At 44.3% G+C, this 576,716-nt stretch overlaps 7 protein-coding genes and 2 long non-coding RNA genes across 16 annotated transcripts; 6 read left to right on the plus strand and 3 right to left on the minus strand.

Moving 5' to 3' along the window:
• The first annotated feature begins 12,496 nt into the window (after positions 1-12,496).
• On the plus strand, positions 12,497-41,196 carry BPIFC (BPI fold containing family C). Of its 3 annotated transcripts, XM_089781571.1 has the most exons (18): positions 12,498-12,611; positions 12,746-12,885; positions 13,864-13,937; positions 16,948-17,075; positions 17,395-17,506; positions 20,770-20,898; positions 24,187-24,342; positions 26,956-27,019; positions 27,820-27,880; positions 29,866-29,957; positions 31,824-31,997; positions 32,865-32,918; positions 33,948-34,118; positions 34,754-34,821; positions 36,407-36,449; positions 37,186-37,249; positions 38,695-38,771; positions 40,020-41,196. In XM_089781571.1, the coding sequence occupies exons 4-18, from the start codon at positions 16,970-16,972 to the stop codon at positions 40,059-40,061; spliced, it is 1,413 nt and encodes a 470-aa protein (XP_089637697.1). In that variant the 5' UTR covers positions 12,498-12,611; positions 12,746-12,885; positions 13,864-13,937; positions 16,948-16,969; the 3' UTR covers positions 40,062-41,196. The 3 variants fall into 3 exon arrangements, with proteins under 3 accessions (XP_089637699.1, XP_089637697.1, XP_006138037.2); XM_089781573.1 differs by lacking the exon at positions 13,864-13,937 and having other exon boundaries at positions 12,497-12,611; XM_006137975.4 differs by lacking the exons at positions 12,498-12,611; positions 12,746-12,885 and having other exon boundaries at positions 13,593-13,937.
• A 1,248-nt stretch (positions 41,197-42,444) lies between these two features.
• Positions 42,445-63,738, plus strand: RTCB (RNA 2',3'-cyclic phosphate and 5'-OH ligase). The gene is made up of 12 exons (XM_075938283.2): positions 42,445-42,725; positions 44,629-44,707; positions 45,470-45,537; positions 48,564-48,663; positions 51,564-51,720; positions 52,151-52,307; positions 52,850-53,009; positions 54,481-54,656; positions 55,450-55,638; positions 56,877-56,987; positions 59,473-59,592; positions 61,970-63,738. Exons 1-12 carry the CDS (start codon positions 42,633-42,635, stop codon positions 62,075-62,077), a joined length of 1,518 nt encoding a protein of 505 aa, XP_075794398.1. The 5' UTR covers positions 42,445-42,632; the 3' UTR covers positions 62,078-63,738.
• A 23,881-nt stretch (positions 63,739-87,619) lies between these two features.
• Positions 87,620-92,818, minus strand: ASCL4 (achaete-scute family bHLH transcription factor 4). The gene has a single exon (XM_075938295.2). The coding sequence runs from the start codon at positions 92,170-92,172 to the stop codon at positions 91,609-91,611; it is 564 nt and encodes a 187-aa protein (XP_075794410.2). The 5' UTR covers positions 92,173-92,818; the 3' UTR covers positions 87,620-91,608.
• A 14,917-nt stretch (positions 92,819-107,735) lies between these two features.
• Positions 107,736-143,420, plus strand: PRDM4 (PR/SET domain 4). Of its 2 annotated transcripts, none has more exons than XM_075938356.2 (11): positions 107,736-107,865; positions 110,919-111,052; positions 113,206-113,391; positions 115,330-116,124; positions 118,570-118,719; positions 121,971-122,089; positions 132,252-132,337; positions 135,677-135,804; positions 137,383-137,697; positions 140,068-140,236; positions 142,256-143,420. In XM_075938356.2, exons 2-11 carry the CDS (start codon positions 110,920-110,922, stop codon positions 142,566-142,568), a joined length of 2,394 nt encoding a protein of 797 aa, XP_075794471.2. In that variant the 5' UTR covers positions 107,736-107,865; position 110,919; the 3' UTR covers positions 142,569-143,420. The 2 variants fall into 2 exon arrangements, with proteins under 2 accessions (XP_075794471.2, XP_075794462.2); XM_075938347.2 differs by lacking the exon at positions 107,736-107,865 and adding an exon at positions 107,892-108,258.
• A 3,276-nt stretch (positions 143,421-146,696) lies between these two features.
• PWP1 (PWP1 homolog, endonuclein) lies at positions 146,697-189,813 on the minus strand. 2 transcript variants are annotated; one of them, XM_075938363.2, is made up of 15 exons: positions 189,568-189,813; positions 189,397-189,455; positions 182,600-182,787; positions 181,474-181,559; positions 179,503-179,599; positions 177,446-177,556; positions 174,242-174,372; positions 173,189-173,262; positions 168,869-168,965; positions 166,157-166,218; positions 154,333-154,444; positions 150,998-151,088; positions 150,235-150,356; positions 149,776-149,881; positions 146,697-147,950 (listed from the first exon to the last, which is right to left on the minus strand). In XM_075938363.2, exons 1-15 carry the CDS (start codon positions 189,631-189,633, stop codon positions 147,835-147,837), a joined length of 1,518 nt encoding a protein of 505 aa, XP_075794478.1. In that variant the 5' UTR covers positions 189,634-189,813; the 3' UTR covers positions 146,697-147,834. The 2 variants fall into 2 exon arrangements, with proteins under 2 accessions (XP_075794478.1, XP_089637723.1); XM_089781597.1 differs by lacking the exon at positions 189,397-189,455 and having other exon boundaries at positions 189,568-189,704.
• Positions 159,359-166,055, plus strand: LOC149525607 (uncharacterized). The gene has a single exon (XM_089781604.1). It carries the CDS (start codon positions 164,153-164,155, stop codon positions 165,581-165,583), a length of 1,431 nt encoding a protein of 476 aa, XP_089637730.1. The 5' UTR covers positions 159,359-164,152; the 3' UTR covers positions 165,584-166,055.
• Positions 189,814-190,025: 212 nt separating the features above from the next.
• On the plus strand, positions 190,026-197,633 carry LOC142830833 (uncharacterized). Its single transcript, XR_016350539.1, has 2 exons — positions 190,026-190,208; positions 197,214-197,633. It is a non-coding gene; the product is annotated as an uncharacterized LOC142830833 (long non-coding RNA).
• Positions 196,880-485,766, minus strand: ABTB3 (ankyrin repeat and BTB domain containing 3). Of its 3 annotated transcripts, none has more exons than XM_075938314.2 (17): positions 484,520-485,766; positions 316,928-317,077; positions 288,465-288,669; positions 270,146-270,298; positions 251,437-251,602; positions 247,521-247,610; positions 244,049-244,150; positions 242,874-242,967; positions 242,633-242,768; positions 240,473-240,693; positions 236,869-237,047; positions 222,900-223,005; positions 222,029-222,131; positions 218,275-218,356; positions 216,055-216,123; positions 210,893-211,006; positions 196,880-198,108 (listed from the first exon to the last, which is right to left on the minus strand). In XM_075938314.2, exons 1-17 carry the CDS (start codon positions 485,484-485,486, stop codon positions 198,013-198,015), a joined length of 3,033 nt encoding a protein of 1,010 aa, XP_075794429.1. In that variant the 5' UTR covers positions 485,487-485,766; the 3' UTR covers positions 196,880-198,012. The 3 variants fall into 3 exon arrangements, with proteins under 3 accessions (XP_075794429.1, XP_075794421.1, XP_089637720.1); XM_075938306.2 differs by lacking the exon at positions 196,880-198,108 and adding an exon at positions 203,791-207,996; XM_089781594.1 differs by lacking the exons at positions 196,880-198,108; positions 484,520-485,766 and adding exons at positions 203,791-207,996; positions 372,774-373,433.
• On the plus strand, positions 231,117-239,224 carry LOC102445945 (uncharacterized). Of its 2 annotated transcripts, none has more exons than XR_016350545.1 (4): positions 231,117-233,515; positions 236,020-236,199; positions 236,949-237,072; positions 238,233-239,224. It is a non-coding gene; the product is annotated as an uncharacterized LOC102445945 (long non-coding RNA). The 2 variants fall into 2 exon arrangements; XR_016350548.1 differs by having other exon boundaries at positions 236,045-236,199.
• Positions 485,767-576,716: the final 90,950 nt, after the last annotated feature.

Below are 576,716 nucleotides of genomic sequence, written 5' to 3' on the forward strand. Positions count from 1 at the left end.
CAGAGACCAAGGGCCAGGTGGTCTAGCCACCCACAAGGCCCTCACCGGTGGCTTCTCAGGTCTTCTTGCAGGCTGCGGCCCCTGTGGAGATAGAGCCAAAGGGATTCTTGTCTTCCTCCCCCAACAAGGCCCTGGGCAATACTCTACCCTCTATGGACTCTAGGGCACACCAGGACCTCCTTCGCCGCCTGGCCCAGAACCTGGGGATCCAGGGTGGGAGGGTGTTGGAGGGCTCCGACCCGACTGTCGACATCTTGAAGTCTGATACTTCTACCAGAGTCGCCCTCCCCATTAACAAAATGGTGGCCAAACTTTCTGAGTCCCTCTGGCAAACCGTGGCCTCTATCTCACCGACAGACAAGAGGGCCACGCGTCAGTACTTCATGTCCCAGGAGGGGAACAAATATCACTTCTCCCATCCTCCTCCAGGGTCCCTGGTCATCCAGGTGGTGAACTTAAGGGAGAGGCAGGGCCAACTGGGCGTTACCCCCAAAAATAGGGACACCAAGAAAATGGACTTGTTAGGCAGGAAGGCCTATGTGTTGGGAGGCCTCCAATTTCACATAGTGAACCAGCAGGTTTTGCTGTCTCTCTATGTCTATAACACCTGGGCCTCCCTGGATAAGTTCACCGAGCTACTCCTCGGGGACACTCGGCCCGAGTTTAGAGCCCTCTCAGAGGAAGGCAGGTAGATCTCTAGGGTCACACTCTAGGTTGCCCTCGATGTGGCTGACGCGGCTGCACGTGCCATGGCTATAGGGCTTGTTATGCGCCGCAGCTCCTGGTTGCAGGAGTCCGAGGTGCCTCTTGAACTACAGAACATCATAAGAACCTCCCCTCTGAGGGCCCGTCCCTATTCTCCGAGCAGATGGACCAATGTCTGCACAGCCTCAAAGATACCCGAGCCACCTTAATGTCCTTGGGTATTCACACCCTGGCTACCTAGCGGCATTCCTTCTCAGGCAGGAACACCTCTGGGTCTTCCCAGCAGGGTACATGCCCCAACTTCCGTCACTGCAACAGGAACAGCAACAGGAGGAACAGCAGACGCCACACCCGACCAACCCACGACCAGAGTCAGGGCCCGCCTATAAGTCCTTGAGACACCAGAGACAGCCTACAAGCCCTTGCCCCTCACCTTCTGGACCATCTATTCCCTTTCCACCAGGCCTAGGAATCTATTATCTTGGACCATTGGCTCCTAGAAATGGTGGGAAGGGGGTATGTTATCCCTGTCTGTTCTCCCCTGCCCTCCCATCGCCCTACCCCATCCCTCATCAGGGACCCCTCTCATGAGCTTCTCCTGCAGGAGGAGGTGCTTCAGCTCCTCTCCTGGGGGTGTCAGGCAGGGGCTTCTATTCCCAGTATTTCCTGGTCCCCAAAGCCAAGGGTGGGTTTCGTCCCATCCTGGACCTCCAAGATCTCAACACCTTCATCGTCAAGACAGAATTCAAGATAGTGACTCCATCATTCCTTCCCTAGCCCCCAGAGACTGGTACGCTGCCCTTGATCTAAAAGATGCATATTTTCATATATCTATTGTGCCCCACCATTGTCGGTTCCTTCATTTTATGGTGGGCAGGAACCACTATCAGTTTACAGCCCTCCCCTTTGGGCTTTCCACTGTCCCCAGGTCTTCACGAAGTGCATGGCCATCGTTGCCACTGCTCTCAGAAAATGAGGCATCCAGGGTTTTCCCAGGCCTGGACAACTGACTCCTATGAGGACACTCTGCCAGCCAGGTATGGGCCCACATCACCCTGGTTCAAGAACTCTTCTGGGAGCTGGGGGTATGTCTAAACTACACCCCTCTGTCGGCAGAGAGATGTAAGTTAGACGTATTGAAAGTGCAAATGAAGCCAGGATTTAAATATCCCACGCTTCATTTGCATAATGGTAGCCACCGCTTTTTTCAAAATGAGGCTTTTCAGAAAAAAACGGCAGTTTAAACGGGGTATTTTCAACAGAAATGCCCCGTTTTGAAAGATCCTGTACTCTATTTTTTGAGGCGTAATTCCCCCAATGCTGGAGTAGCACAGGGTTGCTACACCCAGCTCTTCATCATCTCCTAGTCTCCCACAATTAGGGGAATAATGAGTCTGCTCTACAACTTTAGCTGAAAGGCAGCTGGCTTTTTACCTCATCCTGTAGAGCAGGGGTCTCCAAACTACGGCCCGGGGGCCGGATGCGGCCCGCAAGGCCCTCTCATCCGGCCCGTGGAGACCTTTTTGGATTCAAAGGCAGAAGAAGTGAGATTGTTTCAAAACCCATTTGAAGCAGATGTGGCCAGTTGCCCAGACGAACTGCAGCTGGAAGTCATTGAGTTGCAAGCAAATGACCTCCTTAGGGACAAGTTCAAAATAGGACTGGTGGGTTTTTACCAGTTTTTGCCCAAGGAAGACTTTCCTAATGTCAAAACTTTTGCATCAAGGTACCTTTCAATCTTTGGAACAACATACCTGTGTGAACAAACATTTTCAAGAATGAAATACGTGAAGAACAATTTGAGAACAAACTTGTCTGATGATAATCTCAGGTCACTGTTGATGTTAGGGACAACAAATCTAAAGCCAGAAATGTCTGCTATTTTGGCATCCAGGAAACAATTTCACCATTCACACTAATACAGATGTTCATGTGTAGTGTATGAATGTGTTAATAAATAATAACTGAATAAAATAATATTAAATAAATAATTAAAAACAACATCCATGTTTTGATTGTTTTTTATTTGGACCTCAAGTGTGTAGTCGGCCCCTGCACTGCTGTTTGATAGTTAATGCGGCCCTCGGGCTGAAAAGTTTGGAGACCCCTGCTGTAGAGTCTTATGGCTTTAGCTTCCAAGATCACAGGTTCAGTCCCTCCAGCTGACAACCTAGGTCCGTCAGTATTACGGGAGTGGGAGGGGGCTCAACTGGGATGTCTCTGAAGCTCAGGATGCACGTCCTCAGCTAGGAGAAGTATGTAACCCACCTAGAGGCACTTAGACCATACAGAGAGAATAATGAGTCTGCTGTACAGTCTTGGCTGAGAGCCAGCTGTTTTTAAGCTCATGTGGTAGAACATACATAAGAATGGCCATACTGGATCAGACCAAAGGTCCATCCAGCCCAGTATCCTTTCCTCTGGCATTGGCCACTGTCAGGTGCTCCAGAGGGAACAAACAGAACAGGCAGTCACCAAGTGACCTCTCCCCTGCCACTCATTCTAAGCTTCTGACAAACAGAAGCTATGGGCACCATTCCTACCATCCTGGCTAATAGCCATTGATGGACCTAACCTCCATGAATCTATCTAGATCTTTTTTGAACCCTGTTAAACTCCTGGTCTTCAAAACCTCCTCTGGCAAGGAGTTCCACAGGCCAACTGTGCGCTGCATGAAGAAATACTTCCTTTTGTTTGTTTTAAACCTTCTATCTATTAATTTCCTTTGGTGACCCCTTAGTTCTTGTGTCATGGAAGCAAATAAATAATTATTCCTTATTTATTTTCTCTGCCCCAGTCGTGTCCTCCTTTGTCTCTTTTCTACACAGAAAAGTACCAGTTTTATTAATCTTTCCTCATATGGCACTCGTTCCAAACCCTTAATCATTTTTGTTGCCCTTTTCTGATTTTTCAAATGCCAAGATATCTTTTTTGAGATGAAGTGATCACATCTGCACACCTCATTCAAGATGTAGAAGTACCGTGGATTTATATAGAGACAATAAGATATTCTCTATCTTATTCTCACTCCCTTTTTAATTATTCCTAATATTGTTTGCTTCCTTGACTGGCACTGCATGTTGAGTGAATGTTTTCAGAGAACAATCCACAATGACTCATGCACTAAGCTCATGTAGTAGGCTCCAGAGGTCTCAGGTTTGATTCTGCCCACAGACAACCATGATCTGCCAGTGTTACACGTGGTCAAAGTAGAGCCAAACATGAGTGAAACTTGTTTAGCCATATATGTTAATCTCACCAAAAGCCAATTGAGGGGATAAACACAATATGAGGCACACGCATACCTGCCATACAGCATTAGGTATAATTTAACAAACCTCCAAACAAAGAAGCAGTTAATCACAATGGAAAAGTTAAATTGCTTTTTATAGTTCCAAAGCTTTGGCCACTCTAAAATGACTCAGAGTCATCAGTCCCTCAGGCACACCCTTCCTTACCAACCTCTGCTCCTGACCTCTGAAAGAGGGAGAAGAATTGCCTCTCCGTGAGCCTATGTAAACAGGAACAAAATTTATTCTCAGGCTATCCTCCCTCATAAAGATTGATTGATTGAGTATTTCGCTACCATGATTACACTTGTTACCATACAGAAAAAGGAGGAATTATCCAAAAATGCAAAGGGAGCAGGCTAGAATTACTCCTGCTTTATCTTTTCCCTCCGCATCTGTGTGAAGGGGCTGGTTACCATTTGCCTTTGTTAGGCCCTAGAAAATTAGGCCTAGTGCAGTTATGCTAAAGCAAATGTAACAAAGATTTCTGGGTAGTCCCTGGGCAGAACTGGAGATAGGTTCAAGCAGGGATGCACCCTACACGCTTGCTCAAGTTGCAAAATGAGATAAGTAAGAAGCTGCATTTTTGTACCTGCTGTGATGAAGAACAGTTTGTTTTGAGAACTGATAAGGAGACTCCCTGTTTCTGCTCTTCCCGTTTGTTCCAAACTCCCTGTTTATGTTCTCCTTTGGCCATAACGAACTGTCTCCTTGTTGCCCAGTACCTGTCTTTTGGGCTGATAAGAAATTGCTGATGCATTATGAATTGCTTAAAGCCATGATGTATAGTTGGCCAGGTATGCATGGGTATTAGAGGTTTCTAACTGATAAAGGGGGGTTGGCTGCTTGGGCGAATAGTCTATGACGCGACGGAACTGTCTATATAAGCCTACCTGTAAATGAAATCGGGGCTGGTTCACTTTGGAGACGGGCCGCTCTCTATTGTCAGTGCGCACTATTCAATAAAGAGCTTGTGATTGGATCTTGCTGGTGTTGCCTGTCTCTTTGCGGTCAGACAATGAACAGAGGCCGTCCGGGTTCGAGTCCCCGACAAATTTGGCGACACAGATGGGACCCGTCTGACTCTCCGGTGCAGAGGATCGGACTCCGAAGCAACGCAGCGCGCATCCTCCTGTTTTGAGGAGCCTTGCCAGGTGGCCTGATCCCTGCTCCGGCGATAAGGCGTGTCCTGTGAACCAGCTGAGGCCCGCAGAAATCCAGCAACGTCACCTACCCGTTGTGTAGGATTCAGGTCCTCGGGGTTAAAGTCCCTGGAGTCTTCGGGGTTCAAGTCCCTGGAGAGGTAAGCGAGCGCTCGGTATTGAGAAATTGAGTTAAGGTTCCTTTGGCTGGTAAAGACGGGACAGGGCGGCAGTAAGTGCCCGGGGGATGCCCGTTGACCCTGATCCTAAGGGATTGGAAGGACATTTCTGGAACGGCCAGTCTAGCAAAATCTAAAATGGAGGATTTGTGTGAAATTCAATGGCCTTCTTTTACTGCCCATTTGTCCCCGACTAATGATTGTCCAGACTACGGAACTTTCTCTGTAGAGAAGATGGATACCTTAAGGGACATATTGGTCAGTCTTAGACCCGGACAAATGGAATATTTATTTGTATGGTACAATTATAAGCCAAAAGAGAGGGAGATGGCCCTGCAGGCCATTTGTATGAAGGAGTCTGTTAAACTTCCCCCACCCTATGCCCCGGAGGTGGTGGAAAGAACGTTTCGTACTATCTTTTCCACCCACTTGCCAACTTGGACTGATGTAAATCAATTGTTAGATACCCTCCTCACGGAAGATGAGCATCAAAAGGTTAAAGAAAAGGCTGTAGCATATCACCAGAATCAAGTTTGGGGAAGTATGCTCACCGCTGAGCCTAACTGAGATCCCAATTCAGACGGAATGCAAGGGAAAGGGTTACCTGAAGTGGTTAGCATTGCGACACGGGTGTACAATGAGAAAGAGAAGAGAGAGAGAGAGAAAGAAGGAATTAAGCAATTGTTGTTATATATGAAAGGAAACCTGCTTTAAAAATGACTCCTTGTTTCTTGCAGCCTCTTTTAATTATCTAGGCAAAGAAACAATAAAGTTTAAACATTTGGCTACAGACACTTTGTTAAATTTATTAAAGAGAAATAAGGAATTCTACTGAAACTTAATTGGTGAACTGCATAAAAGAATAAAATCTATACATTGTAAATTGTAAAACTTGAACCCTAAGGGTTAAATGTGTCTTCCAAGAAAACTAATTATTGTTTTAAAAAAAAATCCAAGCCCAGAAACTTCACTGTGTTTCTGTTCAAAGCTAAGTTGATAGCATTTTTGGCTTGCTTTCAGATCCAAGGTTGTGTGTGTCTGCAAACTGCCTGTCTGTTCTGGAAAGGGGGCACTGTTCCCCATAAGTAAGCCTGTAACATTGTATACGATTCTTTTTCGGAAAAGAAAACCTTTTTGCTTGCTGAAATAGTAACTAGCAAAGGCCTTGTTCTAAGAAAAAGTTTCTGTGGCAGTAAATTATTTGAAGCTTCACACATTAAAGAAAAAAAAGAGCCTAGTCTGCAGTACAAGAGGGAAACTGAGGCATGTCATCTTTAACTTAATAATTGAACAATGAAGTAATTTATTCAAACCCTCTGAAGCTGGTGTGAAAAACAAAGCATACCATTAAGTAACAGCAGGCTAATCAAAAATTAGCAAAGAACATTGGTAAAGAAAAAGTATTCTAAAATATAATGCACAACCCCAATGTGGGTAGAAATATTTTCTTTGTCTTTCAGATTATCAAAAAGCACTAATATTAGCTGAAAAGTAACTGAAAAAAAAAACCATGGTTCTGTGTCATGACATAATAAGTTTGTGTTCTGTGTTCTATCCAAATTTGTCTTGTGTGTCCTAATTGTGATATATGTATTTCAAACATTGTTGTATGTACAATATTGTTGTTTTAATGAAAGAATCATTTAAATCCCTTAAATAATTTTAACTTTGTGCTTTACATAGATGGTTTTCACTTTTATAATTCTAGTGAAGTTTTAGTATCAGACTATGCAGTTTGTACTGTCTGGAATGTAGCAGAATCTGCTCCTGTACCTGCTGGTTTTTTTCCCCTTCTCTCCTACGATCGCCAGCTCCTTTGCCATCTCTTTCGGAACTGGCCCTCCTGCAAGACCAAGCCCCAGAATCGAGAAAACAGGAGTGGAGACTGGCAGGGTGCACCTTGCACCCAGACCACTACTGGTGCAGCTCTGATGGCCACATTGTTGCCCCAGTGGTCTTGCTACCTCACCTTGCCTCCGTGCTCCATAGATTGTCGCACATTGGCAAAGGTAAAACAAAATTGGTTTGCTCCCAAATTCTCCCAGGCAGCCAAAGATTACGGTCTGGCTTGCCCTGTCTGCCAAGCCCACAATGTGGGTAAACCTGTAAAGACAGTTCCGGCAACCAGACCTCCACCTTTGGGACCATGGCTGAATTTACAAATGGACTTTATTCAATTGCCTAAATGTCAATCTTTTGAATATGTGTTGGTTATTGTTTGCTTGTTTTTAAGATGGGTAAAAGCTTATTCCCTGCAGGAAAGCTGATGCCATCACAGTGGCAAAGAAACTTCTAAATCATTACATCCCATTATAGGGAATATACATTTTGTGATTTCCAGTGATAAAGGTACCCACTTTACTGGACAAATTGTTTAACAAAAACTGGCAAAGTACTACTCTATCAGACAAGCACCGCACTGCGCACGACACCTGGAGAGCTCAGGAGCAGGAAAGAAATGAAACGGGATTTTAAAGAACAACCTTGCAAAAATATGTAAAGACTCTGGCTTAACATGGGTAGAAGCACTCCCGATTGCCCTAATGAGCATGAGAGTGACTCCTAATTGGAAAACTGGACTCAGTCCACATGAAATTGCATGTGGCCGACCTATGAAATTGTTAAGCAGCCAAAAAAAATTGACCTGGCTGATGCAATACTTATTAAAGAAAGCATAGTCAAGTATTGTCAGGAACTTATGAGGTGTGTACAGTCTTATCATTCTTAGATTAAGGACGCCTTCCAGGAGGCCCCGACTGAGCCGTGCCATAAACTACAACCAGGAGATTAGGTTTGCATGAAGGTTCACCAGTGGAAGACTGCCCTGGAACCCAGGTGAAAAGGTCCCTACCAAGTCCTTCTGACCACCCATACTGCTGTAAAGTGTGAGGAATTGCCCACCTGGATTCACGCCTCCCACTGCAAACCGGTTCCAGTGCCTACACAAGTTGGCCCCAACAAAGAGCACTGCAGACCTGGTATCAGAAACCCAGGTCCAGAAGTAGACGGGGATCAGCGCAGGCCTGGTACCGGCAATCCGGGCCCAGAAGCAGACAACGTCGAACTTCAAAGGAGCCACGCACGTTCACCCCACCGCGAACCGGGTGAACCAGAAGCAGACGACATCTGTGCCCAGGGCAAATGGACTGCTACCCCTTTGGGCGACCTGAAGCTTCAACTTCGACTGAGGAAACCTTAGACTGGTGGTATCCTTTTCCGGAAGGAAGGCCTCGTTTTCTGGCCTGGGTTCTTATGTTTTTACTTTTATTATTTGTTATCTTTCTCTTTTGGTGGTATGGGATGTAAAGGCTGTAGAAACTAACAGCTCTAACACCTTTGTTCATCTTGCATATGAGCTGAAAGCTTGAATGCCAGAATTACATAATACGTCATGTTGGGTGTGTTCCCTAGTCCCAGTAGATAGTCAAAGAAGTCTGCTTAGGGTTCCCATTTCCCTTTGTGCAATGAACATGACATGGACCCCATCTTAGAAGGATTCCTCAGGAAATCTAAACATTACTTGGGAAAAGACTGAGATTAAAAATAGAGGATTCCTGAATGTATGGAAAAACCCAGACATTGGTGCCTATTAAAAAGGTCATCTACTGATTCTGGTATGCTTGTTGGAATCAGTCAGTGCACTTGACATTTCTCATGTCGGGTCTGCTTATACTCTAACTGAGGATAAATACCAAATTATCAATGGTACAGCTGACTTTCTGATCCCTAGGTGGATAAAAGTAAATATATCATCCTGCATACCTTCCTTCACATACACCCATTATAACTGTTCCTCTCTAAATTGTACTCAGTGATCTCCTGGACCTAGCAACAAGTCTCTCTGTTTATGCTCTTATCTGAATAGTCCAACCCTACCCATCGGACCGGTAGGATGGAGTCTGTGGAACCGACCCTTATTTGGAGTGTACTGGGTGTGCGGTAACAAAGCATATTTAACCCTTCCTCCTTCATGGAGTGGATTCTGCTACTTGGCCTAATTGAAGCCACCTGTTGTTTACGGCCCTCATCTCCCCACTGGAAAGATTAGGAATATGAGGGACGCTGAGACAGATGCTAAAGAATCTCACCCTCTTACTTGGCGGGCTGTGAATGATTGGACAGGTGTTTGTGCAGCATTTCCCAATGCTTGTGGAAGGGCCTTTTATCGAATAGGAGAAGGAGTAATAAGGCTTCAAGGAATTTTGGAAATAATGGCTAATACCACTGCTAATGCTTTAACTGATCTGGCTACCGAGCAGAAAAAAATCCAGCAGATGGTTCTCCAGAATCGCGTAGCACTAGACATTCTACTGGCCTCTCAAGGAGGAACATGCGCCTTGATAGGACAAAAATGTTGTGTGTATATTCCTGATGTTTATAATGCCACTTAGGACAGAGCAAACCATCTTATGCAGGTAGCAAAGGACCGTGAAAGAAAAAAAAAAGATTCCTGGTGGAGTGACCTGTTTAGCTGGTTTCCAAATAGAAGTGGTTGGCTCCATAACTTACTTCGTAGTGCTGTCATTATTATTTGTGGCTCGGTAGTTCTCTATGTCCTAATTCGTTGTGGATGTTGGATCGGCACTAAGGCGTGCTCCACCAAGCAGTAAATTGTTACAATGTGTCCCAAGAGTCCCTTTGTGGTACTCTAGGGACAAAGGGGGGACTGTTAGGCCCTAGAAAATTAGGCCTAGTGCAGTTATGCTAAAGCAAATGTAACAAAGATTTCTGGGTAGTCCCTGGGCAGAACTGGAGATAGGTTCAAGCAGGGATGCACCCTACACGCTTGCTCAAGTTGCAAAATGAGATAAGTAAGAAGCTGCATTTTTGTACCTGCTGTGATGAAGAACAGTTTGTTTTGAGAACTGATAAGGAGACTCCCTGTTTCTGCTCTTCCCGTTTGTTCCAAACTCCCTGTTTATGTTCTCCTTTGGCCATAACGAACTGTCTCCTTGTTGCCCAGTACCTGTCTTTTGGGCTAATAAGAAATTGCTGATGCATTATGAATTGCTTAAGGCCATGATGTATAGTTGGCCAGGTGTGCATGGGTATTAGAGGTTTCTAACTGATAAAGGGGGGTTGGCTGCTTGGGCGAATAGTCTATGACGCGACGGAACTGTCTGTATAAGCCTACCTGTAAATGAAATCGGGGCTGGTTCACTTTGGAGACGGGCCGCTCTCTATTGTAAGTGTGCACTATTCAATAAAGAGCTTGTGATTGGATCTTGCTGGTGTTGCCTGTCTCTTTGCAGTCAGACAACGAACAGAGGCCGTCCAGGTTCGAGTCCCCGACAAATTCCTATTCCTATTTTGCTCACTCTCTTGCTAGCCAAGTATAAAGTTGATTCAGAGTGGAAAGGACGTTAGTAAGTCAAACCAAGAATGAACCAGTTTAAGAAGACTCCAAAGCCTTCACTCTCCCCAGCCAGAAGAAATGGATGTAAACAGAGGATTTCAAGCCCTTTTAACATGGTGCTGAGCCTCAGTGTCACAAGTGGTCATCCTTTGAGACTGGTATATCTTTTGGGAATAATTAATGTTTGGTTTATTGGCAAATCCTGTGTTATTGGCCTCTCTCCTGAGCAGGTTTGAAGTGACAAAAGATGGGGTAGGTCAAGTGGCAAAAAAGACACGTCTCATTTACTCATTTTTCCTGTGATAAAAATAAAATTCTCCTGTTTTCACCAGGGCCAATGCAAAAATGCAAAGGGTAAAATCCTGCCACCATTGAAGTCAATGGCAAACTCCATTAATTTCAATGAGATGGGGATTTAACTCAAGAATAGGGATGTAATAGTCTTGTTGATTAGCTGATTAGCTGATAAGCAAAAGCGTATAGGTTAATGCTATAGACTCCATGCATTTCTCTTCCCTTCCACCCCCCTCACTCCCTCCCCACCCCCACTCCCACTCCCACCGCCAGTAAATTTTTTAGCAGGCTGGCTAGCAGCCCTGCTCAGTCCTGGCCTGTGATGGGTCTAGGACCTACCCCTGCTGTGGCTCTGCATTTAAAGTGTATTGGGCGCTGGGTGGGCAGGCAGCCCAGCTCAGTCCTGGCTCACACCAGGTCCGGGACCTACCCCCGCTGTGGCTCTGCATTTAAAGTCTAGTAGGAGCCAGATGGGCAGGCAGCTCAGCTCAGTTCTGGCTCGCACTGGGTCCAGGAGCTCAGATCCTCTCCCAGACGGGCTGCTGCCACCGAGTACTGCTGTCTCTGTATCAGAGGCAGCAGCACAGGGCGACAGGCAGCTGGTCTGTGAGGGGAGCTGTTTTTTAAACTGGCTCCCCTTGCAAACCAGCTCCCACCTGTCACCCCACGCTTCACAGAGTGGCAGGGGGCTCCTTGGGAGTGAGGGCAGAGTGGCTGGGCTGCTGGCCTCACCCCCAGGGACTACAGAATAGTTGACTAACTGACAAGAATTCATGAGGTTACTCAAATATTCAATTAACCGATATTTAACATCCCTACTCAGGAAGTTTGAAATTTGGCATGGACATAGTCATCCTTGCAGAATTTTTGATCTCCTATCTTTTTCTACGGTGACTGTAGAGTCATTGGTGTGTAAACACTAATGACAGTAATTGCCTCTGATGGAGAGAGAGGGCTCCGTCCTCTGTAGAATAAGGGGAAAAAGGGCCCCTTTCAGTGAGAGGTGTGTTTGAATGGTTCTGGGAGATGTCTTCTCCCATCCTGGATCTATGTTGCCTAGGGCTAGGGCAGTATGTCAGAGTTGTCAGCCGGGACCACACTTTGGGCATATGGATACTTGTTTAAGTTTTAGTCCACTGACTGTAACTTGGAATGGGAGGAAGTGACTCCACATCTCCCAGGACTCAAGGTGATGCTGTATATACACCTTTTGCTCAAAGTCATCCTGCTGTGCTCATGTATGCACACAGGCGCTTTAAGGAAAAGCACCATACAGTGTGAGAGTTAGCAATATTAAGTAACTGAAGGATGCCCCATGACAGCTGCAGTCCACAGTGTTGCCAGGCTGTGGAGGGAGGTACTGTGGGCTCTGCAAATGACCCTTGCCTTTAGTGAAGCTTCTGAGATTTTGGCACTTCACAAGTTTCTGTTCTCATAAAATGGGTTGAGCAAATATTGGTTCTCACACTCAGACAGGATCTTGTCTCTTTGTGGTATTATTTCTACCAGACTCAGGGCAGGAATTATGACAGACTTTTTTATGGTGTATTATCATATTGCAAACTCGTATCTGTTCTTCGGTTGACTATCATCCATAGAGCTCTTGCGCTATTCCTGCTGGTGTCCCCTTGCGCTGAAAATCTAGGTTTGTAGTTATTTTTCCCTAAAGGTATTAAGGAGCATTTCTCCAGGTTGAATTTCAGTGTATAAGAAGGGTTAACTGTCCTAGCTGTTGCATTTATATTAATCTGTTTTTTCATTTTCCTGTTGACTGAGCAGCAAAGAACAAACACGCTTCCCAATATGCTAAAGACCAATTGAAGAAAGAGGAGAACTAGAAACAACCTTGCCAGGCTGTGTATTAAATGCAGACGTTTCAGTGGCGTAAAGCTACGGGGCTGTGCTGGGGTACAAATCAGGTAAATGTTTTATGTCTTGTTTTTATGTGCTATGATTCCTTGTATGAATTTGGGGTATAGACAGGAGCAGCTACCTCTCTTTAGTGGTTCATAATAGCAGAAGAAAGTTTTGGTTCTGATCACACCAGAGGCTACAATGAAGAGTCTGGGTGATAAACTCTAAGGGATTTTCTATAATGGTAGCTATAAAAGCTATGAATATTGTAATATATTAACAAGTATTTGGCTACTTTTGTGAGTCTTTATGTTACTGTAATATTTGTAGAAAACAGTAGCAAAGCTGTGGTGGAGGTTTGGTCTGTATTTGTTAGTGCACAAGCTTGTTTGAATGGAAACCTTTACTGGAAAGATCTATCTAAACTTTTTAGGGAATTAGTCAGCAAAGCAGCCATAAAACATCAAACAGAAGAGCCTCAGGCTGAGATATAGTTCTGGTCAATAAAATAACTTGTAAAATTTGGAGATCTACATAGATGGAAACAAAGGAGCTTTTTCTCTTCCTTTTAAGGAATTGAAGATGTTTGAAAACCCGTACCTTAGAGAAAAAAAAGAATGACAAGAGTGGTTTATGTAAATGAGGGAGCTATTTTGGAGATACAAGTATCAGAGTAATTATGTGTGAGACTCACTGGAGTCAACATGTAACTTGCATATTATATAGCTACTCTAAGTTGAAGTATATGTTGGTCAGGTAAAATTACCCAGGTCTTATGGCTCTCTTTAGACAGCTTATGCAGGTGGTGTAATGAAACAATTTAACCCATATCCATAGAGACTGGGGTTCAGAGGAAAGGCTGAGTTTCGGTGCTGATAGGACAGGTAATGTTGGTTAGTTGGGGGAAGCAACCAGAAGCAGTTATGCAAGTCCCCTTGATAACATGAGAGAATATATAGGCCAGATGTCAAGGCATTCCCCTAGGATATGAGAGACCCAGCTTAGATCCCTGCTCTAAGTGATATTTGTACAAACTGGAACAGGTCCAAGAGGAGTTATTGAGAGAGCTCCCACTCAAGCAGCATACGCACTTGAACCCAAGTCTCCTACATCTCACGTGAGTACCCAAATCACTGGGCTATTGGCTATTTTGGGGTGGTTTCCTTTCAATATCATTTTTTATGTAAAAGATTGAAAGGACTAGGTTTTTTTCCCCCAGTGCAGATTAGAAATGTTTTTGAAATCTTGAATTTTTTTGTGGAATGGGAAAATTGTTTCACACCCAGCTCTATTTCAGAGTGAAGTTCAGTTAGTTTTAACCTATAAACTCCTAAATGGTTTGGCTCCTGGTTACATGAGAGACCATTCCCTCTGTGAGATCACTGCTGCTGCAATCAGTGGAGGTCTTTGAACTAAGTACCAAACTGCCTGCTTTAAAAGAGAGGGACCTGGCTCTGAATGGGAATTTTTCTGAATGGAGACCGCAGCTCTGGATTTCACTATCCCATTTGCTCTGTCACATCCTGATCTTGCCTACTGCAATGCTCCTCTTTGGCTTTTGAGGAACAAGTGACCTGAGGAATGGTTTGTTCAGTTGATTGTGATGGGTCTTAATTTGCAGTGTTATTTTGTTGGCAAAGCTTAGCTATGCAAAGGTGTATCTTTAAAATCTGGATTTTAAATTACTCTAAACGTGCCTAGAACTATAGGGGTAGGTGCATTTTAAAATGGAAAGCAAGGAAAAGTGTTTTATTCTCTATATTCTTAATTTTTCTTTTGTTCTTTATGTGGAATGATAGTTCATTGCTTTACTCACCCATGTGAGTTCAGCTGAAGACAATGTGACAAAGCTGTTCTGTGGAGCAGGTTAAAGACTGAACATCCCTTTTCCATACAATTTAGATGAAAGTTACCTAATAACTATACAATTTGAACTATTTAAACCTGGCTTATGAGTGCATTGAGTCCAGGAATCACAGGATTCATAGGAGTTAGAGATAGGAAAGACCCATTATATCAGGGGCTCACAAACTTTTTCACATGTGGACTGCCATCATCACACACAGATTGAATGCCACTGCATACCATCCTGGTGGTGGTGACTACAGGAATTCCTTACATGGAAGAATAAAAGTGGCAAACATTTAATGTGCATTAGCTGCTAATAATGCAGCATAGCCATTGAGATCAAGAAGAACCCTCGTGATGTGATCAGTCAGCCCTCCAAGCAGTGAACCACAGACCACAATTAGAAAATGTCTGTATTAGCTCATCCAGTCCACTTCCTTGTGGGATTGTTCTCTTCCGTACGCTTTCTAGTGCTTTGGCCAATCTAATTGTAAAAGCCCTCAGTGACAAGGGCTACATCTAGACTACAAGCCTCTTTCGAAAGAGGTTTTTTCGAGAGCGTCTAGACTGCAACCACTGCTTTTGAAAAAGCAAGCACCTAGGCACTCTGGATGCTCTCTTTCGAAAAAGCCCTGTTTTCATTCAAGAATACCTTTTTTCAAAAGAGCACTTTCAAAACAAGGCGTTCTTCCTTGAAAAATGAGGTTTACCATGGTCGAAAACAAGCCACTTTTTTCGATTTAATTTCGAAAGAATGCAGCGGCAATCTAGACGCAGGGTTAGTTTTTTAGAAAAAAGGCCACTTTTTTTCGGAAAAAATCCTGTAGTCTAGACACACCCAAGGTGTCCACCATTCCTCCTGACAGACTGTTCCACAGTAAATCTTGCTGTCAGCATAGACATTCAGCCTAGCCTACATGCACTGAGGGTCATATAATAGTTATAGAATCATAAAACACTAGAGTTGGAAGGGACCTCAAGAGGTCATCGAGTCCAGTCCCCTGCCCTCACGGAAAGACCCAGTACTGTCTAGACCATCCATAGTAGATGTCTATCTTACCTTCTCTTAAATATCTCCAGAGATGGAGTTTCTACAACCTCCCTAGGCAACTTATTCCAGTGTTTAACCACCCTAACAGTTAGGAACTTTTTCCTAATGTCCAACCTATTCCCCCCCTTCTCCCCTTGCCCAGTTTAAGCCCGTTGCTTCTTGTCCTATCCTCAGAGGCCAAGGAGAACACTTTTTCTCCATCTTCCTTGTGACACCCTTTTTGATACTTGAAAACTGCTATTATCCTCTCTCAGTTGTCTCCTTTCCAAACTCAACAAGCCCAATCCTTTCAGTCTTCCTTCATAGGTCATGTTCTCTAGACCTTTAATCATTCTTGTTACCCTTCTCTGGACCTTCTCCAATTTCTCCACATCTTTCCTGAAATATTCCACTTCCAATATTCTAGTCACAGAAGCTCAAATAACATGGTTGGCTGCACTCATTCACCACAACAATGATGAGCTGTGCAGAGTTGCTACTAACTTCTACATATGGGTAGAAACCATGGGTAGAAACCATGCTTTATATCTGTGGGTATCCACATCCACAGATGAGAATGTCCATATCTGCGGCTCATTTTTGCAGCTGCAGATACAAATTTTGTATTCACACAGGGTTGTATTTATGAGAGTGCACAGAGTCTACATTGTCTAGACCACACCACTGGAAGTGGAACCAATAACACTTTTTTTAGGAATAAGCATTTGCACATCTAAAATGTCTTCTCTCCCCCGTCTCTCCCCCAATCCAGTGAGCTGCATGTTGGCTGTCCACCATCTGCCACTTCATTTCAGTGTTGGCCTATGTACAAGCCGAGGCTTCACATCCTCTACCATCGATGTTCCCAGGTGCACAAGGGGAGCACAGATCTCCATCTCCTTGGTAGCTGCTGCTCTGCCACATCATCGCTCCTCAGGGTGGGGCTGGTAGCAGTGTAGACCAGAGAAGAGGAAAGTGCAGTAGCGCCCCTATTTTTCACAGAAGGCTAGTGTCTGCAGGAAGACAGAGCCCAGGGATTTTGGATGGTGTGGGCGCCCCTGTAAGCTCAACAAAACAGTGTCAGTTAAGTGCGTCTGCATGCTGAAAAGTCACTGGTTGAGTCTCCGGATCCTCACTGCCCACTTCTGTCCCATCCTTAGTGGGGAGACAGTTGCTCCCCAGGCTATTAATAAGGCAGGAGGCTTTTGTGCATGCATCTGCATGGTTTAATTATAAATATTGTCCACAGGTCACTGTGAAAACAGGAAAAGATGCTGAAGTGTTGGTGTTTTTTCCTCTTGTTACATTGGCTCATCCAACAGCTTGATGCTAACCCTGGGCTCAAAGTGAGGATCACACAGAAAGGACTGGACTATGGTAAGTCTGATACTTCCATAGTACATTGCCGCAGACTTTATTATTATATTGAGCCCTTAATACCAAGTATAAGAATACCCTGAGAGAGAATGAGTTGCTCACAGCTATAGAGAAAAGGAAGATTTAAAGATAAATGTAAGAAGGGCATGGCTTGGTGGGAGGGAGAAGAGGGTTTCATAGATATGGCAGGGTATGTGAAAGAGCATCCCCTAAATACAGTGAAAAGGGGGTAACATTAGAAATCCCCTAAACTTGAAGTACATTGTGTAAACTTTTCAGCTATATTAGTGCAGCTGAAGAGGTCTCTGTACCCTTGCAGGCAAGGAGATTGGGCTGAAGGTCCTGAAACAAAGAATAAAAGATGAAAAGTTCCCAGATTGGAGTGGTCGGGAGAAATCTGGAGTTGGGGATGTGGACTACATACTTTCAGGGTGAGCAAACTAGGAAAGTGTCTTTTAAAACAATAACATGAAATAGCTCTTTGCAATATAGTGTCAGCACACTGGATGCTATCTTTGGTACTGTTGTTACAGGTTGTTCTGAAGATAACACCGTGTCATGCATTGCTTATTATTTAAAGGGGAAAGGACACATTTATGATTTGAGGCCTAAAACAAATCCTACTGAAGTCAAAGGAAAGACCACAATGCACTTTGGATCAGGGTCTGGGTTACTTGCCTCTGATTGGTAATATAGCTGTGAGAGAAAATTAAAAGTATCATGCTATCAGCATGATTTGGTCAGTTGTCCTGATGCTTGATTGACACCTAAGATGTAGTTACTGGAAATCTGCTTGACACAGTTATAGGAAAGAAAGAAAAAGGTAAACATTGTATTCTACTGATTGATAGGAATCCTTGCAGGACATGCTCATATTTTCAGATGAATAAGTCACACTGTACCTGAAATACAAGTGTATGACCCCGCAGGTAAACCACTAACCATGATTAAAGATCTCAAAAAAAGAGGACAAACTAAGTCTCTCACACTTAACGCAAGAGATGCAGAAATTGTAGATTATTTGGAGTAATGAAAAGTACAAAATTAAAAATATACGAGACCAAACTTTCAAAAACAGGACTGACAAAGAGTTTTAAGCAAATATAGGTATGTAACTGTTTTGTTTGCCTTTGATTGCTCAGTTTACCTTAATTGCATGTACAAATCACAGACATGAATGCACAAAGGTCAGACAGATGTCTAGCTGATTGCTCATATAAGCATTTACCTAATTTGCATGCATACTTGAGCTAACAGTATATATGAAAACACACTGGCATTTGCAAATGGGACATCAGTCTTTGAAAATTTGGCAGATACAATATCTTAAAAAAAAACTACAGGAAGGTACCAGGTGTCTCTAGAGATTAGTAATAGATTTGGGTGAATATTGCAAAAGTTATTAGTGAACATTCATTCAAACATTTTAAATGAATATGCTTCAGCGATGATCATGCCTCTTTTGTCTTTGCTTCCCAGAATTAGTCAAGTGAATAAGATGACTGGCAGGGATATTCTCCAATAAAGCAGTTTGTAAATAGATAGGACCCTACAAAATTCACAGCCATGCAAAATGTGTCAGACTATGAAATCTGGTGTCCTCCTGTGCAATCTGGCCTTTTGTGTGCTTTTACCCTATACTATACAGGTGACCGGTGTTTCTCAAATTGAGGTTTCTGACCTGAAAGGGAGTTGCAGTGGGTCACAAAGTTATATAAGTTAAGGGGGGTTGCAGCATTTCCACCAGTGACGGGGTGAGGTCACAGATGACCCCTTGGGGTGATTCCTGGGGTGCTGACAGGGCTACTTCCACCGTCTTGCTCTCTGGGGCTTCTCAATGCCCTGTCCTGCTGGGCCAGCTCCCTGGTCTCCCCGTGCCAAGGCACAAAACTGAGAATCACGGCCCCCACCAAGAAGCAGTACAGACATTCTGGTCCAAGGAGAATGCATTTTAAGATCCAGCTTCCTGGATTACCACTCCCCACATGGGATCAAACCCCAAATAATTAGTTAGGTAAGCTCCCTTTAACAAGGAAAGGGGGAATGTGCACACTGATTGCTCCCCCAGGTAATAATTGTTTACACTGGGCTTGATAGTAAGTAAAAAGTGATTTTATTGAGTAGTAGGATTTAAGTGGTAATAAGAGAGAACAGGCAGAGCAAAGTAGATTACAAATCAAAAGTAACAAAAATGCTTAGCTAATTCTAACACTAAAATCCTCAGCACAAACTTATTATAAACTCACCCTAAAACTGTTTCTGTTCCAGCTGCCTTCCAATCCAGGGTACTCTCCCTTCCCCTGGGGTCTCTGGTTCACCTTTCTCCGGTGTGTCCAGCCAACCAAAGACAAAAGACTCCTCCTTTCCTATTGTTTTTAAAGATTCCCTTATTGAATGGGGAGTCACCTGGCCCATCCCTACCATCCACTGATAAGACCTAAGGACAAAAGGCTATTTGTATATGATTGCCCAGACACTGAGGCCTCCCTTGATAACTTTCATTCACACATTTAAAACCCATAAAGTATTCCCTACTCCATGTGTCTAATTTTACGCACAAGAATGATTCATACACCAAAAAAAAAAAAAAAAAGATAAACAGATCCATCGGATTAAGACATGAAGACTGACAGGTTACATGAAGTAATTTGTTCAAAGTACCTTTGAGTTATGTACATTTATGTCCATAAGTCCAGTTCATAAAGCATTGGGGCGGGGTGAATTGTCACACCACCCTTACTTCAGTGCTGCCTTCAGAGCTGGACAACTGGAGAGCAGTGGTTGTAATGCTGGCCAGGTGCCCCACTCTGAAGGCAGTACCTGGCCAGGAGCAGTGCAGAAGTAAGGGTGGTGTGACGGTTCACTCTGCCCCAATGCTTTATGAACTGGACTTTATGAACTGGACTTTCAGAGCTAGGCAGCCAGAGAGTGGCAGCTGCTGACTAAGGGCCCAGCTTTGCTGGAAGCAACCTTCCTTCTACACTGCTGTGGTGAGCTCTGCCTTTAGAGCTTGATTCCTGGCAAGCAGCTGTGCAGAAGTAAGTGTAGCAATGCCACAAGCACATACAATAATCTTGTGACACTCCCCACCCCTCACTCTTTTTTGGGTCAGGACTCCTGCAATTATACCACCATGAAATTTCAGCTTTAAGTATGTGAAATAATGAAATTTAACATTTTAAAAATCTTATTACCATGAAATTGACCAAAATGGACTGTGAATTCAGTAGGGTCCTATAAATAGATGTTGCGAGAACAGTCACATAACATGAATTCAGAACTAATAATTTCAAAAAGTTGCACTAGAATCTTGATTCTAAGAGATGAGACACATTCATAGACTCATAGAACTATAGGACTGGAAGGAACCTCAAGAGGTCATCTAATCCAGCTCTTCATGGTGAGGGAGGACCAAGTAAACCTAGACAATCCCTAACAGATGTTTGTTTGACCTGTTCTTAAAAACCTCCCATGACTGGGACATTCATAATATTCATTTTAATTAGGAATTGAAAGAGGGCACAGTTCAGTCTAGTGCCGGAGAGGGACGTTTCTGCCCTGTTGGAGGGCTTTGCTTTGCTTCTGAGAATTTCTGACTCTCTGAAGTTTGACCCTGAATCAAGTTTAAACTTTGATTCAGATTCTCATTTGCTTTTGGAATGTAAATTAATATCTTTTTTTTCTCCTTGTATAGGGTAAGAATTAACACCATTGAATTCCCAGATGCTTCTGTATCCCTCATACCAGGGAGTGGGATTAAACTATCAACTCAACATGCTTATGCAACCTTCAATGCAAACTGGAGTATAAGGACCTGGTTATTGTAAGTATAGACTTGTGTATCCCAAGTATTTTCTGGTGTAAGAATTGAAGTGGAAAATACAAAGTTTAGTAACCAATGTCTCTTTTTCCAAGTACTTGATATCAGTTACCAACATCAGATTGATAGCAAACACCATCATGTCTCACAGAGCTCTCCAGTGCGAGACATTCTCTTCCAGTTAAAATTGCGATCATACCACAGATACGGCTGCAACTACCTGGCTGTCTTAGCATATATTTATCCAAGCTTGAAGTTACACCTCCAGGTCCAGTGCAGGCATACCCCAAGAAGCACACTGTGAAATCAACAGCCTAGAGAAAGTGGAGGCGAGTGACTTTAAGCCATCTTTATACCCCGTTGCTCCTGGACTTTTCTGGGACTAGAGAACCCCCCAGGACTATCTAAATGACTGTTTACTAAGTAACACTGTGTGCGAACACTTGTGACAAAGTGATCATTCTATATCAGACCCATCAGTTCTTTTCCTCAGAGGAACCTGCACAACACTTTTATAAGGCCAGCCAGGGAGCTTTGTCTTAAATTCACATCTTCGCTTTCTGAAAATCATGCTCTGAATAGACACACTGGATTTATGGCTTATTACAACCATCTGTGACCCACTGATCAACCGCCCTTCCCCCAGCTTCATTTCCTTCCGGTAACTAGAGGTTATCAGGCAACTTCACCTTGAAATGCGTGTTATGTATTTACACGAAATAATCTGTTCCACGTCGTATTGAGCTGTGACGCTCTGAGTATGTTTCCCAAATCTGAAGAGCTCTATGTAAGTTCGAAAACTTGTCTCTCGCAACAGAAATTGCTCCCATAAAAGATACTACCTCCCACTCTGTCTCTCTACCTTACACTATGTAAGTTACTAAATTGTGGCCACCTCCATTTCTAAGCCCACCGAGGGGGAGGAATTGCCCCAGGCCCAGGTGATACAAAAGGACCCAGACTTCTCAGTTGCCAGCACAGCTGGGCTACGTCTACACTGGCCACAATTTCCGGAAAAGCCATGCAAATCAGGTAAGTCAGGATAGGGAAATCCGCGGGGGATTTAAATATCCCCCGTGGATTTAAATAAACATGTCCGCCGCTTTTTTTCCGGCTTGGGGAAAAGCCGGGAAAAAAGCGTCTAGACTGGCGCAATCCTCCGGAATAAAGCCCTTTTCCGGAGGATCTCTTATTCCTACTTTGAAGTAGGAACACCATCATGTCTCACAGTGTGGCAGTGGCAGCAGCTGGAGCTCCAGGCTCTTTAAATTGCTGCTGGAGCATGGTACTGCATGTTCCAGGCAGCACTAAAGGCTGCCTGGGACAGGCACAATGTTCTCCAGGTGGCATTGAGGGCTGCCTAGTCCCAGCTCCACCCCTTCTGGGGGCACAGAACATAGCCCGCACCTTGCCCAGGGACCTGGCAAGGCTGTCGGCCTCTGGGACCATAACTTCTGTTTTCAGATTAATATGTCACAGTAGTGCATCCAGCAGCCCTGTACACAGCAAACCACTCCTGCCAGAACATGCCCCATACACCATGGCTTGCAAGATGGGGTTAAAAGGACAGCTTCATGGCTGTCTTTCTCAGTGTCTACACTTGCTAACTATGGAACTTCTAGTGCTCCTTTACAGTACTCTGGCCTTTTTACCCAGTGACAAAGAGGTGGAACTGAAGTGAGCATCTCACTCACTGTACTTGCTAACCTTCCAGTTACAGTGCTATTTGAGTTATTTACACAGTATTATACCTTTGATTTGCTTCTTAAAATACACACATACATACACTTACTAGAATGCAGGTATATTAATTACATGGAATTGGAGTGTAACCTTACAATCCAGCCCCATTAAAAAGCACCACATTACTGTTAAGGATGTTAAATGGCATTTAATCAGCTAATCGACTAGTTGATGGAATTCCCATCGACTAGTCAATTAGTTGATAACGGGGGGGGGACAGATGGACTGCAGAGCCACAGTGGGGTTAGCTCTAGCCCTGGGAGCTAACCCCGCTGCAGCTCTGCCTTTTAAATGTATTAAGAGCCATCAGACTCTTAATACATTTTAAAGGATGAAGCGCAGTGGGGGGACCAGGCGCAAGCCAGGAATCAGCTGTCCCGGCTTGCGCCGGTCCCCTGCTACGCCTATGTCCCCCGCAGAGATGGTGCTGGAGGGGAACCGGCTTTTAAGCTGGCTCCCCCCAACACTGGCTTCTGCTCCCCCCCTTCCTGCCTCTATCTGATAGCAGCAGGAGTGACTAGTTGAGTCACTAGTCGACTATCTGATAAGTATTTGCTTATCGGATAGTCGACAAGTCGCTTATATCCTTAATGACTGTGTTGCCTCTGGAACAGACTATAAACCAGTGTGTGACACCTCACAGTTAAGAGATTTTTCCTAATATTCAGTCTAAATTTTCCTTTTCTACTCCCCACATTCCCCTCACACACCAGAGCCTCAAGGCTTAGGCTAGTAAATTTTGTGTGCTCCTGCCCCGCAGTAGGGCTTTGCGGGGAGGGGGAAACTGGAGCACCAGCGCAGGTTCCCCAGTGCTGGGCAGAGCCTTGAGGGCCAGATCCAGGCAAGGTGGATGCCACATCTGGCCCTCAGGCCTAAGGTTTCCCACCCCTGCTTTATTTGTATTCATACCACAGGGGGTCACCAAGTACAATTCATCTTCCTCCTTGCTGTTTACATTCTTAGAATATTTAGATTGTAAGGGCAAGGATTGGTCATTTCATTTTTACTTGTCTATAAAGTGCCATGCATATGTATTGCATTGTATAAATAATAAACAGATACTTAATATAGACATTTATCATATTCTTCTTGGCCATCATTTTTCCTGATCTATACATTTTCAAATTCTGTACTCATTCCTCCTAAGCCAGTCCTTATGATCTATATTTATTACCCAGCTTTCAGTTCCCTTCAGTAAATGGCTTTAGTGTGTAGAATCACACCAGGTTGGACTCCAGGCTAAGAAAAATTTACTGCATTCTACAGAAGAATCATAATTTGGCATGGATTAGACATCTCTGTAAAATTGTGACATTTGGCAAACTTGACAAATCCAACATCATTCCAGCACTTGGACCTTGCAGATTATTGTGTGGAACCTGATTCTTCATAGGAACTACCTCTATAGTCATCTACTTTAATCATTAGAGATAGGCAAAACCATCTCCTTTCCTTTTCAGTGAAAGAAACAGTCTCTTTGATCCATTAAATTTTTCATTGTTCCCTGTAAGTAGACTTTACAGCTGAGTTTGTTTTTTGTCTGTGCAGCAAAGACAGTGGAAGAGGTACAGTGTCCATTTCAGGAGTGTTTATTACAGCAGTCTTCACCATGTCGCAAGACAACACAGGTCACCCATCAATGTCACTTGATAGCTGCCAAATGAGTATTCGGGGTATGGACATCAAACTGAATGGAACAATCAGGTAAGTGCAAGAGATTTTATACACTTTAGTGGAAAGTAACCGAGTTAATGGTACAAGGCCCACTTTTCAAAATTAGTCACCCAGATACATTTTTAGAAGCCTGTGTGCTATTGCAGCACCAATATCTAGAAGGTGGGTTCTAATCCAGGTCCCCCTGTTTGAAAATTAATCTTCTCAGCCAAATTTTCAGAACGTGATATTATTTTGCAAGTGTGCAACATTTGCCATGTGTGTACACAAAAAAAGATAGAATTTAAATACACACACTATGATTTTCACAAACAAATGCAGGTTAAAATGGAGTGCGTGTAAAGTTTATCATTAGTGTCTGTTGGTGGGTGATAACACAGCACAAACTGTAATGCATAGGTTTCTTGTGCATGCAAAATTAGCCATGTACAACTGGAGGCCAACTTGAAGGCCCTTTGAAAATGTAGCCCAAACGTTGCAAGAAGCTTTCACTGAGGATTTAAAGAAATGCCATTCAGAAGGGAACAGACACTGGTGGTACTGCTTCAGTCATTTGGTTTGTGCTGGAGCCCTTTTTAGATAGTGAGATAGAAGGCATGGATGAATGAGACGTTTCACATGCTATTTCAAGATTAACATTCATTTTATGGGTTATATTCTAATCCTCAACCATAGGTGAGAATGAGAAGGCCTGACTTATACCAGAGCCTAGGGGTGGTGCTGAGGGTGGTGTATAGGGGTATAGCCACCCCAAAAATTGCCTTAGCCTTCCCCATAGCCATCCCTTCCAGTGCAAAAGTCAAACATTATGCAGATACTTCTCTGCTGCTGCTGACAGTTCCACTACCTTCAGAGCTGGGCTCTCGGCCAGCAGCGGCCATTCTCAAGCTGCCCAGCTCTGAAGACAGCATCTTTTGGCAGTTTTCAGATTACAGACAGGTCCAGTGTATACTGGGGTTTTATCCTGGTACAGGTTATGTTGTGATACTAGGGCCTATACATAAATTAATACAACACCTATTAGACTGGTCTGCTAGGATATTCAAGTTCACGCAGGTCCAGTTTATACATAGAGGTATACTAGAAAATTTACCCGGCATTGCTCGGGTCCTTAGATCAATTAATTTTTGTTTTTCTTCATTTAAATCATTGCTCTGCAGTGGGGTAGGAGATGAGGGGTTCTGTATGCAGGCAGCCCCGAGGAGAAAGGACAGCCCCAGCCCTCACTCACCATAGTAGCTTGGGGCCAGGTGAGAAGTGTCTCTCCAAGGCTGCTGCAGCTCCAATGGGTACAGCTACGGGAGGGGTGCATGTCCACCCTCTGGGGCAGGTCCAGGTTCATTTGCTCCCTGCATTCCCCAGCCAGAGTGAGGAATGCAGCAAACTGTACTTGCCCCTCACTCCCTGACAAAGGGGAACAGCCAGCAGTATTCATGTATGAATCAGGGGAGGGAGGAACTTAACCACCCCCACACACCATCATTAAAGGGTTGTTGGGGAGGATGGGAGGTTTGGGTCTGAAGCAGTCCTGGATTGGAGGGGAGGCATGCCCCCAGCAAGCCCCTTTCACCTGCCTGGTGATTCTGTCTATTTTCTGTATGGTTTTATGCATACCAGTCCCCTTCCAGGCACATCCCATTTTATGGCACAACCAAACCCTGACCTTGCTTTTAAGTTATGACAAGATAGGGGTGGGCAAGATATCTCTTGCGGGCTGGATCTGGTCTGCCAAGCAACCGGATCCAGCCCACAGACACCCTGCCACGACTTTCGGGCATGCAGCAGCCACTGATTTAAGTGCAGGGCTCCTCCGTGTGGCTCTGTGCTCTGAAGGGAGGGGGAGGCTTCATGTGAAACAACTGGCCAATAGGAGCTGAGAGACTGGCCTGAGGTATATGGGCAATGCAAGGCTCTCCCACCTCCTGGTGCTGAGAGCCACCTGGAGGGAGCAGCCTGCAGTTTTAAGCAATCTGGGGCTACAGCAGGCAGGGAGCTCAGCCTGCCTTGTGGGTGTTGCAGGGTTGCTAGCCGGAAGAACTTTAGGTAAGCACTTCCCAGCCAGAGCCTGCGTCTGGCACCCCTGCCCCTCCCACATCCCAACTCCCTCCCCCAGGTCACCATCCAAACCCTCTGCTCCCCTGTTCATAATTCCCTCCCAGACTCTGTATCCCCACCTACACCCCTCCCCCAGGCCAGAATCCTCTCCTGTACCCAGACCCCCTCCCGGACCCTGCACCTCAATTCCCTGCCCCAGGTCACAGCCCCCTCCTTCACCCAGACTCCCTTTCAGACCTCTCACTGTCTCCTGCACCCCATTCCCTTACCTTATATGCCCTTCTGTACCATCCTAGACCCCGCACCTCCTCAACAAAAAAGTGCGGCCCTTGACCACTTTCCAAAATCTTGGAGTGCCCCCCCCAGCAAAATTATTGCCCACCCTGTCATAAGAGGAAGTTGTGTACCAAATTTGGTAGTCCTAGCTCTTACATTTAGAAGAAGTTGTTGAACAAACAGACTCACAGACACATCCACAGACAGACAAACTCTCTAAAATATATAGTAGATTAGAATGTAAAACACTCAATTACTATAGTGTTCAGCTAACTGAAGCAATGGCCTTTCTCTTCTTTTTCTTTTCTCCAGCTGGCTCTATAAATTCTTCATTAAATACCTGGAGAAGCCCATTCACAGGAGCTTACATACACACGTAAGTTTTTATAAATTGTTTAAAGGGAGAAACTTAAGGAATACATGAAACTGCATCATCTCAGAGGCAACAGTCTTGAACTTGATTAAGGAATAACCTGATAACTAGGAAAAACTACAACCTAATTCTGTACTGACCAGCACCTTCAGTAGCATCAGTTTGCAGGCACCAACTTCCAAATAAACTCTAGCAATTCTTGGACATGGCAATAGTCACCATTGGGTCAGGTTCTCCCTCTGGCTGACTTGCACAACGGGGCTAAGTTTCTATGGCGATTTATTATTTTTTACACTTACACTAGAGGTGAAATTAAGGGACCCGGGTTGCAATAGGACAGTGACTGTAAGAAATGTTAGTTACTAAACACATCTTTGTCTGTGTACATTGTGGTTGACAGCATTGGCGTGCGCAGCACATTTCATTAGGGTGTGCACCCAGGGAATTTTTTTTAAAGGCGAAAAGGACATGCTGCGAGCAAATGCGGGCTTTCTATACATTTCTACATCCGGCGCTTATTGCATAATACAATAATCCATACTTTAAAACTAAAAGAGCATATCATGCAATTAAATTAAAATGCAAAGCTACTTTTTTTGAGAGACATTAGGGTGTGCCTGAGCACACCCGGCACATCCCCTGTGCACACCTATGGTTGTCAGTTAAACTAGATACAGCATAAGGGCCTGCTATGAGAGAGTGAGATAATCACAGTTATTTGAGAAGATCTGACTTTCATCCACTGGAAGGGGAAGAACACAATATATACAAGCCAGTACGTAATTTGTTGTATTTTTACACAGTCGTGTCCAAACATCAGACAAGGGATCCAGCAGATTGATGCACAGCTCAGAGCACTTCAGGGTGAGTCTGTGATGCAACCTTTATTCCTCATCTCATACTGTTCAGATGTTGCTGTTTTCTTGTCAGTTGCTGTCACAAATTTCAGTTGAGTTTCCCCTGCTAGCACTGTCTGATGGGCACCCAGCAGCTGAGTCCCTGGTTGGGTTAAACATCTCTGGATCTCAGCAATCTGCAGTACTGTTTCTCCTAGGCCTCTCTAGTACATTTCTTGGGCCCTGACTCAGCCTGCTACTGGCATCAGAGCCTCATAGACACTCAGAACCAGAACTGATGCCCCAAGATACCCCTCAATATTTAAACACACTCTCTCTCAGAACTCCATCAAGAGGTGTGAGCTTGCTGGCTAATAGTTTATCCTCTCAGGAGGCACATGACAGTTGTGAAGCACATAACACACACAGAGACACCATTCACATTGCTCATCCATGTAACAGATAGAGTACAGCTCATTTATAAAACAACAAATGCATTCCACTCGCCAGCAATTCCTCCCTTTGGAAATCTTTGGAGGTCCATCTGTGTTTAGGAAGGCAGGTTCTACTTGTCTCATCAGCCTACTACATGTAGCTCTTCTCAGCTTAAGCTTGTGAAAAATGGTAAGTGAAGACTCAGAAAAGAGTATTAGCTACTCTATTTTATAACCTTCCAGCCCCTTTGTACGGGATCTCCTGGATCAGCCTCCCTAGTCGATCAGAAACCCCTGGCAGGTCGCCCTATAAACCTGTTCTCTTTGGGCACCAGTTTGTTGTTTAAAGCTATTCCATTTCAATGGCAGAGCATTCCAGATGTAGATCTTCTGTTATCAGCCTTGTACCACTACTGTGATGGAATTTCAGCTGAATAGGGAGTGAAATATATCATATTGAAGGCCAAAGAAGCTGTACACCCAAATCAGTGGGAGGTAGGCACCTTGCCTGCTGTTTAGGTGCTCCAGAAAATCCCATTATACCCCATCTGCTTCTTTAGATGTCTACAAACCTTTGCATATCTTGCCTTTGTCTATAGTGGCCTAAGCCTGCCAGTTGCTGTTGCTTCCTGGGAGATGCTGTATGTCTTCAATTATCCCTGAAGACTAGGGCTACGTCTACACTGGCCCCTTTTCCGGAAGGGGCATGTAAATTTCACTAGTCGTCGTAGGGAAATCCGCGGGGGATTTAAATATCCCCCGCGGCATTTAAATAAAAATGTCCGCCGCTTTTTTCCGGCTTTTAAAAAAGCCGGAAAAGAGCGTCTAGACTGGCCCCGATCCTCCGGAAAAAGTGCCCTTTTCCGGAGGCTCTTATTCCTACTTTGAAGTAGGAATAAGAGCCTCCGGAAAAGGGCACTTTTTCCGGAGGATCGGGGCCAGTGTAGACGCTCTTTTCCGGCTTTTTTAAAAGCCGGAAAAAAGCGGCGGACATTTTTATTTAAATGCCGCGGGGGATATTTAAATCCCCCGCGGATTTCCCTACGATGACTGCTGAAATTTACATGCCCCTTCCGGAAAAGGGGCCAGTGTAGACGTAGCCTAGGAGTTCAGGGTGTTCTGTATCTTGAAGGAGGCACTCAACACTTTGCAGGGTTGAGCCCAAATGGTGTAGTTCTTACCTTGCCATGATATTTTAAGAGTCCATTTTTCCCTGTCTGTAAGCATAAGACTTCTGTTGAAACCAAACAGACTCATAGGATATGATCAGAAGTAGTTGAAAATGTCAGGAAATGGCAGTGCCCCCCTTCAGTTTTCAGGTGTTTCTCACAAAAGCAGAACTTGGGGAAAGTAGTCAACTAACAGTTGGGTCAGACAGGAGGAATGTTAGGTCTGAATCACTGCTGGTCAGTTTCCAAAGGGAACACCTAGCGTTCCTAACCACAAATATTTGTTTTGATTTTTTTCCTCCCTCCTTGTTTTGAGCATGTTCTTGTTCAAGAACTGTATTTACTCTGAATTAAAGGTTGCTGGCAGTGTTACACTTAATAATTGTTTGTTTTGTCTACCACATTTACAGTCCCAACCCAGATCGATGCCTTTGCACAAATAGACTATTCCCTAGTTAACTCTCCAGGAATCTTCCAATCGTACATTGATCTGGACTTAAAGGTAATTGCCTTTAATGCTAGTTGTCTGGAACTGTGCTTTTTAAATACCTTTTGTCCTTTCCAAAGCAATGTCTCATTTGGGTTGGGTTTTTTCCCCAACAATTCTGTTGTAAAGACAGGACATGGTGTTTAATAAATTAGCATCACAAGTGGTTTTGACTCTGTTGGTCAGTTATCCGTAGCATGTAGAGAGCAGTAAAAGAAGACTGAGCAGGTTAAAAGAAAAAAAGATACAGTGTGTATCCAACCCTAGGAGAAAAGAGGGAAATAGGTCACTGGGGCCTGATTTCAATGGGAGTTGTATGAATTACAAGGTCTGGACCTTGGAACTAGAGAGGGAGAGTGTTTATATTTTAGGAGTGATGATTAAGTAACAAATCCAGGAAGTAGACAAAGAGAGAGAAAGCGCTCTGGAAAGAGAGCAAGCCAAGTCTGAAGAGCACTGCTGAGACTCAAGCCCCTGAGAATGTCCTTCAATTGAAGGAAACAGGAGGGAAGGATAATTCATCCTGCTTAATGTAGTGCTGAGCAGTAAGGGTTTGTTGTCATGCTATGTAAAGTGTAAAAACAGTTTAGTTTTACTATGTGAATACACAGTTTGTATTTTTAACATCCTGAGTATATTCCCTTTTTAAAAAATCATTTAAAATTTTGTCTTCTAAAAATATAGGTTTTTTTCTTTAAAATATTCTAGTGTAAAGCCAAGAAATACGGGTCATCGGCAGGTGAGAATGAACCTGTGACCTGAGGGGCTAAAGCCGTGTGCCTCTGTCTACTGCATGAACTACAAGTCAAACGGCTCTCAGCTAAGGCTGTAGAATAGACTTCACTCTCCTTTGTCAGTAGCCTCAGTGCCTCTGGGTTACACAAGTTTCAGAAATATTCAGCACTTCAGAGTTGAAACCGTCACTATTTCTCCTCTGGCTAATGTTATAGTTAGTGCAGTAATTACCCCAAGTATATTTGGCTGTTTCTTCTTTCTACATCACCTGTGCTCCTTGCCTTACACGAGCTATCAGTTTGTTTCTGGATGCATTTCAAGGTGTTGATTTTTATCTGCAAAGCCCCATATGCATGGGGAGCTGATAGCCTGTGCAAGCCCCTGGACAAGGTGTGTGTGTGGGGCGGGGAGGGGCTGGCTTTGTGCTCCCAGAAGAAGTGAGGCCTTGGGTGGAAGGGGCAGGACCAGGAGCAGCCAGCCCCCTGCGCCACCTGAAGTGAGGCATGACACAGCACCCCACCCCACCCCAAACTTAGAGCCACCTGGAGTGTACAGTGTGGCATTCTGGCAGCAGTTTAAAGGGCCTGGAGGACACTGCCCCTTTTGTCCTCTCCTCCACCATTGGCAGACCTGCCCATATGGTTTAGGTTCTGGCAGCTTTGTCTAGCAACTCAATGAGCAGAGCACTAGAGAACATTCAGTGCATGACAGTAGGGTCCAAACAGCTGATTAGTGCTTCCACGATAGGTTCGCTTGGCTACTCAGTAAGTCTCTTTGTTGACAAGCCCTTAGAAATCACATCTCTCATTGTGCACCATCCTGGCAGATGACATCACTGGATATCTCTCGATGACAGTTCTCAGATTTGAATTCCTGGGGATGGAGGCAAGGGTCAAGACTTTTTTAAAAATTGGAGCCTAAAGTCAGATGACTCCTTAATCAGTATTTAGACACAGAAATAAGTAGACACAATTTCTAGAGTGCTAACCTCTAAGTAGCCTCTTGATGACTTCAATGGATGTTCGGCATTTTTGAAAAACAGGCCAACAGCATTCTCTGTGGAGGGCCCTCTAAGATCCGCCATTGTAAATACATTCTGAGCTTTTGACAGGCCCAGATTTTATAAATGACAATAATGTTTTGCAGGGTGCAGTCTATCCATTTCGAAATTGGAGTGATCTTGCCTTTGTACCAGCTCCCTTCACACTCCCAGACAAAAGCAATTCTATGCTTTACCTCGGCATCTCTGAATATTTCTTTAAGTCTGCCTCACTGGCTTATTACAAAGCAGGGGCCTTCAACATCACCACCATTGAAGAGGTGAGTGGAATTTGCAGATGAGGGATTAAAAATGTTCCAGGTATGGTCCTTCTGAGAAAGGGATTTTACAAAGTCATTTGCAGTGCAGTTGCAGGCTCAGTGTTGTCCACGCCATGCAATTATCAGAAAATGAGCATGGTCTCTAATGCTAATTCTTTATTTTGCCATTTTATTGTACCTAGATTTCTCAGACCAAATGCAGAAGTGCCACTGAGCAAGGTACAAAATAGGCACCATTTACCTCCAAAAGTGACTTGTCACAGATCTAAACCACATGTTCCTCTGAAAAGGACAAGGGAATTCATGCTGGAGATGCTGCTGCCTCACTGGCAACTTCATGAGGGGCCTTTGCTGACTCAGATGTCACAAAACACAGCAGTTTTGCCTGTAGTTGGAAGGTCAAGCAGAGCTTTTGAGTCCTGTCTCCCATGGATTCCATATACCCCAGAAACAGGAGGCTATGAGCTAGGGATGTATTTAGTTAACCAGTTAAACACAGTATTTAACCAATTAAAGGGGGGAGCAGGCAGGTGGGCAGTGGGCACCGGGCAGGAAGCTGCTCCAGTCCCCCACCTGTTAACCGGAAGTGGTAAGCATCAGACATAAACCTTTCATATCCGTACTAGGAGCCCAAAGTTGAGCAAAATATTGCACCCATATTTAAACAGAAAGTTTTAATCTTTGTTTCTCCTGTATGTGTTTTTTGTGCAAATTAGTAAGAATTTGACTCAGTGCTCTAGGACTTCCTCTAGGATTTTTTCCAAGGTTCAAAGCCATGAAGTTATTAAAACGACAATAGAATAGTTAAAGAAAATCAAGATATAAAGCTCATGCAGGATGGAATAATTTCTGACATTTGTTTTGCAGCTTTCCAGTTATTTTAATGTCACTACAAAGACATTTGGCAACATCATTCCCGAGGTGGGTATCTTAAGAAATCACCAGAGCTAGTCCTGGGATCAATGTCATCAGAGGTTAATCTCCAAAGGTTTGGTGGAGCCACTGTGCATCACTGTGTTGGAGAAGGGGAAAATGTATAGTGCCTGGGAGATAGATCCAGGTCAAGATTCTTGCCTCAAGTGATTCCTGACTGGTCCCACATCATCTATGCGAACACCTTTCTCCTGCCCAAACTTGCATGACTTGAGTCACTTGGTTGCTGGCTTTCCACAGACCAGCAGGTAGGAGGGAGCGTGCATCAGCAGCTGAGTATAATGATCACAGTGAAGAGCTATATATGAATTGCAAGGGGCCACATGTTAGGAAACAGAGCTGGCAGGTGGACGGGAAGCATGGGGCTTTCAGCCTGTGTAGGGGAAGTGCTAACTTCTAACGTTTGCATGGGGTATATAGAGAAGAAAGGAGAGAGTGTGGTCTCATTTAGTTTTTGTGAGGAAGACGATAGAGTGGAGAGGGCAGCAAGGAGGCAACTTGGCTAAGAGATATGCAGCGCACAATATAAATCTACAGTCTCAGCACTCTCAGAGTTAAATGTTCCTGTCTGTTTCCAGTGTACCAAAAATCTTTCCATTATACATCCATTAGTGAAGCTTATAAGCCATGCACTGTAATGGTGATACACTGGCTTCAGCCTCTTTTTTGGCTTGTTTGAGTGCCATGTTCATGTTTCCTTTTCCTGAAACATGCTCACAAACTAGAATTTGTTCCTCTGGAAATTGCTTGTCTAGAAGGGAATGGGAGGGAGGGGGTCTAGTAATAGAAGGGACTTTCCTCCACATTCCTGATACTGCTAGTATCATCAGGTCATCATCGCTGAAGACCATCCTATTCCCTACTGCTGTAAGGACTCTACCATCTTTTTAACACCTTGTGTAAAGTTTGATCTTCGTGAATCCTCTCAAAACAATGATTTTAATGAATGATAACTATTCAGAGTTGTTCTATATAAAAGCTACTTTCAGACTCTTTTTTTGCCTTGAAACCCTACAGATTGCCCAGTATTATGTAGAGGAACAGCCCGCAATGCTGAACCTGATGGCTACTGCTGCACCTGTGGTCAGTTTACAGCCCAATGCCTTTTCTCTAGAGATCCATGCCTCCATGGAGGTGCTTGTTGTCCAGCCAAACTCAACCACCCAATCCATATTTACAGTGAACATAGTAAGTACCATGGACCAGAGGATTGCATGTAATCTAGGAGTTAAAATAAATTTGCTCTTCCACATTGCTAGAGGCCAAGGCAATTGAAGGTCCTAGAGGTTAGATTCTAGGTCAGATACAGACTATATTTGTATCTGAATCTAACCTGCAACACATAATGCAACTTCTGACCTTAAATAAGTAGATTCCATTAACTGCAGCCAGGGTTTGAACACGAATGTTTGGGATGCAATTTGGACTGCAGAATATTGCCAGTGGGAGGTGCGTTTTCTTAAAGAGGAATAAAAACCCAGATACATTACTGCCTCAGTTATCTTCAGCTTAGTTCTCTAGAATTCCCTGTTATACAGCAATGGATCATTTCCCCGGACATCTGTTCATTAAATTGAAAATGTCTTTGATTAATTAAAATCTCAGTTCTCCATACTTCAAGTATATTGAAATAAATCAAGGCTGAACTATGCACAAACCCCACATCAGGCAGTCGCACTGCATGAGACAGCTTCAGTATTTATATCAAAGAAGGTGGAACTGTTGCATTTTAAATGATATAAGCAGACTATATTTGTATCTGAATCTAACAGAGGACCCCATTCTGTATGGATATAGTAACTCAAGACTCTTCTCTTCCACAGATTGCAAATACCAATGCCAGTCTGACTATATTTGAACAGAAGTTGGTTGGCTCATTATGTCTGAACAGGTAAACAAAGGACAGCTTGACCTGAGAGAATTCAGGAAGTAACATTAGTGATCCCAGCATTAGGACACAACAACGTTTTATTGTGACAGCCTACCTGTGCAGTTAGTTCAGCATGAGAAAAAGGCAGTCAGTGGAATGTACCTTCTTTCTCACAAGGATAGGAAATGGAGATGCTTTTGGCTACATTGCCCAAATCCTGTGGATGAAAAAAACCCATATTTTGGACCCACTGAATCTTCTGCTGTTGCTTCATTCTAAGCCTTTCTGTAGGGGCCTTAGCAAAGGTAAATGTGCTGGATTTGATCTCTAAAGTCTTTGGCCCAGATTCTCTCCTGTGCTTAGATTAGCTCATCACAAGAGAACGACAGGGGCCAAAGGGGAACTTATTAGGATTCCCCGATTGGCTGAGTCATTTGTACCAGCCCCAGAATAGGTTAGATCAGCCATGGCATTGCTTTAATTTACGCTAGCTGTCAACAGCCTCCAAGGGACTCTCTGCCAGCTGAAAACAGTTGATACATGCTGTGCCCCAGTCACACATTTTCCCCACTCCTGACATACCCTATCTGTCAGGGCTGGATAGGAGGGTGGCACCAGGGGCCAATTATGATGATTCTGCATCATTGAAAGCTCCCCTACATGGTGGGGAATTCTCAACTGGTGCTTTCCAGCCCTTTAGTGCAACCAGAGCAGAGCAAAGAGTCCAGAACATAGGAAAGAATTTGAGCCAGTATAGATAGATGCTACAGTAATGATTCCAGGCATTGGCATTGTGACTCCCAGCTGGTCAGAAAAGTGTAATCTGAGCTCATGACATGTTCTATGGAATTTAAGTTTTCATTAAAAAATAGAACCCAGGTGTTCAAATATGGATTTTTAAAGCATGGGTGATGATCAGGCCCTCCCGCCTGATAGAATCAGACTTTTGAATGCCAACCACCCATTGGATTATTTGGTAGGGTTATAGGTACTCAAGCTCACAAAAACCATGTCTAGGAAGACGGTTACAAGTAAGAAGAATTAGGTATGTCCAGATTGCAGAGGCTCTCGGGAGGAAGCTCCCAAGGAGAGTAGTGAGGTGTCAGGAACCTAAACAAGGTATGGCTAGGAAGTCCTCAGAATTCTTTACAGAGAAAAAAGGCTACAGGGGGCAAACCTCAGAAAGCTTGCACACTGAATGGAACTTCTGAATGTTTTGCAGATAAGCCAGCACCATCAGTAACACTCTTCAAGTGAAATTTTACCTTCTAGCTCCTGTAGCAAATTTCAGTCGATCTGAGAGCAAGGGATCTTTGGTCCTTGACCTGGTGAAGTTAATGTATGAATCAGTGAGATGTACATAATGAAACACAGAAGTTGTCTGCTCATAATCCTGGATAAACTTATCCCAGGCCACCTGTTTGTGTATATTCCAATACAGTGCCCTACAGAAGCATTCCTGTTTTCTGTGGAAGGCAGCATGTAGGATGCCCTGCCATAGAGGAATGTCTCATCATGGGCATATCATAAGACCTGACATCACTATGACTAAAACAAAGTGCCTTCATCCTTTATAATGACTCTTCTTTTACTATTTTCCCTTCAGATTCCAGCTCTTCCTGGCTGACTCCAGTGTTGGGTTCTTTGAGGTAGGTTGATAGTTTTGGTATCTAGGAAACAAGAATCTCAGGGAAAATGTCAGTCTGAAGGGTAAGGAGCAGAATTTCCTTACATGCGAAAACTAAATCATTAGACTTTGTCCTTCCTTGGATGGTGAGAGAGAGACTGACTGACTCTTCAGTGCTCCTAAAAATGAAATGCGTTCTAGTCTCTCATTCGTGTATAATGTTTCATGAGAGAGGCACTAAAATCATGACCGTGAAGTGTACAACAGTGAACTGAAATGCAGCAGAAGGAGGAAAGACATGTTGTAGGTTAGAACATGCACTCTAGAATGGCAGAAAGGCACTTGGTGGTGCGTTGGGACACAGCATAAGTCCCCAGTGGAAGCCAACAATACTAATCGCAAATGCCTGAAACACACTGTAGGGAAAAATCCTGCCTCCCATAGAGAACAGTTTCATCCTAAAGACAATTGATCAGCTCTAGGAAGCTGATCAGAGGAGAATTAAAATAATCTTGCAAGTAAATGAAACTGATTAAATGAAAATATTGCACACATGGTAATGAGATACAGATTCTCATGTTTGGAGACATCCGTAAGCCTCAAGAACCAAAGATCATTGTCACTTGGGGCTTTTGTCTATACAAATGAAGGTCTGCTTCTGTGAGCAGGACTCTTAAAATTCCATCCAAGATTTAGTGTGGAGCAGCTTCATAGATACTAGGAAGTGGTTTCTAACTCCATTTTCTCTCCCATGGCAGGTCTCACTTTTAGAGAATTTCCTCTCTTATGTTTTGCGGAATGGAGTAATCCCAGCGGCCAATGGTAAGGATAGCCAGTTCTTTTTAATGGCCCTTATCTCTGTTAACATAACTGTAACCAGCATGTAAAGTGATAAATGGGGGAGGCCAGTCACCAGCCCCATATCTTCCACCCATGGCCCCACCCTGTATATGCCCCCTGCTGGAGCAGAGAGCCCCCCCTTCCACGGCTAATCCCCCTGCCATGGAGCACCAAGAAGTTCAGGCACCAGTAGTCTCTCAGATCCAGAGCTCTGAGATGGTGTGTGGCACGCAGCCTGGGTGTCCCAATCCCAGCCCAGCTGAGGCCAGCACTGGGGGACTGGAGGAGCTGCACTCAGAGTAAGAGGGGGAGTGTGAGCTGAACCATCCTCAACTGTTTAGGGAGGCACAACCTCCTCCAACCCACAGAATCACTTCCCATGGTTACCATGGCTTCAGGAACAGGTAATGCGATATGGGGCTTTTCACCACTATGAACCATTTCACATCAACTCTGATGAGAAATGAAAAGATGTCATTACAATCAGGTGGTACCCCCAACTCATTTCACATAGGCTATCAGCCAGTTTCTAGGGGATAAGTAAATACGTTCTCAAACCACCACTATAATTAGAACAAATTTGGAGTTGTATCAGAGAAGCCAAGGACTGATTGGATATAGAAAGTGAGTTATAGGGCACTGGACTGGCATGTAGGAAACCTGAATTCTATCCTAGCTCTGCCACTGCCCTGCTTGGTGATGTTCGGTAAATCACTCCCACCCACACCCCCGTGCCTCAGTTTTCCCACTTGTGAAATGAGGGTATATATTGACTTCATTGGTAAAGTGCCTTGAGTGCTATGGATGAAAAATGCTATATAAGAGTAAATTGTTATTATGCTGAGAGGTACAGATGACTGGATAACAATCTCTCTTAGACTGAGTGTGAATGCATCCTTCAAGTAATGTATCTGCAGGATGAGTTCATCACAAACTCATCCCCTAAAACAAAAGGGATTGTGAATCAGGATTAGGAGAGCTAATGTACTGACCACATCCAGAAAAATGCTGAGGCAATGGGAGAGCATTCAGAAGAGAACTAATGGAGGATAGGCCCATCAATGGCTATTAGCCAAGATGGGCAGGAATAGTACTCCTAGCCTCTCTTTGCCAGAAACTGGGAATGGGTGAGAACAGATAGATCACTTGTTTTATTCATTCCCTCTGGAATACCTGGTATTGGCCACTGTCAGAAAACAGGCTACTGCCCATGATGGGTCTTTGGATTGACCCAGTAAGGTCATTCTTATGTTCTTGACCTCTCTTCCACCATTTGTAAATGGGGGTTATACTCACTACCCAAGAGTGCTGTGAGGGATTAATTCATTCATGGTTGTAAACACCTTGAGATCCTGGGGAAGGTGCTATAGCAATGCAAGTTATACTTAATTATAAAAATTATACACATTTTGTCTGTCTTTTTATAGTAATACTGAAGAAGGGATTCCCTCTTCCTAACCTGGACCATATTACCCTCCTCAGACCTGTTATTAAAATTAATGAGGTGAGAAACTGTGTTTCTTCTTTAAAAAAAGTTACTCTTTTGCTGGATCTTCAAATGCTTAGTATAATATGAGAAATTTCATACCAGTAAAAGTATTTCTTTAAGAACAAATTCCTCTGTCTTTGAGGAAAAAATAAAACTGAACTATATGTGCTGATATTCAGTGGCCAAATGCACTCAGTGGGTCACATTTAACTGTGGTGCAACTCAAAGTCAAAATTGCCTTTTATGCGTGGCCTAAATTTGTCCCCCCAAGTTAAATTCAAGTCTCCATTTTCTCAGTGCAATCCCATTGAGTTCAATAGGGTTGCTCAAACATAAATGAAAACAGAATTTGGCCTTCCTTGTGTAGTATGAATAACTGGAGCTTTACATATACAATAATAATAAAGATGCAAGGCATTTCCTGAGGATTAATATGTTCTTGAGGGTATGTGTTCCCGCTGGTCATAGATCTCTCAAATATAACCTATGCCTCAATTATTATTGCTGATATAATTAATGCAAAAACAGAGGGCGATATTCTGCTACCAACACTTGCCGAAGTCGTATGTTGAAGCAGCACAAGAATTTAGCCCTTAATTTGGGTGGACAGGACATTGCTAGAAAACGAATAAACAGAAATCAATAATAAATTAATTTGTAGACAATTAAGTAGTCCATTGGTTTGCTTCAGTCATTCCCAACTTTTCAGTCACTTTATATTGTCCAAACATTGTGTACAGTTCTTTGATTGGGGCTGAAGCACCACTCTGAAAAGGGAATGTGAAAAGATTTAAACCACTGTTTACTCCACAAACCTGGGACAACTTTGCGTCAGGCCAGTCCCCTGATGAAAGTTGCACCAACCTGAAGGCTACTGTACCTTGCACGGATTACCAACAGGAGGGCCAACACAGCAGCCACAATATAGTTGTACTAGGAGTGAGGAAGTGGCACTGGAGCGTCACTACACAATATGTACATCAATGGAGGTTCTCTGTGAGTAATACTCCCAAGACTTGCTACATGAGTTTTAGGTGCAGCATTCTGTTGACACTGTGGTGCAAAGCAGCAGAATCCCAAGGAATTTATGGGTCAGTGTGTAGAAATCTGTCCCTGTGTGAACTTCTTCAGGTTGCTATTATTAAGTTGCAGTTCTCTTCAGTGAAGATTCCCACTCTTGATCTCCAGGACAGAATTAAAACAAAAAATTCAGACTTAACTATCAATTTTAAGGCACTTTTATGAATATTCTTCTCTCCTCAGGGTTACCTGCTCATTTCCACTGATATTGACTACAACCTCTAAGGAAGAGAGCATATTTGAATGATCAGGAAGTTCCCAACCAACAACACGATCCTGAAGACTGAACCACTCTGTCCCTTTGCTTTTCAACTTTAAAAAAAAGAGCAAAGTTTTTAAATTTATGCTATGATTTTGGTAAAGAGGGACTATTTATAACATGTATCCAACAGAGAATCATGTAAAAACATATTACATATTTGGTAGGGGAAGTATTTGTCATTCAGGAGTTTGCAGGTATTGCCAAAGCTACTAGTTTTAAAGGTTAAAGTATATCTCTGTTTAAGTAAAGCCTTTTTATACACTTCATAGAGGGCACAATACTCTTTCGAGAAAAGGAAGGATGTATGCCAGCAAACTGCAAACACAGCTGAGGGCAGCTGCTCTTGTAATGGTTTTGCTGTAGCATAAACTTATTTTTCTGTTTCCAACTGACTGCATCTGTTGTGTTTGAATATGAAGTGGGAAGTATCAAGTGCTTCGATCTGAAAACTCTCTTGGTGCCTATGAGGACTAAAAGTTCTTTGTGAAAGGATTTCATCAGAGTTTGATGGAAGGAACAAAGTGCCCTGGCACTCCTTAACGGTATTTCAAGATGGGGACTATCCTGATGCCTTTGTTAGTCTAAGAGGGTACTCTAGAACAGTGTTTCTCAACTAGTAGTATGAGTACCCTTAGGGGTACTTGAGAGAAGTCTGGGAGATATGTCAACACAACTGAAATTTGGAGAAAACTGAATTTTTGTTTTAAGTTTTACAGCGCTTTATTATTTTTGTACTTTTTACACCCAAAAATTTCATCATCCGCCCAGCTATGATTAAGTTGTTTTAACAAATGTCTTGTAACTGTAGAAAAAATTGTGTATGTCTGAAAACTGTAGGTACTGGGGATACTTATAATTTTTTTTTTCAGAAAGAGGGTTCTTTAGGAAAAAAGTTAAGAAACACTGCTCTAGAACTTAGAGCTGAAAAGGACTCATTAATCTACTTCATGCCCCTAATGGTACAGATTTATTCTTTAATACAGAATTATTCTTTAGTAATTATTATTTTGTTAGTACTGTAACCCTAAGTTTTACATGTGCCAAGCTGTGCAGCTACAATAAACTTTTCTTGAGAAACTACTCCACAGTATCTCAAGAGTGAGGTAATTTTTTAATGACTCATTCAATTACTCCTAATGATACCCACCTTCTCATTCCTTCTTAAATAGTTCCTAGTGTCCCCCTTTCACTGTTCAGCTTGCAGTGACAAAAAGGGTCTATTGAAAGGGGAGAGAGAATAAAAACTTGACAATAAAAAAAAGTATTTGAGAAATGAAACATATGTTTTCATTTCCTTTCAAAAGTTCCTAATTCCAAAAAAGGCAAACTTTCAGGCTACGTCTACACTAGCATGATTTTCCGAAAATGCTTTTAACGGAAAACTTTTCCGTTAAAAGCATTTTCAGAAAAATCGCGTCTAGATTGGCAAGATGCTTTTCCGCAAAAGCACTTTTTGCGGAAAAGCGTCCATGGCCAATCTAGACGCGGTTTTCTGCAAAAAAGCCCCAATCGCCATTTCCCGAACGAGAGCAGCATAATATTTCCGGAAAAGCACTGATGATTTTACATGAGATCGTCAGTGCTTTTCCGGAAATTCAAGCGGCCAGTGTAGACAGCTGGCAAGTTTTTCCGCAAAATCATCTGATTTTGCGGAAAAACTTGCCAGTCTAGACACAGCCTCCCTCACTGTACCCCCCTCTTGTCGAGCAGAAAACAAAAACACCCCGTGGGCTCATCTGAAGAAGTGCATTTTGCCCACAAAAGCTCATGCTACTATACATGTATTTTTGTTGGTTGCTAAGGAGCTACAGGACTACTCCTTGTTTTTTCCACCAACCTGCATTTGACAAAACCCCATTTTTCAGCAGGAAATGTTTTGCCAGTGAAAACTATCCGCCAGCTGTGACTGAGACGCCCCAGCCAACAGCCCTGGGCTTGGTGGCATCGTTAATGTCCGCTGGGTGGCGCGGCAGCCTCACTGCAGGACTCGGGGGAAAAGAGAAGCGGGACTCAGGGAGGAGGCAGCAGCTTCCGAGCATCGTGCACTTCACCCCGCTGCGGCGCTCGTGTGAGGGGCCGGGCGAGCTCTAGGGGGCACCAGGGCTCGGTCCCAACAGGCCTGCGAGGCCTGCCCCTGCTCCCACCCCAGAGCCCCCGGCCTGCCCAGTCTCTGCAGGAACCCGGCGGCAGCCCCAGCACTGCGCCCTGCACGGCCGCGCGCGCCGTGGGGTTGTGCCAGGGAGCCTCCTGCCGCGCGCCGGCGCCGCTACCGCTCTCCCGACGGCTCAGAGCCCCACCAGGGGGCGCTGCAGCGCACCGCGGGGCGGGCGCCGCGCAAGGCTCCGGCCTGAACGCACGAAATGTGAGCCTCGGCGGCTCCTGTCCAACGGCCTTAACGCCTCCCCACCTATTCGCTGGCGTTTCGCCTTCTGATCGAGAGTGAGCCTCGGCGGCCTCCGTGGCATCCTTCCTGGCCGGCGCCGTGAAGGAACCCCCAGCGGTGTGTGTGACACGGAGTCAGCAGGGCCGCCGCCATGAGCCGCAGCTACAATGACGAGCTGCAGTACCTGGACAAGCTCACCAAGAACTCCTGGAGGATCAAGAAGGGCTTCGTGCCCAACATGAACGTGAGCGCGAGGGACGGGTGGGGGGGGGTGTCTCGCGCTCGGCAGTGACCGTTCAGCGCGCGAGCTGGGGGGGCGGGGCTGCCCCGAGACACCCCCCTCCCCGCAGCTGTGGGACCGGCCGTTGGCGCCCCTGCGGCGCGAGGAGGCGCGGGAAGGGGGGGTGCGCGGCCTGTCGCTGTCCGCGTGACCCGCCTCGGGGAGCTGCGGCCTGGGACCAGACCCCCCCCCCCCCCCCGTCCGCTCGGGCAAAGCGGCGTCGGGGCGATGCCTCCGCTCAGCGGCTCGCGGGGAAGCTCCTGCCCCACCCGAGGGGGAGCCGGGCAGGGAACAGCAAGGCGCTGGCGGGGGAGGGGGCCTTGGAATTGGACACCCCCCCCCCCAGGGGGCTCTCGCTGGAGGAGAGCGCGCGGCTGGGATATTTTTCATCCTTAACGGTTCTCTAAGCCCGTGAATCCGGCCCTATTAAAATAAACTTCAGAGAAAGACATCCTGGGGCGGGGCTAATGCCCCGAAGAGAAGCTGCACTTCCATAGCTGGACACGTGTTTCGGATTAGGAACCCCAGGGCGGGCCCCAGCCTCACCTTGGCTACATGTGCCCCGTCTCTGTTCTTCCTAACGTCACTCTGGCTTTGGATCCCGATAGTGAAAGTGTTAATGCATGTCAGCGGTTCTGGGCCTAGTCTCTATGGGTACACCTAGACTACAGGCTTTTGTCGACAAAGCTTCTGTTGACAAAGAGCGTCTAGACTGCATCCAGATCTGTCGACAAAGCAAGTCACTTTGTCGACATGACAGTGTAGACGCAAAGGACAGTGTAGATGCAATAACGCCTTCTGTTGACAGAACTCTGTTGACAAAAGGCATTATTCCTCATAGAATGAGGTTTACCGCTGTCGACAAAACTGCCCAACTCGGCGGTAGTGTAGACACAGGTATACTTTTGTCGACAAAACCCTGTAGTCTAGTTGCACACTATGCTACAGCTTATGTCGGTATAATTTATGTCACTTGAGCATATGTGACTTGTGGTAGCCCTCAGGAGGTAGCACTGCCACCCCACCCCTGTCAAAACTCAAAGGGCTAAATGGATGCGCCTCTAGTCCCTCCCCCCCCCTTTTGGGTGGCCCTCCTGCACCCCTTCCCCTCCAGGCACCAGTCGCCTATGCACTTGATTATGAAAAAACACCCTCTGAGCCACATAAGTTATATTAACACAAGTGCCTGTGTGCATAGTGTTAGGTCAGCAGGAGAGCTTCATCTCCTGATGTAGCTTCTGCCAATGGTAGAGGTGATTTCTCTCCTGTCAGCGTAGTGCAATGGTGCTCAACCTTTTTTAATTTGCAACCCCCAGGGCTGGAAAAATTTTGGTTGAGCAAAAAAAAAAGGCGCTGGGAACATTTTGTTGCAGCCCCTTTAATTTAAAGTGCTGGTCCGCTCCCCTGCCACTCCTCCTGCCCCCGCTGCACGTATGTTGAGCGCCAAGCCAGGAAAACAAAATGGCAGCCGGCCCGGCGCTGTGACCCCCTTGCTCCAGGAAGACAGCCTTGGGCGTCATGACCCACGGGTTGCGCACCACTGGCATAGTGCATTTTCATGAGACATGCTGTGCTGGTGCAGCTGGAGCACTGTGTATATAGACATGGTCTGTTTGTTTGCAGGATTGAGCATTGGGATTGTAAACTTCTTGGCACAAAGTGTATGTCTTTTGAAAGTGACTAGTGGGTCTTAAGCCCTACCAGAAAGATAAGCAAATATGCTTCTAAATAAACAGTGGCAAGAAAATAACAAAAAAAAATACACTTTGTAACCTATTCTGTTATATAATCCTGCTTCTGGCAGGTTTTTGTAAGAGTAGTAATGATGCACTATTTTGTGTTTTCTCGTTCTTATGTTTGCTTCTAGGTGGAAGGAGTATTTTATGTAAATGAGCCACTAGAGAAATTAATGTTTGAGGAGTTACGAAATGCCTGCAGAGGTGGCGGTAAGCATAGGAAGATCCCCTCTTCTTGTTTGTTTTTCATTAAATTTCAAATGCTTGCTTCCTGTATATCACTTCTTTCATTCTCATCTCCTAAAAAAAAAAAAGCCTTTTACGTTGAATTAGTGTGGCTTGTATGCGTCTAAGAAAACATTGAAAATGTGTAGTAAAGATTACTCACATATCCAGCCATGAGAGTATGCACTCCCTGTGTACCTGACAACACTGTTTCTAAATCCTGAAAATATTGCTGCTGAAACAGACAGACTTGCCAGTCCTGGTGACTGCAAGGGACAAGTTGAAAATATAATACATTTCTTTCCTGTGTTAAGAACTTTACAAAAATGAAAAATAAAGGGATCTTAAAATATACTGCACTTTTTCATAATTATATCTTTATAGTTATTTACTGCATTTCATTCCTGAGTACTGGTTAAGTTACCTGGTAAGCATCACCCAGTGACACTTATTGATTACCTGTTCACATCCCTACTTTATACAGTCCTAGATTGTATGGTGGTAAAATGTAGACAGATGACCTGTACCAGCACTTTGACAGCAGGGGAATTTCAGAAACACTTCATTACAATGGACCTGTAGCTTCCCAAAGTGCCAGGCATTTTCCACCAGATTAAAACAAGCTTTGGTCACTACTAATCTGCCTGAATTTGAGCTAGCTAACTTGAAAGGTGCTTCCATATCAGTCATTATAAATGCTGTTTGTCAGGAAGTCCCGTGTGTAAACATTTAGTTTTTGCCTTTCAGGTGCTGGTGGATTCTTACCTGCTATGAAACAGATTGGGAATGTGGCTGCACTGCCTGGCATTATTCATGTGAGTGTCTGCCATAAAGAAAGAATTGTTCTTTTTTTTTTTTTTTTTTTTTTTTTTTTTTTTTTTTTTTTTTTTTTTTTTAAACTTCCCCCTTTCTTCCCTCCCCCTGGTCGGTTGATGCTTTCCAAATGGTGTCCATGGTGTGAGCGAGGGTACAGAACTTTCAAAAAATATATACATTTGGAAACTGCACCTGCAATCAATGCTTTCCTCTTATATATGCATGAATTAAAAATCTGTATTTGTTTTCATTGTAACTGTATGCTGTTGGTACTCTCCCAATGGAGATCATTGAAAAGTAAATATGGTTGTGGGGTATTTGTCCTACCTTAGCATTGTCTGTACCTAAACTGCTTACCCCATTGAGTGATTTATGCAGGCTATGGCAAATTATTACTTTTTGCTGGTGTCCCCAATGTGTGTCCTTTTATCTTGTTCCTCTAGATTAAAATAACATTTTATGAAATTCATGTTGTGTTGAGGCTTGTGCACATTTTCCTCTCATGCCTTTGGAACATGGAGCATCATGTTCTAAAGCAGTGTTGCTGATGGAACAAAATTACAGAAATGTAAGGAGGAACATTAAGAGGTCATCTAAATCAACCACTCCACACTGAGTTAGAACCAGGTAAACCTAGACTGTATCTGACAAGTGTCTAATTGCTCTTAAAAGCCTCCAGTTAGGACAATTAGATGGCCTCCTTTGGAAGCCTATTATAGTGCTTAACTATTTTTATTGTTAGGGGGTTTTTTCCCCCAAAAAATCTCCCAAGCTTCACGTTAAGCCAGTTATTTCTAGTCTTGCCTTCAGGGGATGTGAAGGACAGTTTACTACTGTTCTCTTTAACAGCCACTCACGTATATTTGAAAACTGTTATTAGGTCCCTCTCAGTCTTTTTCCTTCAATACTAAATACATGTAGGTTTTTTTTTAATTAATATCTTTCCTCAGAAGTTAGGTTTTTTAAAATATTTGATCATTTTTGCTGATCTCTTCTGGAGAATCTATGTATCTTACCTTAAGTGTGACACCCCAAAACTGAATATATTACTTCAGTGAGACCCCTCCAGGACAATTCAGTTACATACAACATTCCTGTGAATACACCACAGGATGCTATTAGCTTTTTTTTTGTAGCTGTATTATATATTTGCAAGTCTTATCAATTTGTGATCCACAATAATCCCAGAATCCTTTTCTGCAATACTACTAGTCATTTATTCCCCATTTTATATTTGCACATATATCTTTTTTTCTTCCTAAGGGGTATGTCTACACTAGCCCCCTAGTTCGAACTAGGGAGGCTAATGTAGGCATTTGAAGTTACAAATGAAGCTTGGGATTTAAATATCACAGGCTTTATTTGCATCTTCCCGTCCGGTCGCCATTTTTAAATGCCCCTAGTCCGGACTAACTGCCTGAGGCTACACTCAGTAGGGACCCGGTAGTTCGAATTAAAGCTCCTAATTCAAACTACCGTTATTCCTCCTGCAAGTGGCCTAATGGATAAGGCATCAGCCTCCAAAACCTGGGGCGCTCGGTTTGAGTCCCATCCATGCCCCAAGAGCAGCCTAGTAGCTGATATAGAGGCAGTAAGTGGGAGGAGGATTGCAAGTAGTCAACTTGTCTACTCTTTTACATCTTTAATCAACGTACATCTACTGCTCCCTCTTATCCATTCTGCTAGTAATCCTGTCATGAAGGAAAATAAGTTCTTTTGGCATTATTTGTTTGACGTGTCCATGCTGGCCAGTATTTATTACTCTTATTCTCCTTTAGATGCTTACAAATTGATTGTTCTAATAGTTTTTTTTTTTTTTTTCCCCCAGTATCTTTTCTGGTTTTAAACTTAGGCTGACGGTATAATTTCCTGGATCACCATTGTTTCCTATCTAAATATATGTATTATATTTGCCCTTCTCCAGTCCTCTGGGATTTCACCTGTCTTCCATGAGTTCTTGAAAATAATCACCAATAGTTCCAAGATTGCGTCTGCTACTTGCTTAAGTACTACAGGCAGTCCCCGGGTTACGTACAAGATAGGGACTGTAGGTTTGTTCTTAAGTTGAATCTGTATGTAAGTCGGAACTGGCATCAGCCGCTGCTGAAACTGATCAGTTTCAACCACGGCTGAATCTGGATGCCAGTTCTGACTTACATACAGATTCAACTTAAGAAACCCAGGCGTCCCCAAGTCAGCTGCTGCTGAAACTGATCAGCGGCTGATTCCAGGAAGCCTGGGGCAGAGCAACTCTGCCTCGGGCTTCCTGTAGTCAGCCGCTGGTCAGTTTCAGCAGCGGCTGACTTGGGGACGCCTGGGGCAGAGCAGCTGGGGTGCTGCTGGGTTGGTCCAGTAGCGCAGTTCGTCGGCGGTACTGGAGCAACCCAGCAGCACCCCAGCTGCTCTGCCCCAGGAGTCCTGATGCAGCCGCTGCTGAAACTGACCAGCAGCGGCTGAATCAGGATGCCTGGGGCAGAGCAGCTGGGGTGCTGCCGGGTTGGCCCGGAGCGGCGCTGCGGGACCAACCCGGCAGCCCCCAGCTGCTCTACCCCAGGGGTAGGCAAGAAAAGCCTGGTCTGCTGGGGGGGGCACTAGCTGCTCCCCCTCCCCCCCAGCAGACCCAGGGGGACAGGAGCAAAGCCTTGGAGCACGCCTGCAGCGGGACAGCCCAAGCACCCTGGGCTGTCCCGCTGCAGGCGTGCTCCAAGGCTTTGCTCCCCGTCTCCCTGCAGTCCAGGGAGACGGAGAGCAAAGCCGCGGAGCACGCCCGCAGCGGGACAGCCCAAGCGCGCCCCATTTATCATTTAAGATGTCACATTCAATTCAAAAGTCGTTTCTGGATCAGTGTGGAATGTGGGAATTCTGAATCCAGGTGGATGACTGGTGTGTTGATCTGTAAACTGCTTCTGATGACTAGTCTTGGTGTAAGGTTACATTGTACCTGTACATATGTGGAACAGGATTGGATATAATTTAAATGCTCTTTTTCCACTTGTTTTTTTAAATCTGATTATCTTTCTTTCAGAGGTCTATTGGGCTTCCCGATGTACATTCTGGTTATGGGTTTGCCATTGGTAACATGGCAGCATTTGACATGAGTGACCCAGAAGCAGTGGTGTCACCAGGTAAGAGTAATTTGAGTATGATCTAATGTACTTTGAGAAATGTCCTTGGTTTTCTGAAATTTTTCTTAAAATAGTTTTTTTTTTTAAGATTTCCCCCCCCCCCCCACACACACACACATTTTTACAATACAAAAGTAAAATGAAATATTTTTAGTAATGACTTGAAGAGTTTTTATCTGTTAAGATACCAGTTCATGCATCCTGAGCAGTGTTCCCTGTAAGTTGAGTGCTTAGGGCAGTCACCCAGGAAAGATTCAGATGCTGCTCAGCCAATTAACAGAACTCCCACAGCTGGCAGAAGTTGGCAGCATGTGTTTTTACTGGTTGTGCTGATCCACACAAGCTTTGGTGCCTATAACAGAACTTATTCCGCATATGTGTAGGAAAAAGTTAGAAGGAACTGTTGTACTTAAAATAATTTCACAGGATCTTTTTCAGGGGGGATAAGACAAAATGCCACATTTATTGGTAATATATATATCAATATTGTATTATGCATATAATATTTCACACTCATGAACTCATATTCATACACACACACACACACACACACACACACTCCATCATCTTGTTGCTTAGTTACCATCTTGTTGCTCTCCTTAACTCACTGGCCAGGTGAGTTAGATGGGGGAGGGGAAGGAGCTGAGCTTCTGTTGTTTTGGACCAGTGCTCCAATGTTGACAAGACGAGACCCAGGGTCCCATTCAATACACTCCACGTTTATAGGAGCTTCCCTGTCATGCAAATCTATGCATTTAAGCTGTATCAGTTCTTAATCAGTTCTGTTACCCCTTCTTCTGGGTGTTAGCCCCAAAGCTGCCACGTTCAGCTTCAAAGAGGGTGTTTCTATAATATGAAAGGACTTAAGAGACATTATAAAATGACTAATACCCAGATTTATCTACAGAATGTTGTTCCTGAGTACTTTGGTTGTAATCAACTCTTGCAGAAAAAATAAAGTGCTAAACAGTGCAGGGAGTCTTGCTCTCCTCACATTGCTTTGGGTATCTGTCCCCAACTCCTGAAGAGGGAGCCCTGAACTTGGTTTTGGGCACATAAAAGAGGAACTTATTTTTAACTTTAATTTTAAAGTGTTTGTCCACTTCTATTACGGATTTAGGATCTTAAATAGTTTTGCCTAATTTCTTAAGAACTTTTCAGTTCACCTTTATTAACCAGTTGGAAATACCTCTGCTGGCACCTGACAGCTATTATTGTAAACACAGGAACTGCCATAGTGGACCAGACCCCAAGTCCATCTAGTCCAGTATCATGCTCTAGCACAGGTCTGCACTGGATGTTTAAGAATCCTGTAGCAGACAGAGTTAGGATAATCTGCCCTCCAATTAGGTCTCATCTTGATCTCTAACTGGCTCTAAAGCAAGGTTTAATATGCTTCCAAAATTTTTATCATTAATTATATCACTCAATGTTCTTGACATCTATATAACCAACCATTCAATTTTTTAATCTTAAGTTCTTGGCCTTAATGATTTATGTGGTAAAATTTCAAAGTTATTTTCTGACAATGTGTGAATATATCCTTTCATCAGTTTTGATTTTCCCTCTTTTTAATTCCATAGAGTATCCCCTTGTGTTATGAGACAAGGAGAGAAGTTCCCAGTCTGCCTTCTTTAGGGCAGTCATTACTTCATAGACTTGTATTATGTCCTCTTATTTGTCTCCTTTCTAAGTAAACAATCCTATCACTCTTGTGAGGTTTCTAGGTCATTGATAATTCTCATCACATTACTCTACTCCCATTTTAATATTGAGATAAAGTATCACTTATAGGGATGTAAGCTACCAGTCAACTAGCTGGCTACCTGATAAGCATAAGCTTATCAGATAGTCAAGCAGTCACTTGACTAGTCACTCCACCCCCCGCCTCCGGCTGCCTTTATCAGAGAGAGACAGCAAGGACTGGGGGAGCAGGAGCTGGTGCTGTGGGGAGTCAGCTTAAAAGCTGGCTCCCCCTAGCACTGTCTCCACAGGGGGCAGGGGAAGCTGAGGTGTCCCTACTACTGCACTTCTCTCTTGGAAATGTACAAGAGCCACATGTGGCTCTTGTACATTTCAAAGGAAGAGGCGCAGGAGAGGGGACCTAAGCAGTCCTGTTTAGCCTCTTCCTTTGAAGTATACAAGAGCCATGGTCAGCTCTTGCACATTTCAAAGGGAGAGACGCAGCAGAATGCGAGCCCCTCCCCCCCCCCCAGCAATACTTGAGTAGTTGATTAATCTAAATTTAACATCCTTAATCACTTAACATTCCTGAGTCACAGTATACTGCCAAACTTGACCATGTGGAGAGCTTACTCTTTGCCTTCCAGAACAATTTGCAATAATTTTAAAAGCCTTAAATACAAATATTTTGTTTTCAAATAAATTTGAAATGGAAAAGACTGTATTTGGAGAGTAAAAAAAAATCAGTGTATTTTAATTGTAATGTGCTTGTTAGTTTTGAATAGGTATTTCTATATTAATCACAGGAGCAAACTTTCAAGTTAAGGGTTGTGTGGGAGTCTGCTTTTGTGTCCATGATCTAGTGCAGTATCCAGAGCAGTGAATTATCCCTGTAGCACTGAATGAAGGTGCTGTGGGTATGGAAAACTTTACATTTTTAACACTGATGTCAGGTTTTATCCTATTTGGGGGATTGCATTCTTAGCTTAGAGCCTACAATCTTCATGGAAATTCACTAAAATGGAGCTGTTGTCTCATTTAATATGGTGGTAGACTGATGAAGACTTCAGGCACTAATATACAAAACATTCTGTCAGAAAGCACATCAGTGTTTAAGATTAATGTGACCAAATGCTGCAGTGTAACGTTCTGTGACTCACAATTGAGCAACCCCATTTATTAACTGTGTGTTTGTTTTGTTTCGTTAATACTTGCAGGTGGTGTCGGGTTTGACATCAACTGTGGTGTCCGATTGCTGCGTACGAACATGGATGAAAGTGATGTCCAGCCTGTGAAGGAACAGCTTGCGCAGGCCATGTTTGACCATATTCCAGTTGGTGTGGGCTCCAAAGGTGTCATCCCCATGAACGCCAAGTGAGAAAATGTTTGCATGCACATCTGAGGGGTGGGCAGTGTCTGGCCTTTGTTTTGAGAAGGGATTTGCAGGTGGGAAGCTGGAAGGTGGTGGAAAAAAACTTCTTGGCCCATTCCTTCTCTCTACTATTAGAAATAATACAAAGCTATCTAGAATTCCAGAGGATTAGTTAAGGGTGCTTTAAAGGTTGTTAGCTCTCTTTAATTGCATAGATGGTGATGCGAAAATGTTAGAACTTATTCTGATAGCAGGGAAGGGGAAGTGGCTTTATTCTCAAGTTTTATCTTTGTGCAACTGGTGTTCTGGTTTGCAAAAAAGGGTTGAATGAACTCCTGGGCTTTTCACTGCTTCAGACATGGGTGTGAACCCTTGGGTCACATATGAGGTTAATTTTGTGCTAGTTCAAGGAAAGTGTATTGATGATTACAGGGACTTGGAGGAGGCACTGGAAATGGGTGTTGACTGGTCTCTCAGGGAAGGTTATGCCTGGGCAGAGGACAAGGAGCACTGTGAAGAATATGGAAGGATGCTGCAGGCTGATCCCAATAAGGTCTCCTCAAGAGCTAAGAAAAGAGGTTTGCCTCAGGTAATGTTACCTGTAAGCTAGTTGTAAACACTTTTGTTGCCAACATGGTTACTGCCACTCACGGTGGGTTAATTATATTGATGTCATAGAGCAGTTATGAGAGAGCTTACAATAGTGCAGCTAAATTGGTACATCTGTGTCACTGTAAACTCTCTAGTGTAGACATAACCATGATAATAGCACTGTGGCAATGTAAAGGCTGCTTCTCTTTACTAACTGTGTTTTAGAATCTATTCCTTTTAAGTATGCTGAAAGTGACAGGCTTTCTGTTTAATCATATTCTCCTGATACTACTATTTATTTAGACCAGTTAAAAAACTATATCCCCTTACAAGTTTCCAGGGAGAAAAACAAGATTATATCTGCACAGTCTTTTTAACATCCACGGTTCAGGAATAGATTTCCATGTTCTAACCAGTTTCTCTAACAGTTCACCATATTGCACATAACCCATGACTCTTTGTTCATAATCCCCTCCAAAGGCTCACTTTTTTGTCTGGTGTCTGAACAATAGATGGCTAAAATAATCTTGTAATTGGCAGCTTGGGACCCTGGGAGCCGGAAACCATTATGCTGAGATCCAGGTGGTAGATGACATTTATAACGAGTATGCTGCCAGGAAGATGGGCATTGATCACAAGGGCCAGGTGTGTGTAATGATTCACAGTGGCAGCAGAGGCCTGGGTCATCAAGTAGCTACAGGTATATTTTGTGATAAGACTATTTTTTGTAAAAGCTGAAGTAAGATAAAATCTCTTCAGAATGTCTGCTGCTTGCATAAATCCTGTTCAAGTGTATTGGAATATATTCTGTACTTGTGCCTTAAAAACAATGAGTTAATTCTTAGACAGCCCTTATGAGGTAAGTAGTTATCTCCATTTGAGGTTGTGGTCGAATGGGACAGATACCTAGATTGTTAGCTGTCTGGGGAAAAAGCTGTCTTTATTAATATGTATGTGCTTAGTATAATGAGACTGTAATACTTGGTTGGGATCCCCAAGCGCTATGGAAATAGAAATAAGAAGAAAAGGAGAGAGTTGGCAACTTACCAAAGGTTACAGAAAAAGTTTGTTGGAGCTTTGATTAGAATATCTGTATTCCTTCTCTGAGTGCTATGCTCAGACTTCTAAATCATACTCCTAGAATTTTTAGGTAGTTAGAACTTAAAACGCATGCTCTAAGACAGTGGTTCCCAACTGCTGGTCCGCGGACCAATGCCAGGCCACACCGATGCTGGCTGCTCCGGGGCTGGGGTATGTGTGGCCGGTGGCTGAAGTCAGCTGTTCACAGCAGTTTTGAGGGTCAGGATTGAGGTACACTTGGGCTGTCAAACACCTGTGTTCTCTATGAGAAGGGAAGGGGAGTGTAGGCTAGTTGTTAGAGCAGGAAGGGACACCTGGGTTCTACCCCAGTCCGTCCGGACCCCACGCTGCTTGCCAGCCCTCAGGATGTAGAGTAGCCCCAGGAAGGCTGAGACCAGGTCCGAGTTGGGGTGGGGGGGTGATATCACCATTGCCTGCAGAGTGTGTTTGAGAGAGAGATCACTCTGGCCTGAAGAGTGTCTGTGTCTGTGTCTTTGTGCATGAAGCTGAATTTGACCAGTTATGATGTAAACTTCAAAGAAATGTGCAAAAAGATACAGCAGCAGAAGTCCCATTAAATAGTGTGTGAGTACAATGTTTAGTTTATCCTATTATTAATAATCATGTCAGTTATCAGTAATATTATGTTGTATTTTTTCAGTGATGCAAATGGTGTTAGTGGCTTAAGATAAAGAAAAGGATTCTTTTAACAGAATTTTTTTAGTGTTGTCAATATCTGCTTAATGAATATGTAAATAAAATGTTATGGTCCACCAAAAGTTTGTGAATGGGTTTGCCGGTCCCCAGTATAAAAAGGTTGGGAACCACTGCTCCAAAGAGCATGTCTTTTCTCCAGGCACCTAATTCTGTCACTTTCCCTTTGAAGGTGGTGCTGGGCCGATCCTTGTAACAACTGAAGTAGTCATTCCACACATTCATTTGTAACATATAAAGAGGAAGTTGAAGGTTCACACATCTTCTGGTGCCTCTGTGGAGGGAGCTGGGTTTTGTGCCTGTTAATCCAGGTCTAAAGACTTTCATGATAGAGGTAACACAGACAGGTTTTCTTGTTTGTTTGTTTGTTTCCCCAGATGCTTTAGTTGCTATGGAGAAAGCCATGAAACGAGACAAGATCATAGTTAATGATCGCCAGTTGGCATGTGCCAGAATTGCATCCCCTGAGGGACAAGACTATCTAAAGGGAATGGCAGCGGCTGGGAACTATGCATGGGTCAACCGTTCCTCCATGACTTTCCTAACCAGACAGGTAGGAGCATAGATGCTGTTCTGCTGCAAGTATTCTGGTGCTTTTAAAGATCCTGGGAGCAAAGTAAAACATTTTGAGCTACAATTAGGAGCAGCTGGGTGAAGCATGTGCTTTTCTGCTGCTATATCTACTTATTAAGAGAAGATGTCCGTCTCCAGGGTCATCAGACCAATACCTTTCGCCAGCAGAAAAGTTTCACTGGATTACATCTGGGCTACATCTAAAGGATGTAGAATAACATATCTTACCATTTCTTCTGCCAGTTAAAGAGGGTGGAATTTTCAGAAGTGCCAGTGCTCAATTTTCAAAAGCTAAGTGCTAAGGTAAATTTTAGTGGTAAGGAAAATTTTATCCTGAAACTGACAAGAGTAGGAAATATGAAGGTATACTGTATGTTGTTTCATAGCATTTTGGTTGTTCTCTGGTATGCTTAGTCTTCCTCATTGTATCTTTCTGAAAGTATCAGAAGTCAGACTGCCAGCTAACACATAATTGGTCTAGTTCGGTTGTAGAGAAATTTGCACGATTCAAATGACTGAAACTTCATTCAAGTCAATAATGCCAGGGCTGCATTTGGCCCAGTGTTTCTAGAACCAGGAGGCTGAACTGAAAGGTTTACCTTACCTCATTTCATTTAGTTACAGTGTTCTGTTTACTGACTCACTGTTTCCCATGAGAGGCCATTTTCCAATGAGTCTGCTGCTTTTAATCCCTATAAATCAGAGAGCATTACAAGGCTTCTGTAGCTGTGAGCAATTGTCCCTGAGTTTTATATCCAAACTTTCTCTTTTAGGCCTTTGCTAAAGTCTTCAACACAACCCCTGATGACTTAGATCTTCATGTGATCTATGATGTGTCTCATAACATTGCTAAAGTAGAGCAGCATGTGGTGGATGGAAAAGAAAGAACCCTCCTGGTGCACAGAAAGGGGTCGACCAGGGCTTTCCCTCCTCATCATCCTCTCATTGCCGTCGATTACCAAGTACGTTTAACTTTAGGGAAGAAGTGGGCAATAATTTTTTATGGGGGAGGATACTCCAAGAATTTCGTAAGTATTCATGAGCCTCACTCTTCTAGGATATTAATGGAGGAGGTTAGTGGTCTGGAATGAAGGTTGAGTGCAGAAGAGGCATGGTAGGATATTGGAGTGCAGGAGGGGTTTGGTTGAAGGGAGGGGGATGTGACCTGAGGTGTAGGGTCTGGAAGAGGGTATGGGAGTGGGAGCAGGAGTTGTGATCTGGGGCAAGGGTAAATGGGGGGCAGAGGGTTGGGGAGAAGGGGTAGCATACCAAGTGCAGGCTTTGGCCAGGAGGTGCGTACCTTAGATGGCTCCCGGCTAGCAGCCCACCAAGACCCTCAGATACATCCTCCACATGCCGCTCAGAGTGGCCGGCTGCAGGAACTACGTGCTCTCTGTGCACGATGCACCCCTTGGGGATAGCGCCCTCTGTGCATTGCCTGTGCCATAAGCATGGTCCAGACTGCTCCCATTGGCTGCGAGCTTGTACTTGGGGCAAGGATAGTATATGACTGCCCTCCCCTCCGCCCCTGGGAGGGCAAAGAGCATGTGGGGGGTGGGGGGGAGGCGCGCGCACACACAGCTGACCACTTTGAGTGGCAGGCAGGGGCATAGCAGGCAGGGAGTCTGGTCTTGCTCCCATGGGACAGTGGCAGGAAGGATCTGGCCAGCAGACAGTATTTTGCCCACTCTTGCTTTAGGGGAAGTGGAGGCAGGAGAGAGGATTTCAGGTGAATAGGAAGGTTTCTGTGTTACTAACAGGAAAATTTGTAAATGTTGCAGCTCAAACAGGGTAGCAAATTAATTATATTGGAACATTTGCCAGTGTCCGCCATTGTCCTCAGGCTTACATGGAAACTTCTGGACACTTCCTGATTCACCTTTCTTTCCCACCATACAGTTGCTTGCCTGATCTTATACCTATCTGCCTTCTGTCCGCTCCTAAAGACAAACTGTGTCTATTTGCCAGCCTCCTCACAATAGTGAGCATTTTTATACACGGCCGGCATTTTTCTAGTCTGTCTGGTGATTTGGGAATGCTGGGTACACAGCCAGAGGCTTGCTAGCAGTCTTTTATGGATATGTGAAACTGAATTCATTTTGATGGTGCCCTGGTTCATCTTATACACTTTATTGAACAAAAATGTCTTGTCTTGAGTGATTTTGATCTTAAACTGTAATGTTTTTGTTTGTACCCTTAGCTGACTGGACAGCCGGTACTGATTGGTGGGACAATGGGAACCTGTAGCTATGTTCTTACTGGCACTGAACAAGGCATGACTGAGACCTTTGGAACCACGTGCCATGGAGCTGTAAGTACAATAAGAGTTAAAGGAGCAATTGAGGGGATATCCAAAAAGCAGCTGCTCAAGGTGCAGTTGGGGCAGTTATACTAATTAGTAGGGTAGATAAAATTCCCAGAGCTCCAGTCTAAAGAGTGCTGCAGGTAGTGTGCCTCATGCTAAGCATGTTAAAATGCGATTATCTGGCTAATCATATAGTCATGATTGGTCAATAAACGCTGCTGTGCAGAGCCAAGAATATGTCCTGGTTGGTGCCGGCTCTGGAGCCACCCGCACTATGACTCTGCATTTTTATGTGCAGTAAGAGCTGTTGGGCTCTTACTACGTTTTAAAGTGCAGAGACCCAGCGATCAGCACTAGCTGGGACTGCTTGGTCCTAGCTCGTGTAGAGTACAACAGCCGCGGCCAGCCCTGGATGCTGCGGTCAGTGGCTGCTTTGCAGCAGCGTCCCCTATCCACGCTCCTTCCTCTTCCTCTCTTCCCGCCCCACCCACTTCCTCTGATAGAGGCAGCAGGGGCAGGCAGCACCCCAAAGACGGTGCTGGGGGAACCAGCTTCTAAGCTGGTTCCCCCCAGCACCAGCTCCCGTCCCATCCCCCTCAGATGCCTCTCATAGAGGCAGTTGGGGGGGGCACCGCAGAGAGCACAGGATGAGCAAGGACTGCTTGTGCTGCAGGGGCAAACAGGAACTCTTCTGCTTTTGAAATCTACCAGAGCCCCCATAGGGTTCTTGTACATTTCAAAGGCAGAAGCTCCTGCAGTGGGAATGGCACAAGCAGGGACTGAAGTAGTCCCCACTCATGCCTTTTCCCCGTGCTGGGAACTGACTTAAAGCTGGTTCCCCTCAACACTAGCTCCCACTCCTTCCCCCCCACCCCTCCACCCTTGCTGCCTCTCTCTGATAGAGACAGCAAGAGGGAGGGGGAAACGACACGTCAAGTTGCTACTTGACTATCCAACAAACATTTGGTTATTGGATAGTTGATAGTTGCTAACATTCCTACCTCATGCACTCTTGAGGCCTCTCTGGCTAATGCTTAAGCTTTGATTGGCTCTGGAGGGAGCTACGAACTGTTTTCCTTGCCTATAGAAAGGATTGGTGTGGCTGATAGTGCCTGGCCACCAAACACTGACAGCCCAGACCTAAGAGCTGGAATGACAGCCTTGAGAATATCTATGCAAAGCATTTTTAGTGGTGAAAGAAGATGGTGCTAAGGCTTCTTTAACTGTGGGACAAAATAGTTGCAGTTTCCTCCCCCCAATAAAAGCCCAGATTGTGAATACAAACTACATACCAGTTTGGATGAAAGGAGAAACCTACCTGAATCCTAGATACCTGCATGTAGTGGATTGTTGTACCCATGGTGAACCCTTATTAACGCTCCAGGATGTGCAATTATTAGGGCCTAGCAAATTCACCGTCATGTAAAACATGTTACTGTCACTGAAATCTGGCATTTTGTGTGCCTTTACCTTATGTTATACAGAATTCATGGGAGAGAATAGCATTTCTTAAATTGGGAGTCCTGACCCAAAAGGGAGTTGCAGGGGGTACACTTGCCTTTCTTATTTCTGCAATGCCTTCAGCACTGAGCAGCCAGAGAGCGGCAGTTGTTGACCGGGCACCCAGCTCTAAGGCAGTGCCCCACCAGCAATAGCACAGACATAAGGGTGGAAATGCCATAACATGCTGCTCTTCTGCACTGCTGCCTCAGAGCTCCGTGGTTGGAGAGTGGCAGCTGTTGACTGAGGGTTCAGCTCTGCAGGCAGTAGTGCAGCAATAACAATACCAATAACATACCTCATCATCTTTATTTGTGCAGTGCTGCTGGTGGTGCCTCTGCTTTCAGAGCTGGGTTCTTGGTCAGCAGCCACCACTCTGCTGGGCAGCCAGTAGGCACCACCCCCAGTAGGAGTGCAGAGGTAAAGGTAATGGTACCACAACCCTCCCCACAGCTCCTTTTTGAGTTACAGCACCGTGAGATGTCAGATTTAAAAATAATAAATTTCATTATTTCAGCTTTTTAAAATCCTAGCACCATTAAAGTGACCAAAATGGGCCATGAATTTGATAGGGCCCTAGCAGTTGTGCAGGAACCCAGCACTCCAGTGCGTTTTACTTCTGCCTCCTTTTACACAGACCACATGCCTCAGGTGAGGAGGGAATCAAACTACGTTTTTCTACTCTGAGTTTGTGTAAACATGGACATGCTACTAAATATTAATGCGTGTGAGTTTGTTAAAAATAGCTTGTGTTTGTATAGCACCAGAAATGCCCCAAAGTAAACCTCAGGTAAGATATTTAGGGTGCTCTTCATCAAGTCTCTGGATAGTTTATATTTATACCTTGTGGATGATTGCTTCAGCAGATGCTGTCTTCCCTGGAATGCGACAGCTAGGTGTATGATTTTTATTTCCTTTGTCTGTCTTAGTAATACAAGTTTTTTGTGGTGACCACAAAATAAAATGAAATAATCTAAAACTTATCGTTTAGGGTCGTGCATTGTCCCGAGCCAAATCTCGACGAAACTTGGACTTCCAGGATGTGCTAGACAAGCTGGCCGACATGGGGATTGCCATCCGTGTTGCTTCCCCCAAGCTGGTCATGGAAGAAGTAAGTTTTAAATTTCTGACCTGAGTATGTACTATAATGGACAGTAAATTGTAGGGCATTGGAGCATCTCTTGAAAAATTTGACCACTTCCTTCAGGAATTCAAGTGTCCCACTGAATATTTCTCCATGCTGTTAGGAAGGGAATCTCCTCTTGGAAATCTATCTTTTGGGGGAATAAGAATAATTTTTTTCCATTGTGCAAAGAGACTTGATATTGCTGCCATATAAGCCTTTTGGCCATGTTCCTTGGTTTTCCTCCCTTCTGTGACGTGCTTATCGGCTCTAAATAAATCTTGCACGGCAGCTTCTAGAATTGGCAATGTGCAGATACTGTTTTGCTATTAGGGTGCATAGAACTCTTGCATTTGTCCACCTAGGAGGAAGGACATTATTCAGTTTCTTGTCCATGAACAATCTGCTTCTTAAACATGATTCACAATTGTGGGTGGTTTTGGTACTTCAAAGTTTTATTGAGAGTGAAGCATTTAATGTATGGTGTTTTTAATGGAACTAGGAATTGTAAATACACTCTCTGATATGAAGAGCCTGCATTCAAAATGACCCTAATCCAGTCCTCTGCCCAAATAAAGGTTTGCTCTGGCGGTGACAGGCACTAGTAGGGCTGTGAAAGCAAACCTCCCTAGGCTTCCTCTCCCTGGAAGGAAGCTGGGGTAGCTTGTTCCACCACATTGGCAGCTGGTTGTTCTCTCTCCTGCTTCTGAGTCTAATATGGTGGTTAGCTCAGTTCCTGAATATAAGAACGGCCATACTGGGTCAGACCAAAGGTCCATCCAGCCCAGTATCCTGTCTGCCGACAGTGGCAATGCCAGGTGTCCCAGAGGAAGTGAATCGAACAGGTAATGATCAAGCAATCTCTCTCCTGTCATCCATCTCCACCCTCTGACAAACAGAGGCTAGGGACATCATTCCTTATCCATACTGGCTAATGAACTTAACCTCCATGAATTTATCTAGTTCTCTTTTAAACCCTGTTATAGTCCTAGCCTTCACAACTTCCTCAGGCAAGGAGTTCCACAGATTGACTAAGCGCTGTGTGAAGAACTTCCTTTTATTTGTTTTAAACCTGCTGCCTGTTAGTTTCATTTGGTGGCCCCTAGTTCTTATATTATATTATGGGAACAAGTAAATAACTTTTCCATATTCACCTTCTCCATGCTACTCATGATTTATATACCTCTATCAAACCCCCCCCCCCCCCCCCCCGTCTCTTCTTTTTCAAGCTGAAAAGTCCCAGTCTCTTTAATCTCTCCTCATATGGGACCTGTTCCAAACCCCTAATCATTTTAGTTGCCCTTCTCTGAAACTTTTCTAATGCCAGTATATCTTTTTTGAGATGAGGAGACCACATCTGGATGCAGTATTCAAGATGTGGGCGTACCATGGATTTATATAAGGGCAATAAGATAGTCTCCGTCTTATTCTCTATCCCTTTTTTAATGATTCCTAACATCCTGTTTGCTTTTTTGTTTGCCGCTGCACACTGCATGGATGTCTTAGAGAACTATCCATGATGACTCCAAGATCTCTTTCCTGATTAGTTGTAGCTAAATTAGCCCCCATCATATAATATGTATAGTTAGGGTTATTTTTTCCAATATCTTCAAAATAGCTTGATTCCCCTCTCTCCTTCCTCCCCCCCCCCCCCCCCCCTTTCAAGTGGTTCACTAACCTTTTAGCTATGTACAAATAATTACAGGTTGAATCTGTGGTCTGAACTCTCTGGTCCTACAACAACTGTGGTCCAGAAGGACTACAGATGTTGTTGGACTAGCAAGCCCCATCACAGAGGTTGCCAGCAGCTGGAAGCAGAGTCAGCCGGTAGGGGCAGCAGAGCCCACCAGGCACCAGAGGTCACAGCCCGCGAGGCTGGGAAGCTGGCAGGACTGCTGGACTCTGCAGCAGGAGTGGATCACTGAGCCCGCAGCCAGCCAGGCTGGGAACTCGGTTGGGGGGCGGAGAGAGGGCAGCAGAGCTCGCAGCTTGTGGGGCTGGGAGGCTGGCAAGGCCACCAGAGTCTGCAGAGCAAGGGGTCTGCAAAGCTCACAGCCACAGTGTGGCCAGGAATTGGAGGAGGGGGCTGCAGAGCTCACAGCTGGTGGGATCATGAGAGCCTGCTGGGCCACTGCTGGAGTTCGCAGGGCTGCTACAGCCACGGGCCAGGACAGCAGTGACAAGACCTTCCCTGATCTGGAAAATTCCCTTGTCCAGGACCTGTCAGGTCCTAAGGGATCCAGACCGGGGGGGGGGGTCTAGCCTGTAGTTCATCAGTAAGCAAGTTTTCCTATTTTTAACACAATAGAAGGATAAAGCAAGAGGCATAATCTAACTTTGTGTGTCTTTTTTTTTTTTTTTTCAGGCACCAGAATCCTATAAGAATGTGACAGATGTGGTTAACACCTGCCATGCTGCTGGCATCAGTAAGAAAGCTATTAAATTGAGACCTATTGCTGTTATTAAAGGCTAGGAAGTGACTGAGGCGATCAGAAACCACTGGCACATTAGTGCCTTTCACAAAACAGACTAAAGTCACCATCATCATCTTCCACACCTCTGAGCACTCTGCAGCCAAGATAGTACTCTCCCTATTTTGAATACGTGACTGGCGAGGATGCTTTTGTTATTACCCAGAGCCTCAAAAGTAACTTTTTTGTGTTATGGCACTCTTCAGTATGTGGAAGGAGTAAACAAACTGATGCTGTTGTCTTTTATGTACAATGATCCTACAAATCACATGAAATTCCAGCAGAACTACAGACTTGACTCACCTAAGCTGTCACTAATAATCCTGCAGATTCTAGTACACCCTTCATCAGCCAATTTAATATATAACCCTTGCCCAGCTCACTAGCCACCCTAGTGACTAGATGCCAACCATAGTCCTTGGCAGGTCTCACACACAACTCCTGGCAGTGGGAAGGTGCTCTGTTTGCAAACACTAGCCTATATTGTGTAGACTTACAGTAGTGATAGTTATGTACCAAATGATTGAATAGATAGTGGTCTTAAATTAAGTTCTCTGTAAGCTATGCAGCTGCCTTACACCGCACAGGCATTCAGAGAACCCTGGTCAGGAGAAAGCATCCCTCCCCCAGCCTACATGTATGACATCCCTAATCTGCCACAGCCAGGTCACCCCTTTTCTGGCCCCAGCTCTGTTGTGACTGGGATTCCTGGACCTCCAGGGGAGGGGCGCCCCATCCTATTTGGCCCCAACCTGCCATGGCTGGGGCATTTCTACTCCAGCCCCAACCCAGCCATGGCTGGGGCACTGCTATCCCAGGCCAGGCCTGCTTTGGTTGAGGGAAGGGTGCCTGTCATGCAGCCTGAGCCCTCAAGCTGCCACAGCAGGGAGAGGAGTCCCTGCCAGCCCAGATGCTGCTGTGGGAAGAGAGCTGGAAGGAGTCTTCTCTCTTTGCTGTAGCCCTAGAGCACCCTCTTGCACCCCAAATTCCTCAAGCCTGGCTCCACTCCAGAATCCTCATCCCTTGTACCACAACCTTCTGCCCCATCTTAGAGCCCTTTCCAAAACTACATATCCCTCAGTCTCACCCCTGCCACACGAATTTTATGTGCACCAATATGAAGGTGATGTGTGATACATCGCCTCCGCTTTTGTTCACATAACAAAATTAATTCCCCACATGGGTGGGGAAAAAAGGTAATACTAGTCTTAACCCCAACAAAATGCACGGGAGAAACTAGCCAAGGTTCAGACACATCCCCCATAATTAAACCATGACCCTGAGGTACTGGCGCCTTTGATATTGACAGGTGTTCCACAAAGTCTAATGGGAATTTTAGTGCCATTGGATATATTGGAAAGATAGAAGGTTACCTTGAATGTGGAGTGATTTAACCACTGACAGATGTGCTTAGGATATGACTTGAAAGGTCTGCAACTGTAATTGGATCTGCTGCTGCAGCCCTCTCCAGTGGGTTTCTGCATGGATGACTAGTGGATTGAACTGCAGGATCACGACTGAAGATAAGTTTGATTTGAGACTGACTGATTAGCCTTTTATTTTGTTTTACATTTAGTAATGAGATTTGGGAGGCAAATCACCAAAGGTGGTGAATTTCTAGGAACTCGAAATTTTCCAAATAAAATGGGAAAATACAAAATCATTGCAGTGTGTGTACTGTGTCCTCATTTGTTTTGCTGAAACAGCTGATTATTAAAAGCACTTTTTTTCTTTTATATTGTGGTGTAGAAGTTGCTAAGATTTCTGATTTATAGCCCAACTGATATAGCTGAATGTGAGCTATGAATTGTACAAATGTTAGCATTTATTTGAACAAACAGTGCTACTAAAAGCAAATATAGCAAATAAGTGCTTAACTTTAATGGAATTGTTTAACATTGCACTTCTCTCAGAATTTCTCTTCTCCTTGTTTTGTCTTCTGTGAAACTTGCTTCTAAATGCAGACAGTACATGGATGGAAGAAGCTCTTTGATCAGCATAATAATGTCTGCAGTGCTGTAGGTATATACAAGCTCTCTTCATCTTCAGCTGTGGAAGTTAACATTTTTGATAAATAGATGTTTAAAGTCCCCACCCCAAGGAGTAGAACATACATTAGAAAATAAGGTGGATTTAGGGATGTGAATGGGTAATCAGTTACCCAGTAAGCATTTCCCTTTGTTGGGAGTGGACTCCTGCTTATCAGTTAAATGGTTACACCTAAGGTTTAACTAGGATTTTACATCCCTAGTTGGGCTAAATCATATGACATGGGTAGGTGAAGGCAGGTACAGGCAGTCCCCGGGTTACGCGGATCCAACTTATGTCGGATCCGCACTTACGAACGGGGCTTTTCTCGCCCCAGAGGACGCGGGCGGCAGGACCGCCCAGACGCGCCGCGGTCCCGCCGCCCGCGTCCTCCGGGGCGAGAAAAGCTGCTCCACGTCTCCCTGGTCTGCTGGGGGGGAGGGGCCGAGCAACTCTGCCTCAGTCTTCCTGTAGTCAGCCGCTGGTCAGTTTCAGCAGCGGCTGAATCTGGATGCCAGTTCCGACTTACATACAGATTCAATTTAAGAACAAACCTACAGTCCCTATCTTGTACGTAACCCGGGGACTGCCTGTAGTTCATACAATGTGTCTCAGTAGGAGCTGCTGGAATACAGAAGTTAGAGTTCTGTGAGGAGTATGAATGATGCTGCCCACATCTCACCCAGAAAAGATGGACAGAGCCTTAGTACACCTAAACTCAAGGAGTGAATAGCTGGCAGTATTTTCTTTAGTGTCTTCTGTTTTCTAGAAACTACAGGTAAATTGAGGATTACACTACATATTGAAAGTGTTGGACTCTCAATCTGTCCACTGGCAGGCACTACTACATTCCCTGCCCTACTGCATTCACTTTTATCTTCTAATGATGGCTTGTGAAGTCTCCTGCAGAGCTGGCCTATGGAGAACTTGTGTAGAATGAGACTGCATTCTGTCTAGTTGGAACCAGTGCACTGAAACTGGTGCTTAAATACAGACTTCCACCTTTAGGGAAAGTGAAACCTACAGGAGTGAAGGCATACAAGAATGATTTAAGGTATAAATATTTAAATTCTCTACGGGGTAGAATGGAGGGATACTCCTGTTTTTAGTGGCATTTGAAGTATCTTTGTTGTTCATTCTGCATGATACAAAACTGCACCATTACTATCTGTATTAACAGGTATTGCTAGAGTGCCCTGTGCTCCTAAATCTATAGAAGGAGTGAAATAACATTGCTTTTACAGGAAGAATCTGATCGTATTGCAGTCAGCAGGCAGATGCTGTTTCTAACAACTATAAAATTAAATCAAAGGGAACAATAAACCCTGTGCAGTTTACTTCCTTAGCTAACTTCTGAAAAGCAATCACCTTTTGTACGCACAATGGATGCAGAGCAGGTGCAGAAATCATGCAAATGCAGAGCTAAACAGATGTGAAGAGATCAACTGGTCCAACCACCCATGTGAAGACAAGACTAAGTAAACCTTAGACCATCTGTGACTGGTGTTTGTCCAACCTGCTCTTAAAAACCTCCAAGGATGGAGATTCCACAATACTGCTTTGGTAACCTATCCTCTACTTAACAATTCTTATTCTTAGGGAAAGCTGTTCTTAATATCTAACCTAAACTTCCTTTGCTGTAGGTTAAGCTGATTGCTTTCTGTCAATGGACATGGAGAATAATCACCATGCTTTTTATGTCAGCCCTTAACATATTTAATGACAGTTACCAGGTTGCTGCCTCTTGTCTTTTCTCAAGACTAAACATGGTCAGTTTTCCTCAAAGGTCAGAGGTTTCTTTTGTTGCTACTGCCGTTGCTCTCTGTTCACCTCGGGTCTTACCAGGAAGTAGAGCAGGATAATTAAATCTCCCAAATCTTGTGTAAATTCCTTTTACACTCCTAAATAGTAGCCTTTTTTGCAACTGTCTCACATTCTTGACTCATTCAATTTTTGATCCATTATATAATCCAAGTCCTTGAATACAAATTGCCACTTAGTCTGTTCTCTGTTTTGTGTGTTTGATTCCCCCCCGCCCCTATCTTCAAATGTTGTACTTTCCACTTGTCTTTACTGAATTAATTTCATCTGGTTGCTTTTAAGACCAGTCATCCAATTTGTCAAGGTTATTTTGAACTTTCATTCTGCCTTCCAAAGTTCTTACAACTACTCCCGGCTTGGCATCCTCAACAAATTTTATAAGCATACTCCACTCCATTAATGAAAACATTGACCAGCACGAGATCCAGACCAGACCCCTGTGGTACTCTATTAGATATGTCCTCCCAGTTTGACCTGTGTACCATTGATTGGTACTCTTTTGAGTATAGTTTTTCATTTAAGCCACATTTCCCTAATTTGTTAGGGAATTTAATTTGCCTCCAAATGTTAAGTATGACTGCAACCTGTACATTTAGATATCAAGGCCTGGGTAGCTGGGAGAGAAAGGGTGTTCATCCTCAGTGTGACAGAACCCAAGGAGAAAGTTTTATCCACTTCAATCATGTGCCAAAAACAAAGTGAGCTTGTGCAGTGTATCTGCCATAAATTGCTGATCATTAAAACTTTTGCAGTGCACTAATAGGTGCTCTATTCTTTTGCCTGGTCAGCAGTACAAATTTTATGTAGGTATAACTCTCTCAGGGATGGAAAATCCACACCCTGAGCAGTGCAATTATGGTAGGCCTTGGCAAAATACGGCCCACCAAGCCACCGGATCCAGCCCATGGGCGCCGTGGGGAGCCCTAGGCAGGCTCCCCTGCTTATCCCGCAGCCCCACACACCACTCAAAAAAAGTGGCTGTGGGGCCATTTCTCTTTAAAAAATGGAGGGGGAGCACTAGTTTCCTCCCTTCCTACTCAGTTATTCACACAAGCACATAGCCTGTGGAGACATGAGGCAGGCACGCTGGCTGAGAAACTTTTTAAGCTCTTCAAGCCTTAGCAATGCGGACAAGGAGGCTGGTTGGGCTTCTGGCTGGTAAGTCTCCTGCCCAGGGCCTGCCTTTGGCACCCCAGCCCCTCCCTTTCCCAACCCTCTGCCTCCTTCCCCCCCACACACACACTCAACATACACAAACTCTCTGCCCCTCTCCTGCACCCATACTCCCTACCAGATCTGGCACCCAAATCGCCTGCCCAGATCACAATCCCCTTTTACCCAAGGTTACAAACCAAACTTCTATACCCGACCTCCATCCCAGACCCCGCACCTCCATTAATACCCTGGAAGAGTGTGGCCCTCGACCATTTTCCAAAACCTTGGAGTGCCCCTCCCCCATCATTCTCCCCTCAGCATACTACTGCTTCTCAAGACGTTGAGTGCCTTTGCTGCTGGGAGAAGCTCTCCTTCCAGCACTGGTAGTGTCTTCATTAAGTACTACAGTGGCGCAGCTATGCCTCTGGAGCACTGTAAGGCTACATCTACACTACGAGTTTTCTCGGCCAAAAAAAATGCTAATGAGGGACTAATTTGCATGAGTCGTGATCTCATTAGCATATTTTCTGCTGCTCTGTTTTTGCCCTGGGGCTTTTGTGCAAAAACATGCAATGTGGACATTTTCTTTTTGCACAAAAACCCCTTTTTCTGCAGGATCTTTATGCCCCCAAAAAGGTTTACTGATTGTGTGGAAAAAGGGGGTTTTGAACAAAAAGGAAATGTCCACACTGCTTGTTTTTGCGTAAAAACCCCAGCACAAAAACGGAGTGGCAGAAAATATGCAAATGAGTTCCTCATTAGCATATTTTTTGCCGAGAAAACTCTTAGTGTTAGACATAGCCTAGGTGTAGACAAGCCCTTAGTCTCCTGTTCCTTTTTCCCCTTGAGTTTATTTAAGCTGGATGTTTATACTTTGCTTATCAGCAGATCAAAGTACCCTTTCATTCTCTAGTGTCCTCCGCCCCCTCTCTTTTCAGGGTGCTCCTTTCCAAACATATGCCGCTTCCTCCTCTGCAGGTGGTCTCACTGTTGAATCTCTGGCCCAGGAGATTGTGTGATCTCTGACACATCTCTGGCACAGACAGCCAGGCCTCTCCTCCGTGTTCCTTTGTTCCTTTCAAAGATAAACATGCTTAACCAGATTCTCCCCTCACTCCCTATCTTCAAAGCAATCTGACAAAGCAATATCCCCTCTGGAGCAAGTGCCAACACGCACTCTTGCTTTCAGAAGGAAGAGTTCAGTTACACAGAGGGCCCTGCCTGCAACTGGCATTTGCAATTGCCTCTCCAAGTCATGTCTCAGCTTGTGCTTTGCTCCCCACTGGTCTAGTTCCCATACAACTCTGCCAGGACAGACATCAGTGGGAGTTCTAAGGTACCGTATATTCCGGCGTACAAGACGACCTCTGATGTTAAAAAACATCCCTCAAAAATCGGGGGTCGTCTTGTACGCCGGGTATACATCCCAGGCGCACCTGGGATGCCCCGCCGCCGGAGCTCCTCCGCGGCTTTGAAAGCCTCGGGGGAAGCCAGCGGCGGGGCATCCCAGGTGCGCCTGGGCTGCCCCCCCGCCGGCTTCCCCCGAGGCTTTCAAAGCTGCTGCGGCTTTGCTCCCGGTGCCTCTGGTCTGCTGGGGATCATCTCCAGCAGACCAGGGACACCGGGAGCAAAGGAGGCGGAGGGGCGCTGGGGTATAAGATGAAACCCTATCTTTTAATTAAAAAGATAGGGGGTCGTCTTATACGCCCAGTCGCCCTATACGCCGGAAAATACGGTAGATAGGACACAGGTGCCTCACCCCTAAGCAGACTGCAGTAATACTGCTAATACTGCCTGCATAGTGTTTACATTCAGGCTATATCTACACTACATGCTTCTTGCGCAAGAAGCCTTTTGCACAAGAGTTTTTGCACAAAAAATTCTTGTGCAAGAGCACATCCACACCTCAAAGCACTTCGCAAAAGCAATGTGCTTTCGCACAAGAGAGCATCCACACTGCATGGACGCTCTTGCTCAAGAAAGCTCTGATGGCCATTCACAGAGCACCTGTGCTTGTTTCCATAGGGGTTTCTTGCACAAGAAACCCTTCTGGAGCATCCACACTTGCCTTTTTGTGCAATAGCTGTAGCGCAAAAGGGAGTTATGCCTCATAAAAGGAGGTTAACCTACGGCGGAAAAAACCCTCTATTCTGCCATTTTACTCTTGATTTTCTTGCGCAAAAGCGCATTTGAGGTGTGGATGCTCCACGGGCTTTTGCGCAAAAACTTTGCAATGTAGACATAGCCTAAATGTTTCCATCATCCTCTCTGCACCAGTAATGGGACAACAGTATTGCTAGTCCCATGCTTTGGAAAATCATGAATCAGGCCCCAAATAATCATGAGACTTATTTTAAAAGATAAATATTGAGTATTTTCATTGTTTAGAGTGCTTCTGGATCACAATTCCCCAACTTTTCTCCATAGAAATTATTTTTTTTAATGAAAGCTGAACTTGTCTTCTGATCACTTGACTCCTGAAGCTGAGCCTTTCAGAAAAGCATCCTACATAACAGGACTTGAGATAAAAACATGAAAGTTAGCAACACTAGAAAAGTGCTGAGAGTTCCTGGTCCTTTTCCTCAGACCACAGAGCAAGTAGCAGGACTTCAAAGAAGAATAGGTAGAAGTGAGCCCTAGGTGAACCCATTCTCTTGTGCTATATCTCTGGACTCCGTCTGAAGGAGGAATGAATGGGAGGACATAGTACTGCTCATGCTGGAAATGATGCTCATCTGACTGAAAGGGAAATGGCTGAGTATTAAATACTTGGAACATTAGATTTTGTACAATAAACTGCTGTCCCCCAAAATATATTAAGATAGGTAGCATACTATCCAAAAAAGTTGGTGTGAAACTGATTGTTCTCTAGTATCGGTCCAGTAAATATTGTAGTTGGAGATCTAGAAACCTTACCAGGAGCCTGTACTTGGATCCTCCTTATGTCAGTGCTATAACCAGGCTACAGGGCTGGCCCAGAGTTATTCTATTTCTATTATAGAGCCAAGGTGGGTGAGGTAATATCTTTTGTTGGGCCAACTTCTGCTGGAGAAAAAGACAAGCATTTGAGCTTACATAGCTGTTCTTCAGATCCTGGGACCAATATAGATACAGGTCTGCAAACGGCAGTGGAAGATTATCTACTTCTGTTCTCATTTTAATGTGATCTTTCGCTGAATTTAGAAGTAGTGAAAGTTGCCTGGTTAGCAGCCCTATATGAGCCAAAATCCTCTCTTTATCTGCAGGAAAGGCAGAAGCGGTGCAGACATTGTCTGCACTCACACCCCAGCCAATGGACCTCAATTCTGTCCTACAGCCCACTTCAAGGACAAAAAGAGTAGGTTTTCCCCAGGCCCATTTAATCCTTAGCCTCTTTCCTGAGGCTGCAAACAAAGTTCCAGTTAATAATGGTTCTGATGCTGTATTTTGTCACATGGTCACCTCAAAGTGTATGCCCATCTGGATCCAATCAATAACTGAGACCAGCAAATTCATTTCATGCAGGAATCCACACTTGGATTTGAATTCAATCCCAAGGTAAAAGATTTCATATTATATTGCTAGTTACTATTACTTTTTATAACTCATTACATTTAAAAAATACAGGTAAGTACCAATTAGAATGAAAGGATTTGTTGATAAGTAGTCTTAGTTTTTAAATTATTCTAACTTGTTTTCCTTAAACACAAATTACTTTTTAAAAATGCTTTGTTTCCTTCTTGCAAGTGCCTGGATTCTTTCAACTAATGGTCATTTTGGCTTCTAAAGCAGGTCATGTTGTAATTTAGTAGCATTACTAGGGGTGCTGGAACCATTTTTATAGTGGGGGTGCTGGGAGCCAATCAACCAAACTGTAAGCCTTATATATGATGGAAACCACTTCAAGGCAGCACCCTGAGTTCCAGCACTTATGGGCATTACAGAGAACTTTGCTCGTACAATTGTAAAATCTGATACAGAATGGGTTTACCAACTGTTCAACAATGTTTGGCACAACTAGACTTAGCCACTTTCTGGATCGGAAGAAATAATGACATTTTTGCTAGAAGGAAAGTACATTATATTTGTATTCTGGGTTTTTTATTCATTTATTGTAAAGGGAGTATTATAAGCAATCTGCCCCCAAAAAAGTGATGTTACAAGCATTGTCTTGTCACTTTGAGCAGTACAAGTGGGCCTAGTTCAGAGAGTTTTTCATGTGTATGTTTCACTTCTAGCTATACAGACTTGCACGCTGTAGCCCTTTATTGGAGGGGTAGAAAATGATCCTTTGGAATATTAGCTTTCTAGCAAGTAAATATATATATTTTGATTACAGTCCTCAAATTATTATAAGGGGATATTATTCCATAACATTTTGTGTGTTAATTAACACTTGGATTCAATAGACTCAGTCCCTCTTTTTGAAATAGGCGTCTTTGAAAATAGCAAATATTTTAAACACTTCCCCTCTCCCTCCAGGGCTGAATTTAGGAAAATTGCACCCTGAATGAACTTGTATTATGGTGCTCTTTGAGTTTGAGAACAGCAGAATGAGTCACAGGGCTCAAGGACCAGCTCCGGGCCCCAAAGCCCAGCTGCACTGCACAGAAAGGAATTTCTGAGTCCAGGGACTCCTCTGGCCGCATGCCCCCGGACCAGCTAGCAGGTGTGCAGGGGGACCCAGGGGCTAGCCTGCTGGCTCCACAGTGGTGAGCCCTACTGCCTGTGCATCCCCAACAGGCAGCAGCTCGCGCTGGCATCATCTCTGCATCCCCTTCCCACCTCCAGCACCAGGCTCATCCACACTTATCCCCACTTTGGCAGCCCAGGCCATGCACACTAACTTGCAGTGTTTTGAATGGCACCCTGCCCCAATTACGGCTGCCCCAACTATGGCTCCCTGGGCAGTCACATATGGCACCCACCTGTAAGGTTGGATCTTCCCTCCCCCCCCATTTTAGCTTTTCTCACGTGTTTTAACTATTGCTCTTTAGTGGGTGCTGATAGTTATCAGCCAATGGCTTAGGAATTCCAGGTAATATGGCTTTCCTCCTAGGCAGGAAGGGACTTCCGGTTGCTTAGGAGGGGAGTGTAGCCAATGGCATGAAAGGGAGAGGCCAAGGGCCACATTAGAGAAGATTGCAAGAGGGAATGGGGACTAGAAGGGATTAGACTTTGTAATGGGATTTACAAACCCCAAACAGAGCACAGAAGAGAGAGGAAAGGTTTTGTGGCTTACAGGCAAGCAGGCGGACCCCAGCCTAGCACAACAGTCAGCCAATCATGGAGATGTGCACCCACAGCTGGGATCACAAGGAAAACAAACCCAACTGTAAGGGGTTAATGTGAGTTTGAGGAGAGCCAGTTCAGCGAAAGTTGGGCTATGAAAAAGGGACTGCCTTCAGAACCTTTGACAGGCTTATTGGGGTCATGACATCATGGTAAAGTGAAGGGTTCTTCCATCTTCTTCATTTATCAATTTGCTATCTGTCCATCATCGTGCTGGGCTAGGAGGATTGTCCTTTCTCCTCCATCCCCCCCGTCCCTCCAAACTTCAAACAAATTGAGCCTGCCCCAAAGCATTTTTGTTTGGAAAACATATGTGCTTCTGTGGGATTTGCATGCCAGATCACACAGCTTTTCCATTAATGGCCACCAGACAAGAAAAAGATAAGATCTGGATCAAGAAACATGCAGCCTTGTTTGTTCAGAAACACATGTGCCTCATTGTTTCCCCGGCAGGAATTCAAGCTATCCGATGGCTATCAAGAGCAGCCAAGAACACCGTCAACATCTCTCTTCCCCAAAGTGTTTTCTGACAGTACTGGTGTCCTCTGTCAAAGGAAGATTTCTTAAGAGGAAATCTGGTCTGGAGGCTAAGGCATTGAACTATAACTCTAAGCTCTGCCTTGGACTTCTTATCTGACCAGCAGCAAGTCACTTCATTGCTCTGGGTAAGTCTACACAGCAAAGAAAAAACCTGATGGCCTACACTGATGGCGCTTAGGCTGCTGGACTGTTGCATTGCTGTGTAGACACTTAGGCTATGTCTAGACTGCAGGCTTCTTTCCGAAGGATCTTTTTTCAGAAGAGATCTTCTGGAAAAATTTCTTCCGAAAGAGAATGTCCACACTGCAAAAGCGCATTGAAAAAGCCATCTGCTTTTTTGAAAGATTCAGTGTGAACACTATCTCGCAATTAAGCTGTGATTACTATGGACGGAGTGGCCACCAGGGCACCTGTGCTTTTTCCTCTTCTTTCAAAAGAATTCCCTCTTCCCCATCCACACACACCTTTTTGCGGAAGAGCTCTTTCAGAAAAAGGCTTCTTCCTCTTAGAATGAGGATTATCAATGTCATAAGAACATGTCATAAGAACATCAGAATGGCCACACTGGGTCAGACCAAAGGTCTATCCCGCCCAATATCCTGTCTGCCGACAGTGGCTAATGTCAGGTGCCAGAAAAACCCCTCTGCTCTTTTGATTGTCTTTTGAAAGAATGCAATTGATGTGTGGACATAACTCAAGTTTTTCTGGAAAATCAGCTTTTTTTCCAGAAAAAAACTCTGTAGTGTAGACATACCCTTAGCCTCCAGCTTGAGCTCTGAGACCTTCCTGCCTTGCAGAGTCCTAAAGCCCTGCCTGTAGCCTAAACCTGAAGTCTACACAGCAATGAAGCAGCCCTGCAGCCCGAGCTTGCTGGCATGGGCTAGATGCAGGTTTTTCTTGGCTGTGTAGACAGACCCTCTGTGCCTCAGTAACCCAGCTGTGAAATGGGGATAATACTTCCCTTCTGTCCTCCTTTACCGCTTCGTGTCTGTCCTTTCTATTTACATTATAAGATCTGGTTCAGGCACTGTCTCTTAGGGCATGTCTACACTACCCTCCTAATTCGAACTAGGAGGGTAATGTAGGCAGACCGCACTTGCAAATGAAGCCCGGGATTTGAATTTCCCGGGCTTCATTTGCATGAAGCCGGCCAGCGCCATTTTTAAATGCCGGCAGTTTGAATCCCGTGCCGCGCGGCTACACGCGGCATGGAGTAGCTAGTTCGGATTAGGCTTCCTAATCCGAACTAGCTGTACTCCTCGTGGAATGAGGAGTACAGCTAGTTCGGATTAGGAAGCCTAATCCGAACTAGCTACTCCATGCCGCGTGTAGCCGCGCGGCACGGGGTTCGAACTGCCGGCATTTAAAAATGGTGCCGGCCGACTTCATGCAAATGAAGCCCGGGAAATTCAAATCCCGGGCTTCATTTGCAAGTGCGGTATGCCTACATTACCCTCCTAGTTCGAATTAGGAGGGTAGTATAGACATACCCTTAGTGTGTTATGCACAGCATACAGCACAATGGGGACTCTGTCTTAGTGGGCAGCTCTAGGGCTATATAATACAAATAATAATTGTACTACCAAAGCACCATGGTTGAGTACAAGGCAGTACTGTCTCTAATGGGGACCAGATTGCTTTTTCTCTCACTGCCACCTTTCCAGGAGTGTCAGAGTCCAATGGGACCTGGCTTTCGTACAAATTTTTAAAACTGATGCAGGGCATTTTATTCAAATGTGTAACATGGCTTAGATTAAGAGCAGAACATCTGATTAGCTAGTCTGGGCTCCTAGCTCTGTACTCTCCACCCACATTAGAGCTCACTGTAGTCAAAGGATTGCAAAGCAGATCCCTAGTCTAGTGTGTGGCCTAGTCCTCAGACTAGCAAAGGTGGTCAGTCCTCCATGGGATTCTAAACATAGGCTAAGAAGGAGACTGCCTAGTGTTGTGCATTTAATGCAGGGGTGGAGCATCTTTTTTGGGTTGAGGACTACTAAGCCACAGGAAAATCACTTAGGGGCCACACAAGTGAAAAGCAAAAAGAAAAGTCACTGACATGGCCTCCGACTGAGAAGCAGAAAGACACTCCCCCATTTTCCTCGCACGCCAGACCCCAAAGGGGACTTGGAAAGGGTGAGGCATCTCCCTTGAGGTGAATGTTTTGCTAGATAACACTTGTGCTTTTATTCAATCATAGTATCATTGTAAAGTTTAACAGCTCCAGAGGCGGCAGTGATGTGATGAGAAAAGATAATGACACCAACTGAACAGCCAGCATGGGTCCTTTGCTATTGCAGCATCCAATTAGACTGGGGGTAGGGAACACCTCCAGCTTGCCTGGATCTGGCTCCCGAGATTCCTGCACTCTCACTTCCGCCAAGACCCCAATCCCTTTTCCCAGCAGCCCCCTTCCACACACTGAACCCCTCGTTTTTGTCCCTACCCCAAAGCCTAGGAGGTTCCACAAAATCTACTAGCCCAGGCCCCCTGCTTCAGTAGCACAAAGGGGATTTGAAGCTGCCTTAAGGTGGTATTTGAGGTTTACCTCAGTGTACAGGATTCCTCAGCTAGCATATAATTGGCATAGCCAATCCTAAAACTGGGGCTCCTGGCCCTGCTATCAGCACCAGCAGTGTTCCAGGACAGGAGCACCGAGGGGTTGGAGGAGGCAGGGCTCCACCACTTGCCAAACAGCTTGAGAGTTCTCCATCAGCACAAGTGGGAGCAGCCTTGATGCTTCTCTAACTTGTGTCAGGGGTTGGCTGAGCCTCCTGGATTGGTGTGAGGAAAGCCATCAGTGTGGTGCCATCTTCCCTCCACAAGTGTACTGAGTGTTCCTCCAGGGCCGGCCTTAGGCCAGTTTGCCCTATTCCCCTGAATCAGGCCCCGTGCCTAAAGGGGCCCCATGCCCTGAAGCCGGAAGTGTGTCGGGCGCGCTGCGGGAGGGGGCGTTGGCTCCGGAGGAGGAGTGTGGTGGCTGTCTGTGCCGCAGGAGATGTGAGCTGAGGGAGGTTTCCCTGCGCCGCGGGGGAGGGGGGGTGAAATTGTTCGAATTGGGCTCCGCACTTCCTAAAGCCGGCCCTGTGTTCTTCAAGCACATTTGGGAACTATTGGGCTCCTTGGTTATGTGTCTTCTTTCCCTTGGACCCTACCCCCTCAGGCTATGCATTTACTCTTCTCCTATCAGTAGGGAAATTCCAGGCTATAGGGAGTTGTGGATGAAAGGCTAAAATCTGCTTGTTTTGTGCTCAGTCTTTGTTTCACACTACTCTTCTCAACACTCCCCTCTCCCCTTTGGTGACTCTTTCAAAGTAGTTTAATCTCCTTGCTCTGTCTGTGTCTGTAAAATATAATATCAAAAATGAAATGGGGTTTATTTATCCTGAAGCCATGAAAATGCTGTCAGAAGAAACGGATACACTCTCCTGAGGAGGAGAATGCTGCTCTGGGGGAAATGTTACTTGAACTTGTCTTTGAATTCTCTTCAAATGGAAATTTCCCTTTTTTGAAGTGAGTCCATGTTCATCTTTGTTTCTTTTTGTTGTTTAAGCGTCTACAGTGTGTGGTATTCATTTGATGGTGAACTATCTCTTGCTGCTCATGTCTATGTTGGTCTGATAGACCTGGCTAAAGCAAAGATTAATGAGCCTGGCCCTCAGTTTCCCCCTCCTCCCCCACAGGTGCCAGTGTCCCAGTGCTCATTGCTAACCCACTTACGGAACCCCTACACTGCTCTGCCAATGCTCTTCAAACCTAATGTCCACCCCTTTGCTTTTCCAGTTGTAGGCCTCACCCACAGCTCTGCCAAGGTACCACCATCCAGCCTGGTGCACTCTGCTGCTATTCCAGGCCTGTTGCCACCACACAGGCAGAATACAACACGAGCATCTACACAGCAATTCCATTATTTTGAAATAAATTTGAAATAACTGATGGATTATTCCAACTTCTGTAAACCTCATTCCACAAGGAATAACATCTATTCTAAAATAGCTATTGGGAATAGCAGTAGTATGGACGTTCCACTGCTGCTATTTTGAACTAGCTCCTCTCCAGGGCCAGTCAGAGTAATTGCTCCCCAGTGCCTCCTGGAGCTCTAAATCAAGGTAGCACATCCACATTAAGGGAGCCTGCCTCAGAGTAATTTTGAGGCTCCCCTGTAGTGTAGACAAGTTATTTCGAACTAAGTTATTTTGGAGTATTTCTTCTGGAATAGCTTATTCTGAAATAAGTGTGTGCAGTGTAGACATACAGTAGTTAAGCACTGGAACAAATTACACAGGGAGGTGGTGGAATCTTAATCGTATGTTTTTAAGAACAGGTTAGATAAACACCTGTCTGGGATGGTCTAGAATAAATAATATTTAGTCCTGCCTGGATCTAGGGGACTGAACTAGATGATCTATTGAGATCCCTTCCAGTCCTAAAAACCTATAGAAACTATAGGTTTTCTATAATTTTGTGGTTGGCAAGTCAAGGCCAGAGTTGAACTAGAACCAGGATGAAGGTGCACCTGTAGAACAGTGTGGGAGCCTGAGACTGGAACAACATGGGATAATTCAGGGCAGAACTGAGTATCCTTGGCAGAGCATTGGGGTGGGAGATAAGGGAGGCAGGAATGGAGTAGAACCGTGTCAGGGTTGCAATGCACTTCCAGCAGCAGTTGGCCAGTCACACTGTGAGAAGCAGTGATGGAAAATGACCACATACAGGGACAGAACAGAGATGGAAGAAAAGCAGAAATAGAAAATTCATCACAATCTTTAGAGTATGCACTTTCCTGTGAGTAAATTATCTGTTCTGCTGCCTCTTCCTGGTAGGATCCCGTCATCTTCTCCCATCGACAGTGTTGATGCTGTTCCACCTAATAACAGGCACAGTTTGGAGGCTCATAACCCCCCCCCACCACCACCATTTCCACTTCATGTTCCTTACCCAACATGTCCCCATTTCAGCAGCCAGTTAATACATCAGGTATGGGAGTAGATTTGCCACGACTGAAGGCAACTTTTGGAGGGCATTGCTGAAAGATTGTACAAGAGAAGGGCTTTGAGGAGTGGAGTGACAGGGATTGTGCACTATTTTGCAGGGGATCATTAGAAGCTAACCTGCCTGCATGGCTCTTGCCCAGCTCATAAAACCTCCTCCAACTCCCATTAAACCCAATGTAAAGATCCCACCTCGCTGACTTAGATCGGAGTTGGATTATTCTCCACTCAGCACTCAGTCTCCATATTGTGGTAGCAGCTCTAAAAAGGTTTTCCTAATTGGCCTTGTATAGTGTAGCAGCAAGGGGTGTGCACTAGCACCACGCAAGCCATGTCAGCTATTGAACTAAGGAAGCCTGTGTGAAGTTGCTCCAGCACTTTGCCCAGCTCAGGGTGTCTGCTGAGAAGAGGATTTGCCTGTAAAAGCACTAGACATGTCTCATGTCCTCTAGATCAAATCACACACTTGCCCCTTTTCCTTCAAAAACATCTAAAGCCTAATGCCTGAAAGAGACAGATCAAACGTGTAAATCTGAGCTACGATTAATTATACATTTGCAACTGTGCAGAAGGGAGGATATTAAGGTTCAGCTGCACTCCCTGTGCCTGTGGGGTGTTCCTTTGTATTTGGCGGGGCTGGCACTCAAGGAGCTATTAGGTCTTCAGGAAATCCTGAGACAGCGCTGCAGCAGAGTGCAGACAGAAGGAAAGTGCTGGGGAAGTCTCCACAGAGTACGGAGAAGCCTTTGTTGAATTGCCGGAGGCTTGTTCTCCAGCTCGTGGGATTTCAAATGGATATAATTATCATTTGGATAAGGTTCAGGACTTGGAGGGAACTGCCAGGTCTTTCATGAGTGAATGACTCTCTCCCACTGTCTGTTTTTTTTTTTTAATAAAGGTTTGATTTAACCATGAGGGTGTTGCCTCACATATATAGTATGCCAGGAAAAATGCACTACCAGTGTTTTCCTATAGACAATATTTTTCCCTTTTGAAGTGTCTGGATACTAATTCTTCTGGAATTTATGACCTGGCTGAAACAAGACAGATTGGAAATTTCTCCACAAAGCCCATTTTCCAAGGAGCTCCATCCCAAAGAGGTTTCACAAAGGTTTTGTGCTTTTGGGAATGTCTGAATTTCCAAAGCTTTGGAGGTTCACTTATCCATAGTGATCTTTTTTTTTTTTACATCTGCCTCATTGATATGCTGTCCAATTTTTTTTTAATTCACATCTGTTTCAGGTCTTATCTATGCTGCATTTTCAAGCCAAGGTAAGCTGCAAGTCACTTTTTTACATGAGTGTGCCCCATCTACACTAAGGTTTTGGTAGTGAAACTACATCGGTCTATTTACAACAATGCAACAAGGTTCCACAGTAGGCAAAGCTCAGCAAGGATATCTAATATCAGTTTTACCGTGGACTGAAAAATGAATACATATATATTTTTAATTTCCTTTATATTTATGAGGAAAGATAAATGTTCCCTATCCCTAGAACTCTGTGTAGATATCACTCACCTCACATCCTTCCCCTGTGGTTCCCTGGAATTCTTTTCTCTTGCAGTAGGGGCCTTCCATTTGGAATAGTTCCAATCTGAACATTGTATATGTGTGTGTGACAGAGTGATGGTGCTCTGCATGCCCAGGACAGAGTTACCTCTTTACCCCTTTACCACCAGAGAGAGAGGTGTTTGTGCTTAACTGGTCGTTTCCTTTATAACTAGATTCACCAAGCCAATAATAAAAGTACAGGTGACCCCCGACTTACAACCACCCAACCTACGATTCCCCTGCACTTACAACCGCCTTGCTCTGGCCGCTGCCTGCCCCGGCACAGCCCCCAGCTGGCCCTAGGAACAGCTTGCGCCATGCTTCTTTCCCCTGGCACAGCCTCCAGCCAGCCCTAGGAACAGCTTGCCTAATGCTGCTTTCCCCTGGCACAGTCCCCAGCTGGCCCTGAGAGCAGCTCGCACTGTGCCGCTTTCCCCCGGCACAGTCCCCAGCCGGTCCTGGGAGCAGCTTGTACCATGAGGCAAAGCAGGCCAGGAACGTAACCCCCATTTTTATCATTGCACCTATGGGAAAAATGGAGTTGACTTGCGACCACTCAACTTATGACAGTTCTCCAGGAACCAATTAGGTTGTAAGTGCAGTGGTCGCCTGTATTTCTACAACACCCCCACTTGTTAACCAGAAGCCAAACACACACAGTCTCCTCTCAGCACTCCAGCCTTTGGTTTCCATCCAGACAGCCAAGTCTAACGTAGTAAGGGGTTATTGACAACCCATTTCCCCATACGTGAGGCTCTTTCTAATCCCAAAGGACCAGACACAAAATCCTAGCTCTATATGAATGTCAGATCTTACCCAAATATCACACTGTCAGTCAATCCTTAATAAACAACCTAAAGACGTAATAATAAAAGAAGTAGAGAATTATAAATGGTTAAGGCAGTGATGGACAACCTGTAGCCCGAGAGCTACTTGTGGCCCATTGGGATTCAGTGTGGTACCCACAAGACATTTTATTTACTGTTGCCCACACACAGTTGTTGCCAAATTCTGCTAGTTTTCATCCCTGTGGGTTTTTTTTCCTTCCAGTATTACAAAAATGACATGCACTTAAAAGCAAGGGCATGTGAAGTGATGTGTCTGCTGACTGCACACAACACTGACGGAGAGAGCCGTGCACTCCCTCTGCATCCATTCAAAGTGCTACTGTGGTTCAGTTGGCACATCCCACAAATTCTAAGTACACAGGCACAGTTAGCAAAATGAACCTATCCCAGGAGACCATCTTAGTTACAACAATCGTGCGGCCCTCTGTGCCCTTCCCTAGGTTAAGGAATCATATACATATAAGTGATTGCAAAGTCCTTATGTCACATTTCGGCTGCGTCTAGACTGGCATGATTTTGCGGAAATATTTTTAACGGAAAAGTTTTTCCATTAAAAGTATTTCCGCAAAAGCGCATCTAGATGGGCAAGGATGCTTTTGTGCAAAAGGTGCTTTTGCGCAAAAGCATCCGTGGCCAGTCTAGATGCGATGTTGCGCAAGAAAGCCCCGATCGCCATTTTAGCCATCGGAGCTTTTTTGCGCAAAACAATTCTTCCCTGTCTACACTGGCCCGCTTGAGCAAGTATTATTGCGCAAGAGGGCTTTTCCCCAAGCGGGAGCATGAAATTATTTGTGCAAGAAGCACTGATTTTGTGCATTACAAAGTCAGTGTTCTAGTGCAAATTCAAGTGGCAAGTGTAGACAGCTGGCAAATTTTTGCGCAAAAGCGCCTGTTTTTGCGCAAAATCTTACCAGTCTAGACGCACCCTTGTAGTAGTGATGGGAATAAATGTCTGGTGTGCAAAAGTCTCTCTGATAAGTTGCAAAAGATCAGGAAAATTCACCCCAGTGCAGGGTGATCGCACAGGCTTCCTTGGGGTTTAAGTAAGACTTATGTGGTATATAGGTCTTGTGTTGGCTGTTTGCATGGGACTTTCATTTTCAGAGGATGCAGAGTCAAGTATTCATGCTGTTGGTGCCCTGAACTTCCCTGAGAGCAGAGCAGCGTGAGAGCAGCTGGTTTCAGCAGTGTTATTGAGCATGTTCAATACATGTCAAAGAGCAAACCTGGAGGGGCATGTGACCACCTCTTTTCTCTCCTCCCCTTGCCTCTGCCTGGGAGGTCTGCCATCTAAGCACTGACCTTTCTAGGTAGTGATGAAAGTTGTCAAGGTCACAGCCTAAGACAGCACCTGTATCAAAGTCCCCCAGCGTGAATGAGAGACTTTGCTGGCTACTGGAGAAAAAGCAGAGCTGTTTTTCAGCACGTATTTTAGAAAATAATGCAAGGGCCCTGGCTACGCCCAAAGTGATAGTCGTAAAGGTTGTGTCCTGTTTGGGTGGAGCCATTAGACAGTTGGACACAACACTCTGGGTATTTCTCCCCGCTTGCCCTGCCCTATATCCGCCCTTGGTAAGAAATTACATCCAATTGATGTGATTTTTAACTCTGCACCTCTTGAAATACAGGCATAAGAATGGCCATACTGGGTTGGACCAAAGATCCACCTAACCCAGTATCCTGTTTTCCAACAATGGTCAGTGCCAGATACCCCAGAGGGAATGAACAGAACAGGTCATCAGCAAGTGATCCATCACCAGGCGCCCATTCCCAGTATCTGGAAAATTTTGCTACTCCCAACACCTCAGGCTGATTCTCAGTGGAATAAAAAACCCAGATCCAGATGCTCCCAAAAACATGAAGGAGCTCAAAGCCCCCCAGTGTTATCCAGACTTTGTGGCTCAGTTACATCTCTATAAAGAGCTCAACCAAACCTTTTGAATGTTGTGGAAGCTTGTATCCATAACCAAATCTTCCCCTGTCCATTATTTCATGCAGCTACTGGGATGCACTGCTGACATTTTAGCAAGAGCAGGCTCAAAAATGTAACATTTCAGTTGATGACATGGGTGAAATTCCTTGTGTAGAATTCCCCCTCCACACCTTCCAAAAATCCATCCGTTTCATATTCTGCCTCCTAAAAAAGAATTCTACCAATTCTATACCCTTTTGCAAATTTGCGGGACGCAGATCTGTCTGTAGAACAGGTTCCTTCCATGTATGGCTCTGGGATAGAGAGAAGGGATCTTCAAGCCCCTATAGCTTTTTGCTATGGAAACTGTAGGTCAGCAGCATTTTTTTCTTTCAGTAGCTTGGCTAGACTAGATTTTCCACCAGGGTAACTTCATTGGTAAAGCTATAGCAAAGCACCTCCTCTCTAATGTAAACATACTAGACTGGTTTCAGACCAATATACACTAACACAGCACATCTGATGTGGTACACTGAGGCAGCTACTTCACTGTCACACACCATTGCAACAAATCCCAACACCAGCAGGTCTCTTCCATTTGATTTCACAGGCTTATGTTTCACAGACTGTCTTTAACAGGCCTAGAGACATGGATTTTAAAAAATGAAGGTCTTTGCAGGCCCCAAAGACTAACTTTCTTAACACGGGATGAATAAATGCCCATCAGTTTCAAGAGCATACAGCTAGCATTTCTGTCAGTCAAATCTGTATCTGTCATAAGCAATAGCAATAGAGAAGCCCAACAAGTTGATCTTTTTAGCTTTAAAAGAAACAGCTTGTGTGCTGAATTGGTCTCTGCTTTTCCTTTGAAGTCAATCCAGTAAACCCTTCCCGTGTATGTACTCCCAGAGCCTGTGAGATTTTCTTTCCCTTTTAAGGCCTCCCGCCCCCACCCTCATAAAGTTTTGGATGGAAGTTTCTATTCCTAGGCTTTACCTCACTGACAAAATAGTATCCAAAACCTTCAGCCCGAGGACAGGCTTTGGTGCAAGCAACTGCCCTTCTAGCATGTATGTTCTGGGGACCAATTTGATTTTCCAGTTCTCAGTGGTGATGTTGCCTAGTCAGGGCAGAGCAGAATAAGTCCTGATGATCCAGAGTATGGCAACTATGCCTCATCAGTCTTAGTACCATTAAAAATGCCACAGCATGGCTTTAGACTAGGGCTCTGTCTTGCCGTCCTCATACAAGCAAAACTCGGTTGATTTCAATAAGAGGTTTGCCTGCATCAGGACTGCAGGATGAAGCCCATGGAACTTCATCCTATGTAGGGATTAGCACCTCGGAATTCCTTTCTCCTCTCCCAGCTCTTAAGTTGGCTTTTTAAAAGAAAATGCTCAGGTGCTGTAACTGGGGAAGGTTGGCAAACTATAGATAACAAAATCATGCTGCCACAGGCACAGCCTACCCTAGCCGTGTTTTTTCTTTACAAAGTTCAAACACCACTGGTGTGAATCATAGGAATATGAGCTTGGGTGAGGAGGGGCAGTCCTCCCCAATGTTAAAAATTGTGATCCTGTCATTCCTTAAAAGAGCAAAGAGCCTGAACTAAAGCCCACAAAGTCAACGGAAAGACTCCCATTGACTTTACTGACCTTTGGGTCAAGCTGACCACCAATATTTACGCAGAATGTTTTCTGCTGCATTTCTGTTTTCCGGCTTACACTTAACTGGGAGCTAGAGTGCCGGCTTCCTCCAATGGCTCCAAATTACAGGCATTATTGGCAAACTGGACTGATTTTACAAGAGCCAAGGGTCCAGTCTTGTAACACTTGACATCCCATGAACTTATGGGAGCCTGATACACAGAGAAGATTCAGGTCTTGTGGCAGTTTAATATAGCAGATCTCCCTGTCTTTATTTCCAGGGAGATGGGGCTTGCTGATCTAACACCTATTTTTCCAACTCTAACTACTCTGATTCAAAAGGGCCATCACTGGACACATCTGCTGTGGTCCAAGAGAATGAATGAAATATATGAGAAATATATGGCTGATATATTTATAATATAATACATTTTTTCTTCTTGGCAAGGCTTCAGTTAGGTACAGACTATGACTTACGCTGCTTTGTAAAGCACTTTATTATGTATGGATGTCTCACACTGTAAGTGCTAAATAGTAATAGAGAGGTTTCTGGTCCCTTAGGTACAACCGCATCTGCTCTAATCCCACTGACAGAGACCAGAAACTTCAAGATCTCTACCAAGCATTTGTAAATCTCAATTACCCAGTGGGGGAAATAAAAAAACAAATTGAAAGAGCCAGACGAATTCCCGGAAACCATCTGCTTCAAGATAGGCCCAAGAAAATCAACAATAGAACACCACTTGTCATCACCTATAGCCCCCAATTTAAACCCCTCCAACACATTATCAATAACCTACAACCTATACTGGAACAGGATACTACACTCTGAAAGGCTCTGCGGGACAGACCCATAGTCTCCTATAGACAACCACCTAACCTCAGGAAGATTCTTACCAACAACCAGAGGACATACCATGCTAATACCAACCTTGGGACTTTCCCTTGCCACAAACCCCGTTGCCAAATTTGTCTACATATTTACTCTGATGACACCATCACTGACCTAACCATGTCAATTATAGGATCAAGAACACATATTCCTGTTCATCCAGAAATATAATTTATGTCATCACGTGCCGACAGTGTCCTTCTGTTATGTATATTGGACAGACTTCTCAGACACTTCGCCAAAGAAATAATGCCCACAAATCAGACATCAGACATCTTCACAAGGAAAAGCCAGTTGCTTTTCATTTCAGCCTACCTGGACATAGTCTTAACGACCTTACTACATGCATCTTACTTCAAAGAGACTTTAACACCAGATTACAGAGGGAAACTTCAGAACTTTCTTTCATACTTAAATTTGACACTTTATGAATGATCCTTAACAAAGATGCTAATTACCTTCACCATTACAAAGATAGCTTCCCACTTATCACCCCTGATTAGCCATTCATTGACTCAGTTAGCTATTCCCTCACTCCCTCTCCCTCACCCCACCTTCTGTACTAAATCTGATTTGTCAGTTTAATAATGTGTTCACTTTTTTCATTGTATTCCTTTGGTATACATGGTCATGCCAATTCTCTTCCAGAATATGATCTGAGGAAGTGGGTTTGGCCCACGAAAGCTCATCACCTATTAAACCATCTTGTTAGACTGTAAGTGCTAGGCATTCTAAGAATCTAATAATAATTGTGTAACTACATTTTTCTGCAATGCAGTCATGCCTCATTTCTGTGCTTGTCCGTTGCAGATAGGCTGGAGGTTATTCTGGGGACCTGTAGAAAATAAGTGTACTTATTTTATAATTTTTAGGAACTTCAGGACTTACTGGGCCAGATCTTTAGCAAGTATAAATTGGCATCATTCTGTTAACTTCAACTCCAGCTGTGGATGTGTGCCCTTATAATGGTTCAGGTCATCTTCTTCCTTTATTTCTCACCAGTGACAGATGGAAAGAGGAGTTCTTTTTGAAGCATATGCTCCCTGCTCACTTATTCCAATTAGATAACTGGCTTTGACTGCTTTACTGCCTGAAGTATATTTTCCTATCGTACCTTGTGTTTTTCTTTGGCCATTTATTGATACAGAGAAATATAACATGAAAGCAGTATGGCTAGGCTTTGACTGAAGAAATCAGATACGTAGCTATTTGGGGATTAAAAGCAATCCCATGGCCAGGATTATACATCTTCAAATTGTGATAATATCAATAAGCAAATGGGTTTGTAATTTAAATGGGAGAAAGTGGGGGGAGCTTTAGACATTCTTTTTCCATGTTTGATAGAAAGATTACAGTGGATGCATTTGGTGTAGAGAAGTTTGATAAAGTTATTGAGCATTTTCTTAAGGATAGGAGAACTTGTCTTTCTTGTAAACAGTAATTGCGCCAAATGGAGAGAATTCTTTTGTTCAACTTTTTTTTATTAAAACACTAGTTCCCAGGGTGACAAGCTGGATCATCCTGTTTTCAAAGTCTGATAATGATACACTTTATACACTTTGAAGAAGACAATTGTCTAGACAGATACAGCTTTTGAACTGTAGCATTCACTTAAAATTTTTTTTGCCATTGTTACATATAGGAATTGCTGATCTATAGTTGGGGATTTTTCAGCAGTCTTATATTTCCTTGTGCTAAAATACTTGTATGAGAACAGGGATTGTCAGAAAATAAAATATAGATCTTTCTCTTCCAGAAGAATCTTTTTTTCCTTGTACAGTGTTTCAGTGGAAGGAATTTCATTCCCAGCTAGCAGGTCATTTCCAGTCTTCATAAATAATCTGGTGGCTATTACATTTTAACTCTTTCATCTTTTGTATCTGGTTGGCATTCTTAGAAGTCTTCACAATTGTAAAAAGGCATAAAATATACACTTTGAAAACAATAATAAGCCCTATGACCACAAACATATTGAAATATTACTCTGCAACAAGTTCACTTGATTTGAATCCTAGGTCTTTTTTCTTAGTATTATTTCATATAACCCTCTGCCCAGAAGGTAACATGGACATTGTGTCCAATTTATGTTTATTGGTTTGGATTGATTTTACTATTAAAGATAGTTTGTTTGTTTCCAAGGGCTCAACATCAAACATTTACAAGTAACAAAATGGAGCCACATAAAAATATGAAGGGACAGTCAGTGTCTAGCTCCTGTGGGGAGCGGATAAGGGGGGATGATTCAAGGAGCTCTCCATGCTCACATGCAGCCTCTGTGGTCTCCTGAGTGTAACTGATGTGCTCTGTTAGCATGCCCTAAGTCACTAGCCACCTGAAAGGCAGCTGGGAGGGGAAGAGCCATGGCACCATCCCCCTCTTTGTTCAGAAGGGCATTTTTATATGTCAGGGGAAACCAAGGAAGAGGTACGGTTTTGGGGTTGGCTGTGCAATGTCTCTGGTAAAGACTAGTGCCTTTGAGGTACAATGTGATTTGAAAACTCTTTGGAATTCTGTCCAATACCCTCTGCCCAGGAGGTAACATGGACATTATGTCCAATTTATGTTTATTTGTTTGGATTGATTTTACTATCAAAGATACTTATATACAATGGTTTTCATCTTCAAAGCACTTTACAACAATTAAGATTCATAGCATCCACATGAGGTACTATAGATGAATAAACATTACTCTTAAATAACAATGTACATGAAAAACACAACTCTCTGTGGGAAACTGAGGACGGGGGCGGAGGGAGAAAAATCTCTGAGGCCACAAAGGTAATCAGGACAAGTCCACTCCTAAAAACTGGATCAACTTTGTTGCATCCCTTGATTGTGCCATACAGTTAGGTAGACCTAATCCCCCATATATGTGGTTAGGTTGATGGAAGAATTCTTCTGTCAGCCTAACTCTTGCCTCTTGGATAAGTGGGACTACCTGCATTAAGTGGAAACCCCGTCCATGCCCACAATTCAAGAAGGATGTTGATAAATTGAGGAGAGTTCAGAGAAGAGCCACAAAAATATCAAAAGATTAGAGAATATGACTTATTGACTCAAGGAGATCAAGTGATTTATTTTAACAAGAAGAAGGTTAAGGAGTGACTTGATTGATTATAGTCTGAAAGTACCTACATGGGGAACAAATATTTAATAATGGACTCTTCAGTCTACCAGAAAAAGGAATAATATGGCTATGGCTGGAACTTGAAGCTAGACACATTTTTACTGGTAATCAAATGCAAATTTTTAATGGTGAGAGTAATTAAGAATATAAGAATGGCTATACTGGGTCAAACCAAAGGTCCATCTAGCCCAGTATTCTGACAGAGTACATCTATACAGCAGCATTATTTTGGAAAACTGACGCTATTTAAAAATAACAAAATGTGGGTCTACACAGCAAGCCATTATTTCAAAATAATGTCGAGACGGAGGACTTCTTACTCCAGCTGCTGTAACTCTCTTTCCATGAGGAGTAAGGGAAGTCAAAGGAAGAGTGTTCTTCCTTCAATTTCCTGCTGTGTAGCTAGCACCAAAACCTGAATTAAGCTATTTCGACTTCAGCTACACAATTGACGTAGCTGAAGTTGAGTTTCTTAATTTGTCTTTTGCCCTACTGTGTAGTCTTATCCTCCAATGACCAATGTCAGGTGCCCCAGAGCAAATGAACAAAATGTAATAATCAAGTGATCCATCACCTAGTTCCCATTCCCAGCTTTTGGCAAACAAGAGGCTAGGGACACCATCCATTCCCATCCTTCCAAATAGCCATTGGTGGACCTATCCCCATGAATTGATCTAGCTCTTTTTTGAACCTCGTTATAGTCTTGGACTTCACAACATCCTTTGGCAAGGAGTTCTACAAGTTGGCTGTGTGTTGTGTAAAGAAACACTTCCTTTTGTTTGTTTTAAACCTCACTGGCAATTTTTAATTCAGAATTAGATATTTTTGTAAAAGTTATATTCTAGGAATTATTTGGGGGAAATGCCATGCCCTGTGTTATGAATGAGACCAGACTAATTCTTTCTTCTGATCTTAGAGTCTGAATCTATGATGTGGAAATCAGCTACACTACAGTGTTACAAATGCAGTATCATTTGCTGTCATAATATAGACATAATCTTAGTACCAGAGCCAAGAGTAGAAGACAGGAAAGTCTCAAATCCTGTTCCTGTTCTCAGACTACCTTACCACCACCCCTTCCAGAGAAACATGAAAACATATATGCCTGAAAAGATATGTTTCAGTGCTGGAAATATCATCCGTACCACTAGAGACAACTGTCCATGCAGAAGTAGGTGTTTTAAAAGCAGCCCGGCTTTTAAAAAAAAGGAATATGGTATATAAAATCCAGGGGACTAAGGATCTGTGATTCACTATCATTTTTACCAGGAGTTCTTCAATACTTTTAGAGCGGAGTGAATAATTCATAGCGAACAACTCTGACAATAAATTTAGCTTCTTATTGTTTGTGCTTTGTCCGTCAGCAGATGATTATTTCTAAAAAAAAATGTCTTGTTTACAATTATTTACTGAATAATTTTGGTCTGCAAATAGATAGTGAGCAGCTCATTACTAAAAATCAACATGGAAAGTACTACCTTTGAAATGTCAGTTAGTTCTGATTGGACACATATATCACATAATAGTCTTTTTGTTCCCTAATTAGATAAAAAGAACTCTCAACAGGTTTACATTGCAAATGTTCACACTTCTGAGTTTAATATTTGCTTTCTATTAATTTGTCATAGACTTATGACTAGAAGGACCATTGTGATTATCTCATCTGATGTCCTATATAACACAGGTCATAGAACTTCCCTGAGTTAATGCCTCCTTGAATTAGTACCTGTCTTTTAGAACAATTTCCAATCTTAATGTAAAAATTTCCACTGATGCAGAATCTCCCAGCATATTTGGTAAGTTGTTCCAATGATTAATTACCTTCACTATTAAAATTGTGCCCCTTATTCCTAGTTTCAGTTTGTCTTGCTTCAGCTTCCAGCCTTCAGATCTTGTTATACTTTTGAGCCCTCTATTATTACATTTCTGTTCCCTTGTAGGTACCCACAGACAGTGAACTGGTGACCCCTTAACCTTCTCTTGATTATGCTAAATAGATTGAGCTCCGTGAGGCTAGCTTCCCTTATTCCTGAAAATTCAATTTCTGGGAACATTTCTCACTCTCTAATATTCATGTAAAGTGAAAATAAATACAGTCTGAGTTAATTCAATATTTTTAATTTAAGTGAATATTCATAGACATATTTTGAGGTCTTTGACCAGTACTAATGTTCATTCACATTTGCACATGAACATTTTCAGAATTTCAGTCACGGTATCTGAAAAGGAAGCTAAGGGGAGAAAACCATCATATCAAAGTGAGGCCCAAAAGTAGAAGTCTGGAAATGTCATGGGGAAGGGGAGTTTAAATGTTTGCTTTGGTATGATTTTAAAGTTGGGGGGGGGGGGGATAAATTATTTGGAGAAGGGAAGAGGAAATACATTATGAGCCCTGTATCAACACAACACTTGAGCACATGCGTAATTTTAAGCATATATTTAAGTGCTTTTTGAATCAGGGCTTCAGAGAGTAGTCAATGAAGAAAATAAGAACTGAGAAATGTGGAGAAAAACTCCAACTGCCTTTTGAACAATAATTGTTCAAATTAAATATAGATTGTAGAGCTCAAGCTATGTATTTTAGAAAATCTGTTTTAAAAAAGTAATATAATATTTTAAATGTAAGGAAAATGCCCACATTTCATATGAACATACTTGAAGTATTTTATCATTTGTGGACACTAGTATGTGATTGCTACAGGAGTGTGCATCCATGTATATTACTTCTGACCACCAAACAGATGTCACGATCAATAGCATTTTGCCTGCAAATACAATTTGTATAAATGGAGGTGCACAGGGAAAAGGCTGATATCTTCATCACAGTTTCATGACTGATTGGGGTTTTACAGAACTGTATTTAGCACATTAATTGGTATTGGTTAGGATGGAAATTTCAGACATCATTTGCTGACAGCAATTCTTTAAAATAAATCCCAAGGTTTCTTCACATTCTCACACCTCCAAAGCATACTAATTACAGACTATCAGTTTGCATTAAAAAGGACATTGCCAAATAGTTTCAACCCCAAATGTAGATTTTATTTATTTAAAATTGTTTTTCAAAACCTAATATTAATAGAAATACTGTCATGAGTTTTAAAAATGTTGGTGAAACATATGCTATATAATTTTTACATTTTCTCTCTCCTTTCCCCATTCTGCAACCACAATATTTGCAAACCAAACATTGCAACATTGTATCAATGCATGGAAATTTGAAAATAAGCCAAACTAGGAAACAACTCCAAACCGGATTAATCTAATATATTTTCATTGTCCCACTGAGTGAAATGCAAAAAGTAGCCAGACAGTTTTTAAAATCTAAATTACTCTTCACCTTTTATGCTGTTTCAGGTTTAATAATCTAAACCACAATTTGTATACACAGCTGAGGAAATTTGAGAGGAATTTGTTTATCCTTACAAACGATCTTTAAAAAGTCTCAGAGGAGTAGCTGTGTTAGTCTGTAATTTTAAAAAACAAGTAGTCCTGTGGTGCCTAAGAGACTAACAAAAATATACAGGATCATGAGCATTAATGGGCCTTACCCATGAAAGCTCACGAACCATCTTTAGGCTACATGCATGCAAAAAGAGTGAAAAGAATCCTCTCAGACACTGAAGATACCTTTATTTTCCCTGACTCTTTCTCAGGATACATTTTGACCTGCAGAAAAATTATGTGGATTTAGATACAGTAACAGAGTTTTTGGTTGGTTTTGATTACATCTATTTTGGAAGATGCTGTTTCTTAGATGCAAATCTCCTCAAACTCACTGTATGGAGATGAAGATAAAGAGGATTTAGACTCTCCATCACTGTTGCATTCCCTTCTTAGATCAGGACTGGAAGCATCTGTAGCCTCCATAGTGGATATTGCTTCCTTAGTGTTAGACCCTAATGAGTGACAGTCCAGCAAACTCTGAAGGTGTTTAATGTAATTTATTGCAGCTCTTAGGGTCTCCACTTTGCTGAGGCGTTTGTCTGCAAGCTCCCTGGGAAGATGTTCTCGGAGGCGTGCATACCCCTCATTCACACAACGCACTCTTTGTCTCTCTCTCTCATTTCTCTTTCGAATGAAGGCAGGCTCAAAAGAATAGTCGTAGACTCCTACATAGCCAGAGAAAGGTATGTAGGAAAATCTACCCGAATAACTACAGTAGGGTTGGTCCCAATAAGTTGGACTGAAATGGAAGGGAACTCCAAAGGGCTCTCTCAGTGATAATCCATGTGGATTCACATGGTTATTACCCATGGACATAGCTCCCGAGAATAACATCCCATTCAATAGTCCATCATTCCTATTGCTGTCCATTGTTTACCAGTGCAATTTTCGTCTCAAATTTGGCTTTCTGATCTTGCTTTAATCCATGCATGGAGGAAACATTTGTACGGGGTCCTCTGCCCCACAGTCTGCTCCGTTCTTGTGGGTGAAATCTATGTCCAGATTTAAAGGCAAAAGTAACAATTCATGAAGTCCACCGTATGACTGAAAATCAGCTCTGCTCCTCAACCTTATATAGAGGTAGGATGCCATCTAATTTATAGAGCAGCTTTTAGGACCATCACTCCACACTTTAAATCCACCCAGCATTTCCTCTGATCTTTTTCAAAAGATAATAAGAGGGTTCCTATATTCCTTTTCTTCTAGCTTGAAAGTGTCCATAGAGTTAACACCAAACATAAACAATCTTCCAGTCTTAAACACTTTTCTTGTATTGCACGCCACAGTATCATTTGATATAGTTGTCTCCAAAAGATGGGTATTTTCCAAAGTTTACAGAGATCTTCAAAGTTTTGGCAGAATCCCTCCCATCTAGGAACCAAAAATCTCTTGTCAGCTGGAAAACTAGCCAAAGGCTTTTCACACCGAAATCCAAAATGCATCTGCAGCCTTTGTTGTTCCTGCTGTTCCAATCTTACTGAAACAGTTCTCCTAGCAGTATGCAAAACTTATATGGTATCTCTCTAGCTTTCTAGGGAGACTGAGATATCATCAAAGAAAGAGTGCTCTCTTGTGGTAGCAGATCGTCTCACATCAAGATTAAATACAACTCCAAGAAAGGAAATCTGTGTTTTCTTGGTGTTTTCTTCAGCAGAAAGGAAATTTTTTCCAGCAAGTTCTGCGAAGAACGGGGTTCCAAAATTATATATATAATGAATTATTCATGATTCTTTTGTTCATTTTTCATTGAAATTCTTGTCTGGTGGAAAATGAGGAAGTGGGTCTGGCCCACGAAAGCTCATCATCTAATAAACCATCTTGTTAGTCTTTAAAGTGCTACATTGTCCTGCATTTTGATCATCTCTGGTGAGGACTACCTGCTTTAAGCAAAAAACAAAAAACACCTTAAATAATCCCCTCTCCTCTTGCAGGCATGCTGTGGTTGTAAGATGTTGGGCTAGATTCTGGCCCATGAAATCAGTGATAGTTAGGTTCCTACGCTCCTTTGAGGATCTGGACCTAAATGAGTGAACAAAATTTGCATGCCAAGAAATGTGCATGTGCCTGGTACAGAATCAGAAGCTGGCAATACCAGCCATCCTCACTAAGCCCAAGATACATTCCAAAAAAATTGGACGTATAGTGAAACAACTTAAACCAGGGACATTTTTTTTCCCACAGCTGACTTCAATTTGCACAAATTCGGGAGAGAGGAGGTTGTACAGTTTAGGAGAAGGGAATGGGAGGACTTATAACGCATCAGTTCCTACAAGCATAAACGACTTTAGTGTGGAAAGGATGTATACCGGGACGACTTGTAGTGGGGACGCCCTGTAGTGACATCAGCATTCCCTTTTTTAAAACAAAAGGAAAAACTATATAGCACTTTAAAGACTAACAAGATGGTTTAATAGGTGATGAGCTTTCGTGGAAGTGGATCTGGCCCATGAACGTTCATCACCTATTAAACCATCTTGTTAGTCTTTAAAGTGCTACATAGTTTTTCCTTTTGTTTTAGCAAGATCAGACTAACACGGCTACCTCCCTTTTTTAAAAGTATGCTTTGCTTTCTGTGTGGGGTTATTTTGCAATCCTAAAAAACAATGCCACAAAAGTGTCGTTAAAAAAATTAGAGTATTCTTGACTTGGGGATCACTGCAAACAGTCCTGAGGCTGCGGCAGAATCAGTCCCAAGAAGCCTCAGAAATTTGGGAAAAACAAAGATGGCATATAGCTACTCCTCCACCTCTGGGACCTATACTGAGCACAGCTCAACCAGCACAGAAGATTGGGGCCATAGTATTTTGTACCATTACTATACAAAATAAGAATGGCCATACTAGGTCAGACCAAAGGTTCCAATCTAACTCAATATCCCGATACTGCCCACTGCCAGGTGCTTCAGAGGGAATGAACAGAACAGCTAATCATCATCCATTAGCAGTTTCTTGTGTGGTTGGGCAGCCACCTAGAAGAGATTCAGGTGCCGCCCATCTGATTAGCAGGGCACTGACAGCCAGCAGCATATGTTTCTACTGGTAGTGTACATCCACACATGCCTTGGTGTGCATAACAACATTTATTCCACACATGGATGAAAAAAATTGAGGGAACACTGATCATTAGAATTTGATACCTTTCATATGGGGTGAAACCATTTTCTATCAAGACTGGATGTCTTTCTAAAAGATAAGCTAAAGTTCAGACAAAAGTTATGGGCTTGATGAATTAATTGGGGAACATTCTATTGTTAATGTTTATGAAAGAGCTCAGGCTATGTCTACACTACAGAGTTTTGTTGGAAAAAATGACCATTTTTCTGACAAAACCTGAGTTACGTCCACACTGCAATTACATTTTTCTGAAAGTAAATTGAAAGAACAGAGGGGTTTTTTTCTGGTGTTGGTAATCCTCCTTCTACAAGGAAGAAGCCTTTTTCAGAAAGAGCTCTTTTGGAAAAAGGCGTGTGTGGATGAGGAAGAGGGAGTTCTTTCAAAAGAAGAGGAAAGAGGAAAAAGTACAGGTGCCCTGGTGGCCACTCCGTCCATAGTAATCACAGCTTAAATGCGAGAGAGCGTCCATTCAGTGTGGACACTATCTTCAAAAAAGCAGATTGATTTTTTGATGCGCTTTTGTGTGTGGATGCTCTCTTTTGGAAGAAGTTTTTTCAGAAGATCTCTACCAAAAAGAGGTTCTTCCGAAAGAAGCCTTCAGTCTAGACATAGCCTCAGACTAGATCAGTATTTCTTAAACTTTTTAACCATAAGTTGATCAAAAAAAACCAAAACAAACCAAAACAAAAAAACGGCCATTTTGAACTCTGTTGTTCTCCGCGGCACACCTCTGACTGCCTCGTGGCACACCAGTGTTCCCTGGAACACAGTTTAAGAAACACTGGACTAGATGATCATATTGGTCCTTTCTGTCCTTAACATCTGTGAAAACACAGAACTCTCCCATAACTTTAAGTACAGCTTTTGCTCTCAGTAAACCCTACCATAGCCATGATTTTATTATTTGGTTTTATTTAACAAATGAAAATTATAGGGTTTTTCTTTAAAGAAAAACACCCTAACCCTGCTGTTTATGCAATTCTAACACTCCAGCATTGTGCTAGATTAGGAACTAAGATTCTCTGGCAACAAATGGGATGCTGACCAGGTCTGTTTTTGTTGTCCAACTTAAAAAGCAAACAGCTAGCTTAAATGGAAATAAATTAGATTCGTATAATTCTTCCTTTTAAAAATTGTCTAATGTGTCATTAGCAACACAGTACTGGCACTTATTTTTTAAACTATGTGATTTTTAAACAGTGTACCTGTGCCCAGAAAAATTCACTGCGGCTATTTAAAATCCTGGATGATCTTTGTGTTCTCTAAAACCATTTCTAATGTCTAGCCACGTTCACAAGGAAGAATTATATTTCAGTTGTGAAACCCAAACGCTGTTCTTTACCATGAGGCTTTTATTTCAATGTTTACTGTAAACACCATTTACTTGCAGTTCTGAGAGCACTTACAGCCCTTCTGTGTTAAAGGGATACACGATTTACCTAAAGTAAATCCATTTTCTTATTTCTTTAAAAATACAAAATATTCATAGAACATAAATACTAATTCGAATGATCAGAAAACCTAGGTGCATATCAAAGTCTACACTGGTACTGAACAATTTGCTTCAACAACATGAGAAAAATGAAAATATGTTGCTAATTTTTGTTGAGTTATTATATTCACCAGTTAATGGGATTCTTTCAGGCTGAAATTTGCCTCTTGCAGAGAACTAAAAGGAAGTCTGTGCACCTATTAAGTCCCAGTGAAGATCTCTGGTGAGAGCATTAGTAGGATTGAAGTGATGGATATTTTGTGTACCGGCTGTCTTGCAAGCTAGATTCTGTTCACCTTACCTACACAAACAGTCCATCACACTAGATCCTTTGATCTCTTTCCACAATCCACTCCAACCCAGATAGAATGTTAGTATCTGGTTCTGTTCGTGTTATTCTAAATCAGGAGTAGCCAGCTAATGGAGTTACACTGATGCAAAAATTACTATTAAAGGAGAATCGGGGTCTTAGTTTTTCACTAATTTACTGTTAAGTCAAGACCCTTCAGACCTCTGAAGCAGGAGCTCAAGAATTTATGGATTCCTTCTTAATTAGTCTCTTCTTAAATTCCATCTTAAAAATAGTAATTGGGATAGTTCATAAATTCTCCATGATGTTAAAATTTGTTTTCTTCATTCGCATCTTACACGTCAATGTGTTTATTCTTAATTATCTACTTGAAATGACTAGAAAATGTTTCCCACATAAATGAAAATAAAATTTAAATAATTATTCCCTCTGGATGCTGTTTAGTCATAGTTTTGATTGCACATCTCACACTATGAATTGTACATTCAAAACAATATAATTTTGACAGTGTAACAACAACAACAAAATCTCAATAGCAAATATTTTTACTCAGCTTTTCATCTTGCAATTGGTGACACTCACACTAACTGGAATCATGTACATTACTTGTATTGTGTGAAGCTTTGAAGCCAGTGGCATATTTTCAGCAACAGTTTTCCAGTGACAAGTATTCCCTGTGGATCTTGTCTGAAATTAAGCTCAGATTGATTAAAATGCTCTGGCAGAAGTACAAGAACCAGCTGGATGCATGCACATGCACACCTGTTTCATAAGTGGTAATGTCAAAATGATTTTGTGAGTAAAACTAACATCCAGAAAGTAGAAAAAGTGGTAAAGGAAACTATATCTGTTGTATGGTTTATGCCTTTGTTATGCCTTTTGGGTTGAATTTCTCATTGTAATTTATGTTAAAACAAAGTTTATATATTGCCAGCTTCTTGTGTTATCAGCATACTGCAATAATAATAATAATAATAATAATAATTAATAATAATATTTTGCATTTATAGAGCAACTATGGACTCCAAAACATGCTACAGCTCAGAACATTTATGATTTTGTACAATTATAAGATTGTTGTCTCCTCTTCAGAATGTGGCATCTGTCCCAGTTTGACAGCCAAAAATAAGAACTGGATTTAATCTAAATTCTTTTATCATATCCATTAGCATGGTATCTGTGTGCTGAGTAACGAATGATACATCAAAAAGGGGGAAAAATCAATTTTTTGTGTTAGAAAACTGGGCTTAAACCTGGGGGGTAAGATCAGAGCTCTCACCCTGTTTCTTGGCATTTCTGAAAAAAGGGCAGATTTACAACAGCTGTAGATCTTAAATAGGCATGAGAAGTATATATGGACCCTGCACAAATTTCCATTAATGAGTATTAAAATGCCATGCTCAATGCACCTCTTTCTGCCTGAGACTGGAAGAGTCATCCCTTCATGATGTCTCCAGTAGCTACTGGTAATCTGAAGATGAGAGCTATGCAACTTCTCCTAACTGGATGGTATGGTTGGCCATTACCTCCATACAGGTAAGTTGCCATAGTAATACATTTACAGATAATAAATACTCTCCGCATAGAAGTAATGTCTTGCCTTTTAGAATAAATGTTTTTTAAAGGCCGTATCCATTGTTCATGGGTTTTTAGAACATTTTTTTCCCTAGAACAGCACATCAGACATTCAGCACACATCTCTCTGCAGACATAAGTGAATTTCTCAGGCAACTGCGATTAATATATTATCACTGACCTACCCTAGACATTGCTATATGATTTAAACTGGTCTTTAGATATCAGTTTTCTAAAGGGGTAAAGTTATATGACAACAATACAAGGCAGAGAAGAGAATGGCTCAAGGACTAGGTTGTCAGTTAAAGATCCTCTCGTTTCTGTTACTGGTTCCAGTATAGCTCAGGCTGATAGCAATCAAATGATAGCAATTTATGGTCCTGGTTTAATGGCCAATGTGAAACAAGGTAATGGTTTTAGTGACACAGACACCTCTCCAGTAGGAACTGGACTTATGCTACTACCATAACTGGCATTAATTCTGCAAAACTTGGTCTAGCTGTATGACAGAGTCCAGGACTAGTATAACAGATGATGCTGCAGCGTGCAATTGAGACTGTGGCACTCTATATCTCAGGGGTGTGCCTTATAACCCCCATAGTTATAATTTGTATATAATGGTGATATTTCATATAAAGCATGCCATGTAAGGTCTCACAGGAAAAGTTATGAGGTGCTAAAAGCCATTGCTCTCAACATGTATATCATTAGTGAATATAGTTATGAGACTGTGTTGTATGGTTGTCACTAAAATATGCTGCAAGTTGAGGATATGCCCAGATATTAGCTCTCCAAAGACAAGGGAGGTAAACAATGCCCACATGGGTGTAAGACGGTGTTCCCTGTAAGCTGGGTGCTTGTGAAACCACTCAGGACAGATTCAAATGCTGCCCAGTTGGTTAGCAGAGTGCCAACAGTTAGGTTTTTTGTTTCTACTGATGGTGCACATTCGCACATGCCTTGGTGCACATAAACATTTATTTCTCACGTTAATGGAAAAAATCCAAACATGGATAGAAAAGATTAGAAGGAACAACCATGAACAGCCATCATCAGACAACCATGAACAGCCATCATCCAGAAAGGGTGTTACAATTCAATGGCCTGCTTGCACACAAGGCCACAACAGGAGAATTGCTCGACCATGCCTGGTGGCCCCAGAAAGCCCAATGAACATGCCTGAACTTGTGTTATCCATGCACATGGGCTGAGGATATAAAATGGGGACAGAGGCCACGTGGTTCATCCTGTCTCTTTTCCTACCTGTGCTGAGGGCAATGAGAGCTGGAGCTAAGGAAATTAGACTCCAAGCTAACAGGGAGAGCCTGCATGCGAAAGATTGTACCCAACCTGCAGTATCCAGTGAGGAGAGGAAAATTGCTTTCACCAGCTATTGCCTAGTTTAATAAGGTTGAGAATTTAGACTCTATGGCTGTATCTAGACTGGCCAGTTTTTCAGAAAATCAGCCGCTTTTCTAGAAAAACTTGCCAGCTGTCTACACTGGCCGTTTGAATTTCCGCAAAAGCACTGACTTCCTACTGTAAGAAATCAGTGCTTCTTGTGGAAATACCATTCTGCTCCCGCTCAGGTAAAAGTCCCTTTTGCGCAAAGTTTCTGTGCAAAAGGGCCAGTGTAGAAAGCTCAGATTTGTTTTCTGCAAAAAAGCCCTGATCGCGAAAAGTGCTTTTGCGGAAAAGCGTCCGTACCAATATAGACGCTTTGTTCCGAAAATGCTTTTAACGGTAAACTTTTCCATTAAAAGCATTTCTGGAAAATCATGCCAATCTAGAGGCAGACTATGCTTATCTTTTATTTTCCTTTGGTAACTACTCTGACTTTATGTCTATCACTTATAACCATTTAAAACCTAGCTCTTGTAATCAATAAACTTGTTCAAATATTTATGCTTACCAGTGAGTTTGACTGCAGTGCTTGGTAAATGTCCTTAGATTACAAAGGCTGGTGTATGTCCACTTTCTATTGATGAAGTGGTTGTAGTAGGGTTACCAAAGTAATAGGTCAGGATTTATTGTTGTGGTGTCCTGACAGGTTTCCCGCTCCATCAATGTTGATAATCAGAAGGCTGCATGGGTGTGTACTCAGTCACATGTGCCATGTTGACTTGTGCAATTAGTCACCCCAGCAGCCTCCTAGAGAGCCCCTAAAGACCATAAATCAGATAAGGATTGAAGGTGCCTAGCCATGTTTATTGTTAAGTACAGTAATAGTTGTCAGTAGATTCTACTGAACCACTATGCATGTGTACCCCATATCAACGCACTCAGCTTAATCAGTGGGCGACCCCACTGCCCCCCGGCTGGACAAAGACTGTCCCTTCAAGACACTATTTTATATACAGGTACAAACAAATTACACATCACTCCTGATGTGTCAGGTTGCCACCCTCTAATGCTACTTAGATACCACCCATCACCCTGCACCTCATGGCTTAATTAGAACATCTCTATCCATCATGCTGTCCATTTAGACCTTTTCCTGAACCTGGGCCAGTATCTGTTTTGAGTGTGGGTACCAAGGTCTTTTTTAACAAGCTGGTATTACCATCCTTTTGGAATGTGCTTTCAACTTATGACCAGTACCATTTATTGTTTCACACCTGGGCCTATTACAAATTAGTGTTTTACACTCTCAGCCCTGTTTGTGCCAAGTTCTGTGAGCAGGGGCCTGCATCTTGCTCACAGCTTAGCTTTGCTTTCTATTAGCCAAGTTTTGTCCTCAAACCAGGCCTGTGCTACATGGGCTTTTTGTTTCTTACTACAGTGGTGAACCAATTCATAAACTTGCATTGCTTCAGAGGGTCTTGAGCAGTGCAAGGTGGCATATTTCTGAGCTAAAAGGCTGGGTACTGGAGGGTTTAGGCTGGTGCTTTTCTTTGTGTGATTTGTGAGTGGCTCTGGGAGTATTCATGCAATCTATCTGGGTGTGGGACTCCACATCTGCTTTTACCGAGTGGTAATAATGCCTGGAGGTGCTTGTCACCAGTAAGGCATTGCAAGAGGCAACCTCAGATCAGTGAGTTAATAGGGCACAGTGGTCTCACAGTCCAAGATTGTATCCTGGGAATCCCATTAGAGAGACATATTCCAAAGCTGTGGGGAGGTTCAAGATGATAGAAATCTGTGAATCTGCCTAGCATTTTCTATGTACAGGAAAGAGCAGTGTAGAAAGAAGCTCTTTGGGGCTCCATTTGAAACTTGCTTTATCAGAACACTTGCAGCTGAATTTCTGCTGAAAAAGGTACATTACACAGTATATATTAGCTAATTAATTAATTAATCAAGCACAGAATCCCAAAGCACCAGGTTTTTCTGTCCCTGCAAAGTTATTATACTAGGCTGCTGTTTGCATAGCACTACAAATATACTCAACTCAACTGTAAGGCTGTGTCTACACTGGCGCGATCTGGCGCAAAAGCAGCCGCTCTTGCACAAAATCTTGCTGCCAGTCTACACTGGCCGCGTGTTCTTGCTCAAGTAAACTGATGTTCTAATGTATGAAATCAGGGCTTCTTGCGCCAGAACTCTGACGTTCCCGCTCAGGAATAAGTCCTTTTGCACAACTGTTCTTGCGCAAGAGGCCACTGTAGAGAGGCAACATGAATTTCTTGCGCAAGAAAGCCCTATGGTTAAAATGGCCATCAGAGTGTTCTTGCCTAAGAGAGCGTCTACACTGGCATGGATGCTCTTGTGCAAAAGCACATCACTTGCAGAAAAGCACATGCCAGTGTAGACGCTCTCTTCTGAAAGAGTTCTTGCACAAGAAGCTTCCAGTGTAGACATAGCCTTACAAGAGTTTGCTATTCAATAAAGAATGGCAGTCCCTGGAAAATGTAGAAAAATTGGATGATGTCATTCTCTCATGCATGAATGGTGCTGAGGGATTATATCCTCTATTAAAAAGAACTAATGGGTTTGCAATGAATGACTCCTCCAAATCATGATGGTATTTTAGACTTACCCAAGTATGATTTTTTAAGATCAAAGGGTAGGAATGCAGACAGCAAAACGCCATCAAGCCTCTTCCTTCAGAGACATCCAAACATTTCATTTGAACATTTAATGATGCCTCATTTAAGAGTCATGCTTGATCAGATTACAGATGTGCATAGCTGCTAACAGTTAACCACAGTACCTGAGAAGCTTGTGAATTGGTTTGAACAAGCTGAGAGATTTATATACATGAGTCATAGGTGATTGTGAGCTATAAGGCTATTCACATAGGCTACATCTAGACTGGCATGATTTTCTGCAAATGCTTTTAACGGAAAAGTTTTTCCGTTAAAAGCATTTGCGGAAAAGAGCGTCTAGATTGGTACGGATGCTTTTCTGCAAAAGCACTTTTTGCGGAAAAGCGTCCATGCCAATCTAGATGCAGTTTTGTGCAAGAAAGCCCCGATCGTCATTTTCGCGATTGGGGCTTTTTTGCGCAAAACAATACCTCATTGTCTACACTGGCCCTCTTGCGCAAAAGTATTTGCGCAAGAGGGCTTTTGCCCGAACGGGAGCAGCATAGCATTTCCGCAAGAACACTGACAATCTTACATGAGATCGTCAGTGTTCTTGCGGAAATTCAAGCGGCCAGTGTAGACAACTGGCAAGTTTTTCTGCAAAAGCAGCTGCTTTTGTGGAAAAACTTGCCAGTCTAGACGCAGCCATACATTAAGAGACTCTGACTCAGGGATCAGCAATTAGAGCAAGTGGTCAACAAAGCTGTATAAAGTGCTCATTTGCATGACTGAAAATATACAACTTTATATTATTGATAATTAACATGATGATTAATAATTGCTTAAATGAAATGTACTCACAGATTTTAGTTAATGGGACTTCTGCTACTGCATCTTTTTACACATTTCTTTGAAGTTTACATCATAACGTCAAATTCGGGTTCATGCACACATTCAAGCTACATGAGTAATTACACATTTTTAAAATTCTGAATTAATTTTTCATTTTAATTTAAAAAGTTGCATGCATTTTGGGAATGACAAGAGTCATATTTGGCTCGAGAGCCACAGGTTGCAGATGCCTGCTTTGATGCATGGATAGTCTTAGCTATATGTATTAAAGAATACTTTGTTTTAAAAGTATAACTAGGAAAACATTGACCTATGATAGCAGAACTATGACGTATAACCCCCTGGTGAGTACAGTCAAACTTTAGGAGGCTATTTGGATAGCTGGCCATTGTATTTGTGCTAGTTTTTTAAAAATTATTTAGGGAAACTGAAGATTTACCTGGCATTGCTCAGTTAATTTTTGTTTTTCTTCATTTAAATCATCGTTCTGGGGATGAGTGGTTCAGTATGCAGGCTGCCCTAAGGACAGAGGATTACCCCAGTCCTCTCTCACTGTAGCAGCTTGGGACCAGGTGAAAAGTGCCTACCCATGGCCGCTGCAGCTCCAGGGGACACAGTTGAGGGACAGGTGCATGTCCCCTGGCTGGGACAGATCTAAATTCATCTGCCCCCATGCTCCTTAGCCAGAGTGAGGAATACAGCAAACAAAGGACTTTCTCCTCACTCCCTAACAAAGGAGAATGGCCAGCAATGTTCCTGTATGAATCTGGGGAGGGGGAGATTCAGCCCTGCTGCCCTGGCTAAAGGGTGCGTAGGAGATGGAAGGCTCAGGGCTGGGGCAGTCAGCCAGGCAGCTCATTTCACCTGCCCAGTGATTCTGTCTCTTTTCTGTATGGTTTTATGAGATGCAATCCAATTCTTGGCATATACCATTTTCCTGGCACAACCAAACCCTTACCTTGCTTTAAAGTTATGATAAGAGGAAGATTTATTCTGAATGTGGTTTTCTTTGCTCTTACCAATCAGGTGTTCTTGAACAGACAGACAACCTCTCTCAAATATCTATATTAGACTAGAAGACTTACCTGGTATTGCCCAGGACCTTCAGGACAAGGGGCATGCTCTGTGTGTGTGCGTGCGCACGTGCGTGCACACAGGAATTAGGGTAGAGGTTGGAAGGGGAGGCTCAAGGCAGATAGTGGAGGGTGCTGGGGTTGAGGTGTGGGGGGTTCAGAGTAGGGGATAGGGTGTAAGAGTCATGGCAGGAGGTGGGGAAATGTGTAGGGGGCACGTGGCTGGGTTGGGGTGGCTCAGTGCAGGGGGCTGGGAGGTCTGGGGGGTTCACTGGGGCTGCCCGCAGCAGTGAGGACAGTACTGCAGCAGCCACCTCTCAGCTCCTCTTGAGGGAGGGCCATGGCTGTGTAGCCCAACTATAATCCTGGCAGGCACTCAGAGGGTGGGGGGCAGGACTGCATGACCCGGGCCAGCCCCAACAGACCGTCAGGGAATGGGAGGGGATGGGAGCTGCATGGCCTCAGAGACTTGGGATGGATGGGCCTGCACAGGCTGACAAGTCCTGGGGTGGGGAGTGGGGCAGCACGGGTCAGCCCCAGTGGTGCTTCTAGGGGTGGGCAGATATGTCCGGTCCTGGGGCAGGGGAGTTTAGGGTTAGTGGGGCCACTTACCTGTGACCGGTGGCCAACAATATAGAGAGTTCTGGCTCCAGCTGGCCACTTTCTTCCTGGTGTAGCCGGCCTCCTACAGTCACTTTGCTATATAATTGTCCCCTGCGCTCCCTGCCCTCAGTGGTCATTGTGGAGCATAGTTGTCCCTGCTTTCAGCCTCCTCCCTTTGGGTATGTCTACACTACAGCACTAATTCAAACTAACTTAACTAAGCTAATTCGAACTAGTGCATCTAGACCTAAAATCTAGTTCAAATTAGCGTTTTGCTAATTCGAACTAGCATGTCCACATTAAGTGGACCCTGAACCGAGGTTAAGGCTGGCCGGAAGCAGTGCCGGCAGGGCATCAGATTAGGACTTAGAGCGTGGAGCTGCTGTCTCAGGCTAGCCGAGGGCTGTGCTTGAAGGGACCCGACCCCCACCCTGGACAGACAGTTCTCAGGGGTTCCCCGCTCACTTGTCTAACTCGATGAGGGACAGCAAAGCAGTCCTGGCTTGGAGTGCCCTGAATGCCCACACTCGGCACATCACAGCACTTGGCCATTAGCCAGGCTGCACTTGCTGCAGGCTGCCATCCGGGGGGGGGGGGGTCAATCGAGGGGCTGCAGGAGAGCTTCCACCCTGAGGAGCCCGCAGAGCCACCCCAGTTCTCCCCATCGGGGGCTCGTACCCCATTCCTCCCTCACCTTCTTGCACTTACCCCTCCCTAGCCCCCCATCCTGATGTACAAAATAAAGGACACGTGTGTTCAAAAATAGAAACTCTTTTTATTGAACAAAACTCGGGGAGACTGGGAAAAGGAGGTGGGAGAGGGGAGGAGGAGGAGCTGGAAGGGGGAAGCCAGGGGAAGAATGAGGAGGGGAAGTATCAAACTATGGTATGCCATATCTTCAGTACTGTGTACAGATGTGGTCTCCTCACCCCAGAAAAGATATTTTGGCCTTGGAAAAGGTTCAGAAAAGGGCAACTAAAATGATCAGGGGTTTGGAACTGGTCCCATATGAAGAGAGGCTAAAAAGACTGGGACTTTTCAGCTTAGAAAAGAGGAGACTGAGGGGGGATAGGATAGAGGTCTATAAAAACATGAGTGGTGTGGAGAGGGTGCATAAAGAAAAGTTCTTCATTAGTTCCCATAATAGAAGGACTAGAGGACACCAAATGAAATTAATGGGTTGCAGGCTTCAAACTAATAACAGAAAGTTGTTCTTCACAAAGCAAATAGTCAACCTGTGGAACTCCTTGCTGCAGGAGGCAGTGAAGGCTAGAACTATAACAGAGTTTAAAGAGAAGTTAGATAAATTCATGGAGGTTGGGCCATGGAGTGCTATTAGCCAGGGGGTAGAAATGGTGTCCCTGGCCTCTGTTTGTGGAAGGCTGGAGATGGATGGCACAAGACAAATGGCTTGGTCATTGTCTTCGATCCATCCCCTCCAGGGTACCTAGTGTGGGCCGCTGTCAGCAGACAGGCTACTGGGCTAGATGTACCTTTGGTCTGACCCAGTATGGCCGTTCTTATGTTCTAAGCTCAGGGTCGGGGGTCTCACTGGACCACCTTGATTTTCATGCAAACCTGCTCCTGGGTGGCCAGGCTGGCAGCTATCCTGCCCTAGACGGCCACTTTCCTGTGCCTAGTGCGGAGGTCATGGATGTGGTTCACGATGTCCGCACTAGACCAGGCGGGCGCCCGCCTCTTGCGGCCCCGGGCAGGCTCGTGCCGTGCCAGATGCAGGGTCTGCTGGCTGGGTGGTGGCAGGCTTGCACCTGGCACGGACACCGTAGCCAGCCCGTGCCCCTTTAAGGGGTCCGGGGCCAGGAGGGGGGCAGACAAGTTTCCCTGGTGGTGCCCAGAGTGGCCACCAAGGCAAGCTGGGGAGGGCTAGCCTCCCACTATTTCGAATTAAGGGGCTACACAGCCCTTAATTCAAACTACTTAATTTGAACTAGGCGTTAGTCCTCGTAGAATGAGGTTTACCTAGTTCGAATTAAGCGCTCCGCTAGTTCGAATTAAGTTCATATGTGTAGCACCTATTTAAAGTTAATTCGAACTAACATCTGTTAGTTCAAATTAACTTTGTAGTGTAGACATACCCTTTCTGTGTTATGGAAAACAATTGGATTTCAGGTATATCCCAATTTTTCTGGCACTACCAAACCCTGACCGTGCTATAAGTTAGGGTAAGAGGAAGTTGCATGCCAAATTTGGTGGTCTGAGCTCTTACCATTTAGGAGGAGGTCATGAACAAATTCACAGATAGACTGATGGATTCATGGACAGTCCCACAAACACTCTAAGACTGTGGTGTCCAACCTGTTCTGAAGCAGTAGCGAACTAGCCACACTGAAATGTTAATATTCAGGACTCCAATATGAAATTTTGACGTGGCAGGGTGGTGGGAGGGATGGGAGCACAGAGCATGGCAGGGTGGTAGGTGGCGTGGGGAGGGATAGTAGCACATGGTGTGGCAGAGCAGTGGGCTGTGCAGCAGGGCAGTGGCAGGGATGGAAGTGCAGGATGCAGAAAGGGGATCATCCAGGACGTGGGGGAGGAGGGAGGGGAGCATAGGGTTAGCATGGTGGCTGGCACTGCAGTGGGTGTGGAAAGGCAGTGTGGGGGGAGAGGTCAGGTCATGCTGGGTGCGGCAGGGATGGTACCCGGGACGGGACAAGGCAGGGCAAAGAGAGGCGGTAGCCCCGACGGTCAGTCCTGGGGGTGAGCTGAAAGTGTGGGTTGTGGAGCGGGCTGGGTGGATGCTGTCTGGGTGGATGCTGTCTGGGTGGATGCTGTCGCTGTTTTGACCCCAGCCCTTCACATCGTGGTTCAAGACCACATGGGGCAGGATTAGGAGTGTGAGTAGTTGATTACCCATAAGCATACCTTTCCCCTCCCCACCTTGCTGCCTCTCAGGAGCTGTTGCCCCCAAGTACTGTCTCTGCAGTGCCTGCCTCTCTCTTCCCTCCCCCCCAGGAGAGGCAGCAGGGAGGGGTGAGGGAGGCATCCCCTGTCCGCTGGGGTTGAAACAGGGAGCTGCCTGTCCCCCCAGACATGGGCTGCTGCCAGAGCAACCCCTGCTGCAGGAGGGCAGCCCGGGCTGCGGCAAACAGGGGCTGCTGGGCAGTGCGAGCCAGGGAGCAGTCTTGGCTTGCGCAGGTCCAGGACCACTGCGCCTCTGCATGTTAAATGTTGCAAGAGACTCTGGGTCTTAGGATGCAGAGGCGCAGCCGTCCCGGAGCGAGCCCCCCACTTGTGGACTCAGCCTGTAGCCGATGCAAATTGCATGGACCCCCCTCGGCATTGCACGAGCCAGCCACTCCTCCCGTCACATTCTTGGGCGGGACCCGCAGGCGGGCTGGGGCGGGGGCGCGGTGACAGCGGCGGGAGGGAGCGCAGCATTGGAACGGGGCTAGTAACGGCGCGCGGGGGAGGGAGGCGTCCAAGCTGCGGGAAGAGCGGCGGTTGGGACGCGGCCCAGCGGAGGGGGGGTGGCGATAGGGCGGGAAGAGCGACGGTTGGGCCGCCGGAGGGAGGTGGCAGCGCCGCGCGAAGAGCGGCGGTTGCGACGCGGCGGGAGGTGGGTACCCGGCGGGAAGAGCCACGCGCGGCAGCGGAGCGCTTCCTGGATGCTGCCGCCGCCGCCGCCGGACAAAGCTGAAGCGGCGCCGCGGGCCGAGGCCGGCGGGTTCTCGGGCGGTGCCGGCGCCAGGCCCCTTCCCCCCGGCGGGGCTCGCGCCGCTCGGCGGCCCGCGGTCTCCCCGCCCGGCCCATGAGGCCGCTGTGGCGCTGGCCGGCGCTGGGCTGCCGCTCGCTGCCGGGGGCGGCGGCTGCGCCAGGCCGCGGCCCGGGAGGCGGCAGGCGGATGCCCGAGCGGGGAGCGGCTCCCGGCGGGCGGGCGGGGGCTGAGGGACCCGATGCTGCCGCTGCCCGCGGGAGACGCCCGGCGCGGCCCGAGGCCGGTGCAGCCCAGGTGAGGGGGCCGCGTGAGGGGGCCCCGGGCCCGCTGTGCCGGCAGGCTCCGCCCGTGGAGGGAGCCCAGCGCCGCGCGGGGCATGAGGCCCCGATGCCGGCCGGGCTCCCTGGGCTGCGTCGGGTCCTGCGGGGTCGCCCGGTGGCCCCCTGCAGCCTCCGTGTCTGTCACTTTGACCCCGACCCGCTGGGTGCAAAGGCCGCGGGGTGTCCCGGCAGAACCCGCCCATCGAAAGTCCCCTAAACCTCGCTGCGGAGCTGTGCCCTGGGCCAGACCGCGTCCCTGCATGGGGGGCCGGTGCGCTGGCTGCTGGGCGAGCCTCCCCTTTGGGGCTTTCGGCAGCCGCTGGAGCTGGGGAAGCAGGACCTCCCTGGATGGGAGCATCCCTGATGAGTCTGCCCCAGCGCCATCAAAGCCAGACAAGAGCCCTGGTCCGTGGAAGTCGGTGGGAAGTGACTAGACACATTGCACACACTTTGTCAGGGTCAATCCCCAAACTGAAAATCTGGCCATAGGGGTGTGTGGACCTGAACCTTAAACGAAAAGGAATGTGTGCGTTAACCTATCTGGGTTTGAGTTTTTTGGGTTCCTTCTCATTTTCTAAGTGAATTAAATATTGGTGGTAGAGTGCTGGATTGAGAGTCTTGGGCTGGGTTTATCAACATAATTCAGTAAAATGGCAGTGACAATCCAAGTTGCTGCTCGCAATCCTCCAGGTATCTGTCCACTCTATTTTGGAAGGGTCATCTTAATAGGCTGAGAGTTTCGTTCAGTTTCTGTGTTTGAATCAGTCCTTGACTTCTGCTGAGACTGTCAACTAGAGTTAGTGGCTTTTTTATGTGTGATGTGTACACAGGATCATGAGGTACTGGTTTGAGTAATTACCTGCAGAACAGCCATCCTGTGGAAGTGGCTTTATTACTACTTTCCAGGATTATAATGGGCTTAGTGAGTTAAAAATTCTGTACTTAGTACCAGTTGAGAGACAAGGTGGGTGAAGTAATATTATTTGTTGGACCAGCTTCTGTTGGTGAAAGAGACAACTTTTCAAACCACACAGAACTCTTCAGGATCTGAGGAAGACCTCTGTGCAGCTCAAAAGGTCGTTAACTTAGTTTCATCAATGGTCCAATAAAAGATATTACTGTACCTCACCCAGTTTGTCTCTCCAATCACTTGGGGCCAACAGCTATAACAATGTCAGACAACTATAACTAGTTGAATCATCTATTCTACCCAAGAAAGATTTAGTTTGAATTTGTCTTTAAAAAGTTAGTTTAAATCCATAAATCTTAAAAAAATCAAAATGCCAATGTACTGTTGTTCCACTTCTAATATAAATAATATAGCTACTGACAGCATAGAACAGGGTGGGCAATAATGCCAGACTTTTCATTTTCCTGCATGTCTGCAGGCATAGTTGCTTGCAGGTCCCATTGGCCACGGTTTGTTGTTCCCAGCCAATGGGAGCTGCCTGAAATGGCAGCCCAGCCCACACCACTTCCTACAGCCCCCAATGGCCGGGAATGGCAAACTGACCAACAGGAGCTGTGAGCCGCTCTGCCTGCAGAGGTGCAGGTAAATTGTCTGGTGGACAGCCAGGTCTGGTGAACTTCAGCTGGTGAACTGCATCCACCCCTAGAATAGTTAATTGTAATTGTGGTGTCAGTCTTTTAAAATACATATTTACAGAATCTAGGGCACAGTGAAATATAGGTTGAACCTCTGTGGTCCAGGATTCTCCGGTCCAGCAACATCTGCAGTCTGGCAAGACCACAGATGTTGTGGGACTGGAGAGCCTTAGTGGCTGAGGTTGCTGGCAGCTTGGAGTGGAGCCAGCCAGTAGGGCCAGTGGGCAGCAGAGCCTGCAGGGTGCCAAATCCCACAGCTAATGGGGTAATGGAGCCTGCAGCCGGCGGGGTTACTGGGAGCTTTGGCAGGACGGCAGAGCTACTGTAGATCTCAGTGTTAGGAGCTCTGGCAGGGCTTCAGCAGCTTGCAAAGCTGGGGAGAGGACCCCAGCTGGGAAGCTGGCGCCAGTAAGCTCAGGCTTATCTGTTCCCAAAATGGCTACATGAAGTTCCCAGTCTGGCTCCTGGGGACCTGCCATCCTGTGTGTAACTGCTGAAATTTTCAGCAGTTACACATTTTATGTATAGTTAACTGGCAGCGTGGCCTCCACTGGAGCAGCCCTACCCATGAGGGGCAGGCCTGCCCATCCCTGTTCAAGCGATTAACTGGTTAACCAGTTAAACATTATGTTTAACTGATTAAATGGGATTTTACATCCCTAACATAGTTAAACAATTACATGCATTTTAACATCCCTAATAAGGACTGTATATTTCAGCATAAAACTATGTATAAGCACTTTTCATTCAGCAACATTGTTCAATACACGGGCAGTAGGGAATGAGCTAAGGTCTGATTTTTGTCTGTTAGTATTTGTTTTTTGCTTTTTATTTAACTAATTTGATCAATATTAGATACATGTTTTCTACAAAAATTGTGTCATTTGTTAATAGGTGAAAACTATATTGTCTGCTTAGATTAGTGAGCTGAACATTTTGGTCAGTGGACATGTGTTGTGTATACATCTTATTTCTCTAGGACTGAACAAACTAAGAATGATCTGTTTGTTTGTTTGTTTGTTTTTGTAGGATGAATGAAATGAACCTGAGTTCGGTAGGGATGGACCAGCTGACCTCATCTTCTGTGAGCAATGCCCTGCCTGTCTCAGGAAGTCACTTGGGACTGACTGCATCACCCACTCATAATGCCATACCAGCACCAGGTAGCTTTGAAAGTTGCATGAAGGGCTGATATTTGTCACTTGCTATGTATTTGCATTTTCCTTGACAGCAGAAAACCAAAGTAGCATAACGTGTGAAGTGTTCACTGTTGGTAGTGACATCTGGGTTTGTCCTCTGAAGGATGGTGATATGATCACACACTTGAGTAGATTTGACATTTAATCTAGTGGCCGTAAGCCCACACTGTGGAGTAATGAGACACCTGAAAGTTGCTACTTGTGTAGACAAGGCAAGAACAGTGCTTTCTTTTGACAAGAGTGGATGTGTCCCACACAGCCTCAAGGGAGCTTCATTTTTGTTTAATAGGACATTAATGAGCTGCCTGTCTCTCTCTTTTTGTGCTGCATCCATCACTTTAGCGACTGAATCCCTTGAAATATGAGCTGCCACTGAGAAATTTACCCCAGACGATGTAAATGACAGTCTTAGATTAAATAATACAATACACTTCTTTTCCTGACAAGTTTTGCAGAAAGCTGCACAGAAGTGTCCATTAAAAGTGATAATAGAGAATAAAGTGGTATAATAGAGAATTAAGTGGTATATAAAAATGCAGCCATAGGCAAGAAGAGGCCTAACTAGATCTTAGCAGGACCGCAGTTTCTAGAAGGTTGATCTTCATTCTGGGGATAATCCACCTGTCTCAGCCGCTTGGGAAATAGAGCATGACCTTCCAGGATAGAACCTCCCCTCTGGGAGCAGCATCAAGGCAAGGAGGGCCCAGCCAGGGCTCCATGACCTCAATAAATGCACAGTCCCAGGATCCCAGCAGTGTCAATAGACTACTTTTTACAATTTGAATCCAGGATAGTTTCTGTCTCCTGATCAGTCGTTTGCCCCAGCATCCTCATATTCCCTGTGATGTCAGTCTTATCTCCTGTGCGTTCCATACTCCTGCACATCCTTTTTTTCCTCTCTTCCCTCCCCCATTCCTTCTTTTTTTACCTTCTCCTTTATTTCCTCCATTCATTAGTCCCCTTCACCTCATACAAGCCCCATAATAAAATCAATAAACAAAGTTCTTTACTAAAGAAAATAATACATAATTTAAAGAAACTTGAAACAAAAAAGTTATTATTTTAATATTTTCTTAACCAAAAACTTTCAAAAATGTTAAATAGAAAAAGCTTTAACTGCTAACAACAAATCCCAATATTAACAAGTATTATGGTTGTATCTTAATAGATCAGTAAAAATTACCTGTTGTAAATTCACCAGAATATAAATGTGTGGTTACAGGGAAAAGGCAGGTGTAGAACATGCTTTATGAAATACTGAGTTCTGTTTATCTGTCAGATTGCTCCTGGTAACATTCTAAATATGTACATGAAAGCTGAGATCTTTCATTATAGTAAGTATGGAAAACCCCTACAGTGGGTAAGTTGTAAAATAGCATAGCAAAGTGTAGTTCTCAGTGTGGTTTTGACTGCAGAACTCAGATTCCAAGGATGGAAGGGAACATTGTGATACTCTAGTTTGATCTGTCTAACTCCGGTTTTAGAACCTCCCCAAAATAAATTCTAGAGAATATCTTTTAGAAAAACATCCAATCTTGATTTTTAAAATTGCCAGTGATGTCTCCACAATCCTTAGTAAAGTGCTGAAGTGGTTAATTCATTTCGCTATTAAAAATGTATGACTTACAGGTTGAACTTCTCTAGTCTGACTCCAAATGAGAGAATTTTTCGGACCATAGGAGGTCAGTATTGTCTAGCAGCTTTACCAACACTTCTATTGCTTACTGGGCTGTTAGCTCTAATTTACCCCTAAATGTCCTCTAAGTAACAGCACAGAACACTGAGAGCTAGGATGGTGGCTGTAAACAAACTTTATGGGACCACAGGAAATTTGGCCACACTCATGAAAAGTGGACATCCAGCTAACTAAAATCATTCCAGACGATGGATGTTTCTGGACCTGAGAGTTCTGGGCTAGAGCGGTTCAACCTTTATTTCCATTCTGAATGCGTTTTGCTCAGCTTCCAGCCATTGGATAAGATTATACCTTTGTCAGCTATACTGAAGAGCCCATTATGAAATATAGGTTCTCAAGTTAATGTTAGGAATTTTGACTATATTCTTACACTGAACTAACCCCCTAAGACTGAAATTTAATGGGCATTTTCCTCTTGCAGGATTGCCTGTTGCTATTCCAAACTTGGGCCCCTCCTTGAGTTCCTTGCCCTCTGCCCTATCTCTGATGCTCCCAATGGGTATTGGGGATCGAGGAGTGATGTGTGGTATACCAGAAAGAAACTACACCCTACCTCCACCACCTTATCCTCACCTGGAGAGCAGCTATTTCAGACACATTCTACCTGGTAAGTATAGTTTTGAAGATGAGATAGGTGCTGTTACAGAACACTTGAAGAGTTGTGTACCATTTTTTTTCCTTCTGTGCCTTCTTAAGTCTGTGACAGAATACTCTGCATGGCATTTCTTGTGAAATATTCTCTGGGTTTTCCCTTTGAAGTTTAATATGTTGCATAACTGTATAAAATGCAGATAATTACCATATAATTTAATGCAGTTTCTGTTCCATTGGAGAGTTGGTGGGATTCTGGAAGTTGCCTGGAATATTTTCAGCCCTATTTTCTGCATGGAATGGGCATGGGACAAAGGGCCACTGCCCCAATCCTGAAAGCTGTGTCCCACTAATTCCCTTTAACAGTGTACTGAGGGGCTGTGCTTCTTATTTTGCTGAGGCTTCCCAGCTCTTCACAAGCCTCAGCCTGGTGACTATGTACTCTGCATAAAGCTGGCTTGCTCTGAACAGCCAGCTCAAGTGCTGGTTGCTTATCCCTATAGGGCACTGTTTGTAAGAAAGCAAAGCATACTTACACAGGCAGTCCCTGGGTTACGTACAAGATAGGGACTGTAGGTTTATTCTTAAGTTGAATCTGTATGTAAGTCAGAACTGGCGTCCAGATTTAGCCGCTGCTGAAACTGATCAGTTTCAACAGCGACTGAATCTGGATGCCAGTTCTGACTTACATACAGATTCAACTTAAGAACCCCAGGCGTCCCCAAGTCAGCTGCTGCTGAAACTGATCAGCGGCTGATTCCAGGAAGCCAGGGGCAGAGCAACCCAGCAGCACCCCAGCTGCTCTGCCCCAGGCGTCCTGATTCAGCCGCTGCTGAAACTGACCAGCAGCGGCTGAATCAGGATGCCTGGGGCAGAGCAGCTGGAGTGCTGCCGGGTTGGTCCAGTAGCGCCGAGGAGCAGCGCCCCAGCTGCTCTACCCCAGGCGTCGTGGGCAGAAAAGCCTGGTCTGCTGGGGGGGAGGGGGCACTAACTGGTCAGACCAGGGAGTCGCGGAGCAAAGCCGTGGAGGAAGCCCGCAGCGGGACAGCCCAGACGCGCCTGGGCTGTCCTGCTGCGGGCGGCCTCCGAGGCTTTGCTCCCCATCTCCCTGGTCTGCTGGTCAGACCAGGGAGTTGCGGAGCAAAGCTGTGGAGGACGCCCGCAGCGGGACAGCCCAGATGCGCCTGGGCTGTCCCGCTGCGGGCGGCTTCCAAGGCTTTGCTCCCCGTCTCCCTGGTCTGTTGGTCAGACCAGGGAGTCGTGGAGCAAAACTGTGGAGGAAGCCCGCAGCGGGACAGCCCAGACGCGCCTGGGCTGTCCCGCTGCGGGTGGCCTCCGAGGCTTTGCTCCCCGTCTCCCTGGTCTGACCAGCAGGCGGCGGGCGGCGGGACTGCGGGACTGCGGCTCATCTGGGCGTCCCGCCGCTCCCGTCCTCTGGGGCGAGAAAACCCCTGTTCTTAACTGCGGATCCGACGTAAGTCAGATCCGCGTAACTCGGGGACTGCGTGTACTCAAATTGCTATATAAACTCTTTGTCTCATTTCACTATGAAGTGTGGGTCATATGTCGTCAGAGGCTCAGCTGTCCTGAATGTATCAAAATTAATAGAGTATTTGTTTCAGTGGATGAAAACTTGCAGAGGTGACTCATCATAATTTTACAAAGTTAAACTGCACCTATATTGCCACTGGTAAAGGTGTATTGTTGTCACATGTTTCTTTGTGATTGGTTTTTTTGTTTAGAATTGCCAAGAGTTTGCATTTGGAAGACCTAGCTGAGTCTTGTCTTAATTGAAAATAAAGGGTATATTAAAAGGAAACTGCAGTTAGTCTCATAAAGTATCTTGATAAAGTGTGCTGAAATGGTTTGTAGTTGTGGATTATTTTTTACTGTTTGAAAACTGAAATTCACCCTCTTCTTTTTCTCCTTTTCTCCATCTCTTCCCTTTCATCAGGTATTTTATCTTATTTAGCTGACAGACCACCACCTCAATACATCCACCCCAACACTATAAATGTTGATAGCAATCCGGCTTTATCGGTCTCCAGTAACCCTTCAGCCCTAGATCCCTTCCAGCCTGGCGGAACTGTGGGACTGGAATCAGGGATTGTCTCCATGGACTCTCGTGCAGTGAACACACATGGTGCTCAAAGCCTGCATCCTAGTGACAGCCATGAGGTAGCACTGGATACCACAATCACTATGGAAAGTGTTTCAAGGGTAACCAGTCCAATATCTACTGATGGGATGACTGAGGAGCTTACGATGGATGATGTAGCTGGGGATCATTCACAAATCCCAAATGGTTCCAGGAATCATGAACCATTAGCTGTAGACACAGTAGGCAGTAACTTGGCTTCAGATGCAGTGGGTCATGGTGGTGTCATACCCATTCATGGTAGCAATTTGGAGCTTCCTGTTGTCATGGAGCCTGACCACATTGCAGGCCGGGTAGGCGGTATATCGGACAGTACGCTAAATGACTCCATACATACTGTGGCCATGAGCACCAACTCTGTGAGCGTGGCGCTCTCTACCTCACACAACCTAACTTCCTTGGAATCTGTCTCCTTGCATGAAGTGGGCCTCAGTCTTGAGCCTGTGTCTGTGTCTTCCATAAACCAGGAAGTAGCCATGGGGCCAGGCCATGTGGATGTGTCTTCAGACAATCTCACCTATGTACCATCATCTCTACAAATGGAAGACTCCAATTCAAACAAGGAGAATATGGCTACTTTGTTTACCATATGTGAGTGTGCCAGTATACTTGGTTCTGCCTCTGGGTTGCATTTATTTTGTAACTGTTGTAAGGGGTGAGAATATCAAAACTATTGCATTGAGCCTTATAGATGTCTTTTAGTGGGAGAAACCTGTTAAGACCATTAAGCAAAGTTGGAAAATTTGCAATTGGGGAGTAAACCTCCAACATCTAGACATAATGGATCTCTGTTTTAACATGATTCTGTTGTATGTTTTCCCACTTTGCCTGGAGGTTGGAACCTTAATTGTTACCCTGTGAACTTTTTGTCTTTTGTGGATTTCCTGACTTTTTAATTTGACAAGTTTTAATTATATCACATACCAAAACCATGATTATAATATAGAGTTGTAAGGAGCCATGAAAAATGAGGCACTCAACAGAAAATCCAGAAAAAAGGGATGTTCTTCTAATTTCTCTAGTGACCTCTATAAAAAGGTTTTGTGTTTTGAGGCTAACTGATCTTTCAAGAGGACATGTTCAGGTCTTGCTCTAGAGCCTCTTGTCCCTTCTGGACTGTCTGGAGGGCAGTGCTCGAGAGTATCACAAAATTTATTTCCTGCAGTGGAGATCCGTGTCTGTCTAGTACTTCCACCGTCTGTCTGTCTGGCTTGCTGCCACTTAACTGTGAGGCTATATTTTAATAAGAAGGCCTTTACATTTCAATACCATTGTTGTCATTATCTGGTTTTCTTCTTTCTCTGTCTTACAATACCCTATCAGAATCCCCAGCTTGACCATCATGCATTTGAAGAAGAAATACATTTAGCTTAAAAATCTCCAGATTTTGCATGATTTTATGTGCATCTAGAGGTTTTCCCCAGATCCTTCTTACTTCAAATGGTTGAATGGACTTGACAAAGCATAAATTGATGGCATTGCTGAATGCTACTCGTGTATATCTGCACTGCCCCAAAAAAGGTATGCTTTTATTTCAGGTTAGTTAACTCTCATTAACTAACTGGTTGAGATAGTGGTGTAGATGCGGCAACTCTGTTTTATTTGGAGTTAGCAGGTTGGTATGGGCTTTGACTTGAGCTGCTAACCCCGTTAAAAGCAGAGCAGCTATGTCTAAACCACTTTTTCAACTGCAGTTAGTTAATTCAGTTTAGTTAACCCAGATTAAGAGTGTACCCTCTTTTGGTAGTGTAGATATATCTTATGTTTTATTGTAAAGAATAACTTTCCCAAATGAAAACTTTCATTTTAGCTTTTCATTTTATTTTTTAATAAAATGAGTTTGTGTCCAGAAACATGAAAGTAGGGAGGAAATAAATTTTTTTCCAGGTACTCCAAGCCTGGGTTTTTTTTGTTTCAGTTGTTTCTATGGGAGATTAGTACTTCTGCAGTACCTCCGTTTTACAAATGGGGAAAATACAAAGACCTACAAAGGCTAATAACTGCTAGGAATGTGAAAGGAACCAGGTGAGGCTTATCAGTTCCAGTTAAATGGGATTTTACATCCCTAATAACTACTCTCCTATTTTGAGGTTAAAATCTGTATTTGTAAAATAAATTGAGATTTTTTTTTAAAGTTAGGAGAGCTAAGGTACTGATATGCAGATAAAATATGGGCAATGAATTCTCATCCATTCCACTACTAGATGTAGATGTCCAATTAAAAAAAAAGTCATTCTCAGTGTTCTACTTTGTATTTTCCATATGTTTCCATGCTGTCTTTCTGTTGTTGAACTAGAGGCTATTTCATGTTATCAACTCCTGTTATTGCAGTTATTCTAACCATGAGTGTCATCCTTACACATTAATCCATTCTAATGTCAGCCCTATGCACTCATCCATCTAGCAATGGATGTGGTTGTGACCATATAGTCATTCAATGTATACTTCATGTAGGGCCACATTATGATACTATTATTCATTTTGGAGGCAGACAATCAGCTCATATAAATTGTCCAAGCTCTTTTGCTTTAATGGGAGCTAGATATACAGGGATAAGTTTGGAAAAACTTGTTAAAGCCAATAAAGTAGGCAGAGGCATCACAAGATAAATCTGTGGAGTAAGAAGGGGTCCTTTAAAACAACATATTAATCTGATTTAATATTAAAATCCAATGATGCTGATGAGTTATCAATCAGAAGAAGCCTATAGATCTGCTCCTGTTTTGAATTTTCCATTCCCAGCTGTGTAATAGATTTCTCATGTGACTTTGGACAAAGCCCTAATTTCTCTTGCTTCCTTTCACTACCCATAAAAGGGATATATATCATACTTATATGATACTTATAATCGTACTTCCTTCAACTCTGTGTCTGTCCTGTCTAATTAGATTTTAAGCACTTTGACAGGGAGTCTCTCTTATTGTAGAGGGCTGATCACAGTGGGGCTTTTTGTCATTTGGGTCTTCTAGGTATTACTGTAATACCAATAATAAATAATACCTCACACATTTGTATTGTCCTTTTACCCACCCACAGGGTGCACGCTGTGTGACAAGGCCTATCCATCAGACTGTCCAGATCATGGGCCTGTAACTTTCATTCCTGACACCCCAATAGAGAGCCGAGCCAGACTTTCTCTCCCGAAACAGCTTCTTCTCCGGCAGTCTATCATGGGAGCTGAACTAGGTAAGGAAGATCTAGTTATATATCTCAACACAGCAGTAAAACAACTCCACTGATATTAATAACAATAGGAAACATTAAGGAGGAGACTGCAGAGATCACCTCAGACAGTCACCATGATTACATTTAATGTGCAAAAAGGTCTTGGTCTGTGGCCTTATTTTTGGACTTTGCTTAGACTAGGATTTTAAGTTGGCTCATTAAATATGTTAGCTAACACAGTAGATAGCCTTGTGTAGATAAGGCAATGTTTGCTTTATGATGTGCTAACCTAGTTGATTTGAAGCTGGAGCAAAGTCTAAGCTTCAATTCATCCACCTTAGTACATGTTAATGTATATATTGCCTTGTCTGCACTAGACTTTTCAGATGCATTTGCTAATGTGTTCCGATATAATTTAATGTCTAGTCTAGCTAAAATGTTAGTGCAGGAGATGTGTTTGTTTCTCTTTCATAACCATTCAGCAATAAATAGGACCTGCAGTACTCCTGTCTAGCCAAAATATATTCTGTTTTCAATGCTGGAAATGTTGCACAGCCACAATAAGTAAAGTGTACATGTAAAACATAACTTGAGACTTGTATATTTCATCCAAAGAGATATTTAATCTCTTTTGGAAGAAATTGTTGATGTGTGGAAGAGTAAGGAACCAGCATTTCTGAAAAAGGCTCCAATTTAGATTGAACAAGATCAAGGTGGTGTAAATCACCATAGCTCCATTGAAGTCAAAGAAAGTAAACTGATTTATACCAGCTGAAGAGCTGACATGTTCTCTCTTGACATGGTGAGTATTGCAAATTCTTACCCTACCTTAAGTCTTCTTTTTTTTGAGGGAGATTATCAAAGAGATGCAATGATCCAGCTCTAATAATAACAAATCTTAATTTTCCTAATATCAGTGAGTTTGGTTTCAGACCTGAATATGGTAATAAGCATTGCTTACTAATTGTGTTAGATAACCTCCTGGTTTCGATAAAGATCTGGTTTCTAATATGGTGCTAGATAAGGATGTTAAAATGCTATTATCTGGCTAATCATATAGTCAATACAATTTGTGACAGAGCCGCAGCAGGGGTTGCTCCAGGAGCCTACTTGAGCTGGGAATGAGCAGTCCTGCCTCAGGTTAGCCCTGGAGCCACCGGCGCTGTGGCTCTGCATTTTAAATTTAGTAAGAGCCACTCCTAGCTCCTGTCCCCCACCTTTTGCTGCTTTTCATAGAGGCAGCAAGGGGAGGGGTGCCACAGAGAGCACAGGGTGAGTGAGGACTGCTTGAATTCCTGCTTGCTTTGTGCTTCCTGCACACTTCTGCTTTTGAAATTTACAAGAGCTCTATGGGCTCTTGTAAATTTCAAAAGCAGAAGCTCACAATGGGAACCTGCGCAGTCCTGCTACACCTCTGCATCCCCTGTCCCCTGTGGAGATGGTGCTGGGGAGAACTGGCTTTTAAGCCGGCTCCCCCCAGCACTGGCTCCTGCTCTCCTCCCCCCCCTTGCTGCCTCTCTCTCTGATAGAGGCAGCAAGTGAGGGGAAGCAACTAATGGAGTTGCTACTCGACTATCGACTATCAACTATCGATAAGCATTTGCTTATCAGTTACTTCACTATTTGCTTACATCTCTAGTGCTAGACCTACTAACAACTTCAGTGCTGTTGATGTGCCAGCAGACCCTAGCTGGGCTGATTGACTTGCTTTTGAATCTCTGCAATCTGTTTTTACTTTCAGGGAAGCTGCCTGGAGTGGGGGGGGAGGGAGGAGATAATATAGGGTGATTACTTATTAGCTTTAAAACTCACTTTTACTGAATTGTATTAGTCATTCTTCCTGTTTTAGGTAGTTGAGGGAGTAGGTGAAGCAGACTGGGTCTATTACCTTCAGTAGGTGGATTAAGTGGGTCTGGCCCATGAAAGCTCATCACCTATTAAACCATCTTGTTAGTCTTTAAAGTGCTACACAGTTTTTCCTTTTGTTTCATCAAATCCAGACACTGCAGTTAACTAACTTTCCCGGTGACTGGCTGAAATTGGAGCTTGACAAGAGCTAGCTGCTTGAGGTTTAAGATAGATAGAGATACTGATTGTAGTTCTGAGGGAAGCAACACCAAAAACCATCAAACATCTGACCACTATTCATCAGTTAGGGCTGATCTGTAGTGAGAATTTACTTCTGAGGCATATAGCTATGCCTCAGAAGTGAGAAAAATCCATGCCCCTGAGAAACCTAGCTATGCTGAGCTAACTTAAGTGTAGCCAGCACAAGGTCATCAGAAGAATCCTTCCATTGACATAGCTATCACTTCCTGGGGAAATGGATTACCTGGGCTGATGAGAGAACCTCTCCTCTTGGTGTAGATAGCATATACAAAAAAAGCACTATAGAGGTACAGCTGTAGCAGTTTAGTGTGGACATATCTTCAGGTTTGCAGTCTGGGGTTCTTGTGGAATCCCTAGCTGCTTCTGGGTATTCTGGTAATACAATTGCTCAAGTGCTGCCTTTTCCATCTACACTTGGCAAGTAGATTATGACCTTCCTTTTAGATGTGGGCCTTATTATTATTATTATCCATGTTTTTGTCACCAAGATTGGATTATTGTATTGCACTCTAGGGTTCCAAAGACTAGTTGGAAACTTCAGCTAAAGAAGTTTGTTTGCTTAGTGATGGTTCTTGTTGGGAACAAATTACCCCTGTGCTGAGCTGCACTATTTTCAACTTTGTTCTTGAAAGCTATCAAATGTATTGATATAGGGCTATAAATATAAATGTTTATTATTATTATTATTAATAATAATAAATAATATGGATACAGGAATTTATCCGCCCATCACAGAAATACATTTGCCTCTGGCAGAAATGCAGAAGCTATTTAACAGGGCCTAGCAACAATTCTGGCAATTTGTGGGGATTAGGTAGACTAAATTCGTGGGAATTTAGGTAGGTCCTGAAATGATACATTTTCTTGTTCTGCTGAAAGTTCCATGAAGTCTTTAGTTTTACAAGCTCATCTGAAAGTAAATGACTTGCTTTAGAACACAAAAATAAATATTGTAATTAGGACAAAATGGCTCTGTGGGGTGTTATATGATGGTAGTGGCTCTTGTTTCTGTGATAATTGTATCCCATTTATGGAATGCAAGGTTTTATGGTCTGATACCCTGGTGTAACTCTCAGAACATTATCTGAAAAACAGCCCATTTTTTGGTAGTGCTTGACTTGTTTAAATAATTGACTCTGCAGTCAGTGCCTTTCTGCTGATAGGTGTGTGGACAAGGGAGACCATTCCTGTGAGGACATGCTTTGGACCTCTGATTGGGCAACAGAGTCACTCTTTGGAAGTAGCAGATTGGACAGACAAGGCAACCAATCACATTTGGAAGGTCAGCGTATATCAAATCTCCTAAATTGTATGTCAGTGTCAAAAGTCCCAGTATGAGATTCTGTGCTTCGTTTAAGTGCTTTAAAGATCTATTTAGAATGACCAACTCTGATGCTGAAATCTTGGCACTATTGATTTTGTGGTTAAAGGTGACACTGTAGTCCTGATTCTTTAGTGTCTACTTAGTCATCACTCCCAAATTTGGGTTTCTTGTCTCAAAGGTATATTTTCTCTCCAGTGTGTGATGCTGGTTTTACCCAGAGGTGATGTCTGATGATGGTTTGGCTTGCAGAACCTGCAAGACAGTTGAATGAAGATAGAGGTATTCCTTTTGTGGGAGTCCCTCTAGACAAAATCAAAAGAACTGTTTCTGTAACTACATCAGGGTTCTAAGTAGGAACTGCCATCACCTTTTTTTCGCTCTGAAGTCCTAGCTGAGATGTCCTAGTGCCAAGACGCTATCAGCACTGAAATGTTGGAAACAATTTGCAGGCCCAGACTGAGGTGGCTCCAGTACCTACTGAGTCTCATTCAGTGCTGCAGCTCTAAGAATGAATAAAACAGCTGCTTCTTTGAGGAGTATCTCTGTGAGTGCTCCACCTTAGGAGTTTGAGCGCCACAGCACGCCCAGCCGGAAGATTTCAGTAGTAGTGTTAGTGACAGGTCGTTTGCGCGTGCACAGCACACTCCACATGCTGGGCAGTTAATGTGCATGCCCTTCAGTTCCTTCTCTACCACCAGTGGCATTGGTCAGAACCCACAGTGCGCTGTGCATTGAGCTCCTCAGACAGCCTTTTTACCACAAATTTTAGTCAGCTTTTACCTTAAAATTGCCTCCCTTGTCCCCTGTGGGGGCTCCAGACAAGAGCTTTCCAATGCTGCGATCACCTACTGCACCCTGGGGGTCCCAGGACCTGGCTACAATGCTGAAACAAGCTAGCAAGCCTAAGCCCCCTGCGGCACAAAAACCCAGGGCAACCCCCATTACCACCAGCTCTGCGCTCCGCTATTGATAAAAATAGCGGTTGTACCAAAGCCCCACGCTTGACACCACTGGCATGTGTACTTTCTCCAGTACCGGGCAAGTCAAAAGGCACACAGGCACTTATGCCTCAAACTTATTCTTTTACAATTGCAGACCAACCAAAAGTTACCTCGGTACCCACAACTCCGCTTTTTGGTACTGACACCTCCCCAGCACTAGCCAGGTTCTCTCCAGCAAATATAACACCTTCTGCATCTCCTTTATCTAGTGAGAAGGAAGCCGTGTCTCTCTCTCAAATGCCATATCACCCAGGCATTCCTCTCCTAAGAGGAAGATGCCTCAGCCATAACCTATGATACCTCAGTGGCACCCCAACCAATGGCTACTACCTCTTAGCCCTACTGGGACCCCTGGGCATCTTTCAGAACACACCAGCAGCAGCAACAATACCATCATGCTAATCAGGTTCATTCAAGACCCACACTGGTCACCTCCCTAGATGTGTCTGGGGATAAAATCAACTTTGATCACCCTTTCAGCGACAATGACTCAAACAATTCATCCTCACCCACCAACTCAGTTGTCCTCCTCCCCTCAGGTGGTGATTCCAGGGTTTTCCAGGACCTCTTTAAAAGGGTGGCTGATGTATTAGAAATTTCATTAATGATGCAGCCTGACACTCAACATAAGCACACGAGCATCCTACAAGTCACACTGGTGGTTAACTTAGTGCTACCCATGGACTCTGCCCTCATGGATCCCACTAAACAACTGTGGCAAACACCCACCACTATATCCCCGGTGGGCAAAAAGGCAGATAGAAAATATTACGTCTCCTCTCAGGGTGCGGAATTCCTCTTCACATACCCTCCTGCCAATTTCCATGTTGTTGACGCTGCCAACCAGAGGGCAAACTTACCTTACCAAAATCCACTTCTGATAAGGAGTGGAAATGACTTGACCTTTTGGGTAGAAAAGCCTACTCCTCTGTCTCCCTCCAGCTTCGCATCTTGAACTACATGGCTGTGCTTGTAAAATATACACATCACATCTTCAAGAAGATATCCACTTTTATTCAGTATCTTCCAGAACAAAAAAGGGAGCAGTTTAAAGCCAACACAAATGAGGGCTCCTTAATAGCCAGGACAGCCCTACAGGCTGCCCTTGACTCTGCTGACACTGCCGCTTGTTCCCTTGCAGCCGCGGTTTTGATGAGAGCATCCTGGCTCCATATATCTGGCTTCCCAAAGGAAGTCCAGACAAGGGTGGAAGACCTCCCATTTGAAGACCCAAAGCTCTTCACGGAGTCTACCAACACTTTGTTGCATTCCTTGAAAGATTTTAGAGCCACTCTTTGCACACTGTGCATTCAAATTCCTGTGCCAAGATGAAAACAAAACAAATGCTATACATAGAGACACAGACCTGCTTTCTTTACTCAACCACGGAGGCACTATGACCAGAGGAAGTGCCAGCGCCAGGGCAGAAAGCGGCAATCCGTCAACCAGCCCACCCCATCCCAGCTCTCTAATAATAGATAAATGTTTTGAAGCTCAGTTTGGGAGTCAAATTTGTCTCTCCCCACCCGTCCTTCATGATATTCCAATATCCATACAACACCTAGCACCGTTCTATCATTACTGGTGCCTCATAACATCCGACAAGTGGGTGCTGGATGTCATAAAGAATGGATACTGCATACCGTTTCTGTCCATCTCCAAACCTCAACCACCCACTCCATCCCTCGTGAGTCTATCCTCTGCCAAGAAATCGACCACCTGCTCTCCATCAAAGTAGTGGAACATTCCCCACTAGTACCACAACACTGGCGTCTATTTCCGGTATTTCCTCACAGAAAAGAAGTGAGGGGGATGGAGGCCAATCTTAGATCTCAGAGGCCTCAACAGGCATGTTCTTTCCCAGTACTTCTGTTTTGTTACCCTTTCCACCATCATCCTCTCCCTCAACAAAGATGACTGGTTGGCGACTGTCATCCTCCAGGATGTGTGTTTCCATGGGCCTATCCACCCCCACACAGGAAATACCTCAGATTTACTGCAGGTGGACACCACTTCCAGTACATGGAACTCCCCTTCAGCCTTTCCACTGCACCAAGGGTATTCTCTAAGGTACTGGCAGTAGTCGCAGCTCATCTGTGCAGGCAGGGAGTGTCCATTTTCCCTTATCTGGATGACTGCCTTATAAGGGCCAACTCCCTTCAAGAAACACAAAAGTCAGTATCACCATGGAACTCTTTCTATCCCTGGGCCTCCAGATGCACCTCTCAGAATGTCAACTCCAACCAACCCAGGTGCTAGAGTTCATAGGGGCCCGACTAGATTGCACCACCGCCACTGCATCTTTGCCCCATCACAGATTCCTGGCCATACGGGAGCTCATCCAACTGCACTGCACAGCTCTCCAACTACACGCCAGAGCATGTCTCTCACTCGTAGACCACATGGCAGCAGCCACCACCATAGTCCCTCATGCCAGATTACACGAGGCCACTACAATACTGGCTCAGCACAGTATAGAAATAAGACCAAAAAGATACAGCTTCCTCAAGCTGGTCTCGGTGCCAGTCACCATCAGAAACTTGCTCCAGTGGTGGTTGAACGCACAAAACATGGGAGCTGGGGTCCCCTTCCAAAAGTGAGTCCCCTCCACTATGATTACCATGAATGTCTCCCAAATAGACTGGGGAGCCCACATTGGCACCCTTACCACACAAGCCCGATAGTCACCCACAGAGACCATTCTGCACATCAATACCCTCAAGCTCTGTGCAGTATTCTATGCCTGCCAGCATTTCAAGGACCACATCTCCAACTCCACTGCAGATTTTTACAGGCAACCAAGCTGCAATGTTCTACATCAACAGGCAGGGAGGGGCCAGATATTACCCCCTCTGCAAGGAAGCAGTCCGCCTCTGGATGTGGTGCATTGCACACAGCATAACCCTAGTCGCCTCACACCTCGCAGACAAAGACAGCCTAACAGCTGATTTTCTCAGCAGGAATTTCTCCAGCTGCAAGATCCCACCATTTTATATCAAATCTTCCAGTGCTGGGGTTTTCCCCAGATACACCCATACCAACACAAAGTGCCTACAGTACTGCTCATGTGCAGGCATCGGCTCACACTCCCTGGGGGAGACATTTACGATCCACTGGGGCATAGTACTTCTCTATACATTTCTACCGATACATCTTCTCTATCGAGTGGTCAACAAAATCTGAAGGGACAGAGCCAATGTTATCCTAATAGCCACTGACTGGCCGAGACAGATGTGGTACACTTACTTGCTCCAAATGTCATCCAAACGGCCATGGTGTCTCCCTCGGCTCCCGCATCTCATTACCCAGCACTGTGGCCGCCTCCATCACTCACACCTTTGCACTCTCCAGCTCCAGGCATGGTTTCTCATTGGCTCACTCCACTAGAATCACAATGTACAAATCAAGTCCAAGAAATTCTCAACAGCCACAGAACATCCACTTGGAAATCTTACCTGTACAATGGCAACGTTTCTCTGCTTGGTCCCAAAGAAGCAAGCTTGATGTGGCCTCAGCTCCACTATCTGTGGACCTTAAGAACTTGGACCTTTCCCTGAGCTCCCTTAAAGTCCATCTTGCTGCAATCACAGCTCTTCACCAACCAATAGACGATACATCAGTTCATACACCTGATAAATAAAAGGTTTCTCAAAGGCCTGCAAAACACTTACCTGCCCATCAAACCGCCAGTCTCCACCTGGGACCTCAGTCTCATTCTTAGGGCCCTAATGAGAGAGCCCTTCGAGCCGATGGCAACATTCTCAAAGCTCCACCTCTCCATGAAAGTGGCCTTCGTTGTGGCTATAACATCTGCCAGAAGGGCTGGAGAAATCGGGGACCTCATGACAGACCCAGCATTTACCATTTTCCATAAAGACAAGGTGGTACTTTGGTCTCACCCCAGGTTCATGTTGAAGGTCCCCTTTGCGTTCCATTACAATGAGCCCATCAGCTTACCTGTCGTCTTTTCTAAACCTCACGACAATAAGGCACAAGCAACGCTCCATACGCTCGACCTCCATAGGGCTATTATGTTCTATACAGATAAAACCCCACAGAACCAAAAGATTATTCATTTCAACTGCTGAACCAGCTCTGGGACTTTGTTTCCTCACAGAGACTCTCCAAATGGATAGTGGAGTGCATAAGAGTGGCATAAGCAGCCTTCAGCAAAGAACCACCTGCACAACTTTGTGCGCACTCAACCAGAGCCATGGCTGCATCAACTGCATATATCCAGGGCATTCCCCTGTTAGATATCTGTAAATCAGCTACTTAGTCACCCGCTTATACTTTTGCGACCCATTATGCCCTCAACATCTCTCTCTCTAGGGGAAACCCTGTTCAGTCACTCTGTGTCACGGCTGCCCATAAGCTCCTCCTCCAGCGGACGCACTGATTCATAATCACCTAAAGTGGAGCACCCTCAGGGACACTCCTCAAAGAAGAAGAGGGTTACTCACCCTCTGACTTAACTGAGGTTCTTTGAGATGGGTGTCCTTGTGGGTGCTCCACCACCCACCTCTCCTCCCCTCTGTCAGTGCATCATCACGCATCGCTACCGGGGCAGAGAAGGAACTGAAGGGATTGTAGCCCGCGCATGTGCATTAACTGCCCGGCAAGTGAAGTGTGCTTCGCATGCGCAAACTACCTGTCACTAGTACTGCTATTGAAATCTTCTGGCCAGGCATGTTGCGGTGCCCAAACTCCTAAGATGGAGCACCCACAGGAACACCCATCTCAAAGAACCTCAGTTACCGCAGAGGGTGAGTAACCCACTCTAATCCAGTGCTGATGCTCTGACTTTGAAACCATCCATAGCTATTGGTACCCAAAGACACCTAAGTTCAAAACACCAGTATCAATGCATTGTTCTGAAGAGAGGCCATAAAAAGCTTTCCTGGAGTCCACACACCCCTGTCATCTGCTGATGTTGGATTATTGGTTCTGAATTCCTCTCCTCCTTCTGTTCAGTCAACTACGCTTTGACAGCCTTGAGGTTCCCAGGAGAAATGCTTTATTATTTAAAGAAAAAAAGTGTGGCGGCCACTCCAGGACCATGCACCTAAAGTCTCAGTTCTGATTAGATTGAGCCATCTGGTGCCATATCTTTGATGTTCTAGCCTTGGCATCTATTTTGCTGCATTGCCAGGAAGACCTTGCATTTTCATCCTATGTGTGTAGCAGGCAATCTGTGTCAGGTACAGGTCCTTTGAAAGTATTTTCATATTGTTTTAAGTTTACCTTCAGTCTGAGTGCACAGGTGGAAAGTGCTTAATTTATAAAATTGGGATTCTCAGCTGACATGTTGATATGTCATCTATTCCTTGGAAATCAGCATATGGCAGTTGCTACCAAGAAGGTGACATTGGCATTATATTCCCTTTCCTTGGGAGAGAAACTCTAGCTAATTATTCCACTTCAGCTCACTTCAATCCATGGGATGCTTTCATTTAAGCAGCACATTTTTTAAAAAGAGACAGAAAAGGGGACCTGTGAACGGTTTCCTGACATGTCTTAGACATCATTGGTGCATTCATGTCTATATCTAGATTCTGAAAAACAGATAGGCTGCTTACCATGTATCTGGTGATATTTTTATCCAGACTTATATTTGTGACTGCCATAAAACTGATTGATTACAAAGGCACCATTCTTTCTTGACTGTATTCGCACCTCAGGTCATTCAAGGTGCAAAAAATAAAAGGTACCAGATGCTTTTCAGATCATTCCCTTTTCAGCTTCCTTAACATTGATGGACTTAGAATGTTCTTCTTCTCCAGACTTTTCTAAGTTTGTGGACTCTGTAGATGGTGAAAGCTCCAAATCACAGTACTGGAGTTGAAAACAATTTATTGAAGTTCTTTCCCTTTATCTAGGTAGATTATTTGAATTGAGGTGTCTTTTTGTGTGTGTGTTTAAAATCCCTAAATATTTCAGGTAGGTATCAGTCTGGCATTGTGTATTATACAAGGCAGGGCTACTCAACTTTGGAAGGGCTACTCAACTCTGGGGCTACAATGATACTCACAGCACATGCCTAGGGCCACGACTTAAGTGTGTTTGCATATACATGCAAATATATATATGCAAATATCTTCTTTCACGCTGACGGGAATGAATACAAAGATTAAGGCAAGACTATACAACACACAGGCCCCATTTAAGTCAGTTCTGTTGATATTAATAAAATACAATATTTACCGGTTTCCACCTATACGATAGCACTTTTAATGAGCAATGACAGTCCAGGAATTTAACTACTAAAACGCATATCAACAGAAGACTGTTATATTGACTTGCCATTGTGGAGCGTGTTCCCAGTGGAGGCCATGTTCAAAGGATCCCACCCTCGGGCTGCGTGTTGAGCCCTGCATAAGCCCAAACTGCACCACGGGTCACAAACAAACGGGCCGCTGGCCGAATAACCCTGATATAAGGGGATTAAATCACAACTAGATCTCTTTATTAAAAAAGAGTACAGCCATCGTTTCTCCAGTTCTGCTTCAGGATCAGATAAGATCCAATATCTTTGGCAAACTCCTATTTCTTGGGACTGGAATCTGGTATTCCTCTACATATTTCGTATGATTTTTTTTTTCTAGAAGATCTGTCTTCAGGTCGCTCAAGATGGAGCCAAGATGGTGTTGATGGCTTTAAGGTGGTCTTTATGCTTTTCTCTTCAGACATCCTAAGTCAAATGTTAGCAACACTTTCTAGTTTATTGACTATTAGTCTGCAGGTTGGGGTAAGAGTATCCACTTGAGCCTGGAACCTCTCACATTGACTCCTGACTTCTGGAATGCTAAGATGCTTGATCAGGACATTTTTCAGAAGTCTAGCAACCCAGTCAAAAAGCAGAAGCGTTAGTTGAAATAACCCCCTCACTTTTAATGCTATTACACTTTTTTTTTTTAATATTTAGAAACCGTGGTTTAGTTTTGTGTAGGGTGAGATTTCAAGTTCCATTCTTGCATGCACTGAGCAGCAGTCTTCACTTACCTCATAATAACGACATTTCTGGAAGGGTTGCTCCATGTACTACTAATATTGCTTGAAGTAACTGCTTTGTTTTGATGGTTGCACTGAAGAAACTGGATTTCTTTTTATCAGTGCAGTTGTGGGATGTTTTAATTGAGGGTGTATTTACACTGCAAATAAAAACTCCCTGCTGGCCTGAGCCAGCTGCAAAGCAGTATAGATTTACATAAGAACCATCATACTGAGTCACACCAAAGGCCCATGTAGCCCAGTTTCCTGTCTTCTAACAGTGTCCAGTGCCAGATGCCCCAGAGAGAATGAACAGAATAGGTAGTCATCAAGTGGTCCATCCTTTGTTACTATCAACTTCTGGCCAGCAGAGGCTAGGGATATCATCCTTGTCCATTCTGGCTAATAGCCATTGAATGGGCCTATCCTCCATTAATTTATCTAGTTCTTTTTTAAACCCTCTTATAGTCTTGGCATTCACAACATCCTCGGGAAAGAGTTCTACAGGTTTACTGTGTACTGTGTGAAGACAGACTTCTTTTTGTTTGTTTTAAACTTGCTGCCTATTAATTCCATTTGGTGATGCCTAATTCTTGTGTTATGAAAAGAAGTAAATAAAACTTCCTTATTCATTTTTCTACACTCCTCCTCATTTCAAGCATCCTAGAACCTAGGCTCCAGTTTGAGCCCGATTAAGTGGCCCACAGCCTGAGCCAACTGGCATAGGCCAGCACTGTGTGTTTACCTGCTGTGTAAACATACCTGTACTGACCTGAGGAATGTTTCTTCCAGTCCATATCTCTTTTACCTTTGGAGTTGGAAAGCCCTAGGAACCTTTGGTTTGTTATTGGTTAGAGTATCATTTGTACAGTGCACCTGTGAAAACAGAATTATTCATAGCCATTGCTGCATCCCTCAGACTTAGTGAGGTACAGATCAAATAGCCTATAAACCGTAGTCCATATGAGAACCATGTTTTTATCTATGTCCTTAGCCTAGTTTCCAGTCTAGTCATTTCTATTGTCATCTCATACTGGATGCTAGCTTGTCTGTATTTCCCCAAGTCTCTCCCTAGTTACAACTAGCACATATTCATTCATATGATAACTTCAGACATATTCAACTAAATACATGCATGTCTTATTTTTTTAATAGAATTTGCAAAGTTACTCAAAACTTTGTAGATGCTTGAAGTAAAAAAATTCTCACCGATCTGTAAGAGTGACAAATTGTAATTTCTCACGTCTGTCGTGTAGTTTTACCGATTTTCTATGCCTTTTTGTTCACCTAGAACTCCTCAGTATGCCTTTCTAGAATATTTGTACTGATTGATGATCTCCACATGCCATAATGTGCAGAGATCACTCAGAGAAGAGAGGTGTTACTTATTAGCAGTTGTTCTTCAAGAATGTCAGTTCTGCATATTCACTCTCCATCCACCCTCTCAGGGGAAGCAGCTGAGGGTTGGATGAAACCACTCCTACATCTCTATCATTGGATCTCTTCATGATGGGGAGGGAGGATGAATGGCCCCAATCAACACTATTGTAAAACTTTTCCACAGCTTGATGCCAGGAGGCATTAGTACTACCAGGGTGCCTATGCAAAGGTAACACTCTTGAAGACTGTTAACTCAGGCCAACAAATCATTGGCCTACCCTGTTTAATCAGTTAACTAATTTAAACCTGATTTTACATCCCTAGTGGGAGGGAGGCAGGGGGTAGGGATTAGTGCTATTGTGGTCATGGCTCCCATTAGGAATATGAGGTTCCAGTGATGTATGACTCTTGTCTGTCTAACCAAGTATGTGTGCTTGTTGCATGGCCTTGGTAATAGAAGGCTCAAGGGACTTCTGTGCAAGGTACATTGGTTCTGAGTTTGAAGACAAGCTCAGAAAAGAAATGACATTAAATCACCTCATGTAGTTTAGGCGCCCCTGTATTTTTCTGGCTTGGTTCACCATTGGGCACAGTTAAGTCAGATGGTAGTTGTGTGGGAAGTGTCTTGCTGGAAAGAGCTCCTAGCTCAATCTGGGTAAGCAATTCCTCTCCTAAAGAAAGTGATGACCTCTGATCAAAGTCATTGCCCTATCTTATCTAACACTGCTTGTTTTATCTTTTTCTGTCAGATGTACCACAATGGCGTCCTGGAGTTCTATATCATTACAGCTGATGAAAACCAGTGTAACTGGATGATGTTTGTACGCAGAGCCCGGTGAGAGCAGCGTGTACCCATATTGAGCAGATTTGAACCTTGTGATGTTGTCCTTTAAAAAAAGTATTATTTATACTACTGTAGCGCATAGGAGTTCCAGTCATGGTCCAGGATGCCCTTGTGCTAGGCGCTGTAAAAACATAGAACAAAAAAACCAGCCTCTGTCCCAAAGAGCTAATGATCCATGGTAAGGTGGGTGGGGATAGAACACAAATAGAGTGAATGTGTTGGTGGCAAATGTCATGTTAGATCCTTTAATTTGGAAGGCGTTATTTACAAGAGGATAAACTAAATGGAAGGAAAAGGGAAGGTGAGGGATGAAGGGCAGGGGTGGAGTGAAGCTGAGGTGATAAGACTGAGGGAGAGGCAGGGTTGGTGCAAACAGCCAGTGCCCTTTACTCCATGTGACTCTGAAATCTGCCCCTGACGTAGGGAGAGTGAGTGAATGGGCAATCCACGGCAGTGACTGAGTGGTGCCGAGTGGTCCTTTGAGTGATTTCTAGGGAGCTGGGATTATCGCTAGGAGAAATTAAAAAAGTGGCAAGCAAGAGGCTGGTATGGGGACAGGGACTAATTATATTGTAAAGCATCACTTGAAATCTGTGAATTGAATGTAGCCATTTGTCCTTTTAAGCTTTAAGCCGAAAGATCTATTGTTGTCTCTTCTCTTCAATACTCCTTTAAAAATATATCTGTTAAGATGGAATTTATTTGCCTTTTTGCTTTATATCATTACTGATAAGATGGCTCCCAGGTACTGCAGTGGGCGCCGAGACCATATTTTTGTGGGTTTCATTGCCTTTCTCCTAACTCCTACTGGTACTGAGCTGCGCTGGGAGCCTGCAAAGAGAGCTGTGCAAACTGATGTTAATAGTGTCCCATGAGTGAGCTAGTGGGAAGGATATTCTGTTTCCCTATTACTCCATGAGACAAAATAGATCGCCTCTATAACTCATTTCATCAGGCTAGTGAGCAGGAATCAAGAAGTTGCTTCTGGTTTTGGGTTTAGCAAAGTGGAGCAGTGTGCTGCATGTTTTACCATTGATCTGCTAGGCCACCAGGACACTATTGCCTCCTGGAAAATGTTGCCAACTGGTTTAAATGGAGCTAATTCTGCTTATACGACTCCTTTTATATTTTCTTTCCTAGTCTTTTTTTTTTTATTGTGGACATCAGAATGAAAATGGATCTTTGTTCTCTTAGAGCAGTGGTTTCCTACCTTTTTATGACCAAGATCACTTTTGAAATGACAGAATAAGCCAAGATCATCTACCGCCCCATCCCTTCCTTGAAGCCCCACCCCTTCCTCTCTATTCTCCTCCTCTCCATCGCTTGCTATCCCCAACCCTTATACTGCTGCTTTTTTTTCACAATTCTTCTGTAGTAAGAGGTTTTTCCAACATTTGGCCTGTCTAGACTGGACCAAATGTCAACCTCTTCTTTTGGAAGCCCCTCCTTATTCCTTGTGGAAAGAGGAATATAGGGGTTATCAAAAGAGCACATTTGCTCTTCCACTAAAAAAAGCGGAACAACAAATGCATCCTTGGATGTAGAAGAGTTTTTCTGGGATATCTCTGGAATCCTGAAAAACTCCTGCAGTCAAGCCTTATCCTCGCTGGGTTGAAGCAGGGTGTGTAGACTCTGGGGTGGGAATGAGGGATTTGGGTTTGAGAAGGGATGAGAGATGAAAGCTCTGGGAAGAAATCTGGATGCAGGAGGAGGTGGAGAAAGGGGATGCTGGGTCAGGGAGGGAGTTTCTGGCGAGCCAGGGTTGGGGTCAGATATAGGGTTAGGGTACTAAGCAAGCCATAGGCTTGTGGATATGAGGGTGTAGGAATTTGGGTTAGGGTATGTGAGGGACTCAGGGCAGGGGGTTCCAGTGTATGATAGGTTCAGCTCGAGGGTCTGGGGGAAGGGGGAGTGCAGGAGTGTTATGATGCTGTGGGCAGATGGGGGTTTGATGGCCAGGCTTTATTTTTAAATAAAATACTATGTCAAACACAAAAAGTTTCTGCATTGTCTTTATTTATGAGAAGGGTGGGGAACCTGTTTTGAGTCAGGGGTCACTGACCCACAGAAAAGTCAGTTGGGACCACACAAGTGAGATGCAAAATAAAAACTCCTCCAAACCTCCCACAAGCCTCACTAATGTGGCCCCACCTGTGCTGGTAGGAGCAGGGCACATGGTATTGGGGAAGGGCTCCAGGGGACAAGGGACGGGGTGCTTGTAGGTGCTGGGGCAGAAGACTGGGTGCCAGGGCAGGGGACAGAGTGCTGGGGGCAGGGTGCCAATGGGGGCTGGGGCAAGGGCCAGAGGGCCAGTGGGTTCTGGGGCAAGAGCCTGGGGCAGAGGACAGGGTGTCAGTGGAGGAAAAGGACAGAGTGCCAGTGGGAACAGGGGGCAGGGTGTTTGCTGGAGCAGGGAATCCTTGGCACGCGCCTTTCTCCCCCCTTTTCCCCCTCTCCCCCCAGAGGAGGGAAGCTCTGGCAAGAGCCTCCTCCCCTGCAAAGGAGGAAAGCCCTGGTGCACATTTCCCCCTGGGACTCCTCCCCCCCCTCCCCGGCACATGCATGCCCTCGGGACTCCTGTCTCCTCCCCCGCAGAGGAGGGGAACCCCAGTGCACGCCTCCCCACCTTAGGACGGAAGCCCTAGTGCGCGCTTCCCCCCGGGACTCGTCCCTCCTCCCCCGCAGAGGAGGGGAGCCCCGGTGCACGTGCTTTCCCCCCCTCCCCGGCGTGCGCTTGCCCTTGGGACTCCTACCTCCTTCCCAACAGAGGAGGGGAGCCCCAGTGCGCGCCTCCCCTCTCCCCCCCAAGCCACAGCATGCGCCTTCCTCTGGGACTCCTACCTCCTCCCGGCACGCCACAGACCTGAAGGAGGGGAGCAGGTAGCGCACGTCTGGAAACCCCCGAAGTGGTGCACAGCTGTCGGACTTCCCTCCACCCCGCGGGAAGCCGGCACTACCTCCATTTTTGGAGGTAGGTAGTGGGGCTTCTTGGGGGTGGGGGAAATTGGGGGGCCCCCGAATGCCTTGCAATCGACTGGTCGAGCCCTCCCGATTGACCAGTCGATCGCGATTGATGGGTTGGTGACCACAGTCTTAGAGGGTCATCTTGCTCATTTCCCCGTTGGCTGTCCCTGGTACCAGTTATTTCCACAGCAGCTGTTGTGATGTCACAAATGTTTGATGACTTTATATTGGAAAAAGCAATAGGAATAAGTTTCATATCATCATCCCTTGCGATAAAAAATGAGCAAAGTGATAGAATGTCATTTGAGAAGAACTGATTCTGAAATGAATTTTGAAAGGTGTTTAAACTCTTCTTTGTTGGTATAGGAACCGAGAAGAGCAGAATCTGGTAGCTTATCCCCACGATGGAAAAATGTATTTCTGTACTTCTCAGGACATCCCTCCTGAACAAGAGCTTCTATTTTATTATAGTCGGGATTATGCTCGACAGATTGGTAAGAAGACAGGCACATTATTTACTTTTACAAAGTTGAACTTGAGCTCCTTTTTATATGCTGCCTCTGGGTACTGTGAGCTGGGATTTCTTTGTTTGTCACACATGGTTGCGAGTCTCAGAGGGGTAGCCATGTTAGCCTCTAACTTTAAAAATAAGTTGCACCTTAAAGACTAACAAACAAAAATATATATAGTATCATGAGCTTTCATGGGCAAAACCCACTTCCTCAGATGAGCAGAGGCTTATTTGAGGAAGTGGGTTTTGCCCATGAGGTGCTAGAGGACTTTTGGTAGTGAATGGCATTGTAATCTCATTAAATTCAAATTCACTATAAGTAAATAACATTGGGTTATTCACTATTGCTATGGTGGTCCTTTAATTTCTCTCTGATCAGAATGAAAAGATTTAATATTACCATGGGACAGCGTGCTGTTTCTCTGCCACTCCCAAGTTATGGATGACAATAACAGGATGTATAAGATTCTCTAGATTTTGAGTGGTGAATTTCCACAGAACAAATGATGGTGAACTTTATACTTGCAGAAGCATTAGGGGCCAGGCCCTGAGCCAAACTACCGTACAGTATGAAATGCAATGCAAGCTTCCCTTCACCTGTCTGGCCTAGTTGAAAGCTTTATAGATGCCAACACTGATCAACAAGAAGGGAACTCTGGATCCACTTTTAGTTTTCTATCAGGAGGAACCAGACTCAAAAGAGGAGAGAGAATGTAAAATGACTTTCTCATTCATTGGACTTAAGGTTGGAGGATGCTGCTCCTGCCCATAATTCAGATGATGGACCATAATCTAAATTCCTTTCCTGGGTGTATTTAATCTGTATTGAGGCAACTCTCCCCATTCCAGTCAGGCCATGGGGAAGCCCAGGCTCAGGGCTTTCACTCCACCAGCTGTGGCAGCCCAGACATGGGTCTTCTACTTCCCCCTCCCTGCCAGGGCTTAGGGCTTCTTCTGCAGCTCCTGCCAGGGCTTGGGGTGACCCAGAAGGGACCCAAATTGGCAAGGGCCTCTGCCTTACTCTGTCCCTGTCCTGGACTAACAGCTAGGAGCCCCAGCTGAGGTGCTCCCAGCAGCATGAGGGAGATCCTACCTGTCTCCACCTCTGGGAACCTCCTCTAACTGCAGGAAGCAGGGAGGGTGCTGCCTTCACAGCCTAGGCCTGAAGGCAGCACAGAAGTGAAGCTGGCAATCTTCAGACCCCTCTATAACAACTTGAAATCTCCTTGGGCCCCATTATCTCATTGTGGGTCAGGACCCTCCATGGTTACACCACCATGAATTTCAGATATGAACACTTGAAATCATGAAATCGATCAATTTTAAAATTCTTACAGTGAATTTGGTAGGGCTCCAACCATAATCTACTGCAGTCTGTTATGTCCTTCAAAACATGCATACAACACGTTTTAATAAACTGTAGAGAGTCCATTTCACTTGCTTATATGTAATACCAGAGAAATCAGGGCCAATGTGCAGCCATGTTATGAAGTGGACCAGCAAATGTTTTGTGTGTGAAGGAATGACATGTTTAATTAAAAGAAATGCTTTTGGGTCATAGGTGTCCCTGAACACCCAGATGTGCATGTGTGTCATTGTGGAAAGGAATGCACTTCCTACACAGAATTCAAAGCCCATCTGAGCAGCCACATCCATAACCATCTCTCCAGCCAGGGGCATAGCAGCAGCCATGGACCAGGCCACAGTAAGGAAAGGAAGTGGAAGTGCTCCATGTGCCCTCAAGCTTTCATTTCACCTTCCAAACTTCATGTTCATTTCATGGGACACATGGGCATGAAGCCACACAAGTGCGATTTCTGCAGCAAAGCTTTCAGCGATCCCAGCAACCTTCGGACTCACCTCAAGATACACACAGGTAAGGCAGAGGGCCTGATGCATGCTTTAAGATGCCATTTCAAAAAGACTGTTTGATGAAGTGAAGTAAACTTTAACAGCTGGCAAAGGTGGCAGATTCTCAGCCCAGGAGACTGAAATTCTTTGTTTAAACACAAAATAGGCCCAATACATACTGCAGCAATGCAAACTTACCCCTGGTGCTATTTGTACATGCTTCAGCCTTGACTTGGAAGGACTGTGTATCTCTCCAGATACTTGTAATACCTCCAGCACCTTGGTACCTGGGGACTGCCTCTGGAGTGAGAGAGTAACAGTATCCGAGGGCTACTCAGTTTTTGATCTTACGTGCTGAGACTGCTGATATGAGTGTGCCAGTTGTGTTGGGAGTTTCAGGATGTGGATGCTTAACCATTAGGAACTGGACTAACCACCAGCTCATTTCCACATAAACAACTGAACAATTGTCAGGTGGTAATCACTAATCCAATTCTGCCAGCTTTAAACAAATGACAAAGGAATTAATTACACTGGGGTATGTAATAAGGATGTTAAGAGGTGGGTAATTGTCTAATCATGTAGTCTATACAGTTTGTACCAACTACATGCTCCGTTGATAAGGGAAGGAGCTCTATCCCAGCTCATGCTGGGTCTGGGATCTACCCCCGCTGCAGCTCTGCATTTTAAATGTAGTAAAGAGTTGGGCCAGCTCTTTAAAATGCATAGCCGCTGGGTCCGGGGCCTACTCCTGCTGCAGCTCTGCATTGCATTGCATAGCCGCAGCGGGGTAGTTCCCACACCTGGCACAAGCCAGGCTTGCTCAGCCCCAGCTTGTACCAGGTCCAGCAGCCCGCTGGGACCCTTCCCATGGACAGGGGCTGCTGCTGTGAAGCAGCCCCTATCAGTGGCAGCTGGGGCTGGCCACAGGCAGAGGCTGCTTCATGGCAGCCTCCTCTGCTGCCGCACCCCCCACACACTCTGGGTGGGCCAGGGATGGGGCAGATGGCACTGCAGAGATGGTGGCTGGGGGAACTGGCTGCCCCCCCTTGCTGTCTCTGATATAGAGGCAGCAAGGGAGGGGGGGAAAATGTGAGTAGTCACTTACATCCCTAGTCCATAACCAAGCCTTTATCCAGATTCTTCATTGCTCAGAGGTTAAATAAGGGGTCAGAGCCTGTGGATTTCACCAGTTACATATTGGTTTGAAGTTTTTGGCTTTAGATTTGAATCTTAAAGATAAATATTTTTTCAGACTTCTTAGTTAAATGGGTACCTGGTGGTGGTAATAATTCTTAATTGTTAGTGCTTGAACATCAGTATTATTGCAGAGGTTATGAAGTAAGCATTATTATCCTCATTTTATAGATGGGGAAACAGCAGAACAGAGCAGTGAAGAGATGTGAGAAAATAAGAATGGCCACGTGGGGTAGACGAGTGGTCTATAGCCCAATATCCTGTGTCTCGATCATTGCCAATTACAGATGTTAAGAATAAGGCTAAGATTTTTGTCATGGATATTTTTAGTAAAAGGCACAGGCAGATCATAGGCAATAAAGAAAAATGCATGGAAGCCTTGTTAAAAATATCTATGGGCCCCCACACCATCTGTAGTGGGGAGCTGTGCAGCAGCTAGGAGCTCTGGGCTCCAACTATGGGTTGGAGGTCCAATGCCCCCCACAGTCCCTGGCTAACATCTGGGGGCTGCAGGGCACTCCTGCCATCTGTGGCAGTTTGGAGCTCCAGAGGCCAATAGAGGTGGTAGGGGTATCCAGTCGCTCCTGTCCCCCATGAGTGGCAGACAACCCTGCAGCTCTCAACATGGATTCTGTGATCTCTGCAACTAAATCGTAGCCTTAGCTATGAAAAAAGGGCAATTATCAAGTAATCCATCTGCCGTTATCTGGTCCCAGCCTCTGGCCATCAGCTAGCAGCCATTGGTGGACTTGCCCAAGGTCACCCAAAGGCCACTGGCCAAACCAGAAATAGGACTAAGAGGCAGTGTTTGAGATTTCTGTGTTCCAATTCTTATGCTTGAAATACCACTCTTAAGGTCAAGTGCTTACTACCGAAGGACATCACTAGTGCTTAAAATATGTGATTATTCATTAGATGTATTTGATCTACAATAAAGACCTTTTGGCTGAACTCACTCAGCATCTAGGGCCTGCCCCTTTATAAGGTTCCCAGCTTTGGAGCGACTGAATTGAGCCCGAGTGCCAAATGGTGATTTCTTACACAGCTAGCCCAGACTTAATAGGTTATCATTCTGAGTTAGAAACAGAGCTGCAGGAGTAAAAGGATGAATTCTTAATCTTGTTTCAGGGAAAGATTTTTCTGTAGTGGATGGTTTTTTTTTCAGACTTATTGTCACTGTTTGTGTGTGCAATTCCAGGTCAGAAAAATTATCGCTGTGTCCTCTGCGAAAAGTCCTTCACTCAAAAGGCTCACCTGGAATCGCATATGGTCATCCACACTGGAGAGAAGAACCTGAAGTGCGATTACTGTGACAGGCTGTTCATGCGGAGGCAGGACCTCAAGCAGCATGTACTTACCCACACCCAGTAAGTGATCTTAAATACAGCAGCTGCCAACAGGCAGCCTCTTGCAGACTTATGGAGTAAATAACAGATCTGGACAATAGAGAATACTCTGAACACACTCAGGAGTCTGGATTTAAGAAAAAATAAATAGTATGGCATAGGTTACTGAGAAGTGCTTCTTGATCACGAAAATGTCCACACAGTGTGCTGGGGTGATCAAAAAGGCAAATAGAATGTTAGGAATTATTAAGAAAGGGATAGAAAATAAGACACAGAATAGCTTCCTGCCCCTGTATAAAACTATGGTACGCCCACCTCTTGAGTACTGTGTACAGATGTGGTCTCCTCACCTCAAAAAAGATATTTTGGCCTTGGAAAGGGTTCAGAAAAGGGCAACTAAAATGATTAGGGGTTTGAAACAGGTCCCATATGAAGAGAGGCTAAAGCGACAGGGACTTCTCAGTTTGGAAAAGAGGAGGCTGAGGGGGGGATATGATAGAGGTATATAAAATCATGAGTGGTGTGGAGAGGGTGAATAAAGAAAAGTTATTCATAAGTTCCCATAACATAAGGACTAGAGGACACCAAATGAAATTAATGGGTAGCAGGTTTAAAACTAATAAAGGAAAGTTCTTCTTCACATACCGCATAGTCAACCTGTGGAACTCCTTGCCCGAGAAGGCTGTGAAGGCTAGAACTATAACAGAGTTTAAAGAGAAGCTAGATAAATTCGTGGAGGTTAGGTCCATAAAAGGCTATTAGCCAGGGGGTAGGAATGGTACCCAGGCCTTTGTTTGCCAGAGACTGGAGATGGATGGCAGAAGACAAATCGCTTGATCATTGTCTTCGGTCCTCCCCATCCAGGGCACCTGGCGCCGGCCACTGTTGGCAGACAGGCTGCTGGGCTAGATGGACCTTTGGTCTGACCCAGTACGGCCATTCTTATGTTCTTATCAACTCTAGGAGAGCTGTTACGTGCTTTTTGTTGGATGGAATATTCTGGCAGGAAAACTACCACTGAACTTTCCAAGACTTCTGCAAAATTTGCTTTTGTTGCTACTAGTAGATTTAGCGCCAGTGTAACAAAGCAACCCACACTGAGGATAGGGAGCCTTTGTGTGTGCACAATGGTTTGTAAACCCCATACAGTTATGTCCCACCCCGAATATGAAATTTACAAAGTTTCCTTATAAACAGGAAGCTCATTGTAATACAGGCAGTCCCCGAGTTACGCAGATCCGACTTATGTCGGATCCGCAGTTACAAACGGGGCCCGTCTCCCTGGTCTCCAGCAGACCAGGGAGACGGGGAGCAAAGCCGCGGAACACGCGGGCAGCGGACAGCCCAGACGCATCTGGGCTGTCCCGCTGCCCCCGTGCTCCGCGGCTTTGCTCCGGACGCCTGTGGTACAGCAGCTGGGGCGCTGCCGGTTGATCCCGTAGCGCTGCTCTGGGTGCTACTGGACCAACCCGGCAGCACCCCAGCTGCTCTGCCCCAGGCGTCCTGATTCAGCCACTGCTGGTCAGTTTCAGCAGCGGCTGAATCAGGACACCTGGGGCAGAGCAGCTTGGGTGCTGCTGGGTTGGTCCAGTAGCGCCGAGGAGCGGCGGCGCTCCTGGCCCAACCCAGCAGCACCCCAGCTGCTCTGCCCCAGGCGTCCCCAAGTCAGCTGCTGCTGAAACTGACCAGTGGCTGACTACAGGAAGCCCCTGCCCCGGGCTTCCTGGAATCAGCCACTGATCAGTTTCATCTGTAGCTGACTTGGGGATGCCTGGGGTTCTTAGTTGAATCTGTATGTAAGTCAGAACTGGCGTCCAGCTTCAGCTGCTGTTGAAACTGATCAGTTTCAGCAGCAGCTGAATCTGGATGCCAGTTCCGACTTACATACAGATTCAACTTAAGAACAAACCATCTTGTACGTAACCTGGGGACTGCCTGTAGTGGTCAAAGTAACCCCTCCTTCCCCCCCCCCCCAAACTCCTGTTAATGTATAGCTCCTGTGCCTCATGAGGAAAACCTGTTTTTTCCAATCTTTTGCAGAGAACGGCAAATCAAGTGTCCAAGGTGTGACAAGCTGTTCCTGAGGACAAATCATCTGAAGAAACATCTCAACTCCCATGAAGGAAAGAGGGATTATGTGTGTGAAAAATGCTCCAAAGCTTATCTAACCAAATACCATCTCACTCGCCACCTAAAAATCTGTAAAGGCCCAACATCCAGTCTCTCAGCCCAGGAAGAGGAGGAAGAGGAAGATTCAGAGGAGGAAGAACTAATAGAGTCAGTAAGGACTGACGACTGCAGGATTAACAGTGGAGTGTATTCAACAGATGACTGTCTCTCAGGCCATAAGTGATAAAAGAGGGGAAAACTTAAGATGTAAAATTGGGGAAGAACAGTCAACCTTTTCTCAAAGGATCATGTTTTTAATCAATGAACATTATATCCCTATTTAATAAACCATGGCTAAAACTCTGAGAACGGATGACACACATGTGTTGACGAGGAACAGTTTCTGGCAAGAAAAATACACTGTGCACACAGACTTTTTCATATATTGTGTTCATAAACTCTGACAGGTAAGTAAGAAAGTCATCTTGCTCCATTCTTTGGCTGAAAGAATCATGAAACAAAAATGTAATATGGTTGCCATAGGAACCTGTGAACCAACAGACTTGAAATGCCAAAACCATATTTGGGATTTAAAAGAAAAAATAATTGTGTATTTTGACATTTTAATTCAAAGGGATTGGTTTTGTCTGCTCTCTAGAGCATAGATCAGATTTTAAGTGCTCAGCTTTCCTTCTAGAAGTACAAATTAAATGCTTTAAAAATAAAACCCATGAACTCAACCCTCAGTATGGACAAAGCAATTACCTCATCACAACAATTGTACAGGTGATCAACATCTTGCTTTCAGATAAGTGTTGCCTCTTAATTTCCAGTTTAGTAGGAGATGTAACAAACCTAATGAATTCTACATGTTTTCAGTTTTGACAGGTTGATGTGGCTTTCAGTATGCCCCACAGGCTTGAAACTGTCCAGATAGTGGCTACAGTGTGTATCATTCATTACTGTGCTAGTTATCTGGGGTGCTGGTGATAATGGGAGGGGTTGCTGCTAATGTATTTATGGAATGAAAATGTATTTCATTCAAAACTGTTTTCCTTTTGGAAAAATTAAAACATGGTTCTTTTTTAACATGTGATTTCTCAGTCTTTTTTGAAAGTTTCTGAAAGTATGCTTTTCCAGAGCACAATGGAAAAAGGCAAACAGTGTAAACATTTACCACACCCCTAACACATTTCTGACTGGCTATGTATACATTGGCAAGATTTTATGCAAATACTTTTAACACAAGAGTTTTTGCGTTAAAATATTTGCGCAAGAGAGCATCTACACTGGCATGTGCTTTTGCACAAAAGCATCCGTGCCAGTGTAGACGCTCTCTTGCGCAAGAAAGCTCCACTGGCCATTTTAGCCATCGGGCTTTCTTGCGCAAGAAATTCATGTTGCGTTGCCTGTCTACACTGGCCACTTGTGCAAAAAGCACTGATTTCTTACATTAGAATGTCAGTGTTCTTGCGCAAGAACTCCTGGCCGGTGTAGACAGGCAGCAAGTTTTTGCGCAAAATCATGCCAATGTAGATGTAGCCACTAAATATTGCTAGTAGGAGCATTTGCCCTCAGATGGGAGTACTGTCCCCCATGCAGTTAAACAGCACACACAAACATTGTGTTAGAAAGCTGTCCTTTCATAGCCTGTTTAAAAAAATAGCTGCTGAGAGCTAGTCAATCTAATCTAATCTAGATAGAGCTTCTTGTGCTGTGCTCTAAGCAAGAAAAAAAAATGAGGAAGATTGTTTAAACTTTAAAGCTTCCTCTGAGAGAGAACAGTTTGAAGATCTCCACTGCTGTTGGAGATACTACAGCTGAGGAAGAGAGTGACTTGTATCATGAACAGGGACTTTGATGTGTCCCCAGCCCTTGCCTACATCCCTTTCTAGGCACCTCACCTTATTAAAAATATTCATATCCTGATGAAAATGCAGACTAGCCCCTGTACTGATTGTAGGCAGTGTGGATTACAGACTGTATGTATTCAGGCTGTGGTACAGAGATGGCATGGAAAGATGTATTGCTCATGCCTACTACCTGCATTTACAAGGCAAAACAGGCACCACAACAGAAAATGTGTAATTTAGTATCTACTAGGACCTTGTTTACAAAAGTTGGCAAGTAAGGAAAACTAAGGAGCCACATCCACAAAGGCATAGCAGTATGATGCCACAGTCTCCACTGCAATTCACCTTCTATTTAAGTTCAAAGTGGAACTGTAAAGTTTGTCCAGGTGACTAAGTTTCTGCTTCTGGGCAAGCAGCTAGATGTCTTTTACACATAAGCCCCGACATGATCATCAAACTAGAGCAAGTCAGCTCTTCCTGGCTGGCACACCTGTGGGTTCTGAGCAGGCAGGTGTGCTCTGGGCAGGCCTTACTACACCCACAGTGTTCCAAGAGGAGAGTCTCTTATTACCTACAACCCAGGGGCTTGGGATACTCATTCAGGATGTGGGACCATCCCCTTCCCTTCAATGAGACAGGATGTGAGCAAGAATCTGCCACCACACAGCCAGGAGCCCTACCCTATGCACTAGGCTCCAGTGGCACTTGCTCTGTCTAGCTTAAGTTATATTTGTGTAGTTATTTAAAGTAGAATTTTGTCAATAAGCAAGACAGCACCCCAGTATCCCGTAACCCAGCTGTTAAGCACCTAACTGAGGAGGGCTCAAGGGCTCTAACTCAGGAGAGAACCAGGGCTCTTATGATGCCAGCTGTGAAAACAGACAGACTAGCATGGCTCATTTGCCATGTAAACACAAGCAACTGGAAACAAAATTAACACAAACCTGGTAGCGCAGCACACCCTCAGCTTCTGAAAAAAGTAAAGTGGCTGCATCTAGACTGGCATGATTTTGTGGAAATACTTTTAACGGAAAAGTTTTTCCATTAAAAGTATTTCTGCAAAAGAGCATCTAGATTGGCAGATGCTTTTGCGCAAAAGCAGCCGTACACAGTATAGACACGCTTTTGCGCAAGAACGCTCCGCTGGCGATTTTAAGCCATCGGGCTTTCTTGTGCAAAAAATTGAGGTGCCTGTCTACACTGGCCCTCTTGTGCAAGAGGGCTTATCCCTGAGCAGGAGCATCAAAGTATTTGTGCAAGAAGCACTGAATTCTTACATTAGAACATCAGTGTTCTTGCACAAATTCAAAGCGGCCGCTTTTACGCAAAATCTTGCCTGTCTAGACGCACCCAAGGTGTTTGTTTGTGACAGTAAGCACAACAGGCACTCTCACTTACTGAGCTAGCAGATGATTAGCAAGTACTCCATTGTGTGACACAGACTAGGCATAAGTATAAAGCTTTTGAAAACAGACACCTAGCAATACAATTCAGACGTTCAAAAGCAAAATGTAAAGTGCAGTTGCATAAAAGGAGTTGGCTTGTTTACTGAATCTCGGTGTACAAACAAAAGCAGATTCAGCCACTGCCACTGCTGAAACTGAGGAGCAGCGGACTTGGGGAAGCGGTGGAGCAGAGCAGCTGGGGTGCTGCCAGGTTGGTCCCACAGCACCGCCCCTCACCCCCCCCCCCCCGCTCCGCAATAACTACTGCAGTCTGGGGGGTGGGGAGCCTGCTCCCCTACCAGAAACTCTCGGCGGTGGCGCACGGCTGAGCGCAGCCGGAACGGGGCAAGTTTGGGGATTTAGCTCTCGTCCCCTGTCCTCTGTTGCCGCTTCCCCCGCCTTCCTGCAAAACAGCGGAGGGTTTGCCCCTCGCCAGGCCATTCCCCACCCACCCCTGGCCAGACACAGTGTGGGTTCTGGCAGACCCGTCACAGGGGTATAAGCCTCTTCCCCTCTTCTCCCCTTCCCTTTCCCAGCTGCAAGCACCCCTGGGGCTCACAGCAGCTTCAACTGTCCAGATGGCCGGAGCACTTCCAGGTTCCAGTTGGTGCCGGATTATCAGGAGTGCCGGATCACTAGATGCCGGACAATTGGAGTTTTACTGTCTATTGGTATTAGCCTCATTTTTAAAACAGAAGCAGAAACTGCATTTTTCAGAGATCATCACAGAAGCCAAAATTTTGAGAGATATTAGCAACCAAGAAGCCCAGCATCTAACGAAACCCAGATGACAAAAGGATACTTTATGAAGAAGGCTGGAGTCAAGACAGTGTCAGGATTACAGGTTTGAGATGGACTATTTGGGGGGAACAATGTTCAGTGAGCAACATTACTCCGGAGTGCACAATAGGAAGAACTAAAGTATGTGGGTTGAAGGCAAGGGAGGGCAAGCTATGGAAAGACTAGACAAACCTGAAATATTCTCCGAGTTCCTGATTTAATCAGCAAGCTAGAGTTTGGGACAGGATAGCAAGTCTTCCACCACAGTAAGTCAGCACTAGGATAAGTACAAAGTGTTTTTATCATGGCAGAATTTACTATGTTGTCTAAGTAAAAGTACACACCAGATAGCTAGAACTTCCCACTGTGCACACTTCATATCCATTAGCTACTGCTATCCTAACCCGTGCCATAATGAAGTGAACTTACTTAGAGACTATTTAAAGCCTTCTCTGCATTCCCTCCAGTTTAAGAAGAATGTGCAATAGTTGCATGTATTATGGATGTTCTAAGAAATTTAAATTGTGTGTAATGGCCCAAGCCCATGGCTGGTTACGAGTTGCATCTCTGCCCTATTTCGTATTCTAACAATTGCAGGTTGGTGACCTATTATTCAAAGCCAAAGATTTTTACAACCCCTTCCATCTGCTATGAGAGAGAAGGGGGGAAATGTATCACTATCACAACAATAAACCTGTGTAATCTGTGGGTTTTAAGAGGCTAACAGGATAGTTGCCCTTGAAGGGTAAGGGTACATGGGAAATGAGATTTTGTTTACTTTATGGTAGTTTTACAATGCTTAACAGCTCCCAATTGACTTTCACCTCCGTTCCCTTGGCCCTTGCCATCCACCAGTTGAAAAAACACAGTTCTAAATAAGATGCTAATTTTTCAAAAGCTGTATTTGAAATGTGTTAAATGGTCTATGCTCAGATCACTTTGCGAGAACTTAATCATTATTGACTACTGTCACTAAAAGAGCTTAAATAATGAAAACTACTTCAATTGAAAATTGCTGTAGTTTTCATTATGCAACTAAAAGGGAACCCATTTTTCAATACTTTATATACACTCTACAGAAGCACAGTGCTTTCCCGCCAAATGTATCATATGTGTTTGTAAACATCACTTATAAAGTGATGTTTTCAAACACATATGTGATGTGTTATCCCCATCTGAGTGCTAAGTAAAGTAAGGTGCAGGATGTCACTTAGAAAAGATGTCAGTCAGCAATAGAAGCAGAAACTTGTAACTTCGGACTGACCATGCTTTCTTCCCATAAGATGAAAAAAAAGCTGCATTGCAGGAAACTTGATACACTTCCATGAACATTTTCCAAAAAAGTGGATGCAGAGTTCATATAAATTGTAGTCCCAAAGTATACTCTGGTTTTATGTTCTGCACTTATACCATCTATGTGAGGTTTAATCCATCATGATTCCATTGCTGCTTCTGGACTTTTGCTGCTACTGCTGGCAAATGAGCTGCTAGTTGCTGAGTTTGTACTGGCAGCTACTAGTCTTTCTCTGCTTCCAAAAACGTCATTCACTGCAACACAAGAGATTATATAAATGCTAGAATCCTGGAGAGAAAAATCACTGAAGCATGGTTTACAATAATGACATGGCAATCAAACTTAGTTGAACAGCATCTTGAAAGCTTTTGCCAACCAACTAAGAGGGTTTACGTTTTATATTTCAAAACAAAGGAATTATACTAACTGAATACATTAGGAGGAAGGCATGTTATTTCTCGCCTATAGAACTGCTGTTTTGTGGTCATGCTGCTAATGGTCTGTGATTGTTGTATCTGAAGATAATCTGCCTATCTCACTCCTTTTCTGAATAGTGATAGAAATGTAGCCGTGTTAGTCTGGTGTAGCTGAAACAAAATACAGGACTATGTAGCACTTTAAAGACTAACAAGATGGTTTATTAGATGATGAGCTTTCGTGGGCCAGACCCACTTCCTCAGATCAAATAGTGGAAGAAAATAGTCACAACCATATATACCAAAGGATACAATTAAAAAAAATGAACATACATGAAAAGGACAAATCAAATTTCAGAACAGAAGGGGGATGCGGGGATCAAATGCCCACAAAACAGATATTAGACAGGATCACAAAGAAAAAAAACAGTTTCTTGCCATTTCAACCAGAAAGGACACTGTCTCAATGACTTCATTACCTGCATCCTGCTTCAGAAGCTTTTTAAATCTGCACTTGAAAGGGAATCCTCTGAACTGTCATTCATGCTAAAATTCGACACTCTACGTGTGGGTCTCAACAAAGACCCCAGCTATCTTACCCATTACAAAGATAGCTTCCCCAATTATCACCTCTAATACCATTAACTCACAGACATTTACCTTCCCCCCCCCCTCAACCCCCCACATCACCCTCTGTTCTGAAATTTGATTTGTCCTTTTCATATGTGTGGTTTTTTTTTTAAAATGTATCCTTTGGTATATATGGTTGTGACTATTTTCTTCCACTATTTGATCTGAGGAAGTGGGTCTGGCCCACAAAAGCTCATCATCTAATAAACCATCTTGTTAGTCTTTAAAGTGCTACATAGTCCTGTATTTTGTTTTCACTCCTTTTCTGTGTGCTTAAGTGGTATCCATCATGTCACACATGGAGATAAGGTAAGTTTTGCTAAAGATACTATTTTAAAATTTAATTCTGGTGTTAGGGTTTAGATTTGCATTTGATTTCTGCACGCCTTTAAAATAAGTAGATACAACATCACTACAGTTTATTACACAAGCCAAAATACAATTGGGAATGTGGCCAAAACCAGTTCCGACCATTGCAAACCACAGCCAAAGGGGTTTTTTTGTATATCAAAAGTCTGTGGTTATAGAGACAACATATAAAAAGTAACTGTGAAGATCAGCCATTTGGTCAACATTTAAAAACAAAAAACAGTACATCATAAACTAAACAAACTAAAAAACTAGAAACTAAAAAAAACAAGCTATATCAATATCACCTTTGTAAAAGCATAAAGAAATTAAGCAGTTTTTAACAAACACTGGAGGCTTCACTTTCAAAAAATAATTTTGGGTAAGAATCTGAAAACACACCCATTTAAATTTTACAAAAAACACTTCCATTGTGAGAATACAAGGCCATATTTCAAAGCATGAGGTCAAGGCCTCTATTCCACTTAGACTGAAATCTCACAATGGCAGGGGCTAATCTGCTAGCAGCAGAACAACGTAACAGGAGGCTGGACACACCTCATTACCCACCAGAAGCTTGTAGTTCTATCATAACCACCTTGATGCCTCATTTGATATACTACTGAATATACAGTGTATTAGAGAGAAAAAATGGAACCCAGAAACACAGATTAATGAGACTTACCTGCAGAAATACTACTTATATCCCATACTCGAAGGCCTTCTCTCTCTCCTCCAAAGGCATACACAAATGGCAAATCAAGACAACACGCTGCACAGAAGAGAACACCCTATGGGGAAAAAATATTGTTTTAAAAATAAAAAATATCACCTTAACATGCCTTCATGGAACAAGCTGAAGAACTGTAAGGGCCTTAAAACTTCTCTTGAATGATTTTGTAAAAATAATTTGATATCCTGGTTCCAGGCTTTAAAGCAGAGGTTGCCAGTTACATGTTGACTTGTATGATGTATTGTAGGGCGAACTAACAGTACCCAGGACAAGATGCCCAATTCATTCTCATTTGTGATATTTACGAAGAACAAATATTAAAGGAGAAGAAGACAATGAAGCCTGGTTAAAACCAGGAGTGAGCTCTATCAGGTAAGTCACCTTCTTAGAAGTGGTGTATAAGTTACTTACCATTTTCATATCCCTGGAATGGATCAGACTTGGTTTGTCTCCCAATATATCCCAAATTTTCACATATTTGTCAGCAGATGATGTCACAAGGCACCCTTTGATCTGACTGCTTAATTGGAGTCCTGAAAAGTTAGAAAAGATCAGTTAAAAAAAAAAAATCACCATTTAATTGTTGCATACTTGTCTTTACCATGTAACATTTTAAAGGGAAGTCAAAAGACAGAATCGCATATTTTCCATGAGCCTTAAAAAAGAAGCAGGGGAAGACTAACAGAAACACTGTTCCCCTTGCCCCCTCACAGACACTTTGGGAGAAGCACAGATGCTTCTACGGGTGAAAAATGTACAGTGGCCCCTTTCTCCTCGGACCTCTTAAAACTGCAGTAATGGCTCAGTCCTCTCCAAACTGCTAACACCATACTTCTTGGCTTCTTTGAACAACTGTCCAGGCTCATGGCCTCATCTTTCAAGGATCAAAGACTATGTGCTCATTTTTTAGTTTTGTTTTGGCAGAGTCCATTTCATAAAGAATATTTTTGTGCATTCATTCATCAATCTGTTAAAATTCTCCAGAACCAAGCAAACATTTAAATGGCCAGCTACTATGATTACTATTAAGATTTATACTAAGCAAAAAAACCAAAAACAAAACAAAGACTGTTTCTCTCAAACAAGTTCATTTTTACTTACCCATTTAAAAAACTTATTCCAACTACACATTAATGGGTATGTTTTACATACAAAAGGAAGATCTGAAATTTACCAGATACTTCTTCATTATGAGCCTTCAGAGTAAAAAGTGGCTTATCAGAACGAGCATCCAGACAGTACACAAAGCCATCTTCTGTGCTAGCCTGGGGAAAACAATACATTATCAAAGAAACTGCCATATCAATTCACTAGACAAAGTATATAATCTAAGGTTTATAAAATCCATCAAATTCAGACTTTATATTACAGTATCCTGAACAACATAAATACGCTTTTCTTAAACAAGAAATAAATTAAGCTTGATTAAGCTTGCAGTTAAATAGCTTGCAAGCAGATGTCAGATAACTCATACACTAGGTAATGGGATATGTGATGGAAAACACCCTGTGTTTACACCCTATGCACTAATGTAATGTTTGTACAAGGTATGTTTTGTGAGGTACTATTTAAAAACTCAATTTGTAGACTAGTAATATCCAGGTAAAATTCATATAGAAACATTATATGTAAAGTTCTGAATGTAAGTTAAAATCATGACTGACATAGGTTTTCCAGACAAGGAAGAGAGGCAGGGACAAAGATCTGCATCTTAACAAAAACAGCACGAGTCTCCTTCTTCCAACATGTCTCTGGGTACTCAGCTAGAAAGACTTTTAAAAGAGGAACTATGAAAAGTAGGGGCAAACACCTAAAGGCATGACCTCTTGTTCCCTGTCCACCTCATTGTCTGCACACAGGAAGACAAAGGAAACAGCCCTGTCACTCTGGGGTAGAGGTTCTGACCTGAAGAGTTTGGTTAGTAATGCTGCTAGAAGTATATGGTGAGAAATTCTGCTTGAAGCTAATTTAGACTGTCAAAAGCTTCAGAGGGGTGGCCGAGTTAGTCTGTAAGTGGGAAAATTTAAAAAACAACAAATAGTCTTGCAGCACCTTAATGATTAACAAAACGTGTAGATGGTACCATGAGCTTTTGTGGGCACAACCCCACTTTTTATGCCCTTCCAACATGACTGCGAACCATTAATAACTACTCTCTGAGAACAGTTAACCAGCTAGTTATGCACCCACCTTACAGTAGCCCAGTGTTTACCAATTTTATTTGGCCATGGAACCCTTTTCAGAATTTCAAGGAACCTCTAGGTTTGTCAAGCAAAAGAAAAAAGGGGGGAGGGGGACCCACCAATGCATGAAAAAGCACATTCCTTCCCCAAGACCCCACCCCTTTGAGGCCCCATCCTCTCTGTTCCTCTCCTCTCCATCACTTGCTATCCCCAGCCCTTATATACTCTCACTGGGTTGAGACAGGAGGTGTGGGCTCTGGGGTGGGAATGAGGGATTTGGGTGTGGGAAGGGGTGAGAAGTGCAAGCTCTGGGAGGGAATTTGGATGCAGGAGAAGGGGAGTCCCAGGGCAGAGAGCTCTGCCTGCACAGTTGGAGCTGCGCAGACCCGGGTCTCCTGACCTCCCTCCCCCCGCCCGCCGCGCAGAAAGGCGGCAGAACTAAGTTACCAGGTGCCACAGCCCCAGCTGTTCAGGCAGCGCATGCTGGCTCCTTTGGGGAGGGGAAGTGCTTCCCGCCCTGCTGTGGGTCACGTGGGGTCACCCCATTCGGCACCCCCCTAGTGTGCCAGCTGGGAGCAACTGTTCCCCTCTGCCCACGTCTCGCTATGCCTCTGCATCGCCAGGGAGGAAGAGGAAACAAGTGTGCTGCTTCTTTAAGAAGCTGGTTAGCCAGCGCTCTCCCTTTCAGAGGGGGCGGGGGAATGTCAGCTCCTCACGGAACCCCTACTTTCACTTCGCGGAACTCCAGGGTTCCGCAGAGCACCAGCTGGGAAACACTGCAGTAGCCCCATCTATGTTGTATTTCCCTTGTTTATTGATAAGAACGTCATGCAAGACCGTATCAAATGCTTTACCAAGGTCTAGGTATACCACATCCACTGTGCTGGCTGTTACTTATCACTTTATCTTCCAAGTGTTTGCAGATGATTTCCTTAATTACTTGCTCCATTATCTTCCCTGGCACAGAAGTTAAACTGACTGGTCTGTAGTTTCCTGGCTTGTTCTTATTTCCCTTTTTATAGATGGGCACAATATTTGCCCTTTTCCAGTCTTCTGGAATCTCTCCCAACTTCCATGACTTTTCAAATATGATAGTTAAAGGCTCAGATAACCTCCTCTATCAGCTCTTTGAGTATCCTGGGATGCATTTCATCAGGCCCTGGTGACTTAAAGACATCTAACTTTTCAAAGTAATTTTTAACTTGTTTTTTTTTTAATTTTAACTTCTAAACCTACCCCATTTCCACTAGCAGTCACTATGTTAGGCATCCTGTCACCATCAATCTTTTGACAAAAACCAAAGTTATTAAGCACCTCTGCCATTTCCAAGCTTCCTGTTATTTTTTCCTCCCTCTTCACTGAGCAACCTCAGTTGCTCATTTTCTGGGGGGAAATCTGTTGTGGTCACTTTGCAGTACTCAAGGCTGGCAAGAGCCAGGGTGTGACTGGCAGGCTGCCATTACACAAGCATCTGGGAGTGACATGCATGCTGGAAGGCCGTTTTGTGAGTGGTCATGGATGCTACAGCACCAAGGCATTGTAAGGCACCACAAATTAGAAGGCAGGCATGACACAGGCCCTCACTGGTCTGGATTGTTCCCTGATATATCAGAGGCTAAGGAGCCTTTCACCTCTTGTCTGCAAGTTCAAATCTACCCAAGTTCAATAGTGACTGAAAAGCTATTTGATGTCTGATCTTCACAAAATGAGCTGATGGTCATAGCAAAAAAAGTGACTATTTGACAAATGCAAGTCACTTTTGGTAACTATAAGCAAAAAAGTGAATGGATGTGAAAACTGAACCCATCCTACTATTTTTTATTAAAATGTCAATATTTTTGATCAGCTACACTTGTAAGACAGTGCCCTCTAGAGCTTAAGGGATTAAAATAAAGCAGTCTCCTCTACGCTTTAAACATTTTAAATGAAGATCCATTTAAGTCCCATGAACAAATAGCACCCAGTTGAGGATTATCAGTGAGACATAAAAGGGATTGCAGCAGAGGAAAGTCTACATCAACCTCCAGAAATGACTGGAACTTGGCTATGAAATAAGGCACTAGGATGACAAGGGAACAGCACGGATTGGGTTGGTGGTGTAGCTGCTTTCTGTGAAAGGAGATAACAAATCTGTAAGTAATCCAAATTCTTAACTGCTAGTGGGTTATTAATCAAGTGCTACACACCTAGGGTGGAAAATGGGGTTAGCTCAACTCAGTCCATGAAATAGCAGCTGCTGTCCTTGCTATTTCATGGACTGTGTAGAGCTACCAGAAGAAGTGCAACAATGACAGCTGTACATGTGTGTTCAATATATTATACTCACTAAGAAGTTGCAAGGTGAGAAATGATTCCAAGTCACTCTCTCAACCTGTCCACTAAATCGCCAGATTCGATGGTTATCCTGTGGACTTCTGCAGTCATATAAGACAGCAGACCTAGAAGAAATCATACCAGAACACTTAATGATAAACCAAATTTCATGATCACCTAGCAATATTTAGGTTTTCTGATTTGAAAAAGAAAATAATATATTAAAGGTGTAAAAAGAATTCATGTTATGGACCAAGATGTTTCTTATGAGTACAAGAGCCTTTCTGTTGAGACTAAATGAGGAAGGTAAATTCCAAAACAATCACTATACAGGAAATACGATCGCTGGAGGACTATAATTATACACCAACATATAACTTCATTACGAACATACATGATTTCATGTTACTAGTTTCAATTAACCAGTTGGTTGCAAAATAAAATATTAGGAAATTAATTTATGAAAAATGCATCTTGTGTGTATTTTCAAATGCATTTTAAACAAGACATTACTCTTGAGAAATGGCTGGGGAGATTCTGCACTTAGAAGGCGTGAGAGCAAATAAGGATTAAGCGGTGGTTAATGGACTAATCATCAATTTGTACTGACAACACAGCAGCAGCCCCTGTTCGTGGTGGCCAGGGCTGGCCGTGAACAGAAGCCGCTCTGACAGCAGCCTCTGCTCGCAGCCAGGTGCTGATAAGAGGCAGCAGTGTGGGTGGGGACTGGCAGCACTGCAGAGACAGTGCTGGGGGAAACCAGCTTCGGTTTCTTTCCCCCTTGCCTCTATCAGCAAGTAGAGCTGACTCATGGGGGACTCTGAAAATCCTTGTGCTAAGCACAATTGGGCAGAAGCTCTTCAACTGGCAGCAAGCATGCAGAAGTTGTTTGGTGTTAAAAGGAAGAAAGATTCTGTAGCTTTACTCTTTAACACAGAGTAGCCACAATGTAACCTATTCCCACACTATCCTGTAATTTAAAAAACAAAAAACCAAAGCCCAAACATCGATGTGATGATCAAACATGTAGCAGGAAAAGCACCATTTTAGATACAGCACAGCTTTTAATAAATTTCCTTGACTTTTATGTCATGAAAGTATATTCCAACAAATCTTTCTCTCTGAGACACTCTCAAAAAGCCTTCAGCTGCTTCTAGGTCACAGTATACTTTAAAGAAATCAGCAATGGTTTATGGGTGCTTATGGCACTGGAGGACTGGTTGCAGATGACTTGGCAGAAGTCTGACTCAGCAAAAAAGGGGGACAGTGGCATAGGAGTAGACTCACAACCATCCCAGAGGCCATCTAAATATTTAAGAGATTGCACCAGATTTCTAAGATAAACCAAATACAGCAGAGATAAGGTTGACTGCTTTTGATAAATTTTTAAATATATGTAAAGGCAAAGAATTAAAAACTAGAACAGAAATTTGACAGGATATAGCAATTATGGAATGAAATGACAGTGACTACAAAAAGTCAGATCAAACTACTCCCTTCTCAGACAAAAATGAAAACAGGAAGTATACCCTTTGAAGTAGCCAAATGCAACATACAGAAACAAAGATCTGCTAAGAGAACATATAGATAAAGAAAACAAACAGCATGAGTGGTGCGTTAGCAGAGAATAGACACACAGGAAGTATAGGTAAGACACAGTGAAGAGACTATAGTAAAGTTGAGACTTCATGACACTTTCTGACCTTTTATACATTACACACAACAAACTACATGAAGAGAACATTACTGAGATCACAAAGTCAAGCATGCAAAATTTGGGAAATGTTAGGAAGTTAGGAAATGGCAGAATATCTGTGCAACCTAATTCAGCACTCTTGTGAGCATGCATGATAGAGTCTTTAATTACATGATCACATACTATTTTTTGCACAGAACTTCTGCACCTTATTAAGTGCATGAGATGGATGAGCAGCTACTCAATATTTGGTCTTCTTATTAAGCAGCATGTGGCCCCGGGTCCTGTCTGACTACACATTATTTAACCTCTGCTCCAGACAGAATCTCCTTATTGGCTTTCCTATAGTGCTCATCCCTCACAAACATTAATCTGAGAGTGCCTCACAAACATTCATTTATCTTCACAACATCCAGTTTTGCAGACAGGGAAGCGAGGAAGAGAGAAATTAATGTCAAAAGTATTTGCTAATTCTGGGTGTTCTATTTGAGACCCACAGAACCTGATTTTTCAGAGTAGTTAACACTTCATATGATCACACTTCATACGATCAAAGCACAGCTCCAACTGACTGCAGCTGCAACTGTGAGAGCACAGCGCTTCTGCAAATCAGATACCAGGGTCTGTATCTGGGCATCCAGAAGCTGAGGAATACAGTTAGTGGCCATCCGTGAAAAATTTGGCTTCAGTGACTTGCCCAAGATCATACAGGAACTCAAGAGCCAGGACAGAATCCCATTCTCCAAGGCTACATGCAACCAGAGAGCATCTTTTCTCTTCCTGCAATTCCCTGCTTCACTCACTACACACTTCCCAAATTCTGCTAGAAACACCACAGGCATCCTACAGGCAACAGGCTCTTTCACTACAAAAATCCCAATTCATTCTCAGATCAGATTCATCCCATGCAGCAAGTCAGACGGCATCCTGTGGAACAAATAGCATGTGACTATATAATTGAAGACTGTACCATAATGCAGTCACACGGGGAGCCAAACTCTGGCTGCACAGGCAACCTTCATTCTGACTTTTGAGCACTTCTGCTTTAATACATGTCTTTTTGTGCAGTTTTGTGTAATCTCCAAAGTTTTTAAAAAAGCCAACTAAACCCCCCAAATCTCATCTTGTGGCATGGCAGACACGTGTGGCTCATTGGCAGGGTTGGAACCTTTAACTGCGCTGCAAACACACCTGCCACTTGAGATAATAGTAACTGCTGATAGTAGGTTCTCCTCCTCTATGAGGAACACTGGGGAGAGGGGGGAAGAGAGTGGGATATTTTGCCAGAAAGTTGTGTCTTTGCGGACAGCAGAGGAATGTTGACACTCAGGAATCCTGGATTCCATTCCAAGCTCTGGAAAATGTCTGCTCTAGGAGACACAGACTTTTGCCCATTCCCTCCAAATATGACTTGCTGTCCATTCTCTCCAACCCGTCCCCTTTCTGGCTTTGTTCTAGTCCATTCCTCAGCTTCTCATCCTAGTCCTAATCATTTTGCCTAGCAAGTCCTATACTCAATTCCACATACTCCATACACTGTCCACAGCCATTTCTAGTTCCACTTCCCCAGCCCCTTGTACGGTCTATCACTGTCAAGCACTTTCACCTCGTCACCTCCCCCACTGGCCATTAGTCCTCATATCCCTCCCTCCCCTAGCTACCTGTCCTAGTCTCTTTCCCCAGTTGTTCCCAGTTCACACCTCTGCACCCCAGCTCTTCATCAGATCTCTCCCCCCACCATGACCTCTGTTTCCCTCCAACCCACAGACTCCAAGTTTACTTGCCCAGATAGTCTCCAGACTCAGTCCTCTTCCCCAAACCTCCCATAGGTCTCATTAACCTAACCTATACCTTTGACAAGTCTGGCTCATGTCCTTTCTTGATTCAAATGAATGTACTTCCTCATCAGTGGTACCTACGCCCAGTGGGGAAGAGGAATATTAAGAGCACAAAAACTTAAAAACAACAAATAGTCCACTAACACTGTGAAGTAGTGGGGGTGCTGTCTGCTCTGTAACCTGGGGTCCCCCTGCACTGTGATGTGTGATTCCCACTGACTCACCCACATGTGTATTGGCCCAGACACCTAGTCCCAGCCTGACCAGATAACAAGGCTCTTCCCAGAGGGAGAGACAAAGGAAGGAAGGCGGAGACAGCCACCTGGCTTGGGGGCAGGGTCTGGGAGCAAGGCAGTTTCTGGCTGGGAAACATGGAGGGAACAGACTAAGCTGAGTGCTGAGGAGGCAATGGATCCCCTAACCCAGGGGTGTCCAAACTTTTTTCAGAGAGGGCCAGATTTGAAGAAGTGAACATGCGTGAGGGCCGTCCCCGCACTCTCAGCCCCAAGGCAGGGTCGGAGGCGGGCGGAGAGCGCAGGGCACGCCGGCCTCACGGCGGCCCGGGGGCAGGGCGAACCCGCAGCCGAGCGGGGGAGCGGGGCTGCGGACGCGCCCTACAGGGCAGGCTCTAGGACCACGGAGGCCACGGGCGGCGGCAGCGCGGCCGGAAGCGGCACGCTGGGCGCGCCAGTTCAAAAGAGCGCCGGGGAGCCAGGAGAGGGGGAGGAAGCGGGGGCCGTATTAAATCGGAACACGGGCCGCAATTGGCCCGCGGGCCGGACTTTGGACATGCCTGCCCTAACCCAAGGGGTCTGAGGCACCCTGGCCCTGACTCCTGTAACTACATCATGTCTATGGTGTATCCTGGAGAAGCAATAAACCCTCTGTATTCTACTGGCTGGTGGAGTCTGTTCTGGCTGCTACAGGGGTGCAGGATCAGGGGAAACCCCGACACGCCATCACAAGCACCTTAAAGACTAAATAGTTACATGAGGCTGATAAGAACCATTAGTTTGCACTTGGAAAGGAAGATGACCAATACCAGACTACGTTATTTTAAAATTTTTCCTGTTACAGACTAACTCGGCTACTCCTCTGAAGATTAAGAGAATACGATTCTCTACTGAACATATGTGAATCACAATTTTTCAAAGGCTTATAACTTGACAAAATTTAAGTTGTTTTTTCACGAGAACAGAAAAAGCACCTTCCTGAGAAAAAGGCCACCCTCCCCACCCCACTGCCAAATGTTAAGTCCCTGCTCCAAAGTATGGAAGCACTAGAACTTTTCAAAAGAAAAGTAGTCAGAGTTTTATTTATTTTACAGGGACGTATTTTCCCTATCCTCATTTTGAAAGCAGTAGAATCATTTTGGCAGAATGAATGAATAAAATTAGCATGACAATGATACCTGGCATGGAAAACTTCATCACAAACAGTTAATATTTGGCAATTGTATAAACTACTACTACTACCAAAAAAAAAAAAAGACTCATGAGAGGATTGTGAAAGTAGAAAGAATTATACTGTAAGAAAAAGATGAATTGTGCTGTAATAATTGAATAAGTTAAAGGAATTCTGTTTGTCTTTTTAAGAGAAAGAAGAAAAGTATGTTAATGTTGATTGTAGGTATGCAGATCAAGGTGCTAGCCAATTTGGGCCTGAGTTTAACAGGAAAAGAAACATTAAGTGTTAGGAAACAATTCCAGATAATCAGGGAGATATAGCCAGGAGATTGCTGTGTGCTTAATATTGAAATGAAGAGTACTTGAGTAGCCTCACACTAATTATGTGAAGTTTTGCCCCCCTTTTAATCCTGTTAATTTTGGCTTCCTTTTGACTGTATAAAATCAAGGGGTTTGAACCTTGTAGGGTACTCACATTTTCTCCATGCATTTTAGCAAAGCTTTGCTGAAATAAACAGAGCAGTCTGCCAAATCTGTGAGTCCTGTCTGACTTTGACAATTTGGAGGTCCCACTGAGATGGCAACCGTCTTCGCTGAAGCTGTGTGATCCCTGACTGTCTTGCAGGATGACCGTGGCAGCCGGCACCTGGGCATTTAGCCCGAGCGGTCCTCCGCCAGAACGGAAAGGTGCACAGCCACAGCGAAGTCTACGCCATCGAACCTGTTGGTTCCTGCTCTGTTCTGGTAGGGATCCCGGGATCTAACATCAGGACTCTGGTCAGGTAATTATTTTGTCCGGACTGAGGACTGTCTTGTCTCTGTGTCTATCCGTCTTCCCTGTGGTGTGAGTGAGTCTGGGAGCCATCCCTGTCCAGGGACTGGCCGACCAAGGGGCTCCTGTCCCCGCGGTCTGTGAGACTGGAATCTGCACAATCGCAGCCGCACCGCACCTTGGATAAAATCCTTGGAGTGAACGCAAGGGCGATTGAGGCAGTAGCCTGTGGGCTTCTTTTGTGTGTTGCACCGGGCACCGCTCTGACGAACCCGAATTTCCTCCTGGTGTGATTGGTGTATGAAGTCCTCCTGTATGGGTAACCAGACGTCTAAGCAAGGGCAGTTCCCTAAAGGGACCCTGGCTCAGTTTATATATTTTAGAAAGGGTCCGGACTCCTGTAAATTTCTGGAAAAATGATCTAGATTGACTCTGGGGGGATCCCAAAACTCAGTGGCCACTGTTAGGATCTTGGAACAAAGACCAAGTGGATGTCTTAAAAGACAAACTTGGCCTTCCCAAAAACTAAATTGGCTAGAGGAGAGGTAGATTGCTTCATGCAGTGGTGGGACGAGGCAAATCTTAAATGAACTGAATCGAAGCTCGCCTCCCTTAAAAATTCTAATTATAAGAAAAAAAGCTTTATTGGAAACCTCCTCTCCCACCACCAGACCAAGCGCTTCCCTTTACCCCGTCCTCCAAGAAAACTCAGACCGGTCCCACTTGAAGCTATAAACCCTGGACCCACACGGAGCTCCACTCGATTTTAAAAGGTTTTCCAAAGCCCCAGGAAAACCCTACCCAATTTGCAGAGGAATTTTGCTAGTGTGCAATGCCTATGAACCCTCTGAAGCAGACCTCCTGCAACTGTGTAAGCTACTTATAACCCCGTAAACAGCAACAAAGAAAAAAACCCGGGCAACTATCACACAGACTGACTGATGGTTTTTGTTTGTTTGGTTGGTTTTTTTGGATTTTTTGGGGGTACAGCAACCAGGTAAAAATGGACAGGGCGCTGTGGCGCATGCGTTTGTTAATAGCCTCTTATCTGCTATTAGCAGTATGTTAAAGCAAATAAGTGTTGGATGGGAGGCCAAGACCATGGACAAATTGCAAGCAGTGGCAGAGCATTGCCACTGCACTCTAAAAGGAAAGAGAAGCAGTCCTCACAAAAGTTGATAGCTCTGCAAATACAGCATTATTCAGGGCAGGGCAGACAGTACTGGGAATGGGGAGGGTACCAAGAATGGGGATAAGGTCACAGAAGGGGTCGTGGCACCGGGTTTTTGGGATTTAGAGGTTTCAGCTCCGGTCATATCCACCCTGTGGGAACAAGGCATTATTGTCCCCTGTTCCAGCCCCTGTAACACCCCTATCCTCCCAGTTCGAAAAGCTGATGGTAAATCATGGCGGTTTGTTCAAGCTATTAACTGCATTGTTGTACCCACCTTTCCTGTAATCCCTAACCCAGCAACTATTCTGGCTTCTATCCTGCCAGATGCAACTCATTTTACTGTTATTGATCTGTGTTCTACTTTCTTTTCTGTCCCGGTTCACCCTAAGTTCCAGTATCTTTTTGCCTTTTCTTACAAGGAGCAGCAGTATGCTTCCCAAGGGGTACACAGAAAGCCCGTCTTACTTTTCCCAAGCATTAGCCAAAGACCTTGTTAACCTGGTCTTCCCCTCTGGGTCCACATTGGTCCAATGTGTAAATGATCTACTCCTCTATTCCCCTTCATTATCTGCCTCAGAAACTGACTCTTTAGTGCTTCTCACTGCCCCCCCCACCTTAGGGTTACCTGTCTACTGTAAGCCCTTTACCCTTTTCTGCCGCGAGCAATCTGGTTGTGCACTTAGGGTTCTTACTCAGGAGCATGGTGGCAAAAATCGTCCAGTAGCTTATTTCTCTGCCACCTTGGATCCTGTTGCCCAAGGTCTACCCCCCTGTCTGCGTGCTGTGGCTGCCGCGGCACGCCTAATTAAAATGTCTGAGTCCCTTGTCCTCCGCTCTCCTGTTTCTCTCATGGTCCCTCACTCTATAGATACTCTCCTGCTACAATGTAATACAGCTCACCTTTCCTCCGCCCGCCTCACTTTTACTGCTTTCGGCTTCGCATATCACCATAAAGCGCTGTTCTCAACTGAACCCTGCCACTCTCCTTCCTCTGTCTAATGACGGTGAACCCCACGACTGCCTTGCAACTGTCTCTGCTGTCACCGTCCCGCGCCCTGACCTTTCTGATGTCCCTGTCTCTAACTCCGACCTTGTGTTATTCACTGACGGTTCCTGCTTTAGAGATAGCCAAGGTCGTCTCCTCGCAGGATACGCTGTGGTATCACTCTCTGAAACCCTAGAAGCTGTGCCTTTACCTTCTGTGACTTCAGCACAAGTTGCTGAACTAGTTGCCCTAGCTCGCGCTTGCTTTCTGGCTGAAGGACGCTCCACCACCATTTATACTGATTCTCGATATGCTTTTGGGGTTGTACATGACTTTGGCACCCTCTGGCAAGCTCGGGGTTTCCTTACCTCTGCTGGTACCCCTATCAAGAATGGCCCCTACATTGCTGCTCTCCTGTATGCAGTTTTACTCCCATCTGCATTAGCTATTGTTAAGTGCCCTGGTCACTCCACAGCAGATACTGATGTTGCTAAGGGTAATGCTGCCATAGAACCTTCCCCCGGTGCGTTTCTCGGTTCCCTTTCTGTTTCTGTACCACCGCCGTCCCTTTCTGACCTCACCCTGCTCCAAGACTCTGCCCCAGAAGCAGAAAAAGACTCCTGGGTCGCCCAGGGTTGCTCTCTACACCCTGATTCCCTTTGACGCTCGCCTAGTGGTGCCTTTGTGGCCCCCTTTTCGCTCTACCCAGCTCTGGCCGCCCTGCTACACGGCGTTTCGCATGTCGGAAAGGAGGGGATGGTCTCTGCTGTAACTAAGGCAGGATGGTGAGCCCCACATTTCAGCTCTTTTGCAGCTCGCCACTGTGCCACCTGTACCACTTGCCAAAGCTACAATGTTGGCAAACCTGTAAAGGTAGCTCACGGGTTCTGGGGCCTGCCCCAAGCACCGTTCTTGCATTGGCAGCTTGATTTTGTACAAATGCCTAAGTGTCAACGCTATGAATTCATTCTGGTTATGGTATGCTTATTTTCGGGCTGGATTGAAGCCTTTCCTTGTCGCAAAGCTGATTCACTGTCTGTTGCCAAATGTTTGTTAAATCATATTATGCCTGCCAAAGGAATTCCTGCCACTTTGTCCAGTGACAAAGGAATTCCTGCCACTTTGTACACATTTTACTGGACAACTTGTTCAGCACCTGGATCGTGTATTACATGTCACGCACTTGCTGCACTGTCCCTACCACCCACAGAGCGCAGGTGCAGTTGAAAGACGAAATGGCATGCAAAAAAAAAAATAAGCTTGCAAAAATTTGTGACTCTACAGGGTTAAGCTGGCCAGCGGCCTTATCATTGGCCCTTATGGAAATTCGATCCACCCCATCCCAAAGACATAAATTAAGTCCTTTTGAAATTGTTATGGGGCGCCCTATGCGAACAATGACTACCATTACTCCAGTCTCAGACTTGAACTTGACTCACAGTATACTCCTACAGTACTGCAAGGGACTAATGCAAGCTGTAAGTCACTTCCATTCACAGGTTTGAGCCGCCTGGCCAACCGAACCCACCTCTGACGCCTGCCACACCCTCGAGACAGGTGATTGGGTCTACATACGACACCACCAATGAAAACACGCCTTGGAACCCCGGTGGAAGGGCCCACATCAGGTGCTGCTCACTACCCAGACGGCTGTTAAGCTATCCGGCATAGCAGCATGGATACATGCTTCTCAGTGTAAGAAGGCACCACCCCCAGCAGACCAGTCATCGCCTCAGGACCACGCAGAGTCAATTTTGACTCCAGAAGAAGACGTAGAGGAACAGCCTGCAATACCTTACAACCTACGTTCACGTAAGGGTTGCCTGAAGCAGACGACAACCAAAAGCAAGGCCCAAGAAGAAGCAGCAGTGAGCCTAGCGCCTGCTGCCTGGTGGACATAAAACCGTGACTGCGGTTCCCTCAGCTGAGGTTGTCAGAACCAAAAAGGGTCTTGCCTCCAGCATGTGCCTCTGGTGGGGCCTGTTCCTCGGCTACTGGTGTCTTAAGGTCTGGGGAATCCACAATGACAATGACAATTCTTTTATCCACCAGCAAGTATGGATCGCTCAGACCCTTAATATCTCTAATTGCTGGGTCTGCAGCCACATCCCAGCCCACTCACAAGCTGGTGTTCCTGTCTTGGCAATCCCACTTAATTCCCCAGGCCTCACCGGAGGACCTCATCCATTTAACAAGACATGGAACAGTAATGACACTTGGGAAGCAGTAGGAATAAATGTATCTAAATGGATAAGCGTGGTGGAGGGAAAAGGTCACTGGTGTTGGGTGTGTAATGGGACAGGGCTGAATCTGGGGAGGAGCAGTTGTCTTCAGCATATTGTAACCAATGGTGTATGGGATTATTCAAACAAGATTGAAAAATGGAGGACCGGGTATGGGGATATGAATTTTTTCTCAACCTGGGATCAAACAGGGAAATCACTCTCTTGCTCCCGCTACAGCCACCCTAGTGAGAACAGTACAATCTTTCAATGCCATGCAAATAACACCACTCCCCGTAAGGAGAATCACCGTGTGCCCTTCGGGGGATATTACTCCTCCTTTGTAGACACCTATATGGCAAAGGGGTGCAACCGACCCTTCCCGGCTTTGATAGGGCATCATTGGGTCTGTGGGACAAAGGCCTATACCACATTACCAGTTAACTGGTCAGGTATCTGTTATCCCGCCCAACTCTTCCCACAATTCCGAGTGTTAGAGTCCTTCCCACGAGAACGCCTCCGTAATTTTAGGCGAAAAAGAAGGGACTTGTCGGATGCCCAATGGTATGTGAATCACATAAGCCCTTTAACTTGGGAAGAGGCTATTGGTGGTTCCTTTATCCCATTTGGGGGAGTAATACATCATGCAAAAAGGCTTCTGAGGTTACAAGCAGTAGTTGAAATCATGGCAAATGAAACTGGAGAAAGTTTAAGGGCCCTGGCCAAAGAAACGGGAGCGATCAGACAAGTGGTCCTCCAAAACCGTCAGGCATTGGATATAGTGCTGGCAGCAAAAGGAGGGACCTGTGCTCTCATTGGCAATGAATGTTGTGTATATATACCAGACAACACCAATGATGTAATAGATCGCGCTAACTACTTAGAGAAGATTGCATATCTTCCTCACGAAGAGCCAAGTTCCCTGTGGAAATGGCTGAGTAACTTGTTCAATTTCACTGGCATAGGAAACTGGTTGTTTCAGGGAGCCCTGACTATCCTATTTGGGATCTTAATGATTTTTGTATGTTTTCAGTTAATCTCCTGTTGTATCCAAAACTGTGCAAAACATATCACACAGCTAGCTACCCCTCACCAGAGTGCTAATCTGATGATTTTAAATATCACTGATGAACAGAGAGACAAAGAACGGTTAATGCAAGAAACCCAGTAATTGTTGGTCATAGGCGAAGCTTGACCAAAAGGAGGGATTGTGAAAGTAGAAAGAATTATACTGTAAGAAAAAGATGAATTGTGCTGTAATAATTGAATAAGTTAAAGGAATTCTGTTTGTCTTTTTAAGAGAAAGAAGAAAAGTATGTTAATGTTGATTGTAGGTATGCAGATCAAGGTGCTAGCCAATTTGGGCCTGAGTTTAACAGGAAAAGAAACATTAAGTGTTAGGAAACAATTCCAGATAATCAGGGAGATATAGCCAGGAGATTGCTGTGTGCTTAATATTGAAATGAAGAGTACTTGAGTAGCCTCACACTAATTATGTGAAGTTTTGCCCCCCTTTTAATCCTGTTAATTTTGGCTTCCTTTTGACTGTATAAAATCAAGGGGTTTGAACCTTGTAGGGTACTCACATTTTCTCCATGCATTTTAGCAAAGCTTTGCTGAAATAAACAGAGCAGTCTGCCAAATCTGTGAGTCCTGTCTGACTTTGACAGGATCTATCCAGCAACCAAAATAACAGGCTAGATCCACTTACAATAGGGCAAAAAGCAATATTTCCCCTACTTACTTATCATAAGATCCAGAAACAAGGGTCTGTGTTTCAAATGGATGAAATTGCAGTGTCTGGACCTAATAAGAACATAGAAAAGTTTTAAACACACACACACACACAGGGATTTAAAATACATACAGGACATCTGCTTCAGTCTGTGTCATACAGGATAAAGTACAGCACAATTCCATGTAACTCCCACTATACTTGCTGGTAATTCAGGACCTTTACATAAAGCAGAGCATGCATCAAGCAATACAGAGATGGAATTAGAAATACACAATCTCTCTTTTGCCAAAAATCTTCAAAAAATAAGGTGTAAAGGGTAAAAAGTCTGCTTACACTTGAACAATTGTATAACTATGCATGCATTAGCAAAAACAGTACAAGACGTTTGTCAAGAACAGTAAACTGTGTTAACAAGGTAACTGAGATTAAGAATTTTCATTTTGATTACCAATAGGGACGCCAACGTGTAGATGATTACATGGTTGACCAATAAGACCCCACCCACCATGCTGCTGCCCCTATCCAGCTTCCCTCACAGACTGGCTCCACTTGTCACCTGGCAGTGGTGCCTCTGATACAGAGGCAGCAGCGTAGGTTGGCAGGGGGCTCTTTGGAAGTGGAGCCAGGAGTGCACTGGCTGCCAGCCCCATCCCTCACGGACTATTGAATTGTTGTGTAATTGCTAAAATTTAATGGGGTTACACAACTATTCAATTACAAGCTAATAGCCCTATTACAAAGGGTATGTCTACACTACAGCATTATTTCAAAATAACGCATCTACACAACAAAATGCATGTCCACACTGAGCGGACCCACTGAATTGCATTTAAGGCTGGCCGGAACCAGTTCTAGCAGGGCACCAGATCAGGACTTTCTGTGTGGGGCTGCTGCCTGAGGCTGAGGCCTGTGCTTAAAGGGACCGCCCCCCCGGACAGCCAGTTCTCAGGTTTCTCTGATTGCTTGCCTACCTCAATGAGGGACAGCAAAGCATTTTGTCTCTGCTTGTTCTGGTTGCCCACACTTGGGACACCACAGCACTCTGCAACATGGAGCCAGAGCTGCCCCTGGGCACTATGGTGCTTCTCATGGATGCATTGCTGTGAGCCTGGCTGCACTTTCTGCAGGCTGCCATCCGGGAGGTCCATCGGGGGACTGTCAGTGTCCAGGAGGTCCTGCAGGAGAGCTTCCACACTGAGGAGCCCTAAGAGCCTCTCTGGTCTGCCCCACTGGGGGCTTGTGCCTCATTCCTCCCTCACGTCCTTCCTCTTACCCCTCCCTAACCTCCCTTCCTAATGTCAAATAAAATACATGTATTTTCACGAATACAAACTCTATTTAACAAAACGGGGGGGGGGGGGGGGAGAAACGAAACTCTAGTGAGACTGGGGAAAGGAGGCGGGAGAGGGGAGAAGAGAGGGTGGGAGAGAGGAAGGGGAAACCTGGGAGGAGGGAGCTAGAAGGGGGAAGCAAGGGGAAGAAGGGAGAGGGGAAGCGCAGGGTCTCGCCAGACCAACCTGATTTTCATGCAAACCTGCTCCTGGGTTCGCATGTGGCCTTTGGTGGCCAGGCTGGCAGCTATTCTGCCATAGACAGCCACGTTCCTCCATCTAGTGCAGAGATTATGGATGTTGGGGGCATCCCCCCCCCAAACCTGAATAAGGTCCATGATCTCCACCCTGGACCAGGAAGGTACCCGCCTTCTCCGGGCCCTGGCAGGCTCCTGGGATCTGGTAGACTGCTCCTGAGGAGCGGTGGAGGGCTGGCTCATGTTTTGGGGCCACTGGGTCGGGGCAGTGACTGCTGGCTCTGGGCTGGCAGGCTTGGAGCTGGCACAGGCACTATGGCCAGAGTCAACCCCTTTAAGGGCTCCGGGGAGGAGGGGAGGGAGAGGAATGTTCTTGGTTGAGGCTAGAGGCCCCCTATTTCGATACAAGTAACTACACAGCACTTATTTTGAAATAGCCATTTCGAATTAATTTTGAAATAATTACAAAATAGCGGTTTGGCTGTGTAGACACTAGTAAAGTTATTTCGAAATAACTCTGCTGTGTAGCCATACCAAAAAAGAAGTATTTCTTAAGTATCTTTCATCAGAATTTCTAGGTGTCATATTACAATGTACCTGTGCTAGAAATATTGTTATAATTACACATTGTCCTATAAAGAGACTACTGACAATTTGACCCATTTCTTGAAAAATCTATTCTTCTGTCACTTATGGCAACATCTGGCTTCTCCTTGTCATAAACCACTTATGGATTTACATTTACATGAGGTTATCTAATATTCTCTTAAACTTCCCAAAGTGAGCTTATTTGACAGAAACCAAATACTGAAATGTAATTCCCAAAAAACGATTCACTCAAAAAATTATGAACATTTGCATATTGGTTATAACCAATGTAAAATTAAATTAAATTAAATTAAATTAAATTAAAAGGAGATTGCCTATCTCCTAGAACTGGAAGGGACCTTGAAAGGTCATTGAGTCCAGTCCCCTGTCTTCACAGCAGGACAAAGTACCATCCCTGACAAATTTTTGCCCCAAATCCCCTCCACAAGGATTGAACTCACAACCCTGGGTTTAGCAGGCCAATGCTCAAACCACTGAGCTATCCCTCCCCATTAGAGCTTGTCACTAAATTTTCAATGTAATAAGTTGCAGCAGGGTTCCCCCCATATTTTATAACAAAAGAAACAACAATATCCACATACTTTGTCCGTATGTAAAGTAAGGTTCGCTGCTGGCTTGCCCACAGACATATCCCATAGAATTACAGAGTTGTCAGCTGAAGCACTTGCTAACACATTTCTGAAAATATACACAAGCAAAAGCTTTAGACATTTACATTCAAGTGAATAATGGCTCTATGTCATAAATACACAGCTTGATTCTGATCTCAGTGAAGCTCAAGTCTGTAGCTTATAACCTTCAAAAATAACATTTGGTACTTAATGGTAATAAATTACATATTTCAGAACAGAAAACCCAATAATTGTATTGAAGGGATGTAGCATTGGTATACTGCTCATGCAGTCGTGTGTTTTCCCCCCACCATACCTAAAAAAATTCTCCAGCCAATGATATGATACCAGTGATAAAACCGTCAGAAACTTTGAGGACTTACTCCTTTCTGTACATTTTAAGATAAGATAAGAGCTACATAGTACAGATTTGAATATTGTATCAACATAGCCAAGAAACAAAAAAAACCTATTTTTGGCAAGCATTTTTCTCATCAGCCTCTCTGCTAACTAAACAGTTAAACAGCACAATCCTGCAACCCTCCTCACTATCTTACTCAGACAAGTCTTCCTACTGAAATCAAAACTGCATAGGCTCTTACATCATATTTTAAAATTTATGGTGATAAGGGCTCTAAATACAAAGATAAGAACTTTATTAAATATACAACAAAATCACCATTGTCTAAATGTTTTAGCTCTTATTATTCAACAGACTAAAGCTCCCCCACTTTTTCATACTAGAAGGAAGTTCTTGACTGAAAGACACCTGACATTTCTCCACAACACTGTTCCACCAAAGCAATACCACAGAGTGGAAATTTACAGAAGGCACAGTGTGGATTACAAGGACATTTTACAAATAATGCCAGTAAGGCCCTTCAGCCAGAAAGTGATTTGTAGGCAGCTGTCATAACTTGTCTTGCTTTTCAAAATGCAATTAAAATGCTGCACTGAGACTGCTCTTTGAGTTCTTGACTTGCACCCAACCTTTGCATTTCAGGATTAGTTTTTCTGCAACATCCACTGGTGTCAGCAAGGTTATTACTCAGTACACTATAGAACAAGGAATGTCAGGCACTAATTCAACCATATAGAGGGGCTTAATATTTACAAGGTCACTCAAATTACTTCTATGAAAATCAGCTGCTTTTAGTCAACATGAAATTGACTTTCTAGTTACATCAGGAGTGGGCAATAATTTTTGAAAGGAGGGGGCTGCTTCACAAATTTTGGAAGTGGTTGCAGGCCACCCCAGAAGGGGCGGGGTTGGGAGCCACTCTACTGGGAGCTTTGTTTGGCCTGGGGACCCTGCCCCCTGAGTTCTGGACAATGGAAGAGACCTGGTACAGATGGGAGGGTGCTGGTGGCTAGCCTCCTCCCTGAATTGTCTGGGGCGGAGGCTTAGAATTCACATAAGCAGTGCTCATAGTTCCGAGCTGCCTAACCTGTTGCCTGGCATCCGCCCAAGAGGCACAAACCCTTTAAATAGCATGGGGCCAGGAGCTGCGAGCCCTTTCAATTGCTTCTATTGAAAGGTCAATGCATTAGGGGGCAGGGCTGGGAATTGCCGCAGGGGCCACTTCCAGCCTGCTGAAAGGCTCTTGCCCAGCTCTCAGGTAGATGCTGCTGGTGTTAGCAAGGATAAAGGCTGAACAGCTGCACACCAACGGAGTACCACTTATGGAGTCATTACTATATGATTTCTTACATTCACTGTAATCATTTGACTCATTCTTTTTGCAATAGGCAACATAGGGCCAATTAAAATCTAATTTTTTTGTATGTTCAATGAATATCTATGGGAGAATTTTTTCATCTGTAATATCTGGATAAAACCAGCAGTTTTCCAAGGAGACTGCTGCTGAAAATGGGTATGCTGAACTGACAAGAAGATCCTCAGAGACAGTTAATGGGAGTAGGAAAAGATCATACTATATCTAATTGAAAAAGCCATTTACAGGGCCCATAATAAGAACCCCGTATTAACTCTGTTATTGGAAAAACAATCAAGGTGGTAGAAAGAAGATTCATTGAAACGTGAGTGCCTCCGGGTGCTCCACACTTCAGGTATGCAGCCCCAACTGATTTTCCTGTGGGTCAGTGGCCCCCAATCCAAAAAATTTTCTACACCCTTGCCCTAGATGGAGGAGGGAGCTTCAGAAGAGAGTCCCAACCTGCAGAAACTACTGCAGAACCAAATGCTGCATTGAAACTGTGTGAATCAGGGCATGATGTTCTAAAAAAAACACCACACTTACTGAAGTCCATGTAGCAGCCCTACATATTTCAGATACTGGTACATTCTTCAGTAATGCCACCGATGTTGCCTGTGATCTGGATGAATATGCTATCACCCTGGATGAGAATACATCCAGATAGCCATTTTAACAGTCTGAATAAAATTCAGAACCCTGTGGATCTATTTGCAAAAGAAATTAAGAGCTTAGGAGACTTCCTATATTGCTGGGTCCTATCTAAGTAGAAAGCTAATGCCCTTCTAACATCCAGTATATGTAAACAGGATTTCTATAGAGAACCATGTGATTTCAGCAAAAACACGGGTAGATGAATGAATTGATTATGGCAGAGCTTTGACAAAAATCTCAGGTTAGAATTTAGGGCATGGATGTAAAGAGACCTTGTCCTTACACAACACCATAAGGGGTGGGAGAGGAGGAGTGGTGATCTGCCAACAGGGTTCCAAAATCCTCGACATTAAAGGTTGACACGATTGCTACTAAAAAAAAAAAAAATCCATCTTCATAGTTAAATGCAACAAAAAGGTTGCCACTGACTTGAATGGAGGTCTCGTAAGCTGACTTGAGTGTCAGGCTCAGGTTCCAGGTTGGGACAGTGTTTCTATTGGGCATATATAGAGAGTTTCTAAACCTTTACAAACCTAGACAATATTGAGGATAAATCTGGCTCTGTGCTGTCTGACCTTGTTCATCACCCTTAATGCCAGTGGTGCTGGACAAAACAAGATTTTGAGCAGGGGAAAAGGGGACATTTTCTATTCCTGCGAGTAGTGAAGAAATCCACCCACCAGCTTTGAAAATGCTGTGGAAAATTCTGGTGTTTAGCTCCCATACGTAATCTTGCGAGAAGCATCTAAGGACACTGGGTGCAGTGTTCTGAATACCAGTGAGGTAGACTGATGAAATCTGCATCTGATGAGCTATGCAAATATCCCATAGTTTCACACCTTCAATGCAGAGAGGATCTCACTCCTCCCTACCTACAGAAAAGACTGGATTGATTTGCCCAGATAAGTAGTAAGAAATGAAGGCAAGTGTTCCTGACAGTGCTGAACGCCAACATATTGATGAAGACTGGTTCTTGAGTTGTCCACGTTCCTTAAGTTGAGGGTATTGAGGTGTGCTCCTCCTACCCTACCATATTGTTGCTTTAAAAAAAACAAAAAACAAAAAAACAAAAATCAGAGACTAATGGGAAAAAAAAAGAAAAAAAAAAAAAAAGAGCTTTTGTAGGCAAATCCCACTTCTGCAGATGTTGTTAAAAATCACTGATGGGGCTGGGTGACAGAAAGGTACACCCACACAGATGTTGAGTTGATTCTTCCACCAGTCTAAAGAGTTCCTCACGGATAGCCTGTCTGTCCAAGGTATATCGGACTGGAGAACAGTTTGTTCTGAGCCACCTTGAAAGCAGCAGAAATGTAACCTTATGTGATCGGTCACAAAGATGCAAGCTGACGTGTCCCAGAAGCTGAAGACAGTTCCTTATGATTCAAGAGCTTCCCCAAATTGCCCATACCAAATCTGACATGGTGACGAATCTAAAGGAAGTTGGGATCTGGTTGCCAACAAGTCCAAATACATTCCTATAAACTGCATAGTTTTTACTGGGGTTATCCGGCCTAGTGTAATCCCAGGGAGATGAAGAAAATTTTATATTTGTGCTATCGCTGCTTCGTCACCTCTCTGCACTTTCTGATTTTGTCAGTGAAAAGAGCACTTCCCAGCACATCATGCAATCCTGTCCTTTGGAATTTGGTACCAGAGTTGCCAGGACAGCATGACCACAGAAATGGCTAAAAGTCACTTTTGTTTTAAGTACAAATTTTAAAAATACAAATCACTGGGAGATGGTCTCGATTTTCACTTGTGCGGAGTCCAAGTACCTTTCAGCTGAATTAAACTGAGCATTAATTACATTAAGTTGATCTTTAAGCAATGAAGTAATAGATCTGTATAAATATTTCATACAAAAATTATGTATATTATTTACAGTTAACTGTATCTAATCATTCAAGTTTTCTTTTACCTGTTTTGCTTATTCCATGACAGGTCAAGAACTGCATCAGTATGTCCATCCTGATTCCCTTGTGGTGTTGAACTCTAGATACAGATACATTTTAAAGAGATTTTAAAATATTGTATCTTCCAGGGAAAAAAATCCCATGCCTTTATTATTTTTTAACATACCCTCATATAGGCAAATGAGAAACAGCATGATAATTCAATATTTCCACCAGCTGAAACCCTTTCCATACAGTGTAGGATATAGAAGCACCTCCTCTTAGCTTGCTTCTTTCTCTCTCTCTTTCCTTATCTATCCAGCACACAGCAGAAGCTATACTCCCTTTTGCCAGCTCACAAAGATTCAAATATTCATCAGCTAGTATGGAGCTTCTTTGGGTGTCTCTTCCCTCCCGCCCCCAATTCTCCTTGCTCACCACCCCTGTTGTGGTTCCTACTCTCTGCCATATAGTCTCCTCCTCAATCACCACAGGTTCACTACCTACTAATGTCCAATTTTTTTGAAGTTAAGAAAGTAAAGCGATGATAAGCTACAATGAACATTGCTTTGGGAAGATGGGAATCCTCCAGAATCCCTCTTCCTATTTTTTCCTCTCCAACCCAGTTACCTGTAAGTGAGAAAGTTCCATTAGCTTCTTTAATTAATGAAATGCTACTGCAAATATTATTCATATACATATCCAAACTTTTCAGCAGCAAGATGCACAGAATAATTACCCTTCTCCCGTGAGCTTTTTACAATCTAAAGGTCTGAGAGAGAGTTAAAAATTAAATCCTCTTTTCAATTACACAAAGGAGTGGGCCCTTGAGGTGGATAATGGATAGATTATGAGACAGAGCCATACCGATAGTTTCTGAGAGATGCTCAAATAATATCTTGCAGATGTAGTGTCTCTGTCAGAGGTAACTAAACCAGACCTTATACTTTTTAATTAAAAATGAATAAAAATATCGGTGTGCATTACTTGGCTCAAAACTGTACAAACTTAAGACAAAGACATGGTCCTGGACTGTAGATTTTGCAATTGAAGCAGATCAGTAAATGTGCAATATTTACCTTCTTTCCCTTTTTCTTCTTTTTCTTTTCTTTTTTACTTCCAAGAGAAAAGACTGGCTCTAGAGAATCCACTATATCAAGGTCCCAGACTTCAATAACAGGGGTCATGTTACCCACTGCAACATAATTTCCTGTAGAAGCAAAACCAAATGCCAGCTACTGTGTCTATGTAGATTAACATACACAAAGTGCAGGATGATACAACCAGATTATTTCATTACTTATTTTGAATGAATGCCTGTGAGCTCAGAGCCTTTCAATGACAAGTTGTACGTGGTTGGTGTCCAGTTAAAGTTACATAAGTAGAAACTGCCTGCAAAAACCTCCATCTTAGAGTTTATGGCGAGATGGAACAACTAGTTCACCTTGTCTGACCTCCTGTATACCCCATTCCACCGCGACCACCCAGCACCCACACAAAAAACCCAAATGACACCAAAGTATTATTTCCCATGGAGATTAGACTGTTATGTGTCACAGGCACAGAATAGGAAGGCCCAATTTGCACCAGTGCACAATCATTTCCCTGTCACTGCAGGGACGTTAAGTGAGATATACACAGATAATCCTGGCAAGTGATCTGCATCCATGCACAGCAAAGGAAGGTGAACATCTCCCAACATGACTGCCAACCTGATCTAAAGGAAAATTCCTTTCTGAGCACATGTGGTGATCAGCTAGACCCTGAGCTTGTCAGCAAGAACTAGCCAGCCAAACATGAGAAAGAGACTACTCAGTGCCACCTCAAAGACCACAAAATATTCCTTCTCTGATACTTCAGAAAAAGATTTAAAAAGAGTTCCAGAATATAATGTTGCGGAGGAAAGGGAAGAGCGGGGAGGGAAGAGTTGAAGGGGGGGGGGGGGCAGGAGAAAAATCTCTTCACAATCCTGCCATGAACAGTGGCTGGCTGAAACCCTGAAGTATGAGCTTTAGGAGCATAAGACATAAATCAGAAGTGAGCCCTAGAGTTGATGAGCCCTGATCCATACCATCACAAGCAATCCTGTTATATAATTGCACTCACAGCCAACTTTTACATATATATCTTCCCTTTAGTACAATTACAGGCAGTCCCCGGGTTACGTACAAGATAGGGACTGTAGGTTTGTTCTTAAGATGAATCTGTATGTAAGTCGGAACTGGCGTCCAGATTCAGCCGCTGCTGAAACTGATCAGTTTCAACAGCGGCTGAATCTGGATGCCAGTTCTGACTTACATACAGATTCAACTTAAGAACCACAGGCATCCCCAAGTCAGCTGCTGCTGAAACTGATCAGCGGCTGATTCCAGGAAGCCCGGGGTAAGGGCTTCCTGTAGTCAGCCACTGGTCAGTTTCAGCAGCGGCTGACCTGGGGATGCCTGGGGCAGAGCAGCTGGGGTGCTGCTGGGTTGGTCCAGTAGCGCCGCCGCTTCTCGGCGCTACTGGACCAACCCAGCAGCACCCAAGCTGCTCTGCCCCAGGCGTTCTGATTCAGCCGCTGCTGAAACTGACCAGCAGTGGCTGAATCAGGACGCCTGGGGCAGAGCAGCTGGGGTGCTGCCGGGTAGGTCCAGTAGCGCCCAGAGCGGCGCTACAGGACCAACCAGCAGCGCCCCAGCTGCTGTACCACAGGCGTCTGGAGCAAAGCCGCGGAGCACGGGGGCAGCGGGACAGCCCAGACGTGCCGTGGCTGTCCTGCTGCCCTCGGGCTCCGCGGCTTTGCTCTGCTTTGCTCTCCGTCCCCCTGGTCTGCAGGCCAGAAGGACGGGGAGCAAAGCGGCGGAACACGCGGGCAGCAGACAGCCCAGATGCGCGTCTGGGCTGTCAGCTGCCCGCGTGTTCAGCCGCTTTGCTCCCCGTCCTTCTGGTCTGCAGACCAGGGGGACGGGGAGCAAAGCAGAGCAAAGCGACGGAACACGCAGGCAGCGGACAGCCCAGACGCTCTGGGCTGTCCGCTGCCCGCGTGCTCCGCCGCTTTGCTTTCTCTCCCTGGTCTGCTGGAGACCAGGGAGAGGGCCCTGTTCGTAACTGCGGATCCGACATAAGTCGGATCCGCGTAACTCGGGGACTGCCTGTAAAGATAAAAATGAAAAGACAAGTATGTAGAGCCCACTAAATTTTAAAATATATATATTTCAGAGTGTTGTTTTAAACGACATTTGACTCTGTTGGCCATGACTTCTCTAAACAAAACCCAACACATTTGCAAACAAGTCTAAAGAAAACTTTTCCTTTTATCTGCCTGTTTGCTGTTGGTATTAGACTAGTGTCTTAGTTTAGTTATTCGGTATGATGGCAGTACTATAAGAACTCTGCAGATACATACGTAAATCTCTACAGCTCTAGAACAAATTGTTCACTGTGATGGGGTGTACCTGACCTTTTGCGGCCCCCGTTGGAGGCCCGGAGGTCCTACTACACTCTGCTCCAGGAAGTAACAATGAAGACCAGCCCTCCAGGCCTGCCTAGAAAAGCCAAAAAGCAACCAATCAGAGCCCAGCAGGCTCAGATAAAAGGAGATGCAGGGGCCTAGGAAGTCACTTTGTGGCTGGGACCAGAAAGCTGAGGAATGGGTACTTTTCTCTGGAGAAAGAAGCTAAATGGGACCCAAGAGGGGAAAAAAGACCTGAGAACTTTAACTCTAATGGGCAAAAGTCAAGGGATCAGACAGGAAGAGCCCTAGGGAATGCAGCAAAAACTAAGTGAAGGAAGCAGTATGTGGCTGCTGTATATTGGATTCCTGGGGTGGAACCCAGATTCCCCCAATAGCCAAGTGGCCAAAGCACAAAAGGGAGACAAGACTTCTTCAAAAGCTTGAAAAAAGGGCTAAATTGAAAGGTTTCAGTAGCAAGGCTGAGGACCTGGTGAGGGTAGATAGTTTAGAGAACTAATTTGCAACCCCAAATTTTTCAACACTGCAACTGGGCTGAAGAGCTTAGTCACTGAAGATATGTCCTGCAAGGTCAGCAACCTATGGGGGTACCATGAGCGGGATACAGATTGCAGAACTACATCCTGCCATCAGGTGACACTCAAGAGATGAATGTCTTGTTACATGCACCATCGAGTTTAACTTTTCCTCCTCTGTCTTGGCTTTGCTTTTGTGTTAATAATGATTTCCTGCAGCCGTATTAAGTCATAGCATTAAGTTATTTATACAGTTCATATTTAAAAACTGCTATTGCTAGATAGGATTTCTTTTGAAACCTAAAGATATTTACCTGGAGATTCATCAGGATTAGGATCAAAGTTAAGCCACTCCACACTTAGCGGATATGCAGGTAAGAGGATATCATGGTGTACATAAAATGAATCCTCTTCATGATTATAAACTGAAAGAGAATTTGAAAAACATTATGTCAGTGGTGAGAAAAATAAGCCACTCTATATTAGGGATGTTAAATTTAAATGAATTGGCTAATCAAACAGTCAATGCAATTTGCATCGACTATTCGATTAGTCGATAAAGGTGCCTCCGACTTCAAAGTGTAGCAACAGCCCCAGGGCGAAAGGCAAAAGCGCTGTGGGGAGCACGGGTCCAGCAGGGGAGTCGCCAGCTGACCCCATGCTCTATGCAGCGCTGCCGCTTTGAAGCATCTCCTTTTCACTGAGCCTTGCTGCCTCTGATAAAGGTAGCAAGGGGGAGAAGCAACTAGTCGACTATTGCTTATTGGATAGTCGACCAGTCATTCACATCCCTACTCTATATAGTACATTCCCACACAGTTTGCTGGAGCAAGTACAGGTTGGACCTCCCTGATACAGCACCCCTGGGACCTGACTGGTCCCAGATGAGGGATTTTTCCAGACCACAGGAGGTCATTTCTGGACCCCTGCCACCAACTCTGCTGGCCCCCAGTTGCCACCCTTCAACCGGGACTCTCTGGTCTTGGAACATCCGTTGTCCTACTGGACCATGGATGTTGCCGGACCAGAGTCCTGGTTTAAAGATGTTCAACCATTGTTAATTTTCTCAACGTAGAGATAATGCCCAGAAGCTATATTGGTGATGCTGTCAGTCTCTAGCACAGAGTCAAAGCCTCCCAGCGTAATGTTAGGCACCACAAAATATTTTCTTTAGGTAACAAATTTGGACAGAAGAATGATGCATCAACATCAAATACAGACTGATTCAGTTTATGCCTTGCACACCATCATCATCTTTTTGAAACTGTTGTTTTAAAACATCTAGTACATAGAAGACCCTTAAAACTCACATCTACTATATACTTTAGAGAGAGTTTGTGTCCCCATCCGCCTGTGAGTCCATTTGTTCAAGAACTCCTCCTAAACGGTACGAGGTAGGACCACCAAATTTGGCAAGCAGTTTCCTCTTATAAACTAAAGCAAGGTCAGGATTTGGTTGTGCCAGGTTAATGGGATGTGCATGGAACGGGACTGTTTTGTATCAAACAGAAAGGAAGGGGTGTGATAGCAGGGACAGTTATACTCATGCATGACCAAAGTGGGACTAGCCACCAGCCAGCACCAGCAAGTGGCCTGACCCCCTCCCCCCCCCCCCGCTCCCAGGGAAGGTCAGCAGATGGCCTATGTGCCAAGACCCCAGGGAGCGTGCCCCACCCACCGCGCCCAGGGAACACTGGTGGTTGGCCTCCATGCCTCCCTGCTGTACCTGGGGAATGCTAGTGGGGATGTGTGCTTCCCCTTTGACTCAGCCCCGGGGAGCAGCCAGTGGGCATGGTGCAAGACTCCCCACCCAGGGAGAAGCCCTGGCCCAGCTCGAGGGAGAATCCAGCAGAACCAGCACAGCCCCCTCCCACTCCATGCTGGCCCTAGGAAGAAGCCGGTGACCACCCAAATTCTAAGGTTCCATCCCCTCCCCTGACTCCTGCACCCCTCCCACTCCCTACTCACCTTGCCATATCCCCCAGGCTCCTGCCCTGAGGTCCCCACATCTGCAAGACCCTACCTTGACTCCTGCACCCCCCACACGGCCAGCACCCTACCCTGAAGGACCTGAGCAATGCTAGTTGTCTTCTAGTCTAGTGTATTTATAAAATAAGAATGAAAGAGTATTACTGATTAACTGATGTTTCATTGTACAGGCACCCTGTATATTAACACAGGGTTAACAATTGTTGAACAGTTATTTTACAGAGGTAATGACTCAAAAAATGTAGTTGTGCCAGATGCCCCCTTCCATTCAAAACCCAGGATAAATGGAAAACAACAGAGGGAGCAGTCCTGTAAAGCCACAGGGAGCAGACTAAAAAGTATTTTCCAGCCCTGCTTTTCTGAACAAATACAGTTTACTTACGGTGAACTTCTAGACTGCAGTGGTCCTTATCAACCCGTCCACAAACAATTAGATTGTCTGTAGGCTTGATCAAAAAGTCTTCCTGTTCATATTGCTCCTATAGGCGAAGGAGAGAGGAAACATAACAAGTTTAAAAAAACAAATTATCTGAAGCAGAGAATATTAACCTTTACCACTAATTGAAAAAGGTCACAGAAGGGTGACCTTTCAGCAGTTATATGTTTACACAAATACAGGAGGCCCCCGACTTATGACCGCCTGAGTTCCGACTCCCCGCAGTTACAACCATTTTTGTAAGTGCGTAAAGGGTTGAAACTCCCTGATTTACGTCCTCGGCCCACATTTGCAATGACACATGGAACCTATCATAAATGAGGGAACCAATTGCGTCACAAATTGGGGGCCTCCTGTAAATGCATTTTAACATTCCTCCTAGGTACCTCCCTCTACATCATGGAATGCATGATCCTGGTGAAGAGGAGAAAGAAGAGTACTAGGGAAGAAATCCAGGACTTAGCAAGCAGCTATAACTTTTGAGAACTTTTTCTCACTGAGATCCAGTCTTGTGAGTAAACATTGCCAGCATCCCTTGAGTCTATCTCAAGCACAGTCAATTGTCATTCTGAACCTGCTGAGCTAGTAGCTGAATCTTTCCTTGGTGCCGTGGCAATAGCCAGTGTATGGCTTCATTAGCCAGGGAAGCAAGGAGTAGGTCAGGTGCCTCAGGATCTCTATCACCAATGAAAGCCCACCTGTTGGAATTCCTGCTTGCAGCTTTCTGAACAATCCTGTGTTCTTAAAGATACAAGTATCATGCATCTCCCTGATTAGCCCACATTAACACTTGTGAAGCATCCTATGGCCCTACTGCTGTTAGATATACAGTAATGGAGTTCTCTATCTACTATGTCCTGCATATTGTCAAGAATCACAGTCCCGAGTAACAGCAGATTAATGGCCCTACACGCTTGTACACGATAATAGCCCCTACTACAGATTTTCCAACTGCAAAACGATTTCCCACTGTCTGGCAGCAATCTGACCCTGCAAGCATCAAGAGTGCAATCATCACTTGCTTCTCAACTATCTGTGCAGCTCATTTTGGTGCCCATGTGCTGGAAGGATGGGTTGAGTCTGTCACACAGATCCAGGAACGCTGCCTTTCGGATCTGAAAGTTCTGCTCATCACCCCAAACTGACATTAGGATGGGATTTCCCCAGTCAGTGCTTGTTTCTCAGGCACAGAAACAGAGCTCCGGGCTCTGAAGCTGTTCCACGAATACCACGAACCATGACTTGTCTTTTACTACAGTCTTAACAATATATCTTTAAGAAATGATCATATCCCCTGTCAATATGGTTCTGCCCGTGGATCTGCAAATACCAGATGATCATGCATCCTATAGTTCCAATGATCAAGAGATGAGTGCAGAGTTGTGCAGGCTTATAGCTTCTGTCAGAAATAACAAACAGCAAAAAGTGTTATGCAGGTTTCTGGAATTTTTTAAGAGTGCAAAAATAAAGGCACACGTGGATAGAAAGCGTGGCAAATTGGCATAAAGCCAACCAAGTTATATTTTTCATATGCATGACGCCTAGTTCCCAGGATATCTAGGCAAGTCATTTTATCTCACTACACATTGTAGAAAATTCCCAGAAGGCATTGTGTCAGACAGCAACATGAAGTACACTGGGACTGCAAAGCACAGTACATAAGCACTCCTGCAAAGTACACAGAGCACTGATAAAAGCAGCCAAGTATACACTCACAAGCAATTTTGTAATTTGGGGTTCATGCCAATTTAATGTGTCAACCAAAGTCTGTAGTAGAGGTATGGCCTTAGGTGTCTAGGAATACTGCTAGGAATCCCATAAGCACTTTTTAAAATTGTATGTAGGATTTAGTTTATGCTGTTTAAGATACAAACACCTTCAAAGACAGCACAAGATTTAAAAAAAAAAAATACTTACAGTATCTTTAATGGTGACATAAGGATCATGTTCATTACTCCCATACACTGTAAGACCTGCTAAGGTATCTCCAAGGCTAACTGTATCTATAATGAGAATTTCAGTGTATCACAGTTATTAACAATTAAGGGGCATTTCTTGTCTACATGGCAATTTTTAGAGCATTAGCATCGTCTTGCTAGCTTGAGTCTGTTGACAGAGGTTGGGATACTTGCTGCCATGGGCTGTGTAGACCAACCCTAAGAGAGCTAAATCTTTACCAACATAGCTTGTTCCCTTCCCACATGCAAGGTGCAGCATGCTTCCTACACAGCCTGAGCACCTGCCCCCCTCCCCGCCCCCTTTGGAGTGAAGGTTTCACAGGAGGGGCTGCAGGAGCTTTGGAGCAGGGCAGAGCTTTGGGGGGAGGGGGGGTGGCAGAAGCAGGGCAGGGAGGCACTCATGGGCGGTGGCTGAAAGCAGAGCAATACAGCTCAAGGCTGCTTCATTTCGCTGGCTTCCACCCATGTTGCTCAGAGAAGGCAGCTTGGGAGAAGGGGTTGAACTGCTCCACACATTCAATAGTGGCAGCAGGAAGCACAGCAATTTGACTGGGGTCAGGTCATTCTACTTCACGCTACCCCTGGTTGAGCACAGGGGCAGGTCCCATCTCTGCTGCCAATACTAGTCCCCCTCTCTTCCCACTAATCCCTTGGGCCACATCTCTTGGGGGAGGGAGGGGAATGGAGGTGGGGAGGAGCAAGGGAGAACCAGGGAGTTTGTCTCAGGCCCAACTCCCTAGGGATGTCCCTGGTGGGGGCAGCCAATAGAGGGCAGGGAGAGGGAAGGGAAGAGAATGGGGTGGCCACCAGAGTTGGTACATTTGCCAGTGTTGGCTGCCTGTTTGGTAGGGATGGCCCTGGAAAGGGCCAGTAGCTCCATCTACTCCATTTCTTAGCTCCATTCAGATTACTCCCAACTTCTACCTGAATATGGGCAAATGGGCCTTTGAATCCTGAACTTGAAAGCACTTGTTAAGGAAACCTGTATAGCTATAGGCTACTGTCATGATTAGCGCACTGACTTAATCTAACAGAGATTCTTCATTTACTCTGCACTTTTGATGGCAGAAATAGATTTACCTTACCCGCATTCTCCTCTTCATCATATTTATCCAAAGCATATTCTGCCAGCTCATCATCATTCAGTTTTTCAGTGTCTTCCTCCTGGTCCCTATCTGCTTGTGCACGTTCAACTGCCTCACCACTAGCAACATCCATGCGGCCTTCTGCAGCCTGTCCATGTTCTTCTTCATCACTGCTATCTGCTTCTTCTCTGTATAAGGAGAAAACATTCACTGCATTATCAGTGTGGGTTGGTTAAGAGTTTGGGACATTTTCACTACTTTGCTTGGGGGACTGGTAATGAGCACTGGAATATTAACTTCCCTGCTCACATGATTTCAGTTACTGTCTCTATGCCAATGACTCTCAAATCCATATTTCCACTCCTTTCCTGTTTCTTTGTAGCCAGACCAGCATTTCAGCCCACCAATGATCTTTTCTCTCTGTCTTCCTGAGAGACTACAACTTATTTCTTACACACAGATGTGTTTGATCTTGGAATCCTCCATCACACAACCCCAAACTGTATCCAAATCTTGCTCTTTCTTCCACCACATTTTAAAGTCTAATCTTCCCGCTATGTCCCCATAAGCTGAAATTCTCATTTGTGTTTTCACTAGAAGACTTACCCAACGTTGTCTGGGTCCAACCCAGGGCAGCAAATCCTAACTGCTGACTTCTCCCCAGATCAGCCTGGGCTGGGGGAGGAGGCGGGCAGAGGAGCTTATGCCCTGGCTTCTGCTCTTCCTGGTCTGGCCAGAGGAAGGAGGGGGACCCATGTCCCCCCAGCTGTCAGTTACACTCCAGGGCTGGCTCAGGGGTGGCGTGGGGCCTGGACTGGGGGAGGAAAGAGCCATGCAGGCTGCTCATGTGCACTCCCGAGGACAGGCTAGGGTGTCAGCTGCTACCAGCCAGTGGCTTTCTGCTAGGGCATCTTCTAGCACCCTGTGATCATTCCACAGTATAACTCCCTCCTACTTTCCCTCACTTTCCATTTTGAGAGAAACAGTTTATTTCTAGGCACATCGCATTGTCCTGGCACAATCAAGACCATGCTTTAATTTAGGACCATCACATTTGGTATGCAGCTTCCTGTTATCCTATCTCTTATCGTTTAGGAAGAATTCTTGAACAAAAAGGACTCACTGATGGACAGACATACATTTTATAAATATATAATATCCAGTCTATAGGAAACTATAGACGAGTCAGCCTCACCTCAGGCCCCAGAAAAATCCTGGAGCGGAACCTCAAGAAATCCATTTTGAGGCACTTGAAAGAGGGGAAGTGATCAGGAATAGTCAACATGGATTCACCACGGGCAAGTCATGCCTGACCAATCTGATTAGCTTCTATGATGAAGTAACTGGCTCTGTGGATATGGGGAAGTAGGTGGATGTGATAGATCTTGACTTTAGCAAAGCTTTTGAGACAGTCTCCCACAGTGTTCTTGCCAGCAAGTTAAGGAAGTAAAGACTGGATAAATGGACTGTAAGGTAGATAGAAAACTGGATAGATTGTCAGGCTCAGCGAGTAGTGATCAACAGCTTGGTGTTCGTTTGGTGGTCGGTTTCAAGCAGAGTGCCCCAAAGACTGGTTCTAGGGCAGGTTTTGTTCAACACTTGTGGAGATAAGATTAACATCTACGCGGAACAGGGCTTTCTCAGCTTTTGCTCCCAGGCTGTGGAATTCTCTTCCTCGGGATAGTCACATAGCGCCAACGCTAGTGTTGTTCCAGTGTCAGGCTAAAGCCACCATTTTTACTCCTGCTTTTATTAATGTTTGAGTCTGTATGTGTGTGTTCCTCCTCTCTCTATGTTTTTAGCTGGTTATGTCCCTCTGAGGTCTCATATTTTAAATTTTTAATATATATTTGTATTTTTTTTTGTTTGTTCTTGTAAGCTGCCTTGAATATTTTAAATAGAAACGCGGGGTAAAAATATTTAAATAAATAATAAAATAAACAAACATCTTTATTAACGATCAGATTGAGGAGCCAGATTGCACTCTCAACAAGTTTGCAGATGCCACTAAGCTAGGGGGAGATGTAGTTAAGTTGGAGGGGAGGGATAGGGTCCAGAGTAACCTAGACAAATTGGAAGATTGGGCCCAAAAAAATCTGATGAGCTTCAACAAGTGTAGAGTCCTGCACTTTGGATGGAAGATTCCCAAGCACAGTTTCAAGCTGGGGACCAACTGGCTAAGCAGCAGTTTGGCAGAAAAGGATCAGGGGATAACAGTGGATGAGAAGCTGGGTATGAGGCAACAGTGTGCCCTTGTAGCCAAGAAGGCTAATGGCGTATTAGAGTGCATTAAGAGGAGCATTGCCAGCAGATCTAGAGAAGTGATTATTCCCCTTTATTTGGCACTGGTGAAGCCACATCTGGAGTATTGCATCCAGTTCTGGATCCAGTTCTGGGCCCCCCACATTAGAAGGGATGTGGATGCATTGGAGAGGGTCCAGCGGAAGCAAACCAAAATGATTAGGGGGCTGGAGCACATGACCTATGAGGAGAGGCTGAGGGATTTGGGCTCATTTAGTCTGCAGAAGAGAAGAATGAGGGGGAGATTGGATAGTAGCCTTCCATTTCTTGATGGGAGGTTCCAAAAAGGAAGGAGAGGGGCTGTTCTCAGTAGTGACAGAGGGCAGAACAAGGAGCAATGGTCTCAAGTTACAGTGGGAGAGGTCTAGGTTGAATATTAGGAAAAACTATTTCACTAGGAGAGTGGTGAAGTACTAGAATGGGTTACCTAGGGAGGTAGTGGAATCTCCATCCCTAAAGATTTTTAAGTCCCAGCTTGACAAAACCCTGGCTGGGATGATTTAGTTGGAGCTGGTCCTGCTTTGGGTAGAGGGTTGGACTTGACTTCCTGAGGTCTCTTCCAGCCCTAGGATTCTATGATTCATTATAGTAACCTCTCCAGTATCCCCAACATCAACCCCCCCACACTTCATCCTCCTAAAATGCAGCAGCTAAAATGTCTCCCTGCCTGATGTGACCACTCCAGCCACTCTCTGAAGGACTCCAGGGGCTCCAACAATTGTTTTCGCTTCCTTCCAAAAGAAGCACATACTTCATTAGTTGTGAATCAGGTAAAACTGCTATGGATACAAATTACATTTGCTACAGGGGAAAAAACCCTATCCCAAATACCCTAAACTTTCACAATGCTTCCTTTCCTAAGGCAACAATTTAGATTCTTCCAACATATAAAATGCAGATGTCTGAACATCAACATGTGAACAATGTAATGATTGTTGCAGTTTTGCTTTTCGCACACCACTTTGCAGGAGGACTCCCAACTGCTAACACTGGAGAGAACTCCACAAAAGGGATGTAAGTGACTAGTTGAGTGAGTACTCAACTAGTTGCTCCCCCCCATCCAGCTGCCTCTGTAACAGAGGCAGCGTGGGGGGGGGGGGGGAGGACAGGGCAGGGGCGGGAGCAGGAGCCGGTCTTGGGAGAAGCCGGTTTAAAAGCCGTATCCTCTCAGCACCATCTCTGCAGTGTGGGGGTGGGGGGCAGGAGAAGCAGAGCTGCAGCAGTCCCAGGTATGGCGTGAGCCAGAACTGTTCAGTCCTGGCTAGGAGCTAACCCCAATGTGGCTCTGCACTTTAAATATAGCAAGAGCCCAGCAGGCTCTTACTACATTTAAAGTGCAGAGCCGCAGTGGGCACCCCCCACCGCCCCGGCTTTAGCGAGTAATCGAGTCAATGGAAATTCCACCCACTACTCAGTTAATTAACTTATACTTAACATCCTTATCCCACAAGAGGCTTCTCCCTAGGGGATATTCTACTACCCGTACATTCAAAACTCTTGCTGACACCAACCAACAAAGATCCAGGGTAGAACACAAGCTTGCATCTAAGAAAACTACATCTAATGCAAAGGTCTTTCAGTTTTGAAAAAGCTTGTTGAAGAGCTATTTGTGTCATTTGTTTTTTAAAATATCTCTTGCCCTTCATATGACAGTAAAAACAGGTAGCAGGATAATTAAATATTCTAAATTTAAATCTGACTTGTGATCTTTGTACAGAAATAAAATGACAAGAGCACTAATGAATTCTATGAAGCACAAGATGTTAGAAAAAGGTCATAACATTTTTAGTGGAGAGGTAATTCTCTAAGCTTCCACACTGAATTTTAAGAAATTACATTTAAGAGACTCCTCAAATCTTGCATTGCATACTTCTCAAGTAAGGGTAGGAAATCCATAAGAAAAGGGCGCATGCAGTTTACAGTTTCACATGCAAAACTACTGGTAACAGCAGTAGAATTATAAACTAGTGCGGGGGAAAGGCGGAGAGAAGCGACCCATAAAAGTTAAGCTTCTTAACACAAAACACCAGAAATTCAGAAACATTTGCATTTTTAGGGACAGCCACTAGAACTTACTAAGTATGTTTTGAAAGCTCTATTAGTAAAGAAAAGGGTAAACTTAAAAAATGAAACCTGAAATTAGGTAAAGCAGGGCTGGTGAACCCATGCAGCCCCCAGCTTGCCTGGATCCAGACCCCAACACTCAGAACTGGGGAGTCCGCACTGGCTCTCCAGCTCCCCACCCGCAAGGCTGGAGCACACAAAATCTACTAGCTTGGGCCCACCTAAGCTCTGGTGTGCAAGGAGAATGTGGGGAGTATCTCTCTCACATTCAGGGGCTTCTCACTTGTGAGTGGTCCCTGACTGATTTTTCTGTGAGTCAGCAGCCCCCTGGCCCAAAAAAGGTTCCCCACCCCTGAGGTAGAGGGAAGCTGACAGTATTCACCTGAGTGCACATGGAATTCCTGGCACTTGGGGGCCCCGATATGACAATCAAATTAGTACTAGCACTGCACCAATGCAGAGCCCCAGTGGGACTATGGACCTGAACACGTTTTCTAACAAATAAATGTTGTTACCTTCCACTCAGGTAAAATGAGTAGTGTGCTATTTTTCAGTGAATGTAGGTAAGTATTCTTTATTTAACAGCAACTGTTTTTCATGTCTGCAACAGTGACAATTCCAAACATTCAAAACTCATGAATCAAGCATCTAAAACTCATGAGATGAGCTTAAAATTAGGGATGTTAAAATGTGGGTTCTTTTGGTAAACCTGCAACCACGGACATTTTCAGGGGTTACACATTCACACGTGGAGGGAGGGAGGGAGGGCCACCTCACGCAGAGCCACCTGCCTCCCCCCCCCCCCACGCTGCTGCCTGAGGCTTCCACAGAATCACCTGTCCCCCTTCAGATACAGAGGCCACTGATAGCTGGGGGGAGGTGCTTGTGTGTAACCGTGAGTCAAGCTCATCAGTTAACCGTTTAACTATGTATACTATCACATCCCTACTTAAAATCACGACATTAAAACTAAGTCTGAGATTCTTTGGCGAACCTTTTTTGGGTTGGGGGCTGCTGACCCACAGAAAAATCAGTCCGGGGTGGGGGAGGCCACACACAAGTGAAAAGTAAAAAAGAAAAACTAAACCCAATAATGAGAAAGACATTTCCCACACCAGGAGCCGGGGGGGGGGGGGGGGGGGGAGAGAAAGAGAGGGAGGAGGCAGAAGGGAGAGGAGGCGGCTAGTAGATTTTGTGTGCTCTAGCTCCACAATGGTAAGGTGGGGGAGCTGGAGCACTAGTGTGAGCTCCCCAATACTGGGCAGGACCCCCCGAGCCCCAGAGGCCAGATCCAGGCAATCCAAGGGCCTCCTCCAGCCTTAGGTTCCTCACTCCTGGCTTTAGTGGTCAACATTCAAATTTTACTCCATAACCAGCAGGGCTAGAAACTCACTCTTTTTAAACATGGAAGCTTAGAATCTTGCCTAATTGCAAAAGCTGACAACATTCCTTACTAGTGGCAAGTATAGATGAGTAATTGACCTATTTCCTAGACTCATAACTCATATAAAGCTTGTTCAAGGCCATGGCTATACACTGCAGTTAACCTGGGGCTCTGGCACCCAGATCTCACCTATTAGGGATGTGACCAACTAGTCAATTAGTCACTTTCCCCCCCACCTCCGCTGCCTCTATCAGAAAGAGGCAACAAGAGAGCGGGGAGAGGGCTTGAAAGGGTCAGTACCACGTGGACCCTGGGCTCCATGCGGTGCTGCTACTTTGAAACACCACAGGATGCACAGAGTCAGACTGACTGAGTCACCTGTTGACTCCATGCTCCCTGCAGCACTTTCACCTGGGGCTGTTGCTACATCCTTATTGATTAACTGAATAGTTGATGCACATTACATCGACTATTCAATTAGCCAATTAATCTAAATTTAACATCCCTACTACGTATATTTGGGGGAGACATTCGGCTACTGCTGTTATGCTGAGACACTCTAGGATTCTTTCCCAATGAACAGTGGCTTTGTCTACACTTAACAGTTTAAAGCAGGGAATTGCTTAAAACTCAGTGTGGCCAGGGCACAAGTGCTGGGAGAGAGCTCTCACAGCACTCTATGTAAGCCACCTATGCAATGGGAGTAGCTAACAGCTCTGAGTGCTCGGTCCCAGCGCTGTAGCCTGGTTCACACTGGTGTTTCACAACACTGTAACGGGCTGCACTGGGGGAGGGGAGGAAGTGTTGGAGGGGGTGGGTGTTTTTCACACCCTTGAGCCAGAAAGTCACAGGGCTGTAAAATGCCAGTGCAGACTAAGTCCTCGCTGCCAACGGGCAGGATCCAGCCCCCGTTAGGGCAGAGCCCCTCCCCCAGCACGCCCGTGATTAAAGCCCCTCCAGGCCAGGGGCTGTTCAGTGCGTACCCTGGGCCACACGGGGGGGGGGGGGGGGGGAAGAGTCTCCCCCCGCCAGGCAGGCGGACACTCACCGCAGCGTCTCCGCGGCCTCCCCAATGAGCCGCTTCAGCTCCTCGGCGCTGAGCCGCACCTGGAAGGGGAGACAGGCTGAGATCCAGCAGCCGGGGAGCGCGCCGCAGCGGGAGGGAAGGGGGGGGGCGGAGGAAAAGGCACGTTTTCCAGCTCGAGGGGGGGGGTCTCACCTTGTCGGGCGTTTCCTTGGCAACCGCCTTGCGCACCCAGGTGGCGCAAGTCACGGGGCCGCTCATGGCTCCGGCCGCAGCACGTGCCGCCGGCTACTCTGGACTCGCACGCTGCCGCACGAACGGTCGCGTTCCTGATGACGTAGCTGCAAACTTGACAACTGCTCGGGGCCAGGGGAGGAGGGGAAGACGAGCCGCGTGAGGTCATCACCAAGCGCCCGAGCCGAGGCCTGGAAGGCAGGGGCGGGTCAGAATCTGAGGCCCCCAACCCGAGCAGGAGAGGGAGGGAGCTCAGCCAATGAGGGGGGGCAGGGCCAGAGGGTCCGGAAGCTAGTGGGCGTGGCCAAGGGGTGGGGCAGGGAGCTGGGACGTGGGGGAGGGGCGAGGGAAGGTGCTGGCTGCGCACGCGCAGGGCGGGAGCGGTGTTTGTCCTTTCCGCGGCGGGGCGGGGGCTGGTGCAGGGCGCCAGGCTGAGCGCTGCGTGCGCGCGCATCTGTCCCGTGCCGGCCGTTTGAGCGGAGCTGTTAACCGGCGTTCAGGGCCGCGCCAGGTGGTTTCCAGCGCGAGGAGCGATGCGCTGAGGCGAGCGTGTCCCGCCTGCGGACACAGCCTGAGTCTAGCGGCTTGTGTGTCTGAATCCGGTAGGCGCGAGCTGCAGCAGTCTCCTTGCTCACAGGATCCAGGCCCGCCCTCTGGGGAGAGGGGGGGGGAGCTAATTTAAAGGTGGCTCAGGGCCCAGTGATTTAAAAGGGCTCTGGACTCCTGCCGTGGCAGCAACAGCGGCTGGAGCTTCGGGTGACTCAGGCTGGGCAGTGCTGACCGGCTGGTGTGGAGTAGGGCTGCAATAGCATAGTCGATTAACTGATAAGCAAAAGCTTATGGGCTAATGCAATAGAGAGACGCATTCCCTGCCCCCCACCCCAGAAAATTTTTCAGCAGGTGGGCTCCGGCCAGGTCCAGGACTTACCTCCACTGTGGCTCTGCCTTCAAAGTGTATTAGGAAGCAGGCAGACAGCCTGGCTCAGTTCTGGCTTGTGCTGGCTCCAGGAGCTCAGCTCAGCTCCCCTGTGACAGCCAGTCTGTGAGGGGAGCTGGCTTTTAAACTGGCTCCCCTTACAGATCAGCTCCCACCTGACAGTCCACGCTGCTACCTCTGGCAGGGGTCCCCTCGGGAGTGGGGCCAAAGTGCACTGGCTACGGGCCCCCACCCCATGGGGACCTTAGAATAGTCAAGTAATAGGAATTCATAAGGTTAATTGACTATTCAATTAACCGATTATTTAACATGCCTGATGTGTGGGGAGGGGGATAGCCACTAGCCCCGCCTCTTCCACCTACAGCCCTGTCTCTTCTGTCCAAGGCCCTACCCCTGGCTACTGGCCCCCACCCCATGGGAACTAGAGAATAGTCAAGTAATAGGAATTCATAAGGTTAATTGACTATTCAATTAACCGATTATTTAACATCCCTGATGGGGGGGGGAGGGAGGATACCCACTAGCCCCACCTCTTCCACCTATAGCCCTGTCTCTTCTGTCCAAGGCCCTACCCCTTTTGTGAGGTCCAGGAACCAAGTTCCCCTACATTGTCCAGGGCCTAGCGAAGTCTGTCATCCAGCAATCCTGTGCCCTGAGTTCTGTCCCTCTGCTTATTCTGAGCCACTTGCAAACTACATTTCTTCCAGTCTGCTTCTTATACTACTGATTGCCAAACTATTGCCTAGCCTCAGAGTTTGGAATAGGAGAGCCTCACATGGCTTAGCTTCTGATCAGGCTTTGCTATATGTCTCTATTGTTTTCGGTAGTGGCCTCTATCATGTCTGGCTATCTCACTCATTTAATTGTTTCTTCCATTTAACCTGTAAGAAGCATACAACACCTATGAGCTTTAACCAGGTCTCTGATTGTCTGCTTCTTCTAATTCTCTCAGGCTGTCTACACTGCTGGCTTTTGCCTGCAGAGAGTATGCTAATGAAGTGCTTATTAGTAACTTTCTTGCACTTCATTTGCATAATCTCAGCCCAAGGCTTTTTGCACAAGAAGGTTTTGTACAAAAACTAGCAGTGTAGACGGATCCGTTTTGCGCAAAAAAAACCCTTTTGCGCAAGATCCTTATGCTTCAAAAAAGGAGGTATACAGAGCATACGCAAAAGGGTTTTTGCACAAAATGGATCCGTTTACACTGTTAGTTTTTGCGCAAAAAGCCTCGGGCAGAGATTATGCAAATAAAGCATGAGAAGTTGCTAATGAGCGCAAAACGGATCCGTCTACACTGCTAGTTTTTGTACAAAACCTTCTTGTGCAAAAAGCCTTGGGCTGAGATTATGCAAATGAAGTGCAAGAAGTTACTAATAAGCACTTCATTAGCATACTTTCTGCTTTTTTGCGGGCAGCGTAGACATAGCCCTAGGGTCTCAGGTCAGCCTGCTGCCTGCCTGCTATCAGCAAAAACACTGTTCATCTCTCTCATTAGTAGATCTGACCAGCTCACTCACCTCAAGTCCCTTATCTTCTACACTAAGTTATAGCTTCCCAGTTCTTCTGATGTCAGGGCCGGATTGAGGGGGGGCTAGCTGGGCAGCTGCCCAGGGTGCCAACCTATGGGGGGTGCCTGATGGCAGCTGGAAGGGGTGCCGTACGCGCGGTGCACCTTAAAGCTGCCATCAGGCGCCACGGGGCCAGGGGCCGCATGGCACCCCTTAGGGCTGCAATCAGGCCCCATGTGCCCAACTGCAACTGTAAGATGTGAAGTGTACCTGGGGGCAGAGCCGCACATGCATCGTGTGCCCGTTGCCCGGGGTGCAGGAATGGCTCGAACCGGCCCTGACTGATGTTCATCATGCTGGCCTCCTCATGTCTCTGGACTTCTCACACTTTTGTTCTGGAGTAGTGTTTCTTAAACTTTTTAAGACTGAGGAACACCAAACAATTTTTTTTATGGGGAACACCAAAGATTTTTTGTTGAGGGGGAAAAAAAAAGGTCGGGGGAAGAAAGGGATCCGGGGCAAAGTTACTGAGCAAATCCATCAAAATTGGGGGCTAAACGAACAAGAACAACCACCTTGCACTGTTTCAAAATATGAATGTCAGCCTCTGTATCATTGTGTGTGTCTAAACTATACTGCCTGTGTCTGATCTAAGTAATAAACTGTTTGGAAAGGTATCAACTATTTTCCCTCCTGAACACCGAGTGAATTACACTGTGCTTAGTAAATAATAAAGGTGTTCCTAAGGTATGTCCTCTCTAAAAACACTTTCCCAGGAACAAAAATTAAATTAACACCATTGATCTGTCCAGTGGCCTGTATCAGATGCTTCAGAGAAAGTGCAGGAAATAAAATTCCATAATTGCACAACTAACTCATAGAAATGTTTGTTTTCCTTTTTCCCTTCCAAATGATGGAATTCTACACACCATATCTCATTAAATTATCATATGATGGGAAAATATCAATTGAAACAAAGTAAGAATATGGCCTTTATTAAAATAAGCTGCAGTCATGGCTGGGAACTACAAGCATGGGAAAATGTTTAAATGAGGTTAAGGTAAGGAGTATTTCACATAATAAAATATAAGTGTTTGACAGCAAAATTGAAACTTGGCAGACAGCATGACTATAGTATTTTATCCATATGTCAAGCAGACAGCACTCTAGGGCGTTTTCCATTTTTATTGTGCGCCTTCTGAGTGCTGGAGAGAGTAGGAAGTAATATCTATCAAAATACAATGTTTATAATGAGCTTCTGGCATTTCCCGTGCCCCGTTTGCTTCATCCGTTTGTTGTGTCTTGTCTTGTATTTATAAAGTGATAGCCCAATGAGGCCCAACACTAGCTACAGCCTCTGGGGTCATTGAGTAGAAGTAATTCCCATGCTGGTGTTCTGCTGTACTTTATATTTTAGTTACTGTACTGAAACTCCTTCCTCCATACTGCAAGAAATCATTTCTTCCCTGTACCTTTTGGTCACATGATGCTCCCCTACTGGGACCTCAGGAAAGCTCTATGTAAACACAGAGCCTCAATGCCATCACTTAACCCCATGTGATGGAGAAAGGCAACTGGAACATGTGACATTGGTCAAGCCAGGTAGAACAAGGCATTGGGTGGTTTTACAAGAGCTGTGCAACGGCCTGAGGGACTTCCTCTACTCATGAAAGTGGAATCCTTCTGCTGGATGAAGCCTGCAGCAACTAGGGGTAATACCTACGGATTCCTTTTCAACAATACAACATGGAACTGGCTTAACCCCCCCCCCCCCCCCCCCCCAGTAACCTGGAAAATTACTCACCACCCTTGCATATCTGAGAGGCAATACTTCCCCATTTGTAAGCACAGGGTCTGAGCGCAGAAAAGAAAGTTTTAATGAAAGGAGGGAAGTCACCTGACATTAATTAGGGGGAAAAAATTACAAACAGGATTCATAAAGCTGTGAGCAGGACACCCAGCCCAGAGTGTGCGGGGAAGTGTCTTCTGCCTCATATCCTTGAGTTCTACAACCAGACATTCCTTTATTGTATCCTACTCTGTGCTTCCATAGCCCACTCACAGTGGTTCTCCTTGGTCATGAAGGACCCAGGGTTCAGAGGTGTGTCTTGTGTGAGTTTGCCTCTGGACCCGGGGAACAAAGCCATCTTGCTTGCTTTGCCATCTGAGTACTTGCTCTGGCTGGACACGGCCCCAGTTCCTCACCACCTGGCCACCCCACCAATCGCTGTTTCTTGCTTCCTGGCTGCCTTGCCAACTCTTGATTAGGGATGTGAAGGTTTAACCCAGGCCTACTCAATGTGCGGCCCATGGGCTGCATGGGGCCTGTGGCCCGTTTGTGGCCCACAGTGTGTTTTGGGTTTATGTGGGGTTCAACATGCAGCCTGCGGCTGGGATCCTTTGAACATGGCCTCCACTGGGAACATGCGCCACAATAGCGAGTCAATATAATATTCTTCTGTTGATATGCATTTTAGTAATTAAATTCTTGGACTGTCAATGCTCTTTAAGTGCTGTCATACGGGTGGAAATCAGGTAAATACTGCATTTTATTAATATCAGCAGAACTGATATTTAAGTTGCATTTAAGTTGCGGCCCTTGGCATGTGCTGTGAGTATCATTGTGGCTCGCGGGGCTTCCAAAGTTGAGTAGCCCTGGTTTAACTGGTTAACCTGTAAGTTGCTTACCACTTAAAGTTAACCAGGGGGGCTGGAGCAGTTCCCTGCCTGTCGTGGGCAAGGGGCTGTTCCACCCCTATACAGGGCCCACTGTGGACAGGGGATGTTGCAGTTTAGCATAAACCCCTTCTCCAGCAACTAAACTGAAGAAGGGGACTCATAATGGAAAAAGCATGACCACATAAGGGGCAAGTTTATACTTATAATGCTGCCTTGTAATGCGGCTGTATGAAGATGCTCTATGCCATAGGTTCCCAAACTGGGGGGTGCGAAGAAATTCTGCCGTGGCGGGGGGGGCAGTCCATCCGATAAAAAAATTCAGGGGAGGATGGAGCATTCCGGGCAGACTTCAAAATGGCTGCCTTAAAAAGGGCAATGCCTGCTCTGCTCTTAAAAGGGCAACTTTTTTTTGTTTTTAACAAGTTTCAGCCCCGGTCAGGTCCTTTGTTTTTATTTTTATGCTCAACAAGCGTTGCTGCTTTTTTGGGGGGGGACAGGAGGAAGGGAGGATCTGTGAGGGTTTCTCCAAAATCAAAAAGGGGCATGATGCCAAAAAGTTTGGGAACCACTGCTCTTTGGGAAGGTCAAACAGCTGAACAATTTAATGTAGGGCCAGCCATGGGAGTTGTTGGGAGAGTGTGTGATGTGCTGGTATCTCTCAGAGTCACAAAGGAGCCAATTCAAAGGTGCTTAGCGGAGCCCGTGGGCACATTCAAGCTCCACTAGGATTAGCTCCTCACCAGGGCCATTCCATGGTGATGCTCTCATTCTTTTAAACTGCTCTTCCCAAAGCATACTTCTTCTGTGACCCCTAGTTTATATAATTGCTGCAGCATTACGACTCCAACATCGGGTCACCCAGATCTTCATGTATCCAAATTGTCTAGTTTGTACAAATATGCTTATACTTAGTTAAAGTACGAGCAGTCGTACTTAGGCAACTTGAATGTGCAGGATTCAGGGCTGTAGACTGAATGCTTCTTGGAGCAGGGACCGTGTCTTTTCCATGTTCTGTACAATGCCACTCGTCATACTTTGAGTGCTGAAGTAAAAAACTGTCAGCACTCCCAGCTGTGAAATCCATAAAATCATAAAGATCATGGTATCCTGTTACTAGAAGAATCCCAACCCTGCTGCTGTTTGAATTATACAGTGAAATACCTGAACTGGAAAAAGGAAAAACAAAAAAAATTCACTGTAGCCATTTCCTAGGCTAGAAAAACTGCAATTTTTATTGAACAGAGATGGCTCATAAACACATTCAAAAGAGCTCCACCTGCTGTTCAGGAGTCTTCATTGCAATCTAATAATCTTTGAAGGGAGCTGTATGAAATTGAATTAAAATATTAATCTGCTATGTTTATTAATAAACTTTGCCTCCCAAATACAGAACAGTCGACTATTATTTAAAGTATGAAAATATATAACTATTGGTATAATTTAAATCAAACCTTTGAGGTAACAAATGTACAAAAAAAGGCAGTCAATGTATTAACTTTAAACATTTTAAATCAACAGAACACATTTTCCAGAGGTAAACATAAAAAACAGCTATTTGTGGTTTTTACAAGCCACCTAAAAGAATATAAACCTCAAGTGCCAAATGACTAGATAGTTGCTGGAACTCTCCTGAAGCTGTATTAATAGTTCACTTTCAATGGGCCCCTAAATTGAAAAGTGTGAAGCATGAGAAGCTGACCATATAGCATTTACTATCCAAAGGCAAGAGAAAACTGGAATTTTTTTTAGAGCCTGATCCAGTGTAACATTTAAGCACATGCTTTTAACTTTAAGCAAGTGAGTGGTGAGATTAAGGGGACTTTTCACATGCTTAAAGTTAAGCAAATGCTTTGCTGGATTGGGCCCTTAATTCCATTATAAAAAGGGGGGGAGGCTAATAATATAATCTTTTGAAAGAGGAATTTAAGCATTTCTGTAGAGTGCCTAAAAAGTATAGGCCTGTTAATTGGCACAAATAAATAACGTTGTAACTTGCATTAACATGAATGGGATTTGCATACCTGCCTGTTTAGTGAAAACTGGTGATATTTTCACCACACTGAAAATGGTCCTTTTGGCAGTTGTGTTCACACCTGCATATACAAAACCCATATTACACCTGCCCCAAAATAATGTGACAAATTTACTATCAATAAAACCATATTTTAATGCCAATGATTAATAAAAGTTCATATTTCAATATTGCTCACAACAATAATATACAATTTGCACAAAACATGGCTGTCCAACAAGAATATTTTGCAGGCTATAATATATATATTATTTTCCTTAAAGAACTAAGTGCCAGAGTTCATGCAAATAAATTTAAAGCAATAACACAACATGAGCAATCTTGTTTGGTTTTTTAACAAATTATCAAACCCATTCAGACAGAGACATCAGGATACAGCTAGATAGGTTATATACACGTTTTGTTGTGGCCCTTTCTGCATTCAACTATGGATTTCTTCTTCCCATACCAGGTCCCTATTAAAGACGGGGCCAAATAGAATTCTGAGTATTCTCCACCCACTTGGACCACTAGAAACTCAAGCACTTGCCTTCTACTGTAGATGACTATGAAGGAGGCACTTATCCATTGACCTCGTACGTGGGCAAGTAACCTTCTCCAAAGCTAACTTCAGTCCTGATCCACAGTCTCAACCACATTTGTAGCGGGTGGCTGTCACTCCATCTCTCCTGTTTGTGACTGGTCCTAAGGATGATTTGCTTCATCTCCAGAAGTCTTTAAAGTTGGAACGCCCAAACTAGAGAACTAAACAGCAGTGCACCACACAGCACACCCACCTAAGTGACCAGATTTGTACAGTGAATGACATGTATCCTCTGATTTGAAATTTACATGTAATATACACAAATAAAGCTATTCTATCAAGGTGCAAGTTTATTAGTTTCTGGTGTGTTCCCTTGAAGTTTGTTTGTTTTTGGCCTATACACAAAACTACCAACAGAGTTTATACAAGAATGGTCTGTCTGATATAGTTCATTATGTGGATCCAATTATACAGTCCCTACAAAGAAAAATACCTATTGACTTCACTGCAAGTTTTGCTTACATATTAGACCAGACCCAGGAAATTAAATTGATCTCTGCTGTTATTCCTTTGTTATTCAGTGCATTTACAATCCGTGTGAAGTAGCAGGATCTGTTTTTTCCGAGAAGGAATCAGTTTTACTGATCTGAACCAGCACTTGTATTCATACATGAGTAAATTTCTATAGTCCATAGACCAAATCTTGTTCTCCTTAATTTTGATGAGACTACTTCTGTTTGGGTAAAGGAGCAAGATTTGGCCCTATGTGCAAATTTTTAAAGTCCTTTGGCATTATTCCATACTTGTTGGCCTCAGGTGCTGCCTAAAAGAAAGGGATATTTAAAAAAAAGATGAAATGCAATTATATTAAATCATGCTATAGATTAGCCTTACCAGCTAAACACTTGTGCATAGAATGTCACTCCCCTAAAACTCAGATTGCCAGTATTTTCTCAGCAAGCTTCAATTCATGAAAATGCTTTACACCCACACCTGGGCTTCAATCTGCAGCCTGTAAATATGTGATACTTCCAACAAAAATCACTTCAAGTTTGAAGGCCCTGTTCCACCCAAGCACTTAAATACTTTAATAATCCTGTCTCTGTTTAACAAAACACTTAATAAGTAGGTGCTGAATTTTAATTTTAAAACACATGCTTAAGTACAACTGAACCAAAAGCTCTTAAGCACAGGCTTAAGTATTCTGCAGGAGAGGGATGCTTAAAGTCACACATCTTAAGCACATGCTTAATTGCTTTGATGAATTAAGGCCAACATGCACAAGGACATTAGGATTGTGACTTCAGGGCATATTCTTTTGGGAGCCTCTTGTTGATAACCACAGTTTTGCATATGGAGAGAGGGAGATATATCCTTTAGAGCAGTATTTCTCAATGCCTGATGCATGGGCCAACACTAGTCCCTTGAGAGCTCCCTGACACAATTTAGGAAGGCAGAAACTGGTCCCTGGTGTCAAAAAGATTAAAAAACAGGTTAAAAATTATAGGCCTGATCCAACTCCCACTGAAGTCAATGGAAGATTCCCATTGATATAAGTGGGAGTTAGCTCTGGCTCTAAAATAAGGGCTTGTCTCTATTATGCTGCAGATCAACACCAGAGAGATCAATCCACCAGCTGTTAATTTATCACATCTGCTTAGACATGATAAATCAATCTCCGAGTGCTCTCCTATCGACTCTGGTACTTGTCCTGGTGAAGAAGAGTAGCCAGCGTCAATGTGAGAGGAGCCCCCGCCAACCTTAATGCACAGAAGGTGCCACAATAAGTACATTGATGGCAGGGATTAGTATAGACAAATCCTAAAAGTGTAATTTTTGCTCTATTGCAGATAAATCTCTCTTTAAACCCAGCTTCCCCCATTTTGTAACTTGGTTATAAGAATTCACTCAGAAGCTTTGCATACATAGTCTCAAACTAAAATTATTTTACACTTGAAAAGAAGATCTGGCTAACCAGATTAAAGAAAAAAAATCTTGACTGGTTTAAAATACTGTTTTGTATTTGTACAATGTTGACATTGGGTTTACAAAATGGCATTTGGCAAGGCATGAATCCTAATCTCTCTGAAGATTTTAAAAGATTTAACATCAGCGACCAAAGGTTAAAATATTCTAAGGTGCACTCAATGAACTTGTTTTCAAAAATTTCCCTAAGATATTTTAGCAATGATAATGTGCTAAGGGTCTCATTACATGACTGAATACATAAAGAGCCATCAGATGGTCCTATCAAAAATTTTACTCATTTGTCTTAACTCTTGCTTAACTTTTCAAATTGTCCATAATTCCTCTATTTTTTTGTACAATGGCTTCTACTATTGTGCAGTTTATACAATCTTAAATGGAAAATGAGAAAGGCAAACAAATGTTCCAGTTACACTGTTCATTTTAAAATAACTAGAACACTTATATAAACCCAAAATTCAGAATTTAAATGATGGCTGCATAAAGTAGGACATCACCTCCTTGTACTCTGGATAGTATTACCTGGTTGTGCAATTTTTAGTTTGTGTCCCAATAAAGAAACCTTTTCCATAGAAACCTCCTTGAGACATGTCATATGAGAGCTTCCTGTGCTTAATACAGTAATAACTGTAATAACTAAAGTTCCAAAAAGTAATCAAACTATCATTAGTATACAAGGTAACAGCAGGAAGGGTTTACAAAATCTGCAGCAATCAGCAGTTCTCATGCTACAGTTTTGTTTTATTCTTGTAAGCAATTTTTTCCATCAGGTATTCTCTCTCTTTTTTGTTTTCCCTAATAACTTTATGAATGCAACTTAAGGGTTTTATTGATACCTGAAAGAGGTAACTAATAGACATGGGCAAGGATGAAGGAAGGAAGGACGCAAGTCTCCTGTACGTGTTAGCTCTTCTGTGTCACCAAAGCCTTGGCACTGGGATGCTTTCATCTGTTATTTTCTGAGGTAAATAATCACAAAGACAGGCCTTTGAGATGAAGATGGGGAGGTATTTTTCCCTACGTAAGCACATAGATTCTGGTACCCCATGGTTTCACTTTTCTGCTTAGGTGCAAAAGGATCTACACTTCAGATTCATGGCAAATTGTTTAATGTCTGATTGGGGCCCAATCCTCTTGAATTCAACAGGTATTGCTCCTAGTCTTTTAGTTTGTTTTTTGAATGGCTCCACACTATAATTTGAATTGATATTTTTTTCTGGAATATCCACTTCTCCCTTATTTAACTTACAAAACTACTTCCAATGATCTTATATCAAACATTAAAAAATCCTAACCTATGTACAAAGATAAGCCCTTTTGGGCACATGGAGCTGGAGGTTTACCTAATCCTCACTACTGCCTATTGCTGAACTCTTAGCACCTGGGAAGGCTGACTGACATTAACAAAAGATTTCATTTACAGACATGATTTTACATCTCATAAGCTATACAGTAGATTGATTTATCGTCCAGCTATTGCTCTCACACACGCACAAATTTTAAAAAATTTCACACACAAAAAACAAAAGAAGCAGAACATGAGCTGTTTAGATACAGAATATCTGATTTTTTATAAAGCGCCTTTTGTCCCAGAGGGCCCTAAAATGCTTTACAGATTCAAACTCCTCCTCTGAATAGGTTCACTGTGTGCAGGTGGAAGGTTTGTGGACGAGCTGGAATGAAAGATGGTCCTGTAACCATACCATTAGAGCAAAGAGGCTGTGAGAACTCTTTTCAGCACACCGTACTGCTTTTTAAAAAGAACAGCATCCAGCCCTCTTTACTGTGTGATGCAGGACACTTTATACATGAGAGAATGAGGTCCTGACCACACCACCTTAGGGCCGTAAATTACCAGGACACACATTAGCCAGGCCACTCACACAGTGCTGAAAAGAGCCCTAAAAGAGTATCATACTTTGCTGCTTTGTAGTTGCACTAGTGCACCATAGGGTGTGAGTTTGAGTTTATTATATGCATAATTTTCTCTCACACACAAATTTCTTCATCTACCAATGCCATACAAGCAAAAGGCTAGAGTGTAAAGCAGGTGCTTACAATAGCACACTGCAATGGTTCAGAGAAATTTAGGACCAAAAGCGAAAATACACAAAAGGAATTTTGGTAGGTACAACATAATTACTAAATTGGAGTTTGGCCAAGACCCTGAGGCTGACAACTCTAACCTACTCTTGTGTAATGTGCCATCAGTTCTTTAATGAGCACAAAGGGTTGAGACCTCATCTTTATGTCTCATCTGAAAGATGACATCACCCATAGCACAGTGCCCCCAAACACCAGGGTTCAGGGACTCAGAGGGGAACACACACCTACTGATTCACCAACACTGCTTTCTGAAGCACATGATTTATTGGAGGTCTTGCCAGCCTTGACCCTACTTAGCTTGGGCTCTCTGATAAGCGGAATCATTTTACTTTATTGCAACACTGTTCATGTTGAAGGATCTCAAAGTGCTTCATGAATTAGGGACCCTACACAGCACCACTGCAAACCAGCCACCACTGGAGCCCAGGGCAGCATCCAACTAGCGCACAGTTCACTGCACAACAACGAGGGAAAGGGCAACTTTCAATCAATGATAATGGGGCAAATCTCTGCACTTGAAGTGCTATGTGCTGTGTAAAGTCTACATAGGGCAGAGAGGACTAGACTTTATAAGGTCTCACCTGAATGACACCTATCCTCCCCACAACAGTAAACTAGATCATATTGAATTTATCCACATCAGGATGATGAAAGGGTCAGTCAGTGGTGCAGGGATTTGATAATGTGGCTTGAAGGACTCTAGTTATTTTGAACTTTAGATCATTAAGCAATCTCTCCTGGCATGGCTGGGGTGTTATGGCTGCATCCCTGATGATATTGTGTTTTAAGTTGACCATTTCAAACAGGGGTGGCCAACCCGTGGCTCTTCACCCCTGAAAGTGCGGCTCGCGAAGCTGCCCCATGCACCCCTACAAATGGCCCCTGGCCACCAGCTCACTGGGTGCAGGGGAGCCATCCGGCATAGCAAAATGGCGTCGACATGATGGTGGTGGCTGACGGGAGCCTGATGTGGCCAAAAAGCCTAAGCCCACGGTTTTTAAAGGGGGCAGCATCCATTTTTTCCCCTCCTTTCTTTCCTCAACTCTGGCTGGTGGGGAGCTCCTCCTTTCTCAACAATTCCGGTGCACCTCTTCACATTTTTTCCCGCTGCTGTTTTGGCTCTCTTCATTTAATGGGTTGACCACCCCTGAGTTAAAGAATAAGCTATGTTCTAATGTGACTGTTAAAGGTCACATCTTTGTATGGCTAAGCGTCCCCGCTTTCTAATGTGATCTATTGTTAAACATAAATTGTTTATTTTTGAATATTTTTTTCCTTTGTTTGCTTTGGAAATCTGATAAGAAAAAATAATCTGTAACCACAAAGAGTGGGCAAGGTAAGAGAAGTTTTAATGAAAACACAGCAGCAGAAACGCTGGGAAGTTGAATGTCCAAGATCAGCCACCAGCCAAAGGTGTTTAGACAAAGTCACTCTCTGTGATGCAGTGCAGACATTCACCCGGGCAGAGAAAAGTTAATGTTTGCTAAAGCTCAACTGTCCAGTCAACGGGAGGTGTGTATGCCTTTCGAAATGACAATACAGCTCCAGACGAATTATTACAACATCTAATGTCAGCAGAACTCGAGAGTTCACACTGAGTTGGACAAATTGCTTAAGCTGCTTGGCTACGTCTACACTGGCCCCTCTTCCGGAAGGGGCATGTAAATTTCACCAGTCGTCGTAGGGAAATCCGCGGGGGATTTAAATATCCCCCGCGGCATTTAAATAAAAATGTCCGCCGCTTTTTTCCGGCTTTTAAAAAAGCCGGAAAAGAGCGTCTACACTGGCCCCGATCCTCCGGAAAAAGTGCCCTTTTCCGGAGGGTCTTATTCCTACTTCAAAGTAAGAATAAGACCCTCCGGAAAAGGGCGCTTTTTCCGGAGGATCGGGGCCAGTCTAGACGCTCTTTTCCGGCTTTTTTAAAAGCCGGAAAAAAGCGGCGGACATTTTTATTTAAATGCCGCGGGGGATATTTAAATCCCCCGCGGATTTCCCTACGACGACTCGTGAAATTTACATGCCCCTTCCGGAAGAGGGGCCAGTGTAGACGTAGCCCTTATGTCTCCAGTCACCAGTATGTCAGATGGATATAACTACCTGCCTTGCAGAGATGTGGTGATGTTTATTAAAGGCTAGATCCAGACACCCTCCCTTTCCTAGATTAATACCACACTCCATCCATCCTTGGACCTATTAATTTCAATGAGACTATTTCTGGGATAAGGTATTAAGCAGCATAAGAACAACATTGTCAGGCCATAAATATTTGTAAAGCATTTTGAGATTCACAGCTAAAAGACACTAGGGGCCAAAGCCCAAAGTCCTTATTCAGCTTTTACTGCACTTTTATTCATGCAGAACATGGACTGACTTCAGTGCCTGCTTTGACAAGTACGGATGTCAGGATCTGGTCCTATGAAAGAATTATTATTAATACAGAGCTGACTCCTGAGAGCTACAACTTTCATTGATTTTAGTGAAAGCTGCAGATACTGTGCACACCTCAGCATTTGACCTGTGGTCAATAATACAAGGAAATAGCGTTTGGGGTTTTTTTTTGGTCTAGCACAGCTCAACCCTAGCTTGAATCTCAATATTGTATATAAACTTAGGTGTGTTAACGTTAATGGCAGCTGTACGTAAGTCAATTACAAATTGACGGATAAATCCCAATTGACTTTGTTTGGTATTACGCATAAAACTGGACCTTGCCATTTGATTTCTGGTGTTGAAGAAAAGCCCAGCTGTCTCTCTCACTATTGCCCCATTTATATGTCGCTCATTTCACTGGGAGCTGAGATCACTGAAAAAAACCCACCAAAACTTCAAAGGTCAAACTACAATACCTGTTGGCACAGAGCTGAAGGTTCCTGAAAGGCGCCCTATCACACCTCACACTGTAATGCATCCAAAAGGGACTGGTACAATTTTCAGTATGAAGACAATAATCAGTGGATTTTCTACACACACACAGCATCAGTTTACAAAGTGGGCACGTGGAAACTTATCAGAGCAGCTGTAATTCCCCATGCACCACTTGGGAAATACACATTTCTATACTTTGCACCATCAATTCACTTGTAAGCCAAGAACTTGCATGGAAAAGGTTAGCATGGAGAAAGGCTCCCTTAGGAAATTGGCCATTTTCTAGCGTAAAAAACATTTGGCAGCTATCTGTTTCTAAAGAAAGGAAAGGGGTGAGGAATGGTCTCCGGTCTGTGCAGAAGGGAGGATTTGAGTTATGGGGAGGCGGTTCAGGAGTTTTCCCTGGGAAGAGAACAAACCTTGCTCCCTGAAGCTCCAAAACTTTATCATATGTTTCTACCCCACCCACCTCCTCAGCCAGTTCTCAAGCTAACCATTAGGCAATGACCCATAGGGGAGAGCTGGGTTACTTGAGATAATATCTGCCAAGATCAGGGAGAGAACCAACATGGTTCTAGAACAGGGAGGCTGGTAGGGAGAATGCAGGAACTGCCATAGGTTAGCCAAGGTGGGTTTGTTCTGTAGGTGTTCTGTAGGTGCCCAGATAACACAGGGCCAGGCAATCTTTTAAAAGCCTAGGTAGGAAGGAAAAAGTCCTAGGTAACTTTGCAGAGGGAAGGGGAGTGCAAGTTAGGATTGAAAAAAAAATTACACTTTTTTTCTAAGGGATTTTAAAAGAGTTACTAGTTCACCCAACTGTCTGAAATTCCTTGGGGTGGGAGCTTAGGGGGAATTCTTCCCCCAAATGGATGAATCAGTACTGAGATTAATGAACAGAGGTGCTGAAATAATAGCATTGTTTCTAAAGGACAGAAATGCACCACTAGATGATCGCTGTATGGAAAGGCCTTGTTTCGTAGGGATCATGTTTACATTCTAAGAGGTTTTTTTGATGAAATTCACCACCAAAGGCCTCTACTGAAATAGAAAGATAGCAATTCTGATCTGGTTGGTTTAGTAGCAGAACAGATGCTGTAAAGTTAGGGGCACTTCAACCTTACCATCCTGTGTGTCTCAGTCCTATCCTACAGTGGTTAGTTTTCAGGATGAGACAGGATTGAAGTCTCTCTTCCCCCGTCTTTAATTGTTGTTGCTGATGCTGCCAAAGAAAGTTACACCTCTGTGGTGGTTTTCTGTGTTGGTAACCTCAGTCTACATCAACATTCCAATAAGTAACACAGGGATATAGCCCATTACCAATGCCCTGGGCCACTATTAATGTATGCACCAAAGCCACTGCTTCATAAGCAGTGATTATCATCCTGTTAAACACCAAACTGTCCAGATGAATTTACAGCTGTGTTTTTATTTCCCACAGAGAAAAATTCTGCTTGTGGGTATGAGTCTGCAATGTCTGATGACTTTAGTGGGAGCTGTGTGTGTACCTGAGGATAGAATTTGGCCCACTTGATTACTGGGTGAAAATCTGGAGCTTTATGATTTTATATTTAAAAGAAGTTAACATTAAACTGCTGGGTGAGAGTTGTTTTTATTATGTAAATTGTTACCAATAAGGAAGAGTGGGTATCAATGAGTGGGGAAGCACACCAAAACTATAATATAAGTACACCCTCGCCACGAGTTGCAATTGCTTTTATGAGGTTCTTGCTTCTCTAATATTGCAACATTCACAGAAAAGTAAGTCGCCAGTAGCTAAATGTTCTAGACAATATCTTATATGGCATATCCTATGCAGACACAAATTGTCTGATAATTCATTGTTAGTTGACATGCTGTGTCTCTGAGACAATGGTAGCTTAGACAATTTTGTAATTTGTTGCAGATACTGTATAGGCTTTAAAATGATCAAGCATACAGGAGGATTTACAGATCAGAACAATAAAACAGCTTCCTATCATGTTCATAACTAATGCAAAGACCATGTTTTCTGAGCATTCCAAAAGCTATAAACATGAAATAGCACCTGACAAAAATACTCTAACAAAAGACCAAGAAGTTACCATGCACTGTTAAATTAAAGCTTCTAAAAACCTGTGAACTAGGCACAATTTTAAAAAAGCATGCTAGAAAAGAAATACATGTAATTTTTGCCACTGAAAAGGTAGCGCCTTTTTCCTACTCTTTACTGAGGTCTTACCTATGTTTTAAACATCAACTGATTCATGAAAGGTATCATTGAATACAAGGTGTCAAGAAAATTGTGGCACTTAACAGATATCTCTTGCTAACTGAATGCTGCAAAATAAATTGAGCCCTGCCATTGGACACTTCCATCATAGATACCCTGAGAATGTACAGGGTATAATAAGAAATTCTACAGATTTAATAATAATTTAAAAAATTCTAACTTAGTCACAATTTCTGGCCAGTGGCGAAGTATTGACACGGTACTAGAATAAATACTGATATTAACTCTTCCATGGATATCAGCATCTTCTAACAAGTCTCTGTGGGAATTATCTCACTACCATTTACACCACCAACAAAAAAAAAGTAAATATGCTAGTTTTACAAATGGAGTTTGACAAGAAGTAACATTGCATTTGTCTTGGCAAAACAAAGCACAAACATAACATTTCACAGGTACAATTACCATGCAAATGCCTGTTGAGTTTGTTATGGTCTTTAACTCCAAAACACAGTTAGCATGCAGGTTTTTATTTCCCAACTACTGTATTAGGTCGTGGTAATGTACCTCTTTGGTGTAACCATAGCCATTTAGGCAAGATTATACCACCCCAGGAAAGAATACAAGCAAAACCTGATCATATGTATACAGTATTTACAGTGTACCTTTAAAAAACAAAACATGTTACATAGATTCTCAAACACAACTCTGTCAAAAATGAATTTTTAAGCTTAAGAAATAGATTTTAAACTACAAGGCCACCCCATTTTTATGAACAATTTAAAAAAGTTCCCACCCCTAAAAATTTGCCAGTATATTTCCTCATTTGTAACAGTCTTACGAACTTTCTAACACAGTTGACCTTTGTGAAACAGTAACTAACAAATCTTACACTTCTTATATGCACAATAAAATGGACTCTGGGATAGGTACAGTACAGTTCTTAAATGTATAACACGGTGGAGCAAAATAACCTTAAATAACTCATTTGTCAGTTTAAGTGGTCCATGGCATCTGTGATCAAGCAGAGGCTTCTGCTGTTCATTGGGGAGTTCTGGCTTTTGTTGGCATTAGCTCCTTGACCACACTTTTGCATTCAGAACTTAACATAATTGTAATTCACAGAGCAGTGCTAGATCCTTGCTTCTCAAAAATGTGTTGGAGCCATATGTACTGTATTTCATCATCTAAGTGAAGCTGCAGCCTAAAAGCAGCACCTTTGGCCACCAAAAGAATATTCCAATGTGAAGTTGAATTTTGTGTGTTCATTTAAGCAACTGCAACAGGAGTCTTAACTCACAGGGTCTTTTCTGAGTGTGATCTCCTTCCTGAACTTTATACAACGGAGCCCTTTGAAGAAGACAAATGAATTGAATGAATTCGTGTTGCCAACGTCCTCTGTAAGTCTTGTAGAACATTCTGACCAGATGGGTCTCCGTTCTTGTCATACAACAGTTGTTTGAATGCTTCATTTTCAATGAGGACCATCATATTTTTTAGAAAGTAGCCTTCACAATAGGAGGACAGTTCTGTGACTCCGAGAAACTACAAAAAGTGAGGGATTAAAGAAAAGTAACCACTCTCATAGGTATGTGTCAATGAATATTGTTCATGAGAAATAAAGTATACAAACTTCACGCAAACTATACAAGCTACATTTTTCAGGTGAAAACACTGACATCCATACACACACGTGTTTTAAGTAATATTTCACATTGTTTGCTTCAAATGACAAATTCCAGACTTCAAGACTATGTCAATAAGCTAAGGTCACCTTGGAAGCAAAATGCCAAGATTGACATACAGATCCCATGCAAATCAATGGGATTTTTGTCAAGGATCTCGGGGCTAGGATTTAAGTTTCCACTACCATTACCAGTAGATTTGGGGAGATTTACTGGAGGCCAGATCTATCAACGTCTCCCAAGATGCCTGCCAAGCATGATACACCTGGTCAACTCCACCATCAGAGGTAACTGCATCAAAACATGTACTCTTGGCCTGGAGTGAAATGGCTGCTATGTGCACAGCATGTGAAGTATGTTGTTTTTGGGTCCATTGCATCCCTTTACACTCAATGTACCCCATCTTCTTTGCCAGTAAGCTAGTGCTACATGATCCAGTAGAGCACAGGAATCAGCAGTTGCCTCATGAGAAGCAGGGAGCAAATGGTTAGATCCTGAGTTAATGCCAGTAGAAGCTCTGAGCATTCTAGTTAAGGACTAAGCCCTGAGTGTATTCTGCCAAATATACAGAAGGGTGCCCCATGGATCTACTAGATTGGGTGAACTCCTGATGTGTTTGAGCTCTGAGAAAAAATGGAAAGCTTTGGACATGCAAGTGGATGGTGCTTCCTGGAGGCCTATGCAATCCAGCAGAGTAGATGGTTTTTCTGATCTTTAGCCTCAGAATCTTTACTTTGGGTCCATCGTACAGCCTCACCACTAAATTAACATCATCTGTGGGTGACACAAATGTTGACTACGAAAAGTGGGATGGAATTCTGTACAGTTCAGGGCAGGTTGGGAGCTTTCTAAGGGGGAGAATAATTTTGGATTTGGAAGGTCAGATGCTCATCTGGTGTAAACTGAAGTAGTTCCATTGAAGTCAGAGAGTTGAGTTACTTTACACCAGCTGAGGATCTAGATCAGACTGGATTAGTTTTCTGTGTTGGATTTATATTGTTCTTCTTTACTCTTCTTTCCATTCTTTTTACTCACTAGTTCAATATACAGTACATTGGAGTGAGGAAATAATGTATTTTTCTTTTCTTTCTTATTATTAATCCCATCAGCAGCTGGCATGTTGGGGAAGTGCTGATTATTATGCATATGCTCAAAATTCCTATTGACCTCACTGGAAGTTAGGGAAGAGCATGGCTGGTACCTTGTAGAAACAAATCAACTAGTGTCACCAATGCAATTTGACAACTTACGTGGCTTTTCTCTGGAAAGAACACACAGTAAAGAGAACCATAAGTAAAAAATGAAAATGTGAAAGTTATAGTAATCAAACGACCATTTCTTGTTAGGGTCCTTTACAATCACAGGAATGGAAAGTCCTCAGCAACTATCTAAAGGAACTGAATATTCAGAATATAACATTATCCCATGCCACAGAGTTAACTAATGCACTGTGATATGGGGATACTGTGTGCCAGCAGAAGACAAGAAGAGGAGACTTTGTTGTAAAACCTTCATTCCGAGCAGAGTCAGAAGAACAGAATGGAATGAAATGCGAGCAACTTAATTTTAGATCATCAAGCCTAGATCTCACAAGCCTCCCGTGTACACACCTTCCACGAGCAAAATTCAGTGACAGCTCCATGCACTGAGCACTTGTGGGACCTGGCCCACAGAAATGAAGTAGGGCCCAGATTCAGCATGTGCCTAACCTTGACTTTGACGAGGCTACTCACATGCTTAAGAGCATTGCTGAACTGGGACCTAGAGAGACAAAAAATCTGATGCAGCTAATGTCACTTTTTGAAGAAACGGCCCAAGAATGAAAATAAAAATGGAAATTATTCATTTTATCCAGGATTAAACACCCTTGGTAAATCCAGAAGTTCTCACAAGATGCAAAATAAAACAGGTGCCTTTCAAAGTGGAGGATGCTTCTGTTCCTTCATTTGTTTATATCACAAAGGTAGGGCTGTAGAAAGAGGTTACTCACCTGTGCATTTACTGACATTCTGAGATGAGTGTTCCCGTGAGTGATCCACATCAGGTCAGTGCGCCACCACAGAGCCTTCGATCGGAGTTTTTGGAGCAGTGTTCCTGGGGCTGTGCACTACTAGTGTGCAGGCAGTGTGTATGGGCAAGTGTCCTCCCCCTGCACCAGTTCATTCTCTATTTTGGAATAAGACCTCTTAAGGAGGCCAGAATTCCGAAGCAGAGTGGAAGAAGGCAGGGTAGTGGAGCACCCACAGGGACACATCTCAAAGAACACCAGTTTCTAAGTCTAAAAATGCCATGCTTCAATGTCCTCTAACTCAGGACCCTTCGGAGGATTGTGAATATTGGATTTAATTGGGAAGCTGTGCATTTCTTCTCTCCAATGGTATAAAAGCCTCGTAACGACCCCTGCTAAGTTTTAAGGCATTAGATTTCGACAATGTGTCATTTTCAAATACAGAAAAGCTGTTAGCTACTAAGGCTGAGCATCACTCATCCTGAACCTCCAGTGAGGGTAATGTTTGTGGGAATATCCCCATTTGTGAGATAAAAGAAGGCAAACAGATTTTTTTTAAAGGCAACTTTTTGAAATAGCTTAGGGGTGTGGAATGTTAGGGTAAGTCCCAGAGACAGCGCCTACTGGGGCAAACGATGAAGTCACAGATGTGATGAATTGCACAAGCATATGATATATTTATCTATGCCTATCACATGACTATGAACTTCACAGACAGACATTCATGCACACACACAATTGTTTTTACCTTGGCATGATTATAAATATCCACACAGTTTTCTGTGTTTATACTTTTAGCACAGATGATCTCACAGTGTCGTTGCAAAGCTTCAAGCTGAAAAAATTTAGCAGCAGAGAGAAGCTAAACAGCAGATTAAAAAAAAAGTGTTAGAAGTGCTGAACAAGACAGAATTAAACAGTATCATCTGCAATGATTTCCTTGCTCTTTTATTACAGTTACACACAAGACTTATAATCAGTTCAGTTTAATTTAATTATTGTCAGTTGTTTAACTGCCATAATAAGGTTCTTTAGCTGATTTTACTCTTTTCAATCCTACAGAGGGAAGTAACGTAACAGCTCAAACTATGATGAGCAGCTGTCAATAAGTGATGACTGGAAAACAGAACATTCAGAACCAAATGCTGCCATTTTAGGAGGGAAAAAAAGTATGTTCTGCTGATCTCTGGGCAGTATGGAAGCAGAGACATAACCATCAGAGCCTACAGTCTTTCCACAAATATGACTCTGAATGGAAGAATCTGCAGAGCTACACTTTAGAAACAAACAGCCAAGGTTCAATTCTGCTTTTTACAATAGCACTAGGGGGCTGCGCCCCCTGCTTGCTGTGCTCGCCAACCCCCCCACCCCCCCGGTGATCCTGGCCGCAGCCTTCCCCCCCTAGCCACTGAAGAGGGTCCAGGGCCGAGGCCGCCCCAGCTCGTCCCCCTACCCTGGCTGCCGGGGAGGGCCCGGCCCCAAGGATGCCTCAGCCCTTCTCCCCCTTGGCTGCTTGGGAAGGTCCAGGACCAAGGCTGCCCTGGCCCTGGTTCTTCCCCCCTGCCCTGACTGGCTCCTCCTCCCCCAGGCTTTTCCCTGCACACACCCCCTTACCACCAGGCAGAGCTGATGCCATGCTAGCCTAGGCTCTCCTTTCACTTGCCCCCGCCGCGGCCACCAGGGAGAGCCAAGGCCACTTCAGTCCCAGCTCTATTCCCTTTCCTCCTCACACACCAACCCCGACCCTCTCCCCGCAGCTGCTGGCGGGGGCAGGCCAAGGCCTTGCCAGGCCCCACACTCTCCTCCTGGCCACTGTGGGGGGCAGTCCAGGCTGAGGCCATGTCCAGGCCAAGGCTGAGCCAGCCCCATCTCCCCACCCCGCTGCCAGGGAGGGCTGGGCCAAGGCCGTGACAGCTACGACTCTTTCTCAGCCACTGGCAAGGGGAAGGAGGGACCGGACTGCAGGCAGCCCCAGCTCTACATGTGGGATCTGGGGAGTGGCTGGGGCTTTGGCTACTGTAGTCACAGAGTGACATGATGATATCACTCTTTCATCCCGATAGATCAGGCATGTCCAAAGTCCGGCCCGCGGGCCAAATGCGGCCCGCGGTCGGATTTAATACGGCCCCCCGCTTCTCCCGGCTCCCCGGTGCTTTTTTTAACCGCCGCCGCGGTCCCAAACCCTGCCCCTGCACTCCGCTTTGGGGCTGAGAGTGCAGGGACAGCCCCCGCTTCCTCCCCCTCTCCTGGCTCCCCGGCGCTCCTCTGACTGGCGCCGCTTCCGGCCGCGCTGCTGCCGTCCATGGCAGCCGCTGCGGTCCTAAAGTCCTCCATGTAGGGCACGTCCGCAGCCCCGCTCCCCGCTTGGCTACGGGTTCGCCCTGCCCCCGGGCCGCCGTGAGGCCAGCGTGCCCTGCGCTCTCCGCCTGCCTCTGACCCTGCAAGCCCTCTACCTTGGGGCTGAGAGTGCAGGGACGGACTCCGCAGCTGCTGAGATCAGGGACTGCCTTTGAACCAGACCTAGCCTATGTACTGCAGTCCAGATCTCAGTTTCACCCTTCACATTAGTGTAGGCAAGTTTTTTTTTCAATTGAGATGAATACATTGTAAAATCTCAGTTAATGTCAGTTGGTCTAAATCAGTTATAAATATATTTGGACACAACATGTATAGTTGGTGTTATGTCGTTTGCCGTTTGCAATAAACTTTGCATAAAATAGTTAATTTGCATTTAATTTTAATGGTTCAAAGAATGTCAGGCAAAATGGTCGGCCCTCACGCATGTTCACTTCATCAAATCTGGCCCTCTTTGAAAAAAGTTTGGACACCCCTGCGATAGATAGATAGATAGATAGATAGATAGATAGATAGATAGATAGATAGATAGATAGATAGATAGATAGATAGATAGATAGATAGATAGATAGATAGATAGATAGATAGATAGAAAGAGAGAGAGAGAATGAATTATGGCCTGGATACAAGAATTGCAGGTTGAAAACCTATGGTAGTGTTATGTAGGTAGTCAGATCAGATCAGCGGTTCTCAAACTTTTTGGGCTCCGGAGCCCTTTACATGCGTAAAAATTTATGCAGAGCCCCAGCAGTCCACTGATTGTATGTGTTGATGTTTCCAGTTTGTCAACCTCACGGAGCCCCTGGAGATGTCTTGCGGAGCCCCAGGGCTCCGCGGAGCACAGTTTGAGAAACACAGGATTAGACAATTCCAATAGCCCCTTCTGGCCTTAAAATCTACAAAACCAGGTGGGTTCAAACCTGTTATCTCAGGTGGTGGAAGAGGGTAGTGCAGGTAGAGCACCAAAATAGACTCTCACTGGCTAATCATCTCTTTTGTGGCTGATGGGAGACAAGTGCTTCTGGGTGAAATCCTGGTTCCACAGATGTTAACAAGAGCCCTGCTATGATGTCAATGGAGTCAAGATTTCACCTGCTATCACTTTTCCTTGCTTTCTTGTGGGTGAAAGAGCCCGTGTCCACTTTTCATCCCTCCAAAAGGTGGTCCCATTGCCACTCCTCTCTTGCTTTGAAGGCAAGCAGTGCATCGGTTTGTGCTGATCAATATACATATATTGGTTGAGCTGGGGGGGGGGGTCTACCTTTATGCATTTAATAGCACATATCACTGGGAATACCTGGCAAAGTGCTGTGCAGTGGAACCCAACAGTGCTCTCACACTGCAAGCCAAGGCTGTTAGGAAAAAAAAACTGTCAGAAAGTTGTTCTGTCCCTGTCCATCCCACTCATCTTCAGCTCTTCTATAATCCCCTAGAAAAATCAAAATTCTGGAAATCTGCAGTGCCGATGTGACAGCAGCCAGCTGGCCCCAATTATGAACTGCAGCAAAGATTTCAGTATTTCCTGTGTTTCTCGTTGCCACATTTATAATAAAGCAAGATGCTAAATATAACTTTAGAAAACTAGGGCTATATCCAGGCTTCTGTTGCCACCGTGGCTCAAGGAGGCAGATCTTGTGAGCCACAAGGGACTCAAACTACAGAAGACAAAGGAAATCCTGTGGGATTAGGAGCCTTCTTTTAGGCAGCTGAATAGTCTTTACACAGCTACCCAATGTCTTCCCTTTTGTCCAACACTGCTGCCATAATTGACAGTCAAGCCCATAGAAATGCTCTTATATGGAATCATGTACAGGGCTTGGACACCTATATAAGACCAAATAGCTCTTTCTCTTTCCCCATCCAGTCAACGGTTGGGGAGGTCTATACATATAGCCTAGATTCACAAAGAGAAATGGGGTGTCCCAATAGTAGTGTGAATGACCAGAAGAGTTCCAGTAGGCATCTTGTTAGTTACTTAGTTGATTATGAGTATAGCTTTGTAGCTATAAAACTGTTGTATTTGAGAACACTTCTAGCAGAAAGGATTAAGGTTTACAGGCCTCTTTGCAAAGCTGTGGGGATGACTTGGAAAAATAGCAGCTGGTTTTAGTAAGAGAAAGGAAGTTAATTCAACTCAGCTTTGGAGTTAAGACTGCCCCAGCGAACTGGAGAGGACTAATTCCAGTTTTGTCTCCCTATACAAATACTCCCCCTCAATATTTCCTCAGCAGGATTATTATAAGGGTTACGATAGCCACCAAAATAGACTTTCATTGGCCATTTATACCCAACTGTTGCCAATTGCTGGTTGCAGTAGCTCTGTAAAAACTCATACTTGCTTGAGTGACTCACAAGCTGCACAATAACATAGTGCAAGACTGTATAATCTGTGCACTATGATTTTTACTAGCTGTATAAATATTAGTCAGTGATTTTAATATTTAGTGTCCTATATTAGTTGTACCTGCTATAACTTGAATGCTGTTCATATGAAAGCTTCCAGCTCAGACTGGTGAGGAAACTGCCGAAACAAGGAAGCTGCTTGTGTTTTATTAGGCGCTACTAGGTTGAACAATGACCAATAACAATGCACAGAATTCTGGAAGGAGATCACATACATCCACATGGGTTTTGCACATTTGTCTGGGGTGAGAAGGAGTCAGATTCAATTTTGGTTGTGTTTGGGGGGCAGGTGGAGGAGAAATATGACGATGTATAACTGGACTCTGTGCACAAGAGGATACGCTTTTGGGATAAAAAAAGATTTCCCCCTTCTCTCCACCTCAGGAGGCAGCTTTAGGTCCCATTTCAGCAACACATTAAGCATATGCTTACTTGAAGCTGAACTTTGATTTCAATGGAACTATTCACATGGCATGGTTAAAGTTACACATGGGCTTTCCTATTTTCCTTCTGGAATGAAGAACTACACTTGAGATATTTCTTCTCTTCTGGACAGATTCTGGACATCTGACTCTTAGCTAACACCCCCAGAGACACAGCTTGGAAAGCGTAACAGATTGAATTAGAGGCAAGAGACTTCCTATTAAGACTAAGAGAATGAGGCTGTTTTACCTCATTGAAGAAAATATTTCCATGTTCTGTTACACAAGCTTTTTGATCCACTGGAAGAGCTAGTCAGCCTGTCTGGTCGGATATTTTAGTTAAAACTACAATATTTTTTGCTTTATGATTTTTCTGTCCTATGTCCAATAAAACCTACTTTTATTTACATTAAGTGGAACTGGAGGTAGAGGCTGCAAGCTGGGTATTCATAGTTGTGGCACCTCCAAGAGGATCAACTCTCAACTTAGGGAAGCAGGAAGATGTAGTGGAGAGACAGTTGGAGACTGGAGGAAGAAATGAAAGCAGGTCTAGATTTATTTTCCCCGAAAGTGCAGCTAGATGCTACTGGAAACTTGAGGAAAACTGAATAACCTACTGAAGAGTTCTTTGCTCTTTGCCAACACTTGTTGCAGTCCATTTCCCTGGGAAACTATATAACACTGGAGAGATATTGTAACTCACATCTGAATGAAGAAAAATAATTCTTACCTCCATTATTTCATTATTCTTAATCAGGAGTGATTCTGCACCACCATAGTAAAGATACTGCATAACCAGCTGAAACGAAACAAAGAGACTGTCTGCTTATGAAAAGCAACCCCAGAAAACACATGCTTATTACATATGTCTGTCTTTCACTATCCTGCCTTACACTAGCAACAATGACTGCAGAAGCAAAGTAACAAGATGATACACTTAGAGCTGTATCATTCCTGATTGAGTAAAACACATGAAAGGGAAGAGGAGGCAATGAAAAATTAGCAGCTTTGGAAAAGCCACTCATGACCAGCATCTTGAACTTCACATCATGGGAAATGTGTGGGGTGCGGGAGCGTGTGAAGCTACCATACAATATTCAGGGCTAAGGATTTCTCAGTTAAACCAGTCAAAAACCAGCAGGTTTCAAGCCATGCTTTCTCTGTTTCTGCACAGTTCTAGGTTTCTCTTCATAGATACCATGTCTTTTCTCCCAACCCCTATTAGCCACAGTGCTGGTATTCTCCAAAGAGGTCCAGGTAGTTCACAGGACAAGTTGATCCTGGCTCATTCATTTTCTGATAGCATTTTTACTCAAGTATCAGAGGGGTAGCCATGTTAGTCTGAATCTGCGAGAACAACGAGAAGTCTTGTGGCACCTTACAGACTAACAGATTTATTGAAACATAAGCTTTCGTGGGCAAAGACCCACTACGTCAGATGCATGTGACGAAGTGGGTCTTTGCTCACGAAAGCTTATGCTCCCATACATCTGTTAGTCTATGAGAAGTCCTGTGGCACCTTGTCCATTTTTACTCAAGAGATCATGCCACATAGTGGCAGTTCCCTAATTCCTTCCCTTTCTAGGAAACCACATACCCCTTCTACACATACTTCTGTAGGCAAATGGCTGGTGAGAAGGTTTCTGCTTTGCATTTTATTATGGGCCAAACACTATTTCTCCTCAGAGAACTGAGAGCAAAGTTTAAAGGTTATTGCAGGAAGCTGTAAACTAGACCGAAAAATATCTGCAGCTCTAAGGCCAGGTCTACACTGACGGAGAAATTTGATTTAAGATAGGCTGCTCCAGCTACAAAAATTGTGTGGCTGGCGCCAATGTACCTTAAATTGGATTTCTAGGCTGGCCCCGCTGTGGGAGGTTATTGACTTCCTTTATTTCTCATGACCCCATGGAGTACCCGGATTGAAGGGGCATTCTCAGCATTTGAATTAGCAAGTCCTTATTAGACACATTAAATTGAACCCTGGAAGATTGAGCTCCAGAGTGTCGATCTTCTCGGAAGTATAGATAAGGCCTAACAATCAGTAAATTGAACTGTCATTGCTCTGGTTAAAATAAACTTTTCTTAGAGGTGCAAGCTCTTGCATATGCTGCATCTAGCACAATATGTGAGACAGGTAAGTTTGGCTCTGCATTTTCACAGAAGGCATTACAAAATGTGAGTAAACAATACTGCTAGGAAAAGAAAGGCCTCAGAATACTTGTGTATACAAATGCACCAAACATGAGACAAAAGAACCCAAAAATCTATGCAAATGTTTCACTGAAATGCACTGCTCTGTCTTCAAGCAGTACAGACATGAAATATATTGCCTTCAATCAGGATTATAATGCAGGTTACTATATAACGGAAATTAAGGACTTTTCTTAGGAAACTACACTCTAAGGGTATGTCTACACTACCCCGCTAGTTCGAACTAGCGGGGTAATGTAGGCATACCGCACTTGCTAATGAAGCCCGGGATTTGAATTTCCCGGGCTTCATTAGCATAAGCGGGGAGCCGCCATTTTTAAATCCCCGCTGCTTCGAACCCCGTGTAGCGCGGCTACACGGGGCTCGAACTAGGTAGTTCGGACTAGGGTGCCTATTTCACGAGGAGTAACGGTAGTTCGGAATAGGCACCCTAGTCCGAACTACCTAGTTCGAGCCCCGTGTAGCCGCGCTACACGGGGTTCGAAGCAGCGGGGATTTAAAAATGGCGGCTCCCCGCTTATGCTAATGAAGCCCGGGAAATTCAAATCCCGGGCTTCATTAGCAAGTGCGGTATGCCTACATTACCCTCCTAGTTCGAACTAGGAGGGTAGTGTAGACATACCCTCAGGTATGATATGACTCATTTACTAAATGTAATTACATTAATTTGTGCAGGCTACATACAATTTATTGATGGCACACATTCCATTCAGATGGTATGTGGCACAGACTTTACCTGAAATATGGGGTACTTCACATAGCTGATCTCAATACAAGTGCTCTCAGCTGAGGGTTTGCTAGATAGCAGTGCTTTAAACCTAAATAAAAAGGAGCAAGATTGAAATACCACTACAATTACCTTTCCGCTGAAAGGGAAGCAACCATCAAATACTGTGAAACCAAGATGTCAGAATGCAGAGAAGCTTAGTGAGATTTGTACCCTGAAATATATGATCGTTTATATACTGTGGTAGAGGGTATGTTGATAATGTATTTGGAAGCACGACTGCAGCACAGCAAAGCCGGGATCACTCTCATCTAGTTAGCACAACTCTCAAAATATCAGTGAAGACATGGCAGCGTGGACCCCACAGGCAGGCTAGTAGTGTGAGTTCATACCCAGCTTATGGGCAGGCTTTGACAGGCCCATGCTGCATTGTGCTGCTTCACCTTCACCGCTGTTCTTAACCGAGCTAGCTAGACGACAGTGAGCACGAGTATGTCTGCCTGAGCCACAATCACATCTTTGATTGCAGTGTAGATGCATCCTTAGTGGCATGTAATCAAATTCAAAGTGAAATTAGGTAACCTCATTGATTAGGATGTGTCATTCTGAGTTTCTGGAAAAACATATCTAATTTTGTGAAAAAAACACAACCTAGAAAATACAGATGCTGTACCCATTTGGAACCTATAACAGGATCGGGGCTGAATGTTTTCTTTGCTTGAAATAAGTCTATTTTTGAGTAAAACTTGCAACTATGAAAAAATTCAAAATTTCTTTTTGGATTAAAATCAACTTGCATTTTAAATATTTGTAGCTTTTTTCCCCTCTCTCTGCTCGCTCCATTGTGCTGGCTTGCAAGACGGCCAGGATAAAACACTGAAGATTCTACACAAAACAGTTTAATACTTTAATGTATTAATGAAGATTTAATACAATTGTTCAGGGATGGGGAGAAAAAGAATTGGCTACATTACTGTTCTCAGAATGTTAGAATTCTCATTTCAATAATAGATTTGGACATAAAAGCAGAGTAGAATTCATTTTTGCTAATTGTAATTGTACGTGAAATTTATACAGCTATGTAATCATGACTGGTGTGGAAAAAAGCGAATAAGGAAAAGTTATTTACTTATTCGTACAATAGAAGAACTAGGGGTCACCAAATGAAATTAATAGGCAGCAGGTTTAAAACAAACAAAAGGAAGTTCTTCTTCGCTCAGCGCACAGTCAACCTGTGGAACTCCTTTCCAGAGGATATTGTGAAGACTAGGACTTTAACACGGTTCAAAAAAGAGCTAAATAGATTCATGGAGGTTAGGTCTATCAATGGCTATTAGCCAGGATGGGTAGGAGTGGTGTCCTTTGCAGCTGTTTGTTTGGAAAAGGATGACGGGAAAGGGATCACATAAGGATTACCTGTTGCATTCCCTCCCTCTGGGGCATCTGGCATTGGCCACTGTTGGCAGACAGGATACTGGGCTAGATGGACCTTTGGTCTGATCCAGAATGGCCGTTCTTATTTTATGCACCTATAAACCTAAGATTCCCCTTTTAGCTTTTATATATGTTTAAGTGACTAGATTGGGATTGATGCACTTAGAAACTGAAGACCTCTTTTGGGCTTGATTCAAGAAGATATTTATGTTCAGGACAGCTCATCAGCATTATCCTAGACAGGGAACAGACTTAAGCAAGAGTTTAAATCAGTGTTTCTCAAAGTGGTAGGCAAAACCACTTTGAGAAACCTATTAACTAGCCACTCTGGTGTGTTTATTTATTGGTGCTGTGGCCGCAGAACCTCGCTGCTCCTATTGGCTCCAGACTGCTGCTTCCCATGGCTCCCCTTGGCTGCAAATGGCAAAACTGAGCCAACAGGAGGTGCAAGGCTCAGTAGCTGCGGCACCAATAAGTACACACACCACAGCAGCCAGTTAACAGGTTTCTCAAAGTGGTTTCATGGACCATTTTGAGAAACACTGAGCTAGGAATTCTAACTTGGAACTTCCTCCCCTGCCTAGAGATCCTCCCTCCATCCACAACCTGCCCCAAGTCTTAAAACACAGACACTCCTGAACACTTAAAAGGTGTGTTTGTTGGTGTATTTTGAATGGATCCACCACCATCCTGGCTACTCTTAGGTGCCTCTGGAATGCCCAGCCTCCTAAAGATTAATGAAAAAATGACATTGCTAGTTGTTACATCCCTTAATGTAGATCAATAGCAATCATTTCTGGGGGGAGAATCAGAGACTTTCCATGTTCACAGAAAAGTGGTACTTCATAAAGACAGCAATACTGAAAGATGCCACTATATATATCATACTGCAAGCACCTGTTTTCTCTATCTGCAGATATTCCACAATTGTCATGAGAACTAGTCTTTACTTACAATCTGAAAAATTAGTTGCCTAGAAAAAAGGTATTTCACATTTGTCATTCACCAAGAGCGCCCAGCTCCGCAGTTTTCACTAAGGCCAAATTCTCATTGATTTCAAGGGGAACTTTAATTTCACAGTGGCTGCAGGATTGGGCAGTTGTGCTATTTGGGTGATCTTCCTGGCTACTGCTCTTCCCACTTTCATTCTTAAGGGTTGGCGGGGGGAGAAAGGGGGTTTGGTTCATTTCTCTTATTTTCTGACTACTCACAGCCACAGCTTCCTCTTGTTTGCCAAGCAGCTCATGTTGATGAGATTCCTTTCAATGCTAGGCAAGTGAGTCTGGGACTTGACTATCAAAGAAACAATCTTCCCTTCATATACATCACCCCCACCCCGAACAAATGAGGTGCTTCTCTCAACAATCTCAAGAGTTGAACTCAGGTGAAAGTAAGCAGGGCACTGTCAGAAACATTTACTCTGGAATTCCTTCTTCATGGTTGTTAACTAGACCTTCTGGATGGAGTGCAAGCCCAGCTTATCAGTTAAAAGTATTTGCTGGAGTTGGCCCAATTACATCAGTTTAGCTAAAATAGGTTTGAAAACCACCTTAGTTAAGCTGTTGTATGGATGCATTTATATCTGTTTACAACTGACTATTCTGATTAGAGGGCACCCATATGTTTACAAACACATGTTAAATGGAAATAAGCCATGAAAACCAAAATAAAAATGTTTATACAACATTTGCACTGAGCTAGCTACAATATACCATTATTAAACTGATGCAAGTTGTTTTTTTTGTTTTGGTTTGGGTTTTTTTTAGACTAGGCCTGTGATGTGGAGGAAGCCCTACTTGAAGCTGGCTTGGAGCTGGTGTTTCAAGTTCTAATCTTGTTGCCACTGGAAGTTATGTGGTATGTTTCTGTACACTGAATTCCATTAAAAAAATGTAAACTATCCCAATGGATTGTGTGATGGCCACTTGTTTCTGTAAATAAAATGCCCATAGGAAAGGTGCAAAGCAGGCTTTGGCAATTCAATATATATGAAAACTAAGCCTACAAGGAGTTTGACTCTTTCACTACTAGGGCTCTAATACTGCAATGAGCTCAGTGCAAGTATATCCCTGTGTTCACATGGATCACTGATGACTTTTGTACAGGGGCAAGGATTTTTCTGCAAGCACAAAGCATATTGCAAGATTGGGGCCTAGAACCCATCATTTGTTAAATATCCTTCAAACCAATCAAAACCATACTATCAAGAAATCATTATCTAAACAAACCCAGAGAAAGAAGCCCATTTCCTGAATCATTAGTGCCAACAAATCTCAACAGAAATGTTCAAATTATTTGTATTTATTTAAAAAAAAATCTGGACATTTACCGTGGGGATGCAGTAAATAGTAACACTCGATGTGCATAAAATGGTCTTCCTTCCACAAGAAATGTAACATCAGACATCTCTTTATTGTTAAGAAAATGGGGATCTAGAATCACAAAAGGAAAAGAAAAACTTTAGTCAGGAACAGATTAAAAGCACAGAAAGCATTTTCCTGTTTTGGTGAGAAAAGACACTAGCTTAAGGGGACATGTTTTAAATGAGAAAAACCTGCAAAGCTGGTTTGAAAAGTATGATGTAGAAGATATGTAGATATTCAAAAACTCTGAAAGTCATTTTAACTTATATATGATAACAGCCATCCATCATCTACTGTTCAAAGTTCACCCACAAGTATAGAATGAATAGCTCTCTAGTCCTCTTCTCTTTCTGCACCTGTTCATATCTGAACCTAAGCAACACAAGAAGCCCGGATTCTCATGTACACTAAAGCCCTTTTATATCACTTGGCTGTGTGGCCTTAGTGTAAAGGAAAAAGACCCAAAAGTAACTTGCAAAACTACAGCCCCAATCCTGGGCGTCTGAGACTCCTGTCGATTTCAGTGGAAATTTTAGGTGAGTAGATATGCAGGATTGGGCTCCTAGACTAGTTTTTCCAATTCTGCATTTTACAATTAGGTGTGTTCTGGCCACAATGGCTGCATAATACATAGAAGAATGTCGTAGTGCCAGAGCATTCAAACTGAAATCACATTTCTGATGTGAGAGTTCTTACAGCAATGCTTAGAAACCTAAAGATTTACTTTATTTCAATCATTTTCATTGACACTTGCTCTCTTTCCTTTCCTTTGTTCTCTACAAATCCTCGGGCAGCAATTCTGTGAACACTGTGATCTGCACTTCACCTGATACTTACCTAAACGAGAGGTCTGCTTTCGTTTGATTTCAACAAGCTTTGGAATAGGATAGGGTCCATAGCAATGAGTGAAAATGACAGACAGTTGCTGACTTATCACTTCATTCTAAATAAAAGAAATAAATAGAAGTATAAGCTTATGAATTGACAAGTACTCTCTCAAATAATTCCTTAGAATTCCATGAATAGTACACAATTCTAAGGTGAAAAAATTGTGGTCAACAAAAGCACTATTAAAAATTTTAATTTACAATTATCAATTCTTCTTCTCCAATCCCTCATTATTCTTTTTTTTTAATTTCTCCTTCCAAATATGCATCACATAAATGAAAAATTACTTTACCAGAAGCCTTTTTACCCAAATAAATTTCATATCAATGGCTCTGTTAAGATTAGCAGAGTTCTACTGAAAGGTGGATTTAAATTCATTATTGAATTTCATTTTTACTCTAAATGACTAAGCTGGCTTTCTGAAATGGTTTATTTTCTTTTTTAGAGGCACAACAGTTACTAAATAAATATATCTGCAATGTACGAATGCTCCTTGAAAACAGATCTCGCTTTTTATGTTGATGGATGTTCTATATCTTGTAATATTATCTCTTAATTTAATTCTAGTTATGTGTCGGATGGAATTTTGTGTCTTTTCCCCTGCATGTGCCCGAATGGTGTTATACTAGCTTCTCTAAACAAGGAAAGATCATCTAGTGATTCAGCCACTAACCTGAGTCTCCATGGCAGAGCCAGGAACTGAACCCAGCTACAAGTTTTCTGTGTGATCTTGGGCAAGTAATTTATAGGTAAATGTTCAAAAATGGCTGTGTCTTAGGAGTTCAAGTCCTAGTCTCAAAGGTTTTTAGGTGGCTAAAGATGTAGATAGGCACAAAGTGGGATTTTCAGAAGTGTCTAGGTGACTAACACCTGCTGGTATCAATGGGAGTTAGGAGCTGTGAAAAATCCCACTAGGCATCTTTAGGAATCGAAATACCTTTAAAGATCTGGTGCTTCAGCCCTTAGAAGCCTAAAACTCACTGAAAGTAAGTGGGAGTTTGGCTTGAAAGTGCCAAAATCACTTTTAAAAATGGGACTACGTGCTTCTGAAAATATCAGATTTCTGCTGGTGAAAACTGGGGTAGCTTCATTGAACTTAATGGACTACTAGGCCAATAAACACAAGAAGAGAATCTCGCTAGGCCTCAGTTCCTACCTGTAAAATGAGGATAATAGTACTTCTTTGCCTCACGGGGTGCTACAAGAATAAACACATTAAAAGATTGAAAGGAGCTCAGATACTACAGTGAAGGGGGGCCACAGGAATAGCCAGGTAGATTAAAAAAATCCATAACCTTACAAATATGTGCATAGAACAGAAAGTGAAGCTTTAATTGTAAATGCATCTGGAAATACTCACATGTTCCCTAATTTACATAAAATATTAGGCGATGCAGAAAAGGTACTGGAAGTACTGTTTTAAAGTATTGATTAGTGTAAGAAAATTGCATAGGAACAAACTGTGCTCTCAGACGTGCACATAAACTCAAGGATAGAATGTATCTCCTGTTATTTCAGGCTTAATGTTAAGAGGAATACTCAGAAGTGCCTTGAAGTAACTCACATTGCCAAAAAAGGTGAAATGTGTTTTTCACTGAAAACCTGAGCAGGAGTTAGGGAATACAGCTCAACAGGGAAGAAAAATACTGCTGCTTTGCTTAAAGAAATGAATTACAGGGAGGACATTATACACCGGCAGCATATTTGTATTTAGTGTTTTTCATAATAAGCTTAGCAAAGCACTTGACTCAGATGCCTAAGAGAAAAGGAAGGGTTAAGGTCAGATTTAAAGAGGAAAGTGACTGGATGGTGGAACGCTCTGCCCATGCTATTAGTACAACTATGGTTTGGTTACTGGTTCATGACACTCACCCTGACCCAAAAGGTTGAGTTGCATCCACAAAGCAGGGTTGGTTTTTTTTGGCAGCACTCCCAAGTGTCAACAAAGATTAAGCATCCACATCTAGCATGCTGACAAAAGGTATTTATACCAGTGCATCATGGGGAAATCTGGGCAGCTATCCCCTAGTGCCTCACGAGGGCATAGAGTGTTCGGATGACATGCCCGGCAGCGGCACCACTAGCATGATGTGGAGCACTGCTCTCTAGAGTGTCCTACCACACAGAGAACTGGGAAGGAGAAGGGCTGGCCAGCCTGGTTACACAGGGATGTGGGGTGTGTGTGGGAGGAGGGGCATTTATACTGCAAAAAATGGTGTGACAAATAGGTTACAGGAAGACAGCTATCTACTAGCTTAGGCCACAGACCTGGGCAAAGCACAGTCAGCAGCTACAAGTTATTAACAGAGTATTACCCATATGGCATGCAGGCACAAACCACATCTTGAGTTTTGAGGGAGTCACGTCACTGACTACAAACCCGGCTACAATCTGTAGTGTCGACAGGGCCTAAGTTACAGTACCTGGCTGTGCACTAGATTTACACGTTGTGTCCCAATGAAGAAAAGTGGAGCAGGGCAGGCGATGAAAGGGGATAAGGGACGGAGGTCAGAACATGGAGTTGTGCAGCCCAGGCTGTGTGACTAACAATGGTTGATGGTGATAGAAATATAGCCGTGTTAGTCTGGTGTAGCTGAAACAAAAAACAGGACTATGTAGCACTTTAAAGACTAACAAGATGGTTTATTAGGTGATGAGCTTTCGTGGGCCAGACCCACTTCCTCAGATCAAATAGTGGAAGAAAATTGTCACAACCATATATACCAAAGGATACAATTAAAAAAATGAACATATATGAAAAGGACAAATCAAATTTCAGAACAGAAGGGGGATGGGAGGGGGGAGGTAAATGTCTGTGAGCTAATGATATTAGAGGTGATAATTTGGGAAGCTATCTTTGTAATGGGTAAGATAATTAAAGTCTTTGTTCAAACTTAGGCGTAAAGTGTCGAATTTAAGCATAGGTCCACAAATAAAAACCAGGGTGGGATGTATATATGAAAACAAATCCCTCAGGTGCTTGTGTGCCTGGCTTAGGAACTTGATCTCTTCTGGGAACATGGATTTATAGAAAAGTGATCATATAATTAGGATCCCATCCTGGTGAAGACCTTGCTTCAGTCATTCATGCCCTCTGCGCCCGATGGCTGGATTACAGCAATGCAGTACATCTGGGCATGAAGCCTTCAGCACTTAGGAAATTCCAACTAGTTCAGAATGCTGCAGATCACCTCCTCAGTAACACAGGCTAACAACCTGTCTCCCGCTCTTCACACCTACCTCCCACAGAATACTGAATTAAGTTCAAGATCTCAGTCCTTCACGTCAAAGATCCTTATGTCCTGGGCCAAAGTCTCTAAAAGATCTTCTAAAGCTCTGGGATGAAGACCCTTGCAACAATGGAACTTCCGATAATATAAGTAAAGCTTGTTTGCGCAAGAGACAACTTTCACCAGGAGTGGTCTGAGGCTACAGAATGAATTCCCCAAAGAACCGAGGACCTCCACAAACCTCACCACTTTCCCATGACAAGCGCAAGGTGCATTTTTTGACCTTGCCTTCTTTGACAGAAAGTAACAGGTGTGTATATATATATATATATATATATATATATATAAACTCACATGGTACCAACACAAGACACTCCACTGCACCCGTTTCTCCCTCTGGGAGAAGATGAGAGAGCAAACAACACATGACAGATGCACAGTCACATTGCTTAATGCACTGCTGGAAGGCATTCAGATACTACACTGATGAATGCACCATAGAATTCTATATAGACTAGAATATAAGAGAAAACAAAGACCAGACAAATCATTCTATTTTACCCAGTGTGGAACTTCATATTTGTAGCCCTGTCAGTAGTTTTCATTTGGGGGGCAGTCCAGACATATGCTTGCTGTTGATACAATCAGTAGTTCACAAGATTGACAGACATGACTGAAAGGCCAAAACATTTCTAATCTGAAAAACCAACAGGAGGGCAAGTAACTGCTAGTTCAGATTACTGGTTCCCAAACAATACATTTACACCAAGGACATGGAAGGGAAAGGGGAAAGTCATTATAACAAGGCAGCTCAGACTGTGACACATATGCTGGCCTTTGAGGGATGTGGATACTGGAAATGATCTCTGAAGCCTGCAGATTTTAACAATAAAGCAGGCAGGAAGAAGCAGCAGAGAGGGTAGATAAAAGGAGGCCTTCATCATTGATGGAAATCTATGATCCTGGGCTGCTGAGTAAGAAATAGCTGGCACAGAGAAAATTAAGGCCAAATTCTGCTCTTGGATGTGTGTGGGGTGGGGTGGGGGAAGGCTCCTGTTGAACTAACTGGGAGCTAAGCACAGGCAACTAAGGATGGCGCTCGGTCCATGACAATTGCCATACCGGAAGAGAGAAACAATCCAGTAAAAGTCCAACATTCCTTCTGACATTCGCATTACTGATACGATAGTTCAGTGTGTGCCATAGTTACCTAGCCCACCCTGTGAAATACCTTCACAATCATGCAACACTGTGGGAGGAAATTCTTCTTTTCCCCATAGGATCAGCTTATTCCTGTCCCCCTGGCACAAGATTAGAAAGTAAAGGCTGCAGGAGCTTCTTTTGTCTAGGATGACATTGAAATTGAAGGATCAAACAATGTGTCTTTTTGCTGCAGTCTGATGTTGGTAAGATTTTGCCAGCATGTGTGATGCTGAGCTGGACTGAGGCCAATCTCCTTTCATCCATGGATATTCTGTTGCTGGGAGCAGAGCTGGATGTGTTTCTATATGGTATGAGGGGGAATACAGTTTGACATTGGATATAATGAAGATATTCCCCAACCAAGAGTTAATTGACACAAAGGCGAGGGGGAACCACAGCTCCTCCAGTTAATGGCGATGGTATTTTGGATAGAGAGGCAGTAAGAAATTTTGCTTTGTAAGGACAGAGGCAGCTTCCTGCCTTCACAGCATTCTTTAGAAGAGAACAAAAGCAATTTACAGTATTTTGGGGATCGCATGCATTGAATTGGTTGGAGAGAAAAATGAGTTTCTCTGTCTAGACACAGCTGAAGTTGCGAGACCAGAGACCCTTGCTCACTGTTCTAGAGCACAAAAGGGGTTGGGGGGGGGGTTGAACCAGCCAGTGGATAGTATGTGTGGATGGTCTTCCAAAAGCCCCTTTGCTGAAGATCTGCAGTGCTCAGAAAAGGCTATTCCAAACAATTTGCTCCTTAGAGCTCCCTGCCTCATCCTGTCCTATGTTATGTCCTGATCATGAGAACTGTTGAGCACAATTTTGGAGATACTGAGCACTCAACACTTACTTTCAATAGCTATTGAGGGCATTCAGTCCCCATAGAATCACCTCCCATGAGAGAACCATAATAGGAACAAATTGCTTTTTTTGCATCCAGTTAGGTTAAAATTTAACTCTTCTTTTTTTCTCACTTCTAAGACACTTGTCCATGTCAGGATTTTCTTTTACACCCTCATTCATTCCTATACTGCTTTTCCTCAGTCTGTTCAAAATGCAGCTGCTAAGACTGTCGATTAGACCATATCACTCCTATACCTCCCCTCCACGGTCTCGCTAACAAATTATGATTCCTGTCCTTTCCCCTGAAGCCCAGCACACCTCTGCCCTAGAGTATGGTTTGAATCTGGTTTTTAAATCACATTCTCCTGCCCCAAACTCCACCTATGCCAGCCTCCCCATCACCCTGGTTTCCTTCTCCTGCCATTGTTCCTGCTAAACCCAATGTGCTAGGCCCTCAAATCTCTCCAAAAGACTCAGTTTGCCACCAGGCCCCCAAACACTAACCTACAGTAGACACGGACCTTCTAAACAGAAAAGTAACATTCTAAGGTAACAATTCTTCTAGGCCTCTCAATCCCTGCCTTTTAGTTAGTATCCCTCCTCTTTGAGGAGACACATGGTGCAGCTCAGGGGAACAGGGATGTATAGAAAAGATGCCTTTAAGCCACTTTTGCTTTCCTGGATCCTAGAGCTGCGTGAAGCCTGGCCACCCCTGACAAAATATAATGTAGCCTGAAGGCAGTTCTACCCTATGCTGTTTGCTGATGGCCTTAGTGGACAATTCCAGCAGGGAGACATCACCAGGGTGTACCAATCTGTTGAGAAATCAGTCCATGGCAGGCAAAGAATGATTATTCTACCCAACACTTCTCCCTACCATAAAAGAAACATATGGAGTTAAGTGATGCGGAAACTTTTTTGTCAGTCTCTGTTCCCTGGATAAACATCCCCACTTCAGTAAAAGATTTTCTTTGCCATCTCTGTGAACCTTTTCATCTTTCTCTAGGTATTTCTGCTGTAAAATTCACTTTTAGTAGCTGCAAGAAGAATGGTTAAATGTCACGTTAGAGGGCTGTTCCTAGACAATTAAGTGGCATACACATAATTAGTATTCATCAAAAACTGTAATGGAGGGAAGCCCTAGAGGTTGAGTGTACAGTGAGAGGCAACAAACTGCATAACAAAATAGATTTTATTAGCACCGGATGTGGGCCCTTCCATGGCAAAATGGAATTAATCACTGGTGATGCTGGGAAAACTGCCAAGATTCTGTTTCAAAAGGTTCTTTACATCACAGCCATGTATTGTGTACAGACACCACAGCTCCAGGAGCTGAGTCTAATCCCTGGGTGATGAACCAGAAGAGGGCAGGCGTATCATAGAAACAGTGCATCCAGTCTCTGATAACACAGGTGTCATATACACAGCACGTTTTATTCACGGTGAAACCTCTGCTCCAATGTCCTTTGGGTCAAGTATGTGAATAGAAGGAGGTAAAATCAAATCTGGGTGAGTATGAATATAAATCTATGCTACAGAAACATGGTGACAGTGGGTTAACAATCTGTTATTAGCATGCCACCCCATACCTGTTAGTCACTTCTCACATGGAGAATGCAAGACCTATGTGTGTGGAGGACTCAGGTGCTGGCCATTTTGAATTGCTTAGACACAGAAGTACAGGTTGTAGCTCCCTGGACCAGCACCCTTGGACCTGACTGGTCCCAAACCAGGGAATCTGCCAGACCAAGGGAAGTCAATGTTGGCCCCTTTGCTGCCACAGGCTGCAGGGCTCCACCCTAGCAGCAGCAGAGGGGCCACAGTGATCGAGCAGGGACTGGGGAGTGCTCGGAGGAAGAGACAGGTGACTGTGGACCCTGCAGCTGGGGGCCAGAAGCGCAGCCCTCTTAGAGCACACCAAGCCCTTCAGCCTCTCGGCTGTTTTCCTGACCCCCGCCACCAGCTGCGGGGCTGCGCTCCTGGCCCCCAGCCATGAGGCTCTGCAGCACCCTGCTTCTTCCCCCAGCATCTGCCACATCCATTCTCCTCCGCCCTCTCCTCCTGAGCACCTCAAATAAGCTATTTGCAGCTTTTGGGAAGCTCTGGGAGGGCAGGGAAGTAGTTGCTGAGTGTGGGGCTCAGCTTTTTTCCTGTGAGTGCTCCGGCCCAGGCGGCACCCAGGGGGATGTTGGACCACAGATGATGCCAGACTACAGAAGCCCGGATGATAGAGGTCCAACCTGTACTGAAAAGGATGGTACACAACACTATAGGACGCTGCAATTACCAAAGTGTGGGGAAACTTGGTTTAAGAGATCAATTGAGGGCCCAGAAAAAAGATCCATCATTTATTTATCTGAAGTTCAGACTAAATTGCACTAATCATCTTGGGAATTCTCTAAACCGGTCACTGCTCATGGCCAGGGTTCACTCAGAGGTTGCACTGTATTTTTTTGTTAGCTGAATTAGTACAAACTTTTACAATACAAAAAATAAAATGAAAATTATTATAGTCTCCAGCCCCTACCACCTGCCGGAAAGAGCCTTCCATTATGTATGCAACGGCTCCTAGGACACAACAGCGTGCATCCAGGCACTGCTAAGAGATGAAAGGCACCCTTGGATGGGTGCACAAGGACACTGGGGGATGAAAGCAGTATTCCTGACCCACACCATTATTTAGGACCGACCTCAAGCTGGAGTCCCTGCACTATCCCAAGCACAAAGACAGCTTTGGGCAAAAGCCTCTACTGGAGCTAATCTCTCCAAAGAAGGGAAAGGAGAGGTAGTGAGAAGATGGGGACCATAGGCTTAGAGATGGCTGGGAAACGTCCCCGCTCTCCTAGAAAACATCCACTTTTCAGTGGAAATTTATAAACCTTTTAGGTGATACTTCTTTCTCTAGTACCTCTGGTTCCTCGCTTGGTGAAGGTTTCATGTTGACTATCAGCCTTCCCCCACGGGGCTGGGCACACGAATGTTCTGTGCATTCTGATATTTCTCTCTCAGCAGAATGCAAACATCTCTGTATTATGCATTGGCTAAAGAGGAGATGCTTAGAACCATAACGGGAAATTAGGAGATCAACTCCCATTGAAAATCAATGGGAGCTAGGTGCCTAACTTCCATTTTTGCCTTGGAAATCTTCCCTAATTGCCACAGTGCATTGCTAAACATTTACTGACTGTTCTACCCCTATGATTTCTGAGACGAAACATTATTTGGGATTTCAGCTCAGTCGTGCGCACCCGTCTTGCCTGTTTTTCTAGTTTTTGTTTCCATTCTTTGTTTCAAAGGTGGAGTTTCCAAAAATACGTTTTTCTTTCTGTGTTCAACAGCAGCAGCATTTTGGTGTTTAAAGGGGAGCAGAGAATGCCAACTGCAATCAGTCAGTCAGCCAAACGGAGAGAGCAGTTCTGCCTGGCTGCAAGTTTTCCATTGGAAAGTTGGCATCTGGATCCTAAAATCTGGATACTGCTAGGGAGGGGGGCCAGAGCCACATAGGACTCAAGTCCAAGTTTTGTCATTCTGCAGTGTGGATGCAAGTCAAGCTCTAGACCCGAGTCAAAGGAGTTGCATAGTGCAGTGTGTAGACTTGCTAGCACAGCTGTGAGAGCCTGGTCTAATAACTGTAAATCTAGATATACAATGCAGTGTGGATGCTCAAGGACAGGTATGGAAACACCGAGTTCACAAGCCCAGTTCCCACAGTCCCGGGGTTAGTGTGCAGTTTAGATATATACTGGATGGCCTGGGAACTTCCAGGAATATTTCCTCAGGCTCAGTCTGAGTAAGGGGAAGAAAGGTCTTTCAGCTAATATACAAGAATAGGCATAACCAAACCAGGTTCTATTCATGACTCTGTTCTGTGCTTTCAGTGATTGCAGGAGAGTCACTTAGGCCATACTTTTAATAAGTAGCCAGTGGGTGCTTCAACTTCTGGGTGCCCACCTTTAGACAGCCTGGCCTGATTTTCACAGTATAGAGCACTCTGCAGTGCACCATGGTGAAAATGTGGCTGCATGCCTCTCTGTGCTTCAGCTTCTCCATTTGCAAAATGAGGATAAGATTTACCAGCTTTACAGGGGCACCATGAGGCTCAGTTCATTAATGCTGGAGATTACTGGAAAAATGGAACTATTTATAGAAATGCAATGTGTTGCTATTCTTAAATATAAATTGTCATTCAAGTACAACACATTAAACATCATAATGCGCATCATATGGGACATGCTACTATACATTGACCAAGAAATTTTAAGTGACTTTCTGTCTCCTAGCTACTTATTTTACCTTTATTTTTTACTCCCCAGCACACTTAAGGAAATGTTTGGGGCCAGCCTGTGGTATTTAGCAAAAGAGGCACAATACCTCCCTGAGATCACAGCACACACGGGAGGGCACATCCCTTTGGATAAACCATGCCACCCTCTCTGCAGCTCCTTGGCTCTACAAATTGTGGGGCAGAGTCCAAACCATAGCCATGCTCCTTCCCCACCTCTCAGTGTGTGGATTTCCATCCCTGGTGGTGCATGGAGGCAACAGTCTCTGCCCTTGCATGGAGTATGCAAGTGGGGTGAGTACCCACCGGTAGCCGCTCTATCATCTCCCCCTCAGCTCCTAGGACTTCCCGCCTGCTGGTGGGCCCCATGAATCAGCACCTCCCCTGTCCTCTCCACACCTCCCGCTTGCCACGATCAGCTGTTTCATAGTATTCAGGAGGCTGGAGGAGTGAGGACACTGCGTGCTTGGGATGGGCTGGCATTGAGCAGGAAGAGGCAGAGTGAGGGTGGAGCAAGAAGAGGTGGGGTAGGGTGGGGCTGTGGTGGAAGATGTTGGAGCCTGGGGCAGACCTGGGGGTGAAGCATTCCCCAGCACTTATGAAAATCAGCGCCTTCCAATATTCTTAAATCCTTTTATTTTTGGTATTGCCAAAAATTGCCTGGGTTTTACAAAAGCCATTATTCAACTGATACTTATTTTTATCCAAATTTCAGAAATGCCACAACTCCCAGGTTGCTGAGCTATTGTTTTTGAGAACACCCATCTCTCCATCTGGCATGGGGAGCCATAGTAGAACTCCTGGAATTAGTTGCTGATGTATATGCTGGGGACAGTCCCATGCCTGCCACGGACATGTTACTAGCTTTACAGACAGCATAAATCGCTGTCAGCATTCAAAGCAAATAAAAGTTAGCTAATTATTTTTCTTGATAAAATAGGTTGAAAACAAAAAACCTGTGTCTGCATTTCAGAACAAAAGGGGCTTTCCTGAAAGTTTAAAAAGAAGCACAAGTAAGTGTCACATCTACTCTAATATTTATTCTGGAAAACTCCAAACATTTTTTCAATTTTTGTAATAAACTCTGATAATTTGCCAAGAAATGTTAAACAAACTAAATACTAAACACAAAAGGCCTTATACATAGTGGCTGTGTCTAGACTGGCAAGTTTTTCCGCAAAATCATCTGCTTTTGCGGAAAAACTTGCCAGCTGTTTACACTGGTTGCTTGAATTTCTAGAAAAGCACTGACGATCTCATGTAAGATCGTCAGTGCTTTTCCGGAAATACTATGCTGCTCCCGTTCGGGCAAAAAGTCTTTTTCCAAAAGACTTTTGCGCAAAAGGGCCAGTGTAGACAGCACAGTACTGTTTTCCGCAAAAAAGCCCCGATTGCGAAAATAGCGATCGGGGCTTTTTCGTGGAAAAGCGTGTCTAGATTGGCCACGGACCCTTTTCCGCAAAAAGTGCTTTTGCAGAAAAGCATCCTGCCAATCTAGACATGCTTTTCCAAAAATGCTTTTAGCGGAAAACAATGCCAGTGTAGACGTAGCCATTGAATATATTCGATCCTTTCTCTGTGCAGGAGCTGTTCACAAAAGCCCATTTGGACAAGGTGATGGCCATAATTCTTGCCATTGGCAGACATCTTAAAAGTCTTTACAGTGATTCACTGAACAGCTAAGAGCATGAAATGATATGAGTATACAGAGTGTGGAGGGAAGCTGAATAGTGTATTATCTCTTGCTGGCTTTTTCTGCTATTTCAGTTGTTTCCCCCTTTAATAGGGTGTCACTCAGCTCAGGCAAGTGGCCCTCTTTCAGCCGAGTGCCTGTTCCTGCACTCCTAGAAGTGGCAGCCCTCCTGCAACCCAGATCTCTACCCCAAATGAGCCCCTTAAGCTCCATGGAGGAACTGCCTTACTCTGGCCCAACAGCTTCCTTTTAACTGGCTTGCTGGGCCCTGATTTGTTACATCCTTTGTACCACTCTATCTTTCCTGGAGGACTTCTCTATGGTTTGTTGAACAGGGTATGGCAAGGCCGCAAGCCTCCAGAAGAGGGCTTCAGGGTCTGCTCCACCCCTATCTTTTTTGGCTTTAAAGTGAATCCAAAGCATAACAAGAAGGCATTGTGACAAAGCAGAACAATTCTCAAGACAGAGACTTCCAAAGACCTAACACATCAGAAGGGTTTAATTCTGTGTACATCAGGACTGACCAATAAAACAGCAGTGGTTCGCCAGGGTTAGCCCATGACAGGCTGTCACCACTATATTTACCTGTGCCTCTGCAGGTACTGGTGACTGTCGCTCCTGTTGGTCGTGGATCGCTGTTCCCAGCCAATGGGAGCTGCTGGAAGCAGCATGAGCCGGGACATCGCTTCTTGAAGCTCTCATTGGCTGGGAATGGTAATCCATGGCTAATGGGAGCTGCAATTGCCCATAGCTGCAGAGGCACGGGTAAATATAGTGGTGGTGGCCTACCAGAGGCTAACTCTGGCAGACTGGATACAGGCTGTTATTTGCCCACTCCTCGTCTACATACATTATTTTAAAGATGATCATGTGAAAACCACTGGCTTTGGCTGCAGTCATCCACAACAAAACAACAATTTATCATATCCCCCTTCCCAGATTACAGTTCCTAAATGATCCCCTTAATAGTTTGAGTCCAATTAGTTTTACCTCAGGCATCTTGCTGTCAGGTGCTGGGTAAATATGCATTAGGCCTACTAGGCGCCCACATGTTTCAGAGCTTAGAATAATTTCTTGGAACTATCTCTGGAATCCTCCACAGATACCAATCCAGCATAAACTAATTTTCAAAGCTGAAACGCATAGGAACTTGAGGCAGGCTGATCTCAGTAACAGGCCCTCGCCCCTGGAATTCACTCAAACAGGAATATATATTTGAGCCCGAGCCCTGGTCCCTTCTGGAGTGGAATGTAGGCAACATCTGTGTCTAGGCTTCCTACCAACTGCCATCTTTTGTTATTCAGTGACTTTGGCTATATCTAGACTGCAGAGCATTTCCGGAATACCTCCGGTATCCCGGAAAAGTTCTGCCATGTCCAAGGAACGCGTCCACTTTTTCAGAACAGTGAGAGGAATAAGGAATGTCCCAAAAGAGGAGTTTTTTCCTGAAATTTGGCCCTGTGAAGATGGGCCAAATTTCGGAAAAGCCTCTTTCAGAAAAAAAGCAGAAAAATATATGGAAATTGCGAACCACAATTTACATATCTTTTTCCAAATTTTCTCGGCAGTGTAGGCATAGCCTTAGATCTAGGTCTTTTAACATTAACTAAATTGCTGCTGCAGGTACTGCAGAATATACACTGCCTACGTTGGTGTTCAGGAGGTAGGTGGGAAATGTTACTCGCTCTCATGCAAACAAGCAATGGGGACCTTGCTAATGGACACCATCGTCAACAATTCAAATAATAAGCAAATATTTTTCGTATCAGACTCCTGCTGCTTCTCAATTTGGCCACTAACATACTTGCTTCTTATCGATAATAGATTGAGCTTTATTGGGATTTTCCAGGAGAGAAACCTGTTGTGTTTTGAAGTCAATGGGAACAGCTCAGAAGCTAATTTTGGCTGAATCAAGCTTAAAAAGAAAATATCCGGCCTTCATTGGAGAAAGATATTTCCACTGTCCCTGGACACCTGCCCCTGCTCTCTTGTAGCTGCATACTTGTATGTACCTCATAAAAGCTTGGTTGTCTGGGTCAAAAAAGGTCAGACTAAAGAAATGATATTGGGTGGGAGCATTAATGCTGACATATAGAAGAATTTTGAAGGTGTTTTTGCCTGCACATTAGGCCTCCAAGATAGTGGAAGGTTTTTTTCTGCTGGATTTTAAAGGGAAAGAAATTGATATTCTCTGACCTAAATAGGATCTAATGAGGTTGTAAAAGTCCTCACAAAATCTTCCACAATGGGGGCAGAAAGGTTTGGGAGAGGATAATATTTGGATCCAAAAACTGGCTCAAGAAATCCAAAGCAAATATAATTATTAACCTTGCTGTATGGCTCTAGAAAGCCAGCTAGAGAGAGATACTGACCTTGGGTGACACAGCTATCAACATCTCTTGCTGTACTACACTGACCCTGGTGACTTTAATTTTACCACTAGGCTTTGGCTTCTGTTGTCTCTCCTGCTCACTGTTAGCGTCAGTATTCAGCTGTCCTAGCAGTAGATGTATATAGCTGTCTTTATTTTTTTTAACCCACACATCTGTACTTGAAAACCAGGAAACAAATACAGAAAATCTCACACAGTGAAATGAGTTTCAGGAGATCTGTGTAATACTATGGCGGGGGGAGGGTTGTGTTAATTTATTCAGAAGCCAGAATGTCTCTTACCTTACTTGCTTTCAGTATCTCGAACATCAAAGGCAATCCTTGTGTGATGAGCTCCTCAGTGTACTCTTCCTCCTGAATAGATTTAAATTCCTTCAACAAGCACTGGATGAGAGGCCTTCTGTGCTGCTGAAAGGAAGTTCGCAAAGACTCCAACCATGTGTGTAGTGTCCAGGGAACCCCTGTACAAAAAGATGAATGCTAAAGGTATGTGTATATTCCAGATCATCACAGAATGAGGCATAGTTAAATTATTCTTTAATTGTGTGACTGAAGGGCTTGTGAATGATGCCAAATTGAAAGCCCTAGAATTCAACCTCCTATTTTTCCTCCTTAAGTAATGTCCATCACTAGGTCTTAACCCTAAACTGCAGGGATATGCCTCCAAGTATAAGATATCATCTAATCCCAAATTCAGTTCCTTGTTTTGCCACAAATTTTGTGTGTGACCTCAGGCAAGTCACATAGTCCCTGTGTGCCTCAGTTCCCCATCTATAAAATGGGGATAATGACACCTCTCCCCCTTCCCCACACAGGGTGTTGTACGGATACATTTATTAGTGTGTGAAATATTTTGAGACCTCCTAATCAAAGGTGTTGACTTCTGGTTTTGCCAGTGGCCTCTTTGTGCCTTCTGGTTTCACTGCACACCATGTAAGTACGCCTGCCACCTACTGCTAAGTTACGGATGCAGAGCATCCCAATTTTTTTCCAGTGGGTGCTTGCTTGTAGCCCAGAACACCCACAGAGTCGGTGACCCAGCCTCCCCCCCACATCAAGTTTTGCTACTCTGTTCAGTTCCTTTTTTCCTTTTTTTTTTGCTCAACAAGTTCTGCTAGTGTGTGTGTGTGTGTGTGTGTGTGTGTGTGTGTGTGTGTTTTTCAAAAATCAAAAAGGGGGGCGTGATGCCAAAAAGTTTGGGAACCACTGATCTAGACAGACGCACCAGGGATTAAACTGGTGACTTCCAGAATTAAAAAGCATACGCTACTACAGCTTGAACTAACCAGCCAAGCCTCTGGCAGCGTGAGACCAGTAACACACACTCACTGGTGGGATACACTCGTGGAAGAGTGCAAGAACAAACATACCCCTCCCCTCTGAGGCTCTCATGTCTACACCACAGACCTTGGTTCCTCAGAGGTGCTGCATGCCCACTACTTCCTTCCACCACAACAAGTGGGCAGGCCCTTGAGTCCAGTCCTCCCCTGCCCGCTCCCATGGGCACCTCTGACATTCACTTAGTAGGCAGTACTTTGCTAAACCAATTGCACAACCATTCCATCCATCTGTGGGTGGAGTGTATGCAAACCTGTTATAAACTGCAACTCAGAGTGGAAATCATGCTCCATGTGATGGGATTATAGGACTCGGTGTTCTTGGATATGCTGCTCAGAGGCACGATTGGCAGCAGAAGTCTTTTGGTCTCTCACTAAGCACTGATTCACACATGTGGTAAAAGAGTCAACAATCAGAACAAAATGGTTTCCTTGAGCACTGACTGACTGCCCCTGGAGAAGGTGTTTGAAGAGGCTGCAGAGCTACGCCATTAGTGCACTGAACAAATCACTGCCTCTCTCCCCCTCTGGGAGGGTGTAGCCAGACAGGAACCCCCCTGTAACATCCATCTTTGCTTGCCTGGAGCATGCAGGGCACACAGAGCAGTAAAAGCCTTGAACAGGAGGCTCCGGATATGGCAGGCTGCTGTGACCGTGAATGGCTGTAAACAGAGATACGCCAATTGCTGACCAAGAGGCTGCCGAGGAATGCCCTTGACTGAAACCCAATTTGATACGAACACACAGCTGTCCGAGGGGGGAGGAATCTCTCGCCCAGTAAAAAAATGTCTAGTACTCACAATTTAGTTCTCTCTCTTGCAAGTGTAAATTAAGTTGAAATTTGCTTGTAAGAACTGGCGCCACAAAACGGACCAACACAATTTGGCATCTTAGATAAGAATGAGGATACAGACCCCTATGGGTATAAAGATGGGTCCAGCAGCACATTTACTCTGAGTGTCAATCTACCATCTATCTGCTGGTCGGGTTAGGTGTTTGACCTCCCGAGGTTCCAAGGAGACACCCACCTCGTATTCGTCTTTCCTAGGAATTGAGGGACCGGCCCTGGCTTAACCCGCTGGAGTCGAGAGGCACAGAAGGGGGTAAAAATTGTCCCTGGATGTAGTCCTTTGTCTTAAGTGTACACATAGACTTAGAGCTCTTTAAAGATTAAGCTGTTACTTGGTACCATTATTTCTATTTTTCTATCTTTATTTTCTTTGTAACCATTTTTAAGATCTATATTTGCTAACAGTTAAGAAATAGAACAATAGCCATTGTAACCATATGATTTATAAGCTTCTTTAATAAACCTGTAACTGTTTAAGTTTTAACCTGACTCCTTCAGTTGCTGTAACAGAACCAAGCACAATTTAAAAGAACTTCAGCCGGTCATAAGGGACAGGTACAGAAAGAGCTTGGGCGTTTTGGATCGTGTCACTCCCAGGTGACAGATCCGTTGGGGCATCTCTCAGTCTTCCCTAGACTGCCCGCTGCGAAGGGATCCTGTATCCTAGCAGCTGAAACCTGAGATGTAATAAGCTCTTCCTATAAACTCTGGGGCGTCTGTCAGCCTGTTGGCTGCCCTCCGCGATGGGACCCCGGCCCTAGCGGTAAAGTCACGGACGTTAAACCTTTTCCCGGTAACACACACACACACACACACACTGCCCTGACCGTCGGCTGACAGAGGGTTGCATTCAGCAAAAAGGAGAAGGTTCTCTGATCGTTAAGAGGCCAGTTCCTCAGGGCTCTGAAAGGAGCGTGGTGTTTGAAAGCAGGTGGGTGGTTGTGAGAGCTGGTGCATGAAGTGATGGCACAGCTGCCCAGTTGTTTTAGTTGGACACCTAGCTAAGCAGAGGTGAAGAAGCCAGTCCTAGCAATTCATCCTTTCTTTTGAGCCAGAGTGTTTATTGAGCTCCACCAAGGGCCAGAGCCTACAAAGCTGAGCAGCTGAAGCATTTTGAACAAATGAGGCATGCCTGGCATTCTACCAAGTACTGGGGCTGAAAAGGCCTGGTGTATCAGCTCTCCAGCACCTCCACGTGAGGGGGTGACTACCGCTGTATGTGGCTCACGCTCAGTGACTCCCACCCAACTGCCCAATGTGCTTCTGAAGAACGCTGTTAGAATACGCCAAATTGGAGCATGTGGCTGACCCTTCAACCCCCTTCATGAGGGAACACAACAGAAAGAAATCTGCCTAAATGTGTGAGAATTGCCACATTTTGTGATGCGTGGCATACATGACTGTGAAAAGAAAAGCAAAACACGCCACACTGGGAATATTACCTCAGTCAGCCATGGCTCCTCAGCATTAAAATAAAACGGACTTCATGGATCCTCCAAGAATCACAGCTTTGAACCCAATTTATACTGACTTACTTCCCCCGTTCTGCATTCCCACATACATTGAAAGTCCCCCCCCAGTTATTGCTTTCATAAAACTCAGGAACATTCAAAGGTAGTCAGTGGGAGTGACAGGCATTGTGCCCACCAAAGCACACATGACCATTGGGAGACAAAGTGCAGAGGACATCAAGACTGACCTATGCTCCTTATGTCAATGGTGACATCCACATATCCATGCTCTGCACTGTGGTACATGGCTTCTTTCAGTGCTTTCAGTTTGGCCTTGCTGTTGCGGCTGGCACACAAAGGAGCTGGTGCAGCATCTGCCAAGTCAGTTCCTTCAGCCAGTATTTCCTCCAGGGACAGAATATCACTCTTCTCTTTCTCTGGCTGAGCAAGCAGCTTACGAAACACATTCCTGTCAGCCACAATGCAAGAAGGAGAGAAAACTGGAGTTAGCTACTGTGTTTTCCTTCTGAGTGGGACATTTTCTGTAACAGGGCAAGAAGGCCAATCTGGAATTATTGTAGAAAGTGTTAATTCACATAGTGCTCAGTGCCTGCAGTCCTTATGCAGGCAATACTCCTTCCACTTCAGGAGTTGTGCCTGCATCGCAGCTGCTGGGTGGATTCCATTGTTCTAAGGACCAGCAGGAGCACCGTTCAAATGTCATATGTGCAGCAGAAACTTAAAACAGAAACTTATGATCCAGCAGTGACTGTTAAAGGATTCTGCCAAGGTTTTTCCACACAGGCTTCCAATCTATCCCAGACTATGGGGAAATGGGGTTGTCTTTAGAAACTCTTTAGTGCCTTTCACAAAAGATGCAGTTAGAAGCAAATAACAGATAGAGATGAAACTTGAAAAAGGGAACTGTCTAACACCATGGAAAACACCATTACTCTCAATTAACAGTCACAGCAGTCTTGGTAAAGCTGGAGCTACTAATCATCCAACTACATCTGGAAGCGCAGGTTCAAGCAAAGCTGGGACTCCAGCCGCAAAGTCATTTCCCTGAGCCGCAAAGCTCAAAACTCAGCAGTATGGATTTGGATACTCCACTCCCACCAGGTTTAGACCAGTGTAAGCCCATAGGCTTCAGAAGAGTAGTTCTTGTGTAGTGGTGTTGTGTGGAGAATCAGGGTAGGGCAGCACTTAATTTGTAATGAAGGAAGTGCTGGGGTTCAAGCATATTTTTTACTTTCATAACTGGTACCACAAGCCCAGGGGTGCTGGGACTAGGAACTGCCAGGCCTATGGGAACCGGGGCTCAGCCCTGGCACAAATTAAGCACAGGGTAGGGATAAGTGGCAATGTGGGGTGGGGTGGGGAGGGAGAATAAGCAGTATGTCCTGGGGAATGGAGGGTAGAGATGTGTGGGTAGAGGAACAATAGAGGGAGCATTCCTGTAAAACTAGCTGGGAGATGGGGAGTGTGTGAACCACTGAGATGTCTCAATTGGTGTCATAATAAAGGGGGGGAAGCCTTGATTTCCACAAGGGAAATTGCTCTGCAGTTCTCTCTGACAGCATGAAGCATCTCCCACTCCACCCCATTAGGCACCACACAGGCATTTTTACAAACTCCCTCCCCACCCCACCCTACTCCTGCAGGGGACTGCTCTTTGGCTGCAGATGGGCAGCATTGCCTGAACCAGCCCTGACAGCTGCATAGCGTATCATTAGATTGTTAGCGCTTTTCTCTAAGCAAATATAATGTAGATACTGTCTCTAACCTGCATCTACGTTCCTCTGGAAGGCTACAAGTAGAAAAGTATGAATGTGAAGGTCCTAATACTGATCCATAACATTGTAATTAGTACCTGGATTTGGCACAAATAACTGATCATACATAACAGTTGTTCATTTAATTCATTTTTAAATTTATAACACGCTACCAACATGCTGTCTCCAGACACATACATAATCTTAACACAAGCAAAAATATCAGTATACTGTAATACTAATCATAAAAACTTTGTTTAATCACAGTTATGGCTGTAGCAGGTACCTCTAGAAATGTGCAAATAAATTCAGGGGGAAGTCTCCAGCATGCACTGGCACTTCCACATTGACTATAACTTTGTAAACAACAAACTGCCACACTTCAGAAGGCATTTGCTTCCATTTCCACATGCTGAAAATGCAGTGTGTGCCTCAGATTGATCAAAATCACATGCTAACACAAATCTCTAAACCCAATCTCAGTCTCTTGTACACACCGGACTGTCAAACAGTCCACATCATGTGTGCAGTATGATTCAATTTTAACAGTGAAGATCAGATGTCAGTCCACCCATGTCAGTTTTTCAGGCCAACCATACTTATTCCACACAGCCAGACCCATTCCCATCCTACCTGTGTCCATGTGCCGCAGCCTGACTGAAAGAGTTCATGTCACCTTGTGGCGTCATGGAAATTCCATTTCGGTACATTGTTCCTACCATGGGGTCAGCACCTCGCTCCAACAACAAACTCACCAGTTCAAAATTTCCTGTATGCCAAGAGAGATTTTTATTTTTAAAAAATTCCTATATTTATACAACTAAGTCACATTCTTCACTTGAAGAGTTTATTCCCACAGGAGAAGAGTCCTTACCAGCAGCTGCTGCTAGTTGCAAAGGAGTTTCCGAGTAATTTTCCTCGCCGTGCTCTAAAGAACCTTCTACCTTTGCTCCAGCATCCAGCAACAGCTATAAAGAAAATTCACCATTGAGAATTGTTGGTGACATCACAGAATTCAGAGTTTACGAATAGTGAGGAACTGCAATCTAATGTTTCTCGTTATCCACGCATCAGGATGCAGTGAAGACAGGCAACATGCAAATTTTGCTTCTATTATTCCATTCATTTTTTTTCACTCGTCATACACTGTCCAACGGCTGGAGTGATAGTGAATATTCCAGAGCCAAGCGCGTATGGATTACCCAGTGTCCCTGACCTGGGCATAAGATCAGTGGTGTGAAGCAATGCGCTCGACTAACACACTCAAGCTTGGCTCAACTGACAACCTCACTGACAACTTGTCTGGAGCCCCACAGAGACGTGTACTTTTTATAAAATGGATGCGATTTCAGCTGTCTCCACCTTTAATAGAGATCTCTTTCCAGAAGCGACAAGAAGGTTTCAGAGGAAGCTGCAGCAATGCATGCTGAAACCTGCAGTCTCCTGGAATACATTTCTATTATTATTAATAAAGATGAAGGTGACCACAGACAGCACTAGAGATTCCAAGGGGACACATTCAGCCTGCCTAGGGTCATCCCTACCCTAGATCTCCTTTATCTGGTGATCCATCAGTCGTGCCATGACTATACAATTACTTTAAAGAATAAGCCATCTCAACCCTTGATATGCCATACCACAGAACCAACTTATTCACATGTTATTTCCTGCCTGGAAAAGGTGATTGAGCACTCCTCTGACTAAGGAACAGAGCAGAGGATTTTTTTCAGAAATAATAACATTTGCATTTATTAGAGTATTATAATACACGTGATAAGAAAGTGTAATGAATGAATAAACAAACACATGCAATGAATGGTCAGAAAGGAACACGAGGAGTTGAAAGACTTTCTTTGATGCAACTATACTTTAAAATTGTCCTAGTTAAGCCTCATATTGGTTAAGATTTGGATGTAGGGGTGACTATATAAATTATAAAAGTAGTAACCAATATGAATATGACAAGGGTACCAGTTTCGAGATGGATGCAGATTATAACCCAACTGGATAAATAAAAAGTGAGATGCAGGTAGGGAAATACAGTAATACCTGAACTACAGGAATATGTCCATGCAACACAGCAAATGTCAGAGCTGTCCAATGGCGGGTCTCGGGGTGGACGGATGGATATTTATGAGCAGTACTGACAACCTATAAACAAATTAAAGTTATTTTCTTTTAAAATGGCCTTCAAAGAACTATAAATAATAAAACTTAACCTGCCTGAAAGCTGGGCACATGGGTATGAATGATAGAAAGAAAAGCACTTTATAAAATGGTTGGTTCTGTATATTATTTCCTGAAGAGTTTACTTCTACTAGAATTTTCCACGCTGTTTACTGAGAGACTGATTACAGCTCATATCAAATAAAGTCTCTTTTCCAACTGCTGTTGCTCCCTCTAAATTACTGGCCCACAGCTACTTTTGCAGAGATAAAATCTGCACTAGCACTTATACCAATACTCACTGAGAAGGTGGACATGGGAGGGAGGGCTCTGTCAGAATGGCTACATTTAGGGACACTTACTATTGATTTAAGTGGGCTTAGTTAGTATCATGCCCATTCATTCTTCCCTGCTTGTGGGATTGTCATACATGTTTACAACATTCCCAGGGTCTCAAAAATCCTGGACTGAAAACCTGACATTACTGAAGCCAGTGGGAGTTTTGCCACTGACTTCAATGGGACCACGATTTCACCCCTTGTCTCAAGTTTAAAGACATGTATCCCATGTTGCTGTTCTTTGACTGGAGGCAGAAAACTGTTTAAAATAGATGAAGCCTAGCACCATTTTGAAGATTTTTTTGTTTTAAAAATCTGTTTACTACTTTCTCCCATTCTAGCTAAATTTAAAGGTGTGCTGGGCCCCAAATAACTAAAAACTGTTTTCTTTAAACAGAAATCCTTTTATTGTCACATCCATCCTTTCTCTCAATAAGCATCAATAGTGAAGGCCTCTAATCTTGACCTTGGGCAACTGATGTAATTGCTCTGTGCCTCAATTTGCCTGTCTTGAATATAATGCAACTCACACGGGTGGTGACATGTAATGAAAGTTCATAAAGTACGTTGAGATCTTTGGATGGAGCATGATACTGATGTACAAAGTATTTATTAATAATTATTATTAATCAATCATGGGAAGATAGCAACTGGTAGGAGAATTGATGTTGGCCTAAACAAAATATTTCCAATCATCCACTGAAAGACATGGACTTTTTTATTCACTTGGTTCAGGATAAACTAGTTCCTAAATGTAATCATGTACCCAGTTAATCATCTCATATGGATTGGTATTGGAACAGTACAGCTCAGGGAACTTCCTGTGGCATACACTAAGGAAATGTGAGTATCAACATTTTATTTCATTTTTAAAACGTTAATGCTTTGCAGTGACATTAGTGATTGTAAATAATGTGGGACTGACAACTCTGGAGACTAAATTCTCTAATTTAAACACAGAACAGGCAAGAGCCCCCATTGGATTAAAGCAGGGGAGTCAAATTCATTCTGTGGACAAAACCAAATTAAATCTTCAATTATGATCTCTGCCTTGCCTACAAATTTAGACCTGTGCTACCCGCAAGCCACAGCAGAGTTCACACTCACCATTAGAATAGAATATGCCCTTACATAGACATGAAAGGCCAAGATTTTCAAGAACATCCTCTACATTTGGGTTCCTTTATCTTGTTGAAGATACCTAGGCTGGGGTTTTGAAAGCACTCTCCATTGGGTTAACTGCTGTCACTCAATGGTAGTTTTACCACTGACTGTAATGGGAGTAGTGTTAGATCAACATTAAGTGCCTCTTCAAGGCCTGACATTGACATTTGGTAAACACAGTCTCACCTTTCACTGAATTCAGTGTGAGTTTCAGACACTCAACATATATGGAATCAGTCCCTGGAGTCTAAACTTGGGCATTTGAGAGTGGAAACATCTAGAATTAGAGGTAACTTTTGGAAATCTGGACAAAAACTTTTATCTGGCAAAGCAATGTGGAGAAAAATTACATGGGGCAAATTGAGGAATATGTATTTCACCCTTTGTTTATCCGGCCTATCTTCATGTCATTAACCCAATCTGCATACACTATTATGGTAACTGTCTATACAAAATAGCTGTATAATTGCACACCTTACAGAAGTGTTATAATTTGATTTCAGTGCAAACTTTCCTTTGAGATCAACAGGGACAGGGAGGGGAGAAGAGTTCACGTCCCTCTGAAAGCTATTGATTCCAATTGTCTTCAGATTCAGGATTACATCTGGTTCAAGTTTAGAAGGTTATTCACACAGCCACAAGGACTGAACTCCCTTTTTATTTCTAAGGAAAGCTTGCATTCCGCAGAATCTGAATTTGTTAACGAGGGCCACAAAATAAGACATCAACTCAGTAGGTCTGGTGTTCGACAGCTTGGGTTGCAGGGCAGGTCAGTCTCCATGCCTGCCCAGTCTTTGGCCTCTCAATTGTGACTGCCATAAAGGGGAATAATTTTTGCCAACTGATGGTTGACTTTTTTGTCTGCTCGTTTTTGGTTCCATTAGGAACTGAACTTAGCTGAAATCAACAATTGATTTCACATAAGCCACCAAACTGCAATCAGATAGTAACGACTATCAGTCACTATCAATGGACTCCAAGTGGAGACTTACAGGTGAATAATTGTGTCCTGCTCTGGATGCCCCAAGCCATCCATTGTCCATTTTTCCCCCAGTTACATTAAAACAAAACAAAAAGTAAAATGTCTTACTGAAAGTAGCAATTACACTTTAATGGTAGCCTCCCGAAATCCAAACAGAATGGATGGAACACAGATATGCAAGTCAGACAGTTTAATTCATTCATGACCTCAACAAACTGAAATGATTGGTATTTACAAACATAACAAATAATTCTTCATGTATTGTAATTGGCTCTTTAAAAAACTTACATACCAGCACTGCATGGAGTGACAACAATCTGTTTGGTGGGAAGATTGTATCTGTTTGCTACATGCATTCATCAAGAGATATTTTCATGTTGGAAGCCCTCTTCATCCACCAGCTTTCATCAAAGCCATTTTATACAACACAACAATGCACCTTACGTTACTGGTATGCTGTTGGGCAATATAGAAACATTCTCATGCTTGGACAGAGGTATCTGAACACTCTGCCTTCTTAACTTATCCATTTTAACTCATCTGCAAGTCAGGAAGTCCCATCCTTTTCATTAGAACAGTGACTCCTGAACTAGCAGCTTCCATTTCAAGTTCCAGTGCAATGTTCTGTGCTAATTCACATTGTGCAATCCTAGCAAAGTCAGTGCTCTTACACTGGTACAAATCACTGACAAACTAACTTTTGAAGTGCATATCATTCAATATCAATTTTCAAATGTTAATACCTTTGGTAACAGATTTTAGTTTTAAACGCTGTGGGCTTTTTTTCCTTCCTCTGCTATCATTTTAATGGCTGTCTGAGATATAAACAAGTAAAGAAATCAAAGTTGTAATCATAATAAAATGTCCTCACCTCAGCATTCAAATCTGCTCCAGCATCTAGTAGCATCTGCACCATTGCCTCATCACCTCTGACACAAGCATACATCAGTGGAGTCATGCCCTATTCATTGTTTGGAATTAAAAAACAAAGGAATTGAACAATTTACAAAATAATTTTTTTAAAGTTAGTGCTTTAAACATATATTGTCAAAATAAACACTGACTATTGAACTAAATCCTTATCTCTGTTACAAAGAACCCTTTAATATTGTTCACAGCTGAACATTAAAAAAATCTAAGTTACTGTCATAATTTATGTTGTTTCCTTTCTGTGTTTTACTCAGCACAATGAAATCAGATTTGTCAGTTTCATTTCCTAGTTCTTGCATACCAAAATAAAGAACAATATTGTCTTTGGACTCTCAATAGCAGTGGAATATTTAAATCCAAAGCAATAAAGACAGTTAAAAATAACAAATGAAAGCTTTTCTATTCACATTAAGGTTTTTGTAACTCTTGTTTTATAAAACCAAAAAGCTGAGTATTTACTTCTTGACAGCATCCCTTTTCCAGCATAATGGACACTCTTCAGATAAGTTAGACTTGAGCTCTGTCTATTGTCTAATACTGTCAATGTTGTTAGCAGTTGGACATCTAGAAGCTTTGTATACTGTCCTAAACAATGGCTTAATTTTAAATGAAATGAAATTTAAATGAAATGCCAGACAGCATTGTTGAAAGTTGCTAGCTCTTGGGATATGCTGCCTTGTGTTGATGAACACTAAATTACAGAAACACTAGACTGCAATTTGTAATAGTCTGAAATACCCATTCCAGCTGATCAACATTTCCCTTAAGGTTAGTGTTACTTTGGCAATGGAAATAAGTGCAGCTGAAATCACGAACGTATCATTAAATCTACCTGAACTACAACACAAAAAGCTATTTAATAAATAAAAGCAGGGGAGGGTCAATCAAGAATGTGCTTGTTTGTTCCCTGGTAAGTTTGCCAATGGATCGTGATATCTCTAGTCCATTCTATTGTCTGTCAGATGGTCCCATAAGACGATCCCATAAGACGATCATATACTTCTGTATAACCTATCCCTTGTCGTAGAGTGAATATATTTACAGAGACAAATGAGGTGGTCAGAATGGCCACAAGCTGAACTACTGCACTGTTCTCTCTAGGAACATCTGAGCATCAGCATTATTGGCTGAATTAAATGTTTTTCACATTTTCCTTGGGGGTGGAAAAGCCTTTTTTTCCAGGCTGAAGTTTCACTGGTGGGCGGTTAGTTTTGGGAGCAGGTGTCTTTTAGTAAAAAGAAAAGGCCTGATGCTGTGAAGTGATAAGCATCCTCAATTCCCACAGCAGTCAATGGGCACTTATCAGAATCAAGTCTTTGATTTACTGTTGAGAAATGTGTGTGTATATATTAAAACTGTAGAAATGAGGGTCCTGATCCCATTACCGATGTGAATAATCCTGATTCTGTCTGGCAGTCCCGCTACAGTCAACAGAGTACTTGGGTGAGTACAAATCACTCTCAAATAGGACTTGATCTTGTTCTATTGCAGTCAATAGTAAAAGTCCCCTTGGGTAGCTATGGTTAGGCCCATAGTAAGCCCTACAGGATTGGACCCTATGTCTCAAAAGAAAATATTTATACAAGCCTTGAATTTTGGTAATCGGGGGAGAATTTTTAAAACATAATTTAAACAATATAATTTAAAAGAATAAATACTTGACACAAGGATACAATCAATGTTAAAGTTACAGCATGACAGAAAAAGATTAACAAAACAATTGTAGACCCATGTGCATACTACTGAACGACACTGTTGATGGTATGAACAGGGCAGTCTGCCTACACACTACAAGTGAAATCTGACCCATTGAAGCCAAATGGCATTTTTCAGCTGCTTAAAATGGGGCCAAGATTTAACCCTACACATTGCAGGATGAAGGGTCTGAAAGTTTACTTGAGATTCTAATCAGTCCTGTTTTGTTTTTACATATGCCCATCCCTGAGGTTTGCTCTGTAGCTCAGGCTTGCTCTGTATTGTTGCATGATCTTTCTTCCTTTGCTTGTGGAATGTATAGGAATGGATTTTTAATGAGCACGTAATTAGTGCTCAACAAACAATAAACAACACATGCAATTAGCATACAGGGAATTTGGTTTTTGCAAAAAAGTTGTGCTTTCAATATTTAAATCACTGGTGACTGACTCAGTGCTGCAAGATGCAGACTTGCTTGGCCTGATCTGACAAAGCACTGAGGCATGTGTTTAAAGCAAATGGGACATAACCATGACTTTAAAGTGAAGCACACGATTAAGTGCTTTGATAGATCAGGCCACACGGAGAAGTGCTTTGCAGGACTGAGTTCTTGGAGCACAGCAATTTTACCAGGAAAAAGTTTCAAGGTATAGAATTTTTTTAAAAGAATAATTATTTAAAAGTACTATAACATATTAACCATGGAATAAACTTCAAGATATAAAAATAAGAGTAATACTTAGTACTTACAGAGTACTTCACACTTCCATAGTACTTTATTGGGGTTAACTAGTTAATGGTATAGATCAGTATTCTATCAAGCTCAAGCTATTAGAGCTGTAACCTGTCAGGGATCTTCTAGTATACTTAATCCTTCAGTGTACGGTGGTGGACAAGGTTCCCTCTAAGCTGTGCAGCAACACAGCCCTGCAGCTGCTTAATGAGCCCTGCCCAGCCAGGGCCTTAGGACTTGCCCACGCAGCTGCCTGGCTGGGGGAGCGGCACTTCTCCCTCAGGCTATGTCTAGACTGCAAGCCTCTTTCGAAAGAGGCTTTTTCGAAAGATACTTTTGAAAAAGCCTCTTTCGAAAAAGAGCGTCTAGACTGCAAGCGGAACTTTCGAAAGAGCAAGCCGCTTTTTCGAAAGGCAGTCTGGATGCTCTCTTTTGAAAAACCCCTGTTTGCATTCAAGAACGCCTTTTTTCGAAAGAGCATTTTCGAAAGAAGGCGTTCTTCCTCGTAAAATGAGGTTTACCACCGTCGAAAGAAAAGCCGCGTTCTTTCGATTTAATTTCGAAAGAACGCGGCTGCAGTCTAGACACAGGTGAAGTTTTTTCGGAAAAAGGCTACTTTTTCGGAAAAAACGCCTGAGTCTGGACACAGCCTCAGAGACAGCAGCAACTCTGCTGTGGGGAGAACAGTGAGTCTCTCCCAGCCAGTAGGATCAGTCTCCAGCCTACTAACCAGTAGGAACTTAGTGTCCTGTGCTGTTATTTAGCTCTAATTTATCCCTAAATGTCTTCTAAGAGCCCAGCAAGCAGTGGAAGTGTTGGCAATGCTGCTAGACCATATTGACCTCCTGTGGTCTGGCAAATTCTCTGGTTTGGCACCAGTCAGGCCCCAAGGGTGCCGGACTAGAGAGGTTCAACCTGAATTGAGATTTCTGTTTCCAGATCACCAGTTCAAATTGGGGCATATTTCAATATGCAAGGAACATTACTAACACCCACTTGACAGGGGTTTGATGGTCAATGTGAAATGTATCATGAACCTCAAACCAGTATCTATTGAAAAGATATTCACATCACAAAATCAACATCCTAGTAGGCACTATTAGTCACAAGCCAGGGCAAACTATGTAATCAGATCGACTCCAGGCACTCCTATGGAACTTTTGATAGTTTCTCCTGAATCAATTTAACTTAAAAAGTTTAAGCGAACTCATGTGCTAGCTCTACTGCAATACTAAGAAAAAGGATCCATAATTCATAGGGGCCCAAGCTTAGCCTGAATGTACACATGATGCAGTCTTAGTTTAGTATCAAGTGATAAGGAAAAAGGATTAATTTAAGAGCCATCTGTTTATGAAGTTAAAGAAAACAACCCTCCAAAGTACTCTAATAAACAGTCAAGACTCCTGACTCCTAAAGTTAAATTTTGTACCTGTTCACTCATGCTGTTAATTCCATCTGGCCCCAGCAAAGAGATGGCCTGCTTAACTAGATCTGTTCGCCCACAGTTCAGCATTCGGAATCCCAGATCCTGCTTGAATTTAGCTTCTGTGGCTACGGCGTCCAGTTTTCGAGAAGCACAGAAGCAGTCGTCAATTCTGTAAGTCGTGAGAAATAGCTACATCAGCTGACAATCAGAGGGCAGATTTCATCATTTATGGCATCACTGTTTCATTTTACCTTTGAATGGTGCAGTCCTCCTCCCCCCCCAACTCCTCCTCTCCCACTTACACAGTCGCCCTCTTGCCCTTTTGATATTCCTTTGAACCAGTGGCAGCACTGAAGCTCTGGATGTGAAATGCTAATGCAAGTTAATAGCATTGCCCTGGTCCTATCTTTCGTTGTTCATGTTGTTTATTTTAAGTCAGTGATGAAAGGTAGCTTTTAGTTCCTCTTTTCTATTTTCTCCTATTTATGCATGGTAGGAGAAATGAGGTATATTGTTCTCACTACAAATTAGTTCTTTTCACTGGGGGAATGGTCCAAACCCCAGTGATCCCTGCAAAATTCCCATTTGGGATCTGGCCCAGGTTGGAGATGGACTTGAATCCTAGATTCTTAAATAAAAAGAATAAAGTATCATTCCAAAGGCTCCACAAATTATATGAATTCAGGTCTACTAAAATATAACCTCCCAGGGCAGAAGGTGGCAGCTCAGAGCACAACCAGTGCTCGGCATACTGCACACCAGAAGGAGAAGGCAGTAATTTTGGGCAGGTAATCAGAACAAACTTCCCACTCTTAGAAGCAGTGCCATGGAATTGTCAATGATCATGCCAAGTAGATAAGACATCCGATCCTATGGTCTTATTCAAAAGATCCTCAGGCAGCAAACTGGGGAGCTCAATGTATTTTCAGGTCTCTCCTCCACGTTGGTCTTCTCTCCTGAGCCTCCTCTCTCTCTCTCTCCTCCTACTGCCTCCCCACCTCTCTCTCTCAGCTCTCCTCCTCCTCCTGCCTCTCACTCGGGGGACCGCGGAGCCCAAATGGCCGTTTGGGCTTCATACTCCCCGTGCTGCATGGGGAGTGCGGAGACCAAATGGTCGCTCGTGCCGCTTTCTCCCACGCGGCGGCCTGACTGAGCAGCGCAGAAGTCAGCTGAGCGCCACGGTGGGAGACGAAGGGGGGCGGGGCGGGGATGTTCACGGACAGTCAGCGGTGCCTGGAGCCGCTGTCACGCCGCATGTCCCCGCCCCACTCCCCTTCATCTCCCACCGTGGCACTCGGCTGACTTCTGCGCCACTCAGCCGGGCCGCTGCGGGGGAGCAAGCGGTGCAAGCGGCCGTTTGGGCACCGCACTCCCCATGCAGCATGGACCGTCCAGAGGGAACAGCCACCATTTCAGGCAACAGCGCCCCCCAGAGGGAACAGCCAACATTTCGGCGTTACAGACTCTCAGACACTGGGCTACTATATATATGATGGCACAAGGATGAAACTTTATCACAACAACGAATTTGTCAGATTACTTAAGATTACTGCACAGCACCCAATCCCTGAAAATACCCAGTAATGGCAATAACAGATGTTCTTGGAATAATATGCCTACAACACAGGTGAAAAAACAAATCCTTAATATTGCTGTCTTTGCACTAGAGTTTGAGCCCTTTCAAAAAGCACAAACATGCAGGCCTCTGGGTCGACGATGCTAATTCATATAGCAGCAACATGTTTGGCACATGAATGACAGCTGCATTTGTTACTCATCCCATCATAGGATAAAATGCTAGAGATTAAACGTACAATCAATATAAACATAATAGCATATACATTAAAAAGATGTTAGAGGAGTTTGGGTTTTCAACATATGTGAAGATGATTCTGAATGTCTAAATTTTCGCTGATCATTTCCAGATTTGTCAGGTGTAGCAGAATATGGTCCAAATGACAAACAGCCACAGCAAGATTTAAAATAAGTCTGAAAACTCCAAAAGCATCTTCAAGTAGGAATTATTGCTTACACTGAGCCATTACGTTTCCATTTATACACATGAACATATAAAAGACAAACTAAATATACAATGGGCCAAACTGAAAGTTGGTATATGCAGGCAGAGCTCCACCAAAGTTAGTTTAGTATGGTGCAGGCAAGTAATTACTAAATGGCCTTTTTCATAAATGGATTAGGTTTGAATTGCACTATATACTCACTCAAGGCAGTAAGGAGGAATACACACTTCTCTTACATTCCTACAAGGGTTACAAATCCTGGAGTCTGGGGGAGGAGGAATTAGTTTTTCATCCCCAGAGAAGCAGGTTGGAACCTGGGGTCCATCTCCCTAACAGCTGGCCAGTGCACTGGAGCCAGAGGTCATAGAGACCATCACCAAATCCTCACTCCTCTATAACAAGGAGACAGCCAGGAAAGAATGGGGTCTCTGCCATGACTAGGGCTTTTTAGTACTGCAGTAATATAGTAAAATAATAAATAAAATAGTGATTCTGAGGTTCCTCTGAGTCATAACTCTGGAGTCTGCTGCTGGGTGGTGCATGTTATGTATCATCCTTTGCTTGGAGCTGTCATCCAAATCTAACAGTCTATCCTTTCCCATGACATGGAGACAAAATACTCCTGAAGGAAAACTGGAGAAATATGAACTGGCAGGACTTCCATAAGGGAGCACAAAATTGATTAAAAAAAACCCACAAGCTCAGTGTGATTATAGATGGTTCAATGACTTGTGGTGTCCTACAGAGCATCCATCACAAGTGGATTGCTGCATCCATGGCTAGTGGGAATTCTGGTTCCAGCTGATGTAGAAGAGAGAAATCACTGCTAGAATCCCACGGTTATCATTGCTGGGTCCTACTGGTTTAATATTTTGCCCCTCAGCCTGGAGGAAAGTGTAGATAAATGGTCAAATTGGGGAGTGAGTTTTTTAAAAGGTTTTGGGGAAGGATAAATGCTTCTGAAAAGAAAATGTAACAAGATCTTGAAAAGTTAGAGTGATGAAAGGGCTGAAAGAAACAAAAATAAGTTCAAGAAGGATAAATATAAAGTAGTCTTAGACACAGAGCAAAAATCAGAAAACACAAGTCCAGAATAGGAGAACAGTGGTAATACTGCAGAAAAATGACCTATGGGTGGCAGAGTTGATGGAAAATAGAAAGGGAAATGTAATGTTTTCGCCAAACCAAACACACACACCAAAACAAAACACCAACAAAAGCAACATAAACTCAAAGCAAACACAGCCATTTCCCATTGAAATCAGCGGGACTATTCACATAAATAATTGCAGCAGGATTGAGGCCAATGTGATGTTACATAAGCAGAAGTTTAACAGGGAAAGATACTAGTGTAAACAACACAGCACAGGAACAAAATAGAAGAGAATGTAAAACTAGGGCTGCAAGTGAGTCTGTATGTTGCATACTACATTTGGGTTTCCACATTGCCACAGGAAATTTATTGAAGATTCAGAAAGACCAGGAAAGGATGCCTAAAATATTAAAAAGCTTAAAAAATATGGCTTACAAGGAATGGTTAAGAGAAACAAACATGTAGAATTATACTTTCAAAAGTGCTTTTTAGGACAATGACGTGAAATTACTTGTCTGTAGAAATACAAGTTTTTCCCTAAGTGTGACTGAAATGCCAATGCAAATGTAACTTAGCAGCCCAATTGCATGGACAATTTATGGCTCTTTTCCCCAAGTAACCTTCAAACTGCACAGGTGTTGGTTGCACTGCAGGACATCCTTTTGAAAAGCAAAGTCAGGCCATTGCAACAAACCAGCCATCTCCAAATAAACCCACAGCTGCTTATGGATAAAGGAGTTGCTAAAAGCCCAACCCACTTCTCTTTCAGCTGCCTCTTGTTCCTGCCCATCTCCATATGGGGTTGTGGAGACCTTGAGTGCAGAGTCCAGGAATGGAATAACCTCCCTGTGTGGGTCTAGCACTAGTAAGTGACAAGCTCCAATGCTTCTTTTAATTAAAAGAAAATACTTGCCATTTTTTAGGGCTACTGGCTCTCTCATGCCACCACTCATGGATGAAAATAAGGAGGGACCTCAAGTCTTAAATCTCCAGCCATGATGTAAAAGTCCCATTGCTGTTTTATACCTGCATTGTGGATTTGGAAGGAGGTGGGAATCTTTGGCTGACTGGCAGATTCCTTCTCATTTCCTTGTTGATATCTCTGTGATGGTTGCAATTCTGCAGCCCACATGCAGACTTTAGAATTTCTTCCTTGGCTGGCTGATTACCTGTCATCAGGGAAGGACTGACATCCTAATGCCTGTGAACACTCCTTGCACAACAGCTAGGGCAGACAGATTCCAAGAATCTAGTCGTTGGACGGAAACAGGCTCAGGAGGCTACCCAATGACAAAGTTAGGATTACCCTGAACCCTCCTGTCGGTGAGTACTCCTTCTGGATAAAGTGCTGCCTCCATATCTATAACATAAGTGGTGGTGATCACTAATTTTCAGTGGGGCAGCAAGCTCCAACGACATCAGACTGCTTGGAGATACACACCTAACACCAGATTTTCCACATATTGATCAATGCCCTCTTGCTCAATAGCACTGGGATGTCTTCTTATTTGTGCTCTAAAATGCACTGAATCACCATGTTCTAACAGTTGCTTTTAGCTTTTTTAGGTCAAACAACAGCCACTGTACTAGGAGCAGGTGAAACCTTACATTTTAAAACTTGCAGAGACAATATTATTCAATTTAGATTAGCAATGTGACATATTGCCCTCCAAATCCCCTTTTAACTCCTCATAGATTTCTTCTACAGTGGTCACCATCAAAATCATTACAGGGTTGCCATTCCAAGTAATTAACATGGCTGTGGCTTTATATTGCAAAAGCAACATGGTAACATTAATTACTTGCAAGTGGCCGTTGTCAATTATTGTTTTGTTTTTTGGTGATCCTGGTAATTTGTCATCCTCTGGTATATTCAAACTTTGGAAAGGTTTCAAAAGTGATCATTCTGACTATATACTGTGCCCTTATTTGCTCAGTTACTTCTTGTTCTTTGTCTATTTTTTCTTCAAATGCAGCTGTAAGCAGGATGTAAATGAGTTCTCCCCTGACAGATAGCTGGGAGGTGGAGAGACTTTAGGAGCAAACAGTATTTACACAAACACACCTTTTCTGCTTAGGTATTCAGCAGATGGAAGCTGAGTTGCTCAAAAGTGATCAACTTTAGCTGGTGTTGGGTTACAAAACATTAACCCTATGAGAAGCCTCAGAGGGGTAGCCAGGTTAGTCTGTAACTTTAAAATCAACAAGTAATCCTGTGGCACCTTACAGACTAACAAAAATATATATAGTATCGTAAGCTTTCAAGGGTAATTCCAGTTCATCTGAAGAAGTGGGTTTTACTCACAAAGGCACATAATACTATATATTTTTGTTCGTCTCTAAGGTGCCACAGGACTACTATGAGAAGCGAAACTAGACATATTTCTCTATAATTTATTATATCTATTAAGAGACACTTTATTCCAAATGCTCAATTACTTGAGGCATAATCTACACTCATTCCTATATTTACTTTCTACAACCAACTCTCTGTGTAACTTTTCATGAATGATGTCTCTGAGTATTTGGATTCTAAAATCTAAATTGTATTGTTACATTTATTCACTTAAATTTGCGTTATTGCCCATTGTACACTATATGTATTTTATGATGTTTAAACCAGATTTTGTACTTTTAGATAAAGTAAGCACCACACTCAGATGTACAGACGCTTTTCCCTTAACCTGTGCATTATATCATTTTAATATTAGCTTTAATAAAATGTTTAAATCTGCATACAGGGGTAGTGAAATGTTATTATCCATGTTATCATTATTACATGAGTAAACGGGAGCAGAACTGTGCTGAACCTGTTGTGACTGACGGGTCACCATCAACTGAAAGGAACTCGCTAAGGAAGGATCTCAAATGCCAGAGCCCTGTGAAAGTAAAGGGTGAGGGGCGGGGGGAACGACACAGTTGCCCTAGCCAGAAGATATGGACTCTTCCAGTGTGGTTTAACCTGTTTCCCCTCATTGGCCAAGAGCAATCACTGTGAGTGGCCTATGGGAGCAGAGGGGTGCACAGTAAAGGAAACTTGTAGTAGAATGCAAGAACATTAGGCAGAAGACTCTAGCCCACACACTCTGGGGGGGGTATCCTGCTCACAGCTTTAGGAGTGTGAATCTTTCTTAGGTCATGTTCTCTAAATAGTGTCATGTGACTTCTCTGCATTCATTAAAAAGTTTCTTTTCTGCACTCAGACCCTGTGCTTGCAAGTGGGGAAGTACTGCCTCTCACAGACACCCCCAGATGGTAGGTCATTTTCCTAGGTTACTGGGTGGGAGCTCGAGCCGGTTCTGTGTTGTATTGTTGAAAAGGAACCCCAAGATATTGAAGGCGGCCCTGGTTGCTGCCTGCTCCACCTGGCAAAAGGGTGACACACATTATGAAAGAATAAATGTCAAGTTTTATACTGGCAGCTAAGACATTGTTTTCATATTTACTTGGAGTGTGTGTAGAGACTGTATGGGTGTGTCTCTAAAAGAAAGATTTATTGTCAGAATAAGTTTGAGTAAATGGCTGATGCATGGGCAAGGTGCTTCTATTTTAATTGCTAGGCATGGCTTGTGTTACTCTATATTGTACAATTTGTTAAAATTACTTGGTTTGGGTTTACCATCATGGTTGGTGGCTGTCGTGGTCAACTTTGTAATACTTTGGAAATGTAAAAAATACATTGAAAACATATTCTAAGCATGTTCTCACATATATATTTTAAGCAATAACTGATTTGTAAGAAATTGAGAGTGGAACATTATAATTAGAAGGCTAAATGTTGCTGTTAGTTGAAGTGAATATTGTTGCATCGGTGTAACTGAGACCACAAATGGATATGTTTTTCCTCCATGATCATCATCATGATATCTGAGCACTTAAAATCCTACTGCCCAAACTGAGATGTAAACTCTTAGGGTATGTCTACACTACAGCACTAATTCGAACTAACTTAATTCGAATTAGTTAATTCGAACTAAGCTAATTCGAACTAGTGCATCTAGACCTAAAAACTAGTTCGAATTAGCGTTTTGCTAATTCGAACTAGCATGTCCACATTGAGTGGACCCTGAACAGAGGTTAAGGATGGCCGGAAGCAGTGCCGGCAGGGGATCAGATTAGGACTTAGAGCGTGGAGCTGCTGTCTCAGGCTAGCCGAGAGCTGCGCTTAAAGGGACCCGACCCCCACCCCGGACAGACAGTTCTCAGGGGTTCCCTGCTCGCTTGTCTAACTCGATGAGGGACAGCAAAGCAGTCCTGGATTGGAGTGCCCTGAATGCCCACACTCAGCACATAACAGCACTCGGCCATCAGCCTGGCTGCACTCACCGCAGGCTGCCATCCGGGGAGGGGGGGGTCAATCGGGGGGCTGCAGGAGAGCTGCCACCCCAGTCCTCCCCATCGGGGGCTCGTACCCCATTCCTCCCTCACCTCCTTCCACTTACCCCCCCTAACCCCTCTTCCTGATATAAAGGACACGTGTGTTCAAAAATAGAAACTCTCTTTATTGAACAAAACTCAGGGAGACTGGGAAAAGGAGGTGGGAGAAGGAAAGAGAGAGGGTGGGAGAGGGGAGGGCAACTAAAATGATCAGGGGTTTGGAACAGGTCCCATATGAAGAGACGCTAAAGAGACTGGGACTTCTCAGCTTAGAAAAGAGGAGACTGAGGGGGGATATGATAGAGGTCTATAAAAGCATGAGTGGGGTGGAGAGGGTGCATAAAGAAAAGTTCTTCATTAGTTCCCATAATAGAAGGACTAGAGGACACCAACTGAAATGAATGGGTAGCAGGCTTCAAACTAATAACAGAAAGTTGTTCTTCACAAAGCAAAGAGTCAACCTGTGGAACTCCTTGCTGCAGGTGGCTATGAAGGCTACAACTAGAACAGAGTTTAAAGAGAAGTGAGATAAAGTCATGGAGGTTGGGTCCATGGAGTGCTATTAGCCAGGGGGTAGAAATGGTGTCCCTGGCCTCTGTTTGTGGAAGGCTGGAGATGGATGGCATGAGACAAATGGCTTGGTCATTGTCTTCGGTCTATCCCCTCCAGGGTATCTAGTGCTGGCCGCTGTTGGCAGACAGGCTACTGGGCTAGATGGACCTTTGGTCTGACCCAGGACGGCCATTCTAAGCTCAGGGCTTAGGGTCGGGGGTCTCACTGGACCACCTTGATTTTCATGCACACCTGCTCCTGGGTGGCCAGGCTGGCAGCTATCCTGCCCTAGACAGCCACTTTCCTGTGCCTAGTGCGGAGGTCGTGGATGAGGTCCACGATGTCTGCACTAGACGAGGCGGGCGCCCGCCTCTTGCGGACCTGGGAGCCGCCAGCCTGGTCCTGGGAAGAGGCGGAGGGCTGGGTGGCAGCAGGTGGCTGGCTCAAGCCGTGCCAGGTGCAGGGTCTGCTGGCTGGGTGCTGGCAGGCTTGCACCTGGCACGGGCATCATAGCCAGCCCATGCCCCTTTAAGGGCTCCGGGGCCGGGAGGGGGGCAGAAGAGTTTCCCTGGTGGTGCCCAGAGTGGCCACCAGGGAAAGCTGGGGAGGGCTAGCCTCCCACTAGTTCGAATTAAGTGGCTACACAGCCCTTAATTCGAACTACTTAATTCGAACTAGGCGTTAGTCCTCGTGGAATGAGGTTTACCTAGTTCGAGTGTAGCGCCTATCAAAGTTAATTTGAACTAACGTCTGTTAGTTCGAATTAACTTTGTAGTGTAGTCATACCCTTATCTATTAAATATGTTATCTGAGCGCTTCGGCTCTTTGAGACTGCTCACCATGACCTTTGTCTAAAATGCAAAATGAAGGTAACGAGTCTGTAGAGTTGTTTGCTTGATTAGAACTTCATAAAGTTGTGGTAGATTCCACAATGATTTGCATCTTACTATTTTAATTCATTATGATTAAATGTTTAAGCTGTTTGCGGCAAAAAATTATCCTTCTTTTTCTGTTTTTGTACAGCACCTACCTCGCTGGGGTCCTGGCCCATAAATGGGTTTCACAGATGCTAATAATTATATTAATAAGTAACTTATTAATAATACTAATAATTAATTTAATTTAACTTTGTCACTGCTCCTTTTCTCAGGTTTTTCCTGAGTGAAAAATACTATACTGATAAATGTAATGAGATCACAATGTAAATGCCATCCAAAAACAATTGTGTTTTCACTAACAAGGATGGTGAAATTACTTCAGTCAGCCATTGCAGAAAGCCTGAGTTTAATTATTGCCAAAGGTGGAGAAGTGATCTAATTTTTTAAATTTGAAAAATAGAATCTTTTAAATAATTTTAATTAGGATCCATATTACACACTGAAATAAATACATTCTGGATATATGTCAATATAGATGTCATTCTCGTCAAGGAGATGAGGATAAATGAGTTACAGATACTGACACATCTATTAACGATGTGCTAAAATTACCAAGTTTGTATTCAGATTGAAATTTCAAAATACTCTTAATATTCTAGCCTCTTTATAAAGGCTAGTTGCAATTTGTAAAATTTGGATAAAACTTCTAATTTTGAATAATCCCAAAGCTTATGGGGAAGATTTTGTTTCACGCTCATCTCAAATAAGAAGAATTAACTCAATCCTTTCATAATCAATATGTAATACAATATGTTGTCTGTATTGTAACAACTATTTCATTACAGAACTCAAGCACATGGAATATTACATCAAGTAAAATCAAAGTGGGTTCCGTCCCTGACACTGAAAAGGCCTAGATTTAAATAATTCTTTATTATTATTGGCCTCAGATATCAAATAGGCAAAATAGGGTGATATTCACATCAGGAAATCTGCACACTGCCTTTTAAGTATTCAAATTCCCTTCATCTTCTTGCATCATCTGCACCAAGGCACTGCTGGATTTTTTTCAAGGAGTTTGTTTGCAGCCACATACTGGGTTGGCATTTTTGTGCCTAATTACTGCAGCAGCCACCGCTGGTGTTAAAGGATTAGTCAAAATTTGTGGGAAGAACAAGGACACTCAAGGAGAGAGACATATACGCCAATTGCCCTTATTTAAGAGAGACTGTTCCTAATTAGAAAGAAAAATATCTTATTTTTCCACTCTGTCCCTCCAAAGAGCTCCCTCATCCAATATATATTAAGAGAGCTAAACCAAAAGCAATATTTTCCTCCTCCACAGCCCCTATTTATTCCAGTCAATTCAAATTCTTATGCTGCACCTTCACCATGGGATCTGAATGGATTCCAGAATTAAAAAATTAAATAAGGAGACTAATGACTATCAAATGCAGTTGCTCTTGATTTGCCTCCGGGGCAAATTCTGTGTGCATGCGCACGTGTGGTGTAGAGTAAATTAACATGCTACACTATGTTAGGGTATGTCTACACTACAGCGCTAATTCGAACTAACTTAGTTCAAATTAGTTAATTCAAACTAAGCTAATTTGAACTAGTGCATCTAGACCTAAAAACTAGTTCGAATTAGCGTTTTGCTAATTCGAACTAGCATGTCCACATTGAGTGGACCCTGAACAGAGGTTAAGGATGGCCGGAAGCAGTGCCGGCAGGCCATCAGATTAGGACTTAGAGCGTGGAGCTGCTGTCTCAAGCTAGCCGAGGGCTGTGCTTAAAGGGACCCGACCCCCACCCCGGACAGACAGTTCTCAGGGGTGCCCCGCTTGCAAAACAGTCCTGGCTTGGAGTGCCCGGAGTACCCACACTGGGCACATCACAGCACTCGGCCATCAGACCAGCTGCACTTGCCGCAGGCTGCCATCTGGGGAGAGGGGGCAATCGGGGGGCTGCAGGAGAAGTTCCACCCCCAGAAGCCCGCAGAGCCAGCCCAGTCCTCCCCATCGGGGGCTCGTACTCCATTCCTCCCTCACATCCTTCCACTTACCCCCTTCCTAGCCCCCCTTCCTGATGTACAAAATAAAGGACACGTGTGTTCAAAAATAGAATCTCTCTTTATTGAACAAAACTGGGGGAGACTGGGAAAAGGAGGTGGGAGAGGGGAAGAGAGAGGGTGGGAGAGGGGAGGACAACTACAATGATGAGGGGTTTGGAACAGGTCCCATATGAAGAGAGGCTAAAGAGACTGGGACTTTTCAGCTTAGAAAAGAGGAGATGGAGGGGGGATATGATAGAGGTCTATAAAAGCACGAGTGGGGTGGAGAGGGTGCATAAAGAAAAGTTCTCCATTAGTTCCCATAATAGAAGGACTAGAGGACACCAAAGGAAAGGAATGGGTGGCAGGCTTCAAACTAGTAACAGAAAGTTGTTCTTCACAAAGCAAAGAGTCAACCTGTGGAACTCCTTGCTGCAGGAGGCTGTGAAGGCTGGAACTAGAACAGAGTTTAAAGAGAAATGAGATCAATTCATGGAGGTTGGGTCCATGGAGTTGTATTAGCCAGGGGGTAGGAGTGGTGTCCCTGCCCGAAGTTTGTGGAAGGCTGGAGAGGGATGGCATGAGACAAATGGCTTGGTCACTGTCTTCGGTCCATCCCCTCCAGGGTCCCTAGGGTTGGCCGCTGTCAGCAGACAGGCTACTGGGCTACATGGACCTTTGGTCTGACCCAGTACGGCCATTCTAAGCTCAGGGTCGGGGGTCTCAGTGGACCACCTTGATTTTCATGCAAACCCTGCTCCTGGGTGGCCAGGCTGGCAGCTCTCCTGCCCTAGACGGCCACTTTCCTGTGCCTAGTGCGGAGGTCGTGGACGAGGTCCACGATGTCTGCACTGGACCAGGCGGGTGCCTGCCTCTTGTGGTCCCGGGCACGCTCCCGGGAGTCGCCAGCCTGGTCCCGGGAAGAGGGGGAGGCCTGGGGGGCATCGGGTGGCTGGCTCGAGCCGTGCCAGGTGCAGGGTCTGCTGGCTGGGTGCTGGCAGGCTTGCACCTGGCACGGGCATCGTAGCCAGCCCGTGCCCCTTTAAGGGCTCCGGGGCCGGGAGGGGGGGCAGAAGAGTTTCCCTGGTGTTGGCCAGAGTGGCCAGCAGGGCAAGCTGGGGAGGGCTAGCCTCCCACTAGTTCGAATTAAGGGGCTACACACCCCTTAATTCGAACTAGTAAGTTCGAACTAGGCTTAGTCCTCGTAGAATGAGGTTTACCTAGTTTGAACTAAGTGCTCCGCTAGTTCGAATTAAGTTCGAACTAGCGGAGCGCTAGTGTAGCGCCTATCAAAGTTAATTCGAACTAACGTCCGTTAGTTCGAATTAACTTTGTAGTGTAGACATACCCTTAGAGACAGAAGGCAGGGGAGGTAATATATTTTACTGGACTAACTTCAGTTGGTGAGAGAGCTAAACTACACTATCTGTTGTTTTTAAGGTAAGCAAGATCAGAGTGGCACCCCTTGTGTTTAGACTGGCACATGGGTTTATGCAGTGTTTATTTCCCACTAGAGAGAGTCACGTGGTGTGGGACTAGGCCCAAAGAAGGCTGCTTCTGTCCCAATGAGCTTGGGCCCTCAGGTAGACAAACCTATAATTCCTGAGGAACAGAGCCATCAGCAACAGCGATGGTTGCAGAGGGCAAGACAGTGTCTTAAGTATTCTGAGCCTAGTCCTTTGAACATAAGGACTGAGATGTTTAAATTGAACTCCCTATTGTGGGTGGGACAGAGAAATCAGTAGAGCACATAGGTGAGGTGTTCTTGGTAATCTGGTATTGATGAGGTTTGTGGCTGCCTTCTGCACCCATTGCAGTCTTCTCAGAGTTGATGTTTTGACCCGCAAATTGAATGCATTGCTGATAGGAAGTGAAACACCACTTTCATAGCCAGTTCATCATCCGTAAAGTTGGGGCCCACTCTCCCAGCAAGCATAGATTGTAGAAGATATCTTATGTGGCTTTTGCGCTAAATGAGCATAGTGTCAGCAAAAAAATCCAGTCAAACTCCCAAACTGCTGACTGTTTCGATGATCTGTAGGTATGCATACTCAGCTGGCAGGGGCTGCACTGTGGTGGCCAACTCTCTGAATCATTTCCCCCTGCTCACAGGTATAATTTCCACGAGGATTCAGCTTGTGCCAACTCTTCCTCTTGTGTATGCTGTTCTCAGCCAGGTGTTGGGATGACTGAGTCATCCTGGTGTTATCATCCACAGCTAAAGTAGATTAAAACAGGAGGGAGAGCTCTCACTACACCAACCCAGAAAAAGCAACCACTATTGGGAATTACTACTCCCCCAACCCAGGTTGAGGGGAGACAGTTGAGCTGCCTATCTCTCCATATGGCTTTAACCCTTAGACCTTGTCTATGATATGAGATAAGGTCAAATTTATTAAGATCCATTTTTAGTACCCAATTTTGTAAAATCGAAGGTGCATGTCCCCACTGCACAAGAGTTTGATGCTACCATTGACTTTGTCAGAGAAGCACTGTGGGTAAGCTATCCCACAGTTCCTGCTGACCCTTTGCATTCTGGGTTAGACTCCCAGTGTCCGGTGGTTCTGGGTACATGTCGTCAGCGTTCCATAATTCACTCATCTCCTTCATCTCCCTATGCTTGAAAGCAATGGCAAACACTGTTTCCATGCCCTTTTCCCCTGGTTATCCGTGCAGATGCCAAAGCAGGGTAAGCTTCGACCCTGTTCAGCAGCAAAGTACTACGGCAATCATAGCAATCATCTTGCGCCTTATGCTGCAGTATGTTCAGAGCCTAGCCAGGGCCCGCTGGAATGAGGAAGAATCTTCTGTGAAGCACTGGAGATGAGAAATTGGCAGATGCTGGCAGCATGCAATCCCCTTGACACAGTGGAAAGTTGGTTCAGAGGCCAGGAGACAATTACAGACTAGCAGGACTGCATAATGATGTGACTATGGGACAATCAGCAGTAGCTGCAAAACTTTTGCATGCATAAAACCACTTTCATCAAAGTTTGCAAATTGCTTTCCTGTGCTCTGAAGTGCAGAAATACCAGAATGAAACCTACTCTGACAGTTAAGAAGAGAGTGGCAATAGCCCTGTGGAAACTAGCAACACCAGACAGCTACTGGTCAGTTGGGAACCAATTTGGAGTAGGTAAATCTACAGTAGTTGCTGCTGTGATCCAAGTGGCCAAGGCAATCAATACCCTTCTGCTATGAAGGACAGTGACTCTAGAAAACGTGCAGGACATCATCACCCCTAATATCATTCTCTCATAGACACTAACCTCCCCTCCCACTCACCCCCCCCATTCTAAAATCCTGATTTGTCACTTTTATGTGTGTTCACTTTTTTTGATTGTATCCCTTGTGGTATATATGGTCATGCCAATTTCTGCCACAATTTGATCTGAAGAAGTGTGTCTGGCCCACGAAAGCTTATCACCTAATAAACCATCTTGTTAGTCTTTTGGACTAACCCCCAATCCAGACTGAGGGCTGAGAGCCAAGCCGCAGCTGAGGCAGTTGTTGCTAATGAGGGCCCAGCTGTGGGCTATATACAGAAGGGCTCCTGGAGGGAAAGGGGAGCTTCCTGCTGCTGTGGATAGACAGCAGGAGGGACCTGGCTGCCAGGGAAGCAGAGCAGTGCTAGGGAAGGAAAGCAGGGCTGGGAAGCTCTGGCTAAGCAAGCTCCCAGGCTGCAGGGCCTGAAGCAAGGCCTGAGGCTACTGGGGCTGTGAGGGGCAGCCATGGTAGGCAAAGGCAGCATGTCCACACCCCTTTGCCAGTGATGAGTGGCCATTTCAGACTGCAGTTTGAGGCAGGGGCTAGATGAAGACTGGCAGTGGGTCACTGAGGCAGGGTGGGTACAAGGGAATGGAGTTTTCCCTGGGAGGAGAGCTGGGTGCCCCTTGGGAGGACCTTGGGGTGCAAAGCTGGATAAACACCCCCCCCCAGAAGGGGGCTCAGAGACACTGGAGTGGACACTGCTGGAGGGCAGTGTCCTGAAGAGGATGCCGTGGTCCAAGAATGACACAGGTCTGGACCAGAGGGGGAAGCGAGAACACAGGGAGACACCAGCTAGAGGGAGGTGTCTAGTGAGTCGACGAGCTAATTCCAGGGCTACCGGCTGGAGGCGCCAGGGTGGTGAGTCTGCTCCGTGACAAAGGGTATAGACTTTGATATAATCAGAATATCGAATCTTCAGACCATGGTATCATATTAATGATACGACTGCCTTCACACACATGCTTTAGCAAATGATAAAACTGACCCTTTCAGGTCTTGGGAAGCTGCAGATGATCCTTGATGCAAATATGACACTTGTCATCATTGCCTGAAGCAGCACGGGCTGAATAAACGGGTATATCACATTATCCTTTAGGTCCTCAGGCTGTTCACTACTCTCTGACCCAGATGATCTGCCCAGATCTTTTCCCAGAAGGGGAGAGTAGGTCAGCAGAACTGTCCCCTCCATATGTCCTGACTGCTTTCCTAGCCACGTTTCCCACTGCTCTTGTTGGGGCAGGAGAAATAATGGTTTTGAACCCAGTATAAAAGACTAGGAATATGATTTGTTGAATGGCTACTAGACAGGTCAGGCGCTGTGGATGGAAAATGGATTTGCAGGTAGGGGGCATCTAAATCTGTTGAGGAGCATGTTGCTGTCGATATTGGATTTGGATTGGTGAAGGAGAGCATTACACTGGGGGATGGGATAATACTGACCAACAATTCTCATTGATTGAAACAGACCCTAATTTTCTCCCTATGTCCCACAGAGCAGCAGAGTTTTCCCCAATCATTAAGATCAGATTTATCTGTTAGATACCAGGCAGGCAGCCATCTTATTCACTCCTTGACAGATTTCACTGCCTTCTTGTTGGATCCCCAGCTCTGGGCAGAAGAACACAACAGACAAAGAATGGAAGCTAGACGGGAGATAGTGGGAGGAAGAAGAAAAGGAAATTTTGGGCTGAAGGAGAGAAAAATGGCTGAGATGATATGCAAAGAATCTGCAAAACCAACGGGGAGTCCTATGGCACTAAAGAATATCAGATTTATTTAGTCAAAATAAATCTGCTAGTCTTTAAGATGCCACTCCTCATTGTTTTTGCAGATATAGATTAATACGGCCACCCCTTTGAATCTGGTAGGCGATTTCCTTGCTGGAGATTCAGTTAGGAAACTGAACAGTTGATTAAAAAAAAAAAAAATCTGAACCGAACCTGAACTCCAGGGCTTTTGAGATTCTCCCAACTTTCTTTTCTAGAATATGTATTGCACTGCAGAAGCCAATTTTGTCTTATGGTTTTGTAACACTAGTCCATGAATCAACATAGAGGAATGATGCAATGTCACAATGGTAGACCCAGGACAGAGAATGTAGCATGTGGAGAGTTATTTAGTTTCAGTTCCCTTTTTTTTTTTGTTTTTGTTTCAGGGGGTTGTTTTTTGCCTTTTGGACCCGTAAAAGAAAAGATCCTTAAGAAAAAACTGATAACATTTTCAGGCTTCGGGCTCCCAAAAGTTAGGATATTTCTATCGAAGTAATCTAAAAGGTATCAGACTACATACAAAAGCCTCCAGCTGTCTGCAGTGCCTCATCTTATTTGAAGAATCGCCCCTTAAAATATTTCAAAGCCTTGGCAACTATAGAATTGATGCTTGATGAGGACTGGGGAGATGCAAAGCTATTGCCGTTCAAAGGGGAGAAATGAGGGATAAGTACTTGAACTGGGTGGAAATGAGAAGTGCTGAAGGTCTGTACGGAGCACAAATAAAACATTACAAGTAGCAAGATTTCAAATTAACGTCTCGATGTTCTTCTTGGAGATCTTCCCAATAAGCAGCAGCCTTTCCTTTGATCTCCATATTATAGACATACTGTGCCCAATTCTCAGTTACACCAAGCAAACTTTACACCACTTTGGCAGTGTAAAGGGGGCTTTAAATGTTGCTTTCATATTCACTCGAGTAAGCTGGCAGGGCAGTATAATATGACCTGCGTTTTGGGAAATGGGAATGGAATAAAGCCCAATTTCAAGTAAAATAGACAACAGCAAATCTAAGGTAGCTCTTTTTTTCAAGAACGAACTTTTAATTTCTACCCTAATTAATTCTAGATGGTACTTTTCCGCTCTCATTCCAGACTGTAAGCCTACTGAAAAGTGGTTATATTATTTTTCTTTACAAACTGAATTCTGAATGGCTGCTTTGATTCAGCACCTATTTGTTCTCCATAATCAACCAGTTATCTGGGACAACCACAATTCACTCTTACCTAACCTGATTTTGAAACTTTAACTTCAGTTTAAATGGCATAAAGGATAAAAACCATCAGTATTTTTCTATACACATGCTAACTTAAAAAAAAAAAGTGGTCTATTTTTAATCACACGAAAATATGATTTTTGTTCTTTCACATTTTTTTTTTAATTTTCCAAGAGTCTTGAAGAAATAATATTGACTTATCTATAGTGGCATCAACCAGTTCAATCACGAAAGTTTTTTTAGTGGTACCTTTTTAAAATTAAGAACTTGATTGTCAAAGATGCAAAGTATCTGCAGACCACATAGACCTCAGCTAAACTAGTAAAATACTCAGTACTACTGACAATCAGGCCCAGGATATTTACCTTCACATGAAACAGTGACAGTCAATATTTAAATACAAACCTCAAAATTTAGCTTTTAAATTCAACATTTTTATTTCATAAAAGATACAGCTGCTGCCACCCAAGAAAGCAGTATTCCAATCTCAGAATATAATGGTATAATATTATGTGAAAGAGTATTGGAAAACCAGAGTCAGCAAAGTACATCTTCTATGAAGCAGGTTGTCTTACCTAATCCCGAATATAATTTCCATGCCTCTGTGTTGCAGGAAAGCATATATTATATATACACACACCACCTGAAAATGAGTATGAGTGACAGAGTTTGGAGAAATACGAGCTTGGGTTTGAATTCACTAGTCTCTAAGGTAGTGTCTGATAACTGGCAGCTACTGTGTGCTGAAGCTATTAAACGACTTTGATGAATAATTCCGCTTTTGACGGATTCATCAGATCTTTTCATATAAACCTCTAAAACAAATATAACCCAGAATCATGTGTGCACTAGGATGTTGTTCTATACATGCATATATGAGTAACACAAGGCAGCTCATAGAGAACATACACAGAAAACATGTAGTTTAGAGCCTCATTAAAGACCATTATAAGGTCACATTTCACATATTTAAAAATAAAATTATTCAGTTTTGCAACATCATCGAATGAAACTGATTTCATGATCAGAAATGCGATTTTACTACAAAAAATTGGTTTTTAATCTGTAAATGTGCTGTATAAACCATTACTGCAGAAAACAAGACAATATAGAATATTAAACAGCCCTGTGTATTACATCTCAGTATTTTGTAACAGGGACAGAGTGAAGCAGACTTAATTAGTTCAGCCTCTCATTATAAAGCAGAACCTAATGGTAAAAGACAAATCAAGATTTTATGAGCAGATTCAGAGCTTGATCCAGTTGTTAGGTATGCAGACACACATTGCCATGCAGCCAGTGAAACTGGCTCGCACAGGCATGTGAACGAATACAGTAGCTGATTTTACAAGACACACAGCAATGAGAATGAGCATTCTGCACCTCTGAGGACATAACAAAGCCCTGACTCTGCCAGTTAAATCACTGTCACTAGGAAAGAGCGACAGGTTTTTCAAATAATTATTTCTTTGCATGGACTTACTTCAACTGTCGAGGTTCACAGTCAACTCCAGGCAGTAAAAGCCTTGCTGCTTGCCGTACATCATCACTGTCCACAGAGAAACTGCGACGGTGCCCGGCATGAGCCACAGCAACTCTTATCCATTGCATCAGGGGTGGCAGCACTATGAATGGCCTGGAAGGAGCAAAACAGGAGAGCTAGTACCATAAAGCTTTTAACATCAAGATTAGAGAGAGTGATCAAAGTAGCTCAGCACACTGCAGGCAGGTCTAACCCAGGCAGCTGACTTGCACTATTTCCAGCACAGGGAGAGGGGTGTTTTTTGCCCGTGAAACACAAACCATAGCTCATGAACTGCTTATCTTTGTGGCCCAACAAGTGGTTGCTTTAAGATCCACACATCTGCCAGGGAATCCACATGCTTCAAACTGGGTCTCAGGACAAGCAAGCAGAGCCTCACTCAAAGGAACACATCCCATTCTGGCTGATACCTGCATGTCAATCAGAACTTTCATCCCACCTTGGGGGGGATGGGGAGCAGAGGGAGGAAGAGAACCCTTGCACCTAACTGGGTAGTCAAGGGAAAGGGAGAGATGGTAGAAGTTGTGAGAAGAAGTTTCCAAATGCCACATTGTCTCAGACTGATGCAATGTCAGAATCACAAGATTATTACTTTGTGGCTCTGCAGCTCAGTGATCAAATGGCTCATAAATTGTTGAAGGCTGAGTATCACTGACCCCACTGTATTTCTGAGGTATCTGAGGGTTGCTTCACAGACCCTATTTTAAAAAGTTTACTACTGTTCAAATTAAAACTAATATAAATACAGGGCATGAAAATTGGGGAAATTATGTGCTACCATGTCCTGCTTTTCCCCCTAAATATTATGCTCAAAAGTCAGTTGTCATTGGGCTCATTACCCTTCTATAGCAGTACAGCAGAATGAAAATGCGTTATTCAATTTCTTACTACCACTATTAAAGTTACAAGCACATTACAGAATAAATTTGGTCTAGCACCAATGAGGATGTGGTTTTTTTTTTAACTATTGTAAAACTACTAGGAGATTTACCCAGCGTTGCTCGGGTCTTTAATTTGATTTTTATTTTTATTCAAGTAAATCATTGCTGTGGGGTGGGAATGAGGGGTTCAGCAAGCTGCCTTGGGGAGAGAGAACAACCCCAGCCCTCTTTCACCACAGCAGCTTGGGGCCAGATGAGAAGTGTCTCTTCATGGCTGCTGCAGGTCCAGTGGACACAGCCGGGGGAGGGCTATATATCCCCCAGCTAGGGGACAGACTGATAAAGACACACACACACCCTTACATATATCATAGATAGTAGTCCCTTTTTCCACCCCTGCTGCCCCAATGGAGTTATAGCTGTCCCAGTCCCCATCTCTGGCCCCTTGCTGCCCCCCTGTGGTCATTTTACAGCATAACTGTCCCCACTAGCAGATCCCTCCCTTTTCATTTTATGAAAAACAGTTGTATTCCAGGGAAATCCCATGGTCCTGGCACAACCAAACCCATACCTTGCTTTAAGGTGTGATAAGAGGAGGCTGCATACAAAATTTGGTGGTCCTAACTCCTACCATTTAGGAAGAGTTCTTGAACAGGTGGACAGACAGACAAACTCTCTCAAATACATGGTACAATATATTGACTTAACTATTCCTAGTATGCACACTGCCTTGTTAACACTACCCACCACCCTCAGCCATATCTGAATATGGTTTGAGCATTAGTATAGACAGGGCCAAAAGATGTGCAACTCCCATTCCCAGAAAGTCCATTCAGCACACTGTTCTACCAGGAGTAGATGCTGCTTTTGTACCTAAGCCTTTTGAGGAAGACTTTGGAAGTTTAATAACAAGAAAGGTAAGGTTTATTCTCCTCCCTCTTTCACAGAGCTTACATTCTTCTACTCTGTCTCTTTCTCCCTCTTCCTGGCGGTGTCCTGGGAATTATCATTCCTAGACTCAAAGCTACAGAAAACACACAACAACAAACTTACAAACTGAGGTAGCTATCTGCATCTAGCTATATTCAACACACCCTTCCCATTGAGAATCACCTTTAAACAGTCATTTCCAACTGTTACTCGAGTCTGGTAACAAAGTTTTTCAATCTTTTAGGCCTGTAGTTCTCAAACTTAATTGCACTGCAATCAAGAGGGGGGGAGGGGAGATCAAAGTCTAATTCCCCCAGCGCTGCCAGGGCCACTGGGAGATGGGGGCGGAGGTGACCTGAGCCTCATTGCCCTGAGTAAAGGGGAAGGGGCAAAGTCAAAATCCAGGGGCTTTAGTCCCAGTAAGGGCCTGTAACCTGAGCCCTGCCACCCAAGGCTGAAATCCTCTGGCGTCAGGTGGTGGAGTTTGGGTCTTTGGCTTCAGGCCCAGCCTTAGGCCCTAGCAAGTCTAACACCAGACCTGGCGGGTCCATTAAAACAGGGTTGTGGCCCACTTTGGGGTCCCAACCCACAGTTTGAGAACTGCTGGTTTAGGCAGTCTCCCTTGTCTCCTACTTCTCTCAATACCTGGAGAGGCAGGAATGAGATTAGGCGATGGTGCTATTCTTACTGCTATAGATTGTCAATCATCGCTATCAGCATCATCACCATCTCAGAGAGGCAAAAAGTCATGAGAGAAGGCAAGGCACTTCTGGACCTACCGACTTAGCTAGTCAATGGATGGCCTTACAAGACAATGACACCAGCAACCATAGAGATGTGAACTGTCCCTTGTCAAGGAATGGATTTTGGAAGCTGACTGTCTTTTTGTGCCTACACTTCTGAGAGAACAATTGAGTCACCTTGCATATGAAGGACAACTCTAACCAAATCACTATTGTGACAAGACTCCCGGTGGCCAGGGACACAGAAGCAGATTGAGGAACTAATCAAGAACTATATGATTTCCTTTCTTCTTTCACTCTCCCCCTTTCATTTGATGTTCTTTTTCCTTGCTTACCCTTCACTCTGTATTCCCTTTTCACAGAGCATTAAAAAAGCTCATTTGACTGAGTTCAGTGTCTACTGGGAAAATATTTTAAATTTTACATACACAATCTTACTCAGGAAGTACCCATCTTGGGACACCTGATTTAATAGGACGTTTAGCCCTTGGAACATTTTCTTCCCCATTCATAGCTTTTTAACTAACATGATTCCCTTTATTCTTCTGTTGAAAACTTTTCTTTGTACCAGTCTGTCATTAACATTCTTAAAGGGAGAGGTTTTCAAAAGTGCCTAACAGACTTAGGAGTCCAAGTACCAGTGACTTTCAAGAAGGCATATGCTCCTAAATCCTTCAGACCCTTTTGAAAATCTCCTCCTAAATTATTGAGTCATTTGCTGACTTGACATAGAATCATTTTCAGTTAAAAAAGTATCAGCCTCTAGTCTGAAGCGTGACTAATTGTTTTGGGGGCTTTTACATTCTCAAGACCTTGCCACTGAATCCTGGAGTAGCTGACGAGAAAGGAATGCATCCTTCCAGGCTCCCAGGAGAAGATTGTTCCACGAACCACTTAATTTGTAATGACAGTAGTGATGGTGGTCAGAGCTGGGAGAGAGCCTGTGTGACTACAACTGCTGGCTGCTTTAAAGAAAAGCTGCTGGGAATATTGTAAAAAACATCTGGCTGTAGTGCAAACAGTTCTGATTAGCATGTGTGCTTGTGGCTGAGCAGAGAAAGGGGCTGAGGTTTGGCCTTTATACCTCCCAATCCAGGATGGGTACGTCTACACAGCAGTGTTATTTGGGAATAACGTCAGGATATGCTACAAGCAGTTATTTCAACAATGTCAAAATCATGTCGAGCGGGAGCACATTTTACTCTGACTCTTGGAACCCTCATTTTACGAGGAGTAAGGGAAGTTGGAGGAAGAGTGCTCTAAATCGGACTTCCTGCTGCGTAGACAGTGCCAAAAGCCAAAATAAGCTATTTTGACTTAAGCTACGCAATTGACGTAGCTCAAGTTGTGTAGCTTATTTTGGCTTTCGCCCTGCTGTGTAGATATGCCCCAAGTTAACAAACAATAGATAGCTGAGGGAGCAAACAGAGCAAGGAGCTGGCCTAAAGAAGCTCAGAGATAATTCACCTGATGTAAAGAAAGTTGAAAAGCACCAGAGACCTTGACATCTTGATTAAACCTAGTCAAAGCAGCCCAAGCAATAAAGTGGTAAATAAAGTTACCAAACAATAAGTTGAAATCAGGGTGGGTTAGTCCCATATCGCCTGTGAAGCCAGCAAGCCAATAGCTATATAGTCCACATAAAGAACTCCCAGTTTATTGCATCATAAACTAGTCACTCAGGATTCAAGCACTAGCTGAACTAGATTAGAACCACTGCACACCTGGTTACAGAACTCTGCAACTTTGTCCTCACCCACAACTACTTCAAATTTGGAGACAATTTGTATCTTCGAGTCAGCGGCACAGCCATGGGCACCTGCATGGCCCCACAATATGCCAACATCTTTATGGCTGACCTTGAACAACATTTCCTCAGCCCTTACCTGCTAGCACCCTTATTCTACTTACCTTACATTGATGACATCTTCATCATATGGACCCACGGGACAGAGACCCTTGAAGAATTTTTCAGAGATTTCAACAACTTCCACCCCACCATCAACCTCAGCCTGGATCAGTCCACACAAGAGATCCACTTCTTTGACATTACAGTACAATTACATGATGGACACATTTCCACCACCTTATACCAGAAACCTACTGACCACTACACTTACCTTCATGCCTCTAGCTTCCATCCAAGGCACATTTCTCAATCTATTGTTTACAGCCAAGCCCTAAGATACAACTGGATTTGCTCGAATCCCACTGACAGAGACAAACACCTGCAGTATCTATATAGAGCATTCTTAAAACTGAAATATCCACCCAGAGAAATGAAAAAACAGATCAACAGAGCCAGAAGAGTACCCTGATATGAACTACTTCAAGACAGGCCAAGAAGAGAAAACAGAATTCCACTCATCACCTATAGCCCACAACTTAAACCCCTCCAACGCATTATCAACAATCTACAACCTATCCTGGAAAATGACCCCTCAAAGGTCTTGGGGGAAAGGCCAGTCCTCACCTACAGACAACCTTCCTAATCTCAAACAAATTCTTTCCAGTAACCATGCAGCACACCTCCATTATAATCATCCAGGAACCCACCCCTGCAATCAGCCCCAGTGCAAACTCTGTCCACACATCTACACAAGTGATTTCATCACTGGACCCAACCACATCAACCACTACATCGGGGGCTCATTTAACGGCACATCCACTAATGTGATCTGTGCCATCAAATGCCAGCAATGCCCCTCTGCCATGTGTATTGGCCAAACTGGACAATCTCTACAGGAAAGAATGAATGGACACAAATCAGATATCTGAACATGCAACACACACAAACCTGTTGGAGAAATGTTAACCTGCCTAGGCATTCATTAATGGGATCTCAGAGTCACCGTGTTGTTTCAGGCCAATTCCACAAGCCAAATACACAGGGAAGGGTTGGAACTTAACTTCAATTACAAGTTTGATTCCTATCACAGAGGTATGAATAAAGACATTGGCTGACTAGCACACTACTTTCTACATCCTAATGACTTAACCAACTAAACAATGGGTACTTAGAGAAGGTGCAAACTGTTCTTATCGGCTACTTGTAACTTGAACACTCTAATTCGCTTCCCCCCCCCTTCCTTTTTGCCTCCTTCCCTTATTTATTCTTGGAATGGACAGAAATGGGGCATACTGTTATCAATGGCAGAGAACTGCAAGAAAGATGTCCCAAAGGCTACGTATCAAAGGCTACTTGGAAAACTCATGTTGAGTGCTGCAAAAGCTGCCTTTTCTGAAACACTACTAATCTCTCATGCAGTAACAGCAAGGCAAAGGGAGACCAGGAACTTTCTGTAAGCACTGGAGAAGATGGAGCATAAGTAGAACTGAAACTAATCAAGCACTTGGGAACAACTGAAGGAAATGAGAACCAAGAGTAAAGGAATAGTTATCACCTTGTCAATGGGAACTAGACTGCTGCCTTTGAAAATGAATATACTCGGGGCAGATTGTTTAAAGAAAGCTGGAAGATGCTGAAGTTTACTCAGGTCAGTAGTACCTAGGGTTGCCAGGTGTCTGGTTTTGAACTGGACAGTCCAGTATTTGAGCTTTCTGATTGGGAAACAAATTGAAAAAATATAAATGAGAAAATATAAATGTCCAGTATTTTCTAAATAAAATGTATTGTAGATTGTGATGTAATGTCAAGTGTGTCCGCTATTTTTGTTGAAACCATCTGGCAATCCTAGTAGTACCAGCCATCCTAATAGTAACAATCATATGTATTTGAACACCTAGCTGAAAGTTGAAAATTTACTGTAAGCTACTGGCAGTAATCCTGGGGAAAGCAAGCATTCTCAGCACCATTATGAGCAAAGAGATTGTGTCATCAAAGAAAAAACAATAAAAGGAGGCCAGTTTATCAGAGAGAAGAGCTACAGAAATTGGTGCACAGCATTGAAAGCTTGTAAATTGCAATGGCTGCATAAAAATGCTCAGCATGGGTTGCAGACACCAACATAATTACATCCAAAACATTCTACAAAGGAAATAATTAATAGGAAACTACATTTTAAGCTACAAGCAAGATGGGGAAAAATAAGCTGAGTCATAGAAATGGCCATTTGCATTTACCTAATTTTCTGGTGCAAATCATAAGACACAAAGAGGGCAGGGTAGTACTGTTTAAATGGGACTTTAAACTTACTCTAAATGGCAGCAGAGTTGTTCATGCAATTGAGCCTGTAACTGGCCTTCTTACTGCCCCTCTCTGCTGCAATTCAAAAACATGACAGCCAGCAAAGAACCTGTCCCATTATATTTATGAACAGGCAACAGGGTTTACAGGCATCTTAGCCATACTACTATAATATTTTACACTCTTTCTTGTTCTTACATTTTGAAACTTTTTATGAAGAAATAAAACTAAAATGAGCATTGGCTATTTCATAGAGTAAAAGCCTAAAGAGAGCAGCAACAGTATTTTATGGAAGTTGGCAGAACATTTTGTTTGCAGTTCCCCTACATATACAGAGATGAAGAATTTATTCATTATTTTTCATGAAGGGAACACACAACATGGCATATTTCAAGAGTCATCAGGATTTGTTTTTTGAGGGACAACGTGGAACAATTATGTACTGAGGGACAATGAGGAACACGAAATTATCTTGTAGACTGCATTTTCCATATAACATGACGTTTCCTAATCACTATGAAAGAAATACAATTATGCTCAGGTATTGTACTATTAAAAGCAACTGGTTTATCTTTGCTATGGAAAAGAAGACTATGAGAAAGAGAAATTGACTGCTGCATTATTTTGCCTCTGTATTCAAGAGCAAGCAGGCATCACACTTAGTCACCTGGGCTATTCTTTTTGAAGTGTATAATTAAGTTATTGTTATAGCAAAAGAATTAATATTTTGGACCAGATTCTGATTACACAGTAGGCAATATCTAGAGCAAGATCATTGTCTTCAATCAGGATCAGATTCTGGGCTCTTTGGCATTAGATCCCATTTCAGGACTGAGTCACTATTCAGAACAGCTCTTCATTTTGAGCTTGGGCTTATGTCCCAACCAAGTCAATGTGCTCAGGGACTGTCCTGAACAGAGATGGATGTAAGCATTTGTTTTCCTGACCTGAGGCCTAAGTGATGAAAAGTAGATTGTGCCTTCAGACCTGGATGCGGAGGGGGAGTTCCATGTGCAGATGCTCCCTCTCCTGTGTGTGCTGCTGGGGGAGGGAAGGAAGAGATGCATAGACATTTCTAGTTCACTGCTCCCATTCATTTACAAGGTGTGGAGAGTGCTCAGTCTTCCACTGTGTGAGGAGAGGACAATGAAGACAAACATCATCCCCCTCTGACCTAGCTGAGATTGCCTAAGAAACATAATACAACCTGGGCTGCTCTGAAGGTGACTGGCCACCCATCTTCCCAACAGTACAACAGGGGAGTAGCTTTGTAAGAGGATCCACTGGAGAATTTCAGGTTGACAGGTGCTGATCTGTTGCCCTCCTCATGCCAATTTACACCCTGCGTTATCGCTCTAAAATTCAATGAGCTGCCCAAGTCAGGTTCAACTACGAGGCATCACCTTATCTGTTCACGAGGGCACTGCAAATGTTCCAGATTCATCCTCGAATCTGGGGCCAATGCCAAGCCAGCATGAAACATTCCTTTCCCCATATATTTTACCCGCCCCCTTGTCCCCGCTCACCTGTAGAGAGACAGTGCTAGAAAATGGCAAATAAAAAAAATCACCCAAAAAATGCAGATTCAGGTTGACAGAAACACTTCATGAATTCATATGAAATTCGCCATGTTGTTACAGACGGAAAAAGACATTTGGTTCTGGGTTGAACACAACATTTTGTTTGATTCAAAATGGATGTTACTTTTTCAAAAGTGGCATGGTGATGCAGATGATGTGTGTGAGAGAGAATGAATGTTATGTTAGCTATGTACGATGTTGTAACAAATCCCTTTTCCTTACAATATGCAATTTCCCTTGAAGATGCTCCTAAAAGCTAACAGTCTATCAAGATGTACAGTGTTCTTGCCTCACTGTTTCCAAGCACACTCAGAGTTTTAAAACTCCCTTCTGATTTATATGTGGTCTCAGGCTTTCTTTTTTGGTTAATGTTAGCAGTGGCAGTATAAACAACATACAAGCAGGCAAAATGGATAGCTAGAGGAGAATGACAAATGTGTATTCTAATGTATAATATGATATTTCATTATTTTATATGGGTCTAAAACTCAGTTTTTAAAGAAAAAATGAAGCTATAAGTATCTTTAAATCTTTGTATTTACAGGGTTATATTTAAAAGCTTCAAACATGCAGCTATTACATTATTACCTATATATGTGAGAGAGTGAGTGTCTGTTAGTTCAAGAACTTCTCCTAAACGGTAAGAGCTAGTACCACAAAATGTGGTATGCAGCTCCCTCTTCTCATAACTTAAAGCAAGGTAGAGGTTGGGTTGTGCCAGGACAATAGGATGTGCCTGGAATGTGATTGTTTCTCATCAAATGGAAAGGGAGGGCTGCACTAACAGGAACAATTATACTGTATAATGACCACAGGGGGACAGCAAGGGTCCAGAGATAGGAATTGGGAGAGCTATAACCCCATTGAGGAAGTAGGGGGCAGGAGTGAAGAAAGGGACAGCTAATTTATTATATATTTGAGAGAGTTTGTCTGTTTGTGTGTGTGTCTGTCTGTCTCTGTCTGTCTGTCCGTCCCCCAGCCCAGGCAATGATTTAAATGAAACACAAACATTATTTGAGTTAAGGACCTGAGCAACACTTAGTAAATCTTCTAGTTACATATATGAAAAGATGATTATTAAACAAATTATTAGAGAAAGGGCTGAGATAGTGGTTTGTACAAGGCACGGAACAAGAAATTCACAAATTTTAATCTCAGCTCAGACATGTTTCCCATTGTGACCTGGAGCTAATTACATACCTGCTTTAGATTCACAAACTGTAAAACGGGGTCAGTAATATGTATTTACTTACTTTCTAGGGCTACCCTGAGGTTTAATTAGAGGACGGTCTACATTCAGCAAAGATATGACTAGTTTTTGCAAAGGGGAACATGTGTGGCATAAGCTCAATAGGAGTATGGGTGGCAGAATCTAAGTACTTTTACTTAGTTAAAAGAACAAAGCAATCAAAATAGTTACCCAGAGAATTGGAAAGAAGATCATAATTAAGAAATAAATTTTCTACCTATGCTATTAACAGAAAAGTTATTTTTGATTACAGTCTTGAGCCAGTAAGTCTAAAGTCATGAATGAGAAGCCACTTTCATTTTAAGCCTTGATTCTTATGGAGATAACGTTTCCTCCTTTCTTTTCAAAGTGTTCTTTTAATTGAAATCTTTCACATTGTTCTCAACTCAAAAGGTTCATTTAAAGTTAGAAAATTTGATAATACGCTAATGGACCATTGTTAAAGTTACCAGAGCAAGGAAAAAATGTTCTTCCAATTATTAATATATTTTCAGATGCCTTTTTGTGTTCAAAATGTTTCATATTTATATCTTCAGTTACAATGACCCTAGTCTTCACGGAGCACAGTATTTTTGACATATGGGTCCTGATTCCAGACTGGGATCCAATCATATGGAGTGTGTCTAGACTACAGGGTTTTTTCAAAAAAAGGGGCCTTTTTTTGAAAAAACTTCCCCTGCGTCTACACTGCCGCCACGTTCTTTCGAAAGTAAATCGAAAGAACGCGGCAGTTTTTTCAACCACGGAAAACCTTGTTTTACGAGGAAGAATGCCTCTTTTCGAAAGAGCACTTTCGACTGCCTGGGTGCTCTCTTTCGAAAAAGTGGCTTGTTTTTTCGAAAGTACGGGTTGTAGTCTAGACACTCTTTTTCGAAAGTATCTTTCGAAAAAGCCTCTTTCGAAAGAGGCTTGCAGTCTAGACATAGCCATGGATATTTGTATCAATTATGTTAATGACATATGGGTCCACTCTGACACATAAGTCTATGCTAAGTGGTAGATTCCAGTAACCAGAGCCCTCGTTAAGAATAATCTACGTTAAAATGTTTGAATGCATATTCTCTACACACAGCATAGTATTTTTATTTAAAAGATGAATCCTCCTTTTACTTATGCAGACCAGTGTCACGGAATTGACTACAGTTGGAACTGTCGGAGGAGAGAATTTGGCTTATGTTTTTAACATACTGAGATTTCAATACTCCTGTCTACACGGGTATATGGGGCACGTGTCAATATTAGACTATGGAATCCCTCTTTTACCTTCTTGTTTTAAAAACACAGATGAAATGTTAAAAGTCTACATTAATGCATGTTGAGATTTTAAAAGCAAAAAAGAGCCAAAGAAATGGTTCTTATAGGAAGTGTAACTCTGATACATTGCATAGATATTTTGGCATAAAAATTAGCATTGTACAGAGATATAAATACACTGAAAGAAACCAGAGTTACAGTTGCTTTAGGGAGTAGAACTTTGAATGTTCTGCATTATGTGCTATGTCTGTTAATATTGCATTAATAGAGTTTTCTGCATTTTAAAAAATAGAGCAATCACAAGGACAGCTTAAGTCTAGCTTGATAAATTAGATTTAGAGTACAGCACAAGCTCAGCAAGGATATACTATCTGACAGCTGAGCTATAAACACTGCCTAAGATATTTTCCATAACATGTGCAATCTAGCATACAGTTGGCAGCTGCCAATACCATTACTTGTGAAGACATTAAAAAATGGAAGCTTGGTGTTTAGGGTGGAAAGATAAAGAGAGACATAAAAGCTGAATTTAGGACTTTCTTTTTCTAGTCCCTGGATGAAACTGTAGCTCGACTGAAGTCAGCTGGAGTTTTCAATAGGGCCAGGATTTCACCATCTGACTTTTTTTAGTTAAATAAATTTCTCATAGTTTGTTACTAGAAGATTTACCAGGCATTGCTCAGGTCCTTCAGGGCTGAGGAGGTGGGGGGTTGAGGACAGGAATCTGGGTGTGTGTGGGGGGGGGGGGCGGTGGGGGGAGGGTGCAGGAGGACAGGAAGCTGGTTGTGTGTGTTTGTGTGTGAAGAGGGTGCAGGAGTCAGGGTTTGGGGGTGAGTAGAGACTCAGGGCAAGTGTCTGAGGGTGTAGGGTTGCAGAAGTCAGGTTGGGGAGGTGAAGAGGGGCTTAAGGCAGGGGGCTGAGTCGGGGGGGATGTGCTGGAGTCAGGTTTGGAGTATGAAGAGGGGGATCAGGGCAGATGGACAGATTTGCTCACTTGCTTGGAGACAAACAAGCTCTTTCAAATATATAGTAGATTTATCTATGAGCCGGATAATTTGCTCCACTATTCTTGGCCTTTACTCAGGCTTGGTCCACCAAAACATTTTGGACCAGTATCACAACTTCTGTTGGGGCACATCTTTTTTTTTTAAACCAAAATAGTTATATCTGTACAACCCCTACTGCAGATGCAACTGTATCAGCATAAAGGTGTTCATTTCATTCTTATTCCACACTAGCTGAGGGACTTTATCAGAATAGCTTAAAGCAATACAACTTGTGTGTAGACAAGGTGGGGATACTATTCAGATTGAGAATGATTTTGATGTATGTTGCCCAAACCACTGCACCACAAACAACAGTTCCAGTATGAATGGAAGGAAGGTAAATTGCAATAAACTAAACTTTGTAATGGACTCCTCAATGCTCAAAGACAAAATAAGATTCTGTACTGAAAACGGGACTAGAACCAAACAAGGATCTAGCAAGTCAATTAAGGCTTGGAAGGAAAACACAAAGGCAGCCAAACAGTACAATGAGTTAATGCTTGGCCGCAGAACAAGGACAGAAGAAATACTAGAAAGGAAGCACTATAAGCTGGTGAATACAATTAAATGATGGTTCTAAAATGAAAGAGCTACTCATCTGCCTTTTTCAATGAGTTGTTAATGAGTAAAGAAATTCTGTAGACTATGAGAACCTTGTCAATAAAGCTGTGGATAAAAAGTGGGTAACGGACTATTTAGGAAAAAGAAACATTGCACACTCTGTGAATACAGATTCCATGGCCTCCCAGGTTGAAAGACAGACAGACACAGAGAGACAGACAAAGAAAGAAATTCCCAATGAGGCATCTTTTGTTCATCTATCTTTAATCCCTGGTAAAATAATGGAACAAATTCATCAAAATAATCAACAAGCATCTATGGGAGGAACAATAAAACAATAAAACAGGTTTCATAGAGGACAACTCATACCAACACAAATGTGATTAAATTACAAAGGGACTGATTCTGCCGTCCTCACTCCACCAGTATTGTCCTTGCTTTTAATGGAAATGCTTGTAAAGTACTACTCAGTTCACCCATGTGCAGAGGGTCAGCAAAAGGGGTTTGATTCTCCATTCCATCCAAACTTCGACAGGACAGAGAGGAGGGGGAGCTGCAGGCTGATTCACAGACACCCAGCACCAACTCAAGTTAGGGCTGCAGAGAAATATCCCCAATCTATACCAGTGCCGGATTGGGCATAAAGGAGTGCCATTCTCACAGGCCTCCTCCTCTCCCTTCTTATCCCACCCATGTCGCACCATGGAGTGCTCCAGCACACCCCTTCTCTCCCTTATTTCAAAGGTGCAGGGAAAGCACAAAGTTGCCTTAGAGAACCAGAAAATCTGGCCTACATCCTCTGCACCACTTAAATCACACTTAAGAGCTGGCAGAAGGGTGACAGAACCCAAGGTGGCAGGCACCGAGTCATAGCATTGCCCATCCACTGCTCACTTGCTTGACATGAAAAGCCTGCTCTCCTCCACAGCTGCCTGAAACCATGACCTAGGCAAGTCCACTCCATCAATGCACAGGGTGCAAAGGGCCTTTTCCCCCAGAAAGGCCATGTAGGACCAGGTATAATCTACTTCTAAATAAACAGCTAGACCATGACTGATATGTGTACACTGACGGGCAGACTAGCCATCCATTGCTTTTCATTATTATATGCAATGTATAGAGTGATTATTTTAATTATACATACATTACATATATGACTTTTTGTCATTTGAAGGCCTTGCAAAGGACATACTTCTAGGAGGGATCTGAATGTAGAGATAGCATTTAACTGAGCATGAAAATATGCAGAAGGCTGATACAAGGCTTATGCATTAGTCAAGTCCCACTTCAGCCCATACATAAATTAGGACACATGCAGTGTATCAGCTCTGTAGCAGTTCTCAGGATGGGGTTAATTTCATTCACTCCCTCTGCCTTCAAATTCATCATGGGTTCATCAGAGAAGGATGGTTTTCTGTGAAGGGTTCCACCATGACACACACAGGCTTATCATGAAATAAAAATGTGAAACTGAGACTGGGACTCAGACAGGAGGGGTAAGTTGGATATAGCATAGGCATCAATAGGGAGAATAGGATGAAATAAGAGCAGGGGGGAGAGAGGGGTAGAACTGTGTAGAACAGAGCCTTCTGTGAGAGGATGGCCAAAGTAGTTGGATTGTATTCTCACGTTTAACATACAATAAAGGCAATCCCAATAAAATATAAGCTGTTCCAGCAAAAATTGCATAATTGGGCACATGAACCACTTTTTATAGCTTTATTGCACAGACCATTCAAGACCAAGATGACAACTCCTGTGTAGTACCAAGCAACCAATAAGATGATTAAATTACTTAATATTGCAAATTTTTTTCAAGCATTCAAAAAATCATGAGGTTGGCTTAAAAGTCGTAAGACTGAAAGATAACAAATGTGGATGTCTATTTATTAATCTCTTTTTTTGAGCCCTTCGGATACACTCGAATCACATTTTCCAGCTTTTTTCTGCACACGTGAATACTAGATACTTGCTTTTCAAAAAATTAATAAATGCTGGGATTCTCATATAATCCTCGACTCTAAAAGATGGAGTTTTACGAAAAAAACGCACTAAATATCAGGAGACGCCTAATAAACTTCTGATAGTTGCCAACACTCTTCCCCCCCCTTTAGTTATTATCTCTCTCTATATATAAAAGTTTTTCCTGTCGCATGACAGAACGACATCATCAGCCTCCTTGAAAGTAGAGTCTCAGCGTCTTGCTTTCTTATGCTTCAACGAGAACCAACTGCGAAACTGAGATCTGTCTGTAACTTGTAGAACGTGAGCAACAGACCAATTAACATTTTTTTCTATTCAGCTTTGTTCACTTTTCTATATAATCAGTGCAAAATTAACAGGCAAAAGCAACCAGAGAGAGGGTGGTTGGTGCGCATACAGAGCGCAGCCCCCTAGCAGCCTATTAAGATAAGTATAGTGCACTCATCTTCATTCACTTCATTAAAAATAGCTGAATACAGAGAAATACTCCATAAATAAATGGGCCAGATTTATTCAAAGATTAAATCTGGTCCTACATATCCATACTGAAAGATCTCTGGGGAAGGCACCATCATTTTGGTCTGTGTTTCTGCAGCAGTTTGCCCAGTGTGGCTGCAGTTACAGCAACACAAATAAATAATAAAGACTACAGGCCAGATTCTCTGCTACATGCAGCTTCTGCAGCAGGTATTGGCACTAAAACCTCTAGGGCAGGGGCCTAGTAGATGATGTGTACTCCAGCCCCACAGGGGAGCAGTGTAGGGACTGGAATGCCAGCGCAGGCTCACCAATGTTGGTGGGGGGGAAGGGGAATTGAGTCTCGGGTCCCAGATCCAGGCAAGCTGGGGGCTGCATCCGGCCCCCGGGCCTGGGGTTCCCCACTCCTGCTCTAGGGACTCAGGAAGCTGCAGCGGCTCTTCCTGCTTCTGCAGCAGAGAGAGCAGGAAGAACTACCAGGGAATCAGCTATAGCTCCCTGAGTACCTAGGAGTTTCGGTGCCAATAACAGTGTATTTTACAGAAGCCGAGGAGCTTCTCTAAACTGAGCAATCAACCAGCTTCCAAGAGGTCACTCATAAGTGGAGTGTGGCTAGAGCACAGTGCATTCTGGCCACATCTTCTTCCTGTCCCTCTCTGCACTCCTTACGTTGGCATGGAAAGAGAGTGGCAGTGGCTTCATGACACCTGAGGACTCCACCATGCCAGAGAAACGTTCCCATGCCCAGATGTACTCAGTTCCCAGAGTGGTAACAAAGGGATCAGAGAAGAGGTAGAAAATCTAGCCCTTCCTTTTTCTTCTTTTTGTTTGCCTACATAAAAGCAATTGAACAGCATTAGAAGGAGAAGGAATCTGGAACCTAGATAAATTAAAGCACAAGGTTTAGAAATGCTAAATACAAAAATCTCATGTTTTAACAACCCCATTTCCTCAGAAGTCAGAAAAACGCATAATGAAAACTGAACATGCTAGAGATAAGTCATCAGTCATAAACAAATGACTCCGCAAGTAGGAATACCACTCGTATTCTTCAGTGGGAAATTAAAAGAGAAGCTTTTCAAAGTACTAAATAGAAGTCAGTTTAACTAATCTCTTCACAAGATGGTTATATACAGTATATTGTACAACACATTTCAGTGCAAAATATTTAGGCATATGTTTTACTCTGTCTCACTTCCACTTGCGTTTTCTGGTACTAACTACTAAAGCATGTTTGATTCGGCAATAGAAGGAATCTCTGCTCTTTCCAAAATTAACCATGAGCTTCTGGCAATAACACAGAGTACTTAACTCTGGCTCTAACCACAGCTGCTAAATAGGTCTTGCAAGAGAAAGATATAGTTTGACAGAGTATTAAAAAACCATGATTGCTTTAGGTTTTATGTAATACTAACTTGAACTGCTAAAAAATATAATATAGATAACAGACCATCTTAGAAAAGGGAAAGAAAACACAAAAACAAATTTTAAAAGAGAAAACATTCAAACATTTCTGTCCTTTTGCATGTAACATTGAGAAGTCCTCAGATATCTTGCAAAACTGGAGCCTGATCCTGTAGCTCAAATTCACATTTGGTACTCCTAGAGAAGTCAATGGTATTACATAATTCATCTAAAAAAACCCCCAAACACACACCATACCACACCCCACAGTACAGAATCAGGACCTTTTTGAGTGATAGGGAGATTCTTTAACTTTGTTCACTATAATAACTTTCCATGAAGCATGGCTAACCCGAAGCTTTCAAAATACATGACAACACCCTCCACGGACCTTCAAAAATCATAAGATTGGCTGAAAAATCCTGAAATTTAAAAAATAATAAGCATGGGGTTGTTTTTTTCTGATTTTTTAAGCACCTGGGGGGTGACATCTACCAATTCTTCTCTATAACCATGAGTGTTATAAATTTAATTTTGCTTTATACTGGAAATTAAAATTGGGATTCTCATGGATTTCAGGAGCTGGGGATGTGAGAAAAATACCAAAAATCTTAAGGCTCATAATAATAGCTAATAAGTTGGCAACACGGGGTCCCTGTTTCAATTTTTTGCATAGTCAAGAAGAACCACCAAGGAAGGATTCCTCAGGGTACTGTGGTTGAAATGCTGGTTCCACTAAAATCAGTGGCAGAACTCCCAGTGACATCAGTAGGGTCAGAATTTCACCTTATGCAATTTTCTATAAATGAATATAAAATAGTTTCAGTCAGGCCAGTGTATTCCACCTCCTTTCCCGTTTTGGGTCAAATTTTCAAATTTAGTCTTCTGTGTGCAAGCTCCATATTTTATGTCCAAATCAATTAGTTAGATGTGGAAGTGTGTGTGTGTGTGTGTGTGTGTGTGCATGTGTGCGTGTGTACGCGCGCGCACACAAACGAGAGCTGTGCATATACATACTTTGGAATGCAAATTGTGGAGGCCAGCTTTAAACTTTGCCTTAGCTGGCATGATGATGAGCACTACAGAAGTTAAGCAAATGTTGATAATTTACACCTTTGGGCACTTACAAACATTAATTAATCCTCAAGTGACTGTTATGAGGTAGGCACAGATGAAGAACCTTAGGTGAAGAAGTTTCATGATTTGCCTAAGGCTACAAAAGGAGTCAGAGCTGGGACTTACAACTCAGAACTTCTTGGCTCCTGGGTAATAGATAACAGATAATATTTTTTTTTCTTAACTGCTGATCTAGTGTTCTTAACTGCTGATCTAGCAGTGTTTCCTTCTCCCCATCTTCTTAGGACTGAGTTGACATCTAGCCTGCCAGTCTCTTTCTACTTTTATTTCTTCTAGTTTATCAAAAGCTATATTAAAGTGTAATATGGCCAACATCTCCACCCCCTGCAAAAATCATGCGTCACCCACCAGCCTGAAGAATGGAAGCCCCAAAGCTACTCCTGAATGTAAGTATGAGTCATGCCCGTGCATCAGTATTGCTGTTGCACAATATGTTTAAAAGCCTGTCCTTCATATACACAATATCCTATTCATTCTCCACTTCCCAAATTACAGTTGTCGAATCCCATTAATTTGTAGAAAAACACATTTAAACCCAAACCTGTTAAGTTAGAAATAGAACCTCTAATTTTCCTTTCCAAAACACAGAACAGCCAAGAGACAAAGAAAGAAAAAGGAAGTCTCTACAAAATACACATCTGGAACCAATTTGCTGAATGTAGCCACTGGGTGTCACTTTTGATATATACTGGGTTAGCAGTGGAGCACTTCATTGCATGAGAAATTTATTTCAAGGTGATCCTAACCAAACCAGACTGCACTGAAATATATTTTGCATCGCCTGTAATAATCAATTAGCCAGCAATGCTGATTTATTAATAAAATATTTTTCATAAATGTATTAAAATATTGCAAATCAGATCTTACCTTTCAATCTGCAGTGTAACTTTTGAAGGCTCCACATTAGGGTTTTCCCATTCCATCTGTGGACAATGCATAAAATAACAGAGCGTGTACAAAGCCTCAGGCTCCCAGTATAGTGATCCCTGCTTGTGGTGCATTGGCGTGCCGTTGGCATGTTGCTTTGAGTTGAGTGGCTGGAGGTGATGCATTGCTCTAGACACCAGATCACCTGAAAAGGAAAAAAATGTGATGACTACTAAAATTGTCAGTTTTATTTTTCCTCCTCAAACCCAGTTTACTGCTCCCCAGGTTGTTTTCAAACAAAAGGACATGGCAAACTCATTTTGCTTTCCAGTGTAATTATCATGCATGAACAGAAAGTCATAGGTCCTGTGGCACCCTTAGGGTATGCCTACACTATGGGACAAAGTCGAATTAAGCTATGCAACTTCAGCTTTGTTAATTGCATATCTGAAGTCGAAGTAGCTAAAAACTTAGCTTTTGGCGCCGTCTTCACTGCAGGAAGTCGAAGGAAGAACACACTTCCTTTAATTTCCCTTACTCCTTGTGAAAGCAGGGTTACCAGCATCGACTGGAGTGTCCCTCTCACTTCAAATTAGCTGTCTTAACTAGACAGCTAATTCGAACGTGGAAAATCAACAGCGGCAGCTTCAATCTTCTCTGTAATGTGGATATACCTTTAGGGTACGTCTACACTACAGCGCTAGTTCGAACTAACTTAGTTCGAATTAGTTAATTCGAACTAAGCTAGTTCGAACTAACGCATCTAGAACTAAAAACTAGTTCGAACTAGCGTTTTGCTAGTTCGAACTAGTAAGTCCACATTGAGTGGACTCTGAACAGGGCTTAATGATGGCCGGAAGCAGTGCCGGCAGGGCATAAAAGGAGGACTTAGAGCATGGAGATACTGTCTCAGGCTAGCCGAGGGCTGCGCTTAAAGGGTCCCGACCCCCACCCCGGACACACAGTTCTAAGGGGTGCCCCGCTTGCAAAGAAGTTCTGGCTTGGAGTGCCCTGAGTGCCCACACTGGGCACATCACACCACTCGGCCATCAGCCCGGCTGCACTTGCCGCAGGCTGCCATCTGGGGAGAGGGAGTAATTGGGGGGCTGCAGGAGAGCTTCCACCCCCAGAAGCCCGCAGAGCCAGCCCAGTCCTCCCCATCGGGGGCTCGTACCCCATTCCTCCCTCACCTCCTTCCACTTGCCCTTCCCTAGCCCCCCTTCTTCTTGATGTACAAAATAAAGATAACGTTTCTTCCAACATTGACTCTGTCTTTATTGAAAAAAACTGGGGGAGACTGGGAAAAGGAGGTGGGAGAGGGGAAGAGAAAGGCTGGGAGAGGGGAGGGCAACTAACATGATCAGGGGTTGGGAACAGGTCCCAGATGAAGAGAGGCTACAGAGACTGGGACTGTTCAGCTTAGAAAAGAGGAGACGGAGGGGGGACAGGATAGAGGTCTGTAAAAGCAGGGGTTGGGTGGAGAGGGTGCATTCAGAAAAGTTCTTCATGAGTTCCCATAAAGAAGGACTAGAGGACACCAAAGGAAAGGAATGGGTAGCAGGCTTGAAACTAGTAAGAGAAAGTTGTTCTTGACAAAGCAAATAGTTAACCTGTGGAACTCCTTGCTGCAGGAGGCTGTGAAGGCTGGAACTAGAACAGAGTTTAAAGGAAAGTGAGATCAAGTCATGGAGGTTGGGTCCATGGAGTCCTATTAGCCAGAGGGTAGGAGTGGTGTCCCTGCCCAAAGTTTGTGGAAGGCTGGAGAGGGATGGCACGAGACAAATGGCTTGGTCATTGTCTTCGGTCCATCCCCTCCAGGGTCCCTAGGGTTGGCCGCTGTGGGCAGACAGGCTACTGGGCTAGATGGACCTTTGGTCTGACCCAGGACGGCCATTGTAAGCTCAGGGCTCAGTGTCGGGGGTCTCAGTGGACCCCCTTGATTTTCATGCACACCTGCTCCTGGGTGGCCAGGCTGGCAGCTCTCCTGCCCTAGACGGCCACTTTCCTGTGCCTAGTGCGGAGATCGTGGACAAGGTCCACGATGTCCGCACTAGTCAGGAAGATGCCCGCCTCTTGCGGTCCAGGGCAAGCTCCCGGGAGCCGCCAGCCTGGTCCCGGCAAGAGGGGGTGGGCTGGGGGGCATCGGGTGGGTGGCTCTGTGCCGTGCCAGGTGCAGGGTCTGCTAGCTGGGTGCTGGCAGGCTTGCACCTGGCACGGGCACCGTAGCCAGCCCGTGCCCCTTTAAGGGGTCCGGGGCCGGGAGGGGGGCATAGAGTTTCCCTGGTGTTGGCCAGAGTGGCCACCAGGGAAACCTGGGGAGGGCTAGCCTCCCACTAGTTCGAACTAAAGGGCTACACAGCCCTTAGTTCGAACTAGCTAGTTCGAACTAGGCGTTAGTCCTCGTAAAATGAGGTTTACCTAGTTCGAACTAAGCGCTCCGCTAGTTCGATTCAAATTCGAACTAGCGGAGCGCTAGTGTAGCGCATAGGAAAGTTAGTTCGAACTAACGTCCGTTAGTTCGAACTAACTTTCTAGTGTAGACATACCCTTAGAGACTAAAAAAAAAGAATAGTATCATGAGCTTTCATGGGCACAACCCACTTCTTCTGATGAGTGGAGCAAAAGGCACAGAAACCCCAAAATACTTTTTGTGCCTTTTGCTCCACTCATCTGAAGAAGTGGGTTATGCCCATGAAAGCTCATGATACTATCGAGGGAGACAGTCTCTAAGGTGCTACCATTTGTTATTTTTTAGGGTTTTTAAAGTTGCAGACTAACACAACTACCCGTCTGAAAAAGTGACAATACAGGCTTGTATTCATTATTCATTTTCAGCTTCACATTAGTTGGCCCTTACAGTAGCTCATCTGCTGTGGAAGTGTATATGTTGTGGTGAGGCACATGGGCTGCAGACAAACCCACAAGAGCCGAGGGGAGAATTCTTCTGGGGAAGGCACTTCAGTTACCATAAATAACCCTATACTGACCCCTTACAAGTCCTGCTGTGGAGGGCATGGTCAGAGCAATCACAGTCACCCCTGGAACTTGCCATAAACTCAGGGCTGTGTAAATTATGGTGAAGGCTATTTAAGTCCAAATTCCAGTGCAAAATTCCAATAGCACAAAGATCAGTTTAAGCCAGTGGTTCTTAAAGTGTGGTCCACGAACCACTAGTGGTCTGTGACCATCTTGCGGGTGGGCTGCGGGCTCAGGGTTCCCACTCCCTCGCAACAGGAAGCCTGAACGGACATTCCAGCCCCATGACCCTCTGCCTGTGCACGGTTGGAGTGCCAGAGTCGGCCTCCTGCTGCACATAGGGGAGCCCCGAGCCTAGTGGGCACTGCCTTTCCCCCTCTCTCTGGCTGGGGAAATGGAAGCACAGGAAACCATTCCTTTGGAGGCTTTCCCCGTTGCTCTCACTGGCCACAATGGTGCCAACAGGAGCAGTGGAGAGGGGTGATGAAGTGGGGGGCAGTGCGCTCCCCATCTCCCTCATGTTCAGACCCTGCATCCTCATTGCCTTTACACACATCCCCTCCCACCAAGACCCCGCACCTCCACCCTGATCCTGCACCCTCCCTACTTTCCAGAACTCGCACCTCCACCTGCACTGTACCTCCTGCCCACACCCACCCAGCCACAGCCCCTTCCTGCACCCTGCCTTCTGCCCAGACCTTCCACCCCCATCCCACTCACACAACACCCTCCTGCCCAGTCCCCCCCACCCTCAGCTGCTCCTGAAAATCTTCCAGCCAGACCTCTTCTGCACCATATCTTCCACCCAGACCTGGAACCCTCACTCCCCTCTTCCTCCTTCCTACCTCCCACCAAAAGAAGTGGAAGTTAAATCCTAGTGAGGAAAATAGAAAGGAACATAAACTCTGTCAAATTAAGTGTAAAAATATAATAAAGAAAGCCAAAAAGGAGTATGAAGAACAGCTAGCCAAAAAGTAAAAAAAACAATAGCAAAAAGGTTTTTAAGTACATCAGAAGCAGGAAGCTGGCTAAACATCCAGTAGGGCCACTAAATGATCAAGATGCTAAAGGAGCCCTCAAAGACAATAAGTTCATTGCAGAAAAACTAAATGAATTATTTGCTTTGGTCTTCAGGGTTGAAGAGGTTAGGGTGATTCCCAAATCTGAGCCATTCTTTCTAAGTGACAAATCTGAGGAATTGTCCCAGATTGAGGTGTCACTAGAGGAAGTTTTGGAACAAATTGATAAATTTAACAGTAACAAGTCTCCAGAACCAGATGGTATTCACCCAAGGGTTCTGAAAACTCAAATGGGAAATTGTGGAACAATTAACTGTGGTTTGTAACCTAGCCTTTAAATCAGCTTCTGTACCTAATGACTGGAAGATAGCTAATGTAACACCAATATTTAAAAAGGGCTCTGGAGATGATCGAGGCAATTTCAGATGGGTAAGTCTAACATCAGTACCGGGCAAATTAGTTGAAACTATAATAAAGAATACATTTGTCAGACACAGAGGAACAGAATTGGTTGGGGGAAACATCAAAATGGTTTCTGTAAAGGGAAATCATGCCTTACTACTCTAGTAGAGTTCTTTGAGGGGGTCAACAAACATGGGGACAAGGGGGATCAAGTGGATATAGTGTACTTAGATTTCCAGAAAGCCTTTGACAGGTCCCTCACCAAAGGCTCTTAAATAAAGTAAGTTGTCATGAGATGAGAGGGAAGGTCCCTTTCATTGATCGATAACTGGTTAAAAGACACAAAACAAAGGGTAGGAATAAATGGTAAGTTTTCAGAATGGAGAGGGGTAACTAGTGGTGTCCCCCAGGGGTCCGTACTGGGACCAATTCTATTTAACCTATTTATAAATGATCTGGGGAAAGGGGTAAACTGTGAGGTGGAAAAATTTGCAAATGATACTAAACTGCTCAAGATAGTTAAGACCAAAGCAGACTGTGAAAAGCTTCAAAAATATCTCACCAAACTAAGTGACTGGGCAACAAAATGGCAAATAAAATGTAATGTTGATAAATGTAAAGTAATGCACATTGGAAAAAATAATCCCAACTATATATACACAAAATGATGAGGACTAATTTACTATAACTACTCAAGAGAGATTCAGTGTGGATAGTTTTATGTAAAAAATCTTCTCAATGTGCAGCAGCAGTCAAAAAATCAAACAGCATGTTAGGAATCATTAAAAAAGTAACAGAGAATAAGACAGAGAATATTTTATTGCCTCCATATAAATCCATGGTATACCCACATCTTGAATACTGCATACAGGTGTGGTTGCCTCATCTCAAAAGAGATACATTGGCATTGGAAAAGGTTCAGAAAAGGGCAACAAAAATGATTAGGGGTTTGGCACGGGTCCCAGATGAAGTGATATTAAAAAGACTGGGACTTTTCATCTTAGAAAAGAGGAAAGGTCTATAAAATCATGACTGGTATGGAAAAAGTGAATAGGGAAAAGTTATTTACTTGTTTCCATAACATAAGAAGTAGAGGTCACCAAATAAAATTAATAGGTAGCAGGTTTAAAACAAACAAAAGGAAGTTTTTCTTCATGCAGCGCACAGTCAACCTGTGGAACTCCTTGCCAGAGGATGTTGTGAAGACCAGGACTTTAACAGGGTTCAAAAAAAGAAGTAGATAAATTCATGGAGATTAGGTTCACCAATGTCTATGAGCCAGGATGGGTAGGAATGGTATCCGTAGCCTTTGTTAGAGGCTGGAAATGGGTGACAGGAGAGGGATCACATAAGGATTACCTGTTCTGTTCACTCCCTCTAGGGCATCTGGTACTGGCCACTGTTGGAAGACAGGATAATGGGCTAAATGGACCCGGCATGGCCATTCTTATATAAACCTTATGTTTTGGACATAAAGTAAAATTTTACTTTATTTAAAATTAAGTTTGTTAAACTAACATGATAAAATTAAAGTGTTTAATCTGTTTAATGATTTTGATTAATATTTCCTTTCTTACTGGCTATAGGTGCCCCTTTATGTTATAGCTGCGTATTTACGTTTTTATGCTCCAGTAGCCTAATATGAATCATTTCGTTTTCAACATATTTAGAGAGAAGTGAAGGCATTTTTTCATCATGGATGGTTGGCTGGTGGTCCATGGAAAGGTCTGAGTTGAGTGGGGTAGGCCAAGGGCCAAAAAGTTTGAGAACCACTATCTTTGTCCCCTCTCAAAGTGCTCTGCCTTCATTAACTTCAGTAACACTGAAATCCAGCCATTGACGAGCCAAAGATAGCAACCAAAAGGGACACAGAACAGCTTGAATACGTGTTCAGGGAAATTCTGGCCACAGAGACTGGAGCAACAACCTGCTTTTACAAAACATGTGATATTGTCTTTAAAAGAGGTAAAGGGCTTTCCACCACCACTGGAAAAGCAAAACAAAAACCAGAAAAACAACCTCCCAGACTCCCATGTGATTCTAGACTCACACATTTTTTTAAAACCAGCATTTGGTCACCTCATTCTGTACAAATCACTCTCCCTGCCCATGAGTGTAGACTTCATTGCTGTATGGTATGTACCTCATCAAACATGTTTTTAAACATTCACTTTCTTAATAGAGAATATGGAACCCTATTCAGTGTATATTAAAAGTTCAGAGACAGGTGTCCTCATCAATTTGAAGGCTGTCAATGCTAGCTTTAGCTGTTACTAAAAACAATATTATACACAGAGCATATGTCACACTCTAGTAGAAAAACACAGATTCTGAATCAGCTGGCTTATTCTGGTATCGTGTAAAGGAATCAGGTGCGTTTCAACATGTTGCTTCTAGCAAACAATACTTTCCAGTGCACAGTATTTGTTTTTCTTTTTATGGTCAAATTCCACCCCCAATTCCAGAGATGTAACCCCCATTAATTTCAGTGGGAGTTATGTCTGTGTAACAGGGCAGAGATGGGCCCCCAGGCTGTGCCAGGCAATGGTTAGCAGAAATAAAAACACACACCTGGACTAGGCCTTAAAAGATGACCACAAAATAGAATACGGTGTAGTAAAAATCACTCAAGCAATTTAGGTGTCTAGAGACTAGTAGGAAGTATCTCCCCAAACACTGTACTGATATTAATTAAGTCTCACAACTTCACTGTGAAGTAGGCAACATTTATAGCATTTTTGTGGGAAGTGGCCATTGACTTGAAGGCAAAAAAATAGCGGTGGCCGTACCTTTGTTTTCATATGCTCAGATCATTCTGGAAATCTTATTTTGGAATGAATGTTTCAAAAATTGGTCTTTGTTCAAAAAGTGTTGTTTTTTTAAAAAACACAAGTCTGAGCAAAATTCCTTCAGTTGTGTTTGAGTTCCACAGCAGAGGGAAAAAAGTGGTTTAGAAATTATTGCCACACTCTTTCCTCCATGCAGAGGACTTAAATAACCACTGAACATTAAAACTTGTCAAGAAATACTCACTGAGGTGTGAGTATATGACCAAGTTTGGGGGGAAAAATTTGCAGGAAAATTAAAAAGGCCCCTTTTGAACACGTTCAGTGGGAATCTATTAAGATTTTTTGCTATGCCCACTGAAGTGTTACCCCTTTTTATGACATTATAATACACTACCTCTCAACAGCCTGACTGGCATAGAGACTGCTACTGCGGCTGAGATAATTTGCACAAGGAAGGATATAAAATGTTTCACTGAAAAATGTACAGCACAATCCTCCAAAAACAGTCTTAAAACCAGGAACAGAAGAAAACTGCTGGCACAAAAAATTGCAGAGTCCATGATTTCAGGGTTTTGACAATTTTTGCTGCCCTCTGCAATATTCTTTTGATTCAAAGCTTTCATTTAAAAAATAGTTTCTGTCTTTTCCCACTGCTACAAAATTTTCAGAGGGATAGCCAAGTAAGTCTGTAACTGGAAAAACTTAAACAACAAATTGTCTAGCAGCACCTTAAAGACTAACAAAACATGTAGATGGTCTCGTGATACCATCTACATGTTTTGTTAGTCTTTAAGGTGCTGCTAGACCAGTGCTTCTCAACCTTTTTTTTTTATAAAGTACCCCTTTAAAAAAATATATATACATGTACCCACCAGTACCAATAGTTTTCAGACACACACAATTTTTTTCTACCCATTGCAACAGGTTTGTTTAAACAACTTCATCGTAGCTGGGCGGGTGATGAAATTTTTGGGTGTAAAAAGTACAAAAATAATAAAACGATGTAAAACTTAAAACAAAAATTCAATTTTCTCCAAATTTCAGTTGTGTTGATGTACCCCCCGACTTTTCTTGAGTACCCCTAAGGGTACTCGTACCACTGGTTGAGAAACACTCTGCTAGACTATTCGTTGTTTAAGTTTTTTCTGCTACAAAATTGTCAGGATAGGGACTAATGCTGAGGCATTTACATGCCCAGGATTCCCACTGAAGCCAAGAGATGTTCTCTGTGTGAATGAGCTGCAGGATCAGATCCACAATGGAAAGAGATGTGCTTCTGAATGGATTACCAGCCTTACATAAACAAATTATCTACCAGCAAACAGCAACAGCAGTGAAGTTTGGAACTCACCCCGCCCACATTCCCATCGCCCTACAGGAAATGTAAGCTTCAAAGGCTGAGGCCAATTTAAATGGCACCAATATTATCAGGTGTCATTTTCTTTTTCCGCCTCTTAAAAAAAATTATATGCAAAAACACAACAAAGAACCCTGTTGAAGGCAAAGCAACATCCAGATTTAAAAATTAAAATCAGAACATCAGAAAAAGAAAGAGCTTAAGCCATAGTCTGCCCTTGTTCAGCAAAGCACTTAATTTAAGGATTTAATTAATCCTATTAGTGGATCAGGATATTATACATCTTGCAACTTCACTAACTTCAGTTAGGTAAAATAATAATAAAGCAGGACAGAATTTAGCTGAAGGTTCATACAGCAACATCAGTTTATCCGTGTTGCACAACCTATACTTTAAAGTCTCTATATATTTTATGACATATTCAGCACCAGAGTATGCTGCATATTGAATGAGGAAAAAAATCAAATTAGAAGGTACAACATACATACAAAGCAGCCAAGTTCATGTTGCTGATGTAACTTTAGGTGAAAGCCTGGCTCCATTGAAGTCAATGGCAAAACTCCTATTGATTTAATTGGGGACAGGATTTAACCCTTTGGCTTTGGCATTTTTTAACTTCTTTTTTATATGATATATGTAAAATCACCACCTTAATGTTAAATTAATTTAGTGTTGTGCATGTAATGATAATTCAGTTATATTATACCAAATACATATTAAACTAGAACTAGTTCCCTTTCCTACCTGATAAATATTTGAGCATATTAAACAAATTAAAACATTGATTCATCTGTTATGCAACTTAATTGCTTGCAAAACACTGAGCTTTCCGGATGGAAGGCAATATGTAAATACAAAATGTTTTAGTGAGATAGAGTGTTCCTCAATGGCTAGAGCAGTGGTCCAAAAGTCTGAAGCCCAGATATTCCCAGCTCTACCATGGCCCTTTGTATGACCCAGGGCAACTCAGTCACTTCTCTGTGCCGCTACTTCTGCGCCCAACCACATCGACGTAGGTTCTAAATTCTTCAGAGCAGAATGGTACTGCTTACTATTTGTATGTCTAGAATAGGGCTACTAAATAGGTGGCCCGTGGGTCGCCTGTGGTCCGCGTCCCTTTTTTTTGGGGGGGGGGGTCCACGCAGGGCCAGAGTAAAGGGGGGGCTAGCCAGGCAGCTGCCCGGGGTGCCAACCTATGGGGGGCACCTGATTGAAGCCGTGCGCCCCTTACCACTTCCATCAGGTGCCCCCCATAGGTTGGTGTCCAGGGGCGGGATCGTGGCACCCCTTACCATGTCAATCAGGTGCCGCATGCGCCGCATGCCCACTGCCCAGGGCACAAGTATGACTTAGTCTGGCACTGGGCCCATGGTGTGGTTTGGGTTTACGTAGGGCTCAACATGCAACCCACAGGTGGGATCCTTCGAACATGGTCTCCACTGGAAACATGCTCCACAACGGCGAGTCAATATAATGGTCTTCTGTTGATATGTGTTTTAGTAGTTAAATTCCTGGACTGTCGTTGCTCATTAAAAGTGCTGTCATATGGGTGCAAATTGGGTAAATATTGCCTTTTATTAATATCAGCAGAACTGGCTTAAATGGGGACTGTGTGTTGTGCAGTCTTGCCTTAATCTTTGTATTTAAGCACGTCAGTGTGAAAAGATATTTGCATATATATTTGCATTTAAGTTGCAGCCCTTGGCATGTGCTGTGAATATCATTGTGGCCCCTGGGGCTTCCAAAGTTGAGTAGCCCTGATCTAGAGCCTAGCACTATGGGGTCCCAATCCTGGTTGGAACATCTAGATGACACAAATAATAAATACTATTATTAATGCTTTATTATAAAGGCAATAAATAAAACCAATAATTTGTCAGTACTGTATATACCCCTTAGAGTACTGCTTTGGGTGCCACTATGTTTTCTTCTTCATGTTTTCTTCTAGCAACAGATGAATACATAAAATTAAGAGTTTATTAATTTTAGGCCCTGGTCCTGGTCACTAGGTTTCCCTGAACAGGCCCACTAGGTTTCCCTGAAGCCTCTGGCAGCCCATGCAGGCACAGATGTCTGCCCACACAAAGCCAATTGCAGGATGGGACCAGTCATTCTGTTCCCAATGGACAAGCTTGCATGTCACTATCGCAACAGGCTTACTTGGCAACCCTGAAGTCTCAGCACAGCTGTCCAGGATTCAGCAAGCCACAGAGGAAGAAACATTCTCCCCTCCTGAATGTGCTCCTGGTAGCAGCGGCAGATTTAGGGCAGGGTGAGCGGGGCGGCTGCCTTGGGCCCCGCGCTTCCCGAGGCCCTGCGCATGCGCTGTGTCAAAGGATGGGCCCCGTGAAATTTTGCTGCCCGGGGCCCCGCAGCACTCTCATCTGCCCCTGCCTGGTAGCAGCTGGTCTACAGTACAAACTGTATTGTGGTTGAACGTGGTTGTGCAGAACTGATCTAGATAACATGATGGCAACCCTGACTTTGGCAAAACTCCTTTGATTTCTTTGGGGCCAGGATTTAACCCTTTGGCTTCAGCATTTCCTAACTTCCATTTTATATAATATGTGCGTCAGCTATCTCTGTTCTTCACATCTGTGTCTCTCTATCCCAAGGGCACCAGCCCGTGCAATTTTATCTCTCTCATGCTAACTGGGGTTTCACTGGGAGCTCCATCTCCTGCACTTTCGGATGACGGTTATGTGAGAGTATCAGATTTCATTTAGCAAAAAAGTAAGTTTCCACTCCTTGTAACTGCAGAGAAAAGTTGGAAAACGTGACCCAAATATAACCAAGAAATCACAGTTTTTAAGCCAATCTCATGATTTTTGAACACTGGCATTGGGGGTACCATCTATGCCAGGGAAAGGCACACTGCAGTGATATGGAGTTTTTACTGCAGCTGTCAGTGCTCTGTCCTATCAGAGTATGTTTATGCTGCTGCTGGCAGCATGCCTCCCCGCCCAGGTGGATGGATTCATGCTAGATGTGCACTAAAAATAGCATGTAGATGTCCCTGCTCCAGTGTAGACTCAGGCTAGCCACCCCAGTTCTGACCCAGGGGGTCAGGTGCACTTGAGAGCCTGAGCTGCTATCCAAGGTGTTACATTCATATTTTTATCTATTATATATTTGAGAGAGTTTGTTCAAGAATCCCGCCTAAACGTTAAGAGCTAAGACAGCCAAATTCAATATGCAGCTTCCTCTTATCATAACTTAAAGCAAGGTCAGGGTTTGGTTGTGTCAGGACAATGGGATGGGCCTGGAATAGGATTGCGTCTCATAAAACCATAAAGAAAAGAGACAGACTCACCAGGCAGGTGAAATGGGTTGGCTAGGGTGGGGACCCACTCCGCCAGGACTGCCCAAGCCTTGAGCCCCTCAACCCCCCATGCACCTTTTAGGGAAGGCAGGGGGGCTGAATCCTCCCTCCACTTCATAAGGGAACATTTCTGGCTATTCCCCTTCATCAGGGAGTGAGGGGAAAGTGCACAGTTTGCTGTATTCCTCACTCTGGCTGGGGAGCACAGGGGGCAGACAAACCGGAACTTGCCCCAGCTCAGTAAATCTTCTAGTTTAATATCAGCTTGAGGTCATCTAGCTTGAGTTTGTCTACCTGAGCGAGGAGGCTCATTCCAAGCTGCAGTGTACACAAACCGTCCATGGCTAAACATGGCTTCATTCTCAAGGGCTGTCCATTTGACCCTTCTTATGAGCTCTAGCTTCAAACATACACAATTTTAAAATTAAACTAGGTTATGTAATGTCACATTATGGGGGACAGTCCTGGTTTACGGTAATGCTGAATATTTAAGGGACATCATCACTGACTCCTGTCCAGAGATCTGATGTGACAGGGAGAGTAAGCAGCTCCCATGTATAGACTGGTGATGTTGTGGACTAGTGAACACCATTGGAGCATGTGTGATATCTATAAAGCACCCAGGTAAAGCATTTCTCTTTCTTCCTTTCAATAAACCCTTAAACATTAGATACTAAAGAATTGGCAACAGCATAATTATTGGGCAAGATCTGAGTTATACATTGACCTTGGTATGTGACTGGTCCTTTGGGATCAGAACCCTTTATACAGAGTGTCTAGTTAATATTTTAAACAATGAAAATTAAAAGGAATTTAAAAGTATAAAAATGCTTTAAAATGAAACAACAAGAAATGGGGAGTAGAAAGTAGATTCCGGTTTATAATTGAGAGTGTCCTTACCTGTCTTTTAAAGAAGAAAAATACTCAAAAGATATAGCAGAATTTGTTAGAGGAAACAATTTTGCACATTCTAGTCCTATAATAAACTCAACTGCTGCCCTGACTCCCAGGTGTATTTTTCTTGCTCCAACTGCCTCTCAGAACCCTCACCCTGTCAACTCTATAATTATCACTTTTGTGACTACCATCCATTTCTCAGTGGACACATTCCAACTTCAGCAGTTAGCTCCTGCTTCTGTCTTGCTCCTTATATCACTGTCATCACCAGCTACTCTCTTTCCCCTTCTATAGGATAACCAAGCACACAAATCATGAGGACCAAACACAATGTGATCCCTACATTATCTGATTAAAAAGGTGGGTGCAGATTAGGTCATGAGATACCTCTAATCTCTTCTTGGGTCCTTGCTGCCAGGAGGGTGACGGTATCTCAGTAAGTTATTTCCTGTCTCCTGATCCCACTGATACAGTTGGTCTCTGAGCTGTCAAACTCCCAGGAAAAAAAACCCGGCCCCCAAGTAGCTTTGCTTGTAGCTGGCACAGCATCCCCACAATGCAGTCCAAATCCCAGTCTCATCTCACTGTACACCATTAAGAAGTAAGGAAGTCAGGGTTGTGATGCTCCATCTATTAGGTACTTTACCATCCTCGGCCTGAATTAATTATTTAATCCTACTTAAGCCTCCCCCCCACCCTTTTTTTAAAAGTTGATGATACACACTTTCTGGAAAGCCTTTTTAAATAGTCCGCATGGGGGAAGAAACTTAAAAACACAATGATATATATTTCCATATACAACAAACAGGGAATATGCATGAATTACAAAGCTACGGATAAGCCGAGGGGTCTGGGTGAGACATCTGAATAAAGCCATGAAAGAGATGCTCTAGTGGTTTGAAGATAATTAAGCCAGGGAGGGGAGAGACTCCAGCTCTGTCTGTACCTTGTGACCCCATTATTGCAGAACCCCAATCATCCATTTTCAAGAGTGTTTTTGAATGAGAGAAGGGTCCCAATTACATCTTGCTTTTCCATTGTTGGGGGTACAACTACAGCTGTGCAAACAACAGATTTTTTCCGGTTTGGTGGTTAAAATGAAAACTTGCCCCTACCCCAGGTTTTCAAACTGATTTTTTTTTTGTTTGGGGTTTTATTTAAACAAAAGCCTCTCTTTAAAAATAAATTGCAAAGAAGTTTGAAAAACATTTCATTTCAGAAATGTCAAAATGAAACGCTTTGATTCCTTCTCATTTCTTTATTCCAACTGAAGCTATTCAGCAAATTCAGGCCAAATTCACAAAATGTTTCTGCTGCGGTGCGAAATGAAAGGGATTCTATTTTTGCCACCATAACTGAGTGGGGGCCTGGTGCCAGTTTCTGTGCTGTGCCTATTGGGTTTGGGTAGCTCCGCACAAAGAAAGAGGACTTTGTATCTTTCAGATTCTGGGTTACACATCTGGGTCGGCAGTATCAGATCATCTCCATGGAGTGGCGGAAGCTCCTTAAAAGTGGGAGGGCCACGATCCTTATGCCAGCCCTTCCCCCTGAAGCCCCACCCCTTCCTTGCTCCGCCCCTTCCCTGAGGCTCCACCTCCACACTCCTCCTTCCCTCAAGGCCCCACTCCTGTGCCACCTTTCCCCAGAGCCTCCCCCACCCTGCTCCCTCCTCTCAGCCTCCTGCCCCTCATCACTTGCTGTTATAGCCAATAAAAAGGGTCTGGCAACCCTGCCATGGGCTTACTCCAGCTTATAGTGCCTCCATACAGCTCAGAGTAGCTGAAATGTTTTAGCCATGCTTTCCCCTCTAGATCTTAACTCTTGAGCCTCTATGGCCTGAGTCTTTGAAAGCTCCAGCTCTCTAGCTGTGGCTCACATTTTAAGATTCAATCCCCACTGCCAATGACCACTCAAGCTACACACAGCTCGTCTTTAGGTCTGGGCCTAGGGACTCAGAGTGTCCCAGCTATATAAAAGGTGGAACAAATTGTTTAGTGTACGTTGTTCACACATTTCTCACGGGTCCATGAAACAGTTAAAAATTATTTTTCACACTCAGCACTGCATGGGGTCACTTTCGGAAGGTTTTCTTCACAACCCATAGAAGGATTAACTGACATTTAAAAAAAAGGGAAGTCTGCAAACTGATGGGGCCAGTATCAGTTCTGTCTGGAACGTGATAGCAGAAGGCATTTTCAGGAAGAGCTGAGCCATCTCCCATGCAGTAGAAACAGAACAGCACTGCATAGTGTGCTCTCTTCGTAAAGAGGTCAATGGCAACCAGGATTACTGAGTGTTCCTGAGAGCATGGCAATTCTAAAGGGAAGTTCACTGATAGACCAAGGCTGCGGTGACATGGGCAGAGGCTGGAGGAGTCTTAAGTGTTTTGGTGCTGGCGCAGAGGTCATAGAATGTTATATAATCCTTAGTGTTAGATCATCGATCTAGCCACCAGAAACTCCTCAATACCAGATTCCAGGTCTTGACCTGGCCAGAATAACCTGCAGCTATGCCAAAATTTGCCTGTTGCAATACCTGATGCTTAGGTTGTCCCTCTGGAAAATAAATACAACCCCTGAGACGGAGGTCAATCTGAAATTGGAATGCTGCCAAGCAAAAAATATAGTCCTCCTGACTCCAGCAAGCCCTTCTGGGTCCACACCCTCTTGCCACAGCAGCCCAGACCAGCGCTTGTTTGTTGGCAACTTGGTGATGGGCAGTTAGCATCTAACTTGTCCCCAACTCCCTTTCCAGCACCATCCCTGGAATACCTGAGAAATGTTGCCTTCGTGCTGACACTAAATAAATACATTTGCAACTATCCACTGGGAAAGTGAACACTGGAGAGTCAGTCACACAGAGGTGAAAGTAAGGCAGTGAGCCCCACTGCGCTCCACCAGGACACTTTCTTGCAGGAAGAGGAGGAGTGTGCTCCCCGCTTAGGTCCGGGGGCTCTTCTGCAGGCTGCTGCAGCAAGCAGATGAAAAGGGGCTGGCTGGGGGAATGCCTCACCCACCAGTCCAGGACTGCCCCAGCCGTGAGTCCCCCCGCCCCGTATTCCTACCGATGCTGCTTGTTGCTTCTTCTTCCTCTTTCGTCACTGTTAAGAGAGCACAAAGGAAGTACATAGCTCACCTACCTTCCTCTGCCTCCTGGCTGGTGCAGGCACTGGGCAGAGGAGTGATCGATCCATGCTGTGAGCTTTCCTTTCCCTCCCTGAGAGTGATGGAAGGGGAAGAGTAACAGGCAGCTTTCGTAGGAATTGGGAGTAGCCTCCCTGCCCTTCCTAAAGGGTGACCTCGCCTCCACCTTTCCCTAGACACACCAACCCTGCTCTGAGCCCCCACCCTTAGCCCCCATCCTGATTTGTGCATTCCCACACAGCCAACCCTCTGCCCACAGCCCCTCCTTACACTCCCAATCCTGACTCCTGCACAATCCCCATATCCCCAGCCCTGAGCCCCACCTCACACACACCTCCCCAAACTCCTGCACTCCACCCTACACTTATATTCCTTACGGGTATTGTCATAGCCCCTTCCCTGAGCCCTGCCCATGGCAAAATACAACACTACCTATACAAAATTGAAGTTACTTTCACCCCCGCAGCCACCCAAATGAAAACACCTTTCACCTAGCTTTTATTTCCATATTTGGGTTTAACCTCTTGTTTCTGGTCATAATTTGTCACACTGCTTCGAGACTGCTCCCTCCTTTTGATTGCAAAGGCATAGAGCCTAGATTAAAAGGCATAGGCAAGGATGCTGACTTTCATCAATTGTCTGGCTGTCACTGCGAGAAGCGATGAAACAGAGCATTGGCATAGACAAAGTTCTTATTCACACGTGAGTGGTTACCTTTCCTTTCATCCTCAATACTGTGGCAGAGTCTTCTGGGGATTTGTTATTTCAAAAATATGTAGGTTCAGGATTGAAAAAGTAAAAAACAAACAAAAGAGGTGGGGTAAGGAATCTTTGTAGGGTAAAAAGAAAAGGTTTCCTCAAGCCTGAAGGAAAGGAATGCTGTCCTCTACCTGTATACAGCCAGTCCCTGACTTACAAACCCATCGACTTCCGACCATCCACACTTACGACCAACCTCCCATTAACCCCATTACAGCCGGTCCCCGACTTAAGAATGCACCAGCCGCACTTACCAACAGCGCGGCTGTATGTAAAAGCATGTATTTCCGACTAATGAACAAATCGAGTTACGACCAGGTGTTTGGAACATAACCCATTCGTAAGTTGGGGACCGGTTGTATTTAAATATATGTCTGACGCAGCAAATCAAAATATTATTCAAGGCTAAAAAGCTCCATCTTAGCTCTCTTGTGTTATTGATTCACAACATGTTTTCAGAATAGCCCAGACTGAAATAAAAGCTTCAACTACTTGTGGTTAACACCCTGAATAACAATAAAAAACTCCACGTACACAGCTTGGTATGCCAAATGGCTCTGCATGGAACAATTTCCCCTCCTAGGAAATGAATGTAAACTGGCCAGCTCTTGACTCCAAACAAGCCAGAAGCAGCTTTCTGCGCTAAATATGAAGAGATGCAACTACAGTTGCCAGGTGTCTGGTTTTGAACAGGATAGTCCGGTATTTGAGCTTTCTGTCCGGGAAACAAATTGAGTAAGCTTTATTATTATCATGAGTATCAGTACGTAGTTGCATACTTCCTGGCTGTTAGATACACTCACGCAACTACACAGTAGAGAGGAGGAGGGGGGTGAGGGCGGGACAGAATCCCCGGGGCCGGACTTGCCCATGCACCCCACTGGGACCATGCGCATGACAGGCAGCACCCCAGGATCTGCATGCACCCGGGCCAGCCCTGCTTCCCTGACCCCCTCTTAGGTAGCCTCACTCCCCGCTGTCCAGTTCCCCTCCCTCTTCCCCTCCTCCCGATCTCCCCTGGCCCGCCCTGCTCCCCCCGACCTCCTGCCAGCCAGCCCTGCTCTCCTCCCATCCGGTTCCCCGCCTCCCCCATCTAAGATCAAGATGGTATTTTTTTAAACCATCTGGTAACCCTAGATGGAACCATCTAGGTCTAGCTCCTGGCCCACACGTGGCCAGAGTTGCCAACCGTCAGTACATTCGTGGACAGTCCATTAAAAAAGAGCTAAAATTGGACCAGTCCATAAAAATCCATAAAAAACAGGTATCAGGAGAAAATACAAAGCTCTGCAGTGGAGCTGACGATTCTCTCCCCCTTGTCTCCAGAATGAACACCTCCAGGGAGTCTACAATTCCTGGGGCAAGGGCAAAGAGGAGAATTCTCCTGACAGGGGCTGCCCCTTTGACCTGCGGCTGCTGTTTTCCCCCTTTGATCTCTTCTTCAGTGTCCCTAGTGCCAGCACAGCAGCAACTTTTGGTGGGTGTGGTGCAGCACACATCCTGCTAGGCCTCCGAGTTGGCGGAGGGGGGTGCGGGGCTGGGTTATAGCAGCCTCCAGTCCCGCAGGCTCCCTGTCACAGCAGGCCAGGCACTTAAATAAACTGTTCTCTCCTGTGCTGGAAGGATTACTGACGATCAAAAATGGACCTGGAAAAATTATTAAAGCATCAATTGACAGTGTGGCTGCCACAATGTATGATCACAAACTGGAGAACCTGGAGGATGCGGATGTGGCTAGGAAGTAGGTTAAACCAGCATAATAACGTTGCTGTTGTGATGTATGAATAAGAACACTGAACACTGTTCACTTTTGTCCTTTAGAGACATCTTTATATTTCAGCAGTTGGCAATCCTGCACTTAGCCTCTTTCTGCTGGTTTGGTATTGTTAAATGGCCAGACACCTACCTTAGTGTAGCAGTCAAGAATTTCCCCAACATAAGATGGATTTTCCTAGCCTGGTTCTAGCCCACCACTACTCACTCCCCTCATCAAGAATTTGGGAACCTGAGAGGGGTATTTAATGGTACAAAGAGACATAGCAGGAACACTCCATGCTCCTGTAATCTCTAGCTAATCTACAGCCCCTAGTGGGTATTTAAAAGACAGTGCTATTTAGAGCAGTCCTGAGGCCCCCCTGTCCCAGGGTTGGTGGGAGTACAACAGCAGTATACAACCATGTCTGCCATCTCTCGTGGGTCCAGCAGCAAATGAAATCTGATGGACCTGCGATCAGGCCCTCAGCAAGGGATACACAAATCTTTTCATATTCTGAGAGAGACTTTGGGGGGCATTTTGTTTACTTTGTCCAGCAACCAATAGGACCTAGAGTGCAAGCCCCTGGTAAGCTTTTGTACTTCTAGCCATTAAATATACACCAGAAATTTGGGAGTGAAGTTTTTCAGTTATGTAGCAAAGATACGTCTCTTCATTTTGTGTGTGTGTGCGCGCGCTCGCTTTGCGACCATATACAAGTATTATTTTTTAAAAACCACAGCCATTCAAGGACATAAGAATGGCCATTCTGGGTAAGACCAAATGTCCATCTAACCCAGTATCCTGTCTTCTAACTGTGGCTAATGCCAGATGCCCCAGAGGGAATGAACACAACAGGTAATCAATCATCAAGTGATCCATCCCGTCACGCATTCTCAGCTTCTGAAAAACAGAGGCTAGGGACACCATCCTTGCCCAATCTGGCTAAGAGCGACTGATGGACATATCACTCATGAGTTTAGCCAGTTCTTTTTTGAACTCTGATATAGTCCTGGCCTTCACAACATCCTCTGGCCAGGAGTTCCACAGATTGACTGTGCGTTGTGTGAAGAAATACTTCCTTTTATTTGTTTTAAACCTGTTGCCTATTAATTTTAGAAGGTGCCCTGCCTGGTTATTGTATTATGAGGAGTAAATAGTACTTTTTTAACTATTTTCTCCTAAACAGTAATACATTTTCAAGTTCCAATGTGTCCTCTCAAGAAAGTTCTCTTAGCGGCCCACCCACCTACTCATTTCCTTCACACCCAAAAATCCTGAGGCTATGTCTAAACGGCTGGTTTTGCCAGCAGTTGAGTATGCAAATGAAGTGCGGATTAGCATATAGCTGTGCTTCATCTGCACAATTTATACAAGCCAGTTTTGCGCAAAGGGTTTTTGCGCAAAAAAAAGTAATGTGGACAGTTTTGTGCAAACTCTCCCCCCACTTTTTTCCACAAGATCTAGTTTTTGCACCAAAAAATCCATCCACACTACTTTTTTTGCGCAAAGACAGCTCGCATAAATCATGCAAAAGCATGGTGATATGCTAATCCACACGTCATTTCCATATTCACTGTCAGCAAAACCAGCAGTGTAGATGAAGCCTGAAAGTTTTACAACAGGATCTGAAGGTCAACAGAGAAAGGCTCTGACAATTGAGGGAGAAATAAATTGCACATCTAAAAGATGCCTGAGTGAAAAAATGCTCCATCTCCAGCCCTGATTGATTAAACCAGGGGATGATAGTTGCAGTGCTTGTGTTAATTACTACTGCACAGGAAGGGAGGCAATCTATAGGCATGTTTTTGCAGATTTATCTTCAGTGACTGGCATTGGGGTTTTCCTAGCCCTCATATGAGCCATCATGATGCAAATCCCAACCTGATCTACTATATCCTCACTGCCGCACTCTGCGCATGTATTGCCATCCTACGACTGCTGCACTGTATAATGTGGAGCATGTCCTATGGTTCTTTGTGCTGCACTAAACTGAGACAGCTCTGATTCTTTCCCAGTGACTTTTGGGAGACCTTTTTTGTCTGTCACATGCAGGGAACTATGGGAAAGCACTGGAGCAATAGCAACACTTACAGTGCATCTACACTGCACCCTAAACTTGAAATAAGAGCTGAATTTTATTCTGAAATAGGCTATTTCGAAATTTGGCGCCGTGTAGATGCGCCAATTTTCAAAATAAAGTGCTATTTCGAGCCATCCCTTTATAGAGATAGCGAAATAGTGTGCCAGTTATTTCAAAAAGTATTTAGAAATAATGGGCGCGTTTCTTGGATGCGGGGTATCCCAAAATAGCCTTGTTGTGCAGACATACCCTTGAGTGATTTAGATTGTGAAAATTCCCACCCAGCATCATGATGAAAATCTCTGTCAGGTGTAATTATGCAGAAATTCAAACCCTGTCTATTTATATGTGATTGGGTTTTGCAGGTTTTTTCGGCTATTTAGGCTTGTTTTGGAGTGGTTTTCTGGAAAGGTGCAGCCAAAGGATAATCCAGTGACCTGCGCTCTATACCTCAGCCAGTCCAGATTCAAAGAACCACCATAATTGGGGGAGAGGTTTTTTTATGAGGGCGGAAGTCAGGTTAGAGGGGACACCGAAGGAAGGGTCTGAGTTAACTGTGCAGTGACGATGTATCTTCTGAGGTAAATAGGGCCATGAACTTAATCCATTTATGTTTTAAGACATCCCCTTACATTGTTAACTCTGCACTAGCTGATGAGTGGTTCTGATTTCAAGCCCAGGAGCACTTTACAAACAGATCTAGCTTTAAAAGCAAACTAAGATCATGTGATCATCATTTTCCCTCTACAAGCATTTCCAGCTCAAAAGCTCTCCTATTTGAGCCATCTGCTACCTGTGGCTGAAACTGCTTACACAAACTACCAAGTGGTAGTCCTGTGTCTCAGGAAGATCTAGGCAGGATGAAAATGAATGGGGAACAGATAGCAGGTATAAAGCCAGCACTTTGATGGTGATTACCTATACATAGGTGCTCAGGGTACGTCTACACTGCATTCCTAGTCGGACTAGGGATGCAAATGGAAACGACCGAAGTAGTTAATGAAGCGGGGATTTAAATATCCCGCGCTTCATTAACATGATCTCGCTGGCGCGCTAGTTTGAATCACAGCTGATTCGAACCAGGAAGTGTGCGCTGGGACACGTTAGTTCAGACTAAAGCCCTTAGTCTGAACTAATGTTACTCCTCAAAAAATGAGGCGTAATGTTAGTTCAGACTAAGGGCTTTAGTCCGAACTAACGCGTCCCAGCGCGCACTTCCTGGTTCAAATCAGCTGTGATTCGAACTAGCGCGCCGGCAAGATCATGTTAATGAAGCGCGGGATATTTAAATCCCCACTTCATTAACTACTTCGGTCGTCTCCATTTGCATCCCTAGTCTGAACTAGGGATGCAGGGTAGACGTACCCTCAGATACTACTCCAGAGGATGTGACAAATGTCAAGCTAAAGATATCCTTGGGGGAACCAAGTCAATGAACCAAATGTACCCTTAGTGCAACCCATTAAAGTAAAAGAAGTTACGTTTGGAATGAAGTTAGCTCATTGTCTCTCACATCCATCCCTTTTCCAGCCAGCATGTTCTCTAATCCACCTTCCCCCATTCCTTTCTTCCTCTTAACATAGTTCTCCTCTATTCCTTGTTTTCTCCCATGCACTGTTCTGCTACTCACAGCATCCCTTCCTCCCCTCTTCCTGCCGTACTTTCTATGCCAATATATAAATCGTTGATGAAGAGACTGAACAGAGCCTGTCCCAAAACAGACCCCTGCGGAATCCCACTAGTTATACCTTTCCAGCAGGATTGTAAACCATTAATAACTACTCTCTGAGTATGGTTATCCAGGCAGTTATGCACCCACCTTATAGTAGCCCCATCTAAGTTGTATTTGCCTAGTTTATTGATAAGAATATCATGCGAGACCGTATCAAATGCCTTACTAAAGTCTAGGTATACCACATTCACTGCTTCTCCCTTATCCACAAGACTCGTTATCCTATCAAAGAAAGCTATCAGATTGGTTTGACATGATTTATTCTTTACAAATCCATGCTGGCTGTTCCCTATCACCTTGGAACTTTCCAAGTGTTTACAGATGATTTCCTTAATTACTTGCTCCATTATCTTCCCTGGCACAGAAGTTAAACTAACTGGTCTGTAGTTTCCTGGGTTGTTCTTATTTCCCTTTTTATAAATGGGCACTATATATTTGCCCTTTTCCAGTCTTCTGGAATCTCTCCAGTCTCCCATGATTTTCCAAAGATGATAGCTAGAGGCTCAGATACCTTCTCTATCAGCTCCTTGAGTATTCTAGGATGCATTTCATCAGGCCCTGGTGACTTGCAGGCATCTAATTTTTCTAGGTGATTTTTAACTTGTTCTTTTTTTATTTTATCTTCTAAACCTACCCCCTTCCCACTAGCATTCACTATGTTAGTCATTCCTTCAGACTTCTCAGTGAAGACCGAAACAAAGAAGTCATTAAGCATCTCTGCCATTTCCAAGTTTCCTGTTACTGTTTCTCCCTCCTCACTGAGCAGTGGGCCTACCCTGTCCTTGGTCTTCCTCTTGCTTCTAATGTATTTATAAAAAGTCTTCTTGTTTCCCTTTATCCCCATAGCTAGTTTGAGCTCATTTTGTGACTTTGCCTTTCTAATCTTGTCCCTGCATTCCTGTGTTGTTTGCCTATAGTCATCCTTTGTAATTTGTCCTACTTTCCACTTTTTATATGACTCCTTTTTTATTTTTAGATCATGCAAGATCTCGTGGTTAAGCCAAGGCAGTCTTTTGCCATATTTTCTATCTTTCCGACACAGCGGTATAGCTTGCTTTTTTGGTCCCTTTGAAAAACTGCCAACTCTCCTCAGTTGTTTTTCCTCTCAGTCTTGATTGGGACCTTACCTATCAGCTCTCTGAGCTTACCAAAATCCGCCTTCCCGAAATCCATTGTCTCTATTTTACTGTTCTCCCTTCTACCCTTCCTTAGCATTCTGAACTCTATGATTACATGATCACTTTCACCCAAGCTGCCTTCCACTTTCAAATTCTCAACCAGTTCCTCCCTATTTGTTAGGATCCAATCTAAAACAGCTTCCCCCGGTAGCTTTTTCAACCTTCTGAAATAAAAAGTTGTCTCCAATGCAGTCTAAGAACTTATTGGATAGTCTGTGCTCCGCTGTGTTATTTTCCCAACATATATCTGGATAGTTGAAGTCAGTTGTTTAAAAAAAGCCTCATCCACTTCTTCTACCTGGGTAGGTTGCCTGTAGTAGACTCTTAGCATGACATCATCCTTGTTTTTAACCCCTTTTAGCCTAACCCAGAGACTCTCGACACTTCCATCTCCTATGTCACACTTCCGTCTCTTATGTCGACTATAGGGCAGGTGTTGAGCTTTTTGAGTTTGTATGCAGAGCACTTGCATACATACTACAATAATAATTTGCTATTGGTGCTATAGTTTTTAGAGCTCTAAATATTAGCCAGTATCTGTTGTTTCAGGACTGATAAGTTGAAGTTTAAGGGCATTGCTGGGGAGAAAAGAGCTTGAACAATTCCCCTGGCAGTCTCATTCTTTTCACAAACTTGCCTACAGGGGGTAGTGTTCTCCAAGAACAATGAGCATGTGAACACAGGACTCAGAATCACCACAATTAATCTATATTTAGATCAACATTTCTGGAGAAAGCAGATTACAGAAATATAGGGTTAGCATAGCATCAAACAGGTATCTGAACCACGAAAAGAAGTCCTCAAAAGTATTTCACTGAAAATTAGAAGAGGTAGTAAAATGAGGAGGCATATAGCCAAAAACTGAAAGCTAGAGTCTTTCATTTGTTTCCATTTAGAATGCAGAAGCTCAGGCAGTCTGCAACTTTGCTCACCTTTGGCATTATTTACAATAATCCAAACAAAAGTAGCTAGGGTTACCACATGGTTTAACAAAAAATACCAAACACCCACCTCCCCCCCCCGCCCAAAAAGCCCCCCAAAGAACAGAATTTGAGAAAAAAAAAATTTTTTTTTAAAGGAGGCCGCCATCTTGGGTGCCATTTTTAAAACCCCACAGCTCTGACCTGGTAAGCACAAGGAAACCAGGAGCTGGGAGGGAGCCGGCAGGGGTCATTGGCGGGGGGGGGGTGAGGGGTGGCGCAGGAGTGGCTTCGCGAGCCACACTTTTCGGAGGGAAAGAGCTGCATGCAGCTTGCGAGCCGTAGGTTGGCCATGGCTGTAGAAGGCGGCATCACGTGGCCAGCTCCCAGGTCTCTGCTGGTTATGTGGGCCAGAGCAGCGTGCACTCCGCTCCCACCCCAGTCCGGCGCCCACCCCAGCATGGTGCCCGGCAAGTGCACCCTCCTGCCCCTCTCCTCACTCCCCCACCAGATGCGGCAGGGGAAAATTGTCCCCACCAGCCTACCATCCCAGGGAAACAGGAAATACCAGACATTTCACATGTCCGGTATTTCCTGGATTTTTTTAATCAGACAGAGCCCGCAAATACCAAACTGTCCAGGTAAATACCGGACACCTGGCAACCCTAAAAGTAGCAACAAGCAAACAACATGCCAACAGGTCTTCCCCAGTACAACCCAACAGGCAGGGCTTTCTCCCCCAAACTGCTCATTCCCCCATAAACAATCACTCCCATGAAGCCCCACTGTCTTCAGATGCCTGGGCAAAAGGACGAACCATACCACCCAGCGTCTGAGCACCTCTGCCGATTATGAATGTGGCAGTATGCTATGGGAAGTGGGGTGGTCTTTTCTGCAGGCAGGTCCCAAGCCATTTAAGGCTATAGAGATTAAATGCTCTTGTCTATTGAGATCACTGAAATGTGGGTGGAGCCCACCAGAACAACAAATGGCCTGATGAAGGAGTGGCTGCTAGCGTGTTGAAATCCTGGAAAGAGTGCCATGAGCCCACCAGAACAAAAGATCCATCCTCTCTGGCCTATGTGGATTCCAGGAAGTGTTGGGCTTCAACCCCTTAAGAACAAAAGAACCCAGGAAACGTCCCAGAGGTGGAGCCTCTGGGCTGACAGCTGTGGAGCCTGAAATCTTCTGTTTATCCACACAATGGATACAACATGAGGAATGAGAGAGCAAACTTCCCCACCACCCCTTCCATGCCTGGTAAGAGATATTGGGAGACATACAACTAAACACAGAGGAGCAGCATGGGACTGAACAGGAGATAACAGCAGAGCAAGGATGGGGGAAGGAATGTTAGAACAGCATGCTCAAGAGCAGAACAGCATGAAGGAGGAGGATGAGAGAGGAGAAGATAGAGATAGGAGGAAAGTAAAGAGGAAGGACAACAATGGACATGGGAGAGTGGACTAGACAAATATATTTCATAGTTAAGATATGAAACAAGGGGGAAGGGGGATGTTACCTGGTTTGTAAGAAAGAAAAGGAGAAACAGGATGAGAAAGAAAAATAATACATACGAGAGAGAGCAAAAAGAAAGTAACAGGGAAAGAAGAAAAAAACAGGAAGAGGGAAGAAAGGAATGGGAAAATGGAAGACCAGACAAGAAAACATACTTGATACACTTAAGCTAGGAGATATTTTATTCTGGACAGAGGCAAAGACTACAAAATACAAAAGTGAAAGTGACTTAATGAGGGAAACAGAAAGAGGGCAGTAATTTGGCTTAGTTTGCCAGCCAGCATCTTGCAGGGAGATAGATTGCTGCTCTTATCCCCAAAGACATTAGCGGCCACACAGTTGGCCACTCAGCAAAGCATCCTGATTCCAGACAGAAAAGGTGAGAGCAAAGAGGCATCTTTCCTTGGCATCTGCATATTTTTGGATGCTAGCTGTTCTGGGCACTTAAATTAATTATTAATGTAAATAAACTCTGCATAATCATGTTCATTTTCTTGGTTGCCAACTACTTGGGGTTTTTTTTAATCACTTTCCTTGGCTATGAAAAATATTTAGTAGCTTTGGCACAGGCTCATGCTTTCCTCTTGTTCAGAGTGTATTTAAGATTGCCACAAAATTTAGGGTCTGGCTCCTAGGGTATTGTGACATGTTATGGTACATACTGACGACTGACTGACTGGCTGACACTCTCCTTCTCTCAGACATTCACATTACCCCCACCACCTCTAACTCTTCTTCTATATCATGTGTGCACATGGGGTTTTGGGGGTGCACTGGCTTGCGGAATCTCTGATTTTTATCAATATGCTTAAGGAACCAGATTCTGCTTTCAGATATCACCACACAATTCCCATTGATTTGAGGAAAAAGGGGATAAAAATCAATGAATTTGTAAAAATATAATTTTTTCATATAAATTAGTTTTTTTCCCAGTTTGTTATTTAAACAATGTTTTTCTTTATAAAAATAAACCTGCTTAAAAAGAGAGATGAATTTAATACAAAACATGTTGAGGGCTAAATTTCTTAAAATATTTTACTAAAATATAAATATGCTGAGTCCATGAGCCTCTATGAAAGATTCTGTGTATTTATCAAAGCAATAACATCTAGCTTTTGAGGTCAAGCTGTATAAATATGGCACAATAGGTTAGCCTAGGTACCTTTGGAGCAAATCTTTTTTTTAAAGAGACTTAGGAAAGTAGGAAGTTAAGCTCTAGCCCCTTTCGCTTATGCATACTTGAAATTTTTTCCAGGCTGACCTGAAATAATCCGTTTAATTTTCTGACTACAATTAATTCCTATGTTTAATACATCTTTTAGTTGTAAATGTAAGACGTGTTTTGATATGAGAAGTTTATGTATCCAAAACATTTAAGTATGTTTTGTTTAATAAATTTGATATGCTGTTTTTGGGGTTTAATTAAATTCCAGTTACTATTCTAATACAGTTTGACACAAATCATAAGCAACAAGTTAATTATCTGCTAAATAAACAGCATTTTCTAACATACTAAAATATACAATTAGTAAGAATCTGAAAAAGTTGAGATCTCTAATAGTTTAAATAAATGTATATATTTATAGTATACTCTCCTATATATAAATGCATATAGTTCTAATATAGTTTCCTTGGTAGTAAAAAGAAGTATCACATCTATGTAAAAGTTCTATTTAGTTGTAAATCAGCATGTTTAATGGTTATATCAATGAGAATGCACCCTTTCTTTAGAAAATAACTGACATACAAAAACAAAAGTTGATTAAAATGGACAATTGAAATTGAGGCTTTCCAACTTAGTGGTTTAAATAATAATCTAAATCTTCTGGATTTAAATCAATCCACCCATCTTAAGGGCATCATTTTCCAGCTACATCCCTGAAGAATAATTCATATGGGTTCTGGGCCAACAGCTAATAGACCCACCACACCATCTTGAAATGTACTGCTACAAGCTCCTCAGTCCACAGTAGCTGCTAGTACAACTACACACAATGCTACCAAATCAGCTAAATATTTGAATTTGAGGCTACAGTGTAAACAAATGCTGTGAGGTTGTTGCTTCAGAGAAACCCTAAGAAGAAACTCACCTTCAACCCCTGCATTTTTACATTGCATTAGGATTCACAGAGCATTTGCTTCTTACAAACAAAACAGGTCTGTGGTGTTCAGGGAACTGAATAATTTATTTATACTGAAAAAATCTTTAGAATTGTGACAGGTAAAGCATCTTATCGTATTGCCCCCAAAATGTTTTGATTAATAACAAATAATTTATTTTCCAGGCAACTAATGCATGTTCCATAGGTTTTATTTTATTTTTTCCTCCCACAGGAAGGGGAGGTGGTGATGAATGATCTAATGGAGTCATTTGTATGTTTGTATCATCTACACACTTTACCCTCTTCTCTTCTAAGGCCTGGTACCAGGCTTCACCTTCCAAACTGACCAGTGAGTGGGGTTGCTATGAAGACAATAAGGCCCTTCTTCCCACTATAAAAGAAGTCTTCCTTGACAGCACTCCTGGGCTCCAGCCTGTGTTTTATAGAGACATGCAAGAACTCATTTTTGGTTCTACTTTAGGAGGAAACAAAGATAAATGGTGCTGCACTTACTGAGTTCGGCGATGCTTCCCACCCGTGTAGCAAGCAAGGATTGCTCTATGGTCCTTAATTCGGACTGGCTAAACATCTGAACTTCGCCAGGTTTATTAGACCTTTGTTGGTCTTTGTGAAGGTTGAGACTTTCTGGCAGGCAAAGAACACCTAAAGTTAATAAGAGAGAAAGAGAAAAGAAAAGATCATTGTCATTTCAGTTACCATGAATAGCTTGCTGTAACAGTCACTCAGACCTTGCTTTGTACGTTTCAAGACAAGGTCCATATGTTTGGAGCTCAAAAGATAGCTATAGATCTTTATAAAACAAAAACATAACACACAATATTGTGGCTGAGTCAGATATTAAAAAAAATATCCCTCCTTAACTTTTCAGAGTATCATTAAGTCTCTCGTGGTCATTGTCCATTCTGGGGATTACATTTTAGAGATGAAGTCAACAGCATTCCAGAGAAATTAAGCAGGGCTCTATACAAATTATCCAAAAACAACTAAATTCAACAAAAAATTCTATTTGAAGAATTCTGTAGGTTAGTTAAAAAACCTATATATAGAAGGGCTAGTCTCTATAAAATAGTATAGGACCTTTCCATAAGAAACATTCCATTTCTAATTGCAATAATAATGGATAGTACAGTATCAAGATATCTACAATGGCATCTAGAAACTTATGGCATTTGTTCTGTAAATATAACGCCTGGCTGTTAAAATGTTTTAGAGTTTGAACCTTTGCCCATAATTCAGAAGAAGCATGAATAGTTTAATGAATGCACTTTCTCTGGGGTGAATAAAGCCATTGTACCATCCTAGCAAATGGACTAACTCTGATATTTATTCGGATACAAACAGTAACATTCCAACAGCATAATTAATCACTCGATTAAAAGGCCCTAATACCCAATCTCAAACCACAGACGTTAGTGACATCCAAGTGTTTTTAAGGCAGAAGAAATTCTCCCTCTATTGATGTTTGTGAATAGTGGACCATGGCCATGTTGCTGACACGATCACATTACATAAGGCAGATACCCCCTTGGCATAGCCAGATGCGGCTTCAAGGAATCACGTCAACTTAAGTCATTGAAGTCAATGGAGTTGCAATTGCTTATGCCATGGATTAATGTAGACGTGGACCTATATTTACCTGTGCAATCTGCAAAGCTTTGATGCTCTGTGGTAAAAAGGCAGAGGGTGAAAAAATATGGACAAAAATTGAATTTGGGGTTTTCTCGGTGGGGGGAGGAGTTGTGCTTCTCAAAGGTGCAGGACTGACAACCCTACAGCCCAAACAGACATTGCAAAATAAGTACAGCAACAGGCACAACTCCTTGCCCCCCTAGTCCGCCAATGTAACCCAATGTTTTTCTTGAAGAAGAGGGAATATTCAGTTTTTCTGTCCCACACCAATTAGATACATGGCCTCTCTCCAATGTGAATGCTGCTAATCTAGCCAATGAACATCAACTCAGGAGCTATTTGTCAAGTGGCTACCTCTAGGACTCTTAAACAACAAACTAATTTCACAAAGACTACCAAACAGCCATTCGAGGATAATAATTTTTGGCTATTGTGGACACGAGTGGAAGTCAAGATAGTGATCCAGACAGGAAAGACTCCATGAAAATATGCTTAAAAGACAACTAAACGAACAGTATAAAAATCCTCCTGTTCCAGACTCTCTAGTTTTTCCTGAGCAGAGCTAGGAAGGATCCACTGTAGAGATGTCTAATACATACCTTCAATCTAGTGCTGGATTCTGGCAAGAGGAACCTATGCAAGAGGGCTTTAAACTAGCCCACAATGGAGTAAGGAGATAGGGAGAAATCCTGGTTCCACTGAAGTCAATGGCAAAACTCCTAATATGAATGGGGCAGAATTTCACCCATAGTTCCCAGAAACACAAATAAACCATATTATGAGGTATGGAAAAGGATAAAATACCAAACTGGGATTCAGGAAGCACAATCAGAAAAGTAAACTTATTGAATGAGAGCAGGAGAAACCAATAGAGGAAGGAAAAGACTAGAGATAACATTGAATTGAAGGTCCTGTCTACACTGGCTTTAAAACAGAGTTTAAATACATTTTAAATTCAGTTACAGAGAACCAGTGTTCAGACAACATCAATCCAAACCTGATGCTCAAAAAATATGTGTTATAGTAGTCTGTTTAAACATAGGGATAGCGAGCATGGCTCTCATCCTGGTGTTGTCCAGGCTATGATGAGACCATACTCAGGAGTGGAATGTTATAACAGAAGCGTATGACTTATTTAGAAGAGCAAAGTGAAGAAGGAGTGAGACATCCGAAGCAAGCATGGGGGAAATGGAGAGAATTAAAGAGAGGAGACAAAATAAACCACATATGATAAAGTCTACTTTAAAAATCCTTTTGTGATTGTCTTATTTATCTATATATACTAATCAGCATTTATATCCTGTAGATGCTGAAGGCTTTGAGAAACACAGCTTTGCTTTTTAAAATGCAAAACTGCCTGAACATTTTAATATGTATTCTCTCTAGTAAATCATTTCCATTTATTGAGCATATAGTCTGCAGTCTTAATGAAGGTATTTATAATTATAAAAGCAAATTTTGGGGAAAAAATCCTGCTAAAAAGGTGTATAATCTGTATTTAAAGGATAATATAGTCCATTAGCTTTTGAAAAAGCCAACCAGCACAAACAAATATGAGTGTGAACAAATCTTGTGGCATCTTCAAAAATATCTGATAAAGTATCAGAACTGTCAACAACTTTAAAGAGAAAATAATGTCATACACTGATTCTTTTTCTTCAGAGAAAACCTACATACATTAAATTAGGTGAGGGAAAAAATGTTGGTTTAAATTAGCTACACAAAGAAGATTGAAATGGATTTTTAAATTATATTATACACACAAGGAAGTGTTGTTGAGCAATTAAAGGAAAGGACGAGGAAGCAGGGATATTACTCTTAACTCCATACCTGGCTTGCTTTGTGACCTTGGTCAACTCATTTAACCTCTCTCTGCCACAATTTCCTTGTAAAATCCTTATTCATTATTTGATCTAATATATCAATGCCTGGAAAACATTGAAGCAAAATGCAGGACAATGTAGCACTTTAAAGACTAACAAGATGGTTTATTAGATGATGAGCTTTCGTGGGCCAGACCCACTTCCTGAGATCAAATAGTGGAAGAAAATAGTCACAACATTTTGGAAAACATTGAGATTCTTGGGGCAATACAATAGAAAAACAAAATTTAGTGCTGAAAGATTTAGTTAGTTATAAGGCATATGGTGCCAGAAAGCTCTACTTTGGTTTGAGACTAGCCAAGATATGCAAAAGACAGATATTGAATATTTACATTGCCAATTTAGGAACTGAAACTGACCACTGTAGGTGACATATGGACTGGATAGTAACCCTCTGCACCTGGGGACCCACAAAACAGGCAGTAGGAGAGAGTAGAGGAGGTCGGAAGAAGCAGGGCAACTGCCATACACTCCAATATGCTTTCCAAGCAGAACAGTCCTGTGAGGTTGCACCAGAAACACCAGTAGGGGAATTTTTATGTAGACACTGCTGAGAGTGAAAACAGCTGTTCTGTTCTGGGGAACGGGGGAGCCATACAGATGTCTTTCTGCCTTTCCTGTGGGTATCCCAAGATACATATGAATCTCAGGACTCCTGTGGAATACCGAGGCTGAATCCCCTGCCCATTACTCAGGGCCAGAGTGAGGTGTGTGCAGTCAGTTCCCCCATACATGGCCCTGTGCTTTATGATTAAAAGTTCAAGTTATTTAAAAACACATGTGTAAATACATTTGTTTTGTAGAAGTAAAATGTTCCTTATGATATATACAAATAAGGTCAAAATATGTACATCCATTTTAAACCAAGCACCATAACAAAGTCCACAGTGTGCATGTTCGAAGGAAAATATGCTCATGCGTCATGTACAATGGGCTGTCATTTTGACAATTTGGAGTGTGTTAATGTGATGGAATGTGGTGTTAGTTAAAGTTTTATAGTGAATTTGGATTTGTTTTGTCTTTTTTTGTGCCACCTGCAGGTAGATGTGTGTGTGTGTGTGTGCGCGCGCATGCGCATGCATACGTGCTGTATGTGTATCCCTTCAAATATCACACTGGCCCTGACATTATAGAGAAAGGGGCTTCATTTCACACACACATTAATATAATAAAGTCATATTTCCACAATCCCCTACCTATGAAAACAGACATTTCATTCCATTTTGTTGAGCAAGCATCAGAATTCTCAGACATCTTTAACAGAAATTTCCATTCATCTCATATACCTATGCAAGCACATTATATGTGGAGCATTGGCAGATTGCATGCAGTGTAATTACAAGTGTGTCAGTCCCAGGATATTAGAGACACAAGGTAGGTGAGAATCTTTTACTGGACCAACTTCTGTTCGTGAGAGAGGCAAGCTTTCAACATACACTGAGCCCTTCTGGGAAACTGTTAGTTTTACTGTTCAACATAAATCTAGTATGTATGCACAAAGTGCATTTTGTAAACACTTCTAATTTTACCACATCAAATCTGATTTTCACCTGCTTATTGAAAGGCAAATTTATGACCTACATACTACAAATATACCGGCTTTCAAGTTTCAATCATTTTTCCTAGGAGTTGCTTAAAAAAAAGTCATCACAAAAACGTGACATTATTTGACAGGCGGTGTCTGGTGCAGTGAAGCAAAGATTGGTATAATTTTCACTCTCTGTTAATGGCACAAGACTAGAGAAACTGAGAATAGAAACTGCATGCAATTTCTTGGTGTAAGAGTACCAGAAAAACATTGATGAACCCAAGGGAATTTAGAGAAGGAAGCAAAGTGGTTAAAAGGCTGCAGGCATTAGTGTTTTCACAAAGATTACAACCTTCCAGTATATAACCTGGTAACCTAGCTACACATACTAGAAGAGTATAAACATAAAAGAGGGACAGAAATGTTTAGAATGGTCCTCATCAGTATAAATATGAGTAATAATTTGAAACCACACAAGGACAATTGAAGTTAAACATTTCCTAACAATAAGCTCCAAGATCTGTGACTTAGTGGAATTTCTGTTGCTTGAGTCATTCAGATTACAAAGAATATCACAATGATTTGTTATTTTAGGGAAAAATCCTGTGAGCTGCTGTTAGGAGGACTAGATGATTTAATAGGTTTTTAGATGTGTAATTTCATTCATTCATTCATTCATTACTATCAATCCCCTAGGATAATGGACCATATCAGGTGATTTCCTGTTTAGTCCTGATGTGTGTGAAGCAGAAAAAACAACTATGCTGAATCTGATAAGGCATGTTTCCTAAACAAGTAAATATAAAAAGTCTGGTCTGCCTCTGTTTAATCAGCAACTAATGAAGCATAACTTGGGAAGCACATGTTACATTCCCTTCTTTGTGAACTTTAGTAAAGCATTTGATACAGTTTCGCATGACCTTCTTAAAAATAAGCTTGAGAAATACAGCCTAGACGGGGCCACTGCATGGTAGGTACATAACTGGTTGGATACCTGTTCCCAGAGAGTAATCATCAGTGGTTCACAGTCATGTTGAAAGGGCATAACGAGTGAGATTCCACAGGGATCAAGGCACATTATGGTTCCCAATTTTGGATGGATGGATGGAGGTTTCATTACATGGCATAATATTTAATTGAAGATTAATCTTTAATTCCTGGAGACTCCAGCCCAATCCTGGGGTTGGCAATCCTAGGACACACTTACAGATATTCAAACAGCTAACACTTTTGAACTTATGAAGACAGGTCTAAAGGATAGACTGGGAGGTAACAAGACAGTTGTGGAAAAGTAGAGCCTTATTATGTAACTTATCAAGCATATTATACATTCACCAAGGTGCTATATAAAGTACTACAGGCATCACACAACAATAAAAGTAAAGAATTAACACAAAATGTTTCATTCCCACTTTAAAAATATTGAGTCATTGGTACTAGAATTTTGTGGAAGGGACTTCCACACTTGAAATCAGATGTGCAAGAGCATTGTACCTACACTTTGCAGTGACAGAAAAGCAAGTTATAGCCCCCAATTCAGAAAAACACTGGGATTCAGGGAGGGCTGTTAGGCAGGTAACTTTAAGCTTTGAAGTCTATGGGAATTACGTACAGTACATGCTTAATCTAAAGCATACGCCTCTGTGCTTATGTGAATTGGGCAGCACATAGCATCCTGAATCTAAAAGACAAAAACCACACATATAAGGACCAAAAAAAAAAAAAAAAAAAAAAACCACACCCTGTAAAATTGTTACATAACATAGTGCTTAAAGGGTGAAATCTTAGCTGAGCTGTACTGATGTCACTGATAAGAGTCTCACTGACTTCAATAGGGCCAGAATTTTAACCCCCCTTACTGATCAGAATTCTAGGTGATTCTGAGACTTGTGCTGAGACCTGTGATTAAAGGCAGGGTATTGAGCCAGAAAATAAACCAAAATTTCACCCCCAACTGTCTGAAAAGGTGAATATCAGCTCTGTTCACTACTCTGCCCTTCCCAAACAAGTCTATAAAATTAAGATGACCTGACCTGACTGTTAAGATTCACACTTACTGAAATTTAAGAAATATAACATTTGTAGAAACATACCGAGATCATTATTTGCCTTAAGGTAAGACTACTTTACAGAGCTGTACCTTTGTGGCTCAGAGGTGTGAAAAAACACCCCCTACAGTGCAGCAAATTGTAACTCTGTAAAGCACCTGCATGAACCAGGCAACAGCATTGGGAACCACACTCCCAGCACTGTTAACTCCTCCCCTCATAATGGAGGTGGTTTACACAGAGCGCTGAGAGAGCTCTCTCTCACTCGTGCCATGGCCACACTTTAAACTGAAAGTGCTGCTGCAGATGCGCTTTAAACTTTTTACTGTAGACAAAATTTTAAAGCGATATTGTCTAGTGTGCATTCACTTACCATCGGGATGAGCTCACTATAAATACTCAGGGCAGATCTGGTTGATCCAAGTGATACATTCTATTTCTGAAAGGATTTCTGTAAAATCCTAGGATTCTCAAATCCCAAATCAACCCATTAGCAATTGATCTACCAATAACTGGTGGCAGATTGTGCATTAAAGTGCCTGCTTCTAGCTCAGTGAAGTTCCTCATTTGAGGAAGAGTGTTTTTAAATCCAGTGGCAATTTTCATTTGCAAATGATTTAGCTCAGGTCTTTAATGGTAGCACCAACTATGGGTATTGCTGTAGTTAGACTCCAATTCAGCCACCTACTTAAGCATATTCTCTTCCTTAAACACATGGTTAGGTAGACTAGGATTTTCTCTAAGGAGATAAATACTGTTAAAAATTCTGATTGGCTTAAGCAGAAATCACTTGTTAATATCATGAATGTGTTGGTCCATGCCTCTAATAAGGTTAGCTTAAATTAATCAGTTCTGTCCTTCCCAGTTAGTGTCAGCCCATAGCTGGCAGAATCCTTACACCTCAGAGTCATAGAGAGAAGGCCAGAACCACCAGATCACCTAGTCTGATTTCCTGTATATCACAGGGCACCAGCACTATCTAGCACCCATACCCTAAAGCCAGCAACCAAAATTAGAACAAAGAATTAGATTCCACAAGAGACTCATCTATTGTGCCACAGGCAGGGACAAGGCATACCAATGCCTGAGGCCTCTGTAATAGCCGTGAATTGATTAACTAAGAAATACCCATATTCTCCTGATGTAACCTCTCACATTTGACCTCGGGGGAAAATTCCCAAAGAGATCAGACCAGACAGTCAAACACCGTATGCAACCACTGAATAAAAATGTATAAGAAAGAGAAGCTTCATAGCATCTCTAGGAGTATTTCAGACTCGGGCATCAAAAAGTGGTTAACCAAAACCTCATTTTTACAAAACGACTTAAATGCAACAGAGTAGGTTAAAAAAAACCCCAAGTATGTATAACAATACAACAAAATATTACTGTGCTATATATATATTTGCCAATTTAATGGCTACCAACGTAACTGATTTTTTTAAAACAATTTATCTTGTTCTCTTTGATCCTTTCAGTTTCCTTGCAAAGTTTTATTTCTAAATTTGTGATTTTACAAGAAACAAAGATGCAATTTTATTCTTCAAAAAAGGTAATTATTTTCTGAAAATTGTACCAGCCATTTTTTCCAGATAGTAAAAGGTTGCACTTAATATATTACTTTTGCAAAAGTAAAAGGTTAAATCTGGTTATATACAAATATATAGCCAGATTTGATCTTCTACCTTATATTGGTAAAGCCAAATTGACCTTTTCACACTCATCTCTTTCTGTGTACGTTACACTCAACCTTCCCCTCCCCCCGCAACCCCACTCCCAACTACAGGCAGTCCCCGAGTTACATGGATCCGACTTACATCGGATCCCTACTTACAAACGGGGTGAGGCAACCCTGCACTAGCTGCTTCCCCCCAGCAGACCAGGGAGACATGAAGCTAGCGCCGCCCCCCCTTCACCCCCCCAAGCAGACCAGGGAGACAAGGAGCGGCTTTTCTCAGCAGACACCTCAGCTTGAGAATAAAGGACTGAGGGAAGTGAGGTGTGGGAGAATAAAACTGAGCTCTGGAGAAATGTTTGGCTAGAGTTTCCCCTACACTATATACCAGTTCTGACTTACATACAAATTCAACTTAAGAACAAACCTACAGTCCCTATCCTGTACGTAACCCAGGGACTGCCTGTATATCCAAAAAACATTAAGCTTGCCAATACTCAAAAGTTAGGAAATGCTAGAGTACCATTAATTAAACCCTCTTCTCCATATGCATTGTGATACAGTCTTTACTTAGTAGTACTATGTAAAAATAGTTTGTGGTCATCTGTCTCATTCAGTGCATAGACATTTCTCAAATAAAGAACAGCTATTCAATATTATGTTTTCTCCTCACTCTTCAATGGGTGGCCCTGGGGCCTTATTTACTGCACAATGTTCAAACCTTGTTCTGAAGTCAGAAGTACAGTACTAATTTTCTCATGGGCTTTTCTATAGAGCTCATCACCAAAGTATCTGAGTGCTTCATAAACAGTTTTTTTCCCAACATTATTTCTGGGAGATGAGTGGTGTTATCCCTCGTTTAAAGATGGGGAACTGAGGCACAAAGAAATTAAGGTAGAAAGTTACCACTAATTTTCAGTGTGCAATTTCAGACCTCTAAGTCCTGATTTTTTTAGAGTACAAGTACTGCCTACCTAGCTTATGGCACGCACACCCACACACACACACCCTCTTCTCCCCTCCCCTCCATCAGCTTCTGCTAAAATTGCAAAGTGCTCAGCAATTCTGCAAATCAGACCTCAGATTTCAATACACAGGAAATGAGAAAACACACAATTTGTGATCAGCTGTGAAAAGTCTGGTATAAATAAGTAATTGGACTAGAATCACCTAGGAGCTCTGTAGCCAATGCAGGGGTAGAATCCAATTCTCATGAGGATACTTGTCCCCATCTACTTTTCCTTCCTCCCTCTGTCTGGCTCTTGTCTCCTCTGCATTCCAGCTAGAGGACTTCCTCCTCTAGGCTGCCTGGATCCAGGAGGTAGAGCCAGTGAAAGCACAGGAGAGATAAGATCTCTCTCTTCTCAATTCCAGGGCGGGACTCCCAGCATGGCCTAGAGTAGCCATGGAAGGTGAAGCCCAGCTTTGTCTCTGTAGCCCTAGGCTGGAACATGGTCCATTGCTCTTTAGGGATGCCCTGTGCACATTCAAATCACACACAGGAGTTGTGAGGAGATGAAGCATGTTCAGTATGCATAAAGCCTTCTGATAATATACTTAGTGCTAAAAAGTCTCTACTCCGCGTATGCAAACAGATTCGTCTGGAAAAATTTGGGCAGTTTTTCACAGGAACAGAAAAAAGTACATCTGTGACACAAAGACCACTCCCCCCACCATAGCTTCAAAGCATATGGGGAGGGAGATGTGCTAGAACTTCTCAAATAAAAGTTGCCAGGACTTTTTTAAATATTGCAAAATAACATATTGGTTCCCTAGCCTTGCTCTTGGAAATGACTGAATCATTGAGGCAGATGCCCCAGAATGGGAAATGTCAGTCAAACTTAAATCATTTGGGAGAAGTTATAAGAACTGCAAACAGGGCTTTAGAATGGGAAGTGTCAGGCAACCCGATTAAGAAACAGTGCTACCATCTGTGCCTAAAAGTGCATATAGAAAAAAATCCCATTGGATTTTGAATTGTTTTGTTAAGCATGGGAAAGGTCCGGTGAACCACCCTCAGAATCCAATTCAAATGAAAGTTTATACTGTAATTCTAAAAAGTTACTTATACTAGGTAACAATAAAAAAAATCAGCAAGCTGATTATTGAAAATAAAAGAAGAGAGACATTAAAGGGAGACTAAAATCAAAACCTCAGATACAGAGCTCCTAACTTACGGAATGACCCTTGTTTAAACTTTTCTAAAGGTAATTTTACATGAGATACATATATAATCTGTTTCCTCCTTCTTGAGGGTCAGAATAGATCTCCCAGTTAGTCACCAGTTTCTTAGAATCTTGTCCTGGGTGGTATTCAGTCTGTGATACCTTTTGCTGATTTCACCAGGAGAAAAAAAAACCAAAAACATTTTCCTGTCACTTTGTTCGCTGTCTCATTCAAGAAGGGTACCTTATCTCAGGAGCATGAGAAGCTCTCTCATTGTTCAGTGGCACTTCTAATGTCATGATGGATATATGGCAAACCTTTTGGTCTGAACAAAATCTTATGCTTACAGCTTGGAGCTAACCAACCCTAAGATCTGGCTTGGAACTCTCTCTCTGAGATAAGCATTACCTGTTTCTATAATTAAAACTGTACTTATTCCATATATATGCTCTGTGATGGGAATAAGAAACTGGTGTCTATTCTACATTTTTTAGTGGCAATAACTCTAAAGTATAGGGAACTATAAAAACTATAAGAGTATGAAGGTTAGAGGACAAGGGTTCAAAAAGGATTAATTTTCTCTCAGTTGGAAACCCCACAGAAGACTTAATTGCAATGCATAACAAAGTGACAAAAATCTGAGCAAATTTAAATTGTGCCAACTAAACGTCATGGGGAAAATGAATCAATTATGGGGTTCATTTTTACTTCTCAAACAAAAAGTCCTAAGTAATTATTATGTATTTCTTTCCGTGAAAATTCAGAGTTTCCCAATCTAAATCAAGCTTGCAAATTCATGGGCTCCAGTGCTGGTAGAACACTTCTTTTGACCTTGGAGAAAAAAAATGCATCATAATGGTCCAACAACTATCTTTGAGCTTAATTAAGAAAGTAACCCCTTCAAATTGTTCCAACAATACACTTTATATTATTTAGAATTAATTTGAAATTAAACTAATTTTTCTTCTGCTCAGAATTCTCCAGAGTGCGCCTATGTTGGGGAACTATAACTTTCCATTAATTTTTAACATTTACCCAGAAATACTGAATCTGGATTGTGTTACATAACTTGGACTGGGTTTATACGATTTGTGGCTGATGGAGTCTGTGACGGAGCACTCCATCTCCACACTGTAGATCAGCCTGTGGGCGAGGCCCAGCTGGCTGAGAGCGCCCCTCCCCCATGGCCTTGCCAGGCATGCTCCCTGGTGAGCAGCACTATAAAAGGACAGCTCAGTCTGGGCTGACCACTGAAGGGGAAGGACTAGGGTTGCCAGGTATCCTGTATTAGCCCGGACAGTCCAGTACTTGCTTTTTCTGTCTGGTAAAAAACCCCAGAAAATACTGGACATGTAAAACGTCCGGTATTTTCTGTTTCTCGGACAGAAGGCCACTGAGGATAGTCTTCCCCTGTCGTGTCTGGTGGGGGCAGGGGTAGCATGGGGATTTAAAGGCTCAGTAACTTTTTTTTGTGTGTTTGTTTTTTTGCTCAACCAATTTTTTCCCTGCCATGTTCAGTATTTTTTGTGAAACTATCTGGCAGCTCTAGGAAGGGCCTGTAGAGACAGCTCCAGAGTCAGAGGAGCCCATGCAGTCTGAACCAACACTGCAGCCACTACAACTCCAGCAGCGACCACCGCAGCCACAGAGACAGCCCCGGCCCCGGAAACAAGGGAGAGGTACGGCGGTGGAGAGACTCAAGGAGGTAGGAAGCAGCCCAAGGTGGGGAATTGCAGTCCCTGAGTGCTCAGCAGGTTGAGGGGAGAAACGCCTGGTTGAGCAAGCAGTGGCCCGAGCCACTGCTAAGAGGGCCCTGGGCTGGAACCTGGTGAAGTGGGAGGGCGCAGGTCCCCCTATCCCTCTCTCTGAAGTGCCCCGGAGAAGAGGAAGGCCCAGAAGCCTATGAACTAGGCTGCAGGGCTGCACGTACCCCAAGAGGGGAGCCTGATAAGGATAGGGTTGCCAGATGGTTTAACAACAAATACCAAACAACACCCCCCCTCCCCTGCAAAAAAACCAAAAACAAACCCCACTGGGAAAAAATTCTGTTGAGGAAAAAAAAGGGGGGGAGACCAAAGTCGTTAAGCAAAAGTTGCACCACTCTGACCAGTTTGGAACTGCACATTAATCGTCAATGCACCCACCTCTCCCCCTGAGCCAGGCTTCCCAGTCTCCCCATACCAATGCACTCCCCCCCGCCTCAAAGCCAGACTCCCCTAGTACCTCCCCATGCCAATACACTCCCCCCCGCCTCAGACCCAGGCCCCCCCAGCATCCTCCCCATCCCAATACACTCCCCCCCGCCTCAGATCCAGCCCCCCCAGCATCCTCCCCATCCCAATACACTCCCCCCCTGAGGTAGGCACGGAAGAACAATCTTACTTTTAAAGTGTCTGCTCCTGCCGCCCAGCCTGGCTGCCGGCTCGCAGTGTAGAGAGAGGGAGGCATCACGTGGCCAGCTCCTGGTCTCTCCTGGTCACGTGAGCCAGAGCAGCGTGTGCTCCGCTCTCACCCCAGCCCGGTGCCCCCCTAGTGTGGCGCCCAGCAAGTGTCCTCTCTTGCCCCCCTTTGTAACTTTGCTAGGACTCTGCTGCACTCAATACTCCCCTGTCCCCGCCAGATGCGGCAGGGGAAAATTGTCCCTGCTGGGCTTCTGTCCCAGGGAAACAGGAAATACCGGACACTGCACGTGTCAACTATTTCATGTTGTTTTAACCAGACGGAGCCCACAAATACCGGACTGTCTGGATGAAAACCGGACACCTGGCAACCCTAGATAAGGACTAGGCCTCAGGGCCATATTCACCCCGATAGGGGAAAACTGCCAGGACTAGGCCTCAGGGCTGTAGTTACCCCAATAGGGGAGCACGTTGGAGACTGAGCCCCCAGGCAGTATTGACCTGGACAAGGTGTGTGGGGGGGCGTGTCTGAGACCAGATGCCGGCCATTGGGCCACTCAGACCCTGACAGGAGGACTCGCGAGGGTATTTTGGCAGAAGGACCCCGCGCAAGGAGGCAGCGCCCCTCGACAGTATCACAGATGGATGCCTGCTGCACCACAAAGTACTGACGCCGCATTCTGCATGGAATGACAGTGACTACAGTACATGAACAACATAATGGTGGTTGTTCCTCAGAATCAGCAACCAAACAGACCATGCCTGTATTATGATGTGAAGTCCCCTTTATTTAGTTAGTTATGGCCTCAAGACTCCCCCAGTAACAGATGTAAATTCATCTCTTACTAACAGAGCTCTGTTTATGTGCCTTTCATTCAGATGTTCATGTACAGTGAACTAGGCAGTGCCAGGAACATCCGTGTTTCACATTCTTTAGAGACGGGCCTCTGAAATGACCAATCTTACAGTTCCAGATACGTTAGCGATTAACAGACTAACAAGTAAATCAATACAATCCCCATGGTTTTGTTCTTTTTAGACTTCATTTCATCATATTCAGGGACAGAAATATACTACAGCTCTGACTGAAGTGTAATTAGTGAGAAGAGATAAACTGTTCATTAGCACAAGAAGTGATACAATCTTCTCCTGTATCATTATAAAAGTAAAACAGAGATAATAAAATTCCACTTTGTATCTGGCCCAGCCTCTGGCCCATAAGATAGCAAAATATGTTTCTTCTGAGCCAAATTCATAAAGTTACCTATGTTCTTAGCAGAACAGGTATGAATTCAAGCATGTGTCTAAATGGTTTGCTGCAGTGGTGCCTTAGAAAGGCACTGCTAGCTTTTAAAGTACTAGAAATTCTTTCTGGTGCTTCCCAGGGTTCTGGAATGGCATTACATCACACTACAATGAACACTATAACCCAAATTGAAATGTTTCTCTCCAGCCACCAATGTGACAACTATGAGTCTGTGCTTAATTGAGTGAACCGATCTTAGTTTGGACCTGGAAATTGATATTTCAGGTATTAAGGACACATAGCTAAGGGCGGAATCCCTCAAACTTCTTACTATACTTGGCTGGTAGTTTCCCCAGGTTATTTTCATCCTTGTCCAAAAACTATTGGCAAAGCTAGTGGTATTCATTGTTATTTTTAGGTGCACCCTGAGCACATCTGGGATTGACATATTTCACACAGCTTTTTTTTTTTATTTACTTGCTTCATATTTTCTTCACCCACTGTAGCATTTCAGAGACAGCTAATATAGGCTCTGGAGTTAAGCCTCCTTCCTAATAATCTATATTTAGTTTATGGAGACTCTCACCTACAATTACTGACTTAGGGCATCAGTACGGACATAAAAATGGGACCATAACGACTACCAGAAACAGAGGCTGAACAAATGTATAGCACTTTCACCTCACATGATTCAAAGGGATAGTGGATAAGAAACTTGAAGGGGGAGAGTGACCATTTATTCTGGAGTAAGACGTACTTCTGCCCCAAAAGTCCCACAAAAAATTAAAACCCTCACCTTGAAAACACTGTAGTTCTCACAAACACAAAAATGGAGATTAAGGTTTTAACTTTATTTATATCCCCCATAAAACATTACAGGTTACCCAAATCTACATTTAAGGTGTCACCAAATCATCTGAACTCTGCCCCCAGGGTGCTACTATGGGGACAACTAGAAAATATGAAGGAACTTTGTCTTATCCTTCAGTACGAGGCTAAGGAGATGAGTTGAATATTGGACTTGCCTACGGCGAGACAGTGATCCAGGATAGGGAGAATGGATTGCGAAAGTGTTGTGGTGGAGAGGAGGGGGAGAAATGATCAGTTTTATGGCTTGAGAGATGGCAGCCTAACAATATGCTGAGGGATTTAGTCCACACTGACTCAGAAAAGAGGGTACTACCTACTCAACCCACAAAACACACTTCTTGCAGCACTTGGGAGAAAGAACTGATTTTTCAAGCCCTACATGAATTATTTGAATGTATGTGAAGTACATGCTTATGTTATCTGATTTACCAAGTCATTTGCAGAGGAATAAAATTCTGGACTGTACAAAACATGGGGGAAGTAAAGGGAAAATGCAACTAATAGAGGTAATGCTTGAGGAGCAAAGAAGAAATGTGGATAAAACGCTGTCGAAAGTTTTTAGAACATGGCAAATATACAGGATGAACTAGAGGTTTTCATGCCTGAGTGCATTTATGATTAACATGGTAATACAAAGGTGCATAATTGAAGTGCCAGCATAAGGAGAAATATGATTTAGAAAGGAAAGATAAGGAGGTGATGTACTGCTTTCTATCAAAAGTATGTACACAATTCATTCAAGCAGATGTGGATAGGGGAAATAGTGAAAACATATGGGATAAGAGGAAGGAGGGGGAATATTCCTCGGACACACCCATCCTCTGCACATTTAGGGAAGAAATGGGATTGTGGGTGAGGACACAATGGAGCTAATGTTGTGGTCTTGTTAGTGTTTAGTGAGTTTGTGTAGCAGTGTGGCATATGGGCACATCTATAAGATGAATGTCACAGTTGGATATTGAAATAAATCTGGTTTTAATTATGTATAGGACCTTGAATCAAGCTAGGTGCTACTAAAGATAAACAAACCAATATGGAACACGAGAGGGTGGGGGAGCTTTAGAGCACCCAGTGCTGGAGCAGTGAAAGATGAAGTATTTTTAAGACAGCTATTAAGAATGTCACAATATAAATAATTTATAAAAGGGAACTTTAACTATGAAAATATTGTACAAAATTGATAAAACATGAAGCACGTGGTCAGAGAAGCTTTTAGACCAAGTGGAATTATGAACACTTTTGTTACCTCTCAGTTGGGGCCACAGCGCTACAATATACCTCAGGCATGGAATCGTCAGCGCCTAGGAAATTGCAGATAGGACAGAACACTTCAGGGCATCTACTCAGCAACAGAGGCTACTGCAAGCTCACTTCTGTCCTCCACTCTCCACACTGGCTTCCCATAGAGGATCAAGTCCAAATGCTCTGTCCTTATATTTAAAATGCTTCATGTACTGGGCCCAGGAGATCATTCTAAAAGATCGCCTAAGGTCTGAGGAGAAAGAGTATGGCTGACAACTACTCTCCTTTGGCACAATGGAACTCTCTACAATAGGGGCAAAGCTTGTCTGTCAGAAATGGAAATTTCTCAGGAGCCAGGCAGACTGTGGAATGATTTGCTCCCAAAACTGTGGGCCACCACAAGCATAATCTCTTTCCATTCCATGTGCAAGGCGCACTCTTTTGACAGTTCCTTCTCACAAATATACATAAGTGGTTTATATTTAAGCAAACAAAAATCCCTCCAAAAACAAGGGACTTTCACTGCATCACTCTTCTCTTCTTGGGAAAAAGAGAGAAGAACACTAACATCTGTCATGTGAAGTTATGTTGCTTAATGCACAGCTGGAAGGTGACCAGACACCAAAGTTATGAGAGCAGTATTAGTATCTCCACCCTCAGTTCAATGACCCAGGAATTGCTGACAAAGATGATACTGGACATCACTGAGGCGGAGAAGGTATTCAGTAGGATCTGGCTTGTTCGGAGATTCAGGATTTCCTGAATGACCAGCTAATGGCCATCCAGAGTCATCTTGAACATCAGACCTGGCCCACTGCCCTGGCAAATGAGTCAGGGATACCATCAGAACTGTGGCCATGGAGACATACTTGGAGATTTTTAGGGTGGAGATGCAGACACTCACAGTGCTCCTTCCATGCAGACGGGCCGGTTGAAGGGGTGTGGGCCCCCACATACTGAATCTTGCCGGGTCCATTGGGAGGATGAATGTGAGACTAGCTGATTAACTGAGACATCTGGGAAATTAAACCTCCTGGTGGGCCCAGCTGTTTCATAGTCACTGGTCCTGGAATAACACCTGATATTTGGATAGGGATAGGAAATCAGTGGATGCTTTGGCCGTTAGAACCCCCACAGCTTCAGTGCATATGAAAGCTGGGACCAGAGGAAGTTTTCACTGTGCATGACAGCATTTGTTGGGAAGGTACGGAACAAGGATATACCCTAACAGGACATCTGCTCTTTCAAGCCAATAATAGCTGTGTACATGTTAACACCACCACCTTACAAGACATACACTTCCATCTAACCACTGTAAATGGGAAATCATATCATTTACTGGCCTGAAGACAAGGTCCTTCAAACAACCCTTAGATTCCAAATACCTTTTGACTGGACTGCCCTAATACCCGACCGATTCCAGAATTTACTTTCACTTATAGCAGAGGTCCAGAAAATCTCTGAATTACAAGGTCAAATTCATGTTCTCCAGAATATCTATCAAATTGAGGCGCATGCTTTCCACACGGTCTATAGAACATCCCTCCTGTGTACTAATTATGATGTATCATGTTATGTAACTAAGGCTATGAAGCAACCCCATTACAGAATTATTGTGGGTATTAATGATTGTATTGCTTTTGCTTATTGTAGGATTAGTTTATTGTTGTTACAAAGGATGTACTAATGGAAATAGCTTTCATGTTCATACTAATCATGTATTACCGTGACAACCAATCAATACCTGTGGGGTCAATCCTCTCGATGTTAAAACAGAAATACAATGCTTAATGAATACAGAGGTTTGAAGGACTAGTTGTGCCAAACGCACAAAAGGGGGGAATGAGGAAGCAGGACTAGGGGAGAGGGGATTTGTGTGGCCATTTCAGGGTTTGTAAGTATCAAAGCAAGAGTCTGGTTCACTCTGACTCTTGCTAACGCGAGAGCTAGGAGAGCTATGTTCGCCTCTCTGCCTCACTCTCTAAGATAAGAATGGAATGCTGACCTCAGTGAGAACCTTGAAGATAAGACAGCATCTGATGGGAATTGAGTGGGCAGGGAAGTAATTGTTTGATGTTATATGTAACGGAAAGGTATGTATATTGGGTTTTAATTGTTTTGTATTTGAAGAGCCGCTTATGCTGTCTTCCCTTGCAATATTGCTCGAATAAATTGCCTCTGGCTACTTGTTGCTTAACACAATGCAGAGTGAAGGCTTGTTTTCTTCCACAGTACTTATAGTGGATAGTTCCTGTTTTATAATAGGATGGAAGAATTGAAAAAGAGGAGGTTCTGCAAACCCAGATCAGAATACCTGGTTGAAAAAGATTACAGAGATCGGTAGTCAGATCTTCAGGAAGCGGCAAATTAGCATAGCTCATTAACATTTTTGAAGGCCAGCTCTCCAGCTTTCATTAGCTTCAGAGAGAGTCACACCGGCTGTGATCTTGAACCATTGAAATAAATGGCAATTTTGTCATTACCTTGAATGGTACAGAATCAAGTCCTTGCTGCCTGGAGCTGGAAGCTCCAGCAAAAATGAAACTGCTTGATATCTGAAACTGGCTTGTCGATGATACTGATGAGATGGCTGGCTCTGGAGACATTGTTTCAGGGACAGCTCCCTATTTGTGTTCTATGTTTTCAAATTTTTTTCATATTTACTTGCTTCTGCAGGTTTACTTTGGCGTCCAATCAAATTACCATGGGACTTATTCTATAATTGCATGCATTTTACCCTGGTTGAGAGAACTGGATGATAGAGAAGATAGCACTCCAAGATGTCCCTGAAGGAAATGGGCTATATGGGGAACAGGTGCTGCTGGGAGGCTACAATAACTATTCGGTGCTTCTGAATTACAAAACAGATCTTTAATTATGTAGGGCTTTGGACAGGTGAGAGCAGATCTAACTCATTTCTAAGCTTTCCTACCATAGTAGGGGGCAGGGAGAATGTGTGGGATTCTTTGGCAGTATTGTGTGTTGGGGTTTGTAGTTTGTGGTAGCCAAGGTCCATTCTAACAACTGAGCCTGTTCATTTAGGTTTGTTTGTACATTGTGCTGGTGAGAGCAGCTGTGTGTTTTGGTGACAGGACTTTGGTTTAGCTAGCCTGTTCATTTAAACGGGTACATGATTTGTGGTGGTTTGTTAAGTGCATGGGGAGGGGGAATTGTTTTATTGCAAAGAGACTAAAATGTTACTGCAGATAACTGCCATAAAAGGAGATGCATTATTATAATAAAGGAAACAACATCTACAATAATACTTAGGGCTCATATAGCACTATATATCTTCAAAGCAATTAACAAATATTAAGTAATTAATCTCCACAGTACCCCTGTGATGTAGGTGAGTCGTATAAACCCCATGTTTAATGCCTGGGGAACTAAAACAGAAAGCTAAGCATCGCTGGCCTTGAAAAGAGAGGGAATCCAAATCAACAGAGATCAGAACTCAGGAACCTGCTCCTAGCTTTTGACTACTAGACCTTTAAAAAAATAGCCGGCAGTACAAACTCGGATCGTGCACTCTTTGGAAAAAAAAAATCAACAGAGAGGCAGTAGAGGAAATTAAAAAAGAGAAAACCACATAAAACACTGAAAGCCTAAACCTTAAAAAGATGTGGGCAATGCACCTAGATTAAGTGAGGGCCTGTGAAAGAACGGTCTTTTGAATCTGATCCCACAGAGAGAGGTTTTAACACACTGTGACTAAAAGGACACCAGTGGAGTTACTGATGATTTTCACCCGTGTGAGACTAAGCTCAAGCCCTAACATAACAAAACCATTAGCAATAGGAAAAACAAGAAATTGAAAGACATAAGTGTAGCAATAACTGATTTTTTTTATCCATTTTAAAAATATGCTCCTTGTCCAGGAATGGGCATTTTCCTTTCTACTGTAATTATAGAATCATCTTCTAAAGCAGGAGAAAATACAGCCTCGTAGTTAGAGCAGGCTACTAGAGAAAAGACTGCCAACTTCAGTTCCCAGTTCTGTCAATGAATTCCCCGAGCAAGTTATCTAACTTCTGACTACCTCAGTTTACTCATATGAAAGACAGGGCTGTAGGATGGCTTATTTCATTAATATTAGGAAAAATACCTTGAGAGCTCTGTTGAAAAGTGCTATACAGCATGAACAGCACCCAAAGTACAGGCAGTCCCCAAGTTACGCGGATCCGACTTATGTCGGATCCGCAGTTACGAACGGGGTTTGCTGCCCATCTCCCTGGTCTGCTGGTCTCCAGCAGACCAGGGAGACGGGAAGCAAAGCTGTGGAGCACCCGGGCAGCGGACAGCTCAGACGCGCTGCGGCTGTCCCGCTGCCGGCGTGCTCCGCGGCTTTGCTCCGCTTTGCTCCCCATCTCCCTGGTCTGTTGGTCTCCAGCAGACCAGGGAGACGGGGAGCAAAGCCGCGGAACACGCCAGCAGCGGGACAGCTGCGGCGCGTCTGGGCTGTCCGCTGCCCGCGTGCTCCGCGGCTTTGCTCCCCGTCTCCCTGGTCTGCTGGAGACCAACAGACCAGGGAGATGGGGAGCAAAGCCACGGAGGACCTGGGCGGTGGGACCGCGGTGCAAATCGGTCCTCCGCCCGTGTCTCCCTGGTCTGCTGGGGGGGGGGGGCGCGCAGCTAGTACCCCCCCCCCAAGCAGTCCAGGCTTTTCTCCGGACGCCTGTGATAGAGCAGCTGGGGCGCTGCCGGTTGGTCCCGCAGCGCCGCTCTAGGAACTACTGGACCAACCCAGCAGCACCCCAGCTCCTCTGCCCCAGGCGTCCTGATTCAGCCGCTGCTGGTCAGTTTCAGCAGCGGCTGAATCAGGACGCCTGGGGCAGAGCAGCTGGGGTGCTGGTGGATTGGTCCAGTCGTGCCGAGGAGCGGCGCTACTGGAGCAACCCAGCAGCACCCCAGCTGCTCTGCCCCAGGCGTCCCCAAGTCAACCGCTGCTGAAACTGACCAGCACTGACTACAGGAACCCCGAGGCAGAGTTGCTCTGCCACGGGCTCCCTGGAATCAGCCGCTGATCAGTTTCAGCAGCAGCTGACTTGGGGACGCCTGGGGTTCTTAAGTTGAATCTGTATGTAAGTCGGAACTGGCGTCCAGATTCAGCCTGTTGAAACTGATCAGAGGCTGATTTCAGGAACCCCGGGGCAGAGCAACTCTGCCTCAGGCTTCCTGTAGTCAGCCACTGGTCAGTTTCAGCAGCGGCTGAATCTGGACGCCAGTTCCGACTTACATACAGATTCAACTTAAGAACAAACCTACAGTCCCTATCTTGTACGTAACCCGGGGACTGCCTGTAATAGTAGTAGTAAACAAACTCTTGTCCTCGGTCTATACTAGACTAGGCAGGTCAGCTTAAAATACGCCTTCTAACTGTGCAAAATGCATAGCTGGAGTTGGTGTACCTTAAGTCAAGCCACCAGAGCATCTACACTTTGGAGGCTGATGGGAGCACATGCTCCCGTTAGCTTCCCTTACTGTTCGCAGAATGAGAAATACAGGACACTGGTGAAGACTGACCTCAGTGTTTGATTCAGGGGTTTGATCCGCTAAATGAAATGCTAGAAGATTGATCTCTGGAAAGTCGATCTTCTCCATAGTGTAGACATGCCCTCAGAAGAGCTATTGAACACAAGCAGGTAACCTGGACTGGATAACAGAAAGGCATGCTCTTCTACTGGGTACTTTTCAAAGGCAATTCTGCTAAACAGAGGTGAAAGCGAAGGACTCTTACAAAATATTCCCTCTCTCCAATAATAAAGACCTTACTAAGTACTGATCTAGAATATTTCAATTCTTGCAACTCTACCTTGTGCACCAAAAGTTTTTTTATTTTAAATAAAATATTCATGAAAACAAATGTATAAAATGAAAATACATTTTTAGATCAATGTGAAAGTGATTTAACAACTCATAGAATGGACTGGGCTACCTGAAAAAAGCCAATAAAAAGGAAAGAGAAAAAATATAGAAGCAGAGTTCAAGTAGTATAGTGTAAATATTCAAACAGAGTGAAAAAGCTTTAGTTGATCTGTTTAATAGAGTAAAGGATACCTTTAAATTAAAACCAGTTTCTCTTAGATCTCCTTACTGGATTATTTTAATTGTTTCAGTCATCCCAGCTGTCTGGGTTTTCCTATTATTGAAAGAGACGTACCTAGACCATCCCGTGACTCAAACACACCAAAGTAACAGCCAGAATGTAGCTAGTATTAATTGGCATGACTTCAGTGCATCTAATTAAGCTATTCTGATTTCTATCAGTGGAGTACCTGGCCCAATAAATGCAATGCAGAGCATATGATGTACTGGCTGCCATGGAGGTTCACTACCATCTGCTCTTAGATAAAATATGTATGTGATCACACTCCTTACTGCTGTAGAATACATACATTATGAAACATAATACTACTACAGCTCCTTCAGGTCAAGAGATAAGACATTTTATAAAACAGAAAATCCTGCAGAAAGGTAGAATTGTGAAGTCCAGTGTGTGCAGAATTACGTGATTGCCATGACATCTCTGTGTATGTCGCCACTGCAGTTAGAAACCCATGGCTGGCCCATACCAGTTGACTCAGGCATATGGGCTAAGAGGCTGTCTAATTGCAGTGTAGATAGTCAGGGTTGGGCTGCAGCCCCAGCTCTGGGACACTTCCACCTAACAGGGTCGTAGAACCTGAACTCCACCCCAAATGACTACACTACAATTAAATAATCCCTTAACGGAAGTCACATACTCCCGAATCAGCTGGCATGTGTCAGGAATGGGTTTCTAATTGCAGTGGATATACAACATGAATAGCTACTTTTAGATATTTTTCTAACCTTACCTTCTGAAATATGGGTTTTTGGATCCTAAAGGGCCAGGTGCAGAGATTTAAACCCTCTTGGTTCACATTGTATTTTCCCTTACAGATAAACTTGACGGGAGCTGATCTAAAATCTTCCAATGGAAAATCTTCCATCAGAAAACAGTGGCTCATCAAAACTAAAACCTTCTCCAGGAATGTGTCTATTCTGGCAAAATTGCATTTAGATAAGTTTTTAAACAAGGCATATTGAAAAGATTAAAACAAAACATTTTTGTGAGGGTTGTTTTGAAATCACTTATTTTGAACATTTCTTTATATTTTTATATTTCCAATATTTGTTTTGTTTTATTTTATTTCATTCTACTTATAATACAAACTACTAATTACTCTATTTCTCAGAATACTAGTTGCCAGGGACAAGCTACAATTTCAATTACCGATGAACAAACCCAAGTGCTAATTATCAAACCAGTTGGAATCTCTTTTACCAATTTCAACAATTACCAATAAGTTAAACTATAAATATAAATGGTCAAATGGAATACTAGTTACCAATGAGCAGAATTATCAGGTAGTATACTAAGTGCCAATTACAATAACCAATACTCATAACCAATCAACATGCATGGTCTGGCATGATTTTGGTTAGTCAAGTGTCCACTTATCATGGGTGTGGCCAAGTTTCCCATGGTCCCATAAAGTTTGTTTACAGCCACCAGTCCTGGCTCTCAGTGTTCTGTGCTGTTAGTTAGCTCTAATTTACCCTAAATGTCTTCTAAGAGCCCAATAAGCAGTGGAAGTGTTGGTAATGCTGCTAGACAATGGTGACCTCCTGTGGTATGTCAAATTCTCTAGTTTGGCACCGGCCAAATCCTAAGGTTGCCAGACTAGAGAGGTTCAATCTGTATTTTATATTGTTATAAATGTAAATATTAAACTGTAATGTAAAATAACTCAAATTAAAAACAATATTTAAAGTCAAAAACAAAATAAAACACTTTGACCCAAAAGAAAACATTTTTGGAAATTTCATTTTGCAAAAAAAATTTCAAAATTTCAATTTGTTATAGTTTTGGGATTTTTTTTTCAAAATGATTGAATTTCCCCTTGAAAGGAAACTCCAAGCTTGACCAGCTCTTAAAATGACAGCTTTTTACACTCACAAATGAAGCTCGTTAATTTTCCTCTTCACAATAAAATAGAACGCTGAATGATTTTAAATGAGCAATTAGTTTAATAGAATGCTCTTAGCAGATCTAGAGACAAAGTGGGAGAGAATATCCTTTACTGGCTCATCTTCTGTTAGTGAAAAAGACAAACTTTTGAGGTACTCAGAGCTCTTCTTTAGATCTGGGTAGATGAAAAGCTTGTCTCTTTTGCTGGCAGAGTCTGGTTTAATAAAAGATGTTACCTCACCCTAAGGCAAAGGTAGGCAATAAAATGGTGGCAGTTCACCAGGGCTAGCCCCTCATGGGCCACCACCACTATATTTACCTGTGCATCCAAAGGTACGGGCAACTGCAGCTCCCGTTGGCCACAGAACATTGTTCCTGGCAAGGGTAGAGTTTTGGGAGGGCAGGGTGGAGTAGCAGCTGTGCGCACTGGGACATGACTATCTCATTCCCCAGACTACCAGGGAGCGAGGAGAAAGCACTTGCATTCTGTACCTGACTTTCACACCTGGCTGGTGAAGGGAGGAGGCAGAGGAGTAAACCAGGAATGCAAGCACTTTCCCCTCACTCCCTGATAGTCCAGGGAACAGGATGAAACACAAACCGTGTTCTGGTACGCATGGCTGCTGGCCCTCCTGCCCTCCCAAAACTCTGCCCTTGGTTCTTGGCCAATAGAAATTGCAGGAAGTGGCAAAGACTGGGACACCATTTCCTGTACCTCCCATACCTATGAAGATGCAGGTAAATATAGAGGCACTGGCCTGCCACGGGATAATCCTGGCGAATCGGAACTGGCCCATGGGCCAGCATTCCCCACCCCTGCCCTAGGGTGACCAGATGTCCCAGTTTTATAGGGATAGTCCAGATAGATGGGACTTAGTCTTATACAGACACCTATTATGCCCTCCCACCGCATCCCATTGTCCTGATTATTCACCCTGAGCAGACCTAGGCAGTAAAAGTATGTCTACAATGGAAAATAAAAAATACATGGCAGTGAGTCTCAGACTCCCAGATCTACAGACTTGGCTTTGTGGTATGGTGTGAAAAAATATCCAGATAGATGTTTCTATCCAGGCTGAAGCCCAGTGAATGAATTCAGAGCCATAAAGCTCCTATTGACTTCACTGTGAGGAGATGTTAGATCAAAACAGATTTTTAAAAAAAAGACCCTTAAAGAAATAGGGCCCAGACTCATCTGTCAGTCACAATGGTGTAAATCCAGAATCATTCAGAGACTACAGTTGTATAAAACTGCAAGAAAGGAGAATGAGGCTCACAGTCTTTTTCTGGCATATTTACAGTAAAACACAGCTGTTTATTAAAAGATTACCTCGTAAGCCAAAGGGAAGGTCCAAGGCCCAGATTTGGTTGAAAGCAGAAAACTCAAAGAAAATATAATCTCTTGTTCTCCAGAAATAACATGCTTATCTCTCCAACACTTTCCTCTAACCATCCCAGCAGAAAACAGAGGTGGATGACAAACATTTAGCAGTAATTAACTTATGGCGAGCCCCCAATTTTATAGGTCCTTGTATGAAACAAAATTTGGAACCCTACCAGAATGCATAAGAATTCAAAATGTGTATTAACATCATTTATCATAACAGATATAATGCATTTAAAAAAAATATTTTTCTGGGAATTTTAAAAATCCAAAATATCATTCAAAATACAGGACTATGTAGCACTTTAAAGACTAACAAGATGGTTTATTAGATGATGAGCTTTCGTGAGCCAGACTCACTTCCTCAGATCAAATAGTGGAAGAAAACAGTCACAACCATATATACCAAAGGATACAATTAAAAAAATGAACACACATGAAAAGGACAAATCACATTTCAGAACAGAAGGGGGATGCGGGGGTGGGGAGGAGAGAGAAGGTAAATGTCTGTGAGCTAATGATATTAGAGGTGATAATTGGGGAAGCTATCTTTGTAATGGGTAAGATAACTAGAGTCTTTGTTAAGACCCCGGCGTAAAGTGTCAAATTTTAGCATGAATAACAGTTCAGAGGATTCTCTTTCAAGTGCAGTTTTAAAAGGCTTTTGAAGCAGGATGAAGGTAATTAAGTCGTTGAGACAATGTCCTTTCTGGTTGAAATGGACATTGAAATTGCCATTTCAACCAGAAAGGACATTGTCTCAACGACTTAATTACCTTCATCCTGCTTCAAAAGCCTTTTAAAACTGCACTTGAAAGAGAATCCTCTGAACTGTTATTCATGCTAAAATTTGACACTTTACGCCGGGGTCTTAACAAAGACTCTAGTTATCTTACCCATTACAAAGATAGCTTCCCCAATTATCACCTCTAATATCATTAGCTCACAGACATTTACCTTCCCCCTCCCCCGCATCCCCCTTCTGTTCTGAAATTTGATTTGTCCTTTTCATATGTGTTCATTTTTTTAATTGTATCCTTTGGTATATATGGTTGTGACTATTTTCTTCCACTATTTGATCTGAAGAAGTGGGTCTGGCCCACGAAAGCTCATCATCTAATTAACCATCTTGTTAGTCTTTAAAGTGCTACATAGTCCTGTATTTTGTTTCAGCTACCCTAGACTAACACGGCTACATTTCTATCAAAATATCATTGACATTTTTCCATTTACTAAAAATGCAGTTTAATATTTTCAATAATGTTATTCATGCTTTTTGGAATTAAATAAACATGAAAGTTTTTAAAAAGGGTGTCTAATTTGAATGTGTCAAAAATCAAATAACTTCAATATTTCGAATTTATTTTGAAAAATAGATTTTCATTTTTTTACCCTCCCCGTTTCTTGTGCCATAGACATACACAGCCTAATAGCAACCATCAACACTAATGAGCTGATGCCTAAGGTCATAAAAAGCAATGTATGCCTAAATATGATCACAGGAATAAGTGGGAGGTTATATCTATATAAACTGACATACATATTGAATTTAATTAGACGTTTTATATCCTAGATGTTATGGACTCAGTCCCACACCAGCTGAAATTGAGGACAGTCTTGCTTTTGACGTACATAGACACATAGCCTAGACTTGTATTTGCACATGTAAGTAATGAGATTTATAGTGAAACTTATCATGAGTGAGCATGCAAGTGAGTAGCAAGTCAGTTGCCTTGTACAGTCCGATCTTCATTGAACGAAAGATATAAAACTGTACTGGAAACATTGGGAATATTTTAAAGTAATTCCCTAAGAAAGGGGTTGCCTAAAGTGTCACTTAAGGGTTTCATTTTATTTAAAACATTCTTTGCTTTGTTCTCTCATTCAGAGAGCTTAAATGAGATTTTGAAGGCATTTTTGAGGGGAAGAAGGTATTTTATCTTCTTTTGTAACAAGAATGTCTGAAGCTTAAAATAAAATCCAACCACAAAAGAGTAAAAGCCTACTATAAATTGAAAAATTAAAAAAAACACGTTAAATATAAAAATTACAAAACAATAACTACCATCATTATAAGGTAAATTCTATCTAATGTAATATAATTTATTATAAGGCTTATCTAACATTTTTATTCCTAGGGAGGATGCACCCTTGATTAAGATTAAACAACACAATCCAGTATTAAATGGCTGCTAAATTTGCTTATTTCTAAATCCCTATATCATATGTTCATCACATGTACTGCAGAAAAAAACCTCATATACAAGAATGTGATTTTTACCCATTTAGAAAAAGAGATACAGACACATGGCTAATTTGGATAACTTGGTACAACAACTCTTTTGAGTTACAACACATTCACACATGATGCATATAAAACAGGATTTCTCATGAACACCTTACATATTAATTACATCCAAAAACTGCATTAAAAGAACAAGTAATAATCTGGTGTTTTACAAAACACCAGATGATGTTTACCTAAGTAACCATAATTTTGCATTCCTAGGCAGATGCATTATGAGAGTCTTTAATTACAGGATCACCTACTATTTTCCATGGGACCCCTGCTTCATTCTAAATAGACAACTTAGATGAAAGGTGGGAGGTGAAATGGAAGCACAGAGAAGGGCTGAGACTTGTCCATAGTTTCCCCCCTCCCCCCATCCAAGTAGATGCATCTCTAGTTACACTTTCGGTTTTTCTTTTCTGGCTAACCATCTCTTTATCTAATTTATCTGTTTGGATATCTAGGAAACGGTGCACTTCCTCTGACACATATATTCCTCGAACTCCAGGTATATGATTTCATATTTCCTGCAATACAACACAACCCTGATGTCTGTCTGTGCCTGCCTCTCTCTGCCTCTGCCTCTGCCTCTGTGTGAACTGCTCTATATCATAGGCATCTCTCTCTCCCCCGCACCTTCCTGAAGTACGACAGCTGAATAATCTGGTAAAAACCAAACAGAGATATTCTGAAACTGGATTTCACCTTTCACTCTCCTAGCTTTTAAAATTATATGCCTCTGATGAAAGGTTCCCTCATCATGTAACACATTTCTGGGTCAAGGTAGAGGTTCCCTGCTTTAACAGGCAGCACACAATCTAAGGGAATGGTGATGTCCAAAAAGCTGTATTTTGTTTGTTTTTTTGCTGCGCTGAGCAGAGATTTGCTTGGAATCTCTTAAGGGTGGTGGCAGTTTTCAGTTAGTTCTCCATATCATTAATGCTCAAATGGGTGCATTTAGTCTTTCATTATCAAAATCATTAATGTTTCCTGGCTACTATAAATTCTGTTTTCCAGATCAGTTCCCTAACTCTGCTGCTGAAAGTTTCCAGGACATCATTTCAATCTCCTTTGAAGTCAAATAATATTTCCTCTATTAGGTTTCATATGTCTTGCAGAGCATGTTTCAGGGGCTAGATTAATAGCCAATGTAAATTGGTGATGCGCCATTGACTTTAACGTAGCTCCACTGAGTTATACCAGCTGAGAATATGGTCCCAATTCTGTACATCGACAGAACTCCTGCCACTCGAGAAAGGCAGAAACAGATAAGCCATCCCAGAATTTAGTCCAGCATTTGACTGGCAAATACTAAATAGCATTTATTTGAAGATCTTTTTATTTCCCTCTGGGCCTTTTGATGGAATCAGTACACCAAGCTTCACCTCAAACGATTAACAAATGAACAAAGTTGAAGTATATGCAAAATGAGAAACAAAAATCATGTCTGCCCTGGAATGTCATGCACAGTGACCCTGCAGTTAGTGTACATAACATCTGAGCACCAAACTCCATCAGGCACTAAAACTGTGTTTATGAAAAGATGTTTATTTGTACATGTAACTACAAGCTTAACTACACCTTATAGATGCTTAAGATGCATTGGTCAGAAATTTAGACAAATAATTTGAGTAACATTAAGACTGGAAGCTCTTTATGAGAGGTACCATCTATGTTTGCAGAACTCTTAGCACAACAGACCCACTCAGGGTGCTATTACAACACATGGAAAGTGTCAGAAATCTACACTATTTGAAAAGGAGAGGTGCCCCTCACACTGCCCATCACGGAGAACATTTGAGAAGACTTGAAAAGTTTCTAGGGAGAGGCAGGCCCCCACTGCTGAGGCCCTACCCCCACCACCGGGAGGGGAGGAGGAGGAGGAGCAGTGCACCAAGCACATGTGTGCACCGCCTATCCACCTCCCCCGCCCCCAATCACAGGGAAGGGAAGAGTGTGCATGCACCCCAGCATCCCCAGAGCAACAGGGAGGGAGGAGGCCACATGCGTGTGCCCATCCCCCGCCCCCACGGGGAGGGGAAGTGTGCACATGGTGCACACTCATCCCAGAATCCCCAGAGCAGCAGGGAGGGAAGAGGATGCATAGCCCCACCCCTGGGAGCAGCGGGGAGGAAGGAAGCCACGTGTAAGTATACAGTCACAGTGGGAACGGTAATGCTAGTATTGTTAATTTAAGGCATGGAATGCAAAAAGTACACAGTTTCCCAGACTCTGGCATAAGCAGGATGCTACCACATGCAGGTGTACAAAACAAAATTAAAAGTCTAATGCTCTGAAATCAGCAACAAAACAATGCTCCAGATGCCTTCCATTCCTTTGAACTGTCTTATTAGACTTCTATCTTTTAGAGAATATATCGTCTTATGAATAGTCCCAGTGTCCCGGATAACAGGTCTCACCTTAGTCAGACAGGTTCAGAGGTCTAAGGCTTTGGGTGAATTTTGGAGTGCATAGCAACTATCACGTCTGCCTATATACTCCATATGCAAACAGCATCTAACACATTTATACTGTATAGTACTTTGGAATAAATTAAAATATCCTGTTACATCTGTATTATGCCACATATCAAACTAAATCCTACTCTGTTTAGCTAAGCAGGCATTACAATTTTTGCCCTTGTTAAACCAATCCTAGCCCTTTCATTCCAGTAGGGCTGGACAAGAGGTGACTGGAGACATAAGTTGACCTAATGTGTTAAGCAGAAGCCTCACTGCCACCCAGATAGGATGCTGAGGTTGTTTACTTTTTAAATTTAAAATTGCCCCACAAAGTTTAGCTGCCTAGGAAACCCTCATTATCTGCAATGAACAAGTGATGTGATTTCCAGTACCGAAGCAAAGCAAGGTTCTGATCTGTGGCCAAGAAAACAGAAACTTGTTTAAATCTTCACTATCCCCTGATCCCAACCTTTCTGAGTTTCACATCCAATTCACTTTCAGAATATGATCTGAAGAAGTGGGTCTGCCCCACGAAAGCTCATCACCTAATAAACCATCTTGTTAGTCTTTAAAGAGCTACATGACTGCTTTTTTTTTGTTTGTTTTACCTAGATCAGACTAACATAGCTACCTCTGTTATCTTAACTGGATGTTAAGTATCTTCCACTTTTATGTTCCACTTTTTTCTTCCATCTTTCCTTGATGCTGGGTGCTCTGCTGTTGTTGTTAGCTTTGGCACTTCCCTTCCTAGAGGTATCCCTATGGACCAACCTTTCCTTGGACACTGCATTTTCTTTTCAGGTCTCAGCAAGGTCACTAACCTGGAAGCCCCAGTGCATAAATACACTTCTATTATGTGTTTTGAAGAGTTTGTTTGCATGTGGATTTGTTTGTGCAAAATAAAGTCATACTTTGCCATTACCGACAGATTGCAAATATTGCATAAACAATCCTGCCACTTAAATTAGCTGAACGCACTACTTTTTACATCAGAATATGCTGCATGAAAGGTTTAAATAATTATTTTTGTTTTTCATTGGAAAAAAAACATGACGAGTATGATTAGAGTTCATAAAAAATGTTTAACAAAATTAAAATGGAGTTGCCTATTCAGCTGCCATTTTAGTGTAAAGAAAATGTTTACGGTTGCAAGTCACAAAATAAATTAAAATTAGTTACAGAAAGAGTAATGGAAGCTTTAGGAGTCTGATTCAAATTTCCAATGTGTGGTAGTTATTCAATAAAATTAATAATGTTTGAAGTTGAAATCCTACATGTTTAAAACTGTTTTTACGTCCTTTTTACAAGCACATTAATATAAAATTATATTACATATATTTAATTTCTTGAACTTTCCTATAAGTGTAATCTACACAAAATGACTTTGCCCAATCAACAATGGGCCTCACCTGATCGTTATCAGTAGTGGGCTGTCAGAAAAAAGATCAGACTCCACTGTTAGGTCAGCTGTGCCTCGTAAACCCAGGTTAAAAAAAAACCTTAAAGGTAAGTGAGAAGGCTATCTAACAATGAAGAGTGGGAGAGAGGTAAGGTGCATAGGGAAACAACCAGAAGCCAATCCACGAAGATCTTTACAAACAAGGAAGTTAATCTCCTAATTCTTTCCAGCATATTCAAAACTGGGAATCAGAAGCTGTAGCCTATACATTTAAGAGTATATGCTTTCCCCAGGTTTCATACCTGCACATTACCCATCAGTTAGCCATAGCCTTCAAACACGGCACCTCTTCCTAAATGGCCCTGATGCACTCTGTTCACATAGATAGGTGCCTAACTGTCACTTGACAATCTTCCCTTAGTGCCTGGGCAACAGCAAAAAGAATTCCAGCAAGGAAAAAAATCATCACTAAAAGAAACGGCCTGATTCATTTGCCCCAAAGAAAGGCAATCACAGCTGCCCAAATTCATTGCTGGTGTATACTTGCATTGGCTTCAGTCGTGTTACACCAGGGATCAATTGGCCTAGTGAGTCTATGCATCATTAACATGCACGACAAGAACTATCCAAAAGCACGGAATATCATTGGAAAGACCAAGTCATTAAAAGAGTTAAGTGGTGTTTTTCTCCATTAGAAGAAGATTAAGAATACGTTCATTAGTTCTACTCTTTACTCATTAGCTTTCTAATCTCCAAATAGGCAAAAATACATCTTAATACTTACATTAGCAGTTTATCTTAATGAGGGAGTACCAGTGTGACCAATTTCCTCACTTATTTTGGGCAAGGTGATCCCAACAACACTGACTGTACTGGAGAAATACTTTTTATCCAGATTCAGGGGATCCTCTGCAATTTGGGTCTGGCTTTCTTAAAGAGGCTCAATACAGCTGTGAGTAACCAGAGATCCAGTCCTGGAATCTTTAACAAAGGACTAAGAGCTTCAGGATTAGGCCCTAAAAGTCTAGCTCTCAGAAAGGGAGGGAAGAGCCTGCTAAAAATCAGGATACTTACTCACTTTTGTGAAATGCTTTGAAAATTGCACTAAGAATCAAGTATCATCATTATTACTGTGTCCAGGGAAAAAGATGGAGAGGAAAGAATTGTTGCAGACATATTGCCCTTTCAGCCAACTCTTAGAGCAGGGGTGGTGGTTCGCCGAGGTGATCCCCTGGCAGGCCACCGCTGCTGTTTACCTGTGCCTCTGCAGGTACCTAGGATTGCAGCGCCTGTTGGCCGCGAATTGCCATTCCTGGTCAATGGGAGCTGCAGGAAGCAGCACAGATTGGGATATCACTTCCCACAGCTCCCGTTGGCTGGGAAGAGTGATCTGCGGCCAACAGAAGCTGAGCGCACCCATACCTACAGAGGTGCAAGTAAAGAAAGAGGTGCTGGCCTGACACTGGCTAATCCTGGGGAAGCAGATCGAGCCTGAGGGCGAGTATTTGCTCCCCTCATCTTAGAGGCATAGCATTCGATTGTCAGTTCGCCCAGTAAGTGCTAGGGTCCCCATTGAAAGTGATGCAACAAAGCTGCTCACAGCTTCCCCTTCCCAATTCTGGGGCCAGTTCTACACCAGCAAGCTGCCTGGCTTCATTTAAAGCAGCCCACATGATGCTCTAAAGTGTGCCAGCTGGCTACAACTTCAAGAGGAATGCTCAAATACAGATGCATTCTTGCCACATCCCCTATGGCGAGTGTATGAAAGATCTGGCAAGGTACTATAGAAGCTGACAATTTGCCATCCTGGGGCTTTCCCACACTGAGGGAATTCCCAATCTATCTGGATCTGCCTCTTTTATGGTTCCTTTTTGTTGGCACACTGGGTTCTCCTGGATTTGTCTTAAGCACTATTAAGATTCTCAACCAGTGGTACTTACGAGCATAAAAACAACTATCTAAAAGAGTACATGAACAAGCCGAGGATCATAAGCATCTAACTGAACATGCAAGTGAATATATATTTTCTCTTCAGCAATATATATCTGTGAATAGAAGCGATTCTAATTTTCAGTGAAGGTTATTTTTAGGAGCACCCAAGGTAGGGTCGCTAGTCTCAAAAAGTGGCATTGGCAACAATTTGGTGGCCTGGAGACCTGGATTCAGCTCCCAACTTGACTCTGCTCTTGACTCAGGGTTCGTCTAGATGGCATGGCATGGCAAAGCACATCGTGGGGAGGAGGGAAGGTGGTGATCCGTGAAGCACTCTAAGATGCTAAATTCTAGCTGTCATGTGTAGACACAGCTGGCATGCTCTGCTTGCATTCATGTTAACATAGTTCTGTTTCAAACAGGACTATGTGAATACAAACTAGAGCACGCCAGCAGGGTCTCCATGTGGCTACTGGAGCACAACAGGATAGAGCACATCCCAAATCCCACCCCTCTAGTGTGCTATGTGGCATCATGTAGACAAGCCCTTGTTAATGACCAAAAACCGTTCACAAAGGCCCAGTCCTGCCCACATTTATGCAAGTTACTTCACCGTTATAAGCGCAATAAAGTTATGTGCATTAATGTTTGCAGGGTCAGGACTTTAGTTTCTCTGTGCCTGAGTTGTTCCATTAGTAAAAAACAGATAATGATGCTTATTCACCTCTGTAATAGGCTTTGACTTTCTTTGAAAAATGCTGTGTAAGTGCAAAGAATGTATTATTATTATTATTATTAAAGAAACAATTAGCATTGACATTGGAAGTGAAGAATTCTTGAAGGATTTACATAGGGAAGAGAATAGGAAAATACTTAGAGAGATGGACATTGAAGAGAATACTGATCATTTTGAGACGATCTTAAAAATGTGTCTTTAAACACGTTTGCCTTTATTATTCCTTATTGATGCTTCAAAATAGGACGTCTTGGTCTCTTCTTGGTTGCCAACTTCAAAATCATACAGATGCTGAGACAGACCTGAATGAAACAACTAAGACACTCTTTTGTCTAACAAGTGTTGGTTTTGTTTGTTAGCTTGTTTTAATTCAAAAATTCCCACAGAAGGCTCTGAGAGGGGAGAGCTAGACAAGGGGAAGACAAGGAACTAAAGATTAAGACAAGGAACTAAAGATTATCGTTCTGAAAAGTTCTTTTGTGTTCAGCAACACATTTTTCTCATTTGTTTAGTCTGAAATTCCTCCTTCAGTGACTCTGGATTTGTTACCTTTCGGAAGGCCCAAGACACATCTGGACTCCATATGACTCACACCTACTCCGTGCCAAATAAACTATATGCCGTTTTCTAAGCACGCTTTCTCAAAGCACTGCCACTGACTTGGTATTAAATCACTCTAAAACTTGCTAAAGCATAACCCTAGAATCATTTAATTTGTTGACAAATTCTGTGGCAGCCAATTAGCTGTGTTTGGGTTAGTCACTGTAATATCCATATATTTTGGGTTAGCATAACATGAAAGGATGGGAACATACCCATGACTTAACAAGTAACACACTGAACCTCATCGTGGGAGATTCAGAGGTTGACAATGACCTCTAGAACTGCAACCCTGTGCAAGAGTAGAGACCAGGCAGATGGTTTAACCATACACTACCAACCTATTAGTAGAGCAGCAGTAATGTCAGTCTTCAAAGAAGCATGCATTTTCACCTTGCTGGACAGGGAACAAACAGAAAAGTTTACCTGTGCTGAGAAGGCTGGGGAGCTACCACCAGAAAAGAAAAAGGCAGGAAATAGGCAAGCCTGATGGTTCACACACAGTGAATTAAACTTTACAGTGAGGGGATCACAGTTTCAGATTTAAGCTCAATAGTTCTCTTCTCAGACTAGCTGGTGAGTGCGTGCTGCAGGAACAGCATGCTCATGTCCTGGAAAGATGGAAGCAGGCTTGGCTGTCTGCTGTTGATCTCATGAAGGAGCTAAGTCCAGCCCTCTTCAGCCTGTGGGAGTGTGTTTACAATTGAAGCCCCAAGAGTGGTGGGAATACACTCCTCACTTCAAGTTTTCTTCCCAAAGAGAAAAAAAGATTATACAGCTCCCCCCCACACACACCTTCAGTTGCATTTGTGGGATATGCTGTGGCAGAAAAGTCTTTTCTCTCCAGCGCTATTAGCATGGCTGATACTGCAAAGATGGACATACTGCACTGAGATGTGATTCCTTCCATTCTAGAATAATTTACAAGCTACATTCTGGACATTTTTTGCTTGTTAACAGAGTGATTCTACAACGTTAATCTTACTAAGAAAGATTCTCTGGTTAGAACAAGTAACTTTATATTGACAGGTATTACATAATGAGATGCACTACCTTACATCTGCTGATGTTATGGCTATAATATTGAGTCATAGTTATTCCTCAGTTCGAATAAGAAGATTGTAATATTCATGATGTATTAAAATCAAGGAAGGTCAGACTTGTAAGGCACTCAGCAAATCTGGATTCAGTTCCTAGGTCTACCCCAAACTTCCTGTGTGACTGTGGGCAAGTCACCTAATCTCTTTGGGTATGTCTACACTACCCTCCTAGTTCGAACTAGGAGGGTAATGTAGGCATACCGCACTTGCAAATGAAGCCCGGGATTTTAATTTCCCGAGCTTCATTTGCATAAACTGGGCGCCGCCATTTTTAAATCCCTGCTCGTTCGAACCCCGTGCCGCGTGTAGTCACGCGGCATGAACTAGGTAGTTCGGACTAGGCTTCCTAGTCCGAACTACCGTTACTCCTCATTCCATGAGGGCTTCATTTGCAAGTGTGGTATGCCTACATTACCCCGCTAGTTCGAACTAGCGGGGTAGTGTAGACATACCCTTTGAGTCTCAGTTTCCTCGCTATAATATAGGAATAACACCACTTCCTTCTATTCTCCTACCCTTTGTCTGCTTTTCAGATTGCAAGTTTTCTGGGGAAGGGTCTGTTTCTTACTAGCTGAATGGAAAGTGTCTAGCACAACAGACCCCCAATCTTGACGGGGGCCTCTAGATACTATTAAAATAAATACCAATTATAGTAGTAATAGCACACTGATTTTGTAAGATAAGGGAGCCATTTTCAATGTAACTAGATAGATATTAATGAAAACCAGAACAGTTTATCCAAATTCCCCCCAGCTTTGGGGATTCAGATAAAATGAGGCCTGGATTCAAACCATCTGTGGTTGTGATTCAGTTTTGCCAAACCAAAACCACTCCTGGATCAACCAATCTGTGCTGCTAAAGTAGTAATATTAATTTGTAATAGTCTACCAAGAAACAACAAAAAGGTGATCAAAGATGCCTCTTTTGTTTTTAAGATCCACACCTTCCATGCCACTGATCGGCAGTGAGTTAAAGGGTAACAGTGTTAAAAGAAGAGACGGAGATATTTGCTTATACGAACTATTGTTACATTATGCAGCATGGCATGAGCGTTGGCACACTCCAGAGCATCACAGAGACGTCCATGTGAAGGAGTGGTAACTAGAAGGGTTAGCTTCACTTTCACAGTGCCACAAGGAATTAGTTTCCCTTCTCTCGTGAGAGCTTGGAGGTTAGTGCATGTCATCACTAAATTACAGCAGTGCTTGCTAGTGTCACCACAGCTAAGGTTCTCTCCTCCTGAACAGTTGTGTCACCAGAACCCCAAGGACAAACTGCAGCGCTGTAAACACACACAATTTGTGTCAACAGAATCTGTTACAAACACCACCAAGTGCAAATGGCAACACAACAATAAATATTGCTTTTGCTCTTAACATGCAGCAATGGTAATAAGCTCGATACTACAAATGTTTATTACTGAGCACTTGTGCTTCCTTACAGTGAGTAGCCTCACTGACTCTAAGGAGGTCTCTATATGGGAGCAAATACTTGCAAGGAGGGCCCTTAGTTATGACACCTGAATCAACTTGTCCATACATCTTCAACCCTTAATTCCATTTTCAAGTGTCTAGAAGAAACGACTATGGGTCAGATTCTGCTCTTAGTTTTGTTGGTACAAACCCAGAGTAATTCAGTTAGTTTCTATAGCCACAAACACACACCCCCTTCAGTTCCTGTAGCCACAAACACTACCCCCCTTCAGTTCCAAGGACTCAATCCTACATATTAATGAGCACGCTGGTTCTGATCCAGCAAAACAAGCTTGCCAACTTGGCAATATTTAAAAACTGAAACCCCAGTTCTGAAATCTCTCCCATCTCACCTCTTTCCCTGAGGTCCCACCTCAGCCCTGCCTCTAATCACCAACCCGGCCTCCTGTTGGTGTTTCCCCCATTCACTCGTCATTTCTCTCCTCTGCTCCCCCTCCCCTCCAAGTCAGGAGGGACTCACCTGCAAAACCAATGCTGGGAACTGCAGCTACCTCACACAAGCAGGATGTGGTCCCAACTGAGTAGAGTGGACATCGGTGATAACCTGGCACTTCCCCACCCTCCTCACCTACCAAACTTAGCATGTACAGTCAAGAGACCTGACCAGATACTGTCAGACCCCCCTTTTGACAGGATTTTCTGATTGAAAGCCAGACAGAGTAGCCACACAGTCTTCAAACAGGACTACTAATGTGCTTGAGCACGTTGCTAGATCAGGGCCAGAGTACAATATCTTGCAGGACTGAAATCCACTCCTTCACCATGGCCTTCATCAATAAAAGCACTCTGTCAGAAAGCACTCTGTCACACTGTCTCACACACACACACACACACACACACACACACACACACACACACACACACACACACACACACACACACACACACACACACACACCCACCCACCCACCCATAAAACAAGAGAAAAATCCTGCACATGCAAATATTCCTCCTAGCAAGAAGGCTGGAGGAGGAACTCTATGAGACGGATGCTAGCCACACTGCTTAATTCATAATTTAAAAGAATTTAGGTGCCATGGTGATAGGTATGTCATACCAACTTGGACAGAATAGAATAAAACAAAACATGGCCCAATAACATTGCTCTATCATATACCTGTTCAGGGGTTTCAAACTGGGTCACAGGCTATTAGGTCCTTTGCTATAAGTCCAACCCACAGTAGACATGTATCCTTCTATATAAAGGAGTGCAGAATGTGCTCTCTAAAAATTTAGTTTATTTTTATCTCTGAACTTCCTCCTACACAGCTAGTGGATAAAACAGGCAGGAAGTCTGACCAAAGTTCAAAGCTCCCAATAGAAGAGGGGTGGACAATAATTTTTGTAGGGGGCAATTTCACCAATTTTGGTAGTGGTTCCTGGGCCAGCTGTGCTCCCAGAGGGGTGGGGCATCAGGCAGATGGGGCGGGGCCTAGGCAGGAGAGGCAGTTCCCTCTAGGCACTGATTGGACTGGGGGAGGGGGGGCGGGAAGAAAAGGAGACTGTGTGCTCCCCACAGGATGGGGGAAGCACGCAAAATCTCTCTGCCCCACCGCCACTGTGTGAGGGGCACACAATTCAAAACAGCTGAAGGTCCCCTCTAGTGCTGCCCGCCCTGGCAGGGGAAGGAGACTTCATGTGCTGCCCCTAGGCCAATTGTGGTCTGGGGTAGGGGAGCACGCAAAGTCTCTCACCCCATGTCCTGCCCTGCCAGGGGCACACAGTGCCTTAAGGGAACCACCAGCTGTTTTGAATACTTCAGAAATTTGTGAATGGGCAAATAGTATGTGCTGAAAGTCACCATTCAGTAAGATTCATTATCATACCTTGTGCCACCTGTTAACCATTCTGTGCACCACCAATTCATGCCATTAGCACTTACACAGAGCTTGCAAAAATGGAATTACATTAAAAGACCAAAGTCTGATGAAAAAGTGTCATCTTATATTTTAATGTTAGCGCTTCCACTGACTGGAGGCCTTATGAATAAAGATGACAAAGGGAAGATGGGTACATCGATTTAAAAAATATTATGGAGACTTCAAATATGGTCTAAAAACTTTTTATATATTCCCCCAGAAAAATCATCAGATCCAAATATTATAAATATTAAAAAAAAAAAAAAAACAGAGACATGAACACAAAATCTCAGATTTTTTACAGGTAACCAGGCATTGCTGCACTCAGTTCTGAAATACTTAACTGATTTAGGAAGCTAAATCTCATTTTCAAAATTGCTTAAGCTGTTATGAGCCTAAATCCCATCAGTTGTCAATGGGATTTTGGCTTTTATGAGTTTAAATCACTTTTGGAAATAAGATTTAGCCTCCTAAATCAGTTAGGCATTGCAATGCTAAGAGCCATGTTTGAATACCATTAAAAATTAGAGTAAAGTTCTTAGGGAATTTTTTTAAATGAGTCTTTAGATAAAAATGGAACAAAAACATTACAATTGCAGACTGGCACCCATAAAGGGGCAAAGTTAAGGTTGTTTTAGCATACTGCTGACTTATCAGCATATTTTCTACGAGTTGATACTGATATTTGACATAACTGACTAATTTTTTTAAAGCTTCAGGAGGTAGCTGAGTTAGTCTGTTACAGAAAAAAACAACAAATGGTCTGGTAGCACTTTATAGACTAACAAAACATGTAGATGGTATCATGAGCTGAAGAAGTGGCCTGTGCCCACGAAAGCTCATGATACCATCTACATATTTTGTTAGTCTATAAAGTGCTACCAGACCATTTGTTGTTAATTTTTTAAAGTTCAGATTATTGATTGCTGTACCTGATCAACTTTAACTATTATCCAATGTGGTACTTTTGTGCTAGACTGTATATCAGATATGTGCAGACCCCTTTATACATACTATCTATACACACTTAGGTTATTTGTAGTCTAGTTTATATTACAAGACTAAGTACTTCCAGAAATCATATTTTAGGTACTCTGTAGAATAATTAAAAAAAAAAGGAAACTTTTGCATGTTTCTCTTTATACGATATCTAAAACTACTTCCTTCAGCTTAAAAAAAATCGAACCCCATACCTTCCAGACATTAGATGGGATTATATCACAGACACAAGGTGAATGCAGATTTTGTTCTAAACAACTGTACAGTTATTGCTGCTAAGAGTTGCATTTGAAACTTTTCAAGAAAATGCAACCATTCATGTTTTTGGAGAGGTTTGCCTTAGTTCTGAGAAAAAATGGACTTAACATATATTAGCCTACATGTAGCTGCAGGGAAAAAAACGGTTAAAGAATGAAGCACAACAGTCATCATGTAAGACAAGGTGTTTCATTGTAATCTTGTTTTATCCTTGAAAAATCATGCCATTTTCCGAAGCACAGAATGTCCCTTGTGGGGTTCAGTGTATCACCTCAGTGATGTGCTTGATCTCCACTGCCTATTGGAGTATTTTGAAACCACTCATGACCATCTTCCCACTAAGGACGTTAAGTAACGAGTAAATGACTAATCGTGTGCTCAGCACCCAGCTTCTACTACATTTAAACTGCAGAGCCGCAGCAGGGTTAGGTCTGGGACTTGGCGCAAGCTGGGACTGCTTCAATCCTGGCTTGTGCTGGGTCCAGACTGCTACGGCTCTGCCTTTTAAACACAGTAAGAGTCAGTCAGCACTTACTACATTTAAAAGGCAGATCTGCAGCATTGCTGTGCCTCCCCCTGCACTGTGGAGACAGTGCTGGGGGGCAACTGGCTTTTAACCTGGCTCCCCCAGCACCAGCTCCTGCTTGCCTCCCTTGCAGCCTGATATAGAGACAGTGGGGGGAAGAGGGGAGGGAATGGGAGCAGTTGACTCAACTACCCGATAAGCCTAGGCTTGTCGACTAATCTTTTACATCCCTATTTCCCACATCACCTAACTGCCATGGGTTGCTATCAGGCTAGAAACATGAAAAACAGGGTCTTGGTTCACCTCTTGGTTGCACTGGTGTAGACCAGAAAACTCCACTGATGTCGATGTTGGCATAACATTGACATCAATGGGAAAAGAATAAGTACCAAACATTTAAACAGAACTAAAACACTGTCACCCAACAACCTTATGCATTTTTCCCTGTGGTATTTACTCCCCAGAGAGTGTTTCTTCCTCCCTCTCATCGATCTTTGCTTATTCAGACACTGGTTCAGAAACCCACTTAAGTACATACTTAACTTTAAGATGGTGAATTGTCTGTTAAAGGAAACGGGATTATTCACCTGCTTAAAGTTAAGGACGTGCTTAAGTGCTTTGACAAAGCAGTGTCTTGATCTCGTTACATTTGTCTGACTGCATATCTGAGCCAGCAATAGGTACCAAAACAGAAAGAAATCTTCAGCCATATGAAGATGTGATATGCATAAAAACAGCTGTTAGAAAAGGATAACTATTGATGTAGAGTGGTTATTGCTCTAGTTTCACTTTTAAATGAAGTGAGGATAAATGGTCCTTAAGTATGCTGCTGGGATTCAGAAGAAATACTGGGAACAGCTTTAGGAAGAAGCGAAATCAGTAAGTCCTCTAATGTACTTAAGGATATTTTGGGTCACTGTTGAAGGATTCACACATTTGCATGCTGGCTGGCTTTGGAAGTGATAGTGTAAAGAGTATTTCAAAGATCTTGATTGGGGTTGACCAGGTCAAAATATTCCAGTAATGCTTAGATCTGCCACAAATATCTCCAGCTCTTGGCACTCCACCCAACACTCCAGAGCTAGCCTGCAGAAGGGCATAGTATCTGCTTCCCAATCACACATCACTGTTGAGAGAAATCCTATTCATTAGCCTCTAGCCCTTGAATCCCACCATCCCTCTTCCAGACCTTTGTAAAGAGCATGCATGAGTTTACATTTCTAGCCATCAAAGACGTTAATTTTATGCCACAGTATGTCAAAGGGTTTTCATTACCTTCAGAATGTTGACCTATGCGCATTTCATGGATACTAATGCTTGCAAAAGTTCTGTCACTGCACTGATTGCCAGAGGATAAACATCTTTGACAATCTTACCCTGGAGGGTGGGGGAATTTTGCTGTCTGTTTCAACGGTTAAACCACATGAGTCCAAAACCACAACACAGAGCAAGGAACAGTGAGAAAGCCACACATCCCCTGCAATACAAGGAAGGTTTCCATTTGGTTGGCACTGGGCATCACGCTTTGCCATGCAGATAATGAGTGAATTTTGAATTAAACAAAACAGGCTTCATTCTCCTCTCACTTACCCCAGTCCTACACTGGTAACTCCACTGATGTGGAATGGAAGAATTATTCTCACTTTAAACTGAATAGAATAATAGAAGTGAGAATAATTCTTCCATTCCACATCAATGGAGTTACCAGTGTAGGACTGGGGTAAGTCAGAGAAAAATGCAGTATACTATATTTATTCAATTTATTTCCTAATAATTATTATATCCACATTAATAGATTTTTTCATCAGCATATTAATTATTCTAGTACCCCTGGTTTGCCAGGGATCATAAGGCAAGGTGATTTGCACTCATAAATCAATTAAAGTCTAATTACAAAGCAACCTTCTGTTCCATTACACTATACAAGATAGAATATCCTTCTTGCACCAGTTCCAATGTGCTATCAATATTTTTGATTTACAACATCCTGGCCAATATAATTGCTGATTATTAAAGCTCTGAGGATGTTATAACTGTGTTGCAAATTAAATCCTCATTTCCTTCCTCCTCTACCTTTTCCCCTCCCTGCTTTATTGAGCCTTCTGGTCCAAAGTGAGTGGAAAGGTTTCTCTTACTTGCCTGTAGTGGCAGATACTGAATGACAAGATGGGGGGGCGGGTCTTTGGGCACAAGAGGAAACTTGTTTTTGAAATAATAAAGGATAACAATAAAACACTCCCTGATATTTCTAACAGGTACAAGGCTTGAGTACAGTTCCACTGGAATTCTCAAAACAAGGTACACACCCAAATTCTTGCATATGGAAGACAAATCCATATGTATAAGACCCCAGGCTTACATGCATGGCTGTTCACCCTTTCAGAATAGACCTCTGTCTATACTGCTGCTCAAACAGGGGCACCTCCTGTTGTGCTTAGATCAGGAAGAAGTGCTCCCACGGACATAATTCAGTTCACACTGCCTGGGTTTAAGGCACAATGGCAAATACTAAGTAAATAGACAAGATGATGTGGAAGTGACCATAAGAGAAGTTGGTTAAATATTCTCCTTTTAACCTGTGAGGCACAGAGACCGACTAGGAAAGTGGACTTCAGCTCAGCCTTCAGCTGGGAGACCAGGGCACGAGAGAATTACACTTCCTCCCCTCCCATCAACCAGACGGGGAAGGCTGTGACAGACTAGTCCATTTTTTTTTAGACACAGGTGCCTAGTGTCAGGTTTTGTTTAGACATTTAAATAAAAGTGGCCTGATTTTCAAAGGTGCTGAACCTGCAGTTACAAAGCACTGACTACAGCAATAAAGAGACAGCACCCTTCAGGTTACATACAACTCTCGTCCACAGCAGAACTCTGATGGATACTGATGTGATTTATGAGTGTGTGCACATTGAGGTCAATATATTGCCCAGTGGTTTTACACTGGCATTTACTTACCTAATGGTTCTGCTCACAAGGGAAAAACACTAAAGGGGCATATGGGAATAATCTGTAACCATATGTATAGTACAGTAAAGACATAGGGTATGTCTACACTACCACCCTAGTTCGAACTTCATTTGCATCTCGCCGGGCGCCGCCATTTTTAAATGTCCGCTACTGCGGACTCCGTGCCGTGCGGCTACACGTGGCACGGACCAGGTAGTTCGGTCTAGGCTTCCTCGAGTAACGGTAGTTCGGACTAGGAAGCCTAGTCCGAACTACCTAGTCTGTGCCGCGTGTAGCCACGTGGCTCGGAGTTCGCGCTAGCAGACGTTTAAAAATGGCGCCCGGCGAGATGCAAATGAAGCCCGGGAAATTCAAATCCCGGGCTTCATTTGCAATTCCGGTTGCCTACATTACCACCCTAGTTCGAACGAGGGTGGTAGTGTAGACATACCCATACATATACAGTTTCTCTCTCCCTTTCCCACCCCTCGTCTGCCTGGAAAAGGTAAGTTTCCAATAAAGCAGAAGGCAGTTTCAATCTGCACATTACTATTATATTGGACCTCTGTCTAGAAGACTGCCAGCTATACCACATTGGTTGTGGTTTTTGAGGCAACTGGAACAACAGCAGCAACAACAACAAAAAAACGCCAAAAATCAAACTCAGTTCATGCTGGGGCCTTGAAACTTAACACATCAGATTCTCACTGATAACACTGAGAAGAGTCACAGCATTTCTTCTTCCTGATGCACATGGCAAGGGCTGAATTTTCAAAGCAAACTTTCAAAGTATGTTGAATAAGCAGCTCCTTATTTCGCATAGCTCAGCTGCGTCTTTGAGAAAATATACCCTGTAGTTTTGACGTGGAAAGTTATCATTTGACCACAAGATTGCAGCAATAAAAGGACTTGCTCTTAAAAGAATACTAAAGCAATCTAGTACTTTTAGCAAGATAATGATCTTTTTTTTTTTTAAACACAACACGTTCACAAATACCCGCTCTGAAGATCCACACTGCCTGTGATCTCGCTCTCTCTCAATATATAGGTCAAGTTTGTCTGAGTTTCTAATACAGTCTGTAAAAGCATAACAGTGGTATCAAATGCAGATATGCAACATAGCAAAACCTTAGATTCTCATTATCAATTAATGTCATGCAGTAAGCCAACATCTGTAAGATTGCACTTGGGCCTTTTAATTTAGCATGTCTTGTAATTAAAGAATTAGTATAGTCTAAATCAGTAGTCACCAACCAGTAGATTCGGATCTACCGGTAGATCTTGGAGCCTCTGACAGGTGATCCTGAGTGGTTTGGCCAAGACACCATCAAGTGCTGGCACTTCAGCTGCCCCTCCTCCCATTGCTGCTCATCTCCTGCTCTTTGCCTTGCAGCTGCCCCTCCCCCTGGCAAGCCTCCTGATTTCTATGCAGGACAGGAGAGGGAGAGGAGGGGCACTGATGTCAAGGTGCCCCCACGCACTGTATCCTTTCTCCACAGAGCAGAGAGGGGGCACAAGACTTGGGATGAAGTTTGCTGGCTGCTTTAGGGCGTGGGCCAGGGTGACCCTGCCTTAGCCCCACTGCACCACCACCCAAGAGCCACCTGAGATAAGCAGTGCCCAACTGGAGCCCACATCCTGATCTCCTACACCATTCATGAACCCTCTCCTGCACCCCAAGCCCTGAGCACCCCTTCATCGAAACACCATCCTAGAGCCTGCACCAGAACCCCCTCCTACATCCTAACTGCCTGCCCCAAGAGCAGCTCAGAGACCCTCTCACACTCCAGATCCCTTAATCCAAGACCAGAGCCTGCACCCCAACCCTCTGCCCCAGCCTGATGACAGTGAGTGAGGATAGGCAAGAGAGGGAGGATGGAATGAGCAGGGGTAGAGCCTAGGAAAAGGGGAGGGAAGGAGGCAGGGCAAGGGTATTTATATTTGAGGTAGATCCTGGATTGCACGTAAATTCAAAAAAGTGATCTCGTGCTTAAAAAGGTTGGAGACCACTGCTCTGAATAATTGCTTCTCCTCCCTGTGCCAGACTCTGAAGTGTTCTGTCTGTACTACCTGGGAAGGCATGCTAAAAGAAAATACATCTGCAGACCCCATCCTGCCTAAAAAGCACATCCCAGGCTACAGTCCCACAGATATTCTGTAGGTCTCTTAGGTGATACAGCAGCCACAGAAAATACTCCAAGCTCTTAGGGAGGAAAGGAACCATTTAAAAGCAGTTCCTTTACAAATTCCATCACCGCCTGCAACTGTCCTCAGGCCATAAAAGGCAATCTGGCCCACAGGAGCTATGTCATAGATGCGAGGGGGGTGCACTTCTGTGCTCAATGAGTCTTCACCTGCACATCCTGCTGTCCGAGATTTTGATACAAAGGCAGATCTGTGTTCTACCTATTTATGTAGCTCTCAGCACAGTAGTAACTATGTGCCCAAGGTCTCATGGGAAGCCTGCGACTGAGCCAGAAATGAACCCAAGTCTCTTGAGTTCCTAATCCAGTGCCTTATCCAACTAGACCTTCCTTCCTACCCTACTAGTGAGAGAACAATAATAAAGGGCCCCAGATACAGCTATCTGTCAGCTCCATATCTGAGGTCATACAAAACAACGATGACAAAGATCTGTTTGGCCTAAAGATTAGTCCGAGTGCTCACGAGAACAAGCCGTGATAATTGTTGTCATGGAGGCAGTAGTGTCTACATGCCAAGTCAGTCAATAATAATCAGATCCCTACCCCCTGTGAATGGGCCCAGGAAGCCCCACCTGTATAGAAAGGATGTGGATGCATTGAAGAGGGTCCAGTGGAGGGCAACCAAAATGATCAGGAGGCTGAAGCACATGATCGACGAGGAGAGGCTGAGGGATCTGGGCTTTAGTCTGCAGAAGAGAAGTGGGAGGAGGGGGATTTGATATCAGCCTTCAACCTGAGGGGAAGTTGGAGAGGGGCTGTTCTCAGCAGTGACAGATGGCAGAACAAGGAGCAATGGTCTCAAGTTGTAGTGGGGAGGTCTAGGTTGGATATTAGAAAAAACTATTTCACTAGGAGGGTGGTGAAGCACTGGAATGGGTTACCTAGAGAGATCATGGAATCTTCATTACTAGAGGTTTTTAAGTCCCAGATTGACAAAGCCCTGGCTGGGATGATTTAGTTGGGGTTGGTCCTGCTTTCGGGGGGGGGCTGAACTCTATGACCTCCTGAGGTCTCTTCTAGCCCCGGGATTCTATGTATTTTGATGTTGAACAGAGCAAGCTCTCAAGAGAGTTTCTGGGGGAAGGGGGGAGGGAGGAAGAGAAGGAAAAAGGAAAAATCTTGGCCCCACAAGCTGGGTCAGAGCCCTTCCCGCACCTTTTTGGACTGGAGTATCTCAAAGATGGCTGCGCAGCACTAATGGAAGACCAGATGAACTAGCTGGGAAATAGCACTTTTGGTGCATGGAAGGCAAGGATTCAATTTAAATAAAAAAAAATGTCTTACGCCAGCTCCACAGCTCACCACGATGGTGCGTTTTATTCAGTATTTGTGAGGCTTGCACAGTAGCTGGATAGATCAGCCAGAAGTACAGCCAAGTCCCACAGCCTTTCCATGCTTGATGGCTCAAGGCTATGGCTACATTCTATTGAGTCGCACACTATGTAACAAGGAGGCGTCCATACGGCTGTGGAAATCCCTGTCCTGCTAATTCTGCTTGACCAGCTACATTTCTGAACAGACCGATGGGTCCATTGACTTATCATATCCTGGGGCTAGAGCTCCTCCAAGTGAAAGTAAATGAGTCAAGGAGAAAGAGTAAACACCCGCTGAAAAACCACCATTAGAGCCTACTGGAATTTCCACTAGTGGAAATTTTATAATTAAACAGAATAAACCATTTTTAGTACATCTTAAAATCCTCCTCTAACTATACCCATTCAAGATTGATCTGACTGCCAATATGAGAGAAGGAACCGCAACACTTCCTGACTTACAGTACATTGTCAGTCTGCGGGTAGCATGAAGATGAAAGCTAAACACATGGCATAAAAACAAGTGTATTGTACCTGTCTGCTGCTCTGACCCTGAATGCTTGCTTTTCAGACATTCGCTGTGCTGATACCAACCTTATTTCTTTACCTCATGTTTATAAGGAGTGTTATTGTACCTTGCTCTGGCATCAGCTGGTTCTGGGATTTACTCATCTGGCATGTTTATGGTGTTTTTAGATAAATACCACAATAGGATTACTTAAGGAGCCAGTGCTTTCAATTTGAAGGGACTGAAGCACAGCTTTGGATTCCCCCATTCCTACCCCCACGTACGTGCTACTCAGCAACTGCAAGATGATATCTGCTTGCCTGTTTACTGTGCTGAAGGAGCATTTTTCTCCCATGCTGCCAAAGGCTGAGAGCACATCTGCTGGATTCAGACTGTGCCCTGTGTATCTTTTTGGCAGGCCTCAGTGCCTTTCAACTTTAGTACAACATTGTTCCCTGTTGATCTGAAGACTGACTTCTTGGGAAGTACAAGAGATGTGGGGAGGATTCACAAGAAAAGGGGGAAAGGAGGATTCAGGAAACCTCAATTAAAAACAAGAAGAAAAAAATCCAGTTATCAATGTAAAGATGTAAATGTGCTTTCTTGAGCCAGATGTTTATAATAATGCATTGCAGTGTAAATACAGCAGCTGGAAACGCTGGTGCACTCTAAAGGGTGTGTCTACACTGCAACATTATTTCAAAATAACTAGCTTTATTTTGAAATAATTTAGTCTGCATCTACACAGCAGGCAGTTATTTCGAAATAGTGTCAAAATACTGTCATTGTACGAGGAGTAAGGGAAGTCAGACGGAGAGTGCTCTATTTTGAAATAAATGCTGTGTAGACACTATTTTGAAATAAGCTATTTTGAAATAAGAAATGCAACTGACATAGCTCAATTTGCATAGCTTATTTTGAGTAAAGCCCTGCTGTGTAGACACACCCTAAATGTGCTCTGTTAATGGGTTTATACTTATCAAATGCACAAAGCTGCAGGACTTACTGGCCATACTGGGTCAGACCAAAGGTCCATCTAGCCCAGTATCCTGTCTGCCCACAGTGGCCAGTGCCAGGTGCCCCAGAGGGGGTGGACTGAAGACAATGATCAAGAGATTTGTCTCCTGCCATCCCTCTCCAGCCTCTGACAAACAGAGGCCAGGGACACCATTCCTTACCCCCAGGCTAATAGCCTTTTATGGACCTAACCTCCATGAAATTATCTAGCTCTTTTTAAAACTCTGTTATAGTCCTAGCCTTCACAGCCTTGATTATGCGCTGTGTGAAGAAAAACTTTCTTTTATTAGTTTTAAATCTACTTCCCATTAATTTCATTTGGTGTCCTCTAGTTCTTATATTATGGGAACAATTAAATAACTTTTCTTTATTCACCCTCTCCCCACCACTCATGATTTTATATATCTCTATCATATCCCCACTCAGTCTCCTCTTTTCTAAACTAAAAAGTCCCAGTCTCTTTAGCCTCTCCTCATATGGGACCCATTCCAAACCCCTAATCATTTTAGTTGCCCTTTTCTGAACCTTTTCGAATGCCAAAATATCTTTTTTGAGGTGAGGAGACCACATCTGTACGCAGTATTCAAGATGTGGGCGTACCATAGTTTTATATAGGGGCAGTAAGATATTCGTCTTATTTTCTATCCCTTTTTTAAATAATTCCTAACATCCCTTTTTTTTTTTTGACTGCCACTGCACACTGTGTGGATGTTTTCAGAGAACTACCCACGATAACTCCAAGATCTCTTAAACTGATTAGTTGTAGTTAAATTAGCCCCCATCATATTGTATGTATAGTTGGGGTTATTTTTTCCCAATGTGCATTACTTTACACTTATCCACATTAAATTTCATTTGCCATTTTGTTGCCCAATCACTTAGTTTGGTGAGATCTTTTTGAAGTTCTTCACAGTCTGCTTTGGTCTTGACTATCTTGAACAGTTTAGTATTCTCTGCAATCTTTGCCATCTCACTGCTTACCCCTTTCTCTAGATCATTTATGAATAAGTTGAATAGGATTGGTCCTAAGACTGACCCTTGGGGAACACCACTAGTTACCCCCTCCATTCTGAAAATGTATAATTTATTCCTACCCTTTGTTTCCTGTCTTTTAACCAGTTCTCAGTCCATGAAAGGACCTTCCCTCTTATCCCAATACAACCTAATTTACACACGGTCCTTATCAAAGGCTTTCTGGAAATCGAAGTATAGGAGGAGGGGGCAGAGTGCAGACTAGGTTTAATTGGCTGCTTTCAGATTTAAGCCACTGCTACTGAGGTACACTGCCTCAGGAGAACATCAGTAGGGCAAGTCCAACATACCAGCTTCCCAGAGCACCAAGAAGAGCTGAGACAACACTATATACACCCTTTGGGTCCTTTAATCTATCTAGGTACTTACTCAGCCCTTCCCATAGTAAGGTGCTTCAGAACCATTAACTTTATCCTCAACATCACTCAGAGGCAGGAAAGGGTTATCTTCAGCTAGGCACAGGGCAGATTAAGTAATTTACCCAAACTCACATAGGAAGCTGGTGACCAAGCCAGGAACTGGACCCAGATCTCAAGTCTCTACGTGCCTTATCCACTGGACCAACCATTCTCACATGGTTGGGCAGGAGCCCAACGTGAGTGGCAGCCCCACTGAATGGAATCGCCAGGGCTGGCTTAGAGCTGCTGTGGCCTGGTGCTGAGGGCCAAGCACCACAGCCTGGGGCCAAACCTGAAGCCTCAGGGCTCCAGCCCTGGGTGGCAGGGCTCAAGTTACAGGCCCCCTGTCTGGGGCTGAAGCCCTTGGGCCTCTCTACCTGAGGTGATGCAGCTGAAGTATGTTCCAGTTTCAGTCCCCTTCTCCTGGGGTCATGTAATAATTGTGTTGTCAGCAGCAGGGTCACAGCACAATGACGTCTGAGAACTGCTGCACTAGGCTATTCTAGAGCATGTGGTACCTCACTCTTTGCACTCCAACTCTGTGGGCTGGCATCATGGAGGCTAGTGGATGCAGCAAAGCTAGAGGCGTCCGGTCTTTTCACTCAATCCATGTAAGGATTGAGATTGCCCCCGGCCCCTGCACAGGGGTACAAGAGGGAAGGGGAGGGGAAAGGTTCTTAAGGCAGTGATAGGGCAGACTTGCTGCTACCTACTTTCTAGCCTCACAAATGGCTTGGAAACCTTCAGAAAAAAACCCACTTCATGCAATTCATAGTGTTCTTTTCCGCCACCTTTATAGATTATGCCACTTCATACCAACGGTAATACAGGAAAGGGATGGGAGACCTCTCTCATGACACTTCATTTCCCTCCCCCATTGCTTCCTTCCTGTGCCAGTTTGTATCTTCTGAGCTAATGAGTTAATTAGACTTAAATCTCTCTAGACCACCCCCAATCTACCAGCTGGGCACAGTTCTCATTGACAAATGTGCTCAGGGCAATTAATTAAAGTTACAGCATTTAGACTGCTGGCCTGGCTGCTTTTGCCCAGATCCTTGTCAAACCCACACACAGCCCAGCAAATCCAAATGTTTGGACACCCAAAATACCAATCAGAAAATGGAAAAGTTAACATTCCCGCAGAAGTGCTAACTTGGCCATGCTCACATCCTGCACAGCTTGTGCTGGATATTCTGTGACAAATTGCAATATCTCAAACAAAAACAAAACTCCACCACCCTGTGTTGCTACCGACAGACAGAGGGAGAGAGAGGCTAATGGTGAACAGGTTCTCAACACAATTATTATTCACAACAGTATAAAAAAGGCAAGAAATACAAATGGTACAGTTCTCACAGTGACACAAAATATCCAAAACAAAAGACCTAGTAGTAATGGGGAAATTTAACTGCTCATTAAAAAAATTAACACAGCAAAACACAAAATTTCAAATAAGTTATTGTAAAGTATTGGGCAGAATTTTTTGTTCCAGAAAGTGGAAGAAGTAACTAGGGCCGTGTCCACACTCAGGGGTTCTTTCGAAAAAAGTACCCTTTTTTCGAAAGAACTTCCCCTGCATCCAGACTCACGCCGCGTTCTTTCGAAATTATTTCGAAAGAACGCGGCTTTTCTTTCGATGGCGGTAAACCTCGTTTCACGAGGAAGAACGCCTTCCTTCGAAAGTTCCTCTTTCGAAGGAAGGCGTTCTTCAATGTAAAGAGGCCGTCTTCGAAAGAGAGCATCCAGACTCGCTGGGTGCTCTCTTTCGAAAAAGCGGATTTCCTCTATCGAAAGATCCGCCTGCAGTCTAGACGCGATCTTTCGAAAGAGGCTCTTTCGAAAGATGCTTTCGAAAGAGCCTCTTTCGAAAGAAGCCTGCAGTCTAGACACAGCCTAGGAGAACCACTATTTTATATTTGCTACCAACCAGGGAGGTATCCGTAGCAAATCTGAAAGTGGAAGGCAATTTGGGTGAAAGTGATCATGATTCTAAGGAGTGAAAGGAGGAGAATGAAGCCAGTGGCCTTCCAAAAAAACAGATGTTAACCAACTCAAAACTGGTAAGTAAGGTCACATGACCTGGGAAAAAAATTTAAGGGCAAAATGGAGTTTAAGAGCGCTGGCAGTTTTTCAGGGAGACAATATTTAAGGCACAACTGCAAACCATCCTGATCTGAAGAAGAGATAAGAAGAATAGTTAGAGGCAAATATAGCTCAATCAGGAGATCTTTAATTACCTGAAAAATCAAAAAGGAATCCTCAAATGGAAACATGGACACATTGCTGAGGAAGAGGACAAAAGAACAGCACAAGCACGTAAGAACAAAATTAGAAAGGCTAAGGGCACAAAATGAGTTACGTCTAGCAAAGGGCATAAATGACAACAAGAAAAGGTTCTTTGAATATATTAGGAGTAAGAGAAAGACAAGAGAACATGTAGGTAGATCCTCCACTTAGCAGGGAAGGAGAAACAATAACTGATTACATCAAGAAACCTGAAGTGTGTAATGCCTACTTTGCTTCAGTCATTACTAAAAAGGTTACTGATGACCAGGTACTCAATTTACAACAAGGGGAAAGGGAATGAAAGATAAAATAGGGAAAGAACAGGTTAAAGACTATTAGATGTCTTCAAATTGGCAGGGCCTGAGAAAATTCATCCTAGATTACTTAAGCAACCAACTGAAGCAATCTTGGAACAGTTAGCAATTATCTTTGAGAACTCCTGCCAGATGGGTGACATCCCAGAAGACTTGAGGTCAAACATAGTGCCGATCTTTAAAAGGGGGAACAAAGAGAATGCAGGGAATTGTAGAGCAGAAAGACAAACTTTGATACCTGGGAATATACTGGAATAATTTGACTACTTAATAATTTGTAAGTCCCTAGAGGATACAGTAATAGGGTTATAATGAGCCAGCATGACTCTCTCAAACAAATAATGCCAAACCAACCAAATTTCCTTCTTTGACAGGGTTACTGGCCAGGAGGCAAGCAGCAGATGTGACAGATCTTAATTTTAGTAAGAAATTTCAACATATTACCACATGACATTCTCATAAGCCATCTAGGGAAATGCAGTCTAGATTGAATTACAATAAGGTGGGTGCACAATTGGGTGAAAATATTCAAAAAGTAGCTATCAGTGGTTCACTGGCAAACTGGGAGGGTGTACCTATTGGGGTCCCACAGGTGTCAGCACTATTCAATATTTACATTAATGGTTTGGATAATGGAGAGTGGAGTATGCTTACAAAATCTGCAGATGCTACCAGGCAAGTTGGGGTTGCAAACAGCTGGACGACAGAATTAGATTTCAAAATGACCTTAAATTGGAGAATTGGTTTGTATTTAATAAGATGAAATTGCTCAACAACAATAACTGGCTAAGTGGTAATGCTGCTGAAAAGGATGTAAGGGTTATAGTGGATCACAAATTGAATAGAAGTGAATAACATGATGCAGCTGTGAACAAAGCAAATACAGTTTTAGGGTTACATTAGCAGGAGAGTCATATTTAAGACATGGGAGATAACTGTCCCACTCTACTTGGCACTGGTGAAGCCTCAGCAGGATTAATCTACTAATTCTGGGCACCAAACTTTAGAAGATGGAGGCAAATTGGAGACCAGAGGAGAGCAATGCAAACGGTGAAAGGTTTAGAAAACTTAATCTATGAGGAAAGGTTATAAACACCAGGCACATTTAGTCATGGGAAAGGACAACTGATGGAGGACTTAAGAAAATGCTTATGTTAAAGATTGTTAAAGAGAATGGTAATCAATTGTTCTACAAGTCCAGTAAACACAGGACAAGTAGTAATGGCTTATTAATCTTTCTAGGCTAGATCTTAGGAAAACGTTTTAACTTTAAAAAAGTAGTTAAACTTAAGACTAGGTTTCCAAGGTAATCTGTGGAAACTCAGTCACTACAGGTTTTTTAGACACAGGCTGCACAAACACCTGTCATGAGTGGTCTAAGGTTGATTTTGTGGACTTGATGGCTTCTCAAGTTCTTGTCAAGCCCTACATTTCTATACTATGATCTAGGATCTTAAACCCACTACACAGACAGTACAAATGTCGGCATGCATAATCAAGTCAACCCGTCCAAGAGTAAAGTCCACCAAAGTTCTCCAAAAGCCATTGTCTTGTCCTTCATATGAGGAAAAACTTTAATGAGCTAAAAAGAATGATGTATTCTAGAAGCATTAGAATTTGACATCAGACAGTTCCCCTCCTCAGCAAAACTCTCTCTCTCTCTCTCTCTCTCTCTCTCTCTCTCTCTCTTCAAAACAGAAACTAATCGCCTTATACAGAATGGGTATTGTGGGTAAGGAACAAGGAACCGGATTTGATTTTCCTATCTGTGCCTGTGTAACCTTGGACATGTCTCTTACTGTTTTACAGATGCAGTCAGTGCCAATCCTACCAATATGCAGTTGTGTAAGGCACCTGAAAGTTTTGGGCACCGAAATTTTCTTAACATCCACCCACCCATCCACCTCTTCCTGTCCCTATTCGGTGGCTCTGCTTCCTCTGGAGCAGATCTGGTTAACTTCAAAGTGAAAAAACCTGCCAGATCTATTAGCAGAACATGAACCTGTGAAAGAGCCATTCAAAGTGGTAATGAAGCCATTTAGCAGGCATTTACCAATCCCAGGTACATACGGTCAGATTCTGAATTTACAGTGTTAGTCGACAGGACCTTAGTTTAAAATTTGCGTTAAAAATATCTCATTAGTATGTTGCTGAAAATTACACATCTCTTTAAAAAGAAAAAAACAAAAACATACCCCATTGTCGCTGCTGGCTGCCATCGGGCATAAGAGCACCAATTAATAGAAGTGCGTAGAGCCCCATAAATCCTAATGATGGCCCTGGATGTGGTATACTAAGAACAGTGCTTTTTTTGTAAGAAAAAAAGGTGCCAGTACTCCAGGCTCAAACTTGTTGAGCACACACACACACACACACACACACACAAAAAGGGGGGGGGGAACTTATTGAGGGGAAAAAAGGGGGGGGGAGGAGAAGAAATGTAGTCGCGGCCCCTTTAAGAGCCAAACCGCCGTACTGGGAGCCAGAAAAAAATGCCATTCCTTTACTGTGTGCTGGGAAAATAGGCAACGGTGCACCATACCATCACAAAAAAAGCACTGACTGAGAATAATAATAAAACTTCCTGTCTCTCCTTCACCCACCTTTGACTGTCTTGTCCATTGAGATGATAAGCGCTTTTGGACAGTAACACCACTTGATATGTGCACGTATAGCACTTAACACAACAGGACTCTGGTCTCAGCTGAGCCTCTAGACTCCCCTGTAATACATACGATAAATAATAAGGAGGTACCCTGAATTGTTTGGAATAAGACAAGACTGTCTTTCACCTTTTCTATTTCCCGTCTCTACAGAACAATTAATCATCACCATGTGCAAGACATTTAGCACTTGTGGTGTCAAAAGTAACAACCACAAACACAAAATAACACCGACCACACATGACACTCTGCAATAGCTAAGCAAAGTAGAAGCTTCTGCCGTCAGAAGTCAAGCAAGAGTCTGACATCCTTCCTCCTGAGCAGCCTCACTGCAGACCCAAGGTGCAGGCCCCCACATCCGGGTGAATTTCACATGTTTATGGAGCTCTAAATACAAGGCCTCCTCTTTAAGAGCTAACTCATGGGCCAGCTTGTGTGGTGTACTCAAAGTAGATAGCAGTGTCAGAGAGGTACCTACAATGTAGGAGAGCCACCACTTTCCTTCCTCCCCTCCTGGCACCAACACATTTGGTTGGGATGAGTCAGACGGAGGCTGGGACATGCACAGGCCAGCATAACTGCAGTGGTGTTCTCAGGGACATAGCCTCAATTCAGTGACAAACTGGAAAAGAAACGATCAATGCCTTAGAAAGTCAGATGCAGGACAATGTAGCACTTTAAAGACTAACAAGATGGTTTATTAGATGATGAGCTTTCATGGGCCAGACCCACTTCCTCAGATCAAAAAAGTCAGATTAGAAAGTCAGGGTTTTAATAGGTACCAGGAGTGATGTGGGGCGTGGGGAGGAGAGGCTAATCTGGCCATGCTGTCCAGCTCCTGTATTCTCCCAGACAGACTCTGACCATGCTGCCTAGGAGAGGAGATGCTGCCTGTCTTGGTGCAGGGACAGAATTCCCTGCCCCACAGGTAAGGGGATGGGGAAGGGAGAGGATGGAGCAGTGCAGCAGCACTCCCCCAAGTCCTAGGCAGCCCTGGCTACTATGCTTGGGATGCTGCTTGCTGCCTGGTACAGTGCAGCAGGACGGACACCTTCCCACCTGGTAATATGGGAAGAGGGATGGAGAGAGCATGTGGGCTCTGAGCTAGGGGTGGGGCAAGGAGGAATCATGCAGGGGGAGGCTTGGTGCCCCCTTTATGTCCCTCCTCACTTGTTGTCTGTGACAGGTACCTTGCTTATTAAAAATCTATAGTTCAGATGACCCTTTGAGGCTCTGAGAAACAAGAGTAAGATACAGCTTACGTGCACTCAGTTCAGCTTTTTTTTTAAGTATTTGTGAAGTATTTGACTGTATTGTGTCAAAGCCCTTTTCCCTTCAGGTCTCAGAGTTAAGGGCACAATTTCTAGGTTCCTGTCCCAGGGCTTATCACCTGAAGATTGCTGTCAAACAACACTGTATCTGAAACAACAGCTCAAAGCAATCAGCCGCTTACTCAGCGGCTAGAGAGGAACTTGTGGAGGAATGGGAAGAGGACAGGAAGTGAATGGGGGAAGGAGTATGAGAAGATAAAGATGACAGGAGCAATACCAGAGAAGAGAAAATGTAATAAGAAAGAACAGTGTATCTTATCACACCCAAGAATTGTTGGGACACACATCAGGGCCTTTCACTTTCTACAAAGAACTGGCTTTAGCCCCTTCTCTGTGCTTAAGCTGCCTCAATCATCTTTGGCCATTTATCCCCTCCCCTCCGCCTCCCGCTGTCTCAGTCACTTTCTACTGGCTATTCTCCTCTGCTACCCCCATGCTACCAGGAGACACTTCCACCTGCTCTTTCACGTTTTCCACATCTGCCAGCTTTCATAAACAGACCCTCTCCTGCTCCCAGCATGGATGCAGGTGATATGGGGCATACTGACTTTGAGGCTGGTGTACAGAAGTTATCCACCCTCTGAGGGCAGGAGGAATGCTGACTGCCTTGGAATAGGATGCCTCCCTATGCAGTGTTGGCCTCAGTGGAGCATACAACACGCCTAATAAAGTCAATGGGATGTGTGGGTAGAATCAGCACCTCCTATTTGTGAATCAGCACCTCCTATTGTGGTATACAATACAGTACACACAGCCCAGAACCCCACTCTGAGGGAACAAGATTGCCTATTCTTAATCAGAAACCTAGGTTGGTGTAAATAAGAGGCACTGTTTGACCCAACTGGCCAGTTTCAATCTACAAGGGAGTGAACATGACTCTCAGTCACAGAGCAGATTTGGGGTGTCACAGGAAGTGGGAGCCAACTAGTTTGAAGTTTGTCTTAATATATTACAGTATATGGTGAATGCCTCACTTTGCAATAGCACTTGGGGCATACCGCACATAAATACTTGTGTACTTTAATACTTGCAGACCCCCTTAATGTCATTAATGCAATGATGCCTTTAGTCCTTGGTAGTAGTTATTTCCTAAGACTCGAGTCTCTAGTTTCATTTGCTTGAAAATGCAGTTTTGGCAGTGTGGAGTAAAAGATGAAATGATATAGCTGATGGCAGAACTAATAATGGAAACGAGGATCCTCCATTCATCAGCATACAAAAGCTACTAGGCATGAGGAAACAATCCTGACAAGGGAACCCTTACAAAGCCCATTTGAGACTTCACTCTTTCTACGTATGGTTCCTGTCCAGAATGCATTGTGGGATATTCACATTGCATAATTACATTCCCACCCTATCCAGAGCATTTGAACTCAAATATAGAATGTTCTGTATTGTGTGTTGGTCCTGTCCTACTTCTCCTGTTTCAATCTGTTGTCTCTAAAAGAGAGATCATCCAGTACTATACATTGGATTTACTACGTAGTGAGTTTATGGAGCTGACCACTAAATAGCTAGAAGCCAAATTCATGGGTTACACTCCTGCTTTATCTTGCATATTTGAACTTGGATTTCCAGAGGTGAAAGTCTAACTCTGTAGCTGCCTAACAGAACTCTGTCCTTAAGAGTCCTGGGGAAAATCTTTCCCTTCTGCACCTTAGCTGTAGCCAGACAAAACCAACCCCCACAATAACACACACATGGTCAACACACACCATTGAGCAGAGGGTCAGTATTCCAAGAAGTTGATGCAAATGCAAATTTTTATTCGATATTAAGTTGCTTTATCACTCATCAACCCAGAATGACTTTGTTGCTTTGGTCCAGAACTTATGCTGTTTTGAGTTAGCAAAATCCTTTCTGCTCTTACAAGACTGAATTCAGTACGTTTTACCAATTCAATCCATTAGCTGATTAAAAGCTATAGACCACACTATTTTGGGCACACTGAGACCATTATGAATAAGAAGTGTAAAAAAAACTTCCAGTATAACCAGTGTCTTTGAAAATGCTACAGGTAATAAGACTTCACATTCAATCTTTCTTCAAATCTGCAATGCCAGCAGGCAGAGAATTTATAGTAGCCTTTGAAACCATCTACTGTATTTAGAAATGAGTTATTGGTACGGTATCTTTAATTCCTGAAACAAAAAAAAAAATTATATAGAAGATATGTCAAACCAAAAAATTATACAGATGAAAAAGAGCACAAAAATGTCACTGATTTATTTCAGCTTCAACTTACAGATGAATGTCCTACAGACAAAAAGAAAAAAGAAGGTAATATTTTTTTCATGTTCTTCTCTTTATACCTATTATATTGAAGTGTTAATATATTTGGATATGCAATTCCATTTTTATAATGATATAAAAACATCCCCCCACACTATTATTAGTTGCCATTAAAAGCCAGTATTTGCCCACAGATGTACCTGAACTAAGTACTGAGTTTCCCTCCTATAGGAAAAGAAATAGCACTGGTAATTCTGTAGGATGTATTAATCCCAAATGCTGACTACTTCATAACAAGCACTCTATTTAAGGGTTCCTATGATGGCCCACACTCAAATAATCTACACTAAACATGCTAAAATTGATAGAACTAGATAAGTTCTTCTCTGAATCAGTACCTTTAAATCTGAGCTTAAGACCCAGGAGTTGAGCATGTGCATAAGTGCCTTACTGAACTGGAACCCAACAACTGAGAGAACTATAAGAAAGGCTAAATGCTCAGATAAGCCCTTTGGGGTAAGATCTGTCTTATCACACTGTATTTACGGAGCACCTGGCACATTTAAGTTCTGGTCTGTGACTAGGGCTCTGAGGCACTACAGTACTACTATAAGGTTTTTTTAAATGGTATTTGTGGCCTGTGCAAGAAAAACTGGCCATGCAGAAAACACAATTTATGAACAAGAGAACAGTTTAACTCTACCATGTCTAGCAAACTAACTCCTAGTAATAGAACTGCAGTGCTTTGGGGAAGTCATCCAAATAATCTTTAACCGTGCTGACTCTTTCAAGAGAAGTTTAACTACTTGTTGGACATCCCTAAGTATGTATTGGACTATAAACTTTCACCTCTTTTTCTGATTTAGCTAAGAGGTAAGAAAAAAATTGTACCTCTCCTTCTATCCTAATACATTTCCCTATATTTTTTTCCAACCTACTGTTAGCCAATACACTCAGTCAATACAAAGGTAACCTATAAAACTGATTAGATTTCCCAGGATTATTGTATTAGAGTCACAATACACCCCCTATTACAACATTTCACAGAAATACAGAAAATGTTGTCAGTCTGGCTGTGTCTAGACTACATGCCTCTGTCGTCAGAGGCATGTAGATTAGACACATAGGCAAAGGCAAATGAAGCCGCGATTTAAATGATTGCGGCTTCATTTACATTTACATGGCTGCCGCGCTGAGCCGACAAACAGCTGATCAGCTGTTTGTCCGCTCAGCGCGTTAGTCTGGATGCTCCCCTGCCGACATCAAAGCCCTTTGTTGGCAGCCCCGTTATTCCTCTTGGGACAAGGTTTACTGGGGCTGCCGACAAAGGGCTTTGATGTCGGCAGGGGAGCATCCAGACTAGCGCGCTGAGCGGACAAACAGCTGATCAGCTGTTTGTCGGCTCAGCACGGCAGCCATGTAAATGTAAATGAAGCCGCGATCATTTAAATCGCGGCTTCATTTGCCTTTGCCAAAACAACAAATCTACATGCCTCTGACGACAGAGGCATGTAGTTTAAACGTACCCTCTGTTACACCTAAGCTTTAAAAAGAGAGGCCAAGTTTTTCAACTGTACACAATACAGTTTTTAAGCCAAAAAAAGAACCTTAATAGTTATGACTGGTTGAAAAAAATAACATATCTGAAAAATATAAAGGACTATGTTTGTAAGTTGTTTTCAAAGTTTCTAATCTGTTCCATTTTCTCAATTGTGAGAGAGCTTATGCAAATATTCGCTAATTTATATCTTTGCAAACTGGTTACTATGGGCTTGATTCAAAACCAACTAAAGCCAACAGAAATATTCCAAGTATTGATGAGTATTTGCCATTCATTGCACCATAATTTTGATTTACGATTTGCATCCTAAACATGGCACTGTTCTGTTACCTGATTGAATGACCAAAGATTTGTAAGAGATTTCTTCTTCTCTTTGCAAATTACTTTTGAGCATTTGAAACTATCCGGTGACCTGTGAATTATTGTATTGTGTAAATAGGACAGAGTTTCAAAGTGACAGTTATTTACTGTGTGCATAGTCTACCAACTGTTATGTGCGTGTATATACAAGAATACACACATATGTCTGATATTAACTGGGTTTTATTGGCAAAAATATTCTGTTTGTTAAAAAAGCACTCTTACAACTGGGGAAGTTTAGCAAAATATGCTTTTGTGAATTCTTTGATTATAGACTATTTTCTTATTGTGATATCCATAACTAAATACTGTAATACATTGGCGTTTAGTAGTAGTTTAGGTTTTCTGTTTACTGTTTTTTCTGTTCCTGACAGACTAGGGTCAAGATTTTCAAGATTTTATTCTTAACTGCTGCCACTCTGGAGGAAGAAAGGGATGCTTATGAAGACAGGGAGATAAAGACAGAGTTACAAAAGATGGAGAATTGGTTGGATAGAGGTAGTTATATGGGTTTCTTTGGATTTTAGGTATAAGTTCTGTGCCCAGAACTAGCAAGAAAAAAAAGGGGGGGTCCACTTGTCACTGAAAAAAATAAAAATGGGGAGTTTAAGTTGCAGATCAGAGCACATTGAACTATACTGTTGTTTGAGACATGTTTGTTTGCAAATATTTTTGCATCTGTCTGTTCTTGCTGGCCATCTGTTGTCACTTAGAATTAGAAAGACAGCAGAATAATTCTCATAGGAAAAAACAAACTCCTACCTGTCATCCGTATTCCTAAAGGGAATGAGACTAAACACTTTATTTTTGAATCACCTGTAAGTAACCCAGAGGCACTGAGACCATTGACAAGGGAGAGTGAAGTCTGCTCTTCAGCTTTAGCTGAGAGGCCGCTGGCTTTTAGCTCATGTTGTAGACAGGCATGGCTTTAACTCCTATAGGTGCAGGTTCAATCCCTTCTGCTGACGATCTAGGTTTGTCAGCTTTACATGCGTTCAGTGGGGGTATGAGAAAATAAGGAGTCAGTAAGATGACTATTTGGCATGGAACGAATTTCATCACGTCTACAAAGGAAAGTTTTCCAAGACTCATGAACAAGCTAGGCCATTTAGTTATGCTGCTTCTTTAATAGGACTCCTGGGTTTTCAATGAACTAGTGTTATCTAAAAAGATGTTTCTAAGTGTTTTCAGTTTTTTGTGTGTCCCTTACCACCAATCCTGAATATTATTAGTTGAAAAACAAATCTTCTCAGCTGGAATTTCAATTCCCCATCTTTTAGAATAAAGGAAATAAAGCTAAAAGATGGTACAGGCTAGTTATATTTGTATAAAATTAATTCTATTAAGTAAATGTACCTGTATTGTAAAATACAAGTCACTTCAATACAGAAAAAAGTAATCTAAATTTTCATAAGTGGCAAATCATTTTGGGTGTCCAGCCTCAGATGATTTTCAGATGATGAGTATGGGTGCTGGAACTAGAGATGCAGGGGAAGGGGAGGGTCCTGCAGCACCCCCTGCCTTGTAGTGGTTTTCATTATATACAGGGTTTATAGCTTGGTTCAATGGCTCTTAGCACGCCATTGTACAAATTGTTCCAGCCTCCCTGAGAGTGAGGCATCCAAAACCACTAGTCATCTTTGAAAACGTAGGAGATGTAGCTGTCAGCAATTTGATAAATTCTGCTCCCTTACAGGTTCTGAATTTCACTTGCACCTGCTGAATAGAGAAAGAAAAAAAGATTCCTCTAATAAAGCATCTTGCCATAATAGTATAAACTAACACCATCAATTACCCAGACAGTACAGATTTCCCAAGCTTTGTGAGTAAAGCCATGAGGAACAACAGTAATAGGCTTGACTAAACAAACTAGTGAGGGGATGACAACATTCATTTTAATATTCTTCATTTTGTTAATATTTATCAGTTTGAATATGGCACATTAACAAACAATAAATATACTAAGAACGCTAATGGATAGGTCAACACGAGTGCTGGGATGTATAATTTTCACTTTGCGTAGTTATACCTGTGCTAGTTCTGATCATGCTAGAGTACATCTACACAGCACCCTAAACTCAAAATAAGATATGCAATTTGTGCTACACAAATTGCATTATCTTATTTCGATTTCAAAATAGTGCATTATTTTGAAATTTGGCATGTCTACACAGTGCATTATTTTGAAATTTGGCACATCTACACAGTGCCAAATTTCAAAATAATGCACTATTTTGAGATGTCCGTTAACCCTTGTGGAACGAGGGTTACAGGGATGCTGAAATAGCATCCCCATTATTTTGGAAAATATTTCTAAATCACAGGTGGCTTGTTAAGGCATGGGGTGGCTATTTCGGGATACTGAAGGTACCGTGAAATAGCCACGCTGAGTAGACATACCCCTACTGTGCCAAAAATGGCAGAGGAGCCATAGTGGCACAAACAAAAGAATGGTATAGTTGCCTGTGTATCAGGCCCACCATTGGGTAGGTGGGGGAGATGATTGAGGGGTCAGTTGCCTCAGGGCTTGGTGATTCTAAAAGGCCTGAGGTTCCTGGTCACAACTGCTGTGATGGCCCCGCGCACTCCAGCCAGCTCTGAGGGTCAACATGGGGAGGCGCCATGCAGTCCAGATGGCACTGGAGGATGGATATCAGAGTCCTGCCCCTTCTGGCTGATGCCCTGCCCCTTCCAGAAGAATGGAGCTGCCCTCCCCTCACATTGCCCAAGGGTCCAGCAATCCAGTTGGCTCCCCAGCTAAGTATGTACTTAGAGTTTGAGACAGGTTCATACATAGGGGTGGGGAATCAGCCTGCCCCACCGCTTGTGCCACCACTGCTACACGCTATTTAGTATTTGATCAGAGCTAGCACAGGTATGTACGTTAACCTCCAGCTAAAACATATCCTTTGCTGTATTCACTTAGCACTTCTATGATATTCTTTATGACCTTTCCATTATTTAGTAAATATATTAAGGGCAAAGCACATCTTTCTTACTGTCTATATAGTGTATGGCCCAGTATGGACTGGACTGGACTGGACTGGATGACCTCCTGAGGTCCCTTCCAGTTCTAAGGTTCTATGATTCTCTACATATTTTTTAGAAAGACATATAAATACACAAAGCACTTTCCACCTTAGGCTCTCAGAGCACTTTACATCCATTAATCAAATCTCTCAATACTGCTATGAAGGTTGGCATTAAAATTCCCATTTTCCAGGAGGAAAAAGTGAGCACAGAGAGGTTAAACAACCTCTGCCCTCAGCAAGTCAGTGGCAGTCAGGGTGTAGATAGCACAGACAAAGCAGACTTGGGCTTCCAATTATCCCACTGTCCAGTCCTGTCCTTTAGTATATGCACTACTGGCCTGAGTCTCATATGGTGTGAATTCTCAATTCATTAACGTCACGTGAAGATCTGGCCAATTGTTAACACACCATTGGACAGGGAAAATAAAGTCATGCTATGCCACTGTGATACCCCTATTGTTGTATGCTTCTACATTGTGGCACATACTAGAAACCTACAACAAGAAACATGCTGCAGTCCATCAAAGAGGTCTGCAAAGAATACATGGTGTGTAATGGCGGAATCAAGTGACTGGCATGGCTATATTACAAAGGACTGGCCAGCAGAACGTGAAGACAAGGTCTTGAGAAGGAAGGCTGAAGTATTTTGGAACAGGTCATACAGGTGTCAAAAGAACTGCATTCCTAGACAAACCCATGACAGGATGCCAACTGGCAGAAGATGGAAAAGAGGAAAACAGACAGGCCTGCTGAATGGGGAGGGCAAAGAAGCAATTATCCTAAGGCCCAGCGATTCTAAAGAATCCAGGGCTCCAGCCACAGCCACCATTGCCATAGTGACAGCAGTGGCATCCGGCACCCAGAGCTCTTTACATCGCCTCTAGAGCACTGCATGTCCACTATGGGGGGTTTAAAGGGCTGGGGGGGGGGCCATGTTCTTGGAAATGCTGAGGGCTGCAGGGGACATGGCAAGCTCGCTACCCTGGCACCACCCCTTCCACCTGAGGCCCCACCCCTTCCGGGAGCACAGGGCCGCCGCCCCACCTTGCTCAGAGGCCTGGCATCTATTGTCAGAGGAACCAACCACCATAACAGATAAGCAAACCATTGGGGATGGGACCATCATGGAAACAGGGCAAGAAATGTGGTATTAGATAGACTGGCTTGCCTCATGTGTCACAGCGCACGAGAGCATTGAACTAATTAAAATAAATCCATTGACTCTGAAAAGCTTCACTGATTGATACCAGCTGAGGAATGATAGAGAACTGATTGGTGTAAATATAAAACATGAGAGCACTTGAGAAAAAAAAAAGAACCAAGCCAGCTGCAGTTCAGCAGAATCTTACCCTGGGATAACATCTCTGATTCAAGTCTAGATATTTGAAATGCTTCCCAGGATTTAACCACCAGACGTTGGAGAGTTTAGAATCCTAAATGCTTGTGCTACGAGACAGGGCATGCTAGACAAGTAAAGAGTATTTAAACTACATTTCTTCGCATTTCATTTTGTACCAGGGTCTATCATGCCTAAAGAGAGATCAGGCCTATTCACAAACTAGCCACACAAGTCAAATTTTCCCCCTCCCATCCCAAAAATCTCTGTAGCTAATGCTTTCAACTGAAAGTGCACTCGTTATTTTAGGAATGACTAAGCAGCTGTCTTGACTGTCAAAATCCACTCCTAGGCAGTGACCCATATGTTTGCTGATCCCTGAGAGGCACAATGCAATTCTGGCTCTGATGGAAGCAACAGAGGGCTTGGAGAAGGAGATAACACCCAAGACCATCATTTCTCAAGCTCGATAAAGAACTGGTGCAGATTTGATAAACAGGCTGTTGATACCAGTCACCTGTTACAAGGGAAATTTATTAATTTAATTTAATTTAATGTCTTAGTTTGTAAAATATATCTCATTACAAAGACTTGTGGTACACTAACAGCATTTAACGAAACACCCTTTCATAGGTGTGAGGGGGCACATTTTGCCTGTAACAGATGCAAGAACAGCAGCCTTCGGCTTCCTGTGCTTTGGGGCTATTCAGACCCCTACAAGCATTAGCCACTAACCTGGTCATCATAAATTTTAGATTTCTCCAGGAGTATAAATAACCAATATATTAGATTTCTCCTATGAATGCCGAATTAGCTACAAACAATGCACAGCTTTGGTAACCATGCTCAGTTCCCAATTATCCTGGGAGATACCCGTTGCACATATCTCTCATGCTAAGCACCTGCATAGGACATCAATCTGCTGTAGGCATTCAATATGCAGGTGCACAATACCAAATGCCAGAGATAGATATGTCACCCAAGTTCCCAGATGCATATAAATGCCAGTCTGCCACCAGTTCCCTGAGGCAGGCAAACACCTTGGCAGGTGGTCAGGTGCATGAACCACATCCCTTTGTATCATCTTTCAGCTGCAGAAGTAGGATCTCCCATGAGGACAGATAGCAGCCCTGTTTTTATTCTCTGAGCACAGCATCTGAAGGCTTGCTTTATAAACACACATTCTAAATCTTCAGAAGTCTGCAAGTTTAAAAGACGAGCTGTATTTTAAGACCACTAGATCAACCATAGAGCTGATGTTTGTTATTTTAAATGTGTGTTGTTGATGTTTATATAGATCTGGCAGTGCATCAATTTAAGGCCCCCTCAAAATCCATGAGATTTTGTTGTTGCTGGCAAGTTGCATTCTGCATTCTTAGATGGATGGAGGCAATTAGCATCTCAGGTCTTCCTACCCTAGAAACCAATCTGCAAATATGGGAAAAAGCATTCAGGTACCTTGGGGCAAAGTGAAAATTCTCACTGACTTCCTAAATATGCAGGCTACTACATTTGCTCTCCAGGACACGACACTAATTTTAAAAGAAGAGAGGACAACTGCTGACATTTAGAGATTCCCCCCCTCCTCCGCCCCAGGCCATATCTTTGAATGCCTGAGAATTAAATTAAATCTACCTTCTCAGGACTTTTATATGCATCTAAAGTTAGAAGTTTCCTAGACACAATTTGACAATTAAAAGAACTGATGAATCAAAAGGTCAGGTGTTCGATTCCAGTCTTTCTCTCGTTCTCTCTGTGTGACCAACATGCCCAACCTTGATCTTTAAACTTTTTTGAAAATTTTATCTAAACCAGGGTTGGGCAATAATTTTTGATTGGGGAAGGGGGGCCCACTCCCAAGAATTTGGAAAGTGGTCAACGACCACACTCTTCCAGGATATTAATGGAGGAGGTGCAGGGTCTGGAATGGAGATTGGGTGCAGAAGGGAGCTTGAGGTAAGGGAGAGAGTTTGCATGAAGGAGGCAGTTGTGACCTTGGACATTGGACTGGGGTGCAGGGTGTTGGATTGTGACCTAGGGCAGGGAACTGGAGTACAGGAAGGGGTACAGGAATTTGGGTTGTGAGCTAGGGCAGGACGGGACTGATCTGGGGCAAGAGATTGGGGTGGTAGATCTGGGAGGGGGTATGGATGCAGGGGGGCAGAGAGTTGGGAAGGGAGGGGCTGTAGGGTTGCCAGATGGCTTAACCAAAAATACCGAACACCTTCCTCCCCCCCCCAAAAAAAAACACTGGTAAAAAAATTGAGGGGGGGGACCAAAGTTGTTGAAAAAAAATTAAAAATAAAACAGCATTAAAACAGCATGGCCCCTTTCAGTGCGTGCAGAGTCAGAATAGGGATAGGAACAGGGGAGAGGCTAAGCACTAAGACTCAGGGAAGGCATTGCTTCCCCTTGGTCTTTAGGCTTTTTGCCAGTGGCCATTTTTTTCTCTTGATCAAGCCAGAACACAGCTTCCCTGTGGAACCAGGTAAGCAGGAGGTCTGGGGGCAGGGGACTGGCGATCCAGGGAGAAGCTGGGGGCTGGGCCCAGTTGCCAAGTGTGTGTAGGTTTGCCAGGTGTCTGGTATTTTCACCTCCTGGCAGGGGAAAAACCCCAGAAAATACTGGACATTTTAGGTGTCCCGTATTTTCTGAATTTTTTTACTGGACAGGAGGCAAAAATACCAGACTGTCCGGGTCAATACTGGACACCTGGCAACCCTAAGGGGCTGGTGTGCCAGAGGTAGGCTCTACCAGGAGACTTACCAGCCAGCAGCCTTTCCTAAATCAGCCTCCCTGCCTGCCCCGCCCCTGCACAGGTTGCAGCCATATGCTCTGGAGCCCCTTGTTCATCATGGCTGCCTGTTATTGAAACTGGCCAATGGGATTGTGGTGGGGGTGGGAGCAGCTCCTAAAGTTTTCCCCCTCCCCTCTGGACTCACAGTTTTTAAAGAAAAACCATTCCGCAGTCTCATTTTTGAGCAATGTGCCAGTAGGGTTAGGCAAGCGAGGAGCCTGCTGCATCCGCAGGCCGGATCTGGTGGCTTGGCGGGCTGTATCCAGCCCACAGGCTGTATTTTGCCCAGGTCTGATCTAAACCAATACATCTCTATGAAATGTTTTGGCTTTGATGAAACAGAAAATATATTTTGACAAAAAACATTTAAATCAAAAATCTCCCCACAAGCTCTCTTCCTAGCTCCACAACTCCATTGCTGAGAGACCCTTGCAAGAGACCAAAGCTGTAACTCTGGACTTGAGATTTTAATTATCCTATAGAGGAATTTTAATAGCAGAAAGTACTTGAATGCTCTTTTGAAACTTCTATTTGCAGTGCTTACAAAGAAATCCAGTATATTGTTTTAAACAAAATTAATCCTGATTTCATTTAAGATGATCTTAAAGACCTCACACATATGCTGTTTATAGAATTGCCATTACAAATGCTAATTTTGGACATCACCATTTCAAATAAGCAAAGTTGACAATTGACCCAGTTTAACCTTTTATTATGCATTAGAGTAATCAGCCTATGGGACCAACTCTGACATTCACTGAAGAGTACAAAACATGTCATCTATGTGAGGAAAAAACTCTAGGGACCATTTCCATAAAGCCCTCATTAACAAATGTGATAAAATCTGAGTCTACTTCACTATATAGAAAACACCACACCTCAGAATATTTTATAAACTATGGGGCTCGCACAAATACCTGGTGTTTTTCTTAACAACATATCAATTGACTTCCACTTTAGAGACCACCTATGTTTTCTTCAACTCAATCTGTTGCCAAAAATCTTAGTAATTGCTATTTAGATTTCAAATGAAGACCAAATAAATGTGAGTATATGTTTTTAGTTAGATTTAAGTTGTACTCACTCCAGACTTCAGTTCTATCTAGCCAGAGGCTGACAGGCTCCTATCATAAGGAGTTTTTTTTCCCTAGAATGCCTCCCACTGATATAATGACTTTTGGACTGATGGATTGCTTGGCTGTGAATTGCAAAAAATCTCCAGCCGTGCGTTGGTACCTTCCTGCATGGCTCTGGGACAGAGGTCTCAAAGGGCTCTTTAGAAAGAACAAACAACTCTCTCATTAATTTAATCACCTTCAGTCCTAGTGGCTATCCTTAGCATAGACAACTGCACAGCTTTCCTCGGAGATCAGGTATTGTCCCTAACTCTTAATCATCTTTACAGGGGAGCGAAGTGGAATAAAATCCCAGTTTACTCCCCACCATTGGCTGAATAAGGGCTACTCAGACTGCAGCTTTGACAATGGGAAAAAAGCTCCTGATAAGGTCCTTGCAAGCAAGTGGACCTGGAGGGAGCAAAAAGGATGGTGCTTGTCTGCACCCCTAAAATGAGGGAGAGTTACTCTTTCCCACTCGCTCAGGAGCATGGTGGGGGCCCACAGAGGAAGAACTGTACCTGTCCGAAGCTCATCTTCTTACCACCCCTCCTGACTCAGTATAGCCATGGTCCATCCCATACGAGCTGAGCTTAAAGCCCTAAATAATTAACACGTGCACCCAAAAATCAGGAATCAAGAGTGCCACGGAGTGGGTAGTAGAGAAATGATGTTGTTTAACTCAGTCACTCCATAACAAAATGTTTTAATTAAGGGCTCTAGCTGTGCATTGGTCTCGTACCAAAGAAATATGTGGATTCCAATGGGGGGTCCCTAGGATCATCCTTTATCTGTTTTCTCATGGGTCTGTTCTGTGCTGCTCAGATTCTTTCTTCTGGGCAAATCCTGACACCTCTTCATTAATCCAGGATCACTATACAGTTGTTGCCCTGTAAACTTCATCATCCAATGGTGTGTTTTGCCAAGTAGCCTCCTTTAGAACTATTAACCATTTTAGCTAACAAACTGGTTGGAAGATGCATAGCAATAACAGTTATTCTGAAAGAACAACCTGGCCCACGAGTAGCTCTGCAATTGCTAGCTTGTTGCATATATCCATTTAGGCTGACATTTTCCCTAGCAGTTTCATTATCCCAGCCACCAAGCAGGGCAGTGTCCTCCTGAGAAAACTCTAGCTTCTTGATTGGCTTGTTCCTTTGACCCATAACAGGTTTGCCCTGTTTGCTTTCAGCCTCCCTGAAGTCATGTAATACTAAAAAACCTACAAGAGGTGGGGACTTTATATGCTAATAAGTCCCACATTAGAGCTTGACAGCTAATGGGCTGAGTGCTGTACACAAAATTGCTGTAGGGAATTTCTGTTGACTCAGGCTGGAGCAGGTGTGCAGGAATAGACCGTGCATGGCTGAAAGGCATTTGGTTCACCTTGCTCTTAGTCTTAAACAGGACCTTCCAGCATTTTTAAATGACATTCACTGGATTTAATTAGCTAACTCTGAGGTTCTTCTGAGGCCAGATTCTGCTACACCTTGTGCCAACAGAGCTTCTATCAATGTGAAATCAGTGGGACTACCCAGGGGGAAAGGTACAACTCAGTGTGCCCAAGGGTTTCGGAACCTACCCCTGAATTTTAACTTTAACTTGCACTCTGTTGCAATAGTGACGAGGTACCTACAGAAGTTTATCCCTCTCATTCAGAAAGTAAGTAAAACCAGTAGAGAGCAATTAAAAATAGATACTACATTGCAACAAAAATATGACATTTATACAGGGATATGGTAAAAGACAACAGGAGAAGATACCAGTTAAAGTGGAACATTTGTCAGGGGAAGACTGTACATATACCATGCTAATGAAAAGGAGTTAAAAATTATATGTCTTAGTTTTTAGTTTATAGAATTATTTTGTTCAAGTTCTTTAACAAAAAGAGGGGAGAGAGGAAACCAAACTGATAAAATTACCAAAACCCATTTATACAGTTCCTATAACCTTCCCATTAGGGATGTATGCCAGGCTGATTTCAACCAACTGATTGGTCCTGGAGAATTCTCTCCCCTAACTCAAATTGTATCTAAGGAGCATCTCGCTGCCACCAAGAGATGAGAAATAAGTGCAGAGGTTTACACTCGATAAGCTGCTTCACCAGAAAGACTCAGAAGTATCACTCTGTCAATGTGTCAATAGTTTTTAAATTATTGTTAAAAGCCACTATTAAATATTCTGAGCTTGGATTTGTCACTCTTTATACAAAAGTTTGAGGCAGAAATCCACAGCGTAAGGATTTTAGCCCACAATACAGTGATGACTGCTATCCTGCCCTGAACCAGAGCTTCTTTAGCTAGCCCCATCTCTAGATGGCCCTTTAAATCTTTCTTCGTCTGCGTAAGACCTTGTCTACGTGAGAAATTTGCATCTGTTTATAAACTATTTTAAAGTAACCTGGAACAAATTTTGTCTGGACACACGTCAGTATAAGAGTGGCTGATTTTGGCTTAGTTTAAACCAATTAACTGACAAACTAAACTGAAATATGTGTGTGCACATGGGGGAGGGGGTTGTCTCTTTCTAGTAAATCCATTTTAAAAAGGCACATGTCCCATATAGATATGGCTGCAAGTTCACATTTTCTAGTGCATTGATCAGAGTTCATGTCGTATTCCCCATCAACGCCTAGCCTGGGCCAGGGAAGCTAATGATCCAACCAGTGGGCTAAATTCAGTGATGAATCGTGATTAGGTGACAGCTAAGACACACTGTACACTAAAAGGACTAACTAGCGCCTCCAGAGAGTTTGGTTAATCTGGGTTTTACAGTACTTAAGTTTGGCAACCATCAACATAATTTGCCTATTTGTCCGTTTCCTACTTTCCTGGTAAGGATATAAAGCATATTAATCCAGTGCAGCAATTAACACAAAAGAAGATGTCCTACCTTTCACACTTCATTGCTATCTCATTCACTCACACATATACTTCATAAGACAAGAAACCTCCAACAGGAAAAAAACCTGGATCTCTGGGGGTTATAGCACCAAAGCAGAACAAAAATATCTCTAAAGAGACAGACAACTTTGTCACAGACACCTAACACAGCATCATGAAAACAAAGGAATTCTAGTTCTGATGTAAGCTGGATGTGCAATGCAATAAGAGGTATAGTCTGCACCAGCTGTACTCTGAAATAATTACAATCCACAGAATAGATCTGAAAAACGAGCTACAAAATGAAGAAAAAAGGAATCTGTGCCTTTTATTGAACCTTTAATAGCTCTTCTCTCATGTATAAAATGGTTTTGATTTAAGAAACTGTACATTGTTAATATTTGCTTATTTGTATTAACTTATAAGCGTGTTAAGATAAACTGTCAAAACAGTAATGTATATATTGATGTCTTGGATAAGTAGTCCCTAAGCTATGGGGTGCGCCCCCTAAGGAGGCGCAGAGAACCCTTGATGGGGCTCAGGCCCCAGCTTTGCTCAACTTTCATGGCCTCGATCCCATTCATGTCCCCCATTCCCAGAGCCTGGCTTCAGGAGGCAGAGGAAGGGGAGGCACAGTGTAAACATTTTGGGGACCACTCTCTTACAGCAGTGTAGAAACATTTATTTTCTTTCCTTGATTTCCTCTTCTTTTTACCTTAATAAAAAGTCTGAACTATTTTAAAAAGAAATTTTATTTCTAAGTCTTAAAAAAAGTCTTAAAAAAAGTATCACCCTTCCATTATGCAATAGTGAACCGCTCCAATAGTTAACAGCTCCATTGAGGATTGGATGAACCTCATTTTCAGTTCTCCACCTTCTGTCATATTCTATATAATTTCAGTTCTTCAGGCCTCTAAAAAGACTCTTCCAGCAAAATCAGGGAAGCCTGATATTTCTAAGGTAAAAATATAAGCAGCAACTCAATAAATAAGACTCTCTTTGAATATCACAATGAAGCAAAAAATAGCACACGTCCCTCCCCCCTCGCCGTTCCTTTGCAGTTTTCTTTGATCCTTTGTTGTGTTCTGAACAGGCCAGAGGTGGTTTCTTTTTATGTAAGGAATAAAGGTGTTTTAATTAATACTTTATACATCTATAGCACCTTTCAGAGGAGGCTCTCGCATCTCCAAAGAACTCACAACACCCATGTGTTATTGAGCATTAATATCCCCACTTTATGGAAAATTGAGGCTCAGAGAGGTTAGGTGACTTGTCCAAAGTCATTGGTGTTTCAATGGCATAATGATTAGAGACCATAGGCCTCCTCTCAGCTCTCTTCTCTAAACCCTAGACAAGAGGCTGCAGGTAGACCTCAGAATCCATTACTAAGTGAGTTAGTTCTGAATCATACACTTGCTATGAGTTAGCAATTAGGCCATCATATAAAAGAGCAGACATAGTTCTTTATTGATCCTGTGGCTCCCTGTAAGTGCCACTGCTGAAGGAATGTCTGAGGCCTAGTCTACACCAGAAAATTAAGATAGCTTAAGCTCAGGTGTATGAAAAAATTTTCAGGGGTGTGAATTCTTCTCTTGACCTAACTATGTGTCTTTTGGGGAGGTAGATTTCCTACGCCAACAGGAGAATGGGACCTCTCCCGTCAGCGTACGTAGTGTCTATGCGGATGTGCTGCAGCAGCGCTGCTGGTAGCATCAAGCCCTGAAACTCATGGTGAGTTCAGGTATTCTGTACCGACCTCCCTCCATTTCTTTTCTCCCCACACCTCAGATCTCGGGGCTGACAGTCTCTGTTCAGGATCTTTCCTCAGATTCTTTTCCTCTGGAAACAAACAGGCTTAGTTGCTCCAAACAGGCCTCTTCTTTCCCAGAGGAAATACCTGAGTCTCCCAGGGGAGGAAACTAAACTTGTGTCTCACTGCAAATATCCTTCTAGGTGATTCTGACAGCACTGTCTGCTGTTAATGTGGCTACACAAGCTTATATATTTCAACTAGGAACACAGACTTCAGTCAGACTTCCCAATAAGCAGATCCTACACACTATGTGCCCGGATTACCTCATCTTCATCAGTGCCCACACTGCCTGCATGAGATAATATTTGCCACTGTTTCCGCACAATCTACATTTTCCCCTGTAAAAACAGCTAACTTTGGGGCAGTAGGAGCTGTGCACTAAATTTTCAGTGTCTGTTTCTCACTGTAATTTCTGTAATGTACGTGGAGAAACCAGCTGTAAAATTGTTAAATTGCTGATGACACAAAACTGAAGGGAGTAGTAAATACAAAGCAACCACAAGAGAGATGAAGAGGAATTCAGATCACTTATGTAACTAGGCCAGTACATTGCAAACTAAATTTACTGTGGAGGAAATGTAAACGATCGCTTAGCTGTTGAAAGACTACAGTTTCAAAAAAACATGCACCACTGAACTAAAGCACAAGAGACATGGACCACGGGATGATAGCAGCAGACGCCTACCCAAAACCTCTCCTAAACATAATAAATGATTCAGCAAAGCTGAGGCCATGATTAGGCTTGCCAGGCACTGGTGATACATGAGGGGGTCCCAGGCCAGCTGCATTGCCCAGGGGAGGGGCACAACCACCCCCTGCTGCAGCCAATGAATGTGGTGGGGGCTGGATCCCTACTGCCGGTGCCAGGCCCCCCTCCAGCCACATCACTGGAGGAAGGGGCTTAAGGGAAGAGGCAGGGCAGGGGCTGGGACAGAAGGGGCATTGTCCCAGCCCTCTTCCAGGTGGCACGGGGAGGAGTTACATGGGGGGGGAGAAGAGGAGGGGAAGTCACATGGCCAGTGCCCACGTCTCCCCACTGCAATCTTCTTAGCCAGTCACCCCTGTTGCCAGGTGCCCAGTTTTCGATCAGAAAGTCCAATTGAAAAGGGGATCTGCAGTATCCAGCCTGATGTATCCAGTATCCAGCCAGACACCAAAAATCCGATTACTGCAAGGCAGGGGGAGGCACCAAGTCACCGACCTGACAGTCCCCACTCAGCCAGGGCCACCTCTGACCTGCAGGCAGTCTCCTTGTCAGACCGCAGCAGATCCTGTCCCAGCCCTGAAGCAAACAGAATCCCGCTGGGAAGGGGGAGGTGGAGATGATCCAGCAAGGGACGGGGGAAGGAAGAAGAAGTGTGAGTGAAGGGGCAAGGCCTGGCAGAATGGCTGAGGCCTTGGGGGAAAAGAGGCAGGGCTGAGACAGAGCCTTGGGAATCCAGTTACCAGCAATAAGAAAGCTGGCAACCTAACCATGTTGGGATTTGGAATGGGCTGGCACCATTACACCTCTAATATGGGAAGTACAGTACTTACTAGTCAGAATCCACTTATAATACTTTTCATTGACAATAGTCTACCACATAAAACCCTATCAAACTAAACCATTCTCTAGGAATTAAAATAATCTAACAAGCTATTTAAAAGATGGATATTGGTGCTATGTATTATACTGTGCAAGGTGGCAAAAACCTCCAGATAACTTATTTACATCAAACTAGGGATATAAAGAAGTAGTCGACTACCTGATAAGCCTATGCTTACCGGGTAGTCGAGTCAACTACTCGCATTCCACCCCCCCTTGCTGCCTCTGTATCAGAGGCAGCAAGGGGGAGGGAAGCAGGAGACAGTGCTGGGGGAAGTCCCCCAGCACTGTCTCCACAGTGCCACCCATCCCCCACCCCACTGCCGCCTCTATCAGAGGCGAGGGGGGACAGGAGCTGCTGCCGCAAAGCAGCTCCTGTCCATGGCGACCCATGGCAGCAGTCTGTGAATGGGAGGTCCCAAATCCCTTCTGGGACCCCTGCACACAGGGGCTGCTGCCAGCTCGGTGGGCAGCCTGGCTCAGTTCTGGCTCGCACTGGGTGCAGGACAAAACCCCACTGTGGCTCTGCAATTTAAACGCAGTAGGAGTCGGGGGCAGGCTGCCCAGCCTCTGTACCATGTGATGGGATGACAGCTAATTAAACACCCTTCTTTAAAACAGCTCCAGAGGCTGCCCGGGCAGTTACAGATTCAGTGAGCCTAACTTCAGTATCAGGCAAACAGATTGAAACTATAGTAAAGAACAAACTTATCAGACAGATAGATCAACATAGGTTGGGGAAGAGTCAACACAGCTTTTGCAAGGGGAAATCATGCTTCACTAAACTATTAGAATTCTTTGAGGCTTTGAACAAGCACGTGACAACGTGATCCAGTTGATAGTGTATTTGGACTTTCAGAAAACCTTCAACAAGATACTTTGCCTAAGAGCCTTTGGTGTGGTAAGCAGATGCAGCATAAAGGGAGAGTCCTCTCATGGATCAATAACTGGTTCAAAGATAGGAAATGCAAGCTAGGAATAAATGGCTAGTTTTCAGAATGGAGAGAGGTAAATAGAAGGGTTCCCCAAAGACCTATATTGGGACCAGTGCTGTTCAACATATTCATATATTGTCATAAATGATATTCATAAATGATGAACAGTGAGATGACAATTTGCAGCTGATATTAGATTACTTAGGATAGTTATTAATGCCAAAGCTGACTGTGAAGCTACAAAGCGATCACACAAAACTAGGTGATTGAGTTTGAGAAGATGAATGGCACATGAAATTCCACGCTGATAAGTAGGAAGTAATGTACATAATCCCAATCATACATACAGAATGAAGGATAGAGGCCTGTGCATATACAAAATTTGTATCCACATCTGTATCCACAAAAATGAGCCGCAGATGTCCACATCTGCAGATGTGGATACCCATGAATACAAAGTTGATATCCACAAATTTGCAGGGTTCTAGACATAAAATTGGTATCTGCATCCACATCTGTATCAGCAAAAGTGAGAAACCATTAAGAAAGAGGCGGATACTGAGAGAAAATATCATGATGCCTCTACAGAAATCCATGGTATGCCCACACCTTGAATATTTCATGATATTCTGGTCACCCTTTCTCAGAAGAGTGTGGCAGGGTCAGTCCTACTCCTGGGTCCCAAACCCCTGTTCAGTTCACAAACTCACAGTCTAGGTCCTGCTTGCCCTTGCCAGGGTTCGGGCTTTTGTCCCTTGGCTAAAAGGCATTGGGGCAGATGCCCCAGCCAGCCTGTGCTGGGTAACCAGTTTCTCCCCAGCTACTGGCTAGACTCTCAGGCTACTTGGGGAAGGAAGTCCAAACACTCCCTGTCAGAGCCCCTCACTTTCTCTGTTGCCTCCAGAACACTGCTGTTCTCTCTGTATCCGCTTCTCGAATTCTTTCCTTTTCAGCAATAGCTCCTCCAGGCCTCACTCCAAACTCTTCCTCCACTCTCTTCCCCCAGGGTTTGGGGACGGGGACGGGGGGGGGGGAGGCTTCTTAAAAGGCCCCTGTGGCAGCCTCAAGTGAGATCAGCAGGCCCTAATTGATATATAGCAGTCCCATCTCTGGTGCTCCTACTCCATCTGTGAGTCAGCTGTCCCTGGCTGCCCTGAAATAACCCTTTCCTGATTAGCCTGGGCCATTTCTGTTTTCTAGAGGGGCCTCTCTCCCCCTCTAATCTAGCCCTCTGGCCTGACCCTGTCCAGCAGACCAGGGAGAGGAAGCAAAGCGGCGGAACACGCGGGCAGCGGACAGGGCTGTCTGCTGCCCGCGTGCTCCGCAGCTTTGCTCTGCTTTGCTCCCCGTCCCCCTGGTCTGCAGACCAGCGGGACGGGGGGCAAAGCAGAGCAAAGCCGCGGAGCACGCGGGCAGCGGATAGCCCAGACGCGTCTGGGCTGTCTGCTGCCCGCGTGTTCCGCCGCTTTGCTCCCCGTCCCCCTGGTCTGCAGAGATCTATAAAATCATGAATGATGTACAGAAATAGGAACAGAACACAAGAATCCTGGGTCAATGAATAACATTAACAGGCAGTAGGTTTAAAACGAACATAAAGGAAGTGCAGCTCACGGTCACCCTGTGAAACTCATTGCCAGTTAGTAAGTTATTGGAAGACAGGCCTCTCAATGGCTATCAGCCAAGATGATCAGGGACACACCACCACAGTCTGGTGCTCCTAAATCTTTGACTGCCAGAAGCTAGGACTGGACAACAGGGGAAGGAGCACTTGCTAATTGACTGTTTTCTTCATTCCCTCTGAAACATCTGGCACTGGCCACTGCGAGAAAACTGTGCACTGTGCCAGATGGACCACTGGTCAGATCCAGCATGACCATTTTTATGTTCTTATGATAAATCAATCCACTCTGGTGTAAGCTTACTTTTAAGATGCACTGAAATCAATGGGGCTTAAATGTGGATTCTAATCGTCTTCTGAATTAGAAGGGGATTATTTACATGTCTGCTGAATCCAAGTCTTACTGCTAATTGCCTCAATGTTTTAGGCGTGAATCAAAAATTCTGCATGAATTCTGACATCGTTTGATTTCTTTGACCTTGTGCATGCCCAAGTCTTAATTCTGCGGAAGCAGTAGCAGACATGGGGAGCAAAAATCATCCATGCAAAGCCGAAGTGGAAAAGGGCAAATGACTTCTATACAAAGAGTTAAAGCAGTTAACTGACATGATTTAAAGAAGAAAAACAACAATAGCTTGGAAGTTCTCATAGGAGCATGTCGAAGGAACTACATTTGGACAATGTATACTGGGGACTATAGGGTTGGCCTTCTCAATTGGAATTTGTACTGTCCCTCTGGATTCTTTACCAAGTAAATAAAATGGAAGTAGAAGTTGAAATATATGGAAACTGCTGTGAGTGAGATTTAGAATACTTGCATGGAAAGGGGAATGCATTTGGTTAATGTTAATCAGGATAATCATCTGTACAACTTGAATAATTACTTTTTCCCCCAGTTCATGCATGTTAATAATGACAAAATAAAAAGTTAAATAGAAAGCATGAGCTGTCCTGTCCTTAAAGATAGCCTGCCCGTGAAAGTGATGAGTGTTTGAAGTCAATGTCCCCTCAGAGTCCTAGTCCCAAGGACAGCCCATGCCTGGCAGCAATGAACGTGCCCCTGTGACTCCACTAAGGAGAAGGGAGCCCTTTGGGGAGGACTGTTTCTGAAAGAGAAATAGCTAGTTCTATAAGCAGATCACAACTCTGGTTTTTAACTGCTTGTTTCTTTGCATTCACCACATATGCTTCAAAGTCAGGAGGTGCTGAAGACCTTTTGGCCCATTCAGCTGCTATATTGTATATGGGGACCGTGCTCAGAAAACAAACAAACAAGCAAACAAAAAAAGGAGGGTCTCCAATAATATAAATACAGAACCTAATCTTTACAGTGCTCCTTTTTTTACCCCCCTCACTGCCTATCAAAGGAATGCCCAGGAGGCTGTTCATTTACATCCTTACTATCCAAAGTGTTAAATCTAGAATCTACAGGTAGATTTAGGAGCTATTTATAAAAACAGCCAGTTTTCCTCAGCTGAATGTTAGTCCCTCATCATGAGATCCTCAAAGGCACAGATGCTGGGGCTGAAACTGAAACCTAAAGTCCTGGCTTTTGATGACACTAGAGCCCCAGGCCTTGTCAACACTACTGCAGGCCATCGACCTAAGTTGCACAACTTCAGCAACATGAATAACGTAGCTGAAATCAATGTACTTGGGTCTGCTTTCTGCAGTATCTTTACTGTGGTAAGTTGACAGATGATGCTCTCCCATTGATTCTGCTAACTCTTCTTGTTCTGATGGAATACTGGAGTCAATGGAAGAGCACTCAGTGGTTGATTTATCGTGTCTATATTAGATGTGATAAATCAACCCCCTGCTGGATCGACTGCTGTCTGTCGAACCAGTCTGTAGAGAACACATGCTCTTAGGGTGTGTCTAAACTATATGGCTCCGTCGACGGAGCCATGTAGATTAGGCAGGACGGCAAAGGGAAATGAAGCGACAATTTAAATAATCGCCACTTCATTTAAATCAAAATGGCCACCACGTTGTGCCAATCAGCTGTTTGTGAGCACAGCGCGGCAGTCTAGACCAGGTTCTGCCGACCCAAGAACCCTCCATCGGCAGATCCTTTATGCAAGGAAGTGAGGAGACAGATTAACAGAGCCAGACGTGTACCCAGAAGCCTCCTGCTACGGGACAAGCCCAAGAAAGAAACCAACAGAACACCACTGGCCATCACCTACAGTCCTCAGCTAAAACCTCTCCAATGCATCATTAGTGATCTACAACCGATCCTGGACAATGACCCCTCACTTTCACAGGCCTTGGGAGGCAGGCCAGTCCTCGCCCACAGACAACCCGCCAACCTGAAGCATATTCTCACCAGCAACTATACACCGCACCATAATAACTCAGGAACCAATCCCTGCAACAAACCTTGGTGCCAACTCTACCCACATATATACACCAGCAACACCATCACAGGACCTAACCAGATCAGCCATACCGTCACTGGTTCATTCTCTTGCATATCTACTAACATAATATATGCCATACATATGTGCCAACAATGCCCCGCTGCTGTATACATTGGCCAAACTGGACAATCCCTACGTAAAAGAATAAATGGACACAAATCAGATATTAGGAATGGCAACATACAAAAACCTGTAGGGGAACACTTCAATCTCCCTGGACACACAATTGCAGATCTAAAGGTAACCATCATGCAGCAAAAAAACTTCAGGACCAGACTTCAAAGAGAAACTGCTGAGCTACAGTTCATCTTCAAGTTTGACACAATCAACTCAGGATTAAACAAAGACTGTGAATGGCTTGCTAACTACAAAAGCAGCTTCTCCTCTCTTGGAATTCACACCTCCAGATCAGCTACTAGAAGTGGGCCTCATCCTCCCTGATTGGATCCACCTCGTCATCTCCAGCCTGATTCTGGCCTGCATATTTATACCTGCCTCTGGAAATTTCCACTACATGCATCTGACAAAGTGGGTCTTTGCCCACGAAAGCTTATGCTCCAACACTTTGGTTAGTCTAAAAGGTGCCACAGGACTCCTCGCTGCTTTTGCAAATTCAGACTAACAGCTACCCCTCTGATGTTTTACATGTGATACTCCTATTATTAGAGCCAACATATTCAAAAATGACTAGTGATCTCAGCTGACAAACCAGAGACATCTCTCAAGGACTTGATTTGCAAAAATTTCTAAGCACCAGCTCTCTGAAAATTACCTTCCTTTCAGGTGAGGTACCCAAAATCAATAGCTGCTATTTTAAAATCTTGGCCTATATCTGCAAATGGATTAGTCACATGCGTTAGAGTTTGCAGGATCAGATCCCAATATAGTGTTTGCCTTTTGTGAGGATCCTATCATTGAATCATGCATGTTATTCCCTCTAGGCCTCAGATCTTTCTCTGTGCTACTCACTTTCTACTTAATACTGTAGTCCCTTATTTATATCTTTGTATTTGGTTGTCCTTTTCTGCATGAACCACATATTTGTCTTTACTAATTCTCATGGTCTCAGTTTTGAGACATTTCTCCAATTTATGAAGACTGCATTCAATTTAAAAAAAAAAATCAAGTGTGGTTTTTTAAAATTTATAAAGCTGTGTTGGATTTGTAACTCCAGCATCTGCCTGCACAACTGTGACGTACTCATATTTCACAGTGTATGCACAGCCTGTCAGGGTATTCCTGACTCACTATAAAGGCAGTGTACACAGCACTTTGATCTGTCTCAAGAATAGGATTCTACTCTTCTAATGCTGGATCGGATACACATTCTAGGTTACAGTATATTTATTTTCATGCTGGCAAATTCACTGACTCTGAAAAATAAAAAATAAAATCCAATATCCTTGAATTACATGGAATAACCTTTCACTATAGAAAATTATCCTCCGAAAAAAATATTAGCACAAGGGACATATGTGCCTAAGGTTTAGCATGTGCCTAAGTGCTCTGATGAATACAGATAGGTTTCTGAACCAGGGCCTTGAAAAGAATTTTCAAACATCTCTCTCCACCTGTGTATCCAGACTCCGGTTTTCATCACGTAACTTGCATAGCAATGCCAGACCCGTTTAACATTCTTATTCTAAGCAGGGGGAGTGTTCCTGATTTTCCACTATATTTTCTAATTTGTAGACTGAATTATCTGCAGAGACAAGCTTTGATACTTATTATGGAAGAATTTTTCCAGAAGCTCACAGATTCATCAGAGGCACAGCATACAGAGTCCATCAGCTCAAGCCCAAAGTCATCAGGTTAAATAGATTCAATACTGATATTTCATAGCTTCCTTATAAAGCCCACACTTGTAATCCAAAAGCTATTAAAGCCCCTTGTACAATCAGGAAATTTACATCTGTTTAACTACATGAGTGTAACACAGATTATTTCAGGATGTTATTGGATTGAGCTGTGCCGGTGAGAGACCTACTTTGTGCCAGTGCAGGGCATTTATGTTAGGGTTTTGCACCAGGATAACTAAATTAATAGTAGCTACTACGGTGCAAATTTAGTTGTACTATACAGACAGAACCTTTCAGAGGAACACTAATAAATACAATGTCTAATGATGAAGCAAAGTGATGTCCTTTGCTGATCTTGCAGTTCTTTCAGATAGCCTCAAAGGAAAGAGATAAGAATCACAAACAGATTTCCAAAATGGCAGACTAATCTCTGGAAAATGTTTGTTTTACTTTGCTGGGAAAGCAAAAATGCATGTAAGCACACTGAAGATTATTCTGCCAAATATGATTTTATAAAAGATGTATATTATACAGAACACTGCTATTGCATTAGTCAGGTGTATATCACTGCTACACAATATGGAGTCATACCAGTAGTAGAGACCATTCTCATACCAAAATGAGACGCAGGACCCATTGTTCCATGATACTACACACAGAGAGACTCTACGTTTACTGCACTGCAACAGGAGAACTTAGTAAAGACACTACTGCCGCTGACAGCAGAGGTTCTCCCTTTTGGCATAGGTATTCCACTTCCAAGAGAGGTGGTGGCTACTTTGACAGAAGAAGCCCTCCAGTCAACACAGCACTTTTTACAATGTTGGTTAATATAACTACATTGCTCAGTGGTGTGGAAAATTTTCCACAACCTTGAGCAACATAGTTATACCGACCTAAAACTAATGTTTGGGCTTCTCTCAAAAGTCACATTAAGAAAACTAAAAGTGTTTTTCCTTTCCCCAACCAATGCCCTTCTATCTACGTGGGATGAATAAGGACCAAGTTATGAAACATTCAACTGAGTAATAACACCCAACATGCAATACTTTTACTGGATAACTTTAGTGTGCTTCAGGTGGAGTTCTAAGGAGTTGGTATTTAGTGCCAGTAGCATCATAATGCCATTATGAAATTACATTTAGACATGAAGGTAAAGAGAACAGTCTGATCTGGGCATTGTAGACATGGGGGTGACATCACTAACAAAATCAAAACACTTCAGTTGCGTCTAGAATTGTAAAGCCATTTCATAATGATCCTTAAACTTTCAAATTGAAAATGTCAGCATTTGCCCTGAATAAGCAAGACAGTTAAAAGGAATCGCAGTGCAAAAGGTTCCAAGTATTTTTATTGGTGTACATTTTCCAAATTACTGCCCTCTGAATCTTTTCCATTTAACACACATTGCAGTTAAACGACAATTTTCTGGAAAATCATTATTACAGAGATACTTGTCTCTTATAAAATTGCTCACATATTTTTAGCATTCAGCTCAAGGTATTATTGCGGAAAGCACACATTTTACCACATCTGATAAGCTCATCTCCATCATTTTTATTAACAACAGTTTCATTTGGTCTAAGTAAGGACAGTCCTGACATTAAAATATTCTATTGTAACATTGTATAGTATTTCTAGCTTCATCTTCCTATATATATAGCCAGGGATTTTGTTTATATGGCAAGTAATTGTCTTTATATAGCATAGATATTTCTCAGTCTTTGGCTTCTAGTTATTACTGCGTTCATATTTCTAAGTATTTAGGAATAAAGATTTCCTAGGGTGACATTCACCTAATGCACAAGGTGAAAGTCTTACAAAACCTCTCTTAAGAATTTAAGTGGGACTTAAAATGGTGTGTAAGATTCATGCTAGTCCTCTGCACAAAGATGAATTTTAACCCCCAGTACATTTAGTACTTACAGAAAATACAGTATCTTCAAGTGCCCTAGAAACAGAGGCCCTCTGGATGGAACTAATCCTGCATCTATTTAAGTCAACAAAAAAGTTCCTATTTAATTCAGCAGGATGGGAGTAGGTCTAAAATCTAATACACAGTTGTAGCATGAGTAGTGGAACACTGGCATTTCCTTCAATATACCTCAACCTTGAAGGACTGCTTGGATGAATAAGGATTTTCTGTATCCATGCTCATTCGGTTCTTGACCTAGGTTGCCTATTAGTGACTACTGCTGTGATAGAGTTGTGATGTGCACCCTTAAGGCTGACTATTAGCAGGGCTCTGTGCCTGTCACAGACATCATGGAAGTCAAATTCTGTTATTTTTCTCGATCTCCGTGACTTCTAGCCCCAGCGGCCCCAGGGACAGAATCACAGACCACTTGGCCAGCTCTGCAACCAGCCTCACCACAGTCAGCCTGAACAGTGGTCCCAGGGGTGGTGGGAGCAGCCACAACTTGGCAGCCCCTGGAGCAGCAGTGGGTGGGCAGCCCGAGCAGCTGCTGTTTGTAGAGCTGGACCCAGGGCTTGCCACAAGTAGTGGTGCTCCAAAACCCCCTTCGAGCAGCAGCCTCCAGTTACTATTTAAATGAGGGATACTTATAATACAAGACATGGACAGGTCACTAAGTTCCCTCTAAGCTGCTCCACAGCTGCCTATTAAAGCTCCATGTGGAGGCTCAGAGCTGCTGCAGAGAGTAGAGGTGCCTCTCCCCATTGGTCCAGCACAGACCTGCCCTGGACTTGCTGCAGCTGGAGGAAAGGTGTCCCTCCCGTGGTCCAGCCCTGCTGGAGCGGCTGTGGAGAGATGCCCCTTGCCTGGACCCAAACTGATGCAGTGAGAGAGAGGGCTGGGGGTAGTCCTCTTTCCCTGCCAGACTGCACTGCAAATCCTTCATTCTTGGCCTGACCTCAGAGCCTGAAAGCCCAGCTGAAGCCTTCACTCCCTATACCCTAGCCTTGTACCCCATCTCTGCACCCACTGCAGTACCCTGAACCTATCAGTCCCACCCCAGCCATCCACTGTTCATGTGCAGAATTAATTTTGTTATGTGCACTGTGAAAGCAGGCTCTTTGCTGGCCAGGCCTCTCGCGCGTATTGCCATCCAAGCAAAAGGTCAACTTCCCCTTGATGAAAACCCTTACACTATGTAACTTAAAGATCAGCGACGAACAGGAACCAAAACCAGACCCAAAAAGTTCATGTAAATTTCGTGCTGTGCCATGCCCAATAAGACAGAAAAGGAAAAACAGGAAACCATCTCACCCCCTTACTCCTGTCACTTAACAGACAGGGTCTGCTAGCCTATCTCAAAAAGCGCGCAAAAGCTTTCTCTATAAAACAGCTTCCCCTCCTGTATCAAATTGAGGAATCCCGAATAAACATTGGATGGCGGAATATGAGCCAGGTCTGAGGACTAATCACCCGAGGGCCACCTCCCGCTCACCGAACCAAATGAGTTCCTGCAGAGCGTAACGTATACCAAACATAACGAATACCAAATATGTTGTTGTTGTAGTTTGTGTGTCTGTTAAATGTAAGTATTGTTATCTGAAATTGTTTAGAGGTTGTGGCGGGGTGGCCCCGCCCCTCCCGGAAACCGCCGGGACGCCGCAATCGCGGGGGAAGGACTCACCCCCCGGAGGGGAGCAGAGCACTGCCCGCCGTCCTCAAGCGGGGGCGCCGGCACACCGGCCGGGTAACGAGCCGGGGCCGGCAGGCAGGGCAGGGGCGGGGGTGCCGGCGTACCGGCCGGGTGACGAGCCGGGGCCGGCCGGCAGCGCCGAAAGGGGGCGGAGCCGAGCAGGCGCGGGAGAGCTGTCAGTAGGAGGACGGCCCTGGGAGGGGCCAGAGTCTGATGAGGGGGGTGACGTCATCTGCCTGCGCCCGGCGGGCAGTTTAAAAAGCGGCAGTATAGCAGCCATAAGGGGGGACGCCGAGGAGACTCACCCCCCCCGTGAGCCAGCGAGCGGGCGACAGTATTGGAGGCCCTGGGTAGGGTCAGAGGAAGGGCCGAGGTGAGCCTATGAGACCCGGGGGGGAAGAAGCAGCCCAGGGCGGGGACGCGGACCCTGAGGGCAGGGGAGTTTAGGGGTCTCGACCCCCCCCTGCTAGGTGGGGGAGTCTTTTCCCCGACCTTAGGGCCCTGGGCTGGGGTCCGGAGAGAGGGCGGGCCCGGACCCCCTTCCCCCAACCGCCTAACCAAACCCAGCAGAGTCGGGCGCGTTAAGGCGTCCACAGTCAGGAAACCGAGGGGGCGGACGTAAGCCCCTCCGCACAGGGGGAGACCCCTACACGTGGTGGAGAATGTGGGCATAGTGGACCCTGAAACGGGGGTTCGGATAGGAGGAAGGATTAATGAAGTCTTGATTGCCAGGAGACAATGGAAGCCAACAAAATTCTGGAATGGTGGACCGAGACCCAGAAGGTACAACAGCAGCAACAGATGCAGGCGCTGCAACAGCTCCTCAACCAGCTCCAGGAGCGTCAGGAGCAGATGGCGCGAGGCGCACCAGTGACGGTACCGGGGACAGTAGCAGGGTCTGGAGGAGGAGAGGGGGTCGGCACCCAATTGCCCATACGGCTAACGAAACTAGGGCCGGAAGATGACCCCGAGGCATTCCTGGTTACGTTCGAGAGGGTGGCCGCCGCCGCAAAGTGGCCACCCGAGCATTGGGCCACCCTCCTCGCACCGTACCTGTCAGGGCCGGCCCAGCTAGCATACCGAGGGATGTCCGCCAGCGATGCCTTATGTTACTATAAGGTTAAAGAGGCTATTCTGGACCAATTGGGGGTGACTCCCGAGACCCACCGCCGGCGGTTTAGGGAGGCCAGGTACGACTCCCGCGAGCGACCACGGGCGGTGGCACAACGGGTTAAGGAAGCGGGGATGAGATGGCTGGAACCAGAGACGAAGACGGGGGCTCAGGTGGCGGACCTCGTGATACTCGAACAATACGTCAGCATCCTCCCCGCGGAGGGGCAGCGGTGGGTACGGCGGCACCTTCCGGAGACCTTGGATGAAGCGGTGACCCTCATGGAACACTACTTAGCCGCAGAGGGGCCAGAGGGGAAAGGAACCGCTGGGGCACCGAGAGAACCCCGAAGGAACGAGGCGGGGATGGGTAAGCCCACGGGAGCCCAACGGGCTGCGGAAAGCGCCGGGAGTTCCCTGGGCCCCCTCCCGACGAGGAGGTTGGCACCCCGGTGGAACCGGCCGACCGGTGAGGCCAGGGGAGACCGGGCGACCGAAACGGGACCGGGCACCCCGCCACCCGAGGGAGCTCCGAAGGTGGTCTGCTACCAGTGCGGCCAAGAGGGCCATTATAAGCGGGACTGCACCCTGATGGACTGCACCTTCGGGCAGAGGCGTGCTGGGAGCACGGACAGGAAGGCGGCCGGCGCAGCTCAGGTAATTAAACGTCTGTGGGTTAATGGGAACCCGGTGGAGGCCATCCTCGACTCGGGATGCGGGCAAACCATCGTCCGAAGGGACGTAATACTCCCAGGGCGGGCCCGGGGTGCCCCCATAGCCCTCCGGTGCGTCCACGGAGATATTCATTACTACCCTACGACCCGGGTACGGATAGGGGACGGGGAGTTGGAAGGAGATTGTGTAGTCGCCGTCGGCCCTAAGTTAGCGTACCCCCTCCTGCTGGGGCGGGATTGGCCCGGCCTGAAGCGACTCCTAGGACAGTGGAACAGCGGAACCCAGCCTAAAAGGGAGCCAGAAACAGGGCAGGGGACCTTGGTAGCCCAAGGAGAGCAAGATGAGGGGGGGGCCGAGCCAGCAAGGACTCCGGACGCCGGGACACCGCCCACCAGCCGGCTTGACGTAGAAGAAGGGGACTTCCTCACTCAACAACGCGAGGACCCCACACTACGGGCGGCCTGGGAGCAGGTGTGCACTACAAGCGAGCCACAGGAGGGGGACCCACCCAACCAGCCGGACGGGCCGCGATTCGAGGTAAAAGACGACCGCCTGTACCGGGTGTCGTCGGGGGAACTCCCTGGGGAAGAAAGGTGGCAGCTGTTGGTCCCAAGACCGTACCGGTGGAAGGTCCTGGAATTGGCCCACGAACACCCGTGGGCCGGGCACCTGGGCAGGGAAAAAACACAACAGAAAATACTCCAGAGATTCTATTGGCCGGGGGTGTACCAGGAGGTTAAGAATTTCTGTAACTCCTGCCCCCAGTGTCAGAGAACAGCCGGGGGCCGGGTCCCGCCAGCTCCCCTGGTGCCCCTGCCGGTGGTAGGGACCCCCTTTGAGAGGGTAGCATTAGACCTGGTAGGTCCGCTCGAGAAATCTGGGCGTGGACATAATTACATCTTGGTCATCGTAGATTACGCCACCCGGTGCCCCGAGGCAGTGCCCCTGAAAAGAGCCACCGCCCCCGCCATAGCGGAGGCATTAGTTAAGCTATTCTCATGGGTCGGGCTACCCAGGGAGTTACTGACAGACCAGGGGACGAATTTAACGTCAAAGGTTATGACGGAACTGTGTAAGGTCTTGCAGATCAGGAAGCTCCGGACGTCGGTATATCACCCCCAAACCGATGGGCTGGTGGAACGATTTAACCGCACATTGAAGGGGATGCTGCGGAAGTTCGCACAGGACGAACCCCGGGAATGGGATAAGCTGCTGCCGGCACTGATGTTCGCCGCCAGAGAGGTACCGCAGGCATCGCTCGGGTACTCCCCCTTCGAGCTGTTATACGGGCGGCGACCGCGGGGGATCCTGGACCTCGTAAAGGAGGGATGGGAGACGTCAGTGTCACCTGCCTTGGGGGCCGCCCAGTACGTACAGAAACTGAGGGGAACCCTCCACGACCTAGCGGGCCGGGCCCGAGCGAACCTAGAGAAGGCTCAAGAAGGGCAGAAGGCCTACTATGATAGAAAGGCACAGGTGAGGGAGTTCGAACCAGGCGAACAGGTTCTACTATTGCTGCCCAGCGGGGAGTCTAAGCTCCTGGCCCACTGGCAGGGACCTTTCCGGGTAATCAGGAAACTTGGCCCGGTCGACTATGAGGTTCGGGTAGACGGGAACCGCCGGGCAACCCAAATTTATCATGTCAACCTCTTAAAGAAGTGGCATCCACGGGAGGCCCTCCTGATCGACCCTCGGGACACTGACATTGAATTGGGGCCGTGGGGGGAGCCGGAGGTGAGGATCGAGGGCATACAGGTCGGAGAAGAGCTCCCGGGCCCAAGGCGAGAACAGTTGCACCACCTGCTCGACCAGTTCAGGACGGTACTAACCAGCCGACCCGGACAGACCTCGTTGGTACAACACAAGATCGAGACTGAACCCGGCAGAGTGGTAAGAGATAATATGCGCCCCCTTCCCCGGAAGTTATGGGGCACGGTGAAGGAAGAACTCCAAGCCATGTTGGAGTGGGGGGTCATACAGGAATCGCGTAGTGAATGGCGAAGCCCCATTGTTTTGGTACCCAAAACAGATGGATCGACGAGGTTCTGCATTGACTTCCGCAAAGTCAACGCGATCTCGCGATTTGATGCATACCCCATGCCGCGGATAGATGAGTTACTGGGACGCCTGGGGAGGGCCGCCTATTTGTCGACCCTCGACTTAACGAAGGGGTATTGGCAGATCCCCCTCTCCCCCGAAGCCCAGGCGAAAACGGCGTTCGCCACCCCCTTTGGGTTGTACCAATTCAAAAACATGCCGTTCGGACTGCATGGGGCCGCGGCGACTTTTCAAAGACTCATGAACCAGGTCTTAAGGGACCATCAGGACTACGCCGCGGCTTACATTGACGATATCGTGATATTCAGTGAGTCCTGGGAGAAACACTTAGAACACATTACGAGCGTATTAAGGGCACTGAGGGAAGCGGGACTCACGGCCAACCCAAAGAAATGTCAATTTGGGAGGGCCGAAGTTTCGTATCTGGGGTACACGGTAGGGAGAGGGAAGCTGAAGCCTCTAGTAGATAAGATCCAGGCGGTACGGGAACACCCCCCCCCAACGACAAAAAGGAAGGTACGACAGTTCCTGGGATTGGCGGGGTATTATAGACGGTTTATCCCAAATTTTTCCTCCGTGGCCGCCCCACTGACAGACCTTACAAGGAAAGGACAACCCGAGAGGGTGAAGTGGACCACGGCGTGCGACGACGCGTTTCAGGAGCTGAAAGACCGGTTGATCCGGGCCCCGGTGCTGGCCCAGCCCGACTTTAACAAACCTTTTATCTTGCAGACTGACGCGTCAGAAGTGGGGTTAGGGGCGGTACTGACGCAAGAGGAGGAGGGACAGGAGCACCCCATCCTCTATCTGAGTCGTAAACTGTTCCCTCGGGAGAAGGGATATGCGACGATTGAAAAGGAGGCATTGGCCCTCAAGTGGGCTGTCGATTCACTAAGATACTTTCTTCTAGGCGATGAATTTACCGTGGTGACGGACCACGCCCCGCTGCAATGGATGCAGCAGATGAAGGACACGAACCCACGGATTTTGAGATGGTACCTCAGCTTACAGCCATACAAATTCCGAGTCGTGCACCGCCCGGGGTCCGCCAACGGGAACGCGGACTGGCTGTCTCGGTCAGCGGGAAACACAGAAACCAGAACTGCGAGTATGGCACTAGACTTAAGGGGGAAGGTGTGTGGCGGGGTGGCCCCGCCCCTCCCGGAAACCGCCGGGACGCCGCAATCGCGGGGGAAGGACTCACCCCCCGGAGGGGAGCAGAGCACTGCCCGCCGTCCTCAAGCGGGGGCGCCGGCACACCGGCCGGGTAACGAGCCGGGGCCGGCAGGCAGGGCAGGGGCGGGGGTGCCGGCGTACCGGCCGGGTGACGAGCCGGGGCCGGCCGGCAGCGCCGAAAGGGGGCGGAGCCGAGCAGGCGCGGGAGAGCTGTCAGTAGGAGGACGGCCCTGGGAGGGGCCAGAGTCTGATGAGGGGGGTGACGTCATCTGCCTGCGCCCGGCGGGCAGTTTAAAAAGCGGCAGTATAGCAGCCATAAGGGGGGACGCCGAGGAGACTCACCCCCCCCGTGAGCCAGCGAGCGGGCGACAGTATTGGAGGCCCTGGGTAGGGTCAGAGGAAGGGCCGAGGTGAGCCTATGAGACCCGGGGGGGAAGAAGCAGCCCAGGGCGGGGACGCGGACCCTGAGGGCAGGGGAGTTTAGGGGTCTCGACCCCCCCCTGCTAGGTGGGGGAGTCTTTTCCCCGACCTTAGGGCCCTGGGCTGGGGTCCGGAGAGAGGGCGGGCCCGGACCCCCTTCCCCCAACCGCCTAACCAAACCCAGCAGAGTCGGGCGCGTTAAGGCGTCCACAGTCAGGAAACCGAGGGGGCGGACGTAAGCCCCTCCGCACAGGGGGAGACCCCTACAGAGGTATTGTTAAGTAGTAGTGTTAAAAGTTTTAGATAAATGATTAGTCTTATAAGTAAGACTGATGTAAATGTAACTGTTAATAATCCCTAGTCCCTTGTTAACAACTATTGGGATTTAGAGAAACCTCAAACAATTTTCTTCACTGTATTGCATTTTGCTTATTGGACATTCTAATAATTATTTAGTGCCTACATATGTAAGAAATTGATAAAATCATAATTTATACGTAGAAGCCCTTTAATAAAAGTTTAAAAGATATTTAGTAATGGTTTGCCTGTTTCTGCGCCTTCCTGGGACTAGCCACATTTCCGAACCTTTTACTGAAGTGATGTGTCACTCATCACCTCCCTATTGGTGCACATAAGGAACAAGGCCGGTAGCTGGTGCCTCTGATAGAGGGGCAACAGCACGAGGGGGCAAGTGACTTCATGTGAGCTGATATGCACAGGAAGCCGGCTTGAAAAGTGGGGCACCTGCTCCTGCCTCCCCTTTCCCCTTGCTGCCTCTGTATCAGAGGCAGCAAGGCCAAGAAAAGTGTGTGTCGTCATTAGGATTAACCAATGAAACCCAGGCTTATTGGTTAATCATTTACATAAATATACGCTAACATCTCTAGTTGACATGTAAAATCCTCTTTAATTAGTTAAGACCTGCTAAATCAAACTCACAGGGCTCCCCCATGGGAGTTTGTATTCCTGCTCCTCACCAAGAGTAAGGGAAGCAGACAGGAGCGTTTCCTCCTGTTGGCCTCTTGTTGTGAGGACAGCTTGGAAACTCCATTAAAGATACGGTGACTCCCGCTATGTAATTAATGTAGCCAGAGCTGCATATCTTAATTTGACCTTCTGCTGTAGTGTAGGCCTTGGAGTCTATCCACGACAATACAGACTTACTGCTCTAGTTATATCATAAAATCACCCTGCTCTGGATGGATGAAGGGCTAATAATATTTGTTTATTTTTATTATGGGACCCAGCTGATTTTCTAGCAACAACAACAAAATGGGTGACTGTGTGGGAGTCCCTTTATTCAATTATTTTAAGATGCCTCTAAATTATAAGATACATTACTAAATAAATGGAGCCTCTGTGCCAATCTGATGAATGCTCCCCACTGGAAACTGTACTTCTTTTTTGGCATGCACTTACCCAATGCTTAACTACAATGTTTAACTGCCTTGCCCCGTTTTGAGTAATCAAATTCATAGATTCACTGCAGCACCTTGGCTTAAAATCAAGTGTGAGATAGACCTTCATTACACTTCAGTACACTTCTTTTGCTAAAGATTCCTGAAAGAGATGTGATTCAGAATCTATTATTCCTTTTAGTGCTGCTGAATAGGTAGAGGTGTAAAGAACAGGTTTACAAGATTCTCTTTCTCTATTCATGTTTATGCAAATTATAATACTAATATACCTTTGCCTCTAATGTAATAATCCATTCCCCACCACATACATTCATTCTGTTTTGGTATACCCGTCTATAAAGAATTTCTAATAGGCAATAATTAATTTTCCTAGTAGTGCGCTAGAGAATTTTCAGTCCATTTTTTAATCAGAAACTTGTGTCATTAATTACTAATCTTCAAGCACAAATGGTGCAAAGAATGGTACTATTCAGATGCTCCCTGTTACTAGTTGAAAAAGCTGGATAACGTCACATTTGGTTAACTACTTGCCCTCTTTCGGATACTGAGTATCAACAAGTTGTTCCATTTCTCACCTACAGAAGTTCTGAGAATATCTATAGGAACAAGAAAAAGGAGTTTTATGCACTAATCGACTTAATTTAAGATGCTCTAGCCTTTCAATGCTCATGCACCTTTCATTACTTAATAGAAGAAGTCTCCTTTATTAAAAGGACTTCACTGCACACCTGGTGGGAATACCTGACCATTTTTGAGAGGGAAATAATGGAATGCCTAGGTTAAAGTTAGGCTAATTACATAACCCTCAGTGATTCTGTTAGGGTACAGTCTAAAGGAGGTTATCTGTGGGTTGCTTCACAATTCAGTAACACAGAGTATGTCTACACAGCTTTTCAACACCCACAGCTGGCCCGTATCAGCTGCCTCAGGCTGCAGGGCTGTACAGCAAGGGAGAAGGGTCGCAGAGCCTGGGCTATGGCCAGAACGCAAATACTTACTCCGCAATTTTACAGCCCCACAATTCAAGTCAGCTGACATAGGCCAGCCATAGTTGTGGAATCACATACACATAATAATGGGTAGTAGGCAAATGAGATGCTCATTTTTGGAAAATAACAGATCCCTCAGCATTACTAGCATGGAAAAATAAGTATGGAAAAGTGCTTTAATGGCAAAAAATGACAAATAGGGCCAAGCAAGATTTAAATACCAGGACTAAATAGGTCTTAAAATGCATGGTTATCATTTTTTAATAAATTTGAACAAAGTCAATACCCAAATAATGATCAGAGATTGACCTAACACAAATGGGTATTTAAAAGATAACAAATACAGGTTACAAATGAAATTTTTAAAAACCACTTTTTATTACAAAAAGTTCATGTATAAATGAAAAAAAAACCCTTCTACAAGTCTCCTTCTTTCTAATATCCTTACAAATCCACCTCATCTTTCTTCTAGACAGGCCAGGGTTTCAGCACTGCCTGCCCACCTCAGACACAACTGCCAGTGACTAAAATCAGAAAGGCTGGCGTTTAATGTTCTCCCACTTCGGTTTATATTGAACTTGCTTTCCATAAGCTAGCAGTACTGTATTTGAGTCTTGCTGCTTGAATTCAGCATGCTTTCCTTCTTCTCTTCCCTATGCCTTCCCTCTCCTCCTTCTTCCCTGGGATCTGACCATTTCCTTTTTTCTTTTGATCCACTCTCACTGTATTAGAAGCCAGTTTCTGGCAAAGATGGTTTATATTTCCCATAATGCTAATCAGAGTTGCTATGCCAATAGCAACAACAATACTTAGAACTTTTCATCTTCAAAGCACTTCACAACCATTCACTAACTAATCTTCTGAGAGGTGGGCACCTGTTATCCTTATTTTACCAATGAGGAACGTGAGATTTGAAGGTTTAAAGCTTGTCTTCTCAAAAAGGCTGCAGGGAGTTAAATGCCTGAGTCTCATTTGACTGTCAATTCCATCTGAGTACTTAACTTCATGAACTCCTTTGAAAATCCCAGCCTTAGTGTGTTTCTCCTCTATACTAAGAGGACTAAAAATCAGAGAGAGATTTATAATGCCAGAGTTACTAGTTGCACCTAAACTACTTCACTATTCATTTCTCTGTTAGGGAAGGGAAAATAGTTAGGAAGGCTGATCTGGACTGAACAAACACAATAAAATACATGATACATAAAACTATATAAGTAGAAATCTGGACGTACTCATATGAGTAGATGTAGGTGTGACGTAGTGGGGGTACCTGGCTGGTTTCTATGCTGCTGGCTCTGGGGTAACCCCCACTGGCTGCCGTGGGTACCACGACCCAGCAAAACAGGATGAGTCACTATGCAAACCAGTGGCCAGACACCCCCCATGGAGAGGAACAAAGGAAGGTGGAATGCTGCCCTGGCTGGGGGGGCAGGGCTGGAAGAGAGTTAGTTAGTGGCTGGCTGGAAGCATGGAGGAGACAGCCTAGAGAAAGGGGCTGGAGTTTAGGGGCCCAGTCTCCCCCATCTCAAGGGGGCCTGAGGCATCCTAGCCCAGCTCTGTGACCAGATTACATCTGTGCTGTGCTGTATCCTGGAGAGGCAATAAACTTCCTCTATTCCACCAACTGGTGCGGTCTGTTTGTGCCATTTCGGGGTGCAGGAGACGGGGGACCCCCAACGCACCGTCACAGTAGGTTACAAAGTGCCCATATTTTAGCAAAAAGCAAGAACACAGAAATTCCAGCTAGAATCAGAACAGTACACCCAGACTGAACAAAATGCTGTACATTGTCTATTATAGTGCCTTTATGATGAGCAGATGTACATACTTTTTTATTACTATCTGGCATTAAGATAGAGCGCAGAATCAAGCCCAAGAGCATCTTACTTGAAGTCGAATTAGTTTTATTGACAGGCGAAGTGCTGAAGCTGTTGAGACTAGCTTTACCGTACTCTGTTTTCAAAGTTCTAGGAATGGGCCTTCGATACAAAAAAGAAATACAGGTTGAACATATCTACTCCAGCACCTTGGGGACCTGACTAGTGCCCGACTAGAGAATTTGCTGAACCACAGAAGATCAATGCTGTCTTCCACTGCTGTTTACTGGGCTCTTAGACATTTAAAAGACTAGTGGCTCTAAACTTTATGAGGCTGAAAGAAGCTTGGCCACATCCATGATAAGTGGACACCGGACTAAAATCATGCCTGACCAGGCATTTTGACAGACCAGAGCGGGCCGGACTCAAGAGGTTCAACCTGTAGTCCAAAAAACGTATTTTTCCGTAGATAAGTGATTTGTTAAAACTATATATCATGGTGACTAGTACATTAAAACTGACAGATAGTAGGAGTTATGCTAGGGTATTGCTATGCTGTGACCATTTTGTGAGACTGAAAACCAAATGAGAAATGCCAGTATAAACCACCTATTAATCCAGTCCCTCATCCACATCCCTTTAGCCAGTATTTAATCTACCATTACCTTAACAGTCGGATGGAAGTCGGGGCAGTAATTTATTCTGCAAGTTTATTCTGCATCAAGTGAACTATATGTGAAGTTATCCAATACATCTGATTCATTCTCTTAAGTAATTACTACAAGTTGAAAATCCATTTAAAAATTATGTACAAACTCATGCACACACCGACAGGCAGAGTTAGTCAGTCGGTCAGTCACTCTCCCTCTCTCTTCCCCTCCCCCTCCTCCTCCTCTTCCCCCTCCAATAATTGTTCAAAAGAGCCCATCTTCCAGTTAGGCTCTTGAGTAAATGGCCAGATTTTCAAAGATGCTCAAAAAGTTGGATGCTGAACATAAAAAAAAAAAAAAAAAAAAAATCTGGTCCTAGGTATCACAATTGGAGCTGCTGGGTGCTGAGTACTTGCACAAATCTGCACCTTATTCAGGTGCTTTAATGGGAGCTAAGCTCTTGAAAATTTTGGACCAAGTGTGGGCACTTGGCAGTTATAAATGTGTCTCTAAATTTGTGTGTGGGGGGAGGACATGTATACACAAAGATGCACTGAGCTGTAGAATCAGGCCCCAAAAATGAAAACAGTATTAGCATTGTGAGCATTGAACACTCTGTCTTAACCAGACCCTTCCTTCTGACAAGGATTTCAAACTGCTCTTCGAATCACACCTGGGGCCTGCTATAGAGCTCAATATCTATTTTAAAAGGGTAAATTAGAAATACAGTTCTGACGCAGCTTTTTAAAGTTGGTTTGGAATGCATGAAATTACCTTCCCCCTCACCTGTGAGTTAATCCTACAGTGATGTGCTGCATGTCCCAAACAACAAAAGGACATTCAGCACAAACAGTTATAGGTTTGGAATAATTTATTACATATCCCAGAGATCAACAGACAAAGAAAGGACTTTTGGATAAACAGCCTGAGTTTAAACTGGCTCAGACTCTTCTTTCTGATCGAGCAAATAGATAGGATCTTCTATCCATGAGGGCCCCCAATTCTGGAAGGACTTTGACCTATTAAGGCCCTAGAAGGCTGATGTGCTAAACGCTTGCCAGAGGACATCCATGTACAACTTTTATTGTTTTTATATTTTTGTCTATAATGCTTTCACCTTAAGAATAAAAGACTTTGCTTATAAAGAGTTGTGTGATAATCAGGGCCGGATTAAGGGGGGGGGGGCTAGCCGGGCAGCTGCCTGGGGCACCAACCTATGGGGGGCACCTGATTGAAGTGTTAAGGCACACCCAGGGGCAGGGCTGCGCATGTGCCACATGCCTGGGGCACAACTATGGCTCAGTCCGACACTGGTGATAATGTAACCACAAACAGGCAGATTTGAACCTGGGACCTGTGGAGCTGAGTATAGGAGCCTCTAACCTCTGAGCTAAAAGCCAGCTGGCTCCCAGACCATGTTGTAGAGGTCTCTTGATCTTAACTGTTGCTGTGGTCTAGGTACCACTAGGTGTGTGGGTTACAATAACGCATAATTGCTGGCAATTATGCTGTTCATTGCCTTCAGAGAGAGAGCCAAATGCAGACGTGGGTCTGTTGAGGCAGTCTGGCTTGCTGGGGATATCCCAGTGCAGCCAGCAAACTGTGTAGCCTGGATAAACCCCAGTCAGGAGGGAGAAAGATGAGAATCTCCATTCAAGAGAGCAGCCAGGACCCTAGAGAGGGTGCCCTTGATGGACCATAGAGGGGGAGTATAGGCGCAGATGCCTTGAGTCATGAGGGTTCCATCTACAGCGCTCACATCTCTTTGTGGCATTCATTTCATCACTGTTGAGTTCACACATTTATTACAATAACAGAACAAAATACAATCGCTGCAGGTCACTCTTAAGGCAAAGCAAAGCAAACCAATGAAACCACAAGCCACGAGGGAACTGCCAGACTGGGGAGTGGAGGAGGGCAGCAGGAGAGAGGAAGGAACCAGACAAAGAGAGCGGGGAAAGATAAGGGAGCAATGCAGAGCAAGGAAAATTTTGAATGGCCAATAAACACTATGGGCCAGAGCTTCAGCGGGGGTCAACAGGCATCCAATCCCCATCAGCTGAGGATCCAACCATATGTGAGGTAAAACGTAGCTATATTTGTGGTGTGGTTCTATAAATTAAAGCAGGTCCACTGACTGATGTTATGCCAGGATAGAGGCACGGCTTCTGACAACTTGCCACAGAATAGGCAAGTATTTATTTTATTTTATTTCTGTTTACCAGTGCTTCCAGAAACACTTAACCTTCTCCCCCGAACATTCAGAAACCACTGCGCTGAGCATGATAGAAATGCCCAGATGGGGAAAAAGACTACACAGATAAATGCCCTTGTCCAGTCTAACCTCTCTATCCTACTGCTGGTCTATCTACCCATCAGTGCTGCAATCACAAAAGCATTCAACTCATAGGAGATTGGGAAATTAATTGCAACAAGTATTATGGAAGGTTAATGTTTCCACAGACTCCTTACCCACTGACATTTTAAATCATTTACAGTATCTGCCTGCTCATGCAGCAAATAGTAAAAGTAAGCCACCCCTTAAAACAACATAGTTAAATTTAGAGGATGCGGAACAATTACCAGCTTGTAAAATGTGAACACACAGGAACCTTTGTAGTCTTTTGGTATAACTCTATAAGTGATAGCACTGTTTCTTCCTTCACATGCTAATTAGCCTGAAATTGCACCCAGGGAGCTCATACATATTTAATAATGACGCGGGCTTTTGAGCACGTTACTATTATACATGATATCAGCTACAACTATAAATTATTAACTTTGCCAACTAAACTTCTGTGCAATAATTTCAGGATGGCGGTGCACAGTTTTACTGAAGGAGAGCTCCGTTTGTGCATGTCTTTCATTAGTATGCTGCCTGGGTCTCCTACAGCGCTGTAGCACTGGAGAGGATCACGGCTCGGTTTGAGATGAAGCCTCAGGGGAGGATATGGTTGCTTTGCGTCATTCAGCAAGTGTCTCAGACACTCTGCATTTAATGCCATTCTTGACTGGCTCCCCCAACAAATTGTTCTCTCTTGGGTCACATCTAATTTCATAGCTAATTATACCTTTTGGTCAAGGACAGAGTAACTATCTGAAATGTACTGAACATCTTTTTTCATTAACCAGGGGTTAATAGAGAGATGCTGTCCTCTTCCATGGTATTTTAATTAATGTCTAAAGCAGTCAGCTGCATCCATTTTATGAAAAGGAAAAAAAACCAACAAGAGTAAATGTTTAGAATCTCAGCTTTCCTGCCCACTCAATGAATCCAATTATTCATTAGTGCTCAGTTCATGAAACAAACCAGCGAGACACTCATTTTGCTCCAAGTGCTCTGCTCACAAGTTAACAAAGGATAACTTGTCACACTTACTAGCTTGCGTGTAAAACACCTGTCTTTAAACGACTATCACACAGAGTCTACAAAGGAAGCTTGGCCTTGTACTTAAAGCAAAGGACTGGAGATATGGGCTCTATTTCCAACTCTGCCACAAACTTCCTGAGTGATCTTGAGCAAATCACGTAATCTCTGCACCTCAGTTCCTCACTTTGGTCTGTCTTGTTTACTGAGACCTTAATCCAGCAAACGCTTAAGGTGTGCGCTTAATTTTGTGCCATGAAATACAGCCATTTGGCATTTGTCTTAGCGGTCATTTGGCTCGATTATAAATAATTCAGGGCTGGGACCATTTCCTACAATGAACATATATATATACTGTCCAGTATAATGGAACTCTGATTTTGGTTTGCACTTCTAAATGGTAATACACATAAATAAAACTGAATAAATAATTAGTGGGCAGGTGTGTGTCACCCTTCTGCCAGGTGGAGCTGTCAACAACCAAGGGTTCATTATCTAGGGGTTCCTTTTCAAGAGTACAACACAGAATCAACTTGAGCCCTCCCTCTCCCCCCCACCCAGTGTTTGAAACAAAAGGTTCCTAATGAAGCCTATGTAGCTCTATCTTTGAACAGGGGAGGAATGGGTTAAACCAGACCAGGGAGTCCAGACCAGGGAGTCCTTCGGAAGACTCCACACCACCTGACAGGAGCACCTGTCCCCAGCCCTCTTGCTTTCACAGGGGTCTCGCATTCAAGCTCTTAGCTTAACGAGGTCCTTTCAGCTGAAGGTAAATCCCTCATTCGGGACAGGTTAAGCATAGTGTTGCTCTCCTTTATTCATAGAGTAAAGACAACAGCATTGATAACAATGTTTCACTACTCCTGCATTCAGTACTAAAGTGATTTGTAACCCAAAGCCAGCCAAAGTCAATCACTTTGAGCACAACTCTATCTGCTGGGTATCTTGGCAGAGTAGGAGTGTTAATTAAATACAGCTTATTTGTAGAGTTTCTCCCCATCCCCATCTAGCTGTCAGAGGAGAGTTCATTTAGGCCCTGCTTACATGTGAATAGCAGGAGTGGTAGACAGCAATGATCTCAGAGGAGTACTGGGTGTCAGGACTTCAAAATTCTATTTTCTATTTTGCCACTGGCTCACTTCGTGGACCTTGGGCTTGTTGTAAGATCACCTAGTCTCACTGTGCCCAAATTACAAGGCAATAATTATATGCACTTACTTGCTTATAAAAAGGTCCTCGGATTAAATTATTTCACCCTAACATTAATTATTTACATAATTTATGAAATGTGAAATTCTCCCTGAGGAAGAAGCAAAACAAGCATCTCCAATTGTCAACTTGCACAACAGCTGGCAAAGCCAAAAATGGCAGGCTTTTGATTACCCTTGATTTTCCCTGACCATCAGACTGTATTATGACGAGGATCTGGCATACATCCCAGCATGAATCTGGCAGATATGTCTGTATAGCTAAATAGCATTCCAAAGTCCAATGCAATAGTCACTTTAGTATGATGCAAGTTATTCATTATTCTTCTGAAGATGCTTTCAAACCACAATGATACCCAAAAGCATAGTAAAAAAGTCAACAGACTCAGAAATAATCCAAACTCTGTGTGAAGCATCAAATGGAAGATGCAGAAAGTATGCTGTTAAATACTTCTAATGTGGTATCTATATTATATATATTATAAGGCTGTCTGCATCATCCACAAACAGTTACAGTACCCCAATAAGGTTGCTGTGACAGGACGGGACACCCTAGAAATGTGTAAGCACTGCCTGCCTCTCCTATGATTCAGCAAAGCTTTACAGGAAGGGGTGTGTCCCTTTTCTCCAAGCACAGAGAGAGAAAGAGAGAGAGAAACATGGATGGACAAAAGGAAAGACTTAAAAAACAAATAGTCTAGTAGCACCTTAAAGGCTAACAAAATGTGTAGATGGTATCATGAGCCCATGAAAGCTCATGAGACCATCTCAATGTTTTGTTAGTCTTTAAGGTGCTACCAGACTATTTATTGTCTTTTAAGTTTTTCCTGTTACAGACTAGCTCGACCACCCCTCAAAAGCAAAAGGGTCTCTGCAGGCTGTTTTGCTTGGGGAATAGTTTTTCTGAGTTTCTGTATTTGAATTAATACAGTGCCTGAAGGGAAGAGCCTGAATGAGACTTGGGGTGGCATGGGATTCTTCCTGGACTGGTAAGCAAGCCCACCAGTGCACACTTGCACTCTAGACAAGTCCATGAAAGGACAACCAGTGCAGTGTTAGGCACCGTAAATATCACACTAAGGGGCTGCTTCACTATTATCAGTGGAAGCCTTAGTGGAGAGCCTCAGGCCTCTACCCTGCCTTCCTATCACAGGACTTGCTTCCACTCAGCATGTGTATCAACTGAACTATATGGGATGTGGTCAAATTGGTGGAAGTCCCCAGTGTGGTGACTCTTCCATGGGTTTAAGAATGTTCACAGACAAAAGCTGCGCCCATGTAACTGAACTGGTTTGAAAACACACTTCCAGTTAAACCAGTGCAATTTTGTGCGTAGGCCAGGCCACGCACACAAACCACCTATTAACCTCAATGGACTTTCCACACACAAATGCCTATTGCATACAGAGGATAAATGAATATCACACACCCACACGCATATCTACACAAACACCTGTTGGCCTCAGTGGAAGTTCTACATACGCATGCAGCACTGACTGACCTCAATGGAAATTACACAAATACACACGTCACCTATTAACCACAATGGAAGACTGTAGGGTTGTGTTATGCTCACAGCATACACAGAGAAGTCAGATAAAGCCATAAACAATCCTGTTAGAAGGCTGCACCCTAACACCACTTTAGCTCTTAGCATTCAGAAGAAAACAGAGAAACACAAACAGGCTACTCCTTAGAACACAGAGGCATGGCATTCCTCTAGGCTGGCTACCTGTTGACTGACTGCGTATGCTCTTAGGCCCAGATCACATGCTTCCATACAAGCGCCCTGAACATTTAAAGTGACAACCTGTAATTTCTGCAGTTTTCCATGAACCACACACTTCCTCCAGGGATCTCAGCCAGAGGTGCACATCCGCACATGCTTCTGTGCCCATAACAAAATGTATTCCACACACCCATGGCAAAATTTAGAGGGAACATTGTTCAGGATTTCACAAGTTGTCTGAAAGAAGCTCCTGTGGAATTAGATATTTATAATTAAAAAGAAATGTTTGAAAATAGAGGATAAGCAAAGGCCAAATCATGCCCACCCACATTAGAGACCCACACACAGGCAAGAAAATTCTCCTAAACTGAGGTTCAAGGCTCACAAATTCACTGATATCCTAACAGCCGAGGAAAATGATGCAATTACACAGAGGCTGCTTCTGCAACACTCTCTAAGGTCTGGTCTACATCCAGATTTTGTACCTGCATAAGTATGTTTGTTTCTTTACCAGTATGGTTACCTCACTACAAAGCCTACTGCCGATATAGTCATATCAGTATATGGGGTGATTACGTTGATTTTGAAAGGTAGCATAGCATACCTCACACCTGAGATTTACCTCAACTCCTCCCACCTTTCTTCAAGACCACACCCCCATTTCTTTAGGCCCAGATCCTTCCTTGTCCCAGATATGGTTGCAAAGCCTAGGGAAAGACATAAGCCAACTTATCCTGCTTGCACAGCTCACATGACAAAGCTCAGGAAAGAGCAGGGGCTGTTCTGTCCCTACTTTCCTAGAAGCGCGTGGCTCCCCACACTGGGATGGGTGAAGAGAGGGCACCTGGCTTCCTTTTCCCCGTACCCTGGTCAGAAGAGCTAGTCCATCACATCTGGGTGCACAAGTTGCACCCACAAAGGAGTGTTACAGGGGACATGCAGCCCGCCTACGGATGCTTAGGAGCTAGAGGACACAATTAGCCATACTGGGACAAAATACTTTCCAGTAATCCCTTTGGGGCAGAGGTGCACCAGACCACTTACTATGGGCTAAGCCTAAATGGCAAAAACCTGCTCTTAGGAATCCCCCTGTGAGAATCAACATTTGTGTGGTAAACTGACACATCGCAGCTTACCAAACACAAACCTCTAGCCTGTGCCCACAGGTCCTTGTGGGGAAAAACTGACACAGTGTAGTAGGAGCAAAAAATCTGCAATGAGTACAGTGACTGGAGAGGCACCAGCAAGGGGCTGGAACAATGTGAGGTGTGGAGGAGCAGAGGACTGTAGGAGTTGAGAAGAACAACCAACCTTGGGGTATGTCTACACTACAAAGTTAATTCGAACTAACAGACATTAGTTCGAATTAACTTTGATAGGCGCTACACAAGCGCTCCGCTAGTTCGAACTTAATTCGAACTAGCGGAGCGCTTAGTTCGAACTAGGTAAACCTCATTCTACGAGGACTAAGCCTAGTTCGAACTTACTAGTTCGAATTAAGGGCTGTGTAGCCCCTTAATTCGAACTAGTGGGAGGCTAGCCCTCCCCAGCTTTCCCTGGTGGCCACTCTGGCCAACACCAGGGAAACTCGTATGCCCCCCTCCCGGCCCCGGATCCCTTAAAGGGGCACGGGCTGGCTACGGTGTCCGTGCCAGGTGCAAGCCTGCCAGCACCCAGCCAACAGACCCTGCACCTGGCACGGCTTGAGCCAGCCACCCGATGCCCCCCAGCCCTCCCCCTCTTCCTGGGACCAGGCTGGCGGCTCCCGGGAGCTTGCCCGGGACCGCAAGAGGCGGGCACCCGCCTGGTCTAGTGCGGACATCGTGGACCTCATCCACGACCTCCGCACTAGGCACAGGAAAGTGGCCGTCTAGGGCAGGAGAGCTGCCAGCCTGGCCACCCAGGAGCAGGTTGGCATGAAAATCAAGGTGGTCCACTGAGACCCCCGACCCTGAGCCTACAATGGCCGTACTGGGTCAGACCAAAGGTCCATCTAGCCCAGTAGCCTGTCTGCCGACAGCGGCCAACACTAGGTACCCTGGAGGGGATGGACCGAAGACCGTGACCAAGCCATTTGTCTCGTGCCATCCCTCTCCAGCCTGCCACAAACTTTGGGCAGGGACACGACTCCTACCCCCTGGCTAATACCACTCCATGGACCAACCTCCATCACTTTATCTCACTTCTCTTTAAACTCTGTTTTAGTTCTAGCCTTCACAGCCTCCTGCAGCAAGGAGTTCCACAGGTTGACTCTTTGCTTTGTGAAGAACAACTTTCTGTTACTAATTTGAAGCCTGCTACCCATTCCTTTCCTTTGGTGTCCTCTAGTCCTTCTTTATGGGAACTCATGAAGAACTTTTCTGTATGCACCCTCTCCACCCCACTCAAGCTTTTATAGACCTCTATCCTATCCCTCCTCAGTCTCCTCTTTTCTAAACTAAGAAGTCCCAGTCTCTTTAGCCTCTCTTCATATGGGACCTGTTCCCAACCCCTGATCATTATAGTTGCCCTCCCCTCTCCCACCCTCTCTCTTCTCCTCTCCCACCTCCTTTTCCCAGTCTCCCCAAGTTTTGTTCAATAAAGAGAGATTCTATTTTTGACCACAATTGTCCTTTATTTTGTACATCAGGAAGGGGGGCTAGGGAGGGGTAAGTGGAAGGAGGTGAGGGAGGAATGGGGCACGAGCCCCCGATGGGGAGGACTGGGGTGGCTCTGCGGGCTTCTGGGGGTGGAACCTCTCCTGCAGCAACCCAATTGCCCCCTCTCCCCAGATGGCAGCCTGCGGCAAGTGCAGCCGGTCTGATGGCCGAGTGCTGTGATGTGCCCAGTGTGGGTACTCCGGGCACTCCAAGCCAGGACTGCTTTGCAAGCGGGGCACCCCTGAGAACTGTCTGTCCGGGGTGGGGGTCGGGTCCCTTTAAGCACAGCCCTCGGCTAGCCTGAGATAACAGCTCCACGCTCTAAGTCCTCCTCTGATGCCCTGCTGGCACTGCTTCCGGCCATCCTTAAGCCCTGTTCAGGGTCCACTCTGTGCGGACAAGCTAGTTCGAATTAGCAAAACGCTAATTCGAACTAGTTTTTTAGTCTGGATGCGTTAGTTCGAATTAGCTTAGTTCGAATTAACTAATTCGAACTAAGTTAGTTCGAATTAGCGCTGTAGTGTAGACATTCCCTTGGAGATATTTTGAGAGCTGGTACTAGAGGCTGAGAGTGAGGGGAGGTGCTACATTCATGGGCCGCTATCCCCAACAAATAACATTGGTCATAAATGAAGTTACTGTCCCTACTGTTGTTCTGGGGGGACACAACATATTTCCCTTGTGCCAGTGTTTTCATAAGCCAAGGCACAAGATGGCTTAATTATACTCTCAGCCGGTGCAGAATGGTTGCTGAACGTGCTTCTGGTAGACTGAAACCCTATCAGAGAGGGTTACAGACCCTTTTGGATACCAGTGGCATCAATGCTGCCTGCCTTACTGTGACTTGCTCTGCTTTTATTTTATCCCAAAAGTGTATTTCTATCACTGGTTCACAATGGGTATTTAGAATAAGTAAAGGGGTGTTTGGGAAGCCAGGAATGAGCCATTTCCCTCCTGAATGGGCCTAAGACAGCGAGGGGCTGTGGAGTCAGTACACACAGCCAAAAGTGCACCTGCCACCATTAGCGCTAGTGCCCCCCGACCATGGGCTTGCATGGCCCAATGGAAGAGAGGGAATGTACTTGTGGGAGAGGTGGTAGCAAAGGGGCTCGTTGGTTGTGGGATTTTAAATGTCATATAACGTACTTATGAATGACAGCACTTCTTCTGACATGCGGGGGAGGGGAAGTGATTCGTCACAAAACAGATTGATGTATGGAAGTGACTGAAGTATGAACTGGTATAGAGAACCTTACTGAGGGATGGTCTTTGCAAACTGAACCCTAATTGTCCCTGATCATGTGTCCACCTCCGTTATTTTGAATGTACCTTCTCTGTACATGGTATGAAGCAGCCATAGAAATAAAGCTTCTGTGTTGAAATAAAATCTCTTTATACACTTGTATTAGAACCGTAGAACATTCACCGCACTGCCGGGCAGGCCAGCTGCCGTTACCAAACCCCAACACCAGTAACACAGAACCTTACAGACAAAACCCCAATACAAACCAAGTATACGAACCAATGTGAACCGGGAAACTGCCTTTTACCATGGTGCTGCAGGAGGGAAGTGGAAGCATCCACAGGAGAGAGACTCAATATGGAGGGATGCATGGGGCAAAGCTGCCATGCCCAGCCACTCATGGGGTTCAGTTGCACGTGCCATCCAGCCATGGAGTCTTCCAAGAGGCCTCTGCACTGCAGCACAGGGGAGCACGCAGAGAACTTAGGCCATAGTGTCGGTGATGTAGCAGGAGCCACTATCTTGCAGTCACTAGTGGCATGAGCCAGTCAAGCAGCTTTGTCCACCTCTCTTAGTCAAATGTTCCCATTCCAGGAACTGCAAAGTAGGTTCTTGCTTCTGCACTGAAACCTTGCCCTCAAGCTGTGCAGCCAGCCTGGATCTTTCCTCTTCACTCTGCATGGCTCCCCTTGGTCATAAGTCCCTGCATCTTGGGTACAGAAACTGTTAGTTGTAGGGTTGCCAGATGGTTTAACAAAAAATACCAAACCTCCCCCCCCCCAAAAAAAACAACAAAAAACCCCAACCAACCTGGGAAAAAATTCTGTTGAGGAAAAAAAAAGGGGGGAGACCAAAGTAGTTAGGGCCCTCCCCCCCAAAAAAAGCCACTGCGCCTTTAAATGGCCCCGCACTCCTCACTCCCCCTCCCCACCAGACGCAGCAGGGGAAAATTGTCCCCGCCTGGCTTCCGTCTGAGGGAAACAGGAAATACCGGACATGTGAAATGTCCGGTATTTCCTGTTTTGGTTTTTTTTTTTAACCAGATGGGGGACCCGAACAACAGACAGTCTGGGTGAAAACCGGACACTGGGCAACCCTAGTTGGTTGGCCCTGTCCAGAACTACAACCATAAGTTCATCACAGAGGAGCTCTCTTTTGGAACAGCCTGCACTTTGCAAAAGGCCTCTTCTGTTCATTCTCTCTTGCAAACACAGACGGTTCTCTGAGGTCTTTGCAGCTCAGTGGTCAGAAGGCAATGGAAGGGTTAACTGAGCTGCTTCAGTACCCCAATGGTGGTTGCTTTTGTGTTCAAGAGTAGTTTGCCCCATCCCACATCTCTATTCCAAAAATAGTCAGCTACCTCCTGACTGGCATGGAAGGGGTCAAAGCAACCCTGGGAAGGCAGCCAATAAGGAAAAGGCTTGCAATGCCAGCCTTTCTTGGAGGTGCCCGTCAGGGCCAGGCTAGCCCATAGAAGAAGTGGCTGCTAAGCAGAGCAGGAGCAGTCACTCCCTGGAGTTCGAGGGAGGAGAGTTGGCTGCTTAGAAGGCTGGAGCATCGTAGACAGAACAGTACTGGGAAGGGTCAACAGAGCCGAGTAAGCTCCAGGCTGATGGCTGACAGACTGAGACTCTGATAAAAGGGCAAAGGAGGTGATGGGCCTGTGGGGAAGTGAGGCAGGGAAGGAGCCAATGGAGTTGAAGGCGGTGCGATACATGGCTGCCAGATACACAGTCCCTGGGTGGGAACCCAGAGTAATGGGCAAGCGCAGCTTCCTCCCTCCCCCTCAACTGTAGTTGCCACCAAGGGTAGTGGCCAGTTTGCCACTATGGTAAGTGGCTAGATCAGAGACTGCAGTTTGCCACCAAGGCAGGTGACTGTCAAGTCCCTGGAAGAGGGGAGAGAACCAAGTGGGGGCACAACCAGAGGGCTTGTTCAGAAGAGAATGCCATGGTCTGGGAGGTGACCAGAGTCCTAGAAGTGGAGGCAAAAGGGATGCCAGGCAAGGGAACACTAGACAAGGGTCCACTGGAGAAGTGAGCGCCAACTCCCAGAATGGTCAGCAGGAAGTACCGAAGTGGTGAGTCAGCACTGCTATAAGACGAAAAAGGAAACTGGCTCATAAGATTATGGGAAACTTTTGGAGGACTCCAAGGCCCTGAATCAAGAGGGGCTGCATCTATACTGCAAAGCTATAGGGCTTGAACCCTGGGTTAAGGTTTGACCTGCACTCAGACCTTGCAACCTAGCAAGATCTTGGGACCCTGGGTTCAAGCCCTGGCTTATGGCTATTTGTGCATGGACAGAAGGGGAGTTAGGCTTGATCCTGAGTCCAATCTCAGGCTCATGTTACAGTGTAGATATAGCTATAATCGAAGAACCTGGTGACAAACCACTCTGTCTCCGGTCGTGTGGTTTATGAGGTCACCAGAATCTTTGGCAGAATTGCAGCTTTGTATAGCATAATTGCTTATTATTTTAAATACACCACTATTTTTTGTTTATAAATGCCAACAAAGAAAAAAAAAACATAGAACCAGGCTGCTGCTGCTGCGGCAGCTCACAGAGCTAAATGAGAGGGGAAGAATGCTTTTTCTAAATAGACTATGCTGTAGAAAATGAATGTTACAAAGAAAACCAAATGCAATACCAATTCTGCACTCCGTCACATCTGTGCTTTCCCAGACTGTAATGGAGATAACACGACCATAGCAGAGGGCAAGATTTACCCTTCAGCGTTGAACTTTAATGTACAAACTCCCCCAATGTTATTTACAAAAAGCAAAATACATTGTTAGCCAAATACTAAGTGAAATAAATATAATTTAAATTTTAAAGTCATTGGACAGACATGACATCGCCTGAGAGGCACCAAGAAAGATATTCATGATCAAGTATGGTGGTGGAGCAGGCTGACCTAACAGAAAGCCTTCAATATGGACAAATAAGCAGCATTAAGGTCTCAGGGCACATCTACGTACAGAAAGCTAAGACTGCCACTCAAATGTGAAGACAGTGGGAGTGTGACAGGGTGCCCTTGTCCTGCACTGGACAGGGAAGGGTTAACCCTACATAGTGGGCTGAGGAAGCCAAGCTCCCTCAATTCAACTGGGCATGCTGCAAATGCACTGGTATAAAAATGCACTGGTTAGCTCAGTTGGGGCTGACTGCTGGAGAGGAAGAACATAGCTCCAGTCAATGATCAGCTTAAGCCCAAGGCTGTGGGACCCAGAGATGCTGCAATCCAGGCAGACATCAGGCTACCCACAAAGGTCCTGCAGAGTCCTGCCCAGATCAAGGAATCCAGGGACAGAAAACATGCCCAGGCAATTGTTATGAATGTGCTCAAGAAGGGCATTTCTGATGGAATTTCCCCGATAGAGATTGTGATTATGGGTAAGTTTGGGTAGCCAACCCCTGTGTTTGGAAGAGTGGCCCAGAGAAGCTCAGGGTCTCGGTGCACGTAGAAGGGAATCTTACAGCACTGATTGACTCTGGCTGTAGCCGAATCCTCATCCAAAATGACCTGGTAACAAACCTGAAGCCAGATGGATCCCCTATCCATATACAATGTGTCCATAAGACCTAAATTATTATCCTACTGCCCCCAGTGATGAAGGAGATATACCACTGAAGTGCAGAACTTTCAGTTGACATGACGACCTCCCCCCGCCCGGCTGACCTATTGGGTGATTCTGGGGTGGGTCGGGCCATGATTCTCAGAACTGCTGCAAGAATCCACCCAGTATCCTTTGACTGGAGAAGGCAAAGTGCCAACAAAAAAAAGAGGCTACTGTGGATTAAGGACTGGGATGATGACCCAGGAGAGGGGTCCGCTTAGTGCACTGGAGCTTAAATGCTATGGCGACTAACCAGGAATGGGTGTCTCACCTGGGAGCAGGCCACCGCTAAAGATCAAAGATGAGATCTTTCCCCAAAACCCCAAAGCCCATGTTTCAAAATATGGCAGGACCGCCTCTGTTGACTGGTGGAAGTGCCACAGACTCGAGAACTATTCCAACTGTGGGTTCCTCAGATTGCACCGAGGAGAAACCTCACTCACATCTTGTCACACCTCACTCAGAAGAGAAAAGACCCTCTGACAGGGTGGTGTGGTGGTTCTTCTGGTCAGGGGCCCACCAGGAGGTGAAGAATTATTGTTCCTCATTCACAGAATGCCAATGCATGGGCCCGAACGGAGTGCTGAAAGCACCCCTCATACTTCTCCCCATGGTTGGGATCCCTTTTGAATCAACAGGGCTTGACTTGGTGAGCCCTCTAGAAAACAGTACTTCCAACCATTAGTATGTCCTCGTGATTTTGGATTACAGGAACTGGTACCCAGAAGCAATCCCATTATGGACTGCCATGGCCCCTAATGTAGCCGACAAACTCATCACAAATCTTCACACAGGTGGGGATATTTCATCCTCAAACCCCTTTGGCCTGCATCAATTTGTAACCATGTCCACCTTCCAGCAAATCATGGACTGATTACTATAGCCCCATGGACAGTACCCTGCCACTTACACTGACGATGTGTATAACACCAGCTAGGAAGACTTCCTTCAACAAACATGCGCTGAGGGAGGCTAGACTATAGCAAAGGGAACGTCAACTTGGGCAGAAGCAAGTAACATACCAAGGTTGCACTGTTGGTGTTGGAGAGCTATGACCTTCAGGGTATGCCTACATTACCCCGCTAGTTCGAACTAGCAGGGTAGTGTAGACATACTCTGAAGGTCATAGCTCTCCACTACCCCGCTAGTTCGAACTAGGGGGGTAATGTATGCATACCGCACTTGCAAATGAAGCCCGGGATTTGAATTTCCCGGGCTTCATTTGCATAAGCGGGGAGCCACCATTTTTAAATCCCCACTGGTTCGAACCCCGTGCAGCGCGGCTACACGGGGCTCGAACTAGGTAGTTCGAACTAGGATTCCTATTCCGAACTACCGGTACACCTCGTGGAACATGCGTTGGGCTTCATTGTAAGTGCGGTATGCCTACATTACCCTCCTAGTTCGAACTAGGAGGGTAGTGAAGACATACCCTTAGTTAGCAAAGTACAAGTGCTGCAGGACTGGTCCATATCGACAACCAAGAGAAAGGTGCAGCAATTCCTCTGCCTAGCTTGTTATAACCAACATTTTGTACCAGACATCGTGACTTTTCCAGCCTCCCGACTGACTTGATGAAGAAATCACGAGCCCAGACAGTTCATCAGTCTAGGGAGTGTGAAGTGGCCATACAGGCATTAAAAGAACAGTTGACCTAGGAACCGGTCTTGGTCCATCCCAGCTTTCAGAAACTCTTCATCCTGCTTCAGAGGTAGGGATCAGGGCAGTGCTGTCATAAGGAGATGTCAGAAAGGAACATCCCATGTTTGTACCTGAGTCTAAAGCTGTTCCCTAGAGAGACCCGTTACTTTATTATAGAGAAAGAGGCCCTAGCTGACAAGTGGACCGTGGTATTTCCTGTTGGGGAAAACATTCCAGCTGATTATAGACCATGCACCCCTGCACTGGTTAACTAGTGGGCACACCAACAACTATATGGATCAAGGTAATTTACTTCAAGAAAACAAAAAGTTTACTTAAAAAACAATTCCATTTCAACCATACTAAAACAGTAGAAAGCCTGAGAAACAAAAGCTACATAGAACAATTTGCTCTGGAGGTTCCTAGCTGGAGGAGAGCAGGGGAGAACACAGAATCATTTAAGATGTTTTCAGAGAAGTGCAACTATTTCTCATCTATTACTGGGTGATACTGACCTAGCTAAAGCAGAGACCCAGTTCTATACACAGGGAAATTCTGTTCCTGGAAGAAAGATCAACTGAATAAATCTTGCAAGTTTCAACATAATATTTCTTTAAAAAAACCTACACCAAACATTTAATTGGAGTACTTATTTTTTGTTAACATGATACAGTAGCATTTAAGAGTAACAGACAGCAATCTGGGGTGGGAGAGGAGATGTTCTTACTATGCCTGAGAAAGTGGAAAAAAGCTATGCATTGGTCGTGACAATATAAAATGCTGCACAAATATACATAAATAGCTACATTTTTCTAAAATTGATGTGCTCTGCCCAGGGCCACAAAAAGCACTGCACTCAGCATATTTATGGTCTGTGCATAAGCTTTCCACATTAAGATGACTGCCAGTGTCTTCTGGGCTCTGTAAAACTTTAGACCATGCAAACACAAATCAGCAAAAGTTGGGTTCCAGTGAGATTTAATCTCTGTGGACCTGGACTAATAGAAATGACTAAATTGCTTTGAAATAGGATTATATCATGTCTAGCATGAGCGATGTGTGTAAATATTGGACTTGGGTTTCAAGAGCACAAAACATAGTCTGATAAATTCACCCTGTGTTTTCAAACAATTGGAAGGTGGAAAAATGTGCAGTTACTCTTTAATAAAGCTTTTTGTTTTAAGTTACAATTGTTGCCCCACTTGTGATTTTTTTATTTATTTACACACACACACACACACACGTTGGACATCTCTTATCTGGCATCCTTGGGACCTGACCTGTCCTGAACCAAACTAGAGACTGTTCCCTGCCACAGCCCCCAGCTGCCAACTTGGGGGGGGGGGAGGTCACAGGGGAATTATCTCCAGCTCCTGCCAGGATGCCTACTGGGTTGCTGAACCTGCTGCTGTTGTGACTGGACTGCTGCCACGGGCTGGCTCTGGCCCTGGTTGGGCTGCCAAGTGCTCAGGCTCTGGTCCTAGGCCTGCATCAGTCTACGGGCTCTGGTCTCACTTCATTCTGGTCTCAATGAAGTGGGTAGGAAAAGACATTTCTACTTGATGGTGTGAACTCTTCCCAGAGAGCCCTTGAGACCATTTGACCTGCCCTTCTCCTGTGTTCACTGACAGAGGTGACTGGACTCAGTTGAGAGTCCCCGCTTTCAGTTAGTGACTCTCAGCACCAGCGATGAAAGTAACTTCAAGTTTCTAACAGGTACTGTCCTATCACAACCTGGCTCTTTAAATAGCTCCCTGCTGGCTTTTGTCGCAGCTCAGCCAGCTCTTGCTGGAGCTGAGCACTAAGTTGCACTCACTTACTTTCACCTCTGCCCAGCACCGACACCACTGTCGAGCTAAGCTAGGTGCTAAGCTTTAGATACCATGTGGAGAAAGTGAAAGGGAGAGAGAGACTGCATTGGCCATGAAGGTCCCCCCACAGGGTGAAGTGATGGCACCTCAGAATGTGGTGCCATGGAAGCAGCGGCAGCAGAGAAGTGGTGGTAGCAGCGGCCAAAAGCGGCAGAGACGCACTGCTTGCAGAGGACAGTGGCCAGTACGGCAATGGAGCAACAATGGTAGCGGTGAGCTAGAGACACAAGCAGCAGCAGAAGTATTGCTCGGCCTCACTCATCCTCCACATGGGATGAAAACTCTGTGAACTCATTTCTGAACTCGGGGTCTTTGCTAATGGAGGACACACAAGTGTGAGGGGGGTGGCGAGTGAGAAGGGAGTGACGTGTTAAAGGGACATTCATTCAGTGGGATGATCCTAAATATTGAATCTAGCCCTTATTGCTGCTTTACACACACACACAAAACCACCAGGGATGCTGCATTGTAAAAATAGGCTTGCTTTATTTTGGCAACAGCAGTTTAGTTTCAGTTATTTATGAAAAAGCGCTGGTAAATTGAAGGTGGTATATTTAGTAAAAATAAAGAATTCTTGCTCTCACTACAGCTCTCTTCTAGTAAATCTTTGCCGAGGAGTGAAAGGAGATACACTGGGTTATTCTCCATATGGAAATTATAGAAGTTAAAGGATTAATGAAGTTCTTCTCTATTATCTTGAAAGAGCTGGCACTAGTCATACATTGCATCAAACACCAACCGACAGCTTCGTAAAATGGTGCTGTAGAATACTGCAAAAATACGCCGTGTGTCTCAGACACATCTGCCACGCTGCTGGGACTAAGTAAATTATAACCCTGACGCCTCTTAGAGCAAATAAGCTAACTGCAGATAATATGATTCTTTCAAAATACAAAGAGATGCAGTAGAGCTCTCTAACTTCATTCCTTGAAAAGAGATTTCCTTCTGGGATATAGTCTGATCTGTGTGTGCAGGGAGCTATCCTAGCTCTGCACACAAGATATCGCCAGCACGTTCTGAGGCATGGCAATCTGAAAAGTCCGGAAACAGCATTACACAATGTATGTTCTTTCAAAAGGGACAGTCAACTTCCTTGGGCCTGTCCTCACCCACGAAGAAGGTAGATACTATTCTATGCTCCATAAGGACACCTGCTATTATTTATTCATTCACTATAATATTTTGATGCTTCCCATCACTATAGCATCTGAATACACAGCTAAAATCAATGAGGAAAAAAAAACAGCTCCCCATGTACAGGGATAATAATGTCGTTTTGTTTTATAGAAAACCCAAACAACCTGGCTGCACTGTTAAGGGCATTTTCACTAGAAAAATTACCTCCCAGTGATTGCCATGTCCCCTGACATGCGCTCAGGATACATGCCACCTTCTGTCTCAGAGTCAGACCCAGTGTTTCCCCAAAGCAAATCCTGTAACATTGACTGAGCCTATTCCCAAGAAGACTGATGTTACTATGGGGCACAGTTAGCCATCAACATGGAGGCATTCTGATGTAATACATGCACAGTTGCACTAGGAATCTATAGCAATGAAGACTAGTAAAAATGGGAGAGAATGACAGAGTTTACATACTGTGGGATGGGAGAGTGCTGGGAGCAGGGATAGAAAATTTGGCTTTGAGAAGTACAAATCCAGGGTATTAGAATCATAGAATATTAGGACTGGAAGGGACCTCGAGAGGTCATCAAGTCCAGTCCTCTGCTCTCATAGCAGGACCAAATACTGTCTAGACCATCCCTGATAGACATTTATCTAACCTACTCTTAAATATCTCCACAGATGGAGATTCCACAACCTCCCTGAGCAATTTATTCCAGGGTTTGACTACCCTGACAGTTAGGAACTTTTTCCTAATGTCCAACCTAAACCTCCCTTGCTGCAGTTTAAGTCCATTGTTTCTTGTTCTATCCTCAGAGGTCAAGATGAACAAGTTTTTTCCCTCCTCCTTATGACACCCTTTTAGATACCTGAAAATGGCTATCATGTCCCCCCTCAATCTTCTCTTTTGTATTAGGCCAGTTTCCTGGTGTTTTGAAGGCTAGAACAAAAGAAAAGTTCATGCTACAGTGTGCATTAAAAAAATAGCATAAAATAAAGCTGCAGAGAAAACATTTTTAAAAAGCTGCAGAGAAAACATTGGTGCATCCCTCATACCTCGCTAGGCAGCAGGGAAGGAGGGGTGGGGTGATAGTTAACTTTTGGGACATTTATGCCAGAGCTTCTCAGACGTTTCCCTAAAGTGGGCATCTTAGAAAAATGATTGCCCTCTCCCATTCCAATCACAAGCAGAGGGCACTTCCCCTTTCACTCATGATTGCGCAGACACCTCCTATTCCTGTGGTGATCAAGCATCCTCCCAGTAGCCAGTATAGCAACAGAATACTGTAATAGGAAGGTATTTAAGTTTAAAAGCTGCTTTTTCTTCATTTCTTTTCTTGGAGTATGTAGGGCCAATGGGAAGTGACTGTTTTTGAAGCCCATGTGATTACGGGATTTGTTTTTAATGCCCTAATTGGTAGCAAGTGCTAAATCCTGAGGGACAAGGGTTCTTTTTTTCAGGTCACCTTCTAGCAGGGGTTTTTGAATGGATGCACTGACAACAAAGAAGAGGTCGAGGAGGGGGCCAATGGTATTGGCCATTTCTAGCTTGCTATTTTTTTATTTTTGTCTTCAAGGATAAAGTTTTTGCTTCGTGTTAAACAAATTGTTGAGACAATCTTTTCTACTTTTCTGGGCCCCCTCTCACACAAACATAAGGAGAGCTGCCAAACAGTTGTACCAACAACAAAACACTGGCACAGAAACTTTATTAATACTGTTAGTGGCATTTTCATAAAATATTTCATAGCAATACCAGAAAACAAGAAGTCCTATTGCTTTAACATTCACTTCTCGGAAGCGGGGCCAAGTTCTGATAAAAGCATTTTCTAAACAAGACAGGGACCAGCGCCTTGTGTAACTGAGGCTAGGTCTACACTATTGCTTTTTCCAATTGCTTTTCCAGAAGAGGTTTTTCTGCCATTTGACCACATCTAGACAGGAGGGCCCACCCCGCCTTTTGGAGGAGCCCTTATTCCTCATAGAACGAGGTATACAGGGCTCCCTGGAAGAGCACGTTTGCTCATCCACAAAAAGAAGCGGAAGAGCAAATGTGTTCCCTGGACACGGCGGAGTTTGATATCCCACAAAACCACCGCAGTGTAGACGTACCCTGAGTAATCAGGTACAGTAAAACTCCAGTTGTCCGGCATCCAGTGGTCCAGCACTTCTGATAGTCCACCACCTAGAACCCGGAAGTGCTCCAGGCAGCTGGACAATTGGAGTTGCTCTGCCCCGGGCTTCCCCGAGTCAACTGCTGGTCAGTTTCAGCAGCGGCTGACTTGGGGACGCTTGGGGCAGAGCAGCTAGGGTGCTGCTGGGTTGGTCCCATAGCGCCACCCCCTATCCTCCCCTCCCCACCCCAGACCTCTCATAGTCCCCCCCCTTCTGATAGTCCAGCATATTTGATTATCCGGCACCCCCTGGGTCCTAAAGGTGCTGGATTATTGCAAGTTTACTGTATAATTATTTAACCAGGACTAGAATGACTCACTAGTTAATTATTCTTCACCCACCCTCTGTTAAGGACACAAACAGCAGAACTTGACTCTGAAGAGATGTTGCCACCAGGAGCAGCCTGAGGCAGGCTGCGGCAGCTGGCGCCCCAGGTGGAAGGCGCGATCGGTGCCCCTGCCTGCACGGCCGTCAAAGACCATGACTTAATCATTGGGCACCTGGGTGCCCTGTGACATCATCATCGGGTGCCCCGGGCCGGCGGCGCCCTAGGTGACCGCCGAGTCTGCCTATGCTCACAGGCCACCCCTAGTGGCCACACAGGGGTGAGTGAAGGAATGGTGTTGACTAGACCTTTGGATTTAGATGCACCATATCAGTACCTAGGGGATAGGGCCCTACCAAAATTCATGGCCCTTTTTGGTCAATTTCATAGTCTTATGATTTTTTTAAATGGTAAATTTTATGACTTCAGATATTTATAGCTGAAATTTCACAGCACTGTAATTGTGAGGGTCCTGACCCAAAAAAAGAGTTGGTGTGAGGGTTGCAAGGTTATTGCATAGGAGCAGTAGTATTGCTTCCTTTATTTCTGCATAACTGCTGGCATCAGCATTACCTTCAGAGCTGGGCAGCTGGAGAGCGATGGCTGTTGGCCAGGAGCCCAGCTCTGAAAGCACATCTACTGGCAGCAGCTGTGCATAAGGAAGAATGGCCGGGTATGGTATTGCCACCTTTACTTCTGCACTGCCTCCTGCAGAGCTGAGCTCTTAGCCAGCAGCCATCCCTTGGTGGCCACCCAGCTCTGAAAGCAGCAGTACAGATGTAAAGGTGACATGGGTATGGTATTAATCACCGCTATTCCCGTGCTGTTGATGGCAGGGTGCTGCCTTCAGAGCTGGGCATACGGCCAACACTGCAACCACCACTCTCCAGTTGCCCAGCTCTGAAAGCAGCAATTCAGAAGTAAAGGTGGCAATACCGTGACCCTCCTAAAATAACCTTGTGATTCCCCCTACAACTCCCTTTGGGTTAGGAGTTCCAATTTGAAAAACACTAGTCTCCCCAGTGAAATCTGTATAGTTTAGGCAAAAAGCACACAACAGGCCAGATTTCACAGGTGGACACTAGATTTCATGGTCTGTGACATGTTTTGCATTGCCGTGAATTTGGTAGGGTCCTACCTATGACTTCCTGCGGCTCCCCTTAACTGCAAATGGCAAACTGCAGCCAATGGGAGCCAAGCGGCTCTGTGGCTGTGGAGCCATTTAGTAAACAAACCAGAGCGGCCCATTAGCACTTTGAGAAACACTGAACTAGAGGTACGGTGACCATATTTTCTGCACCAAAAATCAGGACACATGATTTGACAAAAGGTGTTGGCAGGGCAGTGAGGAACAGGGCCTCAGTGGAGGCAGTGAGTGTACAGGCCGGGGGTGCAGAGTTTTGGAGATGGTGAGTGAGGCGCCTGAGAGTGCAGGGTCTCTGTGTGTGTGGGGGGGAGGCACTTACTTGCCTTTGCACTGCTTTCAGGCATGGACTCCTGCTGCTCCCATTGGACAGATTCCGCACGCTGCCGTTTCCCTCCCTTCCGACTAGGGAACAGCCTCACAGGGATGTGCTTCCTGGAGGCTTTCCCCTTTGCTCCCATTCTCCCCACCCCACTGCTGAAATATTGGAATTTCCGGGATATTTCAGTGCTTTATGGGGACAATGAGATAGTACAGGCAGTCCCCAAGTTACGCGGATCCGACTTATGTCGGATCCGCAGTTACGAACGGGGTTTGCTGCCCGTCTCCCTGGTCTGCTGGAGACCAGCAGACCAGGGAGACGGGGAGCAAAGCCGGGGAGCACGCGGGCAGTGGACAGCCCGGACGCGCCGCGGCTGTCCCGCTGCCGGCGTCCTCAGAGGCTTTGCTTCCCGTCTCCCTGGTCTGCTGGTCTCCAGCAGACCAGGGAGACGGGGAGCAAAGCCGCGGAGCACGCAGGCAGCGGACAGCCCAGACACGCCGCGGCTGTCCCGCTGCCGGCGTCCTCAGAGGCTTTGCTCCCCGTCTCCCTGGTCTGCTGGTCTCCAGCAGACCAGCAGACCAGGGAGACGCGGAGCAAAGCCGCGGAGGACCCGGGCGGCAGGATCGCGGTGCGTCTCGGTCCCCCGCCCGTGTCTCCCTGGTCTGCTGGGGGGGGGGCGCAGCTAGTACGCCCCCCCGCCCCCCAGCCGTCCAGGCTTTTCTCCGGATGCCTGTGGTAGAGCAGCTGGGGCGCTGCCGGTTGGTCCCGCAACGCCGCTCTGGGCGCTACTGGACCAACCTGGCAGCACCCCAGCTGCTCTGCCCCAGGCGTCCTGATTCAGCCACTGCTGGTCAGTTTCAGCAGCGGCTGAATCAGGACGCCTGGGGCAGAGCAGCTGGGGTGCTGGTGGATTGGTCCAGTAGCGCCGAGGAGCGGTGCTACTGGAGCAACCCAGCAGCACCCCAGCTGCTCTGCCCCAGGCATCCCCAAGTCAGCTGCTGCTGAAACTGACCAGTGCTGACTACAGGAAGCCCGAGGCAGAGTTGCTCTGCCCCGGGCTTCCTGGAATCAGCCGCTGATCAGTTTCAGCAGCAGCTGACTTGGGGACGCCTGGAGTTCTTAAGTTGAATCTGTATGTAAGTCGGAACTGGCATCCAGATTCAGCCTGTTGAAACTGATCAGCGGCTGATTCCAGGAAGCCCGGGGCAGAGCAACTCTGCCTCTGGCTTCCTGTAGTCAGCCGCTGGTCAGTTTCAGCAGCAGCTGAATCTGGACGCCAGTTCCGACTTACATACAGATTCAACTTAAGAACAAATCTACAGTCCCTATCTTGTACGTAACCCGGGGACTGCCTGTATTTTAAAATCGGGACTGTTCTGGAAAATCCAGGACATATGGCCAGCGTAACTAGGGGGAGCCTGCTAATTTGAAAGAACATACTTTGCTAGATGCACAGCTACATCCCCTATCTCAGTAGTTCTGAACCCCTTTTCAATCTGTTTTAGTTTTACGGAAACCCCCCCCCCCCCAAGGGGAGTAGCAGGAAGCGGCAGCCTGTGCGTCCCTTGGCCCACGCTGCTTCCTCAGCTCCCATCCGCTCCCCATCCAAAGAGGATACAGCGAGGGGGCTTTCATGGCCAAAGGCAGCTCCTGCCCCGGAACTCTGCCCTTGGCCAGACACAGAGCCATGGGAGAGAAAGAAAAGGAAAGAAAAAGAAAAGAAAGGATTGGGCCCACTGTGGGACTGGGAGGCGGGAAGAGGGCTGGAGCAACATGGCAGGGCCGCCCAGGGAAGGGGGGGGCAAGTGGGGCAATTTGCCCCAGGTCCCAGGCCCCACAGGGGCCCCCCATGAGAACGTCTGAAGTCTATAATATTTTTTTTATGGAAGGGGCCCCCGAAATTGCTTTGCCCCAGGCCCTGTGAATCCTCTGGGCGGCCCTGCAAAATGGCAGTGCAGCTGGCAGCGGGAGGACAGATAATGCCTCCTGAAGTATCAAGATCTCCCCTCGAGGCAGAAGGCAGCGTGCATGCGGCTGGTTAGGAACAGCGAGCCCCAGGCGAGGACTGCCTGATCCTCACTTTTCTTTTCCTTTCCTTTTAACTTTCCACAGACCTTCTGTAGTACCTGTCATGCCCAGGGGTCCACAGACCCCAGGTTGGAAACTGCTGCCTTAGCTGACCCATCTTTTCCCTCCCCCCCATTTAGGAGGATGGGCTCTTCTAAGCACTGCTTGATTGGAAGGTAGACATGCTTCTCTGCTTCTTTGTGGACACACTGAGGAAAGGGAAAGAAAAGCTGCCTATGCAGTCTTTGTCATTGCACTCATGTAACACAGGGTGACATTTAGCCCACAGTCACACTTCTAGTGCATCAAATGCTGTCTTTTAAGACTTGGAAGCAAAAGTAAGTGAACACAGACACTCCGAGCAATGTATTGGCATGAATAAATCACCATGAACAGGAAGTGGGAGGTCAAAATATGGCTTCCTTTTTCAGTTACAATTTTATTATTTGGTCTGAATTTGTCTCCATTTTATGCAATTTCCAGAGCGTGGTGTTCAGCTTTTTAGGTGACAGCAGAGTGTACAATAATTTTACCTATGATTTCTAGCCTGAGAAAATATCCGTTGGAACACCATGCAAAATTAAAGTGAACCTAAGCATTCTCTTTTGTGCACCTCCAAATAAACCAGCTTATTTTACCCCTCCCAATTCATAGCAATACTCGACATGCCCATTTAAGATCACATTAATGACTCTACTGCCCTGGGCATATTTTCTTACAGGGTCTTGGAAGGAAAATAGCATTTGCTTGTTTTGCAATGCATCAAACTGCACACTCCCGTTTGATTTGTTATGTGCTGACATCCTTGGGTGCTCTCTGTATTCCTGATTGCTCTCTTTGTATAATTCTGATTGATATTATCTTCATCCCAAACACATTAGTATTTACGTGTGTCTATATTAATTCCAACATTACTTGCCTTTCTACATTTTTATAACCTTTCACAGTCCTCCCGCAATTTCAATCCTGCTGCCACTATGCAGAAATCACTCCTGGTTTTTTTATCAGCAGACAACTGGATTAATATGCAATTTACTGCTATGTCGTCCAAATCATTTATTAATGCACAGACAACTTCATAGAGGCAGTTTCAATGTTATTTCATGCTACAGGACCACGTCTCAAGATTTATCAGAGCTTCAGCACAGATCTACTCAAACTATGTAGCCAACTCATTTAGTGCTATATGAGAATTTTTTTTAATCGTATGTTTCATGGAATGAAAAATACTGTAATTCTTGGCATGAAAAACTCATGATTTGTGTTTGTTTCCCCAGATTATGATTTAAGCCTCTGTGTCACTCCTTTAAGTGTTTTTACACTGTGCTATGTACAAATAAATTATATTTACTAGCTGCCAACTCAGTCTATGCACCAACAATAAATGCTACAAACCTGCCATTCTATAGTCTCAGAAAACCAAGTTCCACCCTTGGATGTGTCTGGAAGGTGGACACTGGCTTTGATGTGCCATGAAAGCAAATCTGAGGGCAGATTTTGGCTCTTAATTTTGCTTTCCTCATTCCATCATAATTCCTTAAAGGCCAAGGCCCAGATGATTAAAGGTATTCGGGTGTTGCTGTGCTCAATGTAGCAATGCCTGATTTAGTAGTCCTAAATCTCTTCTGAGAGTGAGATTAAGAGACATTTTGGAGCCTAAAACTCATTCACTGTCAATGGTATTTAGGCTTCCAAGTGCCTAAAATATTACTATATGACCCTTTAAAAATATGACTATGGCACTTTTACCAACACTTTCTCAAGTGAGTCATATCTATGCATACCTCCTTTTTCTTTGTTATCCTCAAGTTCAGCTCCTAGGATCCTTATTTAATAATCAGCAAGCAACAGAAACCCGAGAGGATATTTCTAACATCAGCCAGGTTTTTTCTAACATGGTTTTATACCATTTCACAGATTTTTCTCATACATTGGTTGGGATGTGCTGTAAATTACCGTCACTTGGGTATTGGGCTCACGTATGGTCAGTCACACTAGAAAGATTTGAAGCATACAAGTGCTGAAATATGGAAAGCAGGGATTTAAGGAGCCAGCACACGATATTCCTGCTCCTATAACAATTAGAGCGTCAGCTGAGGTAAAGAGCAGGGCATGAACATATCTAGCAAACCCAGCTTACCAGATGGAGGCTCAGCTAATTGTCTAGTATCTGGCAAACATTCATTAGTTTAGTTCTAGTATCTGGATATAGCAATACTCTACAGCTTCACAAAACCTTGATTTTACAGAACTACAGAAGGCAAACAAGCATACCAAACCCTCATCAACTGAAGTCACGTTCCTATAACATTCTCTTCAAGAGGGTGTGCAGTTACACTTATAACATAGCTTCTTGTAAAAGGAACTCCATGTTAAACCTTACTTATTCTATTATTGGAGAGTTGCTGACTGAACATCCTATTGCACAATTTTAAATCTGAGCATTAGGCAACTGGTTATGGGCTGCGTAATCTCACCTCTACATACCAGATGCAAACCCAGCTCAGAGTCGAGGCAACCAAAAGTCACTCCCTCAAGATGGTTTTTTCAAAGTGTGCGGGTAGTTCCAGAGATCTGTGTCACAAAAGCCAACACAGCCATCAGCCCTGCTGTCAGTCCCTTCAGGAAGGAGAGGTGTGCTGCTCCCCAAACTAGCCCCACAAGAGTGGAGTTTGACCACATGGACCCAATCAGTTAATTAGGCTGGAGACAGGAGAGCTTTAACCTGGAGGCAGCTAATTAAAGAGAGGTTTGCCTGTGCAGGTGAACCTGTTCACCTGTGCAGGTAGGGTTGCCAGATGTCCAGTTTTGAACTGGACAGTCCAGTATTTGAACTCTCTGTTCGGGAAACAAATTGAGAAAATATAAATGAGACAATAGAAATGTCCGGTATTTTCTAAATAAGATGGAATGTAGATTGTGATGTAATGACAAGTGTGTCCAGTATTTTTGTTGAAACCATCTGGCAACCCTATGTGCAGGGCCTATATACAGACAGGAAAATGGAAGGGGAGCAGTGTGGCTGTGAAAAATGGCAGTCATTCTGTGGGAGGAGTGTTTGGAGGCTGTAGAGAGGAGTTGCTTACAGTTACTCCCTGGGAGGAGGGAGTAAAGAGACTGGCAAACACAGCGGAGCGGGGGCACGGGGCAAGGAGATAATGGAAGTGGCTCAGGGAAAGGCAAGAAGGTTCAGGAAATGGACCTTGGCTGCTGTGTAGAAGGTCCCTGAGCTGGAACCCGGAGTAGAGAATGGGCTGAAGTTCCCTGCTGACCACTTTGGGAGTGGCAAAGTGAAGCATAAGCCTGCTGAAGAGCAGGAAGTGCAACTCTCAGACACTCCCTCCACATCCTGGAAGGGGAAACCACAACAGTGACCTGGCCAGAAGGCTGAGTCACCAGAAGGGCAGCTGTGGTTCCTAGAAGAGGGGGTCCTGGAGAGGAGAAAAGCCCAGCCCGGGTGTCACTGCTGGAGGAGATGTCGGCCTTACAAAGCCAATTCCCAGAATCACCAGCAGGCGGTGCCATTGACCAATAAGGAGAGCAAACAAGTCACAAACTCCAGGACAGATGGGTGGTTCAGTTTCCACAGGCAGAGCGGAGACCAGCGGTGGACAATAACTGGCACACCGGCCGAATGCAGCTCACCAAGTTAGCCCCTGGTGGGCCACCAGCACTTTATTTATCTGTGCCTCTGTAGGTACGGCCATTTGAAGCTCCCGTTCACCACAGATCACTCTTCCCGGCCATAGGAGCTGTGGAAAGTGGTATCCTAGTCCACATCACTTCCTGCAGCTGCCATTGTCTGGGAATGGCTATCCAGAGCAAACAGGAGCTGCAAGTGGCTGTATCTGCAGAGGTGCAGATAAAGCATCAGCAGCCCACCAAGGGCTAACCCTGGTGAACTGCATCCAGCTTTTTGACCACCCCTGCCTTAGAGACTGAACTAATTTCACTTCCTACACCTGCAGACTGATTCTGAGCCATATGGATGGGCCGGTCTGGTGAGGGGATGCTCACTCAGCTGCTGCTTGTGCTGGACAAGGAGTGGGTTTGAGGCTCATCATTAAGGACATGAGTTTGTCACAGAGGTTATGGATACCAAGACTTTATCAAGGGCTTCTGCAGCTAAACGGCTCCTGAGCCAGCCACACTGGCCGCAGTCTAGGGGCTATTCCCCTCTCTCCCAACCTCAGAAGGCATTTGTGTGGAGGAAGGGGCTGGGGATCAAGGCACAGGAAGGGACGAGGGCTCTGGGTGGTGCTCACCTTGGAGGGGACTCCCTGGAACTGGTAAAAGGTCCTTCCCTCTACTCCTAGAGGGAGGGGTGGCTAGGTGGCTCTGTGCGAGGCTTCTGCTCCCAGGCACGACCCCTGCAGCCCTCATGGGCCAGTTCCTGGCCAATGGGTGCTTTGGAGTCAGCGCTTGGCATGGGGGCAACACACAGAGCTAGGAGCTGAGGAAGGGATGTGTCACCACTTCTGGGGAGCCACAAGGTAAGGCTCCTGCCAGTTTCCAATCCAGCATCGATGAGTTTCACGCAGCCCCTGCCCCCAAGATTTAGGCAGGGGTATATAGTACAGGTCATGGGGTTTGAATTTTTGTTTACTGCCTGTGATCTGTCCATGATGTTTACTAAAAATACCCATGACCAAAACAGCCTTACGCGTAATCAGATGATAGCACTTTTCAGTACTGTTCAGTTCTTACATGCTCAAAACAGGTCCAAAAACCCCCACAGCCTGGCAGATGAAGAAAGTACTTGTAACAATCTTGCGGTTCATTCAATAAAAAACAGTAAATGAGGATAGAATAAGAATTTAGCGCAACAAAGTGGTGAGCTTCTGAAGTGAGGAGCGGCCCAGAGCCACCCGGAATTACGTCCCTCCCTCCCTACATTTAGGGGCACGTCTTTAAATTCCCACACTTTCAACACCACGCATGAGGGAAGGTCTCCAAATCACATTCTTTCTTGTTCTTACACCACATGGACAGTTCCAATGCACTCCCAAGAAAGCACACAGGGCCCACTATCCATATGAGATACGTATATTTTCCAGGATGCGGCAGGTGTTCACTTTTGACACTCTCAGAAACCAGTGCGTTTGAGAAAGGATTGTGTAAGTGGATGTGGTTTGCCCTAGGGAAAAGGGAAGTTCTGGTATAATCTGCCCACAAGAGCAGAATTGTTTTAAGACAGAACAGAGCTCACAGTAGCACAGGAGGGAATGAGGAATGTTCCAACAGGCAAGTTAGAAGGAATCACGGCATGTTCCAAAATTCAAGCGGAGATGGGGATGCCCAGTTCCCTACAGGCATTGTTGCAGCTCTGAGCTCATGTATCAGGCTCACTGACAACAAATAATAATTATGTTTCCGCACTTACCCACCTTCCCTCCCCTACTTACTAGCCAGAGCTGAGGTACCCGGTTTCCTGCAACTCTAGTTCTCAGGTGACGTGATGACACCACACACAGTCACCTAGAAGATAACAGCTCCTGGGACACAGTCAAGAGTCAAGTGCAGGATCTAGCAAAACCCCTTGAAGGGAGCAGGTCCAACTTCAATTGCCAACTGTCAGACTAAAGGGACCCACGCCCACACCGCAAGTCTCTGTGCTTCAAATCCCCCATCTGTAAAATGGAAATAACCCTTTTCTGGCTCACAGGGGCAATGTGAGGACACACCCATCAATATTTGGAAAGTTCTCAGATAGTCACATTGACCTTGTCATGACTATTGAAGTATCTAAACAAGATGGCATACCCCAGAGCCATCAGGCACACACAGGTTCTGCTCCCAGTTGCAGCAACTTCTATCATCGCCTACAGATTTAAGCAGAGCCCCGTCAAATCAAAGACTTGCTATCAGGCTTTTCCTTGGGAAAGTACATCAGCCAGGGAGAAGTTGTATGTGAAGCTAGGAAATGCAATAAGAACTCTGCATCACCACGGATTTTTGCTATCACTTTGTGAGCATCTGCTTTCTGGAGTGAAGAATAACTAGGATAAAGTAGGACTCTTAGATCTGACCTTGGGTAGTTACAAATGCTAATGGTGTTACCAAATGAGGAAAACTGTTCATTTCTGAAAATCAACATATAATAGTCCACGAGTCACAGTAAATTGCTCTGACTATTAAACCGTCTTCAAGAGAAATCCCTTCGTTCAACCCCTCAGACCAATTCCCTTGAAGCAGAAGTTTTGCTGTAATCAGTACAGCAATTTACAGTAAAAGAATGAAGCATCACACTTTGAGGCCACGATGCAACACTTCTGTAAAGCACTTTGACACTGAAGCAACAAGCAAGGTCTGAGAATCTTGACAGAGTAGATAAATGCAATGGAAACAACATGGGCTTTTCCATGTTATATTGTGATAAAGGCCAAACACAAAATCCTAGATTTAAAACATTCCCATATTTGAGAAACAATCCAAACACTGTGCTTTATGGCTGGTTCAAAGCATTATGTGCTCTCATATATGCTCATATCGCCTCAAAAGCCACTAGATACAATAGGACTGCCCTAAGAGCCATAACACCCAAAGGGTATTTAGTCTTATAGCAAATGGATAGATAAAAGTATAGACACAGCTGGTAAATGGTATGTGTCAAGTGAGCTGAGTGCAGTCTAGACCAGGGGTCTTCAACCATGGATAGGTATACTCCAGTAAGTGAGGGGTGTGCAGAGGTCTTCCAGGGGTTATATCAACTCATCTAGGTATTTGACTACTTTTACAACCGGCTACATAACGAGCACTAGTGTAATCAGTACAAACTAAAACAGCATACTGTTTAGATCAAAGTATCATATTGTTATGCTGTTCTATATGCATACCCTGAAATGTAAGTAGATTTATTTTATAATTTGGTAAAATGAGAAAGTGAGCTTTTTCAATAATAGTGTGTTGTGATGCTTTTGTATTTCTGTGTCTGATTCTTTAAGCAAGTAGTTTTTAAGTGAGGTGAAATTTGAGGATACCCAAGACAAATCAAACTCTAGAAAGTGGTGCAGTAGTCTGGAAAGATTGAGAGCCACTGGTCTAGACTTCCAACAGAGCTTCCTAACATTCTTTAGTTACTAGGCTGCGGACAAGCTCACAGACTAAGCCTAAGTCTACACTGCCACTTTACTGCACTGCACGCGCACGCACACGCAGAGAGAGAGAGAGAGAGAGCTATCATGCCAGGAGCCATGCTGCCAGTACTGTTAACTACTCCCCTTGTGGAAGTGGTTTTCCTTAACCACTCTCTCTCCCAGTGCTCCTGCCATGGCCACACTGGCATGTTTAAAGTGCTGTTGCAGCAGCACTTTAATTTTCAAGTGCAGACAAAGCCTGATAGTTGACTGTGTGCTACCAACTTCACATATCATTTCCACACAAACTATTTTTAAGAGGACAAAGAAAAAGAGCCATTCATACTAAAAATCACTGTTAATTACCCATCACTGCACTGAGAAAAAGCATAATGCAATCGCTCTAATACTACTTTTGAAACGTCCATAATCTTCAGCAATGAAAAGAAAACAGCGGGCAAATCACAAGCATTCATAAATACCAGGTGAATTACCTTTGTGTTCCTACAAAGCAGATTTGCTTGCTCTTATTTTGGAATGAGTTGCCTATTCACTATTTGTAGCTAGCCATTCATACATGGCTGCCAAGTCCAAGCACATCTGGTTTAGACACAAAAAGAAGAGAGCACTAAAAAAGTGACCTAGTCTATGCTTATTAAAAAAAAAAAAAAAAAAAAAAAAAAATCACCCCACTTCCCTATGTAGCTTGGGAAACCTGCACTAAAACATGATTTAGCAAGATTTCAAAAGAGATCTTGTGTCATAAGAACGGTCATATAGGTTCAAACCAAAGGTTCATTTAGCCCAGTATCCTGTCTTCCAACAGTAGCTAATGCCAGGTGTCCCAGAGGGAATGAACAGAACAGGTTATCAACAAGGCTATGTCTAGACTGCAAGCCTCTTTCAAAAAAGAGCATCTAGACTGCAAGCGGAACTTTCGAAAAAGCAAGCCGCTTTTTCGAAAGAGAGCACCCAGGCAGTCTGGATGCTCTCTTTCGAAAAACCCCTGTTTGCATTCAAGAACGCCTTTTTTCGAAAGAGCACTTTCGAAAGGCGGCGTTCTTCCTCGTGAAATTAGGTTTACCGCCGTCGAAAGAAAAGCCGCATTCTTTCGATTTAATTTCAAAAGAACGCGGCTGCAGTCTAGACGCAGGTGAAGTTTTTTCGAAAAAAGGCTACTTTTTTTGAAAAAAACCCTGAGTCTGGACACAGCCCAAGTGATCCATCACCTGGTGTCCGTTCCCAGCTTCTGATAAACAGAGGCTAGGGACACCATCCCTGTCCATCCTGGCTAATAGCCATTGAAGGACCTATCCTCGATGAATTGATCAAGTTCTTTCCTGAACTCTGTTACAGTCTTGGACTTCACAACATCCTCTGGCAAGCAGTTCCACAGGTTGACTGTGCATTGAGTGAAGAAATACTTCCTTTTGTTTGTTTTAAATCTGCTACCTATTAAGTGCCAGGTGGCAGCCTCCTGGAATGAGTGGAATAGGACATAGTGAATGACACCTAGATCACAAGACAGAAGACTACCCCCCCTTCCCTGACATTGAGCTATTTATTTAGTTTCTGCCTTAGCTTTTCCAGCTGTTAAAAATAGGAGTAATACTTTCTTCACAAAGGTGTTGGGAGGTTAATTTTACACTGCTCTGAAAAATATCAGGGCTATGTGTCCTATCATCACCATCTGCCACCAGTAGGAAATTTTAATTGATGAAACAGCTGTTGGGAATATCATTCCAATCAGAAAAATATAGATAGTCAAAGAGCTTTTTGATTTGTGCAGGTAATAAAGGATTTCAAAGAACTAGGAAGGTAACAAGAGGTGAGGTAATATGGGAGCAGATACCAATCAAGAGAGGAGTGTTTATTATGAACCTGGAATGAAAGAGGGCTCTTTGAGCCAGTTTCCCATGAACTAAACGCTAAGCAAGACATTCACAATCAATAACGAGAAAAACAAACTCTTCACTAAAACCAATTTTGGAGAACTAGTGTGCTGTATTTTAAAAGAAAGAATGGATTGTCCCAAAAGGTGCAAGATAAAGGTGACAAATGAACTAGCAATACCACTGCTAAAAAGGAACAGGAGGGTCAAGGAAAGGCTGAGCTGACTTTTGGCAGGAACTCATTTTAGATTTGAAGTGAGTAGAGAAGTTATACAGGAAATGAGAAATTACAAAGTAACAAAAAAAATTTAAAGCATAAAGCATCAATGGAGGGAAAACATTATGAGAGACAAATCCAAGAAGGCAAAAAGTACTTACATCTTTTTAGCTCCGAAGGGTAAAAGGAAACAAGAAAAAGGTTTTATAAATACTTCCAGGAAAAGAAATTCTGTGGAGAGAATGGGTCTATTGTTAAACAAGGTAGGGGACCAAATAACAAGTCTTCAGGATAGCTGAAGTATTCGACAGCTATTTCTCTATCTCTATAGAAATATTTTAGAGAGTTTGTGCATCTATCCATCCATGAGTCTGTCCATGAGTCTGTTTGTTCAAGACCTCCTCCTAAATGACAAGAGCTAGGACCACCAAATTTGGCCTGCATCTTCCTCTTGCTCAAGGTCAGGGTCTGGTTGTGCCAGGTAAGTGGGATGTGACTGGAATGCAACTGTTTTCCTTAACACCGAAAGGGAGGGGGCAGAGAGCAGGGACAGTTAGCTCTGCGATGACCACTGGGGGCGGTGAGCATGGGGGACAGTTATGCTGCAGAGTGACAGGGGAGCAGCTGCATCAGGAAGAAAGTGGCAAGCTAGAGTCAGGGCTCCCAATATCGCCGGCCTTCAGCCATGGGCAAGTGGCCTCATATGGCAAACCCCTCCCCCCAGCCCATGGCCCTGTCACCAGACGGAGGGAGGGGAAATGCTGCCAACCAATGGGCCCGCCACTGCCCAGGGAGCATCTCCTAAGGAGCTGCCAGCTGGGGCTGGGCAATGCAGCCCGCATAAGGAGCTTCTGGGCTGTGAAGCACAAACGCTTCCCCCTCCTCTGGGAGGAACCTCCAGATCTGAGCAGCACCACCTTCGCTGTTGCAGGCAGTCCCAGTAAATCCACCCAGACCTCTCAGCCTCCTGCCCTGACTCCGGTACTCCCCTGCCCAAAGGCCCCACCCCTTGCCCGGTGCTCCCCCACCCCCAAACTCCTGCCTCAACTCCTCCACTCCACACCCGAGCACCCTACACCTCCCAGCCTCCTACCCTGTCTCCTGCACCCCCACCCCATCCTGTGTCCCCACACCTTCCCTTCACTCCTACATCCCCACTCTCTGCTGTGACCCCTCCATCCCCTGCCCTAAGCATCCCGACACCTCCCAGCTTCCCACCCTGACTCCCACACCCCCACCCCCACCCCACCTTCTGCCCTGAGCACCAAGAACCCAAGCAACACTGGCTAAATCCTCTAGTAATAGACATAGAAAATATCTTGTAACAGGCAGTGTAAATATTTGGATCTTAAATATTCTCTCTTTACCCTCCACACACTTCAAAATATTTGATTTAGCAGAGTTCTGAGCGGCAATCTTAACATTAATATTATCACTTTGTGCTAGTGTTAACATAAAGGAAAAGAAGAACCTGCAATTCATGATTCGGATGAACCAGGACAAAGTGATCAAGAAGGGGAAGTGAATGAGCCAAATTCTTCCTTGGTGAAACTCTACTGATGTCAATGGAGTTACACAAAGGATAAATTTAGCCCCAGTTTTACAAATCTCCACACAACCAAATTACATGCACAGAAATGATCTAAAAGAAAACACAGAACCAAAGGAGAGTGTTTTTGAAATTCATGGAGAGCTGATGAAGGAAAGCAACAGGTAGAACAAAAGAATTATATTAGAGAAGGGTCACAGCAAAGAGCCAGGAAACGGTTGATGAGCTGTTACATTAGTAAAAACAGAGGATGCAATATGAAAACACTTGAGAACACCACAATGAGTAGCAGAGGTCCAGAAAGAACACCTCAGAGCAAACAAACCTGCAGCCTGAGAAAACAGCATGTCTGACAGACAAAAGCTAGACTTTAATATTACTTATTTATAGTGTGTCAGACACCCACAGAAAAATGTGATGACATCCCCTGTAAAGACAGAGACACTGGAAAGAAACTGGGATAAATTCTGTTCAGTGACGCCAGTAGAAAACTGGAATAAATTCACTGGCTACAGTGGACTTACACCAGCATAAGTGAAAGCAGAATTCGGGCTAGTGCCTGATTCTTCTGTAGTAATAAAGAGGTAGCTGTGTTAGTCTGATCTTGCTAAAACAAAAGGAAAAACTATGTAGCACTTTAATGACTAACAAGATGGTTTAATAGGTGATGAGTTTTCGGGGGCCAGACCCACTTCCTCAGATCATATTATAGAAGAGACCAGAATATGATCTGAGGAAGTGGGTCTGGCCCATGAAAGCTCATCACCTATTAAACCATCTTGTTAGTCGTTAAAGTGCTACATAATGATTCTTCTGTCTGATTCTTCTCTGTCAGTGGACTGCAGTGCTTGGGAAGGGGGCTGAACTGACAGACATGGAAAGCGGAATCCTTGACTTGCCCACAGAACAGAAAACGGCAGTACAGTATTCTCTACTCTGCCCGAGAGGGATCACAACTAGGAGTGAGACAATAGATTAGTCACCGAGTCCATTCAGCCCTCAGTTTCCCTGCCTTCTAACAACCAATGGCATATTTTGTGTTATGGATACCACTACCATATCAGGATATCATCATGATGTTTATCATGGATGATTGATAACAGAAATATTGATGGCACATCCAAAACATGACATTTGAAATTATTTCTGCAGAGCTCACTCTATAGCTCCAAGGACTTACAGGGTATGTTCACAGCATATAAAAGCCAGGCAGGGCCTAATACAAGAGCTCTATCAAAGACCAGTCAATGTGGTAATCTGTGTTCCTTGGATTAGTATCTTAATTTCTATCACATTAAAAAACCCCACAACACACACCCCTTGTCAAGGCAGGGATAGGAACACGCCCTCCCCCCCATTCTTTCCATTCACCAGCTCTCTTTGGAGTTACTGGCCCTGATCAAAATATGCATTTGCATTTTGCTAGTCAGAGATCACCACCTCCCAGGGTGCCTATGAGGATTCATTTCAAGGATTTCTATCTTGAACTTGAATATACGTATATACGCACACATTCCTGAACCGTCCATGTGTAAACAAAGTTTCCTTCAGTTGCACCTTGATTTGCACATGAGATTGATAAAAGCAGCCAGTAACCTGGTTCTTCTACCTTCTACAGCACACTCCTCTCCATTGCCCTTGGATACTTTAATTTGTGACAGACTATTTAATCGGATTATAGCTTTTTAAATGCATTCTGGCACTTATATTCTGTGATGACAGGTTCTGTATGAAAACCCATAGCTAGATAAGATAGATATTCTCCTTCCACCTAAGGTGTGTACTGTAATGTTTTAATTTACAGTCTCATTGTTTCCTTATGCTCCCGGTATTCATATGTCTCCTCTTGTCTTATTAGATGTTGATATAAGTGGAATCCTGGACCATGACTAAGGCTCCTAGGTATACTGCTATACAAATATTATTATTGTTGTTACAATAAATAACAGTGATTTATTATCTTAATATACAGATTGGGAAACAATTGTGATATCATGATATACAAACCACATTTTAAATCCTTTTCTGCACTTTGTTTCCTCTTCATAGTACTTTAAAAATGAAAACCCCAGGGTATTTTTTGCAAGTACTGTATTCAAAACTACTGCTGGGAATAATGATTCAAATTAGTTATTGACCATGTTTCTCTATTGTCTATTACTCCTTCCTCAAAATAAGGAAATGACAGAGACATGGTGAGATTTGCATTCCACTACAGCAGTGTTTCTTAAAATTTTTAAGACTGAGGAACACCAAACAATTTTTTTTAAAAAAATCAGGAACACCAAGGATTTTTTGTTGAACAAGCAAAAAAAAAAATAATCCACTGAGCTATGGGATATTCTGATGGGAGGGCTCATTCAATCACTCCTACTGAAGCTGTTCCATTCTGGACAGATAATAAAAGAGTGGTTGGACCAGAGCAACTGACCCCTGGGTCACCCACCCATTTTAACTACCAGGCTATAGAGTCCGTCTGTCTCTCTGGCCCTGTGGCTGTTTATTTCTCCACTATGAAACAGTGCGATTTGGAACTGTGGCACCAGCACCTCCTACCACACAGATTTTGAATGGGATCCAGTCTAGAAGGCAGCTCTTTAGAATGCCTGCCAGACTGGTTTCCACATGCAACTTAGGCAGCCAAATGGCTTGTCTTCCCCAGTTTGTCCATCTCCCATTTAAATCCCAGAGAGATTCAGAGCCTCACACTTTGGCTGTGTCTACCCTTAAAAGTGTAAAGCACAACTGCAGCTGTAGCAGGGCTTTAAACCCAAAGTGTGGTCACGGCACAAGGGCTGCAAGAGAGCTCTCCCAGCGCTCTGTGTAAACCACGTCCACAAGGTGGACAGCTAACAGTGCTGGGGACGTGGCTCTCAGCACTGTAGCCTGGTTCGCACTGGTGCTTTACAGTGCTGCAACTTGCTGTGCTTGGGGTGGGACTGGGCAGGGGAGTCATACCCCTGAGCTAGAAAGTTACAGTGCTGTGAAGTGCCAGCGTAGACTTAGGCAATGCTCCGCATGCCCAGAGGCAGGAATGTCAGCAGCTAGAGAATTTTTACTCTGAAAAACTTAAGCGCTAAATTAGTTCAGGCTGTCAGGATTTGACAGGAGTTTTATGGATTACAGTGCAGCCAAACCTGGGACTTGGATGTGAAGAGTAACTCCATGGATCCCACTGCTCCTCATTAGCCAGCTATGTGTTTTCCTGTGAGGGTTACTGCCACCTTTCCTTTGTCCATTGTAATAATCTTTAGTTATAAGGTGTTAGTAACTTTAACTCCATGGTTGTGAGGTTCTGTCAATTAGCAATACCACTGGGGGCAGCCCCCGGAGCCCTTCCCCCCCCCACACACACAGCTTGCAGGCTGGGGGCAGCCCTTGGAGCCCTTCCCCTCACTCCCCCCTGCCCACAGCCTGCAGGCCACAGGGAGGTTGCTGGAGGCCAGGCCAGCCCCCCTCACCAACCATCCTAGAGGTTGCAGGCCAAGAAGGGCTGCTGGAGGCTGGGGCTGGCTCCCAGAGCCCCCACTCCTCCTGCACAGGCTGGAGGTGGCGAGGGAGAGGGGGCGCGGGAGGAGAGGGGAGGAATAGTCTCCTGCAGTTGCAGTCCCAGCTCCCCGGGAAGAGTTGCCATCTGGGAAGCACAATCCTGGCTCCCTGGGAGGAGCCACTGGTTAGGCAGCGCAGTCCTCCCCTGCCCTGAGTCCTGCACCCGGTTCTCCTACCTTGAGTCCCTCCACCTCCCTCCTCCTGCCCTGATCCCTCCCCACACCAAACCCTGTGCCTTGAGCTCCCCCATCCCCTGCTCTCACTCCAGTACCTTCCAACCCGCTGTCCTGAGTCCCCCTTCCCCCAGCTCTCCCAGGTCCCTGCCTACCATCCTGAAACCCCTACCCTCTGCCCACACTCCAGCATCCTCCACCTCCTGCCACGAGCCCCTCCAATCCTTCTAGCCCCCTCACTCCTGCACCCTAACTCCTTTTTATTCTAGCAAAAGACAAACGGCAAATGCTATCTAAAAACCTCTATCTATTGTGTGGGTCATTTGTTTTTTTTTAAACCAATAAAATCTCCCCCACCCTTTATTTATGAAAAATAAAATTACTTAATTAAAGCATGCATGCTTTCCTTTTAATTTACACACACACACACACACACACACACACACACACACACACACACACACACACACACACAACTTCACTTAAAGATTCAAGAAATGCCAGGTACACCTGCTAGTATGCAGTTATAAGGAGCAAATTATATGGTAAACTTCAAGATTCTGAATATGAAACACAAAATTCAATTCAACACAAGAAAGTCTACTCTAGATGGTTTGTAGTTAGTGAAGTTTTATTGTTTTTTGCTTTTACCTCCTCCAGCAAATACCTTAAATAGTTAAAGCTCGCCCATGCTGTAAGTCAACCCTGCTCAACAGATCCACTTATCTGAAGATTCAGGGCACTGGAAAGAAGGATTGCAGCTCTTTTCATCATCCCTGCAGAACCCAAGTTTCAACACAGTTGAAATTTACGGAAGGAAAGCAGGGGAAGGAAACTGAGGCAATGAAGTGAGTGATCAAAACCTGAATCACAAAAGCTGAAAGTTTCAGTGTTCTGTAGACAGAGCTAATGACTTCGGGGGCCAGGCTGCAGAGCCAGTGGCATTTAAAAAGCAAATCTAGCCTTGCCGGTAGGGACACAGGAATTGCAATGCCAGAATATTGGTGCATCATTCAGTTATCCTACCGATGTGGCCAGAGCAATTATCCCCTCTCACTCAGTTTGTCTATTCATAGATGGGAGTGGGGTTGTGGGAAGAGGGGCAAAGACACTGCATCCAAAAAGAACTATAGTTTTACACTCCCTCATTAATACACATATCAAAGGAAATAAAATGGGACCAGTCTCTTCTAAACTCTGTCAAATAATATAAAAGTCCCCACTACTGATTCTCTAGGGTAGATCAACAGCCCAGTGGGATTTCCTGGTACCAGAGACATCACACAACGAAGCATTCTGGGGCATCACAGTATTGCAGGAACCTGCTGGTGCAATTCTGGGAAACTTCAAAAAGGAAAAAAATATAGTATGTTTAAAAAAAAATATGTGCTGAATACCCCTCTATATAGGGCAATCACCCCATTGCCAGAGGGTAACTCAATTTTCAATTGACTTTGCAGGTCACCTTGAAGAATCTGCCATTTATTCCATGCTTGCTTTCTATTTCAGAGACATCCTTTAATCTATGATAGGACTGTACCTTACACCCTGGGGTTCCCAAGTTTCCTTGGTATCAGGTTATGATACACAGCAAGAGCAGCTATCAGTATTTTTCCATATCTATGCTTGTGGATTTTTTTGAAGTGTTCAAAGTGGCAGAAGTTTGAAACACTTTTGTTTTGTGGTTGGTTTTGTGTTTGTTTTTTGAAGGTGGGGGAAAGGGAAGCAGGGGAAATATGCTAAGTCAAAGCAAATGCCTTTTTCTGTCAGGCGCCCGTCCTGTGGGTGATATGCAGAGAACGCCAGTCTACCAGCAGTACGACTCCTAATTCATAACAAATGGAAAAGTAGAATGTATGGAATGGGGTTGCTTGTGTCTATGTGTAATAATTAGTAACATACTGCATACTGTGTGGTATGTGACACTAAGTTTGGCTCAGTAAAACTGGGAGTGGGGTTAGACTTTCTGAAACAACATGGGGTTTTCATTTCAATAGTTTATTAAAAAGAGGCATCAGGGAAATGGTCAAACAACTGAAGACAGGCTGACCTGGAAGGTATATTAGGCCAAATAACTAAACCCAAACATTGCCTCCAGCCACACTATATTTTAAGTCAAACCTCATGATTCCAATTTAAGATAAAACCTAACATGGAAAAAAGACTTAGGAGAAATAGCTCATTAGAAGTCTGGAAAAAAACAACATGGAGTTTAAAAACACTATTCTGTGGTGTAAGGAAATTCTGTTCAAATGCAGATATTATTCAGGAGATAAATACAAAGGATTTTTCAGACAAATGATACCAGGAAAAAGGAGGACTTTGGCACAGCCAGGATGCCTCAGAAGACACACCACATATCTTATTTTGATTCAGAAAATTCATGACTTTTACTCATTGCGATAACTTGAGGCTGAGTGAATTGTGTGTCAATTTCACCTGTCTTCTTTCAAATGTCACCTTCACATGTCAGTTTCACCTCCATTATTTTGATGTAATAGAAAGTGAAAACTATTGATTAGGAGGGTTAATTCCTTCTTGGAAAACAGTTTCAAAATGCAGCTGTTGCTAACAGCCGTTTATTTTTGTATAGCAGATGCATGGGAAACAGATAAAACTGGTCCCAATAGCTAGTAAAGTTACTGGGATGGATTTGTTAACCTTTCTGGGTATCTTAAAGCGCTGACCTCCTTCTTCCATGTATTTATGAAAGGAGTGGCTTGAGCATTGTAAAATGGAGTGGTTTCTACTGCTAGGGGCAAGTATACTATTGTTTGGGTAGTTCATTAAATATATATGGTGCAAGTTATCTTTTGTAGTCTATATTTTAATCTTGTAAAAGCAACTAGAAGCAAAAACAAGCACTCAGTAGAAATCAAGACCAAAGATAAAACCAAAATCTGAATCACAGATATGTCTGATACAGATACGTACTATATTAGAATACATTTTTTCTTCAGAGTTCAAGGCCATTAGATCACCTAGTCTGATCATCTATGTATCACAGGCCATTAAATTTCCTCAGATACCCCATATTTGAGCTCAATTCCTTCTGTGTGACTAAAACATACTTTGTGCTTGGATAAATGAAATGTCCTGGAAAGACATCCATCCTGGAGCTGAAGAATCTACCACCTCCCTTGGTAATATGTTCCAGTGGATAGTCAGCCTCACTGTTAAAAATGTGTGTCTAATTTTCAACTTCTAACCATTGGTTCTTGCTTTGCCCTTTAGAACATAGATTTTCTGCCCACAAAGGTACTTTATACCCTGTAATCAAACAGACTAAACTGATTGAGTTTAAGTCTCTCACTGTGAGGCATTTTCTACCAGCTCTCAAAACATTTTTGTGACTGTACCCTCTTCATTTTCTCCAACATCCTTAAAATACTGGTGCCAGACTTGTGCACAACAATGCCATGTGCACATGCAAAAATCTTACTCACTGCCCCCGTTATACAGCCAAGAATCACATGTGCCCTTTTAGCCACAGCATCACTCTGGGAGATCATGTTCAGTTGCTTCTTCTATGACTCCTAAACCTTTCCATAGTCACTGCTTTCCAGGATACAGCTCCCTATGCTTTAGGTATGGCCTCTGTTCCTTAAACGAAATATGTAACTTTTGCATCTGATTATACTAGAAGATTTACTCAGCATTGCTCAGGACCTTCACGCCAGGGGGCTGGAGGTGGGGTAAGGAGGGGCTCAGGGCAGAGGGCTGGGGAGCTGGCAGCAGCTCCCTGGGGCTGGCCAAGGCAAAGGCTGTGCTGCTCAGGGTGCAAATGGGAAGCTTACGTGTACCCCTACTCCCTGCTACCTCAATGGGTTACAGCTGTCCCAGTCCCCATCTCTGGTCTCTTGCTATCCCCATGTGGCCATTAGACAGTATAACTGTCCCTGCTAACAGCCCCTTCCCTTTCCATATTATAAAACACAAAATCACATTCCAGGCATATCCTAAGCTGTGTCTAGACTACATGCCTCTGTCATCAGAGGCATGTAGATTAGACACAGAGGCAAAGGCAAATGAAGCTGCGATTTAAATGTTCTCGGCTTCATTTACATTTACATGGGTGCTGCGCTGAGCCAACAAACAGCTGATCAGCTGTTTGTCCGCTCAGCGCGCTAGTCTGGACGCTCCCCTGCCGACATCAAAGCCCTTTGTCGACAGCCACGGTAAACCTCATCCCACAAGGAATAACGGGGCTGCCGACAAAGGGCTTTGATGTCGGCAGGGGAGCGTCCAGACTAGCGCGCTGAGCGGACAAAGAGCTGATCAGCTGTTTGTAGGCTCAGCGCAGCAGCCATGTAAATTTAAATGAAGCCGCTATCATTTAAATCGCGGCTTCATTTGCCTTTGCCAAAACAACAAATCTACATGGCTCCGTCGACGGAGCCATGTAGTTTAGACGTACCCCTATTGTCCTGGCACAACCAAAGCAGGAAACTACATACTGAATTTGATGGTCCTACATCTTACCATTTAGGTGGAGTTCTTGAACAGACAGAATGGTGGACAGACAGACTTGCTTATAAACTCTCTCAAATATCTATTAATTAAAACAATTTTTTACTGAATGGGCCCAGTTTAACCAAACTATCCAAATTACCCAGTATGACTGCCCTGTCTGTGTCATTATTTACCACTCCAAATTCTGCTGATAAAACTTTACAGATGACAGAGTCATTTTATATTTACTTCCAGACTACTGACAAAAATGCTGAGCCTTTGCCCTTATAGCAATCGCTGTGGAATCCCTCTAGAAAGGCCCCTCTTCAATGATAATTCTCCAGTGAGGTCTTTTTGAGATGTCTGCTAGCCCATTCTTAATCCATTTAATGTGTGCTCTATTTATATTGATTAATGCTACTTTTATCATCAGAATGCCATGCAGTACTAAATCATGTCTTACAGAAGTCTAAATATATTACATCTATGCTCCTGCCTTTATCAACCAAATTTATAATTCTTTGAGATTACATATTTGTTCAAAGAGACCTATTTTCTATAAAGCCATGTTGACTGGCATTAATTACATTCCCATCCTATAATTCTGTATCAAATGAATCCCAAATTAGCTTTTCTATTATTTTGTCCAGGACTGATGTCAGGATAACCAGAATGTATTTATCCAGATAATCCTGCTAGGTTTTTTTTTTTTTTTTTTTTTGGAATACTGGCACAATATTAGCTGGCCTTCTGGAATTTCTCCAGCATTACAAGATTTATTAAAGGGTTTAATAAATTGCAAGGTTTATCTATCAGAGGACGAGAGAAATCCTCGGCCAACTCTTAAAACTCTTGGGTGCAATTTATCTTACCCAGCTCATCTGAAAATGTTTAATCCCTAGTAGCAATTTAACATCCTCCTTAGTTACTAGTAGACTAGAAACTACTTCATCATCCTCATTCAGTACAAGTACATCACCCTGCTTCTTTCAAAATATGGAACATGAATCTTTATTAACACTTGAATTTAATTTTAATTGGTTTAAATTTTTAAAACTTTATAATGTACACGGTCAGGCTGGCTCTGGTCATAGTAATATGCTTTATTCCCCACTCATCCCCTTTTTGTGAAAGGGTGCCCTTTAAAAATTGACGGGGAACAAGATTCTTGTAGACTACACATCTGACAACCATTTCAGATTTGTGTTTAACAATAGAACAATTAGCTGCAAACCCACATGATACTGTAACTGCACAGTTATACTCGATTAATTATGTGCAGTGCCCATTTACTACTAATTTGTCTTCAATTATACTGTACATAGGCCACATCCTGCACCCAAAGACGTCAAAAGCAAACCCTGACCAGATTTCAACATTGCTAGATTGGGCCTCAAAGATCAATGACATCTTCCATTAGCCAACACAGGGTTGAGTTTTCAAATAAGTGGCTCAACTGCACCTGCCAAACTTGTGCACTTAACCATGGCACACATTTCAGAGCTGCACTTCAGCTGTGCATAATGAAAATGTACAACATTGGTTTCCTATAACACACCTTTTTTGTTTCACTGAGCAATCAAAAACTAAATTTAATTAAAAGCTCAACTTGTCCTCCTGCTTCCCAAATTACCCCAAGCACTCATTTTCTGTTTCTCTCGCTCACATACACACGCTTTTGCCTCCATGTAAAAATCAAGCATTAAGTGACTGAAATGTGGGCATTCAGATCTCTGTCAATATGTATGTAAATGTGATGCAGAAAGCTCACACACACACAGGTTTTGTTTCTCCAGCAGTTTTTTAATGGGCTTTCTGCAAGAGAGAGAAATCTCCTCCTTTCTAGAAACAAGTCCCCAGCTTGCCTGGATTCAGCCCTTGAGGCTCCAGGCTGGCGTTCCAGCCCCTTCCCAATGTGGGGCTGGAGCACACAAAATCTACTAGCCTGGGTTCCCCTCAGCCCCCTGAACCAAAAAAGTTCCCCATCCTAATTTAAACCTTCTTGTTATCAGCCAGGATGTTATGTGGATTCTGAAAGCCTTTAGAGACTTGAGGACCTGCCTGGATGCCATCTTTTTTGGCCATTTTCTGAAGCCTTGCATTGTCTCCAGGATTAATGCAGGTGGGTTATGCACTGGCAGAACATTCACAAATGCATCTTTCAGATATCACCAAGTTTAGATCTTTACTTTATTCAGGTCAGAAAACGATGTCACAGGCAATTAAATGATCAACAAAACAAGGCTTCCATTTCCGGGACTGGACAGTGTTCCTGGCTAGAGTCCCTGGTTTCTTTTCTGGCATCAGAAGGTGCAGAACTTCTGGATGTGATTAGCTGACTTACTAAGATTACCACCACACTGGACGAGGACCCCATTGTGCTAGGTGCTGAATAAGCACAGAACAAAATTAACCTCGGAGCAGTCACAACAGGAGTTATGGATTCGCTGACTGTCTGAGCTAGATTTTTAGGTCCTTCTGCCTTCTATCAAGTCCTTGAACAAGGGTGGGAACCAAAACTACAGGAGAAGACTATCCCTGAGCAGAAAGGTTCCCAGTGGTCCTCTGCTCTGGCTTCAGCTCCTTATGCCTGGCCAGACGGAGGACAGTTCACAGATTCAGTCATGCACAAAGGATTAGGGCTCCTTGAACATGCAATTTTCATTTGAGGTAGGCTTCAGCAGCTGAAACACTTACAGCTAGATTTCTGTTTGGCTTCCATGATCCACTCCCCTCTCAGGCACTGCAATCTGTGCTTCCTCTGACTAAATCAGAGAAATAAGACAGGATTGCTTCATCTTCAGCCTGCAAATAGTAATTACACTCAAGGAGAACGTCTGGAAGATTGAATTCTTGTTTCCTTAGCTGTTCACAACAGGGGGGAAACCAAGAATGACTTCTCCTGAGACATATATAATACTGGGTCAACCAAGCACCATTCATGCATCTCTCTCCACCTGGCAGCATATATTTTTGTATCCGTCTCCACCTAGCAGCATCCTGTCTCCACAACAGGAGCAGAGCACCTAGCACAATGCCAATCTCAATGACATGATTGAAAGACAAAGACTAATTGAGGAGCCAACATACCAAGTTGGAGAGGTTATGATCACTCAGCATTTGCAAAGACAATACAAAGGTAAGAAGTTCTCCCATCTCACTTCTGGAATCTGCATTCGATTCCAGTGTGAAGTCAGACTAGTAAGTAGATTTCCAACTCCAACTCCATGCACTTTACACAAAACCACAAACAGAGAAATCAAGATACCGAACCAAATGCTAAGCTAAACTGTAGGGCTACGTCTAGACTGGCCACATAAGACGGAATAGGCATGCAAAGCAGGCAAGTCAGAATAGGGAAATCCGCGGGGGATTTAAATATCCCCCACGGATTTAAATAAACATGGCCGCCGCTTTTTTTCCGGCTTGGGGAAAAGCCGGAAAAGAGCGTCTAGACTGGCGCGATCCACTGGAATAAAGCCCTTTTCTGGAGGATCTCTTATTCCTACTTGCAAGTTCTCCTTGAGTGTTACGGATGCAAATGTAGCACTTTGGAATACAGGCAGTCCCCGGGTTAGGTACAAGATAGGGACTGTAGGTTTGTTCTTAAGTTGAATTTGTATGTAAGTCGGAACTGGTACATATTGTAGGGGAAACTCTAGCCAAACATTTCTCCAGAGCTCAGTTTTATTCTCCCACACCTCACTTCCCTCAGTCCTTTATTCTCAAGCTGAGGTGTCTGCTGAGAAAAGCCCCTCCGCGTCTCCTTGGTCTGCTGGGGGGGGGGGGGGCGCTAGCTTCGCGTCTCCCTGGTCTGCTGGGGGGAAAACAGCTAGTGCGGGGTTGCCTAACCCTGTTTGTAAGTAGGGATCCGATGTAAGTCGGATCCATGTAACCCGGGGATTGCCTGTAGGCAAATCCGCGGGGGATTTAAATATCCCCCGCGGCATTTGCATGTTCATGGCTGCCGCTTTTTTCCGCCTTGTAGATAAGCCGGAGAAAAGCACCAGTCTGGACGCGATCCTCCGGAAAATAAGCTCTTTTCCAGAGGATCTCTTATTCCTACTTTCAAGGAATAAGAGATCCTCCGGAAAAGAGCTTATTTTCTGGAGGATCGCGTCCAGACTGGCGCTTTTCTCCGGCTTATCTACAAGCCGGAAAAAAGCGGCAGCCATGTTAATGCAAATGCCGCGGGGGATATTTAAATCCCCCGCGGATTTGCCCATTCCAAAGTGCTACATTAGCATCCCTATTACGGAATAGGGGCCAATGTAGACACAGCCCACCTGTTTAAGGTACCTTGTAAACTCACATGGTTTTGTGCCCCTCCACACCATGCCATGAGGGCAACATAAGTCCCCTGCCTCTGAAAGAACCCAAACTGGATGGGAGAAAGGAATGGTTAGGTACTTCTATTGAGTTACAATGGAATTGATGAACTGGCACATCTTATAACAAATACAACCATTTTTCCTGGGATTTTGGAATACATGGTATTTACGTAAATATTTCTTCTGTTGTTTTGCCTCTGTCAATATTCTGAGTGTAGCAAATAGACTTAATAGGAGTCTCTCAGCTAAATCCTTAAGCATTATGGTTAAAATTTACCCCTCAGAATTGAACCCTGTACTCCTTTGATGGATAAAGCACCCACTGATTTTATATCTGTGGGCCCTAAGATGTCTCTTTTATCCTTTGTGATGACCAAGTGGGGGGATACAGATAGAAAAGGAGGGAATGGATTTTTAAAAAGATACTTTATAATAGACCTTTGTCCTCTCTTTGATCAGTCAGTTTCTGAACAGGATTTAAGTGGCAGATGTCTGTGAAGAGGTCAACTTTTTTTTTCTCTTTTAAAAATGAAAGGACAGTTTGGTTATATCTTTTAATTTGTTTTAAGAGAATTGGGTAACACCTTTAGCTATTTCATAAGACAAATATAATACCAGAAAATGTTTATCTGTGTTTTTGCAATGTGGGAATCCAGTTTATAAAAAACAGACATTTTCAAAGGGATGATGGCTTTTTTTTTTCTACCTATAGTAACATTGTTTCAAAAGTAGTGGAGTCAAATAAAGGGCATATGCCATTTTACAAAGCATACAATATGCATTTAAAAATGGGTAATTTTTCCCACCACATGGCAGACAGGAGCACACACAGGTGCCTGCGTGGTATGAATTTGCTATCAGATCCTGCTCCTGAGAGAGTCTTTGGGAGATCTGCCACTGATTTAATGGGAATGGGATCTGTCCCTAACTTATGATATTCTTTGGAATTTTGCTTTTTCCTTTTCTTGAAGCCTAATATGTTCCTCTTCACCTGAAGATGCCCTATATTAACATATTCCATAAGCCACAGATCACCACCCAGAAGCCCAGATAACTAATACTGCAAGCTGTCTTTTACTCTCTTGGGACCAGGTTAGCATCTTGCCATGTTATGGGAACATGGAGCCTTACTTATTCTTTTTAAATTTTTCTAATTGAATTAGAAAACTGCAAATTTTCTTCTAAAGTATTTTTAATCACAGTAATTTATTTGTAGGACACCTAATCTCAGTGGTCTCAGTTTTCAGGGGTTCATTAAAATATTTGCTGGCTTCTCTGCCTAATCTTTCATTGGCAGTTTTTCCCCCCATGGGCTTGAATGCAAAAACTAAAAATTAAATGCAAAGTTTTGTAAGGAAACACAAACCTGGTTTCATGCCTTCAAGTTTTGTTATGTACATTTCACATGGTTCTGTTTACTAAGTTCATGTGAGGTCTTGAATTCAATGATCTTCATTGTAGCAGGCCCATTTAGTTACATTTAGGTAAGATACATTATGGACCAAATCCTCATAGGTCGGCAAAGCTCTATTTGAACTCAGTAGTGCCATGCCAGCATACATTGGCCAAGCATCTGACTCTCTATCTTCTCATATTATTAAGGTTGACCTAAAAATCTTACACATGTCCTTCTGTTAATCCCAGCGATTTACTGCTTGGTTCTGTTACGATATTTTGAAAAGTGAGTCCTGGGTCTGAACTCTCATTCTATGCTACATTTTTCAAGCCAATCTTTAGTGACATTCTTTAAGTTTTGAGTGTCATTATGGATGGAAGCAGTCCTTGGAATACGTGCACTTGACCTACCATAAAGTGAATGACTGGCATCAGATGTAAGTGCTTGTTATGTCAAAGCTTTGGTATGTCACTCATTTATAACAACAATCAAATAGATGCTACCCAAACCTAGCAAATATGCCATTCCCTTAGTGAGAAATAATAACCTGTTGCCTCTGATTGCCTGATGCCTGCTGTCAATTGATTGCTGGCAAGATACCTCTCCAAGAAGACACCGTAGGTAGTCTCAGTGCCTTAGGGTACCATGCAGGCTGTCAATTAGTTAAGTATATTTTACATCCATACCTGTATTGGGGAAAAATCAACTTCCCATGAACACACAGGACTGAATCTTATACTGCTTGGTATTCACCTTTTAGACCAAAGTCTCCAATAGTGGAAGAGGGCACATTGACTTAAATGGACTAGCAGCCATGTATACCAAGTGAATTTGTCCCAAAGGCTACGTCTAGACTGGCCACATAAGACGGAATAGGCATGCAAAGCAGGCAAGTCAGAATAGGGAAATCCGCGGGGGCCAATGTAGACACAGCCTACTTTCAAGTAGGAATAAGAGATCCTCCGGAAAAGAGCTTATTTTCTGGAGGATCGCGTCCAAACTGGCGCTTTTCACAGCCGTGGTGTGAGGGAGCAGAACTTACATTATGTGCTACATGCTGTGCCCAAGCCTGGGGATGCTCCCCTGCATATGGTTGGGCTCAGGAAATCTAGTTGGAATACTCCCTGCCCTCCAGACTTAATAGATTTTTTAAAAAAAGTCCATGATGAAGTTAATGCTGCTACAAGCAGGATTTGTTCTCCCCATTATGCTTCCCATCCACTCAGAAAGGCAGACACGGAAATAGGCAAAAAGCAGCCAGTGCTGCTCCTGTCTGCGCATGCTACCAGGGAGAGTTGCCTGTCCTACAGCCACTCCAGAATTAGTGGAGGTGGATTGTTTCACCACAGATCTTCTGGTTCCTTGCTACTTGGAGATTGTGCTGTCTAGCCATTCTGGCATGGGCACAATGCACTTTCCCATCCCAGAAAAACATGAGGAAGAACATGCTGTGATGCTGGCAGACCAGATGCCAGCCCATGCCAAAGCCCCGGGCCTCACTGAGCACTTACAGATGAATAGATGGAAGCCAGGTCAATTAACTTGTATACTTGTACAGATCGAAATCATTGTTAAATGTATGAGAACGTCTTTGGTGTTTAAACATCTCAAAAACTAGTGGGATGTTACAAACAATGTTTTCATTTACCTGTTATAAAGGGACATTCACATTGTATATTTCCCTGTAACTGGATAACCCATCAAATGAGAAAGAAGCACATGAAGAACATTCATGGGAAAGTACTTATTCTTGGACATCTGAAGGCAAGTGGTCATTATGTGTGATGACCAAATGCTCTAGATGCGCTCCTCTCTGCTAGTCAAAGAAAAACCCCATGTGGGTAGGGTCCCTGTCCACTTGTTTTCTGAAAAGGAAACTCCTAACTACGGACTTCAACTCTGAACTGTCTGAATTCTAACAGGGCAGAATCACTGAATAAATAACAGAGATCCGCATCGTAATTCTGAGTCATTCTGAGGCTACTGGGAAACGGATAGGTTCCTATATCTCTGCTACCATGTGAAATTAGAGTGACTCACCCATACGTGTATTTTACCTAGTTTAACCTCTCAATTACTCTCATTTCTTTTTCTTAGCTAAGAAACTTTTCATTAGTTTACTATAGAATTGGCTACCAGCATTGTCTTTGGTGTAGAATCTAGGATACAACACGACTTGGGTGAGTGACTGGTCTCTTGGGACTGGGAGTAACCTGGAATCTTTAGGATTTGTGATGGGTGACATTTATCGAGTCCAGCCTACCTGGGTGGCAAGATAGACACGAGTCTGTAACTCCATTATAAGCCTATTGTAGTACTTTGGAAGTTCACATTTGGTACTGGGTTGGTGAGATCTAATTACAAAACATACCACCTGTTTGGGATGACTTTCCTGCTTTTGACAGTCCTGACTTAGGGACTCCCAGTCACAAGCCACTTCAGAAAGCATGACAGGTGCCTTTTCCAATCTACTCTAAAACAAAAGTCCACATACACACATCTGGTCTCCTCTACCTTGGAGTGGGGTGTAACAAGCTACCTGCCCTCCGTGAGTCAGCAGCAACCATTTAGCTCTTCCCAGCAAGATCAAAACCACCTAGCAGGGTGGAGCATTCCCAGCAATTGGCCAAAGTAGTCTCTGCTGCAATAAACTGCTGCAGCTCCATAGACTTCAAGGCATCTTTCACATTTACACAAGCAGAGAATTTGGCTCACTGGGTTTTAACTTGTAATATTTCCAGGTCATTTCTAATTCCACTCCCCACCCACAGCATCATCATAGGAATAAACACCACATCCTAAATCAAGGGTAGAGAACCTTTTTTGAGTCGGGGGCCACTGACCCCCAGAAAAATCAGTTGGGGGCTGCACACAAGTGAGAAGCCCCCAACTGAGGAGAAAGACACTCCCCACATTCTCCTTGCTCACCAGAGCCGAGGGGAGCCTAGGCTAGTAGATTTTGTGTGCTCCAGCCCTGTGAGCGGGTGACTGGAATGCCAGTGCAGGCTCCCCAATGCTGAGCCTCAGGGGCTGGATTCAGGCAAACTGGGGGCCACATCCAGCCCCAAGGCCTGCGGTTCCCCACCCTGGTCCTAAATGGAAGAGTTCATCCAACATGCTTACATGACCAAAGGAGCAATCGACTACCCATCATTCCCACTTAACTGATCCTACCACTTGATGTCTTTGTGAGATGATCAGCTAAGGCTACTGAAGTCCTTGCATTGCAGAGGTTAAGTTTTAATAGAAGTTGTTCAATAGCACTTAATTCTAAGAAAGCCACATTTAATTGTAGTACTGTACCAGTAAACACACTTGTTACACCATTCGAACTCATTATACCTCCCATTACATTACTACATTATTGATGTAACGATCCACAGCAATGAAGCGGTATCTCACTTTCTTCTCCCTTGTGAACGTCAAGTTTACAATCCTACAGCAAGGATGCCAGATTTAGTGAGGTTTTTATTCTAGTTGGTTAAAAATTCCAGCAATGATACAAAAACCAGCTGTGTGAAAGTTAAACACCTGTCCCTAATCAAATGCAAATGGTTGGAGTTTCTTTGTCAAATATCTTATAATTTGAACATTACTTCTAGATAAGTCACTTCTGGCTACACAGTCAATGGTTTTTTTAAAATAGCCCAGTTGATATAAAGCAGGGGTGGGGAACCTTAGGCCCGGGGACCAGATGCAGCCCCCAGCTTGCTTGGATCTGACCCTTGAGGCTCCCACATTGGGGAGCTCACGCTGGTGCTGGTGCTCCCACCACCAGGCTGGAGTGTACAAAAATCTACTAGCCTGGGCCCCCCCTCTAGGCTCTGGTGTATAAGGGGAATGTGCGGAGTGTCTTTCTCCTTCCCAGTCAGGGGCCACATCAGTGAGGGGGTTGTTTTGTTGTTGTAGTTGTTTCTCACTTGTGCGCAGCCCGACTGATTTTTCTGTGGGTCAATAGCCCCCGACCCCCCAAAAAGTTCCCTGCCCCTAATGTAATGAAACATTTTAGAAAGACTAAGTAAGAATGCAATAAACTAGAGACTTCCTTTAGCAAATACTGAGCCTCTGATTTATAGCAAACACACCTACATCTTGATGGATTTGCTGAAAACACAGGGTCCCAATTAGCATTCCTAACACAGCAAAGCTTCCATTGGTTTCAGTAGAGTCCAGATTGCCAGATCAGCCTTATGCAGTGGTCACAACTGAGCAGCTCAGATCATTAGACCATTCAGTCCTGCAACCTTTACTCAGTCACCCAGGCAGGTCTATTCAAGTTCGCTGGATTAATGCATGTGAGTAAGGGATCCAGGAATGGGCCTCTCTAGTCCCATACTGCTCACTGAGCAGTGCCTTAGAGGAAGGTCAAAAGCCTCTGTGCACTCTGGGAAGTGCTTTGGAGGTCTGGAAAAGATAATAGTTGCACCCTGAAACAGGAGATGAGCTCCTTTGCACAACATCAAATATTAATAGCGCCAGACACTTATCTTGCCCCCATATAATCCTACTAAGCTATCTGCCAGTGACTTCCTGCAGCACTGCACTCCGCAAGTTGCCAATATGCGAATTAATAAGAGGTCCCTGTTATTTGTTTGAGAAGTACCACTTTTCCCTTTACATTTAATGCGCACATTATGGCATGGGGGGGGGGGGGAGGAAAAGGGAGTGTCTGATCAGCTTCCATTTAACTATTCATTACTTTCCATGCCTTTCTTGCACTTCTTTCCAGACTCAGTCTTTGCTGTTTGTTATCACCTGTGACTAATCCCCATCACACTGCTAAATGTTTTCATTGCCCTATTCAGTGGCTGCCAGGGGATATCTTCCTGAAGGGGAGGCAACCAAAAGATACCTCATGCTGCAGCAGGTCGACCTGTTGTATATGGACTAGATCAGTGTTTTTCAACCAGTGGTACGAGTATCCTTAGGGGTACTCGAGAGAAGTCTGGGGGAGGAGGGTACGTCAACACAACTGAAACCTGGGGAAAACTAAGTTTTTGTTTTAAGTTTTACAGCGCTTTATTATTTTTGTACTTTTTACACACAAAAATATCATCGCCCGCCTGGCTACAATTAGCTGTCTGCATGACGCAGCTAATAAGCAAGCAGCTGCATTCTGATCCAATTCCCAAATGGTCTCGATTCACGGCCTGAGGATGAAAGCCTTACAGCAACCTAATTTTGAGATAACAAAAAGGGATGGATAACTGTAGCAAGGTCTATGCTCAAAGAAAAAGGCTGCACTCCTGGTACCTACTACCGAAGAAAGAAGAGTGCGGTGGGACACAGCCACTACCCATGCGTCCAGGAGCAACCCAGCATGTGCTGCAATGATGAATGTAGCATATGGATACCCACAACTCAGGTGACAATAAAATCCTGCTCGCCCAAGAGTCTCTTTCTCTGATCAACTAAATCTCTTCTGGATAGGGCTTCAGCCAGCCAGTCCTTTAGTCTAAAATAGTTATGCACTGCATTACACCAGCCTGGCTGGCACTGATTGAGGCATGGGAGCTGAAAATCCTCAGGAAGTTGACTACAATACATCATAGCCTATGCCTCCTTAGAAACCCCAACAAGGTCTTCATATTCAACAAGGATAAGAGCCTAGAAATCAATTATGCTACTTGCATGATTAACAGGACAGGATTTGGACCATAATGTTGCTATAGTATTTTCTGTCTTAGAGTTAATCTCTTTTAATAAATGCATTCAAGCATCTTACTGTAACTACTGGCATGCATTAGGAAGAAGGCTTCAGTGAACTATCTACAGCGATTCCCAGCTTTTAGCTGGGGAAAAAAAATCCTCCTTAGGAAGTTCAGAATTCTCTCTCTCATGAGAATTGTATTTGTTATTTCTTCCCAACTTCCAAGTCTAAATATTTTAAGGTTTTCTGGTTACCTTAACTACAATTCACAAATCACTGTCTATGATGGAAATTAGCAGTCAACATAGATTTGTCAAAAACAAGTTGAGTTAAACTAACCTAATATCCTTTTATGAAACAAGTAGGGGAGTGAGGAAAAAGTAGATGTGGCATATCTCAACTTTAGTAAAGCTTTTGATACTGTCTTTGGTGACTCTCTCATAGGAAAATTAGGGAAATAATATATTCCAGACAAATCTACTATAAGGTGGGTGCATAACCAGTTGAAAAACCATACCCAAAGAGAAGTTTTCAGGGTTCCCAGTCCAGCTGGAAGAGCACATGGAGTGGGATCCTGCAGGGTTCTGTTCTGGGTCTAGTTCTGTTCAATATGTTCATAAATGGATTTGGATAATGACACAGAAAACATGCTTATAAAGTCTGCAGATAATACCAAGCTGAGACCAGTTTAAAGCACTTTGGAGGACAGGATTAGAATTCAGAAATGATCCTGACAGACTGGACACACGACCTGAAATAAATGGGAATAAATTCCATGAGAACAAATGCAAAGTACTACACTTTGCACAAATTCAAAATGGGAAATGGCTGCCTAGGAAACAGTAATGCAGAAAAGGACCTGGGGGTTATAGTGGATCACAAACTAACTATGATTCAGCAAAGTAATACTATTGCAAAAAGAACAAACATCTGGGATGTACTAGCAGGGGTGTTGTAAGCGAGATGCAAAAGTTAATTCTTCTACTTTGCTCAGCACTGATAAAGCCTCAACTAGAGTACTGTATCCAATTCTGGGCATTATACTTTGGGACAGATGAAGACAAACTTGAGAAAGTCCAGAGGAAAGCCATAAAAATGATTCAAAGTTTAGATTCAACGTTTAGAAAATATTACCCTTTAAAAAACATTGCCAAATTTAGATTTTGTTTTGAGTTTGGGGGGAAGAGAAGACTAAGGGAGGACATAACAGTCTTCAAGTATAAAAAGTTTGTTATAAACAAGAGTGATTCATTGTTTAATTATCCTCTAAGGACAGGACAAGAAATAATGGCCTTAAACTGAAGCAGGGGACATTTAAGTTGGATAGTAGGAAAAGTTTCCTAACTAATGGTAGTGAAGCACTGGAGGTTTTAAAGGACAGGGTAGACAAACCTGTCAGAGATGGTCTAGATCATGGATGGCTAAACTGTGGCTTATGCTCTTTTATTGTTAAAATGAAGTTTGCAAAGCCCCCCTTATTCCCCTCACACAAATCTCCACCTATCAGATGCAGTGGGAAGAGCTCAGGACCCTTCTCTTGTAGCTCAGAGGGGGGTTGGAGTTGCCACTTAGAAGGGAGGGTGAGTATCAGGGTTTCAGCCCTGTGGTGCACACTTGCTGAGGCTCAGGACTTCAGCAAAAGTGGGGCTGAAGCCCCGAGTCCAAGCAGATGCCTCCCACAGGAACGAAGCCCCAAATCCCAGGAGATGTCTCCCAGCTCTTGAACTTCTGAAAACTGTCCTAATGCAGCTTGGAGGGTCTGTAAGTTTGGCCACTCCTCTTCTAGATAATGTGTAGTCCTGCTCAGTACAGAAGACTGGACTAGATGATATATTGAGTCCCTTTCAGTCCTACATACCTATGAGTCTATTAATATTATCTAGATTAGGTATGACAAGCAATACAATTATTTTGCACATTATTAGAGTCTGCTTCTATATCAGCTTGCAGGATTATTTTCACTAATCAACCCTAACCAAATTGAAAGGGCAACATTTTGAGAATATAGCCATAAAATGGAATTCTGGATTATAGATTGACAACATAAAATTATAGCAGGTCACTAACTATGTTTTTTGTTTTCTTTTTGCAATTTATAGGTTAAGAATCTGATTTTTAAAAATCCTTTGTTCTTACTAAAATGTGCCAGATAAAAGTGAAGTTTTAGTTATTTTTAAAAATCTAGACCACTTCCCAAAATGCATGCTGCTTGACTACCATTAATGACTCCTATATTGGCCCGTAAAAATAGGTGAGGCAGTTTCAGTATTGTTTGTATTCCATTTCTAGTCAGTTTCACTTTGCAATTTTTAGCTCAATGTTGGGATCACAACATCATTGAAAAGAACCCTTTTTGTTGGAATTCAAAACACACATTGTTATTGATCTCGGGTTTTATAAAAACTTATTTTTCCAAAAATCTAAATTTGGGGCTAAAATTTGACTCTTTATTTTATGATCCAATCCTGCAGCTAAATCCTGCTGTCCTTACACAGAGGCTACGTCTACACTGGCATGATTTTCCGAAAATGCTTTTAATGGAAAAGTTTTCCATTAAAAGCATTTTCGGAAAAATCGCGTCTAGATTGGCAGGATGCTTTTCTGCAAAAGCACTTTTTGCGGAAAACCATCCATGGCCAATCTAGACGCGGTTTTCCGCAGAAAAGCCCCGATTGCCATTTTCGCGATCGGGGCTTTTTTGCATAAAACAGTACTATGCTGTCTACACTGGCCCTTTTGCACAAAAGTCTTTCAGAAAAAGACTTTTGCCCGAACGGGAGCAGCATAGTATTTCCGGAAAAGCACTGATGATTTTACATGAGATCGTCAGTGCTTTTCCGGAAATTCAAGTGGCCAGTGTAGACAGCTGGCAAGTTTTTCCGCAAAATCATCTGATTTTGCAGAAAAACTTGCCAGTCTAGACACAGCCAGACAGTATTTCCATTGAAGTCAATGGGAATTTTTCCCAAGTGAGGACTACAGGAAAGGTTGATATACAGTACATTTGGGACATACTGTTTGCATTGCTTTAATGATATTCTACTTTAGACAAGTGAAAAAAAACACAATGGCCCTAAAAAATTTTAAGAAATATTGATGCTTGTAACAGTTAATTTGTAGACATCAACTGAAATAATAGCTTTTCTGAGAACAACTAGATCTTGCTATTTTTGTTCATTCTTTGGAGAGTTGGTGAAAAATAACTCATATATATGGATGTACAATCTATGCTTCAGTAAAGTTAGTCATTTCTGTGATATGTTGGAAACTGTATTGTATGCAATGCTGTGCCTTCCCTTTCTCTGCACTGCTCATTGCAGCTACCGATCTGAACGGCATCTCACTTCTAACGTTCCTCCTTCCTTCTATTGGTGAACAATTCATTATCTTCCAGCTGAAGAATTTGTAAGCTTTGCACAGCCTCTCAGAGGCTTGATGATACCCCCGCTCAGTCAGGGGCTCAGTCTACCCTCACTCTTACTAGCTCTTCTGTTTCCAGGTTCAGGAGAAACAGCAGCATTTAGTCCCTGCTCCTTCCCTACAGATCTCTCTCCTTCATTCTTGTGCTCAGTTCCTATTTGCAAGCCACTGAGTAGTTAAGAGCACAGCCCTCGGTTTCACAGTCTGCTCTAAATACACTCTGACACAGCCAAATACAATACATCTAAAGGCTCTATACATCTAAAGGCCCTGATTATCCAGCACTCCCTAATATCCAGGAAAGGATCAATTAAATTAATAATTGAAGGATCCTTTGTGAGCATTCCAGTTTATTACCTGTAGCCTTGCTGGGACCCCACCCAACCCTACCTTCCTGGTTACATTTGGGTAAGCAAGGTTTTACAGTAATGGGGTTTAAAAGCATAGTCTCTTTAAATACTGTACTCAGATATTCTCCCAGGGCTATCTGCCTCTCTTTCCCTCTGTTCATGGACAATTTATTCAGATTCTCTGTTCCTTTGAAAGAGTCCTGTAACTCCCTTTTTTAATTTCCTCTAATTCCCTTTTCTCTGCTCACTTAGGGTCCATTCCGGCTACTATTATGCAAATAATGCCAGTAAAACTAATGCATTGCTTACAAGAGTAAAGGCGATAGGATCAGGCCCTGAATTTGCCAGCCTCAGGATATTCCCCTTCCTTCCTGGCTCAGTTACCCTCACTAGCTCCTCACTAATACTCCCACTTCAAACAAAACTTGCACCACCAACCCTTCACCAGAACTTTGCTTTCATCTGCCAGCCACTCAAAACATTTCTCTCTTCTGCTTTCACATTTTGCAATCTTTTTAAAAAAAGTCAGAATTACTGAAAATATACATCATTGACTCAACTGTAAGTACATAAAGGTCCACATTCCAAATTCAGTTATATCTGGATTATTGCCAAGGAAGTCAAGGTCAAACTACATAGTCCTTAATTGAATAAAACTTCTACTGAAGTCAATTAAGGATGACAGAATTTGGCCCAATGGATTTAATTACAGATTTACATCCCTTTACCAAAATGACCCAGGATATTTTACAAAACAGGCAGTCTTGACTGAATGAGATTAACACAGTGTATCTACTTAACCCTAAATAGGCCAGGGATCTGAAAGATTCCCTTCACCACTCTGCCATAGTGAAAGGAGATAGCTGCTCTCTGTGGGTCCCTCAGCCTTGAAACATGTTCTGATCCTAATTCCCATCTGAAATTGTCTCTGTTTAAAAAAAACAACAACAGCCAACAACCTCCAAATCATACTGCAAAGGCTCATTGCGTTTCCCCAGCTGCCAAGTGCTGCAAGAGCTCTGGTAGGAGATGGTGCAGATCTTAAACATGTTTGCAACTGCTAGGTTATAATGTATGCTTGTTATCAGTTGAAGAGGGTATTACCAGGCTAGTCTATTATAACAACTTTTCAAAATGTGTCCAGGAGCAGCTAGAGCAAAGGAAAGCTGCTGCTTAGAATGGCATGAATATATGAATCAAAATAAACTCAAAAGAAAGGGAACAGCAGGCTGATTGACACCATCTTAGTGAAAGTGATGAAAATAACCATGTCTATGATTTGTTAAAGCTAAATTCTGGCCTTGGACATGCACATCTAACTGACTCACAGATTAATGGAAGCCAGTGTGCATGTCTGAGGGTATATGCCCTGATGGTCTTTAAATCAGTATTGCTAGAAGTAAGTAGCATCTCTAATTACGCTAACAACAAACGAAATGTGGACCATGTTGCACACCTTGTTCATAACCCAGAAGCCACTGTAGTAAGGAAATCTAGACTCACTTAAGAATTCAAGGATTTTAGTTCAAGTACATGAACATTTCAAAACACAATTAAACAGCAGGTCAATTCAAAGTGAAATTTTTATTAAAAGAAAACAAAAACAAGTCTCCAGCACCTCAGCAAGCTACCACAATGTGGTTGTGTCTACACTGGCAAGATTTTGTGCAAAAAGCGGCTGCTTTTGCGCAAAGTCTTGCCGCCTGTCTACACTGGCTACGAGTATTTGCGCAAGAACACTGACTTTGTAATGTACAAAATCAGTGGTTCTTGCGCAAATACTCTGACACTCCCACTCAGGGATAAGCCCTCTTGCGCAAGTATTCTTGCGCAAGAGGGCCAGTGTAGACAGCAACGTTAATGTCTTGCGCAAGAAAGCCCGATGGCTAAAATGACCATCGGAGCTTTCTTGCGCAAGAGAGCGTCTACACTGGCATGGATGCTTTTGCGCAAAAGCAAATATTTTGCGCAAAGACACATGCCAGTGTAGACGCTCTCTTGTGCAAATACTTTTAATGGAAAAACTTTTCCATTAAAAGTATTTGCACAAAATCATGCCAGTGTAGACGCAGCCTGTGAGTTTTTGTTCTATATCCATTCTACTAAACTGATGAACATACATAATGGCTCCTTGTTTCCAAGCTACTGTAATAACATATACCTGATCTCACTCTACCCATGTGAAAATAAACCAAGCCTCTCATGGATTCATTGCATATGATCAATAACCTCCTACTTCTAATTTCACAGAAAAACAGTTTTACTTTCTAGAATGTACAAGTGACACACACCAAGTTATGTTTTTCTGAGCCTACAACACAGAGATCTCCATTCTTTTTGGGTGGGGGAAATGTCATGAAAAGTTTAAAGAAATGTAACTAACAAACAAAAATCAAGCGTGTCCCATGGCTAAAGAATATTTCTTCCAAAGAATCCATGAAAGACCAGCATAGAAACAGTTTTCAGATGTGATGCTTCAGTTGAAAGTACATGTTTTCAGATGGTTCAATTAAACCCTTCAGGTAAAGTAATAGAACATGTAATCAACTATGCTTAGATTCTGTCAAAAGTATAAACAATATAATTGGCTGCATTTTAAAAGTATCTTGAAATATTTATTGAGTGTATGGGAGTTACATTTACAGGTCATTTCATATGAAAGGCTAAATTAATCTCTTTTGCCTAGAAATAGAATGTGGGGGAGGGGGAAGGAGACAGAGGGAAAAAATTCTGCATGTGATAGTTTTCCTGTTATTCTTTTGAAACCTTCCACATGCATAGATGTGTGCTGTGAAGTGCTATATGGAGAAAAGAATTGGGGGTGAAGTTGTGAATTCAGTGTGGTGCTGAGACTGGGCGTGAGAATATGACCCGATACTGGTGATGGTGTAAGTGGAAGAAACTGGAAAAATGCTGAAGCTGGGAAGAGATGAGGAATGTGGTTCTTAGGTGCTTAGTGAGAAGGTTATAGTGTAGTCTTCCTCTCCATTATCTCTACCTAGCAGTGCACTGTGAGGAATGATCCAGTGTATAAGATCAGGGCTTGGGTGAAGGTAGTTGGCTGAGCTCAATGCAGACGAGGTTAGTAGGCTGGAGGAAACTACTGTCGGAAGCAAGTAAAATTGGCAAGAACTATACTAGCCACCACCCTGACTCAAGGGGCATGACCACCATTGGTATATAATTATTTTGTAACTCAAATCTTGTTAGGACATCTAGAAGTGGGTGATGATCTAACTATGGATAAATATACTGAGCTGTATCCTCAGATGTGGTGAATAAACACTGGGCACAACAGATTGGTGAATGCCATGAAAGAGTCATTTGTGTGTCGCCAATCCTGAGGCCATTTTTCTACCACTTTCCATCTCCCTTACATTTCAAAACAGTTTCATATCTTGCAACCATTTCATATTCAGATGCAGACTTTTATATCCAAACAAGCTTCTTGCAAGAAGAAACATTGGTGTTCTGTTCTCTTCACTGGTTGCCTGTTTAGTTTCCAGGGGAAGTAATGTGTTGACTTTAATGTGTAAAACCCTAAGGCTATGTCTACACTCGCAGCTTCTTACGCAAGTATGGCCATTCTTGCGCAAGAATCTGCAGAGCGTCCACACTGCCCGCCCACTCTTGCACAAGGAAGTTTACAGTACGGCGTGGTAAGAGAGGGCTCCTTGCACAAGAGTTACGCTCTTTTTATCAGGTGTAAGCCCTCTTGCGCAGGAGCTCTTGCGCAAGCAGGCAGTGTGGATGCTCGGCAGGGATTTCTTGCACAAGAAAGCCCTATGGCTAAAATGGCCACCAGAGCTTTCTTGTGCAAGAGAGCGTCCACACTGCCTTGTGCGCTCTTGCGCAAAAGCACAGCTCTCACATGGCAGTGTGGACGTTTTCTTGCGCAAGACTTCTTGCGCAAGAACCCGCCAGTGTAGACATAGCCTAAATGATTTGATTTGAGAGCTGCCTCCCAGAGAGACTTCTCCCTGAGTGATACTGCTGCAGTTGCAATCAGCAAAGAAACTAAGTTTGGAGTCCCCCAATTCACATGGCTTGGGTCTGTTGGCAAGGTACTCTCCATAAGGGATCCTTGACTCTAGCTTCCATCAGGGTTTGGTGGATCATTCTATGCATTTGTAACTCCCACCCAGATCAATACATGTATAACTGTTCTTCACCTGCCACTGACAGTATAATTGGGTCCCCTATTTCTGAACCATCTAAACACACAATAAAGTAGGGTATATTTCCTGGGCATTTGGAGAGAGTAGATGGGAAGAGTGGGAAGAGCACTGTTAGATACCCAGCTGATGTTATGATTGTAACTTAAGCAGCAAGTATAAAGGAAGGATGGTTTTCTGGTTATGCTACTGAACAGCGTCCAAGGGATGTGGCTTCAGAAGTTTTCTTGGCTCCAACCATGGACTTGTTGCACAACACTGGATAACTCACTGTGAATCTCACTATGCCTCAGTTCCTCATCTGTGAGGGTATGTCTACACTACAAAGTTAGTTCGAACTAACGGACGTTAGTTCGAACTAACTTTAATAGGTGCTACACTAGCGCTCCGCTAGTTCGAATTTGAATCGAACTAGGGGAGCGCTTAGTTCGAACTAGGTAAACCTCATTTTACGAGGACTAACGCCTAGTTCGAACTAGCTAGTTCGAACTAAGGGCTGTGTAGCCCTTTAGTTCGAACTAGTGGGAGGCTAGCCCTTCCCAGGTTCCCCCTGGTGGCCTCTCTGGGCACAACCAGGAAAACTCTTCTCCTCTCCCCCAGCCCCGGGCCCTTAAAGGGGTAGACTCTGGCCAGACGGCACTGGAGTCAGCCAGCCCTGCCAGGAGTCTCTGCCCCGAACCAGTGGCCCCACCATGAGCCAGGCAGCCAGTGGGAGTGACATGTCCCCTGCCCAGTCCCCCAGCACCCAGGGGCCAGCCAGGGGCCGTAGACGGCGCGCGGCCTCCTGGACTAGTGCGGAGGTCATGGACCTCATTGAGGTTTGGGGGCAGGCCCCCAACGTCCATGATCTCCGCACTAGGAGGAGGAATGCGGCCGTCTATGGCCGCATAGCAGCCGCCATGGCCACCAGGGGACACAGGCGCACCCAGGAGCAGGTGCGCATTAAAATTAAAAAGCTGCGCCAGGCGTACGCCAGGGCCACCAGGGGTGGCGCCACAGCAGGGGCTGCCACCTGCCCCTACTTCTCTGCCCTCAACCGACTCTTGGGGGGCAGGGCGGTCCGTGCCAGCCTGGGGGACAGCGAGCCGGGACTGGAGGGCCCTGACCCGGGCACACCGGAGGGGCCACCGCAGGATGTCCCAGCACCGGAGTCGGCAGGGTCGTCCAGGGAGACCGTACCGGGTAAGTAGTTTGAATTAAGTAGTTCGGGGGGGGAGGTGGCAGGGAGACCAGGGACCGCGCGCGTGGGCCATGCCTTCCACGGATCACGCAGACACCTGTACACGTGCGAGCACGTGCCATGCCACCCTTGGGCAGGTGGCTCCAGCTGCGTGACACCCAGGGGCCATTGCCCAATAGGCACATGCTTGTGCAAAGAGACGTGACATGCTCCCGACCCCGGGGCAGGACCCAGCAGGATGATTTCCCTTCACATGTCCCCTCTACACGGAGGCAGGGGACATCTCCCCTTTCCCCCCACCGCCCCGGCCACACTATACATGGCACAGGGACATGGGTGCGGTCTTGGGGCAGCTTCCAGTCCCGGGGAGAGCCAGACATCCTGACCATGGCCTCTGTACAAGCACAGCGGCTGTGACGGTGCAGGACATGGTCACCCTCACGTTGCGGAGTTGGGGAGGGGGCTGGGCATCATCCTCTGCGTCCCCAGGGAGAACTGACCCCTTCTCTTCTTTCTCTACAGCTGCACCAGCTGCTCGTGCAGGGCGCACCACCCCGCCTGGGACATGCTCCCGCACCCGCGGCCTGCTCCGGACTGCCAGCACGGAGCAGGAATACTGGGACCTGCACCTTGGGGCCCTGCAAGCCGTGCACCGCACACTGCGGTCATGGATGCAGGAAGACCTGCAGGTCCGCCACGAGCTGCTGTCTGAGGTCCGAGGGCTGAGCACCAACCTGCAGCTCCTGCTGCAGAGCATGGTGCCCCGTGCTGATCCTGCACCAGCTGTCCCCCCAACTGCTGTCCCTCCTCCCACTCCTGCTCCCCCTCCCACCTCTCCCTCCTCAACCCCCACAACCTCTTCCTCAATGTCCACACCCCCCACCTCAACCTCCGCACCCTCCACCCCATCGCCCCGGGGACGCCGAGGCCCCCTCCCTCGCTGTACTGGGAGGCGGTCGGCCCGGCGAGACCCCCACCCCTGATCCTTCAGTTTCCCCCCCCCTCCTTTCCCTTGCTTCCCCCTTTCAGCTCCCTCCTCCCAGTTTTCCCCCTCCCCTCTCCCAGCCTCTCTCTTCCCCTCTCCCACCTCCTTTTCCCAGTTTCCCCGAGTTTTGTTAAATAAACAGAGTTTCTATTTTTGAACACATGTGTCCTTTATTTTGTACATCAATAAGAAGGGGGGCTAGGGAAGGGTAAGTGGAAGGAGGTGAGGGAGGAATGGGGCACGAGCCCCCAATGGGGAGGACTGGGCTGGCTCTGCGGGTTCTGGGGGTGGAAGCTCTCCTGCAGCCCCCCGATTGTCCCCTCTCCCCAGATGGCAGCATGCGGCAAGTGCAGCCGGTCTGATGGCCGAGTGGTGTGATGTGCCCAGTGTGGGTACTTCGGGCACTCCAAGCCAGGACTGGTTTGTAAGCGGGGCACCCCTGAGAACTGTGTGTCCGGGGTGGGGGTCGGGACCCTTTAAGCGCAGCCCTCGGCTAGCCTGAGACAGCATCTCCACGCTCTAAGTCCTCCTCTGATGCCCTGCCAGCACTGCTTCCGGCCATCCTTAAGCCCTGTTCAGAGTCCACTCAATGTGGACTTGCTAGTTCGAATTAGCAAAACGCTAGTTCGAACTAGTTTTTAGTTCTAGATGCGTTAGTTCGAACTAGCTTAGTTCGAATTAACTAATTCGAACTAAGTTAGTTCGAACTAGCGCTGTAGTGTAGACGTACCCTGAGAGAGAGACCATATTTCCCTCTCTTCTAGAAGTGTTGTGAGGATAAATTCATAAATGATTGTCGTATCTTAGATATCATGGTGATGGGGCTATATTAGTAAAACTAAACAAACATTTCAGAGGTGGGGGGGAGAAGAATGTAATCATTTTAGCATGTAACTATCTCTTAATAATGGTGAAAGTGCTCAGAGCAGATCATGAGCACTTAAATATATCAGGAGTACGAGAGAACATCATAAGCATATAGGGACAAAATCAGAAAGACTATGATGCAAAAAGAGTTACACCTAGCAAGCGACCTAGAAAGCAAAAAGGAAGTAGTTCTTTAAACAAAGTTAGGAACAAAAGAAAGATGAAGGAAAGTGTAGGTCCTCTACTTAATAAGGAACGAGGGCTAATAACTGGATTAATACCTATTTTGTTTCAGTCTTCACTATGGATGTGAATGTGTAACTGTGTACATGCAGGCTCCCAGTACACGTGAGGACCCAGCTTCCTATGCACACCGGCTCCCAGGGAGCCATCTGCCATCCTGCACTGCAGCCTCTTTGTCAGAGGCAGAAGTGCAGGGATATGGGTGGGGGACAGGCAGGAGCAGGTGTGCAGTGCACAGAGAATTTTTCAGCAGTTGCACAGGTACTTAATTACATGCATTTTAACATCCCTAGTCTTCACCATAAGTGTTAATTACTATAACAAGAAAGGAGAAGGAAATGCAAGCCAAAAGAGGTTAAGAATATTTAGGTAAGTTAGAGATATTCGAGTCAGCAGAAATTCATCCTGGGAATTTAAAGAATTAGCTGAGACCATCTCAAAACTATTAGCAATTATCTTTGGGAAGTCATGGAGGATGGGTGAAGACTCAGAGGATTAGAGAACAGCAAACACAGTATCTAACTTTAAAGGAAGGGGGGAGGGTAAGAGACAGAAAGGACTAGGGAATTAGATGAAATCAGCCTGACTTCAAAAGCTGGGAGGATACTAGAACAAATTATTAAACAATTACTTTTTTAGCACCTGAATGATAACAGGATGACATGGAATAACCAGCACAGATCTGTCAAGAACAAATCATGCCAACCAAACTTAATATCCTTCTTTGACAGGGTTTACTGGCCTACTGGATAGGGGGAAACAATAGAGATGACATTTTTATTTTAGGTATTTGTCAAAGTTCCATGGGACATTTTCATAAGCAAACTAGGGAAATGTAGTCTTTAAATTACTTTAAAGTGGATCAGAACAGGAGGGGTTGTAGGCACTTGGAGGAGAGGATTAGAATTTAAAATGGCATTGAAAATTCATCTGAAATCAGTAGAATGACATGTAATGGAGATAAGTACTTTGGAAAAATTAAATTCATTTTTACAAAATGGGAAAACTATCTAGGTGGTAGTACAGCTGAAAAGGATCTGAAGATTATCCTGGATCACAAATTGAATGAGTCAACAATGTGATACAGTTGTGGAAAAAGCTAATATTCTGAGATGTATTAACAGGAAGTGTTGTATGTAATCTATAGGAGGTAATTATCCCGACTCTATTCAGCACTTGAGCCCTTAGCTGTAGTATGTGTCCAATTCTGGGCACCACACTTCAGGAAAGACGGGGCTAAGTTGGAGCCAGTCCAGAGGAGAGCAACAAAAAATTATAAAAGGTTTAGAAAACCTGATCAGGAAAGGTTATGACTAATCATGCCTTTTTTTTTTAAGAAAGGAAGAATAAGTGGCCCTGAGAACAGTCTTTAAATATGTTAAGAGCTGTTGTAAAGAGGACAGTGACCAGTTTCTCCCTGTCCACTGAAGATAAAACAAGTACAGTAATAGGCCTAATCTGAAGCAAGGGAGATATAAGTTAGATATTAGGGAAAAGTTGGTAACTCCAAAAGTTGTTAAGTTGTGGAACAGGCCTCCAAGGGAGGTTGTGGAATCCTCATTACTGGAGGGTTTTAAGAACAAATTGAACAAACACCTGCCAGGGTTGGCGCTACCTCAGCACAGGGATCTGGGTTTGGGCTTCTGAGATTTCTTCCAGGTTTGAGTTTTTATGTTATCACGAAAATAAAAGATATCCTGTACTGCTATGTGGCCTGATTCTGCATTCCTTGCACATTCAAAAATCTACACTAAGTATAAGATGTATACCAAATTGAGAGTGATAAGACTATAAAGAACTCCATCATTTACATGACGAAGACTGAAGAGTGGGGGATGAAGCCTAGAGGAAGACCAAAGCAAGATGAACCAGTTAAGGTCCAATCCCAGCATCTTTAATCAGGCAAGATTCCCACTGATGGCAGATATTTGTGGCTCAATCCTGAGCCAAGCAAAACTGAGGTAATACTAGATAAAGAAACAAACAAAAGGGAGATGAAAAACTCAATCGAAGTCTCTGAAAAGGAGATGGATGAGGATCAAAATGAAGTTAATTTAAATCCAGAGGTGCTACAAGGAGGCTGAAGTTACAAAATGAAAGACTCAATACAGGTCTGTAGGAACAGCACTGCAACATCAGATCTGAAAAATGGTGCCATCTGAAACATACAGGCATAATACTGTGACTGGGGGGGGGGGAGCACAACAGTATCACCATTAAAGAGATCACATACATGCACATACTGACTGACTGTGAGAAAATAATGCATAAGGATCATGAGACACATGCAACCCATTAACAGCAAAGACTGTCTGATTTAAGATTAAATAAAGCTAGTGGGGCAGATCAGCTGGTGGATGTGGTCAGAGCTCCATAAGGGAAAGCTGACACAGATGCAGCTATGACATTTTACTCCAGCTGGGGAATCTAGCCCGGTTTTTTTTCCTCTGTATTGCAGCTCTCTGGGCCCTCTCTGGGAGAAAGGAGATCTTAAAACAAGTAATCATGCATAAAGCAATGGCTGGGCTATAGTAACTTAAGAGAGTTAAATTATAGACATTACAGAAGCCGAACGCAGTTTCATGCTGTTTTCAAAAAGGGCATTTTACATCTGAGGTGTACATATATTTTAGAGAAGGCGTGTGTGACTAAACAATAGATCATAGGTTTTGTTGCATTTTCACTACAGCTATGAATCTAGGTTAGCTGACAATAGAAGAAATTTCAATTCCGGGACCGGCAGTTATAGTCAAGGAGAGCTAAACCCTTCAAAACGTTGGCCCCCTCCTAAAAAAAAATAATCCCCAGGAAGTTGATGCATCATCATGTTGCATCTGTGTCAAGCTTTCGGTAAACAAGCAGCAACATGAATGAAATCTGCCCAGGAAGCCTGCAGCTGAGCTCCAAGTAGGCAGTCCCTGGCCAAACCACCGCATATGAAATAAAGTTTGATTTCGTTTTCGAGGGTTCAGTTACGCTTGTACCATTTCCTGTGGAAAATTGAAGCTTTGAAGTGTGAGACTGTAACTCAAGCATCGCTGAAGCCCGACCATTTTGAGAAGCCCCTAACCCCCCCCCCCCCCCCCCCCCCGCCGCTCAGTCTCGGAAGTTCATTACGGATGGCACTGTACAGAATGCCCCCAAAGGTGCCACCAGGACGCTCTGCTCTCTCTCAGCCGTCTCCCCATTGTGCCGGCGACAGGCTGCAGCCGAGACGCGCACATCCACACGCTCAGTAGCTCTGCCCCCCCCCCCTTCAGCCACACGGGGCTGGCTAACAGCAGCTCCCCCCCCCCCGCCCCCTAATGAGATCGGCCGTGCATTTTTGGTGCTGCAGAAGGACCTGTTCCTCTTCCACCCACACACCCCTCCGCCGCCGGCTCTGTAGGGCTGAAGCCCGCCGCAGACACTTGCGGCATGGCACTCCATACAGATGGCTGGGCGGGGAGGGGGAGTGCAAGGAACTGGTGCACAGCAAACAGCCCTGTCTCCGCTCCGATTTACAGTCCTTTCGTGCCCCGCACAAATCCCCGGTTCAAGGTCAAAACAGCTTGGCACCGCATGGACGCGGGGTAAAAGCCGACCCGCCTCCCGCTCGACCTGCAGAAGGCGCAGCAGCGGATGGGTTCATTACCAACAGCCTCACCTCCAGTGCGCAGCACAAAAAAAGCGCAGCGCTCTGGAGATGCGCCTAGGGGTGAGGGGGTCGGTTCTCTGCGCTCCCCGAGGGCCAGCTCCTAGGAGAGGACGAGCATCGCAGCTCCCACTCGCTACAGGTGCTCGGCCCTTCCCGGGAGGGAGTTGGGACTTGCCGGAGCATCCCACTCCAGATGCGCAAAAATCCTCCAAGGGCCTGCGTGCAAAGTGTGGGGGACTGGGCGCAGCCAGGGGCCCAGCGCCCGCCAGCGGATGCGGGTCGCAGAGGGGATTTTTTGGTTGGTTGGCTGACGACAGCTGACGCTTCACCCACACGAAAAAAGAAGTGTCAAAATGCGCCACACTGGCGCGCATCTAGGGACGGGTTGCCCTGCAATTCTCGCCACGCAGCCTGCTCCCCGCGCAGGCAGAGGCCAGGCAAACTTTGGGACACCCGAGGGGTCTAGATGGCAGGGGGCAGCCCCCTCCGCGCTGCCATCCCCCGGGGACACAGACTAGAGCCATCTCTCCCATACCATGCCCGCCAGCACCGGCCCCTGGCCCCACAGGCAGGCACACGAGGGAAGCTGTGTTACGACGGCCCCTCCAAACCCTCCTCGCCTGGTCTGACAGGAGGGCGCATGGGGAGGGGAGCAGCCCCTCCCGTTCCCGCCACAGGTGGGCACACAGCAGAGGAGCAAACAGCCCCTTCCCCCACAGGAGGACCACGGGCGGGGGCACAGTGAGGAGCAGCGCCTTCCCCTACGGGAGGACACATGGAGGGCTGCATCCTCCATAGGTGGGCAGACAGGGAAAGGCTGCATACCACGGCCCCCCAACCCCGCCTCACAGGAGGGCGCACGGGAAGGGGATCGCCCCTCCCCCACAGAAGAATACATGGGGGGCTCCAATCCCCGCAGGTGGGCACACAGGGAGGACCAGCCCACCTCACCCCTGGCCTCACAGGAGGGCGCACGGGGAGGGGATCGCCCCTCCCCCAAAGGAGAATACATGGGGGGCTCCAATCCCCGCAGGTGGGCACACAGGGAGGACCAGCCCACCTCACCCCTGGCCTCACAGGAGGGCGCACGGGGAGGGGATCGCCCCTCCCCCACAGGAGAATACATGGGGGGCTCCAATCCCCGCAGGTGGGCACACAGGGAGGACCAGCCCACCTCACCCCTGGCCTCACAGGAGGGCGCACGGGGAGGAGAGCCACCCCTCCCGCAGAGGACACACGGGGGGGGCTGTAACCCCCCCCCCCAAACACACACACACACAGGTGCGCCCAGGGGGAGGAGCAGCCCCGAGGGGCCCGGCGGGCGCACTCACCGCTGGCGTTCTTGCCGCAGATGAGGTGCTGGTAGGGCTGCAGCAAGCCCCACAGCTCCGCGTCGTTGTTGACCGTCTGCTCCAGAGCCTCCACCGTCCACTTGGGCGCCTCGCCGCCGCCGCCGCTCTCCTTGTCCTTCTCCGCGCCCGCCGCCGCGGCGGCCGGCCCCGAGCCCGAGCCCCGGCTGGGGTGCGGGTGGCCCGCCGCCAGCACCCGCCCGTGGATGTCTCGGAAGAGGTTCTCCAGGCAGGCGGTCAGGTAGATGGCGGCGTGCTCGTGGATGCGCACGGCCACCCGGCTGTCCACCATCCAGCGGTAGAACTTGCCCACCGAGAAGGTGAGCCCGCAGCGGGCGGACTTGCCCCGGCTGAAGCGGTCGCCGCCGCTGCTGCTCATGTTGTAGAGCGACAGGGCGCCCAGGGCAGCCGCCGTGCAGCTGGCGGCCAGCGTCCAGTCCAGCACGATCTCCATGGCGCTCTGGATCTCGTGCTTGGTGCATTTGGCAAACCGCAGGCTCAGCCGCTGCGCCTCCTTGGCGATCCTGACCAGCGCCCGGCTGACCAAGGTGGAGAGCTTGGCCAGGGCATCTCGGGCAGGGCTGCCCGGGGTGGCCGCCGGGCCTCGGGGCTCCCTGGGCCGTAGCAGGAGCAGCGCCTCCACCTCCTCCAGACTCCAGGGGACCTCCTCAAGGTCAGGCAGCAGCCTGGAGCACTGCTGCCCTGAGCAGTCCAGCACCTCGGAGTCTTCCACTAGGACCGTGTTGACAGTGTCAAAGCTGTTGTGCCGACTGTGCATGGAGCCCGTTAGATGCTGCCAGCAGTTTCCTCCATAGGGGTAAGCCGGGTGGGAATCCGAGCAGCACAGGGATAAGTTGGAGGACCGGACGGAGTCCGCAGCTCCACCATAACCAGAATCCAGGGTCAAATCTTCCAGCGTCCTCACCACAGTCTTACCGCGCCTTGCCATAGCTGCACTTCATGCTGCACCCGCAGGAAACCGGAGGGGGGGGGGGAAATGGGAAGACGAGACGGGGCCCACTCGCTACTTTGCTGCGCCTTCCCGAGCCGCTTGCCGGATCAGCGCCGCCCCCACGCCCGGCCGAGCGCCGGAAAAATAAGTCTTGAAATGTTCCCTTCTCCCAGCCGCCAGCAGCAGCGCCGCCGCCAGCCTCCCTCGCCGCTCCCGGATCCCTGCACTGCACTGGCAGCAGCAGGCAGCCTTATACCGCAAAACCCAGCCAGCCAGCCGAAGAAAGCGGGGGGAGGCGTGCACATGTAAAACATCCCCGGCACGAGCCAATGGCATGGCATATGCTAATTATATCGCCACCCCCATTCCCCCTCCAGCGGCAGGAAATGGGGGTTGTCGAGCTTCACGCTTTGGAATTCATGGGGAATCGAGACCCAAAGCAAGTCCTCACTGTTCTGGGCCTGTTACCAGGACTTGGGGGTGGGGCTGTCTTTTTTTAGTTTCTCTCTGGTTATTTGTTTTTGGTGAACTTTAAGAACCCACAGGCTGCATGTAGATTCTCCAAAAACAGAGGAGGGAAAGCTCTAGGAACAGGCAGTGATTTGGGTGGTTAAGAATAGCTTAAATCCCAGGCTTGTGCCCTTAGCAGGTAGTAGAAATTAGAAACCATCCTAAAACAGCCCCAGCAGCTGCGAATTCTTGCAAGAGCATATTTTGCCCCAGTGGTTCCCAGTGTGGTTCCCTGCCACTGCGAGGTATACCAACCCGACTACTTCAGGTTTTTGTGATTGCACCTATGCCAGTGACCTGCCTCCCTCCCATTTAATTACACATGGAGCAACAAGCACCATTACAAGTTAGAGCATGCTCGGTTGATGGGGGAGGAGGGGAGGTGAGAAAGAGGCAGGCATACCTGGCTACAGTGGGAAGTTGCAAAGCCGGCTATTTTCCTCTGTGCAGATCACAGCACCACATATAAGGTTCCCCTTCCCTTCATTACAAATATTTTGTCTTTAAGATTAAAGAATAGATCATTTAAAAGTGAATCTGCACATCTGCGGAGCTCAGGAACTATTCTGTTTGGCTCCTGTCCAAGCAGGATGCACCTCTCCATTCTCTCTTTTTGTTTTTCCAATGTCACTCTTATGCTTGTTGAATTGCACCACCCTGGAGTGGAGACAAAATCAAGAGACCCAAGATTTTGAAGGCAGCTCTGAGAAATTCCCTGAAAGCCCAAGACTTATGACAAAAATCCAAGGGTGGGCAGATCTCAACATAGGTCTGATGCAGTTACTAAACAGGTGGGAAAGCACTGGTCAACAGAAACCAGAATCAGTCTGATCATCTTCAAAGGATAGGAGCAATGCACATTGCAAAATTAGGAAATGGCTCAGACCCCAATCCTACAAAGCATTTGAACCCATCTGTCTAACTTGAAAGGACACGAGTATAGGCAGTCCCCGAGTTACGCGGATCCGACTTATGTCGGATCTGCAGTTGCGAACAGGGCTTTTCTCGCCCCGAAGGATGGGAGCAGCGGGACGCCCAGATGCGCTGCGGTCCGCCGTCCCCATCCTCCGGGGCGAGAAAAGCTGCTCCCCGTCTCCCTGGTCTGCAGGGAGACGGGGAGCAAAGCCTTGGAGCATGCCCGCAGCAGGACAGCCCGGGCACGCTTGAGCTGTCCCCCTGCGGGCGTGCTCCGCGGCTTTGCTCCCCGTCTCCCGACCAGCAGACCAGGGAGATGGGGAGCAAAGCCTCAGAGCACGCCAGCAGTGGGACAGCCGCGACGCGCCTGGACTGTCCTGCTGCCCGCGTGCTCTGCGGCTTTGCTCCGCGTCTCCCAGGTCAGCAGACCAGGGAGACAGAGCAAAGCCATGGAGGATTTGGGTGGTCCCGCCACCCCCGTCTCCCTGGTCTGCTGGGGGGGGGGGGTGCAGCTAGTGCCCCCCCCCTCCAGCAGACCAGGCTTTTCTTGCCTACCCCTGGGGTAGAGCAGCTGGGGGCTGCCGGGTTGGTCAGTTTCAGCAGCGGCTGAATCAGTACGCCTGGGGCAGAGCAGCAGGGGTGCTGCTGGGTTGCTCCAGTAGCGCCGAGGAGCCGCGCTACTGGAGCAACCCAGCAGCACCCCAGCTGCTCTGCCCCAGGCGTCCCCAAGTCAGCCGCTGCTGAAACTGACCCGCGGCTGACTACAGGAAGCCGGAGGCAGAGTTGCTCTGTCCCAGGCTTCCTGGAATCAGCCGCTGATCAGTTTCAGCAGCAGCTGACTTGGGGACTCCTGGGTTTCTTAAGTTGAATCTGTAAGTAAGTCAGAACTGGCGTCCAGATTCAGCCGCAGTTGAAACTGATCAGTTTCAGCAGCGGCTGACGCCAGTTCCGACTTACATACAGATTCAACTTAAGAACAAACCTACAGTCCCTATCTTGTACGTAACCCGGGGACTGCCTGTAGTTCTGTTAACATTTTACTCACATATTTTAAGGGAAGCATGAGTTCTTTGGATCAGTACTTCAAGTATGTGTGTGTTTTAAAGGGGGGGAAAAGTAGTAATGGGGAAGTATAAAGCAGATGACTATTAAACTTGTTAGCATATATCCCAAACAGATTAAATTTACTCTCTAGTCTTCATTTCACTCACATTCCTTTTTATTCCAATGGTTTGCCGTATTTTCCAAAAACAAAATAAAGCCACTGGGCACAAAAAGCAGGACTTGATTTGGAGCTAAACAAAGTGCCCTGAAGTAGTAGCAAGCATAGTTTCAATCTAAGCAAAACAATCTCCAAATAATTAAAAGTACTCTGAGCCATTTGGAAACTCTTAAAATTAACCCCCAAAGCGTGAGGCAGGATTTGAAAAATGAGACTCCTATTAATGTTGGTGAGAGTTTCACATACACAGCTAAAAATTCCTGCACAGTGCATGAACTACTTACGCCTTACAGAATATATATTAATCTTCATGTGCTGAGTGTTATTGCCAATGGGAGTTACATGGCAAAGGGCCCATGGAACAGACTGAGACTATACTCCTAAGCGTATACTTCTGCAGAAATATTGCTTTAATCGTAAAATACCAGCAAATGGCTATCTCTTTAAGTATAAAAGGCTAGCAAACATTTCTTTCTGCTAGTGTAGTCAGCCAAAATTCTTCGGCAGACAAGACCTGTCAGGTAAGGGAGGAAAAAACTTGGCAGATCTTCAAAATAAACTTCCTAAAGAAAAGGCATGAAAGGAGAAGGTAGACTAGTTGGGGTAAGTATGACATCCCTGAAAACACCAAAAAGGTTTACATTGGGACTTAAGTGAGATACATTAAGAAAACCACAAAACGACACCGACAGCATTTTCAACTTTGAAACAGGAAACGTCAAGCAGAATAGAACTTCAAAAGGCACCCTAAAAGCCACAGAACTCATAGTAGCTATAGAGAAAAAGTGAAGGATGGGGGAAGCTCTGGATTAAAGTGAATACCATGCTGAAGATAGGAACGGCTAAAGTAGTGGAGAAAAGTGGGAAAAGGAGGAGAAAAGGAACTATCAGCCAATCAGCCTGACCTTGATACCTGGGAAGCTATTAATGGTTAAAGCTTTCAATTTCCCAAAACATGGGGGATAAAAAGGGTGATCAGTAGCAACCAGCATGGATTTACCAGTAACAAATCATGCCAAACCAGCTTGGTGTTCTTTTTTGACAGGGTAACTGGTCTGGTGGATGGGGGGGCGAGAGGGATGTGATGGACATAAAAGCCTTGCTACAGTGCAGGTATATTGACACAGTCCCACATAACAGTCTCCTAAATAAGCTGGAGAAATGCAAGTTCGGTGCAGTTACTATTAAGTGGGTACACAACTAGTTAAGCAACCATACCCAAAGGGTCCTTATAAATGGAATTATATCAGATTAGAAGGAGGTCTCAAGTAGAGCTCCACAGGGAACTGTTTTAGACATCTTTTTAAATGACCTGGGTGTAGTATTAGAGAACACAGTGATCAGATATGCAGATGACACAGAGCTAGGAAGGATTGCACACATTTTGGATGACAAAGCTAAAATTTGATAAACTGAAGAACTGGGCTATAGACAACAAAATGAAATGTCACAATGATAAAACATGAAGTGCTTTGTGTAGGGGGGAAAAGGAGGAGCAAAGAAACTATAGACCAATCATCAGCCTGGTTGGGACGAAAACCCAAATGCACAAATACAGAATGGGAGAAGACTGGCTTGGCAGCAGAAGGGCTGAGAAGGATCTGGGAGTTGTGGTGGATCACAGCCTCAACATGAGTCAGCAATGCAGTTACAGGAGAAAAAAACCCCCACAAATGCAACTTTGTGTTGCATTATCAAAGGCATAGATAGCATGCAAGTCATGGGAGAGGATAGTACTGCTATACCTAGGACAGACTGTAGGGGAAATTCAGGACCTGAGACAACCTTCCCGCCCCCATCCATCCCAGACCCCACACCTTCCTGTTCCCATCCCACCCCTTTTCCATGTCCCCTCCCCCAAGCCATGTGGTCCAGGGGGTATAGTTGAGCCCCCGCATTCATAGGCAGCTGCAGGAAGTGGAGAGACCTACATTCAGACATCATCCGGGAAAACTGTAGATTATGAAAGCTGGTTAGTGGACTGCTCTTTGTCGTTGAGAAGGCATGGGAGATAGCATGGACTAAACAAATTAGTTGGACAGTTATGCCACAATGATCAGAAGTAAATGTCAACATTATTACAATCCTCTTTAGAGTTAACCAATCACAGGGCAGTTCACATCTCAGAACTATTGTTTCAGGCTCTCTGCCATCTCAGACATGTCATGCTATTGGTTTAGAGTCAGTTCATATTTGAAATGTATCATTCTGGCTTTACATTTGCCTTGCAAGCCAGATTCTAGGGCACAATTCTACACAAATTCTGGAACCCTATGGACTCGTGGCCACAGGGAGATTTCCATAGCAAAATTTTAGAAGGGAGAAAGTATCCTAACTTGATTAATTCAATGCATTGTAGTGTGGCCTTCAAAGAGTATCTATGATCTTCCATTGCCTCCAAAAATAGGATGTTTTTGCTGCCAAATACTTGAACAAGCTAGAGCACAGACTGGAAGAAACAGCAAAACAACTAAAAGGTCTACAGGTTTGTCTGAGCAAATCTGACTAGACAAAGGTACAGAGATTTCCTGGGAAGGAGAGGGGAGACCAGATCCATTTGGAAAAATAAAACTTGTGCCAAGGCTTAGTGCCTACATGCCACAAGAACTGGGAGCTTCAGAAATAATCCTCCATTTGAAACCTAAAAGCATAATTGCATCATTCCTTGGGTTATCACAATTTATACCAAGGATATTAGGAAAAACTATTTCACTAGGAGAGTCGTGAGGCACTGGAATGGGTTACCTAGGGAAGCAGTGGAGTCTCCATCCCTAGCAGTGTTTAAGTCTCAGCTTGACAAAGCCCTGGCTGGGTTGATTTAGTTGGGATTGGTCCTGCCTAGAGCAGGGGGTTGGACTTGATGACCTTCTGAGGTCTCTTCCAGTTCTATGGTTCTAGGATACCCAATTTTTCAAGCTACTGTCTTTGATGGTACCATTGACTTAACAAAATTAGATCAAAGAAAACAGAGTCTGGTGGATGTCAGACAATGAAAACCCTTCAACTTGGAGACACACACACGGCACAATCATTCTTACAGAGTTTAGCATTCAGACAGGAATTGCTTGATCAGGTACCCTTAGATAATAGCAACCCCAACAAGATGCTGTCGACATAGTGAAAACTGATTATAGCTGAAAGAGAGTAAGTGAAATTGATACAAGGATTGGTCAGTGGTGCCAATTTACATCAGTGGGCAGAAGAATATATTATGATTCAAAACATGTTAGGTAATATGTTCTGTGACTTCCCTCCTACGCCTGAACTGTCTGCAAACAGACCATCTTGCACCTGAACCAAAATCCGTTCACATGAGGAATAATGCACTATAGAAAAGTAGCATCTGGCTAGCAAATGACTTGAGTGTGGCACTAGTACTTTCTGGGGAAATAATTTAGGCTGAAAACTGACCATTGTTCACTCTTAATGCAAGGGTGACTATCATCACTCTTGGATTAAATATAACCCTGAAAAGTTCTAAAATGCTATCTTATCCTGGTAGTTGCAGAGGCAGATTTAGCTTGTTAGTGTCCATTCTTATTGCTGGTGAAGTCAAATGGGTAACATATCTAATTCACTACTCATGAAACATACAAGTTAAATACTGACCCTTTCCTTTCTTGCCTGTAATGTTATGCACAAAACGTGCTGTTCTACTGCTCCTGGCAAAGCAGCCTTGATTTGTGGCGACATTTGAAATTTCTGCTGTAGTGATGCCAAGCAAGGAAGGAAAACAATGCTCACATCACAGGTAACACTTCACCCTGCAGGGCCATTAACTGTCACTTACTGTTCAGGGGAGCAAAAACAGGTAGCTCCCAAGCACAACTGCACCAGAAGCAGTAGGAGACGAATAATGTAAGGAAATTGCTTGTTAGGCTAGAGAGAAGCACCCCCAAAACCAAGGCAGAGTACTGCCCTCGGGTCCCAACTAAGGCCTGGTCCAAAGCTCTGGGAAGTTGTCTATAGATTTTAATGGATGTTTGGATCAGCTTGCTCTCCTCTAACCAGCAGCTGTTGATAGTGTGTGTGTAGAGCCTTGTGTTGGACATTTTTAAAATCCTCCTCCCATTTTATGGCAACTGATCCTAGTACAGTACAGAGCTCTACTTTTTCTGTGAGACTGCCGCCTGAAAAGCATGACGTTGCTAACTTGTCTTGAAGGTATATTACAAGTGGCATGTTTTTGCTTAGGACTAAGGGAAACAGGACAACAGTCCATGCTGTGCAGCACTCAGGAGGCAAGAGAGTTCAGCCTTTGGACGCTCCCTTTCCCCACCTAAAATCACAACCAAACCTCAATAAAGGCCTGCTTATGAGAAGACAATGTAAAGGTGAAAGACAAAGGAAAATACAAACTCAAGTACAACAAAGTGTGATCTGTTGGAGGTCCCTACTGAAAGAGGGAAGAGACACATTAAGCACAGAAATTTTAATGTGCACTCCCATTTTTAGAATAATCACTTTTCCCAACCATCCCTTGCAAAATCCTCTTGGTACTTTGTAGTTCAATGAAGGCGCCCTAGAATACATGATTTGGCATCCACACCCATCCTGTGAATTCTTGTAAGACTTCTGGCTGCTTGTTTGTATGCTGTTGTGTAGCCATTCAACCATAATACCTTGTGTTTTCTATGTCATGCATCAAGTTCAGCAGTTTTGTTCTCAGCCTTCAGTGGAAATGGTCAGAGACACACCCACTGTATGCTCCCTTATGAAGAGATTTTACTGTTGTTCTAAAATCAGTCATTTTGATAAAAGTGTTTCCTGTTGCTAGAGGTTCACATTTGGATGGTGCAATCATAAGTTTGTACAACCTGTCTCTCCTCCCAGGTGAGAGTTACACCAGATGTTAGGAACTATAAAAAAAATGACTGGAAATGAAGCTTCTCTGGGAAGGGGTGTTGCTGTCTGTAAAGAATGAAGGAAGTAAAGGTGTTTTGTTTACAAACCAAACCCACCACCATCACAAAAAAAAAAGGCGCCTCACTGCCATACATTCCCCTGAGGTTACCTCTTCAAGAGCAACCTTCCTGAGAGCCAGAAGTTAAATCTCAGGAAGCTGTTAAAGGATCCCAACAGGCAAGGTAAAATGACCCAAAGGTATGAGTTCTGGAGGAAACGATGGAAAAATCTACTAACTAGAAAATAGTTCATAAGGCTCTATTCAGGCTAGAATAGTTTGCTCTCACCAAGGCCCAGCCTACACTCAAAGGTAATTCTCCATGTAAAGAATGCTGACTGCAAGAAAGAGGAGGGGGAATGGGTTGTCAGCTGACAGAGGCCGATACCTAGGCCGACAGGTACACAAAGGGCACATGCTGTGGCAGGACTGTCGGCATCTCCCAAATGAGGCTAGGTCTACACTACAAAGAAAAGTTGGATTCCAGGATCCCAGAAAAGCTCTGCAGTCTACATATAGCCTGAGAGATGGGAATAAACTGGACTTCCCTGAGCTGTGGACAGAGCATTTTAGAGGAAAAAAAGATCTACAAGAAGATGTGCTCAAAATCCATTTCCTTCCCCCACAGATGTCTAATAACTCCATGTAGACTTGGGTCCCTACCATTAAAATAGGCTATGCATATTAGGCTGATTTCCAAAAGATCTGATACTCTCTCTTAATGGTGCTTTTGAAAGATACTTCTGAGAGGACAGGGAGTGAATTGTCATAAAAAAGAAAATCGCTTTTCTATGGTCTCTCCCCTTCCAGCCCCCATGCCACCATCTCTGAAACCCGCCCCCAGTGTGCCTATGTCATTTGGTTCTGACTCCAACTCTCCCCACCCCTAACTCCTTTTGTCCTCTGTGCAGCTCCTTGCACAAGCACACAGTACTTGGCACTCCACTCAATTACGTTTGGGTCAGCAGCCAAGAGAGTGTCTTGGCCTATGGGGGGTCACTGACCTCTGGCACAGCTGTAAGAGCCTGCTATTGGGTAGCTGTATTCTCAGAGGACAATGGGTTGGGAAAAAAAATTCATTCACTTTTTATCCAGTAAAGGGAGTTTCCATGCTGATTTTGCTTTTATTATCGGTTGCTGCACATGTATAAGCAAAATCCAGATAAAAAGGACTCAAACGCAAGCTTTTTTGAAGTAAATAAAGAAGCACCCCAAATTGCTTTCCACTTCCAGAGCTGTATGAGGTAGCCTTCCTTAAATGGGACCCAGGCCGTTGACAGACTACCAAAAGAACTGACAACCACCAAACAAGGACAAGTTAGATCAAAATGCAAGTAAGATCATCTCCCACGCCCCCAGTTCCTCCATTTTCTTGAAAGCATTCTTTCTAATCAGACTCTTTGGACACAGTGAGCCCAGCAACAACTATTTCCTGGCCATTAGTGTGGCTCTAAAGTAGATTTCTCTCCTCCCTCCTCCCCCCTCAGATTCAACCTAGAGCATGGTGGAAAGTTGAAACAATAATATCCACTTAAAATAACTGTCCCTGCCCAGACTTCTACCAGTAAAGCAGACAGCTGTATTATTGCACTTAGAGTCACCACCAAACGTGATCATTTCAGAACGCTGCTCCTTTAAACAGTCAATCAGACATGCCTATCATTCAGCATGGAGTGCTGTGGTCGGTTCAGTCACAGATGTGCTGAAATACCACTGAACCTGCCTACCTGCCCTTTGGGGTGCTCCACCTCCCTGTCCTGCTGAGCCAGATCCTTCAGTCTCCTCCAGCATGGGCACAGAGCCCACAGCAGAGTAACACAGGCACTGAGATCAGTTCAGCTCTGGGAAGGCTCAGTCAAAAAGACTTGCCACAGCACCCAGACCCAATGGGACCAGATAAATCTGTCTTATCTTGTATAAAGTTTTATACAGAGCAAGCTCATAAATTGTTTGCCCCCTTTATCAATGAAAACTGTGCATATATCTGTCTGTCACACCCTTCCCCAGATAATAAACAAAAAGTGATGTTATTAAGCATAAAAGGCAGGATTTAAGCAGTCATAAGAAATAGCAGACAGAACAATTTAGGTTACTAAACAAAATAAAACATGCCAGCTGAGCCTAATACACTAAAGCTATGTCTACACTGCCAGCTGAGAGTATGCAAATGAAGCACTGATTAGAATTTTGTCATGCTTCATTTGCATAATTTATGAGCCATTTTTGTGCCAAAACAGTTGGACGTTTCCTTTTTGGGCAAAAAAAAACAAAAAAAACAAACAAAAAAACCCACCTTTTTGTGCAAGATCCTTATACCTTTCCCAGAGAGGGATAAGGATCTTGTGCAAAAAGAGTTTTTTTGTACAAAAAGGAAATGTCCACACTGCTTGTTTTTGCGCAAAAATGGCTAATAAATTATGCAAATGAAGCATGAGAAAATGCTAATCAACGCTTCATTTGCTTACTCTCTGCCGGCAAAAGCCAGCAATGTAGACAAAGCCCAAGAGAGCTTATTACAAGCCATAATTTCTTACTCTAGTTTTTATTTCATGAAAAACCTTTCAAGCCAGAGATGTCCTTTCTGACCTGGGTCCAGCAGTTCTCCACCCCTAACGTTCTAGTAATTTTGTTTCAAGGTGTTTTTCATGTATCCTCTCGGGGTGGGAGTCCATTTGAAAAGCCAGCTGAAGACCATTGTTTGCTTCACTTGCCTGTTATAGAATTTCCCTATAACAGGAAACCTTTGTTTAATCTCCTTCCCCCTCCCCACCTCTCTCAGGAAAAGAAAAAAAATCAAGATTGATTCCAGCATCAAGTGACATGGTCACATGTCTTTGTGCGAACTCTGAGCCCTCTCCCACTGGTCTGGTTCATAGTAAAAACAAATCCATGTACAGATCATTGTCCTTATCCATGAACCATCAAGTTTCTGGAAGACTCTTAATGGCCCTCAGTTAGCATATCTAACAGGTTCATACTTCATATTTCTAACTTCTATTTGTGTGCATGTATTTGAATATATATATTCAGCAGATTGTAACTTTTCAAATGGTACCTCAGTATTTTGAATAGAGTGTTTTCCAGTTATGTGTATGGAAAAGCATATTTTAGAAAGCTTGGGGGGGGGGGGGAGTCCATCACAAACGCTTCTGCATAATGCCTCAATCCAGCTGTAGCTACAGTGAGTAAGGCCTGCCAAGTGGGAATCAGTCAGCTGCATAAAACAAAGACATTTGGGGGGCCTATTTCCAGGGCACAGCAATGGCATGCTTATAGCTGGCACTATTTTCCAAAGGTGGATCACTCACTGAAGATCAAAAAAAGACTCCCAAGAATCGGGAGTAAGAAAGACATGGGTCTTGGGATCTTCTAAGTGGGCAATTAGCCTTCCTTCCGACCCACTGCCTTCAGGAGAGGTAGGAGCAGGATGGCAGGGGAGTGGGAAGGATGGCTCTTGTAGACCTTCTAGAGCAGTGGTTCCCAAACTTTTCCAGATGGGGACCTATTTTCACAATTCAGGAAGACTTGGTGACCCAAGGCAATTCAAAAATGGGTGGGGAGGAGGGAGGGCAGAGCCACCTGGGGAGACACTTGGTGACCCTTTTGAAATGTAATGGTGACCCATATTTGGGTCCTGACCCACAGGTTGGGAAGCCCTGTTCTAGAGAGAATTTTCAGAGTACAGTAGAGTCCCGATTATGCAACCTAAACAGGACCAACAGGTGGGTCAGATTAACAAAAATGTCGGATAATACGAAGTACAGAACCTTACCTGTACACTAGTTGATTCGAGTGCTCCGGGCGAAGGGCAGTAGCATTTTGGGGACGTTCTGCTTGGAGGCCACCCAGAAGGGTGGTAGCAGCAGGGCCAGCAGGAGCAGCATCAGCAGTGCCTGGAGCGACAGGGCAGCAAGCGGGGCTATTCTCCCAGCCTGCGCCCGGGGGCTGCAGGGAGGGAAGGGGCCAGGCAGGGATGGGGACCAAGCGGTGCCAGCAGGAGGCTCCGACCCGTGGGCTGGACTCTCAATTGCCCGCCGTGTGTTGCAATTCGAGGGACGTCAGCAGCTGGGGCAGGAGAAACGGGCTCGGTCAGATGGTGGGTGGGCAGCCAGCAGCAGTGCGGGGTTGTAGTTTTGCTTTCGGGGCTGCTGCTGGAGCCTCTTCAGCCGGGGAGGCTGCATGTGGCATGACAGCGCAGGGCGGCTGGCCTTGGGGGCTGCATACTCGCGCTGCGCTAGGCTGGCTGGAGATTTCTCACGGAACCTCTGACAATGGCCCACGGAACCCCAGGGTTTATCTGGCTATGTTGGATAAAGCAGAATGTCAGATTACTGAAGGTCGGATAATCCAGACTCTACTGTACAAAATTACCTAAAATAGTGAAGTCCCATACTGACTGTGAAGAGCTACAACAGATCTCACAAAACTGAGTGGAAAAAAAATGGCAGATGACATTCCATGTTGATAAATGCAAAACAATGCACAATGGAAAACATAATCCCAACCATACATACGAAATGATGGAGTCTAAATAAGCTGTTACCACTTAATAAAGATCTTGGAGTCAATTTGGATAGTTCTCTGAAAACATCTGCTCAATGTGCAGTAGTAGTCAAAGTGGCAAACAGACTATGAGGAACCATTAGGGAAAGGGATCAATAAGATGGAAAATATACTGTCTCTATATAAATCCATGATACACTCTCACCTTGAATACTGTCTGTAGTTCTGATCACCCAATCTCAAAAGATTATATTAAAATAGGAAGGGGTACAGAGAAAGGTAACAAAAATGATTGGGGGTATGGAACAGCTTTCATATGAGGAGAGATTAAAGAGAGTGACCGTTCAGCTTGTAAAAAGATGACTAAGGGGGGAGACCATAGAGTTCTATAAAAAGTCATGAATGGGGTAGAGAAAGTGACTAGGGGTGTGCCATTTACCCCTTCACAGAACATAAGAACCATGGGTCACCCAATGAGATTTACAGCCAGCAGGTTTAAACATAAGGAACTACTTCCTACAGCACAGTTACCCTGTGGAACTCACTGACAGGAGATGTTGTAACAGGGTTCAAAAAGCTATTAGATACATTCATGGAGGATAAATCCATAAGTGACCATTATCCAAGATGGTCAGGGCATAACCCCACACTCTGGACGTCCCTAAACCTCTAAGAGCCAGAAGCTGGGACTGTACAATAGGGGATGGATCACTTGGTAGGGTTAAGCTGGTTCCTTGTTCTGACAGTGACCAGTACCGGAGGCTCCAGAGGGAATGATCAGAAGACAGCATATTGGGTTAACTGGACCATTAAAAATGGTATTGTTGTTTCCATCATTTGGATTCTCGGTCATTACTATAATTTTTGGCCCTAAAAACTGGCCACAATTTCAAACTTCACTGCCTGAAGCAATGCACCTAATTCCACAGTTTGATCCTCTGAGCTGATCCTTGCCAAAGCCTGTGAACCTTTGCACCCACATGGAACTCCATGCAGGTCCCGAGGTCTACCCACCCCAATCAGCTTGTAGGATAATGGTTTGAGACACTGAAGTTAGTGGTTTAATCCTCAAAGGTGCTTAGCATTTGCAACTCACTTACTAAGTGTGGATCCTCAGCAAATCTGAAAACAAGGCACTTAAACAAGGAGCCTAACTCAAAACCACTTTCTAATGTCTAGGAAGCCTCTTCCCTGAACAGATTTGTGCATTTCTCCCCCATTGTCTGTAATGCAGCCTGCAGGATGTTCATGTTCAATTGGTCATGACAATGTCCTTTTAAACAAGTCTTCTAATCTCTCTAGTGAGCATACGTCCTTCAGAAAGATTCACAAACAATTTTTAATGCACAGTTCTGTTTATACTTCATGCTTATAGAGTGCTCATCGTCAAAGAGCTTTCCAGACTCAAGTCATTTTTAAGAGGAACCAGCTTAACCCTACCTTGCAGTAAAGCCACAGGTAGCTTGCCCATAGCCACCTACTGCAGTTGGTAACAGCCTCAAGGCACTCACCCTATTTGTTTTAAAGAGGCAGTAAGGGATGACTTGATTAATCTGTAAGTACCTACTTGGGGAACAGCTGTTTAACAATGGCCTCTTCAATCAAGCAGAGAAAGGTGTAATGTGATCCAATACCTGGAAGTTGAAGCTAAACAAATTGAGATTGGAAATCAGGGGCACATTTTTAGCTGAGTGCACAGTTAGCTACTGGATCAACTTACCATAGGTCCTGGTGCATTCTCCATCACTGATCATCTTTAAGTCAAGGTTGGATTTTTTATTTTATTTTTTTAAGAAAAAAAGATATGAAACAATAGTTTTGGGGATGCATGACCTGTGTTATATGGGAAGTCAGACTACATGATCACAATGCTACCTTCTGGCTTTGGAATCTATTAATCAATTCCATGCTTCCAACATGGCCTATTCCTGCTTTTCTCCTGTGTGCATCTTCCTATACTCTGCTCAATTAATATAGAACACCAATCAATGTTAATGCAACCAGTATAAAACCCCATAAAATGCAAAGTGTTGTTCATAAATGCAACATAAAATGAACCGTTTAGAAAGTGAAGAGGTTTACACAAGACACCCACAGTTTAGCAGAACTACAAACTTAATACGATATAAGAGAAGAAACAGTCTGCACATCATACAAAACCACAGAATAAACAATTCACAAAAGGTTGAAGAAGCAGTGAATAGATGTTTTAATAAATAGTTAGTCAATTGTTAGAGAATGTTATAGAGTCCCACAAGGTGCTAGTAACCATCTATAACATACTATTAGTGCCCATAACATGCACTGATCCTTTATAGAGGTGCTTTTGCGGAAAAGTGTCCGTGCCAATCTAGATGCTCTTTTCCGCAAATGCTTTTAATGGAAAACTTTTCCGTTAAAAGTATTTCCGGAAAATCATGCCAGTCTAGACATAGCCAGAGAGAGAGAGAGACATGGTGAAGTCAGATGCACAGACAGAATTGCAGGATCAGGACTGGCTAGACCTGCACAGTGCAGGAACTCAGGTTCAAAATTTGCTTGAAGCTCTTAAACCAGCAGCTCCAAAGATGGGAACAGACTGTCTGGCCTCATCTAAATAATTAAAATGAGTTCCTAAAGCCAATGGCACACCAGACAGACAACATTCACAAGAGTCCTTATGCGAATACTCATTAGTACAGAGGGACCTTGCTCTCATTTCAGCCACTTATACCCTTCCTCAGCTGCTGCTGGCAAGAGTGAAAATGAACTGGTATGATACCCTCTGAACAGGCTTAGTCACAGCTGCTTCTCTTCACAGCTGGGCAGCCCACTCATTAGAAGTGACTTCAGCACAGCTGGTGCAGAGCTATAGGCTATTGGTGTCAGCTCCACACCATCATGTCTGTGGCTGCAGTACATGTGGTTGGTTAAGAATCCCATAACCTGTTACCTTTTAGTTTAGTTGTGATGCCTTTGGAACAATAGAGTTTGGGGGTTTTTTTACTTTATCTATTTCTACTGGAAGCCTCTGTCCTGCTTGGGCACCCCCTTCCCTTCCTGCACGGCTGGTACAGTCACATGCCCTGTGCAGCCAGACTGGCTGCTTTAAAATGCAGTTCTGTTGGCTGACACCACTTTCTGGGAGTGGGATAGGGCCACCCTTGATTCTTTTTTAATTAAAAAGAGGGATCAATGTACTTGTAAGGGCCATAGCTACCCAATCTTCTTTTTTCTCTCCAATTTCCCTGACAACACTCCCACCCCTGCTCATACAGGGCTGAATGGCATCTTCATTATTATTTATGTGAATTACTGGAATGCCTAAAGGCCCTCTACTTATTGCACTAAGCAACACACAAGCCTGCAGAGACAGCCTCTGCCCCAAAGAGTTTATGGTCTAAATCATGAGTTAGGAACCTCGGGGCTGGGTGTGGCCCATGGCTTGCCTGGATCTGGCCTCTGAGACTCAGGGATCCCCCTGCATTGGGGAGTCCATGCTGGTGCTCCAGCTATCCTGCTACCCACCTACAGGGCTGGAGTATACAAAATCTACTAGCCTGGGCCCTGCCAGGCTCTGGTGTGCAAGGGGAATGTGAGCGTTTTTCCTTTTCAGTCATGGGCTTTTCACTTTGCTTCTCATTTGTGTGTGGCCCCCAACTGATTTTTCCATGGGTTAGCAGCCCCTGACCCAAAAAAGGTTTCCCACCCCTTTTTGGTCTAATTAGAAAAGACAAATGGCAAGAAGGTGAAGAGACCTACCCATGTTTGCAGAGCAGTGTCAGAGCCAAGAAGTGCACCCAGACCTTTTAGGTCCTAGTGTAAGGCCCTATCCACTAACCAACATTACCTCCCATCCTGCTTTGTCAACAGGGATTGATATATGCTGGTAAAACTGAGTCTTACTAGATTAGTTGTCTACACAGGCAACTTGGCAACAAAATGTTGTTGTATCTTGTGGCACCTTAGAGAGTACCAGATTTATTAGGACATAAGCTTATGCCCTAATAAGTCTGTTAGTCTCTAAGGTGCCACAGGACTCCTTGTTATTTTCGCAGATACAGTCTAACACGGCTACCCCATGAACATTTTGTTAGTCAAAGGTACTAAGCCTCTCCCTAAAGCAGTGTTTCCCAATTTTATTTGGCCACGGAACCCTTTTAAACTCAAAATAATTTTGTGGAACTCCTAAAAACAGTCTACTATATGGAGCTGAAAAAGTAGACCACAAATAAGTAAGGATAATAATAAACAAATGCTAAAAAAGGTCATGAGATCAACATTTAGTTTAATTGCACATATTTAAAAACAAAAATCACATAATATTAATTATTATTATTTTTTAAATCATAAAATGTTATTGTAATGGAATTTTCTCGTGGAACCCTTGTTTTCACTTTGTGGAACCCTGGGGTTCTGTGGAACACCATTTGGGAAACACTGCCCTAAAGACAAAAGTTTTGCTTTGGCAAGTGTCAGTGTGAAGAGCATCCCTGCTGACAACACGAACGCCACTCATTGGGGGTGGACATATTTTGTCTGCAAAAGAGCTGACAAACAGAGACCACACTTCCTGACAGTTAGTTACACAGCTGTATCACCAAAAGCTGCATAGTGTAGACAAAGCTGATTTGCATTACTGAATCCAAAATCCTGAATTTAAGAAGTTTTGGGAGATTATGAAGCCCAATGAAATGTATACAGCCGGTCCCCGAGTTGCAAACGGTCGACTTACGACTGTTCGCAGTTATGACCAAAGGTATCGTAAATGGCGGACCCCGAGTTACGAACGCGATCCACGCTTACGAACAGCACGGTCGCGTGTAACTCAATGGGGTCCGACTTATGAACGGACTGAGTTACGACCAATTGCTTGGTTCGTAACCAGTTCATAAGTCGGGAAGAGGCTGTACTTCAAAAGAATAAGCAATACTTTTTGTTAAGATGTTAGCATTAATTACCTGTAATCTAAATGTGTACAACTGAGCTGGTAAGTAGCTAGCATCAGCATCTACTCTCAACTCTTCTGGGATGAAGTAGACACCTTTGATAGCACAATAAGAACAGGAACAGGGTCAATATGCAAAAGGCCCATGACTGTCCTGAGTTCACAATATCTGGGGAGGGATGGGCAGGGTTTAGCTTATCCTACCCAACTCAACATTAAAGAGCAGTTCCACTTCAAAAAGTGACTTAAAAGAGGGCCTTCTTACTGAATAGATATGACCCTGGCTGAGAACACAGGGAGATGGTGTGCCAACAAAGTTTATGACATGCTACTTTTGTTATCACAGCAGAGCCAATGCAGCTAAGAGATAATTAATAGAAGATGTGTAGCTAAGGCCCCTGCCCTATGAGTCTCTGCCATAATTCTTTCCATTTTATCTCATAAAATGCATTCCTGATACAGATCAGAAATCCAAACACAGCACTCTTTGAAAGGAATGCTTCACTTTTGAAAACGCCATTCTGATCAAGAAAATTTAAAAGAGAAGACATTGTTCTAAAAAAGTTTCTGGCTTCAGAAACTGTTATTCTGTTCATTTCTGTGCCATACATTCTGATTTCCCTGCCATGGTTCAGTACTTTGTGTAGCTGGTGACTTGTGATGACGCATTTAGCATAACCACATGCTCATATGAACCAGAGAGCACCATATTTTTGGCTGCATAGCTAGAGTAAACATGGATCTGTGCCCAAACAATGTTGAGAGTATAACAAGAGATTCATTGGGGAAAAAAAATCTGTTCCACTGAGAACATGGTGCTACAGCAATTTTGTCATCACAATTGTATACTCTATGCCAAAGGAATGAGCTGGCTTACAATTCAAAGAGCCCATTTCCAATATCAGCAGGCATTGTACCCTGTCCCTGGCTCCTTCCTAATTGAATAGACACTTTTCCAGCTTCTTCCCTGAATGTAAGCACCAACTAGCACTGTTGTGGTAAGGAAGGATGATCCAGTGGTTAGGACACTAAGCTGAGTCTTGGGAAATCCCATTTCAGTTCCCTGCTCTGCCACAGACTTCCTGTGTCACTTTCAGCATATCATGTTAGTACCTATGACAATCAGGGCCTTAGTGCCTTAGTTCACCATTGAAACACCACTTACATCAGTACATTAGCTGCCTCAGTGCCCATGGATCCTAAGTTTCTCCCAGTACATATTTGCAAAGCCAGCCACTTATGCCCTGATGCTTCCCTGCAGCTCGGAGCCCTCACCCAAGCCGAGGCCGGATGCTGTGGGTGTCCTCAGAAAATGCCCAAGACCCAACAGATGTTAACCAGGAGGGTTAACTGCAGACTAAAAGAGACAGCACAGCATCTGCACAAGAGACAGACAGGGACAGGTATCAAGAATGAACAGCAGACAGAGGGTATGTCTACATGGCAAAAACAAACACACAATGGTAGCAAGTCTCAGAACCTGTGTCTACAGACTTAGGCTCATCATACAACGTTACCATTAGCTGTGCAGAGGTTCCTGCCCAGGTTGGAGCTCAGGTTCTGAAGCCCACCCCCCTTTTTTCCCCAACCTTCAGGGCTTGAGCTCTAGGTGGGGGCCAAGTGAGCACATCTGCTTGGCTATGTTTAGTACCACAGGCTGAGGACTACGAACAGTGCCGGATTTACGCACAAGCTAAGTAAGTTACATTTTAGCGCCTCAGATTATGAGGGGTCTCTAAATTTTACAAATTACTACATTTCATTTTTTGTTTTGGTTATGCTATGTGGCCTCTTAAACTTGACATGGCTTCAGGCCTCAACATGTCTTAATCCGGCTTTGCCTACAAGCCTGCGTCCGTAGACCTAGGCTGAGACACACTGGTGAGGCATAGGCAACTGGTGCCTGTGAGGGGGAGGGAGTGTGGGGAGGCCCAACCAGAGTGACAGGAAGGAAGCCTGAGGGGGCACCCCAGTTAGCAATTGAGATTTCTGGCTACTTGTGCAGGGGCTACCTGAGCAGATGATGACCTTGTTTAGGTACCTAATTCCCAGCAGAGATCCTCAGCCAGGAGTGGAGGAAGATGTTCACCACAGCCTGTCAGATGCCTAAGCAACTGAGCTGGAGTGCCTTGCTAAGCCCCTCTCCTCAGCATGGCACTCTTAGCTAGCCTAGGTGACTCCTTGCTCAGCTTGCTGGATCTGAGGATCCCTTTCATAGGTGCTTAACTCTCCATGTATTATGTTGGGAGCCTGGGCATCTAGCTCAGGCTCAGGGGTGGCCCATCCATACAGGCGAACTAGGCGGTCGCCTAGGGCGCCAAGATAAATGGGGCGCCAAATAGTGGCGCAATATCATTGAGGGGTTTGGAGGTGGGGGCCCCGATTGCATGGTTTGCCTAGGGCTCCAGTTGCTGGCAGCAAGTCTAGGGCGCCCCTGCTCAGGGAAAGGACTCCAAAGGGCAGCAAACCACTTAAGGGTCAGGCTCTGCAATACTTAAGTATTTTTGAGGATCTGAGCCTGTCTCTCCTCTCTAAGATGAGGGTATCAGCCCTTCCCTATCTCAGAGGGGAGTTATGAGGACAGCTACCTTAAAGCATGTGAGTTGCTCAGACACTGTGGTAATGAGCAGCCCACCACTGTATTTTTGCTAGATAGATTATGGACCATAATCTAGCTACCATCCTGTAGCATCCTGACCCATTTCCAAGAGTCTGTCCTGCCTAATGTACCACATAACATTGGGTATGTCTACACTACCCCGCTAGTTCGAACTAGCGGGGTAATGTAGGCCTACTGCACTTGCCCCGTGCCGCGTGGCGTTCGAACAAGCCGGTATTTAAAAATGGCGCCGGCCGGCTTATGCAAATGAAGCCCGGGAAATTCAAATCCCGGGCTTCATTTGCAAGTGCGGTATGCCTACATTACCACCCTAGTTTGAACTAGGGTGGTAGTATAGACATACCCTTAGGGAGGAGGCCATCCAGTCTGACTAGGCCCCTTTGGGGTGAGCGGTCTGTACACCAGCAGCGTTATAGCAATGCCACAGGTACCTTAATACATGCCACAGGTGCCTTCACAACACTCTGAAGGAATGTACTGGCCCATTTACCCAGAAGCCCCCACAGCCTGCCTTAGGGATATACTAGGAGACTAATACACCAAGGCTATGTCTACACTGGCGCGTTCTCATGCAAAAACTCTTTTGCGGAAGAGTTCTTCTGCCAAAAACTCTTCCAGAAGAGAGCGTCTACACTGGCATGTGCTTTTGCGCAAGAGCATCCATGCCAGTGTAGACGCTCTCTTGCGCAAGAAAGCTCTGATGGCCATTTTAACCATAGGGCTTTCTTGCGCAAGAAATTCATGTTGCCTGTCTACACTGGCCATCTTGCGCAAGAACAGTTGCGCAAAAGGGCTTATTCCTGAGTGGGAGCATCAGAGTTTTGGCGCAGGAAGCCCTGATTTCATACATTAGAATGTCAGTTTACTTGCGCAAGAACACGCGGCCAGTGTAGACAGGCAGCAAGTTTTTGCACAAGAGCAGCTGCTTTTTCATAAGATCGCGCCAGTGTAGACACAGCCCAACTGTTTTAAGAAAAAGAGAGCTCCTTACTTGATTTGCAAGGGATTGTGTTGAGATCAGCAGAACTTGTCTGATATTAGGGAGCCTTGTTTTAGAGAATCGACTAATGGCAGACTCCCTAACTTACTGAGACAGTTCTTTGACCCTGTTTTTAAGAGACCTTTGATTATATTATTGTATAACTTTGCTACAGTGATTCTGTATCAATTTGTCACTAGCCTGCCATCTACAGTTGTACAAACTTTAGACATGCTCCTATGAGGTTTCACAAGCTGATCAGGCCAGGAATTTGATGGGAGACTTTAAGCATAACATGTGCGGACTTCTTAAATGAAGCACACGAGATATTTTATAGGGAAAAAGGCAGTACGCTGCATTTCTTGAGAATACAACAGTTGCACATGCTTTTCAGTCACACACACACACACACACCATGCATACATAGTCCCGCCAGACGATGTCATAGTTACTAGTCCAGAGTCTGTATCAATCTAGTGGCCAGCTAGATCGAACAGAGAGGGGGAGCGGGGCCTTTGTCGGTCGATTGATTGATCCGATGCTCCTCTGGAGTTGGTGGCAAGACGAACCCAAAGTTCCAGAGCAAAGCACCCTGTTTTTATAATCCTCTTCTCTGTTGAAATCAACGGATTCCTCTGTGTCAGCCTGTGACCAGAGTGTTATCTTTTTGGTGTCAGTCATTCCCAAAACATTTTCCAAAGTTCACCCTGTAATCAATCGTCCTTCAGGGGTGCTAGCTCAGCTTTAAGGTCGTCAATCTGCCAATATCCAATCATCTTGTGAGTAGGGGTATGCATGATGGCTATAGATGGGGGGGTTTTGATGCTGGGTCGTCTAATTTTCGCCCACGCTCACCCCTCCTTCTTCGGCCATCTGGTTCTGAGCAATAACTTTTGCACCTTTATCTCAACACATACATGCTACTTTCATACATAAACAATCTGTTACAAGGACTTTCAAGGAAGGGCATAACATCAATATCTGCATTGGGCAAAGCAAAGAGGCACTGTAAATCAAACAATTAAGGCCTTAGCCTTCAACATTCCTCTAGTCTCATTAACACAGACACAGTACCAAAACTCTATCTCTTTACTCACTACACTTTAGAACAAGGAAATATAGGAGATATATACTTAACTAAAGGATTTAACTCACTACAATATTAAAAATGTTTATATGTTACCTTACATTACTATATTATTACTACTGTACATCATTAAACTACATTGCTATGTTACTAAGCCTAGAATACAAATATAAAAAGAATAAAACTTTCAATCCCCCCCCCCCCACACACACATATACACACACGCACATGCTGCCTTAGGGTGATGTTTTGTGTTTCTAATACTGACAGGTATAAAAGTGCTAAGTAATAAAGCCAAAACTAAGACCCAGCTAGCCCAAATACAATACGCATATTTAGAACCAAAGGATCTGGCACCGAGGCAAACCACAGCTCTCTAAGATGAAGAGGGGCTCGTTTCCATTTCATATGAAGTGTTTAAGGATGAAAATGGGATTGTAAATATAAAAGACAAGGGGGGAAGGCTCAGAACAATGGAAAAGGCTAAGCCAATGGAAATAAGCGGCACCGGCCTTGTGCCCTAAATCCAGACAACCAGAGTCCAGCTGATGTCTTCCAAGAGTGGTCCCACAAGAGAGGAGATGGGAATGAGACAGTCCTGTCTCCAGGGGGGGCCATGAGCAGAGTCGAGCCAGACATACCACTAGACAAAGGGAATAATGCAGTCCTATTACCCTCTTATCTACATCGTATTTGTTTGCTTGGATGCAGGCACACTATGCACATATGATTTACAGAACAACGTCTGTAGATAGCCATAACAATATGTGTCTTTACAACCAGCTGGCACCCCAGACTGTTCTGCCAGCTGAAAGAAAATATAGACTTCCGTAGTGCTGAGGTAGGAGCTGTTGGAAACAACCACACAGATTTTGGAGATGCTAGTTCTAATAAATAGCAACTCTAGAGCAGTTTTCCACCCTGGCTCATTTGCACTGCTCTGGTGCACAAAGAAGCTGGAAAGCTGGTTTAACTGGCTAACTGGGAATTCCTCTAGTATCTGAAAGATGCCCAGCCCACTTAATGCTTGTGTAGTTGCTCTGCCTACACCAACCCCGCTCCGCTCTGACGTAGGATGTATGGCTGGCGAAAGGGGTCATGAATAGACCATATCTGTGCTCTGGCTATTACTAGCTCCCAGAACTGCTTCCTGGGGCGGATAGTGGTCAAGTGTAAGTTCTGGAGCCTAAAGGTCCTAGCTAGCGGTAGGATTCATAACTGCCTTTGCCCCGCACCTGAGTAACGCTGAAGCAGCACAGGGTTGGATCTCTGTTCAAGACAGCCATTGTGACAAGAGGTGGGGATGCCAGCCTTCTCAGGTTGGAGCTCTGCTCAAGCCAGCTGGACTCATCCTTTGTCCCACCCACCTGTCAGTCATGCAGAAATGAACCATTTTGTTGGGCTAGGTCACCTGCTCAGGCTTCTTCCGCAACTTCTTCCCTAGTTTGGCATAGAGACGACACATTCAGTTTCACTTATTCTGCGTATGCCTGGGCCAATGGGGATGAGTTTGTGTGACCAGATGTATGCTTATGAATGATTCATTAAGAGCTGTAGCAACTGGTTACTTAATCTGTCCTGCTGATTAGAACCATGTGACAAAGGGAGTTAGAGCTTTCTATAATTATGCCCCTGGACAGTGCGATGCCCTTCCAATACCATTTGCAATCCTGGGTTTATGTCGACACTTGAAAGTAGGCTAAAGAAATTTAGGTTAGCTGCTTCTTTTAATTGCTCTTCATTACCAATATTGTTATGGAGTGTCATTATTCCAGGCTCTGGGACTCTTCTGCACACTGCACTTTATAAACACGGTTTGATGATGATTAATGTGCATGTGTTACTCCATGTACAAATAAAAGCATAAAACCAAAAATATTTCATCTAGACAAAATGCCTCAAGCCTTGGTTTTCAGTGTAGCTCATTGGACAGACTGAAATGATGGGTCACATACTGCTCTCAGTTGCACTAGTGCAATGCCAAAGTAACTTCACTGGATCACGTTCTGCAGTTCTGATACAAGCTAAATTCCCTCTTGATTTTGCTGAGAGTTTTGCTCGAGGGGAAAAAAAAGAATTCATTTTGTTAAGGGCTGGATCCAGCTCCCTACTGACTTCTCCAAGATGAGGCTTGGATCGGGCCCTATATTCTGGGCAATCGGAAGTTGCACTGATACAAATGCATGGTAACACAGCATCGAATACTGAGGTCTTAACTCAGTTTCTTTGAAGTCAAAGGGAGTTTGCCTGTGTATAGAATGAGTAAGGACTATAGGATGCTGTTAGTGTCTGGTGACTGTCACTTTATTAAGACAGATACAGAACAGGTACAATACAGGCAATAGGAGCTTCCTCTGAGCAGCCTGTACTAGAGATATGCTCTCTTTGCCGTCTACGGTCTTGTCTACACTGGCAAGTTTTGTCACCCAAAAATTCTCTTTGGCTACAAAACCTGGAGCGCTTTCACATTATGACACCACAAAAGTAGTAACAAATGCCCAGTTTTTGCCACAAAAAACTTCCACCTGTGCGTGAGATTTTTGTTTCACCTCTCCTTATTGTTGACAATCGTGCAGTGTACACTACAGTAAGATTTTTTTGAATTTAAAGAACTCCAGGACATTTCCCAGAATGTCCAATTAGCCACTCTGGCCAGCACTTTGAACTCTGCTGCTCTGCAGCCATGTAAACAGATGCACCCTTCCCACCTGCAACCCTGGGGAACCTTAAAATCCATTTGCTGCTGTCTGACTCAGGCTACATCTAGACTGCAGGCTTCTTTCGGAAGTAGCTTTTTTCAGAAGAGAGCTTCCGAAAAAATTTCTTCCGAAAGAGAGCATCCACACACAAAGCACATGGAAAAAGTGATGCGCTTTTTTTGAAAGAGAACGTCCACACTGATTGGCTGCTCTGTACAGGAAGCTGGAGGTGGGCACATTCTTCCCCTGCCGTGAACTTGCCGCTGGGGATGTACAGATGCCATTGTGCATCATGGAGGTTGCAGCCTACCCCCTGATGCCGTGGCTAATGAAGTCGTACACAGGCCACCTGGATCCCAGCAGGGATCAATTTAATGCTCACCTCAGCCAGGCCTGAATCCAAGTTGGTGCACTTTTGGGCACCTGAAGGCGCGGTTCAAGTGCCTGCTGATCTGCCTGGACACGAGGGAGCACAATATCTCTGAGGTGGTCGCGGCATGTTGTGTCCTCCACAACATTGTGGAGAGGAAGGGGGAGGCCAACATTGTGGCATCAGAGTGGGGGACAGATGCCAGCTGTGAGGGGCAAGCCTTCCAGCAGCCATGGACAGCTGCCATCTGACAGGCCCATCAGGCCAAGGAGCACATCTGGGAGGCCCTGAGGGAGAGGTTCTCTCAAGGACCCCAATAACTCTCCCCAGGGCCTCCCCAATAGGGGCTTCTGGCTTGCTGCCCTACCCGTTCCCCACCACAACCCCTCCCTTTGCCCCTTCCCTGACCTCTCAATAAAACACCTATGTTGTTTCCAACAAAATGAAGTCTGTATTTATATTACATAAAAAAAGGTGTGCAGGGGAAAGGGCACTCATGACCGGGAGGGGAACTCAACCTGGAGAGGGGGTGGCAAGACCTCGGGGACCTCATTGGAGTTGGGGTTGGGTGGATTCGGAGAACACGGGGGGAGGGTGAGTAGGAGAGGGGGGCTGGAGCGGGGACAGGGATGGCAAGGAAGACAGGGGGAGGAGGCATGGGCATCGCTTGGGGAAAGAGCAGAGGCATCCCATGGGTGGAATCCAGGAGCAGTGGTAGCAGGGGTGTGTGCCATCATGCATGACATAATGGCACACGTTATCACACTGCTGCATGAGCTGCACGGTTTCGCCACTCAGCGTCCTTGAGGATCTTCTGCAGCAGGCTCTGCTGCATGTCATGCAGGATGCTGACATGCTGGTGCATGAGGTCTTCCTGGACCCTGGCATGCTTTCGGGTCCCCTGGACTCTGGCAGCTGGCGTAGCTCACCCCTCAGTCTCGACTGGTCCGACTGTGGAGAACACACAGAGGGAGAGGTGGTCAGTTATCCATGCACACGCCATCCCTGAGGCCGTGCCCTCCTTTGTGAGCAGCGACCAACAGTCCGCGGGCCAGAGGAGGGGGATGTCTCAGGAGAAAGGCCATGTGTGGCCTGCACAGTGGGCCTTGCCTCACAGGGGCCCCAAGATGCCCAGGGGACTGTGCTGCCCATTTCCCAACCCTCCACACCCATAGACAAGCAGGCAAGTGAAGTGTCCAGCCACAGTGAGATCCCCCCATGGGCGGCAGAGGAGCCGGGAGCAGCCTGGGCCTCCCTGGTGTCTGCACACTCACGTGTTGCTCGCAGCGCTGCCTGCAGGCATGGTTGGTACCTCTCACATGCAGGCGTGCCTGTGTGCTATGTGTGGCACTCCTCAGTGTGTCTCGGGTTGTGCCTGCGCCCTTGTGGCTAGCCTGCTTCCAGCTGTGGCAGGTGCTGGGAGGGACTCCCCCTGCCCATGGCAGGACATGTGTGGCCTCCCCTGAGCCTGGCAGCAGGATCCCACCCATGCTCAGGGGCTGCCTGCTGGGCCCGTGTGCCGCATGCTAATGCTGCACATGGTTGCACACGCATGGAATGCAGCACCATGTCCAGCTAGAGCAGCCTGGGTGACACTCGCCTCCTGTCCCCTGTGCACCCACCTCCCCCATCCTGTGTGTGTGAGACAAACTGAGACCACTCACCTGAAGAGCCCTCCCCGGCGTCCAACAAGGCCTGGGAGATTCCTGGCTGACTGGCAGCGGCTCCAGGGAAAGGGTGACAATCTTGGTCTCCTCCTCCTCCTCTGGCTGGCCCTGGTCCTCCTCCACTGTGACCTCCGGCCGGGCAGCGCTGGGGGTCTGGAGGCCAGAGTCCACAACAGGTGGGGAAGACATTTCTCCCAACCCCCCAGGATCTGGTATAGCTCCTGGTAATAGGGGCAGGTGTGGAGTCCTGCCCCTGGGCGTGAGCTGCGCTTTCTGGCCCAGATGTATCCCTGGCTGAGCTCTTTCACCTTACTCCAGACCTGTTCCAAGGTCCAGGGTGGGTGTCCACACTTGGCCATACGCTCATAGATGTCGGCTTTCGCCGCTTGGAGCAGAGATCCTGCAATGTCACCCCACAGCTGGAGAAGAGGCAGGATCACTGCTACGGACTAGGAGGATGCCCGCCTCTTGGTCCCCCTAGGTGGGTCCTGGGACCTCTGGGGCTACTCCCTGCGAGGGCCAGGGAGGTTGCGGGGGGCTTCATGCTCTGCCATGGGTGGCAAAGCCTGTGGCAGGGAGAGCCGCGCGGTGAGGAGCTGCTCTTAGGTCAGTTTCCTGCCACAAGGCTTGTCCAGGGTGCTTGTAGCTTTAAAAGGGGCCAGGAGACAGGAACTATAGAGTCCTGATTAATTTGGACAGAGTGTCCACCAGGGCACTTGTGTTATTTCCCTGAGGCCTCTTCTTTCGAAAAAAACCCAACAAACCCTTCCTTTCCATCCACACATGCCTTTTTGCGAAAGAGCTCTTTCAGAAGAAGGCTTCTGCCTCGTAGAATGAGGATTACCAACGTCGGAAAAACCCCTCTGCTCTTTCGATTTACTCGTGAAAGAACACGATTGCAATGTGGACATAACGCAGGTTTTGTCAGAAAAACAGACGTTTTTCTGACAAAACTCTGTAGTGTAGACATACCCTCATTGTGTAGTGGTCCTCATGGTATCTTTTCAGAGAAACAGGGGTGGCTATCGCTCAAAACGCTCTCCTGCCTGGAGCACCCTAGAGCGGTTGAATCATATCAGAGTGTGGGATGAAGAATCATTGCGATCACAGCTGCAAGTGACCCATAGCGACACAGACACGTATGCTCATATTTCGCGAGGCCTGTGTGAGAAGGGGTATGAGCAAGGCACCCTACAATGCAGAGTCAAGATAAAGGAATTCAGGCAGACTGACCAGAAGGTGAAGGAAGCAAAGAGCCGGTTGCGTCCCAACGTGTAGCAAGAGAGGCAAACATGGTAGAAGACCGGATTGGCTTATAGGGGAAATCCTTGGTGAACTTAAGCACAAAAAGGAAACTTACAAAATGTGGAAACTTAGACAAATGACCAGGGAGGGGTTTAAATGTATAGCTGGAGAATGCCGGGGGGTTATCAGGAAGGCGAACGAGCAAATGGAATTGCGACTGGCTAAGGATGTGAAGGATAACAAGAAAGGTTTCTATAGACATGTTAACAAGAAGGTGATCAGAGAGGGTGTGCAGCCCCTACTGGATGAAGGAGGTAAGCTAGTGACAGATGATGTGGGGAAAGCTGAAGTACTCAATGCTTTCTTTGCCTTCATGGACAAAGTGGGCTCCTGGACTAATGCGCTAAGTGACTCAAGATGGGATGAAGATGGACAGCCCTTGGTGGGTAAAGAACAGGTTAGGAACTATTTAGAAAAGCTAAATGTACACAAATCCATGGGTCCGGACTTAATGCATCCGAGGGTACTGAAGAAGTTGGCAAATGTCATTGAGGAGCCTTTGGTCATTATCTTTGAAAAGTCGTGGAGATCGGGAGAAATCCCGGATGATTGGAAAAAGGCAAATGTAGTGCCCATCTTCAAAAAAGGGAAGAAGGACGATCCAGGGAACTATAGGCTGGTGAGTCTTACCTCGGTTCCTGGAAAAATCATGGAAGGGATCCTTAAGGAATCCATTCTGAGGCACTTGGAAGAGAGGAAAGTGATTAGGAATAGTCAGCATGGATTCACAAAGGGCAAGTCGTGCCTGACCAATCTGATTAATTCTATGATGAGGTAACTGGCTCTGTGGACCAGTTACGGTCTCCCACAATATTCTTGCCAGCAAGTTAAGGGAATGTGGATTGGATAAATGGACGGTAGGATGGATAGAAAGATGGCTAGAAGGCCGGGCCCAGCAGATAGTGATCAATGTCAGGCTCGATGTCAGGATGGTGGTCGGTTTCTAGCGGAGTGCCCCCAGGATCGGTTCTAGGACCAGTTTTGTTCAATATCTTTATTAATGATCTGGATGAGGGGATGGATTGCACCCTCAGCAAGTTTGCGGATGACACTAAGCTAGGGGGAGAGGTAGATACGCTTGAGGGCAGAGATAGGGTCCAGAGTGACTTAGACAAATTGGAGGATTGGGCCACAAGAAACCTGAGGTTCAACAAGGACAAGTGCGGAGTCCTGCACTTGGGACGGAAGAATCCCAAGCATTGTTACAAGCTGGGGACCAACCAGTTAAGTAGTAGTTCTGCAGAAAAAGACCTGGGGGTTACAGTGGATGAGAAGCTGGATATGAGTCAACAGTGTGCCCTTGCAGCCAAGAAGGCTAATGGCATATTAGGTTGCATTAAGAGGAGCATTGCCAGCAGATCCAGAGATGTCATTATTCCCCTTTATTCGGCTTTGGTGAGGCCACATTTGGAATATTGTGTCCAGTTCTGGGCCCCCCACTACAAAAAGGATGTGGAGAGGGTCCAGTGGAGGGCAACCAAAATGATTAGGGGGCTGGAGCATATGACTTATGAGGAGAGGCTGAGGGACTTGGGTCTGTTTAGTCTGCAGAAGCGAAGAGTGAGGGGAGATTTGATAGCAGCCTTCAACTTCCTGAAGGGAGGTTCCAAAGAGGATGGAGAAAGGCTATTCTCAGTAGTGACAGATGGCAGAACAAGGAGCAATGGTCTCAAGTTGTGGTGGGAGAGGTCCAGGTTGGATATTAGGAAAAACTATTTCACTAGGAGGGTGGTGAAGCACTGGAATGGGTTACCTAGGGAAGTAGTGGAGTCTCCATCCCTAGAGGTGTTTAAGTCTCGGCTTGGCAAAGCCCTGGCCGGGTTGATTTAGTTGGGATTGGTCCTGCCTAGAGCAGGGGGCTGGACTTGATGACCTTCTGAGATCTCTTCCAGCTCTATGGTTCTATGATTCTATGGTCTGGTGCTGCATCTAAAACATGTAGTTTTTATAAAGAACTGGATGTAGTTTTGGGTGGGGACCCCACATCCACACCCTAGGAGTATGTGGATAATTCCCATAGCACTGAGTCAGAAACAGGAGATAGAAGTTACTTACGAAGAGGCAGAAGTGGACAAGGGGGTTAGACTCAATCTGGTGACAATCTGTGCACCAGGCAGTGAGGAATTGTTCTCAAGTCCCAATTTTTGTGAGGACTCTCAGCAACTGCATGTGGAGCATGAAGCAAGGGAAGAGATGCAGGGTAAAGTGCTGTGCAGGGGCGGGCAGGAGGCGAATAAAGAAATGTTATTTATTAGTTCCCAAAATAGAAGAACTAGAGGACACCAAATGAAATTAATGGGTAGCAGGTTTAAAACGAATAAAAGAAAGTTCTTCTTCACACAGCGTGTAGTCAACCTGTGGAACTCCTTGCCAGAGGAGGCTGTGAAGGCTAGGACTATAATAGAGTTTAAAGAGAAGCTAGATAATTTCATGGAGGTTAGGTCCATAAAAGGCTATTAGCCAGGGGGTAGGAATGGTGCCCCTGGCCTCTGTTTGTCAGAGGCTGGAGAGGGATGGCAGGAGACAAATCGCTTGATCATTGTCTTCGGTCCAACCTCTCTGGGGCACCTGGCACTGGCCACTGTTGGCAGACAGGATACTGGGCTAGAAGGACCTTTGGTCTGACCCAGTATGGCCGTTCTTATGTTCTTAACAGGGGGAAGGGGAGCGGCAGCAGAGCAGGGTGGTAAGTTGTTTCAGTGCAGCCAGGGGGCGGGGAAGGGTGGGCATGGGGGAAAGCAAGTTGCTGTGTATTGCAGCCAGGTGAGGGAGGGGTAGGCAGTGGCTTGGGAAATTGCTCTTGCAGCCAGGGGAGTGGGAGGAGTGGCAGCACAGAGCAACCAGAGGCTGTGTTTCTGTGAGCAGGCTAATCCCTGCCAGGGTCTGCATTATGTCCAAACAAGGCACTGATGTACACAGAGATTTCCACAGCAGAAATCTTGCTGGGAGATCGTGTTAACGCTTTGCCTGGTGCACTTATTAGTTGTCTCATGGGCTATGTCTAGACTGCAAGCCTCTTTCGAAAGAGAGCATCTAGACTGCACGCGGAACTTTCGAAAGAGCAAGCTGCTTTTTCGAAAGAAAGCACCCAGTGAGTCTGGATGCTCTCTTTCGAAGAAGCCCTATTTACATTCAAGAACGCCTTCTTTCGAAAGAAGCACTTTCGAAAGAAGGCGTTCTTCCTCGTGAAATGAGGTTTACCGCCATCGAAAGAAAAGCCGCGTTCTTTCGATTTAATTTCGAAAGAACGCGGCTGCAGTCTAGACGCAGGTGAAGTTTTTTCGGAAAAAGGCTACTTTTCCCGAAAAAACCCCTGAGTCTGGACACAGCCATGGAGATTCCAGGGCAGAGCTGCCATTTCCCCACTGCCGCAGTGTGACACTCTCCCGAACCATTCCTCATGCTGTGCTGCTGGAACCAAGGCAGCACATAGTTTGGCAGCATAAGAAGCAGGGCATCTCTTGCTCACATCCAGAAACTGAGCCCGGGTTTACCTGTTGACTTTCAGCAGGGATATGTCAGCCGGAGTAATGGGAGCCTGTGGACAAGAGTAGGGTTATTACAAATTGTTTCCATGTACACCTGCTGCACAAGCATGGATTGTACTTTCTTGGGGACCCATGCCCAACCCTACTGACCTCCCTTTAGCCCCCACCTTTAAAACTCACCATGATCAGAGGGTCTGGAGAGATCTGTATTTGCCTCTAAGTTAACAAGAAACGTTTTTTTCAGACACATGCCAGTTAGTGAACTGTTGCAATCTTTATCATGAAAAGTACAGTCACTCCATTGTTAATACTTTTCCAGACCAGACCTTGAGAAATCAGATATCCTCCACCACTGACAGACTCCGTCAACAAAGGAAAAATCCAAAGGACAAGGGAGGATCTGGTGCTGTGTTGCATCTGTCAATGCTTCAAATAGAGAAAAGGGAGCAAAGAAGAGCTAGGGAGATGCAAGTGAGAACACAAACCCCTGAGTGCATGCTAGAGCTCATGGAAGACCAAAAAGAGATGCTGAAGTGTCTTATCAAGATTCAGAGTGAACAGAACCAAAGGCCTCCCTGTCAACACAGTCAGAACTCTTTTCACAGCAACAGCCCTTCCATGCCCACACATCAGCCTCCATGGCCACATGCACAAAATCCTTTATCCAGAAACCTTTCTTCTGTACCCACATGCTCATTTTCACAATCAAGTTATATTTTTTTCCCTAGCACACTCCAGTCCCTGGGAAAGCAGTCATGACTTTGACAGCTGGATGTTAACACAATTGTGAGGTTTTCCAGTAACCCTTACCCTCCCTTACCAGCAATCATTCACCATGATTGAAAAGGATGAAGGGGAAAAAAACCCTGATGCAGGTTTCCATGAGTTTATTTTATGAGACACAACCCACACCGATCGCTCTGGCCCGTGTAAGCCTGTAACATTCCTTGCGTTTCATGGGAATGCCTTGTTCAGGATGAGCAGTGGGATGAGGCAGGAAAGCAACCCCAACATACACAGAAATGTCAGTGCCCCTCATTGTTCAAGTGGTTTCTTGGAGCCTCTCTGATATTGATGGCCACTTTTCTGACAGTTCAAGTGTCTGACTGTTCAAACTGTATGTCCAAGTGCTGTGTCTCACTGTTCCACCCATGGACAAATGCTTCCCCCTTATTCTCACACAAACTGGCCATGTCTACACTGGCATGATCTTGCGCAAATACTCTTTAATGCAAGAGTTCTTGCATTAAAGTATTTGCGCAAGAGAGCATCTACACTGCCATGTGCCTTTGCGCAAGAGATGTGATTTTGCGCAAGAGCATCTGTGCCAATGTAGATGCTCTCTTGCGCAAGAAAGCTCCAATGGCCATTTTAGCCATCGGGCCTTCTTGCGCAAGAAATTCACATTGCCGGTCTAAACTGGCCTCTTGCGCAAGAATAGTTGCACAAGAGGGCTTATTCCTGAGCGGGAGCATCATAGTTCTTGCTCAAGAAGCACTGATTTCACACATTAGAATGTCAGTGTTCTTGCGCAAGAACTCCCCACCAGTGTAGACAGGCAGCATGTTTTTGTGCAAAAGCAGCCGCTTTGGCGCAAGATCGCGCCAATGTAGACACAGCCATTATGTAAGCAACATCCTTATGGCTGTGGCCACATGCTATGATCCTCTGTAAGGTCCATCCTGCTATAGAGACACCTCCATTTCCCTTTCAGTCTGCCAAAGGCACATTCAACAACTATGAATCCATAAGTAGCTTTGCTGCAATGCATGATGGTGTAAGCACACCGAACACCACATTGGAGAGAATTGTGGGATTCGTGATTTCTCAGAGCAGATGCTGGAGTTCACAGCAAAGGCTATCATTCAAGTGGCATGAAGTCCAGAAGCCCAGTGAACGGGAGGGAAGCAAAGAGGTGGCTGCTGGGATGTTTTTCACATTCCCAAAATGCATAGTGCTATGTCGCACATTCCCACAGTGCTTAGCGACTGAAGGTGACACCAAGCACTGTGGGATGCTCCCCAGTGGGCAGAAAGTGCAAAGCAATGTGGCCATGAAATGTCATCAATGGATGGCAGAAAAACAGGTTTGGCAAGTTTTCTGTTTTGGCGACATTTGCATAGCGACAATACTTTTGTCACCAAACCTTTCTAGTGTAAATTCCCTATATTACATTAGCAGGGACACACTCCTCCCAGGCAGTAGATCCCCATGTCAAAGCTAAGCTAAGCCCTTCTTTTTGATTTTCCAGATGCAAGTATCTTCTCATTCATCACGGTGCACGTCTGTTTCCCTTTTATCACTATTTGTATTCTTCCAGGAGAATGCTCAGCTTTGACTCTTGAGTCATTGGAGGTGGGGCATATTTCGCTGTTGAGAATGACTAAGGCACAACTTGCTGGTTCTTGTTAGCCAGGGAGCGTCACCTAAACCCTGAGCCTGAATTCCTTGGGAACACAGGATTAAACAACTTCAAATTTTTATTAGTTACCACAGATGCTAAACTCTGTGTGGGGTGGGGGGAGGAAGAGCTAGAAGCCCTCGGGCAAAATCTACCACAGATATATTTGCATGATAATGGAGCCCTGCAAGGTGACCCAGACATAACTCCGTAATAACATGCTCAGTGCCCCAAACAAACAGGGGTAGGAGGGACATGCCACACACACAGTAACTGTCTGCCTCCTCCCCATCCTTTTATAGTTCCGGATAACCAGGCTCATTCATATGACACTATACCTGTCATGGAAGCTTACTGCCGAATGGTGCTGATATGCAGCATGTCTGGAAATTCCTGTCTATTTGGCGTTGGAACAAGACAGGATTTTCCTATTTTTTACTTATTTTGCACCCCGAGTGGTACAACCCCAATTGTGAGGTGTGTGCTGTATATGATACTATGCTAGAAGTTGTTTAAAAAATCCTCACAAAACTGTGCGTAAGCTTGTAACTGCCAGTTCAGGTCTGTTATTTTGGGGTTCACCTGTCCCAAGAACGTGTTTGCTGGAGTGTCACTTTCCCTTTCCGTGAGTTGATTTCCTCAAAGCCAAGGGCAAGGGGAGGTATTCAGCAAAAAATCGTAACATATGACTACGATGGTTGGACTTCTACATGTATTATTTCTGGTTTAACTCCAAATCAATGGCTTTACAGTGGAGGGAGGGGAGGGGATTTGTATTGTGTTTCTTTCTAGTCAAAACAGGGTTAAAAACAGGAGTTGAGCATAGAATCTATTGCCCACGCACAGCTTGTATAATTCCCTGTTGCAGTCTGGGGTTGTATTCATTTGTTCTCCTTGGAAAGGTTCATGTGTTATTAAGTCAGGGCCCTTCTTCCTGCCCATGGAACTTTTGCTATTGACTTTATTGGGAGCAAGAGGAGGGCAAACATGTAGCTATCGGTTAGTGTGCACCGGAAAAGTGTTGCTTGTATAGTTATCCCAGCAAAGCTCCCTAGGAGAGATACAGCTTATATGGACTCTTTTGCTAGTAAAGCTGCATCTATAAAGGGATAGTTTTGTTTGATAGTGTAACTATATAGGTTAGTGATTTAAACAAACAAACAAACCATTCCTGATCAACCCAGCTCTGCCCACCAAACTTTGTAGTTTACACTTGGATTAACTGGAACAGAATTAATCCTGATTTGGTACCTTTAAAAAATATTTTAATCTTTCTAAGGGATTCTCCAGAGGAAGCAATACAGCCAAAATTCACTGAGTACTCCACTAATCTGCATACCTGCGATCCTATCCTACTATTAGTCATACCAATTACTTCAGTGCAATCCTTTGTATGAGAATTGGCCCATGAATTAAGAAAAGAGATTAAAAAATAGCCAAGGGCCCTGCGAAAGCATTAGGACAAGGAGGAAAAGTAGTGGAGCAGTACTGTAGGAAAACTCTACAGAATGATCAGCTGTAAAATAGTTAAAAATACACCACAGTTATTATTAAGTATCAGAGTTAATATCCTATCTAGAGAACAGAGATATTCACAGTTCTCTTAAAGCTATTGTTTCAGATTGTCAGCAAATTTATAACCATCCCTTTATAGGTACCAAACCTCAATAGTTTTCTTTATAGCGATAGGGCTGTGTTGGCTGCTGCAATGCCCCTTTCAGGCCCATGACTTCTGCCTCAGTTTCCCTCTGGGTCTTCAATGGTCAACAGGCATCTCCAACATGGTCCTCTACTGTGGTGACTTAGCCCTCTGGCGGTAAGTCTACATACCAGCATTACTTCAGAGTATCTGACGTTATTCCAAAATAACAAAAAGCACATCTATCCTACAAGCCTTTATTTCGAAATAATGTCGAGCTTGAGGACATCTTTCTCTGACTCATGGTAACCCTCATTTCACGAGGAGTAAGGGAAGTCGAAGGAAGAGTGTTCTTCCTTCCACTTCTTGCTGTGTAGACAGCACCAAACCCCAAATTAAGCTATTTCGACTTAAGCTACACAATTGATGTAGCTGAAGTTGCGTAGCTCATTTCGGCTTTAGCCCTGCTGTGTAGACATACCCTGGAGGAGTAAGTTCCACCCATTCCAAAGTATCAATATCCAAAACAAGTGTAACTAAGTCAAAACTCTACCTCTGGGAACTCTCACACAGATCTTCAATTAGCCTTGTATCAGAGCTTCCGGTATCCATTAGCTTCTGGCCAGGAGTGGTAAAGTTTGAGATTTTGGTTGATTTTGGCTGACCCGAGCTCTTCAGCTTCAAAAGGACATAATGAGGGAGCTATGCACCCTCCGGCCCTCATCAAACTATTCCACAGCTATGTGGGCTCCAGGACTCTTCTGAGAGGTAGATAGAGGTAGGTTCCTGTTCAAAACTCTTTCCTTCTGCCATGCAGAAAAGGGAGAATTAACCCTGGATCTTCCATCCCTCATGTGAGTGTTTCACCCACAGGGACAAAAGTTAGCTGGAGGGCAGTGGATCCTCCTCCAATCATTTTGTGGGGTGAGACATAAGCACCTAATTCCTTCCTGCAAGAAATATCTTAGGCACCAGGTTCCCATTCATGGGTCACTAGCAGAGATAAGTGCCTCCCTGCAATTTGGGCTTAGCCCATCCTGTTGTCAGCTTCTCTCGTTGGCTAGCTTGGGTGTCTCCCTGCCCAGCACTCTGGCTTTTGTAGATCACATTCGGAGGCATCTCTCTCCCTATTTATTGTGTAGGGAATCTGGGGTTGGAGAACTGCTGTGTGCTCCTGATTTTCGAGGCTCCTAGAAGTTAGATGCTGTGACGCTCGACATTAACATCTAAATTCCTTCCGCAAGCCCACCCTTGGTCAAGGAGACAAATCTGTGAGGTTCTGCTCTACCTCTGCCCTTGCCACATGTTGCCGTATTGCCATGCGTGCTCTGAATGTCCTTCTCCTGGTCATCCGAGCACCTTCACATTCTCCATCATCTGTGTCCGCTTTCAACAGCACATGAAGCTGTAATCAGGTCAGCAGCACTTTCCTTTCTTTCCTCTTCATAACTCCGGGCATTAAGGGTTTGAAGGCACATTGGCTTGTCTTTGCAAGGCAGTGAATTAACCAGCCTATTCCTTGCATATAAAAGATGAGAAAATCTGCAGGAAAAAGAGAGAGGAGGAAAGATCAATGTCCATCAACAACCAATTCCCTGCTAGAGCAGAAAATCAAACCATGTGGGATAAGCCCATCTAAGACAAAACAATTATCTCTGCTCTAGAGAAAGATGAGCACTCCAAGGTTCTTGTCAGTGTGTCATGGGAGGCAATGCTTTCCACACCCAAACATGGCAATCGATTAAACTCCATACATCGGAGGAAGAATCATTATAGCTAAATTTATCTCAATTATATCTGGAGATAGAAATAAATTCCTCTCCTCCCTTTGCCTTCCAGGACTTTCTAGGGCAAGGAATTCCAAATATTGATGGCCTTTTAGGGGAAAACACTGTCCCTTCTGCTTCCCTTCCCCCTGCATGTAATCCAAACTTCATTATTTTTTCATTTCCAGGAGCAGCCTTTGTTTTTCTGTTGCTGCTTAGTTTTCCACAATCTCTAGCCAGCCCTGTGTTATCCCCTGAGGGGACTTCAAACATTTCAGGAAGAGCTAAGCCCCATTAGGGGTTAATACAATTTAGCAGTAAAAACATTGGGGTTTTTTGTAAATAGCAACATAGCAGTGAAAAATCTGAGGGAGCTGAAGTAATTTCACTGTGCAGGATCTTTTGTTGTGTTTGACAGAGACAGGTCAAAGCTTCTTTTTAATATCCCTTCCTTTCGGAGGCAATGGCTGCCTGCTGGGAACGAGCTGTGTGCTGAGCCTCTCAGTTCCCATAGGCTGCAGTAAGAGTTGATGGTGAGCAGAACCCTGCAGGATCAGGCTCTGAATGCTTTTCAAAATTTGAGTTCCAGGAAAAGAATATATTCCAAAGAAAAGGAATATATCACGTATCTGTGTTCTGATTTCTTACCTGCCCATACAGCATGTATAATGGCCACATAACCAAACTGCTCCCTGCCCTCACCTCCGACATCCAGCCACCACCACCAAATAATTCTCTTCTGGTTAAAAATCTGTCCACTGTTCATACACTGGGGTTATGTCCATACTACAAGGTTTTAGTGCAAAAACCGGCGGAGCAGCCACACCTCAAGCGCGTTTTTGCTCAAGAAAATCGACAAAACAGAGGGCTTTTGCCAGTAGAGTTATTTCTCTCCCTACAAGGAATAACTCCTTTTTGCGCTACAGCGCTTGCACAAAAAGGCAGGTGTGGACGATCCGGAGGGGTTTTTGCGCAAGAAACCCCTATAGGAAAAAGCACAGGTGCTCTGATGGCCATTCTGTGAATGGCCATCAGAGCTTTCTTGCGCAAGAGTGTCCAAGCAGTGTGGATGCTCTCTTGCACAAAAGCTCATTGCTTTTGCGATGCACTTTGTGGTCTGGACATGCTTTTGCACAAAAAGTTTCTGTGCAAGAACTCTTCCACAAAAGGCTTCTTGGGCAAAAACGCTGCAGTGTAGGCTAAGCCTTATAGTGTGTCCCCTTGCCAGCTAAGAAGGCAGAATGAACGGACATGTCTTGAGCAGAGATCCTCATTTTCTGTGATAAAACCCCCAACTATTCTGTCAAAAACCCCCATAAAAATAGATTTTTTCCATAATCCTCAAGTGTTTAGTCAAGCAGCAGCATGAGCCCACACGTGTTTGCCCCTCCACCACAGCAGATTCCAAATTCTGTGTCCGGCAATGCCTCCCTCCCTCCACCCCCCAATTCCTTTTCATTCTCTGGCAGGCCTCAGTTTCCCATGTACTTCACCCCCTCTCCCAGCTTTGATTATGATACCTGGACCTACACACATTTGTGAGTTACCGCCCTTTGCCCGCACTTCCCTGTCAGGGATGCTTGATTGCATTTCAGTGCACTGTTTTCTGATAACTAAAGGCACTTTTATGATGGCTCCACACTTTTATTTACAGATCAAGTCTCCCATACTAATCACTGCGAGCCCAGGTGCAGACTTTAAAGGCATGTCCCTGCCTATGTGTTGTATTGGATGGGAGGAGGGCAACTAAGGAAGCAACTGTTACAGAGGTTTATTTCAGTGCCCCTCATTTTCAAAGTGCACCCTCAACGCTTCCATGATGTTAGCAGCCGCCCTGTGAATTCCTCTGACAGCGCTAGTGTCTGTCCAATCAAACTCTGCAGCCACGGGCTCTGTGTCTCAGTGTGCAAACAATTCCCCCTTAGATTCACACAAATTATGCAAAGTGCAACACGTGGTGATAACCATAGGAATATTGTCCTCAGTGCGGTCTAGCCTGCCATACCAACACCTCTATCTCACCTTCCATCTTCCAAAGGCACATTTGACCGTGATATGGCACCTGCTCAGCCTGTTGTTAAAAGGCTCCTTATTGCTGCCTAAGTGCCCCACGTATGTTTTCATGAGCCAGGGCTTCGAGGCGTAAGCTGGGACTCCCAAGATTACTCTGGGCATTTCCACCTCTCCCATTGTAATCTTGTGGTCCCAAAAGGAAGTCCCCACCTGCAGCTTTCTGCACAGGCATACATCATGCACCTTTCCAGGCCACCCTGCACTGATGTCTGTGAAACACCCGCAGTGATCCCCAAGCGCCTGCAACACTTCCGAGAAGAATCCCTTCTTGTTGATGTACTTACTCCGTGGCAAGGTGGGCTGGAGTTAAATTCAGAATGTGCACGCCATCGATTGTTTCTTCCCCTCCCCCGCCAGTTAGGAAATCCCATGTCTGCAGTCAGCCACTAGCATTTTCCAGAATCACAGTCCTCCATATCAGAATGCAGTTTATTGCCCTACACACGTGCTGTACACTTCCCCACTCTAACCTGATTTGCAACTGACCGGTAGCAATTGGGAGTCACCAGCTTCCATACAACAATTGCCATACACTTCTCAACTGAGAGGGCAGCTCTCATTTTGTTATACTTGTGCCACAGGTCAGGGGCCAGCTTAGCACACAGCTCCAGGAAGGTTGCTTTACGCATTCTGGTCTTCATCCCACACTTGCATTACAGTGTGATCCCACCAATTAGTGCTGGTCTCCCTAGCCCAAAAGCATCACTCTACCCTGTACAGCGGCTCTGTGACTGCCAAACGCAATGACAGGTTACTGCTATCCACATCATGCACACTTGCAGGCTCCTTCAAGTCTTATCCTCTGTCAGTAATTTCCAGATGATCTTCACTGCCATGCATAAGGTCCTCATCTCAGTTAACAGAGCACGTGAGAGAAGTGCAGGGTCCATTCTTTCTTGCTGCCAATGCAGGAGTGTACAGCAGTTCGAAAAAAGGCATGAAAGGACTCTGGCCACTGTACACAGGGGAGCTCCCAATGTGAACACGCATTGGAGACTTTGCCATTGTTGATTTCTGCATCTCGACATTCGTTTCCTCAATAAAACTTGATAATGTAGACATACCCTGAGACACAATTGGTTCCCTTCAACAACCTTGAATAGCCCTATCCTGGCAGCAACAATGGAAGCTACCAGGAGAGCCACTGACATCTAACAATCCTCTGCCATCAACCTTACATTACCTTTAAAATTTCAAATTTCAATGGCAGATTCACCACAGCAGTGCAAACAGCCAAAGTATATCAGCCAGTTAAGCTGGGTTTACAGCTCTTTTACATCACCAAAGCAGCCAAAGAATACAGACGCATTTAGTCCTTAATTTGCAATGAACTTATTGGTTTACAAGGCTGTGGTTGTGACACTAGTGTTATGTGAAAGAGGGTGGGGAAAACTTTTGTGTTAAGGGCTCCCCCTGCACTCCTGCCTCAGTTCCTCAGCAATGCTACTTCAGTTTTCAGACAATCGAAGGCATCTGTGTTATGTGAAACTTTTCAAAGCACTGAAGCCCAAGCCAGCAGGCAGCCAGAAAACCACAGTGGGGCCAACTAATCTACCAGTGAGAGCTCTTGATACACAGGCACAGTCCTTGTCATACCACTAACTCATTATAATGATTCAGAGGGGTAGCCGCGTTAGTCTGTAACTGGAAGAACTTAAAGAACAACAAATAGTCAGCAGCACCTTAAAGACTAACAAAACATGTAGATGGTACCATGAGTTTTTGTGGGTGCTACCCACTTCTTCAGATGACAGGAGTATTAAAAGTCCAGTTCTAAAGTAATTAGGGGATGGGAGGGGGTGGAAGGAAGGGTAAAAATAGTGAATTAGAGTGTTCATATGACATGAAGCTGATAGAGAAGATGCAAATTGTTTTTAAGTACCCATTGTTTGGTTGGTTAAGTCATTAGGATGTGGAAGATACTGTGCTATTCAGGTAATGTTTTTATTCATACCTTTGTGATGGCTTCCAAACTTGTAAATGAAGTTAAGTTCCAACACTTCCCTGTGTATTTTGCTTGTGGAATTGGCCTGAAACAACACGGTGACTTTGAGATCCATTAATGAGTGCCCAGGCAGGTTAAAGTGTTCTCCAACAGGTTTGTGTGTGTTGCATTTTCAGATATCTGATTTGTGTCCATTAATTCTTTCCCATAGAGACTGTCCAGTATGGCCAATGTATGTGGCAGAGGGGCATTGTGATAGATCACATTAGTGGATGTGCAGTTAAATGAGCCCCTGATGTAATGGTTGATGTGGTTGGGTCCAGTGATTAAATCACTTGTGTAGATGTGTGGACAGTTGGCACCAGGGCTGATTGCAGGGGTGGGTTCCTGGATGATTATGATGGAGGTGTGTTGCGTGGTTACTGGAAAGAATTTGTTTGAGATTAGGGGGTTGTCTGTAGGTGAGGACTGGCCTTTCCCCCAAGGCCTGTGAGAGTGAAGGGTCATTTTCCAGGATAGGTTGTAGATTGTTCATAATGCATTGGAGGGGTTTAAGTTGTGGGCTGTAGGTGGGCAAATGGAATTCTGTTGTTTTCTCTTCTTGGCTTGTCTTGAAGTAGTTCATGTCTGGGCACTTTTTTGGCTCCGTCAATCTGTTTTTTTACTTCTACAGTTGGATATTTCAGTTTTAAGAATGCTCTATATAGATCCTATAGGTGTTTGTCTCTGTCTGTGGGATTGGAGTAAATCCGGTTGTATCTTAGAGCTTGGCTGTAAAGAATAGATTGAGAAATATATCTTGGATGGAAGCTAGAGGCATGAAGGTAAGTGTTGTGGTTGGTAGGTTTCTGGTATAAGGTAGTAGAAATGTGTCCATAGTGTAATTGTACTGTAATGTCAAGGAAATGGATCTCTCATGTAGACTGATCCACGTTGAAGTTGATGGTGGGGTGGAAGTTGTTGAAATCCCTGTGAAATTCTTCAAGGGTTGCTTTCCCATGGGTCCAAATGATGAAGATATCATCAATGTAGCATAAGTAGAGAAAAGATGTTAGTGTGCCACTGACTTGAAGATACAAATTTTCTCTGAATTGGAAGTAGTTGTGGACAAGGACAAACTCTCAGAGTTCTGTAATCAGGTGTGCAATGGTGTCTTCAGGGATGGTGTTCCTGGTAGCTTGTAATCCATCTTCATGTGGAATGTTGGTATAAAGAGCTTCTACATCCATGGTGGTGAGGATGGTGTGTTCAGGAAGATTATTGAAGTTCTGTAGTTTCCTCAGGAAGTTGGTGATGTCTCAAAGATAGCTAGGTGTGCTGGCAGCATAGGGTCTGAGGAGAGTCAATATAGCCAGATAATCCTGTTGGAAGTGTGCCAATGCTTGAGATGATGGTCGTCCGGAATGTCCAGGTTTGTGTATCTTGGGTAGAAGATAGAAAATTCCTGGTTGGGGATTTGGGGGAAGTTTGTGTAAGTTTGGTTCTGAGCAGTATCAGGGAGCTTCATGAACAGTTGTTTTAGGGTTTTTTTTGGTATTCTTTAGTGGGATCAGAGGAGATAAGCTTGTAGTATCTGGGGTTGGTGAGTTGTCTGGTCACCTCCTGTTCATAATCTGTTCTGTTCATGATGACTACAGTGCCCCCTTTGTCAGCCTCGTTGATTATGATGTTAGAATTGTTTTTGAGGCTGTGTATAGCATTGTGTTCTGCATGACTGATGTTATATCTTATATGTTGTTGTTTGCTGACAATGTCAGCCTGTGCATGTTTACAGAAGCAGTCAATGTAGAAGTCAAGACTCTCATTATGACCGTTAGTAGGGGTCCACATAGAAGCCTTCCTCTTGTGGGGTTGGTGGGAGGAGAGGGGGAGCAGCAAGGTCACTGTGTTGTGGCGGGCCCCGCCCGCCTGGGTCCCCAACACCCTTGTAAGACAGTTTACAACTGGCCCTTTAAGCAGGGCTAAGGCCCTCTGGCCTGAGTCCACACAGTAGTTTATAACTGACCCTTTAAGCAGGGCTAAGGCCCTCCGGCCTGAGTCCCCACAGCAGTTTATCGTTGTAGCGGGGACGCACCCCAGGTAGGGGGACCCGGGCCCACCCTACTCCACCGGGTCCCAGCCCAGGGCCCTGTGAGTGACCAGGTACCCGGTCACTCCCTCAGCGGGGCCATCCAGCCGAAACGCACCGAGGTTCTCGGGCCAGGAGGGGCGGCTCCCGCTCCTGCCCTGGGCCACTTCTGACCTGGATCCCCGGGCTTCCTTCCCCTGGACTTGCCCAGTTGGCTGCGATCTCCAGGCCAGCGTCCCCTCGGCAGGCAGTCTCCGGGTGGCACCAACTCGCCTCCGCCTTCCTTCCGGCCTCTCCTGGAGTCCCTGGCAACCGCTGAGGGAGAGCTCCCTTCTCCAGTCCTTCTCCTTTGGCTGTCTCTCCTTTGGCTGGCCCAGGCTTTTATAGCCCTGCTGCAGCCCGGGCATGCTCGGTAAGGCTGTGGGGGAGGGGCCTCTGCAGCCAGGTAACCCTGGCTGGGCCGCCTCGCCCCATCACGGTTGTACATCGGTGTGTTGGAAATATTCCTCTAGGCAGAGGCAGCAAAAATAGGCCTCCAGATCTCCACAGAACTGAATCATATTCACGGGGGTGGTGGGGCAAAAGGAGAGTCCTCGAGATAGGACAGATTCCTTTGCCGGGCTAAGAGGGTGGTTGGATAGGTTGACAATGTTGCTAGGTGAGTTGAAAGTACCGGGAACAAGAGATCCTGAGGTATGTAAGAGGTTGGATAGTTTATTGTCCTTTTTCTTCTGAAGAGAGATGAAATGATCCTTGTAGGTGGCTTGTTAGGTAAAGAGGAAGTGTATGTGGAAGCTTGGTTTTTTATCTGAGTCAGCCCCGATGCCAACTCTGTCCACACATCTACACAAGTGATTTCATCACTAGACCCAACCACATCAACCACAGAACCACTACATCAGGGGCTCATTTAACTGCACATCCACTAATGTGATCTGTCACAATGCCCCTCTGCCATGTATATTGGCCAAAGTGGACAGTCTTTACAGGAAAGAATTAATGGACACAAATCAGATATCTGAAAAGGCAACACACCAAACCTGTTGGAGAACACTTTAACCTGCTCGGACACTCATTAATGGATCTCAAAGTCACCGTGTTGTTTCAGGCCAATTCCACAAACCAAATACATAGGGAAGTGTTGGAACTTAACTTCATTTACAAGTTTGGAAGCCATCACAAAGGTATGAATAAAGATATATTACCAGGCTAGCACACTACCTTCCACATCCTAATGACTTAACCAACCAAAGTACTTAAGAACTATTTGCACCTTCTCTATCAGCTTCATGTCATATGAACACTCTAATTCACTATCTCCCTACCCCCATCTCCTATTTATTTTGGAACTGGACTTTTAATACTCCATTCATCTGAAGAAGTGGGTTGCACCCATGAAAGCTCATGATACCATCAACATGTTTTGTTAGTATTTAAGGTGCTGCTAGACTATTAGTTGTTTTTCATTATAATGAGTAAAATTATTCCATACACTTTTGTGGTAGAGGCTTGATGGTGATTGGTTGAGTTTCCTCTGAGGTCACAATGGTCACTAGAGTTACCTGAGATCTGACCTGACCCTGTTGTAGCCTATGAGTATCATAACAATTAAATTCAACTAACACTAATAATATGGCATAAATATATCTCCAAGTATAGCCTACTCATAAGATTTCAATTAATTTTAACTACATGGAAAGTTTAAAGAGTTTATGTTATACTGTAATTAAGAACATTCAAGACAAAGAAAAGGTTTGGCACAGATGCATAATTTTTTAGAGGGCCTGGTTTCCAAATAATTTTAAATCAAACTAATTAACAGAAGCATTCGTACATTCTCAAGGAAAAAAACCATTTCTACTCAAAGTGCTGCAGATCTGGGGGATATACATGGTGTTTTCCATGCAAAACAAATTCCTATGTGCAAAACTTTTACTTTACTCTTATTACTAATCTTTATTATGAAGCTTTGGCTGGCACCTCCATCTGTGTGGGACAAGGAAGGTAATGGTGCCTTTCCTAACTGCTTAGATAAACCATAATGTTGCTAAATTGGGATCTAACATCACCAAAAAGGACAAACATGAGAGTGTGAGAGGATTTACAGAAAAGCAATAAAAAGGCTTTCAGGACCAGGAGGGGGACATATGAGGAGTTGCAAGAACCAAATATTCAAGAAAGAAGGACAAGGGTGACAGAAAATGGCAACTGTTCAGACATGCTTTACAGATAACTAGCAGATTTACCCAGCGTTGTTCAGGTCCTTAACTCAATTAATTTTTGTTTTCTGGAAAGTAAAATGAAAATGTAGATGCTTCATTTAAATCAGTAATCTGAGGCGGGGCTGGGGATGAGGGGTTCAGTTTGCAGGCTCCCCTCAGGAGAGAGGACAGCCCCAGCCCTCTCAGTGCAGCAGCTTGGGGCCTGGTGAGAAGGACCTGTCCAGGCCTGCTGCAGCTCCACCGGGCACAGCAGGGGTGCATATCCCCCAGCTGGGGCAAATCCAGGTTCATCTGCCTTCTGAACTCCCCAGCCAGAGTGAGGAATGCAGCAAACAGCACTTTCCCCTCACTCCCTGATGAAAGGGAGCAGCCAGCAGTGTTCCCGTATGAATTGGTGGGGGGAGAGTTTCACATCCCCCCACACACCCTAAAGGCCTCCTAGGGGATGGTGAGGCTCAGTGCTGGGGCAGTCCCAGCTGCGGAGGAGGGGGGGGTATGCCCACAGCCAGCTTCTTTCACCTGCCTGATGATTCTGTCTCTTTCCTGTACGGTTTTATAAGAAGCAGTCCCCTGGCCAGGCACATCCCATTTTTCTGACACAACCAAACCCAGACCTTGCTTTAAGTTAGGGTAAGAGGAAGCTACATGGCAAATTTGGTGGTCCTAGCTCTTATCATTTAGAGGGAGTTCTTGAACAAACGGACTCACAGATTGACAGACAGACAGATATAACAAAAAGAAGGGGAGGGATTATTAGCTATGGCGATTGTGACAGCAGAAGGAGCACCTACCAAATTCAAAAGGGGAAAGTTAAAGTAAGTATTGAAACATTTTGAGGCAAAGGATGTTTCAGCAGCATGATCTGCTGAGGGTGTTTATTGTCGTGATGGCCCCATGCAAAAGTACTAAAGAAAATGATCAGTGAGGCACATGAAAATCCTACTTCAAACAGGGTGTGTGTGTGTGTGTGTGTGTGTGTGTGTGTATGAGATGAGATTGCTCTGGCTTCTTCATCTCTGTCACCTAGAATGAGGCACTATGGGCCTTAATTCTACACCATTGTGAAAGGAGATCAAGCCCTGTTTTCTTCCTGGAAATTGAAGGCTATATAGAGAACTGGAAGAAGCATCCTTTTTACCACTGAAAATGAAAAAAAAGATGATAAAAGTCAGGGCACAATCTATCTCCCATTGAAGTGCATGGGAGTTTTATCACTGACTGAAATGAAAGCAAGATCAGGACCTCACCAAGTGAGACCATATGGTCTAGGGAGGCTACAGCACTGAACTGGGACTCAGGAGAGTTGGATTTCTACTCCTGGCTCTGCCACTGCCCCTCTGTGTGACCATGGGTAAATCACTTCACCTGTTTCCCTTTTCATTCTTTGTCTTGTCTGCTTATACTGCAAGCTCTTTAGAACAAAGACTGTCTCTCACTAGGTGACTGTACAACATCTAGCACAATGGAGCCCCTCTCCCAGCTGGAGACAATGAAAGAATACAAATAATGAATAATAATAGTAATAAATAGAGGAAAATTATGTGGAGACAGGACTCTGACCATAAGAGAACATTACATCTATATCATATCTGACTTTTTAAAATTCACAATGTCTCTTATGCACCAAATTGTGGGAGAAGAACATGTTTTACATCAGCCTTTTGTTTTTAAACATTGAAAGTATTTTAGTGTGCGAGGAGAGTGTGTGCCTGTGCTGTTTTCAAACAGAAACACCCGGCATGCACTAGGAATGTTTGATAGCAGGTAACAGAATAGTTGAGCAACAGCCTGAATTCTTAGTTACACAACTGCTACCAGAGGCAGCAGCTTGGGGTGCCAGAAAGGATCCAGTCCATGAGGGGAGCCAGTTTAAAAAACAGCCCCCGAGCACACTGGATGCCTGCTATCCCATGCAGCTACCTCTGATACAGAGGGTCTGAATTCCCAGTGGACAGAGGCCCCTGCCCACCGCGGGCCCAGGCTCACTATGGACAGAGGATGATCTGCACCCTCCACAGCAGCATCTGTCCACAGCAAGCCTGGTCCCACCATGGGCAGGAGCTGCTACCGTGTAGCTGCCTCTCCTGCCTGCCCTATACTATCAAAGGCAGCAGTGCAGGGGGAGCCAGGTGGCTCCGTGGAACCAGTGCTCGGGGGAACCGGCTATTATGCTGGCTCCGGCTTCCCCCTCCCTTTGCTGCCTCTGATACAGCAGCAGCAAGGAGGGGGGGATGCAAATAGTTGACTAAATTAACTGATAAGCCTAGATTTATTGTTTAATCATCTAGTCGTCTAGTCATTCACATCCCTAGCGTGCACATGAGATGCAAGAGTCATGTAACTTACACAGAAAATGTCATGCAAGTGATGGCAGAACATGGTGCTACTTTTCTAACCACCTTCACGTGCTGCCTGATGGTATGCAGTGCTGAGAAGCTACTGAAGGCAAGTGGGAGATGTAAGGACTACCTATGACAGGATCAGTCCCATAAGAATGGCTAAGAAATCAAGCTACAGCCCTTTCTCCTCAGGAAGTCCCCTGAAAATTCTAGTGGTGGGGGCATATTTTATGTACTATAGAAGGCAGAATGTTCAGATTCTTCTCCCTCAGCCTCAGAGACTCTCTCAAAATGAACGCCTGCCACTTGCAGTCTTGTTCACATGGCCAGATGCCCAGAGCTTCATCTCTAGCAGGGACTTTCTCACACTCCCAATTACTTTTCAATTAGCTAACAGGAGACCTGGTAGCAAAAAAGCTTTTCAAGGCTTCTTTTCCATCTCTCTCTTCCTCACATACACATCACTTGCACAAACAAACACACACACACATGCACACACACCTGCCGACTTTAAACTTAGGGTAAAAAAGTATGGGCCTCTTCTTCTCTCTGCCCACCCACAAAGGCCTGGACTGCAATGGCCTGTATTTGTTAGGTGGGGGTCAAGGAAACAAAGAGAAGTTGTAGGAGGGCAATGCATACTCCTCGACACCGAGAACAAAGATACACAGTGACCCTTCATTCAGAAGCAGGTGGCTGTGTGTAAGAGCATGTGTTTCATGTGTGGGTGTGTACATGTAAGGGGGCAAGGCAGGAAGTCCACGTGAAATACAGAATTCCTGGCCACGAAACCCCATGCCAAAGTAACAACAGGGAAAGCCACAGGCTGTCTCCACTCCCTCTCTCCACAGACTGCTGTGCTAAATGAGGATCACCTCTTATGCTAGCTATAGGTGGGACATCCCTGATCTAGCACCCTCAGGACCTGAGCGGTTCCGAACCACAGAGTCTACCAGACCAAGGGAGATTAAAGCTCCCCTCCCAGCTGTTGGCCCTGCTCCCCACCAGCCTCGCTTCCCCCAGCCCAGCTGGACTCCCCACTGCACTGGGGCTTCTCTCCCCACTGTGCCAGCTCAGGCTGGGCTGCACTGCCCAGCCATGACCGTGCTCCCCACCACCAGCCCCAGCCAAGACTGTACTCCCCACTGCACCAGCCCTGCTGCCACTAGGGCTGTGCTTCCCACCACCAGCCAAACCACCCACCGGAACAGAGAGTCCCAGATATTAGAGAGTCTACCTGTACTGTGAGCTGGGAAGAGAAGTCTCTTTCTCAATCTCACATCCATTTTCTGAACACAATGCCCATTTAGTTGGGCTGTAAGGACGTGGCTCTAAGTGAATGATAATGAAGCAGATCAGTTCACTGAAACATGAATCCCAGTCCTACCTCCTTTCCCTTGCCACTCTCATGTTCTCTTAGAATGATCCTCTGTGCCCATTTTGTATTTTCCCTAATTTAATTAGAGGTGCTCCAGATGGTATACACCTGTACCTTGCCTCCCTAGTGAGGGTGTACAAAGAGAAGCTTAATCCAGAGAAAACAAAAGGAGAGAGATTAACTAGTAATTCATCCCTCTTTATTGCCAAACCATTTTCTTAATATGCAGCCAGCTTTCCAGGACAAAAGCATGCATTTATGTCTGCATTTTTCTTTTCTTTCTCTGCATCTATCCATCCACATGCACAAGCCTGTCTTTGGTGACCACCAAACTGCCCATGGAAAGATGGTGTACTTGGTCATCACTTGAACCTGGGCTCTCCAGAGTGAAGGGCATGAGTCTCCGTAACAACTATCAGGGTGAGCAACTGAACTACAAACTCACAGAGCTCAGACCATAATCTGCTGGGCTACGTCTAGACTGGCATGATTTTCCGGAAATGCTTTTAACAGAAAAGTTTTCCGTTAAAAGCATTTTCGGAACAGAGCGTCTAGATTGGCACGGACACTTTTCCACAAAAGCACTTTTTGCGGAAAAGCGTCTGTGGCCAATCTAGACACCCTTTTCCGCAAAAAAGCCCTGATCACCATTTTTGCGATCGGGGCTTTTCTGCACAAAACAAATCTCAGCTGTCTACACTGGCCCTTTCGCGCAAAAGTTTTCCGGAAAAGCGGCTGATTTTCCAGAAAAACTGGCCAGTCTAGACACAGCCCTGCAGTGTGAGCTAAAAGACTAGCTCCTGTCCGGGGAGCAGAAGCAAGTTCTTATTCTTTGTAGATCAGGCCGAGGGGGACACAGAACACTGAACAGTGGGAGATCCACAGCCAGTGTCAGAATTCTGAGGTGATTCTTTTGCCTCCCTCCAAACTAAAAGCTTTCTTTTGAAATAGCACAGGGGAGACTCCTTAGGCTGCTTCATGACTCCTCTGTGATAGAGAATTGCATTGCATCCGCTGCCACTAGAAACAGGGCATATAGCTGCCAACAGCTGAAAAGATTTTCATACAATTCCCCAATGAGCCAGGGGTCTGAATAGCTGCTAGGCTCCCAGCTCCTAGCATGTTTTCAGTAGTCAGGTCCCTGACTTTTTCTCCTGCTACTTAATTATAGAATCCAGCATAGGCAGCAATATTAATATCACATGCGCTCAGAATAGCTGTTCCCCTCTACGCTTACACTGACAGAGGCCACCTGAGAATGAAAGGCAGTAAACTGCAGAAGCATAGATACATTAAATCAAACTTAGTAACATTTAATTTTTTTCCAGCTTTCATTTCTTTAACCTGGTTTTTTTTCCTCCTCTCATCGCCATTTCCTTTCTTTTTTCATACACACACACATACTGTTTCCTCTCATTTTCTCATTATTATTTTCTCTCACAACATCTCCTCTTGTTGGGAATTCTCTTTGAAAGCAACTTCTCCTTCCCCTTCATCCTTTGGGCCCCTCTTCCTTGACCCCCGTTCATCTTTGTCATTATTTATTAAGCCTTCTCAGTGGGCTTGAAGCTGCATGAGGAAGACATGGCCTGTATCTCAAGTTGCTTATACTCATCCTTGTTCTCCCTCATATTATGTTGTCTTTGACCTCTCTTCCCCTCATCTCCTTTGCCCTTCTCTAATTTCCTCATACTCCTCTCAGCACTCCACTTCCTGCTTGCATCCCCACCGTGGCCACTGAAGTGAGTTTCCTCTCCCCACTCAGATCCACTCTGCTTCCTCTCCATATCTGAGGTGCATTCCCTTACTGTGCCTTCTTGCTCCCTCTCTCCGTTCACGTCCCTTGTTAACCCAAGAAGACCTAAGTAAAACAAATTAAAATAGAGAAAATCTCTGGGAACAACTCTCAGGTAATGGGTGGGGGAGGGAAGGCATGGGTTCACACAAAGAAGTTTAAACCAAACAATCAAAATAAAGAAAAATACCCTGATCGCGACTAAATGCTCATTTTCCCTCTACTCACAGTCCATGCTGATCCATGCTTCAAGGCCCAGTTCACTCCCATGTCCAATATTTCTAATAGGCATGGTATTTCTGATTACTGCATCAGCTTCTGCCAGCTCTTAACTTAGAATATTTCACAAAGAGAGCAGGCAAGGTATCTAAATAAATTTCAGATTCAGCACTGTATCCCCATTGGTTCCTCTGGCCCCCTGCCAACGCCCTTGCTAACTACCTGAGTTAAACCCCTTAGTCACCGGGTGCTGGCCAGCACTCATCCTATCCATCACAAGAGCATTTAAGGAGAGACAGGGATCAGCCTCCTGTCTCTCAGGCTTGGGGTCAGAACTCTAGTGCACGGCATCCAATCTGATTAAAGTCAGTGACTCTGGCACACTCACAGGGCTAGCTGGGCAAGCTGAGATAGGGCAGTTTACTCAGATGTACCATTCCCTCATTTCAAATATGTCCACCAATGGGGTATCAAGGTGGTAGATACAGAGATTATGATTCACATTTGATCACAGACTCACAGGTCGTACTCATACTTGATCCTTACCCTCTTCAGTGTGACAGCCTTTGTTGGGGGTTCACTCTCTCTTGGGGTTTAAGTCCCTCTGGCTCCTGGAAGCACATGTCTCGAAGGCTCCTGCATGCCTGTCCTCTCACCATGAGTCCCCTCAGAGAGTCTACTTGCTCTAGGCAAGGGGTGGGGACCCTCAGGCCTGGGGGACAAATGAAGCCCTCAGCTTGCCTGGATCTTGCCCCCAAGGCTCAGGGCTCCCCCCCCCCCCCAGCGTTGGGGAGCCTGTGCTGGCACTCCATCCCCCTCACTTCTCTACCACGGAGCTGGAGCACACAAAATCTACTAGGCTACCCCCCTCCCGCAGGCTCTGGTATAATGGGAATGTGGGAAGTGTCTTCCTCCTTCTCAGTCGGGCACCATGTCAATGAGGCTTTTTTTCCTTCTCACTTGTGTGTGGCTCCCAACTGATTTTTCTCTGGGTCAGTGGCCCCCTACTCTAGATCCCCAAGGCCTCCACTCCCAGAGGGAATAATGTAATCCTGTTCTCTAGACTAGAACAACTCTCAGCATCAAACAGCAGGGTTCATTGAGCTTATGAACACAGAATAGGAACTCTCAGGGCCGGTAGGCCCGGCCTCCCTGAGCACAGCATGTCTGAGTCTTCCATGCATCCAGGTGGGTCCTACCTGCTCCCCCTGCCCAGTCCAGAAGCCACCTCCTTCCAGCTGAGCCTCCGATATCCTCCCCCAGCAGCTACTCACCTAGCCTTTGTCTTTTGTCCAGGTTAACTAGGGTCACTTGGGACCCTATCCCCAGTTCTGTTCTGGTCCCTGTAACAATAAATTCCCTCTCCACTCCACTTGTTACATACTAGCAACACTCAGACACACTGAGTGCTACTCATACTGCATGCAACCCCTTTGAACCCTCCACAAATCCCCCACTTCATCACCCTCACTCCCATGTCAGGCAGGCTTACGTCAGGTATTTTTTTTCCCTTCGATTGGTTCAGTGTTTGTTATTCCTGGAAATCTCCCCTAAACGGGTGTGGGTTGCATCCTGCTCTGAACATGGCCAGGCTCAGGGGCTCAATAATCTGTGTCCTTCCTGCTGGGAGTTCCAGGGTCAGTGCCTTTCCCTGAGGGTGTGTGTGACGTAGTACAGGGTACCTTGCTGGTTGCTATGCTGTGCAGTGGGTTGTGAGTGACCTCCACTGGCTGCTGGCTGCAGCACGGCCCAGCAGGGCAGGAGATGAGTCATTATGCAAGGGGGCTAAGAACCTGTCTGACGAGTTATCTCCCAGGAAGCAGAACAATGGGAAGAAGGGGAATGGAGCACTGGCTGGGGGCAGGGCTGGAAGTGAGTTAGTTAGGTTTCTGGCTGGTATCATGGAGGAAGCAGCCTAGGCAACGGGCTGGGATTTAGGGCCCCAGGCTCCCCACCTCAAGGGGGGCTGAGGCATCCTAGGCCTGCCCTGTAACTAGATTACATGTGCGCTGTGCTGTATCCTGGAGAAGCAATAAACTCCCTCTATTCTACTGGCTGGTGGAGTCTGTCTGTGCAGGAGACAGGAAAACCCCAACGTGCCGTCACAGTGTGTTGTCCCATTTTGCTCTGGACCCCAGCAGCTGCAGAGCACATACTGAGTGCTGCTGTCTCAGGGTATTGTGAGTGGAGAGAGCCTGTGCTGTGCCTCTCCAGCATGTGCCTGGCAGCGCAGAGGAACTGAGCCACATCTGGTGCCAGCTGTTGGGGGTGATTTGGCCCTTGGTCTATATTTGAGATGCCCTGTCGGCTGCTCTAATTAACGCCAGCTGCCCCTACAGCACATTCCAGTGCCGAGGTTGCAAGGGAGCACTGTGCCTATTCCTCTGCTGAGGTGGAAAAATTCCCTGAGGGGTTACTTTTGGCCCCATTTGGGGATGGAACCATAGAAAGGGGCAAGAACAGGGGCTGTATTAAAGAAATCAGGCTCTGGCTCCTAAATCATAGTCAGAAGTGAATAGTGAGACAGTCGTGTAATGTGCTCTTGGGAGGATCTCTTGCTAAACCAGTAGCTGCTGTATCTGTCTCAAGGCAATTCTACAGCACAGAATTAAGTGGACCTGAATTACGTCAATGTACAGCCATTTCAGTAGCTGAATCTCTTTTGCAAATCTACCAGGACAGCAAGTGCAGGCCCAGGGCAGAGCAGTCAATGAGCCCCATGCACGTGCAAGTGGCGCCCGCATGGACATGGTCCACTTGACATTTGGGCAGTGATGTGCCTGCACTGGTGAGTACTCAGTGAGCTGCCGACACAAACAGGTCTTTCACATGTTCATCCAGCAATTGTTTGGACCCAAAGATCCTTACCCTGCCCCTACCCCACCTCTTCCCTGAGATCATGCCCCTGTCCTACCCCTCCTCTGAAGCCCTGCCCCTGCACACTGCATCCCCCCTTCTTCCCCCACTCACTTTCACCAGGCTGAGGCAGAGGGTTGGGGTATGGGAGGGGGTAAAGGCTCTGAGAGGAAGTTTCGGTGTGGAAGGGGGTGCAAGGTGTGGGCCCTGGGAGGGAATTTGGGTGCAGGCTCTAGGCTGGGGCAGACTGTTGAGGTACAGGAACAGATGAGGGGCTCAACACTTACCTCAGCTGGCTCAAAAAAAAAAAGTGGCACACCCCTCTGTCAGTGGCTCCTAGGTGGGGGAGGGCATCAGGAGGCCTCTGTGCATCACTGCCCACAGGCATCCCCCTCCCCCTGAGGCTCACATTGGGTGTAGTTCCTGACAGCACACAGAGACTCCCTCCCCCACCCCCGGGGCTGCAGGATAATGCTGCTGCTCCCAGGGCAGCACACAGGAAGGGCAGGCAGAAAGCTTACCTTCATCTTGCTCTGCTGCTGGCAGCAGCAGCAGGGAGTCCCTTTTAAATCACTGAGGCCCCTGGGCAATTGCCCTTTTTTGGCCCCCTGCCCCATCAGAGGGCCTGATGTCCACACTACAGTCCCTGTGTCGGCATCCGCACCAGGAGCACTTGCCCGGATTTAACAGTCAGTGAGGGGCATTGTGAGGTGGCTTACCTCAACTGTTGCTGCCTTTCAGAAGCTATGGAGTGCCTACCTCGACACTGTCTTGACCTCACAGTGTCGGCCTAAGCACTATGGCACCTGCGCAGGTAGAGTTATTATATCATATAGTGGGCAAATTACATCATTGGGAGCTACATCAGAGTTAGGTCAACGTAGACTGCTGTACATCGAGCTAACAGTAGCATAGACGAGGCCACAGGGTTTTAGAGGGCTGCCAATTACCATGGTATCTGACTGCAGTTTTTATGCTGTATAAACTGCAATGCCTAGGTAGTTTTCATCACCTTCAGCCTATTACAGCAGGCCAAGCTGGAGATCACAAAAGATTGGACCGCCATGACTACATCACTGTTTGAAAAGTGGACACAGTCTCTTGGCAAATCAAAGCTGGAGAGAGGCTTTTCTTATCTCTTTTGCTCCCCGAGTATCTAGAAGCAATGATGTGGCAGCTGGACTCTAATGGAATGATGTGGCAGCTGGACTCTGAAGCTACGTCTACACTGCACAATTATTTTGGAACATAGTCCTGTTTTTTGTTTAATCTATTCTGAAATAGTTATTCCAAAATAGCTTATTTCGAAATAGCACGTCTACTCTTCAGGTATGCTCCAAAACTAGTCCAAGTCAGGCTTCCCTAATGTAGACATGCTATCTCAATTTAGAGCCCCAGGAGGAATAACTTAGAATGACTCTGGTGAGGGGCTATTTCGAAAAAGCAGAAGTGGAGCGTCTACACACGCCTTATTTTGAAATAGCTATTTTAGAATAGGCATTTTTCTTTGTAGAATGAGCTTCATAAAAGTTGGAATACACCGTCCGTTATTTCAAAATTATTTCAAAATAATGAAATTGCTGTGTAGACACTTGCATAGTTATTTTGGAATAATGGCCATTATTCTGAAATAACTTTGCTGTGTAGACACAACCTGAGACTAAACACTGTGTGCTACTGTAATCACCACTAGGCAGATTTGAAGCTAGGACCTCTGGAGCTGAGACTGTGTCTAGATTGCACCCCTTTTCCGTAAAAGGGATGCAAATTAGACACAGCGCAATTGCAAATGAAGTGGGGATTTAAATCTTCCCCGCTTCATTTGCATAAACATGGCTGCCGCTTTTTTCCGGCTTGGGGCTTTGCCGGCAAAAAGCGCCAGTCTAGACGGGGATCTTTCGGAAAATAAAGCCTTTTCCGGAAGATCCCTTATTTCTGATTTTAAGAGGAATAAGGGATCTTTCGGAAAAGGCTTTATTTTCCGAAAGATTCCCGTCTAGACTGGCGCTTTTTGCCAGCAAAGCCCCAAGCTGGAAAAAAGCGGCAGCCATGTTTATGCAAATGAAGCAGGGAAGATTTAAATCCCCGCTTCATTTGCAATTGCGCTGTGTCTAATTTGCATCCCTTTTACGGAAAAGGGGTGCAATCTAGACACAGCCTTAGTGTATTAACCATTACAGCTTGAGCTAGAAGCAATGATGTGGCAGCTGGACTCTGAGGCTAAATCTACATTGCACAGTCATTTGGGACACAGGAGCTCTTAGCTTAGGCTGTAGAACTCACTCATTCTTATCTGAAGCAAAATGCAGGACAATGTAGCACTTTAAAGACTAACAAGATGGTTTATTAGATGATGAGCTTTCGTGGGCCAGACCCACTTCCTCAGATCAAATAGTGGAATAAAGTAGTCACAACCATATATACCAAAGGATACAATTAAAAAAAATGAACAAATATGAAAAGGACAAATCACATTGCAGAACAGGAGGGGGATGCAGGAGGGGGGGGGGGGAAGGAAGGAAGGTAAGTGTCTGTGAATTGATGATATTAGAGGTAGGGAGAGTGGGATGTTTGTGAGTTAATGGTATTAGAGGTGATAATTGGGGAAACTATCTTGGTAATGGGTGAGATAGTTTCTTGCCATTTTAACCAGAAAGGACACTCTCTCAATGACTTAACCACCTGCATTCTGCTACAAAGACCTTTTACATCTGCACTTGAAAGGGAATCCTCTGAACTGTCATTAATGTTAAAATTCGACACTTTCCAAAAAGGACTCAACAAACACTTGAACTATCTCACCCATTACCAAGATAGTTTCCCCAATTATCACCTCTAATACCATTAACTCACAAACATCCCACTCTCCCTACCTCTAATATCATCAATTCACAGACATTTACCTTCCTTCCTCCCCCCCCCCCCGCATCCCCCTCCTGTTCTGCAATGTGATTTGTCCTTTTCATATTTGTTCATTTTTTTTAATTGTATCCTTTGGTATATATGGTTGTGACTACTTTCTTCCACTATTTGATCTGAGGAAGTGGGTCTGGCCCACGAAAGCTCATCACCTAATAAACCATCTTGTTAGTCTTTAAAGTGCTACATTGTCCTGCATTTTGCTTCAGCTACCCCAGACTAACACGGCTACATTTCTATCATCATTCTTATCTCTCGCTGTAGGTGGTCTAAGTGCTACTACACGGGACAGTGAAGTATACCCACTAGATGTGTGAATTGCATCACTTTAACAATTGGAGGGAGGTGGGCGTTGACTGAAGCTTCACTCACTAACTAGTTCCTCAAGCCAGTGTGGCCCAGTAGACAGAACATGGCATTGAGAATCAGGAGACCTTTGTGTTGCCTGATCTGACATTGACTCTCTCTGACCATGGAGGAGTAATTTAACCTCCATATGCCTTGGTTTCACCATCAGGAGATGGGCATAACAATGCTTCCCCTTCTGGGTGAAGCCCTTTTGAGATAGACAACCAAAGAGCACTGTATGGATGCTAAGCATTATTATTAAAATGGTTTTCTCTCTTGCTATTAACAACGGCCTCATCTTACAGGGAGGAGTTAAGCTTGAGAGCGAGCTGCTTTTCATTCACATCTGCACCTCTCGTAGGCACTGAGAAAACTGCATGAAGGCGTTGCTCACTTATGATGAAAAGGACTATCAGTGCCAATTAAAGTTCACAGACCCAACATTTATTCTCTGGAACGGCTGGTGCAATTCTTTTAGTAAGGAAGGGCTTTTTTCACTCTTTTTGAGCAATTGTACTGGTAGCAAAGCCTTCCTCCATTAGAGCTAGTAATCATCCTGGCTCAAAACTAATTCCTGCATGCAGACAGAAGGAGCTAGCCTTTCTATAAACAGCAGAATTAGTTTTCTAATGTCAACAACTCACTGAGCTAATCAAAGCAGCAATAGTTAATGAAACAGCAAAACCAACAAGTTTATATGTAGAAAGTATATTCAGATACATGGTCTGCATGGCTGGTATTACTGACAGTAGATTTTTTTTAAGGCTTTATTTTCTCAGTGCTCTTTCCTTACCCATAGAATCTTCTCCCTTGTGAAATTGTCTATAGTTAATGGACACGTTACTCGCTCACATAAGGATGTGCAATTTTTCTTCTTTCTGAAGAATAGTTTGTTCTCTTTTATGAGGTATTAGTATATGAGAGCTTGTTCCTGATGGTTTGCTGCTGCTTTTCAGCATGGGAGGTGGAAGATCCTCAGATAATATAAATCCACATGTTTTCACCAGCTGAGAATCTGACCCCCCCCTTTTTTTTTGGTGATATTGAAATGTGATATTTAATTTTATTGTGTTAAAAATTTACTTTCTTGAGAAGGATACATTTCTGGATGCTAAGGCCCAGATTCTGTACCCACTGGTGTCAGTAGAAGAATGATCAAACCCTAAAAACTGGGTGTTTTACTTCTCAGGATTAGGTCCTAATAATAATTATACACAAAAACTAAATGAATGCTACCATTGTGAACTGAAACAGAAAGGTCAGGGATGCAAAATTGAAAAGGGACACAGTCAGGTCAAATTTGTCCTGCTGCGCTGCTGTTTCCCCAGCCCGGGGAAAGGAAGGAGTAGGGACAATGCATGGAGCTGCTTTCTCCCCCACCAGGAAGAGCCCATGGGTCAGATCTGCCTTGGCTTGTCTGATGCTGGCCCACAAGGCTTGGGGCTCCCCCACCCCCACAATGGGGAGCCAGCACTGGCTCTCCAGCCCTGCAGGGGGAGCTGTGGGAAGCAGGGGTCTCAGGGCTGGAGCACCAGTGCTGGCTCCCTGATGCTGAGGAGGGAACCCCCAAACCTTGAGGGCCGGATCCAGGCACATCTGGGGCTGGATCTGTCCCCTAGGCTGTAGGTTCCCAATCCCTTACACTATTACATGATAACATGAAAATGAAATTACCCAAAAGCTGACCGCAAAACAAAGTGAAGATGGTTGAGTCTCTTCTCCTTGTTCCAGATGAGCTAAAGGTAAATTAGACCTTAGGTAAATTCGGAAAATTAAATAGTATAATCAGTGAAAAGAAATTAGATCTTTAAAATTTGTTTGGTTTTAATCATTAAGATCTTGATCCTGCACAGGGATTTATGCAGGTACAGTAAAACTCCAACTGTCCGGCATCCAGTGGTCCGGCACTCCCGATAGTCCTGCACCAACTGGAACCCGGAAGTGCTCCGGCCAGCTGGGTAATTGGAGATGCTCTGTGCTGCTTCCCCAAGTCTTCTGCTGCCGCTACTGAAACTGATGAATGGCAGACTTGGGGAAGCCCGGGGCAGAGCATCTGGGGTGCTGCCAGGTTGGTCCTGCAGTGCCGCTCAGGTGAGGGGTGGTGCTGCGGGACCAACCCGGCAGCACTCCAGCTGTTCTGCCCCGCTGCTTCCCCAAGTTGCTCCTGCTGCTTGCAGCCCCAGCTGGCCTGTCACCGGCGGCTGTGCGGGGCTTCCCACGCCACGCAGTTCCCCGCCGACCCCCCCCCCCCCCGGCCTCCTGACCCGTCACAGCCTCCCTGCTGGAGTACCTCCTGATACTCCAGCATATCTGATAATCTGGCACCCCTTGGGTCCCAAAGGTGCCAAATTATCGGAAGTCTACTGTATTAAGGTTTGCTTAAGCAGCACCTATAGCAGGATTCGGGACCAAAGATACTAGTAATTTAGGTCTCATTTTAGCAAAGCGCTTGAGCATATGTTTAACTTTAAGCATGTGCTTAACTCCCATCGAAGCCATATGCATAAATGCTTTGCTGAATCAGAGCAAAAGTTCCTCCAGCATAGCCAACCTTAAGGCTTTCAGAAATCATGAGTCAGGTCCATCACAATCATAAGATTGTCTTAAAAAATCATGCAAATGTTGAAAAACAAGTCTCATTTGGATTTTTTCATTTGCCTTCAGATTTTGAATTTTTAGGGTTCCCATTCTCAAGCTTTTCTCTGCTACCAGTAGGGCTGGACATTTACTTCTTTCACAAATGAAAGCTGAAATTTCTCACATAATCCTATGACTCCACGCACCGGTGCTTTAGGAAAATGTTACGTGATTCTGGATGAAATTGAGGGAGCTGGGATCACTGCTACTCCAATTTAAGTTAATTGGCATTTTGCCATTGAGCCTAAGTGAAACAAGATTAGGCCCTGGCTAGGAACTGATCCCCCAGAACATTTGGCTCCAGAAGGGCCAACTTTGGATCAAATTCAAAGACAGTGATGTTCTAGAAACAGATATTTTCCCCTAAAAACAGAGGCTACATTTTCCTAAAAATAAACCTACAAATCACAAATAGTAGAAACCCAACACAAAGAAGAAAACTACGGTGTTCCCCTTCTGGAATGTAATGGGATTAATTTAATCGCATGTTTTAAAATGCCACTCTCATTAGATTATGATATATTATATTGTTTTGCATTCATCATTCACTCTATATGGATTTTTCTTTCCGTACAAAAGCCTTCCATCCCCTTATAGTATATAGCAAATGAAAAAAAAGGGAGGGGTCATTTTTTACTTGTTTCTCTTATGATTTATTTAATGACTTTCCACTGTGTGCTGGGCTACTGATAGATAATTTAAATAGGTCATAATTGTCTAGCACTTTGTTTCCTATTCATTCTCTGGACACATTCAAAAAGTAAAGCTTAAGACAATAAAGAAGAAAGCGTGGCATGGTGAGAATTTCTGACAGGGTTCACACAGTCTCTCTAAATTGATCTTCAAGACATTTCAGTTAGCTGGTCAAAATGTATTTGAGGGATATGGTTCATGACAGAACAGTACAAGAGGCAACACACAGTATGAGTTTACATTTCTATAAACAAAGCCTCTTTTGACTATCCAGTCTTTAGATGCTTATAGACTATTTGTTTTTCCTGTTATGTTCCAGCTCGGCTTTCCCCCTGATATTTTTATACCCACTACCTCTTCCTGTTTTCCCCCCCTTTCCCATTTTTTCCCTTCTCCCTCCCCCCACCCCCACTCCCCTTCTCCCCTATTTATTTTAGTTCTGAACATCCAACACTGGTTATCTGAAGAAGTGGGCTGTGCCCACGAAAGCTCATGATACCATCTCCATGTTTTGTTAGTCTTTAAGGTGCTACCAGACTATTTGTAGTTTTTTAAGTTTATTAAAAGAGGTTTATTATAACTATAGGATCGGGCCTAACCCTGGTTCAAACAAAACTCCCCATTGATACTCTGCCCCTATGGAACGACTGTGTGTTAGGGATGTGAAGGTTTCACTGGTTAACCAGTAAGCCTCACTTTTAATAGGTTAGGGTTACTGGTGAAGGTTAACTGGTAGGACTTGAGCAGCTCCCCACCTGCCAGGGGTAGGAGGCTGCTCCAGCCCTGCAGAAGGCCTTCTGCAGACAGGGGCTGCTACAGGCATGGAGGCCACAAGCAGAAAGGGCTGCTCTGACTGGGCTGGAGCAACTCCTGCCTGTTGCGGAGATGGGATGTTCCAGCCCAGCGGCAGATGAGGGGGGCTGCTCCAACTGGGCTGGAGCAGCCTCCCGCTCTCCCCCTTTTAATCTGTTAACTGGTTAAACACGGTTAGCCAATTATATGGGATTTTACATCCCTACTGTGTGGCACCCACCCTGAAACTCTAGGGATTCCTAGCAGCTCCATCCTGGGGGATCCACAGGAGGCCAGGACTACCGGCTTGGAAGAAACCTCATGTCTCTTTTATAGTGTTGGCCCTACAGGGTTCCCACACTCCACAGTGGTCTGATTCCAAACAGAGTCTATGCTGGATTTCAGTAAGGCTGACCTTTTACACAGTACCTGTAGTGAATTTCACCCACACAGTGTTGCTTAAAATTCTCTAGAGCAGATGAAGTTAGATAGGGTCTGTTGCATCCTACTGAGATCTCTGCACAACATTTCTGCAGTATATTGTTCTGCATGCTTACTGGACACACACTGAAATATAGTTCTGTAAAATCCTCACACCCCACATTTTTTTACAATTAAAGTAATTTCAATCTTACAATTCAATTTCAGTCTGTTAATAAGAGCTAGTTTTTAACATGCAGCGTTTTAAGAAAGGATGCACCTTTAAACTAACATTTAAGGAGATTGTATCTTGCTGCAGGAACTCATATCTTCAATGAAATCTAGTCTACTTTGATTAATAATTGATGACAATTTTGCATAGGCAAGTCAAAAAGAGAGGGGGCTCTTTCGATTGATCTGAGTGTCTCAAGCAAATGAAACAGAAACATTTTCGCCTTCAGTTGTTAACTATTGATATGGCTGCGGCAACACTAGGTTCAGTCCGTTTCATACAAAGGGGTGAATTCATGATCAGAACAAGACAAAGAGTCGAACAAGGTATTGTTTCCCATTTCTATTTAAAACAGCCAGAGAACCTGTCTAATTGGACAAGCTTGAGAATATTTATGTCCTCTTGGAGTATATGGCATAATCAAAATACTAGAAGCAGAGATATTATGTCAGGGTTGGGGAACCTTATTTGGGTTGGAGGGCAGTTGACCCACAGAAAAATCATTGGGGTGGGGAACAGCGGGGGCTCCCCAATGCTGTGGGGGAGGGAGGATCCCTGAGTCCCAGGGGCTGGATCCAGACAAGCCAGGGACTGCATCTGGCCCCTGGGCCTTATTTTCCCCATCCTGTATTATGTGGACATTTAAATAAAAAAGCTTTGAAGACCCTGGAGCTGTAAATTGTCATCGTTTCAGTTTACATCAGTGGAGAATCATCCCTCTTGTTTCGTCAGTTTCCTTGCTCAGGGCCTGAACCCGCAATTCACTGTATAAGAACACGGTGGTGCGCCCAAAACAGAGCCCCGTTGACTGACATGAGGCTTGATGCAGATGCAACAGAGGGCCTGCACACAGTGAATTGCAGGATCGCTGCCCAATCTTGCAGTCCCCAAACTCAATGGAGTCAGTGGGACTTTTGCCTGAGTAAGGAGCGTAGGGTCAGTAGTCTGTTGCATTTGGTCTTCAGGAGATATTTGTTACCTAATGGGAAAGTTGGTATAATTAAACAATAAGGACACTGGAGGGTTTTCTGCCAATTCATATTTGATTATAGGAATCAAGGGACAGGCAGGTCTATAAACTAAGGCCCAATAAATCATTAACTGTGAGGATATGCCCTTTCAACACATCATTGTTTCTATTACAGGCCATTCAAGACACAGACGGGTCTGATTTGGCCCATAATGCAAGGTTTGTTTTGTTTTTTGTTTTTTAAAGCTTTTACCAAGCCTAAAACCAACAGAAATATTACATTTTTGAAAATTTTCTCAAGTTCCAGTGGAAACAATTTTTAAACAGTATTAATTTCTCTTCAGTGTTTGCATCATTGTAGCATTCTCCTAGGGCAGTGTTCCACAGGTCCACTTTGAGAAAGCTGCTAGCAGGTCCACCCCACTTTGTTTACCTAAAGTATCCAGAGCTCTGTGACTCCCATTTCCCTGGTTCAATGTTTCCAGCCAAGGGGAGCCGTGGGAAGTAGCACATTCTGGGCCTGCCTGAACACACCATCCTGGCCACCATGGATGTAGAAGCTCTTTACGCCAACATACCACATGAGGGTGGACTAATAGCTGTCAGGAACATGCTATCCCTGATGATGCCACTGAGCTTTGTGACTTTGCCCTCATCCACAACTATTTCCAGTTGGGGACAATTTATACCTTCAAGTCAGTGGCACCGGGCACCCCCATTGCCCAACAATGTGCCAACATTTTTATGGCTGACCTCGAACACTGTTTCCTCTGCTCTCGTCCCCTAGCACCTTTCCTCTACTTATGCTACATTGAAGGCATCTTTATCATATGGGCCCATGGAAAGGAGACCCCAGAGGCATTCAACATAGGTTTCAACACTACTATCAACCTCAGCCCAGACCAGTACACACAAGAGAGCGACTTCTTCGATACTAGAGTACAAATAAACGATGGTCACATAAACACTACCCTATACTGGAAACCTAATGACTGCTTTTCTTAACTTCTATCCAGGACACATCACACAATTGATTGTCTACAACCATGCCCTAAAATACAACCAGAGTAGCTCCAATCCCACAGAGAAAGACAACCTAAATATGCATCTGGGGAAGTGAAGAAACAGACTGATAGAGCCTGACAAATACCCAGAAGCCACCTACTTCAAGACAGCCCCAACAAGGAAAATAACCGAACACCACCTATGGCCCCCAACTTAAATCCTTTCAGCTCATCATTAACAATCTACAACCTATCCTGGAAAATGACCCCTCACTCTCACAGGCCTTGGAAAACAGGCCAGTCCTCACCGACAGATAACCCCCCAACCTGAAGCAAATAGTTTCCAGCAGCCACATATCACACTCCAAATATACTCACCCCAGGAACCTACCCCTGACATCAAATCTCCTTGCCAACTCTGTCCACACATCTATACAAGCAACACCATCAAAGGATCTAACCACATAAGTCACAATATCAGGGGCTCATACAACTGCACATTCTCTAATGTGATATATGTCATCAAGGGCCAGCAATGCCCCTCTTCCATGTATATTGGCCCAACTGGACAGTCTCTACGACAAAGGATAAATGGATACAAATCAGACATCAGAAATGGTAACAAACATAAACCTGTAGGTGAACATTTTAACCTACATGGTCACTCAGTCATGGATTTAAAAGCAGCCATTCTTCTACAAAAGCAATTTCACTAACCAATTACAGAGAGTGTCTGCAGAACTGGAATTAATCTACAAATTTGACATGTTACCTGGACTTGAGCAAAGACATTAACTGGTTGGCTCATTACAAAGCCAATGTCTCCTGCCTCTAACACGTGCATTTTCAGATCAAAAGGTATGAACATCCTCCAGCCCATTTAATTAGCCTTATTAACACGGGTCCTACAGTTGACAGGTACTTCTTCTGTTACACACACACACACACATATATATATTATTGCTTTCTGTTTTTTCCACTCCAGTTCATCTGATGAGGTGCATTTTACCTATGAAAGCTCACGATTCTATATATTTTGTTGGTCTCTAAAGGTATCACAGGACTACTCATTGTTTTTTTATATTTCAAGCTGTGTTAAAAAAAATCTCTATCCTGTGACTCTTTGTACCTCATGTTCAGCATTTTCATATGGTTATGATATGTTGATAAAAAGCATGCCTGTGAGGTATCATTTGATAACTCAGTCTGCTGAACATCATTATTCTATTAACATGTGAGTAACATCACTGCATATAAAATTATGAGATTTTGCTATTTGACTGTAACTGAAATATGCTATAGTTCTGGGTAATGCCTACTTTTTCCACAGACAAAGGTACACTGGCAACCCGAAACAGGTATCAACAAAGCCAAGTGTGCTATCGGTTACTTAAACAAAAATTCTTTAGCAACTGGAAATCCACATTTCCTCCCAGACATGGTATGAATCTCATGGGCATAGGAAACTGTTTATCTACACCCTAGCAGGGAGGTAATGCTCAAAGAGAGGAGGCAAACATAAAAATTAAAGACAGTGAGAACCACAGGATCCAAAGCTCTTCTCTCTGCTCATGACATCAATGTGGACCTGAAGAGCACTGAACTAAGCCAAGTGGTTCCAGGTTAAATGGAAATCTAGAGTGTAAACTAAGAACTGTGAACTGAGAATTGCCTGCAGCATCTGATGTGGTGAGAATGAAGTTTGCTTCAAATCTTTTTTATCTTAATAGAGAGTAGGAATTAGCTTCTGGTTTTCTCTTTTTATTTCTTTTGTAACCAACTCTACGCTTACACCTTGTCATTTATAATAACTTAAGAACTTTCTCTAGTTAATCAAAACTTACTTTATTGTTTTATCTAATCTAGTGTGCTTGACTGAAGTATTTGGGAAATCTCACATTAACAGGGCTGGTGCACTCTCATTAACCATTATTTGAATGACAGACTACTTATTAGCTTGTACAGTCCAGTGAGCTACTGAATGGTATAAGATGCACTTTCTGGGGGCCAAGGCAGGGTCTGAGTGATATGTGGATGTCACCCTGGTTATGTCTAGACTGGCAAGTTTTTCCGTAAAATCATCTGATTTTGCGGAAAAACTTGCCAGCTGTCTACACTGGCCGCTTGAATTTCCACAAGAACACTGACGATCTCATGTAAGATCTTCAGTGTTCTTGCGGAAATACTGTGCTGCTCCCGTTCGGGCAAAAGCCCTCTTGCACAAATCATTTGCGCAAGAGGGCCAGTGTAAACAGCACAGTACTGTTTTGCGCAAAAAAGCCCCGATGGCTAAAATGGCGATTGGGGCTTTTTTGCGCAAAACAGTGTCTAGATTGGCCATGGACGCTTTTCCACAAAAAGTGCTTTTGCGGAAAAGCGTCCTGCCAATCTAGACGCGATTTTCCGAAAATGCTTTTAACGGAAAACTTTTCCGTTAAAAGCATTTCCGGAAAATCATGCCAGTGTAGATGTAGCCCTTGTGTATAATTTGGATATAGCATTCATATACTCAGCTGGGAATGACTTTGCATGCTGGAGGCTGGCTGTGTGTGAGAAGAGCCTGGAGGGGTTTGCTGTTCACCAGGAAACCAGTGTAAAAGGTATCCCAGGCTGGAGAGCTAAGGGAACACAGCAGTTTATCAGTTCAGATTACACTCTTAGGAATGCCACATTATCCTCATTCAAAAAGAAGTAGTGATTCACATTTTAGATTAAAACAATGGTAGTAAAAGGCCATAAAAACAAAATATAGAGAAAAGGCTGCATAAAATACAATATACATTGCTATAGGAAATTTAATATTTAGTGTAAAATAAGTTGCCATTTAGGTCGGTAAGGGATGCTTATATCAATCTCAATTTACATGAATCATCCTCTCAAAATAAAGTTAATGAGAATTTGACACAAACCACTGGCTGGTTATACTCCTTTAGATCAAATATCTTTGGCTGAAGTATATGTGCACGTAGGGAGGAGCTTTTATGGGATTTAAATCAGTATTCTTATAAACACAGAACCAGGAGAATAAGCTAAAATCTAACACAAAAAATGAGTGAAACACTTGCATTATATGCAAAAATAACTGTGCTTGGAATCTGGCACAAACATATAACAGTGGAGCTCAACCTTGCCAGGTGTTGAACATTTTGCTCCTGATCCAGCACATGTTTCAGTGAATCACTGAAGTCAATGTTTAAGTGCTTTGCTAAATCAGGGCAAGAATCATAGAAGACTAGAATTGGATGGGATCATGAGAGGCCATCAAGTCCAGTCCCCTGCCCTTATGGTAGGACCAAGTACCATCTAGATCAAGAGTAGGCAATAACTCTGGCAGGGGGGCCACTTAGTGAATTTTGGTACATGGTCATGCGCTGGCTCAGCCCCCTAGCAAGAAGGGGCAGGACTGAGGACTGGCCTCCACCCAGCTGTCTGGGGCCAGAGGCTTTGAATTAAAAACACAGCAAAGGGCTCCCAGCCCTGCTGCTACTGCACTGCTTAGTAATCGCCTGGTACTGTTATGGCTATTTAAAGGGCTCACGGGCTCTGGGTCCTGCTGGGGTAGCACCCCCATCGGGACGCGAGCCAGAAGACAGCGAAATGGAATCCTGCTGCCCGAGTCACCACCTGGAAATTCAGTGGTCCAGGCAGCAGGGTATAAATAGGAAGTGGCCAGATGCAGCCTGTGGGCTGGATCAAAGTGTTCAGTGGGCCGGATCCAGCCCCCGGACTACATCTTGCCCAGCCCTGGTCTAGATCATCCGATAGATGTCTATCCAACCTGCTCTTAGATATCTCTAGTGATGGAGATTCCACAACCTCCCTGGGCATTTTATTCCAGTGTCTAACCACCCCGACAGTTAGGAAGTTTTTTCTAACATCCACACTAAAGCTTCCTTGCTGCAGTTTAAGCCCATTGCTTCGTGTTCTGCTGCTTGCAGGATCAGGTCCTTGCTGAGCAGGCATTCAAAGGACAACAGGAATTCTTAATGAGAAGGTATTAAAGTGGGCAAACACTTCATTACCGTATCAAAGACAAGATGGATATGGGAAATACCTGCACATGCCAGACCTTGATGGACTAACTGAGAGAAGGAGGAACACTGAGCTGACAGACAGCATGGTGCTGCAAGTAAGAACAAGGACATTCTAATCTGACAGGTTTTAATCTTGTTTATACAATATTCTGTGCAATCAAGACTAAAGTTTGTTTAGCTGGACTTATATTAAGGATTTATCTAGATGCTTATGGCACAGATTCAACTAAGCATTTATTTAAATCCATCCCTACTCAGCAAAGCCTGTGCTTGAGAGCAGGGCTGCATTATGACTTTCGTGGGCCCTAGGCACTTTTGCCTTCATGGGCCCTTCTCACCATAATAATATCAATATTAAAATTTATTTTTGATATAACTTTAAATACTTCAAAAAATTTTTTCTGTTTTAGGCAAAATTTAATAGATTTTCGTGAGCCCTAAAAGATTCATTTTTTCCTGATGTGTGAGAAAAAATTAAAACATTTTCTTCTACCCTAAAAGTTCATTTATTTTCTTCTGATTTTAAAAGAAATTAAAACATTTTTGTGGGCCCCTAAAAGTATCGTGAGCCCTAAAAGTATACTGTGCCTATTGTGCCTAATGGATAAGTCGGCCCTGCTTGAGAGCCTCGCTGAATCAGGACCTAAATCCTGCTTCACATTCCTTTCAATGCTCTCTTCATTGTCTGTCCTTTGTCAAATAAACACTGCTTCTGTATGAGATGCCTGGAATTAGATGTGGTGTCTTATACTGGATTTGCCAATTGTGGGGTTCCCAGAGAGAAAGGAAATGAATTCTCACCTTGGAGGAGGCTAAGGACCAGGCAGTAACTGAATTCTTGCCCCAGAAGAGCAACAGGGACTGCAGTCCTTCCCCAAATGGTGCTACAAAGAAGTGACAGTCTCTCAGAGAGTGAGGCTCCTTAGGTTGGCGCTTTCCAAAATTTTAGTCTCAGTGACTTGGTTGAAGGTCATACATGAAGTCTGTGGAAGCAAAGAACTGAATCCAGGCCTCCTGAGTCACAGGCTAATACTCTAACCCAGGGCTACTCAACACATGGCCCATGGGCTGCATGTGGCCTGTGGCCCATTTGTTTGTGGCCCGCGGTGTGGTTTGGGTTTATGTGGGGCTCAACACATGGCCTGTGGGTGGGAGTCAAAACAAAAAAGTAGTCAGTATAATAGTCTTCTGTTGATATGTGTTTTAGTAGTTAAATTCCTGGACTGTCATTGCTCATTAAAAGTGCTATCATATGGGTGGAAATCAGGTAAATATTGCATTGTATTAATATCAGCAGAACTGACTTAAATGGGGCCTGTGTGTTGTGTTGTCTTGCCTTAATCTTTGTATTCACGCCTGACAGTGTGAAGAAGCTATATGTATATTTTTGCATGTATATGCAACTACACTTAAGTTGTGGCCCTCAGCATGTGCTATGAGTATCACTGTAGCTCCCGGGGCTTCCAAAGTTGAGTAGCCTTGCTCTAACCACTGGGCTATCCTTCCAGAAACCAGTGTAGGGACAAAGAGCCCAATGGAAGAACTTCCTGAGGTACCAGGTCAGGCCCTAAGAGCACCACATAACCTCAGGGGTGCCAGGCTTAGCTACAATACCCAACATTTGCAATTCTGAAAATTGTTTGCAGAAGAGATAACGGACCCAAGAATTCTTCCACAATAGCTGGGAGTTCCTTCCTAGGAATCTGGGACTTCAAAGGGCGGCACACTGGATATAATTCAAAGGGAAACTATTTTTAAAAATACTGCCCAAAAATAATCTTACTCCTATGAATCACAATTTCCCTATAAACTGCTCCAAAATTAGAAAAAAAACGCCACAAATGCTACAAACTGGAAACCTTAAAAATGCCATCACAGAACAAAGAGCGATGGATAGGAGTACAACTCTGCATGGATACAAAATTTGTACCCACATCTGCATCCGTATCCACGAAAATGAGCTGTGGATACCTACATTCATATCTGCGGATGCGGACACCTCCGGATATAAAACAGATATCTGCAGATTTGCAGGGCCCTAGATATGAGTTATAAGCAATTATTACGGTATCTGCTGGCTGTATTTCCCAATGTCTGTAGAAAAGGCCTAGGCAATTACATAGCTTCCTTGTACTTTCTTTGTTGCGCTGCACCAATGTGGGAAGCAAAAACAGACATTTGTATGTAGGCAATAATCACATTCCTCAGTAAAATAAATACACAGAGCAACACTAAGAGAAATCTCAAGAATTTTTGATCATATCCTAGTCCCTGCATATATTTTCTCCCTGAATAGTCTGTTTTTGAAGTGCATCAGCTCAGCAGGTCCACATTCCATAGAGTTTATTCCATTAATTATGTATACAAGTACAAGAGGATTTGTTGGGGAAGGAATGGATATGAGAGAAATTAGCATATCTGCACACATAGAGAGGCTAGACTAGGACTGACTTCCCTGTTGGTGTACATTGTCTCTCCCCAAAACTCCTCAGATGGAGGCCAGGGACATTTGAAGTCAGCAGCTCTTTAGCGCTAGCCTCCCCCAAGGGGACAGATAGGGTCAGGAGTGAGGAATCTTTGTTTATTACATGGTAGAACAAGGTGCCAAGTTTCCATCCCTCATGGAGAGGGGTATTTGTTCCCCAACAGAATGAACACGGAGTTTGCTCTTCAAGAGCTGTGGGTGCCTTAATGTGAAGACAGTTCTCAGGGGACCAACCCCAGAGCTAAAGAGACCCAGCTGAGATCCCAGACGAGCCCCTGCTTGTAACCACCACCGTATGGATTCAAATCTGGGATCTCTGGAACTTAGTGTAGGAGCCTCTACAGCTTGAGCTATAAAGCCAGCTGGCTGTCAGCTTAGGCTGTAGAGCTCCCTTGTTCTTATCTCTTGTTGTAACTGGTCTAAGTGCCACCACATGGGACAGTGAACCACACTAGGAGTGTGTCTAGACTACAGGGTTTTTTTCGAAAAAACGTATCCTGCATCTAGACTGCTGCTGCATTCTTTCGAAAGTAAATCGAAAGAACGCGGCAGTTTTTTCGACCGTGGAAAACCTCGTTTTACGAGGAAGAATGCCTTTTTTCGAAAGCACTCTTTCAAAAAAAAAAAAAAAAAAGGTGCTATGTACTGCAAACTGTGCTTTTTCGAAAGAGAGCATCCAGACTGCCTGGGTACTTTCTTTCGAAGAAGTGGCTTGATTTTTCGAAAGTACTGGTTGTAGTCTAGATGCTCTTTTTCGAAAGAGGCTTTTTTGAAAGTATCTTTCGAACAAGCCTCTTTTGAAAGAGGCTTGCAGTCTAGACGTAGCTTAGGTGTGGGGGGTTACATCCACACACAAAAAATCCCCTTGTGTGTTGGCAGTAATGGTAAACAAGTTAGCTGGCAAGATCTGAGGTGTGAAGCAGACCACACACAAGCTCACCTCATCAAACAAGCTCACCGACATGACCTCTCTGTAGCGTTTGAGTGTAGGTTTTTCAATCTACCTGGTTTTCATACGATCGTCTTCTGGAGCTTTCCTCAGAGTGGTTTCTCTGTGACAGAGATACACAGCAGAGGAACCAGTAACTGAATGCACACTGCTGCAGAATGAAGCAACTGGTGTATTCTGAAAAAGAAACAAAGTGAGCAAATGAGGAAAATGATCTCTCTCCATTTTCTTAAAGAAAGGAACATAAACATATTTAGATGCTTTGTGGTAGCTTAGTGAGCCCAAGGGAAAATCTTGGCTGGTGAAGGAGAAAACTTCTTTGGCAATGCTCCCTCCTGCAGAAAAATGACTTTCTGATGGGGAAGCGAAGGGAAGCTAAAAGAGTGGTTGTGCACTGCTCTCCAGCACTGGGGAATGCATTGTTTTGAATGCCTGAAGCAGAGAGGTGAATCACTCTGGGGAAGGGGGCTGGGAACATGGCAGACAGTGGCTCCTGTGCCAGGCTAAGCTGCCCCGTTAGGCTGGGGAGCACAGGATTGCCTCTTCCTCTGCAAGCAGCAGGCAAGGCTGGGTCAGACCCACCCCCAGAAAACTTGCCAGCTGCAGAAAGCATCTCCCCCTCCCCCAGTACCAACTGCTCCCATCACTCCTCAACCATAAGGGGAGGGGTTCATTGCACAGGGGGCTGCACCCCTGTCTGCCCAACCCTTGTGCATCTGGACTCACCTCATACCCAGATCACCACGCCAAGCCTCAACCCCTACACTCAGAACCCCTCCCAACCAGCTCCCTCTGAACTCAAATCCACAGCCTAACAAGCCTAACTCTGCATCTAGAGGCCTCTGCACCCAGATCTTCCCACCCAGCCCCATCTCCCTGCATTGAGACCTCTCCCTGCGCTCGAACCCCCACCCCAACAAACCCCACCTCCATCTGTACCTGATCCACCCTGACCAGCCCCTCACAACCAGATCCCCACCCTACTGAACCCCACCCACACCAGTATCCGGACCCACACCCTACCAAGCCAGCCCCTGGACACTCCCCTTTCAGCCCCTGAGCACTTCACACCCAGCCCCCCACTGCTAAGTCCCATCCTGGCCCCTGGGCTGCATCAGGCATGGGGCAGCTTTACTGCTGAGGCCATGTCTTGGGTAGGAGAGGGGGCGCAGGGTGGTCTCCTACCTCTGCATAGTCAGTGACACCCACTCCCCACTCCCATTCTGGTGCCTCCACCTGCATTTATTGACACACAACATTTGCAGATTTTTGCAGACGTTTGAAATATTGTGGGCAGAGTTTTTACTGTTTTGGCACAGAATTCCCTGAGGAACATCATCCATAAGTCCAGTCAGATGCCAAGCAACTGCTGCCTTTCTCTGTAGTTGTAAGAAGAATGCCTTTGACTGAAGAGTTAATTATAGGGATTGTGTTCGTTTCCTACAATTAAGACAATCCAGCTGTAGAGATTTTAATTAATGGAGACCTCATAGAGAATTTAATTTTGGCTGGAGGGGCCTACCAGGTTTATTCTGTTTCCTTGAATGTTTTCTCTGGTTGTGTGGTCATTAGTACGTACTGTTAGAGGTAATGTTGGAATTGGGGATTGCACTATATGAGAGATGGTCGAATAAATGATACAGCTGACAATATATTTGCCTCCTTTCCCTGAGTTCTATCCTCCCTTATCCTACGGAAATTAATAGTGGCTGACTACACAATCTGCCAAAATAAATAAATAAAGTTAAAATAATTGGTGGCTGCTGCAATTGTAGCAAAGCTCCAGCTGCGCCCCATGGGTCCTGTGCTTCTAGGCAGTTACTGTATGCCTCAGAGGCTCACTGTGAATTTCCACCCTGCCTCTTACTTTTTTTAGAGGACAGGGTCACAGCTAACTGAGCCATCCTCACCACTGGCAAAGTTAAAGGATTGGGGTGAGACCCCTCCATAATCCTGTCCTCCCTTTCCAGGCATAGATCTTTAGTGGTGTGGGGAGAGTTGGGAGGAACTTGGGTCTGCCCACTATTCTGGGGTCCAGCCCAGACACTATGGCTGTGTCTTCACTGGTGCAATCTTGCGCAAAAACTTGCTGCCTGTCTACACTGGTCGCGTGTTCTTGCACAAGTAAACTGACATTCTAATGTATGAAATCAGGGCTTCTTGCGCCAGAACTCTGACGCTCCCGCTCAGGAATAAGCCCTTCTGCACAACTCTTCTTGCGCAAGAGGCCAGTGTAGACAGGCAACATGAATTTCTTGCGCAAGAAAGCCCTATGGTTAAAATGGCCATCAGAGCTTTCTTGCGCAAGAGAGCGTCTACACTGGCATGGATGCTCTTGCGCAAAAGCACATGCCAGTGTAGATGCTGTCTTGCGCAACTACTTTAATGCAAGAACTCTTGCACTAAAGAGTTTTTGCGCAAGATCACGCCAGTGTAGACGTAGCCTTTAGGTAGTGGCAACTGATAGGTTTTTCCTTTTAGCCCCAATACAGCAATCTTTTCCCTGAGCTACTTCCCCAGATGCTCCCCTAATACCTTCTTCCTATTAAGCAGATGTTTCCTGCATCAGCACAAATGCTCTTTCCTTTCTCATTCTCATCAACACACTTCCTTCTCTCAGTCTTTCATTCTTCTCCTTCCCCACCTTATCAGAGGGAAAACCTTTTGCAGCAGGCTTTAAATGGCTGCCAGTGCTTGATTGGCCTGCTGCATCAGGCAGCTCTTAACTAGCCTCAGGTGCCTGCCTGCCTTGATTACATGGCAGCAGTCTGGCAGTTTAATCAGGAAACAGAAAACCATTCATTCAGCTCCCGGTATGTCTGCCCTCCACCAAACTATTGTAGCCATCTGCCCTGGGACTGTCACACAATACAAGTGCATAGCCACTTTTAAAATTAAACTAAAATATACCACCCCTTTCAATGTATTAAATATAAAATAGCACAGGAGATAGTAATAACAATTAACTAAATGTTCATTTTCCTTTCTCTTTTGTTATTTTCTACTTGTTTCTATTAAATAAGTACAAGTCACTTATATACCAATTCCCTTGTTTGTTCTAGGACTTTTTAAATACAGTCTTCCTCATCTTTTGATATTGATCACCCCTCTCATTAGGTACTTAGGTTCATGTCTAATTAAAAACCCAATAGTCAAGTGCAGTCAATGAGATTACTTAAATTAAATGCTTAAAATTAGGCATGTGCTTAAGAACCTTGCTATATTGAGGTCTTACAGAGGCAGCTGTTTATCTGTTGAGTGTTTGCATTTGCTAAGCTTATGTAATAATTATTTAGATGGTATTGCATCAAAAGTCTACTTTTGACCCAAATAAACTGCTTCATTCCTATTCACTGTCATTGACTGAACAAGAATGAGGCTGTTTACTTGGGCTTTCAGACTGGATCAAACAGCTCAATCCAGTTGATTAGCTATGTCTACCCTCTACTTAAATTCATATGGACTTTTCCCATCTGAAACTGACTAACCGCTGTCCTGCTTTTATACCAGCCAACAACACTTGATCACAGGATGGAAACCAAAAGTGAAAGTGCAGCATGGACATTAGCTGAATAGATCAATAGTTCCCAAGTTACTCATATTTCAACATGAAGGTTACAGATTTGCTTCCCTCCAGTCCAGTCATCTCTCACAGGCCAGTCATCAACTGGCACAAATCAGAGTCGCTCCAGTGACTTTCAAGAAGCTACAGTGACTTACACCAGATGAGGATCTTACTCCATTCCATGTTCCTGGGGCAAAGGTAGAGCTCTAAACTACAGAGCCCTTCCATGCACCAGAACTTCCATGTTCTTGGCTGCAGGTCATGATTTTAGACACTCTGAATGTCTCTTTACCAGTGCCAGCATCACCATTAGTTTCAATTACTTTTGCTTTTTCTGTTCTCAAGAAATGAATCTATTCATTCACGCACCTTAATTAATCATTTAGTTCTCCAGCAATATTCATCTCATCAATCTGTCATCAAATCCCCCTCAAGGGCACTACGGTTTCTCACTGACCTGCTTCTTTTATATTTCTGTAGAATCCCTTTTTTATTTGTTTGTTTATCCTTTGCTATGTTCTTCTTTGGTGTCTTTCACTCCTGTAATTATATAACTCCTTTTAATTATCCTCGTGATTGATATAGATGTAGCACACTCTCTTGTTCTCTTCTGTAGACCTTTGTATTTTCCAGGTTGCCCACACTAATTCATTTCCTCTTTTAATTTATCCCAGGAAGAATATTTGGCTGCTTCCCTGTCATTTCCCTTTCTGTGTCCTTCCCACCTATTTTGATTTGCCAGCATGATTAGTTCAGCTGTGCATGATTTTTGACATTTGCTTTTCAAGAATGTAACATTGCATTTTTGCAATTTGGCCTTATTCTAATTTGAAATTCAATTAAACTTAGGTCGCTGTTCAAGAGGCTTCATGACATTCACCCTTTCAACTCTAAGTTCCAGGTTATGTAGCATAAGACCAAGGTCATGCTGGCTCTTCTACTTCCTTTCTTTTCTTATTCAAGTTCCATCCAACTCCCCATGCCTTCAACTTCTGATAAATTCTCAGAGGCTTAGGATACTTCAGATACCTGCTGCTCCCTTTTCTGAAGGATGAATCACAAACCACAGCCTCCTTCATTACTCAGTCAAGTATTTTTATAAGTGTGGCATATACACAATAAACTATGCAAACCACCTATATCAAGCCTGTTGGGGTTTGAGGCACTGTGTAATGCCTCCCATCCTGTGAGAGCTCTGCAGAAAAACAAACCAGCTGTCTGGATTGAAATCATGAACAATTAATGGCAGTTTCAATTACCAAGAACAGAATTTCATAAATACTTGCAAATTCTACATTCTATATTTTCACACAAACAGTTGCAGCCCCCAAGACATCTCCCTCTAAATCTGAAGAATGTTTCCTAAGGGTACACAAAGGTCAAGAATCCAAGAAATATCCCAAAGCTTTTATTTTAATTAGAAGAAGCAAAACATAGTCTATAGTATGCTTACATTCATACAAGAACTACAAATAGCAATTTAAACAGATGATTGGAGAAGGAAATAGCCAAAATATTCTCCTCACGATACACATTCCTATTTGGAAAGAATTCCAATGGAAAAATAGATACCTATTATTTCCCAACATTCAGTGACTAATCAAGACACCACAATTGCCAGATTCCAGGCACAATCATAGAGAAAAAGGGACTTGTATATCCTCTGGCCATGTAATAATATCACACATTGGAAATTAGCACTATTGCATACAAATGAGATTTTTCTTTAAAAATAAAAAAAAATCTTTTGGTTTTATGATTATTATTACTCATGCACACGAAGTGAAGTGTGTATGCAAGTGTTTGGAGAATGGGATCCTAAGAGATCCAAATGCCATTTAAATCATTGAAAGATTCCCACTGGCTTCTTTACAATGGAATGCTCTGTTCCCTTCTATTTGAATCTCCATTCATTCTTATATAAATTTCCTCCTGTTTTATGGCAATAGAACTCAGTGGAATAGAATAGAAATGGATCAGGCCATTCCATTGTAAAGTTCCTTGAAGTACCTGTGTCTTTCCTTATGCTCTGTACAGCACTCAGCCCAATGATTACTACTACAATAATAATCTGAATTAATATTGATCTCATTAATTCTGTGTCCTTTGGCTCCAGTTTACCATGCTGATTGTTTGATCATGCTTTCCCCTTTATGTTTACTAAACAGATGTTTTAATTAATAGAAGTATAGTTTACACATTGAAGCAATCTGTAGCTAGGCGATGGGCATATTTTTGTAACACACATTGCTGTCAGATGTTTCATTAACACTCACCATATCAAAACAATCTGCTGCATCTTGATATTTGCCTGCCACATAACTTAAATAACTTTTGTCAGAACAGAATTATTCATTACTAGAGGATGTTCCCGGCGTTGTTCAGGTCCTCGTGGGGGTTCAGGGCAGAAGGTGGGGGGATTGGGAGGGTGCAAGAGTCAGGCAAGGTAGGGGGTTGGGAAGTGTAGGGGCTCAGGACAAGGTGTTGGGTATGGGAGGTTCAGGCTGGGGTGGGGGTGCAGGAGTCAGGACGGGGGAGGGGACTGGGAGGTGTGGGAGCTTCAGGGCACAGAGTGTGGGGTGCAGGAATCAGCACAGGAGTTGGAGGGCTCAGGGCAGGGGTGGGGATGCAGGAGTCAGGGCAAGGAGAGGTGGGCTCTGGCCTGTGGGTTCAGGCCAGGGAGATATGAGGGGGGAGAGGCTCACCAATGAAGGCAGCATTGCTCTGGTGACTGCAGCTCCCTGGGGCACCCAGGGTCGTGCTGCCTGGCCTCGGCTGGCAGCTTCTTGGGAAGAGGGAGCTGGGGTTGCATTGCCTAGCCCTGGCGGTGCTGCTCCACAGGGGTGGGTGCACAGCAGCTTCTTGGGGGCGGGCGCTGTGCTGGCCAGCTTGGGTGATGCTCCTGAGGGCCGGGGGAAGGGGTTTAGGGCAGGAGGGACTCTTACCCATGGCCAGTGGCTGGCAATATGGGGAGTCCCAACCCCAGATGGCCACTCTCTTCCTGGTGCAGCTACCCCCCCTTCCCCCCCCCCCGTGGTTACTCTGCAGTATAACTGCTCCCAATGTTTGCTGCCCCCTGTGGTCACTGTGGAGCATAATTGTCCCTGCTCTCAGACCCTTCCCTTTGCCTATTATGGAAAACAAACAATCGGATTTCAGGCATATCCCATTTTCCTGGCCCAACCAAACCCGGACCTTGCTTTAAGTTAGGAGAAAAGGAAGCTGCATACCAAATTTAGTGGTCCTAGCTCTTACTGTTTAGGAGGAGTTCTTGAACAGATGGACCCTCAGATAGACAGACAGACATATAGTAGATAACAAAAAGAAAGGAGGGATTATTAGCTATGGCGATTGTGACAGCGGACGAAGCACCTACTTGAAACTCATACAGTAGATAACAAAAAGAAGTGGGGGTGATGGGGTAGAACGAGGCACTGATGCCCCTTACAGAAGGCCGGAGGCCTTGCCACACCCCATTTCAGTGAGAGGAGCAGAAGAGAGGTCCTCTAGGCAGAGAGTGGCTGTCTCCTCAGCGGCCAATCAGGGCCCAACAGACCAGTATAAAAGAAGCTGCTGGCCTAGGGCCTGCCAGTTCCTTACAGGAGCTCGGCCCAGGTAGTTGTATATACTGACTGGCAGGACCGCTCCGAGTGTAAGCTGAACTTTAGACCTGGGTGAAGTCCAGGTCCAGTGGCGGAAGACAGGCCACAAGCTGAATACAAGAACTGACAGCACCGCAGACATGGCTACTGAGATCCCAGCCTCAGAACCTTGTGACAACCAGACTGGGCAGCATCTGCGGGAAGTGATCTAGGGAGCTACAAAGTACCAGACGGCCAGGCAAAGAACTTAACCAACACCCCTTGGCCAGAGAGGTGCTCACAAATGGGCGGACTCCATTAGAGGGGGATTATTAGCTATGGCAATTGTGACAGCAGAAGGAGCACCTACTTGAAACTCACAAGGGGAAAGTTAGAGGAGGCATTAAAACGTTTTGAGGCAAAGGATGTTTCAGCAGCATGATCTGCTGAGGGTGTTTACTGTCGTGATGGCCCCATGAAAAAGTACTAAAGAAAATGCTCAATGAGGCGCGCGCGCGTGTGTGTGTGTGTGTATGAGATGAGATTGCTCTGTCTTTTTCAGCTCTGTCTCCTAGAATGAGGCACTATGGGCCTTAATTCTACACCATTGTGAAAGGAGATCAAGCCCTGTTTTCTTCCTGGAAATTGAAGGCTATATAGAGAATTGGAAGAAGGCATCCTGTCTACCATTGACAATGAAAAAAATATTATATAAGTCAGGGCACAATCTATCTCCTATTGAAGTGCATGGGAGTTTTATCACTGACTGAAATGAAAGCAAGATCACAACCTCACCCAGCAAGGCCATATGGTCTAGTGGCTATAGCACTGGACAGAGACTCAGGAGAGTTGGATTTCTACTCCTGGCTCTGCCACTTCCCCTCTATGTGACCATGGGTAAATCTCTTCACCTGTTTCCCTTCTCATTCTTTGTCTTGTCTGCTTATTAGACAATGCAAGCTCATTAGAACAGAGACTGTCTCTCACTAGGTGACTGTACAACCCCTAGCACAATGGAGCCCTTTTCCCAGGTGGAGGCTGGAAACAATGGAATAATGAATAATAATAGTAATAAATAGAGAAAATGATGTAGACAGAGACCTGTGGCCATTACAGCTAAATCATATCTGACAAATGGACTCTCAGACTGATGGATGGACTCGTGGACAGACAGATGTACAAACTCTCTGAAAATTAAGCTAATCTGCATATATGTTTTAAAGGCATTGAGCAGTCCTGACTTCAGTCCGGTGCAACTTCTTGGAACAGTACCCCAAAGTGTGAGAGATGCTCTGATGCTTTTCAGGGGACACAGGGCTGCGACCAACCTGTCACTGTGACTCCAGTTTGAGGGAGTCTTGGGTGTGCCAGTGGAGTATTTCTCCCTAAGACAACCACTCAAGAACTCTCGCTTTTGTCTTGCAGGTTAACAACAGATGCACCACATCTTAATCAGACCCTTTCTGCATTTTGGTTTGGTCTTCCTTGAGCTGTAAGCATGTGCTCAGTGGCTTCTGTTCTAGCTTTCATCTCCCTGACGCACCTTTTTTCCATTTTTTCAGTTTGGAGCATTGAATGTTGCAAAACACATCCTACACTAGGGCCTCTCTGGTCCTGCATGGTCTGTTCCTGAGCTGATGGAGCCTGTCAGCTGGAGAGCATGTCTGCCTTCTCAAGGTCTGGCCTAAAAAAATAAACATTAACTGTCAAATAACTGTGTTGTTCCTGATAAAGACTGAAACATTTCAATAACATGCACTTCTCTGAACAAAACTTGCCACTTTCCTATTACCCTAGAGGTAATAAGATCTCTCCAGACCTTCTGATCATGATGTGTTTTAAAGGTGGGATGAGGGAGGGGAGAAGGGTTGGGCATGGGGGGAGCACAAGAAAGTACAGCCCTCGCTTGTGCAGCAGATGAACATGGAAACAATTCTAAAAATCCCTCACTTGTCTGCAGGCTGCCTTACCTCTGGCTGATCTCACCCTACTGAAGGTGAACAGGCAAACCTGGGCTCTGGCTTCTGGATGTGAGCTGGGGAGTGCCCTCGCTTCTTATACAGCCCAACTCTGTGTTGCCTTGATACCAGTAGCACAGTACGAGGAATGGTTTGGGAAAGCGTTGGTGGGGAAATGGCAGCCCTGCCATGGAATCTCTGTGAGAAGATGAATAAATACGCCAGGAAAGGCTTCAACAGCATTTCCCTGCAAGATTCTGTTGCTATATCTCTGTGTGCATCAGTGCCCTGTTTGGACATAATGCTGACCCAGGCAGGGTTTAGCCAGCTCACAGAAATAAAGCCCTTGGTCGCCCTTCTCCCCTACCCACTGCAATCTTACCCTGCCTCTCTTACCTTGCTTCATGCTCCATGTGCAGCTGCTGCTGAGACTCAACATGAGCCTCCGGACTTGAGAACAGTTTTTGGCTGCCTGCCATACCGGGTGACCCTGCAACGAGCCCCTTCTCCTCACTCACGTCTGCCTCTTCATCTAGAGTGTCTTCCTCTGACGCAAGTTCTGTTTCTGCTGACTCTGCTCTATGGGAAGTAGCCACTGGGTCCTTGACTCTGGATGTGGGGTCCCCACCCAGGATTGCATCCAGTTCTTCATAAAAATGGCATGTCTTGGGTGCAGCACCAAACTGGTCATTTATCTCCTTCACTTTCTGGTATGACTGCCAGAATTCCTTTATCTTGGCTCTGCACTGCAGGGTGTCTTGCTCATACCCTTTCTCATACATGGCTTGCAAATTGTGACTGTACTTGTCCAGTTTCTTACAGGTCACTCGCATCTGTGATTGCACTGAATCTTCACTCCACACTCTGATAAGATCCAAAAGCTCTGTGGTGCCCCAAGTGGGAGAGTTTCTTGAGCAAGAGCCACCTTTGTGTCCCAGAGAAGACGCTATGAGGAGCATTCCATGAGGAGCCAGCCTGCAGGAAATGGATTTTAAAATTCCTGGGGCTTTCAGGGGAATTTTACCTGTTTACATGGCTGCAGAGCAGCACAGTTCAAAGCGCTGGCCAGAATGGCTAACTGGGCACTGTGAGAAACATCCCAGAGTTCAATACATTTGAAAAAAAGCCTTCAGTAGTAACATACTGCATGATTATCCACAGTAAAGGGAGAGGGACGGACAAAAGTCCCTCATGGAGGTGGCATTTTTCATGATTTTTACATAGGGTTGCCAGGTGTCCGGTTTTGAACCAGACAGTCCAGTATTTGAGCTTTCTGTTTGGGAAACAAATTGAGAAAATAGAAATGAGAAAATAGAAATGTCTGGTATTTTCTAAATAAGATGTAATGTAGATTGTGAGGTAATGTCAAGTGTGTCCAGTATTTTTGTTGAAACCATCTGGCAACCCTACTTTTATTGTGTTGCAGTGTGAATGCTTTTGTCACCAAAAAGATGATTTGGGGGACAAAACTTGCCAGTGACGACATCTGAGATGCCTGCATAAGGACTTGGAGACTGTGGTTAGGCACCCAGTTTGAAAATCTTGGCAAGTATGTCCATCCCATATTCTTTAGTACCAGGCCCAGCCTTAGGTCAAGGCAAGCAAGGTGCTTGCTTTGGGGCCTGCGCCTTTAGGGCCCCACGCTGCCTATGCCTGCCCACCTGGCTGCCCACTTGCTTCCCTGGCTGGGAGCAGTGCAGTGCGGCCAACCACAACGTGCTGCCTTGTGCCCCACAAACTGCTGCGGGGCCTGTTTAGCACAGTGGTTCTCAACCTTTCAAGACTCCTGTACCCTTTGCAGGCAAGGCGTCTGGTTTGTCTTGCATACCCGCAGGTTATACTTCACTTTAACAAAAAAAATACATCAGTGTCACAGCCACATTATCACTAAAGAATTGCTCACTTTCTCATTTTTATCATATAGTTATAAAATCAATTGGCATATAAGTATTGTACGTACATTACAGTGTATAGTATATAGAGCAGTATAAACAAGTAATTGTATGAAATTTTAATATGTACTGACTTCACTAGTACTTTTTATGTAGCCTGCTGTAAAACTAGGCAAATATCTAGATGAGTTGATATACTCTCTGAAAGATCTCAGTGTACCTCTAGGGGGTGTACATACTCCTGGCTGAGTGAGAACCAATGCTTTAGCATATGTAACATTTTCTGTTTCATTCTCTGGATTTTTCGTGTACATGAATAAGAGAGGGTTAAAAATAGGGTCGCTTCTGACCTATAACGTGATGCAAGTTCTTAACATCTATTGGTAGCGAAAGGAAGCTACATGGGTGTATCCAGGAGAAAAAGTCATTTTTCATAAGCAGACGTTAACTTGAGCTTAAAATGAGAGATCAATAAGAGGTACTGCTGCATTATTTAAGAAATATATTTTCTTATTTGGATATAAAAATACATATTTGCCTAGGATTGATTGCACACAACAAAGTACCTCACAATATAATGCTATATGGCAATAAAGATAATGTTTAAATAAAAGCATTCTATCTACAGATTTAATTAGTTCAAACAGTGCTTTTCAGCATGGAAACAAAGCTGTAATAAATCTCTCAGATGGTATCTTTAAAGAAATACAAAGATAATTTCTCTACATAAGTTTTCCTACATATTTAATGAGAACTCCAGCCTATAAAACAAAGGTCAACGTTTATTTGAAACTTTAGTACATAAAACTTGGTAAATATTTGGTTAGAACCTAAAATCAAGTATTACTACACGTTTAGCACTTGCGTGTTTGACACCCTATCTAACAAGGCATTTTGTCCTGAACAGCCTGCCAGTCTGCTGCCAGGATTCTGCAATAGGATCCATGCCAGAGGAAGGTCCGCATATGTTGTTATTAATTATTTGTAGTAACACATGAGTAGAAGCAGCAACCAAAATCAAGGTGCATTGAGCGAGGCACAAACATATACACGTGGACAAACATAGGGAGACACAGTTCTTGCCGCAAACAGCTTACAGCCTCAGCAGGCAAGAAAGACAAAGGGTTAGGAACCATGAAAACCCTGAAAATTCCACACAAAAATATACCTAGAATGACTGGTGTTAGAGAATTTTTAAATCAAGTATGAAAACGTTACACTATCATAGCTCCTTCCATCTAAGGAGTTCTAAGCGCTTTACAAACATTGACTAACTGGACTTAGCTGACATTACCTGGGTCCTTCAGGGCAGGTGGCTGGCTGTGTGCATGGCGTAGGAGTCAGGGCTGTGGAGACTGGACCTCTAGAATGAGAAGAGCTGCAAGGAATTCTGGATCTCAGGCGGAATGCCAGACACCAGTAGACATGCAATATATGCCATGCCACCTGTAGCCATGCCATTAAATATATGTAATTTATACTTTGTCATTCAGTTGCCCGCCTGCACTACAAAAGGCCCTTAATTAGTTTTCAAAATTGTATTTTCTATATAATCTACTTTTTCATAGCTCCTATATTAACTATTTGCCATTATACATACAAGCAGTCCTTCCTGAGCAAAATCCAAACTGTATCTTCTCTAGCTGTGGCAACCACACACAAAATTTTGTTGGCATTGAGTGCGCTGAATCATGCAAGGAGGCAATCACATACTTTGGAGCAATCCAGCAATTGTACAACCTCTTTAGTAGCAGTCCTCGAAAGTGGGAAATTTTGAAGCAACATTGGCCTGTTTCCCTTCACAGCATGTCGACAACGAGATGGTCAGCATGAATTAATGGCGTTAAACCAGTTGCACAGCATCTGGACTCTGAGAGAAAGGCTTTAAGTGAGCTTGAATCTCTTACTCTCACAGCACAGGCTTGCACTGAACTTATGTCAATTCAGAAGTATATATCCAAATCTGAATACATTTTAATGTCATCTGTGTTGATGAAGCTGCTAAATCCATTCAACTAATCTTGTAATTGAAGCATGCAATGTTACATTAGATGCTGAGAGAGATAACATTGACTAATTTATTCATAAGATTCATGATCAATGGGATGCAATCCTTTCTGAGTCCAAATCAGTAGCACAGGGCATTGACATTTCACCTGAGTTTTCCACTAAGCACAGCCTAACATCACAATCTGATGCAGAAAGGCAGGCAGCTGGGGAAAGCTACTGTGGCTGGGGTCGAGCAGGGGGGAGCTGTCTTGGCTGGGGTGGGGCAGAGGGAAGTTCTCCTGGCCTGGAGGGTGAGGAGTTGCCCCAGCTTGTGCATGTGCAGAGTAGCCCTGAGCTCACTCTGTGGGGGGGGGGAAGGTGGAATGGTAAGGGGCAGAGCAGGAGGCGGGGCCTGTGGCAGGCAATACTGGCACATATGGGCTCCCTGCTTTCAGCACTTTGCCTGCAAGAATGCGCTCGACTCCCTGCCCGCACCCCCAAGCCAGGGCAGATCTCCTAGCTGCCCCCCAGCTAGGAAAGCCTCCCCTCTCCTTTCCCCAAGCTAGGGCAGCTCTCCCCCAGCAAGGACAGGTCCCCCCACCTCCCTAACCCCCTCCAGCATAGGGCAGCTCCCTCCCTGCCCAGCCAGGACAGCTTCCCACCCCCCAGCCCATCTAAATTAACTGCAAGCTGTTGGAGAAGAATGGTATGCCTTGGCATGCATTGTGGGTATGGGGGCTATGGGGCTGGCTAGTGCCACATCAGGCAATGACAACTCCTCTCTGCCCAGCAACTGTTTGTAAGGTGCCTTCACCACAGTGGCACAGCCAGGGTGGAGCTTGGGGCAAGTTACCCCCATTCTCGGCTGGTGGCCTCACTGCCTCATCAAAAGAAGACTGAATGATCTCAGAGGCCGGGGCCCTTGGCAAAGGAGTGGCAAAGGGTGCTCCCGTAGAGTGTGTGATCGCCAACAAGAACCTCGAAGGGAGCAACCCTTGGGCCAGGTGATATGCCCATGGTGTCCGAAACAGCCAATGGGCCTCCGGCCTTCGTTGAGGTCATCGTGTTTGATGCACCATTGGGCTTCAGTGCTGGGAGCAAGATTGGTGCTGCAATCTAGATCTATGAGAGAGGACCTTGGAGTGGACCAACTCAGCCTCTGAATCAGATGAGAAATCTGAGGTCGACCATGGCAGTGCTGATGACGGTGCCAGTGAGAGCCGTGACAATCTATGTTGAGTCATCACCGCTGGATTCCCCCACTGTGGCTCAGTGCCGGGGAAGGCATCAATGGCACAGGCAGCACCATGGTGGGCAGATACACTGCCTTCACTGGGGGATATGGTACCACCTGCACTGATACACCCCTCGGCTCCAAATGTAATGGTGCTGCACAGAGAGAGGGCCTCCGGGCCCAGAGAAGACATGAGCTCTATTAGCACCTGAGCTGTGTCGAAAGTTTCAGGAGTCGACAGTTGATGGACGTTCTCTATCACAATGTCTGGCACTGGACTCTCCCTGTGCGTTGAGTTCAACTGGTGACTGACCGGCATGGGAGCTTCTTGACGCGCTGTCATTGCCACATGCTATTCCACATGGCGCACTTTGTGGCTGCGTCTGTCAGGGGACTGCCCCTGTGTTGCCTATTCTTTCTCAGTGTTGGAGACTGGGAATGATGCCTCAAGGGTGAAGATTTGGCTGGTGCCATGGCATGCCTTGATGCCACAGATGGCTCCCGCACCAAAGCCGGTGTACTCCACACTTCTAGTGCAGAGTCCAGTGCTGCAGGTTGTAGCGCAGACTCCATTAGAACGAGCTTCAACCTGGAATTGTATTCCTGCTTTGCTCTTAGTTTGAAGCTCCTGCAAATTTGGCAACGGTCTGTGTGATGGCCCTCTCCTAGACACTTTAATCACAAGTCATGCGGTTCGCCACAGGTCATAGGCTTTGAGTACTTAACACATGGCTTGAATCCATGTGGCCCGGGCATCCCTTCCCCAGGAGGGGAGAGATAAAGAGGGAAAACACCCCTAAGAACAACTTATAACTCCTAACAACTATTTACACTAACAAAGAACTTCAACTAACACTATATACAAAGAGCTAAGGGTCAGACTATCAGCATAGTCAAGTGCTCCAGCTACCGTCATGGGCGGTAAGAAGGAACTGAGGGGGTGGAGGGCCAGTAGGGTTATATATGTGCCAATATAGTAGCACCACTCCAGGGGGCATCCTGGCTGGCCCGATACTGCTCAGGGGAAAAAAGCTTCGGGATTTCTGCATGCGGTATGCACACACCTAACTGGAATGGACATGAGCAAGCACTCAAAGAATAACCCTCACCTGTATATAACTGTGATATTGCATATGAAACATGCCATGGGGACAGGTTATGATCTGCCAAAAGTAATTTTTTATCTAAATATGAATGCCATGCATGCGCATAAAATTATAAGAATTGTGTTGCATGGTTATCACTAGAATATGCTGTGGTCAATAGTGGAACAACCTGTTCCGAGGCTACACTTAGTATCCCGGCCATTGTTGAGAAGTATCTTGTTTATTAGAGATCTTAACATGGAGGCAAGGACTTTCTCTAGGACTACATTGGCTATGTAGGTTAGCCACTAGAATCTTCATCTTTCCTACTTGACTTGATGATGTTTTGAAGTCAAACTCATTCAGCCTTTGCTTTTGCTCTTGACAAACATGTCTTTGAAGGCTAATTGTAGGGCTGCTTTTTTGTAAGCTCCAACTGCAGTGAGCACCTCTTCATTGAATCATGGATGACACTTGAAGGGCTGAGGCTGGAGCACTGACATGGTAGTGGTCAGTGCTGATAAACTGAAATACCATCTTTCCTCAGCAGATGATAGAGGGAGTGATATTAGTCACTAATGCTTCGGCGGCGGCGGCCTTAAGAAGTTCAGAACAGAAAGCCACCTGATAGCTTAGTTGTAATAAGAACTTTTGGTTGAATCACAGTAATTTTGGCCCTTTAAACTGGTTGTCTTTAAAGTCAGAAGTGCACTTTTGACAGCAGAAGCTCATTATCAGTGGCAAGTTCAGCATTTCTACACATTAACATCCCTAACCATTGATCACCAGAGACTGTTAACAAGGGCATGATCAATAACAGTCTCGGTGAAATGATCTGAGGTGGACCTGGTGACCAGGTCTTCTTGTGAATCTTTGGATGACCGAAGAGTGAAATCAGTGATCCCCATGTCATTGTCAGCTGCAAATTCCAGCCACTGCTGCCTATTCCTGTTCTTCTGACCCATACCAAACATTCTGAAGGTATGTGTTCTGTTGTCATTATGCTCTCTCCCCTGCACGTTTTTTTAAGAGACTGCTTATCTCCTAGAACTGGAAAGGACCTTGAAAGGTCATTGAGTCCAGTCCCCTGCCTTCACAGCAGGACCAAGTAGCATCCCTGACAATTTTTGCCCCAAATCCCTAACATGGCCTCCTCAAAAACTGAACTTACAACCCTGGTTTTAGGGGGCCAATGCTCAAACCACTGAGCTATCCCTCCCTCCCTAATGCAGAATGTCATTAAAGACCTGGCAAAAATTATCAAAAGCTGCACTGTTGGCTTTGGTGATGGTGGGACCATACACTGAAAAGATTCATCGAGGAAGGAATCCGACATTAAGTTATGCATTAATCATTCACCAATCCAGCAGTTCCCACTGGGACTTGGATGAAAGTAGAATGGCTACCCCTTGCTGGAGCAACCCCTTGGGATGTCCCAAGAACAAAAGTGTATGGTCCTCAACTTTCTTTTTACTACTTTCTAGCCAGCACAATTATCATTGTTTGGGATTTTCAATTGCTGGATTAGGACAGCATTAGTTGATTTGCACAATGTTTGAATGTTATAAGTACTAATTTTACATTTGCCATAACATGCAGCATACTGGAATCGCCCTTTTGCAGGGTTTCATTGGTCATTTTTGCCTCAGTGACAGAAAACCTCTTGCCCATTTCAGCTACAAGGACAATGGACTAGATTGTCATAGGTGTTAGGTTTCAGAATAAATGCCCTCATGATATGAATGGACTAACAGTGGAGGGCTGATTTTAAAATACACAGTATCTATTTTTGCTGTTCATGTATAAGTTTTTTTTCATGCCCATTCTTTCTCCCAGCTGTGAGCAAGGCATCCTGATGGCCTGTGAGTCATTGTTCTCATAAATAAAGGTTTCACTCCATGGCAATCTTATACTTAATTTCCATTACAGATGGAGGGAGCATTTTGCATGCTCTTTTCAACGAAAGCGAATCTCTCCCCACAGAGAGGATAGCATTGTATATCAGTCTCATAATGAGAAGGCACATAAGACTGTGGGGCTACATTTGGAAGATGATGCATTTGGTGAACCGTTTCCCCCCATATTTCGCTTGCAAATGCTGTAAGCAGATATGTGGCAGCTATGCAGCGATACTCAGGAAAATAGAATAATTCAACTCTTGGAGCACCATCTATTGGGCAAATGCATAAAAGCAGTGGGAAAGTACATTTTGTTTCAAACATGAATGCATCTGAGGCAGAGAATTGGCATGGAACATTTTAGCTCAAATGGTGGAGGTGTGGGAAAATTATAAGCAACTGAAAACAGGATCTCATAATGGTAAATATTGGACAACTTTAATAAGCAGCACTACCTGTGCCATCTATAATATACATTTATATATAAACACATATTGAAAAAATGCCATACTTCTTTTGCCCTAGAGAATTGCCTCTGTATATCCACACACTCAGGAGGTAGCAATAACAATCTCTTGCAAAAGAACCACAGGGGCATTAAATATAGCCTGTCTTCCCAAAACAAACATTTAACCTTGTTCAATACAGCAGTTCTGAGCAAACACATGGCTAGAGTTCCACATGGGAGCAGTGCAAAGCTCAGTGACAGGTATTCCTCAAGTGTGCCAAAAACACTGCCTTAGAATTGGCCCAGATATTCTCTGGGTGCTTTGACTCCTGTCACAGCATACCAAGAGTGAATAAGGGATTTACATTTACTTAGGGATTGTCTACATGGGAAGAGTCAAGACATTTCATCTTGCATTATAACTTGCATTATACCCTGCTGTATGGACACTCACATTGATAATAAAAGTGGCCTAATTGAGTTTAACTTAATTCACTTTGGAAGTGAAACTACTAAAAAACACTTCCACAGAACTGATCACGAAGGGAGGCTACTCTGTGTGCAAAAAAGCACTCCACAACCGTGATGGGGCAAAGTCTGAACCGACTGAAGCTCAGTCCGCTGAGACAGTGAATGCATCTCTCCTCCTCCCCCATGCAGTCAGGGTGTTGTCAAATCTGACAGCTGCCAGAACTGACAGCCAGCAGACTAAAACTGACTTTCTGCAGTGACCACTTACTTGAATATAATGCCAATGGCTGAGAGAAAGGATCATGTTGCAGAGGGATGCCTTCTTCATCCACTGGGGTAGGATGCACCTGAAAGAATTTCCAGAAAACCCAAGCAAAGTTTGAGACACAGGTTTGATGATCCTAGTTGTCCTATTCTGATTCTCAGTTCCATTGTAGATTGCTAAAGCTGATCCCATCATGCTAACGAGGGACCTTCTCCCTGACAGAGTAGAGATTGGACATATTGTGTCCTCCTATCACATGGCTTACATTTCCAAGCAAGCAGAAAAGCTTCAGGATGTGTTTCAAACAGGTCCACGTGGATCTCTCTACTGAGTCTGCATAAGACCTGCTTGCTTGACCACCCTATTCGCTTATTTAGGTCCAACAATAACTAAACCCCTATTTAGACTTGGTAACTGCATAATCTAATCCTGAATTAATCAAAGGCAGAGCAGTACATCGATTTCACTCTGGCTTTAAATCTTAAATTACCTCTCTGATTATAACCTCCCTGTGTTACATGGGTAACAACAAGATTGTGACAGAACCAATGAATCTGTCTTTTCAAACACTTGTTTCCTGAAAGCTTAAGATACTTGCATGGAAGTTTGTTTCCCAAGAGTTCAACTTGCCAGAGAGTTTCAGGCCTTCGTGATGGATCCACTTTATTTATACAAGATTTTACAATGAAACAAGGTGTGACAGGGTCCTTGGAGTACAGCCTGGGATTGTGGGACCATTGTGTCCCCTTAATTCTTCAGCATGGGCTGCCTCTCACAAAGCTTTCCTAGCAACAAGCAGCAAACCCTTCCAGGAAGCAAAACCTTCCACTCAGCACAGCCGCACGTAGAGCCCCACGCCCAGCTAGATTATATGAATGCTTCCAGAGCAACTCATGAATCTCAGAGAAAGGGACCAGCCAAATCCCCCCAGCTCCCGGCCTGGTACTGGGGAACATAAAATGTCTTGTACTGCTCAAGACAAGCAGTGGAAATGTATTAATGGGTTCATCACTTCATCAATGGAAAGTAGATACACACCAGCTTTTGTAAACCTGAGCTGATTTACCGATCACTTCAGATAAACTCACTGGTAAAGATGAACAGTAAAACAAGTTTATTGACTAAGAGTTGAAGTGATAGCCAAAAAGTGAAAGTGGCTACCAAAAGAAAATACAAACATGCAGTCTAAAATCTGAGTCCTATTAGACTGTGCAACATCTAATTTACAGAGTTTCTCTGACCTCTTTGGACATTGTAGTTCATAGTACACAGGTTTCACCCTTGAAACCTGGGCCTGTCTCCTCTGTTGGAGTCTTCAGAGCTTCCTAGTTGCTTGCAGCGTAGGTGGGTGAAGGAGAAAGACCAAGAATGAGGCCCCTGTATTCCGTTTTATATCCTTAGTCCATATGCTTGGAGAACATAAATCCAGGCATGTCTGGTGGGCACTGCCAAGTCCCCAGGC

The sequence above is a fragment of the Pelodiscus sinensis genome, chromosome 1, assembly GCF_052426305.1.
Source record: "Pelodiscus sinensis isolate ZL-2025 chromosome 1, ASM5242630v1, whole genome shotgun sequence".
Taxonomy (NCBI): Eukaryota; Metazoa; Chordata; order Testudines; family Trionychidae; genus Pelodiscus; species Pelodiscus sinensis.

Excerpts from the sequence above, each read along its gene's own strand:
- PRDM4 (XM_075938347.2), top strand. The coding sequence starts at position 108,203 with ATGCTGCCGCTGCCCGCGGGAGACGCCCGGCGCGGCCCGAGGCCGGTG. Across the intron at positions 135,805-137,382 it reads GGATTATGCTCGACAGATTG|GTGTCCCTGAACACCCAGAT; the intron begins GTAAGAAGACAG and ends TTTGGGTCATAG. Across the intron at positions 140,237-142,255 it reads CATGTACTTACCCACACCCA|AGAACGGCAAATCAAGTGTC; the intron begins GTAAGTGATCTT and ends AATCTTTTGCAG.
- BPIFC (XM_089781573.1), top strand. The coding sequence starts at position 16,970 with ATGCTGAAGTGTTGGTGTTTTTTCCTCTTGTTACATTGGCTCATCCAA. Across the intron at positions 31,998-32,864 it reads ACATCACCACCATTGAAGAG|CTTTCCAGTTATTTTAATGT; the intron begins GTGAGTGGAATT and ends TTTGTTTTGCAG. Across the intron at positions 34,119-34,753 it reads CCATATTTACAGTGAACATA|ATTGCAAATACCAATGCCAG; the intron begins GTAAGTACCATG and ends TCTCTTCCACAG.
- ASCL4 (XM_075938295.2), bottom strand. The coding sequence starts at position 92,172 with ATGGACAGCAATAGGAATGATGGACTATTGAATGGGATGTTATTCTCG.
- PWP1 (XM_075938363.2), bottom strand. The coding sequence starts at position 189,633 with ATGAGCGGCCCCGTGACTTGCGCCACCTGGGTGCGCAAGGCGGTTGCC. Across the intron at positions 179,600-181,473 it reads ATGTCACCATTAAAGATACT|GAGCAATATGAACAGGAAGA; the intron begins GTAAGTATTTTT and ends CTTCGCCTATAG. Across the intron at positions 154,445-166,156 it reads GTTTCTGGATCTTATGATAA|GTCTGCTGTCTTATATGACT; the intron begins GTAAGTAGGGGA and ends GATTTCTTCTAG.
- LOC149525607 (XM_089781604.1), top strand. The coding sequence starts at position 164,153 with ATGTGCCTCTGGTGGGGCCTGTTCCTCGGCTACTGGTGTCTTAAGGTC.
- ABTB3 (XM_075938306.2), bottom strand. The coding sequence starts at position 485,486 with ATGGCAAGGCGCGGTAAGACTGTGGTGAGGACGCTGGAAGATTTGACC. Across the intron at positions 240,694-242,632 it reads GCTGCGGCACATGGACACAG|GAATGTGTTTCGTAAGCTGC; the intron begins GTAGGATGGGAA and ends TGTGGCTGACAG. Across the intron at positions 211,007-216,054 it reads AGAATAATGAAATAATGGAG|CTTCTCTCTGCTGCTAAATT; the intron begins GTAAGAATTATT and ends TCTGCTGTTTAG.
- RTCB (XM_075938283.2), top strand. The coding sequence starts at position 42,633 with ATGAGCCGCAGCTACAATGACGAGCTGCAGTACCTGGACAAGCTCACC. Across the intron at positions 44,708-45,469 it reads AAATGCCTGCAGAGGTGGCG|GTGCTGGTGGATTCTTACCT; the intron begins GTAAGCATAGGA and ends TTTGCCTTTCAG. Across the intron at positions 52,308-52,849 it reads AGAAAAGAGGTTTGCCTCAG|CTTGGGACCCTGGGAGCCGG; the intron begins GTAATGTTACCT and ends TGTAATTGGCAG.